This window comes from Rissa tridactyla, chromosome 7 (assembly GCF_028500815.1).
Source record: "Rissa tridactyla isolate bRisTri1 chromosome 7, bRisTri1.patW.cur.20221130, whole genome shotgun sequence".
Lineage (NCBI taxonomy): Eukaryota > Metazoa > Chordata > Aves > Charadriiformes > Laridae > Rissa > Rissa tridactyla.
Window position 1 is genome coordinate 52795638 of NC_071472.1, and position 539174 is coordinate 53334811.

General features: G+C 54.6%; 34 protein-coding genes, 2 long non-coding RNA genes and 4 other non-coding genes across 100 annotated transcripts in view; 26 read left to right on the forward strand and 14 right to left on the reverse strand.

The window, feature by feature from the left end:
* The first annotated feature begins 947 nt into the window (after window positions 1-947).
* On the forward strand, window positions 948-39471 carry MYO18A (myosin XVIIIA). 10 transcript variants are annotated; one of them, XM_054209387.1, is made up of 48 exons: window positions 10829-11037; window positions 11934-11999; window positions 12926-12984; window positions 13665-14312; window positions 14531-14593; window positions 14849-14926; window positions 15337-15477; window positions 15982-16038; window positions 16632-16719; window positions 16861-16970; window positions 17047-17223; window positions 17343-17553; window positions 17832-17974; window positions 18533-18633; window positions 18722-18785; window positions 18904-19048; window positions 21166-21342; window positions 21421-21511; window positions 21599-21791; window positions 22317-22403; window positions 23098-23239; window positions 23315-23474; window positions 23554-23740; window positions 23830-24067; window positions 24951-25060; window positions 25159-25224; window positions 25505-25633; window positions 26086-26229; window positions 27218-27307; window positions 27402-27521; window positions 27601-27712; window positions 27845-27972; window positions 28128-28282; window positions 29474-29597; window positions 29676-29876; window positions 30170-30280; window positions 30598-30702; window positions 30814-30960; window positions 31051-31164; window positions 31344-31460; window positions 31563-31646; window positions 31890-32027; window positions 32709-32894; window positions 32977-33116; window positions 33811-33855; window positions 35442-35564; window positions 36541-37716; window positions 38865-39000. In XM_054209387.1, the coding sequence occupies exons 2-47, from the start codon at window positions 11963-11965 to the stop codon at window positions 37706-37708; spliced, it is 7254 nt and encodes a 2417-aa protein (XP_054065362.1). In that variant the 5' UTR covers window positions 10829-11037; window positions 11934-11962; the 3' UTR covers window positions 37709-37716; window positions 38865-39000. The 10 variants fall into 10 exon arrangements, with proteins under 10 accessions (XP_054065366.1, XP_054065371.1, XP_054065372.1 ...); XM_054209392.1 differs by having other exon boundaries at window positions 15337-15372; XM_054209388.1 differs by having other exon boundaries at window positions 10829-11032.
* Window positions 39472-40765: 1294 nt separating this feature from the next.
* Window positions 40766-43863, reverse strand: PIPOX (pipecolic acid and sarcosine oxidase). The gene is made up of 8 exons (XM_054209308.1): window positions 43727-43863; window positions 42871-43019; window positions 42218-42419; window positions 41956-42138; window positions 41741-41893; window positions 41512-41670; window positions 41306-41381; window positions 40766-41217 (listed from the first exon to the last, which is right to left on the reverse strand). The coding sequence occupies exons 1-8, from the start codon at window positions 43850-43852 to the stop codon at window positions 41087-41089; spliced, it is 1179 nt and encodes a 392-aa protein (XP_054065283.1). The 5' UTR covers window positions 43853-43863; the 3' UTR covers window positions 40766-41086.
* Window positions 43864-48363: 4500 nt separating this feature from the next.
* Window positions 48364-62627, forward strand: SEZ6 (seizure related 6 homolog). The gene is made up of 17 exons (XM_054209070.1): window positions 48364-48430; window positions 56343-56918; window positions 56991-57124; window positions 57806-57998; window positions 58277-58462; window positions 58537-58705; window positions 59059-59225; window positions 59307-59501; window positions 59989-60127; window positions 60205-60401; window positions 60478-60672; window positions 60756-60947; window positions 61028-61225; window positions 61311-61349; window positions 61454-61574; window positions 61657-61759; window positions 62595-62627. The coding sequence occupies exons 1-17, from the start codon at window positions 48364-48366 to the stop codon at window positions 62625-62627; spliced, it is 2904 nt and encodes a 967-aa protein (XP_054065045.1).
* Window positions 62628-64037: 1410 nt separating this feature from the next.
* On the forward strand, window positions 64038-96493 carry PHF12 (PHD finger protein 12). Of its 7 annotated transcripts, none has more exons than XM_054208430.1 (15): window positions 64040-64475; window positions 64808-64989; window positions 78969-79041; window positions 80615-81002; window positions 81580-81700; window positions 82842-82974; window positions 83674-83838; window positions 84464-84625; window positions 85726-86542; window positions 88421-88543; window positions 89899-90042; window positions 92054-92152; window positions 92734-92816; window positions 94532-94670; window positions 95327-96493. In XM_054208430.1, the coding sequence occupies exons 1-15, from the start codon at window positions 64410-64412 to the stop codon at window positions 95659-95661; spliced, it is 3030 nt and encodes a 1009-aa protein (XP_054064405.1). In that variant the 5' UTR covers window positions 64040-64409; the 3' UTR covers window positions 95662-96493. The 7 variants fall into 7 exon arrangements, 6 of the variants coding, with proteins under 6 accessions (XP_054064409.1, XP_054064411.1, XP_054064405.1 ...); XM_054208432.1 differs by lacking the exon at window positions 64040-64475 and adding an exon at window positions 68839-68999 and having other exon boundaries at window positions 64855-64989; XR_008467645.1 differs by lacking the exons at window positions 94532-94670; window positions 95327-96493 and adding an exon at window positions 91412-91557 and having other exon boundaries at window positions 64038-64475.
* Window positions 96494-97662: 1169 nt separating this feature from the next.
* On the forward strand, window positions 97663-100560 carry DHRS13 (dehydrogenase/reductase 13). The gene is made up of 5 exons (XM_054209012.1): window positions 97663-97825; window positions 97905-98023; window positions 98848-98971; window positions 99049-99360; window positions 100214-100560. Exons 1-5 carry the CDS (start codon window positions 97696-97698, stop codon window positions 100516-100518), a joined length of 990 nt encoding a protein of 329 aa, XP_054064987.1. The 5' UTR covers window positions 97663-97695; the 3' UTR covers window positions 100519-100560.
* A 1557-nt stretch (window positions 100561-102117) lies between these two features.
* FLOT2 (flotillin 2) lies at window positions 102118-123196 on the forward strand. Of its 17 annotated transcripts, none has more exons than XM_054208413.1 (12): window positions 102125-102210; window positions 106553-106689; window positions 110635-110716; window positions 115471-115561; window positions 119962-120085; window positions 120509-120627; window positions 121071-121184; window positions 121277-121396; window positions 121838-122052; window positions 122259-122442; window positions 122621-122770; window positions 122950-123196. In XM_054208413.1, exons 2-12 carry the CDS (start codon window positions 106650-106652, stop codon window positions 122986-122988), a joined length of 1278 nt encoding a protein of 425 aa, XP_054064388.1. In that variant the 5' UTR covers window positions 102125-102210; window positions 106553-106649; the 3' UTR covers window positions 122989-123196. The 17 variants fall into 17 exon arrangements, with proteins under 17 accessions (XP_054064387.1, XP_054064388.1, XP_054064402.1 ...); XM_054208429.1 differs by lacking the exon at window positions 106553-106689 and adding an exon at window positions 113543-113611 and having other exon boundaries at window positions 102147-102210; XM_054208415.1 differs by lacking the exon at window positions 102125-102210 and adding an exon at window positions 104098-104170.
* A 3761-nt stretch (window positions 123197-126957) lies between these two features.
* Window positions 126958-128157, forward strand: LOC128912704 (uncharacterized). The gene is made up of 2 exons (XR_008467729.1): window positions 126958-127053; window positions 127710-128157. It is a non-coding gene; the product is annotated as an uncharacterized LOC128912704 (long non-coding RNA).
* Window positions 128158-129485: 1328 nt separating this feature from the next.
* Window positions 129486-144815, forward strand: ERAL1 (Era like 12S mitochondrial rRNA chaperone 1). 6 transcript variants are annotated; one of them, XR_008467604.1, is made up of 13 exons: window positions 129486-129591; window positions 129882-130058; window positions 130160-130287; window positions 130372-130449; window positions 130600-130646; window positions 131001-131062; window positions 131533-131645; window positions 132151-132543; window positions 133062-133211; window positions 133491-133571; window positions 135944-136007; window positions 142432-142639; window positions 144146-144815. XR_008467604.1 is itself a non-coding variant. In XM_054208030.1 (12 exons), exons 1-12 carry the CDS (start codon window positions 129504-129506, stop codon window positions 136833-136835), a joined length of 1398 nt encoding a protein of 465 aa, XP_054064005.1. In that variant the 5' UTR covers window positions 129486-129503; the 3' UTR covers window positions 136836-137012. The 6 variants fall into 6 exon arrangements, 4 of the variants coding, with proteins under 4 accessions (XP_054064005.1, XP_054064003.1, XP_054064002.1 ...); XR_008467605.1 differs by having other exon boundaries at window positions 142435-142639; XM_054208030.1 differs by lacking the exons at window positions 142432-142639; window positions 144146-144815 and adding an exon at window positions 136819-137012.
* FAM222B (family with sequence similarity 222 member B) lies at window positions 137766-175776 on the forward strand. Of its 4 annotated transcripts, none has more exons than XM_054208022.1 (5): window positions 137766-137900; window positions 164677-164804; window positions 170452-172027; window positions 174563-174628; window positions 174788-175776. In XM_054208022.1, exons 2-5 carry the CDS (start codon window positions 164723-164725, stop codon window positions 175248-175250), a joined length of 2187 nt encoding a protein of 728 aa, XP_054063997.1. In that variant the 5' UTR covers window positions 137766-137900; window positions 164677-164722; the 3' UTR covers window positions 175251-175776. The 4 variants fall into 4 exon arrangements, with proteins under 4 accessions (XP_054063997.1, XP_054063999.1, XP_054064000.1 ...); XM_054208023.1 differs by lacking the exon at window positions 137766-137900 and adding an exon at window positions 162379-163199; XM_054208024.1 differs by lacking the exon at window positions 164677-164804.
* A 5594-nt stretch (window positions 175777-181370) lies between these two features.
* On the reverse strand, window positions 181371-192087 carry TRAF4 (TNF receptor associated factor 4). Of its 2 annotated transcripts, none has more exons than XM_054209720.1 (7): window positions 192009-192087; window positions 184877-184928; window positions 184420-184524; window positions 184166-184327; window positions 183205-183366; window positions 182976-183131; window positions 181371-182466 (listed from the first exon to the last, which is right to left on the reverse strand). In XM_054209720.1, the coding sequence occupies exons 1-7, from the start codon at window positions 192065-192067 to the stop codon at window positions 181834-181836; spliced, it is 1329 nt and encodes a 442-aa protein (XP_054065695.1). In that variant the 5' UTR covers window positions 192068-192087; the 3' UTR covers window positions 181371-181833. The 2 variants fall into 2 exon arrangements, with proteins under 2 accessions (XP_054065695.1, XP_054065694.1); XM_054209719.1 differs by lacking the exon at window positions 192009-192087 and adding an exon at window positions 187532-187743.
* Window positions 192088-193150: 1063 nt separating this feature from the next.
* NEK8 (NIMA related kinase 8) lies at window positions 193151-205837 on the reverse strand. Of its 2 annotated transcripts, none has more exons than XM_054209718.1 (15): window positions 205748-205837; window positions 203116-203321; window positions 201837-202069; window positions 200950-201081; window positions 200549-200757; window positions 200062-200141; window positions 199317-199498; window positions 198930-199080; window positions 197823-197899; window positions 196514-196631; window positions 196066-196216; window positions 195671-195834; window positions 195285-195443; window positions 194952-195110; window positions 193151-193290 (listed from the first exon to the last, which is right to left on the reverse strand). In XM_054209718.1, the coding sequence occupies exons 2-15, from the start codon at window positions 203249-203251 to the stop codon at window positions 193262-193264; spliced, it is 1980 nt and encodes a 659-aa protein (XP_054065693.1). In that variant the 5' UTR covers window positions 203252-203321; window positions 205748-205837; the 3' UTR covers window positions 193151-193261. The 2 variants fall into 2 exon arrangements, with proteins under 2 accessions (XP_054065693.1, XP_054065692.1); XM_054209717.1 differs by lacking the exon at window positions 205748-205837 and adding an exon at window positions 203725-204163.
* On the forward strand, window positions 205042-207126 carry TLCD1 (TLC domain containing 1). The gene is made up of 4 exons (XM_054209721.1): window positions 205042-205282; window positions 205424-205506; window positions 205808-205890; window positions 206358-207126. Exons 1-4 carry the CDS (start codon window positions 205086-205088, stop codon window positions 206751-206753), a joined length of 759 nt encoding a protein of 252 aa, XP_054065696.1. The 5' UTR covers window positions 205042-205085; the 3' UTR covers window positions 206754-207126.
* A 3383-nt stretch (window positions 207127-210509) lies between these two features.
* Window positions 210510-213052, reverse strand: RPL23A (ribosomal protein L23a). The gene is made up of 5 exons (XM_054210028.1): window positions 212950-213052; window positions 212290-212470; window positions 211796-211972; window positions 211319-211388; window positions 210510-210575 (listed from the first exon to the last, which is right to left on the reverse strand). Exons 1-5 carry the CDS (start codon window positions 212972-212974, stop codon window positions 210561-210563), a joined length of 468 nt encoding a protein of 155 aa, XP_054066003.1. The 5' UTR covers window positions 212975-213052; the 3' UTR covers window positions 210510-210560.
* On the reverse strand, window positions 211463-211530 carry LOC128913210 (small nucleolar RNA SNORD42). Its single transcript, XR_008467874.1, has one exon. It is a non-coding gene; the product is annotated as a small nucleolar RNA SNORD42 (small nucleolar RNA).
* Window positions 212045-212117, reverse strand: LOC128913211 (small nucleolar RNA Z17). The gene has a single exon (XR_008467875.1). It is a non-coding gene; the product is annotated as a small nucleolar RNA Z17 (small nucleolar RNA).
* A 297-nt stretch (window positions 213053-213349) lies between the features above and the next one.
* On the forward strand, window positions 213350-216467 carry RAB34 (RAB34, member RAS oncogene family). Of its 3 annotated transcripts, none has more exons than XM_054208947.1 (11): window positions 213350-213415; window positions 214116-214232; window positions 214324-214415; window positions 214802-214867; window positions 215111-215212; window positions 215303-215367; window positions 215456-215507; window positions 215684-215765; window positions 215858-215948; window positions 216049-216156; window positions 216252-216466. In XM_054208947.1, exons 2-11 carry the CDS (start codon window positions 214179-214181, stop codon window positions 216317-216319), a joined length of 780 nt encoding a protein of 259 aa, XP_054064922.1. In that variant the 5' UTR covers window positions 213350-213415; window positions 214116-214178; the 3' UTR covers window positions 216320-216466. The 3 variants fall into 3 exon arrangements, with proteins under 3 accessions (XP_054064922.1, XP_054064924.1, XP_054064923.1); XM_054208948.1 differs by having other exon boundaries at window positions 213356-213408; XM_054208949.1 differs by lacking the exon at window positions 214802-214867 and having other exon boundaries at window positions 216252-216467.
* Window positions 216468-216548: 81 nt separating this feature from the next.
* Window positions 216549-218023, reverse strand: LOC128912642 (adenine phosphoribosyltransferase-like). Its single transcript, XM_054208950.1, has 6 exons — window positions 217975-218023; window positions 217691-217840; window positions 217435-217528; window positions 217209-217355; window positions 217001-217096; window positions 216549-216885 (listed from the first exon to the last, which is right to left on the reverse strand). Exons 2-6 carry the CDS (start codon window positions 217811-217813, stop codon window positions 216758-216760), a joined length of 588 nt encoding a protein of 195 aa, XP_054064925.1. The 5' UTR covers window positions 217814-217840; window positions 217975-218023; the 3' UTR covers window positions 216549-216757.
* A 5971-nt stretch (window positions 218024-223994) lies between these two features.
* SUPT6H (SPT6 homolog, histone chaperone and transcription elongation factor) lies at window positions 223995-254313 on the reverse strand. Of its 3 annotated transcripts, XM_054208650.1 has the most exons (38): window positions 254152-254277; window positions 253518-253676; window positions 247852-247993; window positions 247212-247370; window positions 246952-247022; window positions 246095-246290; window positions 245335-245419; window positions 244667-244940; window positions 243349-243450; window positions 242730-242846; window positions 242099-242188; window positions 241367-241509; window positions 240956-241107; window positions 240344-240442; window positions 240052-240181; window positions 239795-239945; window positions 239242-239396; window positions 238446-238641; window positions 237998-238137; window positions 237802-237919; window positions 237087-237163; window positions 236775-236910; window positions 236223-236360; window positions 235727-235894; window positions 235069-235196; window positions 233767-233974; window positions 233161-233308; window positions 232761-232903; window positions 231848-231988; window positions 230584-230779; window positions 230210-230448; window positions 229800-229913; window positions 229180-229304; window positions 228576-228688; window positions 228087-228164; window positions 227832-227998; window positions 226267-226454; window positions 223995-226085 (listed from the first exon to the last, which is right to left on the reverse strand). In XM_054208650.1, the coding sequence occupies exons 3-38, from the start codon at window positions 247958-247960 to the stop codon at window positions 225899-225901; spliced, it is 5181 nt and encodes a 1726-aa protein (XP_054064625.1). In that variant the 5' UTR covers window positions 247961-247993; window positions 253518-253676; window positions 254152-254277; the 3' UTR covers window positions 223995-225898. The 3 variants fall into 3 exon arrangements, with proteins under 3 accessions (XP_054064625.1, XP_054064626.1, XP_054064624.1); XM_054208651.1 differs by lacking the exon at window positions 253518-253676 and having other exon boundaries at window positions 254221-254313; XM_054208649.1 differs by lacking the exon at window positions 253518-253676.
* A 25-nt stretch (window positions 254314-254338) lies between these two features.
* On the forward strand, window positions 254339-256305 carry SDF2 (stromal cell derived factor 2). Its single transcript, XM_054208652.1, has 3 exons — window positions 254339-254510; window positions 254592-254788; window positions 255734-256305. Exons 1-3 carry the CDS (start codon window positions 254345-254347, stop codon window positions 256019-256021), a joined length of 651 nt encoding a protein of 216 aa, XP_054064627.1. The 5' UTR covers window positions 254339-254344; the 3' UTR covers window positions 256022-256305.
* A 653-nt stretch (window positions 256306-256958) lies between these two features.
* Window positions 256959-271974, forward strand: BLTP2 (bridge-like lipid transfer protein family member 2). 2 transcript variants are annotated; one of them, XM_054209281.1, is made up of 39 exons: window positions 256966-257147; window positions 258340-258469; window positions 258731-258777; window positions 259061-259223; window positions 259303-259421; window positions 259772-259832; window positions 260045-260243; window positions 260378-260501; window positions 260848-260972; window positions 261058-261125; window positions 261220-261368; window positions 261621-261739; window positions 261981-262144; window positions 262285-262549; window positions 262671-262876; window positions 263043-264138; window positions 264388-264579; window positions 264671-264873; window positions 264953-265071; window positions 265145-265365; window positions 265500-265690; window positions 265776-265875; window positions 265949-266151; window positions 266540-266834; window positions 266947-267104; window positions 267230-267436; window positions 267555-267654; window positions 267837-268019; window positions 268312-268433; window positions 268512-268667; window positions 268750-268871; window positions 268957-269137; window positions 269666-269752; window positions 269856-269966; window positions 270052-270187; window positions 270404-270528; window positions 270890-270991; window positions 271097-271231; window positions 271428-271974. In XM_054209281.1, the coding sequence occupies exons 1-39, from the start codon at window positions 257077-257079 to the stop codon at window positions 271608-271610; spliced, it is 6738 nt and encodes a 2245-aa protein (XP_054065256.1). In that variant the 5' UTR covers window positions 256966-257076; the 3' UTR covers window positions 271611-271974. The 2 variants fall into 2 exon arrangements, 1 of the variants encoding a protein (XP_054065256.1); XR_008467764.1 differs by lacking the exons at window positions 265949-266151; window positions 266540-266834; window positions 266947-267104; ... (12 more) ...; window positions 271097-271231; window positions 271428-271974 and having other exon boundaries at window positions 256959-257147; window positions 265472-265690.
* A 578-nt stretch (window positions 271975-272552) lies between these two features.
* RSKR (ribosomal protein S6 kinase related) lies at window positions 272553-276110 on the forward strand. Its single transcript, XM_054209723.1, has 12 exons — window positions 272553-272609; window positions 272700-272897; window positions 273591-273674; window positions 273764-273832; window positions 274005-274074; window positions 274817-274924; window positions 275098-275138; window positions 275230-275257; window positions 275363-275452; window positions 275524-275612; window positions 275685-275795; window positions 275889-276110. The coding sequence occupies exons 1-12, from the start codon at window positions 272553-272555 to the stop codon at window positions 276108-276110; spliced, it is 1167 nt and encodes a 388-aa protein (XP_054065698.1).
* A 2404-nt stretch (window positions 276111-278514) lies between these two features.
* SPAG5 (sperm associated antigen 5) lies at window positions 278515-285704 on the forward strand. Its single transcript, XM_054209187.1, has 22 exons — window positions 278515-279220; window positions 279308-279500; window positions 279821-279940; window positions 280072-280164; window positions 280289-280423; window positions 280719-280838; window positions 281094-281186; window positions 281392-281526; window positions 281668-281761; window positions 281839-281932; window positions 282035-282116; window positions 282563-282696; window positions 283001-283166; window positions 283334-283505; window positions 283815-283886; window positions 284040-284163; window positions 284429-284540; window positions 284771-284851; window positions 284939-285082; window positions 285230-285304; window positions 285412-285492; window positions 285570-285704. The coding sequence occupies exons 2-22, from the start codon at window positions 279381-279383 to the stop codon at window positions 285681-285683; spliced, it is 2361 nt and encodes a 786-aa protein (XP_054065162.1). The 5' UTR covers window positions 278515-279220; window positions 279308-279380; the 3' UTR covers window positions 285684-285704.
* Window positions 285705-287567: 1863 nt separating this feature from the next.
* On the forward strand, window positions 287568-291496 carry ALDOC (aldolase, fructose-bisphosphate C). The gene is made up of 9 exons (XM_054209691.1): window positions 287568-287664; window positions 288495-288617; window positions 288699-288910; window positions 289002-289056; window positions 289129-289289; window positions 289790-289873; window positions 289962-290136; window positions 290217-290416; window positions 290987-291496. The coding sequence occupies exons 2-9, from the start codon at window positions 288506-288508 to the stop codon at window positions 291080-291082; spliced, it is 1095 nt and encodes a 364-aa protein (XP_054065666.1). The 5' UTR covers window positions 287568-287664; window positions 288495-288505; the 3' UTR covers window positions 291083-291496.
* A 487-nt stretch (window positions 291497-291983) lies between these two features.
* Window positions 291984-296275, forward strand: PIGS (phosphatidylinositol glycan anchor biosynthesis class S). The gene is made up of 12 exons (XM_054209690.1): window positions 291984-292049; window positions 292152-292291; window positions 292362-292473; window positions 292971-293060; window positions 293223-293314; window positions 293470-293668; window positions 293999-294141; window positions 294243-294357; window positions 294606-294751; window positions 294870-294970; window positions 295331-295541; window positions 295689-296275. Exons 1-12 carry the CDS (start codon window positions 292013-292015, stop codon window positions 295962-295964), a joined length of 1662 nt encoding a protein of 553 aa, XP_054065665.1. The 5' UTR covers window positions 291984-292012; the 3' UTR covers window positions 295965-296275.
* Window positions 296276-297002: 727 nt separating this feature from the next.
* UNC119 (unc-119 lipid binding chaperone) lies at window positions 297003-313754 on the forward strand. 3 transcript variants are annotated; one of them, XM_054210248.1, is made up of 6 exons: window positions 297025-297147; window positions 307914-308027; window positions 309010-309069; window positions 309203-309305; window positions 311091-311263; window positions 312298-313754. In XM_054210248.1, the coding sequence occupies exons 2-6, from the start codon at window positions 307979-307981 to the stop codon at window positions 312408-312410; spliced, it is 498 nt and encodes a 165-aa protein (XP_054066223.1). In that variant the 5' UTR covers window positions 297025-297147; window positions 307914-307978; the 3' UTR covers window positions 312411-313754. The 3 variants fall into 3 exon arrangements, with proteins under 3 accessions (XP_054066222.1, XP_054066223.1, XP_054066224.1); XM_054210249.1 differs by lacking the exon at window positions 297025-297147 and adding an exon at window positions 300918-300966; XM_054210247.1 differs by lacking the exon at window positions 309010-309069 and having other exon boundaries at window positions 297003-297147.
* A 5166-nt stretch (window positions 313755-318920) lies between these two features.
* Window positions 318921-330583, forward strand: LOC128913105 (uncharacterized). Its single transcript, XR_008467840.1, has 4 exons — window positions 318921-319176; window positions 327137-327302; window positions 328690-328806; window positions 329227-330583. It is a non-coding gene; the product is annotated as an uncharacterized LOC128913105 (long non-coding RNA).
* FOXN1 (forkhead box N1) lies at window positions 328885-351144 on the reverse strand. The gene is made up of 8 exons (XM_054210143.1): window positions 351025-351144; window positions 348722-349225; window positions 346102-346212; window positions 340195-340322; window positions 339250-339346; window positions 332947-333154; window positions 331833-332348; window positions 328885-329147 (listed from the first exon to the last, which is right to left on the reverse strand). The coding sequence occupies exons 1-8, from the start codon at window positions 351142-351144 to the stop codon at window positions 328885-328887; spliced, it is 1947 nt and encodes a 648-aa protein (XP_054066118.1).
* Window positions 351145-385847: 34703 nt separating this feature from the next.
* On the forward strand, window positions 385848-409568 carry SLC46A1 (solute carrier family 46 member 1). Of its 7 annotated transcripts, none has more exons than XM_054208543.1 (11): window positions 387172-387215; window positions 391040-391185; window positions 391287-391566; window positions 395241-397306; window positions 397430-397495; window positions 398395-398510; window positions 401932-402098; window positions 403749-404601; window positions 404983-405066; window positions 406065-406221; window positions 406760-409568. In XM_054208543.1, exons 7-11 carry the CDS (start codon window positions 402081-402083, stop codon window positions 406833-406835), a joined length of 1188 nt encoding a protein of 395 aa, XP_054064518.1. In that variant the 5' UTR covers window positions 387172-387215; window positions 391040-391185; window positions 391287-391566; window positions 395241-397306; window positions 397430-397495; window positions 398395-398510; window positions 401932-402080; the 3' UTR covers window positions 406836-409568. The 7 variants fall into 7 exon arrangements, with proteins under 7 accessions (XP_054064516.1, XP_054064518.1, XP_054064520.1 ...); XM_054208545.1 differs by lacking the exon at window positions 398395-398510 and having other exon boundaries at window positions 395241-396378; window positions 397201-397306; XM_054208541.1 differs by lacking the exons at window positions 387172-387215; window positions 398395-398510 and adding an exon at window positions 385848-385899.
* Window positions 387280-401997, reverse strand: SLC13A2 (solute carrier family 13 member 2). Its single transcript, XM_054208557.1, has 12 exons — window positions 400222-401997; window positions 396931-397059; window positions 396146-396282; window positions 394779-395020; window positions 393634-393814; window positions 393257-393379; window positions 392108-392329; window positions 391914-392005; window positions 391205-391326; window positions 389259-389420; window positions 388153-388290; window positions 387280-387411 (listed from the first exon to the last, which is right to left on the reverse strand). Exons 1-12 carry the CDS (start codon window positions 400321-400323, stop codon window positions 387280-387282), a joined length of 1782 nt encoding a protein of 593 aa, XP_054064532.1. The 5' UTR covers window positions 400324-401997.
* A 2796-nt stretch (window positions 409569-412364) lies between the features above and the next one.
* On the reverse strand, window positions 412365-419377 carry SARM1 (sterile alpha and TIR motif containing 1). The gene is made up of 9 exons (XM_054208537.1): window positions 418760-419377; window positions 415589-416207; window positions 415217-415429; window positions 415000-415091; window positions 414251-414486; window positions 414030-414123; window positions 413362-413551; window positions 413148-413269; window positions 412365-412573 (listed from the first exon to the last, which is right to left on the reverse strand). The coding sequence occupies exons 1-9, from the start codon at window positions 419218-419220 to the stop codon at window positions 412444-412446; spliced, it is 2157 nt and encodes a 718-aa protein (XP_054064512.1). The 5' UTR covers window positions 419221-419377; the 3' UTR covers window positions 412365-412443.
* Window positions 419378-420088: 711 nt separating this feature from the next.
* Window positions 420089-425463, forward strand: VTN (vitronectin). The gene is made up of 9 exons (XM_054208547.1): window positions 420089-420173; window positions 421966-422115; window positions 422582-422701; window positions 423024-423341; window positions 423448-423587; window positions 423862-424018; window positions 424146-424295; window positions 424878-425150; window positions 425326-425463. The coding sequence occupies exons 2-9, from the start codon at window positions 422055-422057 to the stop codon at window positions 425442-425444; spliced, it is 1338 nt and encodes a 445-aa protein (XP_054064522.1). The 5' UTR covers window positions 420089-420173; window positions 421966-422054; the 3' UTR covers window positions 425445-425463.
* Window positions 425464-425593: 130 nt separating this feature from the next.
* On the reverse strand, window positions 425594-431648 carry LOC128912506 (kinesin-like protein KIF12). Of its 2 annotated transcripts, none has more exons than XM_054208539.1 (16): window positions 431577-431648; window positions 429641-429706; window positions 429224-429508; window positions 428963-429038; window positions 428695-428829; window positions 428474-428609; window positions 428124-428215; window positions 427741-427876; window positions 427531-427649; window positions 427301-427405; window positions 426930-427219; window positions 426564-426747; window positions 426370-426453; window positions 426157-426293; window positions 425914-426044; window positions 425594-425770 (listed from the first exon to the last, which is right to left on the reverse strand). In XM_054208539.1, the coding sequence occupies exons 3-16, from the start codon at window positions 429370-429372 to the stop codon at window positions 425706-425708; spliced, it is 1839 nt and encodes a 612-aa protein (XP_054064514.1). In that variant the 5' UTR covers window positions 429373-429508; window positions 429641-429706; window positions 431577-431648; the 3' UTR covers window positions 425594-425705. The 2 variants fall into 2 exon arrangements, with proteins under 2 accessions (XP_054064514.1, XP_054064513.1); XM_054208538.1 differs by lacking the exon at window positions 431577-431648 and adding an exon at window positions 430038-430154.
* Window positions 430686-432222, forward strand: SEBOX (SEBOX homeobox). The gene is made up of 2 exons (XM_054208556.1): window positions 430686-430988; window positions 431127-432222. Exons 1-2 carry the CDS (start codon window positions 430686-430688, stop codon window positions 431364-431366), a joined length of 543 nt encoding a protein of 180 aa, XP_054064531.1. The 3' UTR covers window positions 431367-432222.
* A 104-nt stretch (window positions 432223-432326) lies between these two features.
* TMEM199 (transmembrane protein 199) lies at window positions 432327-435054 on the reverse strand. 2 transcript variants are annotated; one of them, XM_054208555.1, is made up of 6 exons: window positions 434806-435054; window positions 434656-434729; window positions 434489-434578; window positions 433290-433323; window positions 432879-432991; window positions 432327-432762 (listed from the first exon to the last, which is right to left on the reverse strand). In XM_054208555.1, the coding sequence occupies exons 1-6, from the start codon at window positions 434975-434977 to the stop codon at window positions 432667-432669; spliced, it is 579 nt and encodes a 192-aa protein (XP_054064530.1). In that variant the 5' UTR covers window positions 434978-435054; the 3' UTR covers window positions 432327-432666. The 2 variants fall into 2 exon arrangements, with proteins under 2 accessions (XP_054064530.1, XP_054064529.1); XM_054208554.1 differs by having other exon boundaries at window positions 433290-433326; window positions 434806-435052.
* A 37-nt stretch (window positions 435055-435091) lies between these two features.
* POLDIP2 (DNA polymerase delta interacting protein 2) lies at window positions 435092-443295 on the forward strand. 2 transcript variants are annotated; one of them, XM_054208550.1, is made up of 11 exons: window positions 435092-435302; window positions 436052-436133; window positions 436838-436935; window positions 437753-437849; window positions 438320-438395; window positions 438941-439048; window positions 439280-439416; window positions 440426-440452; window positions 440638-440763; window positions 441171-441250; window positions 442820-443295. In XM_054208550.1, the coding sequence occupies exons 1-11, from the start codon at window positions 435130-435132 to the stop codon at window positions 442932-442934; spliced, it is 1119 nt and encodes a 372-aa protein (XP_054064525.1). In that variant the 5' UTR covers window positions 435092-435129; the 3' UTR covers window positions 442935-443295. The 2 variants fall into 2 exon arrangements, with proteins under 2 accessions (XP_054064525.1, XP_054064526.1); XM_054208551.1 differs by lacking the exon at window positions 440426-440452.
* A 148-nt stretch (window positions 443296-443443) lies between these two features.
* On the forward strand, window positions 443444-452694 carry TSR1 (TSR1 ribosome maturation factor). The gene is made up of 15 exons (XM_054208536.1): window positions 443444-445661; window positions 445742-445845; window positions 446151-446367; window positions 446447-446581; window positions 447139-447566; window positions 447856-448015; window positions 448341-448507; window positions 448806-449008; window positions 450055-450217; window positions 450450-450560; window positions 450917-451049; window positions 451471-451587; window positions 451878-452018; window positions 452141-452215; window positions 452311-452694. The coding sequence occupies exons 1-15, from the start codon at window positions 445562-445564 to the stop codon at window positions 452487-452489; spliced, it is 2433 nt and encodes an 810-aa protein (XP_054064511.1). The 5' UTR covers window positions 443444-445561; the 3' UTR covers window positions 452490-452694.
* Window positions 449078-449170, forward strand: LOC128913222 (small nucleolar RNA SNORD91 family). Its single transcript, XR_008467886.1, has one exon. It is a non-coding gene; the product is annotated as a small nucleolar RNA SNORD91 family (small nucleolar RNA).
* On the forward strand, window positions 451112-451204 carry LOC128913223 (small nucleolar RNA SNORD91 family). Its single transcript, XR_008467887.1, has one exon. It is a non-coding gene; the product is annotated as a small nucleolar RNA SNORD91 family (small nucleolar RNA).
* The window catches only part of SMG6 (SMG6 nonsense mediated mRNA decay factor), a 119739-nt gene continuing 33105 nt past the window's right edge, over window positions 452541-539174 (forward strand). For 2 of the 3 annotated variants that reach the window (XM_054208532.1, XM_054208533.1), the window contains exons 1-13: window positions 455516-455623; window positions 456609-458370; window positions 460432-460624; window positions 461317-461427; window positions 462847-462953; window positions 464054-464132; window positions 465437-465547; window positions 466215-466427; window positions 481947-482008; window positions 485851-485996; window positions 511533-511649; window positions 512150-512318; window positions 520945-521146. In XM_054208532.1, the coding sequence (XP_054064507.1) occupies window positions 455542-455623; window positions 456609-458370; window positions 460432-460624; window positions 461317-461427; window positions 462847-462953; window positions 464054-464132; window positions 465437-465547; window positions 466215-466427; window positions 481947-482008; window positions 485851-485996; window positions 511533-511649; window positions 512150-512318; window positions 520945-521146 (3354 nt within the window). In that variant the 5' untranslated portion in view covers window positions 455516-455541. Of the gene's footprint in view, window positions 452634-455515; window positions 455624-456608; window positions 458371-460431; window positions 460625-461316; window positions 461428-462846; window positions 462954-464053; window positions 464133-465436; window positions 465548-466214; window positions 466428-481946; window positions 482009-485850; window positions 485997-511532; window positions 511650-512149; window positions 512319-520944; window positions 521147-539174 lie in introns of those variants that run through there. The other variant, XM_054208535.1, reaches the window with a different exon arrangement.
* SRR (serine racemase) lies at window positions 453053-455467 on the reverse strand. Of its 2 annotated transcripts, none has more exons than XM_054208552.1 (7): window positions 455276-455467; window positions 454762-454897; window positions 454453-454556; window positions 454261-454380; window positions 454076-454150; window positions 453645-453854; window positions 453053-453357 (listed from the first exon to the last, which is right to left on the reverse strand). In XM_054208552.1, exons 1-7 carry the CDS (start codon window positions 455426-455428, stop codon window positions 453160-453162), a joined length of 996 nt encoding a protein of 331 aa, XP_054064527.1. In that variant the 5' UTR covers window positions 455429-455467; the 3' UTR covers window positions 453053-453159. The 2 variants fall into 2 exon arrangements, with proteins under 2 accessions (XP_054064527.1, XP_054064528.1); XM_054208553.1 differs by lacking the exon at window positions 455276-455467 and adding an exon at window positions 455070-455170.

Sequence of the window (539174 nt, forward strand, 5' to 3'; positions counted from 1 at the left end):
TAGGGGTGTCTCACAGCCCGTGCACCGGGGGCTGTGCACCCGCACTCTGTGTAGGCAGGGGGTGCCGCAGGAACACCCCCAGTGCGGGCAGTGGCAGCGGGCGGGTGGGTGGGGCTTATCGCAGTGCCTGAACGGTCAGACTGCGGTGCCGTTCCGCACCGGGTCTCTTTATGCTGTTCCATGCTGTTCCATTCCATGCCATTCCATACTGGGCTGTTTCATGCCGTTCCGTGCCATTTCATGCCATGCTGTTCCTTTCCATGCCCTTCCATTCTGTGCTGTTCTGCACTGGGCCATTTTATGCCGTTCCATACTGGGTCTTTTTATGCCATTCCATGCTGTTCCATTCCGTGCCGTTACATACCAGGCCAAAATACCAATTTTATGCCATTCCATTCTGTTTCATGCCATTCCATGCCATTCCATGCCATTCGGTACAGTTCCATTCCGTACCGGGCCATTTTATGCCATTCCATACTGGGTCTCTTTATGCCGTTCCATGCTGTTCCATTCCGTGCCATTCTGTACCGGGCCATTTTATGCCGTTCCATTCTGTTTCATGCTGTTCCATGCTGTTCCGTACCGGGCCGTTCCATGCCGTTCTGTTCTGTGCCGTGCCGTTCCATACCTCTCCGTTCCATTCCATACCGTTTCGGACCAGGTCGTTCCATGCCATTCCGTGCCGTGCCGTGCCGTTCCGCACCGGGTCCTACCATGCCATTCCATACCGTTCCGTTCCGTTCCGTACCTCTCCGTTCCGTACCGGGCCCTACCATGCCGTTCCGTTCCGTACCTCGCCGTGCCGTGCCGTGCCGTTCCGTACCTCTCCGTTCCGTTCCGTTCCGTGCCGAGCGGAGCCGCGCCCGGCGCGGCGGGCGGCGCGCGCAGAGCCGGCAGTGCCCGCCCCGGTGCGGCCCCGCCCCGCCCCGCCCCGCCCCGCGCCGCCGCCGGGGCCCGGCACCGCCGCCGCCAGCACCGGGCCCCGTTCCGCCGCCGCCGCCGGGTGAGTAACCCGCCGCTCCCCCACCGCCGCCGCCGCTACCGGGGCACGCACCGCCCGCCGCGGGGCGGGGCGAGTCTGCATCGCCCTCCCGGGAGGGGGGGCCGTGTCCGTCTGTGTGTGCGCGCGCGCCCGTGTGCCCCCCGCCGTTGCACAACCGGGTGTGTGTGTGTGTGTGTGCGTGTGCGCCCCCCCCCCCCCCCCCCCCCCCCGCTTCCCCCCGGTGCCGCTGCGGGGTGTGTGCGTGTGCGCGCATGGCCCGCTGTTGTCTTGCGGCGCCTGTGCATCCCCCGGTGCCTTGCAGTGTGTGCGTGCATGTGTGTGCGCATTCATGTGTGTGCACACACGCGTGTGCCAGCCCCCTTTGTGTCACCTTGGGCATGCCCCCCGTTGCGCCGCGGGGGGTGTTTGTGCGTGTGTCGTGTGTCCCCCCCCGCCCCCGCCTCTCCCCGCATTGCACTGCAGCACCTGTGTGTTTACCGCGCCCGCTGCGGGGTGCTGGGGGTGTGCGCGCCCCGCCGGGGGCAGCTGGGGGTGCTGTGGGGAGCAGCCAGGGTGGGCGTGCGCCCTCTGCAAGGGGGGGGACAGCCAGCCTGTCCCTGCAGGGTGCCCCATGTTGGGTGCCCCAGCCCTGGGTGCCCCGGCACCCGCAGCAGCGCTTCCAGGGAGAAGCTGCCGGCCTGGGCCTTTCCCAGGGGAATTGCGTCCGAAGCCATTAGCCTGGCTGACCATTAACCACGTCGCCGCTGGGGCTGCTGGCACTGGCACCTGGGTCCCGTTTTGGGGTGACACAAGGGAGGTGGCCTTGCAGCAAGCTGCTGTGCTGGGGGGTGGCGGGGGCTCGCGGGGCCTGTGGCCGCGGCGGCGCCTGCCTGCACGTTAATTTGCCCGGGGAGGAATATATAGAGCGGCGGGTGAGGGCTGGGACGCACGTCCAGAAATAGTGTGGTTTCCAGGCGGCCTGTGAGATGCAAATCGTCTGGTCAACGAGAGCCGGAGCTAAACTTAGGGCAATTATAGAAAACTGTGGGCCCGTGGCAAGTGCGCAAGGGCACGCAGCAACCCGGGTTCCCGCACCCCAGGCTGGCCCTGGCACCCCGGCACTGGGGGACCCCCACTCGGCAGCACCCATTGCCCTGTCCCCGGTCGGGAGCCGAGTGTTCCCACAGCGCCTGCGCCAGCACTGAACTTTGCCCGCTGACGAGCCACAGCTCAGCCCTTCACCTTTGCTGTGGGCTGGGCTGTGGGGGGGGTGTTCAGGCTGCAAATTTGGGGCCAGAAATGGGTGGTGGGGAAGGCGTGTGCCCAATGGCAACAACCCACCTGTCCTCCCCTCAGCTGGTGACTAAACCCCCTTCCCGCTTTCGGTCCTACCCAGCAGAGCCTGGCAGCGATCGCTGCCCTGTCACCTCTGTTTTGTAAGGACTCTCGGGCTGTTTTATTGCCCGGATTTGGGGCGAGGCGGGTGCCTGCACCCCACGCACGCACCCTGTGCACCCTTCTCGCCTCCGCTGCCGACCCAGGGTGACGCTTTGAAGCCAGGCTGGGTCCTTTACTGCTGGACACGGGGTTCCCGCAGCAGGAGGACCCGAAATCCCGCTTTGGAGACAGCCTGGCGGCACATCCCAGCTGTGACTCGGGTAAATCCGGAATTGTTTTCCTCCTGACGCATCCCAGCATTGTCCATAAGGGCCGGCATTGCAGAGGGATTTGGAAACCCCCTAAATTTCCTTGTTCTCTGGAAAACTTGTGTCCGGCAAGGAGGCGAGGAGCCATCGCACAGGTCAGTCCCCTTTGCCCTGTGTGGGAGCTGGGCTGACCGCTCGGCATCGCTGCCGGCAGCACCCACTCCCTGACGTGGCATCGTCCCCGCCTGGCCGGGTACAGCCGGGGCGTGGGGTGGCCCAACATGGTGTGCCCGAGGAGGTGACAGCCGCCAGCTTCTGTGCCAAAGCGGTGGGCGAGCGCGGCCCTACGGCCGGCACCGCGGCGGGGAGCAGAGCTGGGAGGGCAGGCTACCGGGAAACTTGCGCTGCAGGTCCCTGCGCAGGGAGCGTGTCGGACGAGATTGCGTCTCGGGGAGGGAAGGAGTGGCCCGGAGTTTCAGTGAACGCCTTCCTCCTCGCCTGAAACTCCCTGGCGCCCTGGCGGGGACACGGGGGCTCATGGCCGTGGTGAGGGGATGAGTTGCATTCCCCCTGGCTTCCCCTTGGGTGGCTCGGGGAGGGCTTTTGGGTTTGGGGTCCTTGAGTTGCGTCTCCCTTTCTGTCACCTGGTCCTTCCAGGGTGACATCCACTGTCCCCCGCCACCCCAGGTGTCACCGCAGCATCCTTGCGTGTGATCCCGGGGTGCAGCCGGCGCCTGTGGGCGCCTCTCCCTCCCCTGTCATGGCTCATGCACGCCACTGCCCTGAACATGCCTGGCCATGGGTAATCCCGGAGCGAGCCCGGGCTGAGTCAGGGAAGGCGCGTTGGGTCTGATTCAGGAGCAAGGAGACGCTCAGCAGCCGCCTCACGCTCGCGGCATCAGGCTGCGCCCATCCGGCATCCCCGGTGCGTGCCAGAGCCTCCAGCGGGAGCCTCCCCTGGGAAAAGGGAGAAAACCACAATGGCATCCTACATGTGGTGGGGATGCTGGGGTGTCTTTGCCCCAGGTCACGAAGCTCCTGTCCCTTGTGCCCTCCTCCTGCCAGTGCTGGCCTTGCGTGGGGCACACGTAGCTGGGCCGCTGGCTGCCAGCGCTGCCTGATTAGCGATGCAGATGGTAACGCTTGTTCCCCCTTTTTGTTGAGCGTACAAAGGCCGGGAGGGAGCGTGTGTGTGGGGGAGAGAAACCACCGAGGACAAAGAGCGCATCGGCCGCCTGCCTCCCAGCGCCTCCACTCTAACCAGCACCTGGCCAGTGAGCGGCTCTGCTCCTCAGGGTTGTCCCCCCAGACCCGGGAAGGGGTCCCGACAGCCCCCTCCCTGCCATGGGGTGAGCGTGGGGTGCTCCTGGGGGTGCAGCCCTTTCTGCATCCCCCTGGCAGCACTGCTTCGGGGATGCCCAGGCAGCTGGGCGTACCGATGTCACGGCGGGGGAATGGGGATGGGTGCAGGTGGTTCCCTTCCTGCCATTGTCTGTGCTGAGACCCCGGCACCACCGCGGAGGAGCCAGTGGAGAGCAGCCCCCACGACGGTGTGGCCACGGGGCGTTTTGCCAGCAGCACCTGCTGCAGATAATGGGAAGGAGCTGCACCATCCCCAGGCTCAGGTCAGTGGTCACCCTGCAGCCGGTGTTTCTGGGAGAGGAAAAAGGAGCTGGCTCATTTTCCTGCGATTTTGGGGTCCTGCCCAAGCCCAGGTCCTGGCTGTGGGTGTAAGAAAAGCCTCGAGCGCTGCAGGGGAGGGCAGACCAGACAGAGCTCGGGACTGAGCAGTGTGGGCAGAGCCTTGGCAGCCCCTCTGGCCATGGGCAGGAGGCTCAGAGCTGGCAAACGCAGCCACCTGGCCGTGCTGTGTGCCTGACCTTGTCCCCCCGACTGCTTCCCCTCACCGCCTTGGCTGTGTCGCGTGTCTGGGGCCGGCACTGTGCCGTGGCTTGTAGAGCCCTGCCCTTGCCTGCCCTGCGGCCCGGCCTCTCCCGGGCACGTGTGCTCCTGCCCGGGCCCCGAGGGGCGATGGCGTTCGGGCAGTCCCCTGCCATCCCCTGACCCTCTGTGGCTTTGCCAAGGGGAGGCTGGGTTCCCCGTGTCCCACTGGGTGCATTCAGGGACGGCAGGGACAAAGTACGTGCAGCGAGGTGGCCCAGGCAGTGGTGGTGATGCAGCCCCCATGCTGCGCTGGAACGAAGGTGCAGCTTGGCACAGGACGGCATGGCATCCGTGTACCCCAGCGTGCCCGCAGAGCCCGCACTGCCAGTGTGGGGCAGCGCTGCCTGTCCCCGTGGATTGCCCAAACCTCGTCCCCGCTCTTGTCGGAGAGCTCTAAAGCAGATGCTTCGAACGCGGGGAGTTTTCCTGTTGTCCTTTGTGCCGAGGTTAAGTTCCTGCGCGGCTTCCTGCCCCGTTATATATAGCTGTCAGCCCGTCCTGTGCGGCGCTGCCAGCCGGCTGCTCCAGTCTGGAGTTGTTTATCCACAGCCCGAGCACTCCATGGAAGCCGAGGGGGGCTGCTGGGCACCCGTTGCCCCAGCAGCAGATGGGTCCTATAGCAACCCCACGCAGGGTGAGGCTGTGGGTGCCCCCGGGTGCTGGGTGCACGTGGGGTTTTCCACCGTGGGAGGGGGGGCTGGGGTTTCTGCTGGGCTGCGGTTTTGCCACCGGCTGGGTGTTCCCCCCCTGCAAGGGATGCTGGAATGAGAGAGCGACTGTTCCTGGAGGTCGCTGGCAGCGTTGTCACGAGTTTCTACGTTGTCCAAGCTAAAATTAGACACTTATCAGTGTTTAGGAGGGATGTGATTTTACAGGTTCCTGTTTATTATGACAGCCTTCGCTTAGGGCTGTTTCCAGCTCTCTCCCCGGTGGGGACGCTGCCCATGGCTGTCCCGCGCGGCTTTGCGGTTTGCCGGGGCTGGGATGAGTGGCAGAGGCGCCTCTGTTTCTTCGACAAGGGGCTTTTGAACCAGCGGGAGAGACGCCTGTGGTGCCACAGCCGGTGGGGATGGGCAGTTTTGCCCGGGGAGCATCCATTCTGGCGGTAATCGATGCAAATATAGCCGGGATGCCTTCCTCCCCTGCCCGCCTGTGCTGCTCTGAAACTGCTCCCGAGCTGCTGGAGATGCTGGGGGTCTTGCCCGCTGTCAGCCCCGGTGCTGGCATGGGGATGCTCAGGGGTGCCCAGGCTCCTTGGCTTCTTTCAGGGCATCCCTGGGGGTGCAGGGCCACCCTTGCTGCATCCCTGGGGCTTGGTGCCCAGCCAGGGCAGGGACACGATGCCCGGGGCAGTCTCACAGCCCCACAGTGCTGCTGTCCCTGGGGAGGGTGGGGACGCTGTGACGTGGCTTGGGGCTGGGGACGACCCGTACGGTGGAGTGGGGGGTGGTGGGGTTGGTGTTGGCCATGCCACTGTCTGATGGTGCCTTTGTCCATCTGTCCTTCCGCAGGCAGGCGGCCGTGCCGTGACCAGCGCCCCGACCCAGCACCCTGCCACGGGGGCGAGCACGCCCCAAGCCCCCGTCCACCATGTTCAACCTGATGAAGAAGGATAAAGAGAAGGATGGGGCCCGAAAGGAGAAGAAGGAAAAGAAGGAGAAGAAGGAGAGGATGTCGGCAGCCGAGCTCAAGAGCCTAGAGGAGATGAGCATGCGCCGGGGCTTCTTCAACCTCAACCGTGCCTCCAAGCGGGACTCCAAGACCCGCCTGGAGATCTCCAACCCCATCCCCATCAAGGTGGCCAGTGGCTCGGACCTGCATCTCACAGACATTGACTCCGACAGCAACCGGGGTAGCGTCATCTTGGACTCGGGCCACCTGAGCACGGCCAGCTCCAGCGATGACCTCAAGGTGGACGATGCCAACTTCAAGGGCTCGGTGCTGCAGCGGGCGGCCAAGTTCGGCTCCTTGGCCAAGCAGAACTCCCAAATGATCGTCAAACGCTTCTCCTTCTCCCAGAAGAGCCGGGATGAGAGCACCTCGGAGACGTCCACCCCCTCCGAGCACTCAGCAGCCCCCTCTCCGCAGGTGGAGGTGCGCATGCTGGAGACCCAGCTCGCCAAGCAAGGGGTCCCCCTGGGACACCCCCGCACCTCTCCCACCGCCTCCCTGCGTGCCAGGGTGCCGGAGCTCGTTGGCAAGACTTTCCCTGCCGAGCTGCGGCTGCCCGCCGTGGTTCCCCCGCAGCCCCCTGCCCCACGGCAGCTGGAGCTGCAGAGACGCAACACAGGTGATTTCGGCTTCTCCCTACGCCGTACCACCATGCTGGACCGGGCGCCCGATGGGCAAGTGTACCGGCGCGTCGTGCACTTTGCCGAACCCGGAGCCGGCACCAAAGACTTGGCATTGGGGTTGGTGCCGGGTGACCGGCTGGTGGAGATCAACGGGCGAAACGTGGAGAACAAATCCCGGGATGAGATTGTGGAGATGATCCGTCAGTCGGGGGAGACGGTGCAGCTGAAGGTGCAGCCCATCCTGGAGCTGAGCGAGCTGAGCCGCTGCTGGCTGCGGGGCGGCCAGGGGACGCGCCGTGCTGCCTGGGATGTGAGTAACACTGTTTGCACCGTGGGGCTGGTGCCCTGGGTTTCTGATGGCCGCCAGCGTCCTCACAGTGGGTGTCTGGGTTGGCAGAGGCCATGGGAATCAGCGGGTGCTGGGGCTGCTCCGACCGGGAGCGATGCACAGGGAGGAGCAGGAGGCTGTGACGGGGATGCAGGGGCGATGCCTGCCCGTGCCCAGGGCAGCAGAGAGGCTGCAAGGGCGGGTTTGCATCAGGGCTTGCAAACTGGCACCGGTGGATTTTGCCCCCTGAAATGCCCATCGCGCTGTTGGGTTTGGTCTTCCTTCTGCAGGAGGGGCTCCGGGAGAGCCCAGCTCTGCCTTGGCTGGGGGAAGTCTGTCCCTGTCCCGTCACTGAGGCAGCACGGTCCGGCAGAAAACGGAGCTTTGCTCCTCGCTGCAGGGAAATCCCTAACGTTGCTTTGCAGGAGGGGCCCTGCCTGCCCCACTGCCTGCCCCGCTGCCCACGTCAGCCTCCCCATGCTGGGATCCCTCCCCGGGGACCCAGGAGGGCAGTGCAGTGTGCGGGGGGACGGGAGCTGCCGACAGCGTGTGCAGCCCTGTGTGCGCGGCTGGTGCTGTATAAATAGAAACTTAATGGCTGGGTGACCCACATCTCGCGTGTGAGCCACCCGGCTCCGCTGACCCTGCCGCGGGCTAACCAGCATCCTAGCCGGCCAGCATCCCAGCGGAGGCCCCCAAATGCAGACAGCCTGCAGGGCTGGACCCCCTCCATGGTGGCAGGGGCGTGCAGCAGCACGGCGTTGGTTTAGCTTATAACTGGCCTTGTTTAGTGTATTTTTAAGCTTTGCCTAGAGACAGGAGGGTGCCTGTGCCCGCGGAGCAGGTTGTCTGTGGCGAGGAGAGCCGTGCTGAGCGCGGCGGGGCCCTGTCCCTGTGGGGCGGTGGCCGGGATGAAACAAGGGTGGCCGCGGTGCAGGGATGCCATGGCAGTGGCCGTGGGGCTCCATGTGCTCCCCGAGCAGGCGCCGGCACCGCGGGGTGGAGTCTGCGCCGAGCTGAAGCGGTGGCTTTCCGGCACCTCCTCCCCGGAGCCCGGCAGGCGTCACCGGGCAATGCTGGCCATGCCGCTGGGATAACGCCAGGCCGGATAACTCCGTGGGGCTGAGGGGCCGTGGGGCTGGGGGGCGCGTCTGCCACCCTTGCTGCAGCGCGCCGGCATGGGAGCAAGTGCCCATTCGATGCCAGCGTGCGGGGGCCAGCGAGGTGCTTGTGCCCACCAAGAGCGCGCTGCTGTGGCTGAGAAGGGGGAAGAGGGGACGCCGGTGCCCTTGGGGCTGCGGGGGAGAGGCTGCAGTGTACGGCCTCACGCCGCTGGGTCCTGGTGTGGTTTGATAGCATCAGCCGGAGGAAAGCAGCCAAAGGGGTGGCAGTGACCATGTTTGTGGTATCTTTGGGTGCCACCACAGCACGGGCACCTCCCGGTGCAGGATGCTGTCCTCCTCCCGTGTGGTGCAGGGCTGCACCGGCGGGATGTGCCGTGGCTTTGCCGGTGCTCGGGAGCTGAGGCTGCAGTGCAGGGTACGGCCAGGGCTCCCTCACCCACACCACGCAAGGTGCCGGCGCACAGGGAGGCCCGGCTCTCCCCCAGGCCCCGCTAAGCTCCCTGGAATGTTTCTGGTCCTAATTTAAATAAAAATGATCCTTTTTGAAACAGGAAATTATAGACATATTTTGGGCTGTTGCTCTGGAAGCCCCTCCCTGGCTGGAGCAGGACGGTGCCGGGCTCCCTCCATACCGCGGGGGGTTTAACCCTCTCGGCAGGGACCGACTGCAGGGACCACCCTCATCCCCGCAGACCCAGGCTGCGGCCAGGCAGGGCAGCACCCGCCGTGTCTGGGGGGGTGTCTTGGTGCTTTGGGGTGCACGGGGGGGCTGGCTGGTGGCACAATGTGGCCAGGCATCAGGGACTGAGTGGAACCACCATCCCCCCCCCGCCCCGTGTCCCAGCTTTCCTCCCGACACAGGGTAGCCGGACTGGCTCAGCTCTGCGCTTGTATTTATTTATTTACCGGCGAAATTCCTCTGGCAGGGCCCAGGCGTGTGCCGGCCGGGCAGAAATATTCCAGAAACGCATCTGACTGCTCCAGCGCTTCGATGGGACCACAGGCATTCGGTGGCTGCGCTGGCAGACCCCACGTGCCATGCTCACCCGCCAGCCATGGGCATCCTGGTCCCTGGAGGTCTCTGTCCCCATGGTGCAAGGCCACCGTGGCACGTGTGGCTGGGTGCCGGCTCTTTGCTGTCCCACCAGAGGACTCCATGGGGAGGTGAGGGGACTTGAGGGTCTGTGAGACTCCCATTGTGCTGGAGGCGCTTTCTCCTTTTGTCCGCGCTTCCTCCAGGGGGAAGCTCTTGGGTTGGCTTTTCCTCTGCCTTCACCATAGGGGTGGTGCTGCTGGGGTGTCCCTGATGTGAGGGTCCCCGAAGGGCCCTGGGCAGGCAGCTTGTGTCCCGTCAGGCTCCTCCGCAGGGTTGGTGCATCTCCGCTGAAGTTCCTGGTGGAGGAATGAGAGGAATCTGCTGGTCAGGCAGAATCACTGCTGTGGCTGCATGGCTGCACTGGGCGTCCCGGTGGAGGTGGCCCAGGGGAGCCGGGCTTCTCACCGATGGGTGGCTCTGTGCCCTGCCACGGGGATGCTTGGGACCCCCTGTCAAGGCAGGACCATGTTGGATTTCCCGGGTCTGCGTGGGTTTGGCTTGACGTGGAGGGGGCTGCAGCAGTTCTGCTTGCCAGGGCCGCCCTCGCCAAAGCCTTCAACCTGCTGTCAGAGGATGTGACTGCGACAGGCTGCAAAACCTGGCGTTAACGTGGGCCAGGAAGGATGTGTCCCAGTGTTGGCAGCCCTGGCCCGGGGATTTCCAGCCCACCATCAGCACAGCCCTCCAGGTCAAGCCGGGACCGCCAGCTCCCCCCAGGAGTGCTTTTTGGCTCAGGGCAAATCTGCGTCCCTGGGGTCAGGCAGGGACCTGCACAGGCAGCAGCTGGGGATCCCACCGTCCCTGGGCGGTCACCACTTCTCCTCCATGCCGCCGGCGCGCCTGGCTCCCTGCCACCGGCCTCCTCCCGGCAGCCCCTGCGCCGGGAGGCCCCCGGCCCCTCGCCCGCCGCCCCGCTCCTGCTGTTTCCAGGGAGACCTTGGACCTCCGGAGGCAGCTTTGCCACAAAAGCAGCTTTACTGTGGGCTACCACGCCGTGCTGGGGGGCTGCTGGGCTGGCACACTTCCGTGGTACTGGCCGTCGCCTCGGGATGGGGGGGCTGTCCATCCCCGGGGGTGTTTTGTGGGGCTGTTGTGTTCATGGGAACGCAAAGAGAGGAGCAAGCGGTGTTGGGGCTGCAACGCCCAGCACGATGCCGGACACCCCGCTCCGACACCACCACCCCGCAGCGAGACCCCGGGGCGCAGGAGCGTGCAGCCCCGTCCCTCGTGGCACACGACCCTCCCTGGCTCCCCCCAGCCCCGTGTCTGCGCTCGGCGTGGGGGCGTCTTTCCCCGCTCCCCCCAGGGCGGGCGGTGGGACGGAGGCCAGGCAGTTCCCCCCGCGGCGCCGGGCTGCCGCCAGCCCACATCACTTCCTCCGGCGGCGGCGGTGGTGGTGGTGGTGGCAAGGCCCTGCTGCCCGTGTGTCCCCCCCCGGCGCTCCCTCCGGCTGCTGCGCGCGCCGGCGAGGCCCTCGCATTCCTTGGCTATTTTTAGGGTGGCCCTATCAGCCCAGCTGTCCCCGCGCCGTTGGCTGCCGCCCCGCGCGCCTCTCCCACCGCGCTGCGCCGCGCTCGCCCCGGCAGAAACCCCGCTCCCGGCTCGCCCCGACCCTGCGGTAAGGTAGGGACTCCCAGCGTGACCAGCGTGGCACGGGGGAACATGAGGGGGGCACGTGGGGGTCAGTCCTGGCATTGGGGTCGGGGGCTGCGAGGCTGCTCCCACCCCTGGGGTGCTTTGGTGGCTGGGGGCTGTTTACTGCAGCTCCCCGGGGACCCCGACACCGGTGCTCTGCGGGGACTTTTGGGGCACTGCCAGGCTGCGTGGAGGTGGGAGCGCCATGGGCAGAGGGTTTGGGGGCTCTGACCCATGGGCAAATTTGTCTCCAGACCCCCGTGCCCAGCCCGTACTCTGGGTGCTGGCGTTTCACGCTATGGTGACGGGGGGGACAGGGGACCCCTCCGGGACAAGGCGACATGGCCCTCGACAGGCAGGTTGGTTCGGTGGCTGGGTGCTCCTCCGTGCCATGCCTGGCCCTGGGAGGGGGGGTTCTCCCTGACCACCCTCTGGGTTTCGGAGCGCGGCGCCAGCCGGGGCAGTGGGTCCTGCTGGGGCTGCCCGGCCGCTGGCACAGGGTCAGGCTCAGAATAAACCCCGGCTGTCAGGGCGAGCAGGGCACCGGGGGCAGAAAATATCCCTTCCCTCACCCTGGCATTTGCTTACTGCATTGGGCTGGCCCGCCCCAGGGGGAAACTGGGGCACAGTCCTGCAGCCTGACTAAAGGGGCTTTTTTTGCACAATGAGTTTTGTTGGGTCTCAGCCTGGCCACCTGCCTGTACCCACAGCCCTTCTTGTAGGCACTGCCTGTTCATACGTTGAGCAGGGGCAGGGGGGCTCAGACCCCCATTCTTGAGGGTCCTGGGCTCTCCGGGGCTGGCAGGGAAGGGCACGTGCTCGTACACGGTGCCATGTTTCAGCGTCCCAGCCCTGGCCCGTCTCACCTCTCCCTCTCTTCCCAGCCAGGGCTGCGGCTCCATGAGACATCGCCATGGCGTTTTCATCCCGGTTTGCATTCTGGGAGCAGAAGGGAAGTCTCTCGCATGTTTGCCCACACCCCACATTCGGGTCACTCTGCCGCACGCTGCCAACCAGCTCCCCCAGTTTGCCCAGCGCCACGTTCGGAACGGTGCTCCCAGCCTCTCGCTGCGCTGCCACGCCAGGGGCTGCGCTGAGCAAACGGGGAGCTGCCCCACATCCCACCGCAGCACAGCTGCGGTCACCGACGCGGCCACGCATGCAATTACTAACACCATGACTAACAACGACCGCTTTGTGGGTGGCTGGTGCAGCCCCTAACACGGTGTGAGCCACCTCGGTGCCATCGGCCGTCCCCGAGTGCTTGCAGGAGCTGTGCGATGGCGAGTCGGGGAGTGTCACCCGTGGGGTGCAGGACTTGCTGCCGCCGCGGTGCCACGGCCCAGCCCTGGAGCTCAGAGGCACGGCCTAGGGCAGGGGAGGGCTTGGCTGCCCACCCCCCCAGAGATCCCTGGTTGCCCCACTCAGCAGGGAGCTGGCCCGTCCCACGGTGCGGCTGCCACAGAGATTAGCTGGTGACACTTAAAACGTGCTGTGACACCCGGCGGGGTGACGTGCAGAAAGGCAGAGCCCCCGCGGGGAGCGGTGACGGGGCTCTACGTACCAGCTTACTCACTGGCTGCAGGCGAGGAGGGGGCCCGGGCCAGGTGGGCAGAGCGCTTTCCCCCTTTGGGGTTTGCCATAACTGGGGTGCATTTCTGTGCTTTCCCCCACTTTTTTTGGCCTCTGAGAAGCCTGGAAGGACACATGTCCCTGTGGCTGCAACAGGCTGCAAATTGTGGCTGTTTCATGCAGCAGCCTCCTGCCCCCCGGCATGGAGTGATGGTCCCGGTGGCTTTTCCCACTACCTATGGCTTTTCCAGCAGCAAGGCCCGGCGGCAGGCTGAAACGTGCTCCTCTTGTTTGTCTGACCCTCAGGTCAAGGACGAGGACAAATCCTTAGCTGTGAAAAGACCCGGGAAGGAGGATGGGGCTGTAAGTGTCGCAGGGCACGGGCAGGGTGGAGCTGTGTCGGGGATGGGGCTCGCCCTTTGTGGGGACAGACCCCGTGCCAGAGCTTGGGGACATCACAGAGGGTCGGGGGCTCAGGATGCCCCCTGGCCCCAGTCCCTGGGGAGTGCTGGTGGCCGCTGCAGGGCAGCGCATGGAGGGTGGTGGGTGTTTTTGGCAGGGATGCCCAACTGTCGGCGCACAGCGATCTCCCCCACTCCGCCTCCCCGGGGTCTGTCCCTGCCCTGCACACGCCGGCAGGACAACGGGTCGGTGCCCACCCCACCGTTACAGCGCCGGCTCCCACGCTGCCCGCCAAAGGTGTTGGCGGAGGAAATCTTGCAGCTGGCATTGTGCATTGCAGAGAGGCTGCTGGTACCCTGAGCACTGAGTTTTACCCCCATCCTGGCAGCCCGAGGGTCGATGGGTGTGGGGCCGGGGAGGGCACCATTGCTCCCAGTCCTGGGGTCAGGTGGGGGGCTGTAGGTTGGCTGGGGAAGGGGACTGGATGCTGCGTCCCTCGGTGCTGAGGTCTGGCCGGGAGCTGTGCTCCTGCAGCAGGGCACGAAGCCCCAGGCATCACCGTGTCCCAAGCAGAGGGTGCTTGCGGTGGCAGGCGCTGCTCCGCCAGACCTGCGCTCACACTGGTGTCGTTGTGGCTGCAGTCAGAGAGCCCGAAGGATGCGGCGTCTGCACCCCCGAATCCCGAACCCACAAATCCTGAGCCCCCGAAGAGCCCTGAGCCTCCCCCCGGGAGAGGGAAGAGCCCGGAACCGGTGCTGAACGGGGCGGCCGTGAACGGGCTGGAGGGTCCGGCCACCGAGGCGCAGGGGGACGATGGCCAGGGGCTGTCCCGCCGCAGGGTGGTCCGGGTGGTGCGCAAGGTGGTCCGCAAAGTCCTGCCGGGGGAGGACGCTGGCAGCGCCAAGGAGCCGGGGCGAGATGCCAAGTCTCCCGAGCCAGTGCCACCCCCCAGGAAGGAGGAGACGGGCCGTCCTGCTGTCCCGGCTCCCCCGGCCCCGCCGCCTCCCCCCACCATGCCCGCAGCCCCCACCAAGCCGGAGCCCAAGGATGAGATCTCAGCAGGGCTCAAAACCCTCATGGCGAAGGGCAAAACCAAAGAGCACCGGCCACGGCTCCGGCCAGGGGACAAACGGGAGGAGAAGTCCCCCAAGCCGGCTGGGGGGGACGCGAAGCCGTCCCTGTCCCCAGGCACTGAAGCCAAGCCGGAGCCACCGGTGCAGCCTTCGGGAGGGAAAGCGGAGCCAGCAAAGGCACCCGCTCCGAAACCCACCGCCCTGGAGAGGCACAAGGTACCGGTGTGTGCACGGCGGGGGATGCTTTAACACAGCGGTGGGGTTGTGCCACCCGGCGCGGCATGGTGTGAGCTCACCCGCATGGTTTGCAGTGGTTTTTGGGGTGTGCAGTGCTGGGTGGGGGGCTCACTTTTCGGGACAGTTGTATGTTCTGCGGCCGCCCCATCATGCTGCACCTTATCTCCCCCCCCGCCCCCCCGGCTCATGCGGAGAAGAAGCTGCAGCCCGTCGAGAAGCGGCCGACCCCTGCGAAAACTGCCCCGGCACCCCCCCAGCAGGTGTGTGGGAGTGGGGGCGCGGGTCCCTGGGCAGTACGGGGAACCCACCGGTACCCCGGCTGTGCCAGCCTCAGTGCTCGCAGGTCTGTGCCAGCCTTTGCCCCGGTACCTGCCCCGAGTGCCGGCGGGCTGCAGGGCTGGAAAAGGCTCTGCGATAGCCCCTCTGCCGCCTGCGAGCGCAGGGCTGGTGGGGGCTGCAGTGCCGGCGGGGGCTGCGGGGCGGCCGGCCCGGTGCTAATGGTGCTCTGCCTCCAGGCTGCCCCCGGCCTCGCGTCCCAGCTGAGCCCGTCGGAGGAGGCACAGCGCCGGCTGGAGAGGATCTTCACCGCTTCTGTAATTCCAGGGGTGTTGGTGCTCACGTGCCGCCCAAACAGGCACAGGGACGTATGGGCAGCGCATGGCTGCCCTGGCCGTGCCGCGTGCTCTGCACGGGGTGATTGTACCCCTGTGCCTGGCCACCAGCCCCAGGGTCCCTCTCTGGGTGGCACTGGCAGTGGGGGATGGGTGACCGGGGCTGCCGGTGGGTTTGGGATTGCTGCCCAAACCAGCAATGCCCAGCAGCCCCCGCTGGCAGCATCCCCGTGGCAGCTTGGGCACGGCTGCCCGTGGCTGAGGGGTTGCCCAGGCAGTGCCGTGGGGGTTGTGGCCGTGCTGGGGCCCCGTGGCGCGTCACGGTGTTGCTGCTGCTCTCTGCCTCTCACCCCTCTCTTCTCCTTTCTTTCCTCCTTCCTCACTGCCATTAGCTGGACCCCGCCGCCTCCGCCTCGGCACCCAGCCAGGTACCGTACCCCTGTCCTCAGGAGCCCTCTGCCTCCGCCAGCGACCCCCCGCCATCCTCTGTCTGCCGCTGGGCTGGCGTCTGCGCCCGCGCCTCATGCTGGAGCGTAAGGCTTTCCCCGTCCCGCACTGCTCCGTGGGCTGCCACGTCACCCATGGGGCCGGAGGGCGCCGGGGCGGCCGGGGCTGGGTGCCTGTCCCCAGCGGGGCGTCCCGGGAGGGTGCTCTCGGTGGAGGTGGCACAGGTGGGGCGGGCAGGGGTGCGGAGCAGGACAGAAAGGGGCAGAGCACCCGTCACAGCAGAATGCATGGCTCATGCCGGAGCAGCCATGGCATGCAGTGGTGGCCAGGCTTGCAGCGGGTCGGCACGGTGGTCCCCAACCACGGGGGCTTAGGCAGCGGGGTCTTGTGGCCGGTGTCCTTCTGGGCTCCGTGCGTCCCCAGCGTCGCGATGGACATGCCATCCAGTGGTGGCCCTCACCAGGAATGCCCACGGGGTTTGGCACAGCGGCACTTCGCTCCCTCTTGCTTCCCCCCGCCGCTTTCTGTGCTGTCTGCGGGGCAGAGATTAACTCTTCTCGCCTTCACACTCCGTCTCTCGGCCTTGCCAGGGTCAAGCGGACGATGCCCCGGCAGCCCCCTTTGGCCCCGTCCCTGCTGCAGCTCAGGTTTGGCTTTGGAGCTCACCCTGCTCCTGGGTGACAGGGACATACCCGCTTGCTGGCCATGCCAGCCCGGCATTTCCCATGCCGCGGTACTCTGCCATCACTGTGCTGTGTCCTGTGTCCCTCCATTATGTCCCTGAAGTGTATCATGTGTCCCTACAGTGTGTCCCTACAGCATGTCCCTGCAACATGTCCCATGTCCCCACCGCATGCCCAGTGTCCCTGCATCCCAGCACGTGGCTGGCATGGATGCCCACTCTCTGGGCTGTGGTTTGGGAGCTCAGCCCCTCCAGGCTTGCCCAAGGTGGCCATGGTGAATGTGCTCGTGGGCCACTGTGGCTTTGTGTCTGCCCCGAGCTGTGGCAAGGGCCCTGGTGGTCTCTGCAGCCCCGAGCCCCCTGGGGTCCCTGGGGGGGCAGCGGGCAAACTGGGAACACGTGCCGGGAGGGCTTGGGGCTTGTGGAAGGTGGCTGTGGCTGCCCGGCATGTGGCCCTGTGGCCAGGCAACTCTGTTCCCTCCAGCCCCAGGGATGTGGGGAGGGGACGAGGTGGGGGGCAGATGACCACAACCACCCCATTGTCCACCGGTGTCACAGGCCAAGACGGAGGAGCAGATAGCAGCTGAGGAAGCCTGGTATGAGACCGAGAAGGTGTGGCTGGTGCACAGGGATGGCTTCTCCTTGGGTGAGTCAGGGGTCAGCCTGGTGCCACCAGGACACAGGGTGCCCTGTCCTCCCCATGGCCAGCAGGCCCCCCGTGACCTGGCTACAGTGTCCCCAGGGGGCTACTGGCCCAGCCCCGCTGAGTGTCCTGTGCCCCTTGCAGGCAGCCAGCTGCGGCCGGAGGAGGGCAACCCCCTGCCCGAGGGCAAGGTGAAGGTGAAGCTGGACCACGATGGAACCGTCCTGGAGGTGGAGGAGGACGATGTGGAGAAGGTAGGGCCTCAGGGTGGGGGACGGTGGGGCAGACCCCCGTTCCCCGCCTGACGCCCCCCCCCCTCCTCGCTGCCAGGCGAACCCCCCTTCCTGTGACCGTGTGGAGGACCTCGCCAGCCTCCTCTACCTCAACGAGTCCAGCGTGCTGCACACTCTGCGGCAGCGCTATGGCGGCAACCTCCTGCACACCTACGCCGGCCCCACCATGGTCATCATCAACCCGCTGAGCTCCCCCTCCATGTACTCCGAGAAGGTGACCCTGCTGTTGGGGGGGACTGGAAGGGACCGGTGGCTGGGGGCTGTGCCACCGCGCAGAGGGAGCCAGTGATGGTGGCAGGGTGCTGACCCTCGCCCGCTTCCCCTTCTCCCCAGGTCATGCACATGTTCAAAGGGTGCCGCAGGGAGGACACGTCCCCGCACATTTACGCGGTGGCCCAGGCCGCCTACCGCAGCATGCTGATGAGCCGCCAGGACCAGGCGGTCGTGCTGCTGGGTGCCAGCGGCAGCGGCAAAACGACCAACTGCCAGCACCTCGTCCAGTACCTCGCCACCATCGCTGGCAGCACCGGCAAGGTCTTCTCTGGTGAGTCCCCGGTGGGGCGCGGGGTCCCTGTGCCACCTGCGCACGCGCCTTGCTTTGCGGTCACAGCCCCCAGCAGCCTCCAGCACCCGGCGGTGGCCGGACACACGCCACATGGCACGCGTTCACCTTCTCACGCCGGTCCCTTTACCGCGCTCTCGAGGGCTGCCGCGGTGCAGAGCACGGCACAGCAGCAGCAGCGCTTGCCCTGGCAGCGGTGCCGACTCGGGCCGCCCGCCACACAGCCCCTGCACCCCACCGCTCCGCTTCTCTTCCCGCAGCGGAGAAGTGGCAGGCTCTCTACACCATCCTGGAGGCTTTTGGCAACAGCAGCACCGGCATGAACGGCAACGCCACCCGCTTCTCCCAGATCATCTCTCTGGACTTTGACCAGGCTGGGCAGGTGGCATCTGCCTCTGTACAGGTGAGGTGGCCGGGGTGGCTCCCCTGAGGCACAGGAGCCAGTCTGTCCTCACTGGGGTGGCCCCCCCTTGGCACGAGAGCTGGTCCATCCTCACCAGGACATTTCTTCCTGGCCACACACTAGCCCGTGAGCTCTGCCGCAGACCCCTGCCAGCTGCCCGGCCGTGCTCACAGCGCGTAGCAGCCAGGCACCCCACTCTCATAACTTGTTCGCACCCAGATGTGCACAGATCAGACCGACTCCCCATCCTTGCTTGAATTAGCCCCGATATCAGGGTGTCTTTCTCCCAGACGCCGTCCTGGTGTGATAACAGCAGAGCCCTTACAATTCAAGAGGGCTGCTTCATGCCCCTGTAGTAGCATCTCCCAGGAGAGAAGATGCTCAGAGATTGCTTGGATGATGTTTGCATTCTTATGATGCCCTGCGGCGGGTGGGAGACCCTCATGTCTCCGTGAGGACCCTGGGCTGGCAGCAAGGATGAGACTGGGGTGGGCTGGGGGCCATCTTGGTGAGAGTGGGGCCTTTGGGGATGGTTCCCAACTCTCCCATCTCTGCCAGACACTGCTGCTGGAGAAGCTACGTGTCGCCAAGCGCCCGGCCAATGAGGCCACCTTCAACGTCTTCTACTACCTGCTGGCCTGCTCCGACAGCGCCCTGCGGTGAGCGGCGGGGCGAGGGCATGGCCTCTGGCCTGGGGACTCGCCGGGGTCTCCCACACGGGGCCAATCTCGGTGTTTATCCCTGCAGGACCGAGCTTCACTTCAACCACCTGGCAGAGAACAACGTCTTCGGCATTGCGCCCCTCTCCAAGGTCACTGCCATGGGGCTGTGGGGGGTGTTGTGGGGGGGACAGGGTTCCCTGGCCCCTTCGGGTGCTGGGGGAGGCAGAGTTGGGCTCCCACACCGATGGCTCCCATTGCTCTCTGCAGCCGGAGGAAAAGCAGAAGGCGACCCAGCAGTTCAACAAGCTCCAGGCTGCCATGAAGGTCATGGGCATCTCCGGCGATGAGCAGAAAGCCTTCTGGCTCATCCTGGGGGCCATTTATCATCTGGGGGCTGCAGGGGCCACAAAAGGTAACAGAGCTGCTCAGGGCTGGGAAGCGTTAACGAGCCGAGGCTCGGGGCTGATGGCTGCATGGGGTCCCGGAGTGATCGCCAGCACCTTGGCACCTTGCAAACGGCCCCCCTGGTGTGGCCAAGCCCTGGGGGGGGTGTTTGCGGCTATGTCAGCTGAGGGACAGTGACCTTCCACCCCGGGTGCTCTGGGGCACCCAGCTTTGCCCCCTTGGTGTTGGGGTGGTCCTGCTGGCTGGTGGGAATCAAACATCCTCAGACCCTGGGCTGGCCCCTGCCAAGGTGGGGGCCTGGGGACCTGGCTGGGGCTGAGGGAGTCGAGGGGTGCGTGTGTCCCCTGTCCCCAGAGTAACACCTCTCCCCCCTGCCCTCCCCGCAGAGCCGCTGGAGGACAGAGCTGGTAATCGGAGCCGTGGGGGGCTCTGCTCCGGGTGGTGTCGCGCGGTGCTGGTTTTGGGGCTGAAATGGGGGCTTGGGATGCTGCTGGTGTGCCGGGACCGACCCTGACCCCCAACTGGGTCCTGGCCGCCCCAAATTTGCCTGCTGCCTGTGAGGACCCCCCCCGTCCTGGTCCTCTTGGCACCATTGGTGGTGTGGGGCAGGGCTGCCCTGGCACCCAGAGCTCCCTGTGGGCCACAGGGCTTGCTCTGACAGGCACCGGCTTTGCTCTCCATGCCTGGGGGGGGTGAATTTGGCCTCGTGGGGCTGCTCTTCTCCCCCTGGGGCTTTCACCTTCCCTCCACGGTGCTGGGAGCACCCGCTGTGTTGCACGCTGGTGAGGGGGCTTGGGCACGGCACACCCGAAATGGGCACCTGGAGCTGGCGGCTGCATCCAGGGAATTTGCAGTCCTGGGGAAAAAGATGAGTTTGGGCTGGGGAGGGAGAAGACCGGAGGGGTGTCGGGGTTGCAGCGGGGTGCAATGCTGGTCCATGGGGTGCTTCGAGGCACTAGAGGGCAGCAGGGCCCCGCTGCAGCCACCCAGGCGGGATGCTCCGGCTGCTCCGGAGCCTCTTCATGGGGGCCTGCTGGGGGGGAAACCCAGATCCTGCTTGGGGGGAGCATTCCCGCATCCTGCTCGAGGGGAGCATCCCAGCCCCAGCTCTGCTGCTCCTGGAGCATCTCGTGGGCCCTGGGGATGCTCGGACCCAGCTCAGCCACGCCAGCCCCCGTTTCTTTGGCCCCTTGATGTTTGTACTGGGATGGATCTGGCAGTGGCTCCCCATGCTCGGAGCAGAGCTGAGCTGCTCTCCACCTGCTGGGGCTCACAGGGGAAGGGTCCCCACGCTGGGTCGCAGCGTCTCACTGCGGCGTTGCCTTGGGGGAGAGCAGGCTTGGCATGTGCGTGGCGTGGCGGTGCCTGCGCGTGGCATGTTTCGGCAGGAGGGCGTCCCCGAGCCACGTGTCCGCGCTGTCGCGTGCCGTTGTTTCTAACCCCTGTCTCTGTTCGCATGGTGCATGCTGCCCTTTTGCAATGCAGACGCCGATGAAGGTAAAGACCTGTTCTCCGCGCGTGTCTGGCTTCCCCCTCCCACTGCCTTCCCACTGTCGTGTCCCTGCGTGTCACCATTAACCTGCTCCCACCTCCCTTCCCCTCCCCCGGCATCCGTGTGCTTGTGTCCGGTCTGTTCTGAGCAATGTGATCTAGTGGGAGGTGTCCCTGCCCATGGCAGGGCGGTTGGAACTACATGATCTTTAAGGTCTTCCAACCCTTTCCAACCCTGACAATTCTATGATTCTGCCGTGTCGCGGCAGGGCTGCTCGGTGCATGTGGCCGAGCAGAGACATGTCCCTGCGCTGGGGTGGCTCAGAGCCCCGCACCGTCGCAATCCCCAGGGGTCCCCCGGCAGTGGTGATGAGGGGTGACCTCCACTTCCCGCCCCACGGCGTGGCTCTGGGTTCAGCCCTGCAGAGGCACAAAGCCGTTCACGCCCCGTCTCCTCTAATCAGACCCCAAAACACACTTCCTGGCCCTCCAGCGCCAGCCACGTGCTCCCACAGCGCACAGCATCCCCAGCTTACTCTGGGGGACCCTGAGACAGTCCCAGGTCTGGCTGGAAATGCCCCCCATTTGAGGGGACATCCCGGCCAGCGCTAAGCTCCCTTCTCCACCCTCCAGCCGGGAGGAAGCAGTTTGCACGGCACGAGTGGGCTCAGAAAGCCGCCTACCTGCTGGGCTGCAGCCTGGAGGAGCTCTCCTCCTCCATCTTCAAGCACCAGCCCAAGGGCACCCTGCAGCGATCCACCTCCTTCCGGCAGGGCCCCGACGAGCCCCCCCTGGGCGACGGCGGCACAGGTAGAGTGAGGAACGGTGGGGACAGCGGGTGGCCCCGGGGTACACCGGGCTGGGGACACTCAGCATTGCCTTGGCCAGGTCCCAAGCTGACGGCGCTGGAGTGCCTGGAGGGCATGGCGGCCGGCTTGTACTCCGAGCTCTTCACCCTCCTCATCTCCCTCCTCAACAGGTAGATGCTGGGGGGCTGGGGGGAGAGCCGGGGGCAGGGGCCTGGCAGCACCCGCTCACCCCGCCATGTCTCTTTTTCCCCCCACAGGGCGCTGAAGTCGAGCCAGCACTCGGTGTGCTCGGTGACGGTGGTGGACACCCCCGGGGCGCAAAACCCTGAGCTGGCAGGGCAGAGCCGGGGGGCCACCTTCGAGGAGCTCTGCCACAACTACGCCCAGGAGCGCCTGCAGCTCCTCTTCCACCAGCGCACCTTCGCCCGCGAGCTGGAGCGCTACAAGGAGGTATGGGGGACACCTGGGGCTGCCATGGCCTCCCTGCCCTCCTGCCCTCCCTTCCCCTCTCTGCGCGAGCATCCCCTATGATGTCCCCCCAGTTTCTTACCCCACAGTCACTCTGGACCGTGTCCAACCGAAGCCGCTCTGACACGATGCTCGACGAGGCAGGGTTTCCCCAGGGCTCCCACCGCTGGCGGCGCCTTTGCCGGCAGCTCTGGCTCCGGCCAGGAGTTTTGCTGGCAAACATGCCAGGTTGGGAGGTGATGGGGTGGCTGTGGGTGGTGGTGGTGGGAAACATCACTGCTGCTGCTCCGTCTCGGCACCGATAGCCCAGGGGGACCCCTCCACGTGTCCTGGTATTCCCTCGGCACCTGGCATCGCTCTGTGCCATGCAGTGGGATGGTGGGACACTAGGAAAGCCCTGCCTCCTGCCTAGACCCCATTGAGACCAACACCCTGACCAGCTGCCGGTCGCTATCGCTGCTTCCCCGCCGAGCAGGCACTAACTGTGCTTCTGTCCCCCCCTCACAGGAGAACATAGAGCTTGCCCTGGCTGATGCCGAGCCCGGATCCTCTGACTCTGTAGCCGCTGTAGACCAGTCCTCGCACCAGGCACTGGTAAGCACCCACCGTACTTCCTCGCGGCCGCATCACAGCAGTTTGTAGCAAGAAGCAGCGGCCGGGCGGCTTTCCTGGCCCTTTGGCAGTAGTTAGTGAGGGCAAGGAGAGGGGCTGTCCTGAATGCTTGGCATGAGAGTGCGGCTGCAAGCGTGTGTGCAGCCCGCATCCCTGGCACATCCCCTGGTACGGTGTCCCTCTGCCACCCTGTGAGCTGCCCATGCCGTGGGAAGGAGGGCGAGGAACTCTTGGGTGAAGCCTCAGGGTGCTCCAGTCCGTGGGGTGCACCAGTCCCCAGGGCGCTCTGGTCCTTGAGGTGTTCGGGTCTCCAGGGTGCACGGGTCCCCAGGGTGCATAGGTGCACCAGTCCCCGGGGTGCTCCTGTCCCTGCTGGGGGAGGCTGCAGAGGCCAAGGGGGGCTGTAGTGCCAGCCCTGTGCTGGGTTTCATCACACCTGAGCACAGCGTTTTCCACCCCAACGAGCATCTCGCTGCCCGGAGTATCACGCACTGACTCTTTCCCTGCTGGGTCTCCATTAAGCAGGGGCCCTGTTGCGTGGTGCCGCTTTGCCTTGCTGCGTCAGCAGCCAAGGTTGCATGCTCCCCGGGTGGCCCAGGTCCCCCTGTGTCCTCCCACCCCTGTCCTGGGGGACACCGGTGTGCCAGGACAGGTGCAAGCGCAGTGTTGCCCACAGGTCCGGTCGCTGGCCCGCACGGACGAGGCACGGGGGCTGCTGTGGCTGCTGGAGGAGGAGGCACTGCAGCCAGGCGGCAACGAGGACACCTTGCTGGAGCGGCTCTTCTCCTACTACGGCCCCCAGGAAGGGGTCAAGAAAGGTCAGGGGGGGCCTGGCACCGTGTGCGTTGGTGAAGCGCAGGTCCTATGCCCATCGGTGCTGTGTCTCCCCGCAGGGCACAACCCACTGCTCCCCAGTGACAAGCCCCGACACTTCCTCCTGGGTCACAGCTCGGGGACCAACTGGGTGGAGTACGATGCCACAGGCTGGCTCAACCACGTCAAGCACAACCCGGCCTCCCAGAATGCCTCCGTCCTGCTGCAAGAGTCGCAGAAGTGAGTGGCGTCCTGGGGTGGGGGCATGGCAGGGGGGAGAGGTGATTTCGGGGGGTGACGTCCCCTCTGTGCCCTGCAGGAAGGTCATCAGCAGCCTGTTTGCCGGCCGCGGTGGATCGGCGCTGGTGCTGTCGGGGTCGGTGGCGGGGCTGGAGGGGGGCTCCCAGCTGGCCCTGCGCCGGGCCACCAGCATGCGCAAGACCTTCACGACCGGCGTGGCCGCCGTCAAGAAGAAGTCCCTCTGCATCCAGATCAAGCTGCAAGTGGTGAGTGAGGGGGTGCCGAGGTGGGGTCCCCAGGTCTGGCTGGGTCACCGCTGCGTGTCACCGCTCACCCCGCTCTCCCGGCCCCGCAGGACGCCCTCATTGACAGCATCAAGAAGTCCAAGCTCCACTTTGTGCACTGCTTCCTGCCCAAGGCGGCGGGGGGCGGCGGGGACCCCCGGGCTCTGCCGTGCCGGCGGGTGAGCGGCAGCGAGCTGGAGCTGCCGGCGGAGCACTGCGAGGCCGGGCTCATGCAGCTGGACGTGCCTCTCCTGCGTGCCCAGCTCCGCGGCTCCCGATTGCTCGACGCCCTCCGCATGTACCGCCAAGGTGAGCCGTGCCGCCGGCACCCAGGGAGGGGGAATGCCGGGGCTGCGGTGCGCGTCCCGCTGCAGGGATGGATTTCCCGGGGAGTCCCAGCTGCGTCTCCTCCCTGGGGAGTCAGAGCCTCCCGGGGAACCTCGTCGGCATGTGCCTTTGCTCCGAGCCCCGCGGCTGCCAGCCATCCCCCCCAGGGCAGTCCTGTCCCCGTCCCCCCTCCCCTGCGGCGCCCTTATCTGCGCCAGGGACAGGCATGGCCTTAATTGGGTGTCTCCGCTGGTGCCGCCGGCTCCTGGCAGCTCTCCCGCTGGCAACCAGCCCCTGTCCCGCTGGGGCAAGGGACTCCGGGTCGTGCTGAGCAAAGCATTTATCAATACGTGCGGCCGAAGTTTTATTGCCTGGAGGCCGGACCCTTCCTGCTGCGATTGGAAATCGATGCCGCCCGCACACCTCCCGGATCGATGGCCACGGCCAGCCGGCTGTGCCGGGGTCAGCGTCCCCGTCAATATCCCGTCGTTAATTAAGATGTGGAGTCTCAGCGCTATGAGCCTGATGCAGAAGTTGGCTGCGGCTCAGAGCGGAGCCGGAGTGGGGCCTGTTTGCTTACAAAAGTGACACGTGTGTCCCTGCACTCCCCCTGAGGCGGGATCTGGCCGCTTTCTCCCCAGATCCCGGCCAAAATTACTGGAGAACACGGCCAAGGAAAACCTCCCAGGGAGGGTCAGGGCACTCCGGCCGTGCCTGGCCCCATGGGGAGCTTGCCATGTGGGGTAACCCCATCAGCTCTCCCAAAAGATGGGCCCCAGCGAGTCAGGGCATGTGGGGCTGTCCCTGGCCATCCCCCGGGTGTCCTGGCTGCCCCCGCAGCCCCACTCTCCCTTGCTCCCCGCAGGGTACCCCGACCACATGGTGTTTGCGGAGTTCAGGCGGCGCTTTGATGTCCTGGCCCCGCACCTGACCAAGAAGCACGGGCGCAACTACATCGTGGTGGACGAGAAGCGGGTACGTGCCCCGCGCTGGGGCTGGTGCTGCGGTCCGAGGGTCCCCTGCACCCTGAGGTGCTGCCAGCCCAGCCCTGATGCCCTTCCCTCTGCCCACAGGCGGTGGAGGAGCTCCTGGAGTCGCTGGACCTGGAGAAGAGCAGCTACCACATGGGCTTGAGTCGGGTATGATGCTGGAGGCTGGCTGCGGGTGCCGGCGGCGGCACGGGGCCGGGGTGGGCGGCACGGCTCGGCACAGCGCGGCGGGGCAGCACAAGGGCAGCACTGTTCGCTCCCACCTACGGCATTCCTCGTGCTTGGGGAATAAAACCCCACAGTGGGACAGGACCAGTGGCTGCAGAGGGGAAAGCCACGTCCCCGTCGGCCGGCGTGGCGGGAGGGTGGCACAGCGTGGCCGGAGGGATGCCGGCACCCATCAGCATCTCATCCCGCTCCCCTCCCGCAGGTGTTTTTCCGGGCCGGGTCACTGGCCAGGCTGGAAGAGCAGCGGGACGCACAGACCAGCAGGAACATCACCCTCTTCCAGGCAGCGTGCAGGGGCTTCCTGGCACGGCAGCAGTTCAAGAAGAGGAAGGTTCGTCCCAGCGGCTCTCCCCTCCCCGCTCCGCTGCACAATTTCGCCTAAAATGGGCAGCGCAGCCTTTCTGCCGCCGCCTGGGCCAGCGCCTCCTCCTCCCGCCTCCCCCTGCGCCCGCCCAGCCGTGGGGGGCTGGGGGGAACTGGGGGGCCGAGGGGGAACCGGCAGGGAGGGTGCTGGGCATCGCCGCGGTGGGATGAAGCGACGTATCGACTCCTACTTTTATTATTAAAGAGGGCGGAAAATAGGCATCTCAGCAGCACCTCCGCCTTCCGCAAGATTAGCGTTTGGAGGGGCTGGAGAGAATCAAACAGCAGATAAGCTGGGTGCAATTAGCCCAAATGCTAATGAAGGGGAGCATGCCAGGGTGCCGACAAGAGTGCTGAGCGCCCGCCTGCCCCGTTTTGCCGCGCCGGCGGCACCCCGTGTTGACACCGTACCCTGTGCAGATCCAGGATTTGGCCATCCGGTGCGTGCAGAAGAACATCAAGAAGAACAAGGGGGTGAAGGGCTGGCCCTGGTGGAAGCTCTTCACCACCGTGCGGCCCCTCATCGAGGTGCAGCTCACTGAGGACCAGATCCGTGGCAAAGACGTGAGTATCTCTCTGCTGGGGGACACTGGATGGGGCAGGGAGGGGCTCAGGGGAGTGTTGGTCCCGGGCAGGACCCCACGGTGGGATGGGATGCAGGACCCTGTGGCAGGATGGGATGCAGGAGCCCAGAGTGGGATGGGATTCAGGATCCCGCGGTGGGTTGGGATGCAGGACCCTGTGGTAGGGTGGGATCCAGGAGCCCACGATGGGGGGAGATGCAGGACCGCGGCTGCCCCGTGCCCCCGTCAGCGCCAGGCTCGAATTGCTCTCTAATTTGCGAATCAGCATGTCATTAGCATCCCGAGAGCCGGCTGTTGCATGAGCCCAATTACAAGGCGTGGAGAATGGAAATGAAACCGTGTGCCGAGAGGCATATGCGGGGGCTCCGCGCCATGCTGGCAACCAGACACTCGTGCCCCTGCCGAGCCCGCCTGCCACGGAGCTGCTGCCTGGCTCATCTTTCACCCTGACCCGCTGAGAACGGGCGCCCAGGGTGGGGGCACCTGGGCCCCCTCCTGCCCCCCCCAGCTTGTGCTGGGACCAGAGGAGGGGAGGGAAAGATGTGCTTGAAGCTGGCAGCTGGGCACGCCTCCCTGGTGCTGGCTGCTGGTCCTTGGGCATGCCGGTGGGACCCCTCCCTCTCCACCTGGGCTGGGTGCACCCAAAACCTTCGGGGAGCTGCCGATGGGTGGGTTTGCTCCCACCCCCTCTCACGAGGGGCGCGGGGACCCCTCTCCGATTTTGCCGGGGCTGCCTGGTGTTCCGACACCATTTATGGGGTTGGAGTCAGCACGGCGGCGGAGCGGGATGGGGAAAGTCCCTGCCCAGCCCTTGGCAGGGCAGAGCGGCCCTCGCCTCCGGGGAGCCCCCACCCTGCCCACCCAGCACTGGGGGGGGACTGGGGGGGATGCGGAGACCTGCCAGGCTCCTGCCTGCCAACCTCTTCCCCTTGCGCCTGCCCCCTCCCTCCCCGCCCGCTCTGTTGCAGGAAGAGATCCAGCAGCTGAAGAGCAAACTCGAGAAGGTGGAGAAGGAGCGTAACGAGCTCCGGCTCAACAGTGACCGCCTGGAGAGCAGGGTAGGTCTTTGCCAGCACCGGGAGGGGGTGCGGTGCCGTGCTGGCCTGCTCCGGTGCCTGCCCCCACCCACGGTCCCGCTCCCCCCCCGCCCAGATCACAGAGCTGACGTCGGAGCTGACAGACGAGCGAAACACCGGCGAGTCGGCCTCCCAGCTGCTGGACGCTGAGACGGCCGAGAGGCTGCGGGCCGAGAAGGAGATGAAGGACCTGCAGGTACATGCCCCTCTCCCCGGCCTCGCGGCGTCTCCCACCCCCCATCCCCGGCACTCACCACGGCCGTGTCCCCTCCCAGGCCAAGTATGATGCTCTGAAGAAGCAGATGGAGTCGATGGAGATGGAAGTGATGGAGGCTCGGCTCATCCGGGCGGCCGAGCTCAATGGGGAGCTCGATGATGATGATTCAGGTACCGTCCTGCCTCCAGTGCTCGCTGCCAGCACACCCTGGGCGCCCCGTGGTCTCAGCACCACGCCCCCCTCTCCACGGTGGCCCCATACCACCCCACGCAGCCCCTCGGTGACCCCGTTTCCCCGCGCAGGCGGCGAATGGCGGCTGAAATACGAGCGGGCAGTGCGGGAGATCGACTTCACCAAGAAACGGCTGCAGCAGGAGCTGGAGGACAAGCTGGAGGTGGAGCAGCAGGGCAAGAGGCAGCTGGAGCGGAGGGTGAGTGGGGGGCTCTGGCGACCCCTCGGTCCCCCTGGCGTGGGGATGGACAGTCACTGCCTGCTTGAAGCTACACATGGGGAGCACGTGGCCGGGGCAGCAGGGACGTGGTGGCTTCCCGGAGCCCTCATTGCCCTGCCTGCTCCTGCCCGCAGTTGACGGACCTGCAGGCAGACAGCGAGGAGAGCCAGCGGGCACTGCAGCAGCTGAAGAAGAAGTGCCAGCGCCTGGCCGCGGAGCTGCAGGACACCAAGCTGCACCTCGAGGGCCAGCAAGGACGTAACCACGACCTGGAGAAGAAGCAGCGGAGGTGGGGACCGCGTGCTGGCGGCGGGGGGGATGCGGAGGGGATGGCATCCTCGCCGTGCGGCGAGCCTCTTGCGAAGTGGCATTACCATTTTAGCAAGGAACTGGGCACTTCACCAGCTCCCGCTTGGCCGAGCTGTCTCCAGCGGGATGGGGCTGCCCGGCTCGGATGTGTTCCTTGGTGGGGGGACCCCGATGCCCTTTTGGGGGTCCCAGAGCTGAGTGATCCCTCCCTGTGGGGCCATGCCCCATGGTGGGGGCTGCTCGTGCCTTGCCGCTCTGCTCAGTGCTCGCTCTCATCCCGTCCCCTCTCCCAGCCCCAAAGTTTGCTAACGTTATTAAGCAGCAGGGACGCTTTCATCTCATTATGGTAATGATCACACACACAAATACAGCGAGAGAATCCAATCTAATTAATTTCAATTTCCGCGGATTGGAGTCTGTGCTAATGCAGCTGTTTATTACCCAGCGCGAGGAAAAATGGGGATTAGCTGCCGAGGTGTTTAATGCAGGTCACAAACTCAAGCGCAGGGTTGTTTTCCAAGCCCCAAAGGCAGCGATTTCAGAGCAAACCCGGCTGATCCCATCCCGGGGGTACTGGGAGAGGCTGCCCCAATGCTGCCTGGCTCCAGGCTGTGCTGAGCCCCGCCGGGGGCTCCTGTCCCCTCCAGGGCTGGGACCGGTGCCATCTCACGTGGGACCATGGCACTGGGCTGCGGCTGGGGGAGCTGAGCTGCCACAGAGCCCGTCTCTGCCGGAGCTCCCCCCGTGTCCTGTAGCCCCTCCATGTCTTGCAGCCCCTCCGTGTCCTCCTTGGAGGCTGCGGTGTCCCCGGCTGCCTCCGCGTGGCCAAGCCCCCATGGTTAGCAGCCACAGTCCCTGCTGGCACATGCCATCCCTGCAGGGTGGCTGATGGGGCTGCTGGGGTCTGCGCTGCGGGCTCTGCGCTCTCCATTAGCTGCTGAGCGAAGGCGTCGGAAGGAGTTATTCCAAGTGGCTCCGCACCACCGTGCTGGCAATTAAAATCTCATCAACAGCATGTTTTGAACGAGCACCCGGCAGCACGTTGCCCTTCCCGGTGCCTGCTGCCGTGGGATGGGGATGCTTGGCGTGGTGCTGGTGGCACAGGGCTGGGGACTCCGTCCCCGGTGCCCGTCACGGGGTGCTGAGCACCTGCCCCGCTCTCCCCGCGCAGGTTCGACAGCGAGCTCTCGCAGGCGCACGAGGAGGCACAGCGGGAGAGGCTGCAGCGGGAGAAGCTGAGCCGTGAGAAGGACGTGCTGGTGGCCGAGGTCTTTGGCCTCAAGCAGCTGCTGGAGGTGAGTGGCCCCCGGTCCTGTGCCCAATCCCCCGACCGGCGGGTGCCCCAGGCTGACGGTGACCCCCTCTCTCGGCAGGACAAGGACTCGGACATCGCGGGGCTGACACAGAAGGCAGAGGCGCTGGAGGCCGAGCTGCAGGACATCTCCTCCCAGGAGTCGAAGGACGAGGCCTCCTTGGCCAAGGTGAAGAAGCAGCTAAGGGACCTGGAGGCGAAGGTCAAAGACCAGGAGGAGGAACTGGACGAGCAGGCTGGGACCATCCAGATGCTGGAGCAGGTACGGCGGGGAGGGGCGAGGTTTCTGGGTGGGGTGGTTTCGTGCAGGGCTGTTATTACCTGGGCCGGGCTTGCTGGGGAAGAGGAGGCGGTCGCCCTCAGCCCGGCGTCGGGCCAGGCATCACGGCTGCCGACGCGGCTCCTGGCCCTCCGTGCCATGGCCCGGCAGGTCACTGTGGGGCGGGCAGCCCGGCCGGCCTCAGACCGGGAGGTCTTCTGGGTGAGTGGCCCAGGGAGTGGCATGGGGTGGTCCCCATGTCCCCTTTGCTCTGACCATGTCTCCCCCATTTGCAGGCCAAGCTGCGGCTGGAGATGGAGATGGAGCGGCTGCGGCAGACCCACGCCAAGGAGGTGGAGAGCCGTGACGAGGAGGTGGAGGAGATTCGGCAGTCATGCCAGAAGAAGGTAGGGCTCAGCTGCGGCCCCTCTGCCTGGAGGAGACCAGGATGTGTCCCTGTGCCCCGGCCAGGTGCCGGGAGCTGCCAGCCGGGCACCATCACGCAGCGCCCGGCTCCCACGCGGCCACGGCCCGGCTCCACTGGCCCGGCAGGTCCGACCGGTCCCTCTGCCACTTGGGCCAGCGCATGCCAGGCTTTGCACCTCTGGTTGCGCAAACACCCAGCCGGTGGGGTCACCCGGTGTCCCCGGGATGTGGGGACACAGGAGGAGGGGGTCCCGGCCCCTTCCTGCCGCCCTGACCAGCTGCCCGGGCTGTCCCCCAGCTGAAGCAGATGGAGGTGCAGCTGGAGGAGGAGTACGAGGACAAGCAGAAGGTGCTGAGAGAGAAACGGGAGCTGGAGAGCAAGTTGTCCGCTGTCAGCGAGCAGGTATGGCACGGGGCAGCCAGGCACGTGCCTCACTTTGGGGACCCTGGGGTGGCCATGGCAGGGTGGGTGCCCTGCCAGCACAGTGCCCTGGCACGGTCCTCCCTGCCACAGGCCAACCAGCGGGACTTCGAGACGGAAAAGCGCCTGCGCCGGGACCTGAAGAGGACAAAAGCGCTGCTGGCCGACGCGCAGATCATGCTGGACCACCTGAAGAACAACGCGCCCAGCAAGAGGGAGATCGCCCAGCTCAAGAACCAGGTGTGCATCCAGACCCCCTCAAAACCGCAGCCCTTGAGGGACACGGGGTGTCCCCATCCCCCGGCTGGGTGCTGAGCCGTGTCCCCACAGCTGGAGGAGTCGGAGTTCACCTGCGCAGCTGCCGTCAAGGCCCGCAAGTCGATGGAGGTGGAGATTGAAGACCTCCACCTGCAGATCGATGACCTTGCCAAGGCCAAGGCAGCGGTAAGTCTTTTTGGTGTGCGACGCACTGTGATGGGACCATGCCCCACCTGCAGCCACGGGGAGACCCCCACCGGCGTGGTGCACACTGGCTGGGTGACCCCACACCTTCTGGGGTGGTTTTGGGGGCTGGATGCCCCATCTCCTGGGGTGCAGCGGGAGACAGAGGTGGCTCCCCACAGCTGGAGGAGCAGCTGAGCCGGCTGCAGCGGGAGAAGAATGAAGTGCAGAGTCGGCTGGAGGAGGACCAGGAGGACATGAATGAGCTGATGAAGAAGCACAAGGCGGCCGTGGCCCAGGTAAGGAGGGAACAGCAACTGTGGCACCCCTGGCCCCCCATAACACCCCTTGCAGACCCAGTGCAGTGGGATCCTCGCTGACGGCCCCAGTGTGTCCCACAGGCATCCCGGGACCTGGCGCAGATGAATGACCTCCAGGCGCAGCTGGAGGAGGTCAGCAAGGAGAAACAGGAGCTGCAGGAGAAGGTGGGGAGCAGCGACATCAGGCATGGGCATGCACCCCGAGTGAAGCCAGGGGAACAGGGGGGCACCGAGAGACCCGCTGCCCACACTATGGGGGGGCCCTCTGCACTCTGGAGGGTGCAGAGCAGTCCCATGGGAAGCTCTCCATTGGGATGGGAGCAGCGTGGCTGGCAGCTCTGCTCCGGGGCGGCGTGGCGGGGGGCCAGGGAGGTTGTGGTCAAGGCTGAGGCTGTTCTCCCCCTGCAGCTGCAAGGTCTGCAGAGCCAGCTGGAGTTCCTGGAGCAATCCATGGTGGACAAGTCGCTGGTGAGCCGGCAAGAGGCCAAGATCCGCGAGCTGGAGAGCAGGCTGGAGTTCGAGCGGACACAAGTCAAGCGCCTGGAGGTAGGCGCTGGGCAATCCCTCCTCTCCAGCTGGGACCGGGATGCAGCGGGACCATCATGAGAAGCTGCCCGGGGGGTTGGCCGAGCGCATCCCCGATATCCCCTCCTCGAGACCCCCCACACCGCAGCCCTCCACTGCCGGCAGCCCGGCCCCGACCCTGCAGGGAAAGCTCCCTGCAAGCGCCGATAACAGTAATCCACCACCCAGCCTGGCAAAGTGCTGCTATTTCCCCGCATTGACTATGGGAAATTATAGACTCTCCCGGCCCCGCTAAATGCCGCCTGCTTTATATTCTGCCGTTGCAGCTCTGCCGGGGGAGCGGAGCAGCTTAGCTCTCCTCTTAATATCTTCCTAGCTGTTATTTCCCTTCCCCGCTCTCTCTGCCGGGGCCATAAATATGCAGCGGCTGGCTCAGCGGCTGGGGGAGAATGGGAGCTATTTTTTCCCTACGTTACACGCTGTAATTACTTCACACACAGTTAAATCTATTTTTCCAACTCGGCAAAGCTTCCGCGGGTTATTCTGCCCCTTTCCTGGCCCTGGGCGAGGGGTTCTCCTTCGTCTCCTTGTGTAAATTCGTGGCGATGGGATGTGTCCTCGCGTGAGCCCTTGGTCGGTGTTGCTGCAGGGTGCAGGGGTCTACGGGGGGCTCTGGGGTGACTCTGCCCCGCTGCTCTGCAGAGCCTGGCCACACGGCTGAAGGAGAACATGGAGAAGCTGACGGAGGAGCGGGATCAGCGCGCGGCTGCCGAGAACCGGGAGAAGGAGCAGAACAAGCGGCTGCAGCGGCAGCTCCGCGACGTCAAGGAGGAGATGGGCGAGCTGGCCAAGAAGGAGGCGGAGGCCAGCCGCAAGAAGCACGAGCTGGTGAGGCACCCATGACAGGACTGGGCAGGGGGATGGGGGGGTTTCCGTGGGGTACCCGGCTCACCCTGCTCCCTCCCTGCAGGAGATGGACCTGGAGAGCCTGGAAGCTGCCAACCAGAGCCTGCAGTCGGACCTGAAGCTGGCCTTCAAGCGCATCGGGGACCTGCAGGCAGCCATCGAGGATGAGATGGAGAGCGACAGCAACGAGGACCTCATCAACAGGTGAGAGCGCCTGGGCCTGGCTCCTGCGCGAGGCACGTCACTGGGGCTCACCGCTTCTCCTCGCCACTTCTGAAATGCCGCGGGGACCCCTGGGCTCTTGCCTGGCCCTGGCAGGATGCCGTCTGTCCATCTGTCCATCCATGCATCGTGCACACGTGCATCCGTCCATCCATGCATCGGGCACACATGCATCTGTCCGTCCGTGCATCGGGCACACGTGCATCAGTCCGTGCATTTGTGCATCCCTCCCTCCACACACAGCCCCCGGGCAGCTTCACCTGCTTGTGGAGGTACCTGAAATGCAGCCAGGGCCGTGCTGGCTGGCTGGAAAAAACCCAGGGATCCCAAGAGCCAGGGCAGCACAGGCTGGTAGGACGTCTGGGATGCTAGGATCCAGCCCAGCCCAGGACACTGGGGTCCAGCCTGACCCAGGATGCTGGGATCCAGCCCAGCCCAGGATGCTGGGGTCCAGCCTGACCCAGGATGCTGGGACCCAGCTGGGTGCAGCCCCACAGCAGGGGTGCAGAGCAGCCCCATCTCCCTCCCCTGGCCCTTCCCCATCATTTTATTTGCCCCCCGTTTATTCCCCACCCACTTGGTCTTTTTTTTTTTTTCATTTTCCTTTCATTTGATTTCCTTTCTGTTGTGTTTCTCCCCATCCATCCCCATCCCCCCGCCCCCAAACCCCTCCCAGTTTGCAGGACATGGTGGCAAAGTATCAGAAAAGAAAGAGTAAACTGTGAGGAGCTCCTCTTTCCTTCCCCCCCTCCCCTAACCCCCACCTCACCCCCGCGGGCCGGGGCCCCGCATGCCGCTGGCCCACCTCCGCATGCCCTAACAGCACCCACGGCACTGCACGGCACATAACCGCATCCCACGCGGAGCGGGGGGGGACAGGGGACGAGCCCCCGGGCCAGGGTGGGGGGTGATGCTCTGCCACGGCTAATGATGAGCGTATCGGCGGGGAGGTGACGCAGCCCCGCTGCCACGCACGATTAATACCCCCCGTCATGGTCGCTCCCTCGTGACTTGAGTCGCGCTTAACTAATGGCACGCTCGCCCGGACATAAATTGTGTTTGACACGGAGTTTAATTCCGCCGGTTATAAAACCTCAGCTGCCCCCGGAGTTTGTTTACGGGGCTCGTCGGTGGGGTTTTTTTGTTGTCATTCTGTGTTTTTTTGTTGTGTTTGGTTTGGTTTTTTTTTTTTTTTCCAAGCCCAGCGTTGCCTGGATGTGTTGCAGGGGAGGGAGACGCACGTGATGGAGTGCGGCTTGTTGCTTTGAATTTAACGAGGAGGATTCATGTGCAGGGTCTATCCCAGCCCGTCCCCCGAGCCGGCTGCCACCGTCCCAGGCAGGGAATAAGCCCAAAGCCGGGTGGATAAAACATCCGTTTAAGATCATATGATATATCCCTTCCCCGGCAGTGGCTCCGTGGGACACCTCGCCTCTCGCTGGCCGGCAGCGGGGGCAGAGAGGGGGCCGTGCCGCTTCGATTTCCTTATAGACCCCGCCGGTACTGCCATAACCCTAATGAAAGCAGTAAGCAGTTAGGTATTAAGGGAGATTTATGCAGGGATGCTTTTAACGTGGAGGAATGGATTTTGCAATGCATACGGCACCTTCTTTCTAAAGGCAATCAATATGGTTACGAACAGCCGTTATAAATTAGATGGTTTAAGCCAGATAGGGCTTTTTTTACGCCGGGACGTAAATCAGGGGCTCTCCGGCACGGCAGGGCTGTAAATCTGCCCGCCGCGCTCCTGCGCCCGCCTTGCCGGAGTCGTTTCTGTTCTGCCTGCTAAACTCCTGTTTACCCAGGGCCATCAACATCGCTCTTCCTCGCTGTAATTTTGCACTTGACGGTGGCCTATAAAATGAACCCACTTAATTTCTTCCCAGCCCCAGAGCTGGAAATCTCCCGTGTTTCTGGAGCCGTGCCCTGCCTGCTGCCCCTCGCTGCCCTGGTGCCATCCCTGATGTCTTATCTTTCCAGTCCCGGAGCTGTGCAGTGGCAGGGGGGGACTTTGGGCAGAGGGTGCAGGAGCCCCTTGGCCAGGCAGGGGGGGTTTGGGGGGTGCGTGGCACGGCTGTGCTTCGGGGAGCCCCAGCATGCAGGCTGAGCCGTATGCATGCAGGTTGCGCCTTGGGAGATGGAGCAGGACCGTGGGACCGGGTTTAGCCCATGCCAGGGTGCACAGGCGGTGGGTGCTTGGGGGGAGTTTGGCACCCGCCGGCGCAATTTCACCTCCCCAGCACCCAAAATGTCACTGCCTGATGCTCACCTCTTGTTTTCTCCTGCCCCAACCTGCTCCTCTGGCAGCGACGGCGACTCGGACGTGGACTCGGAGCTGGAGGAGCGTGTGGACGGGGTGAAGTCCTGGCTCTCCAAGAGCAAAGGCTCCTCCAAAGCGCTCTCGGATGACGGCAGCCTGAAGGGCAGCAGGTGGGTGCAGGGCTGGCTGGCAGAGGATGGGGTGGGCTGTGCCGGGGGACGGCCGGGGTGCAGGGTGGGCACCCGTGGGATGTGGCGCTCTGGGTGTTTGTGTGGCTGGCCAGGGAAGGGTTAATGCTGGTGAGTGGCTCGGTCTCCATTGGGGACACATGTCTCCCCACCCAAGGGGACCTCCCTGGTCCCCCTCCCCAGCATCCCACCCCCTATGGCACTGGGACCCACCCTGGAGGTGCACGGGCATCCGCAGCCCCCACCCCATCTGCCTCGCCAGGGGGTGACGGTGGTGGGCTCCAGCCCTGCGCATCGTCCCCCTCCTCTGGCGCTCGATCTTCCATCCATCCATCCTCCCCTCGGTTGCAGCTCCACCGCATCCCTCCCCGCACCTCTTGGCTGCCCACGCAGCCCCCGGCAGCCCCAGCAGAGTGGGGGGGACATGCCCGGGTGCCCCCACAGCGCAGGGCCGGCGTGGGGCTGGGGTACGCAGCCCTGCTCCTGCTCCTTGGGGAAGGCGCTTGCCTGCTGAGCGCAGATCGCTTTTATCCAAACCCAATTTCCTAGCAGGGCTCTGGGAGTCCCGGGGGGGCTCCCCCCTCCCTCTGCCAAGCAGGGGGGGAAAGATCTGAGCTGTTTTTTCTTAATTGGTTTAATTTATTCAGCGGTGCAGATGTAAAACATTTTGTTATTGGAGATAATTCCACCTTTTCTGAAGTCAGGAATCAAATGCAGCGGCTCCAGGTAGCCGACAATGAAATAAATTGAACGCAACACTTTAAAGGGGAATCAAAGTGGCGGGCTAGAACAATTCCCCCATTTACATGGCATTTTTCCACGACGCTATTTCCCGCTGACGCAAATTACCGCGGCTGCCTCGCCGCTGCGCGGTGTGTCCCCCCCCCCTCGCCCGCTCATCTCCGTCTCTCTCTTGTCTCCCCGGTGGGTGCGTGGGGCCGCGGTGCCGCCGGCACAGGTCAGCCCCGCCGGAGGGTCCCGAGGCCGAGGAGCGGCCGGTGTCGGTGTTGAGCTCCCTCAGCTATAGGAAGCGGCCGGGCCTGAAGGACTCCATAGGCGGCCGCGGGGACGAGCAGACGCTCTTCAGCGCGCTCAGCGAGCGACCGCCTTCCCCCGAGCGCGCTGCACGGAGGGCAGCCCGGGGCGGCGAGCCCGAGGACCGGGCGGCCGTCATCGCCCGCGCCTTTGCCGATGCCAGCGACCGCGCTCGGCAAGGGTTGGGCAAGCGTTGGTCGCTCTCGGCTGCCGACGGCGAGAAAGCCTCCGTCGCCTCCGCCCCGGTGAGCCGGGCCTCCTCTGCCTCCTGGAGGCTGGAGGACGGGGACGAGGGGGATGAGGGGTGCTCGGTGCTGAGCTTTGCCCTCTCCAGCCCCGGGAGCTTACGGAGCCGGCGTGGGGGGCCTGAGGGTCGCCCCGAGTCGCGGCTCTCCCTGGCTCGCAGCCGCCTGGAGGAGGCGGACGAGGGGTCCCGCGGGCAGCCCGCCCTGGGGCGCAGCTTCTCCGTGCCCCCCCGGCCCCGCAGTGCCGCCTCCGAGGACGGGGGTCCCGGGGACGCCCGCCCCGTGGGGCACCGCTCCTACCTCGACCCTGACCTGGAAGCCGCCATCCAGGAGGTGCTGAGTTACCGCCCGCCACGGGCCGGGGGCTGCTCCAGCCCCGAGGCCGACTCAGGGGATGACAGACGGAGCGTACGGAGCGTGCGGAGCGCGGCCCCCCTGGGCGCCGCCGACCGCCCCGCCGGCAGCATCCGTCGCTCCGCATCTGCCCTCGACTTCACCCGGCGCGCCGGCCGGCACCGCAGCAGCTCAGGCTCCTCTGAGGAAGAGGAGGAGCGGAAGAAGAAGAGTGCCAAGAAGCACTCCAAGAAGGCCAAGAAGAAATCCAAGAAGAAGAAGAAGAAGCAGCAGTCATCATCCGACTCGGGTTCCTCCTCCGATTCATCCTCTGATTCCTCCTCGGGCTCCACCAGCTCCTACCGCAGCACCTCCAGCGTCAAGAAGGGCCCGCGGGCGGCGGGGGGCGAGGAGCCGGGACGCCCCGGCCGGGGCAAGAAGGAGGAGAAACAGCGGAAGAAGCAGGTTGACAGCCTGATGATGAAGTACCTGTACCGGCCCGAGAGCGACTGAGGCAGGAGGTGGGAGCGGTGTGTGCCGTGCAGCATGAACCTCCCCGTGTGCCACTAACCACTCACCCTAACCCTCGCCCGGCTCCGGGGACGGAGACCACCTCTGCCAGGCACCCCGGGACGGGGCACCCCGCTGCGCCCGCAGCCAGCCCTGCTTTTTGGGGTGCTGCAGGGCATCCCCAATGCATCTCCGGCTACGGGGAGCATCCCCGGCATGGTCACAGCGGGACCGGCAGCTGCCCGTGCTGCCAGGACGCAGCCTGTTTGGAATTAGCGGCTACGGGACACTGGGAAGCACTAATCCCTTCCCGGTTCCCCGGCCACCGGCCAGGACACAGCTGAATTTATTCCTTCAGGAAATTTAAGAGTTTTCCGGGATGTCAGCAGGTCCCGAAGGCTGCGGGGAGGAGCGGAGCGGGTACTAACACGCACCCGTTGCAGTGTGTGAACCCGGTGGGGGGTGTTTGGGGCTGGGAGGTGTTTCTCAGGGCGGTCGCATCCTGCTGCCCTGCGCCGTGTGCGATGCCCGTGGCAGGGAATCGGGGTCACCCCCCAGGGTCTGGGGGCTATGTACCCTGTTCAGTGTGGCAGAGGGTGTGCCGGGGCTCGCCGGCAGCGATTTCGGAGCGGGTTTGATCCTTTTCCGACAGCTTGAATAGGAGAAGGGCTGGAGGAGGGGGAAAAAAGCCTTTGGGAAACGTGGCGGCGGTTGGGCTGCCTGTCCCGGGGCCAGGGAAGGCACCACAGGGTGGCAGGGGGGAGGAACACCCCCAGCACCCAGCTGTGGGTTCCAGCGTGACCAGGACCTCGAGTGGTGACGCCCGTGTGCACCAGCGTTTGCATCCACGGCCACGTGCCTTTTTCCAAGCGCGTGGTGCCGGGGGCCCGGGGGCTGCAGCCCCCTGGGCAGGCTGGGCTCGGCTCAGCCCCGTGAGGAGTCGCCCGTGGTGGAGCGTGCCCCAAATATCTCAAAAATAATAATAAAGGTGGCGATCGAGGTTCCATCCATCCGGCTGCCAGCGTGCCGGCTGCCAGCGTGCCGGCTCACCGCGGCTCCCGGTGCAGCCAGAGCGTGCCCTGCTGCGGCACTGCAGCATGCTGGGGCATGCAGCCCCCCCTGTCCCCCCCTCCGCTAACCCCGTTCTCTCCTTTCGCAGCCCCCCAGGCTCCCGGCACCACTTCGCCTACGACAGATGGGACGAGGAGCAGGACACCGGGGAAAGCACACGCCGCTCCTCCCGCAGCTCCCCCAGTGCCAGCGAGGCGGAGAGCCGGGCCGCCGAGACCCCCGCCTAGCCCCCCCCCACCACACACACATACCCTTTCCCATCGCCCCAAAAACACTCAGCTCCTTTGCGGGGCCACCTCGGGCAGCCGGTATTTCTTCTGCACCGGTGAGAGGGGGGACAACACACAGCCACCCCTCAGGTCCTGGCCGCGGGGGGAGCAGCCCGGCCGGCTCGCTGGCTGCAGCCCCCATGCCACCCCCACCTTCCCACCCCCCCACCCCCCGTCCTCGGCGGCGGAGCCGGCAGCTCCAGCACCCCGGGTTTATTCCTCAGTGCCTGCTGGCTCCTTATTTTATAACTTAAAACACCCCCTCGTCCTCTGAAGACCCTTTTAGTTGAGCCAAAGACGTCTCTCGCTGGCCGGGCCCTGGGGAGCAGCCGCCCCGCAACCGGGAAGGGGACATGGGGACGGGGTCCCATGCACCCGCCCCCCCCCAGGTTGTCGTCACACTCCCCGGCCCCCCGCCCCTGCCTGGTTGTTTTGCACTAGCCCAGCTGTGCGTGTCCCGTCCCCCCCCCGCCCACCTTTACTTTCAGTATGAAAATAAACATCATTTCTGGCTGGTGACGCCGGCTGCCGCCTGCTCCGCGTGCTGGGGGGGGTGTCACCCCGTTTCGGGGGGGTGTTTGCGTGGCGGTGGGGGCTGGTGGGACGGATCCAGCCCTGGCGAGGATCCAGGGCTGCACGGAGAGGCTGAGCCTGGCACCTTCCCCGAGCCCACTGCACCCACGGGTGACGGGGAGGGGAAGGGGGAGACAGCCCTCGTGGGTGCCGGCACTGAATCATTTATCAATCTTCATAAATATGCAGATGAGCAGTGGGGATGGGAGCCCTCTGCCTGCCGGCGTTAATTATTTAACGTGGAGGAGACGATGATGCGCATCGCCGGCCGCCTGCGTGGCACGTGGCTCGGCCTTGGCTCCGGCACCCGCCAGCCCGTGTCGGGTGCTGCCCCCTGCCCCCCCCCCCCAACCCCAGGGACCTCCGGGACCCCCCCTCACCCCCGGGACCCCGGCAAACCGGGGACGTTTGATCCCTTTCCCCACCATCTCTTGGAAACAAATGGGCCGAGCTCAGCGCTCGCTGCCATAAAGCCACGCTGCGCTAATGCGCTTTCATTAAGTGGGAGCGATCTAATGATAATAAAATGGCACATTTAACATTAAAACATTTAACTTGACTCCTAAGCGAGTGTGTCTCTCCGCGCTGTTCCAGCTCCATCTTCATGAGGCTGACAAAGCTCCTTAATTTGTTTCCGGGGAGCGGGTGCTTGGCAGAGACGGCTTGGCACCGCGCGGCATGGGGGATGCCGGGATGCAGGGATATGGGGATGCTGGGATGTGGGGAGGCAGAGTACCAGGAGGCTGGGATGTGGGGATGGAGAGATGCGGGGCTGCTGGGATTTGGGGATGGAGGCGTGCTGGGATGCAGGTAGCAGGGAGGCAGGGGTATGGGGATGCTGGGATCTGGGGATGTGGGGATGGAGGCGTGCTGGGATGCAGGTAGCAGGGAGGCAGGGGTATGGGGATGCCGGGATGCTGGGATGTGGGGAGACAGGGTACCAGGAAGCAGGGATTTGGGGATGCTGGGATGTGGGGATGGAGAGATGCAGGGGTGCTGGGATGTGGGGATGGAGGGGTACTGGGATGCAGGTAGCCAGGAGGCAGGGGCATGGGGATGGAGGGGTGCTGGGATGTGGGGAGACAGGGTACCAGGGTGCTGGGATGTGGGGATGGAGAGTTGTCAGGGTGCAGGCTGCAGGGGTGCAGGGGTGCTGGGATGTGGGAAGTGGGGATGGAGGGGTGCTGGGATGCAGGTAGCAGGGATGCAGGAGTATGGGGGTGCTGGGGGGCACAGATGGAGGGCTGCTGGGATGGAGGGGTGCCAGAATGCCGGGTGCTGGGACAGTGGAGTAGAGAGACATGGGGACGGATGGAGCATATTGGGACACCAGGAGGCGGGAAGATGGAGATACGTGGGGCTGCAGGGGTGCGGGGATGCCGGCACAGTGGGATGTAAGGACACTGGGGTGCAGTGACACAGCTGCAGGCCAGTGCGATGCCGTCAGGGCGCAGCCGGGGTCCCGCACCTACAGCGCAGCCCGGAGCACGCCGGGGAAGCGGGTGATGGCAAAGGGGGCTGTGCTGTGGGACGGCTCCTCGCCCAGGCTCAGCTCGCACAGCAGCTTCCCCACCACTGGTGCCAGCTTGAACCCGTGGCCTGCGGGAAGGAGAGGGAGGGCGTATGGGGGGGCACAGTCACCCCCACGGCCCCGGCCAGCTCTGGGGTGCCGAATCCCCTCGCCTACCAGAGAAGCCGGCCCCGATGACGATGTTGTTGAACTTGGGGTGCCGGTCTAGGATGAAGTCTCCATCTGGGGTGTTCTGGGGGAGCCATGGGGTGAGGGTGTGGGGTCCAGGGTCCTCTCCTGGACCCAAGGTTGGGGGAAGGGGTGGCAAAAGGGGAGGGTATGGGACCCCGGATGCCTGGGTCCCATTCCTGAGGGCGTCTCACCGTGTAGAGGCAGGTCTCCACCACGGCCGGCCGGGGCTCCAGCCCGGGCAGGTAACTGCTGATGAAGCTGCTCAGGATGGCAACATCGGGGCGAGGGGTGCCTGGGGGCACCCGGTCCCGTTCCTCGGGGTCAACGGGGCTACCGTGGTGGTAGCACATCTGGGGGGCAGGCGGTGAGGGGTGGGGGCTAGCCAAGGGATTCCCCCCACCACCACCGTGCCCCACTCACCTTCACCAGCCCCGGGTACTCGAGGGCGGGCAGCCCATAGACGCCATGGGGGGCTTGGTTCAGCCCCACGGCCATGAAGCAGGGACCCGCTCTGCCTGCACTGGAGCTCCCCGGCTCCTTCTCCCTCCAGTAGCAGACGTCGATGCGCAGGGGCTGTGGTCACTGTATTAGCCCTGGCCACAGGCAGGCTGCCCCGCCGTGCCACCGACCCTTACCTGCAGCGGCAGGCGGAGACCCAGGGGTGCCACGATGGCACCGGTCCAGGCTCCGGCGGCGATGATGAGCCGGGGGGCTCGGTACACCCCGGTGGTGGTAGTGATGGTGATCACAGCCCCGGGTTCAATGCGCAGCACCTTCTCCCCATCCCGCAGGGTGCCCCCGTGCCGGCGAAAGGCGTCCTGGGTGAGGATGGTGACGGGAAGTGGCTGCGGGGACGGAGCCGGGGGACCCCCATGACGTCCCCTCGGCAGCACCCACCTGCACCGCCCGCAGCGCCCGGTCAGCGAAGAGCACGCCGCCGGTACCGTCCCACATGGCCACCTCGCCGGCGTGGAGCCGGAGGCCCGGGAAGCACTGGGCCAGCGCCGTGGCGTCGAGGACGTGGTCGGCACCCAGGCTGCGCCGGCATCCCTCCAGCTCCGGGTCCCCCGCCGGCCCCAGCACCACCAGCCCCGTCTGCCTGTGCCCCACCAGCCCCGTCAGCTCGCCCCTCGCCCCCTCCCCGCGCAGAACCCCCCTTGCTTTGCCCGTGGGGCCAACCGAGGCGCAGTGGCACTGGTAATGCTCAGGGTGTGCTGCGTCCCGGAGAGATGCTGGGCAAGGGTGCGTGCGGTGATGTGTGGGGTGATGCGCGGGGAGGGTCTGGATGCCGGCATCACACTCGCCCCCGCCAAATCCAGCAAGCGCCATCAGCCCTGACCCCAGCAGCGGGGGATCGTTTAGATGCTCATTTCCTTAATGGCACCTTCTTGACGGAGCCCCATAAATTACCCAGCGCCAGCGGCTGCCTCCCCGCTGCGAGGACTGGGGTGGCCTCATCCTGCCCTGATGCAGCAGCAGCTGCAGCCCCCAGCCCAGCCCCACGAGGAGGGGACGGTGCCCGGCGGGGGCCACGTCCCCAACCCCATCACCTGTAGAGGCTGGTGCTGGCCTCGGCCTCCAGCCGCTGCCAGAGGCGGAAGCTGTCGGGCATCATGCGGGCGTAGGGCATCCAGGCGTAGGCGCTGCGGGTGATGCGGCTCTGCCCGTGCGAGCTGCCCCGCGAGTGGGGCAGGATGAACTGTGGGGCAAGGGGGACATGGGGGTGGCCCCGGCCACCGGCACACCCCGACCCCACCATCCCCACATGCCCCAGCGCTGTGCCACAGCGGGCACCTGGGGACACAGCCCACCCTGCCAGCCGTGGTGCTGGGAAATGGCAGGACACAGGAGTGCTGGCACTGGGGACATGGGGGTCCTGGCGCTGGGGACACGGGAGTCCTGGTGTTGGGGACATGAGAGTGCTGGCACTGGGGACACGGGGTTCCTGGTGCTGGTGGCATGGGAGTGCTGGCACAGGGGACACGGGGATCCTGGCACAGGGGACATGGGGGTCCTGGCGCTGGGGACACGGGGGTCCTGGCATTACGAACATGGGAGTGCTGTCACTGGGGACACGGGGTTCCTGGCAACTGGGGACACGGGGGTCCTGGCGCTATGAACATGGGAGTGCTGGCACTGGGGACATGGGGGTCCTGGCACTAGAGACACAAGGTTCCCGGCACTGGGGTCACAGGGGTGCTGGCACTGGGGACATGGGAGTGCTGGCACTGGGGTCACCGTGGAGCTGGCACCACGGACCAGGGGTGCCGGCAGTGTCTCTGCTCCGTGCTGTGGCAGGGGACAGCCAGGTCTGCAGGCGCCCACCCCAGCGCGTCAGGGCTGGGGACACGGTGGGACGGGGACGCGGCAGGGCGGGGGACGCAGCAGGGCTGGGGACACCAATACCTGTTCCAGCAGGAGGGTGTCCCTGTGGCGCTGGGCCAGGTGGTAGGCGGCGAAGGAGCCCTGGATGCCAGCCCCGATGACGATGGCGTCGTAGGTGGCCTGCTGGGGCTGTCTGGGGGCAGCCATGTCCGTCCTCGTCCCCGTCCCCATCCCTGTGGGCGGACAGGAGCTGAGCCAAGGGGAGGGACGGGGCAGAGTCCGGCCGAGCCGAGAGGGTGGCGGAGCCTTGGCCGCCCTCCAGCCTCTGCGTGGATGGTGGGGGCACGGGGGTGGTGGTGGGGGGCCGCATCCTTCCCACCCCTTGGGGGTGGCCAGGCAGGAGCATCCCCATCCTCTGCCAACCGGTGCCTGATCCCGCCGGGGAGGGCAGCTTGTCCGCCAGCAATGGCAGAGCCAGCAGCACCCGGGGCGGGGGGGGGGTGTTCAGCCACCCCCACACCGCTGCCAATGGGAATTTTTATCCCTTCATGGCACATGGCACCCTCCGCTCGCCCTGGCCCCAGCACCGGGACCACCAGGACCAGCCACCCCCCAACCCCACACCCCAGGGGACCACTGGGCACTGCGCCACCCCCCATCACCTTCACCCCCGGTGGGATCAGAGCGCGTGGGTGGGATAAATATGATGGAAAATGGTTTCCAATGACCCCCCCCTTTCCCTCCCCACCAGTCACTGCTGGCTCCAGCTGCGACGGGACGAGGGGCTGCGTAACGCTCCCATTTGTGTGCCGATGGGAAACCCCCCCCAACTTGCTTCAAGGCAAACCGTGGTGGTTTGTTTTTTTTTTTTTCCCCCTCAGGCACAATTTATTACACCCATAAAACATTTTGCTGCCATCTTTTGTCGTTGTTATTACTTTTTTTTTTTTTTTAACCAGAGATAGGCGTGATTTAGGGCTCACTCGAGCAGCCGGGACGCGGCGCGGAGCACCGTGTCCCACCGGCTGCAGCGGATTTTGCGAGCCGGCAAAATTTTGGGGTGTGATTTGGGGACGTCGTGGCGGGGGGGGATGGATAACGCAGGCGGGGGCTGCTGGCTTTGCCCGCCACTGCCCCGTGCTGCCTGACAGCTAATTAGGGGAATTAATTCACTCTGGCTTTCGTGGTGTAAAAGGCATTATTTACTGGTTAATTGTCGTTATTATGAAATGTTAAATATCATTATTTATTTTGCTGCTCGCCTCTGGTGACGGATGAAGCATCGGGGAGTGCAGGAGGCCCATGCCAGGCCAGGGGGGAGGGAGATTTCCAGCGCACACGGCCTCCCCCGACCCCCAACCGTGGTGCCCAGCTGTGTCACGGGGACACCCCGACGTCGTGCAAAGGCAGAACCGGCAGCTCACAGCCATGGGGAGGTGAGAGAAAGTGGATGGGGAGCGCAGACAAAAGCCAGGCTACGCCCCGCTGCTGGCCCCCTCATCCACGCTGTTGCTGAGGACCACTAATGCAATGAGTGCGTGCCGGTCTTAGCATCCCCGCAATGCCCAGGGCTCTGCATCGTGCGGTGCCCCATTAAATCAGCACATCCTCCCTCGCCTTTGATGTTACGAATAATTCACCAATTTCCCCAGGTTTCATCTTGCTTCTTCATTTATTTTTTTTTTGTTGCTTTGAACAGTCCCTCTACCTGCTCTTCCTTTTTTTTGCTGGGAAGACGAAGAATAATTAATTATCCGTGAAACCTTAAATGGCAAAAATGAACTCCTCGCCCGTTAATGGCGTGTTAATAGATCGGGATAGAAAAGCCTCGCTCGTGCTGCTATGAAGCCGGGGAGGCTGTTGGTGGGGGGCGGGATGGTCACCGGCACTGGAGGGGACCATTCCCAGGTCTCAGTGGGACCCCACAAGCCACCACTTTCATTGCACGGATGACCCCAACCAGGGCTGACCCCAGGCATCAGGGGAGGTCTGCACCCCCAGACCCCAAAAAGCAGCTGCATGGGCTCGTCTTGCCTTGGGATGAGGTGGGGTTTTTTTAGGGGGGGGTCCCTCCCAGCCCTGTGCCTGGTCTCCGGCATCCCTGCCGTCATCCTCTTGCCCTAGGTTTAAATTAACCGGAGGCAACGCTCATGGCAGGAAGAAATTCGTTTCCTAAAGCAGCCGGCGCAGGTCAGAAGAGCTGCGCCAAGAGCACAGTAAAAATGAAATATTCCCTGTGTGGGCTGGGAGGATGGATGGAAAAGCTCGGGGCTGGCACCAGCACGGAGGTGGGGTGCGATGGGGGTTTGGGGAATAGCTTGGGGCAGGCTGCGAGAGCTGCCCCAGCTCAGATCCGTGTCGGGGATGGAGAAAGTGGGAACGAGGAGATTTGGGCAAGGCCAGGTGGGGCTTGGCAGCGGCTTGCTGCCTGAGAGTTCTGCGCCTGCTGCACCCACTGCATTCATTGCACACACTGCATTCATTGCACCCTCTGCACCCACTGCACCCACTGCATTCGTTGCACCCACTGCATTCATTGCACCCTCTGCACCCACTGCACCCACTGCATTCATTGCACCCTCTGCACCCACTGCATTCACTGCACCCTCTGCACCCACTGCATTCATTGCACCCACTGCATTCATTGCACCCTCTGCACCCACTGCACCCACTGCACCCTCTGCACCCACTGCATTCATTGCACCCACTGCATTAATTGCACCCTCTGCACCCACTGCACCCACTGCATTCATTGCACCCACTGCATTCATTGCACCCACTGCACCCGCTGCACCCTCTGCACCCACTGCACCCACTGCACTCTCTGCACCCACTGCACCCTCTGCACCCTCTGCACTCACTGCACCCTCTGCACACATTGCACCCACTGCACCCACTGCACTCTCTGCACTCACTGCACTCTCTGCACCCTCTGCACTCTCTGCACCCTCTGAACGCGCCACACACTTGGATGGCGGCCAAAGTTCCCCAAAAGCCCATCCTCACCCGCAGCAGTGCTGCCTGCTGGGCTGTGCCATCCTCACCCTCCAGCAAGTGCAAACCAGCACTTAAAAAAATCCCGGGGAGCCAAGGCCGCATCGCTGCGGGGAGCGCAGCGTCCTCCCTGCCCAGCCATGGCCGGCTCCGGCTGCGCTCGCCCCTGTTTACCTCCCCATCCCCGACGCTTTGAAGGCATCTGCAAAGGGCTTGTTTGCTTTGTGTCAAAACCAACAGCCGCCGAAGGCAGCCCCTCATTAGCAGTCCAGGTACGTGCCTGGGGGAAGCGTCAGGTGGATTAAAATTATTTGAATATCATAATATTAGAAACTTCAATTTGGCCTCAAAACGCTCATCTTCCGAGCCCTACCAGGGCTTCGCTGCATTAAACATTGATGCAGCTACCCGCAGATCAAAGTTTGGGGTTTAACGCTGAAAGTGCTTTGCGGGAGTGCTGGCTGCCCCCCGCCTGCACTGCAGCCCCCCCCCAGGATGAGAAGGGCCGCGGCATCGCTGCATGCCCCGCTCCCAGCCGTGGGGCTGGCGGTGCAGAGCCCGTGCCGTGGGGCTGGCCGCTGCTCCATCCTCCCCACGCCGAGCCGTGCAGCGCGGGGTTTGCCATTCTCTGTGGCAAAAGCAGCGCGTGGCGGCAAAGCAGGGCCTGCAATTAAAAATAAACCCCCACTGGTGACGGTTGCGTGGGCCACGTTTGCAGCCGGGGCTGCGGGGGATCCGTGCCGCGCACGGCGTCAGCGCAGAGAGGCGAAGCCATCTGGGCTTTCACAGGGACAGGGAAGGGGGGGGTTATTAAACAAAGAGCCGGGTTTTGTGTGGTGGTTTTTTTTTATTTTTAACACACGCGAGAGCCGTCCGGCAGCCAGCGCGGAGCAGCTCGGCGCTGGTGCCAACGCCATCTGCCTGCTGCGGGGCTGCATACCCCCCTGGCACTCCTGGGCGAGTGGCACCCCGAGCCAGGGGGCTGGGGAGCAGGTTTCGCCCCCTCACCATAAGGAATAAGGCCCCCCCACCTCCGTGGGGTGCCCAGATGCGAGGGCTGCCCCCAGCCCAGGTTTCCCTGTTTAGGGGATGATGAGCCCAGCCCCAACTGGGGCTATTTAGGGATGGGGAAGGGCAGCTAGGGCTGGAGGTGTCCCTGGGGTGAGTGAGGGGAAGGGGAAGGGGAAGGGGAAGGGGAAGGGGAAGGGGAAGGGGAAGGGGAAGGGGAAGGGGAAGGGGAAGGGGAAGGGGAAGGGGAAGGGGAAGGGGAAGGGGAAGGGGAAGGGGAAGGGAGCCTTTCCCACAGCGGCTCCCCAACTCGGGGGGGGTTGCTGGTGTTGGCGGGAGGGGGAAGAGAAGATCCCCCTCCCCCATCCTTCAGCTCCCGGTGTTTGCAGGCGCCGCACACGGAGGGTTACGGCGGGGGGGGGGCAGATGGCAGGGAGGAGCCCCCCCCCCTCCCCCCCCCCCATCTCTTCCCAGCCCTCGGGATTGGCGGGCGCCGCACTCAGAGCGTTACGGCGTTGGCGGGGGGGGGGCGGGGGGAACAGGCCCCCGTCCCCGGGATTGGCGTGCGCCGCGCTCGGAGCATTACGGCGAAGGAGGGGGGGGCGCAGGTCCCCCCCCCGTCCCCGGGATTGGCGGGCGCCGCGCTCGGAGCGTTACGGCGCGGCGCGGCCGTGCCCGCAGCGCGGAGCTGTCCGCGGTGCTGACCGCCGCCGGCCATGGGCTCGCCGCCGCCCGCCCTGCTCCTGCCGCTCCTGGCCGCGCTGCTCCGCGCACCGGCACACGGTAAGGACAACCACCGACACCCCCCTGCCCCTCCCCCCTCCCCCCATTCGGATCACCCCCCCCCCCCACCATGCACACCAACCACCCCCCGGTACCGGTGGCCGCAGCCCCCGCTCCGTCGCCGCCAAACTTTGCCAACTTGCGCTTGCCCCCGGTGCGGCGGGGGCGCTCCCCCTTCGTTCCCCCACCTCCGTGAAGAGAGAATTCCTCACCCTCCCGCCCCGCCACCACCCCGTTATCCCCCCCCCACCCTCCCCCCCGCGACACGGTGGCGCGGGGAACGGGAGCCGCCGGGGGCGCGCAGAGCGGTTTGTAGTCGGGCTGGTGCAACGCCGCCCGCGGCGGGCTCCGGCGACGGCCCCTCCGCCGGTATTACCGGCGGTGTTGGGGCGAGGGGGGGAATGGGGGCACCGCTGCACCGGTGGCTGGGCAAGCACGGCACGGCACCGCCCGGCAGGACCTGCTCCCCCGGCCGCCGAGCCCTTCGAGCAACCCCCCGGTGGGCTGCCACCCAGTCCGTCCGTACAGTCCCCACCGTGGGGCTTGGGGGCATTGGGAACCGAGGCCCTTCCCCCCCCCACCGCCTTGCTTGGGGTGGCCCCTCTGGCTCCAGGGAGGGTGTTGGGGAGATGCAGGGATGGCGGGTGTTGGCTCTTTCCAAGGAGAACAGCCAACACCCAGCTCAGCTCGTTGGCTTGCCACCCATGGGGCACCCATCGACACCTTGTGGCTTCGGTGCCCCAAAAAACAGGATTGGGGACCTGCCAGGGTCTTGGGATGCACCAGTGGTCATGCCAACGGTGGACAGCATGCACAGGGCAAGGAGCAGGTGGGGGTCCGGTGGGATGCGGGCGGTGGGACGCAGGCTGCCGGCACGGCTCAGCCGAGCTGTGGGCAACAGCCATGCCGGGAGTTACATAAACTCCCCATCTGGCAGCCGAGCCAAGCCGGGGAACGGCACCATGGCCCTGTGCCCGCTGCTATTCCCGTCTCGTTCTGCCACCTGGGGCTGCTGCTACAGCCCTCTTGCTTGGGGGGGGAGTATGGGGGACCCTCCACAGGGCAGTAAGTGGGGTAAGACCATGGTACCTCCATCTCCTGCCCTGCTGGGGAGGGCAATGAAGCTGGAGGGGGGGTGTGTGTGTCCCTGGCTCTGTCCTGGGAGCAGAGCCCTGGGCAGGGCAGGCTTCCCCCGAGGGAGGCTGGTGCTTACCCTGTCAGTTTAATGATTTCTAATGAGCAATTACCTCTAGTCAGTCCCCTAATTTCTGAATATCAATAAAGTTAATTAAACTCTGCGTGTGCATTTCCCAGAGTGTTAGAGGTAGGGATGCCCTGGGAGGTGTTGAGATCTTCCCAGGGCTGGGAACTGTGGGGTCTTGTCCACCCTGTGCCCCACTGTGTGCTGAAAGCTGCCTGTGGGCATCACCCACCCACTCCCTGTCCCCCATCAGGCAGGGCTCCCAGCCCAGCACCCCAGTTGCTGTGCACCACCACCACATTCAGTGTCACTGTGGCCTTGATTTGGTATCGGCTTGGCCTGGTGCATGGTGGGGATGTGCCATGGGTCTGAGGGACATGGGGATGGGGGTCTCAGGCCCCTCACCTAGGCCAGGGGGGATTGGAGATGCCTCCTGGGTGGTGGCAATGCAGGTGGCCTCTCTCCTGCCAGCCTGTGCCATGCCTGCAGGCCTGTCCCAGCCGTGGGGCACCTCCATTCCCAGTCTCCACAGGGGTTTGCCCCAGCAGAAAGTGGGATCTGGGCCCCACAGTGCTTCTGCAACCAGGGAGCACAGTGCCAGGCATGGATCCATCCACTGTGCCCCGCTACACCTCTCTCTTCCCGGCTCTCCAAAGCCGTGGCAGGCCTGTTTTTTGCTGGGGGTGTGTGTGTGTGTGTGTGTCATCTTCACCACGCTGCAAGGAGCTCCTTGTAATTTAGGGTGCTGGCAGCATGGCATAATGGAAGCAGCATGGGTCATGGCAGGGGGCACGTGGCCTGGCTGTGTCCCCTTGAACTGTGCCGTGCCGTCCCAGTGTCAGCTGGATGTACCACGCCCACGGGGACGATGCGTCTGGGGGACACGATGTCCCTGGGGATGTGGGTGCTGGTCGGGGTCTCGGTGCGCGGAGGGGGCTGGGGAAGGAAGCAGACGTCTGCTACGGTAATTAACAGCGTGTGTGCTCGTCCCCTGCGTGCCTCGGAGGAGTTCATCACCGCCACGCTGCTGTGCCGCCAGGCCAGGATTATCTGGATAATGCTCTTAAGCCAGAGGGCGGGAGGGCAGGGCTGCCCCATGGGATGCAGGGTGCAGGCTGAGCCAGCCGCCTCCCCCGTCCCCTGTGGAGCCTGGTCGCCTACAGGGCCGGCTGCGGGATAGTGCTGGCAGGGATGGATTCGGCACACGGTGCTGTGCCGAGCAGGGCTGCCAGCCCCAGGCTTCGTGTAGCCACCACGCAGAGCTGAGCAATGGGAATATGGGGGGAAATGGGGTGCAAAGGAGCCTGGGCAAGGGCACGGCAAGGGCACCCCCAGGTGTGGAGCAGTGGAGGGACCCCCCCTGTGCCACCCGGGGGACCCCAGGACTGGCAGGGGGCTGAGCAGGACTGTGTCTCCCGGGGTGGAGGCTGGGGCTGACCCCGACCCCGGGCTGCCGTGGCCCCCTGTGAGCATGGGCAGGCCCCGGGGGAGGCGGATGAAGTTGTGTCTCTGGCGGCTCCGGCAGGAGAGGATAATTTCACCTCCAATCAATTCTTTAAATGCGCACAATTGAAAGATTGCCTTTGAAAGCTGCCTATAACCAGGGAGGTAATGGATTCCCTCCAGTCGCAGGCAGCAGCTCGGGAGCGGCGGCATCCCTTCCTCCAGCTGCCAGGGAGATGGGGCAAGCCGGGGATCCTTGGATGCCACAGGCATCCTTGGGTGGGTGAAGGGGCTGCCTGGACCCATTGGAAGCAGCTGGGGATGTCTCCATCTGCCTGGTTCCCTGCCAGCGTGTCCAGTGCTGAGACCTGGCACCGCTTGCCGCATCCTCCGGGGCATTGGAGGGTCCCGTTGGCTGGGGTTGGGAATGCGCTCGGTCCCCCGCCTGCGGAAGAGGCGGCAGGAGCTGGCCTGCACCCTCGTCGTGCCAGCGGGGGTTATTACATATATAATTTAAATTCAGTAACGAGCTGTGCTGAAGGGATCAAATATTAATCAGCCACGAGAGCGCTGCTGTGACCCTGCGAAAATGCAGAGAGGTGCTTGAAATGCCAGATCATCTGGCTCTGGGCAATATGTGGGGGCGATGCTGGGGCAGGGTGGGCTCTGGTGGTCCCCAGCTGCCCTGGGACGGGGTGGGTGGGGGGGTGAGAGGGGAAGAATGTGGCCGTAGCATCAGCCCTTGGTGGCTTACAGAACCGGATGGTTCATCCCGCACGAAAAGCGGTGTTGGGGCAGTGTGCGGGGTCTGCTGGCAAGGGGGTGTTCATGTTGAATTCCCGGGGGGCTGGGAGCAGCCGGGATGCCGGCTCCAGTGGGAGCAGGCGGTGATGCTCCGTGCTTCCCACCCGCTGGGAGGGAATGGTGTCTGCGGGGAGGATGACATGGCTGAGCAGCCCAATGTGGAGCCCGACAAGCAGCTCTCGCTCCCCTCCCGCAACCAGATTTGAATTACCGAGGCTGGCAGAGGGAAGGGGAGCCAGGGGGGCAGCATGGCTCCGCTCTCCCTGCCTGCCTGCGCCAGGCAGGCACCCCCAGCACCCAGGGGTGCCCTGTGGGCTGGGTGCCCCCTCTGCCACCCTGGATGCCCCATGGTGGTGAACAATACTGCGTCCCAGGGGAGCCTGGAGCTGGCGCAGCGCCCTGTGGGGAGGTGGCACCCATGCTGTGGGTGGCACCTGGTGGGTGCTGGCCGGCGGTGGGAGCTCCGTCGCAGGGGATCCTGATGCAGGGCTCGGGGGGCTGATTTGGGTGCTGCCGCCGGTGCGGGGAGGGGGAACGTGGCAGCGCACGTCTCCAGCGCTCAGGTCCGAAATAGCAGCAGACATGCAATTTATCACCGCCGCCGCTCAGGGAAATTGCTGTACAAACGCATTAGCTCCGCAGGGCGAGCGGGGGAAGCGGCATTACACGGGCCGTGGGTGGTGAGGAGGGGACGGGGGCACTGCTGGCACCCACCGGGTGGGGAGGGAGGAAAGCCCTGGGGATGGGCACCCTGGTGCCCGCCGGGCTCTGCCCTCGCGCCTGCCCGGTGTCGGTGATGCTCGGGGCTCGGCGTTTGGTATGTCAGCCGGCGCTCGGCCGCCGCCGCCACGATGCTCCAGGGAACCGGTTGCGGCGACATGTGACATGTGTCAGCGGGTAAATGACTGTTCAATTCAAGGAGAATCGCAAAACATACAAGGTCAAACGCTTCCCCGCCAGCGCCGCCATGAATATTAAAGCCAGGCTCCTCCGGCAGCCGCTGGGGCTGGCAGCCGCGCTCACCGGTGGTGTCCCTTCCCCCTCAGCTGCTCTGCCAGCCCCGGCTTGGCCGTGGGCATCTGGGCCAGGGTGGAGGAGGCCACGGGGCAGCAGGACCTGGGTGCCCGCTGGTGCCAATGGGGTGCCCAGCTTGCCTTGCCGGGTGCCAGTGGGCTGTGCCGGCGGGTTGACCGGGTGGTATGGTGAGCAGGGATCTGGCTGCGCAGCCCTGCCCGCGCCCTCACGCTGCCTGCGTGCGCCTGCCTGCGCTCACCCACCCACTCCTGCTCGCACCCATCTGCCTGCACCCACCCCCCACCCCCCCCCACCCGCGCTCTTACACCACCCACCCGCACCTGCCTGCACTCGCACGCTGCCTACACCTGCCCACCCACCCCGGTCCCTGCCTGCTCCTGCCCACGGGGTCTTCCCACCTGGAGGCAGGCAGGTCCCCCATCCCTCTTGGAGGTCCCCATCCCCAGGGCCACCGGGGCAGGGGACAGAGATGGGGATCTGGCATCAACCGGGCACGTCCCCCCCCTGTCCTGTGCCCGCTGTGGGGGCTGGGCGTGGTTGGGGGGGGGGGGGGCTGGAGGTGTGGGAGCGGGAGTGTGGAGCCAGCTGCCTGACAGCTCATTCATCACGGCTGCCGGCCCTGGCCGCAGGGGCAAAGCCAGATTGGATTTTAAATTGGAAAATAAACCTGGACTCCTGCGAGCCCCAACCCCTGCCCTCCCCCTGTGCCAGAGACCCCTGCCTGCCCCGGCTGCCAGCCCCCTCCTACAAATGGGGAAACTGAGGCACAGAGCACCAGCGTGCCACGGGGTTGTGATACTCCTGGGGCAGCTGAGGGCCCTGCCCTGTCCCCTCCGCTGAGCCGGGTGCTGCGTTATTGCTTTCTTGGCGGGCGGCATCGATCGGTGCTCCCCAGGCGGCCACATGCTGCCTTATTTATTTATTTGCGACAGCAGGCGGCATTGATTCCTGCCGGGGGGGGTGGCCACCCGCCGCAGCCGGATTAGTCTCCGGCCTCTTCCCAGCTCCGGGCTGCCACTAATAGAGTCCTGCCCGGCAAAGCCGATGGGAGGGATTAGGACCCTGGCCCGGCTGCGGGCACGGGCATGTGCCACGTATGCTGAGGGGTGCCGGTGGGTACCTGGCTGGTGGGGACTTGACGGTCCCTTTGCAAGGGTCGGTGCCCACCCTGAGCCCTGGAGGGTCCCTGCTGGGTGCCAGGGCCCGGAAAGGTGGGTGCTGGGTAGCAGGGTCCCATGTTACAAGCTCCTGGTCACCTTGGGGACACAGGAGGGACACAGCTGTGGCACGGTCACTGGGAATAAGCTGCTTAGAGACAGCTGTGGAGGTGGAGGCCCTAATCCTGTGGTGCTCGAGGGGCATGGGTGGCAACATCTGGGAACCTGCTGCCTTCCCATGGTGCCCCGAGCATCCTGCATCCCCCAAGGACCAAGAGCATCCCCGGTTCTGAGCATCCCCCGATGCCAGGAGCATCCTGTGGTACCCAGAGCATCCCCTGGTGCCACGAGCATCCTATGGTACCACAAGCACCACGCAGAGCCCAGGACAGTGCCCGGTGCCCAGGCACTGCCCAGCCCAGGGTGCCACACACCCAGATGGGACCTGCTGTAGGAGTCTTGCCACGGTGTCCGGCCTCACCCGGCAGCCCCGATGGGAACCACCCTGCTTCCCAGCACTCCGGGGAAGCTGGGACCACAGGCTCGGGGGTGCAGAGTGCCGGGGTGGGCATCTCTGCCCCAGCCTTTGCTGCGTGGGGTGGCCATGGTGGCTTGCAAGCAGCATAGGGACCGGCCCCGAGTACTTATCTGTTATTAAAGCCTAAAAGAGATTTTGGCGCCCTTCAGTATAAACTCATTAACTTTTATGTTCTTATAAATGGATCCTATTAAAAAATAATTCTGGCCTTGCTGGGGGGCGAGTGAACCTTTCGGAGCCGGTGCGGCTGGGTGCTCACCCCCCTGCCGTGCTGCCGTGCCCAGGGCATGGTCACCATCCCGGGGCGGTGAGGACACAGGGTGGGTGGCAGAGTGGTGGGGATGCCTGGCAGCACCAAGCAGCTCTCCCTGCACCACTCAGCCAAGCTAATGTCTCTTAATAGTCCCTTAAAAGTGGCAGTCGCAAAGTAATTAATCTTCGAGGGGCCCTGCCCTGCTACGGATCGGTATAATTACCCGGTAATTGGCAGTATCGTGTCATCAGCGCCTGTGCACGGCGGCGAGACGTGCCCACGCGCTATCCCGGCCTCACGCCCTGCACTGGGCGACGAAGGGATGCTGAGTGCCACTGTGGCATCCCCGTCGCGGTGGCATCCCCCCCACCATGGCACGGTGGGGCTGGGGAGCCGAGACCCTGGGAGAGGGGACCGTGCGATGCCACATATGGCAGGGAGAGGTGCTGGCTGGCTCATTAGCGCTGATTACAATTTTTTTTTTTTTTTTTTTTGGGTATAAAGGCCGTAAATGGCTGGGCTGGGCACGCCGGGGATTTGCTCAGAGCCAGGGGGCCGTGGTGGGGGGCGTCCCCTGGGCTGCAGGTGGGAGGTAGGGAATGCCGGAGGGGAGGGGGACCCCAGCAGATTGACATTGCCTGGGGACAGCCTGGCTGGCAGGTGGATGGACAGAAGCTGAGCTCTCGCAGACTTGTTGCACTGGTGGCCTGGAGCTGGGTCCCAGCATTCAGTGGCATCCCCGGTGCAGCCGGTCACAGCAGCCGTGGCAATCACCCGCATGTCCACCCCACAGGGATGTGGGGTCCTGGGGGACTCTCGGCACAGGATGGCCACCTCCATGGAGATGGGACAAACTGTGACCAGCGACACACAGCCCCAGGGCTGTCCCCACCAGGGCTGGGTCACGGGAGGGGTGGGCACCCTTAACGTGGCACAAGCTGCAGCTGTGCATTAATTAGCCAGGGCTTAATTGCCAGGGCTGCCCCAGTGAAGGGTATGCTGGGGTGAGGCATGGCAGGGTCCCACTGCACGTGGTCGATGGGCTTGTTTGCCGTCCTGGTTTTGGTGCAGTGCTGGTGTGCAGGGAAACGTTAGTCCTTGGGTGGCCCGTGGGGAAGTGGTGACCCATGGGGAAGCACTGGTCTCCAGAGCAGCATTGGTCCCCAGTGTGGCACAGGTCTGTGGCACGGCACCAGCATCGCTCCGCGGTGCAGTATTGGTGCTGCATCCATCCCTGGCGTAGCACCAGTCCATGTCAAGGGTCGGTCCTGGGTGCCACATCGGGCACAGCATTGGTCCGTGATGAAGCATCAGTCCCTGGTGCAGCACCGGTCCCCAGTGCCGCACTGGTCCATGATGCAGCATCTGTCCCTGGGGCATCACTGCTCCGGAACAAAGCATCAGTCCCAGGTGCAGCACCATCCCATGGTGCAGCATCAGTTCATGGGTCCCAAGCACCTTATGCTCTCTCTTCCCCCAAGGCTTCAATGGGCTGGCCAGAAAAGCCGGGGAGAGCGCTGAGGCCGAAGGGCAGCCGACGGTGCTGCCCACGCCGGCGGAGCGGGAGGCAGAGGCTCGCTTCGTGAGCACGGCGCCCACGCTGAAGATCCTCAACCACCACCCGCTGCTGGAGGACCTGCTGCACGAAGCCTTCCTGAAGAAGGACTACCTGGGCCAGGCTCCGTTCCTGCCCGCCGGTCCTGGTCCCCTCCTGCCTCTCGATGCCCTCCAGCCAGCCCCCGGCCCCCCAGCCCCCGAGCCCCCCCCGCGCACCCCCGCCCTGCCCAGGGCCGCCTTCCCCACTGACCCACTGACCACGCCGGCGGGGCGGCCAGGGCCATGGGGGGAGGCATGGGGGGCCGTGCCGGCTGCCGACACCTCGTGGTCCCCTGCCGGGGTGCCAGAGTCAAGCCCCGTGTCACCCAGCCAGGCACCCATCACCCCCAGCACATCCTTGGGACCCCCCACCGGGGCCACCGTGGTCCCTGGGGATGAGGAGGAGACTACCACCACCTCCACCATCACCACCACCACCGTCACCACGCTGCAGGGGCCAGGTGAGCAGCGGGGAGGGAGGTGGGGGGAGTCGGAATGAAGCAGGGCTGAGTCGGGGTCTCCTCTGTCACCAGCCCCCTGCAACCGGACGCTGGCGGGCCCCGAGGGCTGGTTGGTGTCCCCGGAGCCGGCTGGTGTCCCCTACGATGGCAGCCTGGACTGCACTTACACCATCTCCGTCTACCCTGGCTATGGTGTGGAGCTCAAGGTGAGCTGGGGTCTGCGGGTGGGATGGGGTACCAAGTGCCCACAGGCAAGTGTGGCACGTCCCCTGCTCCAGGGGCTGCGCGGCCACGTAGGGATGCAGCAAACACGTGGTCCTGCCTGTCCTTGTTCCTGTCCCCATGTCCCTGAGCCAGGAGAAATGGCTCAGGGCATCGCCCACCCTCGGTCTCGAGGGCAGGGATGTGGATGCACGGGCTGGTGGGATGCCCCAGGATGTCCCGTGCCCACCGGCTGCAGCGGGGCAGCACTGTGGCTCACCAAAAGCCAGCGGCGAGCATGAGGCAGCAGCTCCACGGTCAACCCCTGCTCCTCCTCCTCATGCAGCAGCGCTCGCCAGTGCCGCTGCTCATCACCACGCAGCACCGCTTAATTAACGTCATTAATAGCAAATTGCTCCAGAGCACTGGAGCCCACGCCTGGCTGTCGGCGGGGCTGTCAGTGTGGGCCCGTCTGTGCCGTGGCGCTCCGGTGGAGCCACCGGCTGGGCCCTGCCACTCTTTGCGCGGCGGGATGATTTACGGCGCTGCTAAGCATGTTTGAAAAGCGCTGCCCAGCGCAGACAAGCTCCAGCACACTATCGACCGTGGGCAAGCTGCCCGAGGACTGGTTCCGAGCCGGGTGCCGGGGCCATGCCAGGGTGGTGACACCTAGCCGTCCCCTGTAGGTGCACAACATCAGCCTGGCGGAGGGGGAGACGCTGACGGTGGAGAGCGCGGGGGGCCTGGAGCCCACCCTCCTGGCCAACGAGTCCTTCCTGCTGCGGGGCCAGGTCATCCGCAGCCCCGCCAACCTCCTCACCCTCCGCTTCCAGAGCCCCCGGCCACCCAGCCCCGGCTCCTACCAATTCCACTACCAAGGTACGGGGCAGCGCCCGCCGCCGGCACCCCCGGGGGGTTCCGCCGCCGGCACGATGCTAATTCGGAGCATGGCGATGCACGGCGGAGTTAAGCGGGCACAGAACGTTAATGGAGAGCTAATTGGCGTGAGCAATCATGGGCTCATTTAGCATCATTACTGGCAGTGATAGGCACCCTGTCACCCAGCCCTCCAGCACCCAGGCGCTTGGGGGGGGGGCTGGGTACGGGGGTCCCAGGGAGTCTGTCCCCCTGCCGGTAACGCTGCCGCCTGTCCCCAGCCTACCTGCTGAGCTGCCCCTTCCCGGCACGGCCGGCTTTCGGGGAGGTCTCGGTCAGCAGCCTGCACCCCGGCGGGGACGCCCGCTTCCGCTGCGCCGCCGGTTACCAGCTACAGGGTGCCCAGCGTCTGGTCTGCCGCAATGCCACCCGTCCCTTCTGGAGCACCCGCGAGCCCCTCTGCCTTGGTAAGCACCGGCACCAGGGGGACGTGGCACAGCTGGTGTGGCACAGGTGGCCGCTGATGGTCCCTCTCCCACAGCGGCATGTGGTGGGGTGGTCCGGAACGCCACAGTGGGACGCATCATCTCGCCCGGCTTCCCCGGGAACTACAGCAACAACCTGACGTGCCACTGGCTGCTGGAGGCACCCACTGGTCACCGCCTGCACCTCCACTTCGAGAAGGTCTCGCTGGCAGAGGATGATGACAGGTTTGGCCCCGGGGCAAGGGGAAGTTGGGGGAGCGGGGGCACCATGGGGCAGCCCCGCATTGGGCACAAGGCCATATTCAAGGGTGGGTGCCATTGGCCGTATTCAAGGATGGGTGTCGCTGGCCATATCCAAGTATAGATGCTGTTGGTCATGTTCCAGGATGGGTGTCGTTGGCCATGCTCAAGTGTGGGCACTGTTGGCCATTGGCCACGGTCAAGGATAGGTGCTGTTGGCCATGTTCAATGAAGATACTCTTAGCCATGCCCAAGGGTGGGTGCCATTTGTCATGCCCAAGGGTGGGTGCTGCTGGCCATGGCCGGTGCAGCACCCTGCCCCGGCCATGCTTTGGCAGACTCATCATCCGCAATGGCAACAACGTGGAGGCGCCACCGGTGTACGACTCCTACGAGGTGGAGTACCTGCCCATCGAGGGGCTGCTCAGCACCGGGCGCCACTTCTTCGTGGAGCTCACCACCGACAGCAGCGGGGCTGCTGCGGGCATGGCGCTGCGCTATGAGGGTATGACACTGGGGCGTAGGGGGGCACCTAGCCATCCCTGTGCCCACCTGGCCCTCACAGACCTTCACCCTGTGCCCGCAGCCTTCGAGCAAGGGCATTGCTATGAGCCCTTCGTCAAGTATGGGAACTTCACGGCCAGCGACCCCCGGTACCCTGTGGGCACCACGGTGGAGTTCAGCTGCGACCCCGGCTACACACTGGAGCAGGGCTCCACCATCATCGAGTGTGTCGACCCCAATGACCCACAGTGGAACGAGACGGAGCCGGCGTGCCGCGGTGGGCACCGGAGACGAGGGGCCAGGGAGGCTGGAGATGGGGGTTCTGTGGGTGCTGGAGCTGGGGGTTGCTGCAGATGCTGGAGGCAGGGATGGGCCACGATGGATGCTGGAGCCACCATGCTGTGGTGGGTGCTGGAGCTGAGGGACATGGTGGGAGATGGTGGGTGCTGGAGCCGTGCCTGGTGGATGCTGGAGCCAACAGGGATGGTGGATGCTGGAGCTGAGGTGCTTAAGTGGGTGCTGGAGCTGGGGATGGGCTACAATGGGTGCTGGAGCCACCACACTGGGGTGGGTGCTGGAGCTGGAGCCAACAGGGATGGTGGGTGCTGGAGCTGGGATGCTGAAATGGGTGCTGGAGCTGGAGGGCTTTGGTTGGTGCTGGAGCTGGGGGGGCTGCAGTTGGTGCTGGACACTGGGTGGTGGGTGCTGGTGGGTGCCGTGGCGAGTGCCCCCGTGGCAGTGCCAAGCCCAGTGTGCCCCTGCAGCGGTGTGCAGTGGGGAGCTGACGGACGCGGCCGGCGTGGTGCTGTCACCCAACTGGCCGGAGGCGTACGGCAAGGGCCAGGACTGCATCTGGGGGCTGCACGTGGAGGAGGACAAGCGTGTCATGCTGGATGTCCGCGTGTGAGTGCGGGGGCAACTGGGGACGGGGGGACAGGGGGGTCCGTGCACCCCCCGCCCTCATGGCCCTGCCACCCCAGGCTGCGGCTGGGCACAGGGGACGTGCTGACCTTCTACGACGGGGATGACCTGACGGCGCGCATCCTGGGCCAGTACACGGGCGCCCGTGGCCGCTTCAAGCTCTACGCCTCCACCGCCGATGTCACCGTCCAGTTCCAGTCCGACCCTGGCGCCGGCGCCTTCGCCTATCGGCAAGGCTTTGTCATCCACTTCTCCGGTGAGCCCCGTGGTGGGATGGCAACCCCGGTGTCCCTGGTGTCCCCGCCACCCTGCTCACCCCACTGTCCCCGCAGAGGTCCCCCGTAACGACACCTGCCCCGAGCTGCCAGACATTGCCAACGGCTGGAAGACGTCCTCGCAGCCGGAGCTGCTCCATGGCACCGTGGTCACCTACCATTGCTACCCCGGCTTCCAGCTGACCGGCACCGATCTCCTGATGTGCCACTGGGACCTGACGTGGAGTGGCGACCTCCCCTCCTGCGAGCGCGGTGAGCGGCACCCACCAGTGTCCCCCTTGCCCCACGGTGTGTCCCCAGCAGCCACTGTCACTGCTGGTCCCTCCCGCCCGCAGTGACCTCCTGCCGGGACCCCGGGGATGCCGAGCACAGCCGCAGGGTGGTCTCCAGCCCTAAATTCCCAGTGGGATCCACCGTGCAGTACGTCTGTGACAAGGGCTACGTCCTGGCGGGCGCCGGGACCCTCACCTGCCACGACCGCGTCGCAGGGGGACCAAAGTGGAGCGACCGTCTCCCCAAGTGCATCCGTGAGTCGGGTACCCCCCTCCCTGGGCACATCTCCCAAACTGGTGGCGGGGGCTGACGCCATCGTGCCCCTGCCCCGCAGCGGAGACGTACGAGCCTTGCCACAATCCCGGCGTGCCGGCGGGCGGGCGGCAGAGCCCCGAGCGGCGGCTGTACCCGGCGGGAGCCACCTTACGCTTCTCCTGCACCGCTGGCCGGGCGCTGCTGGGCGAGGGCAGCCTGCGCTGCCTGCCCGGGCACCCCTCGCGCTGGAGCGGCTCGCCTCCCATCTGCAAGGAGGGTGAGAGCACCCCCCACCCCAGCACCCCCCAGCACCCCTCGCCACGCGGCTTCTCACCACTAACGCTGACTTCTTTCTTCTCCAGCCTCCTACAATGAGTTTTACAGCAACCGCAACCTGGACGGTAAGGGTAAGGGTTTGCCAGGGCAGCCCGGGGTGCTCATGGGCACCCAGGGGTGCAGCCGATGTGGGGTGCCCCCTTGGTGAGCCCCCAACTCTCCCGGATAGCTGTGGCCAAGGCCGTGCCCTCAGGGATGGCACTGGAGGGCACCAACGTCGCCATCGCTGTCTTCCTGCCCGTGCTGGTGGTGGCCCTGCTCATCGGGGGCATTTACCTCTACTTCTCCAAGTGAGTGGCCGAGTGGCCTCCGTCACCCCATGGGGTCCCCACAGCCCCCCCGCTGCCCACCCCAGCTGCCCTCTCCCCACAGGCTCCAGGGGAAGCCAGCCCTGCAGCTGCCCCTCGCTGGCTCCCACCCCTACGACCACATCACCGTGGAGTCGGCTTTTGACAACCCCACCTATGAGACAGGAGTAAGTACTGGTCCCCCCAGCCCCCCCAGCCAGGGCTGGGCACCCCGGGGACCCTGCATCGCACGGCCCATGTGTGCCAGGGGCTGAACATGGGGTGGGACAGACACGGGATGGGGTCGTGCACTCCAGGGACCGTGCATGGGATAGGACATCCCTCCAGGGGCCACACAGGGGATGGCGTATCAATCCAGGGACCACACATGGTATGGGATATCCATCCAGGGACTATGCACAGGATAGACATCCAACCAGGGGCCGTGCATCAGACGGGACATCCATCCAGGGACCACATCATCATCTGAGACATCCATCCAGGGACCACGCATGGGATGGGACATGCACCCCCAGGCCCATCCGTGGTCTGGGATGTTATGGGACATCCATCCAGGGCCCAAGCATAGGATGAGACATCCATCCAGGGACCATTCATGGGATGGACATCCATCCAGAGACCATGCAGGGGATAGGACATCCATTCAGGGACCGCACATAGGATGGGACATTCATTCAAGGACCACACATAGGATGGGACATCCATCCAGGGACTATGCACAGGATGGACATCCAACCAGGCACCATGCATGGGATAGGATATCCAACTAGGGACTGCACATTATCTGGGACATCCATCCAGGGACCATACATGGGGTGGGACATCCATCCAGGAACTGCACATCATCTGGGACATCCATCCAGGGACCACGCATGGGATGGGACATGCACCCCCAGGCCCATCTGTTGTCTGGGATGTGCCACCAGGGCCCCACGGGGTGGGTGATGCCCCGTCCCTGTCCCAGGCACCCTGTTGCACCACCGAGTGTCCAACCCCTCGCAGTCTGTTTTCTTTGCAGGAGACGAGGGAGTATGAGGTGTCCATCTAGGTGGGGGCAGCGTGGAGCTGGGCGCCGCAGCCACCCCTCCCGGGCCCCCCCCGCGCCCGCCGGCCCCCGGCTCGGGCTGGAGACACCTCTCCCAAGGGGACTCAAGCCGAGTGCTCGATGGGGGCCACCCGGGCGCCGGCCACCCCCTTGTCACCCCCAACCCACCCGGACCCCCGTGGGGTCTGCCTGAGCCCCGTTGTCACCCGCCCCCCCGCCCCGGGCTCACGGGGTGCTGAGCCAGCGGGGGTCCCCCAGCCCCATCCTGCCCCCCCCCAGGGGCACAGCAGCTTCCCCCCCCCCCCGGTGGAGGAGGGACCCGGGCAGGGGCAGCGGGGACCCCCCCAGGTAAGGACAGTGCTGCAGTGGGGAGAGAGCAGCGGGACGCCCCGGGGAAGCGGGGGGGCAAGGGGCCTGGGTGGCCATGCGGGTGTCCCCCCCCACCCCTCGCCCGCCCCCAACACAGGGTTTACCCCCCCCCTGCACCCCCGTGTGTCCCCCCCATCGCCACGCAGGGACGTGTCATGTCCCCCCCCCGTACCCCCAGCATGCGGCGTCCCCACCCCCGCCCCCCCCGCTTGCTTCGCCCCCACTCCTCGCCCCCACCCCGGGGCGTCCCCTGCGCCCCCGGCGTGTCCCCCCCTCCCCTCCCCTCCCCGCACGTCCCGGCACCCCAGCGGGGCCCGATCCGGGGGGACGGGGCCGGGGGGGCAAGGGGGGACGGCGGGCATGGCTGTGCCCCCCCTCACCCGCCGCGGCCCGCCCGGGCTGGTGGTCTCGGCCCCGGCCCCCCCCGCCGTGCCCCCTCCCTCCCCCTGCTCTGGAGAGGATTCCCCCCCCGCCCCCATCTTTTGGTTGTTTCATTAATAAAAAAATGGTGTTTTAGAAGAAGCGCTGGCGTCTTCCTCAGCCCGGGATGGGGGGGCACCCCCCACTCCCACCCCGCCCCGGGGTGACCCCTGAGCCCCCTCGCATCCTCGTGCCCCCCCCGCCCCGTGTCACCCCGCCGCCTCCTCCTCCTCCTCCTCCCACACGCTACGCTGGGGGGCGGGGGGATGGTGGTGCGCGCTGCCCCTTTAAGGGGCGTGGCTCCCGCCGGAATGACGTCACGCGCAGGACACCGCCCCGCTCCCCGCCGTCCGTGCCGCGCGCCCCCTGCCGGCGGGCGTGTCCCGTCGTCCCGCCCCGCCCTGCGTCGTGACGTCACCCACGGCCACGCTCCCCCCCCCCCCGCGCTCCGTTCCCGGGAACGTGCCGGCAGCCACGCGCCTGCGCGGGAAGGGAGAGGGGGGCGTCACCGGCGTCGCGCGACTCGGCGGGAGGTGGCGGGAGGTGGGAAGCGGGGGGAGGGGCGGCGGCGCGGGGCCGCGCCTGCGCGCTGGGCGCGGTCTGCGCGTGCGCCGTGTGCGCGGCGGCGGCGGCGGGGCCCGGAGCGTCGGCGCCGCCTCTGTGTGTGTCTCTGTGTGTGTGTGTGCGCGGCGGCGGGCGAGGGGCCGCGCCGCCCCTTCCCCTCCTTTCCCCTCCCTTCCCGGCATGGCAGCGGGCGCGGGGCCCCCCGCAGCCGCCCCCGGGCCCGGCTGGAGGAGGAGGAGGACGACGGCTAAGCCGCAGCGGCCCGTGGGCTAGGCCCAGCCGCCCGCCCCCCTCCTCGACGCGGAGCCGCCGCCGCCGCCGCTGAGGGGGCCGCCTCCCCGCCCCCCCCCCCCCCCATCTCCCCGCTTCGCTCCCTCTCGTCGTGGGGGGGCTCTCGGGGCCGCTCCCGGGCTGGATGAATGTGGGAGAAGATGGAGACCAAGACGATCGTCTACGACCTAGACACCTCCGGGGGGCTGATGGAGGTGAGGGCCGGGCCGCGGAGCGGGGAGTGGGGGTGGGGGTGTGGAAGGCCCGAGCGGGGAGGCTGCAAAATGGTGAGGGACACCCCCACACACCCTATCCCCCCCTCCTTCCCCGGGGCCCGGTGGCCATAGAAGGAAGTGCGGAGGGACGGAGGAGGCCCGAGCGGACACGGGGCCGGCGGGCGGGGCGGGCCCGGACCAGGCCCTGTCCCTGTGTCGTCGTCGTCCCCCCCCCCCGGGCCGCTCTCCCCCGGCGGGCAGGCGGGAGCAGGGCGCTTGGGCTCAGGGTCCGTCCCAGCCCCTCAGAGCCCCTTCTGTGTGTCCATGTGCAGCAAATCCAAGCCCTCCTGGCTCCCCCCAAGAGCGAAGATGGGGAGAAGAAGAGCAGGAGGCCCGAGAAGGAGCCCAGGCGAAGCGGTAGGGCCACTAACCACGATAGCTGCGATAGCTGCAAGGAAGGAGGGGACCTGCTGTGCTGCGATCACTGCCCCGCCGCGTTCCATCTCCAGTGCTGGTAAGGCTCGGCCCCGGCTCCCTCCGGATCCGGCCACCCCGGCTCCCGCTTCCCGTTAGGTCCCTGCCTTGCCCGGGGATGGGGAGGGGGGGACGCGGGGCCGGGCGTAGCAAGCAGGAACAAAAAGGAGGTGCAGCCCTCCCGCCACCCCCTTCGGGTTAACACCCCCCCACCCCCCCCCCCCAGGACTAAATCCACAGCGACCGAGGTGAAAAACCCCTTCACTGCTTTCTCTGGGGTGGGGTGGGGGGGGGAAGGTGGGGGCCCACCACCCTCCTTTCTTCTTGAGCGGCGAGGAGGAGCGAGGCCGCTGGCTGCGCGGCCTGGCTGCTTCGGTGCTGCCCCTGCCCGGCCTTCCACACCAACCCCCCACCCCCCCACACACACACACCCCCCCCGAGCCCATAACTTCCCCTCCTCACCCCTCTCTGGGGGTGCCGTGCCTGGGGCGGGGGGGTTGCTGCGGAGGGTCCTGGCCGGAGGGCGGGAAGCGGCGGTGGCGTCTCCGCGCCAGGCCTTGACGTTCCCAGCGCTTCCGTGCTGCTGCAGCTGCTGGGAATAATGGAGGTTGCTGTGTCTGTGTCTCCCTGCCTCACTGTTTACAATATGGCGACCTTCCTTTAAATTATATTTTTATTCTCAGCGCCATTTTGGCTGCATATATGACTCCCAAACCCTCGCTGCGCTCCCCCGGTATCTCAAACGTGAAAATACCTTCCCTGGTGAAATCCAGGCCTCCAGACTTTAAAATTGGCCGGGTTTATTCCTTTCCCTCCTTTTTTTCCTCCCTCATGACTCTTCGGACCTGCTTGTCTCATCCGTGGGAGTGACTGCCGGGAACTGGGGGGCAGTTGGTTCTTCTCGCTGGGAGTTGCGTGGCTTTGTTGATAAAAGGCAGACCTTTCTGCATGCAAATCTGGGTGCCCTGTGGGAGTCGAGGTGCGTGTGGAGGCGGTGGCGAAGCTCTAGTTGGTGAAGGCTGCAGCAGGGAAGGACTCTCGCTGCCTTCCCTCGCAGCTTCCTAAGCTCTCGGCACAAAGCAACCCGCCAAAAGCACCTGAACTTTCCGCCCCAAAGTTTTTTTCCTTCCTGCACTGGGAGCCCAGTAGCATCCGAGGCTGCTTTACCCCAATCTCCCCTTCAACAGTTGACGCAGGCGGGCAGTTTGTGTTAAATTAGCGCAGCCAGAGTGGATAATGGAGTGGAGGAGGGAGCGGGGCAAGTCAAACAGCTGGAGCTCGGGCGTACAGAGTATTCTTCCTTAGGGGAGATTTTTTAACCACATTCCTTTCTCTCTTTCATGCTTTGGAGCTTTGTTTGCCACCCTGTTACAGCTGTCTCCTCTTTGCTTTTTTTTTTTTTTTTCCCTTGTTGTGTGTTTTTTTTTCTTCTTTTGCTCGGTGGTTATACTGCCTTTATATGCTAATTGCAGGTCTCTGAACACATATTAAACTGATTGCTGATACCAGGAAAACTGACTGTGCGGTCACAGTTCTGTAGGGAGTGTCCCGTTAGCAGCGTGTAGCCAGATGAACCCGACAATGCTGTAGCGTTCAGCCATGACATCATCCCTCCTACCCTGAGGAAGTGCTACTGGTGGTGGTGCAGATCCTCTAATAGGAGGACACTAATTAGTTTAATTTTATTTGTTGAGCCGCCTTGGTGAGCTTTAATTTAAGGGTTGGTTGTTTTTTTTTTTTTTTTTCTTCGATCAGTCGTAGTTGCTTAAAACTCGATGCCTGCTTTCAGATGCTGCTGAAGACATCCTGAGCCTTCTCTTAGTGAGGCTGGAGCAACGGCTAAAGCTTCACATTTTGAGGTGGAAGAGCTGTGACTAATGCTGTAGAGTTTCCTGGTTGGCTCTGAATCCTAACTGTAGATGAGGCCACCTTGTGCATGGCCAAATCTGGCTAAATTTCATGACTTAGTTTGGCAAGTTTCTTGTAGTAGTGAGTGGGAAACGGCCACGTAAATCAGGTATCTGTAAAGCTTTGGCTGGACTTGAGTTTGTTGCGTTACAATTATAGTAGGGCTATAATAGGGCTAACTAGTCACCCTTCAGAACAGAAATGGAAGGGGCAATTCTGGTTACGCTTTCTCACTGTGTTTGTTGCCTTTCCTGGGGTATCTCTCAGGCAATCGTTTTGACAGTAGCCCAGACCCTGCTGCGGGAGGTGGCACGGTCTGGAGTGGCACAGGAGGCCAGCTGCGTGCTGCTGGACCAGCTTCGCCTGAAGGCCTCCCGCTCGGCCCCCGTTCTGCCCCCCCAGCTCGTGGACCTCTGTCCATCGCTTGGCCGAGGCCTTCAAGTGAACCAGGTTGTCCGAAGGGATGCTCAGGTTTTGTTTTTGTGTTTTCTTCCCTTTACCTCCTACATCTTGCTTAAAGTAAACTGCCGTTGTGGATGTAAACTTAGGCATAAAGGCAGCACTTGCAACTTCCTTTCTGCCTCCTTTTTTTTATTTAAAGAACAGCAGCTGTAATGCAATGCTCGTTTCAAGTCATTTGAATAGCAGTTTAAATATACTGCTGGGGCATACTAGCCGAATTGTCTTAACAGCTTACCTGTTCTTTAAATATTTATTGTAAGCTTTAGTACCAGATTGCATTTATTTTCAAAATAGGAAAAATAAAAAAAGTGAAAATGAGCTCTTAATTGGTCTAGGATTTGTAATCAGTCCATCAAAGCTGGGTAGGAGAGGCCATATTATAAAAGAAAATGAATGACAAGGGTGTGATCAGCCCAAGTCACGCAGTAAGCTGGAGACAAACTCAGGAGTTAACCCAGCTCAGTGGCCCGTAAACTAGTTTTGTTTTTTCCTGTGTAGAGAAAGTTCTTCTGTATCGTGTTGTTTAAACCTGTAGCGAGCAAGTTGGCTTCTTTGGTAAGAGTGCAGTTCTCAAACTTCCAGCAGTTTGCCTTGACTTCAGTTTGGTACCTAAACCTGTTGTCTTCTGCAGAAACAGAAGGCGCTCAGCCAAAACCCCCAAAACTTTCCGAGTCTGATAGTATTACACGTCTCTGATGGTAAATAACAAGTTTTGTTGCTACGCTGTGGGAACGACCGCTCTCCTGAATTACTGTGGGTGGAAGCGGCTTCCCGATTCATCTGTCAGGGTCTCGGCTCTTCTCATAACTCCGTTTCAGAATCGTTAGTTCAGTGTAAAACTCCTACAGGTACCGTAAGAGTCCATGGAGCCGGGAGGGTTACCAGCCTGGCTGCAGATAAACTGGCTTGGTGGGAGGGATACAGGGAAGTGTAAAATCCCTTCCAGATACTTAGTTTCAACATACTTGGATTAATATCATAGTCAGGTGACTGTCTTCAGGTTTGAACTTACAGAGAGGGTTTTCTTCCGTCCCTCATATTTCTTGAAAACAGAACGTAGGATTTTTAGCTCTTAAGTCTGGTTTTGGTTATGCCGTTTTGCCCGTAACCTGCTGCTTTGGGTAATGGTGCACCATTGCCTTTTCATTCTGATGTTCTTCCATGACCCAGGCCCCTGGGAATGGTGTTCGCTCCTTCTTTACATGATTGAAAACCAATTTTCCAGTACTTCAGCTATTCTTCCCCATTTATATCCTCCTCCTGGCTATGTGATTGTTAGAATTCCCTGTATTTTCTTGAGCTCGTGGTAAATTTGATTCCCATTGAAGTCGTTTTGCAAAGTGACTGCTGTTGCAAATTCATTACAGCTTCGCTGAAGGATTAGAAAGATCCCTGGGAGAGGAAAAGTTTAGTTAACAAGCTGGGGGAGGGGAGTGACAACAGGAGGGAGAACTAACACAGAACAGTTTTGTGTTTGTTTTTTCTCTTCTTTTCTTTTTTTTTTTTTTTTTTTTTAAAGTCTCACTGCCTGAGTTTCTGCTTGGAGGAGCCCAAAATCGCTAAACTCGCTGAAGGCTGCTGTTCGAGCCCCTCTTATAAATCGCATGCTGTTGGCTGCGGAGCACTGCTAGCATGGCAAAGTGACCCGAGTTGCCTAAAGCTGACCAGCTGCCCGTTACGGTAAACAGAGACAGTACCAGTTTTGTGGCGTTGCCCAGCAAAAAGGCTTGCCTTGGCTGCTGGGTCGCACCACGGCTGTGCTGGCAGAGGCACGCTGCATCCATACTGGGGCCTGCTAGCACCATCAAACTTTCTGCAACGCTTGCCTCTTCATGTTTATATTGGGAGCGTTTGGCTCCATTTCCCCTCTGATTTGGCGGTCTTTGCCAAAGTGCTTTTGTCGAAGAACTGGAGTAACAGAGCTACAAAGAGAAGTAGACTGGAGCTAAACCAGCCTGAGTTTTGCATATTTTCTATGAGTCACTTCGGTTAAGTGCTTTGCACAAAGAATGGAAAAAAAGTTGTGTTTGACTGGTAGGGCATCAATAACTTTTTCCCCACCTTATTCAGGTTTAAAATGTCCTGCCTTATCTTGGCATTTGGTCTAGCTTTGGGGTTTTTTACATAAATACCCATTCTGTGTGAGTGGAGGGAAACATGAGCCTGTCTATTGTCTTAGCTAATCCTGCCCTTAATGGGCATCTTCGGCTGCCTCGGGGGTTTCAGGTCTGAAGCATCAGGGAGTAAACTGTTCTGTTCCAAACTGTACCTATCTTAACTAATAGGTTGTTAAAACAATATATTATTTTTTTAAACAACAACTTTTATTTTATGTATGTTTTGTTTTGATATTTTGGTAGCGTTGGGGCCAGCGTAGGCTAGATCCTAAACCAGAAGGAAGCAATTGCACTGGCTTGGTTTCTCGGCGCGGAGGGTCACTGCGCATGTGCCTGCAGATGTGGTAGCGTGATCGGTCTTGGCAGTTCTGTTCAGCAAAGTTGAACCAATGAGATCTTTCGCTCTCCTTATTTTGCCCTAAATCTCTATGCAAAGGCAGATAAGGTCAGCCTAAATCTACGAACTTCAGCTGAGGCCACCAGAAAACCATTCACAGTAAGAATTTGAGGTACTAATCTAATTTTGGGACTTGCAAACCGCCGTTCTCACCTGTGTGTGCATGTGTGTTGCTCCTGTTAAACCGAGCGTGAGCAGATTTTGCAGTGTGGGCAAGAGTTGGGCATTCAGATCGAGCTATGGGTCGCTGCTGCTGTTCTCAACATCAGCATAAAGCGGTAGGAGCGAGGAATTAGGGTTCTGTCAAAGTCAACATTTAACTGCTTAACTTGCGCTTTGTCTTCGGACATGGCTGCTGTATGGACTAGCATTATGTCAGACATCCGTAATGATCTGAAGCTGTTTAAAAAGGCACAGTACGAGACTGTTAATAAGGAAAGTTCTCCGCTGTTTTGTCCCTTGGCTTGGGAAAGTGCCAGCTTTATGTTGATTGGGAGTTGTGAAACTGAGAAGTCCTTTTTTTCTTTTTTTTGGTGCTGCTGTGGGGTCCATTTTTGAGTTGACTCCTCAAATTCAGTAGGATGCAGCGGCTTGCTGCGAGGTGGGGTTCACAGCTTTGTTCCTGCTGCTCCTCCGGAGCTGGTCTTTCCTGGTTTTTCAGACCCGCAGGCATGACTCACGGGAGCCTTTCAAAACCTGGGAAGGTCTTCCCAGAGGAATTCCAGCTCCTCCAGGCATTTGCAAAGGAAATTCTTAATTGGATTAGATTCATAATACTAATCTGCTAATGACTGTTTGTTATGGAGATCTTAGCACTATCTTGTAAATATATGCACCTTCATTTAGCTTGCCTTCTGTCTTTCTATCACGTACAAGCTCAGCTGTTAAGGTTGTACAGCCACCTGCAGATTAAGAGTTGGGAATGGGAGGACTACTGTGTTTATTACAGAAAATAGTATAATGCTTTCATAATTCTCGCCTCTCTCTCCATTTCTCAGTGTTGCTTTGGGTGGGGGCAGTAAATGGGAAGCAGTCATGATCAGCGCGTCTAACATCCTGCTGGACTTCTCTTGCAGCGGGTGTGAAGGGCGTCTGGAATGGGGAGTGCCCCCCACACTGTCCTCAGCTACCGAACTCTGTATTTATAGTAAAAGTCACGACGAAAAATGCATTTTTTCCCACCGAAACGGACGTAGGTGGTGGTGTGATGGGGTGAAGAACACCTGCGTGGCGGGCAGGGCTCCTGGCTGTTGTCTGCCTGTGTAGGACAGACTGAGTCAATTCGAGATTTCAGTTGTAGCGTCGATACTGAAACAGCTTTTCTACATAGTAAAGGCTCTAACATCAATTCTTGTGTTTATTGACCCACATGAGTGGATGTTAAGCTGTTTTTATTGCTGGACTGACTCATTGGTACATGTCAGGTTCTCAAGTTTTTGCTGCGGCTCTTGGAGCCCTTATTAATCCTTGAGTCAGTAGTAAATAGCAGGAATCTGCTGTGAAGAGAGGGAGTTTCTTCCGGAGTAGGAAAGAGGTGTATCTTCCTGAAAGCGAGCGTTATAAAGCCTGAGTATTTAGGGAGTGCTGCCTGGTGCAATATGAATCACATGTGAGAAGGATGTACCTGGTTTTTTTGTTTGTTTTTTTTTTTTTTTTTTAACCAGTCAGGAAGTAAGCTTTGACTTGTGAAAATGCTAATGTATCTGAGAGTATAATATGGCTTTGTTACAGGGGTATGAAATATTGGATTTGAAAGAAGTGAGTGTAAGCAAAAAGCATCTTGCCACGTCAGGTTACTGGCTAAACTTGTGATTTTGTGACACAGTCAGATTGTCAGAGCTGGCTTTTTTTCTTCTTACAGTAGTTGATTTAGGCTGCCTCCAACTCCACCGCTCACTAGATGTCTGCCCAGCTTCCTCGAAGGAATGCTGCAGTATCCAGTAACTCTGTAAGCCGAGTAAAAATAGTGTCGTACCTTCCCTTTAATAAGGAGGTTGACAGACATCAGTTGTAATGCAACGACATACCTTTTTAGGGTATGGAGTAAATGCTCCCTATAGCCAAAAATGAAGAAGAAAAAATTCTATAAATGATTCTTCCAATTGGCGCATCAGATCTTGAGTACAAAAGGCAAAGAGCATCTCAGCCAGCTGGGGGAAATGTAGCACCTGAACCCAACTCTAACCTATTTCTGCTGACGTCTGCTCTGCACGAGTCACTTGAAGCAAACTAGATGGAGCTGGAGATTACCGACTTTGAACCCTGCAGAAAGCAGTGGCCTAAGGATGCAATTTAGCAGGCTGAAAACCCCATGCTGAATTTCTGGCAAGCGCTAGTGATTGGTGTGAAACACCTGCCTGTACAGCCTCTGACTTTGGGCAAGGCATCATGTGAACTTCCCAGTGATCTCCGTCTAGAATAGCAACGGGAGCAGGATATGAAGGTGATCCGCAAAAGGCAGAAGAGAATTTATACCCTGCTTTTAAGGGTTGTTTTGGTGGATGTTTCTATTGCTGCTCTTTTCCCTCTCCTCCCCAGTGTTCTTGGGAAAGCCTAGTCTGCATGTAGATGTCAGAATTATACTTCACTTGTGCCTGCGTGAAGACAAATTCATGCTTTTGCTTTTATGGGTCTATCCTTCATCCTCTTGTGATGTGCTCCTTTCCTTTTTTTTTCCACCTTATTGCTTCTGTCCTTTCACCCCTATCTCCTTTGAACACATACAGTATGGCTAGGGCTGAATGTGTTCACTTCTCAGAAACCTCTCAGACCTGTGTTTTGATTATTTTTTTTTCCCCACCAGAGATGTCTCTTCATTTATTGTTCTTTAAAGACAAAATCGGATGAAGCGATTCTTGCTAGGGCTGTGGTGTTCCTCAGCCCTCTTTCTTTTCCCCGATGCTGCCCTATGTGTCATCCTGCTTTGAGAAGATGACTTCTAATCTGTTAAGAACATGTTCAGATCTTTACAGCACCACTTAATAATGAATCTGGACATTGAATTCAGGCTATTGTTACTATTGTCTGCCGTACAGGCACGAGCGATGCATGGGACAGAAGCAGGAGTTGGGGTGCGCGCCGTGCCTGAATTTCTGGGTCTGACCCAAATTTTCCAAAGTCAACAAGTCTTCCTATTGACTTCCATGATTTCTGCTTATAAATACAAAGCTGGATGGTTCCCTAGCAGATACGTCTCAAATATCAGAGCTCATAACCAACGAAACTAATTTTTAAAAAAATCAAAAACCTCAGTGTGATACAGGTAGTTTTATACACTGTTTTGTGCATATTTGTTTGCATAGATACATACTTGGGTTTTTTATCTATGTGGAAATTTAATATTTTAACAAACAATACTTTAATTTTTTTTTTTGGTCAGCTGTTAATGAGGGTAATAACTAATGGGTTGTCTAGGGAATGGTCTCCATGGGCCAGGTTCCTCCTATAAATAGAAGTAACTAATTACATCAGGTGATCGCATGTTTACATGCAGTTTATCCAGTTTATCGGACTCCCCTGCTTGTCACGTCTGAGACAAAAAAGTTCTACTTCATCACGTCGGAGGGGACTTTTCTGATTCCCCGCGGGTGTGCACGGGGAGGAGGCTGGATCCCTGGTGACAAGCGCAGCGTTGAACGCCGGCTGTTTTAGAAGGTAGAAATAAGCACACAGCGAATAAACTTTTGGAATACGGCATATTACCGGCAATATTACTCTTTTAAACTCATAAAAATTCAAGTCTTCCTCTGCTCTTGTGATGGCATGTGGACAGATTATGTTAGCGTATCTTTATTTTTCCCTTGCACGCATCTTGTTTCTCACTGTCTGACCATATAACAGTGTTTTAATCCTGCTTCTGTTCTCTGTCTGTTGCTGAAGCCTTATTTCCAACTCTGGCCATGCTGTTGGAAAGATGCATGCTAAGCAGATGCAGTGTTCCAGATGACGGGATAATTGGTGACCTGTGAAACGGTCATTTCAGTTCCCTTCCTTGCGTAGTGGCAGCCAAAATAATCATGTACTGACCTGTCCAGTGATGTCCAGGTCTCCTTGCTGGATGTTACTAGTTCAGAACTTTTTACATGCATGCCCAAGACTTTCACTTCAATGCAAACAAAGTTATGCTGGCTGCTATCAAGCTTTTCACTAGTTCCCTCAGAAGAAGTTGCAGATGCTCTGTAGTTAATGTGAATTGCACTACTGGCTTCAAAATAGGTATAACCTATAAAATATATGAGCCTAATTGAGGCCGAAAAGTTATTCCATTAGTTAGTTTCAATGTGATCAAGTTGTGCCTGGCTTATCTGAAGTTTGGTGGTCTCTGCTTTGGTGCTTGAGAAATCTTTGGCTTCGTCAGGAAAATAATTTCTTTTACTCTGGAGCGTCACAACTTTATCCATGTTAAGGAGCAGATGAAGTTTGAAGAACTTGTAGACCCTTCACTGCGTAGTTTGTGCTGAGGAATAATCCTGAGACTGCTGGAGTAGAGGGGAGAGCTGACAGTATTCCTGGTAACCATCTTTAAGGTAAAGGAGTCTGACTTCTGTCTTCAGAAAATAGTAAACTCTCTGTTGATCCAAGTGTTGCGGTTGGAAGGTAAGAGAGTTGCAAAGGGGAGGAACTTGAAACAGGCTGCAGCTGTTAGCTGGTTTTATGTGGTTTTGTTATGTGTAAGGTAGAGGCTCCCGGCGCTGGGTTCCAGGTGTCCTGCTCCTGTGGGGTTTTGGAGCAGCTGTCAGCCAAAGTGTGTAAATTGGGCAGAGTAAGACTGTTTCAAAGAACTGAATTTGTAAATGATGCAACTTTCTGTGTTTCTCAATGGGGCGCTTGTGATGCACTAACAGCGAGGTTGGTTTCCTGGTTTGTTTTAGTTACGGCTGCCATTGAGGCCCTGCTGTAGGAAGCCAGGGAACGCTTCTTTATGAAGCTTCTTTATGAAACTGGTAGAACAGCTGTAGCTCTATCCATCATTGGGATAAATAGGAGCCTGGTAGAAGAGCCGAAAGCCTTCTTCCTTTATGTAACTGGCAAACATAACCAGCATCCTTCATTAGAAGCCCATCATTGAGTCGTGGTAAGTTAATTAGAAGATTTCTGAGAAGGAAAAATGTTCTTGCCTGCATTTTTTTCTTGGGGGTTACTATTTTCCCCTGCAGAGAGAAAAATATCGTAAGTCCGATATTTAAAAACAACTGACATCGAAGACAAGTTGTCCAAGAAAGCTTTGCCAGACTCCAGTTTGTTTCCCTGCCACCGTTACCCCGGCCTGGTGGCTGGCTGTAGCCCACTGGGTCCAGAGCCTGCTCTCAGCAGTGTCAATGTGCCTTTGACGCAAGATGGCCACCAGGAATGCCGTGTGTAAATACCTTCAGGTTTGCTTATAACTGGTTCCTTTGAGAGCTATGGCCCAGTTCGTATTGAAGAAGGTGCCATTCCTTTGAGCGTTTGTTTACTTATTTATTGAGGTCAGCAAAGTGAAGAGTAATTACGGGATTTAGACTAACAACAGGCATCTGACGCGTGAGAGCTCCAGAGTGTGAAATTGAAAAGCTAAGTGGCTTCATGCTATTGTTTGCTTGGTAAAAACTCCTACTATATGGATAACTCTTGAAGATTTTTTTTTTTTATTTCATCCTAGCCACTTATACTTTATTTAAGGGTCACTTTGCATAATGTTCTGACCACGGGAGCTAGTCCAAAAGTTTACAAGAGCAAGTCTTGACAACACAAATCTGCTATGAATATCAGGAGATGCTACTTAACTTTTTTAGAGAAAGCCGTGAGACTAGTATTATGGCAAGTGACTTCGTATCAGTGTGGTGTCTTTTGAACGGGCGGTGATAAACATCTCCTTCAATTTTCAGGGGCTTTGTACAAGTTGGTCTTCCAGATGTTCGTATAGATATTAACCTTGAAAGTCAGACTTGCTTTCTCAGAGCTGTCTTTTTCTTAAATTCAGAAATGTGTGTGTTCTGCTGAGCAGATTTGATTCGAGTCACACGTAACCTGCCAGGTAAAATAGCGCTGGCCACCACTCTTGCCTGCGATGACAAAAGGGGAAGCTTTCTGAAAACGAAGGTTCAGCAGAATTGTACGGAACGGTACAACTGATTGGTGTGTAGTCGAAAGGAGATGTGTTGTAACTGAAGATAAAGTTGGTGCTGTGCAATTCCAGGTCCTGTTGGCAGCAAACGCTAACGGCTGGAGATGTGCATGCTAATGAACCTATGAAAGATAGGGAGAAAGCGGCCGTGGTGCTCCTGCCAAAGTGCTAATTCTTACCTTGGTTATGAAGATCAAGTGTCTTGTTCAGATTTAAAAATCAGTTTCTCTTATGCTTACAGTAAAAGGTTGAAGAATGTGGTCATAACTAGTCAATTAAAATGGCATTCTTTAGTGCTTCCCTGGCTTTATGCTAAGACCCAGGAAATGCTCTCTGCTTGCAGAGAGGCCAGCAGTGCAGGAACAGCATTCATCAGTCTTTGTTAGTGCAGCGAGCTGCCTTGATGAACAGTTCATTAACCAGGAGAAGCGGAATCAGTCTTTTAATACACTCGCTATAGCAGTTAGGCCCTGACAGCGAGCAAAAAAAACTCGGGAGGCTAGTCTGAGAGCTAAAACCTTGCTGCTGGTCTGAAACTAATCTTTTCCCCCTCCTTCCAAAGCCTTTGGGTAGCAGCATTCGTTAAAATCCTTCTCTAAGCTGTCATTTAAGAGCGTCGTGTATGTAGGATCTCATGGTCGTTGAGCAGATAGTTCCAACATAACAAGTGGGACAATAACGTACAGACTTAAGAAGAAACCTGTTCGAACTCTTCTAGGCATCTCTCAAGATTCACCGTCATATTAATTGTTTCATTGTAAAATGCGTGAGTTTGAGGTAACAGTTAAAACAAATAACCGGAGGCATCTGGCAGCGCGTGGATCCCTGGCACGCCGCGCCTGCGTTGGAATGGGGCAGACGTGTTTCCAGCAGTTCAGGCACGTTCGTCGGTAGCTTCAGAGGGCTAAAATTCACTATGAACAAATCAAAGTCTGTGGGGTTTTTTTCCCCTGGGGTGCTGGGAGCGGGGGGGGAATGGGCCGGATGAATCCGTACTGGCTGTAGCTGCAGATCTAAGAGCTCAGTTTCCAGCAGGAGTAAAACCTGAGCTATTGCAGGATCCACCTCAGGACTCGGAACGGATTTACTCTGCAGCAAGCACACGGGGATCGTTTGTTACTCTCCTCCTTCCACCCCCTTTCCCTGCTTCTATTAGCAAAAGATTCGTCTGGGGCAGGGGGGGTGTTGCCGCTTCAGCCAAGCATTTGAGGCTTCGTGTAAAGCAGCCAGTAGTTGAGGCTTTGGTGCTCTCGTCTAGAGCCTGATCTCTTGTTCATCCAAGTCCTCCAGGAAATGAGAAACATAAGCTGCAGGTATGTTTGTGCGTATACGCAGAGCGCTGCGTTTCTGGAGTGCCTGGAACACGGAGGCCTCTGAAACCCTGCACTCCTCCTCAAAATGGCTGCCAGATGTGTTGGCTCTACTGAATTCCCCGGAGCCTGACACCAGAAATGCTGAGGTTATTACCAGTTTGGTTCTTGCTGTGTTCTTCCTTCAGTCTTCTAGGCACAGTGTTGCAAGAGCGAGTGTGACCCTGGATGGCTGCGGTACCTGCGGAGGTTTTCTGTTGGCACGCTGGCGTGCTCGGGGCAAGGCTCGCCGGGACTCTGTTTAAACAAAGGAAGCGCGTTTGTTTTTACAGCTCAAGCTTGGGAGCCTGGGCTGGGATCCTGTGCCATTTCCCCGTGCTAGGAGCAAGATTCTCGAGGAAGACAGCCTCTCCCTTTGCTGCAAAGCACGGCTCTCGCTGGCCAGCAAATACGCATCTTATCCTCTCTGGCTTGTCACTGATGGAGACTTCTTAAAGCTTAACTTGGATTTGCTTTGATATTTGTCTGTAGGCACAATAAATAGTACAGACACTCCTGAAGTGAACCGCAGTTTGGCTGCCCGTGCTCCTGTAGCTCCTTGGGCCGGGCTTGTAAGCTCCTTGCTAGTGTGGCCACGCTTCTGCTTGATCACCGCGTAACCCAGTCAGTCCCAGCTGCGTCCCCAGTCAGTGGGAAACGGAGCTTCCAGGTCCTGCGATAGCGCATCTATCCGCCGAGCGTTCAGCACGAGAGAGCAGACTTGCTCTGCAGCTGTCTCTAGCATCGGTAGGCAGAACTTTTAAAAGTATGTCTTAGAGCCACGCAGCATGGGAACTGGCTGTTTTTCTGACAGCATGTCCACTTTTCCTGCAACAGTCAGCAGTTTGCTGAAATAACAAATCTCAATGATAAAGAGGTGTTGGAAAGTACTTGAGCTAGTAGTAGGATTTGTAAGGAAAGTGTATCATCTAACATATGCTGCTCTGCCTTTAACTGAGGAAAAGTGTTTCTCAAAATAGTCCTCCTTACTCCTTCATCTGATTTGCTTTGGTTTATTTCTAGAATCAAAATGAGAATGTCATTTCGATGTGATACAGCTTTTATAGTAAGTGCAGATCCACATGAGTAGGATGTAACTTGTGCTTCATAGCCAAGGCAAGCTGTAAACGGTGACACTTTTAAGAGTATTTGGGTTGTCTTAAGATAGAAAGTGGTTTCCACCATTAAGTAAGTGTGCCCAGGGATGGAGTAGATGGGAAGCAGTGGGTAGACTTCGTGGCAGCTTGTTCAGTTGGACTCGCGCTGCAGATTCAAGGGATGGAAATGCCTAGATATATGGCTGCGTTTGCTGAACAGGAATCTGTGTGCTCTAACATGGAGTAATCAAGTTATCGAAGGAGGCATTGGTGTTGGGGCGGAGGTGTGTGTGTTGCGCACAGGTGAATCTTCATTATCTTTGCTATTCGATTCTACGACTGTCTTCTGAAACCGTGGAGCATGCTGCGTCGTGGAGATGGGATGGGTGTCATGGAACACTAGCTTCTTAGAGGTGTTTTGCTCAGTGGCTGTATGGGGGAGCGAAACCGGGGAGCATCGCCGTAAAGAAAAGGAGGAAGTCCCTGGGAGCGGAACCTGCGGAGCTACCCTGACTCGGGCTGCGTGTACGTGAGAGGAGGCGTTCCACAAATAACAGTAAAGCATTGCTTTGTATTTCTCTTGTAGCAACCCTCCGCTCAGTGAGGAAATGCTGCCTCCGGGGGAGTGGATGTGTCACCGCTGCACTGTCCGCCGCAAGGTAAAGCCTCATAACAGTCACGATCCCTGCCCTTCTGACTGTCCATTTAAAGTATATCTTCCTCTCCCCTTAATGTGTGTGTATATATATACCACCAGAGTTGTTCTTTGTGCTCACAGTTGTGAAGTGCTTCGTTAGGAACAGGCTTAAAAAAACTAAGGGGTCTTGATGAGACCCTCCTGGTATTTTTAACTTCTCTAGTAGGAACCACAAAACTGAAGTGCCTGATATGTTCTTGTCAAGCTTGTGCCTTTTAAATTGTTTTCTTTCCCCCGGCTTCTGGAAAGGAGGGAGAGCTGAGGCACAGAGGGTACCCACGCTCGAGGAGATGAGCTGTCTGCAGGCGAAAGAGGAGTCATGTTAATGCAGCTTTGGCATTGGGTTGTGATTCTGGTTAGTGTGTGTTTTTTAGAAGTGTGACCTCACAGCAGTTGCACATCAGCAGAGGGTGAAATCACAGTGAGTTACGATTTCCTGGGCTGTTGAACAGGATGGGGAGGAGATGGTTGGGCAAGATTGTGGCTTGTCTTTTTTTTTTTTTTTTTTTTTCCCCCCCGCCCGCCTTGATGCTTTTTCTCCAGGAAGCTGTCTTGCACAATGTAAACATCTTATTGCTGTGACTACGTAAGACTGCGTAGCAGAGGGTTAGAAACTGCACCAAACTATCTAGCAACTGTTCCCTTGAAGTGACACCCAAAGCAGATTGGAAGAAAACTGCGTACTCAGCCTTTTGTTACTGAAGCGATTGCCTTGTTATGTTTCCAGGGTACTGTTCAGCCATCTGCGGCCTCAATTTTAAAAAATGATAATAAAATAAACAAAAAAGAGAGAAAAGAAAAAAAAAAAGCAAACAACTTTTCTGTATTAAAAATTGCCTGATAACACTCTGCTCCTTTTACGGTCCATTTTAGTGATGGAGTAGATTGGTTCTTCCTTATTGGTGATGCCGGCGGGCACTGGGGCAGTGCACGTTGCCCGTACTAGGCCATGCAGCGTCCCCTCCTGTTGCAAAATGGATCTCGCGGTGACCGCAATGTATTGTTTTCCTCTGCTGCAATTCTCCCTGCCCACCTTGTTCAAGATTCCCATCATCAAGAGATAGCAGAGTGTCGTTTGTATATTGTGCTTATATTCTCAAGCTGACCTTCTCGTTCCGTAATGGGTTTGGATACGCTGCCAGGGTTAATTGACTGCCTCGACGATGAACGGTCTACCGTGGAGTTTCGCAGTGTTGGCTAGCAAAGTAAACAGAGTTGTCTGATTTGTCAAGTATTTAGGACTAGATGCTGTGAAACGTTGTCCTGATCTGGACCCAAATATGGCTATCCTGAAAGGAGAGAGACGTGCTAATTTTCTGCCCCGTGCTTGGTTCCCTTCAGCTGTTTTGTCATCTGTACGTTAGCTGCAATCAAATTGTTTTTGCTAGGTCAAGGCTTTAATGACTTCACGGGGGAAGTTGTAGTAAGTGGCTCAAGCCTTTTCAGATGCTGTTTGTCTTCGATTGCATATTTGTCAAGGTTGATGTGCTTTGTTTGTGGCCTCCATGATAAGCCTGCCTATTCATGTCGTGCAGAAGCGAGAACAGAAGAAAGAGCTGGGGCAGGTAAATGGATTGGTGGACAAATCTGGGAAAAGGACCACCTCCCCCACCAGTGACGCAGACCTGTTGGACAGGTCTAGCAGCAGCATCAGGGCTAATGCGCATGCCAGGATCTTGGAAAGGAGAGCAAGCCGGCCTGGCACTCCCACATCCAATGCCAGCACGGAGACCCCCAACTCAGAACAGAATGATGTCGATGAGGACATAATTGACGTGGATGATGACTCTGCCATTGCAGAAATGGACTGTGGGCAGCCCCAGCTGAAGCGACCCTTTGAGCTTCTTATTGCTGCTGCCATGGAAAGGAACCCAACGCAGTTCCAGTTGCCGAATGAACTGACCTGCACCACAGCACTTCCAGGTGAGCGATGGCTTGTCTAGTGTTGGTGAAGGTGTCTGCGGTTGCATCCTGCTGCCATCTTGCCTGTCTTCCCTCTTGACTCCTTGGTGGTTGTGGCTCCGGTGATGCTCACTGGTGAAAGCAGAGGGTACAGAAGTACCGCTGGGCCACCTCCAGCTGTCCCAACAGCAGATGGCCTTTCAGATGTGAGCTGTGGGGACACTGCTACTGCACACTACACACCTCTGTCAGTACCTGTGATAGAGGCTTGCTGTTGTCACCATAGTCTAGATCTCCAATCTGAAGAGAAAAAAAAATCCAGTTGACAAAAGACTTGATTTTGATTTACGATATGATAATCTCTTAACAAAGCAATGACTTCATGTATAGAATGTCATTGACATGATTAAGTATAAAAGATACCTGCCTTTAAAGACAGTCTTTGTCACTTAAGGCTAGATTCAGTGGTTGATAAGGGTTCCCTAAGCAGCTTTTTTGCCTTTTCTGTTTGTCTCTGCCTGAGATGATTGTGTGTATCTACTAGAAAGCAAATCTCTGCTATGTGGGTAACCCAAAGCCTTTTAAAATTTACTTTCAGGTACTAGTAAGAGGAGGAGAAAGGAAGAAACCACAGGAAAGAATGTCAAGAAAGCACAACACGAGTTAGACCACAATGGTTTGGTTCCCTTGCCGGTGAAAGTCTGCTTCACGTGCAACAGGTACTTGGCTCTTCCAGGGAAGCTGTTCGGTGTAGCTGCACCCTTCACAGGAGCAAAGTTCTTGCTGAAAAAAGTAGATGACCTGTTCCCTTTCCCATTCTCTTTCATTACTTGCTTACAAGCCCCTAAACAAATGGGGGAATAATCATCTTTGCTAAATAGCAGATGTTTAACCATGGCGAGTGTAGGTGTGGCTTCTGTAGCCCTGCTTGGCTGTAAAGGCTTTTAAAATGTGGCCTGAAGAGAATGAGCCAACTTGTCTTCAGTATTTGTCTACTAAGAAAAATTCTAAAGTGATGGTGATTTAGAAAATGGAGATGGTCCTTTGTTGATGGTTCGTGAAGGAAGTATGTGAGGAGGTGACCTTTAGGAAATAGAAATCTACTGAGAGATGTAAGCCCGAGGCAAATAGGAATATTGTGCTGAAATAGTAAATCTGAAAACTACTACGAAACACTGCTGTTTCTCATAACTGCATAAAAAATGTACAGATAAATCCCAATTCAAAATGTCAGTGAAAACAAAAAACTTTATTTCAGGAACCCAGCCAGAGTGAGTTTCTGGACGTGGGCTGGAGACTCAGGTGGGCTTTTGGGGAGAAGAGCTGGTGACTTTGTCATAGATTGAAGACTTCTTTAAAGCCTGGGGAATTGGATGTAGTGGCTTTCTGGAGTTCGAGACTTGTTCTGAGAACATCCTGTTGAAGTAGATGTGCCAACTTCACACAAGACTCATCTGAGGAAAATTATAAGAACCTAAATCTGAGATTACCTTTTGATCTCTGAATTTTGCTGTAAACGAAGACACTCAGAACTAATGCACAAGGTCAACTTGAAAAATGGCTTACACGAATCTGACAGGTGCTTACAGCTTTCCAGCAGCGGCATCTCTTCCTGCGAGAGGACCTGTTTTGCACTGAGGAACCCTCGTGTGCATGGGCAAGTCCTTTTGCGTTGAGTTTGGTCTCGCAGAAGGTCCATACAGATCGGGTTACAAATCTGAAGCCTAATTTTAGATGCGAGTAATGTAGTGTAGGGGAATTGGAAAAGATAAGCTGAAGTGGTTAGCCGAGCTTGCCTGCGTCTTTGGTTTATACCCTGTATTCTGTGTGGGGAAATAAGATATGGCGCTCTCTTTGCAGGAGCTGCAGAGTGGCACCTCTAATCCAGTGTGATTATTGCCCGCTCCTGTTCCACATGGATTGTCTGGAGCCACCGCTTACTGCCATGCCGCTGGGTAGATGGATGTGCCCAAATCACATAGAACACGTGGTGGTAAGCAGGACTATGATTGCAGTATGGTAACCGGATGCTGGAGTGGAACCTGGCAGGTCCATTAAAGGACAAAGTACAACAAATGTAAAACAGCTTCTGAGCTCTTATTGCTCCGTGTAACGCTTGTAAAGCTCCTGCTGCAAGCAACGCGCTCTCCAAAGGAATATGATGCTGCTGTCTGCAATAAAATATAAAGATGGGAGAACTCCTTGCTGTAACTGAAGCTGACAGCTCAGACTGTGGCTCCCTCACAGCGTGTCTAGTTTTCGGACTGGACTCCTTAAGATCTAGATGAGCTTCCAGAACTGTGATACAAAGCAGCACAGTGCTACAAATAGGGGAAGTGATTCTTTGCATGCTTAACCCAAAAAACTTTCATTCCAAGAGGGAGTTTTCATTTGTGGAAAAGCAGTGTGCTTGAGACTTAAATACTCGGGAAACAGGGGGCTGAAACAAAGGGCCTGTCCCCAGACAAACTGCTTCTGAGAGCATTGATGCTGCTTAGTTGGCCTCTAAATGCTTTTGTATTCATCTCCAGCAATGTGCCCTTTAACAGAAATGGTTAGTGCTGCAGGAAACAAATAGTCTAAAGCTGAGCTGATGCTGTACTGCCAGTGCTACGAGGCGTTATGAAAGTCTTAGGGTACATTAGAGTGACCTGCAGATCCCTAACTCCTGTGGCATTATCTGATCACCCAGCTGAACCAGAAGAACTTGACCCTGAGTAATCGGTGCCGAGTATTTGACCGGTTCCAGGACACCATATCTCAGCACGTTGTCAAAGTGGATTTCTTAAACCGAATCCATAAGAAACATCCTCCGAATCGCAGAGTTCTTCAATCAGTAAAGAGAAAAGGTTTGAAGGTATGTGTCAACAAGTAGGTGTCGGTGAAACTTCGCTTATGTATTCTAGTTTGGAAGGGAAACCACCACGGCATAGCCTCTTGGGGCAGGAGGAAGAGGGTGGGGTCTGAATGAATGTGTTGGTGAGAGGTCTGGGAGTCAGCAGTTACTTTTCACTATTTAAGAAGCTCTTTTTCCACCAATCATAAGGCTCAGCTATTACAAGTAAGCCTTTAAATCTAGCACATGCATAGAAAATACAACACAAAACCTCCTGAAGGTTGGCCCTGCGGACAGAACTGGGGCTGCTGCATGTTCTGTGTTAAACCCCAAAGAGTATTTGCTGGCAGAATGCCTGAAAAATGCCAAACAAGTTTCCCACTTGGTCTTTTGTGCATGACTTCTTTTATGCTTTAGCCGCCACGTTGTACTGAAGTCATGCCTGACCTAAGGGAATAAAACCTATTAATTTCAGCCTAGCTGCATCAATTTAAAGTACTCGGTCCTTGAAACTTTTAATGTATTGTCTGCAGGGTTCCTTTGGGTCAGAAAGCAGCAAACACGAAGCGTAGTGCTGGTTAGGCACTTTAACTAGTCATTCTTGAGTAATTTTTCTCATGTGTGATCTTCTTTCTCTACAATGTAGGTTCCTGATGCTATAAAGTCCCAATACCGGCTTCCACCCCCGTTACTTGCGCCTGCGGCAATTAGAGATGGCGAGCTGATCTGTAACGGGATCCCTGAGGAACCCTTGCAGAAGCACCTTTTGAACACTGAGCACTTAGCCAGCCAGACAGAACAACAGGAGGTAAATGAAGTCAAATGCTTGGACTCTGTGTCTGTAGTTGCTTTGGTACAAAGATCCTCTTCCATTTCAGTCATGATCAGAGCAGTTGTCTAGGAAACCAGTCTCAAAATCATGTCTGAAGGTGATAGCTTGTCTTGTCTTTGACACCCTTGCCCATTAAAACTTCATTTTGGCTTTCCAGGTGAAACGTAAAACTCTTCATTTGACACTTTGAGGAAGTGGTGAAATACTCTTCTGGCCTTAAGAGTGGCATCGAGGGCTTTCTGTGTAGATGTCATTTTTATTTCCTGGCTGAGGGAAAATACTTTGCACTTTGATTATGTAAGGCTGCTCTCGGACACGCTTGTTTCTGTGTTAACGTCACATTTCTGGGCTGCTTGGACTTTTAGAATTGGACTTTAAAAATCAAGGTCAAATGAGTGTTTAAATCTTTTATGAAACTTCTTGCCAGATTCCACAACGTGAGGTCATGTTGCTTTGCAATCAGTGGTGTAGTGGAGTCTTTCTGTTAGCTCAGGTGGGGTTTTTCTACGTGTCAGGTGCACATTCACCATGGAGCTTAAACCTTTGAATAAATCTTTTGGTAATCCTCTACCTTGTGTAAAAGAAAAAGTGCTCCACCCCAGCTTTGGCAAGTGACTCCCTATAGCTTCAGGTAGATCAGCATGTCTTCCCAGCGTGCTACACAGTAAGCTGGAGGATTGTGTTTGGGGAGAAGCCCGTATCGGTGAAAAATGTGTTTGTAACTAGCTGGAGAGTTGCAACCCTTAGCAGGTGAAGAGAAGGAAAAGTTTGAGGGTGAGGAAATGCATCTGCTGCCTTCTCCCTCCTTTAATCTCAGCTCCTCTGTGTACTGTCCCGAGCACAGAGATAAACAGTACCTCATTTTGGTTGTGCTTTTGTGCTTTTTGGACAAGGTTTTCTCCTGATTCTAGATGAGCATCAGAGCAGACGCTGTAGTTCCAGGCTGCATCTGAGCGGTCAGCAGCACGGTGAGGCAGCTGCATTTCTTCCAGCTGGGTGGTAACGATGGAGTAACTGTTGAGGTTTGGAGCGCTGTCTGTCTGCGGAGCTAACCTGCACCTTTTTCTTCCTCCCAGTGGCTCTGTAGTGTTGTTGCGCTCCAGTGCAGCATATTGAAACATTTATCTGCTAAGCAGATGACTTCGCTTTGGGACTCTGAACAAACAGAGAAGGCTGATATTAAGCCTGTTATTGTGGCAGACGGCTCACTCACCAACCCTTACCAGGCAGCTGACAAGGCACCCACACCTTCCCTCTATTCCATGTCATCCTGCACCTCAGGGATTACCACCCAGAATTCCTTGAGCTCCTCGCAATCCCAGCAGACGTTGTCACAGGAAGATGTCAACTGCAGCTCTTGTATAGATAAATCCAAGAAGGTGTCTTCTTGCGGGACTTCAAATGGGCCAACAGCCTCTGACATTAAAGTAAATGGTCCTCATTTCTATGGCGTTTCGTCCGAATCTTCAGCACAGTTGACTGACTCCCAGAGGCTAATCGCATCTGGTAACACAATACCTGTTTTGTCTCATCGGCAAACGTGGCCTCGGCCCCTCACGCCCCCAGCGACTTGTGGACTTCTGAATCACACCATTGGAACCATTGTCAAAACGGAGAACGTAGCAGGACCCGTTTCTTGTGCACAAAGGGGATCTGTGCCGGTCACAAGTATGCCTACGTCCATATCGAGCTCCTGTGCCAGCCTGGAGACCACCAGCACTTTGCAAAGAAAGAATGTGCAGACACAGATAGGACCGCCGCTGACGGCAGACCTGCGATCGATGGGCTCCCCTCTGACGGCCACGAGGGCTCTCACCCCTCCGCAGGCTGCAGGAGATGGGATCTCTGCTGTCGGGTCCACCAACAGATTCTGTTCACCAGCACCACCTTCAGGTACGTGCCGAACAGCTGATCTTGGCCCCGGGGCTGAGAAAGTCGTCGGTCTAAATGTTATTCTGAACCTCAGGGCTGCAGCAATGTGCCCTCCTTTAACTGGGGCTTGGGTTCTCTGTGGAGAGCCGGGAGAATTTTCTCAAGCCTTCTCTGTCTTAGGTCCCTTCATGGGAGCCACGGGATGTGTTTTTGCTGGCTGCGTATACCCGAGAGGGGAGCTCTGTCCTGGAAGCAGGATTGTAGATCAGTTTATTTCTGGAAAGCAACAGTAGTTTTACATTAGAAGTCTACAGCTGTGCGGCCTTGATGTTGGAGAAACGTGGACTTGGGAAGCTGTGGTCTGTTTAGTATCTGCTACTCTATAATACAGGGTAGTTAGGGATCGGATGTACCATCTCCGTCCTGAGTTGTACACAGAAACCTGGCTGTTGAAGTGCACGTACCCATGCTTCAGTATAAAAACGTCCAGGCAAAGATCTTGATAGCTGAAAGGCAGAGTTATTGCCCGTAACTCAAATTTGGCTGGAGTAAGCTTTCACTTAAAGCAGTCTCTTTCCCTTCCCTTTCCCCACACTGGCTCAACACTCAAACTAGTAAAAAGCCTTTGCACAGGTTGGGTTTGAAGCAGTCGCTGAAGAGCGTGCGGCAGAGCTGTCTGTCACTTCTGCAGTTCCTAGCTGCTCAGTGGCAGGCTTGCGTGGAGCGGCCGGGAGCTGGTGATTGCAAGCAACAGAAGCAATCTCTTCTTATTATTCTTTTTAAAATTCCTTAATGAGTATCTTCTGAGCTTTACCTCGCATTCGGAAGCAGTGCCCGGAGTACTTGGCCTCCTTTTTTATTGCTGAACAAACTTGGTTACTCTGAGGCTGCTGTTTTGACTGTGCCCTGCTTAGAAACGCAAGGCTGGGAGAAGTTTTGGTAGAGGAAATGAGACCGTACTATAGAAAACTTCTTGCTTGTGGTTTGAAGAGCGCTGCAAACCCTACAGAATTTTGCAGTTACTTCAGATGTTAAGTAATTGCTTCTGGTGCAAAGCTTGCTTTCTACAAAACGCAGATTAAAACGTCATTTTGGTGCAGCATCTCTTAGGAAAGGCGTAAATATTTAGATTTTCCATATAACACGATGCATGTATATATTTATAACAAATCTTAAATTATGGTGTGCAGATTTTATTGCTGAATACAAAAATACAAATCATTCCTGATCTCTTTATGCCATAAATTTCAGGCTTAGAGTAGTTCTAAGCAAAGCAACTCAAGAAGAGGTCGTGTCACCAACGATTAAAGGGATTTTGTTTCCTGCCATTTGCCATTGCTTCTTTCCGCTGCACGGTCGCTGCCGAAGCAGTAGGATTTTATTTTGTAAATAATAAAATCTGGTTATGACTGTCACATTCTTACTAGACAGTGAAGCACAGTCCAGACTTGATAGTTGTGCAGAAATAAAAATTGTACTTTTTGTGCGTGTTCAGACCTAGACAAGCTACTTGGGAAATGTCTCAAGGTTTAGTGAGATTTTCAAGCTTCTGGGGACTTGGTGCTCATCTTCCCAGTCTCTGCAGGACGTGGCTTAAACTCTGTCATTGCTGCTGCTTCAGACAGGGAGTAGGAGCTTAAATGTACAGGTCCAGAATTCCTCCCACAAGTGGAGGTGAGAGGGGGAAGCTGGCAGTTGGCTCTGTGTTGGAGGCACACACTAGTCCTTCTGTGAGGAGAAAAAAGCTAATGGCCTCTAATTCAGGCCTTTTTCAAAGCATGACTATGAGCAAAATTAGTCATTCCGAGCAGCTTGGAAGCGAAGTGCAGCCGGAGGGCTGGGTGCATGGCTCGCGAACGTCACAGTGACATATCTTCTCTGCACCATCTTTCTCTGTAGATGGTAAGGTCAGTCCCAGCACCTTATCCATAGGAAGCGCTTTAACTCTACCCTCATCACTCACTTCAAACTCCACAGCTATGTTGGACCTCACCAGTTCCCTGAAAGCATTTATGGATGGCGGTGAGTATTTAGTTCGTTATCCGTCTCTCCTAGCCCTGTGTGTTTGCTTCCCTAGGGCATTCGGTCTCTGCTTGAGGAAATGTTCCAGAGATAAAGAAGGGTTGCAGTCAGGTGAGGGCGGGGTTGGGTATATATTACCTTAAATATGTCACATGCTTCCCTACTGGTAGTGTTGCCAAGGCAGCAAGGCCGATGAAGTGCTTCTGCCTGAAGCTTTTCTGGGGAATGATCACAAAGCTGTTGCACGGGCTGCTTTCCAGGTGGAATTCACATGCAGAAACATGCAGCCCTGCCATGTTGTGGTGCTAGCTGCAATCCAGAGCTGCTCCCGACGGGCATAAAATCCCGCAACCATAGATCTTGCAGTCGAGCAGTCACCTGAGTGGTGATGCTCTAATGGGTCAGTTAATTTTCTGATTTATTCCTGCTTCTGTCAGTCTTCTCCTAGACTGGCCCGTTTTTTATTTTCCTTTTGTTGCACTTGGCAAAAAAATGCCAAACCTTAGCGGAGTGGCTTCAGGAGGAGGAGATTACTGAACAGCAACCATCGCTAGCATAGCGAGGCTGTTGCCAGAGACTACTTCTACATCTGAAGAACAGCCTTTCTGGCGTTGCCAGTGTGACCCCTCTTCCCTTAGGCGAACCCCGGCTGCTCAGCCTACCGCTCTGCTATCGGGAAAGGCCGTTATAGCTCTGCTTCTTCTGCTTGCTGTTTTAACTGTCGTTGATGTGGAGAAAGCTCTTGGAAGAAGAGGTTAGCCAGCCTGCTTGCTGCCAGAAGGCAGACCTCTGTAGGGCTTTACAGATATAAATACTTCAGAGCTATCAGCAACGGATCTGCTTTAAAGCTGGTTAATAATATTGTCTGAAATGCCCTGTTTGGTTTAATTGACCCTGCTATGAAAGCGCGCGACTCAAGAATGAACCTGTATCAGCTTCAAAGGTGGTTGCAGCTTTCCTCTGTGAAGTAGGGCGAGGCGTTCTAACTAGATAATGGAGCTTCACAAGAAGGACCCAACCCGCTGCCCAGAGGGGCGCGACATCCGCGTCCGCAAACCTGTTTATTCTGAACCAAAACAGATTTTCAACTTTTATCGGTCCTTGTTCCCCTAAATTTCTGCTTCCTGCCTCAGCTGTAGCTCTCTGGCCATCGCTGGCACTCTCCTCGCGCACTGCTCACGGGAGATAAGAAGTAATAGATCACCTACATGTAAGAGTCTTGGCATTACAAAACTTGTCAAGTCTTCGCTGTTGAAGCAAATGGCAAGTTTGAAAGTGGGACAGTTAAATCCACTGCAGCTCAGATTGCACCCTTTCCATGAATAACTTACTAATTGCTTTTTGTTTATTAACAGAGATTGAGATAAATATGCTGGATGAGCAGCTGATCAAGTTTCTGGCCTTGCAGAGAATACATCAGCTCTTTCCTTCCAAAGCTCAGTCTCTAGCGAGCAGTGTCAGTTCCCATCAGCCATCTCCTGTGGGAAACCACATTGAAGGTAAGAGCAGCCCTAGAATAGTTGGTTTGTGTTGAGCTTTTTGGCACTCCCTTGCCTATTCATTGAAGGAGATCTCCCTTTTCTTCTGGTATCTGTCTGATGCTGCCTTTCACGTTTCTTTCCTCTCATCCCCTGCTCTGGATATCCACTGGCCAGAAACTCCTTCAGGTCCCTCTGCTTAATTATTTACAAATTACGGCAATGAAAACACCTTCAGTAACTTCTGATTTTTCTGCTGGAAATCTTTAGTGAAGTTGTGTTTTATTCATCTTAGAAATTAGCAAGAGATGGGAAGGTTCAGCTGCTGTTGTTTTTTCCCCTCACCTTTGAGATGGGCAAGAGAAATACGTGAATTCCTGCTCTCTCTTTCTGGAGAAGTTGCTTGTGAGATGAACAGGAGGAGCTGGGGCACAGAATTTGTGTGTGGCATTGTCATTGCCCTCTCAGAACAATGTCACTGTCGAGCTGAAACACTAAATGCAAATAATGGAAAACCACTTGCGCTTCTGTTGGAAATCTCCAGATTCCCGAGTTCAGCATTGGCTTTGTTTATGGTCACTGATACTGGCATGCTAACACCTAAAGCTGCAGGGGGAGCGTGGCTTCGTGATCCTCTGCGTGTGGCCAGTCCATTTAACCTGCTTTCAAGCACTGACTGGGCAACCTTGTTGTGAGAGCAGTTGTCTGCTCCCCCTCTGCTAGGCCTGGGGGTAAATATCCACGATAAGATCTTTGGAAGTCTGCTAGCAGTCAGTAACCTTCCTCTGAAGCTCTGTGCTTGCCTGCTCGCTTGCTGCTGTAGCATCGCAGCATTCTCTAAATGCTTTGTCAATCTTCTTTTGAACCCTGCTGTAGGACACAGCACCAGGCCGTGATACGAGCTGCGTTCCTGTGCTGCTCATAACAGACGAGTTCTGGAAATTCTTCAGCAGCCTGCCTTTCAAAAGGCAGATAGATGCTGTCTTAACCCATCACCCTTTTTGGGCAGAAACGATGCATCAGGCTGACTGTTTAGCGTTGCTGGTGAAATATTAGATCCAAAACCTTCAGTGAGCCCTGTTGAGCCAGCAGAGCCAGACAGCTGAAAGGGCTTGTGCTGGGCGGAGGTGGGAACTTGCACGTTTCAGTGCTGCACGTCCAGTGGTGACACTCAGTGTGGCCAATGTTCTTGACATAGGTGACTCTGCAAACAGTCTCTTGTAATCTCACGTTCTGTTCTCCAATTTCACACTGTCGGTGTAAAAAACTGTCATGCGGATGTAGTTCCAGGAGGGGCCTAAACTCTGCTTGTAAGGGGCTTATCTCCAAAAGACAGCTGCTGAAATCCTGGCTAGGTTGCGTGGTCCGGAGTTTGATATCTGTTCCGCAGGAGATGGTTTTCTGTCCAGTTCATGTGGGTGTGTGAGACTCTGTGATTTGAACTCGGCTGCCAGGGAGCTGCTCTGGAGGCTCAGCCCCCGACCGGCCCTTGTCGAGCGTGCCAGGGACCGACCTGAGGGTAACGGAGTCCACCCGGTAAATCAGCCTGTCCTGGACACTGGGCTGGTCCCTGGACGAGCCCCGTCTGTTCAACCCGTGTGTTTTTCCTCCAGTTTCACTACAAGTGAAATCGCAGCTGTTAATTTGGTGACATTCACCAGCACCAAATTTTTTTTTTTATGTGGCACTTTGACAGCAAGACTCAGCTCTTTGATTACCCAAAGTGGAAGAGATTAAGAAAGAAGCTAGTGGTAGGAGGCTTGCGTTTTCCTCAGTGTGGCTCCATTGTGCACGCTCGGTATTAACGTTCCCCCAATTGCATGGCTTCTGTGGGTTACTAGAGAGAGCAATTTTCCCTGATGACTGGCAAAAAGATGTTTAATGCACAAACGTCCTAGAGGGTTGGGAATTGGAGTTTAGGCCAAAGCTGACTGGATCTGTGCTTTCTGGAGAGTCCAGCGCTGGGAACACTGGGGTCAAGCAGCCTTCACAGCTGATAACATTGTTCAAGTAATTTCTCTTTATCTTGCAGCGCAAAGAAAGGAAGTGCAAGCCCGGGCGGTGTTCTATCCTCTGATGGGCTTAGGGGGTGCAGTCAATATGTGCTATCGAACCCTCTACATCGGGACAGGTGAGTAGCATTTTCCTGCCCTGACCTTTCAGAATCAGGGTGGTTCTCCCTGACCTTCCCTGAGTGTTTGCCAAGTGGCTGTTGAAGAAAACAGACCCATTGCGGCCGCTTGTGCTGGAGTTCTTCGCTACGGAGAAACGTGGGAATTCCCCGTCCACTTGAATCTTTGTGGGGCTGCGCTTTTGGAATCTGGCTGGTGTCAAAATTAGTAGTGGAATGGCTCTCCTGGAGATTAACGCCTGACTGGTGGAGAGAAGACTTAGGGTTTGCTTGCAGGTTTTGTCTCTTTCTGCTTAGATTCTTCTGGATAGACCCAGTAACTGTGAAATGCTCTTCAGCCTTCGTGGAGCTGCTAGCCTTCCCTTCCCCCACTGAAACTTTGTTCGGTGGCTTATCGCAGCATTATTCATGCAGTCCTGGGAGCTCGGACAAAGGCAGTTGCTCCCCTGTTGTTTTGCTAATTGAAGTTTAATTCTGTCTGTTGTTCTTTGCTGCCTGACAGGGGTGGTTTTTTGTTGTTGTTTTTTGGGGTTTTTTTTTTCTGAAACGAACTGAGCCTGTTTTGTCCTCCCGATTGACAGGAGCTGATATGGATGTGTGCCTTACAAGCTATGGTCACTGTAACTATGTGTCTGGCAAACACGCCTGCATATTCTACGATGAGGTGAGTGCCTGAGTCGTTTGCGTTTGGGTTTTTTTTCATTTTTATTTTTATTATTTGGCACGCATGGCAGTGGGAGCTGGAGATGCAGGCAGCAGGTTGTCTTTGTGTGGTGCTCCTTTGTGGACTACAAAGTAAGAGCCAGGGCTGTGAATGGTTTCACTCCAGTGAAGGCTGCGTCAGCGTTTTCTGTCATAGCCCTTTCTGAAGCACAGAGCTCTGCCAGCGTGATTTCTCTGAGCTAACTGCCTGTGCACAAAGACTGACCACAAGTAAGCACCGTCACTGCTGGTGTCTGGGGAAAGAAAAAGTCATAGGAACGGTTTGATACTTTCTGATCCAGCTGCGTTCTTAATAAAAGCTAAACTTTACGTGTCTACATGGAACCTCAGCTGGAACAAACCAGGCAAGTGCTCTGAGTCTCTTGCTTTCAGGTGTGATGGTGATGCAAAGTGTTCGTGCCCATCAGCGGTACACCGTATAAATTATTTATTTAACTAAAATTTCCGTTAAGCTCTCAGCATAAACAGAGGTCTGCAGTTGCTTCTTAACTATAGTCCAGAGATTAGTTTGTTCTTGAAGTAAATCGACTGCCGGGTCTGGTAATAAAAGCACCGCTGGAGATGTCTCTTAGCATGGAAACAGCCTTTGAAGCAAGGTAGTCTTTTATATCACCATTTGTCAACCAGCTACCGAGCAGGATCCAGGATTAACCCACAGCCGGCTTTAGCCATTCCACCAGTGCACGACAAGCTACAGAACACAGTCGGTAATGGGATCCAGACCTTAAATCTGTGTTGAAGCATCTCCTCACAGTGGTCAGTCCTAAATCAGGCTCTAGGCACTGAACTTCTTCCGTACTCCACAAGGCCTCCTACGGCTGTGGTCGCTCCAGAGGAAGAATTCCCCCTCCTTAGCTCTGTCTGCCGTTTTCTGCTTCTGGCCGTTGGCAGCTCGCGCCAGGCCTTGGCCTCTGCAGTTTACCACGTTACTGGAAAACTCACTCCCCTCTGCATGGGGAGTTCTTATAACTTGATTAAAGCTCTCTAGTCCCTGGGGGACAAGGTCTTCAGCCCTCAGATGGTTCCTGTGAGCTAACCTGAAATCTCCTCCACTCTGTCAACATCCTCTGCAAAGCTCAGTTAAGCGTGATGCTGCTTGTGTAATGCTGTAATGTCACGGTAACGTCTCCTGGCATTTCAGCGTCTGCAAAAGGCCTGTAAATCCCAGACTGTCTCTATCTTGCGGCTGCTGCAGCACGCTGGCATCCCTCTTGCTGTCTTGCGGCTGCTTTCTAAAGCACGTCTCTTCCCTGCTAGGCACAGGTCTCTGGGCCAAGTTTGCATCTATTGTGCCTGTGAAAATGGTGTGGTTGCTTTGTGAGAATCGGCTTGAATCCCTGTTTCCGTAAGATCTGTTGGTCCAAGTGCAGTAGGTAAAAAAACCACTTCTCCTCAGAGCTGCTTTGGCCCTCTTTCCCTGGCGGGAAGCATTCTGGGAAGCAGCGCTTGCTGGAAAGCCGGCTGTTCTGTGAGCGTGAGCCATGCACGAGGTTCAGGTTGGTGGTCTCTCAAGCCGGAGGATATTTTAACTGTTCTTATTTAACCATCAACAGCGGTGGGAGAGAGAGGCATTGTGTTTCAGTGCTCCGAAGGGGTATATCAGCACAAGCCTTTCTGGCTTTGATGTCTCAGTTCCCTCCTCTTCCCTTTTTTCAGAATACGAAACATTACGAGCTGTTGAACTACAGTGAGCATGGGACGACCGTGGACAACGTTCTGTATTCGTGTGACTTCTCGGAGAAGATGACGCCCACTCCTCCCAGCAGTATTGTTGCCAAAGTGCAGAGTGTGATAAGTGAGTGTTGAGACAGCGCCAGCCCCGCGTACCACCACAGGGAGCTATTAGAGGGGGACAGGAGCGGGTGCAAATCGATTCCTTGTTGGTGCCCCTTGTTCTGCAGCGGCTGGTGCACCTCTTGCAAAAAGGGGGAGCCTCTCTGCAGGCCCCAGCCTGGGTTACACAAGATGTTCCTCCACGGAGTGCTCCGCTGTGAACCCCACTCCTGCCTCCGGCACTGGAGTTAACCAAGCTCCAGGTCCCTGCCTGACATCGGTTCTGGCAAGCCGCTGGTTGGGAGCTGGACCGAGGGCTTTCCTCATGCGTGTCCTCCTCTCCCGGGCTGCGAGTACAGGATCTGGGCTGTGCTACAGGCACCATCCCATCCCCGCACGGCTTATTCCTGCTCTCCACCTGACTGGCTTCCTCTTTTCTTTTTTTTTTTTTTCATTTTTTTTTTTTGGGCTGCCGAAATAGATATGTAAATAAACGCCTCTACCTCTCCGGGGCTGCGGGGAGATTCCAGTTTCCCTTTTATCAGCCGCTCACTGCAGACAACTGAAATGCCTTGTGGCTGGAGGATCTTACCCCTGAGGCACCTCAGCGGTAGCCCTTCTTGATGAAAACAAGTTGCCGCTGGCCTGCCTGAATCTTACATGTCTTTTCTTTTCCAGAACGACATAAAAGCAGAAAACAGGAAGAGGAGCCGCATGAAGAAGCCGCTGTGATGAATTCGCAGGCACAAGGGCAGCATCGGAAGCCCTGTAACTGCAAAGCCAGCAGCTCCAGCTTAATCGGGGGCAGCGGGGCTGGCTGGGAGGGGACAGCCCTGCTCCACCACGGCAGTTACATCAAGCTGGGCTGCCTGCAGTTTGTTTTCAGCATTACCGAATTTGCGACCAAACAGCCCAAGGGGGACACTGCCTTAGTACAAGACATGGACTTGGAGGAGAAGCTTTCTCTGAAACCCCACCAGGTGCCCGTGCTGCGGTCCAACTCCGTTCCCTAGGAATTTTAGGAAGAGAACTTTGGAGTAAGGAAAACGCCCTCAGACTCTTGCAATGCAAAAATGTACAAACCGAGGTGGGATTTTCTATGTCGGCCCAGAGACTGTTCACACGCCGTTTGCATGAAATGAAGAACGTTTAACTTTTTTTAATTTTTCTTTTTTGCTCAAGTTTTAGGGGCATTTGCACATATATTTGTACTATACATTTCATTTTAAAAGGAAAACTGCAGTGAGAGCAAGACGCGTCAGAGCGAGGGGCGACCGCTGTCTGACTCGAGGACTCTCTCTGACAGATAGTTCCCATGCAGTTGTAAAATAATCAGAAACTTGTTCTATTTTGTGCCAGTGACAATAGTTTTATATTAAAAGAGAAATACAGTTTTCATACAGCAAATCTATACAATATCATTGTTTTATTTAATGTAAAGAAGCGCTCTTCTTCCCACAGTTATTTTTCCCATCCCTCCCTGCTATGGTTGCACTACAAGTAGCTACTGTGTATTATGGGCAGTGAGAAATGAGTTCTTTTCCTGGTGTCCATCCTATTTTTATTTCAAATAAGGAAAAGTGTTGGATTCTGTGTAAATACATCAGTGATGGCATTTTTCAATGTTTTAAAGCTGTGTACAGTGCTACATGTGGTATGACGTTCCTCAAATTGTCTATTGTAGCAGATCGTTTGTCGTAACCTGTCTGTCTCTTTTGTTTATATGCCACCTCCCCGCAGCAGAACAGCTAGTTCCACTGTACATAGTAATTGTAACGTTTTAGACTTTACAGAAACTTTCCTGTATTCTGTATATAAAAAAAAAATACTTCACATTCTGTTTTCTGACTGTCTGTCTCAACTCTTGTCACCACAACCTGGAGATTCCCCAGCATGTCTGACCTGCACAAGAGGAGCCCGAGCTGTGGGAAGGGGCTGTGCCTGGATGGAGGGATTGCGGGAGGATGCCGGTGGTCCGGGATCACGGAATCGTCAAGGTTGGGAGGGACCTTTAAGATCACTGAGTCCAACCATCAGCCTGACACTGCCAAGTCCACCACTAAACCACATCCCTCAGCACCACGTCTGCCTGTCTTTTAAATACCTCCATGCGTGGTGATTCCACCACTTCCCTGGGCAGCCTGTTCCAATGCTTGACAACCCTTTTGGTGTAGAAATTTTTCCTAATATCCATCCTAAACCTCCCCTGGTGCTACTTGAGGCCATTTCCTCTTGTCGTCTTGCTTGTTACATGGGAGAAGAGAGCGAGATCCCCCTTGCTACGCCCTCTTTTCAGGTAGTTGTAGAAAGAGATAAGGTCCCCCCTCAGCCCCCTTTTCTCCAGGCTGAACGCCCCCAGCTCCCTCAGCCGCTCCTCACCAGGCTTGTGCTCGACCCCTCACCAGCTCCGTTGCCCTTCTCTGGACCCACTCCAGCCCCTCAATGTCTTTCTTGTCGTGAGGGACCCAGAACTGAACACAAGGGACTGGAAGGTCATAGAATGGGTTGGAAGGGACCTTTGGAGGCCATCTGGTCCAACCTCCCTGCGATGAGCAGGGTCATCTTCAACTCAGATCAGGACCAACCTGACCTTGAGTGTTTCCAGGGATGGGGCATCTACAAGAGAGGTGGGGTCTGGGTCCAGGGGTCACAGTGTGCACCCCTCGCCCTCTCCCTGGGGCCATCGTGCTGTGCGTCAGCCACCTCTCTGGGTGCCCAGGGCTCGCCGCACGGGAGGCAGGTCGCGGTGTGGAGGCAGGGGGCTGCGCTGACCGACGCCGCCTCCTCTCCCCGTCTCTCCTCCCGCCCCGGGGCCCCGAATCCATCATGTCGGCGGACAAAGCCCTTTGCCAACCGCTGCCCTCCGCCACCCGCCGCGCTCGGTGCCGATGACCCCACGCTTCGCTCTCGAAACGAGCGGCACTTTGACCTCCCCCCCCCTCCCCACTCCCCGCTCCGGCTCCCCGCCCCCGCTCCTTCCTCCCAGCCCGGGTAGGCGGGGGGCGGGCAGCCGGGGCGGGCCACGCCGGTGCCGGTAGGGCGGCGGGATGGGGTGGGCGCTGCTGGGTGCGGGGCTGCTGCTGGCCCTCTACACGCTGCTTCGCCACGGGCTGCGCCCCGCCGTCCCCCCGCCCCGCTCCCCCGCCGCGCTCCGCGGCCGCACCGCCATCGTCACCGGTGAGCGCCGGGAACGGCCTCCGGGAACGGCCCCGCCGCGGCCCCGGCCCCGCGCTCACCGCTCCTCTCCGTTCCGCAGGGGGAAGCGGCGGCATCGGGGCGGCCACGGCGCTGGAGCTGGCCCGCGGCGGGGCCCGCGTCGTGCTGGCGGCCCGCGACGCCCTGCGGGGGGAGGCCGCCGCCCGCCGCATCCGCACGGTGAGCGCCGCCGCACCCCCCGGGACACCCCCCCGGGACACCCCCAAGGACATCCCGGGGCACCTCTGGGGACCCCAGGGGCGCCCCCGAAACACTCCCATGGGACATCCCTGGCCATCGTATGGCCACCCCCAGGACAACCCCATGGGTACCCCCATGAGGCCCCCCCACCGGGCACCCCCAGGGCACTCCCATGGGACATGCCTGGATATCGCATGGGCACCCCCATGACACCCTCAGGAGACCCCCATGGCGCACCCCAGGGCACTTCCCAGGACACCCCCATGGGCATCCCCAGGAAACCCCCACGGCACACACACCCCCCGCCACCCCAGGGGTACCCCAAGTCCCATGGGTGCTATGGGACATCCCTGGGCATGACATGGGTGACCCCAGGACACCCCCCATGAGCACCTCTGGGAGACCCCCCCCCATGGCGCAGCCCTGGGCACCCCCAGGACATCCCTGGATATTGCATGGGGACCCCCCAGGACATCCCTCCCTCCCCATGGGTACCCTCAGGGGACTCGCAGGACACCCCTGGGCACCCCTGGGAGACCCACATGGCACACAGCAGGGACAACCCCCAGAATACCCCTACGGGACATCCCCAAGCACCCTGAGGCACAGGCACCCTGCACCGTGGGGGCTGCATGGACACCCCTAGCCCAGGCATGGGGCTCCCCCCCAACATGTTGCAACCCCAGGGCACCCTGCAGCCCCCCTCACCCTGGATTAGATCCAGTCCCCAGAGCATCCCCCCCTGCCCCCGGATGGATTCAGCCCCCACCCGGGCCCTGTCCCAGGCTGTGCTGTGCCCGCAGGAGACGGGGAACCCGGAGGTGCGGTTCATGCAGCTGGACCTGGCCAGCCTACGCTCGGTACGAGCCTTCGCCAGCGCCTTCCTGCGCCAGGAGCCCCACCTGCACCTCCTCATCAACAACGCGGGTGAGCCCTGAGACCCTCCTGGTACCCCCCTGCACCCCTCGGGCACCCATGGTGGGCTGCCATTGCCTCTTTTGCAGGGGTGAGCGCCGGGGGCACGACAGAGGATGGCTTCAGCCTCTCCTTCCAGGTGAACCACCTGGGCCACTTCTTGCTCACCCAGCTGCTGCTGGAGCGGCTGCAGAGCTGCGCGCCCAGCCGCGTGGTCATCGTCGCTTCCCGCGCCCACTGCGCCGGCCGCCTGCACCCCGACACCCTGGGCCGCCCACCCCCTGGGCCGCTGTCAGCCTTCCAGGACTACTGCAACAGCAAGCTGGCCAACATGCTGCACGCCCGCGAGCTGGCCACGCGCCTGCAGGGCACCCAGGTGACGTGCTACGCTGTGCACCCAGGTAGGGACCCGGATCTGGGGAGGGTGGGATGGGGTGGGCTCACCCTCGGCGTGCGCGTGGGGTGTTCTCTGCATGGGGTGTCCCTTTGTGCGCGTGGGGTGTCCTCTGCACGGCACGTGGTCTGCAGGGAGCAGCCCTGCGCACGGCGCGGTTTTTGCACGGTGCAGCCTTTGCACAGAGAATTCCTGCTCAGAGAATCCCAGCGTGGGTCAGAGCATCCTGTATGGATGCTCCGTACACGGAGCATCCCCTCTCATGGAGCGTCCTTTACGTGGTGTCTCCCTTTGAATGGAGCATCCCTTTGCACGGAGCATCCCTTTGCACAGCGTCCCCTTGCACGATGCACATTTTGCACAGAAAAAAGCGCATGAAACATGCCTTGTGCACAGCGTGTCTCTTTGCAGGAGCATCCCTTTGCACAGCGTCCCTGTGCCCAGTGTGTCCCTTTGCATGATATGTCCTTGTGCACAGCGTCCTTGTGCACGGTGTGTCCCTTTGCATGATGCGTCCCTTTGCACAGTGTCCCTGTGCATGGCATGTCCCTGTGCACGATGTGTCCCTTTGCACAGTGTCCCTTTGCATGATGTGTCCCTTTGCACAGCGTCCCTGTGCACGATGTGTCCCTGTGCACAGTGCACCTTGCGCAGAGCCTACATTTTGCACGGAGCACCCTGCACCGTGCAGCCACACACCACTGGCCACGCTGCAAGCCCAGGTGGGGCGCAGGCAGCGCCCATGCAAAGGCCACCCTGGCACCGCCACTTCCATGTCTTGCACTAGAGCAAGCAGCTCCTGCGTGGGCCCTTCCCCGCTGGCAGCCGGGGTGTGACATGGCCACTTCCCTTCGCCCCAGGGTTCGTCAACACGGAGCTCTTCCGCCACACGCCACTCTGGCTGAAGCCGTTCTTCCTGCCGCTGGTCTGGCTCTTCTTCCGCGAGGCGGCCGAAGGCGCCCAGACCTCCCTGCACTGCGCCACGCAGGAGGGCCTCGAGTGCTTCAGCGGCCGCTACTTCGACGACTGTCGCCTGCAGGAGCCGTGGCCACTGGCCCGCGACGACCGGCTTGCCCGGGCGCTCTGGGAGGCCAGCGAGAGGCTGGTGGGGCTGGTTGGGGCTGGGGAGAGCCCTTCGCCAGCCCCTGCTGCTGTCAGGCAATAAAAGTGGTGGTGGTGAACGGGAGGGAGCCGGCCGTCAGTGCCTGCCTGTGCTGGGTTGGGTGGGAAACGGAGCCGGAGGAGGCAGAGCAGCCTTGCACACCCACGCACATGCTGCAGTGCGCACACCCCGCCTTGCACAGAATCACGGAATGGCGGGGGTTGGAAGGGCCCTCTGGAGATCATCTAGTCCAACCCCCTGCCAGAGCAGGGTCACCCAGAGCAGGTGGCACAGGAACGCGTCCAGGCGGGTTTGGAATGTCTCCAGAGACGGAGACTCCACCACCTCTCTGGGCAGCGTGTGCCAGTGCTCTGGAACCCTCAAAGTGAAAGTTCCTCCTCCTGTTGAGATGGAATTTCCTGTGTTCCAGTTTGTGCCCATTGCCCTTTGTCCTGTCGCTGGGCACCACTGAGAAGAGTCTGGCTCCATCCTCCTGACACCCACCCTTTAGATATTGCTGAGCATTGATGAGATCCCCTCTCAGTCTGCTCTTCTCCAGGCTGAACAGACACAGGTCTCTCAGCCTTCCCTCGTAAGAGAGAAGCTCCAGATCATCTTGTTCAGCCTGGAGAAGGCTCCGGGGAGACCTTAGAGCCCCTTCCAGTCCCTGAAGGGGGCCTGCAGGAAAGCTGGGGAGGGGCTGTTTGCGAGGGCGTGTAGCCATAGGACAAGGGGCAACGGTTTTAAACGAGAGCAGGGTGGGTTTAGATGAGACATTAGGAAGAAGTTCTGTACACTGAGGGTGGTGAGACACTGGCCCAGGTTGCCCAGAGAGGTGGCGGAGGCCCCATCCCTGGAGACATGCAAGGCCAGGCTGGATGAGGCTCTGAGCAACCTGATCTAGTTGAAGATGTCCCTGCTCACTGCGGGGGGGTTGGACTAGATGGCCTTTAGAGGTGCCTTCCCACCCAACACATTCTGTGATTCTCTCTTTGTAGCCCTCCACTGGACTCTCTCCAGCAGTTCCCCTTCTTTCTTGAGCTGGGGAGCCCAGCACTGGACACAGCACTCCAGAGCAGAAGGGGAGGATAACCTCTCTCGACCTGCTGGCCACGCTCTTTTTAATGCACTCAAGGATACCATTGGCCTTTTTTGGCCACAAGGGCACATTGCCAGTTTGTGGGCAACTCATCGTCCACCAGGACTCCCAGGTCCCTCTCCACAGAGCTGCCCTCCAGCGGGCCAACCCCTAACCTGTAGCGGTGCCTGGGGTTATTCCTCCCTCAGTGCGGGGCCCTACACTTGCCCTTGTTGAACTTCATGAGTCTGGCCGACTCTCTGGCCTGTCTAGCCTCGCTAATGGCGGCCCAGCCCTCTGCTGCCTCCCCCCGCTCCTCGCAGCCCGCTGCCATCGCGCCCACACAACCGCCTCTCAACATGGCGGCTCCCGCCGGACGCTCAGCCCCGTCTCCGGGGTGCGGCGCGGCGGAGCGCCGACCTTCCCAACATGGCGGCGCCCACGGGACGCTCGCCCCCCCTCCCCCGGGGTGCGGCGCGGCTTAGCGCCGACCTTCCCAACATGGCGGCGCCCGCGTGTCGCGCCCGCGACGTGCGCCGCGCGGGGGCGTGGCGTGGCGGCGCGGGGGGTTGTGGGAGCGGGCGGCGAGGAGGAGGAGGAGGCGGCGGCGGCGGGTGGTGTGGGCACCATGGGCAACTGCCACACGGTGGGGCCCAACGAGGCGCTGGTGGTGTCAGGTACGGCCCGAGCCTCGTAGGGGCTGGAGGGGTGTCCCTGCCGTGGTGGGGAGAGGGGCCTGAGGGGCTTGTCATGGGGGGAGAGGGGCCTGAGAGGTCCCTGTCATGGGGGAGAGGGGCCTGAAGCGGAAGAGGGGCCTGAGAGGATGGGGGTGCCTGTCATGGGGGAATAAGGGCCTGAGGGGTGCCTGTCATGGGGGGAGAGGGGCCTGAGGGGTGCCTGTCATGGGGGGACCATGAGGGAATTAGGGGGGGTGTCTCTGTAATGGGGTCTGCTAGAAGAGGACCCCAGTTGGAACTGGAGGGTCCTGGCTGTGAGGGGAGTCTCAGGGGTTCGAGGGGTCCCTGTCATGGGGTCTAGTGTTGCAGGGTCCCTGTCCTGAAGGGGCTTTGGGGCACTGAGGGGGGACCCTGTGATGGGAGGGGCTCTGGGAGGTGCTCTGGGGCGGGTGTTCCTGTCATAAAGGGGCTCCGGGGAGGGTCCCTGCTGTGGGGGGACCCTGGGAGGTGGTGGCAAATGGGAGGCCCTCCTTGGGGGTGTTGGGGGTGGGATCTGGGGTGTGGGTTTGGGGGTGCCTGCTGCAGGGAGCCCTGTGAATTGGGGTGGGGTGGGGGAGTCCCCAGAAGGAGCACTGGGATGTTGTGGGGCAGGCCCTTCCTGGAGGGGGTACTGCAGGGGTCCCTGTCATGAGGGGACCTTGCAGCGTTGTTCAGGGGGTGTTCTGATGGGGGTGTCCCTGCCAAGGAGGTGCCCTGGGGCGGTGGGCTCTGATGTGGGGTCCTGCAGTGCAGAGCGCGGTGGGCCAGGTTGTGGTGCCAGCGGCACACCCTGGTGCTGCTGCTCTCGGATGATGTCAGGCAGTGGCACCAGCATGGCTGCTGGGCTCTGGGCCACTGCCAACAGCCTTTGGCTTGGATTACCAAGAAGCCGTCCTGTTCCTTGGGGTCTGGTTGGCTTTCCTGGGGAGGGGGAGCCGGGTGTGAGCATTCCCCTGGGGCAGAGAGGGCAGCTCGGGGCAGAGCAACATGGGCCTGTCCCTGGGGTTCCCTTCTCATCCGTCGTATCCTCCCGCTGCTTCATTACTAGCATGTCACCTGGCCTCTCGGTGGTGCTGACACTGGATGCAATTGATGCCCATCAGATTTGTGTAATTTTATCATCAAGTGAGCTGGTTGCTTAGGTCGGTGTTAAGTAAACCAGCAGTGAAGTCCCCTGTGTGATTCAATCTGTAGCTACTCCAATACTCTGCCGAAGCTCCAGAGTGCACTTTGGCATAGAGCAGGCTGCGTGCAGACAGGACTTAATTACCGTTAGGTGATGTAATGGCTTGCTGTAAGGGCTGGATACTTCACTGTGTGTGACAGGCTGGGGCCAAGTGCAAGGCAATAAGCAGGTTAGATACAGATGTTTCTCACTTCACGTACCCTCAATCATGTTGCATCCTTTCTGTCAACGCTGGACTAGTTTTGTGGCAAGCGCTGCAATGCTCAGACCTAAACTCAGCTGGGAGAAAATGTCTGTGAATGTCAAGGATGTGCTACGATCGCAGCTCTGCTGTGCATGTCAAACTATGTTGTTATGTTTTGAGAGCCAAAGCCTCCAGCAGGCTGTGGCACTTGCTTCTGGCTGACCTGTTACCAGTTTATCTCTCTTGGATAACAGACCTGTTACAGGAATTATTGAGGAGATGACAGAAGCAGGCTGCAGTTTTGGAAATAAATATGCCTGCTGTGGCAGCTGCTTCTAAGGAGTTACAAACCGCACCCACCAGCTGCCTGGAGCAGCAGTATTTCTTGCAGCTTTCCTGGTCTTCTGTGAGCAGCTGCTGCACGTCTCTGCAGTTCCCAGCTGGGATCTAGAACTGATGCTGCACTTTCCTCCAAAGGGACCCTTGTCAAAATCAGCGCTGCTTGGTGAAATGCCACGTCCAGCGGGAGGAATCTCGAAGCTCTGCTCCAGGTGTGCTGGGATGCCATTCAGTCTTAAAAACTTGGTTTCACCTCTGTTCATCTCTGAAGTTTACAAAATATGGCTTGCAGGATGAGCCAGCAGGAATTTGTGGCATCTGCTTGCAGTTCCAAGTGTTATGCTTTCCCGTAGCTGGGAGCAGCGAGCTGAGGACACTCCTTGATGTACAGCCGTGTTCTGAGAAGGGAGCACAAATCATGCCAGGCTCTGCGAGTCAGAATTGAGTTCGGTGCTGCTACTAGACGTGTCTTTCCTCTGTCACTGCCCAATGTGGTCTGCAAACACTTGCTGTCTCCCAAGAGCACCATCCCTGAGCTTCAGGGGCAGCCTGAGAGGTTGTGGGAGCCTGCAGAGCTCGGCAGCCCTGCAAGCTCCTCATGCTTACGTGCAGAGTGAATGCCAGGGCGTTAGTGGGAGGCGTGTAACTACAAGCAGTTGTAGTTCCAGGAACTTGAGCCATATCTCTCCTGGGAAAAGCAGAGAGGACTTTGGGGGCCAGCATTTATTTGCGTGGTATTAGGTTGGATTTGGGGAGAGAGGGGGAAGGGAAGAAAACACCAACAGCAAATAATATTAATAGCAGGCTTTTGGCCTGCAGTCTTGAATTGTCATACAGTTGTTATTTGAAAGACTTTACTTTGTGGGAAAGCACCTCCAAATCATGAAGCTGATTGGAAAGTTTTCTTTATTGTAAATTCAGCCTGTGCCTCTTGAAGGAAGTTTGGTCATGTGCCTCCCCTGGCATGTGGGTTTTTTTCTGAGGAGTGGTGTTCTTTCTTTTCACTCTCTTGCGAGACGCTTAAGTTCTTCCAGTGCTCAAGGAGCAGCTGGCCGTGCCTTGGGAACATCTGTGTGTGCAGGAGCTTCATAGCCTTATTTGGTACGGGTCAGCATTCCCGCTGGCACCTGCGTCCTTCCTCTGTTGAGCACCACTGATTTCCTTCTAAGAAATTGCACTTGGTTAGCCAATCCATCTGTGAAATGTAGAGCCCAGGCTTTGTAAGAGTGTTCCACAAAGCACTACAGAGGCGATGATGGTCTCATCGTGAATGAGAACGTGGGTCTGCCTTTGCTGGCACCATAGCGGTGCTGGGAGCCTCCCAGTGAGGTTTGGTGCAAACTCCGAGGGGGCTTTGACAGGCGCCTGGCCCATCACTGCATCTTCTCCAAGCGCAGCTGGAGCTGGTCGATTTTTCAGGGAGATACCCAAAGTACCTGTTCATCCTTACATCCAAATGTTCCCACCAGCTAAATAGGCTGTCTCAGATGCATAATGCTGGTTTTGGGTTGCAGTCTGGTTGACTGCAGCTTTCGCGGCTAAGGATCGATCTGCTAATTTTGAAATACAGTGCTATAATATTTCTGCAGAGTCCCATAATAAGGAGCTGTAATTTATAATAGCCATGTTCATCTTACAGTTAAGTAAATAGGGGTGCCCGGATCTCTACGGTAGTGGCATTTTCCTTCTGGCTGATGAGGGCTGTAGGGTGGCACCATGCAGCAATGGCCCAGCAGCCAGAGAAGCTTCGAGATGAGCCCCTGGGGATGCGTAACAAGGGAGGGTTGGCACAGCCCACCATGTTTCTGGGTCAGAACAAACTGCAAAAGTTCAGGGTGTGAAAGGAGGGGGGGAAAAAGTGAGGGGAATTGCAGCCCAGTCAACCTAGCTTTATTTCTTAGGAGAATACTGAAATAAATATATTGCTTGTAAACACCTAGAAGAAAACAACTGCACGTATTTGCTGAGTATGAGCTGTGCTCAGTTAATCTGACTTCTCTCTCAGGTGAGTTAGCACTCTTGGGAACGAGGAGTAGCAGCAATATTGTACGCCTTGCCTTTACTAAGGCTTGTTATACTCTTAGCATTTCTCAGAAGTCAGCTTGAGAAATATGGTCCAGCCCAGTTTCTCAAACTTTACTTTAGTCAATGCCCTTTGAAGCTCCTTGATCTCTTTCAAAGTAAAAGAAGAGCTAGCGGTTAATTCCAGTTTTATGTAAACATTTCCTGCCGCACCCCAGCAGTCAGGGGTAGTTAACCCTTCCGGAGCTGCTCTAAGCTCTCGCATCCTGTTACTGCATCCTTCTTATTCCTGCAAGAGGAACTGGTCATCATTTTGAGACAGTGTGACTGTGCTGTTTTTATACTTCTCTAAGAAATAAAGTCTCTGCAAGCCTTCCCTCCAAGAGGCCTACAGTCCACAGCGCGAGGAGGAACTGGTTTCTCAGATACTGTAAAATTAATGTGAAACTGCCTGGAAAACCATTGCCAGGGAACTTGACAGTGGCACACTGTTCAGCTGAAAGAATTTGTCAAGTAAGTTCCTTGTTTTGGCTTGGATAATGGAATTGAGAATGTGCTTATTGAATTTGCAGACGGTACTGAGCTGGGAATGGATTCGAGAGCTTTGAAGAGCCGGATTAGAATCAAAATGAACTTGACAGATTGACCAAATGGTCTGAAAGAAATACGATGAAGTTCAATAAGGAGAAATGCAGAGAGCTACACTTAGGTGAGAACAGCTGATTGCATGAAAATGGAATGGGAGATGGTCCAGGCCGTGTCCTGCGGAAAGACATGGTGAGCAGCAAGAGCCATCTGAGACCTAACGCTCGTGGTGGGGCTGATGGCATCGGGGTTGTCCCTCCACTTCTAGCTACAGGCCTATGAGAGCTCAAGATTTCCCTTGTCAGGTGCTTGTTAAATCTCCAAGACTTGCAAATTACTCCTCAGAAAGCTTAGCAGGAAAAGGAGATGGACAGAGTAGCCTTGGGGCTTTCCTTTTGTATTCCAGGAGGAATTTTGGGGTAGTATCTCTGTAGTTTTTTTGTGTAACTTCACTGTGGTTTGTCTTCTCTGGGTTTGTGTTTACAACATGAGTTAAACTAAACCTGTGTTTTTTAAACTTGCTATGTAGTATTGATGCTCAGCTTAAAACAAGTAATTTTGATATAGATTACATCCAAAACAAGCTAGCCAGCATAATCTGCTGTAGTGACCATCAAAGGATTTTATGGATTCAACTCAGAACCCTGCATCATTTTAAATTAATTTTTGTTAACCTTGTGCCATTTCTGCATGTGGACAAAGCCTAATTTATATGCACAGCAGGGCCTAAGAACCAGACAGCGATTTTAGTCTAGACCCCGCTTTTATTACGTGATTTTCTTTATGTATGCCTTTGCCTTCTTCTCTTCTCTCTGTCTTTTGTCAGTAACTGTTTTCAATTATCAATTTTTTCCTTGTCTTTCTGCACTCGCTTGCACCCCATGACATTTCCCAGCACAGGGCTGTTTCTCTAACGAGTCCGGCTTCTCTCTGACTGGACCAAGCTGTTTATTCCTGCCTTGGGCAGGAGACTCCAGCACCGGATTGCCCTGAACTGAGGCATGGAGGTGGCAGCTCTCTCTGTGCAGGTGAAGGTGGCGGTGTCTGCTCTGTTCTTGTGTTCAATCTCTGGGAAGGAATATAGTCATCGAGTTATCGTAGCAGCCTCTCTACCACAACCTGATTTCTCACTTACCGCTTCCTGCCAGAATACGAGTTCATCGCCTCAAGTTACCTTGGGAGAGCAAACAACATAGAGCTTGTTTGCAACCTCAAATTGTCCCAGCTTTGATGTTTTGAGCCCTGTGTCCTCATAAATGTTGGGGCTCCTGTTCTTTCTGGCATGCCATCCATCAGGGCAGCAGCTTCCTGCATCTGCCGAGAGCTCCATTTATCTACAAACTCCCAAGCAATTAATCTTATTTCATTAAAAAAAAACCCACCCCAAAACAAACAGACAACGTGCTTTCTACTGGCTCTGGGAATTCTTGCTTGAGCATGGGACCCCTTCGTTTGGGAAGAGGCCAAACTGGATGGCAGCTTCCCGGCTATGAATCCTCCGTTTGTAGCGTGCCTGGCCACCGTACACTGCCCCGGAAGAGGCACGGTGGATGTTTGTGGAAGCGATGGCCAAGTGGCTGTGAGACCCGGGCTGCTAGAACAGTGGGCGTATTATAGCTGGAAAAGGCAATTTCTCTGCCAAATCTCATTGTGCAAGAGGGTTTATTCTTTAGCCGTGCAAAGATTTCGCTTTGTTGGTTCCCTTTTCACTTGCTCTCTGAGACTTGGGAAAGCGGCTGCGGGACTGCAATGGAAAATGAGCGTTCAGCTCATCTGACTTGCGTTACCAGGACGGAGCTCTGCTGCGCTCAGACGTCCGGCTTGCATGAAAGCAACCAGCTGGCATCCGGCTCCTGTTTAATGTTTGTTTTCCCTGTTTTTTTTTTCTTCCTTGAACATTTTTTGACATATAATCTAGCTTATTAAACTGTGCTGTGCAGCAATGCTGTGTAGCACTGGGGAGCAAACACGTGGCCCGCTTTGGGTGTAATACTAAATAAGGTATTTCCTTGCATTTCCTGCAGGAGAAAAGAAACATCTGTGTGGAGAGGCACATTTTTGTAACAATGGTGGGTTTAGGGTGCAGAGTTTTCTCAGACCATTATTATGAAATGATCACTCGAAGTTCGGTAAAGATCACATAGACCGTGTGAAATAAAATACCTTTCCATGTGGAGCTGCTTTTCCCGGCTGCCAGGAACACCTCCCTTCCTGTTCTTGGAAAACAAGGGCCTGGCTAAAAAGCTGAGCTAACCAGGCTGACGTCCTCCAAGAAATGTTAAAAGGCATTGCGGTTAATATGCTGCAGGATATTGTGTCATCAGCTTCTGTAACTCCTTGCCTGGCTGAAAGAGTCTTCCAGCTACAGGAAGAAGCTCTCCAGAGGCTGTCTCGGAGGTGATGGGAGAACATTCCTCTAGGCTGTGGAGTACGAGAGACCTGGAAAAGTGTGTAAATCTCTTTCCCATTTGCGTTTACTTCCTACTGAAATCGGAGGGTGAAGAATTGTAGGTGGGGCTGATCTGCAGGTTTAGTGAAAGCTGTTGGAGCAGGCGGTGCCTTTAGCTGGTAGTGAAAGTGGACGAACACTTGAGGATGGGGAGAAGGCGGAGGAGGATGGGGAGGAGAGAGTCCCCTCCTGTGGCCCGGAGGGCCCTGCCAGCACACTGGTCTGCATGTGTGCTGCCTTTGCTTCTTCATTTTGACCAATTGCAATGAACCTTAACAAAATGTCTCTCTTCAAAGAGCTGTCTTCTGTGGCCGCCGTCTGCTGGCTTCATAGTTCTCCCTTTCCCTTCCCACAGTGGGGAGCTCCCTCAGCACTGCAGCCACACTGTTTTCCCTCAATGCCTGCCCTTCCTCTGCGCTGGCTCTGTCTTCCCTGCGTAGATGTGTCCCGCAGGGCTCAAACTGTCTGTTGCTCTGTTAGTACAGTGCTTGCCTTGCTGAGGCCCTCAGGCGTTGCTGTAATAAGTGTGATTATGGATAACAGACCGGGGAGGGACTGCTGGCTTGATCTGCTGAGAGATGGCAGTTCGCAGCCCTGGTCCGAGCCGGGGAACTGCAGAGCTCCTCCCTTGCCAGGCATGAAACCTAGGGCCGGTTGCTCTCAGGGTGCTTTCTTGGAATGTAGCAGAGGTCTTATTCCTTGAATCGAAGATGTGAAAATCCAGACAGCATCTTCTGGCTTCACTGGTCAAATCTTAAATGTGTCAGAGGAGGTCTACAGGCTGCCTGAACTCTGGGCGCAGCCAGCTCTGTGATGGACCGTCAAAGCCTCAGGCACTGTAGTACTTGCACAAGCCAGAACTAGGAGAATTTTTTGAGAACTCAAGGATTCTCCCCTCCTCCAGCTCTGACCTGCTAGCTTTTTGGTGGGTTTAAGGGTGGCTTGCAGTGTGGGTGAGGGAAAGGAGATGGATTTCTTACGTGGCTTTCCATAACAGAGCTGGTGCATCACAGTTAAAGATACTGAAGCATGTGCTTACAATGGTTCTTGTTGCTAAAAGTGCTTAAACTGCTTAACAAAACTAAAATAAAATCCTGGTTTGAAATACAGTCATTTTGTCTGTGTTACTGTTTATCATACTGAATTATTACAAATACTATTTTCCAATTTTATAAGACAGTTCTAAAAAACAGTTGCCTTTGGAAAATTGCCATGTGAAGCCCATGGAGGTGAGGAGAGCAGTGGGTTCCCTGGTGGCCAGCTGTGTTATGGCTGATCAAAGGGTGTTCCAGGCCTGCTGTGGATCTTGGAAAGAGTTTTCTGCATTCATTATTTATCAGACGCTTCAAGAATGCTTGGATTCTTCTGGGTCATGTTACAGAGCTTGGCTTGGTAGCACCCGTTGCTGTAATGCGGCTGAGCTGAGGTGCTTCCCCTGCTCTTGAGGGGCTGGGGGAATGGATTACCCCCCAGGGTGCTCTTTCCTCAGCACCCAGAGGCTGGGCAGGCTTGTTGGGAGGTTGTTCTGCTCGTGACTTGGTCTGGGTGCGGGTTTTTCCCTGACAGAGCAACGTGCATATGTGTAATCCCTGCATCTCTGTGCTTTGTGCTGTGCTGCAGGTGGCTGCTGTGGCTCTGATGTAAAGCAGTATGTGTACGGAGGCTGGGCCTGGGCTTGGTGGTGCATTACTGACACCCAAAGGTAAGGAGACCCCCGTTATTTGTGGGTTTTGGAGTACGAGTTAGGCAAAGCCATCCCAGTGGGGCTCTCAGCAGTATCTTTAGGAACATGGGACCGGGCGCTGCATGTGAAACCATGGATGAGCATCAGCCCAGCCTGCTGCCTGTGGCTGTGACCAGCCCCTGCTCCTTTGAAGGAAGCCTGCCTGCGTACAGCAGTGTAAGTAGCTGGAAAGGCCAGTATGTGCCCTGTGTAGTGCCTTGAAGCGTGAGGAATGTAGAGTCACTCACAACCGCACAGCTTCCTTCTGGACATCCACTGCTTTGAGTGGTGGGGGCTGAGGTTGTCCCCTGCAGGCGGTAATCCTGTCATTTCAGGCTTACCTGACAGTAAATGATGATGTGCAAAATAAAATCACAGGATGGGGGAGTTCTGTGTTGACCGTTTGCGTGAGGACAGCTGGGTATCAGAGTGCAAAAGACAAAAAAGAAAAGAAATCCCATGCTTTCAGCTGACATAGTTTTCAACTGGCGCCTCTGTTCACACCTCTCATCAAACCCAAGGCAAAGGCAATCAGATTCTTTTTTTTTTTTTCCTTTTTGGTTGTTTTTTATTTACATAAAACCCACCAAGCCGAGAGGGCTGTAGCCTGGCTGGTCAGGGTGTTTCTTCCTGTGCTGGTGCGGTGAGTGCTGAGGAAGGCAAGAGCCCTGCTCTCCTCTGCTGCTGCCCTTGCAGCGCTACGCAGCTACGGGGCTCTCCCAAAGGCGCTGGGCAGCGAGGCCACCGGGCTGGCTCGTCCATGAGTTCACAAGAGGAACTGGCCCCGTACGGCCCAAACCCTCATCCAGTAACAAACACGTTCGTGGCATGCAGTGGGCCAGTGCACCCTCCTGCTCTTCAAGTCTCTTCTAAAGATGTGCTGACTGCTGTCACCTTGGGAGCAGACTGTGTTCCTATTTCAAACCACAGGATTTCCTTTCTCTCCCTTCCCTCAGTCGTGGATTTTGCTTGCTGCTTCTTACCACGCTGGTCTCTGAACTAACGTGCTGTGATGGTGCTGCTGTCCTGCTAATGTAGCTCTTCATCTTTAGGATCTGTGGGAATGTTACTCTGTCCTAACACCTCCCTCATGCTCACCGGAGCAGATTTCCTCCATCTGTGTAAAAAATAATAGGGAAAAAGGATAAAGACATGACTTTTGGGTTTTTGCACTGAGTGATGGCCAAAGGTTGTAGTTAACCCTTAGTGCCTGATCTTGCACCTCTTTTCCCTGTTCATGTGTTGCCACCAGCAGACAAAGTGAGCATGTTGCTGCCCTCGCTCTGCAGATGATACACTACCGTAGCTGCTCGTCACCTTGGGGGTCAGGCAGCTTGCCTTGTTCGAAGGTTTCTGGCTGCTGCTGGCAACTGACTCACGACAGCTCTCAGGTCCTCTCCCAGGCAGCTGGTACTCGGGATTGCTACAAGAGCCTACCGTAGTGCTCCGGCTGCATGAAGATGTCTCAGCTAACACCTCCTGCTTTAGCCCGGGCTCTCCAGTGGTGCTCGTATGAGGTGGGAGGGGACAAAAAGGCCCAGCTTGAGAGCTCAATACTTAACAACTGCATTTGATCTGGACAAACCTCATTCCCGAATTTTTGTGAGGCACCTCGCTGGGAGAACTGTTGATTTGAACAAATGGTTTCTGCTCCTCCTCTCGTCGTGTGAGAAGCCCAGAGAACAGCACGGGACCTTGACCTGCCGTGTGCAGGAGATAACAGATGTATTCGGGAGGCTGACTTAATAAGTTAAGCAAAGGCTGAGTTCAGGGCCAAGAACTGCTTGCCAGGAACGAGCTGTCATATGACAGAGGTCTGTGCGTTATTTAGCAAACGGGGCTCTTGGCAGGAATGCCAGCACCCAAACAAATATTTTACTTTAAGATCTATACCGTTGGTTCATCCTATGGTATATGGGGCTTAATTCTCCTTTTGGGAACAGAGCCTTTCCTGAATACCGTAAGCCGTGCCACGGATGAAGCCTGCTGTATTAACATGAAGAGTGAGGCAGATTTCCTCCTCCGAAATTAGGACATCTTTTCTGGAACTACCAGTGCTGAAAGCACGAGAGACAGCAGCAATTGTGTTGCTGTCAGCGGCATCCCGCCAGGTAGCACTAACCTGGGAACAAAAGGAACAGTTAGAGCAGGCAGGGTGCTGGGCTCTTATCCTGCTACAACCTTGAGGACTGGAAAAAAAAAAAAATACAATCCTGTCCCTGTTTAAGGGTCAGAAATAAAAGCAGTGAGAGAGGCAGCGCGGTCTTAACATGCCTCTGGGGGAACCAAATGGTGTTATTCAGCTTCTTAGGACAGCACTTGGAAGCACCTTCTCTCATCAATGCCTTTGCCAAGGGGTTGGTAGCCAGGTCCCTGGCATTTTTATTTTTCTGGCCCCTCTTAAATATTGGCATAGAAGCATCTAAATTATTACAAAAAGGAATTTTCTGTGTGTGAAGGTTACTCCAACAGAGAATTCCAGCTGACTCCAGGATGGCAATCCAGGTGGGATACATGGTTCAGTTTCATCTGCGGTGACTTAACGGGACGCAGGGTGGAGACAAGCCCCCAGCCCATTTATCCTCATTTAAAGAAGCACCTGGATGCCGTAAACTCCCTACTGTGATGAGGGAAGCTGGTCTGGCCCAGTGTTACGGAGCCCTGGGTGTGGAGAGTGGGAGAAAGGCAAACTGAACAGGGAAAAGCTGAAACCTGAAAGTCTTGTCTGTCCTTTGCAATGAGTGTCTTACTCTCTGTTAACTGCTTTATATATTTGCTGTCCTACCCTTATTCCTTGCTGCTCAGACTGTCTTTGGAGGTTATGACCATCCTCTGTCGCTGTGAGAATATTGAGACGTCGGAGGGGGTCCCACTGTACGTAACAGGGGTTGCACAGGTAATAATCCACCAGCTTCCTAACATCATGTCTAACTGTTTATCCCTCTGGTTTGAGCAGCAGCAGCAGCAGCAGCAGGATAACATAAAAACTAATGGTTTTCTAATGGGACAGTCGAAATCTCAGTACCCTCCTCTCCTTCCCCTTCTCTGGTGCTTACCCTGGTGCGCACTCCACAGTTTATAGGTAATGCAGACAGATGCATACTTGGCAAATTCCAAATTCAGCATCAATGTACTGGCTTCTTCTGATAACGCTACAGACATTTGCTCCAGCCATAACCCTTTTCTCGACAGCACTGTTTCCATTTGTGTGCCTGGTGGAGAGCAGAAGGGCATCTGCTTTTGTGTGGAGCCACAGCCAGGCCAGATCGGGTTCTGTGTAGGATCTGCGGCTGGTGGAAAGGCAGGTTTTGTCCATTTCAAAGTCAAACCTGTACCTTTGTGGGGGAATTGCAATTGTACCTGGGTCTGCAGTTTTGGATATGGGTTTCCACTCAGCCCTTCTTCCTCCACATGGAGACAGTGCCTGTTCTGGATGTTGTCACGTTTGGAAGTACAGCATAGAGACCTTGGATGTTTCAACACAGAGGACTAGCGTTTGCGCTGTAAGCAGCAGTTAGGAAACAGTGCAACAGTAATTACCAAACGTCCCTGTGACTTGCCGGCTAAGAAGCAGCACAGTATTGAAATTAAATTCAAAGTATAGATTAGGTCTCCAGAAGGCTAAAATCCTGTGCTAGCCGATTACAGCTGTGAATGCATGTGGCAGAAAATGCCTGTGCGCATCCTGGACGGTGGGATCTGTTTTATCAGCTCCCGGCTTGTGTGCCAGTTTAATTAGGACAGTGGCCAAGGCAGGCATGAACTTGCAGAGATACGTTCGAGCACCTCCAGCCAATCCCGGAGCAACTCGGCGCGAACACAGCAGCCCAGCACAGCCCCTTCATGGTTCAAACGTTTGACCTAATGCCCACTGACACGACTCCCTGTCCTGTGGCTCCCTGTCCTGACTCCCAACGCCTTCCCGGCTTGTTATGGCTGACACTGGAGCCAGGCTTTGCTTCCTGAAGCAGAACCTGCCACGGCCACGCATGTCTTCTGTTTTACCAAGTCATGACCTGCAAATTGCCAGGTCTGGCGAAAGTATCTCCAGCCCACCCTGGGTGACTGAGAAAGCTCAGGTTCTGTTCCTGGGTGCCTGATATGACACAGGCATGGCCCTAAAGAGCTGGAGGCTCATTTCAGGCTGCCTTTGGGTCACAGGAAAAATAGAAGGAGAGGTGAACCAAATCAGGGGGCAGGTCTGTGTTAATACTAACCCAGTGGGGGCAAAGGCAGGGTTACTTCTTGCAGCATCAGGGTCAGATTTTTGCCAAGTACCAGAGCTCCTGTGGGGGTGGCAATGTGAGACTGGCAGGAGCATCCCAGGTCCCTGCTGTGCTTTTAAACCAGTGACACCAGCCAGCGAGAGCACGCGCTGCCCCGGCGTTGGGCAGTGTGGCACAGTGAGCCTCTGACAGAGGGCCGTTTGGGGTCCCAAAGCTGCTAGCTTCTGGCCACCTTGCTAGCCCAGCAAAAGGGAAGGGGTCACGGTATCATTTCCAGTCTGGCTCCCAGCCTTTCTCTGCTGATAAATTGCCTTTAAGCGTTATCTGAAAATCTATTTCTGGGCCAAAGTCTGTCTCTGGTCACAGATGTAGTCCCTCAACTGCATTCTGCGCCTGTCTTACATTACCAGTGATGAGTGCGGCAGGTAGCCCGGGGCAGGAGATAAAAAGGGAAGAGCTGAGTGTGTGTTACCTGGAAACGTGCAAATATTTTACGTTTTTTGGCAGGATTTCCCTAGAGATAATGACGTTACAGCCCAGGTGTGAGGACGTAGAGACGGCGGAGGGGGTAGCTTTAACTGTCACAGGTGTGGCACAGGTACAGTAACTCCAAAACATCATTTCAGGAATGCATGTTTCTAACTTACATCTGGTTTTCCCCCTTAAGAGGTTACTGTTGTCCAGGAACAGAAGCCAACATGCTCTGAAACAAATTCTTGTACAAAACCACACTGTCCTCATTGGTTCGACCACACTACAGCATGTCCTGTGTTGTGAAGGGGGTTGTGACCTCTCCTCCTCTCCCCAAAATCATTCCTCTTTTTCTGGTGTCTCATTTGTCCACGTGGCAAATGAGGTGTGTGGGGGTGACTTGATCTGTTTGTGAAATGCTGATGTACCGCGGTGCCCTTGAAAAGCTGTGTGTGACCCCACAGGACTGACCCATTCACTCCTGAGATGGTATTGAGCATTATGTTGCTTTGGATTGTTATTATTATTAGCACACGGACCTTGCAATTCTTCACGGTGAGTTAAAGCTTAAAGAAAGAACTTAGTCCCTCCAGGCACTAAAATTTGTGTGTAAAATTTCTGCCTTGAATTGAATTTTGATGCTCTCAAGCCTTCTTCATATGTGAAAACCAGCTCTTGCTGCTTGTGATAGTACAGTTAAATACCTGCATTTCTTAGACTCCGAGGTCTGCTGCCCTGATACAGAGTTTGTCCTTGTGACCAGGTTCTGCCTTGGGGAAGATGCTGGGAAGAAAATGCTGTTAGCTTTTGACCGAATTTGACTCCTCAAATAGGCAGCTGGATGCTTTGATTGAAAATTGCTCCTGACAACTCATTCTGGGTGCATAAAAACCAAGACAGCGATTCTCGGAGTGCGCACAAGGCTGTGGCCACCATGTGTCCAAGGCATGTCCAGGTCTGTGGTTGCAGGAGAGGTGACTGCCACATTCCCTGTCCCTGCGCTGAGCAGTGGAGCCGAGGGGAGCTGCTGAGTGACGCAGTGATGTGACCAAAATCCCACATGCGTCAAAAAGGCTCCCCCAGGGAAGAGCACTGTGGCTGTTGCAGCTCTTTTAAGACCAAGCGCTTGATAGATTTCACCCAGTGCTTTCCAGAGCAGCAGATTCCTCCCTAGGTTCGTTGATTTGCTCTGAACTGACGTTGCAGAGGAGCTGCGTGCTGTGTCTGCGCGTAACTCAGGATATGAATTCAGCCAGGAGCGGTTTCTGGATTGTCACACGTGGCAGAAGGGCCGGGCACAACGCTGACTCAACAGCGCATAATCCATCGCCCTGCTGCTGTTGGGGAATGGGGCGACGTGCAAGAGCACCAGCACGGGAGCCAGCGTCTTGGGCTCGTCCTGGCTCTAATGGTGTGAACCAGCATCCTTGATTTCACATTTTCCGTTCTTTATATCTATTTAGCTGCTAATGTGTCACATAACCACGGTGGTCTTTTCATGGTTGGCAAAATGCATGCACCCGTGTCTCTCCTCACACATGTTTCATAAATCTGTAGGCTTTTCCTTCTGTATTTGGACAAGGTATTTCTGTGAAGCCAGAATTCCTTTTTGGCCTGGTTTTGGGACATCCTCCCATTCGCTGCAAAATGGTCCAGGCTGAGTGGCGTGTGCTAGCAGAAGGATGAACCACCACGTGCCTGGATTTAAAAATGCAACTCCCAATTCATCTCACTTATGTTATTCTCTCTTGTCACTGTTCATTTTTTTCACTGTCCATTAATTTTAAAGGTTTAGGCTTGTGAGATGCAAGGAATTACCATGAAGAAAGCCAGCTCGAGGCAGCTGGGGGACGTGCGTGGCAGAGGTTACCTTAATTTTGCAGAAGTGCTTTTGAGGCAAACATTTTTCTTCTAAGGGCTTGTGCAAAAAAGCAAACAAATTATTACTGGAGGAACCCCTTTTAAAAGGTTTTCCATAATAAGAGAAGTGCTTGATGTGCATAAGGATGCCATTCTTTTTTTTGAGGAGGGATGTAATGAGTTCTCACCAGTAGCCTCCTTCCTGTGTTGGCTGGGTGCTTGGGGTGCACTGGGACGCTGCTGGCTTAGGCCACGCTGGGCTTTGTATCCTTCCATGTAATTTTTTCTGGGCTTCAAGCTAATTGGATTGTCTCTGCTCGCCCCTCGCTGTGATTACGGCTGGCTGGAGCTGGGTGTGGCGGTATTGATCCTCTAGATGGGATTGTTTTATGGAGGCTCTCTGATTTCCTGCCAGCTAAACTCTCTCTCTGATGGGAATGACATTTGAGGACGCACCAAGTGTCGCGGTGCCCTGCGTGAAATACTGGAAACAAGCTGAGCGCAAATTGCGCAACTCTCCTTTGTTTTGTGCAACCTTTGCTTTATAGGTTGACATCCGTGTTCAGCGGATAGCCAGGCTTGTTCGGGCTGTCCAGGGCTTACCGGCTGCTGGCTGGCTTTATTCACGGAGGCTGAATCGTTCCTTGCTCCTGTGAAGTACCACAGGGACTCTCTTAACGAACATCCCACTCTTAATGAACATGCTCTGACTGTCCTCTCCATAGCTCCCGAAGGGTGGGGATTGTTTAGAGAGGTGGAATTGCTAGCAGATGCACACCGTAAACGTTGCTGCGGAGTCTAATTGGTTTTGGTATTTGCAAAAAAAAAACCTCCCGAGCCTTGTGCGAGGCCCACGCTCCCTGGTGCAGCTGCGTGAGCAGCTCTCCCAACTCCCCCTTGTGTAGAAAGTGGACACTGCTGGCCCGGGGTGCAGGGACAAGGAACTGCTGTGGCCTGGCCTTGTCAGGAGCCCAGAGAAGGCAGAAAGAGGATCGCCACGCTTGCCAGGGATTCAATTTGGCATTTTGACTGGGAAACCCAGCCTGAGAAGCAAAGGTATAGGAAATAGGCTCAGCCCAGGTTGGTGTTTCTTCACGTTACTGGAGGTAGAGTTGTGGCAGCTGAGCCTTGGTCAGCTCAAAGCATCTAATGCAGTCGGTGTCCGGTCCGTTTGGAGGATTGTAGCTGGTCCCAGTTGTCCCACTCTCTGGCAGTGCCAGGGGCCAGGTGCTGCTGTTTGGCTCTGGAGGTTAGGCTGTGGGATCGTTTTGTGGGCTATCAGACCAGGCTTTCTCAGGAAATAGTTGTGTTGCTTTTGCCAGCAGTTCAACCCTGGAAAGCTGGCTTGTAGGTGGCAGGATGAGGTCTGTAGGCTGTGAACTCATCGAGAGGAGGGTCTGAAGCTTCGGAGGTCTCTGAACCAGGAGCGTGCTGGCATCGCAGGTAGCAGCAGGTCTGGCCAGAGCCCCTGGGACGGGACGCAGGGTGCCACCCGCATCTCATGGGACAGGAGGCACTGCCCAGCCCAGATGTCTCCATGAGAGGGTGCTGTGGGACCCGCTCGGCGCCCAGAGGCACTGTTACGGCCCTGCTTCCTTCTCCACTGCTGCCAGACGCACAGCCGTCCCTGTCTCTAGACTTTTTCTGAGCCCTCAGACTGGACATGGCCACCAGGAGCTGTCACCTTGGTGGGTTGGAGCTCCTCATAGCGGGCTCCTATAGAGCTCCACGAGCACACATCTCCACTGCCTAACGTACCCCAGAGGGATTTTTAACCCACTTTGCCTTTAAAAAGCAGCCCCGTGACCAACAGGGCCATCTTAAGACCCTGGCTTGTTGGGACCTGGGGGTGCTTTTACATCTGGCCCTGACTGTGGGAGGTGAAAGCAGCGCTGGAGTGGCTGTGTCCCGTCTCTGGGGGTCATTACCAGACTGACACTATGGAGCAGGACAGCCGGGTCCTGGCCGTGGCACACTGGGGTCACCGCAAAGGGTGGCTGGAAGCTCCCAGCCATGAGCAGGACAAACCAGTGTGCTGTGGCCATTTCCTCTCATCTTTCCTTGCAGGGAACGCTGAATGGAGCCCCTGCTCCCAAGCTGCTGCTTGGGCATTTGAGGGTCTTCCTTGTTCTCTGTCTTTCCTATGTGAGAAAAAATTAATTCTAGTGAAGGAGGAGGAAGAGGAAGGTAACAAAATGGCTTTTGGCCAGGAGTAGTAATAGAAACCCCTCTCTCCTAGGTCTGGTGTTGGTACAGTGGCTGAACTGATAGTTCAGGGCTCTTTGGTAGAGTTTTCATCAGGTGGGACTTGTAGGGCCAGGCTCTGTCTCCATGTCACGTGGTGGCCACTGCTGTGGGAGCCGCAGGGAGCACCTCTCCATGATGAGGTGCCGTCAGGGTTTGGAGAGGTGTCTGCCCCAGATGCTGGTGCTGCTGCGTGTGCCTGCAGCGGGGCTGTCCCCAGCACCAGCAAGTGGCGGCTCCCAGCCTGGTCTGGTGGCCTGGCTCAGTGTGGTGACAGCTCAGCATGGTTCCTTGGAGCATCGGTAGCACAGGGGCCTGGCAGCCTGGTGGTGGTACTGCTGCTTCTGCTGCTGCTGCTGTTGGATGCCTGTCCCTCTTTGGATAGGCGCCTTCAGTCCCTTTGGTTTTGTCTCCTGTCTCTAGGTGAAGATAATGACCGAGAAGGAGCTCCTGGCTGTGGCCTGTGAGCAGTTCTTGGGGAAGAATGTGCAGGATGTGAAGAATGTGGTCCTTCAGACACTGGAGGGGCATCTGCGCTCCATTCTAGGTGAGGAGGAGCTCACACTCTTGAAGGCATCTTGAGTAGCTTTCTCCCTTCTCTGCTGGCTGGTCCCAGCAGTGTTGCTGCCACCCCAGCAGCCACAATGGGTGCTTCCTCTGCTGACTGCAGAGGTGGCACCTTAGATTATTCCTCCCCTTCAGCAGCTCCTGCCGTGTTGCTGGGTGTTGTGATAAGTGAGTTTTCAGTGCCTGCGCTAAGAGATGTCTGAGTCCCTGTGGGTTACAGGTGTGTGGGGTGGTTGCGCTTGACTGAGATGTCGGTCTGCCCTGCAGGGTCTGGGCAGAGGATTACGCCCTTGTGCCCAGACCTGAAGAGATTAGGGGTAACGAGAATGTTGCTGAGTTTAGGTTCACACCGTTGTGTGTTACTTGTTCCGAATAAAGCACTTTGCCTTCCATCCCTCTGCAGGTACCCTGACAGTGGAGCAGATCTACCAAGATAGGGATCAGTTTGCCAAGCTGGTGCGGGAGGTGGCAGCTCCCGATGTGGGTCGCATGGGTATCGAGATCCTGAGCTTCACCATCAAGGTACACCTAAGACACAAGGCGCTGTGCTACGGGGCACCTGGCAGTGCTGTAGAAGCAGCACAACAGAGCCTGGCCCTGGCTTCTCTGCTGCAGCTGGCTCGGGCTGACAGCCTGCCCCAGCCCCCCGGGAGTTTCCATGACAGCCGCTGCAGCATGTCCTGTATCCAGGCAGCTGGGCAAAGAGCACCCAGTTAGCTGCCTCTGTAAACACGGCTCAGCTCGTGGAGAGAGCTCGCTGATAACTGAGCCTTCAGGGAGCCAGAGGGAAGATGTCGGGAGAGCTCGCCTCTCCCTGTCACGCCTGTTTCTGTTTGGCAGCAGGCTGACATGGCTCTTTCTGACCCGAGTCTAACCGCACAAACAGTTGCTCTGAGCTTCAGCGGGAAGGGAGCAAGGTGGAGTTGCTCGTTTGAAGTGGTTGTGACTTATCTTCCCCTCTCCAGGATGTCTATGATAAAGTGGATTACCTGAGCTCCCTGGGAAAGACTCAGACTGCGGCTGTCCGAAGGGATGCAGACATCGGTGTGGCAGAAGCTGAGCGAGATGCTGGCATTCGGGTGAGTCCAGAGATGTGCTAGGCTTTCCCAAAGCAGCCTGTTTTGCTCCAGCTGCACACCCTGGAGCTCTGCTCTCTGTTTCCTCTCTGCAGGAGGCAGAGTGCAAGAAAGAAATGCTGGATGTCAAGTTCATGGCAGATACCAAAATAGCAGATTCCAGACGGGCTTTTGAATTGCAGAAAGCAGCCTTCAGTGAGGAGGTCAACATTAAGGTGAGAGGCATCCGACAGCCCGCTGCTGTTCCCTGGCTGGTTCACGATGCTGATGGCAGCTCTGGGACTTGCCAGCTTCCTCCTCCTGCATGTGTTAGGAGAGCTGGAGGTGAGGAACCCAGGTTTCTGGGTCACAGTGTGAGCTTCTCCCAGCAGAATTCCTCTCCTACTCTGTTTGCAACAGTTAGGTGGACTAGGAGGAGAGGAAAAGATGGGGAGGGTCATCCCAGCTGAACTCGGAGATGGCTGAGCTCAAGTGCTGTGGGAAGAACTCCCAGAAAAGGCCAGCAAGTGCCACTCTGAGGATAGAGATGTCTCCTCTGGGTGGAGGTTTGGTCCAGAGCAGGAGGCACGTCTGTTTTCAGGGCCTGACAAGGGTCGTTATGTCTGGGCACAGGAGATCATGGCCAAGACACCTCTTCTCATCTCTCCTCTGTGCAGACTGCGGAGGCCCAGCTGGCCTACGAGCTCCAGAGTGCTCGGGAGCAGCAGAAGATCCGCCAGGAGGAAATTGAAATCGAGGTGGTGCAGCGCAAGAAGCAGATCGATGTTGAAGAGAAAGAGATCATCCGGATGGAGAAGGAGCTGATAGCCACTGTGAAGCGGCCAGCCGAGGCCGAAGCCTACCGTATCCAGCAGATCGCCGAGGGTGAGAAGTGAGTGAGCCCGTGACCTGATCCAGCTCTGAGCCCGGCTGCGCGCTGGGCTGGGGTGAGGTGGAAGCAAAGTGCAGCGGGTGCTGTGCTGAGACCCAGCTCGTGGGCTCTCTGCAGGGCAGGCACGTTGGTGGCGGAGGGAGGGAAGCGGTGCCGTGTACGCTGCGGGGATCTGGGCAGCTGGAGTGTTGGGTTTCCCTTTCCAGGGTGAAGCAAGTCCTCCTTGCTCAGGCGGAGGCAGAAAAGATCCGCAAGATCGGAGAAGCGGAGGCCTTTGTGATTGAGGCCATCGGGATGGCGGAGGCTGAGAGGATGAAGCTGAAGGCTGAAGCGCTCCAGCAGTACGGAGATGCTGCCCAGCTGGCTCTAGTGCTGGATGCGCTGCCTGAGGTGAGGAGGGAGCAGCTTTCCCCCGCTGTGGGCAAGTGGTGGGGAGTTCCCAGGCTGGACCAGGCCTCCTGGGGACACAGAGAGGCCCCATGTGGCGTGTGGGGACTTTACCCAACAAGGCTCATGGGCAGCTCCTTGACTCGCTGCTCATCCCACCTTCCTTCCCTGCCTCCCCCAGATCGCTGCCAAAGTGGCTGCTCCCCTCTCCAAAGTGGACGAGATCGTTATTCTCAGCGGAGAGAACAGCAACACGACGTCCGAGGTGAACCGTCTGCTGGCCGAGGTCCCCGCCTCCGTGCGCGCCATCACTGGTGTGGATCTCACAAAGGTGAGCTGGGCACCGGCAGCTGGCAGTTCCTGCAGCTCTTAGGGTGCGGGGGACTTGCCTGAAAACTTTCAGACTCCTCGGGAGCCTCTCCTTCCCCAGCCCTGCCCGGCCGCAGAGTGCAGGCAGCTCCCTGCCTCCCCCTCTTCCATCCTAACAGCTTCTCTCTTCCTCTCCTACAGATTCCCCTGATCCAGAAAGTCACTGGGGCCCAGGCATGAGACTGGTCAACCCAAAGCTAGTGAAGATCACTCCCTGTTATGCACTCAGACGTCAACTGCCTTCAACACGTGGGAATTCCTTTTATATCAAAGACAATTGGAGTTTCATTTTTGAGCTCTGGTGCCTTATTTTGTAGGGCCAGAAAGATGCATGTCCAATCAAGCCGCTCTTTTTATTACAAAGGATGGGAGGGGATTTATTTTTTAACTAACTGTATATTGTATCGGGCCGGGGTTTGGATCCGATCCCCCATTAGGACTGGCAGCTTGTCTGGTGTTGCAGTCCCTGGTGCCTTGCTGTTCTCTGTCCTCGGGTGGCTGCCCAGGGCTCCGAGCAGAGGCTCAGTGGGACGCGGAGCATGGAGCGTGGAGCTGTGGGAAGAGAACAGCCAGGACCCACCTCTCCTGGGCTCCCTGCCCTCCCGCAGCCACCCTCCTGGGCATTGCCCAACCCCTGCCCCTGCCCACAAGCTGTTTTTGTCTGGCTTTCCCCGTCTGAGTGTCTCGCCAATAGGGCCCCCGTGGCACTAGCAGTCCTGCCAGGCTGGGCTCCCTGGAGGTGACAGTCACAGCCCTGGGAGGGTGACAATCAGGCACTGCCCGTGGGTGCTCCAGTTGGTGGCCCCCTCCCACGCTGCCTTCCCTTGGGCGGGGTCCCACCACCAGGAATGCCAAAAAATAGTGTTGTACCAAAGCTACCCCATCATCCGAGAGGGAGGTGAGGCCACTGAGGCTGCTGTCCCCGAGTGCCGTGGTACATCTTGACCCCCGTAATAACTACTAAAGCCATGGATGAGGGAACGGGGGGCCGGGCAGGGTGCTGCAGTGGGGACAGGCTCCCCCAGCGCCATGGCCTGTACAGCTGGCCAGGGACCAGCGCTCCTGGGGCTGGTGCTGTGGCCGCGAGGCTGTGACAAGCAGCCGTGGTGGCCGGGGGATGCCCCAACAGGCAGTGCAGAAGCCCCTGCCTCGCTCAGTCCCCCTGCCTCTTACGGCCAGTGGCTTTGCTGCCCTAAGTGACGGTGTGAAAGAGGTTGTCCCCTGTGTGTGTCCCATACTCCCCACAGTGCCACCAGGGCCTCGTGCTGGCCCCTGCCCCTTCCCCGCCTGTCTTGTCGCCTGTGCTCAGTGTGGCTGTAGCAGCCAAACCCACGCGTGAAGTCGATCCGGCGCTGCTGTGGGGTGCTGGGGGTCCCTCCGCTGGCTCCTTCACCCGCAGCTCGGTGCCACCCTCCCCATTGCTGTAGGGTGGGCGCAGGGACCCGGGTCCCCCTCCCCACTCCTGGGCGTTCCCCCGGTACTGGCCAGTCCCTTTGCCAGGAGACCCTTTGCTGTGGGGCTGATGGGTGCCGTGGGGCCGCTGGCACCCCATCCACCTCCCTGCTGCCGGGGCGGGGGGGGAGGACTGGCCTTATCAGCCCGTGGCTTGTGCTCGCCCCGCGGGGCCGCTGGCCCAGATCTGGCGCTTGCCGGCGGGTGTGCCGGGCGAGGCGCCCTATCTGCATGAGCGTGTGCATGCCTGCGTCCCTGCCACCGTCACTGCTGTACGATAATAAAGCCTTGTCACCACCTGCCTTGGCTCTCGTCTTGTGCCTCCTGCACCCATCTTCCCCGCCGCAGCACCCCTGGGCCCGGGGTGGTGCCAGAGCCGGTGCTTGACCAGCCGTGGCTTGGGCTGGCCCAAGGGCTGCTGGCCCTGGAGCGGGCAAGTGTTCCCTCTGGGATGGAGGATGTATGGAAGTGAGGTCCCAGCTCACGCTGCTCCTACAAAGCTCCTGGGAGCTTGTGGTGTCACCGTGTCCCTGTGGGCTCCTTGTCCTATCCCCAGGGCAGCTGCTGGCCGGCCCTAGGTGGGGTGAAGCCTTGTTCTGCTGCCACACGTGTGAGGATGGAGCTGCAGATGGAGACAGGAGCCCCCGAAGGTGGCTGGTGAGCCCCAGCTGCATCACCCTCGTTAACCCGGGCAGCTGATCGCTACGGGGGCACCCCAGGGTTCGTTGCAGGGCTGGCGTGGCCCAAAGGCTCGTGTCTGTCCCAGCAGCCGGGCTGGTGGCACCAGCTCGTGATGCCACCATCTCCCCCTGCGCTGCTGCCGGCCCTGAGCAGCGCCGTGCCCTTGCCCCGCTGACAGAGCCCCCTGCGCCCTGTGGGGACCAGGCAGCACCCATGTCCCGTGGCACCCTGTGAGCCTGGGAGCCCTGTACCGTCCCCGTGCACCCTTCCCTGTGCAGGGGGACAGCAGGGTGGCTCTGGGGGTACCTGTCCTTCTCGGGGTCAGCCTGCGAGCGGGCGCAGAATGTGAATGGGGATAACCTGGGGGGCTTTGCTGCATTGCCCCCCCCGCAGGGCAAAGGCAGCTCCCTCGTGCCCTCAAGACCCTCCGTGTCCCCTCCGGGGCTGGGCAGGGGCAGGAGTAGGACAAAGGGCCCTGTCCCGTATGCCCCACGGCAGGGTGGCCCTGCAGATAGGCTGGGTGGGGACAGCTCGGCAGCCCCCGGTGGATCTTTATCTGCAGCCAGATAACGCTGCCCCACCGCTGTGGCACCCGGGGGTCCCTGCACCAGCTCCGCAGTGCTGGCCTGGGGGATGCTTGGGGTCCCTCTGCCCCCCGGGGTGCAGGGCCATGGGGCAGGGCTGCCCTCGCGCGCCGTGGGTGCTGAGCAGACGCGGGGGCCAGCCCGGAAGGGGATAGTCCCATGGGGGTCACCTGGGGCTGGCCAGGCTTGGGGGACTCTTGGGGACGCTTTGCCTGTGTCACTGCTCTCAGTGCTGGGGTGCCTTTGCCACAGTTTGGGGAGCACTACAGCCGCCCCCAGGACACCTCTGGGTGACAGCAGAAGCTGAAGACAGGAGGTGACTGTCCCTTGCAGTCACCGAGTCCTGGTGTCCTCTTGCCCAGGGGTGGGCTCATGCCAGGGCTTGTCCTTGTGCCACCTCCTGCCAGGGTCTGGCCAGGCCGGGGGGTGTGTGGGTGATGCTGCCCCTGTTCCTGTCACACAGAGGGGACAGTGGGTCTGGGGACACCTCGCATGGCAGGGCAGGGTCCCCTGATAGCCGGACGCTGCTGCTTATCGGGGTCCCCATGCAGACGGTCCCGGCGGGGGATTATCACCTCCCTGCAGGCGGCTTCCAGGAACATCCCTGCAAACAACCGGGCGCGATGGCAGGGCTCGCTGCGGGATGTGGCCCTGTGGGGACAGACAGGGCTGGGGACACGCATGGCTGGGGGACGCGTATGACCAGGGTCATGCACAGGCAGGTGACACACGTAGCCAGGGGCTGCAGCCATTTGGGGACGCAGGTGGCCAGTGGACATCTAAGACGAGGGCCAAGCGCTATGAGGTGACACAGCCCTCTTGGGGACACACATGGCCAGGGAGGCATGTCCTTTGGGGACACACAGCTGGGGGATACATCTCTCCAGAGGACACTTTTCCCTGAGGGGGGGACACATGCAGGCAGGGGACGTGTGATCCCAGGAGACATGTCCCTCCAGGGGGACAAATCCTTTTCGGGGTGGGATGGACACATCGCCAGGGGACACGTCCCTCAGGGGAGCACGTATCTTCAGGGGACACAGCGCTTTGGTGGCCACCCACCCTGGGAGGGGGACACAAGCTCCCTGCACACGTGTGCCTCATCTGGGGGTCCCTGCGCAGGGTGACCCCTGCACGCACATGTCCCCCCCACCACCACCACCCCAGCCCCCGTCCCTATGGGGCTGCCACCCTACCATGTCCAAACCCCCCCGTCCAGCAACTGGGAGCCGGTTTGCTCCCAGTTTGGGGACCCCCACCTATGGGGAGGCACCATCTCGGTGACCACAGGGGTCAAGGCAGGGGGACGGGGGGGTTGCGGGGGGCCACCCCCCCGTGCGTTCGCACGGGGGGGTGGCCCCCCGCAAACCCCCCTTCCCCAAGAGGCTGGGAGGAGCTCTTTGGGGCTGTGCCCCCCCCCCCGTCCAGCTGTGCAGCGCAGATGTGAGATATGCAGATGAGGCAGAGCAGGTTTTATAAGGCGGGTGCGGACCCAGCACCCCGCAAAGTCCCGGTGCCACCCCCGGAGGTAAGTGCCACCTCCTGGGGAGCTCCTGTCCTGCTCTGAGGTGGTGGGACTTGAGGGGGGGACACAAGGAGAGGGTAGGGGGGATGTTTGGGTCAGGGGGCTACTGGGAACCTCAGTTCTGCACTGGGGTGGTGGGATGGGGGGGATAAAGAGGGGTTAGGGGGGTGCTGGGGTGGGGAGGCTGTTGGGAGCCTTCATGCCACTTTGGGACAACAGGACCCAGGGGACAGGGGGGACAAGGAGGGGGTAGGGGGGATGTTGGGGTCAGGGGGCTATTGGGAGCCTCCATCCTGCTCCAGGGTGGTGGGACGGGGGGGACAAGGAGGGGGTAGGGGGGATGCTGGGATGGAGAAGCCACCGAGAGCCTCTGTCCTGCTCCGGGGTGGTGGGACTGGGGGGGATAAAGAGAGGGTAGGAGGGATGCGGGTGCGGGAAAGCCATTGGAAGCCTCCATCCTGCTCCGGGGCAGCGGGATCCGGGGGGGACAGGGATGGGGTAGGGGGGCGCTGGGATGGGGAGTCCGTCAAGAGCCTCTGTCCTGCTCTGGGGCGGTGGGACCAGGGGGATAGGGATGGGGAAGGGGGGATGCTCGGGGAGGGGGGGGGAGGTGGTGGCCCTGGTTCTGTGCTCCCTAACGGTGCTTTCCCCCCGTGCAGGCGCTGCTCTGCGTCCATCCCCCCCCCCCGGCACGCTGCCGGCTGCCCCGGGCAGGATATCATCGTATACTGTAAGTTGGCTATGAGACACTACAGTATAGATGATGTACTCCTCCGAGCGGCACCCCCCGACGCCACGTGGGACCACGACGACGCAGGACCGGGGGACACAGGGCTGGGACGTGGGAGGCGGGAGCGGAGGGACAGGCTCGGGGGTGTATGGGGTGGGGAGGTTGGGGGGCACGGGGGCACCCCAAGGTGCGGGCGGCTCCGGGCGCAGCCAGGGACACGCAGCCGGCGGGGAAACCGTTACCATTACTGAGTTTAGTAATGGTAACGGTTCTGCCGACGGTTGGGCACACGGCATGGCACGGCACGGCACGGCATGGCACGGACACGGCGATGGATCCCGGGGATCGGGCACAGGACAATAAAGGGGGTTACGGCACAGCGTCTCTGTCTCTCCTTCCTCGCATCCCGTGGGGGCTCCGGGCCCAGGCGGGGCTGGGTCACTGGGTGTACTGGGGGGCTCAGGGGTATACTGGAGGGCTCAGGGGTGCACTGGGCGCAGGAGACAGGGAACCCGGGGGTGCATTTGGGTGCAGGGGGGCACAGAGGTCCCTTGGGGTCCACCCCAGGGGGTGGAGGGGGCATTGGGGTGGATTGCAGGGGGTACTGCGGTGAACTGGGAGGCACTGGGGTGAACTGGGAGGCACTGGGGTGTGTTGTGGGGGGACAGGGGAGACTTGGGGAGCATCGGGGTGCATTGCAGGGGGTACTGGGGAGGACTGGGAGGCACTGGGGTGAACTGGGAGGCACTGGGGTGTGTTGTGGGGGAACAGAGGACATTTGGGGTGTATTGCAGGGGGTACTGGGGTGAACTGGGAGGCACTGGGGTGTGTTGTGGGGGGACAGGGGAGACTTGGGGAGCATCGGGGTGCGTTGCAGGGGGAACACGGGGATGCACAGGGTGGCATCGAAGGAGGGGAACTGGGAGCACTGGGGCTTGCTGGGGAGCACAGAAGAGGAGCCAGATGCATGGGGTGGGTTGCGGGGGCCACTGGGCAGACTGGGGTGCACTGGGCTGGACTGGGGAGTGTTGTAGAGGACACTGGGCACACTGGGGTGTGTGACAGGGGGCACTGGGACACACTGGGCTGTGGGAGCACTGGGCTGTGTGTCAGGCACACTGGGAGCACTGGGAGCATTGGGAGCACTGGGCTGTGTGGTGGGGCACTGGGAGCACTGGGAGCATTGGGAGCATTGGGACAACTGGGAGTGCTGGGGTGCGTGTCAGGGCACTGGGAGCACTGGGAGCATTGGGAGCACCGGGACAACTGGGAGTGCTGGGGTGTGTGGCGGGGCACTGGGAGCACTGGGCTGTGTGGTGGAGCATTGGGAGCACCAGGGTGTGTGGCAGGGCACTGGGAGCACTGGGAGCACTGGGAGCACTGGAAGCTCTGGGGTGCATTGTGGGGCACTGGGAGCATTGGGAGCACTGGAAGCTCTGGGGTGCATTGTGGGGCACTGGGAGCACTGGGAGCACTGGGAGCTCTGGGGTGCGTTGCAGGGCACTGGGATCACTGGGAGCGCTGCTGTGCCTGGCGGAGCCGGCAGGGGGCGCTCCCACTCCCCCGCCCGGCCCCGCCCCTGCCCGGTCCGCTTCCTCCCCACAACCCCCTGCGGCGGGGAGCGGCGCGCTGCTCCCGCCCGCCCCCTCTCTATGCTCCCCCGCTTTGCGCCAATGAGGGCGGGCGCCGCTCGCGCTCCCGGCCTGCCCCGCGGCGGGGCAACATGGCGGCGCCCGGCGGCCTGGCGGCGGCTCGGGCCGTGCGCTGGGCCCTGAGGGCCGCCGCGGCGGGGCCGCTCTTGCCGGGCTCAGGTGAGGCGGGCGCGGCTGGGGCCGCGGCCTTGCTCCGGGGACGGTCGGGGTTGTTCGGCGGCGGGAGTGAGGTCGGAGCCGCGGCGGGGCGCGTTTCCGAGGCGAGCCTGTGTGCGACGCCGCTGCGGAGCGGGAGCGTGAGGCCGGGGCGGGCCGAGGTCGGTGCTCCGGGGCCGGTCCAGAAACCTTGGGTGAGGGGGGAGCGCTGCCCGGATGCTGCAGGGTAGGGAGAAGAGGGACGAAACGATTTTGGGGCGTTTTCCGTACGTGCGGTTATTCAATATCTGCAGCGTTTGCCGCTGCTGTCCTTCCAGCGCGTCTCCTGGAGAGCTGCATCCCGCGGGCCACCGTGCTCCCTGCCCGCTGGAGCGGGAGCAGCTCGGCACTAGGCAGCATCCTGGGCATCCCCGCCGAGAAGCCGAGTGACGCCCTGGGCCAGCACCCGCCGCCTGTTGCCACCAGCAAAAGTGAGTGGTACCAGCTGCTACCCAGGTCCTGGTGCTGGGACCGGCGCTTCTGACCCCCTGTGGGATTTAGCAACGTTCAAGCTCCTTATTTCCCCCGGCAGAGGAGCAAGACCGCCTGTTACAGAATCAGCCTGACCAGCCCCAGAACCCCAAGGTTTTAAGAATTGCCATCATCGGAGCACCCAATGCTGGAAAGTCCACGCTCTCTAATCAGCTCTTGGGCAGAAAGGTAAAGCTGGGGTGGGACAAGTTCAGGCTGCTAAATAGCTTATTTGACATATTCTGGCCGTGTAACAAGTTTGATTTCTTACAGGTTTTCCCTGTCTCTCGAAAAGTGCACACAACCCGATGCAAAGCCCGAGGTGTTGTCACGTATGAGGACACACAGCTGGTAAGCTTCCAGACCTGCCTCTGCCTGGGACAGTGTTAGCCAGAAAGTGCAGGACTTTCTCATTTTTGTTTTGTGTGGTCACTTCTAATTGCACAAATGCAAGTTTTAGCTTGGTCGGTATCTTACAAGATCTGTATTTTCTCTTTCTAGATCATTCTGGACACACCTGGCCTCACTAGTCCCCTTAAAGCCAAAAGGTATCACTGCCGTTGTGGGAAGAGCAGGGGGGGATCCTGTCCATCAAAGTTTGATAAAACTGGAGGGTGATTTTCACTGTGCAAAGTTTGTAAAACAGGAGTGGACTTTTTTTAGTCTTAAGAAATTAAGTATTTTAGTATATTTTTAGTCTTATTTTGGTCTCTGAACGTTTTTATTGTTGCAATTTCAGTAGCACACAGAGCCTGTGGGAATGCCTTGGGGGATGTCACAGCCCATAAAACAGCTTTGTGTCTTTGGAATGATGGAAAATACTGTTTTGTCCCCTTTGGAGGAGAAGGAAGATGATTGTGATTTGAGTGCGTCTGGCTTACCCATTTGCATTTGTCTTTCAGACATAAATTAGATGAAGCCATGCTGACAGACCCATGGGACAGCATGAAACATGCGGATTTAGGTGGGTACTCAACTCTTCTTGGATCAAGCCAAACCCTTTATCTGCCACATAAGTTTACAGCCCTATGGCTGTGGTATCTGGATGTTTACTGGGCGGCAAAGGCAGTTCTGGGAGCATGAACTAGGAGGGAGAAGAGAAAAGCAGTGAAAATATTTGAAATATTGAGCCGAGGAGGGGATAAGAATTGCCTGGTGCCAAGCGGGGAGGCAGCTTGGGTTAATAATTGGGCTTGGATGTTGGGTTTTACTATGTGTGATGTTATTAGGATGGCAGGTATAAACTGCATTTTATTGTTTTATCAAATAAAACACTCTTTTTTTTTGGTTCCATCTGCATGCTGTGCTGTAGAAGAGAGAGAAGCAGCAGCAGGAGGGAAGCGATTCAACCGTAGGCTGTAGAGAATCTGAAAAAAAACCCCAACTATTTAGAACATGCAGATTCATCATATTTCCCTCCCTCTTTTCTGGCAGTTCTGGTTTTAGTGGATGTGTCAGATCACTGGACACGAAACTGTCTTAGCAAGGAGGTGCTGCAGTGTCTTTCTGAGTTTCCTGAGATCCCCAGTGTCCTGGTTCTGAACAAGGTAAGTGAGGAGCTTGTTCTTTCTACCTTCTACAGTCCGTTACACCAGTGTTTTCAGATAGTACCTGGCATCAGCAGCAATGTGTTTTCAGGTCACTGAGTCTGAAAAAGTTAAAAACCACCCGTTTCCCTCTCTGCTCCAGTATATTTAAGTGTGTATGTATGTATACATGTTACATGCCCACATATCTCTGAAGCTATGTGCTGCAGTCTGGCGTTTAAATCAGCCTGAGAAGAGGAGCTGGCATCGCGGTGGGGTTGGCTGACAAGAATCTCAGCAGAGCTGACAGAGGAGGTGTTGCCGTCAAGTTAACAGTGTTTGGACAAACTGTACTGTAACTGCTGATGCACTCTGGTTTGGTTTCTGGTCAGCAAACTGTCTGGACAAGAAGCCTTATCCTGCAGCAGCTGCCTCCCCTGGGTGGTTTCTTCTGTCTCCTTTGGATCCAGGGTCCAGCTGCCAACCTCATTTCAGACAAATTCCTGACATTTCTCTCTCATATTAGGTGGATCTGCTGAAGAAGAAGTACATCCTGCTGGAACTAGTAACTGAGCTAACAGAGGGAATTGTAAATGGAAGGAAACTGGAAGTGAGATCTGCGTTTGAACATAATTCCAGTTCTTCAGCAAAGCCTCCTCTTCAGATCACTCAGGCTTCTCCACCTGAGAACAGGGCCCGTGAGCCCCTCTGTCTGCAGGAAACAGGTCAAGCCCAAGAAGGCTGTAGCTCGGACAACAGTGGTGATACGAGGGCTTCTGAGTCCAGTCTTGTCGCAGAAGCAGCACAAGGGCCAAACCGCTATGGACCCAGAGATCTAAAAAATATGAAAGGCTGGCCGTGCTTCCAGGAGATTTTCATGCTGGCAGCTCTCCGTGGGGAGGAGGTGGATACGCTCAAGGTAACTGCAGTCTGAACTTCTTTTACGCTTTGAGGCTATCATGCTCTTACCCTTGTGGGACCTTGGTGCTTCATACTGAGCTTCAGCTCCTGTGAGGAAGTAGCAGAGCTGCTGATCTTGGCCTGGGGTGTGAGGGGAAGTGTCACCTGTCGACGTGGAGTATGTCTGTAATGTATCTCCAGAATTTTCTGTAGGGGGACTCTGACTTGAGGCTCTCCAAATAGCATCCTGTTCATAATGTTGAAGCCACCCAACACATTATCTTTCAGCTGCAAGTGATGCTATGGGCTTTTATAACTCATACAAATGGCTCTAGGGAGTTGTGACCTTTTGGCAGGGTTTGAGTTTCAGAAGCTTCCCTTTCTCCTTTCCCCGCCAAAGATACCGAACTACTGCCCTGATGCCTGACTAGCAGCAGCATCCACATAGTGACATGCTGTAAGATGAGGGCGGGGGTTGGTGGCACCGCGAGTGGTACGTGACAGCTGATGGGTGTGATGTGTATTTTGTGCCTGCAGCGGTACCTCCTGATGCAAGCCAAGCCAGGCCCTTGGGAGTTCCACAGCGAGGTCTTGACCAGCCAGTCACCTCAAGAGATCTGCGATAATATCATCCGCGAGAAGGTACTGGAGTACCTGCCACTGGAAGTGCCCTATGGCGTGACTCAGGTGGGAAGCACACACAAGCACGCTTACCTTTGAGCTATTTTAATGGAAATATCAGACTATGTGATGAGAATCCCTTTGTTTGAACTTGAAACCCTTTGCAGGCCGCATGGGGTAGCTTGGGACTTGCATGTCAGGTGCTGTGAGACCCTTTGTGTGTCTGAAGGGGGGGCCACCCTTGTGTGCTCGTGTCAGGGAGCCGCGGAGGTGTCTCTGAGGGAGTGGCGTTTGCTGTTCCTGAGGCGCTTTGCAGAACTGCTGAGTGTGTGCTTGCTGTTACAGGTGACTGAGATATGGGAGGAAGGACCGAGCGGGGAGCTCCTTATTGTGCAGAACCTCTTGGTCCCAAGGAAGTCTCATATGGTGAGTAACAGAAGAGAGATGGCGCTCTGGGGAGCGTGAAAGGAGGTTCCCTAGGTCCATGTGCATCCTTGCTGTGATCCCCTCTCCCTCAGTTGTGGGGTCTCTGATGGGGAAGAGCCAGGTGCCCGATGCAGTCACAGGCTGTTCAGTAACAGCTTCTGCCTTTCTAAAGTGACCGCTTGCCCATGGTTTGATCTTGGGATTTCCCTAACTGCTGTATCCCCTTTGATTGCTTCTCTGGCTGCACTGTTTTCTTGCGTGATTCCTCCCCACTGTTAAGCGATGTAAGGATGAGATGATGATCTTCTCTCTGGGTTTTGATATAGGTGATGTTGATCGGAAGAGGAGGTAAGGTTATCAGTAGGATTGCTCAGGAGGCTGGCCAGGACCTGATGAACGTTTTCCTGTGTGATGTCCGCTTGAAGCTCAAGGTGGATGTGAAGAGTTGAGCTCTTTGTGTATGTTTTAACAGCCCATGAGCTCTTTGGTCATGCAGAGAAACCAGTCCCATTTTTCCCTGTGGATATCTCGGCACCTTTATTCAATTCAGAAACAGAGGATAATGGAATCAATATAGCGGGCTGAAGTAGAATGTATTATTCGTTGGGGGAATGGCCCAAACTGAAATAAAGTCTTCAGACCTTCTATGGCACCTTGTCTTGTGGAAGCTGGGGATGGACATCGGAGAAGGAGCTGCACATAAGACTCTAGTACTGCATTTACAGCGCTGTCATCCACTTCTCTGGGGCTCTGTCCTGCGTCCTTGCTGTCAAGTGTTTGTGCCTGGAAGTGCAGGAGCATCTCCTGTCTTTTAGCAGACAAAGGGTTGCAGTGAAGAATTACCAGCACACAGTTTATCATCTCCTCTGAAGGCTGAATGACTCTAGTGGTGGTCGTGCAGGAGGAAGAGGCTACCCCCACCCGCACGGTGGTCTCACGTCGGCTTTGCTCCCTGTCCCGGTGAAGTTCATTGTGTGAATGTATGACCGTGTAGGGAGTCCGTGTTGCCCAGGCAGCCTGAGTTGGAGGGGTTTGCTGGCTAACAGAAATGACTGGGTGTGACAGAAGGAGCTCTTAAGCTCTCTGTAGATCGTAAAGGCCAGCGGTTTCCAACTCCTGTGTGGGAGCCCTGCCCACAGGCTCGCGTGCACCATCCTCTTAGACGACTGCCAGCTGCTGCTTTCGTTTTGACCTCTTCTGTGCATTAATTTGTAAAAATGCTCGTTTCTTCTCTTTCCCCTGTCATCCTTTCCTCCAACTTGCTCAGCGGTTCACTGCTCCTGGCATGTAATACTTGCTCCAGAGGGATGGATCTGATCATAAACTCTTCTGAGTGGATTTCTGGAGAAGCAGAGAAGTGGAACCGTGATCAGTTCTTGGTGTGTGTATGGGCTGCTTTTCTGACCAACAGTGAGAGGAGCAGGGAGGTCGGAGAATGGGCTTGTGAGCGTTTGCTGGAGCATATTAATCGGAAAGGGAAATAGAGCAGGGAATAGGTGTCTTTCTGCCTTTCCACATCTTGTTTCTGGTGCCTGGTGGGGTTCTGCGCCCGTCCACCCCTCTGGATGTTTGGCTAATGAATGAATGTTGGGTGGTTTGGTCTGAAGATGCCGCTAGCAGCATCTCATAGATGCTTACCTCTTCAGAAGAACTTGTTCGTCATGCAAAGCCAGAGTGGACGCCCTTTCTTAGGAAGTTGAATAGTTTATTGCACCAACGTTACTGTAAAGTCATTGCACCAGCATTGCAGATACAAACGTAGAGGCTGTCGCAGCTGAAGAAAAGCCCAAAGTGGGAAGAGCAGTTGGATGTGTGAGCTTGAGTTCTGTCTCTGTACACTGCTGTGCTCAGGTGTTTGGAGCACTGGGCAGCTTCCTGCCAGAAATGCAGGTAAATCCCATGTGCTGTTACAAATTAAGATCCCTGAGCGAGGAGAACACAGGCTGCTGGTCCGACAGTTAAATGAGGAGATCTGGTAGGGTCTGCTGGGGACCCTTCTCCTGCCTGGAACCCAAACTTGTTGAGCAAATCCTGTGCCCACCGTCAAGAAGATGCTTTACCAGCACTGGCAAAAGCCTGTGTCTGGGCTGCTGGAGGATTCTGCCGTCAGGAATGCAGGATCACCTGAAAGCCGGGTTGGGAAGCCTCCAGAGCGTGGCCTTGCTGCCCCTGAGCAGGGGACACTGTGGTCCCTTGAATGTTTCTATGCGACTTTTGTAATTTCCTTGCAATAAAATGAGGTCCCAGCACAAGCAATTGTTCTCTTCTCCTTTCTTCTTCCCTGTCAGCCAGACCTCGCAGCCACCACCTTCCATCGGTTTTATTCCAGCTAAAACCAGGATGCTTTTATGTCTTTCCTCCTTTCTTCCCAGCCAAGCTTAGATCCCGTTTCCCAGCCTGTGGCTTCTGAAGGTTACACCTTGGAAGAAAGCTTGGGTAAGCATGCTTTGAGGGGTCGGAGGTGTTTCATCGGGTGGAGGAGGTACAAGGGGGGGCCTCTATGCAGGCAGAGGTTGGGATCGTAGAATGGTTTGGGTTGGAAGGGACCTTGAAGGCCACCCAGTGCCACCCCCTGCCCTGGGCAGGGACACCTCCCACCAGCCCAGGTTGCTCCAAGCCCCGTCCAACCTGGCCTTGAACCCCTCCAGGGATGGGGCAGCCACAGCTTCTCTGGGCAACCTGGGCCAGGGGCTCAGCACCCTCGCAGCAAAGAATTTCTTCCTAATATCTCATCTAAATCTACCCTTTTTCGGTTTAAAACTGTTACCCTTCATCCTATCCCTACATGCCCACGTAAGAAGTCCCTCCCCATCTTTCTTGTAGGCCCCCTTCTGCAGAGCCTCGTACCAGGCTCCTTCCCAAAGGGATGGAGCTGAGCGCCTGGTGCCGTGGCTGGTGTTGGGGGCGATGGAAGCGCTCCAGGTGTGGGAAGGAGTGAAGTCATAGAACTATGGAATGGTTTGGGTTGGAAAGAACCTTAAACATCATCCAGTTCCAATGCCCCTGCCATGGGCAGGGACACCTCCCACAGGGCCAGGTTGCTCAAGAAATCTCTTGCCTTCTCCCATTAGTAATGAAGTTTGGAAGTCTCTCCTGTTAATGAGGTTTGATAATTAGGTTAATTAACACATGGCAAGCCGATCGTGTTGCTGGAAACCCACTTTCCTCCGGCTGGGGGGGGTGTGTGTGTGTTTTAATTGACTTGAGGGACAATCGTTTGTCAGGATAATCCTTGTTATCAATACAGGCTGGAGGATGATGTGATAGAGCAGCCCTGCGGAAAAGGACTTGGGGGTCCTGGTGGGTGAGAAGTTGGACATGAGCCAACAATGTGCGCTCGCAGCCCAGAAGGCCAGTCGCATCCTGGGCTGCATCAAAAGAACCGTGGCCAGCAGACCCAGAGAGGGGACTCTGCCCCTCTGCTCTCGTGAGACCCCACCTGGAGTCCTGTGTCCAGCTCTGGAGCCCTCAGCACAAGCAGGGCATGGACCTGTTGGAACGGGGCCAGAGGAGGCCACGAAGATGATCCGAGGGCTGGAGCCCCTCTGCTGTGAGGACAGGCTGAGAGAGCTGGGGGGGTTCACCCTGGAGAAGAGAAGGCTCCGGGGAGACCTTAGAGCCCCTGAAGGGGGCCTGCAGGAAAGCTGGGGAGGGGCTGTTTGCGAGGGCATGTAGCCATAGGACGAGGGGCAACGGTTTTAAACGAGAGCAGGGTGGGTTTAGATGAGACATTAGGAAGAAGTTCTGTACACTGAGGGTGGTGAGACACTGGCCCAGGTTGCCCAGAGAGGTGGCGGAGGCCCCGTCCCTGGAGACATGCAAGGCCAGGCTGGATGGGGCTCTGAGCAACCTGATCTAGTTGAAGATGTCCCTGCTCACTGCGGGGGGGTTGGACTAGATGGCCTTTAGAGGTGCCTTCCCACCCAATGCATCCTGTGATTCGGGAAGGCGGGGGGAGGGTGGTCGTCGAAGCTTTCTTGGCCTGGGTATCACGGGGGCTGGGGCTGAACCTCCCCCCCGTCCTCCATCGCCCGGTGCTCGGCGCTGTACGTTCCGAGGGGGCGCCACCAGGGGGCGCCGCGGCGCGGCGCTCCCCGCGTTGGGGCGGGGGGGGGGGGGGGTGTCGAAGCCGCGCACGCGCAGCGGGCGGTGGGGCGGCGGGGCGGTTGGCGCGCGTGCGCGGGAGCGGCTGGCGCAGCCACCACGGCGAGAGCGGGCGGGCGGCGGCGGCGGCGGCGGTGGCGGCGGCGGCTGAGGAGAAGAAGAACGGCGGGGCCGGTACGGGCACAGCGGCGGCGGCGCCATGAGGCCCGGGCAGGGGCACCGAGAGTAAGTACTGAGTGGGCCGGACAGCCGCCTACGCGGGATGGCCCGGCCGGTGCGGCCCACCCCCCCCCCCCCGCCTCATTGTCCTTCCCGGGTGTCCCCTCCCCCCATCCTCTGAGGCGGCGTGAGGTAACCCCGCTGTCGCGACCCTCCGTCAGTCACGACAGCGCTGCGTGGCCGCTCCCGGGAGGCGACTGAGGGACGGGACGCGGCGACGGCTCTGCCGTCGCCGCGTCCCGTCCCTCAGTCGCCTCCCGGGAGCGGCCCCGGCCCACCCGCCTCGTCCTTGTGAGGAGATGAGGGGGGGAGCCGCCAGCCCCCCATAGCCCCTCTGCCACTCGGAGCCTTCAGTCCCTTTCCCTCACCTATCAAAGAGGCAGCGGGAATCGCGATAGTACGCCAGGCGTCGCGACAGAGAAATGCCTTCAGGGGGGAAAAGGCGTGTTTGGAGGGGAGGTGGGGTTGGGGGGGGCGTGGGGGGGATTGCCATCGCGATGTGTGCAAAATCCTTTGTGTAATTCCCAAGAAAAGTGTCCTTTTTTTTTCCCCAAGAGGTGTCGTTAATAAATTTCTGGTATTTCTGATTTCCCAACCATTTTTTTTCCGAGCATCATAACACAGGCGTGAAGAGAACGGCAGAGCTTGACTTATCTCTTTTTCGGTCCACTCGTGCAAGCCAAAGTACTTAAATGTTTTTGGTTATGCAGCATATGATCTTCCCAGAGCAGCACCTGCGAGGGCTTATGGATGCATTTTATCCTTCTCTTGGTATCTCCTCTAATCACTTGGGTACAACTTTTAGGATAAATTGCAGATGCAGGTTAGTTAGCTCAGTAATAATTCATCGCACTCAGTCCTTGCCACAGTCCTTAATTTTTCTTTCTTTAATCACGTCTAACACCTCGAAAGAAAACATAAAGTTTATTTGGAAAACTTTTTGCAACAATACTTTTACCTCTTTACTGCCCAAACCCAGCTCTTTGTTGCGCTGGTCGCCGCAGGAGAGCACGCTCTCGGTGGATGAGGTTGGGTTCCCGAGTGATGTCATTTGTGCTGGAGCAACGGTGATGACTTTGTGATTGAATAAATCCTACTGGACGTGTCGGGCTTCGTGATTTTGTGTGCGCGCGCTGTAGAAACTTCGTCTGATTCAGCAGCCGGCTGAGAAAATTCTGTGATCGGTGCTACGTAGGCAGTAAGGGAATATAGTGATGATAGCTGCTTTTTCCTTTTCAGCGCGTGTATTTCTGTATTTTTTCCACCTAAAGAATTTGAACTTGTTAGAGTAAATACATAAAGCAGTGGGGAAAACTGCTGTTGAAGCATATTACAGATACTAGAGGTGGATAGAGCAGGGTCTCACAGGCAGCAGCCTGGGGAGTGGAGGATGCACGGAGAGAGCGTAGAGGTGGGTCTGGTGTCCTATAAAGCCAGTCCAGAGGGTCTGAAAACTCTGGGGGGGGAAAGCAGCAACAACAGAAATCAAGCAGCGGCAAATGAAGTGATTGGTGCTTTTTAGTAGGGGAAGGTCTGGATCAAAAGCAAGGAAGAGTCGGAGCAAACAGTGGGTAAGATTTGCAATAAATACAGGATCTACAGCTTTCAGGGAAAAATGCTTCCATAAACAAAAGACTATTTTTTAAATGGTATTTACACTGCGCAGTAGGGTGCAATTTCTGAGGTGAAGAAATCAGAGATTGGCCCTTTTCTGGGGGAGTCACAGGTTGAGCTGGAGCTAGAAGATGGGTTTGATGAATAGGCCGTAATTTACAAGCATCGCTTCAAATATTTTCAATATTTCTTAACTATTTTAAGAAGCCATATTGAGTTCAAGCCCAACCAGCCTGATAGTGTAGAGAGAGAAAGGATGTGTATTGCTGGAACAAGAATTAAGCAAAAATAGATAAATCTGACATAATGGATGACAAGGGAAAGATGACTGCTGAAAGATGCTGGCATGCTCTCTGTTCCTTCATGCCTGGCGTATATTTTGTAGTGTTACATGGCTTTTGAAGTGTAAAAAAAAATAAATAAATAAAATCTTGTTTTGTGCTGAGATAAAAGAAAAGGCAGGTGCTTAAATTCTGTTGAGGGTCAGCTTTCATACTGACGTTAAGTAGTGACCTTACTTGCAGTTACCCCTCTGTCATTTTGTGAATTTCTCAAGAGAATAAATAATGCGCTTAGCATCAAATAAATACCATTTAATAAGATGGTATTTTTGATCACCCTTTCACTTCACATTGCAAACAAATTCACACTTTTTCTGCTTGAGCACAGCCTGGGGTGCTATTTCTGTTAATAACATTAAAAAATATGTTGGAGAATATCCACATCGTATTGTTTCTTCTCCAAATGTAGAATTAAGGAACCCTTATGTTCTCTGTGACTTGGATATTTGCCTTCATTTAAGTCTTATTTGTATTTGTTTCAAGTTGTCCTCTGATAGATAAGCTTTTATATCTACGTTTGCTTCTGGGAACTGTTAGCAGATGAAGAGGCAAAGTAAGGATTTTGTTGAGGACTGAAGTATCTGTATTTCCCAGAAGCGCTGCCTGCTGTACCATGTACAGGAGCTTTATCTTGTATCTCCACCTGCACTCACTGAAATGCCTGGACGAGGGATGGAATCTTCTACAGGTGTTTCCTCCCCAGAGCAGTCCTTTTCTTTTTCACCTTGGTTTGTCCGTTCATCAGTATTCTTCTTGTGTTTTGCCCTGTTTGCCCCCATCCCAAAGCCTCCATGGCTGAAACATTTTGCATCTTGAATACTGCTGGCACGCTCATTTTCAGCGAGGTAGTAGTGAGGGGAGTCAGTGATTTATGAAGATGGGAGATGAAGTAATGTCCATTCTGTAATTCTCTAAAGCTCAGTAATTTCCATGATTCTGGGATTTATGGAATTACTAAATACACCAGCGAGAACATAGCCATAGCCTGACTGACTTGATTTATTTAACAGATGATCACAATTTTGAAATAATGGGTTTAAGAACATGTAGTTCACTGAAATACTACACCCAACAGTTGAGTAACAGGTCACTCCGTCGCATTGTAGGCTGTAACCGGGGCCTGCTGACTCCTCTAAGGCTGTTTATGGGGTAAAATGCTCCTGAAGATGAGTAAAGGTTTCACGGTTTTCTGCGTCTGTAATAAAGTGTCTCACCCCACCACTTTCAATTTTCAGCATTTAAATGTTTTCAAACCGGGAAGTTAAGTGAATAATTTAAATTTTGATTCCTTGTGTGGTATGCCGTATTCCCGTTTTCTCATTGTATTTTGTGACTCGTATTAAAATCTTAACCGTAATGGCCTTTGAGCAATTTTTCTTTTAATTGCGGATCGTTAGTTTGAATATGAATGCTAAAATGAGTTTGTCACACTGTTCATCTTTTTTCTTTCTAAAAAAAAAAATTGCTTTCCAAGTACTGATTCAGCTGCCGAGGAGCAGAGCTCCTGAAAAGGCATTTTGCTGACTGGCATCCAGAAAAGTTGTTTTTAACTTTGCCCAAAGATATTTTTCCAGTGGGTTGTATTCCTCAAAAGCTAAGTTTACTATCCCAAATAGGCATAGTTTGGCCTTGGTCCTGCCTATACCTGGAGCTGACAGAGGCCAGCATGTTCATCAGCTGCTGGTTTCAGTGTTTTTAGTAATCTGATTTAAATGGGCACTAATAAAACCAATGACGACTATATTCCGTGGCTGAATCTCGCTTTATGTAGACTCTAGACCCCTTTTCCTTAATTCGGTATGTTCTGTCTGGATGTTTCTTCATGCCTCCCTGCTCATTCTGTATTTGGTATGTTGTTGCTATAATTATTCTCCCGTTGTGCTCAGGAATTAAGCATAGTTTACGTATTCCCATTGCTTAACTTGTTTATACTGCGTTTGAAGATTAGTCCAAGTTTCCAGGGTCTGTGAAGAAAATGGTGATATTTCGTTATTGGAATAATTTCACAAGAACGTAGTTTGGCTGCAGTCTGGCTGTGGTACAGAATAGCGGGGGTGTAGTACTTGGGGTGTGCTGGGATGAAAACTGGGAGAGGTTTTTAATGTAAATTTTCAAGTCCCGTGCAGCGTTGCTGAGTCTGCGGATGGTGGTGTGCTTGGAATGCGTGGAGCAATCGAGTTGAACGTCTGGATTATTGATGTATTTAGAGATAACTGAACTGCTCCAGGCTTTTAAATAGCATTGATGGGTATGCTATAGGGAAATGTGTTAGAAAACAGGTTTTCTGTAAACGCAACGCATCCGAGGCAAACCTTTAAGTAAAATTCTGTTGAATCAGGTGACAGATCCTGCCTCCAGCAGGAGCGAGCTCTGTAGCATCTTTGGTGTGCAATGGGTGAGACGATTCTTAATTTCTTACGATGTCTGTAGTAATGTGATGCAGAAAAGGTGAACCATGAAAGTGAAGCTATTCTTAGTATTTAAAAAAAAAAAAAATCAATCAAAAAATGATCTACCAAGTGATACGTTGCTGACGTCTGTAGTGCAGCCAACCCAATTAAGGTGCCGTATATTGTTTCCAGCAGGATTCTGATTGTTTCTAATTTGGGAACCACGTGAGAGCAAGTGGAAATAGGTGAAACGACAGGCTTTGCTATTCAGAGTGGATCTAGCATCCAGTTGTTTTCTGTAATTCCACGTCTCCTACTTGGGGGTAATCTCCCCGTCCTGTGCTTCGCAGCTAAGATGGTAGCCACACGCAGCCTCCTCCAGGTGATTTCTTCCTCTATGGTGAGTCTGGGGTTTCTGGCAGAGAAAAAATTATTTCCTGATATAGGGAGAGCGCAGGGCAGTGGAAGAGGGGGGAAAGAAAAAAGAAAAAAAAAAAAAAAGGTGTGGTTTTTTTTACTTGGTAAAATATCGCATAAGTCAGTGTTCGGTGCTGTGGATTTTTTTTTTTTCTGTTTCCTGACTCCAGCGTGTCCTTTGCTGTATCCTGCTCTCCCTCGTCTTGCCTTCATGTTGTTAAACTTCGAGCGTGCATTTTAGAGGACTTGCATATCGCAGTCCTGCCCTTTCCTGTGGCTGTTGCCTTGCCACTCATTTTCTTCCTCTTCGTAGGCAGTTTCTGCACGCAGAACGCTTTGAAAAATGTCGTACAATTACTGTCTTGAGCCAATACCATGTATATATATAGTTTAAATTCTGTTGGATGGAAATAGCATTGTATGAGCCTTTTAAAAAAAAAATGACACAGATGCTCCCACTCTCCAAAGTAAACTTCCTCCTCTGCTAATCTTTTTTTAAATCTGGAATGGAAAATGCATACATTTTTAACATCTGGAAAGGGGAGCCCTTCATGCCTACTTTATTATTCTTCTATCCAGCAGTGTTCTTCATTCATCCTTCTGTTCTGTCACTGTTTTTCTTAGTTTTTGGTCTTCTGAGCTAGAGGAACATCGGGTGCTTTGGCTTCATTGTGGACAGGCAAAGTTGGGTATTTGCTCGCCCTTCTCTTCCAGCTCATCAGTCTTCTGATTCTGCCTTGGGTTTGTTTTTTTTTTCATCAGCTACAGAAAAGCCCTCAGCTTTTGCTTAGAATGGGTAATGTGTTCCTAGAACTGGTAATGCATGCATCCTTTGACTTTAAATTGTTCACAACTATGCTAAGCATTTGTGAATGAGCGTGGAGGAAAATCAATATGTGAAAAGGCCAGAGCAGGCAAGGGAAAACAGCTCTTCCAGCACCTTTTTCTTGGTCACACCATTGCCCGATTTTCAGTTTTCCTGTCTGTGGACTCTTTAGTGTTTAAATTTAGAAATGGCTTGTTTTGGAACAAGTCACTTTTAAGATCGTTTCCATAAGATTTGTGTGTAATTTAATCCCATTCAGGTTTGCTGCTCTGATCTGTGTTTAGCTTGTTCTGCGAGACTTCAGGTTGCTCTTTCTCCCTATGCCTCTCCCAGTATTTTCTAGAAATTCGCCTTTTTTTTCCAGTCAAAACTGCAACAGGATTTATGCAGCCTTTTCTATTATGAATACCTTTTCTATTCCCTGTTTCTATTCATAGACAAGGTGGTGTTTTTAGAATTGTTACTTTGTTAAAATAGCCTGAATGTTTAGGAAATGTAACTTCAATTTCTCTGAATGATCTCATTAGTGATTATTATTTAAATACTCTAGAAATGGAATGCATGGACTATAGAAATTAGTATGAATAATATATGTACTATTTCTGATGTATATTCTCTCATATTTACTATTCTTTTCCAACACACCTTCCTTTAATATTTCAGGGCATCTTCTTACTTACAGATGATCAGTGAGTGAAGCTGCAGATGAAGAACTAAAAAAAGGCTTCTCAAAATGTGACAGTACGATATAACATTTCAACCACTTAAATTTAAGTCAAGGCAGGGAAGAATTAAGATTTTACATACTTCCATCTAGCGTGCGTGAGGGAAATTGCATCTGTGGTTAAAATCCTCAGCCATTCTCCTAGCAGTTCCAGTTGGGCAAGGATCATCTCATCTGTTGGTCTTTGTTAAGCAGTCCCTGCTGATAAACTGTGCAGCATCCCAGGGCTGACGCATTTCAGCTCTAAGTATTTATGTGGCAGTAGCTTTGCAATGTCCATAAAATGGCGACGTGCGAAGTTTAAGAAAAATCACCTTTCACCGTGTGGTGTTCATACTCTCGTTCAGTGTGTTCTGCTCTATTTACTTGTCATTCTGTGCTAGAATTTCAGCTGCTTGATTTATGAATTATTGCCATTGAAATAAAATTAAAGTGGCTGTTCAGTTATTTAAGAGCCAATTAAATCTGATTTGATTCTGATGTAACATTTCCAATGAAACTGCATAAAATGCAGTCTGTGGAGGAAAGTTAGATCTAAAAATGTTTAGTGTTTATTTTTTATAATCTGTGCTTTAGACAGCTTGACTTGCCAAATAAAATCCATTGCAATCTCACAACAGTGAGTTCAGATATTAAAAGTTACTCTATATAAGAAAATAAAACAAGTTTTGGTGTTTTCAGTCATCCTGTATGAACCTTTAGCCACAGCTGCTGGTTGGAGAATGTATTCATCCAGGAGAAATGAATTTCTCTTGTTTGCAGTGCTTCTGGAGAATACAATGTGCTAGCCTTTGGTGACTTTCAAAGGTAGAAACAATGGGTCTTCTGGGACTAATGTTTCTCAAATCATGGGCTATACTGTCTTGAGGGATCAGCGTTTATATTAGTTGAGTTTCCAGTATCAGAATGCGCTAATTACTGTGGGGTCCCCCGTTCACGAGGGATGCGCAGGACGAGATGCTTTGGGAAGTGCAGCCCAAGAACCTCAAGCAGTTCATGCAGGATGGACAGAGATGCGTCGTTTGTTGCGTGATGCTGGGGAGCCGAGTTCACTCTTAACGGTCTGGTGGGGTGCAGACATGCCGAAAAGCTAATGGTACCAGAAAATACCGTGCTCAGCCTTATAGTCCTGAATTTTGTTAGCAATAAATACAGCAAGTGGAGAAGGAGCAGGTAGTTTTCATTATGTGTGGCAATTAAAATCTATCCCTTGATTGTAGCATTTCTTATTAGGGGAAATGACAACGCCAATCCCAGCTTTATTTGACAATTTAACACCGTATATTATGTCTTCTGTGGGCTATGAGGGTGTAGGCTGAGACTATTTCAATATTAAGGGTCTGGTTTGCCTTATTTTTTAATGAAAAATAAATCATATTGATGCGGATATAATTTTATTTCTAACTAGACAAGTCTGCACTAGTCAGCTCTCAGGTTTGTGGTGTCTGTCTCCGACAAGATCACAGATATGGAGAAAATGATTTATTTTAGTTTCCAACGCTTAGATAAAACTCTGTTTTTGCGCAGATGGCACTGAAAGGATAACAGATAGCTCAGACAAATTTGTATAAAGCACCGTATATTTGTACCAGAATCCAAATCTTCAGTGCATCAGTAATATTGAGATTTATACTACTATCGTACGAGCCTGTTTTTTTTTTTTTCAGTAGACAGGAATTAATTGCCACGTGTAGAGGTTGGCGGGGTGGATGTATTCCAGTCTGGCTGTTCCACGCATCTTGGTGGTGTGCTTCCAGCTGCCCAGCCTGGTACCCCAAGGAGCTGTTGGGATTGTCTGGTTGGTATTGGAGAATGCTCTGGGGGTTTTTGAGTGGAAAACGTTGAGAGCGGTGCAGAGCAGGAGCGTGAGGGTGCTTGGCTTTTTGGAGAGGGTTCGAGACCATACAGGCGTTTGGGGGGGTACCTGCTCCTCCATCAAAACCTTTCATAAAACGCTTTAGTAGAGCGTGATAAAGAACATTCTGATAGTTGCACTAATTCTAAATAAATGTTTACTAAACAACATTAATGGATTTAAGATGTTTTTAGGAATAGTTATTAGGCCTTCAGTCTCGTATGGTGAAGGGAGTCTTGTCTCGATGGGGGGCTGCCATTTTAATGCTTCCTGGCAGGAGGCCTATTTTGATCATGCAAATTAGGTTGGAAAAAGTAGGCTAAGCCATTAAAAAGTAGGAGAGAGTGTGAAAATTTAGATTTTTAAGGTGACTGTTTTATTAACTATTAACGTTTTTGTTATCATCAATAATGTACATCACTTTATTTTCCTTAATTCTCACATCCTCATCCCTTCACACTGACAGCCTCAGTGCTGGTTGCTCTTGGATTCACTGCTCAAAATGGGAGCCGTAGTCCGTTGGCTATTTTATTCCCAGCAAGGTGCTTGGAAATATTGCCACGTGGTGTGTTTTGTAGTATAATTAGAAATGCAGATGCAGACTTTTTTGTTCCACCGTGGTTAATTTTTTCTATTCTGTTAACATTAATAGGGACTGAAGGTTAAACTTGGCTTATGTAAACTCTGGGTATTTGCAGGATGCTTATTGGCGAGGGGGATTAATTCCGGCAGTGAGAAAGGGGCACGCGTGCAAACGGGTGAGGATCAGAGCCAGTGCCCAGAAGACCAGATCTCCAGTGAGAAGGTGCTGGTGTTTTCGCTGGGATGATCTCTTCATGGGCTCCACCTTCCCCATCAGTTCCTGGCCAGGGGGACGAGCTGCTGGCCAGCAGAGTGGCATGGCACTGATGGAACATGGGGTCCCTCTGGGGAGGTGGGGAAGAGCCCCCCGCATCCCTCCTGGCCGGCACGTGGATCCCGCAGCCACCATCCTGCAGAAACACTGCAGCCCATCCTTCCCATCCCGCTCCTCCGGACAACGAGAGCGTCAGCAAAATAACTGTCTTGGTGCCTGCCAGCTCGCAAGCTTCATTTAATCCTATTAATTTTTAATAGAAAATTAATATTAAGCTAGCATACGTCTAACATGACTTTGCCTGTGCGCAGAAAGACCCCCGGTTTGTGTTTGCTTTGGAGGAGTAGTGTTGGATCCAGCAGGAGCCTGACCCTCCCGGTGGAGCCAGCAGCCAGAGCAGCGCGGGGCTTTGAGCTGGGGGATGCGTCTTTGTAGGGCTGTCACCTTCAGCAAATACAGTACTAGTGCCCTGTTCTGCTTCACTGATCACAAATGGTGGTTGGATTTCAAATATGTATCTCTAAAAGTAGCGCTCTGCGGTGGGGTGTTGTTTGTATGTCGCGCTGCTTGGATAAACTGAGGGGAACAGGGGATTTCCAGCTAAATGTGTGCAACAAGTGTATCGTGTGTCAGTTAGCATGGAACTGGCTGGCGTCTAGTGAAAAATGCCAAGAGTTGAATACCAATTTTATGAGGACTTCAGTAAATATTAATTTAGGGATTTAAGGTTTCTATTGATGAAAGTAAAGCATATTTTTAATTGCTGTTTTCACTAGGAGCTAGTAAAGGAGAGTTGTGCTGGAGATGGAGAGTTTGTACCCAGCCACCCAACTGTGGCTTTGCTACAGTAGATGTTCTGTAGCCTCCAAAACAGTATATTGGAAACAGGAAGGTCTGCTCTGTGAGTTGATGGTATCTTTCTTGTAAAGATAGATTCTTAAGTAAGCTGCATTCCTTAGCTCTTGCAAACCTTTTTAATTGTTTTTTCTCACAACCTTAGCCTGATCTTATCATGTAAGTAATTGTTGCATCATATTTGCTTTATTCTCTCTACTGGGAAGTCAGATAATTGCTTTATACCTTTTAATGGGAAGTGTTTGGGAAGCCTGTTACCTCCGAGATGGAGATGAGCAGTGCGGCAGCTATTGCAACATTTGCGTTTCTCCCAGCTTTTCTGGAGATCGAAGGACAGCGAGCAGGAGAAGAGAGGCACGGATGGCTGGCACCTTCTCTTGGATTGAGTAGCAGCCATAAAGTTACTCGGTGTTTTAGACTCCATCATAAAAGTAAAGCTACCAGCTCTGATGTGCCTTGTATTTAGGTATATCTCATCTGCGGGAATATTCAGCCAGACTTTCCTTACGAAGTAGTATTATAGGGCATTAATTATTCATAGTCAGTTTAATTCTTCTTTCTTGCATATTTAATTGTAATAGCATGCTGTATGTCACAGTAATTTCCCAGAAGAACTGAACACCAAAGGAAAACCATTCAGGTATATAGTCTTAAATATGTCCATGCTAATCTTTGTTGTTTAATTTTGGAGCAGAATGGGATATTATCAGGTGTTTCTTGCGGGGAAAAAATTATGCAAAATCATGATTTCGCTTAATCTTTTCAGCTAAATTCTTCAAGCTGGAATAGCTGGTTTGATTTTCACTGGTGGTGTTTACGTTGTCTTGCTTATTTTATGAGGAAAAAATGCTTAATGGGAGGGAGGACGTGACTTTTGTTTTCTTCTCTGAAGGGTGGAACCTTTATCAAAGACTTTGGAAGTGCTAATCGATTCCTTCCAGAAGATGAAGGAAGGGAATAAGATTTTTATTGAGTTTTTTTCAGTGATCGGAATAGCAATGCCAAATGCTTGCGTGATTAAGGTTGGGGTTTTTTTAACGACCAGGACGGGCTCTTAGTGCTTGACGTGAGAAAATATTGGAGGCACGGGAACTGCAAATGCGTTCACAATTTGATTTGCATTACCCTCCTTCTAGAGCTGTTCCATGCTTGTAAGGCGCTTGGTGAAACTGAATTCCTTGTGTTTGGAGAGCAGGATTGTTCTCTGAGATTTACCGTAGGAGTTTAAACTTCTGAAAAATCTGTTTACAATGTGTCTGAACTGGAGGACAGAGGACACAGTAGAGACTGTTATCTGTTTACTGCTCAGATAAGGAGGTGGAATAGATTGCTGGCCTGTTTCTGAACTCTGCTTAATGAATGGTTGCTAGGCAAATTGCATCTCAATCAGCTTAATCCTCAAGATGTCATTTACAGGTCTGCTCTTTGTGAGGGCCAGAACCGTGTGCTTTCAAACTGTACAGGCCAGAAATTGCTAGCAAAGCAGCTTAGACTAGCTTGTTCAAAAATTCAGCATACATGTGTTGCTGAGCTGCCCAATTTAAAGTGCCTGTTGTCGCAGGGCCATCATGGCATGGCTAGGTTAGGTGGTTGGTGATAGACAGGAGGCAGCAGCAGCATTAGCACCATTTCTGGATCAGCACAGCATACCTCATAACGTTTTGCCACTGGATTAACATGAAAGATAACGTTTCTAAATGGGAACTGCACTGCTGGTGTGATCAAAGGTGTTTCTGTTTTGACTGAGTTAGCTCAGAGCCCAGTGTGATTTTTGGGGTGTATAGGTGGGACATGATTAATTTTGACAAAGAGTTGGAAGTGGGGGGTGGTGCTCGCTGGCCCAGGGCAGGGAGCTGGGACTGGCCTTAGTGGGAGAGGACATGGGCTGGTCGTACGAAGGCTTCAACCTCCCTCTGAAAGGGTGGACTTTCTCCCGCAGCATCAGGAGAGTGCCAATTAATTGCATATGCTGGTGTGTGTTACCCACATGCATTAGGCTCATGATTTAGTCCAAAGGAAAAAGTTTCCTAACGTAGTTAAGCTTTAACAGTCTCTTTGTAAAGAAAGATAACAAGGTACCTGTTTTTATTGGTTTCCCGTGACAGCAATGAATCTTGTTGCAGGCAAAGCATTGTTCTTTGCATGGCTACACCTTCCTTTCCTTTGAAATATAGCCTTTGTGAGCGCTATGTGTCATGACACCAAGCACTGTAAATGCAAACTGGAAAAGACTGGACTTGTTGAATGCTAAAGACATTTTAGGACTGTTTATGGTCACCGTGTGCTGATGTGAAACGTCCTTCACGTGCCACAGTTATTAAAATTGCAGGTGAAAGCGTAGTGTGTGAACTTTGCGGTGCTTGCATAGTTTCCATGTGTGCAGCTTTTGTGTCACTCAAAAATACTGCTACATTTTTAGGAAAAGGTTGTATTAAAACATGGAGAGCCTCTCCAAGTAAAGCATCAATAAAATATTCCACCTCAGTCACCAGCAAAATGACGGTGGTGCTTGCATCTTTACACTGTAGATGGGAGGAGGACTGTCGAACAGAAGACTTTGTGATCAGAGTTTGCTTTTCATGCAAATGAAGATTTTATTACATGCTGCTGAATCAGGGGCTTGTGTAGCAAGAACAGCACAGAAGTGATAAGATCACTTTGTCATAGCTTGAAATTTTGCCCAGCGTGTCTTTCAGATCGCTGAAACAGGCAAGAAACACTCTTGTTAAGGGCACAGCAGTAACTGATATGATATTTTGGGGGTAGGGCTTTTTCTTCATGGTACGGTCTGTCTGCAGTGATCTGCCACATGTCCGCAGCCCTGATTTCAAAGCAATGAGGAACCGCAACGTGTAGGTGACCCTGCGTATAAAAGCTCCTGTTCCTGATGGGATCCCGGTTCTGCTGTTGCCCAGATGGGTACAGAATCTCCTCTTTGCTGCAAGCTAGGAACCATCAGGTTTGTCGGAGCAGAGTTGTCCATCCTTTTGGCTGGGATAACCTGTGTTGCCTGTTCCCGAGTCATGCAGGGGCTCTGCAAACGCCACAGGGCTGGCTTTTCCTGCAAAGGGCATTCATCCAGGACTGCCTCTGTTGGCTTCCCTTTTGTATTTGTTAGCTAATATCGTCTTCCCGATGTCCTTCCTTCGTGGTTAGAACTGGTTTGGTTTAATGAGGACTGTTGTTGCCAACAAGTGAATGGATATATGTAGTGGAACAGGTATCTAAATCTTCCCCTGCAGATGGGTAGTGTTCAGCATCCTGATGTGACCTTGGTGAAAGTTCTCTGGCATGTTACTTTCTCTCTTTATTTATCTCTCTTGCTGTGTAGCAGCTTGCCTTGCAGAGAAGCATCTGAGCTATTGGAAATCTGTCCTCTCTTCTCTTCCTCTCTCCAGAGACACTGTCAGCATAACACCCAAGCTATTTAGATTGATGCCTGAATATTCTGCTTTTGCACAATCAGGAGGCATTCAGTGAAGTAGCAAGATGAGAAGAAGTTCAAGGTTTAGGACTGACATTTTTAGACACTTTTCAATCCATAATTTTGAATAGTCTTGGTGAGGTCAAAGACATCTTCCTTCACGTGGGATGCCCCTGTACGTGTGTGGTGAGAATCCATCAAAGTGTATAGCACAGAGGAGAAAAGTGTTTAACAGCCGTCAGATTGTGGCATAGGGCTGTTTGTATTTCAAATTCTCATCTGAAGAGTCTAGGAACAAAATCTAACCCTGCACGTTCCTGGAGAGTTTCAGAGCGGCAGGGTGGAACCTTTTTTCCCCTTTTTTTTCTAATGCAAGTTGTGATAAGGATTATTCAGAGTTTAAAATCTCGTTTATGCTGGCTTCTGAATTTCATTTAAAATAAACATCTGGAGAGCTTTTTGATCTCCTGTGCAAAACTGTTGTCTGCCTCACTAGTTAAAATGACTTCTGCTTAATTTTTAGTGAAAGGCAAAGAACCTAGATCATTTCAGCCCAGAGGCGATCTAAATGGTTCACCTTCTGCAGTTAGAAATTTCCATGAGCACACAGCCTATCCGGCAGATATTTAAAATCCTTTCCATTAGGGAGCATGGCAGCTAGAGGTATCTGTTTCCTCTGTGCTGCTGTTTGGGACCTGCGAGACTGCTACCTGTAGTGTGATTTGTACTTCTGCAAAGCCTGGTTCTCCTGGTACTCCATTCAAGGAGAATTATGGTCTCGTCCCTTTACAGCTTGCAGTACAAAGCCCTCCTCCAGAAGATTGTGACGGTTTGCTGGTATCCCACAGTCACATCGGTGGAGCAGCGTCACACAGGGAGTAATCGGTTATTTATTCAAATAGCCATTACATTTGGAGTATGTTTTCTCTGATCTGACAGGAGTTCACTCCTCTACTCTTCACTGGAGGCTGAAAATGTGTGCCCATGGCAAGAGTGCTGGGTATGTGCTTCCTCTGTCTTTCTGGCTTTGAAATGGGTTCCTGTTGCTCTTTGGCAGACCCTGAAGCAGCGATCTGTGGAAGCAGGGTATTCAGATCGAGAGTGACTTTACTTCTTTGTTTTCTCTCTTTATTTATGTCTGTATGGGATCAGCTGGTCCCACATTATGTGTGAAGTAGTTAAATTTTAGCCCGCATCTGTAGGATGTGATTTCTCCCCCTCCCCTCCAGTCGCTTTGATCAAATCAACTAAAAACGCAGCGCTTTCATTTCTAGTTTTGTAGTTTCAAAGACAATCTCTTGACATGCTCTAGCAGTCTGGACCCGAGTCCTTTTTTTTTCCTTAGTCCAAAGGCGCACTGTGTCTTGCGCCTTTCTCTGTATCAGCAGTTGCAATCTGCATTGGCTTTTATCTGCATCAAAAGACAAATGGAAGAGAGCAAGACACTGCAGGAATGGGAAACAGACTTACATATGCAATGGAAATATGTAATCCTTACGTTCAGTCTGCCACATGGAGTACAGACCAATTTCTATATTAGAAATCTGTAGCCTCTACTCCCAGAAATGTGAGTTTAGATTTTAGACTTTGAAGGTTGGTTAATCCCCCCCAGCGGTTAATACCAACATAAAATTTTCTGTGATGTCAAGCCTTTCCTCCGAAATGCCTTTTTTTCCTTTTGCATATGTCAAGTATACAAAGCAACACTCAGTTTGAGAAATTAACATTCAAACACTCCGTAAGCACTTTATTTTTGTCTGCTTTGTGAGCAACTGAACACATGTCCAGGCTGAAATATGCTGAGCTGCTGCTGGTTCCTGGTGAGCGTGCCAGTGCCGCTTGGCATGAGGAACGGTGAGGAGGCTCCCGGCTGCACAGACGCAGGATAATTTGGAACTTTGTCCGGTGTCCTGAAAAGGCACTCCTGACCTCCGTCCTGGAAAAGCACATCTGCAGATCTTCTGCTCAACAGCATCCCGGGGAGGGGATGCCAACTAAGCCATACTAAATCGTACACAGTTTCTCAGCACTCTGGTTGCTGTCATCCCCATCAAAATCTGAACCGTGTCTGATGGCATTCGTAATGTTGTGGTACACATTTCTCATTCGGAGTAGTAGTGCTTAAAGCAAAGTGTGTTTCTCTCTGCATCAAGGAGTCAGATTCGGCTATTCAAAGCAAGTTGATAAATTGCTTTTCATTAAGTGTCTGAGCGCCAAGGGGTTCAGTATGTGTTCCAAGGAAAAAATACATTAATTACAGCTTCTGTAGAGCATTTATCAATCACAGAGTTATAAACATTACTAATGCAGTTAATTGAAGGTAGAAAAATTTACCTTTTGAATTTGTTGGCTGTAGCAGTTCTGTGGTTGGAAAGACAAATTGTCTGGAAATTAAAATCAAGCGATGCTTTAGGGATTCCCTGAGTCACTGTCTCGAGTACACACTTGACCAGGCTCTCGCACGGTGGTTTGGCGGGGAGGGGGTGTGCTGCCTTTCAGCGCCAGATGCACCGTGGAGGTCAGGGCTGCCGTGGCTGTTACAGCCCAGGTTACGGGGAGCTCAGCATTCGTGCAGGCGGGTCGGTGCTGTGTTTACCATCGAGGTATGGTCCTACGGGCTGCAATAGCAGTATTTGTTCTCTTCTCGCCCACGCAGCCAGGTTGTGTTTACCATGCAAAGGGATGTCTCTCTCACTGTAGTACAGTTACAACTCCTTCTGTGTCCTGTCCACACAATTTATTTATTGCTTGGGGGGGGGGGTTCTTTTAAAAGAAAAAGGCAAGTGCAGAGGAGGAAGGACACACAAAAGCAAACAAAAATCTGCTCACCTGTAGTCAGTAAAACTTACCATGAAAAAAAGAAATCTTTTGTGAGTGTAAACTTTGGATAAAGGCAATGTGTTGGCAGCTGTTAAAGGAATCTGGTCAGATCACACTGAAGTGTTTTATCAGGCCTGCAGACAAAAATCACTGATGCTTGTAGTGTGCAGAGGTTTTGAAAACATCTCGCACGCTTGTGGTGCTTTCCCCGTGGCTGTTTTGAACAGCCAGCCGTGCAACTGGACGGTTTTCATGCTTCTTGGGAAAGCACAGAATAACAAAGACTTTTTACAGTTGCTTGCAAGTAATGTATTTCTTGCCCCTTTTTCTGTTGAGTTGCTATAAGATGGCCTTTGAGTTTCTTGAAAGACTGATAAGGACATTAGGTCTGTGTCAGGACAAGCCAGCGGGACACCAGCGCCTCATTCTGAAAGTTGATGGGGAAAACACCTTCCCAGTGTCTGGTCCAGGTCTTTGGTATTCGCCTGGTGGCTTGTATTTTCTGCTGGCGAGTGGTTTGTACTTGCGTTGCAGCTTCTGTTTGAGGTTCTTAGAAAGCTTTTCATCTTTACAGTAGGCTGCACAATATCTCCAGCTACAGAAGAAGGTCTTATCTTGCCCTTACAAATGGTAAAATGTGTATCTAAGAGCTGATGCGTTCATGGTCTGGCAGGAAGCTCCGGCACTGTGCACAATTAGACAGAGATCTCCCATTTCGTATCTTAAATAAAAATCTGCCATATATTTCTCCACTTGCTTTGTAAATAGGCTGTTAAAATGTCACCATAGGTGAGACCTTAATTTAGTATCCAGAGCTAAATGCTAAACCAAACAACCGTCAGTGACATTGTACAGGTCAAAATGGTACACATGCATAACCAATGCAAACGGAAATCCACCCCCCCGGTGAGCCTGCCCACCTGTGTTCACACACCACTGGCACACCTGGTCCGCAAGTGAGTCACTTTTTAATTTTTTTTCTTAATATGTGAGCTCAGTTTTTTGTTTTGTATGAAGTCTAATTCATTCTGCCTCATCTTATTTGCAAATAGTTCTTGTTTTCAAGTGAATCTATTTTTAAAACAGGACGCGAAGCATATTTTTCAATATCTAACAAATGTCTAGTTTGTTGTTTGTGTGTTGCATAGAGGTAAAATTTGTTCAAAGTTAGCTCTGAAAAAATGTTTTTTGAAATAATCAGCTTGTAATAAACAGGGGAAGATAGCTACTTTCCTACTCAGGGGACTGTCATAATCTGTAACTTCTAATGATATTTTAGAAGGAAAAACTGTCGTCCTTCTGTCATGTGCAGCCACAAGGATTTCTGTAAGTCATGATTAAGACTTTAATTCTGGGCTTTTATAGAGTAAGTGTGGAATGAGAGAAGATAATGATAATGGTGATCTGGGCGAAGCAGCCACTGGAGAGGGAGCTATTTCATGTTTTCTTTCCCCTTCGCCTACGTAACTGTTTGCTATACATAAGAAAAGCTTCCTTTTCAGATCTGGGAAGGCAAGAAAGTTGAGAAGGAGGAATTCTGGTTGAGAGCCGCATGAGGAAGCTCACAGCTCTTGCATGTCCTTTGTGGTAAAGTAAAGCCCAGAATTACAACCTCATGCTTCTCCCAGACATCAAACACGTAGAAAAGCTGCACATAACACTGTGAGGCAGTGCGCGTTCTTGCTGATGATGTTGAGGTTATAACTGCAGACTCTCCGCCATGGGAAAGGGGTCGATGTGTATTTTGGTTTCTTATCACTTGAAGGCAGAAGGAAGTTAGTTGCATGGGAGGATGGAGAACGTCTGTTGGTGGGAACGCGTGGTGCCTCCATTGGGGTGCGTGTTGGCGGCATCCTGTAGTTTGGTAGTTTGTAGAACTGGGCTATTCCGGGTTTGCTTTGGATGGAAGTCATCTCAGCTAACCTTGGTACCGTCACATTCACATGAAAGCTTGCACACTCCTATCTGTAAGTCTGCTCTGTATTTTATAGTAGCTGCTGTGATGTTATAGGTGCCGCTCGAGCATGTAGGAAGAAGGTGGGTTTAGTTTGCCCCGAGGATAATGGATGCTTTGGAGGAAGGAATGTTCGTTTCACCTCTCCGTATCTTGTTGAAGAAAATGATATCATCTGTGAATGTTACAGTGACCAGCAGGGAGTCTGTTTTGCATTTTGAAAATACAAATGTAAGCCTAAAGTCCTGGGCAAATTAGGATTTTGATGGCAATGCTGTATTTTCCTGACCTCTACTCTGAACTGCCACAGTTCCAACTGTAGCATCCTTTGCTCCCTCTCCTAAATGACTGTGTAGATTTATGCACTGTGAAACGTTAACTAACATCCCAGACTGTTTCTTCATCCCTGTTTCCCACCAGTCCAGCATTAAAAACTTGGAAGTTACCATATAAAAGGAGAAAGAAAATTAATTAAACGTCGAGTGCTTTAGCGTAGTGAAAATTCAGAGGAAGCAGATACAAAGCTATTCAAATCCCTTTTGACTTCAGGCAGGTCAATTTTCCTATTTCTTGCATATGTTCCCATGGTAAAAGTAGTATCTCATCTGTCTCATAACTGACCACTAGTGTATGTGTTTCAAGCACAGCCAGAAATAGTCCTTTGAAGCTTTGGCCAGGCCCTACAATAGTCCCGACTTGTCTTTTCTCCATCTTTCCTTTGCCTTAGAAGCGGCCTGCAACGCCTGGCAAGACCTACTTATGCCTGTGTTGTCTGTCAGCTCCTACCACGCTGCAGAATACGGAGTTAAATCTAAAAATAGGCTTAAAAAGAGGTGAGGGCTTTGAGCAAAGTAAAATAAGCCACTGATTTGGGTCATGAAAGGGAATTGATGTCACTGGTTCTCCGTTGCAGCTTTCTTGAGCTAAGAAGTTCTGTTCTGAGCCGCAGAAATGCGGAGGTGAGCGGTGGTGAGCAAATGGCGCTCAGGAGAGGGAAGCGTGGTCTGCTTCCAGTTCTCCCCATGAGGCTGCCTAGACCGTGACCTTGTGAGCCTGACACGAGAAGTCAAGGTGGTATTGAATGCTCCGCAGTTTCATTTGTCTTCACGGTCCTCTTCAGTGGTAGAAAACTGTCACCCACTGCTGTCCTTTTAACAAGGAGCAACCACGGCGTCGGGTGATTAAATGCTTCATCCAAAATTACATCAGGAACCTGTGGTGAGCCAGATACTTCCCCCTCAATCTCTTCTGTCGTAGGCTAGTCCATAGTGAGGAGACCACTGTTCTAACACATACCTGGTCAAAAAACCTTAATCCTCTGTAAAAGGAGTTGTGTGCAATTTTTGCCCATTTCGGAGTGGTTATGTGGCTTCAGTAATGTTTGTTAAGTGCTTTGATATGCTTTGGTGAAGGGCAGAGTGTTAATAATTAAAATTGGAAGGAAGTTCTAAAGTAGTATGGGGGATGACGACCGCTTTCTGGTCTGTTAGTTAACAAAAATGCAAAATATAAATGGACGAATCAGCAGGAATTTAGTTTAACGCTCCCTTCCCCCAGCCACCTGCACAGGCTGAGCACAGAAAGCAGCTAATTGTCTGCTCCGCTGGGGAGATGAAAGAAGCTGGTCCTGCAACAGGAAAGGCTATTGAACTGCATGAAGGTGGTGAATTATCAGTACTGAAAACCTTTTGAGTTGGTATCTTTATGTCCTCAAAAAGTACATGATTTATACTGGTATTTACAGCGTTCAGGGTCTGATGAAACCAGCATCTCGTGACATCAATCTTAGGTTTCAGTCTGTATAATTAAGAGGTCAGTAAAACTGAAACTTGTTTTTGAAACTCTACGCCTTCGTGGTGCTTGGGTATTGTTGAAGGGTGTGTTTGGTGAGGATGGGCTCTTCTTAATGGTTTTATCTTGGCCCAGCTAACGAGCTGTTTGCAGAATTGCGCTGTGATTTGCAGTGGGACAGACTAAGAGCAGCCTTGTGTTTGTCCATTTTACTGCTCGTGGTTTCATTTGCAAAGTGCAAGCAGGAGCAGGCTTCTTGCCAGCAACAGCTTCATTCAGATTAGGGCTTTAGTTCAATTATGTCCAATTAACTTTTATTGCAGATAGCAGTGATAATTACTTGCAAGTCAATTTTTTGGCTGTGGTTATCCCAAGGCTAAAGTCTGAGCTTGATGGATTTTAATAACTGAAGTGACGTATAGCTTTTCCTCTTTTTTTCTTCTTTAGGCCTCAATTAGATGAAAGGTCAGAAGCTATGTAAAAAATCCATCTTACAATTAAAGCCAACTGTTCTACTCTTCAGCAGATGCGTAGTACTGTGTTTTAAAATAATCTCTCGGGACCGACCTAAAAAAAGGCTTTTTAGACTCTAAGATCATAACCTTGAGCTTGCTGCTGCTTTATCCGAAGACTGAATTTGACAGAGCTGATGTCACATGTGGCAGTACCTGCCCCCCTGGAGCCCAGAGCTGCCGCCTTGGCTTTTTTTACTGCACTACGTCCTGTTCAAAATTGCTCACCTGGAAGCCTTTAGTGGTAGCCCTTGGGCATGAGGAGTGTGATATGAACAATATTCCATTTAAGTGCTGTTACCCCAAAGCTTCTTCATTTTCTTCCGTGTTGAGTGTTGCCATCCCAGCTCGGGGAGAGGAGCTGAGCTGTGCTGCAGCAGGTGCCTCCTCTTTCCTGAAGCACCCCACCTACATTTAAATTTTTTCTGCCTTCCCCTCCAAACTATTTAATTTTGTTGCCTGAGTAACAATATAAATGGAGGTCAGCCTAAAAGGTGAAATGGTTCACAAGCAAAATCGTAGTTAATTAAACTCCAAGAAGCAAAAATTGATTTTGATGGAAACTGTTGCAGGGCTCTACAAAAGGTCCACCTGAATGCAGAAAGCCAAAAGGTCCTGTGCCGGCAGATGCTGACGGTGCACTCCACGTGTTACAAAAGGCGACTTTCTATTGTTCAGTCTTCCTATTTATTTATCCCCAAGTACACTCGATGCTATTGTGATTTATTGCCATTTCAAAAGACTACCTCTCTGCGCATTATTTTGCAGTTTTCCATTTATAAAACATTAAGAGGATGTGATACCGGCCGGCGATGAATACAGTGCTAGCTTGGTAATTTTGTTCCAGGAAACGGTAAGATTTATCTCTGGCTCTTCAGCAGTCCCAGGAAAGGGCCATTCTGGTAAGTGCCCAAGAATAAAGGGAGGTTTTGGAGCTAGAGAAAAGCAGGAAGCCTGCAGAATCAGCGTAGACACTGCCAGGTGAGGCATGGCTGACTGGTAGGAATCGTATTGAACACTGAGGTTGGTGAGGGGCTCAGCATCTGCAGTTGACGCGAACAAATTTTTGAAACCCCCAGATTTTAGGTTACTTCTGCGAGAGGGAAAAGGGATGAATCTCATTTGGTCTTGAGCAGCCTGTCAGGGGGTAAATGAGACACTGAGTTTCCCTTGGAGCATGAAAATTGGCTCGGATTCAATTATGTTTCCTGGCAAGCTCTTACAGACATTTGTACCAAAAAAACTTCACAACCCGAGTTAGTTTTTGTTTTTGTTTGCATCATTTATATATGCTGAACTTGGAATGTGCCGCATGCGCTTGGGGGTTGCCGTGAATCCTGCCAGCGGTTATGGAATTTCATGGGGCTACCTTGTGAATAACGAGGAGAAACGAAGCGTATCAGTCAGCCGCAAGCGCTTAACAACCCTCGCACAGCTTACAGGACCCCAGGGTGCTGGAAACTTGGAATAGTTTGGAGCTTTTCTTTTGTGTGTGGGTAGATGCTTCTGCTTCCTCCCAGCCCCGAGCTTTGTGAACAAGCCCACAGTTAATCGTGGAATTTCAAACATGCGTGTTTACTTTCAGGAACCTAACTTTAAACTTCACCAGCTCGCTTTCGTCTAAACCAGCTCAGTTTCCCATATTTCACTGGCTGGGGATGGTTTGTGGGGAGTGTTTCCTTTGTGTGCTTACCCTGTAAGGCCTCTTGGGAGCTTCGGAGACTGGCGTATTTAAAAAAAACTTGGCAATAACTCTACATATGTGGTCTGTTTATATAATGATAAAGCTGTGTTAGAGTATTAAAAATTTCCTAGTAGTACTGAGTTGCTTTACACCTAAGTTTTTACTCTTGCTTGTAAAAGTCTCCCCAGGCCTGAGGAGTGCTGGGTCTGGCAGAGGCAATATTAATCTTTGGATATCAGACAGAAAATACTACGTATTTTTAGTCCAGAAAGGCAATATCATGGTAAGTTTTACTGGAACTGATTCTTAGCTCTATAGGGAGGGTGTCCCTGGGCAATGGGTGGAGGTGAGTTGTTCTGTCTTACCCCATGAGCCTTGGTGGCGACAGGATTTACTCTGAAAAATCAGTACAGGGGACACTGCTGCCTGGACCAGAAAACGCCCTGATGTGCAGGTAAGTCTGAACGTAAGAGTCATTGTGGAAGTGACAATTACCCCCAAATCCCAAGCACTGCAAATCCCTCTTAAGCTTAACATGCTTTGATTTAATTATTAATAAATCTTAGCAAAAAAAAAAAAGATCACGTGTCAAAACCAGCTAGCTATTTCATGGAGCGTCCTGCAGTACGTGCACTGTTAAGATTATATCCTACAGACAGATTAGATTAAAATCACTTCAAAGAGGGTATTTATTTATTTATTCCGATCTAATTATTGTTTTCCTCTAGAAATGTACTCTATCTTTTTGTACATATTTTCAAGACAGAGCTTGTTAAGCTGTGTTTGGCAGCATACAGAATCAGTTTAAAACACAATTTAAAAATTTTAAAGGTCAAGGGTTTACAGCTGCCCTCCATTGCTGGGTGCCAAAGCCGACTGGTCAGCTTGCTCTCTGGTTTGCAGCTGACTGGTTTAGATGACAGTGTTACTGAGCCTGGTACCGTGCAAAACCACCCCTCGGTTCCAGTCTCGCTGTGTCCCTTCCAATTCCCCCAGTAACACACTGCCCGTCCTCGGAGGGGCTGGGGCACCAGCCCCGCGGGGAGCTTTGCAGGTGCTGGTGCCCACACAAGTTGCCGCTGTGGAGCCAAGTCTGCTGGTGAGAAGTCTCGACGTGCCAAGTTCAGTTTATCTCCTGCTCTGGACTAATTAGAAGCAATAAAGCCAAGCACAGGAGGGGATGATGGGCGCAGCTGCCTTTGTGTCAGGACCCTGCGCTGCCAACCTGAGATTTGGGTAACAACAGTTTGAGACAACCACTGATGCTCACCTCGATCCCAAATACAGTGCACGCGGGGGATTTCAGTTTGTTTTAGCTGGGTGGTGTGTTGGAGTTGTCTGCGCTAGCTTGTGTCTTAGATAAGTCGGGACAGAAAGAAGCAGGCAGGTGCTGAGTGTCTCAAAGGGAAGAGAACGGGCTTGTTGGTAAAGGTATTTCAAATGCATTTGTTTTCGAATACTGAGATCTCGATTTTGAAAAATTGTTAATTTCATAGAGAACAAAAATTGGAGGAGGATTTTAATTATAATATGGAATTCAGCGATGGAGTTACGGTCAGCACTTCTATGTAAGTCTGAATTGCTGTTTTTTAATGCTCAGCAGTGACCTAGATGGCATCAATTTGGTTATTGCAAATCAAGCTAAAAGAATGATTTTGTGCTTCTACTTAAAATGATTTTTGTAAGTCCAGTAATTCCTTGAAAATTATTATTGCCACCCCAGTCTTTTATGAACCTTTGGCATTGCCTAAAATGATTATCCGCCTGCGGGAACAACTTGCCTTTATAGCCCTCTCTGTAACATTCCTCTCTGTATTGGAGCTAAAGCTTCTGTAAATACATGTTTTGACCTTCAAGGAAATACTGCTGTCTTATCGCAGAAGCCTGGCTATTCTGAATTGAATGCTGTGACCACTCTTAATCACTTGTTCTCTCTCCTAATGTGCCATTATCCTGTTTATTGCTGCGTGCGTGGTGCTGAGCCTCTCCGTGGCACTTCAGTGAGTGGCTTACTCAAAGAGGCACAGTGTTCAGGCTATAATGAGCGTTAATGATGGAGCAGGTGAGCAAAGCCTCCGCATATCTTGCTGTTGGAAATGCTGCTTGTTCAGTGGGAGAGCACGTTGAGTGCAGTGCTGCGCTGCAGAGCCCTTTTCTCTCTGCCGGGGCTGCACACAAACTTGCCATCGGTTAAGTAATGTGTTAGACACCGAGCTCCTTTGGCCGTGCAGGGTTGGGAAGTAACCCTGGGCTAGCGTCAGACACTGCTGGAGTAAAAGGTAGATGCTTAGGTGGAGATGGGAACGGTGTGATCTGATGGTTTTCTGACGACAGTGAAGGCTCTTAATTTTGTTTGTCTGCTTTTCCCTGAGAAATAGGTCTTGTTTTTGCCAGTCTTCTGAAGTTGATGAAATGAGGAAAAAAGGAAAATACAATTACTGTTTTTTTTTCTTGCTGACTGTGAGTGTTTCTGTTGCTTACTCAGGTGAAGCTCTGGCAACTCACAGTGGTTTTGTCTCCTGATTAAAAGGAGGTGGATTCTTGGTTGGTCTCTTTGGTCTTGCTGGGCATGATTTGGGGCAAAAAAACTGCTGCCCACAGGTTGTTGACAAAGCTTCACTGCACATTGCATACTTGTAGTCATGAATGAATCTCATCTATAAAGGTCGATCAACTTTTCAGTTCCTAAAGCAATTCCTTTAAGCTGTGGATGTGACAGGTCTTCCGTCATCGTTTCTGAACATCTTCTGAAAGACTCTTGAGAGCTCCACCTGCTACAGAGGGTGAGAAGAAAATCCAGGTTTTGACCTTTTTTACAACTACAGATCTTGAATTTATAGTAGCGTGGATCGTTACTATGTCCTAGGGATGAAATGGAGAATGAATGCACACTCGTTCTCTTGGTGGATGCGCTGTCGTCCCTGCAGCTTGGTGCGGTTGTGTGTTGTTTCTCATGGCACTGAGTCGCGGTTACTTTGAGTGGGTGAGGTGAATGGGCAATAGCATGGAGTTGTCAAGCTGACATTCCGTGTCCAAAATTATTTTTAATTGTTAGTCACACTGGCACTCAACAGGCTCAGTCAGCAATGCTCAGTCAGCTTTTGAGAGCGATCGCACAGTGAAGATGCAGAAGTTTTCATAAATGAGTATTTCCAGAAGATTTCTTGGCCGTTGGTTTGATCAGGTTTTGCATGTTGAACCGAGAAGATGCATACGAACGTGGAGCTAATGAATTACACACAGTGAGTAATTGCTGTGCTATGGGTAAGCTTTAAGTCCACGCTGTTCTCTGTATTGGTGCAGGTGCTCCTTGGGCGGTCTGACTTGTGACGGTGGTCTGAGGTTGGGTTTCAAATTAAAGTCATTAAAATGTCCCTACAGAGAAATTGGCTTTTGGAGCTTTCTGGAGCATGAAGGCGGTGGTGCTATCCAGGACACAGCGTTGACGCTGCTGTGTTGGGTGTCATCCACAGGTTTCGTTCACATTGCTTAAGCAGTCCTCGACAGTGAGACACTTTCAGAAGTGGCCTCTGTGGGGTTTCTGCAGCCATGGCATCTTGTGCCGGTCTCGAGCTTTCTGCTTCACACGTCTTGATCCTTGGATGCCTCCCCAGTGGTTTTAATTGGGGGTTTGAAACAACGACTGAGATTAAACCAGCCTATAACTTTTGAAGCTTTCGACTCTGTCCGTGTTTTGGGGGCCATATAACAAACCCCAAGTCCTTTCAAGCTGCTTCTTCGGTGTTTTGGCAAAAGCACTCTCTATATAGTGGCGCTGATGCTTGTGGAGATCTGGGCAAAGCTTTTTGAAGTGCTCGTGGCTGGCTGTGGCTTGACCCCAGCAGCCGTGGCAGGGGGGATTTGAGGCAGGGCTTGGACCAGGTGGTCCTTTAGAGACCTTGTTCCAACTCAGATTTCTCTCCGTAACCCTAGTAACACTGGGAGACTTTGAGCCTGAGTTAGCTTTCTTGCTGGAAACCCCCCGTGTACGTGGATGATGGGATTTGAGGGTAACAGTGCAGTGTCTATATACAAAAAAGCTTTAGTGCTCCGTGTGTTCATTTTGAGGTTTGATTTCATAAATGCCGAACCTCTGCAGTAGAGGATGGTGGCACCTCTGCAGCTCCTTTGTGCAGGAGGCACGTCTTTCTGTTTGTCTAACCCAGAGCCGTGCAGGTTAGCGAGTCTCCTATGAAATGAAGGAAGTTGTAGCCATTCATCTTTCAGCCTAATGGACCACAGAAATTACAAGCTGTAGCATGCAGCTTAATCTTGCCACAAGGCAGAGTGCTGCATACTTTGCCTTCAATTTATGCATGCCAGGCCTTTTTATTAAATGTAAAAGAGCAGTTGACAGGATTTCTCCAGAGGACTTGCTTCGGCTATACCTGGTAGATAGCCAGCGCATTTCAATATATAGTAAAATGAGTGATGGTGGTTTCTTTACCATTCCTAACAACCGCCTTTGAAATTTGAGGACAGAGTTATGGACTGCACTCTATGTGTCAAGCAGCAGAGGAGAGCGAGATGGCTATTTTAGTTTTAACCCTGTAGATGACCCACTTCTTGAAGTATTTCTGTTGCCGTTACGAGATGGGCCAGAGCGGTGGTTGCGCATTTGTGCTTGGTCAGGCCTTCACCCAGAGATGGCTCTTTGCCGCTTTCTTTTCTGTGTTCCTCCTTGTATTATAACTTTGAATTGTCTCTCTGTTGTTGCAGTGTGCAGAGGAGTGAATGCCCCATGTTGTGTTAGTGCCTGTCTGCCATGCTGGCCTGTCTGCCAGGACCAGGTGACCTCTCCTTTCAGCTTCTTTCTTACACGCAGATGAACACTGGACTTCAGAAATGTGAGTGACGTTTTGTCTGCAGGATGTGGTTAACTGTTAAATCTGGCTCTGGTACAGCTATGACATAAAGATTTAGGATACAGTGGAAAAACTATTTAATGTTAGACTCTTTCTTTTGCTATGCCTTCAAGGCATCCATCAATAAAGGCTCTGAGAAATAGCTGTGGAGGTTCACGTGTGTGCAGCGAGCTCTCCCCCCTTCCTGGCTTTATAAAGGTTAATTTTAACCACAGCAAGATGAAATGCAAGTGAGGTTTCTGTGAGATTCGTGCCTCTTTGCAGAAAGCATTTTGTGCTAAAAGTGTCTCAGCTGACTTGCTTCTTAACGCAACTTTTTCCTGACTCTTCTTCACTTCCATTCGTTTAATTACTCGTAGACACCAATAAAAGTTGGATCAGGCTAATGCAAACCTTTTGAGGTCAGCAGCTCTGTTGTTCTACATACCTGGGGCATATACTGCAAATATTAGTGATCTAGCCCAAATTACTAAAATTCAAAGTTTCCGTCTTCTTTCTGATGTCTCTTTGGTGCCTCTGAAAATATGTCTGCAGAGTACTCTGATAATTCTTTTTTGATAACCTCAGTCATTTTTGTGATAGTTGTACTAGCATTTTTAAGAGGAACTTAAGCTTGAGAATGCAAGTTTACTGGCTAGACATTTTTCTAAATCTTACTCTCTCTCTCCTCTTTATCGCTGAAGTTGCACATTGATTGTTCAGCTGAAATTTCAGGAATACCAAGGCTTCTACATAAGATGTGTGCAGCTTGGTTCTTAGGGCTGTGACCTGCCTCTTGTATTTGAAATGTGCACTGGGAGATCTCTGTACCCTCACTTTGCTGATGGACCTGTTGCTCTTTAAAACCAAGTAATTTACCCTCCAGTTATAGCTAAAATGGTTATTATGTTAAGACTGGTGGTGCTACTGAATATAGGTAAGATCATTTTCCAATTAAGGGTGACATGCTTAAGTCCTGCCAGAGGTGAATGACACTGTTCACGTACACACCTGTGCTCCCCCACAGCACTTGCATAGCATTTTTGCCGACTCCATGGGCTTGGTAATTGTAACGATGATTTCAGCAATAGTAAAAATCTTTACTCACGACAGGACTTCCTTAGATGGTATGAAACTGGACGTTCCCCTCCTTTCTCTTTTCCATTTCCAGTTTGAGGTTTGCTGACAGAAACGTGCTTTTTCCAAAGGTAGGCTGCTGTGGTGAGAACGTGACTGGGCCCTTGCATTACGCGAAGTTTCTTTGGTGAATGGGAAAGCTTTGTTCTGAAAGCAAATTGTTGAGCTTCGTGTGAGGGTAGCTGTGCACAAATCAGGTATTTGCTAATTACACATTTACGAGGCAGCGTGCTGGTATGTGGGCAGTTACTTAACCTGATGGTACCTGATGCTGTTTGTGAGAACTGCTTATCCCTGTGCTGAAAGCATTGCTGCATCCTGCTTAGTGAAGAGCTTCTGGTACTGCATTTACAAGAATTTAGGACATAAAGTAGCTGGCAGGCACTGGCTGGCAGCGATAATGCTCAGCTGTTCCAGTTTGTTCTGATTTATATGGAAAATGAAGCTGCTCGTGCAGACCTTGCTCCTCACCCCTGCTGCAGATGTGTGTAAGATTAATTGGTGCATTTCTCTCCGTACTGTATATGCACAAGTAGTCTAGCCCCTGGCCAAAGGAAAGACGAGTTAATGAGCATTTTTAATGAATGGTGACTTGTGACTTTTGATGGGGGGGTTGGAAGCAGGCTTTAATAATAGCGCTATTGCTTTTAGAAATGGCACAGAACTCCACATGATAGCCTTTATTCAGACTTACAGTGTTTGTATTAATAATTTTTTAAGTGTAGTTTTCTGGATCAGACTTTTTATTAACACTTAAAAATCCACATTAGCTCACTTTTTTTCTTACTCACTTTCAACTAAGAGGCATTTTTCTTAAAGATGGTCTGTGCAGTAGGAGTTTTGTGGATTAATATGCACATATTTTTTTCCCTTAGAAAAAGATCACTGCAGGACTTCCAATTTCAGTATTTTCTTTGAATTTCAATCGGCATCACAGGAAAGGCTAACCCTGAAATTCATCCTTATCCACGCAGAGGATTTCTCACTGACTCCGTGTTGGTATTCTCTCCTTCCTCCCAGCGACTCCAGTATAAATTTGAGCAGTCAATTGGGATCTGTGTGGCAAGACTGTTCGGGCAGTGCCCACAGTAGTGGTTGGGCCTGGGAGAAAAAGGGTGATTTTTCGTGACAGTGGTGCAAAGTCAAGGTGAAAAGTGGTTCTTGGAGAGCTTTGTGGGAGGGACAAAAGAGGGAAGAGCAGGTTGGGACTGAATATGGGGTCATCAGCTAAAATAGAGTCCTTTCTAGGGATGAGGGCCGTTTCTTTAAAATCTGTAGAGAAACTGCTGCACTTGAGATTTTTATGCAGAAGACGGGCACAGCTGTTTTTCACTTGTCCCAACGCAGATGCTCTCGTTAGGGTAGAATCCTGAAGGCCTGTTTGTATTTTGTGTAATGTTAATGAAAATTTAACCATAGGCGGTTCTAAAAGCAGTGGGTTTTAAAGCCTTAATGTGAAATGCTCTTAAAAGATGTTACATTAGTGCTGAGGTGAGGCAGAGGAATATATCTCATTTCATGATAAAAATAGCTCCAGCGGAGAGACGCGCACAGGAATGTGACCAGATGAATTGGTTGCCACGGGATTTAGCAGGAGTGTGAACTTGCAGCTCACCAATTTATTGGAGTAATTGCTCATCTGCACACTTTACCTTATAGTAAACATGAAATAATTACTTTGCAACAAAAGTAATCTGCCTTGCATTTACCATTAGGTAACTTGTAGAGCTCATCCTGTTGCTTTCTTGATGTATCTTGTTCGTCTGCCGTCCTCCTCACCATTTTACGGCCTGATCCAGAATTCTTGCACTTGTAGTATTTTAATATCAGCATTTTCTTTCGGTCTATTCTAGATGGTTTGTCATTCACTTAGTAACTAGGCCTAATTGTTCTTTACTGGTTTGTAGGGTATTTGTATGTGATATGTAGACTCTTGGTCACTCCGTAATGCCTTTTTCCTTTCTCCTAATTTTTTGCTACCTTAATTATTCCAGTCATCAAATCTTGCCTGTGGAACTGCTAACAAAGTACATTTTAAGGAGCACCTTGGGGCACTCAGAAATACATCACCTCGGTCAGGCCGAAGTAGAACGGCTGAGTTAGTCCGTAGTAAAAGGGGCGTAATCTTAGCTGTACGCAGAACGGGCTCTGTTTGAAATGGCGGTTGGTTTCAGAAGATCCTGTCCAAGGGATTTAAAATATGGTTTGCCATTTGGTAGGATGCTAAACCTGATGTTGGTGCATCATTTAAGTTTAACTGAGGGGTTATTTTCTCTCGTCAGAGGAAGGAGTTGTGCCACATTCGGGATTATAGATGTGTTGTAACCGATAGCTGCAGCCTGTTTGCACATTGATGTTTTAGCTGCTTTCTAAAAGCTTCCATCGCGGTTCCCGTGTAACAGAAAAATATACTTGGGTAAAAAAATATTTAGTGTATCTGTTCAGCATTTATATTTATCACCTAATTTGCTAATATGCCTATAGAAATGTAAACCAGGCTGGGAAATTTTGATGGTAAAGGTGTCTTAAAGTATCAACTTTTCTTTTATTTGAAAATACAAGCTTTATGTGACAACAGCCATAACTGTAACGTAAACCATAATACACACACGAGTGGATTCCTTTGTCTGTTATTGATGGTTCTCTGATTCATGGTGAGTTGGGGAAGAAACAGAATTTGATGAGTGTGGGCAATGCTAAAAATAAAGGTTGAGAGTTGATGAAGGCCTTGGCTGTTGAGGCGAGGTAGGACTGGCAGACTCCATCCAGAGGCTCTTCTCTGTGTTAGGAGCATAGCAGCTCGCTCAAAAGGACAGACAGAAACCGCCTGCCTGCAGCAGCAGGTACGGGGATCTTCCGGTTAATATCAAATGAGCATTGCCTTTGATTAAGGGGAAGGGTGGTACGTGCCAGTGTTTGGACAGCACGGAGAGTAAGACTATAACCGGGGCTGTGGCACGTGCTGTGCTAGAGATGCAAGACATCCTGCTTGCAAAGCTTCTTGCTTCACAAAAGATATTTTTATTATTTCTGTAATTATCCTTTCTTTTGATATCCATCCTATTTTCCATTTTTCTAGCCCTCACTTTCTGAAAGCGTGTGCTCGTAGAGCAGTGCTGCTCTCCTTCACCTGTGATGACTGGAAGCTGCAGGATGCAACGAGAGAGAGATGGGTGGTACTCGGTCTTAAGGTGTATTCAGGAGCCTTTTGCAGGCAATTTGCTTAAAAGAATCAGAGGTGGATTTTCAAGAGGAAGGGCTGTTTGCCTGGGAGCATCGAGCTCTTTACTGGAGCATTAGATTTCCTTGGGTCAGGGGGCCAGATGTGGGGCTGGGGTGCTCCTGGGCTCTGGAGGAGCTGGCTGCCACGTTTCCCATTCTCTCAGCACAGCAGCAGATGGCATGGGGATGCTGAAAATTTTCACAAAAAGGATGGGTGTTTTTTTTTCCAGTCAACTGTTTGTAAGGTGGTGGTGGGGAAATCAAGCAAAAGCAAAATCGGATTGTCAAAGCTGCAAGCCATTATTTGAAGATTATAAAATCACTTCTAAAGCAGTAGTCCCATAGGAGTTAAGCAGCAGAGCTGTGGTAGGGGAACGGCTGTACTCTCCGCTTGGAATGCGATTATAGCCAGAGAGGCACAAGCATTTCCCTAGATTTCTGAAGCTGCTGAAGCAGTTCAAGCTTGTGGGCAAGGTAGGTATCTGGTAAATCGGAGTAAGTGAAACCACAACTCCTGTCTCCAGAAGTCTTTTGTCTGTGTCTGGGGAGTGGCATGTTTTTAATCTTGTGGGGTAATCGCGTAATTCTGCTGTGTGGTATGAGGATGCTGTCCCAAGCAAGGTGCCACACTGAAAATGCAGCTGAAGAAATGAGTGCAAGCCATAAAATAATGCAAGTGTAGCGTCCTTCCATTTGCTGAACTTGGACTGACAAGGGTTTCCTAATGGACGAAAAGACACTCAAAGTGCTTTCAGATGTCAGCGTCTAGAAAAGAACTCAGATGTAAATGGAGGCTTGAGCTGAAGTGCTTCGTATGGTTCCCACCTCAGCATTACACGGGTTTAATGTTTAATTCATAACTTTCTGATTTCTGAATTACACGGTAAAGATACTGAGAATGGCTTGAAGAGCCATGGGGAGGCAGCCTTAAATTAAGAGAATAGAAACTAACCCACCACCGCAAACCGTAAGAAATATTTCAAGCTGGAGACAGTACGATGTTCATAGCACGTTACCTGCTTTCGTCCAACTGTAAACGTACTCTGATCAAAACACCGGTTTCGTTTTGCTCCCCTGGGCAGGTCTTGCCTTAAGCTGAACTGGGGGTTGTGTTGGTCACCAGGTAATAAAGGGAATGAGGTACCTGGTACTCAGTCTGCTGGTCTGGGAAGATGAAGTTCTTGCCTCTTGATTCCTTGGAGATTTTCTACCCTTGTTGTGCAATTTTCTTGCCCTGGGGTTGATCCCTTGCTTACCAGAATCGGTATTGACAAATTTCCTTTCTCCACAGGGGACACTACACAGAAAATGAGATCTGCACAGTATCCTACCCCAGCAGAATTGGATGCTTATGCTAAGAAGGTCGCCAACAATCCACTGACTATAAAAATTTTTCCAAACAGTGTCAAGGTTCCCCAGAGGAAACACATACGCCGTACTGTGAACGGACTTGATACTTCGGGGCAGAGGTACAGTCCTTACCCATCTCAGGCCACCACGAAAACAGGCCTGCTGGCGATAGTCAAATCTCCAGCGAAAGGAATTATCAAAGACTTTGACGGGACACGCACGCGTCTGCTGCCGGAAGCGATGATGAACCCCCCTTCCACACCATACGTTGCACCTAGCACTTTAACCCACCCCCAGGCGCTTGCTCGCCAGCAGGCTCTCCAGCATGCACAGACTTTGCCGCACCCCCAGAGCATACCGCAGCCACAGACTTTGCAGCACCCTCAGGGTATACCACAGCCACAAAGCTTACCGCACCCTCAGGGGATACCGCAGCCGCAGACGCTGCCGCACCCTCAGAATATGCAGCAGCCGCAGGGCTTGCAGCATCCTCAGACCATGGCACACCAGACTCTGCAGCACCCCCCGAATCCTTTGCTGCAGCCAGGTTTACATGGAAGCAGAAAGATGCCGGATGCAGATGCGCCGCCGAATGTGACCGTGTCTACCTCAACCATTCCCCTCTCTATGGCTGCCACCCTGCAGCAGAACCAGCCACCGGACCTGAGCAGCATTGTGCACCAGATTAACCAGTTCTGCCAGGCCAGAGCTGGCATTAGCACTACCTCAGTATGTGAGGGACAGATTGCAAACCCCAGCCCTATAAGTCGCAACCTGCTTATCAATGCAAGTACCAGGGTATCTACTCACAATGTCCCTACACCCATGCCTTCCTGTGTAGTAAACCCTGTAGATCATGCTGCTGCTGCTATTCCTCCTGCCTCTGTTAATGTGCCCATGGTGAATATTAACAGGGTGCCGCCCGCGTACCAGAACGAAATCAAATCGGTTGCGTGGAACCAGCACCAGCTTGCGCATCTGCAGCAAATGTGTGGGGATGCTGCTGGGCCTGCTGGACTCGCAGGGAAGCACCCTCAGAGGGAGATCGCAGGGCAGAGTTTTCCTGGCAAAACTTCAAACTACCCTCAAGAACTGTGCATGGGCCAGTCGTTCACCTTGAAGCCCCCCATCGAGAAGCCTACGCCTTCTCCACCTGTGAATGGGTTGCAGGGACCCTTGCCATATACCAATGGGCACTATTTCCAGCCCATCTGGAATAACATTCTGCCCACACCCAACAGTGACAGCTCTGGGTCCCAGGACCTCGCCATGCCTTTCCACGGGGGACAGCCAGCAGGAGCGCCGCTAGATTGTGCAGGAGGAACTCATTACAGAGCTGGAGCTGGCCCATCCAGCCAGAATAATGTGATGCAGACCATGGATTACCTAAGCGGGGACTTCCAGCAGTCCTGCTTCAGAGATCAGAGCATGGCCGTGCTGGGAAAAGTCCATCGGCCTCCCATGAACCGAGCACCTGAACCAACCGATAGTCGAAATCTTCATATTCAACACCCAGGGTATAGATAGGCTGCAGTCACTTTCACAGACAAAATTATAGGTTTAGTCTTAATTTTAATTAATAAGCAAGGCATTTTTAACTTGCAAACTTGTGTGATCATTATAGTAACCATTGGAAGAAGACATACTGTATATTTAAAAGCTTTGCTTACGTGTTATCTATCTCCTTTATGCATCAAATATTTAACATGCCTTTTGTTTCAAAGAATTTCATTACACTACTTCACGCCACAGCTGTTTCCTCGCCGCAGAATCCCCTTTGTGCAGCTTTTGCCTTCTGCTTAGTAGCTACTCGCTGGACTGATGTTGAGTTGCTGCAGGGTTTCGCAGTTGCATCTGTTCGCCAGCTCCGTCAAGAGCGAGGTAGCGTAGCTGCTTAAATTTCCATCTCAATTTCCTCTGAAGATTAAGAGCAACAGAATTTGTCAGGAAGCAGGGCTTATTTTCAACTCCAAAGCCCATTTCATTAATGCATTAAACATTGACCATTTGCACTGTCTAGAGGCCTATTTAATTGAAAAAGAAGCCTACGTTTGAAAAGAGCTAGTAGGGTATGTATTTAGGCATTAATATAGGAAGAAGCTTTTCAGCTGTTTCTTGACGAGACACCTGCATTTATCGTTTAGACTTTGTCCAAAGTCAAAAGTCTCTGGCAGATTTTTCTGACACTTTTTTTTTTTTTTTTTTTTGTGGACAGGGTATGGAGGAGGGGGGAATGGTGGTTTTCGGACATAGGCAGCATAGCTGCTGTAGGTAGCTGCCTTTTTTCTGCATCTTATTTCCCTTCCCCGCTCCCCTTTCGCCAGCGTAAGAGCTGACTCTGTACGAACCCCTCGCTGCTAGGAGTCTGGCCGTCCTGACGTGAAGGGAATCCAGACCCATGGACAACTCCAAAAAGGGTTCAGTCACCTTTCCGGTAGCTAGAATTAATTTTCAGGGCGAGGAGACGTAACTCGAGCTCGTCTCCGGTGCAATGAGCGGGCGCACGGGGCATCCTGGCATGGTCCCGTTGCAGCAGCGGCACCGACGGGACGGGAGGAGGTTGATCGGGAGCGAAGCTCCGCTCATGAGCCGCTGTGGGACCCACAGTCCCCTATTCCTCTCCATCAAAGCGCCACAGCAGATTTAATGGAACAATTCTCTCTGGGAATTAGCGAAGCTATTTATAACATCCCTTTTTCCCAGGGTCTCGGTGCCTAATTCTTTCTGTTCCTTTCCCACGTCGCTTCCAGCAGCTAGTGGAGTCGGTGACCGTAGGACACTAACTATTGGGTAACCTCAGCGTCTTGTTCTCCTCAGTGTACCCAAACATACCTTTCCTTTCTAACAGCCGAATTTGTTGTAAGTAGAAAATTCCTCATCTCTGTTAATGAGACTAATACTTGAACATAATGATCACAATCAAGTTTGGAAATTAAAAAAAAAAAAAAAAAAAGGAAAAAAAAAAAGAAAAAATTAAAAAAAAAACAAATGCATTGATTCTTTCTATGTACACTGGCTAAAAATATTGCTCTACACTGTAACTTTTAAGTGTAATATTTCTGTATGAATGTCGCCTGGTAGTGTGGGTTTGAGTAGCATTGTGTATGGGTGAACCCACTGGCCTCTGCCATCCACTGGCCTCCCTCACAGCCCTTTGAAAAACAAAGCCTTAAGTATTTGCTCCTTGAACTTTCCTTAACGAGCATGGTTTAAAAAAAAAAAAATCTTAAGACATCATACAAAATTTAAAAAAGAAAAAAAAAAAAAACAAAAAAAAAAACAAGTTTTGAAGTGACGTCTTAGTTGGCTAGAGATTCTTAAAAGTTTTTCGTAAATGGAAAAATTAGAAAACATTTATTTGTATTTTTTTAATTTAGACGTGTAGTCCTGGGCTGTAACAAATATTTAGGTTTCAAAGCTTAGCAGAGTACGTTTTCTGACTCCTTGCGTAAGTTAGTACACTTATATCATGTCATTATTTAAATTCTTTCAAGTGTACTATAAACCGTTCTTTAGTGGTAACTCTTTAGCAAAGTTAAGCAATTTGACTAAAGACGGATTAAATTATGTGTTGGCTTGTGTTGCCTTATATTTAAAAAGGAAAAATTGCCTGATTGTGTTATGCCAAATGATAGCAACATGAAGTCCTAATTTATTGTTTATAATCGTATTCCTGCAGTCTTTGTGAAAACTGGTAAATATACATCTATGAAAGAACTAAAAATCCTGAGGCTTTTCATGCAATATTTTTCTGAATACACTCTATTGGAAGCCAAGGTTCGAGTCTGAAGCTGCTTCCCTTCCACTCTCCCCCTCGTCTTCCCCCTCCCGCTCCCCCCAAATCGATCTAGGGCTGTGCTATGACTTTAACCTTTCCTGCCGAGTTAGTTACTGTAAGGTGTTCTGCTACCTGAATACATACCTTTTTACTAAATAAAACATTGGCATCTCCTCTGTTCAGTAGCCTGCTGCAACTCTCAACCCAGACTGTTATTAAAAGCTAATTTTTTTATTTTTTTTTTCCTCCTGCTCTTCTCCCGGGGTGAGTGGAGTCCCGTGTTGGGGTGTCTGTGGTGGCGGTTCCCGTATCGGGGAGGTGTTTGCGTTATCAGCACGCGGTGAGTTGTTGGGGATTGTTCCGCACGGGCGGACGCAGGTAGAGCCACGTCCTCTCAGACTTTGCCCCGGTACAGCAGGTTCATCCAGGTGGGACATTGCTTAAAAAATAGGAATTGTTTTACTATTAAAATACACTGGAATACTTCCTTTTGTTCTAGGAGTGAGATTTTTCTTGAAACCACCCGTTTTCACTTCTGCAGCAGCCTGTGGCTGGTGGGCTCTCCTTCCTTCTCCTTCCCGACTATGTCTTCTCTAAAGAGAGACGCAAACCCCGACCTGCCCCGTCCCCAGTTGAGAGCCAACGCCGAATACGCTGCCTGGCGCGGCGATCCAGACAGGGCCCTGTCCCTCACCGAGGTGACAAAGGGACGAGCAGCCGAGGCGCGAGCCTGGTGGTCCGGTGTGTGGCAGGAGGTGTCCTCTCCTGGAAGCGTTGGTCCACGCGCAGTTTTAGTTCGTGCTCTGCCTGGTGCAGAAATAAGAGTGACCCAAAGGCCAGGGACACACCTTCCCTCTCCCGGGGACCCCGATGGCCACCTGCCTTTGGGCTCCTGTCCCAGCGCTCGGCTTGCCTTTCTGTCTGTCTTTTCGTCTGTGGGTCGGTGCCTTCCTGACCTCTGACTCCGGCACAAGGTCCCCTGATGGATCCTGGGCACTTGCAGGTGCCGGTTCTGCTCCTTGAGGATAAACTAAGATATTTCCAGATGATTTCCTGAACTATTTACGCTGCATATCAGCACTGAAATCTCTTCCCTTTACCGTACCACACCGATTTAGCAGAATATCGTTATTCTAATGGTTCCTGCCATCTCCTCTGCCAGCCGGAGGTGGACATTGGATAGATCCTAGGAGGGATAAACCCGAAAGTGCTGTAAACCCTTCCAGGAGGAAGCTTCCATCTCTGGCGTGTCTTGTCTTTCCAGCAGAAGCTTTGAAGCTGTTAAATCGCAAGCCCAGTTTGTTACAGCCCAAAGTTAACATTTTTATGAAGACACTTGTGAATTTTCTTTAAGCTTTCGATGTGAAAGATGTCTCTGCGGGACGCGGCCTCTCCCGTGGAAACCGAACAGAAATGTTTGCTGGGCCTCACTGGGGAGAGACCTGGGAATTGCTGCTGTATTTCATTAAACCACAGACTGATTATAAACGCTGCTGCTTATGTGCTACGGGTATGAACTAGAATTTTTTTTTTTTTTTTAATTTTTTTTTGTCTGCAGGAAAAATAAAAAGCAAAAAAAAAAAAAAAAAAAGAGAGAGAGAAGGAGAGACCCTTCTGCTGGTTTGACGGAGCGCGAGCGCCTGGGGCGTGCGTGGCCCTGGGCAGCAGCACGGGGTGGGCGCTTGTCCCAAAGGGAATTTGGGGAAGGGTCTCCCTGTGTTCCCGGGGTACGACTGCGTCGGGCGCAGCCTGGCTGCCCTTCTCCGATAAGAGCATCCAGAAGGTTTGGGAAAACAGAAGATACAAAATCTCCGCATTGGAAAGGTGATGAAATAATTAATAAAAAGAGGAGGAGGGGAGGATTTAAGTCCCATTGAGGTGAACTCAAGAGGGATTTTTATGACGTCTGCGAGGGTTAGGGCTGTCCCTAAAGCTCCACTTTCCCTGTCCGGGAGAGAAACCTCTTGAGGAGACATAGGGCTGCTCCAAAAGCTGGACCTGGAAGCTGCTGCCCCTTCAAAGTGCTGACCTAATAGTGCGTGCGATTAACTCGGAGTTTTCCTTATTAATATAATACTAAATACAAAATTTTAAAGGGGATTCGTAACATTTCTGGACCCCTCCTGGAAGAGAGGAGCCGTGAGGGATTTCTCCCCTTTACAGTGATCGTAATTTAATCTGCTTTCATCTCTGAGAACGACACAACAACTCAAACCCCGTCTCCTCTGCGCTTGCTGCAACCATCCGAGCGTCAAAATCCCTCTGATGATTCCCAAACTAATACCTTTCATACCGTTCCCGGTGTTCCCCAGATACTAAGAAACGTATTCAGTTCCTGCATGCTTTTCCAGGGATTTGGGCTAAAGCGGGCAGCTTAGCCCCGCAGAGCTCAGCTGGAAGAGCTCTGTTTGCCCTCCGGCACTGCCGCATCCCGGCTCCAGCATCCAGAAACACCATCCCGAGAGCGGCCGCTCCGTCCACCTTCCCCGGGGAGCCGGAGCTGCGGGATCCTCCTCTCCTTTCATCGCTGGAGCTCCCTCGGTATCTGGTGTCTTCATCTGTCCCTGTCCCCCTCCCAACAGAAGGAATCCCTTCCGCAAAGCTTCTTCGGGAGACTTTTCCATCGTCTTCACAGCGAGTTAGACCTGTTTATCGGAGCGAAGATCTGGAGCGATAATGAGCCAGCGGGGACTTCGGCGTGAGCAGCTGCTGCCTCCGCCAAGGAGTTCCTGCAGCCGCAACCAAGCTGAAGGCTTCTGGCAGATGGCAGAGTAAGATCCAGCCTTTTAAAACTTCTTTAGGGCCAAATAGGGTTTTTCTTCCAAAGATTTAATTGCTGTGGTTGGTCTTTCCCCGCTACGCTGAGCTCACCGTACCCGGGGAGGTGGTAGGAGGACGCCAAGGTTGAGTTTGACCCAAGGTAGGCGGCGCGCCCAGATGTTCTCTGCCGAAAACCGTCGTCTCGTGGTGGAGGCCCTTTGGAGAGGAGAAACGGCTGCAAAAAATCGTGGATGAAGAAAGTCCCGCTCGATGCCAGGGGGGTCCTGGAGGGTCCCACGGGGGTGGAGGAGCCAAAGGAAAGGGGCAGGTTGGAGTTGGGTTGGGGACTCGTGTTGGACATCCTCCAACAACAGCCGCCTTTCGGATGCTCTTCCAATGCTCAACAAGCCCAAATTGCGATAAAATTACTGGAGTGTTTTCTCTCATTAGTTTTAAGTTAATTTCAAGGCAATCGGGTGCAAGCCGTTAATTCAGCGGGGATGGCCGCTCGCCTGAGGGGTGCCCGGGAAACGGCGTGGGGAAAAAGGGCACCGAGATTTAAACGGTCCCACTGTAAAACCCTCCCCTTCGCCCCCTCCTCAAACCCTTCGCTCCCGGGGAGGCAAAGGGCTGGGGGGGGTGGGGGGGGGAGGGGGGAAGCCCGGACAGGGTTTTAATAAAGGCCGTGAAGAGCAAATTTGTCGTGCGTTTTTTTTTTTTCTCCTGATGAAATACGAACGTCTGGTGTAGGCGTCTTGGCTAAGAGGCGTCAATAAATCACCACAAATCGGGGCTTTTAGACGACGTGGTTTTACCAAAATTTCTCCCTGTCTTCATCCCAAAGGTGTTAAAAGGATTTTGGAGGGGGGGGTGTGGATGTAGATAAGGGCATCTCCCATGTGACTGGGGGGGTCCTAAACAAAGGTCTGGCCCCTGCCGTCCAGCCCGGGGGGGGGGGGGCCTTCCTCGATTTATGGGGCGTTTAAAGGGCATTTAATGACGCTTTCTGTCCCGGAGCATCCTGTGCCACACCGGGGCGGTGGCTCCATGGAGCCGGGATCGAGCTGGCAGGTTCTGGCCTTTCAGAATAAATCCTCAAACCAACAAGTTTCCGGGAAGTTTTATTTTTAAACTTGAGATTTGAGGCTAAATTTAGCAGCGCATCGATTTTTGGTGGGTTTTTTTTTTTTTGGTTTGTGTTTTTTTTGGTTTTTTTTTCCCTCCCTCTCCTCCATGAATATTAAGAGCATCACCTCCCACTTCACGGCCCGGCTCGTGTGTGTGTGTGTGGGGGGGGGTGGCATTTATTTTTTCCCACCCCGATTTTACGCAAACGCGGGAAAGTCAAGAGGTGCTTGAAGCTCCTGTGACATTTCCAACCCCGGCACTGCGGGGAGAGAAGGTCGGGGGGGTGGAAAATAAACCCGGGGAGCCGAGGAGGGTGACCCTGTGGTGTCACTGTCCCGGCTCCCCAGGTTTATTTTTTTTTTTCCCCCCTCGTGGCTTCTCGTGGTGGGTTTTTCAACGAGCACGGACAGGAGACGCCGCGCAGGCCTTCACCACAGTAGCTGAAGCTTTTATCTCATAAATAATATAGAGTTTTGTTTTGTGGTTTTTTTTTTTAAGGTAATTTTTTTGGGGGGGGGGGCAACAAGAGGCTGCCAACACCCTGCTGTATGGGCTGGCCGTGGGACCAGGCCAGGGCCTGTACAGCGGCTGTGTGTATGTGCCCACATGTTAACGGCTGACTAACATGGAGATAATAAATACACGCTACAGAATATATGTAAAATATATATAAAAATATATATAATCAAATATAGACCATATAAAAAAATTATATAAATATCTAATCATAAATATAGTATATAATAAATAGAACATGTAGATATATTTAAAAAAAAAAAACCTACATATAAATCTCTTTTATATATATGTGTGTATGTGTGTGTGTGTGAGAGTGTATATGTACACACACACATATATACACACACACACACACACACACACAAAAAAATATATATATATATATATATATAATCTATGCAGGTCAGGTGTTGGCTGATGCTTTACCCTTATCGTAGCTCAGCTCCCATCAGCCTTAACCAAGCAAAAAAAGCGAGTTAAGGCTCTTTAGGAGAGAAAAAAAAAAAAAAAAAAAAAAAAAAAAGCTGAAAAGAGGGAAATGTGCTGTAGAGCAGCCGGGTTTGGCGGCAGCGGGTGCCTCCGGGGTGTGTGGGGGGGGACTGGGTGTCACAGAGCCATGGCAGGGGCTGGGCCCTGCCCGGGGTGATGATCCCCCCCCCCGCCCGCCGTCCTCCTCCCCGGCGCGGTGCGGGAGCGGCCCCGCAAACACCGCGCGGCGGCGCCGCAGAGCCGAGCCCAGCACCGGCGGGAGGGCTCCGGGACGGCAGCGCGGGCCGGGAACGGGCATCAGTATGGGCTGGCACTGGGTATCAATAGAGGCTGGCATTCGGCACCAGTACGGGCTGGCACTGGGCACCAGTATGGGCAAGGTCTGGGCATCAATGGGGCGGGCACTGGGCACCAACAGGGGCTGGCATTCGGCACCAGTATGGGCTGGCACTGGGCATCAATAGAGGCTGGCATTCGGCACCAGTACGGGCTGGCACTCGGCACCAGTATGGGCTGGCACTCGGCACCAGTATAGGCTGGCACTGGGCATAACAGGGGCTGGCATTCGGCACCAGTACGGGCTGGCACTGGGCACCAGTATGGGCAAGGTCTGGGCATCAGTGGGGCGGGCACTGGGCATCAACAGGGGCTGGCATTTGGCACCAGTACAGGCTGGCACTGGGCACCGGTATGGGCTGGCTCTCGACACCAATATAGGCTGGCACTGGGCATCAACAGGGGCTGGCACTCGGCACCAGTACGGGCTGGCACTGGCCACCAGTATGGACTTGCATTTTGCTCCAGCGTAGGGCTGGCAGCAAGGAAGAGTATGGGCTTACACTGGGCACCAGTATGGGCAAGAACTGGGCGTCAGTAGGGGCTGGCACTGGGCACCGGTATAAGGCTGATACTGGGCACCAGTACAGGTTGGTGTGGGGCATCAGAACAGGCTGGCACTGGGCACCAGTTTGGAGGGCACGGGGCACCAGTATGGGCTTGCATTTGGCTCCAGTGTAGGACTGGCAATGGCCACCAGTATGGGCTGGCGCTGAGCACCAGTACAGGCTGGCAATGGGCTATACTGGGCACCAGTATAGGGATTGCACTGGGCACCAGTACAGGCTGGCAATGGGCTATACTGGGCACCAGTATAGGGACGGCACTGGGCACCAGGACAGGCTGGCAACGGGCTATACTGGGCACCAGTATAGGGACGGCACTGGGCACCAGTACAGGCTCATGCTGGGCACCAGTTTGGTCTGGCACCAGGCTCCAGTTTGGGCTGGCACTGGGCACCAGCATGGGCTGGCATTTGGTTCCAGTGTAGGAATGGCGCTGGGCACCGGTATGGGCTTACACTGGGCACCAGTACAGGCAAGGACTGGGCACCAGTAAAGGCTGGCACTGGACACCTGGGGTGGTGGGGACACAGGGACCCCTGGTCGAGATGGCATGGGGACACTTGGGTGGCAAAGGAGGCTCGCCCCATGCCCCCATGGTGCCCCCCCAGCCCAGGGGACGTGCCACCACCCTGGGCACCACCAGCCTCCCCCCTTCCCCCCAGTTGGGCTGGAACCCACCGGGGGGGACATTCCTGGGGCAGGGGGGACACACACCCCGGCCCCACTGTCCCCCCCTCCGGGGCTTGCTGTGGCCGCAGGGTGCAGCTAATTAGGGGCTAATTGTGTTAAGCCGAGTCGGCACTAATGCAATTGTGGGATTAGTGCAGAGACAGCGACACCCCCCCAACACACACACACCCCCCCACTGCCAGGGTGATTTTTGGGGGGGACGACACACACCTGGGGCCTGATTCAGCCGGGCCCACCCCAAACTGCCCCACTGTCCCCCGCCATTGCCTTGTCTGCTCCGCAGCCCTGCCTCCCCCCGCGGCTCTAATTACCCCAGAGCTAATGAGGGGCCGGGGGGGGGGGGGGGTTGGATGCTGCAGGACAACAGCACCCCAGGGCTGGTGACACCCCCCCCACCCCCTCCCCGACACCGGCGATTACCGAATTAACCGTCTCCATCTGAGCCCGTCTGCTGCGGGATGTGGGTCAGGGATTACCCCCGCTCCGCGCCCCCCCCAGCCCCCCCCGAGGTGCTGGGGACAGGGGTCCCCCCCGTCCCATCCCCAGCCGGGGGTGGGGGAAGGAAGGAGGTTCAGGCGGCCGTAATAAATACAAGAAAAGTTTATTGAAAAAAAAAACCAAAAAAAACCAAAAACCAAAAGAAGAGGCGGGGAGGGGGCAGCGGGCCCCGGCCCGGGGTAATAAATAACAACCGTGCTCCCGGCGGGGGCGGGGGGGGGCACCAGCTTACAAAATATGGCTCTGGGGTCCCTAGCGAGGATGGCGGGGGCTGCCGGCCCCTCCTCGGTGAGGGGCTTGGGGGGCCCAGCCCCCCGGCACCCCCGGGCACCTGAGAAGGGGCTGCAGGGGGTCCCGGCCCCGGGGGGTGGGGGGGGACGGGGGGGAGCAGCCCCAGCCCCTGCCTACCTGAGAGCCGCCGGCTGCGGCCGCCGCGGCGTCCCCAGAGCAGGGCCACCGGCTGCGGGCAGGGGCTCAGCACCATGTGGGGCGTCCCCCCGGGGCGGGTGCCCGGTTCACGTCCTGTCCCCCCCCCGCCCCGTCCCCGGGACAGCGGGGCTCAGGCCAGGATCTTCTGCGGGATCTCCACGGAGGCTTTGATGAAGATGGCGTTGTCCCGCACGTAGTTCCGCTTCTTGATGTCCTCGTGGGAGATGAACTTGGGGTAGCCGAAGCCCAGGGTGCTCTCGTCCAGGGAGCTGCGGGAGACTCCCGGCTTCTGGAAGTTTTTCCAGTTGGGATCGGGGTGGAAGGTCTCGGTGATGTGCTGGGGCTTGGAGAGCGAAGGGTCGCTCTGGTCCAGCAAGGAGAAGGTGACGCGGTAGGAGAAGGGCCACTCCAGCAGGTTGTCGTACTCGCCCGGCAGCACGCGGATGTAGACGGAGAGGTGGCTGCTCTCCCCGCTCCCATTCCCGTTGAGGAAAGCCGAGACCTGGAGCTTGTAGCCGTACTTGTGGGTGTAGAAAGGGGGGCTGAAGAACTCGTAGTTGCTGCGGGCTTTGGCCTCCTGCAGCTTGCGGGCGTAGTCGGCGATCTTCCAGATGAGGGTCCCGTCGCTGCTCACCGACAGCTCCTCCACGTCCCGCCGCAGCTCCAGGATCTCCTGCCGCTGCCGGCTCACCAGGGCGCACACCATGCCCAGGTGCGCCTTGGTGCTCTCCTCCAGGTGCCGGCCCATGGCCAGCTTGGGGCACTGCGGGGACAACGGCACCGTCAGCCAGCACAGGACAGCGTGGGGACACAGGGTGGGACAGGACAGGAGAAAGACGCCACAGGGATGTCACGGAGATGGCGTTGGGGCATGGGGGTACCGGAGCAGGATGGCACGGGGATGCCCTGGGGACACAGGGAGGCCTGGTTGAGATGGCATGAGGACACCTGGATGAGATGGCATGAGGACACAGGGATGCCATGGGGACAGCGGGACACCTGGTCGAGATGGCATGGGGACACAGGGACACCTGGTCGAGATGGCATGGGGACACTTGGGTGGCAAAGCCACACGGGGGTGAGGCAGGACAAGGACGGGGACACCACGGCGCTACACGGATGGGACAGAGAACAGGGGCACCACCGGGGATGGGTCAGATGTCAGGGCAGAGGTGTGGGGATGCTGCGGGGCACAGGCATGCCATGGTGGGGATGGCACAAGGATGCCAGGGGAGGATGGGGACACTGGCACAGGGACGGGGACGCACTCACCCGGTGCTTGCAGCCGGCTTCCTTGAAGGGACACAGCAGCATGGCCGTGTTGCAGCTCTCCTTGAGGTGGGTGGGCACGTCCTCCCGGGCGATGCTGGGCGTCCCGCACTGGTTGGGGCAGGGCACAGGGTACCGGGGACACTGGTACTGGTGGTTCTGGGGACGGAGAGCGGCCGTCAGATGGGGCCAGGAGCCGGTGGGACGAGAGTCCCCGTGGGCCCCGTCTCACCTGGATGGTGTCGAAGACGAACTCCTTGGCGCAGTAGGTGCAGGGCTGGGTGCGCTTGGGGCACTCGGCCAGGGCGTGCTGGGACAGCAGGCGCCGCATCATGCGGGCCCCGCACTTGTTCTCGCAGTACACGCTCTCCTGGGGACACGTGCCCTGGTGGCCCTGGGGACCGCGGCAGCATCGTCACCCTCCGGCTGCCCACACGGGCCAGCCCTGCCAGGGATGGGACCACGCGGTGCCCCCCCATAGTGTCCACCACCCAGGCTCTCTCCCCAGGTTGGGCTCCCCCCCATAGTGTCATGCGCTGTCCCCACGGCTAGGCTGTGTCCCCCATGGTGTCCCCCACCCAAGCTGTCCCCATGGCCAGGCTGTGTCCCCCCATGGTGTCCCCCATCCAGGCTTTGTGCCCACGGCCAGGCTGTGTCACCCAAGGCGTCCCCCATCCAGCCTCTGTCCCCCGTGGTGTCCCCCATCCAGCCTCTGTCCCCATGGCCAGGTTGTGTCCCTCACGGTGTCCTCCATCCAAGCTGTTCCCATTGCCAAGCTGTGTCCCCCATGGTGTCCTCCATCCAGGCCCTGTTCCCATGGCCAGGCTGTGCCCCCGAAGGCGTCCCCCATCTGGGTTCTGTCCCACGACCAGGTTGTGTCCCCATAGTGTCCCCTATCCAGGCCCTGTTCCCATGGCCAAGCTGTGTCCCCATGGTGTCCCCCATCCAGGCTTTGTGCCCATGGCCAGGCTGTGTCCCCCATCCAGGTTGTCCCCATGGCCAGGCTGTGTCCCCACGGTGCCCTGCAGCCCATCTAGGTCCCCACGTTGCACCCCCAGCCTGGCTACACCCCCCATGATGCCCGCAGCCAGCCCACGTCCCCCATCACACCCCTGCCAGCTGTGTCCCCCGCAGTGTCTCCACCACGGCCATGAACGCTGGCATGGTGGCTCCCCCCGGCTCCGGTTGCCTACCTCGAAGGCCTCCCCGGTGAAGTCGCTGGCGCAGAACTCGCACTTGACCCGGCGCTTGGGGCAGCCGTGCTGGACGTGCTCGGGCAGGTCGCGGCGGCTCAGCTTGGCGCTGCACCGGTTGGGGCAGGGGATGACGTTGAAGCCGCAGGTGCCCAGATGGGCCTGGGGGAGGGGGGCATAGAGAGGGTGAGGGGGCAGCCGTGGGGTGCACCCTTGGCCCCTCCCCAACACCACACCATCCTGCCGGACCCTACCTGGAGGTGCTTGATGAGCCCGGTCCAGCGGCAGCCCTCCTCGCTGTGGATGCAGCGGATGGCTAGGCTCAGCACCTGCGCCTCCAGCTCCGGGTCGGGGTAGATCTGGGGAAGCGGCACCGGAGGATCAGCATCCCGCACCGGGTCGCAGGGGGGCACGGGGACCCCCCCCCACCCCACCCCAAGCCCAGCAGCTTGGCCGGCGGCCGCAGGCACGCTGCCCGGGGGCCGGATCCCCCCCACCGGCACACGAACAAGCGTCCTTTGTTGGGGGTGGGTTTCCGTTCCCCGGCCCCGCGGCACAAAGGGCTCTTGCTTCCGCGCGGGCGCCCGTGCCAGGCCGGCGCGGCTGTGCCAGGCGGGTGTGCGGAGCCCGGGGACAGCCCCTTGGTGGGGGACACAGGTGACGGGGATGTCCCCTTGGAGCGGGAGTACCCCGTCCACGTGCCAGGCTCACCTTGGCATAGTCCAGGGGCAGCTGGTCCTCCGGGCACTTGAAAACACCTTCACTGCAAGACACAGAGAGGGGTCAGGATCACGCAGGGCTGGGGGATGCAGAGTCACCGGTGCCATGATGTCCCACGGGGTCCCCCGCCATCCGGCCAGAGGACATCGGTGCTGCCCCTCTGCCGCCAAGCGCTCGCCGCGCACCAAATCCAGCCGCGGCCCTCGGGGAGCCGCAGCCCTAATCCTGCTCCATCTGTCTGAGCTGGGAAATGCCCCCGCCAGACAACCCCCGGGGCAGCCCCCCCCTGCCCGAGCCGGGTATGGCGGCCGCGGTCCCTGGGGGCCTGGGCCAGCCGCCGTGAGCGTGGCACCATCTGGAGCCCCGGCAGCCCCCTCGCCCACCCCGGCCCCCCCAGGATTAAGGCAGGGTGCCGGCAGCTGGCTGGGAGCGGTGCCGGCAGGGGACACAGGCACCCACAGCCCCAGGTGCTGGGGCCCAAGCGGGGGTGGGGGGGGGACAACAGCTGGGCGCCAGATGTGCAGCCCGGATGCACAGCCCCCGGGGCTCCCGCTCCACAGGAAATGGCCCCACCAGCCACCGCGGTGAGCCGGGACAGGGGACAGGCAGCCATCCCAGAGGGGTCCCCATCCTGCTGGGCCCCCAGGATGGGGTGCTCTACTCGAGAGCCGTCCCCAGGCTGGGAATGGTCCCATTAAACCCTGACCTCTGGAGGGATGAGGATAGAGCTGTGACGTGGCTGGCCAGGAGCCACCATCACTCCAGCCCCCACGACACCGTGCCCGGGGACAGACACGGGTGGCACCCCATACGCCACCCCTGATGCACATTGGGGTGGGAGGCCGTGGGTGCTGCCCACAGGGACACACAGCAGGGACCCCAGGGCTCTGGCGTCCCCAAGGTGGCTCCGGACGAGGCCGCCAGGTCACCCTGCCCGCGCGCAGCCCCTGCACTTCTAATCACCGCATGCCCTTGGCAGGCGCCGGCGCAGCCTCCACCGGGGCTGCCAAAGGGATGCGAGACGGCGCGACGGAGCCAGCAGTGCCACCCGGCACGTGCTGGCCTGGGATGGCCGGGCACGGCGCGGCGACACCCCCTGCGGCCACCAGCCCTGTGACGGCGTGCCAAGGGACCCCCAGGAAAAACCATCCCTGTGCTGCGGGGTGCCAGCCCCACGGGGCACGGCCACATCCAGCCCTGCCACGTGCCCAATCCGGGTGTTTCCATGGGAGTCACCGGGTACCCACTGAGATAAGCTGCTCGCGGACGGGGCCGGGCACCCAGCCCTTTCTGGGGAGCCCATGGCTGCCGTTGCCCCACGGCTGGCATCGTCCCAGGGCTGGCATCACCCTGCCGCCTTTCCAGGGGCCGCGGGCCCTGCCTGCACCCCGCGTGCGGTGTCGGGGTGCCGGAGCTGGCAGGGGGAAGCGGGAGGGTGACCCGAAGCCAGCGCCTAATCCCTGACAAAGCCTCCCCATTCCTCACGCTCGGCCGGGCAGGGAATGTGCTGAGGCAGCGCCCGGGGGGGGACCGTCCTTGCCTCTGACCTTCGCGGCGTGTCGGGGTGCAGCGAGGTGACGGGGCAGGGGACCCCCTGGCACACACACACCACCCCCCCGTACCCCCCCCCCGCCCCCAGCGGGGCTGGAGGGCTCAGCCCAGGAGATCCACAAACCTGATCCGCTGCAAACGTCGGGGCAGGGGGTGTCTCGGTGCGGGGGACCCCGGTGTCCGGCCGCCCCGGTAGAGCCGGGGGTGCCCGCGGGGCGGGTGCGGGAGGGGAGCGGAGGCGCTGCCTGGCACCGGCCCCGGGGAACGCCCGGTTTCGTAGAAACCAGCCAGTGGCGACCGTGCCCGCGGGGCCCCCCGGCCCGGGCAAAGGTCTCCTCGGCGGGGCGAGGCGCAGCCGGAGGCGGTGGCGGAAACCGGGGCCCGGGGTGACGCTTGGCACCGCCGCACACCCGCCCCGGGGGAGGGCACGGACACCCCCTCGCCGTGCTGCTGTGGAACCTTCGTCCCCGCACCGGGCACGGTGGCCAAAAATCAGCCCCGGTAGTCAAAAAACAGCCCCGGTAGTCAAAAAACAGCCCCGGTTGGCTACCAGTACCTGGGCCGGGGCTGCCAAACCGCGGGGGGGCGGAAAGGGCCCCGTCCCCTCGCTCCCAGCGAGCACCCACGGTCGGGTCGCGCTCACCCGTGGGCACGGGGGTGGCCGGACCCCCCTTCCCCCCCTCCCCGGTCTCTTCCTCCGGCGGGGCCGGGGCAGGAAGGGGTTAAGCACAAATCTTTGTAAACGCTCGAAACTCGCCGCTCCGGGCTCCAGCCGGCCCTCCTCTTCCTCCTCCTCCTCCTCCTCCTCACCGAGAGGGGCCACGGGCCGCTGCACCCCGCGGTGCGGCTGTCACGGCCCCGGGCGCGCCCCCTCCCCGGCCCGGGGCTCCCCGCACCCCCGGGCACCCCGCAGCCCTCCCCGGGGCACCCGGGTCCGACGGGGTGGGAGGGTCGGGGGAGAAGAATCACCTACTGCCCCCCGGTGTGCGGACCCCCGGATCGGGGGGTGACGGGGGTGACTCTCTGGGGGGCGGGGGAAGGGGTGCGCGACATGACGCCATGTCGGGGCGGCCGTGGCGTCCCGTCGGGGCTCACCTGAGGAACTCCTGCAGGCAGGTGTCGCAGAAGCGGTGGCCGCAGGTGGAGACGCGGACGGGCTCCCGCATGGGCTTCCCGCAGAGCGGGCACAGCACCCGCCGCCGCGGCCGCTCCAGCAGCTTGTAGTCGTAGCCCGGCATCCCGCCGCCCCGCTCGCCTCCGCCGCTCCCCGCTCGCCTCCGCCGCGCTCCCTCGCCCGGCTCCGCCCGGGGGCCGGACGGGGCGGTGGAACCGGCCTGACACCGCCCCGCGCCCGGGGCCGGGGCCGGGGGCCGGGCACCGGCACCGCCTCCCTCCCGGCTCCGCCTCCCCGCCCCGCTGCCACCGGGATGGAGCGGCCCCGACACCCCCGGGGCTCGGGGGGCAGCGCTTCGGGCAAGGCACGTCCGGCGGGGGTTGGGACCCACCGCACCGGGGACAGGCACCCTGGAGGGTTTGGGACCCCCCCGTACGGGGGACAGCCACCCCGGGTGGTCTGGGGAGCATCACACCGGGCACAGCCACCCGGGGGGAGTTTGGGACCCACCGTACTGGGGACAGCCACCCCGGGGGGTTTTGGGACCCACTGCAGCGGGCACAGCCCCTCGGGGGGGGGGTTTGGGACCCACCGTACTGGGGAAAGCCACCCCGTGGGGTTTTGGGATCCACCGCCCCAGGGATAGCCCCCCTGAGGGTTTGGGGAGCATCACATCGGGCACAGCCAGCCGGGGGGGGTTTGAGACCCACTGCAGTGGGCACAGCCCCTCCGGGGGGGGTTTAGGACCCACCACAGCGGGTAAAGCCCCCCCGGGGGTTTGGGGAGCATCACATCAGACACAGCCACCCCAGGAGCTTGTGCACAACCTGCAGAGCCCCCCTTGCCCGGCCACAGCCTCCCCTGGCCCAGGGCCGGGCTCTGGCCCCCAGGGTGGGGGCACACACCATGCTGTCCTCGCTGACCCCGTGTCCCCTCCTTGGCAGCGGGGTGTCCCGGGGGTACCACACTCCCGCACACAGCCGCTGGGGGGGACGGCTCCCGCCCTCTCCTCCTGCAGACAGTGCCCCACATCCCAGCCGGCACCCACGGCAGGGTCTGGGCTGGGAAACGAGGCAGCAGGACATGGAGGGTCTGCCCTGACCCCCCCCATATGGCGCAGGGACAAGGGGGACTGCACACTCCCATGGCTTCGTCTTGCTCTGAGCTCGCACCCCAGGGCTGCAAGGCAAGAGCATCCCTCCGGCCCGCAGTCTCTAACCTCTGAGCAGGGGCTTGGAAAAGGGAGAATAAAAGAAAAAAAAAAAAAATCCTGTCTGGCTCCAGCCCCCACTTCACTCTTTCAGAAACCGGAGCAGCATATGGGAGTATTTGCCCCTTTCCCTAGAGATGGAGAGGAGCAGATGACAGGCTGCGAGCATGTGTTAGTCCCACCAACGCGCGCTCCAGCCAGCTTCCCATTAAGGGCGGCAGTTGCTCCAGACCCAAATGTTAGCAGTTTTCAATTAGCAAATGGCAGAGGAGAGGGATTCCTGGGGGACACGCTAAGCAAGTCAAGCTCTATCACTTGTCACTCAAGGAGCTCACGTTACTCTTCTCCCCGAGAGGCTCTGCTTAAAATAAAATCCTCCAGCAGCCCGGGGGCGGGGGGGGAGAAAGGCGGGCAGCCTGCCCGCTCTCGCTGCCGGAGCCGCCAACAAGGGGACGGGTGGCTGATTTCGGGGGTTACCCTGAGGGATAACAGGTTACCCTGCCACAGCCTGAGCCGCAAACAGCTCCTGACACCCAAATAGCGGGGAAGCTTGTACCGGAGTATGTCGAGCATGAACAGCCACCGCGGGGGTCTTTTCCGAGGGATGCGACTTAGCCGTCAGCCTGCTCGGATGGGGGGAGAGCAGCGAGCTAAACTTTAACCAGCTCCCAGAGAACCTGGAAACCCAACGCGTGAAAACAAACGACGGTGGGCAACGTTCAGAGAGCAGCGGGGTGCACCTCCGGGCTGCCGTGGGGGTGACAGCCTGGGGTGGCGATGCTCTTGGCTCGGTTTGCTCAGAGCTGTGACCCACCCCCCCCCAGGGCAGGATCTATATTCAGCCCCGCTGTCCATCTGGTTCTGCCACTAAGTCACCGCAACGCCCCGGAGCCAGGCTCCCCTCCCAACAGGAGAAAGGCGCTGCCCCAGACACCCGCCCCGACACGCTGTGACACGGCCCTGTCTAAAAACCGTCCCTGGACACCGCTACGGGACCGGGTTCCAGCCAAAAGGACGAGCCCTCGGCCCCGTGTGTCATTGTCCCGGGGGGCCGGGGGGGACTCCCCAGGGCTCCCCCGCAGAAGGCATAGGACGCAGCACTGCTGCCTGCTCAGAAAGCCTGCGTCTCCAATGACAGGCACAAAACAGCCGAGTTTTATCACTATTTACTGCTTCTCTTTGATGTTTTAAAAATTTTTCTTCCCTAACCCTCACTAAAGAGCACCTCCGCTAATTAGCCAGGAGCTGACAAAGCCATCAGAAGGCGCTGGCAGTGCCGGCAGGACGGCTGGGAGGTGTCAGACCCTGCAAACAAAGATGCCCTCCTTTTCCCCTTCTCCCTAACACCCTCCTCGCACTCAACATCACAGCCAGGCGTTTGTCTCACACAAAGGCGACGCACAACCTCCGGGCAGGGCAATTCCCTTTGTACAGGCGATATGTTCCCCGTCCCCCCCATGACAGGTCAGTCCTTGAATCCATCTGGGCTCGGGGAGGCCTCCTGCCTTCTCCCCCCAGCCTCTCCCTGCCCTGCGCCCCTGCTCTATCCGTCTGCCTCGTGTTTAGACCGGAGGGAGAGAAAACCAGCGCTCCGGCTTCTAAAGAAGTGAAGATGGAGCGTTTCGCCCCAGGGAAAGGAGCGGGGAGAGTCTTCTCCCTGCTTCTGGGGACTCGTGGCCAGGGAAGGCGGGGGGGGTAAGGGCAGCGGGGCGGCTGGACAGACGGACGGCAGCCGCACTTTCTGCCAAGCGTCGTGGGAACGGGGATACGACCACGACAGAGGTGCCGGAATCAAATCAAAACAGCTCCGGCATCAGCAGGCGGTTTGGGCTGTTTCCTGCTGACAGCGGTGGTCCCAGCTCAGCAGGACGTTACGGAGCACGGGAACAGGGATGGGCTTTCCCTGGGTGACAATGACCAGAGGGGACCCGCACCCGTTGCGATGCACAAGAGCAGGCAGCCTCGTCCCCGCGTCGCCTCCCCTGCCCGCTCCCTTCCTTAGCAGGAAGAGCCACGGCGATGCGGCTCATCCACCACCGCCTCGGCGGGACGCGGGAACAAAACCAGGATAAAGGGAGAAGCCCTGAGACCTGCAGTTTTCACCGGGAGCTTCTGCAGGGAAACAAAGCAGCAGACGTGAGGAATGCAACTGGCCTATTTGCCCGGGCTGCTTTCTGCCTCCGGCAGCGCGGACATGCCTCGGCTTGTCGTTTCAAGAGCTATTGTTGCTCGGGGCTGGGGGCCTCTTTGTTTCCTTTACCCTTTCGCCAGGCTTGGTCACAGCCCGGTATTAAATTATTCAAATCATCTTCGCTGGGCTTCACAGCTGAAATGCTGCACCGAGCGCACAGGCTGCAAAATCCCGAGGGCTCTCCAGCCCTCGCCACGAGCCCCCAACCCAGCACAAAGCACGCTGGTCCATACTGGTTCCCCCTGCCCGGCGCGAAGGGTCCCGATAACGTGAGCTTGTGACGCCTCCAGCCCCAGCGCTGCCGTGCAAAGGCATCATGAAGCCATAAAACAACCCACCTAACGCCAGCGGGCTCACCCCTGGATTTGGCAGCCCAGCTGGAGAAGGGGGAGCCCAGCTCTTGGGGCTGCACGTGGCCCTTGGAGCGGTGGCGTTTTTGGTGCCACCATTGACAAGCTGAAGGGTGGCAGAGCCTTCTGTCCTGCCTGTCCCGAGCTGCCCCTCGGCCCTGGCGAGGCTGTAGCAGGAAAACCAGCCCCTTCTTATGGGCTATAGAGTGAGGGGAGCCCCGAAAGCCGAGCACGACACCGCCAAGGGAAATCTGGTGCTGCGGGAGCTGGTGCTGCCAGCTCAGCGCAGGGAGGAGAGGCAGCAGCCCAGAGGGGCTTCGAGGCAATTTAACCCAGCCCTGCAATTATTCTGGTGCCCAGGTTGTTCTGGGAGAGGAGAACACCTTCCCCTCCACCAAGACCGGGCTGCCGGAGCCGTCCCCGTAACCTGCAGCACAAAGCCAGTGCCAAGGGACTGGCAGAGCCTTTGAATGCAAGTCGGCTTCCTGGGATAGCAGGGTGTAACCGCCTGCAGAGGCAGCTCCACAAGAAACAAAAACGGCAGGGAAAAACCCATGCACCCACCCCGCCAGGAGCCAAAGAGGGAGGCCGCGTCTGCAGTCAGGGCTGCACCCGCCTCTCCCGGCTGGACGGGACCTGCTCCCTTCCCCAGCCGGAGCCCGGGAGGCGAGGGAGGAAAGAGCATGAGACCTGCAGAAATTCATTACCTTTCACATGACAGAGGGATCAGTCGGCTTCTACCAGAGCCCGTCGAGGTTTCCCTCATTGAAAACAGGAAAGAATCACAAAAATAATTAGAGAGATTTCATCTCAGCCAGCTTATGAAAGCACTGACTTTATACACAACAGATTGGCAACAGCACAAAGATGGATGTGAAAGGCAAGAGCATTTGCAATGTCAGACAGATCAGAGACAGAAGCTCATCAAAAAATGGCCCAGGGCAGATTTAAGTTAAAAAAAGAAAAGAGGAGGAGAAAAAAAGGAAAGGAAACGACCCTTCTGGAGATAAAAACCATAACTCCTGCCTGTGACATGGTGATATGCCCCCTCCCGCCTGCAGAAAGGATCCCTGGTGAAAACTCATCATCTCCCTGGAGAGATCTGGGTTAAAAAACTTCAATTAGTGACAATCACTGGCTGTGTTTTGCTGCCTTCCACTAGCTCAGCTGGGAGCCAGTGAGCTGGTCAGCAACAGGATTTAGGGGCCTGAGGACAAACGTCAGCTGGAGGATCCTCCGATGAGCTCCGGGGGCCAGGGGAGGCTGTAATTGGAAAGCGCCAGGCAGCATTTCGGGAGAGCGAGCCGGGCTGCGCCGCACGGAGATGCTGCTCGTGCCGGGTTCAGCCAGCCGCGCAGGCCAGGACCCTCAAAAGCGTGATGAAGAGCTCAACAAACGGGCGAAACGTTTTAAGGGGGGGGGTGGTGGTGGGAAAGGACAGACTTCTCTAATTAGAAAAGAGGTTTGCACTTAGTCACCCAGCATAACGCCTGGGGCCCTAACTCCAGACGCTGCTGTGCAAAGGCTGACAGCTCTCTCAGACACCGAGCTGTCAGCCTGGGCTTTGTAACCAGAGACAGTTTCCACGGAGGAAAACAACCTCTGTGCTCCTCACCCTTCCACACAGGCACTTCTAGCGGGGAGGGGCAGAGCCCCAGCGTGACCCCCTGAACACAGCCCCCCGAGCTCCGGGGACGTCTGCCCCACGGCAGCAGCTCTCGGGCACTGGAGGTTCACAGTGACCCGCGTTGATTCGGTAAGTGAGACCGGCTCCGGTTCCGTGGGAACCATCGTTAGGAGCTCCCTGTTTCCAGACCGCAGCGGAGGAGCTCCCGTGTTCGCGGACGCGGGTCCGAGCCAGGCCGCAGCGGGCAGCAGCGAGAGGACAGGCATGCCGGGCAGCCAGAGGTGCTTCCACATCTGCACGACGAGGCTGGATATGGCCCCTCTCAACTCAAACTCACTGGGCAGGCGACTCTTCCACGGCAGCTGAAACACAAAGGGCAAGGACCAAGAATAAGCTGGAAGCCACCATTTCGATGAAGCTACAGTGAGGAATGCCCTGCCCCACACAGGCCAGATACCGGACAGATGGGCACCGCAATACCTGTCCCGCTACCCTAGGAAGCATCTGCAAGGCCTCGGGAAGAGGCAATGCCCAGCACACAGAGCCCAAGCAGGAGGAAATGCAATCTTTTGACGCTCGTGCCCTCCTCCTCCTCTCCAGCACGCCTGGCTTCTCCCAGTTATTCCTGTGTTTGCAGTGAGGTTGAGAGAAGGGCGCAGCAGCAGCCTCACGATAAAGTGGGCAGAAGCCCAAGCCAGTCAAAACCAGCGTTGGCTGCACGGGAGGAAACCGCAGAGCGGTGGAGAACTGCTGCCCCAAAAGGTGAAGCACCGCTCGCCTGTGCCAGCACCCTCTCCGGGCCAGATCACAGCCAGAGCTGACAGCTGCAATGACATCAAATGTGTCACCGGCTCTTGTGTTCTCTTTGGAGAAGTTTCTAGGCAAACCGAGCTGTGTGAAAGCCCAAAATCAGATCTCAGCTTTTTACAGAGCTCTGGATGCGCTCCGGTTACTGAGGAACGCTGGAGCAGGCGAGGCTGCTGCCCCGACGCCACTACTGCTGAGTTTGTACTCCCGGTACTGGCGAGTTGAGGTTTTGGACTGGGCAGTGCAGAGGGACAGCAGTGGGGCTACAGTGGGTGCTACGCACTCAGTCTCTGCTCTTACACTGCTGCAGGTGGGAGCCCAGAAACCAGCTGCCACGGAGCGCGGGGTGACTCCGGCAGCGGAAGGGGAGAGCAGCCTGCAGCCTTCCTGCAGAAACAAAACCCTTTTACTCCCGTGACAAATGCCCTACTTGTTCCCGAGCCCGGGGACTCAGCCATTCCCTCTCCCCTTCACATGGCAGCGCGCATCACGTGAGAGCTCGGCGCTCACAGGGGAGGAACGGGAGCCACGGCTGATTCCGCTGCGCTGGGGCAGTCAGCCGGGCCTCCTCCCCTCCGGGGTGTAATTAGCCTCCTTGAAGTGGGCTGGGACTGGAATCCCTCAGCCCAGCACTGAGGCCATAATCAGCCCGGCAGAGGAGGAAGAAAGGCCCCTCCAGCAGTCTGGGCCAGGCTCCCATCATACATCCAGGCAACGGAAGGGCAGGTCACCCCATGGGCACGTTTTAACCATGCAACGATGCCGCCTTTGGCCCAAGCAGAGAAGAACCACAAAACCATCGCTATCTTTTCCAAACCACAATGGAAAGCCAGCAGCCAAAATGACGCCTCAAATCTCAGCTTCTATTTCAGCAGCACCAATTAGAAAGCTGCTCTTTTAGGATACTCGGTGGACAGCCCGCATACCAGCTCCCACCGCCCACAGCTTGGCCACTCCACTTGTCTGGGAGTGCACAAGACCATTTCTGCTGTCCCTCTGCTCTCACAGCCCAGTGGAAGTGGCAGTTTCACAGTGCTGCGTAGCAGAAAGGGAATTTTTATGGGTTTTGAGTTATTTCTGTTCATCTACAGCTCGAGAGAGAGTAGAATAACACAGAGCTTATGTGCCAGGGTGAGTTGGTACAGCTCCGGTCACAAGGCATTGTGTCTGGCTGGGCCCTCATGACAGAAATAAGAGTAACAAAGCCTCTACTCACGCTTTACTGCCAGCAGCGTGTTCCCGTGGCAGCAGGCTACGGAGGTCACCAGGTATGGATGCGTCTCCTCCAGCTGCACTGGCCTTGGGGCTCCCGTTTCCTCATCCTTCCTGCCCAGGCGTCCCCTGGCTCCTTTCCCCCATGTGCACACCTCGCCGTCTGCAGGAGGATATATACCCCTTGCTGCACACAGAGCTCACCAGCAAACCAGCCTCCCATCTCCCCAGTACCGCCCTGGGCTATCTCCGAGGCTTGCCTTGGCCACAGCATGGACTGTAGGCAGAGGAAAGCCAGGGTGTGCTGCAGACCAGGATACAGGGGCTTCAGCCTCACCTGCTCCGATGGCCACGGTGAAGGCATCCCCACAAGCCACCACGGTGACCTTCATCGCCTGGAGCCCCACAACCAGGTGGGGGACGCGGCTGTTGCGGCAGGAGTTGGTGCCCAGCTGCCCGTGCTGGTTGCTCCCAAAGGTGTAACACTGACCAGAAGCTGAGAAGAGACAAGAGAAACAACTAATGCAACAACAGATGATGCACTGAAGCCCCTGAAGCTCTTTGCTGTCTACCATGCCGAACCTCCTGCTCCACAGAGCTCCAACACGGGGAGCAGGGTGCCTCATAAGCCTCTCTGAAGCCTCTGCCCATGGGAAATGGAGCCAGGAGGAGGACAGTGAAAACGCAGGTCCCCCCTCAGGGATTTGGACACACACTCCTCACCTGTGACTGCAGCCGAGTGCGCTGTACCGATGTCAGCACACACAATTGGCTCATGGTTCAAGGGGGCTGACTGGGCACAGGTGAACACGGTGGCTTCTTCCACCTGGTCCTCTGGGGAAGGCTCTTCTGCTGAGCTGATCCGATCTAGGCCCAGCTTGTTACACCTGCACAGAGAAAAGCACAGTTCAGCGCTGGACAAATGCAGCCTGGCACAGATCCCGCAGAGACAAAGCCTGCCCTAGCATAACCACACCACCGGCAGCAAGATGCTGGGGAGCAGGATCACACAGAGATGTCTTCTAGAGCCCCTTGCTCCCTCTTCCTGGGCTGGACACAGATGGACAGTCCCAGGAGGCTGTAGGCAAGCTCCGGAGCACAGACCCTCACCCCTTTACCTGTTGCTCCCACAAGCAAGAATCTGGTTCTTCACTGTGAGAACCATGGAGGAATCGATGCCGCAGATGACCCTCTGAGCCTCATGCTCCAGCGGGACTGTGACCTGCTGGGGGGAGTTGTGGCACTCCAGGGTACCCAGCCCAAGCCGACCTGGCAGGAGGAACAAAGCAGGACACAACTGATGGCAACACACAAACTGAGCAAACCCCATTAGCAATAGCATCAACATAGCTGCCGCAAGAGCCCAGCCTGGGACCTATTGCCATAGAAGGCAGCGAAACCCAAAGCAGGGGGGCCCTGGTATGCGGTGAAGCAGCTGCAACTCTTCCACACCCACCTAGCCTGGCACATCTGGAGAGGACTGTGGGCAAGCGGGGCCAGCGAGGGGAGTGGGAACAGGCAATGGAAAGCACAAGCCCTCTGTTTTGCAAAGCAGACATCTCTTACCATTATCCCCCCTGCCCCAGGCAAACACTTCCCGTTCATTGGAAACCGCCAGGACGTGAGACGCGCCACAGGCCACCTGCACCATCTCGTAGCCCAGCAGGGCCTCCACGATCTTGGGCTGGCAGGGGAAGAGCAGCAGCCGTCAGCCGAGACCTCCCACCCTGCCCGGCTGCTCCCATCCCTCCCACCCGGCCCCCCCAGTCTCAACACAACGCTGGCAGCATCCCAGTTTTCATCCAACACAAACACCAGAGAATATCTTTTTTTTTTTTTTTTGTTCCAAACAGTCTTCAAAGGGTTTAGAGACTACGTGCACATAGCACAGAAGATAATGCAAACATCTCTGGGGCGGAAGAAAGCGAGAAAGCAGCCAGCACAACGGTTTGGAGAGGGAATAGGTTCAGCCGAAGGGTTGGGATTCGCCCCCCTGCCCATGTGGGGAGTGCCAGGGGCTGTTAACGCACGCTCTGAGCAGGCAGGGGCTTGGTGCAGGATGCGTTGGCTGAAAGGCTCTTGTGCAGAGGAGCTGCGAGCTATCGGCTACATATTCGTTAGGGTGTGGAGGGACCGGGATCTCCACATTTCGCCCAGCCCCTGCTGTGACCTGCTGTTAGATCTGACACCCCGCCATAGCGAGTCTCATTCTCATTATCTTCTTCAATGAAAAGCACCATTTGTTGAGACCTGGCTGCTGCTCCCAATTGGTCTCCCCCCGCCTCCCCCCCAGGCAATAAGCACCGAGCAGCTCAGCTCCGGACCGAGCAGGAATGGAGGAGCAAGCTGACCACAGTGACAAATGGCAACCAGTCCCCAGGCTCGGCTGGAAGCCATCGGCTGCTGCCACATCCGAGGGCAGGCAAGGAAGAAGCTGGAAGGGAGCGACTGGGCCCTCAGCCCCAGTGCTCCGAGCCAATCGGAAACGCACAGCTCTTCTTTAAATACTGGCTCTTTTGAAAAATAACTTTTCTCAGTGAACCCTGGCAGCTGCAGGCCAAGAGTGAAGCAGGCAGGTGTGTGATTGGAGGCAGCCTCCAAGCTGGGTGCCTGCCAACAGCAACCACAAGGCAGCTCTTGACTTCCCCCACGCTCAAAGGGATCATTGTGTAGGGGGGGGAAGAGAGAAAGAGAGAGGCAGGTTGGGTCTTTTAAAACCCGCAGTGACAGGGGGAGGAGGGGGAGAGCGTCGGATGCCGGAGCACGCCTGGGATGCACATCCCTGGAGCTAGGATGAGCCTTCTCACATGGTGCAGAAGGCACGATCCATCCTCTACCTTGGGGGAACAAGGCGCCCAGCACCCTCACGACAAACCTGGCTTACGTCCGTGAAGTTTCCGTGCCCCAAACAGCCATTGCTGCCGCTGCCGAAAGTCATGATTATCCCCCTGTCTGGAAAAGCAGAAAGAAGTCATGTTACTGGCACACGTGAGGCCCTGCAAGGCACGCACAGCCCGTGGCTCCCAGGACAGCGGCTCTGCTTGGACCCACTCTGACTCATAACTTGCTGGGGGGGGCTAGAGGCCTTCAGCGAGCTTCCAGAGAGCGGCAGCTTCAATGCACGGTGACAACTCACCAAAGGAACAGCAGATGATAGGAAAGCGCTGAGATAACATTATTGCAGCTGTGTGCGCAGGAGCTGCTAACTCCACAGTCTGTCGAGGTGTTAAAATACATGGAGGCACTCACTGAGCAGCCGCCCAGCACAGGGGTGGCAGGAAATGCCATGGGGAGGTAGGAAAAACACATGCCTACAAAGTTTGCCAGTTGCATATCTGTCATTTGCTGCCCTGATCCCCAGCAGAAGTTCAAACAGGGCTCGGCTCCCAGAGGACCACTGGGAGGACTTTGCTCCACAAACACGGCCTCAGGCTGGTGCGCATGCTCCACTCCCAGCCAAAACGCCTCCTGACCCACTCTAAGGGGGCTTCAGACCCTGCCTTCCTGCAGCTGAGGACAACCGGCCACGCAGGAGCTCATGCTGACTCCTCACTGCAACGCCAGTCACCGCTGGTCACTGCTGGTGTCTGTGTCACACTCACAGAGTATGTGACAGAGAAACCCTGAACTTCCCAGACACTCCTCACACTGCAGTCCCCACTGTACAGGCCAGTTGTGGCTTCAGGTGACCAGTGCAGCCAGGACAACAAACAGGGGTGATCTGTGGCCCTCCCCACACCACAAAGACCTCTGGGACCAAGCTGACCAGTGTGGCATCATAAGAGGACCATGCCTGCCATTTCTGACCCCCACCCGATGTTACGTGAGAGGCCACAGAGGCCTTTGTGTCACGCCAGCTCAGTGCATCTCTCGGGTTCCTCTCTGAGCAGGCTCCCCAGGCAGTCACGCTGCATTTGCAGGCCAGCTGCCATGCAGAGGCGTCTGGGACTCAGCCGAGCGAAGGCAGGAGGCAGCAGCTCACCTGTGAGGCAGGCTGTGAAGAGATCACCGCAGGACACGTGCTTGATGGTCACGCCAGACTGGCCCTCCAGAAAGCGAGACACAAACTGAGGCTGGAGCTGCTCGGTGGCTCCTGGGAGAGAAGGGCCTCCCGCAGCACCCATCGGAGGAGCCTGGCGGAGAGAAGCCATGTCAGCTGCTGCACCTCTGTGCAGCAAGAGCTGGGTTGGAGAACTCAGATGCGCCCCTTCCCACAGGCTGAGGAGCGTTACCCGCACTCCGGACTGGACCGTGGTCCTGGGGGACACAGCACCAGGGCCTACGCACTGAGCAGAAATATCTCCTCCTCAGAAATCTCATATCTGAGCCTTTCACGGCCACTACCTGCCCCAGTTGCCTTATCACTCACCTCCCACATGATGAGCCGCCCTGATTTGGTGACCCCAGCCTTCTGCGTCCTGCCAGCAGAGACCTGCACCACTTCGGTGTTAAGCATGGGCAGGCGCAGGGGGGTGGTGATCCCGCTCCCCCAGGTGTAGATGGACGACAGCGGAGGAGGGATTCCTGTCCTGGCTGAACCACCTCGAACACCTGTGGGTCAAAGAGAAATTGTGAACACAGAGCTCTGACTCTCTTCCCACAGGAGGAGAAATGACAGCAGCCACCCAGTCTGGGTGCCAGCAGAGCTGCCTGCCAGCCAGCAGAGCCAGACCAGCACCGGTCCAAGGCTGGCAAGGGGCTGCTGGGGAGCTCCCAGCCAGGGCTGAGAGAAGCACATGGGAACGGCTCTTTGTATTTTATCCCAGAATTGGGGGAAGTGGCACCACAACAGATCTAGCTAATTGTTACCAGTGCCAGCTGCACTGCCCAGCGCTGCCACATCCTCCCTCAGCACCCCCAGCTGGTTCTCAGCCTTTGCTGGGAACAGCAGAGACTTGATTCAAGGGTTCAAAAACCTAGAAGAGGCAGCTGGAGAAAGAGCGCTGCTTGGTCCCCAGAGCCAAGGTGCCCATGGGCTCCTCCAGGGCTCAAGGAAGTTGAAGTCTCTTAACTTCCTCTCTCCAGATGCTCGGGTGCCTCTCTGATCCCCTGACATCCAAGGGAAAGGGTCCTTCCAAATGGAGCTGTGTTGAACACACCGTGCCAGGACTCACCCCTGGGCCTGGCACTGCTCACTCGTCCCCCCGTCCGGCTATGGGTCACTGTCGGCACTGGAGCCAAGGGCTTTTCAGGCCTGCCAAAACAAAATTCAGTCCTTAATGTCAGCTCGACCCCAGAGGTCCTGCAGAGCCCTCAATCACAGTCTGGGCAGAGCTACAGCATAAGCCATGGCTGAATAGCTCACAGAATTGCCTCGGTAGGTGCTTTAAACCACCTGAGAGAGGGGAGTTGGCATTAGTTTGCTTCCCCCTGAGCTCACAACTCTATTCGCTGTTACTGTAATGACAAGCCCACACCTGCCGTGGCCCCGAGCCACTGGGCCAGGCTCGGCCCGCAGCAGCTGCACATTGGGTAACGCAGGAGAGCTGCATGGGGACGACGCTCTCTTCAGAGCTCCTAACAGAGCCAGTCAGCCGGTCAGACACGTTGTGGGCTGTGGCAGCCTCTCCCAAGGGACACTTAGGTGGCAGAATCACTTGCCTTCTCATTTTGACACTGCCTACATCGGTGTAGAGGTTCAGAAGGGGCCGAATGCAGATGGCCTGGGCCATGATCTCATTCAGCTGGGGCCGCTTGGAAGGATCCAGGTTCAGCATGCTGAGGATGAGCTGGCGCAGGTCGGGGCTGTATCTATCCGATATTGGGGCAAACGTCCCGCTCATGATCTTCAATACTAAGGCAGGAAGATTCTGGAGAGAGAACGAGAGAGAGACATACAGTGGCTGGGCAGTCAGAGGTGAGGCCAAGGAGCAAGAAGTTCTCAGCACTGCCCTCTGCCTTCACACCTCCAGGCTCAGTGAGAAGAGTGATCCAAGCATACATTTTCACCTCTGTAAGAGGCCACGGCTCCCTGTGCTACATGTAAACCCTCTCCCTCTTACCGCAGCTTCAAAAGCCCTCTTGAGGCTGGCGAGTTCGTACAGCACGCAGCCCAAAGCCCAGATATCACTCTTCTGGTTGTAAGGCTTCCCTTCACAGAGCTCTGGGGAGATGTAGCACGGAGTTCCCACAACCTAGAAGAGACAAAGAAATTTACCGTGATGCTGTGAAACTGGGGCAGCGAGGTGGAAAGAGAAAGGCTCAATTTAGAGCCCAGTGCGCAGGCTGGCTAGAGCACCACCAACCAAAGCTTAGCAGAGCTGAGCTTTTGTTCTCTGGTGTCAACATCTGCCTGACAATCTCAGTAAAAAACACGCAGATTTGCTTTTCTGGTGACCTCCCTTCCACATACAGAGATCACCTCTAATTTTGCTCCTATCCACTTGAGAGAATCAGAGCCCAGAGCAACGAGCGTGATATAAACGTCTAGTCAGATTAGACCAGGTGGCGAATGATACCCAAGTCTCAAGCAGAGAGAGGAGATTAAGACAAGGCAGAACGGCGGGGCACGGGCAGGAATTCAGTTGCCAAGTACGTGTCAGACGATCCTGCAAACATCACCCCTCCCACTGTGACAGTGGGAGGAACTCTATCTACCCTCACCAGTGGGTCCAGACACCTAGGCTCTCCCAGGCATGGGCAGGCACATCTTTCTCACGTTTTTGCAGCCCACAGAGCTGCAACAAACTTGGGCGTGAAGACAATCAGCCTGTATAAACTTCAAGAAGCAAAGCAGCACTGTGGCACGTGGATGTGGCCTGCTGCAAGCATGCTATATCCAACCTCGCTGCCTACAGCAGCTTCCAAGAGACTACTGTGAGCCAAGTCCCGAGTTTCCAGCCTGCTGCCATGGTGGTAAGTAGCTCCCCTGCAAAGCCAGGCCACCCACCGTGTAGGCTTTACTCTTGCTGCTCAAGATTTTGGAGATGCCAAAGTCTCCGATCTTGACAATCATGCGATGTTTGTCCAAGAGGATGTTCTGAGTCTTCAGGTCGCGGTGCAGGATCTGCTTGGTGTGCACGTGGTGAAGAGCCAGGAGGATCTGCACGAAGAAGTGCAGGATGGTGTCCTCATCCAGCAAGGAGTTACAGCGCTTATGAATAAACTCTGCTAGCGTACCCCCTGCAAAGAACAACAAAGAGCTATCGGCAAGGGTGGCTGCACAGGGCAGCACAAACCCAGCCTAAAAGCCCAGGGGATTTAGCCATGGCATCTTAACAAGCCAAGCGCATGGGAAAAAGCACGTCCTGGTGGGACACGCAGTGTGTTCTCCAACGCTCCCGAGATGTTGCGGAGAACAATGGCAGCACAGTTGGTGGGACGAAGAAACAGCGAGAGAGAAGTTATTGTTGACATATTGTCAAAGGCAGCAGGAAAAGAAACGCTAAAATTACAGCTCTTGGAGGAGAACATAAACCTCGATGGCAGAACAAGATAAGCCTGTTCTGCAAAAGAGAATTCTTGCAGTCCGAGAGGCCACGTGGCACGGAGAGGCCCCTATCAAGAAGGGGAGGTCCAGATTCAGGGCTCCCGTACAACTTTTAACAAACCTTCATGCAAATGTTGATTTAATCTTAAACTTCACAGCAAATTTCGTTAGAAATCACACCTTCCCACACAGAGCTGTGGGACCAACAGCGTGGCCGAGAGCTGACACAGGGAAACGTATGTGAAACCTCAGCCAAGGGCAGATGGTAGCGCATTTATCAGGGGTGTTAGAAATCTCTTTGTTTTGGATATGATTAGAAGGCATAAGGCATACAACCACAGAATTACAGAATGGTTGAGCTTGGAAGGCACCTTGGGAGGTCCTCTGGTCCAACGCCCTGCTCAAGCAGGGCCACCAATAGCAGGTTGCCCAGGACTATGACCTATCTTTTGAGTATCTCCAAGGATATCTCCACAGCCTCTCTGGGCAACCTGTGCCAATGCTCAGTCATGTGGCTCATGGTCAACTTGGTGTCCACCAGGACCCCCAGATGCTTTTCTGCAAAAATATCTGTTCAAGAGAGATGTGTTTGGATTCTCTAGGGGTCCAAAGCACAGGATCTTTACTAAAGAGCACAACACGGGGCCACAGCAGCCTGACCCAAGGAGAGCTGAGGGCTTGGCATCCCCCGGACCTGCCAAGAAACCAGCCACAGGGGCTGGGGGAGACCGGGGCCCACCTGGGGCATACTCCATGGCGATCATGAGTGCCTTGTCCTCCAGGAAGTTCTCGTAGTACTCGATGACGTTGGGGTGGCTGAGCAGCTTGAGGACCTGGCACTCGTTCTGTGCTGCCAGCCGCTCGTCCTTGCTCATCTGCTCCACCGGGATCTGCTTCAGGATCACCAGCTTCTGGTCGGCCTTGCGCAGGCACAGGTGCACAATGCTGCGGGATGGGGACAGGGCCTCAGCGGGGGGGGGTGTGGGAAGGGCCTGGCCACCATCCTGGGGTGACACATGGCCCCTGTCCCCCCCGTTGCCATAGTAACAGTGCCTGCAATCCCCCCCCCGCCGGGTGTCACACACCCAGTACCGTGTCACCCCATCGCCATGGCAACAGCCAGGGCCTATCCTCCCCCCCCACCAGGGTGCCACATGCCGGCTGACCCCCACGTTACCATGGCGACAGGGCCCGTGCACCTTGTTGCCATGGTAACCCGGCCTGCGGTCCCCCACCCCACCCCGCGGTGCCATAGGCCCGGCACCCCCCATTCCCACGCGTTGCCACCCTAAAAAGGCATGGAGACCCCCTTTCCCCCCGCCCGGTGCCCCCCCGGTGCCGCCCTCACCCGAAGGCCCCTCTCCCCACCACCCGGATCCGCTCGTATTTCTCCATCACTGCCCCGGCCGGGCCTGGGCTCCCCCCGTCTCCATGGAGACACTTCCGGGAGCCGCTACGGCGGCCGCAGGCGGACGAAACACCGCGGGCCGCGCCCGTTCCGCCCCCCCGCCATGTGTGTAGGGCCTGCGCGGGGCGCGGCGGGAGAGAGGGTAATGGCACCCCGAGGCGGCCTGGATGAGCCCCCCCGCTTGAGTGGGCCCCCCGGTGCCACGGGGAGCCGGGACGCCTGTGGCAACACCGCGGGAGAGGGGTTTGGGATGCCCCGAGCCTGCCCCCCCCGCGCCGGCTGGGGGGTCCCCGCAGGACACCCCGCACGGCCAGAAAGCGGCGGTGCCCGCAGCAGCCTCCTGCCCCACAGCCCCGAGTCTGGGGGAGCACCCATCCCGGGGTGGCTGTGCTGCTGAACGGACAGGGACAAGGGAGCCGGATCCCCTCCTTGCCCCCCCCCAGCCCCGCTATAGACCCCCCAGGACCACCACCAGCCCCGCTGGGGCCGGCCATGGTGGCGTGGAAAGGGGGGGCCGTGCCCTACACCCAGGGCTGGCTGCCCCTGTCGCGGCGCGGGGGACAGGGACGGCGGTGGCAGTGCCACCAAGGCCATGCCACGTGGCCATGCTGCCATCTAGCGACACCGACTCACCGACGGGGGCGGGTAGGGACCACCCCCCCCCCCCGCCAGCCAGCGCCCAGTGTCCTGCACTGGGGCGGTGGGGGGCAGCAATGGGGCAGGACACCCCCACACGCAGGAACCCGCACGCACCCGTGTCGCGGTGCCCACAGCGCCGCCCTCACCCCGCCCAATATTGCGGAGGAGCCCCCAACATTCCCGGGGACCCCCGCCATGTCTTCGCGGGGGCTGTTTGCGGGTGCCCCCGCCAGTTTGGCGCCAATTTTTTTCCCGGGAACAGCGGTTTTCCCGCCACCCCCGGCGCTACAACACCCCCCCTCCCCACTCCCACCACCCCCCGGGGCGGGCAGCCACGCGGTGCCCGGCACACGCACACGGTGGCCCGGACAGATGTGCGGGGCCCAGGCCAGCTGTGCAGCGCTGGGGCAGATGTGCGGGGCCCCGCAATCCGACGGGGGGGCGTGGTCAGATGGAGGCGTGTACCACGGAGGCGTGGTCAGAGAGGAGGCGTGGCTAGGGAGGGTCCATGTCCAATAGGGAGGCGTGGCCCGGGAGGGGGCGTGGTTAAGGACTGGGCAGTCCAATGGAGAGGCGTGGTCCGATAAGGGGGCGTGGTCAGTAAAGAGGCGTGGTCACCATAGCCCCCGCCCCTCGGCCCCGGTCGGCCGGAGCTGGCCGCGATGGGCCCGGGCTGGCGGACGGCTTCGGCGGCGCTGGTGGGCGGCAGCGTGGCGATCTTCGGGGGGCTGCGACGAGCCGCGCTGGCCCTGCCCCGGCCCGACGCCGTGCGGAGCCGCCCCAGCCGCGTCTGGCGTTGGCGGAACCTCCTGGTCTCTTTCGCACACTCTGTGCTGGCTGGGCTATGGGCCCTCTTCAGGTACCGGGGCCGGGGGGGAGGCGGGCAGGGGCACGGTGCAGAGCGGGGGCTCCTCTTCCCTGGGGAGGCGGCACTGGTGGTCCCCGTGTCCCCTGTCCCAGCCTGACCCCCCTTCCCGCCGCTCCTCTCCTCTCCCCTCAGCCTCTGGCACTCCCCGGAGCTGCTCTCCGACATCCAGGACGGCTACAGCGTCTCAGGGCACCTGCTGGTCTGCTTCTCTTCAGGTAAGGAGCCAGGCAGGGCGATGGCTGCGGCCACCTCCATGGGTTCTGCCCGCTCCCTCCTCAGCCTCACCCGGGATGAACGCCTGGAGACTCCCCGTGCCTCCTGCCTTAATCACAAACAAGCATGGAGCCTGCAGGCTGCCAGCCCCCCGGGGCTCAGCCCTCTCCCCATGCTCAGCCAGGGCGGAGGCGTTTCTGACACCTAGAGCACAGTCACGCCACCCTGCCCCCCCCCCCTTACCTCAGCGGGTGACGGTGCACAAGCTGGACCCCACCTCAACACTCTCCCCTCGTCCCGCAGGCTACTTCATCCACGACAGCCTTGACATCATCTTCAACCACCAGTCCCGCTCATCCTGGGAGTACCTGGTGCACCACACCATGGTGAGTAGGGCCCTGGGGAGGCGAGGGGCCAGCACAGGGGGGGCTACCACGCACCCTGGGGCTCAGCCCGTGCAGGTTTCGCGTGCTACGGCGGGGCAAGCCAGAGCCCTTCCCTCTGCCTCGCCCTGGCTGCCAGGTAGGTTGAGCATCAACAAGATGAGGGCGCCCGGGGGGGCAGGACGTCTGCCAGCATCGGCTCCAAGCACCAGGAGCCAGGCAGGCTGCCACGCCGGGCAAGGGAAGAGCCAGAGGCTGGTCCCAGCTCCCCACGAAGGGAGATGTGACTGGACCCGGGGGAACTGGCTCTCCGGACTGGTTTTCCCTTGGCCCAGGTGCCTGGGGGGGCTGCTGGGATCTCTGGGTGGGGGGGGAACAGCGCTGCGTACACCCAAACCTGGACGGGGAAGGACTCACCTTTCCCACGGCAAGGAGAGCTGACCTTTGCTGTGTGTCTCCACCACTCCCAGGCCATCTCTGCCTTCGTCTCGCTCATCATCACGGGTCGTTTCCTGGTGGCGGCGATGCTGCTGCTGCTGGTGGAGGTGAGCAACATCTTCCTCACCGTCCGCATGCTGCTGAAGATGAGCAATGTGCCTTCCCCGGCGCTCTACGAGGCCAACAAGTACGTCAACCTGGTGATGTACTTCGTCTTCCGCCTGGCGCCTCAGTCTTACCTCACCTGGTACTTCCTCCGCTACGTGGAGGTGCAGGGCCAGGGTGCCTTCCTCACTGCCAACCTCCTGCTGCTCGACGCCATGATCCTCATGTACTTCTCCCGCCTCCTCCGCTCTGATTTCTTCCCCTCTCTGCGCAAGGGCTCTGCGGGGAGAGACGTGGATGGTGAGAAGTTTCTGATAGACTGAGACGTGCGTGCCGAGGGGGGACCCGGGCTCCGGCTCCTGGAGGTCTTGGGCTCTCCAAACCTGCTCTGATGTGCCTTAGGGCTTGCTCCCTGGCCCCGGGGCCTGCCTTCACCCGCTCTGCTGCCTAAAAGCGCTTCCCTGCTGGACCAGCCCGACAGCCTCGCCAAGCCGCGGGGACACCGCCGAAGCCAGGGGCATGGCCGATGGAGAAGCAGCCCAAGCCGGCTTCCACGCAGGCAGCTGGAGGGCCAGGGGTGGTTGCGTTTCGCAGCTGATGGCCTGAGAGGGTTGCAAGGGAAAGGGACGAGTCCCTCCCGTGGTGATGTTGGGTGTTATGTGCATTAAAATCGGTCTGTTTACTGCTGCCGCAGCACGCCTGGGCTGGCTTTCCTGTGGGGCAGAGCAGAGTTGGGGGGAGGATGGTGAGGGGGACAGGGGCATGGGAAAGGCTGTGCCGCCATTCCCAGCAAAGGGCTGGCGGTCCTCAGGGAGGGAGGGCACATTTCTGCCACTTGCTATTTCTAGGGACCCTCTGGGGATGCCCTCAAGCCTGCTGGGTCCTACCAGCCCAGCTGCATCATGCTGAGCCTTGAATAGCCAGACCCTGTCCCTCCCCACGGATGGCTCGCGCTCTGCTCCTTCCTCCTCGCTCATCGGCTCTTCCAGAGACCCAGGGCTGTGTAGGGAGCAGGGGAAGGGAGCCAGGAGAGGTATGGAGCCTTGCTGCAGTCCCTGACCTGCCTGTCTCCGGCCTGGCGGCGAGGTGGCTGGCAGGGCTGCGTGACTCACCCGGCAGCCACGTGAAGTGGAGCTGGCATGGGAAAACCGTTTGAGGCCACGGGCTTTTCCTGGAAGACTGCTGCATGTTCGCATCCCCCCCGGAGCGACCTCCACCGGCACAGCGCAGCTCCAGCCCCCTGCGAAAGTGCTGGACCCTCTCCTGCAGCGGCAGGACCAAGCTGCCCCCAGCAGCCCCCCCAGAGAGGTGGGAGGAGAGAGGGGGGTTCGGTTCCCCCCGGGGGAGCAGGGCTAGAACCGGCCCAGCCGGTCCTGCAGAGCACCAGAGCATTGGGAAGGCAAATCCTGCTCCGGGATCATACCAGACTGGCAGAGAGCAGTGGGGTTTAGAGGGACTCCTGCCCAGCCCCTGCTCCGGGGCAGGATCCATCCTACCAACCCTACCGCCAGCCCAGCTCAGGCAGAGACAGGCGCTGCAGTTGAAATAAACTGGTGATTAAGTGGAAGCAGTGGGGGGAGATCTCCCTCCCTCCCTCCAGAGAGCCGGGAAACACCCCAAGGAGCTGGGATCCTGCCAGTGCTCCCCGGCACACACCGCCGCCACCGTGACGGGCGCAAGGGGTGCGTGCCGGGAACAGCCTGGCAGCCAGAGCGGAGATGTGATACTCGGGACGCTGCGTGGGCAGGGAACTGCGCCAGCTTCAAACCCGCTGCCTCGCCCTGTCCTCGCTCAAAGCGGAGCTCAGTCCCGGCAGGGCACAGCCTTACCCTCAGCAGCACATCTCGAGGGCTACGCATCTTCCCAGCCACGGCTTAAACCCTGTCGCCTCTGTACACCGACTCCATCTGCAAATACCCCACACAATCAGCCCAAATCTTAGTTTCTTCTCACCCAGATCACCATGCTTTTCCCCTTCTTGCCTGCATGGAGCAGACATGGCTCTGCCCCAGCAGGCCGCAGGCTCGGGGGTACCAGCCCACGCTCCAACGGCCCTTCCAGCAGCATGGAAGGGTCAGGCATGACAAAGCTTCCCAAAACAAGGAGCCTAACTCCTGCCCTGGCTTCCAGCTGGAGCATCTCCCAGCAGCGCTGGCTAGGATGGGGCAGCTGTGGGTCGGGCTGGCTGCCAGCCCCGGAGCGAGAGGTAAGCGTGGGGAAGTGAAGTGCCAGAAGGCAGCAGCCGCTGAGCTAAGTTGAGGCAGGGTCAGGGCAGACTGCAAGTCATGCTGATGTGAAATCCCTCCCCAGCCTCCACACTGCAGCACGTACCTGCACACAGAGCCCCGCCTGCAGCGGCTCATCCCCTTCCCCAGCTGCGCCCAGGCCAAGGGCAAGAGTTGGGTTGATGCCCTCAGATGATGCCAGCAGAACATCAGGCCCAACCCCGGGAGGGAGCCAGGCTGTCCCAGGTCTTCCCACCACCCATCTCCCAGCAGGAAAAGCTGCCTGTTTTTCAGCCTCATCTGTCCCCGCACAACTTGCCAACAGCCCTGGCCCTCTGAGTTTCAAGCCCCTGACCCAGGCTTGGACAGGGCGAGGGGTGAGAGCCCAGGTTCTGGCCTGTGCCCAGGGTGCAACAGAGCTCTGCGCAGCACCCACGGATCAGGAGGGACCAGCACCCAGGGAAGCAGCAGTTTCTCACCCCTTGCAGCAGACAGGCAGCATCTCCTGCCTCCCCTCCCAGCCGAGCATCCCACAGGGCCCAGAAAGAAAGGGGGTGCTTCCAGGCAGCCCCACATCCAACCCCAGTTTCAGAAGCAGGCTGGCAGCCCCTAAGGCGAGCACATGGACTGCGATGCCCAGAGCCTCTGTCCTTGGAGAGGGCAAGGGTGCGATGGCAGCTGGCCTCTCCGCACCACCACCACAGCCCCCGGTCCTCCCACACGTACAGCCTGCCCGGTGCCTCCGCATCACCCTCCCATCGCAGGCAGCTTGCCATGTACCCAGCAGATCCAGACAGACTTCACCACCTGTGAGCCGCAGGCAAAGAGTCTCAAGCCAAGGGCCACACGACCCAGCACAGATCTCCACCCCACAGCCCCGAAAAGCAGCAGCAATCAGGACAACTCCTCCTTTCTATCATCACCTTCACAAACCACCACCCCAGGAACCCACCACCCTCTTCAAGAGGCTCGAAGGAACCGTGTCCCACCGCCCAAGAGCTCAATTACCCCAATCAACATTTGGTCACAGCTTTTACCATCTCAGTTAGGTGTAACTACATACTTAAGATCAAGTACCCCCGAAGGCTTATCTGTACTTCGCCTCCATTCCCTGCCCACCCAGCACTCCACACTCTTGTGACTCTCCAAGCGCTCTGAAAAGCTGGTTTAATCTACAAATTTGAGGAAGCAAAACACCGCTGAGGCAGCAACAGCAGCTAGTTTGGGAACAGCCCTGCTGAGGGTTGTGAACCCCGTGAGGTTACAGGCAACACAACCAGGAACAGCGTCAGGGAACTCAGGCTGCGATTCGCATGCTGCAGCATTGAGGAGTAGGGATGGTGTCAGAAAAAAACCACAAAGCCCCTGCGCCAGCATTAGCTTGAGGACCTTGTCAAGTGAAGCTTTGCAGCATCAGCAAACAGCTGATACGCTGGGAAAAATGGTGTGACACTCAGCTTGTGCCAGATGTGAACCATAAACAGGTTTTTGTTGTGGTTCCTACCTACCTCCTGGGCACTCATCAGCCTGTGGTATGCTCCAGAAGGAAACTATGTAGGACACGAAGAACACTGATCACAAACACATGCTAATTACAGGGGGCAACAAAATGCAGGATACCAGAGGTCTCGGGTAAGCAGAAATATTTGAGATTTGGGGCAGTGTCACCTCATGTTTGCTGACAACCAGGGGAGGGACCCTTGCGGAGCAGTCGGCTCTGCCCGCCTAGTACCAGGCTACAGTAGGCAGGAGGGATGGAGGGAGGAAGCCCTTTACTGAAAGGAAGCGCCAGAAGTTTCCTGGGCACTCTCTTTCACACAGGCCATGCTGTCACAAAACACAAGAGCCCCTCAGTGGTGTCACAGGGTTTATTATCCTGTCTGTACAGTCCTCAGTAGACGCAGTTTAGATGATTCCAATCTGGAAAGAAGCAAAGCATGTTAAAACAGATGTTACGGTGGCAGAAAGGCACAACCTCCACCACAAGCCACCACTGCCGGGGCTGCATCTCCCCAGGATTCCTGTCCTCCAAGGTGCCTTCCTCCCAGACCTGCCCGAGTACCTTACACAACCGCTTCAAACATTTACTCCTTGGTGGCCCCTGTGCTAGTCCACAGCCACATTCCCCTGCTCCAATACGTACCACCGCTGCCTCCTGTCTGCCTCAGCCCCATCGAGGACTAAACTGCCTGCTGCTTCCAGCCACCTGTACGGCACAAGGCCCTCCTTCACCCAGGCCGGCAGCACAGCAATGCCCCAGAATAATTTCCCCCATTAAATGAGCTGCCAACAGCACTAGCCAAGAACACCATTAGGACAAACGCTGCGTCAACCCAGAAGCTGCAGGGCAGTTTCTGCATCCTCCCCAATAATGCTCTGGAGCTCCTGTAGTCCTGTGGAGTGGAGCCCCTCCCTGGTGGGGTTGAAGAACAGCAGCAACTCTCTCTCTCTCTCTAACTTTTCCCACCTAACTTCATGATCTCCCAGGCAGAATTGTGTTTTGCTAGGCAACGCGGCCTTGTTTCTGAACACTTGGATCCTGTCTAACTACAAGGACACTCCACAGTGCTTGAAGCACAAGTACCTCACCTGTACTCCCGGAAGAACAGACGGCACAGGAGATAGAAGACAAAGGGAGCTGCAAAGTTTCAAAGATTTCTCACCTTGTTGGCTACATCCAGCGCATCGTAATCTGGAGCCAGTCGGACATAAGCCTTCTTCTCCCCATCAGGCCTAGAAAGAAACAGGAGACATCAGTACAGAGGCAACAACTTCTCCCACCTGCTCCACTCTCCTTTTATAGCAGTGTGCATCAGTGGTTCCTTTGGAAACATCACTTTACTCAGTGGTAAAAAAATGTTCACATCATTTGCACAAGACTCCCTGGGGTTAGAAGAGCTCGCCGATGAAGCCAACCCCCCGGTCTGCCAACGTTTACCACTTCCCCTAAGATGTGCTCAGTCACAAGCTGCATTTCTCAAAACTTTAACACTGAAAGCGCTTCAGAGTTTAATCCCACACCTCCTGAGAGTACCCACAACTGCTGAAACTCACACGTGTTCCCATGTTCTGCCAAAAGCCACTCCGGGCTCTTGAAGCATCTCACACCCACCAGTGACATATTTTTCCCCTCTTCTCACCTAATCAATGTGTTGACCTTGGCCACATCAATATCATACAGCTTCTTGACAGCCTGTTTGATCTGGTGCTTGTTTGCCTTGACATCGACGATGAAAACCAGAGTATTGTTATCCTCTATCTTCTTCATTGCTGACTCTGTGGTCAAAGGGAACTTGATAATGGCATAATGGTCCAGCCTGCAGGAGAGAGACCCTGTGGTTAACAGGAGGCTGGCAGAAGCTGTCCCTGCACTCAGAGGCTTTCTTTGGGGTGCATCAGTTGGAATAAAAGTTCTAATCATGAACTCTCAGGCTTTGGTCGCATGAAATCATCACCTGCACCCCCAACACCCACCACTCTGCCACCGTGTGGGCTCAGCTCCCAAGGCAGCACACTGGCAAGGTGTCACCCTGGGACCTGCAGTGAGACACAGGTACCCACAGGAGCCCACACATGGGGTTGCCTCCACCCCACAAGCCTTGCAGCAGGGCAGAGCCCAACACCCCACACGTACTTGTTTCTCCGTGGGGCGCTTTTACGGGGGTACTTGGGCTGCCGGTGCAGTCGCAGGGTCTTGGGCCTGCGGAAGGTGGGCGATGTGCGGATCTTCTTCTTCTTGTGACTGTGTACCCCCTTCAGGACGGCCTTCTTGGCCTTCAGCGCCTTAGCCTTCGCCTCTGTCTTCGGAGGCACAGCTATAACGACAGCTCAGTCAGGACAAGTAGGTTCTGCAGGACCAGTATGCTCCCCTGGCTGCCCCAACGGGCCACGGCTTCTCCTGCCACGCAACTCAATGAACACCACCTCCCCAAGCGGTCCATGGTCTCATCCCGCCAAGACCAACCCCATAATGCCCAATGCGCTTGACGTTTCCCCCTCCCCGCCTCTAAACAAACCTCGCGCCTCACCAGCGAGGGAACTCGTTTCCTCCCCACCACCCTCACTCCCCCCAGAGTCCGAGGGGGGCCCACCCTCCCTCAGACAACCGCGCTGGGCCCGCCGCCGCAGGCCTCCCCACGTGCCCGCGGCCGAGCATCGGGCTCCAAACCTCCCTCACCCCCCACACCGCTCAGCCCGCACCCCTCCCCCGGCCTACACCCGCACCCCGGGGGACACCACAGCACGATATTCCCCCGCTCCCGCCCACACAGACCCCGCCGCCCCCAACCCTCACCCTCCTTCTTCGCCTTGGGCGCCATCTTGTCCAGGCGGAAGCCGAAAGGGGCCTCCTGCCCCGCACCGCAGGGCCTTATATCCCCAAATCTCGCGAGACATCCCAGCTCCAACTCTCGCGATGCCTCGGGGAACGCCGGGAATGGTAGTACCCCCTAGCAGCCTCCTCTGCGCATGCGCAGATGCGCCGCCATCACCCCGCAAGGCCTCATGGGAGTTGTAGTCCTGAGCGCCGCGCCACCCCCCACCCGCCCCGACGGCGGGGGATCGGGATGAGCCCCGGTGTCTGGGGAGATTATCGGGGTCCCGTCGGGTGGGAAGCAACGCAGTGGCCCAGCCCCGGAGGAACCGGCGTCCTGGCCCCTCCCCCGCCCCCGAAGGGGGGACGGGGGAGGGGCCAGGACGCCGGTTCCTCCGGGGCTGGGCGTGCAGCGCCGAGCACCGCTACCGGAGCCGGGAGGTTCGCGGTAACACACACCCCACCCCCCACCCCCCCCCCCCCCATATTCCCCCGCGGAGGGGACTTGGCCGAGGAGCGGGATGCAGTGGGGGGGACGTGCTTTTGGGGGGGCGGTGGGGGACAGGCACACGGGGGGGGAGCGGTAGGACACGGGGAGGGTGGGAGACGGGGACAAGCACAGGAGGGGACGTGGGGAGCCGTGAGACACGGGGACAGCCGTGGGGATGGGCGGGACACCGATACGGGCACGCTCGGGGAGACGGGGACGGAGGTGGGGGACATGGGGAGAGCCACGCTCGGGGATGTGGGGGACCGGTGGGACATGGGGACAGCCGTGCGCTGGGATGCTACACCCGGGACGTGGGGACATGGGGACAGCGGTACCCGGGGGTGCAGGGACGTGGCGATGGATGGGGACAGCCATACCCTGGGGATGCCACGCTCGGGATGTGGGGACGGCTGGGACAAGGGGACAGGCGTGCACAGGGATGTAGGGATGGCTGGGACATGGGGACGGCTGGGACACATGGACAGCTGCACCCCAGGGTGTGGGGACAACCACATTTGGGGACTTTGGGGTGACTGGGACATGGGGACAGCCATGCTTGGGGACACCGGGACAGCCGTGTTCCGGGATGCTGTGCATGGGGACGTGGGGACAGCTGGGACATGGGGACATCGCCACTCCCTGCTCCCTCTGTCCCCAGGCTTTGCGGTGGCTCTCGTCCGGTCCCCGCTCACCCCGGCCACCCAGGCGGCCCCGCGGGACGATGAACGTGCTGGCTCCGGTCCGCAGGGACAGGGTCATCGCCGACCTGCCCCCGGTGAGCAGGCAGGGGGGACAAGCACCGGTCTAGGGGTGGCCTTGCCGAGCCCCGTGCTCACACCGGTGTCCCCTCTTTGTCCCCCCACCAGTGTTTTCGGAAGGAGGCCGCCCTGCACGCCCGCCCCGCCTTCCACCCCACGGTGGCCAGCGCTTGCCAGGAGCAGCGGACGGGCACCGTGGGGTGAGTCCGGGCGGTGATTTGGGGACCTCAGGGTTGGGGGATGAAGGTGACGAGGGTCCCACGGCCCCACCGGCCCCGGGTGGGGGTCCCCGGCGCGGGCGCCGCGTGGCTGCCGGCGCTGCCCGTGTGCCGAGCCCTGCGTCACGGCGCAGGAATGCAGCGCGGGGGGAAGGCGGGGGTCCGGGCTGCGGCTGGCGGTGGGGTGGGAGAGACGGGCTGCAGGGCGCTGCTGGACACGGGGTGGGGGGTGGGGGGGCTGCGGGGTGACACCCCCACACATCGCCACCCCACGAACCCCCCTGCCCGTGGGGCTGGCCGGGGGAGGGGGGCAGACGGGGAGCCCCCCCCAGCCCCGTTGAGCGGCCGTGCGTCCCCCTGCCCTGCAGGTTCAAGATCTCCAAGATCATCGTGGTGGGGGACCTCTCGGTGGGGAAGACCTGCCTGATCAACCGGTAACAGGAACACCCCCCCCCACCCCGGAGAGATTCTTGGGGGCGGGTGGGGGGCAAGGGAAGAGACACTCCCCCCCCCCCGCAAAAAGGGCAGCAGCACCTTGGGCTGAGCTGGGCTCCAGCTGGACTCTGGTGCTGGGCATCTCCCCATCTCCTGGCGTGGGGGGCGCTGAGCCCCCAGGGGTGGGGTCTGTGGGGGGGCAGTCTGGGGGCTGCTGACACCCGTCTGTTCCCCCCCCCCAGCTTTTGCAAAGACACCTTCGATAAGAACTACAAGGCGACCATCGGGGTGGATTTCGAGATGGAGCGGTTCGAGGTGCTGGGGGTGCCCTTCAGCCTGCAGCTGTGAGTAGGTGACAGTGTCCCCCCCGCTGCCCCCTGCGCACCCCTGCGGCCCCCCCGCCTCACCTCCCGTACCCCCCCACCTCCTTCAAGGTGGGACACGGCCGGCCAGGAGCGCTTCAAGTGCATCGCCTCCACCTACTACCGGGGAGCGCAAGGTGAGGTCCCCACCATGTCCCACCACACCGCGGGGACACACCGTCTGTCCCCGTCCCCATCTCACTCCTCCTTTCCCCCCCTCCCCAGCCATCGTGATCGTCTTCGACGTCAACGACGTGGCATCCCTGGAGCACACGCGGTAGGTGACACGTGGCCAAGGGCCTCGGGTGGGACTGGGGACAAGGGCGGGGGGGGTGGTGGGGCTGGATGGAGAGGTGGGAGCCAGGCAGGAGGACACATGGCTGCTGGCGACGCTGCGGTGCGCGAGCAAGAGGGCAGTGCTCGGCCACCGGCTGGTGACAGTGGCCCCCGCAGGCAGTGGCTGGCTGATGCCCTGAAGGAGAACGACCCATCCAACGTCATCCTCTTCTTGGTGGGCTCCAAGAAGGACCTGAGCGTGAGTGTGTCCCCCCTTCCCATGGGCTCCCTGCGCCCCGGTTGGGGGGGGTCGTCCCCGCCACCCGCCCACCCCCCCGGCTCGGTTGGCAGACGCCGGCGCAGTACAGCCTGATGGAGAAGGATGCTCTGAAGGTGGCCCAGGAGATGCAGGCGGAGTATTGGGCTGTCTCCTCGCTCACCGGTGGGTCCCTGGCCGGGTGGGGGGGGCGGGGGGAGGAATGCGGACCCCCACTGTCCGTCCGGCTGAGGGGACGCTGAGGGGGTGTCGTCCCGCGGGGCAGGGGAGAACGTGCGGGATTTCTTCTTCCGCGTGGCGGCACTGACCTTCGAGGGCAGCGTGCTGGCCGAGCTGGAGCGCAGCAGTGCCCGCAAGATCGGCGACACCGTGCGTGAGTACCCCCGGCCGGCCCCGCGCGGGTGCCCCCCAACCTTACCCCCCCCCCCTCTACCCTCCCCCCCCCCTCCCACCCCTCTGTCCCCCCAGGCATCAGCAGCAACGAGAGCGACCTGTACCTGTCGGCACCCCGCAAGAAACCCAAGTGCTGCCAGTGAGGCCCCCCCTGGCTGCGCTCACACCTCTGGACCAAAGAGGGGTGGCCCCGGCCCCCCCGGCCCCCCCACCTGCCCAGGCACCCACAGCCGGGGCGGGCAGGAGCGCCCGTGCGGCTGCCTTAGCTATGCAAACCCAGGTACCGCTTGCAGGGGGAGATGCCCCCGGGCTCCCGTTTTTCTTAATAAAACTTTTTTTATGCTTTTTAAGAAAAGCGTGAGGCTGGGGGGTCAGGGATGGCTGCGGCTCCCCCTGCCCCCCAAGCAGCCCCCCAGGCTTGCGGGCCGGCGGGAGGATGGAGCCATGGGAGGGGTGAGCGTCTTGGCTAGGGTGAAAGCCAAACTGGGTGGGGGATGCCCTGGGGCATCCCTGCCCCGAAGAGCTGGCAGCCCTGCGCCCCGCGGGGGGGACACGGGGCGGGGGGGGGTGGCAGCCCCATGTCAGTCCCAGCCGAACTGGTGGCGGTCGAAGCGGGGCTGCAGGATGGGGGGGACGCAGTGGGCACACTTGTAGCGCTCCCGGATCCACCGCCCGCCCTCGCTGTCCTCGATGCAGATGGCGGCAACACCTGCGGGACAAGGCCGGGGGGACGCTCAGCGACCAACTGCCGCGGGGTATGGGGACAACGCTCCCACTGCAGCCACGGGTGCACCCCGGGGTGCCCCTGTACCCCCCCCTCCTACCTGCCACGACCCCCCCCAGCCGCTCCACCAGCTGGATGGCCGCTCGCATGGTGCCCCCGGTTTCCACCCACTGGTCCACCAGGAGGATGCGCAGACCTGGGAGGGGGCAGAGGCTGCGGCTGAGTGCCCGGTGCCCGCGGTGGCAGCGCACACACCACCCCCCCACCCCCCCCTCCCCCCCGTTAATGGGGGCACCCCGCTGTCTCACCCGGCGAGATGGCATCAGTGCGGACCTCCATCACCTTCTCTCGGCCCGAGTAGTCGGTGTAGGGCTGCGCCAGCGTCTGCACGCAGAGGTGCCCGGCTTTGCGGATGGCCAGGAAGCCTTTCTGCAGCACGGCGGCGGTGGCAGCACCTGGAGGCGGGCACGGCACCGTCAGGTCCGCCGGGGGATGAGGGATGGCTACCCTGGGCTCACCCACATCCCCGCTCACCCAGGATGAAGCCCATGGCGTCGATACCGGCCACCATGTCGATGGGGTCTCCCTGGAAGGGCTGCAGCAGGTCGCCCACGCAGTCCTGCAGGCCCTGGGGAGAGAGCGGAGGTGCTGGGTGCCTGCAGCCCATCGTGGCCACCTGCAGCCCGTGGGCCGGTGCCCGTGGGCACGGTCGGGTGCCCTGAGGGCCCCGCAGAGCTGCAGCCCACCCGGCCACCCCTGCGGGTGCCCTCCAGCCCCGGGTGCTGTGTACTTGCGGGTGGCAGTAGAGCCGGGAGGGGTCCAGCCAGGCGTAGTTGCGACCCTTGACGTTGGGGGCCATCAGCGCCAGGTACCAGCCCTTCTCTCGGGTGGTGGGGACGTGGCACAGGTCCATGCGCGGGGACCACTGGCGCTGCGAGCACTGAGCATGTAACTGGGGTGAGATTCCCCACCTGCAGGGCTCCCCGCGGCTCGATGCCCCCCACCTTCCCCATCCGCCCCCCACTCCCGAGGTGGGCACCCTGGGATCCCAGCGCGCCCGGGTCGGCTCCGTACCTGGGTGCCGGCGGCGAGGCTGAGCCGAGCGGGACCGTCACGGGGAGCGTCACAGACAGCAACAGCTGAGAGGGGGCAGCCACCGCGGCGCTGGGCCCCCGCCAGCACCCTCGGCCAGCCGGGACCTGGGCTGGTGCCAGGCGGGGACGGCAATGTGTCCCCACCAGGCTCTGCTGTCCCAGCCAAGCGGTTGCGTGGTGGGGAGCACCGGGGCTGGGGCGTCCCCAGCACCCAGCCGCCTGCACCAGCGGTGCCTGGGAGCGGTGCGGGCGGCGCGGTGCCCTTGGCACCCTGTGGATGGAAGGGTCAGCAAGGCAGGGTGATGCTCAGGGGGCAGCCCCGTGGTCTTTGGGGTCTTGGGCAGCGCAAAGGAACTTCTGAGGCCACGCATGTCCCCGTTGGAGTGTCCAGGCACTGTCCTGCCCTGCTGAGTGCTGGCTCCTTGGCCACCCAGTGTACCGGAGCCGTGTCCAGATTGCCAATGGGCTTCGTGGCCGGGGAGCCAGCCAAGGGGGCGAGCCCTGGCAGCCGCGCTGGGAGCTGCCAGGCGCCTGTGGGCTGCCAGCCCCGGCTGGGCACGGAGCACTGGGGCTGCCCCTGTGAAAGGCACCGCGGGGCATCCATGGAAAGGGGACATGGGGCCACAGCAGTGGGAGAGGGATATGGGGCCAGAGCCATGGTATGGGGACATAAGGCCACAGGGAGCATCCATGGGATGGGGCACGAGGCCACAGGCAGCATCTCTAGGATGGGACATGGGGCTGCAGGCAGCATCTGTGGGATGGGGACACATGATGGGCAGGGAGCGTCCGTGGGAAGGGAGAGGGGGCTGCAGGGAGCACACGTGGGATGGGACATGGGGCTGCAGAGAGCACCCGTGGGATGGGGACATGGGGCAGCAGGGAGCATCCATGGGATGGGGGCACGGGGCTGCAGAGAGCACCCGTGGGATGGGGGCACGGGGCAGCAGGGAGCATCCATAGGATAGGGCACGGGGCTGTAGGGAGCATCCATGGGATGGGGACATGGGGCTGCAGGGAGCATCCATGGGATGGGGACACAGGGCTGCAGGGAGCATCCATGGGCCGGGATGTGGGGCTGCAGGGAGCATCCATGGGATGGGACACGGGGCTGTAGGGAGCATCCATGGGATGGGGACACGGGGCTGCAGGGAGCATCCATGCGATGGGACACGGGGCTGTAGGGAGCATCCATGGGACGGGGACACGGGGCTGCAGGGAGCATCCATGGGATGGGGGCACGGGGCTGCAGAGAGCACCTGTGGGATGGGGGCACGGGGCAGCAGGGAGCATCCATAGGATAGGGCACAGGGCTGTAGGGAGCATCCATAGGATAGGGCACGGGGCTGTAGGGAGCATCCATGGGATGGGGACACGGGGCTGCAGGGAACATCCATGGGATGGGGACACGGGGCTGCAGGGAGCATCCATGGGCCGGGATGTGGGGCTGTAGGGAGCATCCATGCGATGGGGACACGGGGCTGCAGGGAGCATCCATGGGCCGGGATGTGGGGCTGCAGGGAGCATCCATGCGATGGGACACGGGGCTGCAGGGAGCATCCATGGGATGGGGACACGGGGCTGCAGGGAGCATCCATGGGATGGGGACACGGGGCTGTAGGGAGCATCCATGGGACGGGGACACGGGGCTGTAGGGAGCATCCATAGGATAGGGCACGGGGCTGTAGGGAGCATCCATGGGATGGGGCCACGGGGCTGCAGGGAACATCCATGGGATGGGGACACGGGGCTGCAGGGAGCATCCATGGGATGGGGCACAGGGCTGTAGGGAGCATCCATAGGATAGGGCACGGGGCTGTAGGGAGCATCCATGGGATGGGGACACGGGGCTGTAGGGAGCATCCATGGGATGGGGACACGGGGCTGCAGGGAGCATCCATGGGATGGGGACACGGGGCTGCAGGGAGCATCCATGGGCCGGGATGTGGGGCTGCAGGGAGCATCCATGGGACGGGGACACGGGGCTGCAGGGAGCATCCATGGGATGGGGACACGGGGCTGCAGGGAGCATCCATGGGCCGGGATGTGGGGCTGCAGGGAGCATCCATGGGACGGGGACACGGGGCTGCAGGGAGCATCCTTGTCCCGTCGGGGTCCGCTCGGGGCCGGGGCCGGGGCCGTGGGGGGGCCGGCGCGTCACGGGGCGGGCGCGTTGGTGCCGGCTCGTTACCGGCCCCGGCACATCACCCCACCGGCTGCCACAGCAACGGGGCCCGGCCCCACCGGGAGGGGTAACCCCTTCCCCGCGGGCTGCGGGGCCCGGGGGGAGCGGCGGCGGCTGCGGGGAGCGGCTCCAGCAGCCCGGGCTCGGCGGGACCCTCCGCACGGGGCCGTGCCGAGCCCCCCCGCCGGGGCGGGATGCGCGGGGCTATAAGGCGGGCTCACGGCGGCGGGTTGCGCGGTGCCATGTGCGCCCCGGGGCTGCTCTGCCGCCTCCTTCTCCTCCTCCTCCTCCTCCTCCTGCTGGCAGCCGCCCCCGGAGCGGCCCCCGGCACCGGAGCGGCCCCGCCGGGACGACCCCGTGCCCGCCGTGGGCTCACCTACCCCGGGACGCTGTGGTGCGGTGCGGGCAGCAATGCGGATGCCTACGAGCAGCTGGGTAAGGGCGGCCGGGCTGCTGCTACCTGTACCCCCTTCCCATCCCTTCCCTTCCTTTCCCAACCCATCCTATCCTTTCCTAACCCTTCCCATCCTATCCTTTCCCATCCCATCCTTTCCCATCCCTTCCCTTCCCATCCCATCCTTTCCCATCCCATCCTTTCCCATCCTATCCTTTCCCATCCTACCCTTTCCCATCACTTCCCTTCCCATCCCATATCCTTTCCTATCCCTTCCCTTCCCAACCCATCCTTTCCCACCCCATCCTTTCCTATCCCTTCCCAACCCATCCTTTCCCATCCCATCCTTTCCCATTCTATCCCTTCCTATCCCTTCCCTTCCCAACCCATCCTTTCCCATCCTATCCAATTCTTTCCTATCCCTTCCCTTCCCATCCTTTCTCATCCCTTCCTTTTCTATCCCATCCCATCTTTCCCTTCCCTTCCCTCCCCTTCCCTCCCCTTCCCATCCCATCCCCAGTCCTGTGCTGCTTCACCCTGTCCCAGTCCCCATCCCAGTGCTGAGTCAATCCCCATCAATCCTAGTCCAGTCCCATCCCAGTGCTGGTCCACTCCTGTCCCCGTCCCCGTGGCTAGTTCAGTCGCTGTTGGTCCCAGTCCAGACCCCACCCCAGTGCTGGTCCAGCCCCAGCCCACCGGTTCACCTCTGTCTAGTGCCCATCGCAGGGCTGGTCCACCCTGGTCCCCACACTGGTCCCCTCATTGTCCCCACCCTGGTGCTGGTCCAGTCCTGATTCACTCTGTCCCCAGCCTGGTCCCTGGCCCATCCTGCTCCCATTCTGCTCCCCATCGCGGTGCTGGTCCAACCTAGTGCACTATCCTGATCCCAGTCCCTGTCCTGATCCCATCCTAGTCCCTCTCTTGGTCCTGGTCCCCATCCTGATCCCAGTCTCATCCCCACTGGTGCAGCCCCAGTCCCCATCCCAGTGCTGGTCCAACCTAGTGCACTATCCTGATCCCAGTCCCTGTCCTGATCCCATCCTAGTCCCTCTCTTGGTCCTGGTCCCCATCCTGATCCCAGTCTCATCCCCACTGGTGCAGCCCCAGTCCCCATCCCAGTGCCAGCCTTGTCCAAGTGCCGCTCCAGTCCCAGCCCCTGCCCAACCCAGCCTGATCCCGGTCCTGTATCAGTCCGATCTAGTTCGGATCCCAGTCTTAGCCCAGTTCAGCCCTGACCCCAACCCCATCTAGCCCCAGCGGAGCCCGCAGCCCTGCCTGCATCCCATCCCTTCCCTGCAGGGGAACACCGGGACACGGACCGGTGCTGCCGGGACCATGACCACTGCCAGCACGTCATCCACCCCTTCACCGCCCGCTACGGGTACCGCAACCTGCGCTGGCACACCATCAGCCACTGCGACTGCGACCGCCGGTGAGCAGCCCTGTGCCCAGCTGTGCCCCACAGCATCCCTCCATCCCGGGGTGGGGGGCAGGATTTCCCCAGCCCCTCCGTCCCCCCTCACCCCCCGGCTGTGCCCCGTGGCAGGTTGAAGGAGTGCCTGCGGCGGGTGAACGACACGGCCTCGCGGGTGGTGGGACAGGCCTTCTTCAACGTCATCCAGGTGCCCTGCTTCGAGTTCGCCTACAAGGAGGAGTGCGTGGAGCCCTACCTCTACGTCTGGTGAGTGTCCCCCCCACCGCGGGGACTGCCACCCCCCCGCCCAGGGCTCGCCTCACCCCCCCCGCCTCCTCGCTCTCTGCAGGTGCAAGGCGTACAACACGGTGGCCATCGCGGTGCCCAGGGAGCCGGTGCTGTATGAGTTTGGTGGGGAGCTGATCGACCGGGCAGCGAGACCTGGGGGGGTCCCTCTGAGCCCCCCGTGGAGCAGCACGGGCGGAGGAGCCGTCCCCGCAGACCATCGCGCCCGGCCCAAGGCAGCCAAGAAAGAGAGGAAGGGGAAGAAGAAAGACAAGAAAAAGAAGGGGAAAGGTCTGAAAAAGAAAGGCCCTTCCGAAAATGGGGAGCTCAGCCATCCCGCAGCCGCTCTCTCCGTGGGGCAGGACCCACGGGCCCCACTGCCGGACTTGGGCGAAACGGCCAACGCCGTCCTGAGCGACGCCCTGGCGCGGGAGAGCTTGGGTGGGGAGCCATCCCTGGCCCCCCCATCCCCGGTCCCCACCGCCAGCGGGAAGAGGAGGAGGAAGGAGAGGAACAGAAAGAAGAGGCGGAAAAGCCAAGCTGAGGCCGAGCCTGGACGAGACCTGCGGCCATGACTCCCCCCGGCGCGGGTCTCGGCTGCGTAATAAAGTTGGTGGCTGGAGCAGATGGCACAGCCTCAGCCCCGTCTCTCTCCGTGGGGAGGAGGGATCGCACCGGGGGGAGGAAGGGGGGGCAGCTTCCAGGAGAAATCCCAGGGACGATCCCACTTGCAGGGCTGCGGGAGGGGAACACCTGGAGGCGGGTGGGTATCGAGCGGGTTTGAGCTGTTCCTCACCGCTCCCACCGTCTCGTGTCACCTTCCTGGGCACGGGGGACAGCGAGCCGCTGCTCTGGCCGGAGACGCAACCCCCGTCCCCACACCGGCGCAGGGCAGAGCCCTGGTTTTAGCTCCCCCTAAAAGATGGTTGCCACAGACGGCTGAGCTCCAGGCTCCCCAGGGGTGTATTTCTCTGGAGGACCAGCTAACGAATTGCACCATCCCGGCTCCCTCCTCTGCTTAACCCGCCGCCTTTCCCCAGGCTGGGAGAAGCAGGCTGCTGCCACACCGGCACCCACTCCTTCTCCAGCCCCCAGCAATGGCAGCGGGGCCTGCTCCGGGAGGAGCGGTGACCTCGTCCCTCCCCGGAGGCTCCTCAAAAGCCACACAAGAGCTCTCTGGAGTGGGACAATAGCAGCTTTCTCAGCCCTGGGACAAAGGCAGATGCTGCCGTGTCCCTGCCTGGCGATCGCAGCCCGACTCGCTGATTAACGGGGCTCCTGTGGTGAAGAGTTGGAGGGCAGCGCCCAGAGACAGGGCACGGCCCCCAGCTCCTGAGCAAAGAGGGTGGCTTGGCACGGCATGCCCTCTCCTACCCGGCGAGGCCGGTAGGAAGATCTTCCCCCACCAGCACCAAATTCCATAATTAGAAAAAGCTGGAGCGATAGGAGCCGAGTGCTGTCTCCTGTTTTGCCATGACACAGCCTTGGGAGACCAGAGAGCACCAAAGAGCAGAGCTGCCCCGTGCAAGCCCCACCATTCCCGGAGAAGTGTGTGGTGCAATCCCAAATCCCTGAAATAAGCGGACCACGAGAGCCCAGGGGGGAAATACCAAGGTCGTAACCAGGCATCCGCACCCTCCGGAGCACTGCTAATGGGTGCAAAGTCCTTGCGACAATCACAGTGTCACCGCGGGAAGCAGAGACATGTGGCATGCGGGCAGCTTCCCAAAAGTAGAATTTTTATTGACAGTAAGGGAAAACTAAAAACAAAGACAGCCAAAAAAGGAGCCGACAACGCACAACTCGCTCCTCCCCGTAGGGGTCTGACACATCCCTGGTAGAGGAGCTGCTCCCAGTCAAATTCCCGTCATACAGAGGTTCATAAAATAAAAAAATAGCGTAATGTTAGTACACCTGCAACCTACGGCAGCCGTGGGCCCCGGAGCACGGTCCGTCCCGTCCCGTGCAGTTGCAGGGGAGGAACAGGACTGTGTCAGCCCCCCCCAGTACTGCCAGGAGGAACAGGACTGTGTCAGCCCCCCCAGCACTGCCCAGGAGATGAGGAGATGGCTTCACAGTCGCATTTCTCTGTGGAAAGAGCTTTGCTTTGCTTTGTCTCCCGGGTTGCTGCCATTCTTCAGGAGCATTTACATGCAAAAAAAGAGCTTTGTTTCTTAAGATCTGCTGTTCTTGCTCATTTCCTAGCGGGAGGAGGCTAACCAGGAGCACTTGGAAGGAACAAAGACTCTGCTTCCATAGAAAATCCCTACTAACAAAGCCGGAGAGAGGAAAGTGTGTGCAGCGGGAACTTTCCAGTTCAGAAATGGCTCTCAGCGCTGGCAGCGGCTCTGCAATACTGCAGCGGGCTGTTTCTGACATGACCAAAGTTATCTACACTGTCTGCCCCCGCTCCCAGGCCCCCCAGTACCTCTCCCAGCCAGTGAGAGACGCGGGTCTCCAGGAGGTGCCCAGGATGTCACCGTGATGTCTCTATATGATGCATTCAAAACAAAACATTATTCTTTATCAGCTCAACAGCAATCAGCTTCTCTGTGAAAGTTTCAGCACACAGAGGGCAACTCCAAGCACCAAAGGAAGAAGGAGCATCGACTTTCACCACTGAACTCTGTTTCTAAGCGAATCCATTGCTAAGAGGGCAGGCAGGCAGCGCACAACGCAGGCAGGAAACCTCTCAACTAGCGTTCGGTAGAAACACTGGTATTTATTTACCCCTCTTGGTTATAACTGGGCAGGGTTAAGCGGATACGGAGGAGGATGCCATGCGCTCCCGGCCGCTTTGCATTCCCCACCATAGGAGCAGCTGCTCTCACATCGTTTTTAGCCCACGTGTCTGTCCCGTGCTCGGGAAAGCTGCCGTTGGCTGGCGTTTTGTTTCGCAGTCTGATTAAAAAAAAAAAATAAAATCAAAACTAAATAAATATTGTTCCAAAAGAAGCCAGAGGAAAGAGCAAGCCTTTGGTACCAACAGCTGCCTTTCTCTCCGGCAGGACCCCGAGCCCCAGAGCTGCTGTGCCAGAGCCCTGTGAACACAGCTGGGGGTCAGCACAGACTCCCCAGAGCCTGTTACACATGAAAACACAGAGCAAAAGACAACAGAAACTTTCTGAGAACTCTGGTTTGCTTGTCACAACCCCCATGACTTTGCTTTATGCTCTCAGGATAAGGAGAGGTGACGGTCAGGGGCTGGGAGAATCCAAATGGAAGAGGCTCACTCCAGGCTGATGGTCTGCGCTTTCAGCTACGCTTGCTTCCTAGTCTTCGCGGTGAAAGCAGACTGCTGTGCATGTACAAGGACAGACTCGTTTGACCTCATAATTACTTTGCCGAACTTCCGAAGTGGTGAACCAGGGCCTGGAACGCAGAGGCCGCTGCAGTGTCCCTTCCTATGATATATTTATATATATATAGTATGTATATTTAGACCAGCCCTGTCAAGTCTATTAATTTGCTCAGGTGCATGTCACCAAGAGTCATTTCCCACCATCTCACGACGTATAATAACAGGAGTTATGTGGCTGAGGGAAGGGAAGTTGTTCTCAACTGTTCACTCTCCCTTCCCCTTCCTAGAGAAGGGAGCGGAGGGTAGGGGTCAGGTCCAGCACGGCCTATCGATCCATCTCATCCAGCAGTGGCGTGGCGTCCCCAGCGATGGACATGGGCGTGCTCTCGATCATGGGGCTAGGAGACGGGCGAGGAGTCAACCTTTGCTTCTGTTTCCTCCGTTCAGCCTCCTTCTCCTGGAGCCACTGCTCGGCCATCTTCCCCCAGTCGATCGCAGCGTGACTGTTGGTCCTGCAACGACACGGGCAGAAAGTGAGTCCCGCTAGCGGGACACCTTCCCTGCCCTCCCTCCACGAGAATCCCATTTGGGAAGGTGAGAGGCAACCCCACCACGCTGATTCCACAAAAATCAACAAAAGCAATCAAGACGGGACACAGACGGATACATGCACCCGGCGCCAGAGTCACTCACTTTGGCTGCTGCCTCTGCCTGGAGCTGGACGATGGCTGTGACTGCGTCTGGGACTGGGTGGACTGGGGTGTGGTGTTGGCCTGGAGCTGGTACTGGGGTGTTGTAATCGGCTGGCTGGGGGTAGTGTAGGAGTAACTGGGGGTCATCAGAGGGGTGGCCACCGGTTGCTGTGCTGGAGTCGTGAAGACCTGTAGAGAACAGATACTGTTAGGGGACAGAGGGCAAACCCTGCTGGGCTGGGTCTGGCATGCTCTCGTTGCCCTACTTGCCCGGGAGGCTGGTGCCCACCCTTGCTGCACACTCCCAGCCTCCTGCTGGAGCCCCTCATCTGGGCAAGGAGAGGTTTGCGGTGACCGTTGCCCAGGGAATGGGGGGCTGAGCAGCAAGAGGAGCGAGACCCTGCTGAGTACAGACATTTGGTGCCCTGAAAGCCCCCGATCGCCCACCCAACCTGGGCCAGCACAGCCTGCCTGCCTTGTTCACCCCACACAGGGTACAAGGGGAGATCCTTAAACCAAGCAAAGGTAAGGGCCACAAAAGATGGGCACAAGAGACACTTGGGGCAAGCTAGCAGCAATGACGTCCTGCAGTGGGGATGAAGAACAGATGAATTCTTCCCCTGTGGGCTGCAGAGATGGTGCAGCAGCTCCCGAGATGGCTCCCTCCCACACCTCAAGCTGGCTGGCTCACTGTTTGTCCAATGGAGCACTTAAGTCTGTTTGCCTCCTGCTGTTCACCTCCTTTTTCCTTCAGATTGTCTTGACAATTAATACATTGGGTTATCCAGAATCCCTGCCTATCCCCAGCTCAGCATTACTGTGCCAAACTCCGTGAAAGCCTCCCAAGGCACTCTAAAAGAGGATTACTCTTCTCTGCAAGCGTTGTCTTGCAGCACCTCTTCATTAGGTGTCTCTAACAGCTGGGTGCGTTTTTTGTAGCCAGGCACCTCAGTCCTGCAGCTGGATTTAGCCTCAGGATCAGATGGGGAGCTGGGAGCAGGGGCTGGGAGGAGGTACACACCAGCACACACGAGGAAAAGCTTCAGCATGAGCCAAAACTGTCCAATTCCATCTTACTCCCTGCAAAGCCTCTGGGTGTTCGGTCAGGCTGAGGTGTTCGCCTGCCGGTGCTGCTTGGAGATTAGCACGCTGATCTGAAAAGCCCTGCAAACTCAGCGCATAGTTTCACAGCTAATCTCTTCCACTGGCAGCTCACGTTGCCAATTCAGAGACACAATCAGAAGGTTGTGCGCCCTCACCGCTGGATCCCACCTCTCCACCCTGCCACATTCCTTGGGGGGCAGACCGATTTGCTACTTTCTTCAACCCTCCCCAGAGCAGGGCTGTGTTACGTGCCTCATTTCCTCAGCCACAGGAGGTAAGAAGAAACCCGGTCCAAGAATCCAGCCAGGCTCCCCTGTGCAGCACCACAGGTACACAACGAGGACTGGATGATCCCCGGCAACGAGAAACTCTTAGGCTCCCAGTGGAGCCCCCACAAGATGGTTTCTAGCAGCAAGGAGAAGCCACGCAGCACCAGCTCTCAGAAATTTAAGTGACTCTTACGTGGTACGCGCTGCTGCCGCCTCCGCTGCCTCCATAGCCATACTGACTGGTTGCCCACTGCGCAGGGGTGGCATTTGGGTTCTGTCCCTGGCCTGTCACAGCAGCGATGGCACTGAACATCTGGGAGGTCATGTTCTGCGGTAGAGCGTTCACTGCACGGGTCAGGTCTGCAAGAAAGACCCATTGCGTTAGACAAAGCAGAGTCCGGAAAAGGAGCTCCCATCCCGATTCCAACCAGGAAAGGCCTGCACTGACCTGCCAGGTTAATGTTAGCTGGAGTAGCATTAATGGAGGCTGGAGTCCTGGTCCGACTGCTACTGCTGGGGGTAATACCTACATAAAACATAAACCAAGAGGGATAGATTAGTTCTCCCAGAAGAGCAGCTATTGACCTGAAACTCAGAATTTGAAAAAAAAATGCAGGCAACGCCTGTCCGGGCAAGATGCTATTTTAGCATCGACTCGTGTATGAGGGTTGTATGGTGGGGAAGGCTAAGGGAGAGGAAAGGGACAAGCCCAGCCTTTGCCTCATGGCCTGCTTGGCTGAAAGATTAACTCTCAGGGAGCTCTCAATGGGTCTGTGGAAGCCAAGCACTTGGGCATTGCTTTGAAACTTCCCACTTGTAGAAAATCCTAGGACATATTTCAGGGATAAAGAACATGTAGTTGTCCTTTACTAACAGCCCCTACAGCGTGACACTTACGAAACAAACAGTTGAGGTACTCAGGTTTTGGGGCGCTCACCTGGAACAGGGTCCTGATAATGATCCTTAAACCATCGGAAGAGCCCGTTAACGGTAGGGAAGACCTGGCCCCGGTAGCGGAATCCTTCTGGTGTCACCGTCACATACTCTATCCTGTGAGGAGCAGTGAATACAGGAGAGCACAAGAGATGAGAGGCTGCTTCAGAGCCATACCTGCCACTGTACGGCACCCTCACACCAACAGGCCACAGTCAGAACAGGTAAGACCTACACACTCAGGCGATGGCCGTGGTGATACTGAACAGATAGACCTACCCAAGCCACGTTCTTTTTTTTTCCAAATAAACGCTCCCGAATACCATGCCTTTCCATGCAAATTCTGTCAATCATTGCCTATAACCCAGTGATACCCCCAGCACAGGGCAGTACCGCTTGTGGCAGCCAGCTGGTTAGAAAGACGGGAGTCTCCTGGGTGAGATTTACTCCTAGACATGGGTCCTCTACTGTCAAGGGGCCAAACCCTGCTAAGGGGAGGCATGACTTACGGGGATACTGACAGAGACACAAGAAAAACTGGCAGCAATAAGTTGAGGTGTGGTACTGGCAGTATTCAGCTGCAGCTGCCGGGCTTGCCTCTCACTTACCTTGGTTTGCCTCGAGGCTGGTATCCCAAGAGGAATTTGCCAGGTAGATCTTTACAGGCACTGATAAAGTAGGGAATAAACGTTGGCTTCTCTTTCTTGGTCTTTATCAGCAGCTCTTCCAGCTTCTAATTACAGAGAGGAAGGCGGGGGGAAGAGAAATGCTCAAGGAGAGCCTGCATTTTTAGCAACACACAGAGCCTACAGATATCTCCCTCCGTGCTGCAGACAGCCCTTTTTTCCCCACAGCCCTGATGCCAGCAATCCAACAAGGACCAATATTTCTGCATAGTGTTGGTGCACAAATGTCACCAGGTGACAGAAAGCCAATACTCTCCTGTCAGTGACATTTGCTGGCAGGGCAACCCTCTGCTGCTCTGGCACACCGCTGTAGCACACCACACTCCCATGTCCTAACTCCACTGCTCCCAGACAGAATCCCCCTGAGATCTACAGCTGGAAAGTGACTGCCAAGCCCCAAGCAACAAGAGAAAGATCTGAGAGCTCAGTCCAGCAGCAGCTCATGCCAGACTCAAAGAGTTTAAGACTATCCTGAGACAAAGAAACTTATACTACGCTCCTTTATCTCCCACACAAGCTACCGCAGCCTGGGACAGGCTCACCTTCTTGTCTCCACCGTTGCAGTCCTGGTAGTATTTGTGATTCAACAGGTCTCTGGCAAAAGAAGCCATTGGTTGGACATAGCGAGCAACAATTTCATCCAGGTCTTCAAACTCCTTTGAACAAACACATTTAAAGAGGTATTTAGGATGCATGATAGGGAACTCTGATTCTAGCATACAGCTCTCAGTCATACATTCTGCACAGCAAGGCTGGATGCTTTATGAAGAGAAAAATTTAAAAAAAAAAAAAAAAAAAAAAAAAAAAAGAGTTGAGTATTGTCTAAGAATCCGGGATCTGCAGTATAAGTTACTCTCCAACAACCTGAAAGCAGCTGTGCCAACCTGTCTCTGCCAAATAAGTACTTCTTACCCACCAACTCCTTGGCAGGCATGCTCTGCAAGGCTCTTACCTCTGTGTTAATCCAAAGTGTGGAGCCAAGGCTGAAGGCATTCTCCTTGCCCTCTTCTCGGACATCCACATGCTGGTAAATGCCATCGTTCACCTTCCAGGTGACAGTCAGGTGGTTCTCCCCTTTGCTACTGGGCCGAATAATCACATCCCCTTGGTCCATGGTCTCCATCATCTTCTCAGCTTGCTTGAAGCTAATGTTGTGGAATGATGGGTGAGCAATTACTCTCTTGATGTACGCTAGAGGACAAAGAGGAGTGTTTAGGCTTCCAAGAGGAACTGCTTTATTCCAATTCCATGTCTAATTGTGCTTATTCTCCTGAAGCACTCTGGGAAGGCCGGCATTACGAGGGAGAGAAAAAACGAGAGACTCACTTGTCCGCTGCTGCTTTCTCTTCAGGTCTTCTTCCTGTTTGTGATCTGCTGCCTCAGAATCAAAGTCGTAGTAAGTGTCTTTAGGCAGCTTCCACTCATTGTTCTTATCCATCAGGTCTGAGGTCCTGCAGGTCAGGTCTGCACTGAACTTCTCAATGTCGATCTTCATAATCCTGCAGTGAACGGTCATTCCCACCTACAGGAGAGGGGCAGGCAAAGCCGATCAGCAGGTTTGGCTGATACACCAGCCCCCCTGCGCTACGGAGCAATCTGTGCGGGGTCACACTGCCGGTAAGGAGGTACAAATTACCTCACCTACTTCAGAATGATACAACCTTTGAAAGTGATCCCCAAGATGACTAGAATCAAGAGAGATTAAAGGAAAAATGGGCAGTTCTCCAGCGCATCTAGAACCTATGCCCCATACCACACAGCAAACTGCATGTCTGGAGGCTGAAGACAATTAAGTTTGCTATTTCACATATCTCTAACAATATGAGCAGCAAATCTGGACTTCACAATGTGCAAGAAAGCAGTTAAGTCCGTTCAGAAACAGAGTGGAAGTCACCCAAAGGACTGCTCTAATTAAATGGGAAACAGAAAATACCGCCACAAAAACGGCAATGTCCTACTCCAGTTAACCATGCTGAAGTTAATGACACTCCAATGAAATGCTGAGAGACCTCTGAGCTTACAGGATTATCCATCACCTGCATGGCCTGTCAGGGGGACCCCAAAAGACAGCAAAGATGTTAAATCTCTATTGTAACATGTGATAAAAATATGATCCTCTTTCTTTCGGAACCCCCAATCCCTGTCCTGAGCAAGAGCAGTAACTCCGATGGCCTCTGCAAATGAATTGAGGCAGAAGAAAAAAAGCTATGAGAGAAGGAAAAGTGACCCTTGCGTATCTAACAGCAGTTCCGTGAACTCTTTAGAAAGCCAGAAACAAAGGGCAGCTCTGCATTAGAATGCCTTCTGGTCTCCTAAACCCAGACTTTAGCCAGACTATAATAAATCCTCCCGCAGTGCAACATGTTAACTGATTAACATGGTTTCCACCAGCTGCCAAGAGAGATTTGCACTGTGGGAAAAGGACACTAACCAGTACCTGACCTCGCTGCTGATTTAAAGTCCTTAAATGAATATAAGGTTTGAAAAGTCATTTAGGGAACAGTGTTATTAACCAAATTCTGGATCTCTGGTATTGCCTCCAGGCTCTTCCAGTTCTTGCTGGATATGTGAAAATCCACTGCTTTCATACCTTCACTCTTTCTTCTGGTCGCTTGACCACCTTATCACTAAGAAACTTCGTTGGGATGAAGCCAGCGACGCCATTATCCAGACGTGTCTTCACTCCAATGGCCTGACCCGGGCAGGAACCGCTGTCAAAATGGTTCCAGACCTTGAATAAGGCAAAAGTAAAAGTCATTCAGCATGGAAACAAAATAGCCCCGGCAGCTCACACTCAACCAAGTCTAAAAGCTGTGTCAGCAAATTGGTGCAGCCAGCAGAGACATGTGGAAGGGCAGGGGACAGAGGACTTCAATGAATGCTACCCAGTAATGCAATCTTCCTACTTCAGTTCTGCTCAGCTTATGGGGCTTTGCAACCAGGAAGGTCAGAACATTTTTAGACCCTGAACACAAGCCTGCAGCTAGGGCTGGTTTCTAATGAACGCTATAGGGTTTTAAAGTCACGGATTATCAAGGCTGGAATTCAGCAATGTTTAGAAGAGACCTAAAGTACAGCTGCCTTAAGCAGCAGGGAGGCCAGATAAGTTCTTAAAATTGAGCAGGTGGCAGAACAAGCTTCTGTTCTCAGGTGTCACGGGCAGTTTCTCTGCATAAAACACAATCCTAGACCACAAACAAGCCTGCTTTATGTATTTGCAAAGAACTGGACAGCTTAGCCCCAGGTCCGTGTCACTCCTAGCCCAGTTTGCTAAAATCCATAATGTAGCCATAAAGGATGTGTCAAAACTACACTGAAACAATTAGTCAAAAGTGGAACAAATTACATTTGTGGTCAAAGGTCACATTCAGGTTGGGATCCTGGGGCACTGCAGATGCCATCTTGGCTCTGATACCTTGTCTCCCAAGAACCCTACAAAACGCTCAAGCCTGCCGACAGCAGACTCCTGACAAAGGCAGACCCATTAGGAGAAGCCTCCCCACCTCGCTGAGCTCTGGAAAGTTATCCTGCTGACAGAAAGGACACTGCCAAAGGCCAGTTTCATCATTCCGTATTGCCTGGTCGTAGCTTTCTCCTTGTGGCCGCCTGTGGGCTATGCCAGTCACATTGCAGATGATCATTTTACCTGTGGTGTGATGGGAGAGGAGAAGGAAAGAAAGAAAAACTGAAAGCTAATAACAGGGCTGGGCAGTTCCCTCAATCCCTCAAGGCAGTTGTACTTGACGGTGTAAGGAGCCTACCCAAGTACTTTAAAAGCTGCTTCACACACATGCAAACATTGCACCATCTCAACATGACTCTCACCAAGATCCCTCTCCCCACATTTACACATCCTAAGTCAACTTAGGATGACAGAAACCAAGGATGTAAATAGGGATGTACCTATGTAAAAAGTCTCTGGAGTTTCTTTGGTCAGCATATTGAAGACCTCTTCTGTGTTTGGAGAACGGTACGGGGTTCTCAGGTCCTTGTACCTGCAGCTTAATTCAGCTCGAATGTCATATAAAGTGATATGCTTGTCGCCGTAGCCCTGTGTGGTATTCAAAGGTTACAAAGCCATGAGTAGCAGGAAGAAGGTGAACACAAAATCCAGTGTAAGTTATTAAAGAGCTCAAGGAACTTATCAAACAGCAAATTTAAAAGAAGAGGAATGCACAAGGTACTACCAAACTGTGGAACTCAGTTACAGGATGCTGAGGTCGTCAAAAGTACTGATATGTTCAGGAAAAAGTTAGATCAGTTCAGGGAGGACAGCTTAAACGGTCTAATTACTGTCTCCTGCCTCCTTCCTCCCTCTGCCCCAAGCATTTACCACATGCCGTTGTCAGACACTGAATACTCATCATGGCTGTTTATACATTTTACAACAGCAACAGCTAAATGCTCAGCTCCTAAAAAGGAGAAGGGTCACCAGCTATAAAACTTAAGGCTCTGAGCTGGACAGTAGAGCTTCCCCTCTGTTTCTCAGCACCAGGAACCTCAGTGCACCTGTCTTTCCAGTTCTTCAGCAAAGGCATCGAGATCCAGGTCTTTCAGACGCTCGGGGTTTTCTAAGATCTCCTCTAGAGCTCCTGCGGGATTAGCGTCCTCTGCCGACTCGTCATATTCTAAGGCATCCACTGCCATTTTTCTTGCCCATTCGTAGGTTTCAGGATGGACCCTAGACCCATCCAGGACTTCGATGTAGGAATCGGTACTGAAATAAAATCAAAGCAATGTTCAGATAGGGTTCTGCAGAGTTCCAGCATCACCTCCTTCAGCTCAATAATAAATCAGGCTCTTGAGCACCACTACTGACCGTGTGGCTGCTTTGCCACCGCTGCCCTCAGTGGAACAAACTACTTTAAAAATTACACAATGAATTCTTCACTGTTAAATCAAAAAGAGCCAAGGCAAGACATGACAAATTCCAGTCTGCAGCTCCTACACGGCAAAGATACAGCCAGGCATTTTGGATGCTATCTAGATTTGATCGCTCTGCGTGCTATAGCTGCTCTATGAACACAAAGCTTTTTACAGTTTCTCTCCTCACACAAATTAAGCGTTGCCAACTGGCAGTGCAGCCATCTGCATCCAGCTGTTTGGAGGAATTTACACTTTGCCCCCTGCACGTCTGGCATTTGTATCCTGCAAGAAGCAGGCACCTAGCGGGGCTGGATCACTCAGCGTAAAGATTCAGCCAGGTGTCCTTTCTCAGTCTGCTTTTCACAGGCAAAAAAGGATGATGTGTGAGCGCTAGCAAAAGCACGTTTCCAACAGGCGACCCTTTTGTGCAAAGCAGGCAGCTAGAGACTTAGAAACTAGGTTACCACCGTCCTCCAAACACACATCTCTCGTTTAGTTACCAGTAACCTAATGCTCTACAAACCTCCCAGTATTGCTACTGGTTTAAGAGGAAGCTAATTGCCAAGTTACGCCTCAAGTTCGAAACTTTAGAAAAAGAAAACACAGATGCTGGGACTAGGCAGAAACTAAGCAAAAGCGCACGACAGACACGCATGACGACTGTGTTAGGGAACAACTGTTTTTAGTTTAGTTCATGTTAACCACAAAGGGCCTTTCAAACCATAGCAAGTTATATAATGAAGGTTCTGCAGCTCACATTGCTGCGCAAGTTTAGCTGCCCATAAGAACCAGATTAATAACCAGCAATACCTAAACTTGGCCACGGATCAGAGAGGCCACACAGAAGCTCTTGGGAACATGGACTCCACGGAACCAGATTGCTTCAGCCTGCTGCTCACACGAACTCCATACCCCATACGGCATGGAACACAACCCAATACCCACCTATCGCCCAGCGACGCGGTGTCAATTTTGATGAAGCCAGCGCAGTTGATAAACACCTTGGGTCCCATGTGACACATCGTAACCAGCTGGGTCCTGTTCTCCAGGCGCGTGTTGTTTTGTTTTAAGATCTGGAGAAAGAGGTAACAGTATAAACCCTGCTATTCAAACACAGGGGTTTTCCAGGAAAAGCAGAGGACTCACACCAGACACTGCAGTGTTCAAAGCACCTGACATAATGGAGCCCATCACAACCCATAAATTGTTGCCCACTGCCTGTGTCTCAACATTGTGTGAAAGGAGACAACTCCGCATGGAACAGCTCCAACTCTCAGGAAAAGTGTTGGCTTTTTGCCTTGTGTTTTCTACAGCACGGAGGCGTCTTGATACTGTAACAGCGCATCCATTCCCGTGGGCTCAGGAGCTAGCTAGGATTGACAGATCTGCTGAGTTGCTTGGGTCTCTCAAGGATGTTAAGTCCACGTACAGCTTCAGGGTTAGGTGCAGTGAGATAACACATACTAAAATACACGTCAATGGGCCGTCAGCTGCATCTGGCACACGGAACCCTGACTCATCTCGTAACAGCACTGCCATCAGGGCAACTCACACATTGTTGGTGATGCACTGTTTTTTTGGGCAGGGACAGAAGTCTCCTTACCTTTAGCAGATGAGTGCCTTTGCGTGGTCCCAGGCCACACACATACTGCAACAAAGCCTGGCTGTGAGGGTGAGCAATCGCCCGATTGACATCCACTCCCACCTCGTTCACACGGTTTATGAATTCGCAGTAGAGGGCATTCAGCAGTTCCTCCTTCACCACGTGCTCCTGACAAGAAAGCAGAGGCGTTAGCCTCCCAAGGAGATGTGTGCAACACTTTGCCATAAGGAAGCTGAGCCAAACACAACAGACTGGCTCTCAGGAGCTGTGCTGCACCTCAGAGTTACCCCTGAGAACAGCCTAAAGGCAGGAGGCAGATGGGGTAAAGGATACAAAAACAAAACAACAAAAAAAAGGTTCTGTGTAGCCTGAATACGGCATAGAAAAGGCAGAACTTGCACCAGTTCAACTTGGAATACTTTTCTTTGACAGCGAGCTGTCCCAGGCCTCCCAGGCCACTTTCTCTTGCAGAGAAGGATTGCCATGGAAAAGTTACCTGCAGAGGGTGGAGTTTTAGGCAGAGAATATCCTCATCGGAGCTGCAGACCTGGGCAAACTCTATGAGGGGGTCCTGAATGCGGCGAGCAAGGGAGACGGCTTGACGCAGCAGAGGTGGGTAATCCCGGAACTCATTCTGCAAGAGGCCAGAGAATCAGGGAAAACCCTGATGGCGTTTTCACACTTCGTAGCACAAGGAGCAAAGACTCATCAGGCAGGGACTGGAACAAGGGAAGTATTTGGTGCTCAGGGCAAAGGAGAGGTGAGGTCAAAGGCTCCCAGGACCTTTGCTGCAACTAGGAATGAAACAACTCCATCCATTCAGCTAGGCAAAATTCATTTCAGACTACATCAATATCTACTTTGTACATCTGCTGGTGCTGATCTCCTCAGGGAAGCCTAAGTAAAACCCAAAGATCAGTACATCAGTGACCAGATGGATTACATGAGGCAGCAGATGACAGAAGGCAGGGCCAGTGCAACAAATGGAGGACGAGACAGCACAAATGAGTGACAGACCAAGGGATAGCTGGAATAACAGAAGGTTCACCTCAGACTTCTTGCTGTTCATGTAGAGGATGGCCAGTTCATTGTCCACCAGCTCCACCCCAATAGAGGACAGCTGCTGCCCTTGATCCAGCTCATGAACAATTCTCTTCACATCCTCCATCAGCATCTGAGCATCCCTAGGGAGAGACAGCCAAGGGGATTGAGGGGACAGTGCAAAGCTGGGTCCTGGAATCACTTTGGGAAATAACCGCAATGCGTTACCTCACACCACAGGCAGAAACAGTGAAATGTGGACAGGCATGAGGAACGGACTGCAAAGAGACTGGGAAGCGGAAGGGACACAAAGACTGACCTGTTCTCGCCTGCAATTGTCACCACGTGAGGCTTCTTGTTCAGGAGGAATTTTTTCAAGGTTTCAATATCCTGGGCCTAGAAAGGAAATTGTCAAGAGTAGAAAAGCTAGAGGGTTTCTGTACCGAGCTAGCTACCAGTCCTGAGTTCCTGTTTCGCAGGGTAAATCCTCCCCCGTTGCCATCCCGATCTGCCACCATGACATGAGCATGGCTAAAAGCCTTCTCTACAGGCTTGCAGCTCCTGACTACTGTAAGGACAAACAGGAAGGCTCTGCAGAGGGAAGACTGATGGCCTCACGGTCTGGTGTTACAGGAAATCAGTGCAGGTAGGGAATGGAAGTCAAAAGCCTGCCCCAAGCTCCAAGAGGTCCCACAGTCTCTTGCTATTACAATATGATCAGGGAAAGGGGGGAAAGTTTCTGTAGCTGGGACCACAGAAGCTTACAAAAATCCTAACACCAACAAAACTCAGGAATGGCAAGGCCCCGCCATTCCCCGTAAGAGGAGCAGAAGAGATGAACCGGAAGTTAACGGGAAGCAACTGTTCTGCCAGAATAATTACAGGGTGGGAAAAAGGTATTATTCTTGCGTGCAAGAGTGACAAGGCCTGAGCTGTCTTCAGACTGACTGTTCCACTCCAGCCCCCAGCGGATTGCACAGTACCAAAAGCAATGCGCAGACCTTCATCTCAGCAATAGCTGCACGAAGGCTCACCTTCTTTTCCCTCTCTTCCTCACGCCAGGCGTTCCTTCTCTTTGTGAAATGCGGCAATCGGAGGAAGTCTGTAACCTCACCCTCTCCATTAACAAGGGCGCAAAACACGGGGTGGTCCCTGCGAAAGAGAGATCACTCAGACATGGAGGACTGCTAAAGCTGAACATGGATCCAACGGCAATTCCTTTCCTCCTACCTGGCTGAGGAAAATGCAATGCCTAGCACCCGAATCCCCTTCCCTTGGTTTTCATCCATGAAATCATCATCTTCCTCCACTTGTTGATCAGGACGGTATGAAGCTACTTTTAGCCAGTTGTACAGCTTCCGGCTACAAGCCTGGTAGAACAGAGAAGGGGAGAGAGGAGCAAGACAATGAACTGCAGGTTCTTCGTCATAGCCCTTCTCCGGGGGTAAAGTCATGGACTGCTCAAGGCAGCAAGACAGTATATTCTGCCAGGTTTGGGACCAGCTCTCCAGAACCATGGAGCTCGTCTTCCCTGCCAATGAGGTATCTGCTCTTCTCTCCATCCTTGGGAAAGAACCAGACTCAGACTCCTGCCTGCCTCCTTCTCCTCCTCCTCAAATGCCTATGTACAGACTGTCAGTACTCTTCCCAGCATGCTGCAGGACTGTTAGCATCTCACCTTGAGGACATACTCCTTGGCCTCCACCAAGAGCTTGTTCTTCAACTCTTTAGCCATCTGCACGTAGAGGAACTGGTTGAGAGACCGCTCAATGGCCATCGTACGCTGCCGATTCCACTCCTGCACCTGGTGGCTGAACTCATCTCGGTAATAGAACTGTTTGATTTCCTCAAAGTACGTCTGGTCACTACCATAACTGCAACAAATGAGAGGAAGAGGTACAGAAGGGCTCCAAACACCTGCACTGGCACCACCACTGGCAGATTCCTGCACAAGGATGTGACAGCAGCACCTTAGATTCAGTGAGTTGCCTGGAAAATTTAGAGAAGAGCGAATCCTCCCATCAAAAATGCCTTTAGCTGCAAAAGCTATACTGCTAGACAGACCGCAGCTGAACGCCATGCTGGCAGCACAGAGAGGCCTGATCAATACAACACCGGGCAGCCCACAGCCGCTCCAGCACACTCATATCACACAGTGTGGCTACTCAGATGTGCAGGGAAGGAACCAAAGAGCCACATTGCGAGGACAGTTGGGAAACAAGCATCATCTTTCACAGAAATCCTAAAGGCTTTAAACTTTGCCTTCAAACAAATAAACCGAATGTCTTCTACCGTATTCATTAAAATGAATAAAAAAGCAAGACCCTGAGAGGGTGCCTCGGTTTAAGGTGCAGGAAACCACCAGGCCATGACTTCCAGGAGCAGTTTGGGTTACAGAGGGGTTCTAACAGCATAGCAGCACTGGATGAATGAGCTCTGCCAAGGCACGGATGGCATGGCCAGTAAGGACTCACCCCTCCACTCCTTTCATGTCAATGCTGATATCTATAGTGAGCAGCGCCTCCTCCTCTGCCAGGCTCATTTTCAGGAACTGGTCATCTCGCAGCTCCTTCACAGGCTTGTTCTTCAAGTATTTAAAGGAATAGGCATAGTGGGCTTCATCAATATCCTGGGAGAGAGGAAAGACAGTCAGCATGCATGCAGCGCATTCATGAAGAAAGACCCTTCTGTACACCGCGGCAGACAATGGCTTTTATTCAATACCCCCTCACCCCTATGCCTGCCAGTCTGCATTTCCTTCCCCAGCAGGACACAGCGGAATTCGTTCCCAGTCCCAGAGAAACAGAGACTGTTCCAATAACTGAAGGCAATATCTCAACAGCAAGACTGAAAATGCAGCATGCTGCTGAGCTGGCCTCTGCAACAGCCTAGCTCACACACTGCTCTAAGATTTATTCAGAGTTGCCACTGAGATGGGAGAAGTCTTCAGATGCAAAAACAAGCATTTGTATGTTATTTGGATCCTTCCCTGAGTTGACCCCACGGAGTCAGAGCTCCCTTCCTTACCTTCTTCCCCTTTTTGGTTGGTGAAATGTTGATTTTAGCTCTTTCTTGGAAAGTCTGTCTCAGGACCTGCCTGACCAAAGGCTCCCTGGCTATCTGCAAAGCCACCATGTATCGGGCTCCTTCCAGCACAGCTTCAGGGCTTGGGAATTGACTAAAAACAAAAAGGCAACATGAAGGCTTAGGACTTGAGAATGCCCCCGGATCCCCTCCCCTGTGTCACATCCGCAAGACCTCCACGAAGATCCCCCCACACTGACCTACACACATAATCCTTGGCCAGCTCCAGGGGCTCTGCAGGGAACTGCTCTGTCTCATGACGCTGGTAACTGTCTCGGAGATTCTCTCCAAACTGCTCAGGTGTCAGACCAAACTTCTTAGCCAGGCCATCTGGGGGAAAAAAAAAAAACACAAAAATGAGGAGCATAAGGGTACTGTAGCTTATACTGAGCAACACTACCACTCCTCCTTCCACAGGTCAGTCACAACACCCAGAGGAGCACATGGGCTAGGCCACTGCAAGCTCAGCGTGACGCAGAGCACAGCCCTTACCCAGCCCAGCTGTTTGGCAGATGGTGTACATATCCCGACGGGAAGCCTGCTTCAGCTCAGGTCCTTTCTGCTCATCATCTTCTGCATCCTCCCCTTCACCTATGGGAAGGATATGTTTAGTAAGGCCTCCTTACAGAGGCATCCAGACAGCTGCAGAGTGTCAGAAGCACAGCGAAGGGATCAAACACAATCTACATCGTGCAACAGAGTCCCTAGATTCCACAAACACATCTCAAAGGTTACAGTAGCCTTAAAATTATTCAGGGTTAGAAAAACACCCGGAAAATCTTCTCTTCAGTTTCACTCTTTTGCAGCTTTAATAGCAGCATCTCTGTGTTGCACATTAAAACACGCATCGAGGTGATTGATCCTTGCTTTGGCCCCTACCACGAGGGGTGGTAGTCAGTCCCTTGGAAAAGCAGCACCTTGTGTGGCAAACTTTAAGCATTTTCAGAGATGCCTAGAAGACCTGGGACTAACTTGAGATGGAAGCAAACAGCAGAGATGCTCTGTGCAAACAAATGGGCTTTTCAACAAACTTTCTAACTACTCTCTTAAACCAGGATTTTCAAACAGCCCACAATTAGGAGACTATCAAGTTTGGGGACAAACCTTCCTCCTCTTCACCATCCTCTCGGATACGCTTTTGCTTCTTTCGAGCAGCCTTGGCAGCATTCTGCATCTTGGGGATGTCTCGCCCATAGTACAGCAGGAAGTGATTATACACGTCCTTCAGCTCGTCCATGGACTGCACGTCCTTCAGCCTATGGCATGCAAAGCCAGCACGTTACACCCTGCTTGCAGCTGAGCCATGGTCAGAGCACTCAAGGAACATGCTCTGGTACAGATCAGGCAGAGCTTGGGCTCATCTTCCAAAAGAGTTTCAAATATTTCTCGTTACTGTCTTTGTGGGGAGGCTAAAGTCAATGCACTGCAGTGGCCAGAGAGCCTGTGCTGTTTGGGCAAGTTAACACAATTTTTAAATCATTTTGGAACGAATATAAGAAAGTCATGGCACCATACCTCTCCATGTCAGTAGTATCCAGAGCCCTTATTCCATCTGCCAAGGGCTTGTCTGGGTCAGCAGAGATTTGTTCGTACTGATAGGCCTGCATCTTCTCAAAAAGACGTGTCAGGTTCTGCTTGCGGATCTTCAGCTGGGTCCACTAATATGAGAGTAAAGATTTCCAGTGAAATGCACCATAGTTGTGTGTCACATCTGACTCCTCCCTTCCCAAACATGGGCTCCCAAGACCTCGGGATATTTGTCATATAAAAATAATCATCAAAATCTTCATCCACAGCCAAGCCCACATGTGGCAGGTCTCATCTCAGAGATGGATTATACTGACAGAAAAACAAAATAATCAAGGTTTGGATCTACCTGATAGTAGAGAAGGAACCTGCACTCCTTGCAAGAAAGGTCACTATACAAAAGGAATTTGGTGAAGGGAAAGGACTATTTTGAACCCTCTTTTTGTCAGATAACCCTTTACCACCACGTGATAGCAAACATGCAGAGAAAAGCACACAAGGTCTCCACCGCCGAAACAAAATCTGCTGTATCAGGCTAGGTGGGAAGACACGTGTCGTAGATTCAGCTGGGATGGAGTTAACTTTTTTGCTAGGAGCTGTTGTAGTGCTATGTTTTGGATTTGGGATGAGAAATAGTGTTGATAGCACACTGGTGGTTTTAATTGTTGCTAAGCACTCAAGGCTTGTTAATGGCTAACAAGCAGTGAGAACACTCCTCACCTTCTCATCCCACTGCCAGACCCTCCACAGGTCATTGATGTGCAGTTCTGGCTCCACATACTCCTTTCTGTAGAAGGCGATGAATGGGACCTGGGTAAGAAATAAGACTCATCACCACCATGTAGGTGACTGTTCCTGGCAGCCAGGTGTCCAGAGAGTGCTTCTATTCCACGCGGGAGAACAAGCTAATAGGGCAGCAGCGTGGGAGATCTAACAAGTCACGTCCCAGCTCTTGAGACCATTCCACCAAAGAATACACCACATATACCAAAGAGCTGCTGCAACATCAGGCACACCTCAGAGAATAGGTTGAACAGACCCAGCAAGGCTCAGGATACTCTGAAATTCCTCTACCTCATTTAGCATCAATTTGTCCAGGATCAGGGAAATACAAGGACGGCAGGCCCACCAAACAGGCTTTAAAAACCTGCGTTGCCACAGCTCACGTAAGACGAGCTGCACTTTCCAATGAAGCATCACTTTGTCACAGGAGAGGCAATCAGGTATGGCATCTCAGCCCCTTCTAGTTTGCTACCCTAAATACTTGCAGCAGCCCCTCTGCTAATCTTGTCAGGATAAAGAGACAGCAACTCAGATCTTATCTTGGCAATGAAGCCAAGTTGTGAATTACCTCAAAATGTTGATTTCTCATGAAATTCAGGGCTTCTTTAATCTTCTGGATAGTGCTGGGCCCCTTGCGGCTGAAGCTGCTGCTGGCTTGTCCACGGTCAAGGTAATCAGAACTTTCCTAAAAGGAAAAAAACATCGTGTTGACCGTATTCCTGAGCTGACCCCCAAAAGAGCAGCCCAGGCTAAGGCTGGAAAACGGTGGTCCTTTTGTTAGCTGGGAATGAAGGCTTAGGTACACGCTCCGATTTTAGACCACAGAAAAGCATCCTAGTCCTGACAGGCTTAAGGAAAATGGAGAAAGAGCATCTGGCCACGGTAACTGATGGTTAAAATCAGATCATGGCTAACACTAGTTTAGCCCTAAGAGCACAGTGGCTCAGAGATCTTTCAATCATTCTTGACAATTATCCTTGCTACTTCTCTGGGTTCCTTTTTATCCTGTTTTATGGATGCGAAAATGAAGATAACGTGCATGTTAAATGACGTGCTCAAAACCAGAAAAGTAGATGTACTGGGCACCACATTCCTCTGAGCAGACTCCTGGAACAATGTCTCCAGGCTGGAAATCTACAGCACCTTCCAGTCCTCTTAGCACAGAAGTCCCGGGCATAATCCTTTACCTGCAAGGAGATGGTGGGTGTCGCAAACGCGTTCCTGTAAATCCAGTCAGCTTCTTCCTCCAGCTCATCATCTTCAGCACTCTTCACCGGGATGGATCGCAACTGTGAAAAGACAACAGGATGAGCAGAGGCATGTGCAACATCAGGGCTTGTGCTACCATGTCTTCAAGAAGCCTGGAAATTACTGTTTTCTGGAAATTATTATATTCTGAGCACACAGGAAACCTGCATCAGCTTTACGCTAGGTAAAGGCAGAAACAATTCTGTCAAAGGCTTGTGGAAAAGGCCTGCAATGGTGCGAAATCTCCCATGACGACCAAGTCAGGGTACCCAGGCTTCCTACCAGACTCCCAAACCCTCCTCTGTTCCAATCTATCTGTGCCTGTTCTAGCCTGGGTATCACTTTTCTTGGTGCAGCCATAGAATAACAGAATATAAAGCAGCTCCAAACCCTCTCTGAGTGTTTAGTCCCAGCCAATTCTTTTTCAGAAGGCCTGCTCTAATCATCACTGACATCCGTGAAGACGACAAAATATCTGAACAGGCCACATACGGCCAGAAGACATTATACACAGCGTTCCCTTGTGCTGTGCACACTGGCATGGGAAGAAAGGTCTTCTGAAAAGCTGTCAGCTTCAGATGTCCCACTTTACGAAACAGGGTAACAAGCCTCTGCACAGAATTACATTAACATACACTTAAGAGAGACCAAAGAACACGGACTGTTCAGGGAAAACCTGATTACAGGGTAAAATTAAGACAAAAATATGAAATACTAGAATGATTCCTAGCAGCACAAATGGGACTCCACAATGAGAGCCGCATAAGTCCCAATAGCTTGGATTAAAGTGCATTACAGAAACACCTTGTACGGAAGACTTGCGTGTTGGCTGGCACACAAGTAGGCTAAAAAAAACCTAGCAAACCTTCTCCAGTACTGTAGCTTCACTCTTGCTGTCCGCAGATAGAACTCATGGGATTACTAACAGCATCCAGCATAGAGGAGGTCTCAGCAGAGCACAAGGCCTTGCAGCACTCCCAGGAGTGCAACACTGGCACCCAGTGGCCAAAAAGAAACTATGACCAGTGCTAAAATAGCGCTTGCACAGCTACAACAGCTCACAATGTCACTGAAATGACTGAATGCAGAGTTTTAGCCTATACATTTGACAGGTGGGATCTTCAAAAGAGGAAAAAAAGAGATGCTAAAATCCAGCCAGCAGCCAGGCGAGAAAAACAGCCCGCAGGTCCCAGGCCTGCTGCACACAGTAGGAGACGAAACGCTTTCTGCCTGCACATGGGCACCCTCTTCCCTCACCTGGAACCTCTCGGGCATGTCTGTCATGCGGATCTCGTTGTCCTGGTCCGTCAGGTGACTGCTCTCCAGCTCACTGGGCTCGTACATCTCAAAGATGCTACGCCGACTGACGCGCTTCTTGGCAGTCTTTTTGGGTCGTACACGGGTCTCCCCTTCGGTTTCTTCATCCTCATACTCATATTCCTCCTCCATCTCCTCATCGTACTCATTGTACTTCTCAAACTCATCATAGTCAAAGTCCACACCAAAGATTTCCTGGGCTTCCTGCAAAGCACTGGAAGGCAAAAACTAGCGTTCAGCCCCACGGTGCAGTTCACAGAACATCTTTTTAGCCACGCAGAGGTGGCCAGAGCACCCAAGTCTAAGCTTTAATTTTGCACCTAGCCTAAAAACTTATGGATAGACAGACAACTCTTTGAGCTTTACATGCAAATAGTTCTCTGAAGAGACTGGTTTTGGTACCCCTGTAGAAAATCCAGGGGAGAAAGGAAGGAATCAGACATTTAAGAAATCACAGGGTAAAAGCCCTGTGTTTACATTTACCAGGTTCCTTTGGGGAAAGAGACCAGCGGTATCCAACCACAAGCTGAATCACTCTGCAGTTGCAAGAATCAAGTAAGCTGAGCGCTGTTTTCGAGGCTCCAGGCCAACTTCCAATCAATACTTACGCATCTGTGTATCCAGGGAGCTTCTTTCGCCATTTTGGCTTCTTCAGAGGTTGTCCATCGTCATCCACAATGAAGTCATCGATGTCTGGACATTGGGAAGCAATTTAATAGTCAGGACACTCGCGTGTTCAACTGGTACCTCTCACAAAGCTCAGCTCAGCCAGCGCAACTATGAGCCTCCACCACAGACTTAGGCTGCCACTGGCTGTCAGCCTGCCCAGCTGCCCACAGCATCTCCTACACCAACCTCAGACATTCCAGGAGTCTGAACCACAATAACAAGCCAGAAGAAACTTCCAAACACAGGCAAAGCCATCTGGCAACTATCTGCAGCTCAGTGCACTGAAAATCCAGTCAGAAAAGGCCTTGCTGCTTTGGACAGTAGACAGAAAGAATTCTTGAAACTCTTTCAGTATGGTACTAGCAGTGGTGACGGGCTGATGCTGAAGAGAAGGCGTGTGCTGTGCTACTGGCACTAAACAGTGCCTTCACTTCCTTCCTTTGAAGCATTTCCATTTTGAAGGCAGGTTAGAGGGGACATTCAACACCTCAGCCTATGTAATGTGCTTCTGGACAAAGCGGTTTAGACAGAAAAACTAAACCTGCCACCCAGAAACATTTCATTCTAAAGATTGTACTCATCAGCAAGAGCTTGACAACAACATGGTTTGGTTATTTATAGATCAGAAAAAGTCTTAAATTGGTTCCTGTGCTTTAATCTCAGGACAAACTTTGGATGTAATTGACCATCCATACTCACCAGATTCATCTTCCTCCTCCTCCTCTTCCTCTTCTGGTGGAGCAACAGGAGCTTCAACAGCTTCCCCTCCCTCCTCGCCTTCACCATCCTGAAAGATTTCTTCAGCAATAGCTTCCTTCTCATGTTCTTCTTTCCCATAGTCTTCCTCTTCGTCATCCTCATCATCGGACATTTTTCGCACACGCCTGAATTTTTGCTGCAAGCAAAAAGGTTTGTTAGTGCATGTAATTCCTGGCACAGACACTCAAGCTCGGTGTGCTCTCTGCCAGGCCAGAACTGCACTTCTGCTCCCCAGGTGGCACCCGAGAGGGAGCAGGATGGAGCCCAGCACAGGCACACAGGGGAGAAAAGCCATCCCCTCAGGAGCTGCGCTGCAGATCCTCATTGGGCACAGCCAGCAACGTGCACAACATAACTGAGCCTGCTGAGGACTGCGCCATGTCCAGGCCTGTGTCACCAGCATGCTGTCATCACCAGTGTTAGCTTGGCTTGATGTGCCTCTATCGAGTGTGACAGAAGGAGCTCTAGAGCCCATAATAGCCTGTGCTGACTTTGAGGTTAGCACCATGCAGGAGAAAGTTATTGGAAGATGGGCTCCTCTGAGACCGTCTTGCAGAGGTGGGAGGGGAGGAGTACACCAGACTTTAGGAACCAGAAGAAAGTGTCTTGCAAACTCTAGGAAGCCAGTTCCCAGTTGCCCTGGGCAGGGAGAGATCCTGCTTCAAGCACTCAGCTCTCCCTGTCCAAGAGGGCAGGAGCAGACAGGAGGCACCACTTGTGCACTCCAGGCAGGAGCTCACCCTCCTTCATGCTAAGATGTTTCACACCGTTAACAGCAGCATGGGAACACAACTCACTCTTTTGACTTTAACGCCCAAGTTCTCTTCAATGAGGTCAAAATCATCATCCTCCAGGCGGTCATCAAAAGCTAAGAGAAGAAAGCAGAGACAAGTTACGCTCTCCCTTTACTAATGTGGGAATGGACCAACCAGTGGGAGGGGTACAGCTTATCCAGCCCATGCAGGCACCCCAGGCAGAGAGAGCGCTCTGCTCTCTGGCAGGGCAGTGTGAGAGCATTACACTGTGGCCCGCTATGAACAATCATCATAAAACTTACTGCGCTTTCTCTTTTTGTGGCCAACATCGTCCTCAGAGTCTCCAGAGTCACTGGCTTCTTCCTCCTCTTCCTCTTCCTCATCATCGTCATCATTAATGAATCCTTTCAGGTTCCCCTGTTCATCTTGATCATCAAGGTTCTCCTCCTCCTCTTCCTCATCTGTTGGAGAGCAGCAAGCATTAGACATTTACTCATTGGTTATCTGCTGAGACTCCTTCTCAGCTCTATGCAAATGGCATCTTCCTTCACACTATCCATGCAGAGTTTTAACTGAACGCTTTTACTGACACAGAACCCAGAGAGCTGCTCGTGCCAGAACCCCACTTCTTGTCTCATGCTCGCTCTGCGGAGGGAACAGGTGGAGTGGCCACACTGGGAAAATTCCTCTGCTTTTACTGTTTACTATCAAATTGTGAGACTGCAAGTCCTACGGGGATCAGGCAGTGTATTTTCTATTGCCAAATATAAAAACCACCTAAGCACTTTGAGAAAGGGAAGCACTTAAACAGCTGAGATTATCGACTACAGATGGCCATACTATTATACCACAGTTATTGCTCCATCTGCAGAGTCATGGGATGTAAAATAGAGCAGCGAGGCACACAGACTCAGCAAACTCAGAAGAGACAGGCAGACTCACCATCCTCATCTTCCTCTACAAACTTCTTGGTTACTCTGGGCACAACCTCCCCTTCTTGGTTGTACTCCTCTTCCGACTCCTCCGCTTCACTTTCTACGAAGTCAGACATGACTGCAGCGTCTCACGCACGGCTTCACAGGAACTGTGGAAAAAGGAGACATCCATCGCATGAGCCAAGCGAGCGAAACACAAGCACTTCCCCCTACCGGGTTTTGAAGAGAAGACACTTAAGGCAAGAGGGTTTAAAATTATCTATCGAGGCCCTGAATTACCCTGTGTTCACCTTGCCTGGACATCGCTGTCACCAGAGATTAGGCAAGCGGAGCCAGCAGCCAAGTGCTGCTAGCTCCTGTCAACCCGTGTCCCAGCAAGCAAGACAGGACCTGTCACAGCAGCATTTGTTACACAGCTGAGCTCCCGGCTGCGGCTGAAATAGCACACGCAGCCCAAGCCCTTCATCCTGTCCATACCCTCCCACGCAGCCAGGAAAGCAACTCCATGCTGCCACTGATGCTGCACCCTGTTAGGCACACAGTTCAACCAATTAGGTTCTTAATATGATTAATCCTTACACAGTTAATGACGCCAGGGCAACCCTGAAAAGGGCCTTGACTGAGTTGCAATTGCAGGGTGTTAGCAAGGCTCTGCAGACCCCCATGGAGCAAACAGGAGAGAGACCTGGGGGCTGCCAGCTGCCCAACTCCACCGCCCTGCACGGCCGGAGCCACAGCCGGGATGTTCCAGGCCAGGGGCATCTGTCCAGAGCTTAGGAATTAACAAGAGACTACTGAAATGGTTCTATATCCAGAATGTTTTATGTTTTTCCCCAACTGGGGTTTCTGGAAGCAGTATAAATCAAGCTTGGCACAAAGGAATGTGTGTGTCCGTAAAGACGTGGCTCAAGTTCTGCCTCTCTGAGCCTTTCACTTCTTGTGGTTACAAAACTTGCTGTCGTTTTTAAAATTTTCAAAGGATTTTTTTTTTTTAGTTCCTTTTTATATACACCAAAACAACAGAAGCTTACAAAAGTGAGCTACAAGAAAAACCAAATCAATTTCTCAAATGGCCGTGAAGATGAAAACGCCAGTCCAGGAAGAAGAACCAGCCCTTGGGAAGGTACAAAAAGAAGTTCAGAGGAGGTGTCAGATCAAAAGCCAGAACCTCCATGTTAAATTACATCTGATGTAATTTAACATAAAAAAAGAGGAAAAAGATGAGAAAAGAATGCCATATGCCAGGGAACGATATCTAAACTAACATGCTTCAAAATGTTCCCATAATCATTTCCCCACTGCAAAGAAACAGCTGAAGGAAATTAGTCCCATATGGGACAACCTGATCAAGGCTTTGCCATGACACTTCTCGTGTGTGAGACTTCTTGTTCTGCCCTGAGATCCACACATCTGGTACACAAACACAATAACTTAGAGAAAACCAGGGACTTACTTCTCAGTTAAAGAAAAAAAAAAAAAAAAAACAAAGAAAAAAAAAAAAGGGCAAGGCCAATCTTGGATAATCTTTTAAGTCTTAAAATACTAATAGCTCCAAAGAAATGTGTCGGCCGTATCTCATTAAAGAAAACCCACAACAAAGACAACCTCTCCCAGATTTCAGACACGAGCAGCTAGCAGCTCATTCTCCTTGGCTGGTGATTACATGGCTGTGGCCAACATCTATCTACAATGCTCCAGACAGGCCGAAATCATGGCAGGCCAAGGCTGCTGCTCTGCACCCAGACCGGACATCGCTGCCCTGGCTGGCTGCGTGGGCATGGGGTGACCCCCGTCCCTGAGAGGACACCGTAGAAGTCACACACACGTGTTTAAGCATCCCTCTCAGAAATAAACAAATTTGTTCCTGAAACAAATGCTGCTGCTATACTGTCTAACTACATACAGTAAAGGAACAGGAATCGTTATGTTTACCAGCCTATGTACGAACATTATGTCAACTTCACAATTTCTCAACAATTCTTCTTCACTTATCCATCAGGGTGTATTAACATACACAAAAGTGCAGGCTAAGTGGCTTTTCCTAGAGCATTTCCATTTCTAAGTCTGATAACCTCATCTCTCTCCCGTCCATGATCAACACACAAATCCAGCAAGAAAGAAAACCCCTTGTCATAGCACCACATGCAATTTTACTATGCACTGCCAGCGAAGCGTTTCACTCGCAATTCCAACTTTGTTCCTCATCACTTGTTCTACCATTTCCTGGCAACTTCAGTTCACGTCAAATCAAATTTGTCTGGACACAGGGAACAGCTATGACTTAGGAAACCCATCTCATTTAATGATCCAGCCGAGCAGGTTCCGCACAAGCCATCCACCCACAAAACCAGGTGCTTTCAGCTCCAGTAAAATCCACCTCAGGACAGTGGGGATGTCACTTCGCAGGACAAACAGAAGCAAGGGTAGCTATTACTAAGGAGATGTTGAATCAGATACGGACTAAAGGTGCCTCTCCCACCCTCCATGCCAGGAAGGTCTTCATTTGAAATAAAACAGTTCAGGGAGGCAGGCAGGGACTGCAGCCAGTGGGGGCGGAGGGGCAGAGGCAGAGCTCAGACCAGCACTGCCGCCCGGGGGGAGTCCCCCGAGCAGTCAGTCCCACGGGAAGAGTGCTGCTCAAGCAGTGCTGCTCGTCTGGCTTGGGTAGGGTTTAAGAGTCTCCAGACTGAGGACTGCCGGGCCAGCCCAGCTGTATCATGCTACAGGCCCTTCCTTCGAGCAGCACAGCAGCATCCCTGTCTCCTGTAACGCTCCGAGGAGAGGGTCAGAGATTGCTGCAGGACGGGAGCAAGTACTAAATTGCACTAGAACACCAAAAAGACAGGGAGACTGCACCTAATCCTGCATGCTTACCTGTACTGAAGCAGACAGGCTCCTATCGGTGATACATAAACAGCTTTACCCCAAAGATACCCTACGGCTACTAGACAACGGCAATGCAGCAAGCAGTGCTGCAATGGCACCTGAAGGAAGCACGGGTGCCTCCGTGCCAAGCCAGGCACCTCAAGCACGGCCTCTCCCGCCCGGCAGCGACACTGGAGCAGCTCAGGGCTGAGCAATTACACGACCTCTGCTTTCGACCAGGGGCATCCGCACTTTGCTCAGCTCAAGGGCACAACAGCAATTGTCCAGAGTCCACAGCTCCTTTTAACTGGGATGACCCTGAGCGGGTATCTCCCTTCGCTGTCAATACTGAGACTGTAGATCTCTGATCAGGTCAGCAGGACCGGGCTGGACATCGGCTGCAGGCACTAACTCCCTGGTTAGGCGAGGCAGCGCCTTTAGAACAAGTGCTGCTTTGTAGTGGACCTGAGAATTCTGGAAATCAGGCATTCAAATACTTGTAAAGACTAGGCCACGCATCCAGATACCTGCTGGCTGCTCAGGACTGCAAAACATCACGGTGCTGGAGGCAGACGCAGCTTTGTACATCGCACACCAGTAAAATTTAACTCGTCAGGTTTAGAAACGGAAACATCAGAATACGTTACAGGAAAAGCTCCTGCACCTTGCCAGTTAAGGTGGCACTCTGGCAAGGCAGGGAGACAACTGCGTGCAGGATGGCATTGGGAATGGCAGGAGCTTCACAGCATGAGCAGGTGTGGGCTGAGGGAAACCAGAAGCATCTCACGCTATCCAGACACAGGGATGACAACTAAGGCAAGAAACCCCAGTGATGCTCCAGAATAACTAAGGAGTGTCCTCACAGTGAGGTACATTTATTATTCAGCAATCAGTCCCAGGATATCAGTGACAATGCACAACACAGCAAAAACAAGTGCTAATCTAGGCTTACTACAGCATGGGGGATGAAGAGAAGCAAGTCCTGACTTCTCCCCACCCTTCGTGGGAGAAACTACATCAAGGCCCTGACCCATGCTAATAATGGTTTTGTGGATTTTTTTTTTTTGGAGGGGGGAGAGGGTTTGGACAGGGATTGCTTTAACGTCTGCTATTTCATCGTTCAACTCACAGTCCAGTTAAAATCATATAGGTCCACGGAACCACGTTAGCAAAGCCACCACTGAAGAGTTTTGCTCAGTTCTCATGTCTACACTTCAAAGAGAAAAGTTAAATTGCAGAGGATTCAGCAAGCTCTGTAAGAATAAGAAAGCTGGGAAGGCAATTAAAACGTAGAGCCTAAGGAAGCCCAATCTATTAATTTTGTCAACGAAAGACTCAGGAAATAAACTTCAGCATGGCCCAAGTATGTCCACTGGTGTAAAAGACTGTGGCAATAAATGGCTCATTAGGAAAATGCAAACAAACTACAAAGGTAACACCACCGTTCCACTCCCTGAAGCTCTCAAAATGAAAACAATTTTGGTTTTCTTAAAAAAAAAAAAAAAAAAAAAAAAAAAAAAAGCGCCACAGTTGAGCCAGAATGTGTGGATTTAACACTAATCACTAAGCAGTGGTCTCCAGGCTGCATCCCACCACAGAGTTCAGACAAGATCATATTGGCATCTTTTAATTTGAAGCTTATGAGAATAATAAAAACATCCCCGTGAAGCACTGTAAGGCACCACAACAAACTATCCTCACGGGCACCTCGTCAGCGCTGAGCTCGTCCTCAGAACCACTCCTTGGTGCGGGCAGGGACATCTGTAGGGCCAATCTCCGCTGGGGTCTGCCAGCCCTGATACGGCATCAGCAACATGTAGCTTTGTATTTAGCTTTTACAGCTGTTTTACCAGTTTCTGAAGTCAGGACCTAAACCAGATACTCCCACCCTTCTCGGTGGTAGGTGTGCGAAGGAGCACAGGGGCGAAACGATGACTGGAGACGAACTATGCTGCGACAGGGAAAGTCCAGGCAGCCAGCCACTGCAGCTCAGGAACTTCCACTACCTCCTTCATTAGTTTTAATGCTCCCCGTCAGTCCCACCACCCCTGATGCTATCGGGCGGTGGAACATGCCGTGGCAGTGTGCCACAGTTTAATAGCATGTTGTGTGAAAAAGCACTTCCGCCTGTTTATTTTAGACCTGCTGCATCATAATTTCCTGTAAGAAACAGAAAATTGATGTTCCCTCCTTGCGTTCTCTGACCTGCCCATGACTTCATGCACCTGCATCGTATCTCCTGTCAGCAAGCTTCTCCCCTAAGGTGAGGAAACGAAGGCTTTGCTTGCCCAGAAACCTGCTCGTCTGCGCTGCTCCCTGCCTTTTCCAGTGCTCCCCTTTTGAGAGGGGCTAACCAGAACTGCCAGCAATCATCAGGGCACAAACTGACAACGATTTACGCAGCAGTAATGATGTTTTCTGCTTTGTTCTCTGTTCCTTTAAAGTAAGTCCAAAATATCCTTTTTAGGCTATGGCGGGGTGTTGAAGCGATGTTTTAAAAGAACAATTGCTGAGACACCAACAGTTCTTTCCTGAATAGTAAAAGCTGATGTAGAGTCAATTGCTGCGGTGTTTGTTACCTTCATTACACCCGTTGCTGTTGTATCTCATATACCACACTAGCACTCAGCCAGTCAATATTATCTGGTCTCTGCAGCTTCCCACAGTCTAGTTTAGCTATCCTCAATGACTTAGGATTAAATTTTCCTTCTCCACATCACCATATTCATGAAAAAAAAGGCAGCAGAGATGACTATGAAACTCCACAATAACCTCACTCCGCCATGAGCACCAACCATCCATCCTTACCCTGTCCTTGCCACCCTTTAGTCAGTGATTAATCCCCAAAAGGGCCTTCCCAGGCCGCTGTCCTTTGGCTTTTCATGGAAAACCTTGTCAGAAGCTTACAAAACCACAGGCGGTGCTCCAGGAATCACACCTGCGGAGCAGGGTGGGCCACCAGCGTACCTGAGAAACAAAGGTCAGAACCTTCCCCCCCCGCCCCGGGAGAAAAGCGGGCCGACGCTCTCCACGTCCATCACAGCTTTTCCCACCATATCGGTGATGTTCCGCAGCCCCGAGGCCGCTCCGGTGGGTGGGTGAAACTGGCACCCTCCCATCCCCAGGGGAGCAGCCCCCTACCCCGGTCACAGGCCCCCTGCCTACCGTCGAGCCTTCCCCCCCCCCACCGCCCAAGCCCGGCACCGTCCCCAACCGGGGTCTCCGCCCCGGGAGGCTCCAGCCGCCGCCAGCCTCCTCCGCGGCCGGTACCGGGGTTCGCGGCCCAGCCCCACACCAAGCACCGGGCCGCCCTTACCGGGGCCCAGGTCCGCCGGGGCCGCCCAGCCCAGAAGGCCTCGGAGCCGCCCCAGGCCCTGCGCGGCCCGCCGTTCCCCTGGCAACGCCCCCCCGCAGCGCCTACCGGGGTGACACGGAGCCTTACCGACCGGAGGACCGCTGCTCGTCCCCACCCGACCCGTCACAGCCCCCGTCCCGCCCGTCGCGGCCTTACCCGAGGCGCCGAGGGAAAATGGAGGCCTCCGCAGCGGCGGCGGCGAGCGAGGGGGGGCGGAGCAGACGAGCGGCGACCTCCGGGCGGGCGGAGCGGCGCCACTTCCGCTTCCGGCGGCGGCGGGATGGGGCCGGCGGCGGCGGTGGGGAGGCTAGTGCTGGTGCCGGTGTTGGTGCTGGTGGTGGCGGTGCGAGCCGGCCCCGGGCCCGTCACCTGCGGCTCGGTGGTGAAGCTGCTCAACGTGCGGCACAATGTCCGCCTGCACTCCCACGACGTGCGCTACGGCTCCGGTAACGGGACATCCCCCCTACCCCCGCCCTTCCTTCCCCGGTACCGGCACCGGGCCTGAGCGCGGTTCTCCCCCTCGGCAGGCAGCGGGCAGCAGTCGGTGACCGGGGTGGCGGCGGCGGATGACGGGAACAGCTACTGGCGGGTGCGGGGCAGGACGGCGGCCGTCTGCGAGCGGGGCACGCCGGTGCGCTGCGGGCAGGCCATCCGCCTCACCCACCTGGGCACCGGCCGCAACCTCCACAGCCACCACTTCGCCTCCCCGCTCTCCGGAAACCAGGTACCCCCGGGGACCACCCCCCTTTTCCCCCAGGACCGCACCTTGTCTCCCAAACCCAGCCCCTTTCCCCAGGTACAACGCCCCCTCCCCCGTGTCACCCCGGCCAGGCCGCAGCCCCTGAGTCCCGACTGGGTTCTCCCTGTCCCAACCAGGTCCTCCGTGTCCCAGCCCTGCTTTGTTCCCCAGTCCCGGCTCACTCATGTCTCTCCCAACCCCGCCTTGTTCCCCAGTCCCTGCCAGGTTCTTCCTGTCCCTATCAGTCCCTTCCAGATCCACCTCGTCCTCCGTGTCCCTACTGGGTTCTCCCTGGCCCTACAAGTCCCGACCAGGTCCCCCTTGTCCCCCGTGTCCCACCCCTGCCTTGTTCCCTAGTCACAACTGGGTCCCCCAGGTCCCTACCAGTCCCACCTTGTCCCCCGTGTCCCTACTGGGTTCTTCCTGTCCCTACCAGTCCCGACTGGGTCCCGCTGGTCATCCATGTCCCTGTCAGCGCTACCTTGTTCCCTGGTCCCAACTGGGTCACCCATATCCCTGCCAGCTCCACCTTGTTCCATAGTCCCTACCAGGTTCTCCCCATCCCTATCAGTCCCACCTTGTCCCCCATGTCCCTACTGGGTTCTCCCTGTCCCTACAAGTCCCGACCGAGTCCCCCTTGTCACCCATGTCCCTACCAGCCCTGCCTTGTTCCCTGGTCCCAACTGGGTCCCTACCAGTCCCACTTTGTTCCTTGGTCCCTACCAGCTCCCCCTTCCCCTCCCAGGCCCCCAGTCCCAACCAGACCCTCCAACTCCCAGCAGAGCCCCAGTCCCAACCACGTCCCCCACCTTGTCCCCTAGACCCAGCCCTTTCCTCTGCCCTCCCCTTGCCCTCTGAGCCCAACTCAACACCCCTGAGCGCCCCTCTCTCTTCATCCCAGCCCCAAAATGAGCTCTTTTTCACCCACAGGAGGTGAGCGCGTTTGGGGAGGCTGGTGAGGGCGACTACCTGGATGACTGGACGGTGGTGTGCAGTGGGACTTACTGGTCGCGGGACAGCGAGGTGCGCTTCCAGCACACCTCCACCGATGTCTTCCTCTCGGTGACGGGGGAACAGTACGGGCGGCCCATCCACGGGCAGAAGGAGGTGCATGGCATGGCTGCCTCCAGCCAGAATAACTACTGGAAGGTGATGGAGGGCATCTTCATGCAACCCAGCGAGGTCTTCAAATCAGAGCAATACCACGCTGAGTTGTGATGGACAGACAGACTGCTGCCGAGCCTCTGGGCGCTGCCCTGCAGTGTTTGTGGCTGCTTGGTCCCAGGGATGGCCCCTGTCCCCATGTGGGTCTGACGCACGCCAGGATACAGAGCCCCAAATCCAACCTGAAGCAGATCCCAATGTCCTGAACTTGATGCGGAGCAGATACCGCTGTCCCAAATCCAACACAAAGCAGATCCCAACATCCTGAATTTGATACAGAGCAGATCCTGCTGTCCCAAACCTGACCCAAAGCAGATCCAAACATCCAGACCTGACCCAAAGCAGAGCCCAGCATCTAAGATCCAACATGAAGCAGGTCCCCATGTCCTAAATCCAACACAAAGCAGATCCTCGTGTCCAGACTGGACCCAATGTCTCAGATCCAACATGAAGCAGGTCCCCACATCCTAAATCCAACCCAAAGCAGATCCTTGTGTCCAGACCTGACCTAAAGCAGACCCCAATGTCCAAGATCCAGCACAAAGAAGGTCCCCATGTCCCGAATCCAGCAGAAAGCTGAGCCCCACGTCCAGACCCAACCCAGAACTGATTCCAGAACTCCCCAACTCCCTTGTAGCTTCGTCCCCACCCTGGTCCCCTCTGGCTGAGGACCCTCCAAAGGGCCACTGTGCCCCGGTAACCCCCCCCTCTCGCTGTACCCCAAACTGCGCCCGGCGGGGTCCTGGGGCCATAAAAGAATTGAATCCTCCCCTGTTGTGCGGCTGTTTGTGCGGGGGGTGGCGGGGCGGAGCGGACCCGGTGACATTCCCCCAACCCACCCCCCCGCCCCGCCATGCATCCACGTCCCTATCCCGGTGCCGGCCCCGGCGGGGCGCTGCCGCTGCCGCTGCCTCTCAACTCCGGGAAAGTCGCCGCTCGGCCCCGCCGCCGCCGGCCCGGCCCCGCCCAACCGTCACTCCGGGTGCGCGGGCGGTTGGCCCCGGGGCGGCGGCGGTACCGGGGCTGGGGGACACACACACACACACACACACGGACGCGCGCGCACACACACACGGGCACGGACACCCCCCCCGGGGCCGGGGGCCGCCATGCCGCCGCCGCTGCCCGCCGTGCTGCTCGGCCTCGTCGTCGTCGCGCTGCTCGCCGGGCTGCTGGCGCGGTCAGGGCCTGGAGCGTGGGGAGGGGGGGGGTTCGGGAGGTGATGGAGCTGGGGGGGGGGTGGCTGGCAGTGGGGTGACAGGGGCGTAGGGGAGGCCGCAGGGGCTTGGGGGGGGTAACAGAGCTGGAGGGGGGGCGCAGAGGTTGGGGGGCACGCGGGGCTGGCGGTGGGGTTTCAGGGGGTTGGGGGGGGCTCTGCTGGGGGGGGAGGAGCTCGCAAGAGTGAAGGGGGGTCCTATGGGGCTGGCAGTGGGGTGTCAGGTGTTTTTGGGGGCCTGCAGGCGTTTGGGGGGGGCTCGCAAGGGTGAAGGAGGGGCCCACGGGGCTGGCTGTGGGGTGTCGTGGGGTCTTGGGGGCCCACAGGCATTTGGGGGGGCTCACAAGGGTGAAGGTAGGGGCATGGGGCTGGCAGTGGGGTGTCAGGGGGGTTTGGGGGTCCTGCAGGTGTTTGGGTGGGGGGCTCTACTGGGGTGGGGGGGGCTCACAAGGGTGAAGGGGGGGCCCATGGGGCTGGCAATGGGGCGTCGGGGAGATCTCAGGATGCGTAGGGGGTTTAAGGGGGTGACTGATCTGGCTGGGGTATTTTCAGGGGTGGAAGGGGCCCACAGGAGTCATGGGGGGGACCATAGGGCTGTGGGGAGGCTGCCAGGGCATGGGGGGACCCACATGGCTGAGGGTGAGGTGTCAGGGGTTTGGGGTGGGGGGGGCAGCAGGGGTTAAGGGGGACAACGAGGACTTGAGGGAGCATCAGGAGTTTGGGGGGGCTCACAGGGCTGGGGGAGAGGTGTCAGGGTGTGGGGGGGAGCCTGCAGGTGTTTGGGGGGGTCCTAGGGCTGTGGGGAGCAAGTGTAGGGCATGGGGGGCCCGTGGGGGTTTGGGAGGGCCCATGGGGCTGGGTGGGGCGGGTATCAGGGGCTTGGGGGCTTCCAGGAGTCCAGGGCATGGTGTGGGCATAGGGTGTCAGGGTGGTGTGGGGATCAAAGGGGGCCCTCGGGGCTGGGGGGGTGGGTGTCAGGGCTTGTGGGGGGGTGACTCTGCAGGGTCTCTGCCCCAATTTGGGGCACCCATGGTGGCAGGACCGGGCCCTGGGAGCTCCCATCCAGCTGTGGGTGCTGGAGCTGGCGCTTGAAGGGCAAAGAGGGTCCCCAGCCCCAGCGGGGAGGCTGACCCTGGCCGTCCGCCTGTCCCCGCAGGTGGCTGGCGTGTCGCCTGGCCGTCACCTGGTGCCGGCAGAAGCTTCATGCGGAGCTTAAGATCGGCTCCTTCGGCTTCTTCTGGGCCCAGAACATCAGCCTCAAGTTCCAGCAGGAGCAGCAGACTGTGGTGGGTACCCAGGCGAGGGGCGGTCGCTGGCGGACAGGGCGGCTGCGGTCACTTCCAGGCTGGCAGCAAGTCCCTGCAGCCAAGCTCCTGTCGTGCAGCCCCAGAGCTGGTGCCAGGCCCTTCCTCCCATGGCCAGACTTGGGGTTTTTGGCTGCTCCCTGCATGATGACAGGCATTGGGAGAGGAGCAGGAGCGGTGGGATGAGCATCACAGGGCAGAGGCAGGTTGTTTCTTCTCTGACCTACTTGTGCATCCTTGCAGGAGATCGACAACGTCTGGATCTCCAGTAAACTGAGCCGGGAGCTGCCGTACGTACCCCCACCCCAGCTTCCTCCCCGCTTGCTTGGGGGGTCTGGCTCATCCCTGGCCCCGCTGACTGGTTCTGCTGCCTTTGCACCTTTCTCCAGTCCCTATTTCCCCATGGTCTGCTCTGTGTGGGAGTGAATCACTCTTTTTTTTGAGGTGGCAGTGTCTTGTATGTGCCCTTATGCTGGTCCTGCCTGTCCCCAAGGAGGGGGACATCCCTGGTGATGGGGCCGGGTGTGCCATGTGCGAGCTCTTGTAGAAGTTGCCCTTGCTGTTCTCCTACAGGCGCTACTTTGAGCTGTGTTTTGGCGAGGTGCGAATCCGCACAGATCTCCAGAAGGGCCCTGGGTTCCAGCCGTCCATCCCGGAGGCTCCCAAAGAAGATGATGGAAACGAAAGCAGAGCAGACCTGACTCTGAAACCCTCCCTGCTGAGGCTTCTTAGCCAGGTGAGGCACTAGCTTGGTGAGAGGCTGTTGTGGGCTGCGCTGCTCTCGGACATTCTTCATGGTAGCGCCTTCCCCCCAGCTCTTTTCCATCCACATGGACTCCATTAACATCATGGTTCTGCACGTGGCCACCTCAGAGTCTCTCTGGCACATCCAGGCCAGCAAGACCCGTCTTCTCCTGAATGGCGATGGGAAGAGGTAACGCTGTGCTCGTGCCCTGCTCTGCTTATGCAGCCTGGCCCTGAGTCCCAGGGAACAGGGAGGCTCCTCTGACCCCAACCTGGTGTCTCACCTTTCTCCATCCTGCTCAGCAGCATCCCATGTCACCTGTGATGTGACACATTAACCTCCTGGTGCCTTTTCCCTTCACGGGAAGCTCGAGTTTTTTGTTCTCCAAATTATGTGTTGCTGCGCTGTGCATGGAGTTAGGGTGCGCTCTGCTTTTGGGAGGACTTGGGGTCCCTGTGTCCCACAGAAAAGAGAGGGCAGGGGGCTTGGTTTGGAGGCAGCAGGGCCCGCAGCCCCTATCTGTTCTCCGCTCTCCCCAGCCTGACCTGCGAGGTGAACCTGACGAAGGTGAACAGCAAAGTGCTCCGCAGCAGCCAGCTGGTGAGTGCTGGGGAAGGGAGAAATTCAACGCTGTGGGCCTGGGCACTGGGACATCCCAAGGACCTGTTCCAGCACATCCCCAAATCTGGGCGATGCTGCAAGGCTCCTGCAAGGCTCTGGGCTCCGTGCTGTGCCCAGCGCTTCACCTGCAGCATCCACCGGCAGGGAGTTGGGTCACTCCCTGTGCACTCCTTGCCCGTGTCCCCGTACAGGATGACACCTGCCTGGCAGAGCTGGCCCTGGCGCTCTCCCTCTCGCTGGAGATCAGCAGCAAGCGGCGGCTGGCGGGTGTCAGGCTGCGTGTCCGGACCCTGCAGGCAGAGCTGCATGAAGGGCTTTTCTGCAGCCCGCTGCTGCGCCGTGTCACTGCCGGAGCCCAGCGCAGCAGTGCGGGAAAACAGGCCAGCGCAGGTGAGGGATGGGGACAGGGACTGGCATACTTGCCCTGGAGCCAGAGGGATTTGGCTGTGCTGCCACTGCCACCCACTGCAAGGTGTGGGGGTCTGGGCAAGAGCCTTCCTGTGACTCTGTGTGTCCCTCTTCAGGATCGGGGGACCCCCTGAAGTCTCTGTCTCTGCTGAGCAGGGACACGCTGCAGCTCATCCCCAGGAGGGTGGAGGTGAAGCTGGAGAACACCAGCGTGGTGCTGTCTATGAACAGCCAGAAGAGGTGAGGAGGAGGCTGTCTTAGCCCCAGTCAGCGCTGGGGACGGGGACCTGGGGACAGCTGTGCCAATTCCCTGCCCACCCCCTGCTCTGCCAGAGGGAAGGACTGAGCTTGGCCTGGGGCCGGGCTCTTGGGGAAGGAGGAAGGCGCGTGACCTTGTTCTGCAGTAGGACAGCCTGATGGGATCCTCTGCTGATGGGATGAGAGCGCTGGGCTGGGCTGCAGCTGGGTGCTGGCTGGTGTCTCTGTCTGCACCAGCCTGTTGGTCAGCTGGGGATGAGAGACGGGGAGACGGAGGACATGATGATGCAGTTCCTTTCTGGCAGCGATTCCCTCCTCCTCCTTACAGGCACCTCACCTGGAGCCTGAAGCTGCTGCAGTTTCTATATCAGCGTGAAGAGGAGCAGATCCCGCTGCGCAACTTCACGCCCACCTCAGACCTGGACCAAATGAGTGTAGACCTCCATCTGGAGGGCAAGTAGCCAGGAGGGCGCCCATGGGACAGGGCTGCCATCACTGCCCTCCGCCACCCCTCACTTTTGCTCCTCTCTTTCCCCAGATGGCCTTCTCCTGTCCCAGAGCCGCCAGCGCATCGTGTGCCTCAACTCCCTGAAGACCAGCGTGCAGGTGAGCGAGCGCTGGGCACGCTCCTGTCCCCCAGGGGTGGCTGGTTTGGCTCCTGGCATGAGCTTTTTGCCACCCAGCCCTCTCCCTGCTCTAGGTCACAGCCATTGACCTTTCGGCTGCTGTGCTGCTCAATACCTGCATCATCCACTACCGCCACCAAGAGTTTTCGCACTGGCTGGGCCTGTTGGCACAGGAATACAGGTGCCAGGCAGTGCCTGTCCCCAGCCAAGGGCACAAGGGAAGGTAAACTCGGCCTCAGCGCGGCTGCTGTTATTGCAGCTTGTTTCCTCTCGCCTGCCATGCTCTGGCAGGGTGCCTGGGCACCCAGCACCTTCTCTACCCTCTGCGCAGCCCATGGGATGGGGAGGCTGATATAGAGGGTGGTGAGCGTTTTGGGGACCGCTGTGAAAAGGGCATCCCTCTGAGCCTGCTCCCTGGCAGTTCCCCAGTAACACAGTGCCCCAGTAACAGCCCGTCCCTCCTTGTCCCACGCAGGAGTTATCCCCAAATCGTAGCGCCCATCATCCTGAGTGCCTCGCTGTCCAACGTCAACGTGTCAGTGCAGCTGGGGGACACGCCACCCTTCGCCTTGGGCTTCAACTCCATCTCTGCAGGTACGGGCTGGCAGCTGGCACCAGGGTGGCTGCTGGGCTCTTCTTGGGGGTTGGTGGCTCTGCCAGAGGGGCGCCAGGATGGGAATGGGGAGGGCTGTGCCGCCACTGTGCTTGCCCACATCTGTGTCTGGCCGGGGGCTGTGGACCTCTGCGTGGTTGTGTGTGGGTTGTTCTGTTTGGGGGCAGCGGAGCAGGCGGCAGCGAGCCCTGTCTGCACTCCCCTGCTTCTCTTTGCCCACAGACTACCAGCACCTGCGGCCGCAGAGCGTGCACCAGCGAGCGGTGCTAGCCGTGGATCATCTCTGCTGGCGCGTGGGCAATGACTCGCACATCCAGCGTGCCCCGCATCCTCCCAACATGCACGTGTGGGGAGAAGCCCTCATCCTCGACTCCTTCAACCTGCAGGTGAAGGGCGAGCTGAGGGGGTGAGGGGTGGCTCTCAGGGGGGAGCTAGCTGTCCACAGCTCTGTGTGGATGGCACCTGGATGTGTGGTGGTATGGGGACATCCTGCAACCTGAGAGTGATCGTCTTGTTTGTCCTGCAGGGCAGTTACAACCAGCCTCTGGGCATGTCCAGTGCCCAGTCGGACACGCTCTTCCTGGACTGCACCATCCGGGGGTTGCAAGTGGAGTCATCGGACACCTGCACCGAGTGCCTGGCCAGGGTCCTGCCCCTGTTCTGCCTGCGGCCCAGCGGAGCTGGGCTTGCCAAGCAGCCACCCTCTGCCTCAAGTGAGCCCTGGGGGCTGCTCTGGAAGGTGGATCTGAAGGTGGAGGATGTGAACCTTTTCACACTTTCGGCCCTGGTGGGTAAGTAGCATCCAGGCTCATCCCAGATGGCTGTCCTGGAAGAGCCCCTGCGGTCAGAGGAACCTGGCATGTTTTGGCGTGTCTCCTCCGTGGCTGCAGCACTGACGTGCCATCTCTCTAGGCGCCCTGGAGCTGCGGCTGGACACGCTGACCGTCTTGGGGAGTGCCGAGAGCTGCACGGTCAGCGTCCAGGGCATGGTGCTGGCCTTGGTGAAGAGCATCACGGAGAAGATGCAGCCCTGCTGCAAAGCTCCTGCCATCCCCAACCCGGTGGCCAACCTCTCCATGCTCTCTGTCACCTACCACAGCAGCATCCGCTCCCTGGAGGTTGGTGTGGGTCTTGGGTCTCTGCTTTATCCTGTACTGGTGGGAACTGGGATGGCTGGGGCAGGGGGAGGATTGGTTGGCACTGAAAGGTGATGGGGAGGAGAACGGGGCCGTGCTCTTCTGGACCTGGCAGTGACTTGGTGCCTGCTCACTCTCTCTGCTGTAGGTGCAGTGCGGCGAGGGGCTGGCGGTGCTGTGGAGCCCGCCCGACCACATGCACTTGTACCATCACACCCTGGCAACCTTGCAGTGCCATGAAGCCTTGCGGAGCGCTCTTGGCCACGGGACACCTCCCTCCCTGCCCCCAGAGAGCCCAGTGTCCCACCCGGCCACCCCTGCTGAAACATCAGGAGCCCCACAATCAGATGGGACCCCCCCGAAAAGACTCCTGTCCCTGTCCCTGGAGCTGAGCTCTGCCAAGCTCACAGCCTTTGTCTCTGAGGCCAACTACATCAGCCTGGCTGCCGAAAGGACCTCTGTGAGCTGGCACGGCGGTGCCCTGCACAGCTACTGCCCCGAGCTGGCCGCCGGCTTTGATGGGCACAGCATCTTCAGCTTCAAGGAGGTGGAGGTGAAGCTGCTGCCAGAGCTGGAGGAGGTCATCTTGCACCGCTGCGCCTTCCCCACCCTCCGCACCCTCCGTAACCGCGGCTGGGCCTTCTCCTTTGCCAGCGTGACCATTGAGTTCCCCTACCAGTACGATTTCTCCCGCACGCTGGACGCTGCCGTGGGTGTGCAAAAGTGGCTTAAAGGCCTGCACCGGCGTGGCCACCCTGCCAGCAAGGCGCTGCCCCCCGACCTCCTGCTCAAAGTGACACACTTCTCCTGGGTCTTCCTGGATGACGTCTTCGAGGTCAAGTTACGAGACAACTACGAGCTGATGAAGGACGAGAGCAAGGAGAGTGCCAAGCGTCTGCAGCTGCTGGACGCCAAGGTGGCTGCGCTGCGCAAGCAGCACGGCGAGCTGCTTCCTGCCCGCAAGATCGAGGAGCTCTATGCCTCGCTGGAGAAGAAGAACATCGAGATCTACATCCAGCGCTCACGGCGCCTCTATGCCAACACACCAATGCGGAGGGCCCTCCTCACCTGGACCGTGGCCCACTTGGAGCTGGTGGCCATGGCCGATGAGTCCTTCCATGGCACAGAGCATGTGTTGGAGCAGATGAGGGACCTGGACAGTGTCAGCCCTTTCCCTGCCGAGGGTCTGGAGATGGTGACCCAGTGGTGCCGCATGATGAAGGGCAGAGTTGGCAGCTTCTTTGGTGAGTTGCTTCGTGTGAGGGTGCCTGTGAAGGACAGCACTGTGGCTGTGTAGCCTGGGCTTCCAGGACAGGGACATGCTGGCATCGCAAGATGTGTAACTGAGCAGAGGAAATGGTTTATGGAGGTTTGAGGGAGTGAGAAGGGAGCAGAGAGGTGACAGGACAGTGACTCCTGCCATGGCCCAGAGTGGGGGAGTGGTGCAGTGTCCCTTTGCTGCCCCATGTCTCAGGCCTTTCTCTGCCCCACAGTGCGGATCCGTGACTACCCTCGCTACCTCTTTGAGATCCGGAACTGGCAGCTCTCGGGCCGGCTGATCGGAGCTGAGCAGTGCGGCCAGGCCTGCTCCCGGCGCCGCCAGGTCCTGAAGCTGGGGCTGCCCTGGGGGGATGCGACGGTGGAGAGAAACATGCCACCCTTGAAGTTCTACCACGACTTCCACTGTAAGAGCTGGAGGGGCAGGGGGACTCTGTGCCGGGGTGGGGAAGGCATTGCTTGGGACATGCAAAGGGCTGAGCCAACCTCTGTCCCCAGCGGAGATCTCCCAGTACACCATCGTGTGGGGGCCCTGCTGGGACCCAGCCTGGACCCTGATCGGCCAGTGCGTGGATCTCCTCACCAAGCCCTCAGAGGACCCCAGCGCCCCATTGCCCTGGTGGGACAAGAGCCGCCTTCTCTTCCACGGGGACTGGCACATGGACATTGAACAGGCCAACCTGCACCAGTTGGCCACCGAGGTGGGTGCCGCCGAGGTAGAGAGCAGAGCATGGCGTGGGGCTGGTTCACACCTGCCTCTCCTTTCACTTGTCCTTACAGGACCCCTACAACACCACGGAGAACATGCACTGGGAGTGGAGCCACCTCTCCTTCCACTGGAAGCCCGGCCAGTTCGTCTTCAAGGGCAACCTGGACATCAACGTCCGGACAGCCTCCAAGTGAGTGTGGGCCCTGGAGCATGGGGATTGACACCAGTGCTGTGGGGCAACCGGGGACGCTTTCCCTGTTCAGGTATGATGACTGCTGCTTCCTGCACCTCCCCGACCTGTGCATGACCCTGGACCTTCAGTGGCTGTGCCACGGGAACCCCCATGACCACCACGGCGTGGTGCTGCGCTCCCCTGAGTTCCTACCTGAGGTGCCAGTGGGGCAACAATACGATTCCTACCGTGCCTTCCGCTCCGAGAACCTCAACCTCTCCATCCGGATGGACCTGACGCGTCCCAGTGAGGGTGGGTGACAGCGCCCCGGGGATCCCTTGGGGCCAGGGCAGGGCTTGCTGGTTTTGGTGATCCTTATCGGTCCTGGGTTGGGTGCTGCCGTGTTCCTGTCCCGCAGCGCTGGCTGACGGCGAGTATATTCTCAGAGCACTCCCAGCCCCGGATCCTGCTCTACAGCAGCACCCTCCGCTGGATGCAGAACTTCTGGGCCACCTGGACCAGCGTGACGCGCCCCATCTGCCGCGGGAAGCTCTTCAACAACATGAAACCCAGTAAGAAGAAGCTGGGGCAGCATTACAAGCAGCTCTCTTACACTGCGCTCTTCCCCCGGCTGCAGGCAAGTCCTGGGAGTGGGGGTGCAGTTTTACCTCCCCGTTCTGGCTGTGCTGGGCTCTCAACCGCTGCTCTCTGCTCCCTCGCAGGTGCATTACTGGGCCTCCTTTGCCCAGCAGCGGGGGATCCAGGTGGAGTGCTGCCAGGGGCACATCTTCACTCGCGGCACCCAGCGGCTTATCCCACAAGGTGAGCGGGGACCCTGCTGCCACCTCTTCCACGCAGGGCAGGGCCCTGGCTGACCCCTCTCCCTGTCCCCCAGCCGGCACAGTGATGCGACGTCTCATTTCGGAGTGGAGCATCACGCAGATGGTGAGCGACCTGAGCCAGGTCACTGTGCACCTCATGGCCTCCACTTGTGATGAGAATGCTGATCACCGGCTCGACACCCTGGTGAAGAAAACCCATCTGCTGAGCCTGTCCTCCCTCACCTACCAGCGGCACAGCAACCGCACGGCTGAGGAGGTACCACTGCAAACACGTAGGGCATGGCAGCCTGTGCTGCCTGACGGCATCCCCCTGGGACAAGGGGACCTCGGTCTTGGCCTGATGGCATCCCCCTGGGACAAGGGGACCTCGGTCTTTGGGTGCAATGTGGGAGGGATTTGGCTGGAGAGGAGACAGATCTGCAGGGCCTCTGGTCTCCCAAGTGCCTGGCCAAAAGAATGCCCTGTTCTAGCCGCAGTGTCCCTGGAATGGGTCCCTGCTGAGGGCTCTGGGGTTGTCCCCCAGGCTCTGGTTCCCATACCCTGCCTGCAGGGACTGGCAGGGCTCCCAGCCCTTGTGTGTGAGGCCCGTGGGCAGGGGCAGGGGGTGGCTTTGCCGTGCTGAGGCTCTGACCCTGTGTGCCCAGGAGCTGCCCCTGCGGGATGGGGACGATGGTTTCCACACGCACCAGCTGCACTTGGTGGACCTGCGAGCGTCCTGGACCACCACCAACCGGGACATCGCCTTCGGCCTCTACGACGGCTACAAGAAAGCGGCTGTGCTCAAGCGCAACCTGTCCACCGAGGCCCTGAAGGGGCTGAAGATCGACACGCAGCTGCAAGCCAAAAAGCTGAAGCGGGGCCCGCTCTCTGCTCACTCCGTCCCTGCCAGAGTGACCGCTCCCATCACCAGCGGCCGTCCTGAGAGAGCCTCCTCGGGGGGTGAGCACAGCAAGGAGGGGGACAACGGGAAACCCAAAGCCATGCCTGCCTTCACCCTGTCACCCCCAGCCAGCCCCCCACAGCCTCACGCTGACCCTTTCTCCTTCCTCAGGGGCCTACATGCTGCAGAAGCTCATTGAGGAGACGGACAAGTTCGTGGTCTTCACGGAGGAGGAGTCGGGGGCTAGCGAGCAGCTGTGCGGCATCGCCGCCTGCCAGACCGACGACATCTACAACCGCAACTGCCTCATCGAGCTGGTCAACTGCCAGGTACCTGCCCTCGGCCACCCTGCCTGTCCCCACGCCCTCCGCTCCCCACGGCTTTGCGGCGGGGCGGGGGGGCTGTGCCTGCCCCACAAGGGCTGGTCTGACCCCCAGGGTCTCTCCCCTCACAGATGGTGCTGCGCGGTGCGGAGACGGAGGGCTGCGTGATTGTGTCCGCTGCGAAGGCTCAGCTGCTCCAGTGCCAGCACCACCCTGCCTGGTACGGTGACACGCTGAAGCAGAAGACGTCCTGGACCTGCTTGCTGGATGGCATGCAGTACTTCGCCACGACGGAGAGTAGCCCCACCGAGAGGGAGCACGGGCAGCTCTGGCTGGAGGTGAGCGGCTGGGGGGGCTGTGATGAGTGAGCTCTGCTGGGGGACAGGCAGCACTGCCAGTGCCCTGGCCAGGGCAGGGAGAGCAGGGACAGCCAGCAGCGCCTCTTTGTGTACCCAGGTGAAAAATATTGAGGAGCATCGGCAACGGAGCCTGGACTCGGTGCAGGAGCTGATGGAGAGCGGGCAGGCGGTGGGGGGCATGGTCAGCACCACCACAGGTACTGCCCGCAGAGCTGGCTGCTTTGCCTACCCCAAACCCGCTCGCGTGTGCCCCCAAGCTGAGAGCATCCCTGTCCCTGGATGGCTCCAGAAGCTGGCTGATGCTCTGAGCCCTGTGCCATGGGGTCCCTAAAGTGCCAGAACATGGTACTCTGACCATGGCCCCCCTGCCTGTCCCCAGACTGGAACCAGCCCTCAGAAGCCCAGCAGACCCAGCAGGTGCAGAGGATCATCTCTCGCTGCAGCTGCCGCATGTACTATATCAGCTACAGCCATGACATCGACCCCGAGCTGGCCACGCAGATAAAGCCCCCCGAGACTCCTGCCAACCAGGAGAAGGAGGATCTGCTGAAGAAGCAGGAGGGTGAGTACCTCCAGGCAGTGTGTTGCAGGGGGTAGAGCTCTGGGCTGACCCACGGGTGCCAGCTGAATCCAGGGATGGTCTGTCTTGGCCCTGCTGAGATCAGAGGGGTGCATACAGTAGGGGTCCACAGACACGTGGTGGTGCACCAGATGATGCTGGACATGCTGTGCCTGCTGGAGCCACCAGAGCCACCTTGGCTCGTTCCCCGTTCCTCTCCATCTCTGGCTGGACCCCACATGTGTCTGTTTCTGGCCATGCTGAGGCCCTACTTGCCCCTTGTGCGTCCCCACAGGAGCAGTGGATACGTTCACATTGATCCACCACGACCTGGAGATCTCCACCAACCCCGCGCAGTATGCCATGATCCTTGACATAGTCAACAACCTGCTGCTGCACGTGGAACCCAAACGCAAGGTACCCGCGAGGCTTCAGGTCACTGTGTCACTTACTGCACGCAGGGCAATTCTAACCTTCCCCTATCCCTGTGTCCAGGAGCACAGTGAGAAGAAACAACGGGTGCGCTTCCAGCTGGAAATTTCCAGCAACCCTGAGGAGCAGCGTAGCAGTATCCTACACTTGCAAGAAGCCGTGAGGCAGCACGTGGCCCAGATCCGGCAGCTGGAGAAGCAGATGTACTCCAACGTGAAGGTGAGCCTGCATCCAGGCGGGGCCTGGCTCCGCAGGATCCCTGCTCCGGGGCAGAAGTTGCTGAGGCTCGTCTGTCCTTCAGTCCCTGCAGGACGACAGCAAAAACGAGAGCCTGCTCGACCTCAACCACAGGCTGCAGCAGCAACTGAGCCAGGAGAAAGCTGACCTGCAGCTGGAGAGCGAGGAGCTGAACATACTGATCAGGTAGGGGCCATGTCTGGCTTCCCCAGCCTTGTGTCCCCCTTATTCCAGGGGTCCCACATCCCAGCGCTCCCCTCTCTGCTTGCAGGTGCTTCAAGGACTTCCAGCTGCAGCGAGCCAACAAGATGGAGCTGCGAAAGCAGCCGGAGGACGTGAGCGTGGCACGGCGGACTGAGTTCTACTTCGCCCAGGCACGCTGGCGCCTGACCGAGGAGGATGGGCAGCTGGGCATAGCCGAGCTGGAGCTCCAGCGCTTCCTCTACAGCAAGGTACCGAGCCGGCCGGTGGCACCCACAGCTCCTGAGCTGGGGCCTGGGATGTGCAGGGTCTGGAACGTGTCCAGAGAAGGGCAACGGAGCTGGTGAGGGGTCTGGAGCACGAGTCTTGTGAGGAGCGGCTGAGGGAGCTGGGGGTGTTCAGCCTGGAGAAAAGGGGGCTGAGGGGAGACCTTCTCGCTCTCTACAGCTCCCTGAAAGGAGGGGTTAGCCGGGGGGGTTGGTCTCTTCTCCCAAGGAACTAGTGTCAGGACAAGAGGCAACGGCCTCAAGTTGTGCCAGGGGAGGTTTAGGATGGATATTAGGAAAAATTTCTTCACGGAAAGGGTTATCAAACACTGGAACAGGCTGCCCAGGAAGGTGGTGGAGTCGCCATTCCTTGGAGGTATTTAAAAGATGGGCAGACGTGGTGCTGAGGGACATGGGTTAGTGGTGATTTTGGCAGAGTCAGGTTGATGGTTGGACTCGATGATCTTAAAGGTCCCTTCCAACCTCAACAGTTCTATTGCTCTGTGCACGCAGGTCAACAAATCTGACGACACGGCGGAGCATCTGCTGGAACTGGGCTGGGTCACGATGAACAACCTCCTGCCCAACGCTGTGTACAAGGCAAGTGGCAGCCTGAGGGAGCAGCCCTGCACCCTGGGGACCTCTGGGTGGCCTGGCCAAGGTGGCCTGTCCTCACCCCAGCCACCCAACCTCTTCCCTGCAGGTGGTGCTACGTCCCCAGAGCTCCTGCCAGTCTGGCCGGCAGCTGGCATTGAGGATCTTCAGCAAAGTCCGGCCGCCCGTGGGAGGCATCTCCATCAAGGAGCACTTTGAGGTGTCAGGGCCACGCCGGGAGGTGGCAGAGTCCCCATGGGGTGTGGGCAGCGTGTGCCCAGCTCTGACACACCTCTCTCCCGCAGGTGAACGTGGTACCCCTCACCATTCAGCTCACCCACCAGTTCTTCCACAGGATGATGGGTTTCTTCTTCCCCGGCCGCAATGTGGAGGAGGAGGAGGTGGGGGATGAGGAAGACAAGTCCAAGCTGGTGACAACAGGTGAGAGGCTCGTGGTCACCCTCCTACCTGGCACCTGAGGGATGTCTCCAGGCGGTTCTGGCTGCCTGTCCAGGATCTGTGGGCAGCTGCTGGCAGGCCACGTGTTGAGGAACTTGTAGTCTCCCCTGGGGTCAGGGAGCCGTTGTGGGGGGGATCTGGGTCATGGCTGACCCCCAGCTGGACACCAGCCACCACCTCCCGCCCTGTTTGTCCCAGGGATCCCCGTGGTGAAGCCGCGGCAGCTGATCGTGGCCGATGACTCGCTGGGCCCAGGGAAGGGAGTCACTCAGGGACTGAATCGGACGTCAGGGGTCAGAAGATCATTCCGAAAAGCGCCTGAGGTACCTGCTGCTGCCTTGAGGGGGGAATGCAGGAGATCCCTGCTGTGGAGCCTGTCTGTTTTCCCTCAGCTTAAGGGCTGGGCAACCATGTCCTCCCCCACTTGCCTGTCTATTTCTCCTGCTCCCTCCCACCGTGAGGATTTGCATCCTTTACAACCAAGCACCTGCACGCTTGATGTGATCCCTGCAGCATCTCATGATCCCTGCAGCATCTCATTTTCCTTACACTGTGCCAGAGCAGCTCTCACCTCTCCCCGGTGAAGCAATGCCATGGCCTAGTGCCCGGCTGTCCCTTCCCCGCTGGTTCCTGGCTGTGTCCCCTCTCCTTCCCTTCTGCTCATGGCTCCTGCTCTGTCCCCAGCATCCTGTGGATGACATCGACAAGATGAAGGAGCGCGCGGCCATGAACAACTCCTTCATCTACATCAAGATCCCGCAGGTGCCACTCTGTGTCAGCTACAAGGTGCGGGGCCGGTGGGTCGGGGTGTGCTGGGGACGGGGCACAGCCCCTCTGGCGGGGGGTGGCCTGGGGCATCGTCCCACGCTGCCTGACACCCCTCTCATGCAGGGCGAGAAGAACAGCGTGGACTGGGGCGACCTGAACCTGGTGCTGCCGTGCCTGGAATACCACAACAACACGTGGACGTGGCTGGACTTCGCCATGGCGGTGAAGAGGGACAGCCGCAAAGCCTTGGTGGCACAGGTAGGTGGGACCCCATCCCGTGGTGCCTCCTTCCTGCTCGCGGGGAGGCCCAGGACGGAGGTGGTAACCCCACGGGGGGGTGGCACATTCTCCAGAGCGGGAAGCAGCCACACTGGCTTAGCAGCTCAGGCTCTCACCCACGCTGAGGGGGCTGGGTGCTGCCGTGGGGTGCTGAGCCCCCTAAATCCCGGGGCAGGTGATCAAAGAGAAGCTACGCCTGAAGCCAGCGGCGGGCGCGGAAGCCCGGGGGAAGCTGGAGAACAAATCGGACGGGACCATCCAGCAGCAGGAGGAGGATGAGAAGGCACGTCTGCTCATCGGGCTGAGCGTGGGCGAGAAGAATCCCAGCAAGAAATCGATCTTCGGCAGGCGTAAATGAGGGCAGCACCCGGCAGGCCGGGAAGGGACTGGGATGCCCCGTGCTCCCCGCTCCGGAGGGGCCACCCCTGTGGCGGCGGGGGGGCTACGCTGCTCGGCGTGGCGATGCCCAAGGCAGGGGTTAGCCGCCCGCAGGCCCTCGGCAGCCCTGTCGCTGTGGAGCAGGGGTGCAGCAGCACGGGGATGTGGGGTGCAGCGTGCTCTGGGGGCCGCTTCATGGGGCGCAGACCCCCGTGCCAAGGGCTCCCGTGAGCTTCCCCTCTCCCTGCTGTGCTGATGCTGGGCTCGGCGCAGCAGCAGGATCGCTCCAGGCTGGGAGAAAGGGGAACAAGAGAGAGTTTAAATAAAGAGTTTTTAATTTGGAACAGCTTTGGGTCAGTGGCTCGTTACTTGCCTCCCCATTCACGCCGCGGTGCCGGACTCGGTGCTGTCCCCCCTCTCGGCTCGGCAGCACCCCAAACCCTGCGACTGCACCCCCTGCCCTTCCCCGGGGACACCCGCTTCGGGGGCTCCCTGGTGGCATCCTCCGTGTCCCCAGGCCCAGCCCTTGTGCTCGTCCTTCTCGAGCCTGTCGGGGCCCGGGGCTGCCCCGGGACTCAGTGGGGGCTGCCGGTATCGCAGAGCCGGGGTCCAGCAAGTGGGATGCAAAGGGACGACGGGTGGTTGAAGGGGGAAACCCCAAGGTGTGCAAGGGGGGTCCCGGGGCGTGTGCCCTGCTCGGAAATCGGGGAGGGGGTGTCAGTCACGGGTGGGGTGTCCCGGGGTGCAAGGACGAGCTCCGGTGCAGGGGGGTTGCGCGGGGTGGGGGGGGCGGCCCCGGTGCCCGGCCCCGGGGCTGGGGGTGGTCGCAGGCGGGCGGGGCGGGGCGGGGCGGGGCGGCGGGGTTATGTAAAGCGGCGGATTACCGGGGACCGGGCTCGGGGCGCGGCCGGGCGGCGCCGCGATGGGAGCAACGAGCAGCGGCCCCGGCCCGGCCCCGGCTCCGGTGCGGCCCCCCCAGGTGCGTGCGGCGGCGGCTCCGGGGGTCCTCACCGCCCCGGGGTCCCGTCCCCCCGCCGCCGCCCCGCTGACGCTGCCCCCGGTTCCGCAGGGCCGCGCCGTGGGGTCGTGGGTGCGGGCGCTGCTGGGCCGCGCCGGGTCGGTACCGGTACCGGGGTCGGGGCTCGCCCTGGCCCCGCGGGGCCCCGCCGAGGAGCCGCCGCTGCCCGGTTGGCCGCTGCCGCAGCTCGTCTCGCTTTTCCTGCCGGAGTTCCCCGTCCGCCCCTCCGCCCGCCAGCAGCAGCTCAAGGTGCCGTCCCGGCCCCCCTCCCCCTAATGTCTCACCCTCCTAACGGGGTCCCCAACCATCCTACCGGAGCGCCGATTCATCCCGCCCCGGCAGCTCCGAGAGCCCTAACGGGTCGCCTCACACCCCATAGCGGGGTCCCCGCACGTCCTACCGGGGTCCCCCAGCGCCCCGCACATCCTCCCCGAGCGTCCTCCCGCGCCGTCCGTGCATCCCCTGCCGCCGTCCCGGGACTACCGACCGTCTTACCGGCTCTCCCCGCACGCCGTGCCGGGTCCCTGCGCATCCTACCGGCGTCCCCGGCCGTCCCACCGGGTCCCCTTCTACCCCCGCCGGGTCCCCGCGCCCCGTGTCGAGTCTCTGTGCGTTCCACCGGGGTCCCTCTGTACCCTACCGGAGTCCCCGTGCGCCCTACCGCGGTCCCGCTGCATCCTGCCCGCATCCACAGCCGCCGTGCTCGGGTCCCCATGTCCCTGTCCCCCGTCCCCACGTCCCTGTCCCCCGTCCCCACGTGCCCCATACTGGGTCCCCCTGCATCCCACTGGGGTCCCTATAGCGTCCTCCTGGTCCCCGTGTGTCCCCACCGCCTGCCTCGGGTGCCCTGTGCCGCCCCACGCAGGACCCCGCACCCTGTCCCACCCTGAGCACCCCCATCCGTGGGGTGCTCAGACCCTGCTCCCCCCTCCCCGCCCCTAGATCCTGGGTTTCGTGGCCAAAGGCTCCTTCGGGACCATCCTCAAAGTGCTGGACTGTGGACGGGAGAAGGTCTGCGCCGTCAAGGTGGGTGCTGTACCCTAGGGTCCAGGGGTGTGCCCCGCCCGCCTCTGGTCCCATTGATGGCCCCTCGCCCCCCACCCCCCCCCCCCCAGGTCGTGCCCAAAGTGGAGGTGCTGCGCCGTGACACCCTCAAGCAGTGCAAGGAAGAAGTCAGCATCCAGGTTAGGGGGGGTCCAAGGGGGACCCCAGCCCATGGGGAGGGGTTCAGGGTGGTTGTGGGGGTGGCAGGAGGCTGCTGGGGATGAGGAGGGAGGGTGGCAGGAGTGGGATCCCCGGTCCCCCCTGCCCCCCCCACCCCAGGGGCCGCTCACCCTCTCTGCTTTGTGTCCCCAGAGACAGGTCAGGCACCCGTTTGTCCACGGCCTGGGGGACAGCTGGCAGGGCCAGCGCCACCTCTTCATCAGTGAGTGACCATCTGCCCGTGGGCTCGCCCTGCCTTCCCCCCCCTCCTTGCTCAAGCACGTGTCCTCGCCGCCCGCACACGTGTCCCCGCACACGCGCACACTCCCCCCGCGCTGCCCGCTGCCCCGCGGGGATCCAGGCGCTCAGCTGCTGGCTCCCACTGTGGGGACCGAGGGGACAGGGATGGGGATGAGCCACAGTGGGGCGGGCACCAGTGTGGGGGTGAATGAGGTGCCCCAGCCCCAGTGCCTGCCTGGCCCTGGTGGCCCTGATGGCCGTGCCACCTAGGTGCCCACATAGCTTGTGCCTGTGTGACCCTGGGGACTGTGTCACTTTGGTACCTGCGTGGCCACGATGCCTGTGCCACCTTGGAGCTCACGTGGCCCTGATGCTTGTGTGTTCCCAGTATTCACATGGCTCTGGTGCCCATGTCACCATGGTACATGTCCCGGGTACTCGCATGCTCCCACGCTGCTTTAGTCATGCCCATGTCACCTTAGTACGTGGTCCTGGTGCCCATGTTGAATCTTGTGCCATCTCGGTGTGAGTGTGGTCCTGGTGCTTGTGCCACCTCGCTGGCCTTATGGCCCCGGTGTTTGCATCCCCTTGGTACATGGCCCTGGTGCCCATGTCACCTTGGTGCATGGCTCCAGTGACCCACCTGGCCCCTCGTGCCCGTGCCGCCCCGGTGCCCGTGCCCCTTGTGCCAGCCCATGGGTAAAGCACGTCGACCATCCCGGCAGTGTGCACCTACTGCAGCACCGGAGACCTGCATGCCCTGTGGCGCGCCATCGGGCGCTTCGCCGAGGCCACCATCCGCCTGTTCGCTGCCGAGCTGGTGCTGGTGCTGGGTGAGTGGCCCACCATGCTGGGGACAGCCACCCCTGTCCCCACCAATGGGGACCCACAGGCAGGGTCAGCCGTCCCCAGGGGTGGGCAGCTGCCTGCCGGGTGCCGGCGGGGTGGCAGTGGGCATCGTGCAGGAAGGGGACCCATCGCTCTGACCACTCCGTCTTCTCCCCAGTGTATCTCCACGACCTGGGCATCGTGCACAGAGACGTGAAGGTGGGTGGCAGCGGGGCTTGGGGGGCTGTAGGGGGGGGTCTCCAAACCCCCCTGGCATGGAGAGGCCACACTAGTCCCTGTCTCATTTCAGATGGAGAACATCCTCCTGGATGAGAGAGGTAAGAGTCTGGTGACACTGGTGTGGGGACATCCCATCCGTGGGGATGCCCAGTCCACAGGGACGCCCCCTCCATGGGGCCCCCACGCAGTGTCTCACCCCACAGGACACCTCAAACTCACTGACTTTGGCCTCTCCCGGCACCTGCAGTGGGGGGAGCGAGCCCACACCATCTGCGGCACCCTGCAGTACATGGGTAAGGGGGCAGCGGGGGGCTGCGGTGGGGGGCACAGCCCCACCAGGCAACTCACCCGCTCATCCCCACAGCCCCGGAGGTGCTGAGCGGGGGGCCCTACAGCCACGCAGCCGACTGGTGGTCCCTAGGAGTCCTGCTCTTCGCCCTGGCCAGCGGGGAGGTGAGGACCGGGGGGACAAGGGGGAATAGGGGCACCCCATGGAGCCCCTAAATTCAATCCCTGCCCCCCCAGTTCCCCGTGGCACCGGCAGGGGACCATGTGGCCATGTTGGAGCGTGTGAAGCAGAGCAGCTACGAGAGCCCACCCACGGTCAGCCCCGCGCTGGCCCGGCTGCTCGCCGAGGTAACCCTCGGGCTGGGATGTTGGGGTCCCCACTGGCCCCCCCAGGCTGGATGTCGGAGTCCCCACCTCTCACTGTCCTCCCTCTGTCCCCAGCTGCTGTGCCACAACCCCCTGTACCGCCTGCGCTACCTCCACCACTTCCAGGGCCACCCCTTCTTCCGCGGGGTGGCCTTCGACGCCGACCTGCTGCAGAAGGACCCGGTGGCGGTGGCCGTGTCCCCCCGTCCCCCCGAGCAGCCCCCACCCGACCCCGCCACCTTCGCCGACTTCGACTGCGACCTCGCCGCCCCCCCGGGCCGGCCCTGGCCTGGCTGAGCCACCGCGGCCGGGAACCCCGGCATCGCTCAGGGACATGCCCCCCCCCCCCCCCGCCCCACCCCGCCAAAACCCGGCAGCGGGTCGGACCCTGCTGGGCCGGGTCCCCCCCCCACCCCAACGCTGTACCTCTCCCCGCGGGAGCAATAAACCCCAGAGCCGCGGGCACCGTTGCGGGGGCTGCCCTGACCCCTGCGGGACCCCCGGGGAGGGGAGCGGGACCCTGGGGGGGGTGGGAAATAGGACACCCGGGGGGAGTGTGTGCGGGGCTGGCGTTTCCCCCCCCCCCCCCCCCTTGGGTCTGGGCGGGCGCGGGGGGCTGGTTCCCTTGGTACCGGCGCGGGGGAGCCCCCGGTGTGCGGGGGGAGCTGGGCCCTTCCCGTTATCCCCCCCACGCCCCGCGGTGCTCGGCGCTGCACAGCGCCGTTGGGGCGGGGCCGCGCGTGAGGCCCCGCCCACGCCCTCCCGCCCACCAATCGGCCGCGGCCCCGCCTCTAACCACCGCCCCCGTGGAGGGTGACGCGTGCCGCTGAGCAGCCAATCGCAGCGGCGCCTGGTTTTCAAACGGGCGGTGGCGGCAGCGCGCGGGGAGGGGCGGGGCCAGACCGGGACCGGAGCCGAGAGTGGGACCGGTACCGGGCCATGCGGGCCGCACGGACCCCGGCCGTGAGTGCAGCCCGGCGCCGGGGGGGCTCGGCACGGGGTGGGCGGGGGCGGGAGTGGACGGGCGGAAGGACCGACGGACCGACGGACGGACACTGGTTTGCGCGTCCCGGTGGGGCGGCTCGAAGAGCCCCGTGGGTTGGGTTGGGGGGGGGGGTGTCCCAGCGGGGCGGCCCCGGGTGTGTCGGGGTGGCTGTGGGGGCGGCGGGCTGGAGCGCTCCTGGTACCTGTGGATGTGTTTGCGGCGGGGGGGTGTGTGTGCCGCCGCCGGTGGTGCCGTCGGTGACCCCCGGTGCTTCCCCCCCAACACACACCTCGCCCCCCAGGCGCAGCAGCGGCCCCGGCGCACCCCCCTGCAGGAGCTGCGGCTGCAGCCGGGCGCCGAGCGCACAAGCCTCACCCCCCTGCTCCGCCGCCTGCGGCTCAAGGTCGGTGTGGGGACGGGGGGGGGGGTTGTGCGTGGAGTAATAGGAAGGGATGCTGGGGTGTACCGGAACTGGGTATACTGGGAGGGGGGGGGGTGGTTCCAGGGCAGTGGGGGGACAGGTGTAGGCATTGGGGTGGGGGAAGTGGGGAGGCCGGGGGAAACGGCTATGGGGTGCTGGGGGGGCAGGGCAAGGGCAGTCCTGACCCTCCCACCCCCCCCAAATGTCCCGTAGGACCATGACTGTGCCACCCCAGTGTCCTGCGCCCGGGGGCCCCCCAGCAGCACCATCCCGTGGCCCCCCAGGACTACAACCTGGGGGCCCAGCGCCTCCGAGACCCCCACGACTCCCACCCTGAAGCCTGGTGCCCCCGAGCCCCTCGGCAATCCCAGTTTGGTGCCCGGTGCCCTGCAGCCCCCCAGCAGCACCAGCCTGGAGCCCCCTGGTAGTTCCACTCCAAGGTCCAGCCCCCCAGAGCCCCCTGGCAGCGCTGTGCCGGCCCCCCTGTGCACCCCCAGCCCAGGACTTGGCACCCCAGAGCCCCCCAGCAACGTTGTGCCAGCCCCTATATGTAGCTCTGTCCCGGGGCCGTACACACCAGAGGCCCCCAGCAACACTGTGCCAGCCCCCCTGTGTAGCCCCACCCTGGAGCCCCCCGGCAGCACCGTGCCAGCCCCACTGTGCAGCCCCCTTCCAGGGCCCAGCCCCTCAGAGCCCCCCGGCAGCACCATACCAGCCCCCATGTGCAGCCCCAGCCCCCCAGAGCCCCCTAGCAGCACCATGCCAGCCCCTATATGTAGCTCTGTCCTGGAGCCATGCACCCCAGAGCCCCCCAGCAACAGCGTGCCAGCCCCCCTGTGCAGCCCCATCGTGGGGTCCAGCTCCCCAGAGCCCCCCGGCAGCACCGTGCCAGCCCCCCTGTGCAGCCCCATCGTGGGGTCCAGCTCCCCAGAGCCCCCCGGCAGCACCATGCCAGCCCCCCTGTGCAGCCCCATCGTGGGGTCCAGCTCCCCAGAGCCCCCCGGCAGCACCGTGCCAGCCCCCCTGTGCAGTCCCGTCCTGGGGTCCAGCAGCCTGGAGCCCCCCAGCAGCCCTGTGCCAGCCCCCACGTGTAGCTCTATCCCAGGACCGCGCACACCAGAGCCCCCCAGCAATACCATGCCGGCTCCCCTGTGCAACCCCATCCCAGGGCCCAGTCCCTCGGAGCCCCCCGGCAGCACCGTGCCAGCCCTGATGTGTAGCTCCATCCTGGGGCCGTGCACCCCCGAGCCCCCCGGCAGCGCCTCCCCCGTCCCCCCTGGCATCATCAGCTCAGTGCCTTGCACCCCAAACTCCCTGGGCAGCACCACTCTAGCATCCTGCACCCCCGGGACCCCTGTCAGTGCCAGCCCGGCCTCCTGCACCCCAGGCCCCCCCGGCACCAGCTCCACCCCACAGGAAGCTCCCTTCCACGGCTGGCGCATGGTGCCCACCGACCTCTCCTGCAGCCCCGTGGCTACCGAGCCCTCGGCTGGAGATGGGAGTTCGGGTCCCTCACCTTGCCAGGACACCCCTGAGGGTACCCAGTCCCCAGCCTCCGCCCCCCCAGAGCAGGACCCCTCCGGACCCCCTCCCACGGAGGCAGATAGGTCTGAGCATGATGGATTGGAGGCAACGGCCACCCCCGTCCCCTCGCCCGAGGTGGCCCCGGGTGCTGTGTCCTGGGTGTTGCCGCTGGTGTGGCTGGAGAAGAGCCTCAATGCCTCGTCCCTGCTGGAGTCCCTGCGGCACAGCCTGCCCCTGCCCGCCCCGCGGCGGGACGCCGGCACCAGCGTCACCCCGGTGTCCACCGCGGTGGCCGGCACCAGCGTCACCCCTGTGTCCACCGCGGTGGCTGGCACCAGCGTCACACCCATGCCCACTGCGGTCGCTGGCACCTTCATGACCCCCCGGGACCTGCGGGAGAGGAGCACGAACACATCTGTGGGCGGCCCCCCCCTGCGCCAAGGACAGCGCTGCCGAAACGGACTCCCTGCTCTGGCAGTAAGTGTGGGGACATGCCCCCCCTGGATGAGGCTGTGGCACCCACGGGCCATCCCTTCCCCAAGCCCCCCCTCTCTCTGTCCCCAGCTGTCCCCGTGAGCAGCTGAAGTCCCTGCCGCGGGCAGAGCTGGAGGGGCGGCTGGAGAGCACCCTCATCATCATGGAAGCCCTCTCCCTCCGGCTGCGCGACTGGCAGGAGAGCCAGCGCCCGCTGCCCGGCGTGGGACCGGCTGAGCAGAGGGATGCGCTCACGCAGACGGATGTCACCCACCCCAAAGCGGTAAGAGTCCTCACTGGGGCGATGCCACCCAGTTCTGTGTGGCCTAGGTGCTGTGACAGTGCCCACGTGCTGCCGGCAGGACGGTGGCTCCGGCTGCAGCGCAGCCCGGCGGAGCAGAAGTAAAGCAGGGCTGCTGGGGCATCACGTCCCCAGCTTAACCCGCTATTTTTGCTGGATTTGAATCCTTTGCGCGGGGAAACAGCCCTGGCACACATGGGTAGGGGTGGATGGGAGGTGTCACAGCCAAATGGCTCTCGCTGGACCCCAGGGTGGAGCCGGGCTGGTGCGAAGCCCCCTCCGCTCTGCCCGGATGCCCTTAGGAGGAGGAGATCTACCGCAACCTCTACCTCGAGCTGTGGAAGAAAACGGAGGCTCTGCAGCGGCAGCAGGGAGCGGAGCAGGACCTGCGGCGAGAGCTGGAGCTGGCCGCCACGGGGATGGTGCGTCTCAGCCGGCTGGCATGCGATGAGTGTGCCGGGTCTCAGCCAGGCAGGGCACACATGTGCCCGACGTTGCCTGTGCCGGCTCCGGGAGCACTGCCTGAGCGCCGGTGCCCTTGTCCCTTCCCCAGAGCGCCTGGAGCAGTCAGAGCCTCCTGTTTCGGAGCCTCGCGGATGACGCCTTTCAGAGGTTGCAGGATGAGCAGGGAGCCCTCTCCCAGCAGGTGAGACCCCGTGCAGCCAGGCTGGCCCTCCTCTCCCGCAGTTTTCAGGCAATGCTGGCACTGCCGGCACACACGGCAGCTGTCGGCTATACCCGGTGCCTCCCGGCACTGTCTCCCCTTGCAGCGGGAGGCGGTGAGGACTCTGGTGTCGCGGTGCCGGGCTGTACTGGAGAGCGTGCCCGACAAGCTGCGGAGCTGCCTGGAGGAGCGGGATGCCATGAGGCAGCGAGCGGACAAAGCCATCCGAGCCAAGGAGGAGGTAGGGGGGCAGCCAGTGGGGGCGATTGGGGCAGGCTCTGCTGTCCCCATGCCTTTGGTGGGGCATCCTGCGTCTGCCCATCTCCAGGGCATGAAGATCTCTCTGGCATCCCAGGGGAAAAGCCCGATGTGGTCCTGGAAGTGCTTGTGGCTGCCTGGGGCGGCTGGAGCTCTTGGGATGGGATTTTGGCTCGGGCTGTGTCCTGCTGGGAGCGGGAGCAGCAGCGTGTGGGGATGGCTCCTGGGATTGCCCCTCTTGTGACACCACGCCTGGAGCATCATCCTTCCCTCGGCAGGGAGATCGCTTCCTGGAGGCCTTCCGTGCCCATGCCAGCGCCCAGATTAGTGCCCGCGACCAGAGCCTGGCCTCCCAGCGAGAGCTGGGCACGCTGCTGGCAGACGCCATCGACGTGCAGGTACTGAGCGGGTGGGCACCTCCAGCTGCCTCCCACCTGGGTCTTTGGGGGGCTGGAAGGGACCTCCCCACATCCTGAGCTTGGGTGATGCTCTGAGCAGTGGTCTGCCATGGGCTCGGGTCCACCAGAGGTTTCTTGGCACTGCTGGGAAGCTGCCACAAATCCGGCCTCGGGGCTGGCGCTCGCTTCCCTCCGCAGCCATGGAATGCGGTTTTTCCACCGTGGCAGCGCTGACCCATCTCTCCTGCCCCACAGGCATCCCTGGCTGCCGAGGCTCGGTCTTTCCGGGAATTCATAGATGTCACCTTTGAAAACATGGAGAAGGAAAGGAGAGCCCTGGACGCGGAGGTGAGGGGCGTCCCGCTGGGGGCTGGCGGTAGGCTCAGCCCCTCGCCTTCCCTTCCCCCTGCCCCGCAGCCCTTCGTGCCCTGGGTGCCGCGGGCAGCCTGGCTGCCAGCCCCATCCCTGGCCACGCAACGGGGCAGTGCCACCACCAGCCGTCACGGCTGCGCTGCCCTGGCCCTGAGGCTGACTGTGCCGTGTCCCCTCGCAGCGGGAGGCGGTGAGGACCCTGGTGTCACGGTGCCGGGCTGTGCTGGAGAACGTGCCCGGCAAGCTGCAGGGCTGCCTAGAGGAGCGGGATGCCATGAGGCAACAAGCGGAGGAAGCTCTTCAAGCCAAGGAGGAGGTAGGGGGGTGCCTTGTGCTGAGCAGTGCCTGGGGGTGGCCGGGGTGCTCTCCTGCGGCCCGGCTGACCCCAGGCGTGGGGGTCCCCTTGTTGTGGGAACGCCCCATGGGGAAGAGCACGGTGGGCACGGTGTCTCTGCAGGCATCCGGCCAGCTGGAGGAGAACGCGGTGGCCCTGCGGGATGCGGAGGCTCAACTGGAGCAGCTGACGGTGGCCAACTCGCGCCTCAGCACAGGTAGGGGTGGGTGACGTGGGGGCTGGACCTGCCCCTGTCCTGTCCCCCTCCGACGCTGATGGCTCTGCCCCTCGCAGACCTGAGCTCCGTGATGACAAAACTGGCCAGCGTGGAGCAGGAGCGGGATACGCTGCAGCAGGAGAACGAGAAGCAGTGGGAGGAGGTGGCCCGGTGGGTCTGAGCCCTTGGGGCAGGGCATTGGCCCCCCCTCTCTTCCCCATAGCCACCCCCTGCCACCCCGCGGCACCCCCTGACCCCGTCCCGTCCCGGCAGGCTGGCGCAGCAGAGGGACGCCCTGCAGCAGGAGTGCAACGGGCTCTTCCAGGAGCTGCGGGAGGCGACCGAGTGCCGGGAGGTAGGAGCTGCCTGACCCTGCCCGCGCCGTCATGTGCTGCCGGTCCCCGTCACGGCCTGGCGGCATCGCTGGCAGCCGGCCAGGAGCGGGATTAGCCCTCCCGCGGTGGGGGATGAGCGCGGTGGGGGCGGTTGACAATCCTGCACGTAAGCGCTGCTCTCCATCCTGCCCGGCAGGGATTCCTGGGTCGGAGGGGGGGTGTGGGGCGGGGATAACAGCTCTCTGGGATAATTCCCCCGGCTGCAGCCATGGTGCTGTCCCCAAGCCTGTCCGGTGTCCCTGGTAAACCACTCTTCTCCAGCGGTTGGTCTGTTAGGGGCAAAGCTGTCCCTTATTGGAAACAGCACCCCGAGGTGTGGGAGGGACCATGTTGGGGGTCCCAATGGGCCCCCTCGGGTCTCTGGCCGCTCATGACTGTGTCAACCCCCTCCTCCTCACTCTTGCAGTTCCTCGACCAGGAGAACCGCATGTCCCGCACGCAGCTGCTGGAGCTGGAGGCCAGGCAGAAGTCCTCGCTGGCCGCCCTGCAGGAGCGCAGCCTGCAGTACGAGGAGCTGATGGGCTCCCACCAGCGCCTGCGGTACCGACCCTGCTCACCATCTCCGCTTGAAACCCTCTATTTTGGGAAATTGAGCTCCTCCTGGGGGGGTGGGGGACACACAGTGGGGACGGGGCTCCAGTGGCTGCTGCCAAGCCCAGCGTGGTTGCCCAGGCAGGTGGGAGGGGCTATGGGGAAGCCCAGCAGACCCCATCTTGGGTGAAGGTGCCTAAATCTCTGGGGTTTGCACCCGCCCTGTGTCACAGTGGGAGGCAAGCATGTGAAATGTCCCCATGCCATGCCGAGGAGGGGGAAGGCTCCCACTGAGGCTGATGCCATCCCACAGGGAAGAGGAGGCTGCCCTCAGCCAGGAGCTGGAGAGCACCAAGGCCAAGCTCCGCGACTTGCAACTCAAGAGGGACAAAGTCTCCTGGTGCTCCACAGACATCATAGAGAGCAAGATGCGGCTGCAGGAGCTCGCCGACTGCCTCAAGGCCGCTCTGCAAGAGGAGGTAGGAGCCCAGCCCCAGGGTCAATGACAAGAAGGTGGCCCGGGGCGGGGGAACCAGACCCCTGTGACTCTCCATGGTGTGGCTTTGAGACCCCCCCAACTCGCTGGGGCAGTGCAGAACTGTTGCAAGCCGCGCTCCGGTGCTGTGCTCTCCCTCCCCTCCTGAAGGATGAAGATGCCCCATCAAGAAGCAGAGCCTGGACCCCGGCTCCACGGACACCGAGCTGGCAGACACCCCGCCGTGCCTGGACCCCGGCGTGCCGCACGCCGGCGTGCCGTACCCCGTACCGCGCCGGGGACTCCTTCGTGGGCAGCGTCCTGAAAGCGGTGTCGTGGAAAGGTGAGGAGGCACCTGCTGGCTGGGTGCTGGGGGGGTCCCTGTGTGGGGATGGGGATTGCTCCTTCCCACGCTGGGAATGTGCATCGGAGCTGGAGAGGAGGAGATCCCAGTGCCATTCCCATGCCCTTCCCTGTGGATTCCCCAGTTGTTCCCGTGTGGCAGCCGTGGGCTGGGTCGCGGGTCCTGTGAGCAGCTGGGGTCTTATCTCTGAGCTCCCCGGGGCGGACGGGTGCGTGGGTGAGCTCTGGTCGTGTTCCCTGGGGCATGCAGGGCTGGGCACAGCAGGGACTCTGCCCTCTCATCTTGCAGATGTTGATGAAGCCGCCGGAGGTGGGAGTGCATTTACCAAGGACAAACCTGCCTCTACGCCAAAACCAATAGGTACTGGGGCTGTCACCCCGCCCTGGAGCCTGCTCTGAAGCTGCAGGGCTGCCCGCACCAGGGGACGAGCAGCCATGCCTTCCTGCTTGGCTCTGCGTCCCCTGGGGTTGACGTTCCCTCCGTGCCGCTCACGAGCCCCTGCCCTGCCTGCAGAGCCCGAGGAAGGTCTGCTGGAGAGCGTCAAGGAGCTGAGAGCCGTGGTCTCCAACCTCGCCATGCTGAGTTCCCGCATCCAGGAGCTGGAGCAGAGCGAGTTCAAGGCGCTGCAGAGAGAGATGTGAGTTCAGCAGGGGCTCGTGTCGAGGGCTGGGCATGGGCACCACTCTCCCGGGCACGGTATCTCCTGCGGGCAACCTGTCTGGGATCTGCCTCTTGTCCCAGCTCTGGGTTAGACCTCTCCTGCCATGGCTGGAAGGGCTTTTTCCAGCTGGTGGGGCTGGTGGGTTGGCCTCTCCTACCACAGGGCTGGTGGGATGCCCAGGATGGGGTTTGGTGCTGGGCACCATGTTCCCCACCGGCTCAGCCCCACTGTGCTCTCCCAGCTCCAACCTGCAGCTCCAGTTGGAGACGGTGACAGCCGAGAGCCAGGAGAAGATGGATGCCCAGGCTGCCACCATCGCCAAGCTGAACAAGGCACTGAGGGGCAAGCTAGAGGTGAGCCGGTGCCAGAAGTGGGCCAGCACTCACCCCAGGGCAGAGCCGAACTGGGACAGGCACTGATCTAGGACACGGAGGAATCTGGGTGACCGGCTCCGGTGATGCCCCATGGGTGCTCCTGGCTCGTCTGACCTTCTCAAACATGAGAAAACCCGCTCCACCCTGAGGTCCTGGGGGTGGCCAGGGCCAGGCGCTGTCTGACACCACTTCTTCCCCCCGCCCTGCAGAACGAGAAGGAGCTGCAGGACGTGGTGAAACAGCAGGAAGAGAAGATGCTGCAACTCATCGATAAGAGTGGGGAAGTCACGGTGTGTGATGGGGGCCTGGCTGGGCTGCGTGCCTGGGGGGTGCCAGCCATGGGACCCCTCTCAGCATCTCCTTTCTCCCCCCCTCAGCGGCTGAAGGGAGAGGTCTCCCAGCTGAAGCGCTCGCTCCAGCGCGCGGAGACGGAGGCCAAGGTGCTGTGGGAGGAGATGCGGGGGCAGGAGCCCAAGGTGGACGCTACCTACGTCCAGGAGCGAGTCCTGCTGCGGCAGGAGGTGAGGCCGGGGGGGCTGCCAGGGCTGCGGGCTCCTCGTATCACCACCCCTCTGTGGACAGGGGACCTCTCGAGACCTTGCTCCTTGAGCATAACCAGCGGGATGGCAGGGGAGAGCCTCCCACCCCAAGGCTCGCTCTTTTTGCAGGTGGACAAACTGCGGCTACTGCTCTTGGAGAAAGAGGATGAGAACCTGCTGCTCTCTGACAAGTACCAGGAGCAGGTACGGGGAGCCCCGAGGACCTACCCTGGCTCTAGTCCCCCCCCCACTCTCAGACACCTCCCTGACCAATTTTGGGGCAGGTTCCTGACAGACATCTCCCACCGCAGGTCCGAGGGCTGGAGCTGAGGCTCCAGCAGGCTCAGAAAATGCTGAGGACCCACGAGGAGATGCAGGAGAAGATGAAGGAGGTGAGGTTTGTGGTTCATCGCTCCCACCCCTTGCTGTGACTGTGTAGCCCTGGCACTAACGCTGCTCTCGTCCCCAGGTCCTGTCGGCTGTCCCTGAGGTGGCAGCGGGCTGCCAGGAGCTCCCCAGCCTGCTGCGGTACTTGGGCCTGAAGCTGGGCAGCGGCAGCAAGGAAGCGGCCGAGCCGCTATAGCCTGAAACCTTCCTGTTCTTAATGCTGTAATTATGTATTGAATAAAGTTTTGTTGGCATTTCACCCTGCCAGGTGCCTGCACGGAGGAAGCTTCTGGTGCCCTGGGTGGGGACAACTTCTCCAGCCTGCGCCGCCTCCACAGCTCCCTGCCACCCTCAGGCCTCTCCTCCTTGGCGGGGGGGACACGCATACCACCCGCCCCCCGCCCTGCTTGCTCTCAATAAGGCGCCGCGTTCCCCAGGCTCCCACCCTGCGGCCCTGGCAGCACCCGGGGCTGACCTAGCTTCCCTCCCCGGGCCCCCCCGCTCCTCCTCCTGCCCTAGATTCCCTCCTGCGGAGGGTATCGGAGGCTAGATCCTGCCCCCCGTCCCCCCCCCCCCCATCACGGGGCTGCGGGCCACACGCCTGTTGCGTGGGGATGGTTCCCCTCCCAGCGTGGATCCGGCATCCAGCATCCCCTGGGTCGCAGCGAGCTCTGTCTGCCAGGCACCGGGAGCTCCGCCAGCTCCTGCTCCCAACCCCCCCCTTGGCACCCGCTGCTGCATCGGGGATGGGGGGGGGGGGCTCCCTCAGGGCCACCCCTGCTCCCAGCACAGCTCCAGACTTACCTCCCTCCTTCCCTGCTAGGGCGTCTCCTGCGGGATCCCCCTCCCGGTGTTCCCGACCCCAAGGATGCTCCCTGCTGTCATGGGGGCCATGCGGCACCTCCCTCCCCCAGCATGGCCCAAAATAGCAGCGTTCAAACAAGTGCTCTGGTTTTTAATGGCCTGTTTCTTCTGCCGGGGGGTGGGGGGTGTGTGTAAATCACCTTCCCCTGCCCTCTGCCCCAGCATCGCCACCCTGTGTGGGGCGGGTGCTGTGACACCCAGGGTGCTGGCACCTTTATTTACCCCCGCACCCAGGAAATGGAGGTGTTTGGGATTGCGCCTCTATTTACCGGGTGCGTGGGTGGCTCGTGGGGAAGCAGCCCTTGCTGCTCCCTGGCATCGCTTCTCTCCCTGCTGTGGCTGTCACCCTGCTGGCAGGGGGTCAGATGTGGCCCCCCGAGACGAGGGGCTGGCAGTGGGGGCCCCCAGGCTGTGCCCGGCTCTGGGATGCGGGGGGGGATGCGTTCCCCTCCCTGGATCGGGGCCATGCGGGGTGGCTGAGCCCTCCTTTTACGGCGGGGATTCATCGGAGCACGGCCCTGGCAGCCGGCCCCGTGGGGTGAGCGGGGACACCGCTATTGTCCCTGCGCCGGCTCAGGGCGGCTTTTTGAGGGGGGGATTGGTCTCCTGCGGGAGCCCCCACCCTGTCCCAAGAGTCTGGAGCTCTGCGCTGCTGGGGCTTGGTCCTTGGAAGCAGAGGTGACGCGGCTGGGGACCCCGGCACAGCAAGTGGTGGGGTGGCGTGGTGGGGTCCCCAGCCTGAGGGTGGCACAGGGGGGTCCCTGACCCAGAGTTGGTGAGGGGAAGGTCCCTGTCTAGTTTGCAGCAGCAACAGGGTGGCACAGCGGGGTCCCCAGCAGCGGCAAGGGGGTGGCAGGGGGTGTCCCTACCCACAGCCAGGGACGGCACAGCAGGGTCCGTGGCACAGAGGGGTCTCCAGCAGCACCAGGGGATGGCACTGGGGTGGCACAGAGGGGTGCTGGGTGGCACGGGGGTCCCTGCCCACGATGGGGGGGGTGACTCAGTTGAGCCCTTGGCCGGGGTTGTGGGGGGCACAGAGGGGTCCCCACCATTAGTAGGGGGGTTGCAAAGGGGCGGCACAGCGGGGTCCCAGGTCGTCACCCTGTGGTCCCCACTAGCGGCAGGGGTTGCCGCCGGGGGGGGTGTGGGGGGGTGTCAGGCGGTGCGTGCGGCGGCGGCGGGGGGGGCGGAGCGGGCCGGGGGGGCCGGTCTTACCGGGTGCCGCCCCGCCGGTCACGTAGCTCTGCGGCACCGCAGCCCCATTTACCGCGGGACCGGAGCTCGCAGCCCGCAGTCCGCGCCCGCCCTGCACGGTAAGGGAGAGCCGGGAGCCGGGGGGGTCGGGGGGGGGACGCGGTTGGGCCGGCCGGGGGTGCAACCGATGGACCCCGGCAACGGGAGCCAGCATCCCCGCCGGGGCTCCGGCGTGTCTCCGTGCGGCGCCGCCGGCATGCCGGGGGTCGGGCAGGGCTGGGGGGCTCCGGGGCAGAGGGAGCCCCGGGCATGGGGGTGCCGGGGGGGTGGGGAAGCCTGGAGAACCCCCCCTGCGCTGGCGCAGCCCGAGCCCAGGCGGTGCCGGCGGGGGGATCGCCGCCCGGGGGCGAGCACGGGCTCCCCGGGGCATCCGCGGCGGCGCCGGCCCCGCGGTACCTCCGCCCCCGGGTACCCCCAGCCCCGGTTGTGCCGCCGCGGGGGTCTCTCCCTCCCCAGGTAGCGCCATTCCCGGGGTATTTCCACCCCCCCCAGTATCCCCATCCCCGGGCGATCGCCATCCCCCGCCTATCTCCCACCCGGGCTGTCCCCGGCCGCGGGTTATCTCCATCCCCGGTCCCCCCCCCCGGCCCCGTTCCCTGCCCCGTCCCCCCGCGGAGCTGCGCTCCCTCAAGATGGCTGGGCTGGGGGCGGGCGAGCAGGCAGCAAAATGGCTGGGAGCTCCCCGGCATCCTCCACGAGGCCCTGCCTGTCCCGGGGTGAGGGCAGCTGCCTGCTTATGGACCACCCCCCACCCCCTTCCCCGGCCCCGGTGACCGGCAGGGCCGGGATCCCAGCCCCGTGGGGGTCCCCGGTCCCCGCAGGATACGGGCGCGTGGCGGATGGGGGGGCCACCCCGCCGGCGCGTGACTCAGCCCCCGTCTGCTCGCAGCCACCGCCACCATGACGCACCAATACCCCGCGCTGACGGCCGAGCAGAAGAAGGAGCTGTCGGACATCGCGCTGCGTATCGTGGCCCCGGGCAAGGGCATCTTGGCCGCCGATGAGTCTGTAGGTCAGTGTGGGGGAGAATCTGTCCCGCCACCCTTTTTCCCCCACCCCGGCTGAGGCTGATGAGGGTGCTGGGTGCCCGCAGGGAGCATGGCGAAGCGCCTCAACCAGATTGGGGTGGAGAACACGGAGGAGAACCGCCGGCTGTACCGCCAGATCCTCTTCAGCGCCGACAGCCGGGTGAAGAAATGCATCGGGGGCGTCATTTTCTTCCACGAGACCATGTACCAGAAGGCTGATGACGGCACCCCCTTCGTCCAGATGATCAAGGACAAGGGCATCGTTGTGGGCATCAAGGTGTGAGGGGTGTCTGGCGGGTTTGTGGGGTGCTGAGGGTGCTTGGAGAGTGCTGGTGGGGCTCAGCGCCGCCTTCCCCTTCTCTCCGCAGGTGGACAAGGGTGTTGTGCCGCTGGCCGGGACAGATGGGGAGACCACCACGCAGGGTAGGTGGAGCAGGCAGAGGGATGGGGGGCTGCGGGGTTCGGGGCTGCAGGGCTGACGCCCTGCCCCGGCAGGTCTGGATGGGCTGTCGGAGCGCTGTGCCCAGTACAAGAAGGATGGAGCCGACTTCGCCAAGTGGCGCTGCGTGCTGAAGATCAGCGACAACACCCCCTCCGCGCTCGCTATCATGGAGAATGCCAACGTCCTGGCCCGCTATGCCAGCATCTGCCAGCAGGTACGTTCCTGTGGCCGGGCGTCACCCCACGGGATGGGCATTGACCCATACGATGGGTGTTGACTTAAGGGGCTTACCCCACAGGGATGGGCACAGATCCATGGAGCTCAGCATTGACCCTGTGCCTGGGTATCACCCCATGGGGCTGGCCATCAACCCAAGGGCTAGGTGACATGTCACGTGGATGATCATTGACCCCCAGGACCAGGCATTGCCCCATAGGGTGGGCATCAACCATAGGGCCATTGCTACGTGGGGCTGGGCATCACCCTGCAAACATGGGCATTGCTCTGTGGGGCCAAGAACGGACCTTCCTAGGTTGGGCATCACCCCATGGGGCCAGGCATCACCCCACTGGAATGGGCATCACCAGCAAGGGTGGACATTGAACCTCGGGGCTGAGCATCGCCCCCCAGGTCCAGGCATTGGCCCCACATTGCCATGGGGCCAGGGGGATGTCCAGGGACGTCCCCGTGATGGCATCTGCCTGGTGTTTGCAGAACGGTATTGTGCCCATCGTGGAGCCAGAGATCCTGCCCGATGGTGACCATGACCTCAAGCGGTGCCAGTACGTGACTGAGAAGGTGAGCAGTGGAGCGGGCAGCAGGACGGGCACCGTGCCACGCTGAGCCATGCTGTGCCGGGGGACTCCACGCTGCCCGTCCTCCCCAGGTGCTGGCAGCTGTCTACAAGGCACTGAGCGACCACCACGTCTACCTGGAGGGGACCCTGCTGAAACCCAACATGGTGACCCCCGGGCACTCCTGCCCCACCAAGTACAGCCCTGAGGAGATCGCCATGGCCACTGTCACCGCCCTGCGCCGCACCGTGCCCCCAGCCGTGCCAGGTACTGGCACCAGGACGTGGTGGGGACCAGGAGGAGAACGCCCTGTGGCCCCCCTGGTGCCATAACCCCGCTCTCTGCAGGTGTCACCTTCCTCTCTGGGGGTCAGAGTGAGGAGGAGGCTTCCATCAACCTCAACGCCATCAACACGTGCCCACTGATGCGGCCATGGGCCCTCACTTTCTCCTACGGGCGGGCGCTGCAGGCGTCAGCGCTCAGCGCCTGGCGCGGGCAGCAGGACAATGCCACCGCCGCCACCGAGGAGTTCGTCAAGCGCGCAGAGGTGATGGGGATGGCCCCCATGAGAGAGGGGTGCCGGGGGCTGTGTCCCAATGGGGATGATGGGGACACCAAGGACCGTGTCCCCATGGGAGGGGATACACCAATAGGGGTAGGGGATGTTGAGGCCCATGTCCCACGGGGTGACAGGAGACACCAAGGGATGCCAAGGACCATGGTCCCCATGGAGGGGACACAGTACTGTCTCCATGGGAGACAGCTGGGGCTACGTCCCCACGGGGCAGGGAGGGGCTCAGGGCCAAGTTCCTGTGGGATGGGTCCCCTAGGGTGACATGGGACATCGAGGGCTCTGTCCCTGTGGGAAGAGGGATGCCAAAGGCCACGTCCCGTGGGGTGATGGGGGACACCAAGGGTTGTGCCCAGCGAGGTGGGAAACATGGAAGGCTCTGTCTCCATGGGAGGGGGATGCCAAGGGCTGTGTTGTTGCAAGGACACCGAGGACCGTGACCTCATGGGCTGGGGGACCCTGAAGGCTGTGTCCCCAGGGACTGGGGGACGCCAGTGGCTGTACCCCACGGGGGCTGGGGGCCGCTGACATTTCCTTTCCCTGCAGGTGAACGGGCTGGCGGCGCTGGGCAAGTACGAGGGCAGCGGGGACGACTCGGGGGCAGCCGGGCAGTCCCTCTACGTGGCCAACCATGCGTACTGAGCCCCGGCCGGGCGCCCCACCGGCCCCGGCCCCCGCCCCGGCCCCCTTCCCGCCACTGCTCACACCCCGCTTCCACCCCAGCCACCCAGGGGAGCCGCCACGCGGGGAGGGGAAGGGGAGCGCGCCCCGCGGGCCGGCCCCACGCCGCCACCTCTGCAGATGAAATGGGGGGCCTGGGTTACCCAGCCCCCGCAGGAAGCCACCCGGCTGCCCCTTTGGCAGGGGGCTCCGGCCAGAGCATTTTGGGGGGGAGCCCTGGCCACGTGGGGGGCAGGAGGGGAGGCCTGGGGGTGCCCCTGCCCTGCCGTAGCTTCGCAGTCCCGGTCGCTGCCGCCCTTGGGGCGCCTGTGTTGTGTTTGCCGTGTGCACCCCGTGTACCAAATAGCCTAACAACGAATAAACGGTAGAGACAGCGCTGTGCCGCCTCCTCCCTCGCCGCTGGGCACCCTGGGGACTGTGCACTGACCCATGCCGGGCTGCCCCGTCCCTCCGCCGGGTCTGGGCACCTCCCGCAGCCTGTTGTGCTCACCCATGCAATGAGCTGCGCCTGGTCTCAGCCCACCCACACCCATCCTGGGGTGCTGGGAGCCCGGAGGGGTGGCTGGGCTCCCCCTATGGGCCATATGTCGGGTGAGGAGCCCGTGAGGGGCCTCCGTTCTCCCTCTCGCCCCCCGTTTCCAGCTCCCTTTCCCGGCCTTGGTGCTCGGCGCTGCACAGGCACCGCCTGTCCCTCCGCGGCGCTCGTAGAGGCCATGCAGCCAAAGCCCGCCTCCTCAGGGCGGGTACCGCGCTCTGATTGGTGCTGCTCCCCGCCCGTCTGCGCCGTCGCCCTCCGGCCTCCACGCCTATTGGCTGTCGTGAGGACGGAGAGCTCTGACTGGTTGGGCTGGGCGCAGGCCCCGCCCTCCCCGGCTGGTGCGGGAAGTGAAGATGGCGGCGGCGGCGGCGGTAGCGGCGGATGAAGCAGGTACCGGCGGTGCCCGGGGGTCGGTCCCCTTCCCTCCCCAGCCCCTGTCGCCGGGTGCCCGGTCCCGGTGGGCCGGTCCGGTGCTGAGCGCTGTCCCCGCAGAGCGGGCGCGGGGCCGGCGGGCCGCCCTGTCCTTCGCCGCCATCGCCGTGGTGCTGGGGCTGCCGCTGTGGTGGAGGACGACCGAGACCTATCGCGCCGCCCTGCCCTACGGGGACATCGAGGGGCTGGGACAGCTGCCGGTGAGCGCCGGGAAGGGGCCGGGGCGGCGGGTCCCCGGGCTCGGGTGCCCGGGCTGACGCCTCTGCTCAGTTCCAGCTGGCCGTGCCCGTCGCCGTGGTCTTCGCCCCGGGGTCGGTGCCCGGGGACCTGCCGAGGCCGCTGCCCTTCAGGGACGTGCAGGAGATGGAGATTCCCGTGAACCGTGAGAGACCCCGCCGGCTGCCCCCAACCCGTGTGTTCCTCCCGGGTCGCCTCGTCCTTCCCCAGGGCGTCCCTGCGTGCCCGCAGCTTCTGTCCGCGGGAGGCTAGCGCTGGCCATCAGCTCGGAGCCCCCTGCACCCGTGGTCCGCCAGCGTCATCCCGTCCTGAGCTGGCAGAACAGGGGAGCAGTGGGGACAGCAAGGTCCCCAGGGTGCCACAGGGAAGAGACTGGCTCCTCTTCCTGGGGACAGGGCTGATGGCAGCCCTTGGAGGGTGGGATGTGCCCTGGCTGGCGTGGCTGGCGTGGGGCTGTCCTGCTTGCCAGCACGGACCAGCTGCGGCCACGTGTTGCGGTGGGTCAGTCAGCTGAGATTAGAGGTGGCACCCAAAGGATCTTGTGCCATGTGTCCCCCTGGGGCTGTGCCTTGTCCCTCTTAGCACCTGGCTCCTACGAAGGGCTGGGATTTGTGGCTTCACTCAGGCTTTCTCCCCCGGCAGTGAGAACCACCGTCACGACCCGTTACGAGACGATCTATCGCAGCACCACGGCTCAGGAGGAGGCAGCGCTGGAGGCGGCTACTGCCCGAGGTACCGAGAGGAGGGATCACGGTGGCTGGCGGAGCTCTGTGGGGCAGCAGGCCCTTCTTTCTGAGGCTGGTTGAGCCGAGGACTTGGCTTTGCAGTGTCTCAGGGCAGGTCGGGGATTGGAGTGAAACTCCCAACCCTGCTAATGCCTCCATCTTTCCCCAGAGGCTGATGCTGCTCTGCACCCGCTGCAGGACGCCTCATTGGGCTCTCTGACCTTGTATGTGGTCCCTGAAACCTCCTCTCTCTTGCCTCAGGTAAGGAGCAGCACCCTGCGGTGCCAGCCTCGGCATACTTCACCCCTCAGAGGTGCCCTGGGGGGAGGCCTCTGTCCCCAGGCTGTCACAGGTGCCACCGTGCTGTTCTCGGGTGTGTTGGTGGGAGCCTGCGCTCACCCCTGCCCCTTCCCCAGGGCATCAGCGTCTACGTGGGGAAGCACCGCAGCGCCCTGGTGAGGGCTGGGGGGGGCCTGGCCGCCCTCCGCGCCCGCCTCCAGCAGCTCACGCAGGTGATGTCATTCACGGTCAGCTCTATCACCGCTGCCCTCTCGGACCGCGTGCCCGACGGCCAGCTCGGCCCTGACGCCCGGCGGCACTTGAAATCCAGCCTGGGTACGGACGTGTGTGCCAGCCCCGTTCCCTGACCTGGGGAAGACTTTGGGGGAGACGCTGTTCCCGCTGTAGCTGGAGCATCCCTGGATGTCTTCTGGGGTCACAGACCCCAGGGTCTTGCCTTTGCCCTCGGTCATTGCTTTGGGCTGGGATCCATGCTGCGATCGCTGCGTGATGGGGCACTGATGCACGACCCCGCGTCGGGGAGGGTCAGGGAGGAGGGGGTCACGTCATGCTGCTCTTGAGAGCTCTGTCATCGCCACATGCCCGACCTCGGCATCAACAGGCAGTGGCCGTGCCAGCGCCTCACAGGCTGTGGGTCCTCGGCAGGGTACGAGATCACCTTCAGCCTGCTGAACCCCGACCCCAAGTCCCACGCCGTGGACTGGGACATCGAGGATGCCGTGAACCGCTACGTGCAGCCTGTCCTGGACAAACTGAGCTTGGTGGCCAACTTCTCTGTTGACTCGCAGGTGAGGGCTGGGAGAGGCGATGGGGAGAGCCCAGCCCTGGCCATCCCGGGTGCTCCGGGACGTGCTTCTCTGCCAGCAACGTCTTTGTTGTGTACCTGCAGATCCTGTACTATGCTGTCCTAGGAGTGACACCACGCTTTGACAAGGAGTCCTCCAGCTTTCTCCTGAGCGCCCACAGCCTCCCGCACGTCATCAACCCTGTGGAGGCCCGGCTGGGTGAGCACTGTGCTCCTGACCTGGCTCCCATGGGACCGGGCTCTGCGGAGGGAGTGGGGCCAGCCGTGCCTATGGCCGTGCCCTGGATGGGACTGAGGGTGACTGAGACCTGCTGGGCTGGCAGTTCCGCTCAGAACTCGCTGTGGAAGGAGGAGCAGGGCTGGGCTCTGCCCTAGTGCTGCGTGTGGGCGGTCTGCTCTCGCTGTCCCTGCCAGGCAGGGGTCTTCTCTGACTCTGTCCTGCTGCAGGCTCCAGCGCTGCCTCGCTCTACCCTGTGCTGAACTTCCTGCTGTACGTGCCAGAGCGTTCCCACTCTCCTCTCTACATCCAGGACAAGGACGGAGCCCCAGTGAGCACCAATGCCTTCCACAGCCCTCGCTGGGGCGGCATCATGGTACGGAGCCGTGAGGGTGCTGGCAGAGCTCAGACAAGGCAGTGGCTCCACATCCCTAGCGAGTGCTGGTGGCCTTGCCAGCCCCAGGGCTCTGTGCCTCACCGATGCTCTCCTGCAGGTTTACAACGTTGAAGCCCCTGCTTCCCCCCAAGCCTCCCTCCCGCTGCACGTGGAGGTGGACATGGTGCGAGTGATGGAGGTTTTCCTGGCCCAGCTCCGGTGAGGATGTGGCTCTTCCCTCCCTGGGCCTCCGTGTGCTCTCCTGGTGCATGTGGAAATTGATGGGGTCAGAGGAGGCCCTATCCGTGCAACTTACTCCTCCGTGGGCTCCGGGAGGCTGAACGTGGCTTTTTGTGGTCTTCAAGGTGCTGACCGCCAGCCAGCAGTGCTCTCTGGCCAGGGTTGCTGGTGCATCTCCTGGGGTGGGAGGCTTGTCGTGTCCTGCCTCTTATGCAGGAGGCCATCAGGCGTGGGTTGACCCCTGCCAAGACTGAACGCAGCAGGGAAGGGGGAGAGTGGGGAGCAGACGTGGGACCGCAGGCTTGTGGTGTGGGCTGGGACCTTCCCCTCTACTCCCAGGTTACTGTTTGGGTTATCTCGGGAGGAGCTGCCCCCCGAGTTCCTGCTGGAGAGCCCAGGGAACGAGGGGCTGGCTGACTGGGAGCTGGACCGCCTGCTCTGGGCGCACACCGTGGAGAACATTGCCACTGTGTCCACCACCTTGACCTCGCTGGCCCAGCTCCTGGACAAGATTGGGAACATTGTCATCAAAGATGATGTTGCTTCTGAGGTAGGGCTGTGGTGTTGCTGTCTCTGTGCAGACCATGAGCTCTCGCTGGTGTGGCGTTGCCCAGGCCTGGTTGTGAGCGAGGCCCCCAGGCTTGTTCCTGTGGTCCTCCCTGGCCAGGGACTGACCCTCGGTGTTGTTCCCACGCAGGTGTACCGAGCAGTGGCCTCAGCACAGAGCGCTGTGGCCGAGCTGGCTGTGGGCCACCTGCACTCAGCTTTCCAGGCCAGCAAGGAGGCAGTCACCTCCTCGGAGCGGGCCTTCTTTGACCCGTCTCTCCTCCATCTCCTCTACTTCCCTGATGACCAGAAATTTGCCATCTACATCCCGCTCTTCCTGCCCATGGCCGTCCCCATTCTCCTCTCCTTGGCCAAGATCGTCCGGGAGACCAGGCAGCGTAAGAAGGAGCCCACCAAGGTGGACTGAGCCCAGCGTGATGGTGGCCTGTCTTGGGACTATCTCCACCTTGTGCAGCGTGTTGTCATGGACCCATGGCCCAAGAAGGTCCTCCAGGACTGTGTCAGGGCCGTGCCCGGCCTGGGTCTGCCGTGGCCAAAGACACAGGAGTGGGAAGAGAGGCTGCTTTGAGCGGGGGAGATGTTCTCAATGTGGGTCCTGAGCCCTCCGAGAGGGCTGAGATCCGAGAGGAGGGAGGGGGCTTCCCCGGCCCTGCACTGTGTTCAGAACAAGCTGCTGTATGAATAAAGAAAAACCTCCCGTTGTGCGGGGGCCTGGTGTGGGGCTGTGTGACCCTCCTCTTCATTAGCCCTCTGTGGGTGCCCGTTGCCTTCGTCTCGCCTGGCTTCCCTGCCCCTGCATCTCCCCTCCCCTTGCTTTATGTCCCATGTGTATTTAGCCCAAAGCACTTGGGGAATTTAACACAATTTATGGTATTTGGCTGCGGGGGGCTTAAGGGGCTCCGTCTCTTATTGGTGGGTAGTGGGGCAGAGTCTCTTGGGGGGGCGGTTCCACTGTAATGGGGTCCAGCTCATCCATTCAGTGTATTAGCCTGAGGTTCTTGGGGGGGTGGGGAGTTATGGGGACCCCCGATCCCATTATAGGTGTCGCCCCCCCTCCCTGATGCCTTTGGGGGGGCAGTTATGGGGACCCTACCCTGGTGCTTTCAGGGGCAGCTATAGCGACCCCCACACCCCCTTTGGTTCTGTCGCGGGGGGGCTCCTGGGGATACCCCCAGGGTCTGTCCCCACAACCCCTGCGGTTCTGGGGGGGCTCCTGGGGACACCCCTGGGCTCAGCCCCCCATGATGGGGATGCTGGAGCAGCCAAGGTCGGGGGAAGCTGTACCACCCCCCCCCCCCCCCAGCCTTCCCCGGTGCTGGGCCGGGCGGGGGGCGGGCCGCGGGGCGGGCGGGGCGGCGATGCCCCTCCCGGTGCGGCGGGGCCGGCGGCGGCGCGCAGCGGGGCCGGGGCCGCTCACACCGGCGGCGGCGGCGGCGGCGGGGCCATGAAGGTGAAGAAGAGCGGCGGGGCCGGGGCCGGAGCCGGGGCCGGGGCGACGGCGGCGGCGGCGGCCCGTACCGAGGAGGAGCTGGGCCGCAAAGCGCTCATCGGGCCCGACGACGTGCTGGGGCTGCAGCGGGTCACCAGCGGTGGGTACCGGGGACCGGGCTGCTCCGATGGCGGCGGGGCGGGGGGTGTGTGTGGAATGCGGGATGGGGAGGTCCAGCGCCGCCCCGGGGGTGCAGGGTGATGGGGACCGCGTCCCCTTTGGGGCTGGAGAAGGGGACAACCGCCGGGGGGTGGGGGGAAGGGGAGGCGGTCCCCCCTCCCCGGGGCATGAGGAGTGGGGATGCGGTACCGCGGGGGAGAGGGTCCGCCCCGGGGATGCGGCGCCCCCGGGGATCGGGTACCACCTAAGGACCGTCCCCCAGGGGATGCCCGGCTCTGAGGCTCCGTGCTGGGGATGTACCCCCCCTGCTCCATCCCCTGGGGATGCGCAGGGAGTAGACACACACACCCCCCCCCCCAGGGTCGAAGGTCAGCGGTGAGATGCTCCCCGGTGCTCTCCCCATCGCCCCCCTCCTGTGTCTCTGCCTCCAGCCTGTGCCCACAGCGACGGGGCTGGTGGGGGGACAGGCTGGATCTATGGCTGCGGTGTGCGTGGGGGCTTCGCTATCGACTCATCCTGCAGTCCTTGTCCCCCCCCCGCCCCTAGTTTCCCCTTCCCCAATATAGCACTGCTGGTCATCAGAGCATCCTCGGGGCCGGCGGGAGCGTGCGGGCTGGAGGGTTTGTTGTGCTCGGCAGAGCAGCTCGGTTGGGACCAGGTGGCCACGTTGGACCTGCTGGGGTTGCAGCGCGCCGGGCTGGGAGAAGGCATGTGCCTCGGGCCAACCTGGCCGCAGGGGTGGCCTCCCCCGCTGCCCCCAGAAAGGCCTTTTGGGGACCTTTGGGTCACCTCTCTGCGAGGAGGGGGCTGGCAGGGAGGAAGGGGCTGGCCAGGGTGTCCGGCCACGCTCCTTGTTGCCTCGCAGCGCCCTGCGATGTGGTGTTAGAGCAGGTTTCGTGTGGCAGGCCAGGGCTGTGCGGCGTGACGAGCCCCGGAGGAGAAGAAAGGCTGCGGCTGCCAGCGTCGGGGCGTGCAGGCCCGTGGGGCTGCCTGTGGGGAGCAGGGCAGGAGGAAAACCCTGCTGGCGCTCGGGGTTTGCCCTCAGGAGGCTCCACCGAAGGAGGGGCTGCAGATGCTGGGGGGGGGTCCTTGGGTCCCCTTCTCCGAGCTGAGACACTCCGATGGGCTGCAGCGGTGTGATTCACTGCCCAGGCCCAGAAATCCTCTGCCTGTAGCAGGAAGAGCTGCGCGGCAGGCGCTGAAGGGTGCTGCCCGGCGTGCTCGGAGGACCAGCGGTTCGACGGAGAATCCAAGCGACGGCCCCGTTCAGCGCTTTGCGGCCTCGCTTTACAGCAGCCCGCGTGTCCCTGCCTTCGGCGGTGCTGGCTGGAGGGGCTGCAGGCTCATGGCCACCATGCACCCTCGCTCCTGGGGCGTGCAGACCTCACGTGGCATCTCTCTGACCATCTCTCTTGCTAAACACCGGCCTGCCCAGCGCACAGGGAAGTCTGGGCTGGTCACCCTGGCTTCAGAGCCAGGAGCTGGTAGTCGCCTGTCTCTCCCAACCACGGGGCAGCACGCTCTGGAGCACAGGGAAGACGTGAAATGCGTGGAAGTGGTTTGTTCCTCTCCTGCTATGGGATTTGCTGGTACAAGGGGTAGTGCAGGGGGTGCAGATGGGTCACGCCAGGCATTGCAGTGAGCCCCGGGTAATGCCTTCCCATGGGAAGTGCTTGTCTGTCCTAGTGGGTACTCAGGGGCCAGCAAATGCTCTCTGCACCTAAAATCCTCAGTATGTGCTTGGGGATACAGGTATACGATACCTCCACAGTGAGAATATCTTGTTTTACTATCTAGCAATATTTCGCAGCACCCCTTCTCAAGCTCAGTTTTCCACCTGGTGGGTTTAACACAGCAAGCAAAGGTACACGAATATTGTCCCGATCCTTAACATGTAATGGTCATTTGGGGCATTCTGCGGCCTTTTCTCATTTCCACGTGTCACAGCCAGCTCTTAAAAGCAGGTTGCCAAAAATACCAACGGGAAACCGTTTCAGCCTTCTGCTCCGAGCGGAGGGTGCCGCAGGGAGCGGGAAGGACCAGGCTATGGGAGAGACGTTCATGGTTACCCCAGCCCCAGCCTCTCCCTTGGAGGTGCTGAGCTGGGGCAGACGTGACGCCCTATTTCAGCGATTCTCGTTGTGATGCCTAAAGCTGTGGCGCTCCAGACAGCTTGAAGGTGAAGCGGGAGTTGGTTGGTGGGGTTGTAGCAGAAACGTCCTGGTGCCTTGGACATCCCTCGTGGTTCCAGATGGGGTATAATTCATCTCCATACAAACTCATGGGCCAGCAAGATGGTGGCTGGCGCTGTCGAGGGACTGCGGGTAAGCTGCGTGCTGCTCACGGACCCGGCGTGGTCCGGCCACGTTTTCGCATTGCTTCAGCAAACAAAGCCCAGGGTAAACCACGTTAGAGGTGGGCTTGGTGCTGCAGGAACGTGTGGTTTAGAAATGTTTACACCACGAGCAGCCCGTGTGTTTCTCAATGGCCTTCCAGCTTGTGAATCCCAGCCGCTGTACGGGGTACGGCATGGATGCAGTTACAAAAGGGACTCCCTGGCATGGCAGCAGGGCACCGTGCTCATACCCAGGAGGGTCCTTCCACCCCTGCACGTGCCCGAGCTGTCCTGATCTTGCACCTGCTCTTTTTAGAGCCAGGCTTGGCCATCTCCTGCTCGCTCTGCCTGCTGCGGAGCTCCTCCATGCTTCCTGGGCACATCTTCTCGCCCTCCAGCCCTGGAGGAGCCGGGTCTCTCTGGAGCCAAACTGATGCTCCTGGTTGGTACCCGTTGCCCAGGCAGCCCACGGGCAGGCTTTTAGCCCCGCTCTGGCATTCTGTGATTCTGCGCTTCTATGATTTGGGTCTAGGGGAAACGCTTGTTTTTGCAGCAGAAAGCACAGCGGGGGTTTCCTCTTCCCGTAGGTACAGCTGATAAGTGACGGAAGGTTAAATGTCTCGGGCTGGGAGGGTGGAGGCACAGGATGCGGCTTGGTGGCAAACGCGCTTACTGCTAACCTAGAGAACCCCCTCCGTACCCAGCCGGCAGGGCCAGCTGGGCTCTGCTCTTAATGGGCTTCTAATAAGCTTAAAGGTGGTGGTGGGGGGGTGGGGGTGGGTTTGCAAACCGTCTTGCATATGCCGCGTCCTCTCAATGTTAAATTCTTCAGCGGATCCAGGGCCATAACGTTTCCGGGCACGCTAAGGTCCAGCCTGACAGATCCGAGGTGCTGCCCCGGAATATCTGGGTATTTTGGCTGGGCTGGCGCTGGCCCTGGCCCTGCTCCAGCGGGATTAAGTGTAAGGGGGATGAACCGTTTCCTGTGCAGTTAGCAAGATTTGTTACTTGCTCACACAACTGCGGTTACAAAAAGAGGAAAAAAACCCCTTACTACGCGATTAGCAAAGGAGCTAATCATGTAGTAGGGGGCAGAGCTCAGTTCAAATTGCAATTAATTACCGAGGCAGCCAGAGGATCAGAGGAGGCTGCAGTCATTGGGATGTCGGTGCCTGTGGATGCCGTGTCCTGCCTCCTGGAGCCAGCTGAGGAGCTGGGACGCGTCGTCCCCGAGGGACTGTCCCTCGTGTCTGTCACCGTGCTGCATCTCGCAGCTTTGCTGGGTCACGCTGTGCTACTCCCACGTTAGCTGCAGGGCAAGGGTAATTCAAGCAGAACTTTAATTTCTTCCTCCATCTTTGGGATTAGAGGCGTCGGTGGCCACCAGAAAGATGATATTCCAGCCCCCGTAATGCCGTCCCCTTGTGCCAGGGTGCGATAGCGCCAGGCTTCAAACGTAATGAGGTACGTAACGAGGTGAGCTTCAGCCTCTGAGACCACCCTGCTTATCGTGGCTTGGGGCACCTGTACAGTTTGTCGGCAGATTAAAGCTTTAGTCTAAAGCTTAGTTTGATTTTTAGCGAACCAAAGGGTTAAAGCATTAATTACATAGTTGGAGACAATTACAAAACCAAACCTAAAAATAAGGAACGCGCACTTAATCGTCGCTGAAACTAATCTCTTCCCCGAGCTGTCGTTTCGGATTTCTCTGAGACGTCTCTTAGCAGCTTTAGCTCAAGGCCGGCTTGGCAGAGGGCTGCCCCGAGGGGTCGCTCAGGGCAGACCCTTCCTGGGTGACTTTCCTACCCGTTTCCCCGTAGCATTGAGGGGAAGCTGCCGTGCGCAAATCAATCTTCGGAGCTGCTCCCGGACCGTGACTTTTTCTTTCCTTCCCCAATTAATTGGGAAAATTTATCGTATTAGGAGCTCTGATTAGCAGGGGGTGTTTGCGAGGAGGTTAATGAATCGCTGTTCCGAGTTGTCCGGGGCTGTGATATGTATAAAAGCGTTTTGATATGCTGGTTTCTTGGGGCGGAGCGATGTCCCAGAGCTGCTCTCGCCGCGACCCCTTTCCTCGCCGTCCCCACACGCGTTATCAACCTTTTCAAGGCTTTGTGATAACGTGTTGTGTAGACGAAGGGGGATTTTTTTGGTAGTCTCGCAGTACAATATGGCCTGCGAAGATTTCCAGGGGCAGCACATACGGCGCGTGCGTAGCAACGGGGCGCCGGGCTGGCGTCTGAGCCGGTTCCTTCTCCCGTGTTGTGGGTTTGGGCCATCCTTGGTGGAAATGGGGAAGGTTAGAGGAAAGCTGGGGGGAATCAGCCTGGGCTTAGCCCCATCTAAGTGCGAAGCGAGTGGATTTCATTAATGTCATGCACGTGGTTTCAGACGTCGAGTGCGATCAGCGCCAACAAGGGGGCAGGAAAGAGCGTTTGGAGGCCACGGGGATGGGGGGAGAGCAGCTCCGTCTTTCCCTAACAGGGTTTGGAGGGCTGTGATCAAATTAATTTGTGGGAGGGTGGAGCACGGAAAGCTCTAGGTAAAAAAAAAATTTAAAAAAAAAAAAAAAAAAGAGGTGAGCAGGCTGCCCAAAAAAAGGCGTGCTGCCAGGTGGGTACATCTCATGAGCAATGGGGGATCTTTGTAAACGCGCCGGCTCAGAGCCTGCTGGCATGCCCCCCTCTGCTTTATGCCCGGCATCGGTCAGGAAATGTGCTGCTGCAGGAAAAAAACTCCCGTGGGATTCTCCTGGAGCACGATTTTTTTTTTTTTTTCCCTCTGGCGCATTCCCAGCAGCCTAATTCCTGAGCCAGGCCGGGGCTGGGGCGGGGGGGGCTGCAGGGGCCTCCCTCCTCATTTCTCTTCGCTCCCCCGACACCCCCGGCTTTAGAGACGGAGGGGATCCTGCCCGGTTTATCTTGCCCTTCTCTTTACGGAAGGTGAACTGCTGAGGCAGAGGGCAGAGAAAACGGTTTAAGTTTTGCCTTTTTTTTTTTCTTTTTGCTTTTTTTTTTTTCTTTAATTGAACTCCGGTTGTCTAAGCAGGTGTGCCGACACGGCTCGGAGCTTGCCCTGCCTTCCCCTCCAGGTCCTGCACTCTGTCCTGCGTCACCGCTCCGCGTCCCCGCCGGGCCCCGTGCTATTTTCCGTTCGCTTCCTCTTGAGACTCTTCAATCTGATAATCTCCTAATCTCCAGCTCCCGGCGATCCCGCGGCGGTTGTCTTTGCTTGATACCTGCTTTATGTCTTGGGAGTAGCCTTCAGAAATAGCTCCTGACCTTGTTGGCTAATAAATGTTAGGAAATAGGCCCGCGTCGCTACAGGAGCCCTCTCATCCCCCAAATTCGTGTTATTGCCTGTGCTGGGGCAAGACGTCCCTGTTACAAGTCACTGCTGATGCGTCACCCTTCTTGTACAGCATCCTCCTGATTTATGCCTGTTTTCACGACCAGATTTGTCAGTCCTTTCTTACCCCGGGTGCCCTCTACTTTCCTTTGTGGGCTGTTAAAGCCCTAAAATAAGAGCTGCCCGATCTGAGCTCAGAGGCTCTGATGGGCACGGCAGAAGTAGCCGTCGCGTCCGTGAGAGGGGACACGTGCGTTCTCCTGGTGGCAGGGACGGAGAAGGGATCCTGAAAGCGGCGCGACGAGGAGCGCTAACCCCCTTGATGAACTCCTCTTGACAAAAGGGGACGGGTGGGCTGGTTGCAAAGGAAAATCTGAAAATACGTCATCAGTTTTTAGCTTTCTCTGAGGAGGATCAAACACATAATCTCATCCATTGGATAACCGAAGTAACAGGGAGAGGGCAGGAGGAGAAAGTCGCTTCGTTAGCTTTCTTCTCGCGTTACCTAGCGTTGTGTTATCCCTCACCTTTTGTGCTCCTCGCTGACACCAGCTTGCTAAAGTACACGGCTGGAAATACGCACCGGGGTTCACAGCTCACCGGAGAATAGGCAGTGCCCGCTGTCATTGTCTGGGCGGTTTTGCCGGTTTCTTTTGCAATCATCTCGGTTGTTGTTGGGAGGGGAGGAAGGTTTCCTGGCTGAGAAACCGGCTCTTCCCTGGACTGGACAGCAGAGGTTCCACCTCAGAACTGTAAACAGGGAATGAGCATCCACGGTTTCTGATAACAAAGCTGGAGACCTCTTAACGAATGCCTTGCTACAGATCTACAGATTACTGTTTGGGGTTGGTGGTTTTTTTTTTTTTTTTTTTTTTGGAAGCGCTTTTTCATAGAATCACAGAATTGCCCAGGTTGGAAGGGATCTTTCAGGTCATCGAGTCCAACCATCAACCTAACACTGACAAAAACCATCACTAACCCACATCTCTAAGCACTACGTCTACCCGTCTTCTAAATCCTTCCAGGGATGGTGCCTCAGCCGCTTCCCTGGGCAGCCTGTTCCAATGCTTAATAACCCTTTCAGTGTAAAAATGTGTCCTAATATCCATCCTAAACCTCCCCTGGTGCAACTTGAGGCCGTTTCTTCTTGTCCCATTGCCTGTACCCTGGGAGAAGAGCCCGACTCCCCCCGGCTACCCCCTCCTTTCAGGGAGCTGTAGGAGCGAGAAGGTCCCCCCTCAGCCCCCTTTTCTCCGGGCTGAACACCCCCAGCTCCCTCAGCCGCTCCTCACCAGACTCCGTCTCCAGACCCCTCACCAGGGAAAACAAAATCACCCAAAGGGAACAGGAGAATTAATTGAGGAATCCATTATCTGGCTCGGGAAGCCCACCGCCTCTGCTGCTTCCCGAGACCACCCCGGGGTTGCTAGTTGTGCTTCCAGGCTCTTCAACCCCATGGTAGGTCTTAAGGTAGGAAATATCTCTAGCAGGGGGGAGCTGCGGATCTTTGGGCATGGGTACGGAGATTATGGGAAGGAAGCTGCGGAGGCTCCGGCAGGAAGAGTGATGCGCGAGAAGCAGCTGCTAATGCCAGGCTTGGGCCAGTTGCAAGAGTTTTCTCTTTGCTTTGGGAACAATTTCAACCCAGTTGGCGAATTCTTTCCAGGAGGAGTTTGGGTCTGGGCGTCTGGGATATGGCAGTTCACGGGGCTTTAGGAAGGAATAGGAAATGCTCCTCTTTCGTGACCTGTTTTTCTCTGCTTAATGTGGGTGCTTAGGACAAAAGCCAGTCCGTTGGGTTTCCTAAGATGGTGCTGGTGTGTCCGTCCCTCCATCACTTGTTTGGAGCTCGCTGTCAGCCCTGAACCAGGCCAGAACTGCGGGCTTGTTCAGAGATTTATTGTGATTATTTGGTTAATGACGGGAAATAATGCAACCTGCTTCAGGGGAAGTGGAAGAAACCAGAAGACGTTCTGTCCTGAGAGTCCAACACTCCCTTTCTTGTAATGATCCACTTCACTCGACGGAGGTTTGAGCTGCCTTACGTCTAACTAAAATAGCCATGGATGCGTCCTCCATTCCCCAAACTGTGGTGACGGTGAATTCGGATAACGAAAGCAGATGATACATTGAAGTGCGTCACGGAAGTGTGGGCAACTGGGCCCGACAGTAATTTAAAAATAAGTATGTACGGGATGAGATTAGCAAATTTGACAGTGCTCAGCTCAGCAGAAGTATCTGCCAATTGCAAGCAGCTCGTTCCCAATCAGACCTGCCAGGGTAGCCCTGGGCTTGTCTTATTTATGGGGGGCAAAACCAGCACGTGGCTACTTTGATTGATTTTTTTTGAACAGAAATTGCAGCAAGCAAATTTAATACAGACCGAGAGATAGATAGATTATATATATATATATTTATATATATATACACACACTTCTTTTTTCTTCCTTTTTTCCTTTTTTCCTTTTTTCCTTTTTTCCTTTTTTCCTTTTTTCCTTTTTTCCTTTTTTCCTTTTTTCCTTCCTTTTATTTATTTTTCTTTTCCCTCTTTCTTTTTTCTTCTTTTTTTTTTTTTTTTCCCCCTGCTAGGAGACTGGGCACTGCCAGAGAAGGGAAAAAACCCGCTTGACTGCAGTACTCTGGCAGCTAATCTTCCCAGATGTCATCCAGTTAGATACTGGCACATTGATTTTTTTTTTTGTTGTTGTTGTTTTAAAAAAAAAAAAGGGTTTAAAAATATTTTCCCTGTGAAAAGAGTTGGAAAATATAGTGGAGGGGTGCAAACGTCGATGAGCAGGAGCCCGGTGGGGATTCTGCCCCGGGTTTTACTCCCCTTGGGTGGCTCTGCTTGGCTCTCCTCTGCTCCAGATGAGTCATGGACACTGTTACTGCAGCAACGCTGCTGCCAAGGAGGGGGATAAAGCTGTTGCCATGGTGCTGGATGGGCAGGAATTCTGCAGGAGGAAAAAACACTTAATAATTAACTCGCAGACAAATGCGGCTTCAGACTTTGCCAGCGTGCTCTGGGGAAGGTGTCCTGGGCTCCCAGGCGACCGCCAGCCCGTCCCGGTACAGCCCTTGCCATCGTGGAGAGCCGCTGGCCCAAATGTGGCCCTGGGTGGCAAAGCTGGGACCGCGGGGAGCTGAGCCGGCTCCTGACAGTTTGTGGTTTGGTTTTGGAGCGGGGAGGTTGTGGGACGGGTTAAGGATTCGGGGCTGGCTGATGTGGTAGAACCAAAAATCACCGTGTGATTGCGGGACGTCTACCTGAGGACCGACTGTGAAGCGCTGGGGCTTAGGGCAAGGGCTTGATTTAAATTTCTCTCCCATTTCTGTTAAAGACAGAAAAGAAGGTTTTGTGCAGTTCTTGGGCTATTTTGTCTAACAGCAGCTTGCGTTTTTCTCACAGTAATAAAAAGGTTGAGCTTTTATCTTGTTCTTCCCGATGGCGTGGGTATTGGTCTTTGTTTTCCTTTGTGCTGCGTTGGCAGGAAAGGGAAAACCTCCCTGCCAAATGCCAGAGATGCTTCGAACACAGTCCTCTCTCTTCAAGCCCATTCCTTTGAGCGTTTGCTTCACAGTGGTGACGATGGAGAGTGGTAAAACTCGTGCGGAGAGTACGTTTAACGCCTCTGTTCCTTCTACCAGCGAGCACAGTTCTCCGCATTAAGGAGACTTAGAAAGAATGAAAGGTTTCCAGGAAAGCAGAGGTGCTAGGTGTGGGGTTCGTGCTCTGCAGCGCCTGGGAGCAATCATCTTCCCCACCTACCTTTGTCCCTCGCTACGGAGCGACCTGATTTCTCTTAATTACGGATCCCAGCGCGGGAGCCATGCTGTCTGGGAGTCTGGGATTTCTCCGGCGTTTGGGATGTTCTCTTACTGCGCCGCGGCAATCTTTTAGTAACTCCCGATCGGCGGGTTGTGCCAACCACTGCCCATCAACTGTACACACACACCCCCCCCGCCCCCAGCCCTCATGTAGACCCCCGATTTGTTACACCTGCACTGAAGTAGGGGTTGTCACGGGCAGGTCCAATCTCCGAGGACGCTGTAACTTGTTTTCGTATAGTCAATGGATAAGCCGTCGGTGGATGGATCTATTTGAATGTTATGAATAGGAAAGCAGGCAGCAATAAGTGATTAACTCAGACTAACACCAGGAATTAGTAGCTGAGAAAGGGCTTAGAATTAGAATGTTAAAGTATTACTTTCCCCTTAGAACCTCCAAAACAAGCCTCCTACGACACGCAGACGCCCAGTTGTTCAAAAGGCAACCCGGCGACATTTATTTAGATTTGTCAGGATAAAGTAAATTATTGGAGCCGCTTTTATGTGGGGCGAAAATGAAATATTGCTGCCCTTTCCCCAGAGAGGAGGCTGATACCCAGGCTGGGAAGCTCTCTCAGGGCACAGCAAGGGTGGTGACGGAAACAAGGACTTTCTCCCCAAAATACCGACTCTGGTGGAAGCCGGGAAGGGCTCTGTTCCCAGACTGGTTTCTTAATGCAAGGAAAGGCTTCAACGCCGTTTTCAGTGCTGAGGAAAAAAGAGGTCCTTGCATGGGACAAGCGTCGGTGGAGAGGAGACGCCACCCTTTGTCTGCAGAGGGCTGGAGACAGGGGAGGTGGCACAGGAGAGGACACTCCTGTCCCAGTTAAGTGCAGGCTTAGCGCTCGCAAAGCTGCTTAGCACTCGCGTTCTGCCCAGCGGGCAGTTTTTAAAACAGGCAAAGCCTCTTACACTGGAAAGGCTGGGATTTGATGGAGGTGCTGACTATTCTCAATACCCCGAGGGGCGATGGATGCAGAAGATGCCGGCACAGGGTTGGGAAAAGGTGATGACCCAGTGCTGGGGGAGAGAAGGCTTTTCCCTGCCCTGTCCGAGCAGGGCGGCGTGGGCATTCACAACTGGGACTGTCTTCCTCGGCATCGGTTTTGGATCAAACAAAACAGTAGTAGGTAGCGGAGATGCCTTTGGGCTGCCCTCGCTGCTGGTTGTGACCTCCAAAGAGTAATACCTGGTAATTCCCGGCAGCCTTCATTTAGATTTGCTTTCCTCTGCAGATTATTTGTGCACTCCAGAGGAAAATGTTTACAAGATAGACTTCACCAGGTTCAAAATCCGGGACATGGAATCTGGCACGGTCTTGTTTGAAATCACCAAACCGGCAGCTTCAGGTGAGTGCACACACAAAACGCTGTTTTCAGGCGCAAACAAATGCTAGCGTCTGCTTCCTTTTGCCTTTTCCCACTCCTTTTACTCAATACATTTCCCAAAACCAGGAGATGCTCTCGACTGCTGGAGCAGGGTCCCAGCGTGCAGCAAAAATACTATTCAGGTGTCCCCCTGTACCGACACAGTGAACAGAACTCGCTGCTGCTGTGTCTGGCGATTGCCATCTGTGATGAGAAAGGACAGATGGGTGTCGTAAACAGAAGCAGAGGAGGAGGAGGAGGAGGAGGTCACTTGTGTGTTCCTTTCCTGGCTGTTCATCAGCTAGAGTCCCCCTGCACACAGTTTAACTCTGAGTCTAACATCGTTCGCTCAGGAGTCAGGAAAACGGTATTTCCAAAAGGGAGAAACTTTGTCAATCGTGCAAATTAGGCAAACTGAAAATCCGTGGGTTTTTTTCTTTTCATAATTTTTAGGTGTTACTTCTAACCACCAAGGTGTTACCTGTTGCCAGTGGTAATAAAAACCCAGGGCGACTGTTCTTTTCCCGATCAAGCACTCTTTTCAATCTTCCCCATCTCCCTGCAGGGGGGAGGGAGTTTTCTGTAGCCCAGAGGTAGCAAAGCTCAGGTGAAACGGCTTGTTCGGCGTCACGCCGCCACGCTGAAACGCAGGTGGGAGCAGTAAGTCACTTCAGAAGGCAGGACGAGGGGTAACAATTTTAAACTGAAAGAAGGGAGATGGAGATGAGATCTCAGGAAGAAATTCTTTAATCTGAGGGTGGTGAGCCCCTGGCCCAGGTTGCCCAGAGAAGCTGTGGCTGCCCCAGCCCTGGAGGGGTTCAAGGCCAGGTTGGACGGGGCTTGGAGCAACCTGGGCTGGTGGGAGGTGTCCCTGCCCAGGGCAGGGGGTGGCACGGGGTGGGCTTCAAGGTCCCTTCCAACCCAAACCATTCCATGATTCTATACGAAGAGTATTAAACCACAGGGCCCTCCTGCAATACTCTGAGTGGCCAGCAGCGGATGTCTTGGAGAGGACAGGACGAAGGTAAGCACATCATCAGGCTTTCTCAGAATAGTTTCCCGGCTTACATGACTCCATAATGTATGTCCGCAAGTATTTTCACTGGGTTTCTGTTTCTCAGACGACTGTGACGGGGCTTTGCTTTGCGTTTTTCCAGAACGTGAGCACAATGACAAGAAGGACATCGACCCCAACGCTGGACGGTTTGTACGCTATCAGTTTACCCCGGCTTTTCTTAGACTTCGGCAAGTGGGAGCCACGTAAGTAATGGCTCCCGGGCTCCTTTTTCTAGTGCAGGAAACGACTGAAATCTTAGAAAAAGTGGGTCTTGCTTGTTGATCCTGTCAGGAAGGTGATTTAATGGGATTCTTTTGTTATTTTATGGATCTTCAAACATCTTTGCTGGATGCCTTCCTTTCTCCACCCCTTTAGTTTGTTTATGTACCTCAGGAATAGGCATGGCGTTGAAGAGATTAATGCTAAAAGGGGCAAAACAATATGGACACACTACCCAGGTATTCCAGCTCTATTCTGCACACTATTGTTTGTTTGTCAGGGGCTCTGCCAGCTTCGCAAGGTGTTTCTGCATCCTTCCACATTGCATTCCCCCCCCCCCCAAAAAAAAAACCAAAACCATTAACCCATGGATGCGTGCGGAATGGTGAAGTCACGTTTGATGCTTTACGTGCCAGAATGATCTTTGATGTGTCTGGCAGCACCGCGTGCGTCCATCCCTGAACCACACCAAACCGTGACACCTGAAGTATCTTTCTGTAAAGCTTTAGGCCCAAGTGATTGCTCCTGTGATACAGGTGTATTGTGTCTTTGGTAAAAGTTAGTAGTATTTTCTACTAACTCACTGTTACTACTAACTTACTACTGACGGCACATTGATCTGCAGTTGGAGACGCAATTTTTTGGCCCTCCAAAGCGCCGGCTGATGGGCTGCTGTGTCTTTACTGGAGGTTTTAGAAGGATGTTGGGCCACAGTGTGGCAGGTCCTGTGTTATCTTTTTTTTTTTTCCCCCCCAATCGAGAGCTTTATGCCTGTTGCTATTCTGTCATTAAGCCCATAATACTATAATCGAGCGTCAGCTACCGTTTCCAGCACAAACCTTTGTTTCACGTGTGTATAAATCATTAGTTTGGATGGGCGTTGGAGTGCCGTTTGATGGATCCCTTCAGCAGCAAACGTGTATTTCACAGGAACTGATGTACAGTAGCCTTGCTTCAAACAAACAAACAAACAAACAAGTGGCTTTGAGAGCTTGATTGCAATTCAGTATTTGGTTATGATGCAAAAGAATTAAACCTTGCTGTCGAGAATATATTTAGAGCGAGGTTGCACATTCCCACTTCCTGCTGATCTTACGTGCACCATTTAGGTTTTGCTTTGGGAGAAAAATTGAAGTTACGTCTCAATTAGCATCTCTTTGGCCGCCGTCTGGTTAAAATGGTGAATGCGCAGCTTTTGATTTGTGCCAAACTAGTAACAGCGTCTTCCTGGCTTATTCGCAGCGTATCCCGTGTAATTCACACCCATCTTTCTCCCAAGAGGCCACGCTTCTTGGTAAGAGAAACTTGAGTATAGCGCTGCTCAAAGTTGTCCCCCTTTACCACTTACAAGTCAGGAGTAGAAGAAAGACCTTATTCTGTAGATCTGGCTTTTTTTTTGGTACTCAGCAGGAGGATTAAAATAACTCGTATAAAAATCCAATGCAATAAGGAACGTCTAGGGAAGTGTCTATCCAGGATAGTTGGAGGGATCTTTTCTTCACTGAAGATGAGTTTAAGATTGTAAAATTGTCTTGCGTGTCCTTCTGTTTTTTTTTCTTTTTGAGTAAAAAGAATCAAAATATAGTATAATCTCTGATTAATAATGCTACGTTGTGTCCCTGTAGGAAAAGAGGGGACGATAATTTGGTTAGTACCCTTGCTTTACATTTTGGGCTTTTTTTAGAGGAGCTCTCTTCCACCTTTCAGGAACGGTTGAAAAATCTTACGTGAGGAAGAAAGCTCACTTCAATCTTGTCCTTCTTTTTCAGGGTGGAATTCACCGTAGGGGACAAACCCATTAATAACTTCCGCATGATTGAGAGGCACTACTTCCGCGATCAATTGCTCAAGAGTTTTGATTTTGAATTTGGGTTCTGCATCCCCAGCAGCAAAAATACTTGTGAGCACATCTATGAATTCCCCCAGCTCTCTGAGGATCTCAGTAAGCGCCCTTTTAATTACTGGGTTATCACGCCGTGAGGTTTAATCTAAGGTGTTTTGAAGAAGCCCTTTCTTAAGAGCTGTCTGTCGCAAGTGGGTTGGGTACAATACTTCCAGGTAGTTTTATATCGGTGTTAATACAGACTTTGGTTTCTAGTAGCATGTATCTTGTCACTCGCCAGACTATTGCCCCCTTTTTTTTTTTTTTTTTTTTTTTTTTTTAAAAAAAATTCATACGAGGGAAGTTTGGTGTCAGGGGGAAAAAAGATAATCGTGTCATAAACCAACGCAAAAACTAGGATTAAAAAGACATCCAATAAATGGATGACTTAAACGTTACATTCTGTTTGATGTGCTGTCTTGATGGCTTGGGAGGTTTTAGTTTTAGTATGAACATAACTTTTATTTTCCCTCCTCTCTCCCAAGATACAATAGCAGGAGTACTAAATCTGTGCGATATTATGTTCTTTACAACCCCTAATCATGTATGTCGGCGCTAATATTACAGTCTCTGGAAAATACAGTGATGCGCTGCCGCTTACTTACTGTCACACCACAACAAATTTCATAGAATCAGAGAATTGTTCGGGTTGGAAGGGACCTTAAAGACCATCTAGTTCCACCCCCCTGCCCTGGGCAGGGACACCTCCCACTAGACCCATCCAACCTGGTCTTGGCTCTTTGGCTTTCCGATTTTCTTTGGAGTTTGCTGGTTTATCACCTTTTTTTTAAACAAAACAAAACAAAGGCCCCAAACTCTAGTGGTATATTTTCTTGAGGTTAGGTAGGACACTTATATTTTGTATGGTGTCTTAACATATTTGGATTTTGTTTGAGTTCTTTAAAAGATGCTGTCAATGAATGGTTTGGGTGCCTGGTTTTGGCACCCAATGGAGTGGTTTTGGTTTCTCACTTGAGAGTTCGCTGCCGTCTGAGCGATGCTATTAAACGTAACTGCAACCCAGTGCAGAGCATCGCAGTGTAGGGTTTCTGCATAATACGATTAATTTTTTTTTTTTTTTCCTTTTTTTGCAGTTCGAGAGATGATCCTTCATCCGTATGAGACACAGTCGGACAGTTTCTACTTTGTAGACAACAAGCTGGTGATGCACAACAAGGCAGATTATTCGTACAGTGGAGGACCTTGAGTGCAGGCTGGACAGCCCACCTGCGCTGGCCTTCCCCTTCCCATCGAAGTCGTCAGGGATACCAACACCTTCGGTTCAGTTGCCTCCAGCGTCAACTGGACAAGGATCCACAAACCAAGGACTCTTTGCCACAGTAGGAGTTTCATGACTAAATTTGCCAGTCTCCTCTCTTTTTGAGCTTTGAAGCAGACCCGGTTCTTCAGAACTTTAAGCGGTTCTACAATGGTGAACGGTCTTTGGATGCCACTTCCCGAAGTTCTTTGTCTGCTTTGAAAATGGCCTTGTGGGACCTTGGGAGATTTTGCCCTAATTCTGCGGATTCGTGCACTTGCCCTCAAGTATCTCTTAGGACGCGATTGCTTTCTCAAAGAATGTAATCTGAGAAACCACGGGAGCGGATTGGATGCAAATGCGGAGTTTTTGTTTATTCGTTTCTCTTTGCGGATGCTTCAAAGGCATGGCAAATTTAACCTGTACATCCGGTTGAAAATGTCGAGCATAACAATTTACAAAAGCAAGTTTCATCTTTAGATTAGTTGTCTAAAGAAGTATCTCGTCCTTTAGTTTCGTTCCTTCTATGTAACGCTCTGTTTAATCTTGGAAACACTGAAACTCGCAATGAGGACAGTAATTCTGTGACTGAGCTGTTTTTAATTGGGTACCGTCCTTTTACATTTCACATGAAGGCAAAACAGCATCGAGGGTCTATGAGCCTCCATAAACCTTTTCCATTAATTTCGGGTTTTGCAAACTGATTGCAGAGTAATCAGGAAAAATGGAAGGATTTTAGCTTTATTTAATACTGTTACGTAGCTAACATTCAGCATATTCATGCTATATGTTTTCCATGGCTATTTTCTTTCATCTCTGCCTAGTACTGAGATAAGGGCTTCAGCAGCGCGTGTTAGAGCAACGCTTTCGTTTGTCTAGGCCAGTTGGAGAGCATGGAATTTCCAGTTTTCCATTTGTATCTGAATTTGAGGACTCGTTAATGACAGCGTTTTCCCTTTGTCAGAAGTGTTTCGCGTCGGGTGTTGATACAGGTGGAAGAGTAAGTCTAGTAAGGCGGCGGGACTTGAAGGCGCAGCAAAAATTTAGCAAAAGCTCTCTCTTCAGACCCTGTAAGAAGCTTAAGACCAATTTTGCCCGCGTTTCTCGGCATGTGCTGCTTAGAAAGGTAGACGGGCAAAGAAGCAGCAAGACCAAAAGAGCAAAAACTAGTGTGTGCAAAACAAAGCCTGAGAGGGGGCGGCCTGTTGTCATGAAACCCTTACTCTAAAGGTCAGTTCGCTGATACTTTAAAAGAAATAAAAGGCAGTTGTGGTTTGTAGATATTTCTATAAATACTCGATGTCTCCATGTCTAATTCTGTGAGTTTAAGTGGAACATTCTATGTTAGCCTCAGATAGGTGTGGTTGTAATAATTTTTATAAAATCCCACGTCCCGGCGTGATTAACATCTTTCTAGTCGCAGCCGAAGTCAAACAGACCTACGAATGGTTCGAAACGTAGCCATCTGCCTAAGAACAGGGAGGGTTTTGTGCTTTTATTGGGGCTTGTGATCACTATTAAATGTGTTACCATTTGTATTTGGCTTGGCTTGCTTTACTGCTGAAAGAGGATTCGGTTTTCTAAGGAAGACGCAGTGAGTTTAGGTTACAGCACAGGAGTTTTTTTATGAAGATTGATAGCTAAGGAAGTACCTAAAGTTCACTGATCTTACACAACTAGGATCTTGTAGTAATTATTATCACAACGAGACTTGTATTTATCGCTGTTTTTTGTCTCTAGCGCATTAAATCATACAATTAGCCTATGGCTGACTTAATCTGCTTGAGAGTTACAAAGAACTTCCTCGTTATTTGTACAATGCTTTGAGCTACTGATCATGAAGTTTTATAGCACGATAATTACTAAAGGTGGAAATAGTTTCAAAAAGTCTAGGTCTGGCCTTTCCCCTCTTCTTTTTTTTTTCTTTTTTTTTGTTTTTGCATCAGGGCAGTTAAAGTGTATCTATCTCCAATGGCATGTTGCAAGTTTAAGTATTTATGACTTTTATTGCAACTCTTGAAGGAGAAAATACACCGATTTGAAGACAGAGGGTGTGTGTTTATAACTAGCACCCGTTACGGGGTTTTTTTGGGGGGTATCTTTCAACTCTCACCTGCTGTTCATAATAATCACTTCTGTGCGTAAGATTTTTTTTTAAAAGAATTCTAGCCATGGTTTTGCCCAGGATTGCCAGTCATACATTTTGAACAAAAATACGCATTGGGGTATATTTTGGTGGAAGCGGCTGTACTTTGGTCCAGACTTTTGTCCATCTTGGGTTGTGGGACTGAGTTTCCTCTCCGTTTATCACATCATTGACCGCTGAGCTCAAATAGTCAAAAACCGAAAGCGTTTCCATAAAAGTATGGCTGTAATCCACTCAAATCGAGTGGTAGAGATGCCCCGTTGAAAGAGAACCTTGAGAAAGTGACCTTGTTTCCCAACGGCGCGGCGTGTCGGCGAGTGGGCTTTCTGACGCTCTGCATTTCGTGGTAGTTTTGAGGTTAGGCATAAGAGGGTGAACTATCCCCCGCCGACCTGAATTCTGCTAACTGCCCTGACCGTTCAGATTCTGTGGGTAATCACTTCAGGCTAACAGAAAACTTGGCGTGAATCATACAGGAGACAGTTTATTGGGTGAATTTGTCGTCTTCTGTTATTAGGGATACCTCAAATACTTCACAGGAATACTTCAAAGTATTTCTATACTTTAAATACTTCTGAAGAAAGAAAAACCAGACGTTTCCAATGAAATACATATCAAGATATTTTAGCTTTAGCTTTTCAGTTTGAGGAATTTTTTTTTTTTTTTTTTTTTGAAGTCCCCGCAGCTGGCCACAAATAACAAGTTCTAATTCTTAACCCAAGGCAAAAAAAAACCCCAACTTTCTGTGGGGAGTGTAACGAAGGTGCTTTTTCCCCCCCCCGTATCCCAGTTAAGGCTGTTAATTCGCTGTTTCACTTGGAAACACTTTGTTAGCCTTTCCTGAGGGTCATCTACATCCACGATGTTTACGACCGCCTGGGAATCGCCGCCCGAGGGAGAAGTTCGGCTCCTTTTCTCCCTGTTCTTGCACCGGTATCATGCGTAGCGTTGACACGAGACATTATACTGGTGCACATAAACCAAAAAACTGTTTCTTCCAAAACTTTTGCGGTACAGTTGCTGTTCTAATGCCACTTCCAGCCTCTTTCTTTTTTTTTTTTTTGTGTTAAAACTATGTGGAAAACTGAATGTTAAAAGGCCACGCTTTGTACAGCACCGAACAACTTCAGCCTTCACCTGAAAGGGAGCTGAGGGCTCCCGGGTCAGTTGTAAAATGAACGTCATGTTTTTCCCCCCCCTAAATTGGCAGGCGATTCTGATTACACAGCAGTTGAAAGTCAAACGTGAGCAGTATTGTTCGCAGAAGAATCTGTTTGTCTCCTTTTTGACTAGTTATTATTTTGTATTTTAAGATTAATCTTTACTGGGTTTTCTTTGGAAGTTCATCTACAAAATCCTCAAATACTGGCGCTGGAAAAATAATCCCTGTATTTTGTTCTTTGGTCTCATGTTGAAACAAATTATTTCAATTAGCACTACAGCTCTGCTTTAATGAGCCAGTCTGGAAAGTCGCGATTTGCCTTTCTGAAAGTGAAAGAAAACATCTAAAAGCTAACCAAGATATTATCTGCTAATAATGACTAGCTGTTTGCCGTCATAAGACAGGGTTATACGTGTACTTTACAGGGTGAATTAATCTTGGAAAAAGAAACTAAGGCCCTGTGAGCGCTAATAGTGACATCGCTTTTCTGAGAGACAAGGAAATTATGACTCAGCCCATTCTTTCACTTTCTCAGTCTCGGATTCCTTTAAACTTCAGGTTCTTTAAAGAAAAGCAGCAGTAAAGAAATTGGGGTTAACTGCCAGGCTGCACGGCCTAAGAATTCGCAGCCTTTAGTGGCAGAAAGAGAATAATTTATTATTAAAATTAACATATCAGGTGTAAGCATGGTTTAAATTCGAGAAACTTTGTTCTCGGCTCAGTAACAAAAGCCAGAATTGTTTCTGTGGATGTGTCCTTTGTGTGGCGACATTTATGAAATAACCGAATAATCCACTTGCCCTGACTCAGATGAATTTTTTTTTTCTTTTTAATAGTTTTTTTTTTTTTTTTTTAACGTAGGAAGTCAGCAGAAGGTTTAAAAGCAATGTGTTGGGGTTCAGTTCTTGCTCATCATCTCTCTCTACGCCTGGTTTTTGAGCAGGTCGGGAAGGCAGCTCTGGTCGCCCCCGCCGTCCCCCGCTTGAGGTTCATTTAAAAAAACTCGTGGAAGGTGTCGCAGTGGCGGCTGCCCGTTCCCAAACTCTTTCCTTTTGAGCAAAACGGACTGTTAAACTATAGGGAGAAATAGCGCTCCGTGCATAACCCGTAAACGCTAAATTCCAATCTTCACGACAAAAATTAAAGGGAACTCCTGTCCGTGCAAAGATTATCTGGGGGCTATTTGAGGTAAGAAAATGCTGATATCCAACTCTTGTACTTAGTTAAGTGTTCTAAAAATGTTCTATTAATTATTCATAACCTGGAATGAATGTGGTTATCAATCAGCTCAATTTTAATTAGATCCGGTTAGGAATGAAACTATATGGCTATCCCTTACAGGGGAGGGTGTGCGGGGGAGCAGCTGGAATATTGCACCGCAGCAAAAAGGTTTACAGGCAGTGACTGTAGTGGGAAAAGTTATCTATCTTGGGGGGAAAAAAGGAGGGAGAAGGACTAGGACAGGAAAAGAGTTAATTTCAGCTAATTGGAACCAAGAGCTTTAAGGGTAAATGCTTTTTCTTTTGCGTTTGAGGTAGCTGGCGCCTTCTGTTAGCAGCTCCTTTCTAACCCCCCCCATCACGAGCGCTACCTAAGCTTGTGTAAACCTTTCAATATTAATCGGATGTTGAATCTCAGCGACAGCTCGTACCGTGTTCCCAACCTGGAAGTGTATTAGAAGAGCGCGATGCAGCTCAGCCGGTCCCTAACCCGCATGGGGGGCTGCACGGGGGGGTGAGGGTGGGTGTCCGTGTCCCTGTCCCCAGGCTGTGGCTGACGGTGGGTGTCCCTGTCCCTGTCCCCGGGCTGTGGCTGACGCCTCCCTGGGGTCACTCTTGACACCTGCTGCCATCTCTGCTTGTGTCTTAACGCGGCGCTGAGAAAACCTGTTTGAATGTGACATTGACTTTTTTTTTTTTTTTTTTTTGGCATAGAATCAGAATTGTCTGTATTAAAATGTATTTATAAAAAAAAATATATATATATTTTTTGCGGAAGGAAATTAGGATCCTAGTTAATATACCGCTGGGGAAACGCTAGAGACATTTTTACCGAGTTCATTTCTAATTCTTCGTATCTTGTTAGCGACCTGTTTTCTTTCCTCTAAGAACATCCACTGTGGCCCGTTTGGTGGCAAGGCGATGCGCTGTCATGCAGAGAATCTGGTTTTCCGAAAACTGGGAGTCTTTTCTTTCCTTTTGGGACAGTAGGAAACCGAGTAGGATGCCAGGAGGAAGAAGAACCTTGGCACCGGACCCACTTCTGTGGCTTTGGCTTCAGCTGTTGGACTTGTCTGCGGCGAGATAAGTAGCGAGAGCAAAGATTGAGACTTCAGGATAAAGAAAATTAGATGCTACAATTTAGTCTTCCTGTAGGAGAAGGAGAGTACTAAAATTAATTCATACAGGGATTAAATAGGGAGGACACTTGCTTAAAACTATTTAATATTGGCAGCTTAGTCCTAAGTGTGCGTAGTAGGGAATACGCTTAACTTTTTCCATTACCTCCGAAAATGGTTAAAAGAAAACATGTCACTTTCATTAGCAAGTGTTTCTTCTCCTGTAACAAATTGCAAAATGTAAAAAAAAAAAAAAAACAAAACCAAAAACAAACCAAACAAAACCTAAATAAATTATTGATCCTAGAAATGAGGGTGGTTGTCTATTTTATTGAAGTATTTATATCAGCACGTGGCAAGCATTCGTTCAAAATGTCATTTCAGATGTCTCCCATCAATACTCGAACTCCGGTTTTGTGCAAATTCATGTAAGTAGCTCCACTTTCTGATGGTTATAAGCCCCGCAGTGGTTTGCGTAGTTACGTGAGCAAAACGATTATATTAAAAGTGTTTAAATGGGATTTGGCTTTCTGACTGCTGTAAACGTCTGGAGGCATAATTAAAATCAGCGATTGTCGAAGTAGATGAAGAGAACTTCGGAGTTCCGCAGATCACAGTTAGGCACCAGGTTCTGCTTTTGAAAAATCCGCCGGCGGCCTGGTGGAAAATCAATTTTTTGAAATGAATGAGCCGCCTGCACTCGCCGCCTCTGCCTTGTTGACTGAAGGGAAACATCTGCTCGGGCCGAAGGGAGTTGTGTTGGGGTAATTCCATCTTGATGCTTTTGCTATTTTAGTCACAAATTCCGGGGAATATCTCCGAGTTCCTCTGCGAAGCGGAACAGCGTAGAATGTTTCTGTTTTATTTCGAAAACTCACTTTGATTCCTCAGACTTACTGGGGACGCCTGGGCGACACAGCACGGCAACTGCTGTGTACTGGAACAGGCTGAAAAGTTCTTATTAATACAAGTCTTAAGTATTCTTATTAATTCAAGGCTTTAATTTTTGGACTGTTACCTGGAGCTGGATGAAATACCTGCAGTGAAGGCGGTGGCGACCTGAGCACAGGTTTGTACCCAGACTGTCGTTGGCTCGTGGGGAATCTGCAGCGAAGATAAACTCAATATTTGCCATCGGTTCCCTTAACGGGCTCTTCTAAATCAGGGGATGGTTTCTTCTTTGGCTGTGCAGGTTCTCTGTGGTTAGACGCTCTCTCCCAATTAAATCTGCCTCTCGGAATTACCCGAACGACTGGAAGCATCGGGTTTATTTTCTTAGAATTCTTGGAAGGAGTAAATGCTGATTTCACTGAATGCCTAAACAGAAGAGATAGGAAAATCAGCACGAATAACTCTAAGAAGGCGGGTTAAACAGTCTCTCTGATGCTGATGCTCAAGTGTAATTACCTGCACTGGTTGAAAAAGTGCTGAGGTTGAAGAGAACCTTTTAAAAAACAAAACCAAAAACCCTCCTAATTTTATTACAGAGAAAATTTCCCGGAGTTAAATGTCTGCCAAAAATATACCGCATTAACAATGCTTTTTCATTTTATTTTTTTCCCCCGTAGCTCGTATGTCAGTCTTGTTTATTAATAAATAAGCTTAATCATCCTGGAGATGTTCCGTACCTCTCCTCAGATTCTTAGTTCTTACGGCATTTGTCAGCTGCTTAACTGTTGTGGCAGCTCTTCCGTCTTCGCACCTTGCTTCTAAGTCCTTTGTCATCGTTCAAGGGCGTTCACCTCTCTGTGACTTGCATTCCCTTGAGGTTTCTTAACTGTAGTAAGAACAATTCTCCGGGATGTACTATTCCAAGTTTCCCAAAGTATACCTTTAAGACAATGTATCTTATTTTTAAAGAAAATTTTCGAGATTGCAGAAATCTCTGATTGCGTAGGATAAGCCAGAGGTGTTTATTCTGCTGATTTAAGTCCACAAAAAGGAGTAGTCGCTTTACAGAGATTTCTCCCCCCCCCGCCTTAACCAATGCTGTACAAGAGCTTAAAAATAGGGGGTGAAATCATGCTGGGTAATGCATTTTAATTAAAACTACAAAGAGAATTTAGGTAGGTAGAGCGTAATTGCAGTTGGATGATTCCCAGCCATTATTTTGAAAACTGACATGGGACCTTAAATAACAAAGGCCTGTTTTATTGAATAATAATTTAATTATTCTAGTAGAGGGCGTAAGCCGTGGTAATGAAGCTTGCCGATGAAAGCAATTTGTAGCAAGAAATAAAAACAGGCAGGGAAGTTACAAAGAGCAATAATATAGAAAACACATAATGAAATTTACTCGACGAGGGGAAGTGAACGCAGAGGGGAGAGGAGAGGCCCGAGCGCTTTCGGTTCCTCCTGTCCTACTGAAAGGCGGGACGAGCCAGAAGAGGGGAATAGCGAAGGGGGTGGTTTATAATCCTTACAGTTTGGCCATAAAGAGTTAAAAAAAAAATAAAATAATTATTCCAGATGATGAATTATCAGAATGCGCTGGTTTTACCGTATTTACGGGAGCAGTTATGCAGACAGTCGTGCTTCTTGTGCTGTACAAGTGCGGTTTTGTAGCTTTGGTTTTTTTCAAGAAAGGCAAGGCAAAAGCTGGGGTAGCAAAGCTTGGGCAAAGGGGAAACATCAGCCAGTTATAGGTAAAGCTTCCAGTAAAACGTCGAACCGTTCCATTTATATATCCCTCGCCGGCCCTGCGTACGCTGGCACGTGTATTTCCTCACTCATGCAGCCAAAGAGGTCGTAAAATTTCTCAAATCCTTTGAGCACGGGTAGGCAGGACCCTGTTGCAGCTACGAAAGGGGCTGCATGCCCCAGACCTTTAAGCTAGAAACATCTAGAATTGCTTTTATTAAAAATAACAAGCCCCAAACTTACCGAAAGTCCAAGCCAAACCACTTACGGGTGATGATGTGAAAGGGACGGCGCACCACAGTTAGGCGAATGTTACTCTGTTCGCTGGCATTCAACTAGTTTGGAAAATCATGTTTTTATTTCCCAAATGCATACCTTACCGCCCTTATATATATAAATATATCTATAATTAAGTGTCTAATTAAACCTGCTGGCTGCTTTGATGTCTGCAGGGTTTCATAAGTCAGGAGAACAGAGGGGACACTGTGTCCCCTGCAATTAAGCGTGCACGGAGGCCTGATTATAAGTTGAGAGGAAATAAAGCTTTCTGCCCCAGACGCGCCAGGTCTCTTCAGCACCGAGATGTCGTGTCCCTTTGAAAGACGTTCCCCCCACGGGGGTTCGTCCGCTGGCATTTGTCATCAACTACGTTTGAAATAACAGTCCAGAAGTGGTGTTTGCGGCCGAGGAATCGATGGCTACGCTTCCCGGGGCTGTCTGGCAAGAGACGCCGGCAGGAAACGCAGGCACAAGTGTCCCCGCGTAGATAACTCTTAAAGCCTATTATTTCAGCTCCCATTTAAATTTCTTTGAGACACGTTAAAATGAGAAAAGTAATTTCCAGCCTGAGCAAAAGCTTGCACTAAAGCATTGCAGTTTATCTCCTTAGATTAACTGGGTATTTGGTGCAAAATATTTTCTGTAGGTTTGGAGTTTGGTTTGGGTATTTTTTTTTTAATTTTTTTTTTTTTTTTGATGTTCTAAAGTCACGGAGTTAAAGGTAAGTTTAATAAATGCCTGAAGCAATCATGGAAGCCTGGTGCCTCAGACAGGCACAAACACGCTGGGCTTATTCATGTGGTTGAAATTAAAATTCCTCAGTAGCTGCCTGATGAGTGAGATCTCGAATCCTTTGCTCATCCAGATGGTGTAAACTCCCTCCTCTGGTGGGGGTTTTTTTTTTGTTGTTGTTACTGGTTCCCTTCGACCCAAGAGCTCGGTGCGTGGCCACTTGCTTGAAGAGCACAAATCTGGAGAGGAGACCAAAGCCTGGAGAAGACCCAGAGCCACACCTGCCTTTTTTTTTAAGCTTTATTACTCATCCCGAGCCCTTCATCTTGACTTTCAGCACCCGAAACGCGCCTTTCCTGGCACAGCGAGATGGCTTTACTCACCTCGTCTGTGCCCAGGTCCAAAAATGGATAGACTCAGAATAAGAAGTCTTCAATTCACCTAAGCAGCCCAACGTCTCAGCGCTTTGTTAATCTGGGTGGCCAAAATACGGAGGTTTGATGGCCACGCAGTCTGCTCGTCGGCATTTATTGGCCTCAAGGCGCGTCCCAGGCTTTCTGTGCGTAAAAACAATTTGTGGCCAAGTCAGTGTGAAGTCGGTAGTCCTCGGAAATGAATTCCAGCACTTAGTGGCATCTCGTGGCCCTTTGTGATCCAGGGAGATTCATCCCAGAAAAGGCTGCTAGGTTGTCTGGCTTCTACTTTTCTCCCTGTCCCTCCCTATATTGAGCCCAAATTTACTTAGAAAATCCGTAACTAAACGGTACCAGAAAGGTATCTTGATACCTTGAAGGGTACCATCAAGGTATCTTGATGTGGAGATGACAAGAGGTAAAAAAATCATTATTACGAAATGCCAAATATCACTGCCTACCAGCTGCCCGCCAGGGAGGGCTCGTCGCTGGTGACGGTTTCACATCGGTGCCTGTTTGCTGAAATCCATCCGGTCGTAACCTGTTCAGAGTTCGTTGTGTTGATATCCAGGGTCTAAGATTTTCCGCCAGTGTGCGAAAAGCTGGCCGAGAAGCAGCCAGGGGGAATAAATCCGGTATGCGTTAACGGTGTCCCTACTGCTGTTTATTTTCGGTATTTTCAGCGCAAAGTGTCGTTTGCGCGTGTTTGTTTCTTTGCCCGGCCAACCAAAAAAAATTGCCGTTTCCCGCTTCTCGGAAGGACTGGATTTAAATTTTATTTTATGGACTAACTCCATCAGTCGTTCAAGAACAAATCTGTAGTTCTCAAGTAAATTTTTGCAACGGGCATATGCAGGAAATGCTACTTTAAAGCTTCCATTTACGTGAGGGCAGCGAGGGGGCGCGTGGCGAACCGTGTTGTTCTTGCTCTGCTGGTGAACGTTTTGGTTTTGTTCAGCTAGAAATGGGTGAAGAGGCCAGAAAAAGCTTCTGTGAAAGTGTTTGCCTTTTTCGATATTTAGTAGTCTAAACACAAACAGTTACACGCAGATCTGGAAGCCGGATTGAAATATAAAAGCGGAGCATCGGCATTGATTAACTGATTTCTAGAATCCAAATATTGGTTTCAGCCAGTAGTTTAAAGTTATTTGAAAGTGCCAATAAATCAGTTGCACTTTTCAAGCTTTTGTGGACAAAGTTAGAGACATAAAGTAACACCGACGTGCTATTTAATGCTTTACCTGTTCCATAATACCTGTTAATCACTGTCGTTTTGAATTAGCTCAGTGCTGTGGCAGGGTTTTGAAAGATTGCGCAAAGATACGAATCTGGAAAGAGCTGCATCAACAAAAGCAAACGAATCTTCAGGGACGATGGTTTTATACCAAGAAGAGGAAAACATGAGGGAGGCAGCCCACTTCAGGCAGAAGTCTTGTCACGGTAACTCTGGGCTCGTGTCAAGGCAAAAAGAGCTTGAAACCATAGTTCCAATTATGATTTGAATTTTCAGAAACATACAAGAAAAAAAAAAAAGATTAAACTAAGAAATCCTAAACTTCAGAATGCAAATTTTTCCTGATCGTACGTTGGAGAGGGCAACAGCGAGCGCTTTCTTCTGTTTGGTAATAAGATATCTTTATGGTAATTCCACTTAAGATTATTTTTTTTTCCTAGACAGAAATAGCTGTTTGCATAATGTGTTTGGCTTAGGCTGATTGAGCAAACATCGTTAGCCGGGGACTGGGAAAACTTCATTCTTTTCCTCCTTTCTCCCCCTCTTTTCAGAGTACTACTTAACATGATCTTGAATGCAAATGTGTCTTAAATAGATTTGCAATGTGTGCGAAATAGGTATTTTATGGTAGGTACAAAGTAAGGTGTCGCCAGCTCTCCAAGTCCTAAGGAAGTGTTTTACTGTGCTATAAACCGTGTCAAAAAATGGCTTACAAGTACTTGCGCAAGATAAGGATATCTATATATACCCTAGAAAAACTTCTATGTAAACTTAAATAAAAGTAGTGAAATAAATATAGCTTTTTTACTTTAAAAAAACCCAAACAATTGTTCCAGAATTGCAATTTATAGTAGGACTTTTTCCTCACGCACCCATATTTCAATGGGGTTTTTTTCGTGTGTGCCGGAATCACTGATGCTAAACTGAAGCAAGACAATAAAACTCTAGATGTAACAGCCTGAAGGAGGGGAAGCGAAACCCAGACAATTTCTATTAGTTAATAACTTGCAGTTTTGTTTTTTTTTTTTAAAAAATAACGTGACCCTTTTTTAATATAAGAAAAATCATATAACGACTTCTAAGTTCTGTGAAATGTCCAACCATGATAAATATGGAACGCATTGGAGAAAATACTTTAAGGTGCTTAGAATAAATAACTTCATGTAGGGAGGACAAACCTCTCGTGTAGTAGATAGAGCGGATCAAGGAAATCAAGCAAAACACAAGAAAAACGTGTTAAAGCGTTGTTTTCCTCTCTGTTCTGTATGCCCGATTGTTCTTCAAAGACTTATTACCAAAAAAAAAAATGCAGACTACAGTACGACACTTAGATTTCTCCCTCTATTTCTTCTTCCCCTTCCTCCTCGTGATCACCTGTGGTCCCAAGCGTGGAATATATTGGTGCGTCTGAGAGAATGCCCCAGCCTGCATAACACAGAGCACAGCGTCTGCAAACCGCACCTGAATTTACAAATCCTGAACGCATTGGTATGCCCGTAAATTAGAAGTCTGTAGTGTAGAAAAAGAATCTTGGTTTTTCTGCATTCAAAACCTGTGAATTTGGGGGTTCTGTAGCAGATGTTTAGCTCACCTTGGTAAAGTCTTGTCCAGCATCACACTGTTGATTTTAATGGCTTTTTCATGTGCCATGAATTTGCTTTAATTGCAAATATTTCGTTACAATTTTGCTCTGTTTTTAGAGTGATGGCCCTTCCTGATGCCCTCCATCTGCTGTGTTCTCATGCGTGTTTTTTTTGTCATCGCCTCCCTCTGCCAAACATAAAATATTGGGAAGACGGTTAATGCCGTAGGGTAATGTCTTGCAAAGGTCTGTGTCATTCTGTATAATGGCCATATAATGCCGCATGTAATAGTGGTTCACCCTGTGCTTCTCAGTGGGTATCATAATAAGGATTTTAAAAAGGGCTAACAAGAATTTGATGCAAAAGGTGATCAAAAGTACCTGAGAACTGAGAGTCTCACTCCCTTCAGCCTCTGAAAATTAGGATCTGCCTGCCAGCTCCTCGGTGTTTGCGGCGGAGGACTTGGAAACGGGGAGAATCTTATCCTGAAAAGTCCTTCAGGATCAGGGCAGCTGTAGGCGGGTGTCCTGCCGAGGTCGGTGGGGCTGTTGGTGAAGTTACGGGTGTTTGAGGTAGGTGAAGGTCATAGAATGATAGAATGTGTTGTGTGGGAAGGGACCTCTAAAGGCCATCTAGTCCAACCCCCCCGCAGTGAGCAGGGACATCTTCAACTAGATCAGGTTGCTCAGAGCCTCATCCAGCCTGGCCTTGCATGTCTCCAGGGACGGGGCCTCCGCCACCTCTCTGGGCAACCTGGGCCAGTGTCTCACCACCCTCAGTGTACAGAACTTCTTCCTAATGTCTCATCTAAACCCACCCTGCTCTCGTTTAAAACCGTTGCCCCTCGTCCTATGGCTACATGCCCTCGCAAACAGCCCCTCCCCAGCTTTCCTGCAGGCCCCCTTCAGGGACTGGAAGGGGCTGGAAGGTCTCCCCGGAGCCTTCTCTTCTCCAGGCTGAACCCCCCCAGCTCTCTCAGCCTGTCCTCACAGCAGAGGGGCTCCAGCCCTCGGATCATCTTCGTGGCCTCCTCTGGCCCCGTTCCAACAGGTCCATGCCCTGCTTGTGCCGAGTGCTCCAGAGCTGGACGCGGTGCTCCAGATGAAGGTGGATGATGAAGGCAGGTGTTTGTGAGGAGCTGGGGAGGGTCTGGGCAGCTGGTCCCAGCCGGCGGGGGGCGGCACAGAAGCCAGAGAGCGCACAGAAATGCACAGAGCTGAGGAGACCCATCTCTCAGCACAAGCCAGATCTGCTGTAAAACAGTCTAATATCTGCATGTGACACGATTTACCAAATATTGTTATTATTTTTCAAGGCCAGGCTTGATGAGGCTCTGGGCAATCTCATCTAGTTAAAGATATCCCTGCGTACTGTGGGGGGGGGGTGGACTAGATGGCCTTTAAAGGTCCCTTCCAACCCAACACGTTCTATGATTCTATGATTTTTGGCTTAAGAGTGATGTGGGCGTATTTTAATGAACATATTTTTCCCAAAACAGCAGGTACAAACCCCCCTCCCTGAGGGCAGGGCTGGGGGGATCCACTTGGTTTTGCTTTTCCTCAATGCACAGTTATATTAGGATATATTTATTTGATTGAATTTTTTTTTTCCCCCTCAAAAAAGGTACCTAGGATAATATTATTGCTCTTAAAGTTTGTACTTGGTTGGTATTTCTTCGTAACTTGGGAATTCTGAAATAATACTGAATATGTTTAGAAACTATGATGTTTAGGAACTATAATGTTTAGAAACTTTATGATGTTTAGAAACTACGATGTTTAGAAACTTTATAGTGATATGCTCTAGCCTTATCATTTAATACACAAAAAAGGCATTTAGGATGATATTGTTGCTCGTGAAGTTTGTACTTAGTTGGTATTCATTTGTAGCTTGGTAACTTTGAAATCATACTGAATATGATGTTTAGAAGCTTTGTAACTTAAATGCTTTAGGCTTGTCATTTAATACGCACACTTCTAGTGATGCGGAATACTTAATTTTTTTCGTTATTTCTGTATCTAAATGTTAGGACAGTCAAGAATTGACCTAGGTCTAGTGTGTTTGTGTAACTCTTCCTGCTGGTTTTCTGCTTGGAAAAGGGACGTGGCATACTGAATTTTTTTCCTCATTTCTTTATCTAAACGTTAGGATGGTGAAGAACCGATTCACCTGGCTCTACCATGTTTGCGTAACTCTTCCCGCTGGTTTTCTGCCCCCGGTAAATCTGGCTGCGTTTCTCACTCGGCGTCTCACCCGTCTGCGGGAAGGCAGAGGAAGAGGGGCCGGAGTCAAGCCAGGACTTCTCGGTGGCTGCGTAAGGGATTGCGGAGTTGCATCACCCGTGTCCTTCCTAAGTCCTCTCCATCCCTCTGCCCCTAAGCTGATTGTGCCCTAAGCCTGGGCTGAGGCTCGGCGGAGGCTGCGGGTCTGAACCTGGGGTTGGCTTCGGTGAGAAACCAACGCCGCTAATCAAACCTGCCGGCATTTCTTTTAACAATTCTACCGCTGTTCTACCCGCCCTGTGCTTTCCTTTGTCATTCCTTGCTGCCTTTTCACAGCGTAAGCGACCCAATCTGACTCGAATTTTAACCTCCTTAATTTCTCCCGAATTAATTTCCCGAATGCCCCAATCGAGGTGTCATCCAACACGCTTTGATTTTTTTTTTTTTTTTTTTTTGGTTTGTAGACTATTTTCCTTAGCGTTAAAGGTTCCTGCTCCACGTGACTTTGGTTTCAGATTGCTTCACTTGAAATAAAGCACCGTCCTGCCGTGTCACAAGCAGCACCTTTGTGGTAAATCAGAGAGAGACGCGTGCTCCTGGGAAACTGGCTACCGGGATGCCTCGGCCGAGTTCCAGTTCAGCATCCCAATAGACCCTGCTGGATGTTATCGGATGTCAGCTGGGTGTTAAAACAGAGATGCTCTCTGCATTGGGCTAACTGCAACGATTAGAACGATTAGTGTTCTCTCTCTCTCTCTTTGTTTTTTTTTTTTTTTTAATTAATGTTTTTCAAAATCTTGATTTAAGGGTTGAATAATTCGTCTTGTTGTTCAACTTATGTGGGCAAAAACAAAGGAAGGAATGTGAATAATTTCCAGCCAAGTAAAAATTCTACTAAATTGTTTTGTTCTTTTTTATTAAAAAAGCAGAGTTGTTTTTTTTTTTTAAATTTCTTTTTAAACACAGTAAAACTTAGATTTTTTTTCACTAGAGTATGTTTCTTGCTTTGGTGTTTAGTCTGTCAGCAGCTAGTCCTTTATCTTCTAATACTTGCAGAATTTTCAGTTTACGTTCTTGTTTCTCAAAACCCAGAACTTCTTTCAAGGGGACTACAGAAGTTCGAATATGCAGATTTTTAGTTTATTTCTTTTTTTTTTTTTAGTGGTCTCTGGCAGATGATGTTGACATCAACAGCTCCAGGAAATAAGTTAGATTATTGTTTGCTTTGACTTCCATGTTCGTTTGCAAGCAGCTTTCGTTTAAGAAAAAAACAAACAAAAAAAAAACCCCCAAAAAAACAAACAAAAAAGGAAAAAAATAAGTCAATCATTTGGTTTCCTCTTGTAGTCATTGGTTTCTGGAAGATGCAGAGGATGAGTGGCTTGATAAAATGGTGTTGACCAGTTCAGCCGTTAACAATATTATATTTAAATAGTTTTTAATTTTTATTTTGGTTTTTTTTTTTTTTTTTTTTTGCAGTATCTGTCTGTAGAAAATTATCGTGGTGAAGCTACATATCCTGCGGGCGAGTTCTGGAAAAAAGAGTATTCCTATTCCGGCGGGGGAATGCGGTTTCAGCTGACGGGAATCGGACGGGTAAGTGCGCGTGTGACGGTCAGGACTGTACTTAGACGAAAGGAATAATACTAAGAATAAATTCGGTGGGCGCGTGGTTCACATCAGTGCGATGGGTTTGGACCCAGGGTTACTTAGGTAGGCGGGAGAGACGGTGTCCAGCTCCATGAAGGCGGAGTAGAGGGTGGTGAGCTGTAGGTCGGGCAGGCTGCCGTGGGGGGCCGCGCTGGGGGGGCTGCCCTTGGGGCTGCTCCCCGGCTGGCAGTGGGACGGGAAACACGGGGAAGACGTTGGGGAGGACGAAATGAGAACCAGGGGGTCCACGGCTAGGCTGTCGTCTTTCAGCTCCTCCCAAAGGTTTCCTGTAACAAACCAAAAATGGGTTGACTCGACTTGCCTTTTTTTTCTTTTTTTTTTTTTTTTTTAAACGTTGTTCTACAGGAGAAAGTCCGTAATTACACAGTTGCGTGCGCTGTGCGCGTAGCTACTCTTAATGGCTTGTGACGGAGAAAGAAATAACATTTCTTAGATAGTTATTATATGTCCGTCTCCCTAATAAATTGAAACCTGGGAGAAAGCAGCATCAATTTAAGAAAATCACCTCGCTTGATAATTGGCAAGACCCTGATGCAAAAGTATCCTGGTGAAGCGTAACTTCTATTTGAAAAAAAAAAAACAAACCCACACTAATTTTGAAAAAGAAAATCGCCTCTTTATAAGATACGGAAGAGCTAATGGCACTTTGTGGGACAAAGCGGCAAATAATATGACTTTACAACTGGCCGCCTCCTGTTCGTGCTGAATTGCAAACCGAATTGCCGGACGTGTGATCGACCTGACGGATCGAAACACCCGAAAGGTTACTCTTTTTTTTCTTTTTTTTTCTTCCTTAACGTGTCCCAAAAAGTTTCTCATCTTTCCGCCCAATGGTGCCTGTCGCAGTGAAAGGATTCAATGAGTTACTGCAGGAGGGCTGTATTTTTCGCATGTGTCATGGAAGAGCTCTTCAGGGGGGTGGTGGCAGGGAGATTGTTGCTCCGGAGCCGTACCCACCATCTGCAGACTGTCAAATGGGATAATAATTAGCCCTTTTGCTAGAAGAAGTTTGATTTGGGTTTTTTTTATATATATATATATAATTTTTTTTTTTTTTAATATGTGTGTGTGTATAATGTGTTTGCTCCAAGCGTGCAGGCCTGGTCTTAAGTTCCGGGAAGCTCTAAATTGAGATTCGATAATTTTGTCTAGAAAGAAAGTGAAAAGCTTAGATTAGGTTAAATTATTTAAAGGCAAAGGGCAAGGAGAGAGGGGAGCTGGAATTGCGCCACGTCGGTGAATATTCCCAGCACGAACGAGCGTGCTCCAAATTAACTGAGGAAAATGGAAAGAGAAAGGAGTGGAAGGGGAAGAAGCTGAGGATTCCAAAAAAAAACCCAAAACAGCTCCACAACCCTGTGTTGTTAATCTCGGCAAAGCAATCTGGGCATGGCAGGATTGCGGAATGTTTGTGACAGTACAATGGCACGGCAGCTGCCTTCGCTGAGTCACGGAGGTTATTAAGGCTGAGGGTTTTTTACTCCGTCTTTTCGTCGCTCTGCGTTCCATTTTTGGTCTGTGCAGGAGGGCAAATCTTGCGTGTTATTTGCTGCAGCAAGAGCTTTATCATTTGGAACCTCCATATATATATATACACACACATAAAAAAATATCTATACACACACATAAACTTGGTGGTCTTTTTTTTTCTTTCTTATTTTTGCACGGGAAGCGACGTTCTTAGGGTTCAAAATCCCGTCCGTTCCAGAGGATTCGATTATTTAATATAAAAAACTCTACTGCTTTTTTTTAATATTTGTATATTTAATATAAAAAACTTTTAATATAAAAATACTTTCGTAACTAAGTATTTAAGAACGCACCTCCGAAAATACAATTGTTCGGGGCGTAGATCGTGTGAATGGCTCGTGAAGGGAGCGAATAGCATTCTTTGGAGCAGAGAGGCGGGAGGCGTTTGAATAAACAGCGATAAAGAAAAATGCTAACATGTTATTTCAGGCGAAATTATTTCTCTTTGTGCCCCTCACGTGACAATGCTCTGGATACGCACGAATTAGTTGTGCATGTTTTCAGTGGAAAATGCGTCTGAATTTAAAAAATACCTTCTAAATACTGGATGGCAGTGCTTGATATCAGCAGTTGTGCTCAAGAGTAAGAAGGGTGGGTTTTTTTTTTCTTTTTTAAACTCTAGATGTAAATCTGTAGCTTTCCTGGGAAACTTTTTAAAGCTGTAGTGCAAAATTCGATGTTGTGCAAAACAATGTGATTGAGTAAGGTGGTCTTTGTAGCAGCGGCAAGGACAAGTAATTAAAAAAGACAGATATAAATGTATTTTCCTGGGCTGCGTCCCCAGCAGTGTGTCCAGCAGGGCGAGGGGGGGGATTCTGCCCCTCTGCTCTGCTCTGGGGAGACCCCCCTGCAGCGCTGCCTCCAGCGCTGGGGCCACCAACAGCAGAAGGACACGGAGCTGTTGGAGCGGGGCCAGAGGAGGCCCCGGAGATGCTGGGAGGGCTGGAGCCCCTCTGCTGTGGGGACAGGCTGAGAGAGCTGGGGGGGTTCAGCCTGGAGAAGAGAAGGCTCCGGGGAGACCTTCCAGCCCCTTCCAGTCCCTAAAGGGGCTCCAGGAAAGCTGGGGAGGGACTCTGGAGCAGGGAGGGGAGCCATAGGACGAGGGGGAACGGTTTTAAATTGAAAAAGGGAAGGTTTAGATGAGATAACGGGAAGAAATTTTTGACTCTGAGGGTGGTGAGCCCCTGGCCCAGGTTGCCCAGAGAAGCTGTGGCTGCCCCATCCCTGGAGGGGTTCAAGGCCAGGTTGGACGGGGCTTGGAGCAACCTGGGCTGGTGGGAGGTGTCCCTGCCCAGGGCAGGGGGTGGCACTGGGTGGCCTTCAAGGTCCCTTCCAACCCAATCCATACTGGGATCTTACACAGACTGGGATGTGGTGTAACAAGCCTGACTCCACAGAATAGAAATTCCTTGGATACCTACCTTGGAGATCAAAATCAGTCAGGGACGGATTAAGAGCATCGATGTCGTTGCTGAGCTCCCCCTCCTGCAGGAGTGTGCCCGGCGCTGTGCGGGCTGGGGACCCCCTTGCCCCACAGCTGGGGGGCGTCTGCGCCGGCAGCGGGGAGTCCTGGGGGGCGCAGGGCTGAGTTCCGAGCTCGGCTTGAGCCTCTCCAGAAGAAAAGAGGGTCTGAGGGTCAGGTGGCTGTTGCATCAGCGGAGCGGAGATGTGAGGAAAACCCTGGGGTGATGGATAGCAGGCGTTTTGCTGCCCCCCGAGTAAATTTGGTAGTGGGGTCTTGACATGTAGAGGTCCCGAGGCGGGGATGCTGTGTAAGGGCTGTGGGATGCCGGAGGAAAGAGATGGCTCCACCAAGGAATGGGCCTGGACTGCCATCTGCCTGGAGAGGGAGGCACTTGCAACCCCCGTCGGGCTGCAGGACATGATGGAAGATCTCAGCTTTTCACTTTTGTCGCCGATCAGCGTGTCGAGTTCTTCTACAAAACAAGGGAAAAGAAGGGGAGAAGAAAAGAAAAGAAAAAAAAAAAAAAAGTCGGTGACTTACTTATTCCGAACAGAGCCTTAATTTTCAGAGCCTGCAGCTGGAATTTTAGTGCTCCTCAGGAAATGGGTGAGTGGAATGGCAAACAAAAATGCTCACCCAGATACAAGAAGAACTGCAAAAGCCTGAAATGTTTTTCTAAATTATCATTGCCGAGTGAGTGTGTGATAAATTGCATTTTTGTCCTTAAGGTTTGGCTACTTCTCAGTTAATTTCAAATTTTATTCTTTAGTACTTATTTCAGGGTTAGTTTTATCTTAAAGTGTAGTGAGATGTCAAGAGAGAATGTTATCTCGGTGACGCTTCTTTGGAAGCAATCCCGCAAGCCCAATTCTGCTTTTTAATTTAATTTTTAATTCTGCTTTTTGATTTTTTTTTTCCCTTGTTTTTGCCAATCCCTTTATAACCAGGCAAAATTCTTAAATGCTTCCCTAGATCATGTGCTCTGCTTCCCTTCTACAGCTTGGTGCCCATTGCAAAGAAAATTTCTGGGGACCAGAGTCTGAGAACGAATACACTGTCATGTCACTGACCTGGCTTTGCCATACTCTTCCTTACAGCAACCGGGTCTTTCCTCTTCCATTTCTGAAGCTCCTCCTGCATCTTATCAATTTTGGCTGGATTCAGAGCCCACAAACAGCCTTTCCGAGAGGAATTGCCCGACTTGTTTTCAACTTTCTCAAAGCATTTGTTCAAAGATAAGTTGTGGCGCACGGAATTCTTCCAGCCATCTGGAGCTGTCTGGAAAAACAAATCCGATCTAAGAATGGAACTTCAAGGAAAAAAAACACCCAACCAAATGTATTTCTGTTTTGACGGGTGAGATCATAAGGAACGCTGTTTAGATTAGACTTTTTACAATACGAAACTTGTACATTAGAAGGAAGCCACAAAAACGTTAAGAGTCATGTTGTGCGGGAAGAGAGGGATCGGATAAAACAGTAACTGATCTTCTAAGCAAGAAGGTTGGCCTTGTCAGAGGGGCTGCGGGCTTTTGAAGAGGGGATTGGGACATCACAAGAATTACGTGTGTAACGAATTCTATTCTAGAACTGCGAACTAAGAGGAAATCTATCTTAATCTATTTTGGAACACCTAGTAAAATTTCCGAGGCTTAATTGAAGGATTTACCTGCTACTTGGGCTCAAATTAAGTGTCCAGGCAGACTTCAAAAGGATGTTAGCATGCTGCTCTAGGTGTAACTCTGTATGCTAGCCGATTCCATAGCCCAATGGTTTAATCACAAGCCCTACAGATGAGGTACAGGTTTCTACAGCTGATCGCTGCATCCCTTTGCTTTGCGTTTATTTTTAACTCGGTAGTGGAAGCTGGAAAGTTTTTTAAACTGAACAATAGATCTAAGCTTCATTAAAATGACTCCTCTATTTTTATTCTACTTCTATTCTGTTCTACTTCTAGTCTACTCTACGAGTGATCAACGAGGGAAACGAAATTCCCTCCTTCCCCTGAGGACAGTTTTGCATTTAACTGAAAAAATGGAAAGAAAAGGAAACGTAGCGCAAACCCTCTGCTGATGCAATTTAATTTTTATAATTTTTTTTTTTTTTCCCCCCTGATTGTAAAAGAACTTTGAAAATGAGTATTGGGGAAATGATATTGGGGAAAATACCCAGCAAAACCGCCCCGCTCGGATTCTGATGGGAAATGCCCGTTTGCTTGCTAGGCTGAACTGCTGATCTTGAAGAAACGGCACCGTATCCTTTTAGTGCACGTGGGTTTTCCTGGTATTGGTTTATTTGATTTCCCTCATTTTCTGCTTACTTAGCCATGCGGCCAGAAGATGCTGCCCATCACGTTAAGGCTTTGTAAATGAGGATGTGCGTTCATCTCGGGAGATTCCTATAGAAAATTCCTGATGTGTCACTTCTTTGCTTTTCTTTTGGTAGGTGTTGTACAACGCGGTTTGTTGCATACCTGCGTAGAGGTGTCTTAGCTCCTTGCCGCTGCGCTATAATCTTAAAAAACCAACATAAATAAGGGAGCAGGAAAAATGACTTGCTACATAATGGTAGGAATCGACCTGAGAAACCCAACTTCATTGCAATAGATGCGACTGTTAGTCCAGCTACACTTGCCCTGTCATTGTAAAAGAAAAAAAAGAAAAGAAATTGTAGCTTTTCCTCTGTCAGTCAAATTATTTTCTTTCGAAAAGGTCTGCATTTGCAGAGATGGGAGAAGAAATCTCAAGAGAGACTTTAGAGCTCATCGTATTACAAAGAATGTTCTTCAGTATTAGTGTACGTGAGGCCATTTTTCTTCTTCTTTTTTTTTTTTTTTAAATCAATTTTGGATACTTTTTCTTTTCTTGTTTCCAAACCATCCTCATCTGTGCGTCACAAGAATCAAAAGAAATTAAACAACTCTCTGAAAGGTGGGTGAAGTTGCCTCTGTGCCACTGTTGCTTCATAACGGATGCCGCATATTTGTTGTCATAATTGTCCATATCAACCACACAGAATTATTGAACAGGGAGCACAAGAAATAAATATGATTTTCCATAGTCTTCTGAAAGAGGTTAAATATTAAAATTTCCCTTTTATGCGCATTGAGTTTCCTTTCCATTCTTATACTTTACGAATAGGGATCCGTCTCTCATAGAAAGACGGATTTTTGATAGTTTCTCTAATCGTTGCCTAGTGTAACAGATCTTTTATAAATGGGCCTGGGTGCGTTTTTGCTTTCACATGATACACCAGGAATTTTTGAACATACTTCGCCAGAAATTCGACTTTCATCGGGGATGTAAAATCGGTTCTTTCCTAGCTTCTTGTGAAGGACTGTCTTGTGGGTTAAAGGCCTTAAAAGCCTCGCCGAGGAATCCGAGGGTCAGCTTTAATGCTTGCCGCCTTCATCGAAAAAAATCTAATTGGTTGCGGAAGTTAAAGACGTGTTGTTTACTGAAAATGACATTGTTTTCCCTCCACGGCAGCACGGTTTCTACCCTTTTGGCCCACCTGATGTCAGCATTTCACTATTCTGTTAGCCAGGCCCATAGGTGAGAAAATGTGCATTTCTATTAAAAAAAACAACACAAACACACAAAAACCCCAACCAAAAAAAAAAAAAAACAACGAAAAAAAAACCCCTCTTTAAAACTCTTTCTGCCATAGGGTAATACTAAAGGTGCTGAATCAGTTTTTCTCCCTGGCAGATCATCTGCAAGTCGCTCTCTGGCAGTTCCAAAAGTAAATGCAACTGTTCCTCCTGGTTGAGACGTGCGCTCCGCTGCCGAGTGAGCTGTCCTGAAAGAATATTCATGTTTCTTGCCCTGCGCATGAGGCCACATCCACCCCTGCCTGTGCCCAGACGGGATAATTAGTGTTTCTGCTAAGCACCGGAGAAGATGGGAGTGGCGGGTGTTTCTCAGAGGTTTTTCAGAAGGTGTGGGGGTGTCAACTATGAGATGGTTTTAGGAACGTTAAGAGCGAAAAAGCACAGGGATTTATGCCGGCGAGCGCTGCCAGCAGCCCAACAGGTTCTTGCGTTAAAGGTGTTTTTGCTGAGCAGAGAGTCGTCCACCGAGGTGGGGCCTGAAGGGGCACGCTGGTCACAGCCCTGTCACCAGATTTTTAAGTTAACGTTTGATTGCCTGCTAACGAAGGGAGCTTTGGCTCTCATAGGGTCGGGATCCCCTTGCCACGAAGGGAGCTTTGGCTCTCATAGAGTCAGGATCCCCTTGCCACGGCTCCTTTGTGCCACTCGGCGTGGGGCGGACGGAGCTGCGGGGAGAGAACACTTGCTGCTTGGAAGTTCCACCAGACCACAGACCTCTCTAACCTCTTGGACCATTGGCAATAACTCCAATTACCAAGATTAAAGCTTTCTGTTAGACTCACTAATCGCTACAAAGGGAAAAAAGAAAGGAAAAAAAAAAAAAAGGATGACAAGCGAAAAAAATATTATTGTGCAGACCCATTGATCCTGCCCGCCTCTTGAAGTTTAAAGAGTTCAGTGATCTTGCAAAACCCTTTCTCTTTAAATCTAGGTCTCAAGAGAAGGGAGAGGTACATCAAAGAGTAATTCAACTTTAGCTGTGTAGATGGTTTTTTGTTGTGTTTTTTTTTTTTTTTTTTTCTTTTAGGACGTAGGAGTTGGATTGCTCTGTTTCAACTAGAAATGAGATCGTTGCATCATAGAAACTAAATTTGCTGCGGCAGCGAATACAAGTTAATTGGACTAGGCTTGTATCATCTCATGTCTCCCAGCAAGGCTCTGCGCGCGCTTGCACTCTGCTTCTCTCCAGCTTAAATTGCTTCCCCTCCCCCTGTTGCGTCCTGCTATTTAGTGCGTCCTGGGAGCAACAACAAAATGTTCTCTGCTGTTTTTTATATTACTTTATCTTGCTGAAGGCTCTCCGAAAAAGGGAGGGTAGAGGACACGAGCTTTTGCCATCTATCGACAATTCCGTGGGCTGCTGCAAAGACCAGAGATAGACGGGGCTCAGTGCCTGCAAGCATATTTGCTTGCTTATTCTCCCCTGCTTATTTTAAGGATGTTTGGCATGGAACTATTCAATGATTTGACCGTATTAGTAAGTAAAACGCAAAAATACAGCCATCAAAAAATTGTGAATATTCCAATAATACCCCCTGCATCATTATTTTCCTATAATGCACGTGGCAGGAGTAACCCCCTTCTCATCAGGCTTTAAAGGAATTAAGAAAAATACACAAGGATCTGAAAAGAAAAAAAAAAAATAATAAAATCCACCAAACCCCTGTGGAACAGGCCAGTTTTGATAAGAAGGGAAAAGTTTAGATTAGGTGTAAAACAGTTATTTAAAGCTGTGGTAGAAATACAGCTGCTGTAGGGATGAGCATCCGCACACACACGTCTCTATGGACACACACAGACGTATGAACACACATTGACGCGCAAAATATCACAACGCGCAGTATTGACACACAATATATAGTCGAGGAAAGGATTCAGATCCCCCTGTGTCGGAGTAACGTTAAGTTCAGGCCCGGGAAGGTGACGCTGGCAGAGCCACCGCCTCGTGGCTGGGGAACCGCTGCGCGCGTCGGCAGCACCAGCGTCTCGTTTGCCAGCTGCTGCTGAGCTTTGTAATCGATGGTGGTGTAAGACAAAGGAGAAGTCATTTCAGTTTGGCCTGGCGAACAAACGTGGACGTGCCTGTAAAAACCTACTTTTTAATATTCCCGCCTCTCTGCTTGAAACTCACCCTATTTTTCTAGAGAAGAGCAATCGGATAAGAACGCGTTTCCCAGAAAGGGCGCGTGAAGCCAAGAAGCGCAGTTCTGCCAAACATCAGTTGCGAGATATGGTGGCCCAGGACCTTTTCCACAATCCTCAAACTATTTCCTTTTGCCTTACTAATTTTTCTTGCAACCAGTGGTGAACGCGTGGAAAAATAGAGTTGATAATCTCGGGGACAAAATCCAAACCTTTGCAATTTATTCTTCTTTTGAAAACGGAAAAAAAAAAAGAAAAAAAAAAAGTACAGCTACCGTGTTCTTGTCGCGTGCCATCCTGCCTTTCCTTTCCCTCTTTAGATTATTGTCGTTACTTAATTTCATGTGTTTTGCCTAAAAATCGGTTGTGTCCCTGTGACTTCACAAAGTTCGAGCGCTTCGGATTTGTTTCAGTGGGTTACGACCAGTCGCGACGCGATGTGATACTTCTTGAATTATCGTGGCAGGTTCCTTTAGTTTTTTTTCTCCCTTCTCTTGCTGGTAACAAATAACAGAGCCGCTAGTGATTCCTTTGGGAGGACATCTGGGAATACAGGCGGGGAATGGATCCTAACAGTTCTTCCTTCATGATAATGTGGATTATTTTTCTCTGATTATCGGCATGTTTAAATTTTTTTTTCCCCCAGGCATTATTTATCCTCACTTAGTGTCCAAAACCATTGCAAAATTGTATCCGAATGTTTATTTTTAGTAATTCTTAGCGTTCTTGTCTTAATATAGATGTTTGAATTGCCTTTCTGTAGTTAATTTAAATTTATTTGAATTGCTGCATGTTTATTTGCGGTAGGCAACGGGGCGGACTCGTGTTGCTTTATTTTCGGTTTTGGGCCTTGCCGACAGTTGCGGGGCACCTGGCGCGGACTTTCGGGGAGAGGTTTTTGAAGCATCAGCAACGCGTTGGGCATCAGTCGGCGGTTCTATTACAGCTCGTTTTAAAACCTTAACTGTAATCCTCCCGCTCTCGGATCGTGCGCTGACTCATCTCTTCCCACTGGCGTTCCAAGGGCAGGAAACCATTCTCTTCTAGCAGGGATTTAAATTTCAACAGTATCTGCTGCAAACTGTACAGCCTTCCCTTCACCGCCATCGCTGTGTAATTATGAGCTTAGTACCATTTATTACGTCCTGCACTTTCCTTTGTGCAGTGCATGCCGGTGATGGAGTTGCCTCAGACCGACATCCCAGCTCCGGAGCAAGATGACCTTGACCCTCTGCTTCCCCACCAGCCTGGACCTGCGACCGACGGCAGAGGAACCCACAAGACCAGCCCTGCCTGCATTTGAGAGCCAAGAGGAAGGAACGGCTGGGGTTTTAAAAAATAGTTCTCCTTTTTACAAGTTGTTAGGGAGGAATGGCCGCTGTCACCGGCACAAACTCAACGTTGGGACGGTTCTTAATAACTTTTTGTGTTAAATAATACTGCATGTCATGTTCAACCAGCCTAAAATGTTGGGTAGTTTGCGTTTAGGAAGGGTTATAGCGTGAGTTCACGTTAACGTACTGAGAAATTATCCCTTTTCGTAGCTTGAATCCCCTCCCCTATTCCCTCTGCTGCCTGGCAAGCTTGGGAGAGATTCCCCCTCTCCCTCTGGAACTCACCTTAAAGTAAGGAAAGTGTTCCGTCATGAAATTGTAAATCTCGCTGACCGGCAAGCTCCCTGTCTTGCTGTTTTTGAGTGCCATGAAGATCAGGATGCTTTAGGGAGAGAAAGAAAAGTATTTTAGCCTGGTCTGCTTGACTCCTCAGAGGCAGAAACACCCCCCCCCGCCCCGTTTTTCACAGTGTGTGTAATTACTCCGGCTTTCACTGGCATAGCAGGAATACCTGAATGCTTAAAGTTTCCACCCGGTTGTTTATAAGCAATGTCCTTACACCGCCTAACTTCTAAAAGTAATTCTCGAAGCGCATAGAGAAGGTCCAACCTGGGTTGAAAGTAAACTAAGAGAAAGTGGAATGAAGCCCACGGCCTTCGAATCCTGCGAGCGCGCGTTTACTGAAGGTTGTGTTTGAGTGCTTAAACTGATAAAGGCCCCAAAGTGAACACCAGGCTGACGGTGACAGAAGGTACAATTAAAATTTAATTGTCTGATCTGCTTTGCTAGGCTGCTATGTGGGGGCTAAACCTGTGCGGTGACTGGCACAGCTGATACGTTTTCTAGGCATTTCCTTGCCCTGGTAACCAGAGTTAAAAAATAAATTAGTTTTAATAGAGGTCCTGGAAAAGGCAATCAAGTGTGATTAGTCTTGTGCCGATGGAATTTGCAACACCTGAGCTTTCCTTTTAGAGAAAGATCTAGCATTTTGGGGGTGGTGGTGATTGGGACCGTTCAGATGCTTTACGACATCTCCTTTCCCTCTGCCTTGGCCCCAGAGCCTGGAACATCTTGGGATTCACACAAAGAGGAGAGAGCACACCGGGAACCAGACACATACCAGTAAGCACATTATTGCAAATTATGCTGGAAACGGGCCATGGGTAAACAGTGTATTTCCTGTCACATGAGGACTCGGGGGGGGGGGGAATAAAATAAATATTTTATTACCTGTAGGAGTAGATGGGTTTGGGAAATAGAGGCTGCTGGGATTCTTGACCGCTTTGAGGAGCGATTCTTTGGTAAGGGTAGTGTGAAGAAGTAATGTAAGTCACAGGGTAGCTGCCTCCCGAGGGATACTGGGGATACAAGAAAAGAGACGTTACTTGGCTCAGCAACAAGCTCTCAAAAAATATTTCTTTCTTAATTAACAGTATGAAACTCCTTAGTTCTGAGGATATTGTCCTCTGCCCACGTTTAATAGCTGTTATGCCAAGTCAGACCTAAAGCCTTTCTAGCATGGCATCGGGAAACACTAATGTTACCAGCTAACGCTCAACAAGTAGAAGAAATAGGGCATGTACAACATTACACTATGCAGGTAAGTAAATGAATGGTATGATTTTATTTATATAAATAAAAAAGAAACAGAATAAAGTACTTCAAACAATATGCACCATAGGAAAAATAAGCCTATTAAGTAAAGCCTCTAAAAATATAGGAAGAAACAGGGGAGTTTTGACTGAGCCTCGTTTGGTTTTGTGTGCTGGGGTTTTTTGGGTTTTTTTGGTTTTTGTTTTTTTTTTTTTTTTTTTAGGTGGAAGGGGATACAAGAAGGTAAAAATTCAAAGTGTAGAAAACCTACTTCCAAGAGAACAGCAGCCCAAAGCATGTGTTCAATTTGCTGTTATCGGGCAAGGGAGGAAAAAAACCCCAATGATGACACCAAAAGCTTTAGTGGATGGCAGCGGAATATATTTATATATATATATACACACACACACAAAGGGAATGTATTATTATAGAATAAGTTAGTAATGTCATTCTGGGGGTAAGGAGAGTGGCATATGAGACATTTCTCATGGGTGGTTTTCATATTGCCCAACTTGTGCCAAAGCTGTGAGGTTCTCTCATAGTCAATGACAAGAGCCGGGGAGTTCAAGCGCTGTTGACCGCCACCTCGAGCAGCTTCTTTGCCCCCCGCCCCCGTTTTCTATACTGCAAAGCTAAAAAGAATAGTCAGGATGCCTAAAACCAGACAGCGTTCATGCTACCCTAGCCCTAGGGACAAGCTGTGGATGCTCCCTGAGACCGAAATGCCGAGTTGTCTCTTGCGGAGACCCCTGAACCTCCCAGCACACACCGAGGAACTGCGATCCCCGGGAGAGAAATATGTCCAAAAAAAAAAAAAATAGTTGAAAGAAGTAACGCACATACACAGCCTTGATTGCATCAGCGTTTCTGCAGGTTTACTCTCAATTTTTTAGCGCAGCAGTTGGTCACATAGTCTTTTTTTTTTTTTCCTTCCTTTTTTTTTTTTTTTTTTTTTTTCCCCCCTCCAAATTAGAGTTCAAACCTGCTGGCAGGCAACTTTCGAGAACAAAGGAACACTACCCGGCGCAGGTAAGATACCATCAGTTGGCTCCCTGTGAACTCGCAGCTCAGTGCGAGAGGAATTTCTGCCTCTTGCAGACGGATCTTTCCAGATGCCAGGGCCAGGGCACGGCCAAAATTAGGGAGTCGTGTCGTAGGCTATTAAAAAAGCCCTACCTGCGTGCCTTCCCTGGGACTCCGGGGTTGCTGAGCCCTGCTCTAGTGTTTTACTGCTTACCTCCAGCAGTCCCGTGGCAGGAGGTTTTTACGGTTCCTCTGAAAGATTATTATGTAGCTTTCCGGCCTTGTTGGGAAAAATTTCTTTGGCAATTAATTTATACATCTGAAGTTTCTTACTCTCGGTCCTATTTTCCAATAGTTTCCGTTGCTCTGGGTCTTTGGCCCCTTGAAACCCCTGTGAGAGGTTATCACGTGCTCGCAAAATCCTCGTGGTTTATTTATTTAGCCTGGGTTCCTAATGACTTATTTCAGTTCCTCTGTAATTTTATTGTTGTTGCCGCCGGAGTTTTTTTGCCTGGTTGCTTTTATCTTTCTAACATTGAACTGCCTGAAACAGGATGGGGGGGAACAAACCCCAACACACGGAATACACTCATTCGTTTGCAGGGTGGAAGAAATGAGATGTACGTAATTAATCAGGTCCTGCCTCATTAAACTAAATACTGGGCAAAACTGCAGTTTCCAGAGCAAGCTGCAAACTGGTTTCCGTGTGCGTTCGTTGCTTTACTGCATTGGGGGAGTAGAAAACTGGGCAATTCGTACAATAATTTGGGTTTTATTGGTGTTAGTAGCCCTTTGAAAGGAATACTGAGACGGGACTGGTTGTGGCGTCACATCACCAAAGGCAAGAACTGGGCGTTTTAAGGATTATTTCTGTTTTATTGGTTTCGTTACTGCTTTTTGAGGGAGCAGAGCCTGGGGAATGGTCTGGTAGGACAGGCTGGAGCTGGTTTTGCTGTCGCCCAACTGGCATGAAAGGTGTCCGTCTTTTATGGTGGGTGGGTGAGCGACTTCTGTAAGTGTCTGCTGTTTCTTTCAGGTCAGTAAGAAGTAATTTTTTCTTATGAGTCATCATCGGTGTTGTGCCCAGCAAAGGGGAAGGTGAGGCCATTTTATCATTTGGACAACATTAACGACGGAGTTGATGTCTCTCATCCCTCTAATGAAAAGTGAGGCGTGGTTTGACCGTCTTTCAGCGCGGGCCGAAGGGCCTGTTTTCTCCAGCGTAAACTTCCTAGCGATTCAAATTGCTCCAAAACTGCTCCGTTCGCATTTGAAATGTAAAGTATTGAAATTCTGGAGCTGCTTCATGCAAAAAGGTGGTATTCCCCGTCGTCTTGGTCTTGTACCGCGTGTTTTTTCATTTCCCGGGAGCTGTTTATGGCACAGGGACAACAATTCTACATTGCTCTGCCTTTGGCTGCTTATGCCTATAGGTCCTTTCCGCCGAGGAGTAGAACACCTTGCCATATCTTTACTATAGTAATGTGAAAAAACACAAATATTGAATAGTCTAAGAGAAACCTGCTGCCTGTAGGAGCTCTGTCACAGTGCCAGCCTGCAGGTGGATGGAAGCCTTTCCTCTAAGTGCTTGTCGTGTCTTGCCTAGCAGCTCCCAGAAGGTGTATTTCAGCTTTAATTTTGTAGGGTTTTTTTTTTTTTCAATGTGGTTAATGCCGATGCGCAGTAATAGCACTGGTATCAAATTGGCAGGGGAAGGGTGCCTGCTTCGGGATGAATAAAGAAATTAAAAAATATTCAAATGAATTAACAAGCTAACTGGAGCTTTCTGCTAGAGCAAGACACAAACCCGACATTTATACTGCGTGTGAGATGGAGTCCCAGTGGGGAACTGGTATATTGGCATCTCCCCAGCGGGGAACTCTATATGGGCAGCAGAGCTTTTGTGGCAAGTTAATCCTTCATCTGGGGCCCTCTTCTTCTAAAACAGCAGTAATAAAACCAATTAGTAAGATGGGATGGTGGTGTAATATCATCTTCCTTTTTATCCTGTTAAGTTTATTATTACCTTTTCTCGCTTTGATTTGAGTTTTAGGCTAACAAGAAAAAACAAGTAAATTATCATGGCGTTGGTAAGAACGTAAAAGATAGTTGTCTTTTTACCACAATATAGGGAAAAGGAGAGGGGAAAAAAAAAAGTTTCAGTAAATTTTAGCTAGTGGAATGCCAGAGCGATAGGTTAAAGAAAGAGGCAGGAGTGAGATTATTCTCTGGCCGTTATTTCCTGACTAGTTGCAGAGGAACTGCTTCTTTCTGCGCCTTCTCACATCTCTTTAGCATCTGTACACTTCTCAAGCTGAGGACAGCGGGTACGAAAAGCCCTTTATGTCGAAACTATTTGAACTTCGGTAGTCGGCGGACGCCCTGAGCAAATGGGTCTGCCCTTGTGCGACACCTCCTCGGAGAAGAACCTCTGTGCCCCCGTGTCCCTGAGCTGGGTTAAATACAAAGTCCAGATGGCGGTGAGGGACCGGCCACCGCTGAGGGAGCGGGAGGAGAAAGGTGACGGTAAATAGGAACCTGGTTTTGGAAGTTTACTTCATGCAAGCGTCCGTGCCTCGCCACAACATCGCTTAACTCTTCCAGGCACTGGAAGTTCAGAAAAGCCGTAGAAGTCCCTGAAGGTCTCCAAGTGGTTGGTAAAGTTACGCCCTATTCTATTCCCCTCTGTGTCTGAGGGGTTACATACTGTAATAATGAGACACCTTCCGTTAAGTTTCAGTAGGCAGGGCGGGGAATTTGTAAGTATAAGAAATACACACTTAAAAATATGAAAATCCACCACTTTCCCTCTTCCTTAGTAACGTTTTACAAAACTCTAACAAATGAAATTCCTAAAAAGTCGCCCGTGACAGATGACTCAATTTTATCGACGATCATAAAATTCCTACGTGTGTCTATGCTTGTTCTTTATGGTCATTCAGCATCTCTTTTCAGAAGTTACCTAAATTTCCTCTTACAGAAAATCACGCCAAAAATAACCTTTCTTTTTCCTCACGAGGGACTAAATCCTGACGATGAATGGTCTAATTACTATTTCAGTGACTCAGAGTAGTAACACTGCAGGAATTAACAATCCCAAAGAAATACCATACAGTAACCTGACTTGTGTTTTCTTTGCACGGTTTTAAATCACTGCTCTGTCAGTCATATTTCTTATACTTCTTGAGCAAGTTGCATGAGACGGTACAGTTGATTCCGCGACGTCAGTCATCAGTCAGCGAGATCAAAGGAGTCGTAACTCAAGTGTGAGCTTTTATGTTCAAATACTTTCTATATATATATGAATTTCCTGTAAGCTTAATTTAATTCAGTTCTAATGGTTGGGAGTTTTGGTGGTTGTGCTGTTTTTGCATGTGGATTTCTGCCTATGTATCTGAAAAATCCTTGTTGCCTTAATTTCACCTTAAATAAGGTTGGGGTTTTTTTTTGTTGTTTTTTTTTTTTTTTTTAAAGTAGGGTGTTTCAAGCATATTTTTATCTCCTCAAACACCTTTTTTTTTTTTTTTTTTGCTAAAAATTTTGTACGTTGTGGATAACTGAGCGTAAAAGAGGAAAATGTCAATGCACTGAAGAGCACCACCGTTTTATATCTATGGGGAATTGTTTAAAGATATTTCCTGGTCATGAAAATTACTGTCTGTAATAGACACCCTCCTTCTACACCAAGGTTTCAAAGCTCAGTAGACCGCGCTCGCTAACCTCTCAAAATCTGTACTAGGATCGCGTGTAAGGTTAAGGTAAATACGTGTGATTTTTACAAAGATGCTGTGCGCATCCTGCTTTGAAACTAGGCACCGCCACGTATTCAAAAGACACCCAAACACGCTCAAGAAAAACAAGGTGTCAGTTACTCCTGTGCCTTTTTAGCATGAATAATCTAGTCACATTACGGAAGAACAACCTTAATATCGTGCGCGCTCATGCATCATCAGCATTATTGTCAATTAGGCTTCAGCTGAATAATCTTTCACTGGGGATGATGTAAGAGTGAAAAGGTTGCACAAGAGGTGCGTGTGCCATCAAGCACAAAGAAAGGGTGCATCATCTTGCTGCTAAAATTTTGCTTTAGTGGTGGTTTTTCTATGTTTGATCCGAATTTTAAGTATACAGTCACCCATACTTAATTTTTCACTCTGAAGTTAAAGCACAGTCAATTCCCTTGGATCCCAAAAGGCCAACAATTATGTTAATAATTTATCTGGTTTCACAGCCAATTTTCTTGAGCGTAATGGTGAAAATATGAATAAGTACCAAGATTCCATTTTTTACGAGGTGGGTTTTTTCTTTTTCTTTTTTTCTGGATGACCATTTAAAAATGCATTTAGATCCAGCTCTTCTAAGGTCTTATTGTCATAAACAAAATGTATGTATACAAACATGGTCCCGCGAACACAAAACTGGCGGGTATTTTTTCACCTGTCTTTTTGTGTTATTACCATAACTCCCGTACCATTACAGTGCTAGAAATAGAGGGGATTTTGGTCTATATATTGTACTGACCTGGTGGAAAGGATGCGAGGGGCAATACATCTGCTGCACGGGAGGCTGGTAGCAATAGAGACCGGGCTGCCCTTCCAGCGGGGATGTCCTAAGCTTCATGTCTGAGTCCTGCTAGGAAATATTTAAGGGAAGAGTGATCAGAGAAGAACGGTTTAAAATAGAATAATTGTATTAGTTACTGTTTTGATTTGTCTTTCATTATACATGTTACTTTTTTGGACTTGATTTTTAGTGGTACGTGGTCTCCTATGAGGACAGGCTGAGAGAGTTGGGGGGGGTTCAGCCTGGAGAAGAGAAGGCTCTGGGGAGACCTTGCAGTCCCTAAAGGGGCTCCAGGAAAGCTGGGGAGGGACTCTGGAGCAGGGAGGGGAGCCATAGGACGAGGGGGAACGGTTTTAAATTGAAAAAGGGAAGGTTTAGATGAGATAACGGGAAGAAATTTTTGACTCTGAGGGTGGTGAGCCCCTGGCCCAGGTTGCCCAGAGAAGCTGTGGCTGCCCCATCCCTGGAGGGGTTCAAGGCCAGGTTGGACGGGGCTTGGAGCAACCTGGGCTGGTGGGAGGTGTCCCTGCCCAGGGCAGCGGGTGGCACGGGGTGGGCTTCAAGGTCTCTTCCAACCCAACCCATTCTGATTCTATGATAAGAAGAAACATTGTTTCCTGCATTTAGATAATTACTACTTTGAGAAAGGAAATCCTGGTCCAAATTCCGTGCAAAGAGCAATTCGGAAAATGTCGAATTCGGAAAATGTCGGTTTCTGTTTATCTTTTTCCCCTCCAGACACCAGCTGTGTACTCCAGCTTCATTCCTGAGCCTGCGCACGTGCCCGTCTCTCTTTTTCACGCTCCTGGTCAGTGCCTCAAGCTGGAGTTCTGTCGTTAGGTGGAGGGTGAGTTCTTAATGCACAGGAAAGAGGTGGCGGAGAAGAATCAAACTAGGCTGACGACTCAATTTGAGCAAGATATAGGAAATACAGTAAGAACGTGATTTATTTCTGCGACTCTGGAAATAAACATAGAGAAGTTGGTCAAGTCTCAACTTCTCGGAGCTCTGCCTGGCTCCTGTCCCGGGTTCTACGTTGGGCTCGGGCTCCTGGATGTTAAATTTTGCTGCCTTTTAGTGCTGAGTGCGGCATGTGGGGTGTGTGGTAACACTGGCTGCTTTAGCAGAGAAATTCAAACAAGGCTCTTGGTAGAGCTCTGGTGGGTCACGAACAGCACGGGGAAGGATGTGTCCTTATCCCCGCATCTGCGACCGACTACGGGTTCCTTCCCCCACTTAACATCCACGGCCAGGAATTCCCTTCTGAGAGCTGATGCCGTAAACATCGTATTATTTCGAGGAACTAGTAACATTTATCCTTTTGTTTTAAAGCAGGGCCATAACGACCATCTTTTATGGCATAGACTAGTGTGGGTGTACGTATTAGACTTGATTTGATAGTAGGCACCCAGCAAATGCCAGATCCAGCATTAATGAGCGTCCATGCTATTTTGGTGGCGATAAGATGAAGTTTTTCAGAAGCGTCAGCTTACCAGCAGCGTGTAAGCTATTTCAGAGCCTCGACGTTCTGCGCTGGCTGAAGAACGCAGCCTTTCTTTTCCAAGCAGTCACCTGTACTCGGTAAAAAGCTCCTGCAGGGCCAGCTTTACGTTCTCTACCTCTTGCAGCCCAGGGATTTGGGAAGGCAATGGGACTTTTTTTTCATCAGCTGCTTACAGGTTTTGCATTAAACTCATCTGACCTAGATGAGTATTTATCCAGGAAATAAGAGATTTAGATCAATTTCCTCCTTAACCTGGATGGCTTCAATCCCCAGGTATGTACCCCGACAACATCCTTCCATTCCCTGGTAAATTGTCTTAATCCAATTAAGATTTTTTTTTTTTTTACCCCCTCTTTCTTTTGGTAACCCTCAAATTCTTTGCCTCACAGCCATTTAGAACCAGTGGCTAGGGCCCTCTCCTGGCAGATGGAGTCATTGTTTTTGTCCGATGATGATGACGAAAACACACGTTAGACTTTGGATCCCAGCAGAGATACCTTGCGGAGATCCCGGAGGGTAATTTACCTGGCTTTTCAGGGATCTCTGCGCTGCCCTAAATACGCAGTCGCCTCTATCCAGTGTGTGAATTAGCCCAGGTGCCTTTACGTTGCACGTGCCATAAACATATATTTAATTTTAAATAGTGCTGATGTCTTAGAGTTTCTCTTCGATTTGCATCGAGAAAAACGCAGGTCAGCTGAAGTGTTATAACAAATCTGGTACACGTGCCCTCGTGCTTGAAAAGTATTGCCTTGTTAACGTTTGTCCCTTGAAAATACCAGTTGATGACAACTGCCCGTTGTCCGGAAGAATTTGGATATTTAGGATTTGTGTATTGTGTCTAGTGGAAAATCATTTGTCCTTGTGCACCTTTCTGAGGGCTGTTTTTCAGTAGAGAAAGGCCATAAAATAGAGAACTCTGACAAATAAATATGGGTGTCTATCCTGAGCTCTAGCCTGCAACTTGACAGGAGACTAAATGTCCATGTATTCACATTAAGAGATAAGAAAATAATTCCAAAAGTATATTTTTGCCATCGAAAACAGGAAAAAAAAATTAGAAAAAATACTGACCATGACTTGTGACCCATGATCTTGACCCGCGGTGCTGTACTGGAGGCTGTTACACCATGGTTGTTCGGTGGAGATGTTCGGAATGTGTGTAGGAAATGACTCCGACTCGTCAGGACCTGTAGATCCCGGTAGACCCTCAAAACCATCGATGCTTCTAGCGTTTTTGAAGGGTGAACCTTCTGGTGGGAGGGCTTGGTGTGCTTCCTGGAAGACATCTTCGCTGATCTGCCTCTTGTAAGGGTGGAAGGGGTTTCTGCTGCTCTTGAGAAACCTGTCATAATTTCCTACAGTACTTTCCTCGTAACTGTACCGCCTGAACTTCTCCGTACTGAAAGACGCTTTAAATTTGTTCTTGCCGCAGTGAATTCCTTGGCTTGTAGGGTATCTCCCATGAATTTGATCCTGGGCCGGAGAAGCAGGGCTGGGGCTGTGAGAAGACTCTGAACTCTTCCTTTCTGTCCTGCCGTCTGACTCATATGGTTGGCAGTTATAACTGGGATTATCCTGCAATGAATTATTGGCATTTACTTAGGATTAGTATGAGCAAACATTTTATTATTTTCATTATTTACCAAAAAAAAAAAAGTTACATTACAAATATATTATTCATGAGAAGTATAAAGTTCCTAGTCGTAGCCACCTTCACGCAGAGAAGCCCTAAAAAATCTAAAGGGTTTTCTGGTTACTTGGTATCCAAAACGGTTCAAAACCAAATTGTTAAAAGCGTTGGGAAGACCGAACTACCTCGGGAAAAACAGGGTGTCTTAGGTGACTATCGACTAGTCGGTCTGACAGTTCCAGGCAAAAGATGGTGTATGATCGAGTGATGATGGATTAAATGACAGGAATATGATAAGTGCAAGACTTGTCACACACGAGTTTAGTCAAATAAGCTTGATCTTATTCCCTGCTGGTGTTACAAGCTGCCAGATACATCGTTCGTTACATCACTTCCTTTCATTAACTCCGGGAGATGGGTAGGCTCTGGGCAGACATTTTGACCTTCTTCCTGGCTCATCTCCTCCCTTCCCTTTTGCACAAAAAGAAAATAACAGCTACTAAAGTGCTCTTTGATCTAGAAGAGAAAGGCTTGACGAGAGCCAGTGTCTGGATCCTGAAGCCGGACACATTCCGGTTAGAAATTATGCGTATTTTCCCTGACATCAAGGGTGAATAACAACTTGGATGCCCTTTGAGAAGACACGCTTAAGCCCAAGAGCAGGCTCTGGGGTTTGGCGAAGGGGAAAATGTGATGTTCTGTGTTACACACAAAGTCGGACCAGGTGATCGAGTGGTCCCTCTCCTCCTTCCCCCTCCAAATCCATGTTGGTCTTACAGTATTTTAGGAGAATGGGTAAAGGAATGGAGTTTGTTCTTCTTCGCGGAAGAACGGGATTTCAGGAAGCCCCAAAGGGACATTAGCACAGAAGCCAGCGCTTTCTGCGGAGCGGGGCATGGCACAGCTCTTTCATTCACCTGCACGTGCGTCTGTGTGACAAAGTTATAATGTTCTGTTCCGTCCCGGATTCCCGCAAAAAAGCGAATCCGACCCCGTGACGCTTTGGGGCTTCTCACGTGAAAACGAAATTGCTCGGTTTGTAACTTCCTAATTCTTACTTCCTCGCTCTCCTCTGTAGTCCTAATACACGTGTTTATGGCATCTTTCGCTAAATGAGAATTTCAAAACCCCCCCCCCCCCCCCCATATTTAGTTACAGAAAGCCGCATGAACGGCAGCGCTGCCACCTCCCCGCCTCCAACTCGCAGCGTAAAGGTAGGACGATGGTGATTTTGCTGTTGCCCGATGGAAACCCCTATTCTCAGTCCTACTTTTGTTATGAAAGGGGAACGTGATGAATATACAGGCAACCGGAGAGAGATCCTTTTATTCCCAAAAAAAAAAAAAAAAAAAAGTCCCAAGGAGTTCTGACGTGCTGGGAGGTATCCTCTACCGGCAGGGAGTAGACAAAAAGGTTCTGATGTGTCTCTGTCTGCTTTTTATTTATTTATTTTAGAAACAGGATGAGAATTAGTTTAAGTGCAGCATTTTTACTGGATTAGTAGCTAGGGGGATTGCCAGTTTTGTTTTTAAAGTAATAGGATTTTTAAGCAATTGAATAGGAAATTTAGCGTGGAGTTTAAAATTAGCTCAGAATAACACCTCAGGTTTCTACTCTTAATGAATGAAACTTTCAATGTTTACTTTTTTTTACCATTTAAGTATGATGAGATTTGGTACAGTAATCGCTGAACATTGAATTTGACCTCTGGAGAAAGAGAACAGAACTGGTCCATCTCACTCACAGTTTGCTGAACTGGGGATCCTGACCCCCCCTGTGCCTTCATGAAGTCTTGTTGGTCCCTTTCCAGAGTGTCCGAAGAAGAAAATTTAATATTAGGTTGATCTTGGAGCAGTGAAACCATTACCAAATCCACGTCAGATGGAAATCCTGTGATGGGGGGGGGAAAAAAAAAAATCAAACGACAATAAATATTTTCTAAAACTGTAAAGAAACCACCGTTGTATGTACAGATGACTGGGCGGTGTTAGATCTGCAGCTGGACGATAACCCGCTGTGATGAATTCCTAACGCAGTTGAATTTTTTATTGTTATTTTTTTTTTTTTAGCCCTTAAAGAAATGTTCTGTTGGTGCAATTACAATGAAGATGCGATACCGAGTTTAGATGGATTTCCCGCACAGGTTTTATAGCAATAAGTTATTACTTTGCTTTCTATAGGTTCATGACTGAATGACAATGTATGGCTTTGGGGTTACGCAAATTTAGCAATATTGCTTTAGTGAGAGATTGTTAGATAAATGCACCCCAGTTGCTTTCAGTGGGACTGTATAAAATGAAGGGTTTTTTTGCTGTTGTTACTTAGACTGATGGTTACTACAGACTTATATTTTTGCTTTTGATTTTTTTTTTTTTTTTTTTTAGTACCAGTCCCTGCAGCCTTTTCATTCTGTTTCGCATGAGTAGATGTATCTGCGATAGGGAAATAACTTCATCCTTCCATACCTATTTCTATTAGTTGTATCTCCTCTCAAATTCCCAATCTTTGATCTTGGGATATATGAGACGTTATCTGATGGTGTCCTTTGGATTAAGAGGAAGACATCGAATGTTCCGGTATTTTGTTTTCTACCCTGTTTTTTCCCCAGTCCTTGTTCGCTGTAACCATACAGCAAAACTGCAACATAAGAACTTGTATCGTCGTCTTAAGCTCTTAACGCTGCACCAAGCGTGGACCTTTGTAAAGATATCTCATGTTCATAGTTTAGATTTCAGTTGTGCAAGTCGGGTGGGGGGGGGGGGAAAAAGCCCTTGCGAGTTAATTCACAAGGTCTTTGCCACGTGTTTAAATGGCTGTTAGGTAAATAACTAAGGGGTTTATTAGGGTTGCTTAACAAAGATATATCACCTGAAAATGTGGAAAACCTCTTTTGCCCTTGTAGTTCAAAGAGAAATCCGTATTTATGATGAGTAAGACTGCACTGCCCGAGGGGGGAAAGCACAACGCGCCTTGGAAATCAAGTATGAGGCCTGCAGGAGTAGATCAGGAAAAAATGATGGTAGATAAAAGCTCAGAAATGGCTCAGGCGCCGGCTCTTCTCCCAGTAGCTTAACTGGAGGCTGACGGGGAGATACACTTCCAACTGATGCTCCCCGCGAAAGCAGCGGGTGGGAAAAGCGATAATTGGGAAATAGATGTGTGTGTGTGCGTGTATTTGTAAGCGTTCCACGCTGCCTGCCCTCTTCGTGCTGGTTTCCCCGCTCATCTTCAGGTTGTACGAAGCTGCGTCTGACCTCCCTTTTCTACCGCCATTTTTCAACCCAGCTGCCTAATTTGTGGCCGTAAGCGTTAGAATTGTGTTAAAAGCTTCTGTACGGTCATGAATCTTGCCTGACGACTGCTAGCAGGGCGAGAGGCGTTTGACGAATGGTCGCGAAGAAAGAAAGAAAGAGGAGGAGCTTGATTTCAAGAAAATCTGATTCATGAAAACAAGTAAATTGGTAAGTCGAAAAGCTCTGGTTGCAGAATATAATAATGCCTGAAGCTTTTCTGTTCTCGCTCTGTTTACCATTAGGGTCTGTGGCAGGACCAGACGAAAAGAAGCATTATCCTAAAGGGTTAATTCAACAGGCCAGAAAGGTCTGGCTCTGCTGACGGAAGGCAATCAGACTTGCGTTCCGAAAACAAAGTGGATATTTCATGGTTATTCGGTCAGTCAATACAAAAGGTCCAGGAAACCCAAATTATTTTTGTCCCTCCCCTCCAAGACTTTCGCCAGGTTCTGTTTCTGAAGTTCATTTTGCTGGAAAAGAGGAGTCTTCCTGCCCTTTTAATACTATAAAAATTCCCCCGCCCCTGCGCAAAGAAAGTGTTTTACTGAATGTCACACGAGGCGCAGCCTTGTACTAAAACAGTGTCGAGCTGATAGTCCACATTTACTGGGTGTTATTTAATGCCTTTGTTGAGAATCCATTTCAGAGGGATCTCCCACATGGGGAAAAATCCCAAGTCTGCGATCACAGTGCGGTTTTCGGTTTTCACGTTAAGATCGGCACCGCTCCTCAGCAGCTCCGTACTAACTGCATCTCCGTTATCCTTATCCTAGCAATGGCACGCCGTGGGTATGTCCTGCTGTGGGAGAAAAACCTCTGGCCACGTACTTCTGACTTCCTCGTTTTATTCTTGGAATCCAAATTTCTCGCTCCAAAAGCCATTTGCAACTTTACTTTCATTGATACGTGTCGCAGCAGGCTATGAATACGGCCAAGTAGAAACTGCCCAATTAACGCACTGAAAAATCTTTGCTGTCGCTGTTCTTTGAATGTCTTATTTTGTTTTTAAAATGTCCCTTAGAGGCACTAACTTTATTTTGTATAGAGGATATATAACAACCAAACAAAGAACCCCAAAACAAACCAAACCCGCTTTGCATTGCTAATGCGGACTTTCACAAGGGGAAATCGGGCCGCTTACTGACAAATCTCCTCTAAGAGAGAAGAAGTTACGGCCAGCGGAGGTTGTCAATAATCAAGATTACAATAAATTGTTTATGATAACAGAGAGACGGAGAGCTTAAGGAAACAGTGGGTTGCCTGGATGTGGGACGTGTTGAAGAAAACAATGATGCTTTGCTGTGGAAAAAGAGGTATCTGATTATCCCAGATGTAGCTGGAACCATTTCTCCCCAGCCCGTGTCACTTCGACTTTTGCAAATGTTGCGTGACAATCCTAGGCTCCCGTGATAAGATAACTATCTTTCGAAAAAGAAAAGAGTGAGAAACTGTAACCTCAGCTGAGCGTTTGAATAAGCAAAGTATCAGCGGCCGCTCTATTAGCTCTGCATGACTGGCATCCCGTGGCAGCCATCCATCCTTCAAACAATTCTCCGTTTTGTGTCTTTTCTGGCGATTGGAGGGCGTTTTGCCGGCGATACACTCCATCAGAGCTGGGCACGGGGCCGTCCGCGCAATCCGAACTGCTCCAAACCCCTGTATGTTACTGTAAATGCCCTCTCCGTCCCTCGGGGCCGAGATCAGTTTTCGCCAGAGGAAGGTGTGTTTGGATGCTCCCCAGTTCCTAACCCATTCCGCATGCGTGCTGGAGGCAACTCCCTCATCCTTGCTTGGCACCGGCTTCTGTGACCTGCTCCCTTCTCCGCCCCCTCCCCAAAGCACTAAATCATCTTTTTCCTCTCCAAATCACATTGGTGTTTTCCAAGAAGTAACTATTCAGGATATTTCCCCCCCCCCCCAGTCTTTTATGAGGAAGGAGCCAGAGAGGCCATGAGGTTTTAGAATTCCGCTTTTCAGTTTACAGTTAAAAATCTGCCCCCCCGATAATGTCGAGTTCCAAATGTTGTAAAGTGACCAAAATTTTGTGACTAACGCTTGCCAGCTATACCGGAATATTTCTACGTGTAATTATTTATGTGGGAAGCTTTCAGGAAAAAAAAAAAAAACCCACCCAAATTTATTATTGAGAATCAGAAATTGTTGTGGCTTACGACGAATGCAACCCCTTCTTTCTAAGCTTATTCCTGACGGATTGACACCGAAGGTTGTGCTGGATGATGGTTGGTGGTAGCTATGATTGCTTTCTTGATCTCTACCACGCGTGTCACTGAGGCTTGCCCTATTTTTGGGAGACGTTTTCAGGAGCAGGATTTCAATCTGCGCAGCACAGCACTAAATTCGGGTTTAGCCACATCCATTTCTTACTGCTTTCTTGCTTCTCTTTATAGTGTGTGTTGGACCTTGATTATAGGATACCCAAATAGCTTTTACAGGGCTTCTAAGGATGGTAATTTCTTCTCTTCTGAATTTAGATCTGTTTGTGAGTCTTTGTTTAATGTAACTATGCTATTTTTGCTTTCTTATTGAAGGGCCCTGAGCTCAGTTCTCTCATGGTTAGCTGGTGGTAACTGCCCACATTTAGCTATTTCTGGAAATAACTTTTGCGTATTTCGTGGCAGCACGTGGAAAATAAGCTTAATTCATCAGGGCCAGAGCAGTGATAATCTCAAGCGAGAACCCTTTCTACATCATCTCACATAGGATGTGTTTGGTACCCTCTAAAAAAGTACCTGTCGAGGAGGAAGGAGGTTTGGCTACGGCTGCATTCCAACTTTCCTGTTGTAACATCTCTCCAGGCGAATAAATTCCTATGGAATAGTTGCTCTAAGAGTGATATAAATAACCCGAATGATACAACACGGGATGAATTGGCATGTAGGTAGTTGGGTTTCAGAGCTCCGCAGAAGCGTAGATTCTACTCAAGTAGATCTGGTTGTGGAATAAGTCCACATCAGTTTGGGTTTGAGACTTGTTGCGTGAACTGACGCTTGACTAGAATAACGATGAACTTAATTTGATAAATCTAAACAGAGCAAGTTGTCTGGTGGGGTATTTTGGGGTTTAGGATTAACTCTAATGTCATTTATTATTTTTATTAGAGATTTGAGAGAAAGTAAATTGATTGATGACATCCACACGTGGTAGTAAATTAAGCTTGTGCGTTAAGGCAAATATTCCCCCTGAAGGGAATTGGGTGCTCAAAACACGGTGGCATGATGAAATAGCAAAAGATGTAATGACAAATGGAAAAATGATGACGAAGAAGCCTGGATCTAGCAATTTTCTGAGAAATTTAAGAGCGATAGACAGCATAGTGGTCTGCAGTACCACAGGCTTTAAGAAGTCTACCAAAATTTTGGGTCACCTACATCAAGGTACTGAACTCAGGTAAGAGAAGGATGCCATTTTTCTATGAGATCATTCCTGAATTATCAGAATGTATTTCTTTTCATTGAGGGCTACTGGTAGGCAAGGCTGGATCCCAAGGGATCACTGTGGGCTACATGGAGACTTTAGGGTAATTGCCACCACGTCCAGGCGTGCTCTCAAGCAGGAGTGGAGTGGGGAGGAGCTCCAAAGCATCCAGGTGCTTCCTGGTAGGTGGGGAGAAAAGCGGAGTGTTTGCAGCAGGTGTTGAATCTGCTGTAGGAACGCATCTATAAAATACCACGACTAAATGTATAAACAAACTTTTTCTCCCCCCAAAAAAAGGCATTTGTCCTAAATCTATTGTAGGGAATGAAACATTTTAGAGAAGCAGATCCAGGACATCTGAACATGGTAAAATATACAGGCAATGTTACTATCCCTGTGGTCTTTAGTCCAGTTTCCCATCCTTACATCAACATCTTAGCTTTTCTTTTTCGTTTATATTTTATCCTGCGTCTGCTACTTTTGGACGCCAGCTGTGAGGAAGGAGGAACACGTCTGTCCCTGCAGAGGACTTCGTGTTTGTGATTTATGACGTTTTTGCTATATTTTCCTCTTTTCCGGGTTGAAACTTACTTAGTCGTTTCTCATTGCGAAGCCGTTCCAGACCTTCGGTTATACCCGCAGCCCTTCCTTGAACCAACTTCTGGTTCTGCTCACGCCTTTCTGGGACGGGAGGACCAACACGACACGTGGCGTTGAAGGTGTGGGCACACCATGGTGTTTACACAGCAGATGTTCTCCAAGGACACAGCGATTCACTCAAAATAGAGGAAAGCAGATCATAGGGTTTCTCCCCAGCTGCACTGCGTACCCTCTTCATTTTGGGTATGTATTTTATCACTGATGTTAAAGTATTGATTTATGCACAACTGGAAAACATGGCAGGAATTCACGTAGCGTGGCTGAGGTAGCAACCATAAGAACGTCCCCATTTCTTGTAGACTGGGCAGACCCATTGTTTGGGAAGCCCTTGACAGAGAAAAGTCCCTCACAGGCATTGAACCAATATAATTAGCTCAGCAGAAAGGGAACTCGGCGCTGAACAGAAACCAACCGCGGAAATATTTAGCCGAGAAGGTGAATGAACTTGTCACTTGGACTTGGTTTTCCCCGCGCCTTTTTCCTCACCGTAGTAAACACTAATACGTCTTTCCGACTACAGCAGTTAACCTGATAAAAAAAGATGTTAGCTCTCCCTGCCGGCTTTGCAACTCTGACGGTATTTTCAAAACCCTGTCCTTCGCGTACTCTGTCCTGTTTTCTGGATGAACGATCGCGCTGTTTCCTGAATGCAGAGTATGAAATTTCCCTGCTTTATTTCTACCAGACGTCTAAGCCTGCAGTCAGCCACGGTTCCAAGAGCTGAAGTAGTTAATACGACACAGAAACTGTGCGATTCTTTCACGAATAACCGACTTGGTTGGCAGGTCAGACCAGCACAGCAGATAACGGCGTAGCGTGTTCATGGGCTGATCACAGCACGTATATAACTGAATTCTTTGCGCCGGATTCAGAGCAAAGTTTTACTCTGCAGTGGGTCTGGGGAATGGCAATGCAGAAATGCATCAGATGTGGTAGAGCTCTCAGTACAACCATGCAACTTATAAAAAAAAAAAAAATCATAGGAAGAAGCAAAGATAAAGCAGCTATAGCCATTAAATTGAACGGTAAAGAGATACGTTCTTTGGCTCAAAAATTCATGAACTGCAGACTGCAGAAAGCTAGGAGAATACATTAAAGTCCTGGTTTGAGGTAGGGAATTATCACTTCGCTCTTCTCCAGGTATCCCTCACATCTGTGCTCCTCTCTTACCTTTTTTACAGCCCTGTTTCATATAATCTTTTGTTCCCTTCAGCCCCCCTTTCTCCTATCATGTAGATTGTCTCCTCCTAAGTATTGCTTTATCCATCCTCTTTCCTTTCCTCTCCCTGCAACGAAAGTCCACGTCACTTTACTTTCTTCTATCACGTTATTAGTTCTTTTGATATATTCCAATGTATCCCCTTCCCTTCTACTACGGCTGTTCTAGTCCTGGCTTCCAAAGTGCTCTACAGGCTGCCCACGATATTTTCTGTAGGATCTTTCTCTTTATAGAGTTCGCCATTAAATTTTAATTGAAAGGAAGGCAAATGTCGGTTGGTTTTGAAGGCAAATGTCGGTTGGTTTTAAAGACAAATGCTAAGAGATGAGGTTGGTTAACGTTTCAAAAAAAAAAAAAAAAAAGGGAGAACCACTGCATGATATAATAAGTAACGTGGGGCAGGAATTGCCAGCTCTGCACCCAACACGTAACATGTCGTTGGTCTTGTTCCTTCCTTCTTATGGGCTAGTGTAATAAACGTGATTAATAGCTGTTCTCTTGAATTGCCTATTGATAGCTCAAGGGCTGCATGCAATGGGGCGTACCCTAGTAATCCCTTTTGGGGAACATCACGTAGGGGGAACGCGGGGGACACGGGGCGCAGGGATCCTTCAGCAGCCTCATCACCTGCTTGACGTTCCTCTTCTCTCTCCGTGAGTCACGCTCATCTCCCTGTGACTTGCGAGTTCATCTTGGGATCTCATGCCATCTTTCTGCCTTTATGAGAAGGTGTGTATGATGATCCACCCTAATGGTTTCTGTTGCCGGCTGTGGCAGCATGTTTTACGATGGGTGTGGTACATTCCCATTTTCTCTGTTGTGCCTGTGCAGGATTCACCTCGCAGCCCCACCCGTGGCCACTCCCACCCTCCCACTGGGAATCGCCCACAGTAAGCTCTGTAATTACCTTTATTTGATCTGAGGAATGGATTTGGGAATCTTATTTGCACCGTCGTAAGCTGAGTATGTTAAAACAACAAAAAAAAAATAAAAAAAAGAATAACCCCACACAACGCAACCAACCAAAAAAACCTTTGAATGACTGATTCACCCAGCAGTGATGCGTGAAGCAGAGACGCAGATAGCCAAGTTCGGGGCTATTAGAGTGAAGTGGTTTTGGAGTTTTTGCTTTGGAAATGCCTGGCTAAATACACGTGTATAAAGGGGAATTTCACCTGTTATCACCTGTTTTGCGTTCTTAAGGTTAGCAGGCGAAGCTGCTGGAAGTGACAGTTTTTGTTGGAGCAGTTTCTGTTAGTTTAACGTTGAATTAAACTGAATCGGTGCAAACTACAGTTGGTACTCGTTTTACGCGTTTAGTCGGGGTTACGCAGTCTGTAGCCTATGCAGCCTCTAAGACCCTCAGCGAAGAAAAGAAATTGCACGCAGTCAAAAGCAACGCAGCACCAGCCCAAGCGTTTGGTTTCTGGAGAAACCTTTGAAAAGAAAAAAAAAAAAAAGGGCGAAAAACAACAAAAAAAATCCACCCCAAGACTCAAGCCTCCTCCTTTGGCTTCTCAAGATCAAAGGTCTTTCAGCATCCACCTAGCAAGTAGTAACTAATTCAGCTAGCTCATGGCAGCACAGCTGATGGGGAGTGATGTATTCTGCTGACACCTATTCCTAGGCATGCATGAAAAATGTTGCATGTAAAGTAGGAAAGATGGAGAAACAGGTAATGGAGACTGGTATTTATTTCTCCGGAGGGAACCCCCCCACACGCACACACGCTCCAGTCCTAGCGATAGCCTTTCTGTCCGCTAAACCTCGGCCTTTCTACGTGTGCAGCCGTCAATGCTGGTTAGCACGGTGAAGGGTTTCAAACAGCTCTACTGGGGAAAGTGGGCAGATAATTCGGTTACCAGCAAGAGCTTTTGACGAGATGCTTCGTCACAAGGTTTTTAAGGGAACTAAATAGCCACTGAAATCCTGAATCGCCACAGAAAATGTCTTTGCATGGATAAATAGTTGTTTAAAAGATGGAAAAATCAAAGTAAGTAAAGTACAAAGTACAAAACAAAAAAGTAAAGTAAGCGTTCGGCTCTCGAAGGGAAGGAGGTCACCGGTGCTGGGGGTGATCTTTAGGGGTCTGCTGAGACTTTGTGTCGCTTAATGTATTAAAAAAAACAAACACCTAAACATGAGAGGTGAAAAGCGCCATGGCAAAATTCGCAGCTGATACTGTTATTCTGAAGAGTTATGGTGAAGGTTAGGTGGGAGGAACAGCAAAAAGACATGATGAGATTCAGAGATGGGGCGTTAAATCGTAGAGGTGAACCTAAAGAGGAGCACAAAAACGTTGTTCACTAGAAGCAATCCCAATTTCTTTTCTTTTTGTTTTTCCTTAAAAAAAAAAAAAAAAAAAAGGGCATTTAGCTGACTATTAAAACTCAGGAAAGAGTAATGACGGATGGTTCCATGAAAGCGTCAGCTCAATGACAATAGCAATCGCAAAAGTAAAGGCAAACGTTAAGAATTGTTGAGGGGAAAACCAGAACAAACAGCTGTTTCTTTTTTTTCCCCACAGTATAAACCCAGGATGCGTTGCCGTCTTGAACAGCGTGCCGTTCTGGTGCTCCCTATCTGGGAAAGGAGACGGTGGTAGGGGCTAGGCTGAGGAGAGGGCTGCGAGTCCACGCCTGGGCCGGCTTCCAGGTGAGGAGTGAGTAAGTGGGCTTTGGCCTGGGGAAAAAAGGTGACGGTGAAAGAATGAACGAGATGGATTAAACCCCCGGTGGGGTGGAGAGGGCGAGCAGGGAGGGCAGGCTCCTAACCCAACAGCTGCAGAGCATCAAGTGAGCCCCGTAGGAAGGAGATTCCGGGGTGGTTCGCTGCAGAGCGCGTAGCGGAGCTGTGCCAGCCCCTGCCACGGGGTGATGGAGATGCAAAAACTCACGTAGGTTCAAGGGACGGCTGGGCAAGTTCATGGAAAGGAATGTGGCTTATTAAATAGACGGACACCAGCTCCGATTTAAGAGGCCCGTGACTTGCGAACTCTGTTTGCTGTTTCTGTGCTTTTCCCCAGGCATTTAGTCTCGCCCCTTGCTGGAAATGGGGTACTGGGCTAGACGGGCCTTTGGTTTCACCCAGGAGGGATGTTTTTCAGTCTCATGTGCGCCGCATTGCACACTGTTTTATAAAACCGGAGAACGTTTCGTGTTTCAATGCCAGGAATTCTCTGCGGTGTAAAAGACAATATCTTTCCAGAGAGGCACAGCTACCTACCTGCAGAGACCTACCTCTTGTTGGGGAAAAGGGAGAGAGAGACAAAAATATAGGCGGAGAAATAAAAAGGCAAATGCCTGATCATCCCACCACTTCTCTCTCCCTGCCCCCACAATTACAAAGCCATTCACGCCCCAGCATCAAGTTGAGAACGGAGTTTTGTAATTTAAAGCATCGTCTTTGGCATACCAGGAGGAGCAAGAGCCAGACAGACTGAAGAATAAATGAGGGACGGTCGGGAGATTAAAGAACCTTATGAGAAAATATGGCCTGACGTTGTTTTGCAAAATGAATAACGCACAAATACGCTAATCCTTTAGGAAGGAATAACTGCCGAGAACAGGATGAGAGATACGAGTGACTTGAAATCAGGACGACTAAGAGAAGGAGGGAGGGGGAAGGAGACACAAATCCCATGCGGTGAACAAAACAAGAAGTCGTGCATGAAGGCATTAGATTTCTATAAATTTATATAAAAATCAAAAAAAGTCCAGGAAGGATTATGCTCATTCTTTGTAAGCCTTGGAAAACATAAAGTCAACTGTTAATATAAGCACAAAGGAAGTTCCCGGGGAAAAAGAGAATCTGAAAATGAGGGAGGTTATGAGAGAATAGGCACCGCTAGAACCAGCCCTAGTTACACTTACGAGACACGAGACCAGCAAAAAAGCCTCTAAAACCTCTAAAATATGGCCGTGTCTGACTTCCTAAGTTGCACCAAAGTTCATTCACCCAATTAACCGTCTCTCCGCTTCGCCAGTGATTGTTCTTCCCCTTTGCCCTCCCCACTGTCCAGGTTCTCATTCCTCTGCTACACCCACCTGTTTTCCCAATGCCTAATTTATTCCTAGAGTCTCTTTCTGTTTCACAAACGCTGCTTCCTTACTCTTAAAAGCAAAAGCAGCAAGAGCAGCTATTTAATTTTTAAGTTCATTTTATTTAATCCTTCATCTTGCGCTATTTTAACTCTTCCGGGAAAGTCCTTCAAGCTTTGTGAAAACTGTTTCTTCGAAAAGAAGAGCGAAACAAAGCTAGGTTTCTTTCCCCGGGTCCCTTCGTTCCTGGTTGTTTAAAAGCATGTTGTTCAAGGGAAAGTTTGTCAAAATAACGCGATTGGTTCATCTAGGATGAACTTCTCAGCCGGATCCATCTGCCTTGTGAAACGTTGAGGTACTTTAATATTAACTTTTTTATTTGGCCGCCATCTGGCTGGACAGGAGAGCAGTGCTGAGTAATTAATGGTCGCTGCGCTCAGCAAAAAAGATTGAAACTAAAACGCACACCTTTGTGACACACGCATCCCTCTGCAGGGCTTAAATCTCAAAAGCGTTCTACCAAGTATCTAAGAAACGGAGACCGTGATAGTAGTCTTCGCCATGCTTAAATATTTTGACTTTTTTATGAGTATCTAAAGCAATGGAGAATCTCCTTCAAGAGCTATATGTGCATTCAAAATATCGTGTCTGCTTTCCGCTGTTTCTGAACAAATTCCGAATTCTCTCTGCTTGTGTGTCTGTCCATCTGCGGAGGACCCCGTTAAGGTAAGCGTGTCGACTGTATCGATAACTGAGACGACACATACGCTTTTAATTCTTTCTGTCCCAAATTATTGTTAATTAAAATATCTTATGGCAAAGTATTTTTTTTTAAATTAAAACTAGATTAAATAAACCACAAAAAAACCTAGAAAATGTGAATTGCGCAGCTTTTTTAGGAGAAATTCAGTTCCGTTACGCAATAGGTAGCCTTCCCCACCTCCCACTTACAGGAAGGCCCCGGGGACTTTAGAAAATAGAGATTCAATTTGCCACAAAACAAGAGGTGATAACGCCCTTGAAATAAAGGAAAGGAATTTCACGGAGACAGCAAACATCCCAAAACCCTGCGTGCAGAAACAGTTTTGCGATAAACAGTCTGAATAAACCGTCTCTGTTTCATTGAGGAAGCATCGTTTGAGCAAGCGCCTTGAACTGCACGCGCATACTTGATGCTCTGACAAAATTCTTAATTGAGAGGAAAATTAGAAAGAAGGGAAAAATGCTAAAATTAAACAGGAGTCCTGCATTTTTCCTCCGTACTCATGTTGCATTCGACACACGTTTATCATCATGCGTCTTATGAAGAGATTATCCTGGGGAGACTCGTGTCCCCTCTAACAGGGATTTTGTCCATTCTCCTCCTTTAGTGTGAAAAATTAAATCCCTGATTGAAACAGGACCTTGCATTTTGGGGAGCAACTAAATAGAAAGAGGCTGAAACTAGGCTCATTTTTTCTCTTAAAATATTAAATTTCAGTGCTACATAAAACGTATTTAACTGATCCAAGGGGACTACCACATTAAAGCAAGAGATGTAAAACTCAACATATTACAAAAACCATTCCGTTTTCTTACACGTAAAAAGTCATGCAAATTAAACTTTTTATAGGTGTTTGTTTCCAACTCTTAAAGCACAGCATATTCATTAAGAAACTAGTACAGCTTTATATTCTTGCTAACTCTGTCCTCAGAATAGTAATTCCAGGAGAAAAAAGAGAATTGATATATGAAAAAATACTTGTATTTTATAAAACCCCCACAAATCTGTATCAACATCGGCAAGAGAAACAGCTCAATATTTCCTTCCTCTTAATGACCTCTGCGAGTAATACGGTTTTTCACACGTTTCTAGTGTTTTAGCTTTTTTGGATTGACTGAACAAGTACGGGACTAAATTTATAATATTAGAGAATTCTGGGGGACTGTAACGCAAGAGCAGAACTTAACGTCACAAATTCAGCAGAATGAAAAAGATACCGGCCAGGGGAAATAGGGTCCTGAGCGAATAGCGTGCTGCTTGGAGACTTTTTAGATATTTATTCATAAAGTAATATCTTGAGATTAATTAACATGATTTATTTTAGACTTTCTTTGTTTGCATTCACTTATTTATGCCTCTGATTTAGCATTTTTCTCCAGCTGAACCCAGAATTTTATATTACGGTAGCTACCAGTTATGAAGCGCGGAATGTGTTTTATAGCCAAGGAGAAGATTTGCGTTTGGGATTAGCTTTATCTGAGGCTGTGTGAAATTAATTTCTATATGAGAAGCTTTTGTCAGCTTTAGTTATTCTTTGCTGGTGAAGAGCCCAGTCAGGTGCTGGAAGCAACCTCATGCTTTGCTTTCTTTGTCAACCGGTTTTGTGGTGACAGTAGCTTCCCATGGCAGATCCCATCGAAGACCATTCTTGGCTGCGTTTGGGAGTGTGTAGAGCAGAGCTATAAGGTGCCTGTTTTTCACAGCTGTTGTTTCTAATTCCTAACTTATTCTTTCATAACAAGATCGATTTAGCAGAAATACCGTTGGAAAGATTCACAGAGTCCCAGGAAAGCTGAGGCTGGAAGGGACCTCAGGAGATCACCTAGTCCAGCTCTCCCTGCTCAATGCAGGGCCAGCTGGGTTAACGTGGAGGGAAGAATATCAGCAGGAAAACAGCGAAAAAATAAGAAGCACATCCCTAGTTTCTTCCGTCAGGGAAATCTAGGGCCTATGTCTGCTACAAAAAGCATGCACGTTTGTTTGGACATTAAACATCACTAACGAACACATCATCAAACTTGACTTGGGCGAAGGAATTCTTCGTATGGGTTCTCTTTATTTGATTTTCTGTAAAGTATTCCTTTCCTTCTCTCTTTCCAAGTTAAATATTGTCAGTTGTCACTTTTCTTATTGTAATTCTTGGCATATCTTAAGTTTTTTTGAGAAACTCAGTGCTGCTGGCAGAGCGAGCATACAAGAATCGCAATTTTTATTTTGTCAAGATTGCGTACTTTTGCACTGGTAGTTTTGAAAAACAGGTGGACACTTGATTCTTACGGTGTCTAAAACTTTAAGCAAGTACCATAGATGCATCATGTGCTATTTTTTCAGAATTCCATGATGGTAAAATTTGACTATTCATATTGTTAAGGAGTTCACTCTTGGTACATGCTACCTTCAGTTTCATGCGTATTTCCAGTTTCCGCATTTTCATCCTCTCTTAAATTTTACTTTGTCATTCTTTCTCAAATAGTTTAGCGTAACGGTGTCTTTGTATGTGGTAAAATCTTCTATTCGTGTATACCTGATCTTTTCCTAATTTTGCTGGCTACCTTTTTAAAAATTACTTTTTCAGTGGAGACTTTTCAACGCTAAGGAACACTGTCACTTCGAGCCAAATCTTGCAGTTCCCTTTTGCATTCCTCGGGAGCCACTCTGCACATGGATTGAAAACTGTTCCCTGATGTATTTTTATGGGGTCAAGGAGGGAAAAAAAGAACAGGTACGACATGAATTAAGCTGTGCTCTATTTGTTTTCTGGCTGTTACGTTCGTCTGCTGAAAACTACTGCTTGCCGGTGCGTGTCAAATTAGGCTGCAGGGTACTTTCACCTGTGTGAGAGCGGACAGAAATCGAGGAAGCCATTGCTAGATTTCTACTGAGTCTTAACCATTGAGCGAATATTTTGCGAGGCAAAGAGTTTTTCCATGCGAGTACAGGTATTTTATGCCGTGTACCAAACTGATATATACCTATGGACAGTGAATTTCCATAGATTTAAATAAGTGGTATCATTGCTCAACGCCTCCAAAGACGATGCGCCGACTATCCCAAGCAGAATACCTTGCATTAATGACCAGTCTTGAAAAAGTTGGTCCTAGCATCTAATTTTTCAGTGCTTTGAGAGGTTCTTATAAAAGGTGTTAGACAATAGTGTTTCTTGTGTGTTGCCAAAACAGAGTTCAGATATCACAAAGCTGACCCCAAACCCACACGGCAGGTCAGGTGCTCTCTAGACACTCTGCATTTCAAAGAAAAAAAAACAAAAAACAAACCAAAACCCAGCCCAAATCTATTTCTGGGTAGAAAAGTAGGGCATACATTAATTAATGACCTTAAAGCACAATGGAAAACTAACGGGGCAATGCCAAGTCAGAGTATGAGAAATTCTGGAATATTAATGCTGTTTGCCTCTGATCTCATGCACTGAAGAATACGTGTGTTCTCACCTCCCAGAGGACAGGGCTGGGGCTTTTTGACGTCTTCAGGTTCAGTGGCCCCAATTAATTTCATTCTAGTGAATTTAGAGAAGCAGCTGAAATTGCTGCAGAGCTGCAGGTGTCTGAGAATTCGCTGAGTGTGAGTATGGGAAGACTGAAAGGAGGCAAATGGAGTGCCTGTCTCGACACTGGAAAGTACGAGGGAACTACAGGCGGCAGATTTAACTTTAATTCCCAGAAAAGTACAAAATTAAAAAAAAAATCACCAACACAACAAACTAAGGGAAAAAAAAAAGGCAAATGTAAAAGCCATTATGAATTTTCTAAGAAGAAAACGTCGTACCAGTGTCGCTTCCCTGTGCACTGGCCTTGCAAGAGAAGGAGAAGGCGTACGGATAACACAGCCTGACGTTAGGAGGCTTCTACGCTGTCTCCTGTGATGTTCTCATAAGCCAGATAAGAATATTTATTTTAGACGAATCTCTAGTGGAGAGGAGTTGGGTGGAATAGAGCATTACGAGTAGTTACTGGCTGCTTGTTGTCACAATGAAAGGGTATTTTGAGTGGATTTCTCGAAGAGCCTGATACTGCTTGCTATTTTCACTAACGACTTGCGTGATAGACTGGAGAGGAACGCTAATCAAATTTGGAGACGGCATGAAGATGGAAAGCTTTGCATATGTATGTAGAGACGGGATTAATATCCAAAAGGAGTTAGGAAAAATGATCTGATGAAAGTAAAGTGTCGTTGAAGAGTAACTAAGCTCAACGTCTAGGCAGGAATAATAAACCCTGCAGATAGTGAATGAGGAGAAGCGGCTGGGTAGCAGTTCTGCATAAAAAGGTCTTGAGGTTTTAATGGGTTATGAGATGAACCTAAATCAGCCGCATGATGCCATAATGGAAAAGGCCAGACCATGCGAGCAGGTAGAAGGTGCTTACAGAAGTATATTCTGTGAGACTTGGGAAGTTACCTCCTCTCGGCGTTGGCAAAGTATCAGCTGAAGGTTCGTGTCCAGTTTCGGTCACTGCATTTTGAACCAATGGACTCCGATTTGGAGTCCATCGGAGAGGAGTGAGAATGGTCGGGGGCCTAGAAAACGCGGCTTAGGAGGAAAGATTTACAGAATGCAGGTTGTTTAGTCTGGAAGAGAATTTGCATTGAAGGACATCCCAGCTCTTTTTATCCCTCTCGTTTGTTCTTCTTTTCTGCAGCTTGGGAGGACAGTGCCCTAGCTGTTTAATTATTCCAGCTGGGAAAATAGTAAATTATTTCCTTCTATGAATTACTTACATTCCTGGGAGAACAGGTTCCTGTCTAATATTTCTGGCATCCTACCATTTGCCCACAGAGGGGAATGTTGCAGGGACCTGTCCTGGCAGGTCTGTTGAACCAGCAGTTAAGAGTTTGCAGGGCAGGGATACCTACCCATTCCAGGGAGTAAAGTACGGGCTAGGTGTGGAAGTTGGAAGCTGACACCAGATGAGCTCCTTTGAGAGGCTCTAACAAACTGGTGAGGCAGCAGTACAGAGGGAAACAAATTGGGTTAAAATGACAGCATGTTTAGCTTCATTACATGACTCTGATGGAACCTCACCCTGTATGCTTCATTCATTTCTGAGCACTTCACCAACAGAAAGATAATAATGCTCTGGATTGCAGTAGCCCTGTCTCATCCAAACCTCTTAAAGCGATTTTACATACATTTACTAAGCCTCAAAAGACACTGCTGAGATTTGTAAAGGCTACACAGGGATCACTGTACTAACCACAGGTTTAGCAGCTCCCTTCGGTACTCGTCAACATTTAACAGGGCACAAAGAACGCAGGTTTCATTTGAAAATGTCAGGGAATTCAGGTAAAATACATATAATAATCTCATGCATTGTTATTTTGTTTATATAATGCAAAAGGTAACGTTGTTCTGCGGACGGTTCTAAAGGTCTTGCATCCCACACATAAAATGACGGATAATCTATTCTATCGCAGTGGTTTGGGATAGGTGGCTCTTTGAAGCGTGGATTTGGAGGAAGAATGGTGACATATAGGCCCCTTGGGAAGGGGGTGTCTGCAGGAGGGCAGCAAGCACGGCCTAGCGGGGTATCGTGGGGGGTCTGAGCTTTCTCGGCGTTGTGGAAGAACCCACTGGTAGCATCTCCTGTAGGAGCAGGAAGACCTAGTTGCGCACGAGGGGTGCAAGAAATGGGCTGTGTTGTTCAGGACTTAATTGATTTAAAAGAAAACAAGAAAACCCCCAGGATGTTTGTGCACGGGGTGAGGAGCCATCTAGGGCAGGAGCAAGTGGGTGGCTGTGATTGCGAGGGCACGACTTGAATTTAGCTGCGGAACGTGGCGAAAGGGTTAATGGTTTCCCTAATCTTACGAAAAGTGGCAGAGTGTCTTTGGTAAATGGAATCGGCCAAGGTTTCGCTTTTCGTCTTTAATATGAGAGCAGCATCCTGTCGTTAGCACCACGCTGGGGCATCGATTCCATAGCGACTGGGAAGAAGGAGCAGCACCTCCCAGCTCCGCTTCCTAAGGCAGCCAGAAGGATGCCATTCTGCGGCCATTCATTAGTGGGCTCCTGCTCGGGGTGTTCCAGCCTCTTCCAACCCTACGTAGCTCCGGAGAACCACCACCTTGCTTTCAAATCCTACCTAGACGAAGAATTGCCTTGGAAAGAGGTGGGACTGGCCGTGCTCCCAGATGTACGAAGGGAGGATTTTTGTTTGCACCTCTCGCTTAATCTGCGCTATCTCCGTAATTAATCTCTTTGTATTTCGAGCTAATAATTTTTGGAGGTGCGAGAGAGCAGAGAGGTGCGTTCGACGCGAATCACAAAGCTCAGGCTTTCTGTGTAACAATTGAGGACATGGCCGCAAACGGCGAATCCCACCTGCTTGGAAGTTATCTCCATTTATTATTTCTATGGCTTCTAGACTGACCTACCAAACACTTTTTCGCTTACGCCACATCCAAAACAACGCTTTTCCTTACTTTCCGACGGGCCCAGTCAGAAAGAGCCAGCTTCCAAAGTTTTCTGCTTGAGCGAGGCGAGAGCTGCTAGAATGTTTTGCATCTGTGATTGTTTGGTTTATAACCAGGACAGAGTAGTACGTCAAAAAAAATTCTTCATTATACACTCCTCAGTGCTTTGACTCCCTACCTTTTAAAGGGGAAATACATGGTTTTTTGGGTTTTGTTTTGGTTTGTTTTTTTTTTTCCCCCAACTTTATGCCTTTTAAATGTTACTGCATGTATTACTGCAGAACTTCTGGCTTCAGATCTAGCCGTGGTCACTCTGCGCCGTAATCAAAGGCTCCTTCTGGTTCCAATGTGAATCAATTATCAGCGTTTTCTGCAGGGCTTGGACGTTGCTGTTGCAGTTTTCTTGCCTCCCTGTCCCATGTCGTTTGGCAGCCTGTGGAGCTAGCTTATGGGAGTGAGTTCATGACAGAAAGCAGCTCTGCGTGGCACCGCTTCGTGTGTTAAACTTCTGGAGTTGGCGGCCAAAAAGATCAGAATGTTGTTATTGTGGTTAATGTTTAGTTTCCAGGAATCCTAAACAATTATGTTTTCTTTTTACTTCTGTTTTTACAAAATGGATGCTCTAAGAGGACATAGTGCGTTCTCTTGGGTTTTTTTGTTTTTTTTTTTTTTGTCTTTCTCATCATCCCCTTCAAAAAAACTATTTGAGCAGCAAAAAGCCTGTTGTTAGAAGGAGTGGATGGGAAAGACACCGCTTCGTGCAGAAAACGCTTTCCTCTTTCGGCTCAGTGTTTTGCAGCCATGGCCAATGTCTTCGCGTCTTCCTGGCGGGTTCCTCTACGACCCCTCTGACAGTGGCACGCAGATATTTCCATTTACTCCCCGGAGTACTCCACTGACTCCTATCTCAGTAACTAACACGTGGCTCCAGTTATATCCAGGAATACGGCAATATTAGCCAAGTGTCCGTGCTCAGGTACAAGGTAGTACTTTCTCGCACTGTATTTAAACATGTGGGGTGAGTGTAGATGCTCAAATTACCAGGATTGTAGTCCCTTATTTCATTTACCTTAATACTACTTCTACCCATGTTTATCTCCCCTCACCGCGATGTAGGGTAAACAATGTGCTTTAGTTGTATATTTTCTTGGCTGCATATATAATACAGGTATATAATACATATATACATATATATATAACAGGTATCACCTGGCTGAAAACGAGCTACACAATCCCTTACTCCTTCAGAAATATCCACTCTAGCTAGTTAATATTTTTTGTTCTCCTATGCTCATAACTAGTTACGAACAAAACACGTACATTTCAGCCTAAAACCCACCCAGCTCAACCTAGCTCATATCAGTATTCAAGTTAGAAACATATGATTCAGAGAAACCAAAGGGAAACGTTTATAGAATAAAGTCTAATTCCCCAAGATTTAATCAGGTGTCCGGTAACTTTGCAGAAGGGCCAAGAGTGAATGACGGCCAGTTGTTATTTATAGGTTTGATAATTATTGTGTTTGTAACACAAACAGTTCCTTTCTTGCTGGAAATCTAACAGTCTGAAACCAAGACGCGAAAAGAAAGCGATAACATTCCCCGTGCGCAGAAAGAAACAAGAAACAAGTGTCCGTTCGCGGTACCCAAATTCAGTCATTCGCTCCAGTCACCTTTCAATATAGGAGTGGGTCTAAAACAAGTTTCCATCTACTACTGCAAAACACACGAGCCAGAAGTAACAGATTTGAAACGGAAGCCGTAGTAAAAGCCAGCTTGATTTAAAAACACATAACTTCCCACATTTTTGATTCGCCATCGGAAAAGTTTGAAATAAATCTATTATGAATCTGAGAAATGAGACTTCTCCCCCCGCACCCCCCCCGCCTGTCTTTTTTTTTTTAAATACTTTTCTTGGTTTGTCTTTCTGTTATTTAATTCATTATTATTTTTTTTTTTCACCAGGTAATGGTAAACCCTTCCAGTTTAGTATTAAGTAGCTTAGATTAAGCTGGTATACACCCGCGACAAGAAAAGCTATTTTTTTTTTTCCCTTTGGGAAATCACCGACGGTCTTAATTTCTCCCGGTACTAGGACACGGATCTGTTAACTTACCTGCTGTTTTCTTCACTCCTTCTCTCGCTACGCTTACACTCGCGGCTGATAAATACCTATAGGAGTTGCCGAGGAACGGGATGTAGGTGCTGACCTTCCCCTTCCCTCAGCTTGAAGTTCTTCAAAGTCAGCCCCAGGGACTTCAGATTAAATAGATGAGCCAAGGCAAAAGAGTTCTGCTCCCCCTTCCGTTTGGCTTTCACGGCTGAATTCTAAAAGGCTATATGAAGTTGTCAGAGGTTTCCTCTTACCTTTTTACTGAAGCAAAACGGCGTGCTGCTGCTCCAGGACAGGATTAGGTCATTCAAACAGCCCTGCAGAGAGAGCGGAGGCTCAGCGGTACAGAGTCTCCAAAGGCTGGAAAGATCTGATCTTACATCAGGTGAGAGAAGGCAGCTGGCTAGGCAAGCCAATAATTATGATATCAGCTCTTGTTCGCCTCAGGCAGTCCTGCATTTAATAAGAATACAAATATGACTAAGCTGCAGGTTTTTTTTTTTTTTTTTCCTTGTTCTCTTGGTAATTCTTCAGAGAAGTTGGGCAGGTATCGAGCTCTAACTGTCTGGAGAGAGAGTCCTCCCTCTCAACCTCTCTGTTTTTCTTTTAATTCAAAATACCCGTCTGTTACCGTGTTTTGCAAACCTATTATCCACCTGCGGTTGTTAAAAAAAAAAAAACAAAAAACACTCTTGCCTGGCGTGGATTTTGCCACGCTATCGGAAAGCATCCAGCTGCCAGAAGCGGGGTGCCCGTCTTAACATTTGTACAGTCTCAGCTCTCGCCGTGGAAAGGCACTGTGGCTCCACCACGGAGCGTCGAAACACGTTGCACCCTTTGAATGTCAGAAGAACGCTTACAGGACCAGGGTACTCGAGGCAACGCGCCTTCCCCAAAATGGGGTGCCTTAGCACAGCTAAAAATAGAGCTAGATTGGAGCCTCTGCATTTGTGTGGGCACGTATGAGTATATAAATATATATATATTTATGTGGAGGGGTTTGGGTTTTGTGTGCAAATACCTAGAGAGGAATCTGAGTTTAAATGTGGAATTGCAGGAATATGTATTTCTGCTGCCCTTACCCGGCTTTGTGCACGCTCTACAGTCCCCTACACAAACCTGATCACACCTACTGTAATAATACTTACCTACCTCATAGGGTGTTGTGAGGATTAATTAATGTTTGTAAAGTGCTTTGAAGATGAAAAGCCGTGAATGAGTGCTAAATATAATTATCGTCATTCCACAAAACAGTAGAAACATCTTTGCGGCCCCCAGGTTATTGTATAGGTACACCCATGTTTATCTCCCACGATTATGGTAAGATACTGAGTAAGGTCTTGAAACTTTGATAAAAACATGCTCTCCGCTTTGGAAGACGCATTTATATTCACGTTAAGTTCGTGCTATTCATGACGTGTTTTTGCGATTCCTGGTGCAGCGTATATTAGGTTTGTGATAGAACAGATCTGCCGTGGCATCCCCAAGTCATGGTAACAGGACCGGTGGAAGAAAAGCCATGTTTTTAGCCGTGATTAATTATTTCCTATCAGGAGTTCGCCAGTTTGATTTTCTTAGATCTGTCGGGAGCTTGTGATACTAGAAATGAAGACTTTGTCAATTTACCTGCAGGGTCTCGTGGAGGCAGTGGGCATGGAGTGTTGGTGGATATGCTCTTTCCTGTCTGGAAGATCTCAGAGATAGCGCTGGATAATGACTTGGCCTTTCCAAGGGCTTTCACATTTGATGTCTTTCAGGGTTACACGTCTAAAGCTGGCGGGGAAGATCCCGAAATGGTTTGGGATACGCTCGACGTCTTTACTCAATTATTCCCAGATTCTGCGCTACCTTTAATTTACAGTTCTTGCTCCGATGGCGGAGATGGACAAATCTGAGATGGTTTTACGTTAGGGACTTAGGTACTAACTGCGATAGCCAAAGTAGGCTAATGGCTGGATTATTAACGCCTCCGTCTCCGGAGTGAGCTTTGCAGCCTGCCGTGAACGCCAGGCTGCTGCCGGTAGGTAGTTACTGGTACCTAAGTTAACTGGTTTAACATTAACTCGTTGGGTGTGTTTACTCGGGCTGGCGTCACAGGTCGATTGCCGTGCAGAGATAAGATCCCGAATGAAAGTGAACCACTGCCTGGCAGGCTTTATCTTCTCCTTTCTTGGGATAACTATCGGGAGGAAATACCTAGAGGAAAAGGGGGGCGTCGGTGTTTGCTGCAGACTTTTCCTATTTCTTACGGACGTGTGTCACCGCCTCCTATCAACAGCTCTCGTGGAGGCGCAGAGCGCAGCCCACCTGGCCGTGCTGCTTTGTAGTGTTTTCTCCTTCTGACCGGCAAAATAATTTTGTGGAATTCGAAGTCGGCTGTCCCGTGGTCAACTTGAAGAGTTTTCTTAAACGGAAACAGTTTGGTTCTTCAGGAGAGGAAGCCACAGGCAAAGAACAGGAGAGATCAAGAGGCTGACATCAGAACAAACGTAGTTTTGTCAGATCCAGGCTAGACTACTGTAATGAGTCAACTTTAGATCTCTCCTCGCTCTGAGCCTTTATTGAAAGACTAAGGGCGTTTATTTGGTGTACTGGTAGCTATTCCCATCTGTTAAATTCTGTTGCCCAGATCTGATCTTTCCTTTTTTGGTGAAAAAAAAAAAAAAAAAAAAATACATCGCAGCCGTCAAAGTTGCGAAGTAAATATTCAAAACGCAAGTCGGCGGGACCAATTCAGCGGTGCCCAACTGAGGGTACGGTGTGAAGCAGTAACGTCAGCAGGTGGCAATGGCTCCTGTCCACTTTTTTTTGCGGGGGGAGGTGCTCAGCTGCCCATCGAAGGTTGCTAAAGGGGCAGGGCTCTTCGGTGCTTCTGCACGGGCAGAGGGAAAAGAAATGACAGTCTGCATAAGTGACACGGCGTGACATCTCCGTAGGACGTCCAGAATAAGGGGGAGTCACCCTGCATGCTCCGCTGCCTGTAGTGCTGCATTTTGGCATCTTAGGTATATGAGCGCATTTTGTACTAGAAGTTGGGAAAATACGATTCTCTTCTTGTTTTCCACGGTTGGATCCTTGTCTCGAAAGTTTATTTTTTGTGGGTTTTTTTTTTTTTCCCCCCTGGACGAGGTAGTGCTTTTCAAAGCAGAGCGCTGGATAAGGATAAGCTGGGCTCCAAGGCGTGCGCGACACTTCGTGTCCAATTCAGAATGTTTGATCAATTTTCATACGAAATGCTGTGAGGCTGCCTTACGTGGAAAACCACTGGTGACCTCATTATAAACCCCTCTTGCTATTTAAAATTGGCAAGAACGGTCTTGTTGATCTGGAAATCTGTCAGTGAGGAGTTCTCCCTATGAACTTACTTCATTTTGTGCCCAGCCGGAGCGTAAATTCATCCCTTTGATAAAATATTCTTATTTAATTTAGTAGTGGGGTAATTGCTTATTTTTAATACATTGTTTATATTTTATTATGCAGTGATGGCAGCAGTATTTGTTATCATAAACAGCTTTGTAGGCTTACAATTTTTGTATCCTAACATTTGGATGATAAGCTTACAAAATGACTTAAGACGTAATCCAACCAGCCATTCTGCCACCATTAAATAGGAAAAGTGGCCTAGCATCTCTCCCTTGGGATCACCCGAGGGAAGACACACCTGGGTGTAACTTAACCGTCTGCTGTGCTGCCTTTAAATAGTAGTCAGGGCTTGCTTTTTATCTTCTGAGATATCCCTAGGGAATACACACCTTGGTTTAACCTACATACACTTCAGCCCATTTTTGTCCCTAAGAAATAACTCCAAGTGCGTTTATCTGGTCGTTCAGCGCGTCTAGAAAAACACGTTGGCAAACCGAACTCGTCAATTCGAGCCTTCGGTATATTTAAGAGAGTTTCATTCTCATTCCCTTCTGAGCCTCTTCTTTTGACGAAATATATCTGCCTCTTGCCCTGTTGCTGCAGTGGCTTAGAGGAGCTGAGAGTCGCGGTATTCGGTCGGAAGACGGAAGGATAAAATTCACCGGGGAGATGTGAATTATAGCCTCCAAATCTGACACGCCCGTGAGATGCTCTTTTGTTGGCATTTGCAGAACTTTCTGTTTGTTAATTATTTAATCCTAAATTAAAATATAAAGAACCATTATTATATATGAAATATCGTTTCCTGACCGGTGATTTAGTGTTGCCTATAACGCGTGGCATCTGTAGCAACGTGGCAGCCACCATGAGCTATTAGCGCTTTGTTATTTCAGAAATGAGGATGAGCTCAAGACGTGGTGTTAGACTTGACTCTGTGCCTTTCTGCTCTAGGTGAAATTCAGGTAGGTGATCTAGACACGTGTTACAGTCATTGTGTCACCTAGCAAGACGTTTTGTTTTGCTATTTTGACAAGACTGCTGTTAGAATGCAACTTTCAATACGGGAGTGTGATGATTAATTTAAGACGGAGATATTGGGCTAATGGAGGAATAATCTCTGGTTCTCCTCCCAGGTTTATTTTGTCTCGGTCTTAGTTATTTGTTCTTTATCACCATTCAGTATCGTACGCCGTGTTCGGGACCCTGTATCATTCCAGGGCATCTGGACCTTTCTCCCGTCCTCAGGAAGGAATGCTCGTTCCTCCTTGGAGCCGATCGCTGTGTATACGTAAAGTTTCAGACCTCGGAAACAGGTTGAAATGTCCTATAACATTCATAAACTTTCTTCTCTTCTCGCAGAATGTGATTTGTGAAGAGCTGGCAGCACTCTGTCAACTTCCCCTTTTTTGTTGACATTGCACTTCAGAAAGAAGCTTTTGTGATTTTCTTCCCTTTTTTTTCTTTTTTTTTTTTTTTTTTCCCCTTTTGTGACAAGGTTAGCAGAAAGAGGGAAAGCTTTCCTAGCCCGGAGCTGCTGGATAAGCGGTAGGTTGGCAGGCTGTCTTTGTTTGGTTGGTCTTATGCCTTCTTCATTTTTGGCTGCCAGGCTTTTTCTAACATCAGAGAGTTGCGCAGAGCGAGGCTGGTGGGGGAGTTTTGGTGACATGACGATAACAAGGAGAAAGTCCACTTTGCATCCAGAGCAGAAGAATTTGACGAGTGCATTCTCTGTCAAGGACAAGACTGTAGAAGAGTGTGGCCAACGTCAGAAGACGAGTGAACGAATCCTACAAAAGCGTTTCATTAAGCCACCTAACGATGGCTCTGGAAATTTTGGGGCTGGTATGGGAGTGAAAAGAGCAGTTGGCGGATCCTCTGTCTAGTCACCTCTAGCTCCTCTATCTAAACAGGACTTTGTAAAGGTCAGACCACATGGGATTCAAAGGAGAATGCTATTGCATCCAGCTTTTAAGGCCCTGAGGGACTGTGGGAGTTCCAAGAACATGTGGAGCTACCAGTGAGGCCTTTGAACTGAGTCTTGCAAACCCAATCCTGTCACATTCATGATTTCGAATGTGTTATGCAGGTTTGGCCACTTAGCGCTAAGGCATAGGCAATGAAATGAGCGCTCATGCATTACTTCGTGCCATTGCTTCCAAGGCTTGCTGCCTGCTCTTTTTATTTTCCATTTATTTTAAGCTGCAAGATGATTTCAAAGGTGTTGAATAACCCACGCCTCCCCCAGATAGCGCGCATCTTTTAGTTCTCGGGCTGGTTTCTGGTCTGTTCCTCCTCGCCGACATTCTATCACAGGCACGCAGCGTCCTTTCTGGATCCGTGACAGAGCTTAGGGACAACATTTGCTGGTGGCTGACGTGCGACGTCGCTTTGCGCTGCAGACGAAGCACGGTGGCAATCTGCCGTCCTTGCTCTGCGGCCCAAGATGAAACACCTTGTGCTCTTGCACCCCTCCCGCACAACAACGGCTGAAGGGAATCTTGTGTTGAATTGTTTGAGGCTCTCGGGACCCGCCGCGCTTCTCAGCTGGCGGAACCTCCTACATCCCTTCCAGAAAAAGCCTCGTGGATTTGCTAACAACGGGGATTTTGCTTTTGCGTTTGCCTCGCTCGACGTATTTGCTGGAGAAGTCTAGGAGGACCGCAGCTAGAGATAAACCAGCACACCTTCTCTGTACCACAACCTTTAACCAAGTCTCTAACCAGTTAGTGACATGATTGGTTCTAAACAGGATGATTAATATTTAGCTAACTAGAAGACAGCTAACAGTGTTTTACTCCTGCCAGAGGCTGAGGCTAGCACATGATTATCTTCTTATAACTGGCTTGGCAGAAGTGTGTGTGTTGGTTTGGTGTTTTTTTTTTTTTTTTTTTTTAGCCTCTTAACCATGTCTAATAACCAGTACAACTGGTCTGTCTTCTTCCTTTCTTGGAGTGTGCTTGGATGTTCCTGACTCCAGCGCTCCATAAGCGGCCAGTGCCAATACGTGCACGCCCTTTTAGCGTTTCTCCACTTCCACAGGCTTGGGGAGGGGGGGGACGGGACACGACATTTGTCCCAAACTTCCCAAAATTCACCGGCAGTATTAACGTGAGAACTACGCATAATGAACAGGACGAGTAGAGTTGTATTGCAGAAAAACTCTTTTAGGAATACAGCTCAAGTTTAGTTCTTGAAGCATGAGTTTCTTAGGAGCTCATTAAGGGAACGTCGTTATACCCGCAGTGTTTGTAGGCAAAGGTTACTATCACCACTCCAAGGTGTGAACTCAAATTCTCCCAGCTCTTATTGTCCCGATTTTGAAACAGCAAGTGGGAAGAGTTTGCCTGGGATGTTCATAAGGGCTAACATACTGGGGTTTTCCTAACCAATTGTAATGCAAACACGGCGTTATGAATTAATAATTCGTCATGACGGTGAATTACTTGACACGGTCTAGGGCATTGCTTGGATTTGGGGAAATACGCGGCAGGTTCAGCAGGAAGGTTTTGGAGCTATAGCTGGCTGTCGGTCAGGGTTCCGCGCTGACCTTCGAGCTCGCGGGCGCCAGACTTTCGAGCCATCAGGTCAGTCATCAGACCTACGCAAGAGAGGTTTCCCCCCGTCCTGCCCAAAACCTTCTCACATCTCGCTTGGGCAACCCTTCCTTCATCTTTTTTATCTTCATACACAATAGTGGAAAACAGAAAACCTTGCGCTTCCGCAAACAGCAGCTGAAATCATCCCAGAGGTATTATCTTAGAAACTAGAAAATGATTCAATGAAAGGAGGAGTGAATCATATAAATACTCAAAGTGTTGTACCTCAGCAACGTCCCTCCCTTCTTAGTACAAAGCAAAGAACAAAAGCAGGCTGCTGCCTGGCATGGGCCCCTCCTAGATGACTTACTGGGACTGTGAAATCATCAGAAGCCTCAGAAAGAAGTGCTTATGCAGCGTTTATGACTTGATTTTCTTCTCTGCAGTTCTCTGTAAGCACGGAACCGGGAGCTGTGTGCTCTCGAATGCCCGCATATAGTCGGCACGAAGGGCACGGACCAAAGCGAATGGTTTATGTTCGCAGATTTCTGGATGCCTTTTATGTTTCAGAAATGGAAAATGATTTCGTGGGTTTTTTTTGTTTTGTTTTTTGTTTTTTTGAGACATAAAACACATTGCATGGAAGAGGGGTATTAAAAATTATAAGGTCATGAAAATACGAAACCGCGTTCTCGTTGCTGAGGTCGGTTTTAAACGCTCTCTTCGAAAACAAGCGACGTGAAATTGTGTGGTCTGTTCAAATGCAAAGCTATAATGGGAGGTAAAAATCCTGAACAGGCCATTAATTCCCCCCTGGCAGGCAAACCGAGATCGCCCTCGCACTTAGAGGAGCTTCGGTGAGGAGGAAATATTGATCTCAGATTGCCAGATCTTAAATTAGATGTGCGAGAGCAACCCACTACAGAAGGTATTCCATGCCAATGATTTTTCGGAAGATCATTGTACGAAAGATGAAAAGAATTAAGGAGCATAAAAAGAAGTAATTGCAAGTGAAGTGTTAATTCTAAACTCGGTTTAAAATGTTTTATCTCCTTAAGCGAGCGTTACGAGTTCGTGTGATTCTCCAGTCGCTCCAGCCCGCAAGGTTTCGTAGGAAGCGAGAGGACGGTTTCACCTTCGCCGTCAACTCTTTGTAAGCCCTGAGTGTTAATGGCTTGTTGAGTAAAATGAGAATCCAGTGCAGCTACTCTACGTGGCTTGAGCGTGTCTTTGACAGCGGTGGGTTGGTTTTGGTTTTTTTTTTCCCTTTCTTATTTTTCTTCCTCTCTGTTGTTTTTTTTTGGTTTTTTTTTTTTGCACGGCGTGCTTTTCACTCAGGCTCTTGTGACATCAGTGGCAAATGTCTGTGAGGAATTGCCTGGGGCCAGTGTGACTTTCAAAGGATAAGACAATTTGTTACCTTGCCAGTGAACAGTTTATTGCATTTCTAATTATTGTTATTAGTCTGGCAGGTGGTGCCATGCGTGATATTTTTACAGCTGCCAAAGATGCAGGTACTTCTTTCGCGACGAGAAATAACCTGTGTGAGATTTAAAGAAAACCCAGGCGTCGTGCTGCAGTGCGTGTTCGAGAGCTCTTTGTGCTAACGTGGGGTATACGGCACCTGGCTATTTTTAAATCTGAAACATACTCTTGACAGGTTTTGTTGCGAGACTAATTGTAATTAGAGTCTGTTAGCAGCCTAAGTTAGATATGAAGGTATTTCGCCCTCCCTCTCAAGCTCTTTCCTCTAATCTTTATTACTCTACTTGTTGTGTAAATTAAAGACTCGTCGTATTTATAAACTCCAACTCGGGGCTCGCGTTAATCACCACCAAAGAATACGAAATACCCCTTTCCCCATGAAGATGTAAGTTCCTAGACATAGAGGCTCTGCTCTCTCTGGTTGGTAGGGTTGCGTGCAGTCGGATTCGAGAAATAAAAACGAGAGAAGCGCTGGGTGCGTTGTTCTGCAGGGGCTAACGCAACGCCGCGGTGTCCCTCCGAGCCGCGCGGTCCAGTTCCACCCATCCCTGTCCGAGGGGATCAGCGGCGGGAGCGCGGCGTGCGCTTCTGCTTCGTCAAAGTACCGTGGGGCAAAACGTACTTTCTTAAAACAGTTTCGCCTTGCTTATGCCGCTTCCGTGAATGCTAAAGAGAAGCCGCGTCAAGTGAAAAAGAACAGAGCTGGGAAATGCAGCCGGTGTTTTCGCGGCCGGCAGTACGTCTGGTCTCGTGTCATCACTATCGCGGTAGCAGCTACTTTGTGCTTATTCATGGGGCTGCTAGCGTAATAAACGCGAAGCGTGGTTTTCTGGCGTTCTCACGGTACGAAGAAAGTTGGTTTTGTTAAAAAAAAAAAAAAATATTTTTTTAAATTAATATTTTTATATATAACCCTATTTGCCGCTTCTCTGCTTGCTGGGGAATACCAATCAATCATATTCAGGAGAAGCAGACACTCAGAGTTGTTACAGTTAATCCAGCTGGATTTTACTGTATTACACTTTAGATTGAGGAACTGAGGAGAAGGGACCGACTTCTTGTCCAGCTCTGTCCCTGTCCCCCACCTCGATGCTTTGCGACACGGCTGCACTGTGACAAGACAAGACGTTCCCTTACTGTCACGCTTACGTCCCGTAAAAAGGGAACGTAAAGCTGGCAGCGACAGGAAATGAAGCTGTAAGGAAAAACGAGTCGATACAATCGTCTCCGGTCCAAGATTTAGCGTTTTTCCCCGTGTGTGACGGGAGGACGGGCAGCTGCGCTCCGTGGTTTTCGGGATCCGGCTGACTTGGCGTGCGCGCCCCCAGGGCTGCGGGTAGGAGCCGCTCTCGCCGGAGCGGGGAGCATGGGCATGTTTTGGAGTCCTTCCCTGCAGGGGCTGTTCGGCAGGTACGGTAGGGCCAACAGTGGCACTGGTTCAAAAGAGTGGCGAGAAAGATATTACACACTTGACTGCACCTGGTGCAGAGGAAACCGAAGATGTCAGTCCCCTCCCCTTTCCCCGTCAGTTGTCTCATATTTCTGAGATACAGGTGTGTGGTTACAGTATAAACAGACCAAAGATTTTTCTTCCAGGCTAATAAGCTGCATGGTTGGGTTTGGGTTTTTTTTTTTGTTGTTGTTGTTGTTGCCTTTTTTTTTTTTTTTTTAACTTGTAGTATCTCTGCCAAAATATAAAAACACACGGTATGAACTCCTGCACTTCCACACACCCCGTGCACACTGTGGGGGGGGGGTGTGTGTGAAAACTTTTGTTTCCGGAGCCAGGGTGGCAGACGGGACCTGCCCCCAGCAGCTGTACTTCAGCCTTTTCCCAATATCGTTCAGAAATGGATTTTTGCCTCCCCCGTAGGCCGTGCGTCCTGTCGCCTGTCAGAGCATCCTGAATGCGGAGATAACGCGCGAGCGTGAAAGTGGAGTCTGTTTCTCCTGCGCGCGCCCTTTCTGTTGTGACCCTCTGGCGGGCCGGCAGCGCTAGCTGCCGTCATGGGCTTTCGCCGCTAATTAGAGGAAAAACTGTTCTGTCTTGATCCCTGAGCTTGCAGGTCTCTCAAAGCCATCTCAGCTCTGATGATGTTACTGTTTTCTGTGTGATAAGGGTAAAGACGTGACACTAGAGGAACTACAGGGATTATTCCAGGTTGGCTAGCTAGTCTCCTTCTGGGACTACTGTTTCTTCAGTTGGAGCTCCTGCTACCGCAACACCGCTCGCTTAGATCGAGGGAGAAAAGAAAAAGCGCAGGTGTGAGGAAGCCGGCGTTGTACAACTGTGTTATCTGCAGTGCAGACCAAGTGATTTATGATGGCATGTTTCACGTAGCAGGAATGATGTTGCCAGAGGTAAGAATGAGGAGGAAATTCAAACTCCCTTCGGCTGACAGACATCTTAAAAAAAAAAAAAAAAAAAAAAAAAAAGAGGATCCTTTTGAATTTTCTAATTTTCTGGCAAGTCTCATCAGGATAGTCCTCCAGCAAAAAGGGAAATGTGACTTTCCCTTTGGAGTCGCTACAACTGCTCCGGAGTAACCGCTGCTCGCTGTCGAAGATCCCCTTGATAGGAACCAGGAGAGCCGGTGCCGTGAGAGGTAACTGTACCGGGGCTGTTCCCCTGCTGCTCCTGCACACAGCTTGCGCTTCCAACGTTGTGCAATGCCGTAGTAATATGGACATTCGTTTTACGGACAGCTCTGACCGCTTTTCCTTTTGCTTTACGGAACGAACCGAGCGGCTCTGCGACCCAGCAGAATTGTTGAAGTTTGCTGTCCTAAGGGCTTTGCGTTGCCTTCCAAAGAATGGAAAGCCCTTGGTGCCAGTGGCGGGTATTGGGAAAACTTGAAGTTGCTCCGCTTCTCATAGGCTGGGCAGGGATCAAGGGAAACGAGGAAATCCCTGTAACCCTGCTGGGTTGGCAGGAGAACCTTAACGCCAACCTAAGGCCGGCTGAAGAGTATCAACTTGAAGCAGAGTAAAGTTTGTATGTTGATCATGTGTAATGTTCATATTTCAAGGACGGTGCCATCTAAAAATAGTCACGGCTAACGATTTATCAGGACAGACACCTGGCACAGGCACGCAAGGGCTGAGCCTTGCAGCTGCGTCTGGTCTGATCTAAATCACACATAACAATATGTGAGTGTTGAACCCTTGAGTTAACCGTTCTCTCTCTTCTCTATTTTCGAGTCAATTTGTGGCTTGGGTTTTTTTTTTTCTTTTTTGACAATTTCGATCACTTTTCATTTACCTGGGTCGACGCATGTATTTCTCATTTTGCAGCTACGCTGTCACGTGCTTTGAAAAGCGTTCCTCCTCTTCCGTTCCTTTCCCTTTAGCTATTTAAGGATGTTTTCCGAGGCAAATCGACCCCAGACTAGATGCTTGGCCTGGATTTGGGAATTTTGGGCATGCCCTGGTAGGGAACCTGCAGCCACTAGATGGCACATGGCAAGGGAATCTCTACGTCCCGAGTAGCAACTTGACGTTTTCCGTCTGTTAGTATGATTAAAGGATAAATAATATTAAATGTTTCTTTAATAGGAGAAAATGCACAGCATTGACAGTAGCGATTAAGTTCTATTAAACAGTTGTTATTTTGGACAGCGGGTGATTAGTACATTCAAACCACTTCATTTCCAGGCTTTGGCACCTTGGTCATTACTAACTCAAATCATAATGTTCAGTGAATCAAGTTGTAAATAGTTTTATTGGTTCCGTGTTGGAGAAAGAATTGAGGGTTGTGAAATTCCTTAATGATTTAAAGTTATGTATTTCCGAAGTCCTTGTATTTCTAGTTTCTGTTCTTTATTTGGCCATTCATCATTGCAGAAATTCTAAAACTCCGTCTCTGCCTTTGCAAACGCTAAAAGCAACGTGCTAATTGAGAGGAAAGAGTTGCGTTCCTAAATAAATACGCCAAATGGAGGGAGTTGAAGTTTTGCACTAAGACACGCGCTCCTGCCAACGTGCCATAGTTATCAGAGGGAGGAATCACCTCCAGGGACGAGAGTGGAACTGCTCTTACAGCTTCTGGAGAAAGCTCCGTATTTACATACGTGCTGATGACTATTGGATAAAACACGACCTTCGTGTTTCTGTTGGTTTGCATTCTGTTTTCTGAAAATATTTGTTGCGTTTTTGAGAATTGTTTTATGCCCATTATATGCTAAGGCTTCCTTCAAAGCAGTTTTTTGGTTGTGTGGGGTTTTTTTGGCTTTTTTTTTTTTTTTCCCCTCAAATGAAAGCTTAGGAATTCAATTGAAGGACCTAGATCCATGTCAAGGTTTCAGCTCTGTACAGCGAGGCTTCCTTGAAGCTCATTTTGATAGCTTTTAAGTGACTGGGAGCAAATTTTTGGTTTCTCCAAACCAACTTGAGGGTTAAAAAGACAGGCCGGCTTTATCCTCTTTTGGCTTTGAAATTGCCGCGTGTCCTGTGAAGGCCATTTACGATCCCGGTGCTTGATGAAGTGATCCTTGCGTCACCTACGTGCCGCTTTACAAACTCGTGTCCAGATGTTTACGATGGAAGCGGCTTTCTCAAATGGGAGCTGTTTTCATCGCTCTAGAAATTCCTCTGGTTTTCTGGTGTGGTCACGTGTCGCAGAAATGTGTATGTTTACCAGGATAAGTCCTTCGTCTTCTCTTCGGTGTACATGTATGTGCCTGTAGAAGTCGTGTGTGTGTGCGCGCGTGTGTCTGGGCAAGGCGAGGCAGCACCATAACTCCGGGGAAAATGGAGGAGGCGACTGCGAGTCACCCACTTACTCACCGGCATCTACTGTGGGAAACCTGTATTTTGCGGTTTTGTAGAGCACTTGCTTTGTTAGAGGAGGCAAGGCGAGAAGGCAGACGGCCCCTGCGCATTAACAAATTTATCGCTCGCCACTCTTATGTAAAACAAACGCGGTGTCAACTCAGAAATGAAGAGCTGCATTGGAAATCACACTGAACTCCAGCAGGTGCTGAGCTGGCAGTTTCACAGAAGATTGTGAAATTTGATCGCACAATGGGAAATGGAGCCACTCCTTGAGGGCACTATCTGGAAACATAATGGGGAACCACCCTTCAAAGGTGATCCGTGTAATAATGGGGCTCAGAAACACTTTCTACCTGCTTTGCTTAGAAAATTATGAACGTTTTTAATGGTGTTACTGGTTTTTTGCACAAGCACACTATATTTAGCTGCACCTCAACTGCTCCTGCGCTCAGACACACCCAAGGCAATCAGTGCTGCCCGGTGCGTATTTGCTACTACCGTCCCTCCGAGGTGGAAACTATTAAGGAAATTTCCCGTTCTCTTTATGTCCCGGTGTTATTGTTAGCTTTTCTTCCGTGTCTGCAGCCGACAGCTTTTGGCCTGTCTTCTTCTGGAAGCCCGGCGTTTGTACAGCCCTCGAGTCAACTTTCGCTGCAGCCATTTTTTGGTTAAGTCTCTCAGCTTTCTGTACTCATGCGTGCTAATGAGCACGGAACACCCAGCGTTATTGCCTTGGCCCCCGCGACACCCTGTGCTACTTGACGTCTCTCTTCTTTCTTCTGGAGATTGCCATAAAGATTGCACCTGTGCTCCTGCAGGTACTTAGGCACACCACAGCCTCTGAATAATGTGGACTAATAGAGAAGACTTCAAAGAATCATAACACAGTTTTAAAGGGCTGGAAGGAGAGGCTGTCGGGAAATGTTATAAGAATTCAGCATTTCCTGCTTAGCTAAGCAGTAATTGAGAAGGGCATGTAAACTACGTTGCAAGTATTTCAAAGAAAACAAAAAGCAAACAAAAGCTGCGCACGCCGCCCTGATGCTGCAGACAAAGAGCAAAGAAGGGAGAGGTTTGCAGCAAATCAGCTGCTTGGGTTTGCCGTTTTGTCGGGTGCTCAGGCACAGGGCGAGCAGGATAATAAAAATATTTAGGCAGGTTTGGATGTTATTTGATAGGGGTCAATGCAAAGGGAAAGAAGGCGAGTGGTTTGGCAGTGACCTGAGCAAGTCATTATGTGATTGAAATCAATTACCCAGGAGCTCATTAGCAAAAGAGAATAAATGTCCTTCCTTCTTGTGCTGTGGAGATTTGATCTATTGGATCTATACGGATTTGACATATCAAGTCAAAACACTGAAGGGTTAATAGCAGGCTGTTCTTTCTGGGACGGTGATTTTGCAGAGCAGCTGTGCTTGTCAGGCCGGTGAAGGTGTCAGTGCAAAGGGAGTCCGTGGTCAGCAGATACCAGAGTTGTCTTGGCAGTCGGAACTGGAAAGAAGCTACTGCAGGTCAGTGAATTCTAACATTTTATAAATCAAATGTAGGCGGCGCTTTGTCCTCGTCTCCTAATAATTAGGACAGAGATAGTGAGAAGAAAGATTTCGAAAAGCTTACGTACTACTCTAGAGTGCAATTCACTCCTGTTCACACTCATTCAACCGTGATGGTTCAGGTGGGATTTCAGAAATGCGATACACGCTGTGCACGGCTTCGGCAAGAACGGAACAAAGCATTTGGTGCAAAGTTCAGGGACAGGGATTGTATCATTTATGGTACCAAGTGCTTGATTTAGTAAAGTGTCTTTGGATATTCCAGTTTGGTCGTTAGGAGCCTACGTGCTACTGGAAGTCCATTCCAGCGGAATAGGGATTAAACAGTTAATTGTATTAGGGGCCTTTGGAAAGGAAGGTCTTGGTTTTGAGAGTCCAAGAAAATGAGACTAATAGTAATAAAGTAATTAATACTTTACCGATAAGAGAAAATCTATTATGTTAACTTCTCTGATTATTTCAAGATACCTTAAGGAACCACACAGACAAGCAGTTGACATGTGGAAGACAGAACGAGAAGCGGTGATATATAGTAGGAAAAATCTCCATAACACGGGGGATACAGAAAAAAAACACCTTTAATTCAATCATATATATTTTAGGACGCAGGGATTCTCCCCTTCTCAAGAGAATATTGCCATTCTTGTCACAACCTTGGAGGCTGTAATCTTCCATAAATAACAACGGGACAAATATTCTAGGGAAAAATGATCTTTCATGTTCATAACAAGGGGACTGCAAATAAATACGTTTCCAAGTAATAGAACGGGCTGGCAGTATGTGATTTGCCTGTAATCATACAGCAGGCACCTTGCTGTGAATGCCCATAGAGTATATAACGATCGCGTACATTTTGAACACGTACGCGGAGGCCTGCATACTCTTATACGGGTAGATATTCCTATTACTTGTGTGACAATACACAGTTAGATGCATGAAATGAGGAACGCAGAGTCCTTCCCTTTCTATTCACACCCCTCTCTTCTTTCTCACTGCACGTTTCAGACTTTACAGGCGGAGCTGGAAAAGCGATGTGGCTAATACTCGGGGGAAATCTACCCCTGCTGAGACAGCAAAACTAAAGATCCCTGGAAGAGTTGAAAAGCCAAAGGTTACCTCGTCTTACTGCCGGGGTAACGAAATTGCCTGCTGAGCCGCGCTGTTAGGCAATTTTATTGCTGTTATCAACGGAATGATTTTGCTTGTAGGTGGCTTGTCCTTTTCCACGAAAACAGGCCTGTCTCTTACCCGCTGCCTCGGCAAAACTGGTGTAGGTGATAGTCTTGCTCTCATTGCAGTTCTAACAGAAATTGTTGTGGGTTCCTCTGCCTCCCCGTGTTACGGGCAGGTACCTGACCTGTTTGCCCAAGATGGGAAAGTTTCCAGTTGGAACAAAGATGAGGCCCAGGTGTTGATGGCTAGAGTTATCGTCAGAACTCCAAGGATGTTGAGTATGAACCCAGCTTTGGCCTAGAATTATAAAAGAGAAGGGTTATTAGTTGAACTGAGTACTCTTTTTTTCCTTTCCCGCTGATTAGGACTGTTCGTATGGTTAGATTTTCTCTTTGGCCTTTTTTCACAGCTCCAGCAGAACTCCATGAAATTACATTTACGCTGATTTTCTTCACAAATGTAATTTGTATTAGGGGAAAATGAGTTGCCACGGGATAAAACTCTTAAACCATAAGTCCTGAAAGCCTTTTAATCCACTTGGGTAGGACTTTCACTTCTGCCCCAGCATCTGTCTCTAATGTTACTTTGAATTTCTTCTTGGATCAATTATAAATTAGAGAAGTTATTGAGACGTGGCACCCTTGTACATCTTCCCTGAACATATTGAGAAAGGGCACCAGGGCAGCCTAGTGAGATGTGCGCGGCTTTCCCCTAGTCCCTGCAGAAGGACCGCCCAGATGATAGTCCTCTTGGACATCCCTGTGATCTACATTCGGGCTTTTGGATCAGTCAGACATTCCCATTTCTCACTGACAGCAAGCTCGTGCTGGAACATCTTCAGGAGACCTTGGGTGTTTTCCAAAAGCTCAATGGCATTTTTTTAAGGCTCTTTATTAATTCACACGTGTCTGTTGTTCTTTCCATTTGACTTTAGCTGAGCACAGTGAGTTTTCTGACGCTCTTTCAAGAACCAATATTAGAAAAAGGAAAGGTCGAAACTAGCGGTGGAAATTCTGAAAAGAATGTGCTTTTGCTCACCATATCGATAACCCTGAGCTGTCCATACGAGAAGACAATGGCGTTGGGAGGAGTGGCCACTGGGAGCATGAACGCCAACGATGCAGAAAGCGTACAGGGCAGCATGACATAGAGGGGATTGAGGCAGATCGCTTCAGCCTGTACGAGAAGGGAGAGGAAAGGTGATGGTTTCGATATAGAGAAATGCACAGAAATCTTTCGGCAGAAGGCTGGTCGTATTTGCCCACGTCAGAAACCTCGTTCTTTCACAAACACTGCAGCCACTCTTGTTTTGGTTCTGCTTTAGAAACTTCCAGCCAATGCTTTTACGCAGCAAATGCAGCGATTGATTTTGTGGTCAGTGCTTTGTGTTCCTGATTGTGGAATCTGATCACCGCCGCCATATGAATTAGTAATAATGGTGGTATTCAACTCTAAAACCAGGAAAAAAAATGTAGAGTGGCTTCAAACTGGTTAAGAACAAAATTAAATTATCATGGGAAACGGGGCAGCCCAAACGGTGAAGGTGAGCGGATCAGTTTAGGGGTGAGCTGAAGCCTGTGCAAGAAGGTTTTGGTGGAGCTTATTCCAGTTTCTGTCTGGAACCAGCTTTTCACACTGCAGAACTACGTCTACCCCAGCAACAGGGATCTCCTGCGGAAATGCAAAAGTCCAAATTAGGTCATGGAGCTCGACTAATGCTATCGCCTTCCGAGACTTCTGGAAGGCGAGTGGTCGGAGTGAAATACGGTAATGGAATGTTGCAGGGAAGCAAATGCTGCTGCTGTTGCGGTCTCTGTGCAGAACAAATAGGAAAAAACAAGTACAGCTGGCAGTGACCTCACGAGGTTGTTTAGGCCAGAAGGCGACGTCTAATATGCCAATGAATTTAATCCCTTTACTTTTCACCGGCAATGATTTTAGGAAGGTTGAACTAGGCACAGCGTGTGTGGATATATATGCACGCACGTACATCTATGTATATTTTAAGTCTTGTATTCCTGAGCTGATGGATGAACCAGTGCTTGGCTACGTCGGCCAGTTTGTTTTTGTAATTGAGCAGATTTATGCTCGGAGAAGAGTTGAAAGCTGTTCTTATAAGAGTATTTTGAAACGCTGGGACTTACCATTGAAGCCAGAATAGGGAGAAAGAGGGTGGTGGTGGCCACGTTGCTGGTGCACTCCGTGAACGTGGCGATGAGGAGGCACAGCAGGAGAGCGATAGCTGGGTGAGGGATTTGCTGCAGAGGAGTCAGTTTGGTACCTAACCACGCAGACAGACCAGATTCCTGCAACAGAGGAAAGAGGTCTGTCGAGACAGTAGGCTGGAGGAAAAATAGTCACATCCCAGCCCAATTACGTTTCTCATCCCAGTTCTACCTTCCCTTCTTACAGGAGTTCTCATACAAACCGCTTTCTGTAGAAAAACATGTAAGAGGCGATGCTCACAGACAGGATAATTCAGGAAGTTAAATAAAAATAAACGTGCCTTCCCTTCCAAAGAATTTGAAAGAAGAAGATACTGCAGTATCTTGTAGAAAGAAGATGATTTACAGTACGTTATTGATAGCAAATAATTATTTCTCTGTTCAGGCCATTAGCTGAACAGAGCTAATGAATCTAAACTTTCTTTTGAATCTAAACTTTCTTTTGAATCTAAACAAAAAATCTTCCTAAAACGCTTTCCTATATCCTGGCAGATATTCTTGCGATTTAAGGTAACTTCATCCCATTGTCTGAGATCTTGATCAACTCTCTGGAGGTTTTTGTACCTTTCAACCTTCTCAGTCACTGAAAAATACCATCATCTTCCCTGTCGTTCTGGGCTCCAGTTTGGGCATCATTATTATTCAGCTGTTCTCCTCAAGAGAACATATCCAAACTGTGCCTGTCCTGCTGCTTCATGCATTATGGCCTAGCCTGCTTACTGGTTTTGCAACCCACGTTGCAAGAGTGTACTGTCTTCCTTTCTTGCAGCAGCCTGTATGTATTTGATGACTTATTCTAGAATAAATTAATGTAATTTCTTGAACCTTTCCTCTGCCAAACATGCTTCCCAGAGATACGATCGTTCTTACTACCTTCCTCTAAACCTTCTTCGTACAGCCCCCGTGTTGTTGAAGACCGATATCCAAGACTGAATACGTCACTGTTCCTGAGGACTTGCCAGTCCTGAGTGGAAGGAGTATATTTTACATGTCTTCTGTATGATGGCTCTACCTGTAGTTCCCAGTTGTTTGCTTTTTCCTTGGTAGCAATGTATAAACGTCGACTAGAATAAGGTGTATAAGCAGCTTTAAAACTTATCCAGTCATTTCCACTTCCTGCAGTTGCAATACTTGGTTATTTCTTCCTATTTCCTATATTGAGTTGCTTCCTTGTTTTCTAGAAACCCTTTTACAGGTCTTTGTGATCTTTGAGTTCTGAACTAGTATTTCCAGGCACTTGAAGCCTTTTCCAATTTATTTTTTGTTTTCATTGTCTACAGATTTAATAAATGTGTTGTCTGTTCCATCACCTTAGTCATTACCGAAAAATAATTTGTAGCACTGGGCTCCTGGCGGGTGCCTGCAGAAGCACATCAGTACATCCTTCAGTCTGACAGCCAGACATTTTTATCTGCTCCTGAAGGTTCTCTAGCCTGCTCTACATTTGTCTTCTAGTAGTTTAATTTAAATCGTATTTCCATAAGTAGTTCGTTTGAAACAGTTTGGACACCCATTCTGGGCACAATATCTCCGCATGCTTGTCACATGAATTAAGATTTTTTTTTTTTAATAGAACCTTTAATGTATTGGGGTAGTTTCTTAATAACGTGCTTTTCTAGAAACAGAGTTAATCATGCTGCCTTGATTGGTGGTACCGTCCCAGCTGCATAAGCAATGACAGAGATTTGTTCTAATGACAGGACCCCTCCTAAGGATGGTGGAGTCTGTCCTACTGCTGCGACCTGCGGAAAGGCGCGTTCGGTGCTCCCAGCGTGCCCTCTTGTGTTCTGGGAGAGCACGCCTGAAAAGCAAGATGGAAGACACCCCGGGAAGAGGCAAATACCAGGTAAGCAGAGGAATGTTACCTCACTGCCTTTGGCTAAGGCAAAGCCACCTCCCAGCAGAAACACAATGTTCCACGGCATTTTCTGGTGAACTATTTTCCAGTCCAAGAGAGCTGGAGGTGTTGGGATCTTTGACTTGCTGCCTGAAATCCAAAAAGATTTTGTAAGGCGTGTTACGCCCTCTGAAGAAAGGAGGACTCCTTGGTGGGAGGTGACTTTAGTCTGAACATCAGGAAACGCTTCTGTCAGCAAGATCAAGTAGACTGTGGAATTATCTCCTAAAGCAAATGATGGCAGCCTCATCAACAAAGATTTTAAAACTTGACTTGCAAAAACACTAATGAATGATCTGTAGCTGCTCCAAGAGACATAGTAGAATAAAGGTAAGAGTCAGTTCAAAGCATGGCAACATATCTGCAGAACTGTGTGTGTCTGTGTTAAGTCATGTAGTCTCTCCTGAAGATTCCAGCTTCAGAAGATTTTACGTATGTGTCTACTAGTGTCTGGGACCCTGCTAGGATAAGCGTTTCCTACTTAGTTAAATTAGAAGAAACAGAGAACTTTTATGGTTTATATGCCTTGCCTTGCCTACAGCATACAGCCGCAGCTGTGCAGGAAGAGCAGTTTGAAATCTGGCTTAATGTTTGAAATTTCCTTTGTAAATCTAAAACGTAAAACTTCCCGCGTGCCTGTTCCCACAGGTGATTTTTGATGCCTTCAGGAAACTTACCTGTTCGTTCTCTGTCACGGGTAGGAATGTCGGAAGGGATGATGAACAGCAAAACTGAAATGAAGATGGCAACTGTAGCATCAGTGACGTAGCTGCAAGAGATCAGTCAGATATTTAGTCTAGCCGCGTTCTCATTTCTATGAAATCTTGCCTACTTCATTTTCATTCTGAGCGAGGAGGAGAAGTGGTGGTACCTTGTATCATTTTTGTTGAAAAGAACCGTTGCCCAGCCTGGTATGAAACCGGGGTCTCTTGTAAACCAGAGCAATACCAGGAGTATGAAGAGGATCAAAACCGCTATTTCCGCAAACTTCATTGAGCCCAATTTCCTGCTCTCTTCCTTGATGGTGTCATAGGCCCGTTGCTCCTTAGCCTTTGCCGAGGCATCTCCAGCACAACCAAAATTCTTCTGAAAACTAGAAAAAAATGGAGAAGAAATATCAGAGAAATTTGCCAGAGACCCTCGCAGTTAAGAACCCAAATTTTATACTCACTCATATTGTCTTTTAGATAGATGTATTTATATATGCGTGTAGAAATTATATATATTATTATTATCGCAGCATCAGCAGCTGTAGGTGTTGGGTAGTAACTGCATTGTCCTGTGTGCTGCCAAGATGCTCAGAAAGAAGCTTCCTACCCCTAAAAGCTCGTTATCTAAAGATAAATGGGTGTGCTACCTGGACACACGGGGAAATAATGTCAATGTTAGTGTGATTGACAAGGTTATATGGTCACTAGGAAGTAAACAGTTGCCAGGCTTTTTAAAACTACAGAAAAGCAGACATTTTAAAACGGGAATTGGAAGACGAAAGTACCACGTCAGGTGTTACAGCGCTCTTTCCATTTAAAAAGAAAGGACGTTGGGGGTAATCCAAAAGGGATAGGCTAAGCGTTAAACAGGTAACGCAAGCTGGTTGTACGGGGTGACCAGCACCGGGAACTAGCGCAGTGCTCATCCTCCAGCTCTGCAGCAACGCTCGGCACAAAGGTATTTACCAGCTCGATGTAGAAATCGATTTCCTGATTTGAAGCGCAACAATCTTTCAGGACATGAAAGCAATGCTGCAGAACAGGTTACGTGCAGTTATAACGTCCTATTTTCAGCTACAGGGTATATTCGGCTGGGATTTGATCAGGTTCCTCGGAGGAAAAGTTGCGGTATTTTAACGGATACTGAGCGCGCTGTTGTGCCGGTCTCTGCTGTACGCGAGGAATTTGTCGCTTGCTGTCTGACTTTCAAGCATAGGCTCATCAATAATAATATTACTTGTGTTATACCACATAATGAGCACTTGCGCGGAGGCCCGTCAGCTCTGTCAGAGTGTGTAAAGGGAACTTACTTAAAGCCCAGGTACAGTATCTGCAGCCAAATCCACGTCAAAACCAGTAACACGATCATGGTGGGGAAGGCAAAGGAGAACCACGAGGCGAAGTTGATGATATTGCCGTTATCAGGAAAGAGCCTGTAAAATGTAGATGGCTGTTAGCGTCCAAGATTGTGCACCCTCTTCTGCGTGATGATCTTCATCATTGTGAAGATGAATCTTCGTTAATGATTCAGAAAAGAGGAGGTACTGCGAGGCCCACTAAGGAAGGAAGCTAACTTCCCAACAAAGTTACCAAACTCATATTTTCCTTCTCGGTGTTGGCTGGCAGTCAGCTGTAGCAGAATGATGGACTTTAGCGGGTACGTAATCCCGAACTCAACCAGACTTACTCATCAACTTGTCCTTGCAGTACCAGGTTTGGTGTGGTCCCAGTCAGAGTTGCAATCCCTCCAATACTGGCCGAGTAACAAATACAGAGAGACATTCCCTTGGAGAAATTCTTGTGCTTCTCCTCCAGCAGATTTTCATTTCTCTTTCTGTCTTCCTCGACTGTCAGGACGTGACTGTTACCTAGGTCCCAAGACAGGAACAAAAGAGTTACAGAAGGTAGAGCAGCTAGGAAAAGCTCTTGTGCCTGTGTAATTTGTTATTTCAAGGTGAGGACACAACGGACTCAAAGCTGAAGGAGCCAGATTTTCCTCATTTTAAGGCCGGCACTGTTAATGCTTTGATCTTCTGTCCGTTTTCACTGGTTGTCTTGATGCAGAGCGGTTTTTCAGAAGTTGAAATGCGTGATAAAGTCCAACCATACTGCTTGGTGGACGAGGGCAATGTCTGACCTGCACGTGGCGGGACAAGAGTTCAGGAGATACAACAGAGTCGGAGGAGTTGGACTGAAGGGAATTCCTTCTGTACCGGCACCTGGCTGCACCAGGTGAGATTTACATTCGGATTTACCAGGCATTTTGTGGTCAACTACTTTACAGTCCAAGAGAGCCGGAGGTGAGATTTACATTCTCACCCACTGAGATTTACATTCAGAAGCACTTGAGTTGTCTCAAAGATGGGAAGAGGGCAAGACAGCTGGTAAAGAGATTATTGTCGCATGATTGTATATCTTTGGATTAGAAAGACTGTTTTAATCCCTAACCTTCTGGCATGAAACAGGCCAGAAATCTTCCCTTGGGAATTCCCTATTATCTGATGAGTTCCACAGTAGGTAACAAGTGAACTAACAGAAATATATTGGGCAATATCAAGCCTACTATAAAGGCTTCAGCTAATGGGGAGTTTATACGTTTCGTTGTTTTATTGATTAGTTATCATCGCTTCGTATTTTCAGGCTATTTCTAACTTCAGCCAAGTCAGTGGCTCTTAACTGTGCTTTTCTCCGGTTCGCGGAAGAGCCTCGTAAATGCTGTTGGACACAGTCGGGACGCTTTACGTACGTTCTGCTTTTAGAATTTACTAGTGACTGTAATGACAGTGAAGAAGGCACCAGGTCATCCTCCATTATCCCAAAGAGAAAAACCACCCATAACCCACTCATCTTTTTCCTCCGTTTCTTCGGAGATACCTGATTTAGTTGGCTCTTCCTGCAGTTCAAAGGCTTTATTGATGTTCTCACATGCGTGACCGGCTGTGCTCGACTCCATTTCGGACTTGTGCAACTGTTCCAACACGGCTTGTGCTATCGGGACCATCATGGCAGTGGTGGCGGTGTTGCTGATCCACATGGACAGGAAGGCGGTCACGATCATGAAACCCATGAGAAGCCTGAAATGAAATGAAAAGGTTTCCAAGAGCCCCTTCAGAACTCAGGGCTGCGATGGCCCCCCCCGCCTCCCTCCCCCCCTTTTTGTTGTTGTTGTTGTTGTTGTTGTTGGAAAGCTTTGGTTACAAACGCTGGGTGTGGGGAAATGCTTAAGCAATTCCCACCTCGCACTTCCTCTCACCCTGTCACAGTAAGATTTAACATAAATTTTTCTTTTTGCAGTTTCAGCCAATTGTGCTTTTACATTCCTGACGCGAGGGAAGTGGGAGCCGGTACCTCGGAGCACAGAGTTTATCTGGTCAGTATCCTGCTTGTTCTGCATGCTTCCGAGGAGGACATATCATCTCAATAACCCATATTCACGCGTTTTCATATATTTTGCAGAGGAATTGCAAGCTGAATTTGATCCCAAATGGCAATCAGTTTAAGCCATAAGGTGGCTTGATCTCTCTCTTTTTTTTTTTTTTGTAATTTTATCCCACCTCTCTCATCTAAGATTCTCTTCCTACTCGTATAAAATTCTAATCCCTGTTTCGGTATTACTGTGTTATTTGTCTCAAAATTACTCTTTAGATGAGATGCAGATTATATATTAGATGAAAAGGGCTTTATCTCGTATGCATTTTTATTCTATTGCTTTGTAATTTCCTTCAGTATTCCCTCTCCTCATGATCTGAGACAAATTAAATAGGGGCCCTGTAGCCTCTGCGTAGCTTAAAGTTCTAGTCTGGCGAACATTTGTTGCTTTCAAAACACGCATCCCCATATTTTTTCTTCTCTTTGCAATCCGTATAACAGTTAGAGAGTAGATGTTTTCCATGTTTCAGCTGTAGTCTGTCCTGATTGTCTAAAGCTCTGCTTCTGGCTGAGCCTAGCAGCACCCTTGCCTTTTCCAAGTTGTCTCTCTTGCTGCTATTTCTCCGCCTGAAGCCATTTGGAATTCCAAAAAGAGTCCCCAGGCGTGTAACGCATCACAGGATCCCCGTGGGCAAGGTTTGCTCAGGCACTAACTCACTTGGGCTGTAGAAAAGCATTTGTAGGACGTGATTTACAGGTTCACACAGGAGAGACAGGAATTAATGCCATAAAGTCCTTCATCCCACCGCGTTTTCACGACTGTTACTCACAGGGCTGGTCTGACACCAGTGATAAGCAAGACCCGCAGAGCAACGCGCTTGTGTAGCTCCCAGCTCTCAATAGCAATGGCCATCAGCAGTCCCCCGATAAAAAGCATGTTGGTGTCCTTCAGGTACTCCCGGCAGACCTGGAACATGGAATACAGGAGAGAAAATGGTGACAAGAAACCCAGGGAGAAGACGTTTTCTGAGGGAGGATCTTGTCCTGAAGACATTAGCCCGCAGTAACTATGCAATCCATTGAAGATGGGGAGGGATCTTGATCAGGGCCTACAGCAACAGGACGAGGGGGAACGGTTTGAAACTGAAAGAGGGGAGATTTAGATTAGATATTAGGAATAAACTCTTTAATCCGAGAGTGGTGAGCCCCTGGCCCAGGTTGCCCAGAGAAGCTGTGGCTGCCCCATCCCTGGAGGGGTTCAAGGCCGGGTTGGACGGGGCTTGGAGCAACCTGGGCTGGTGGGAGGTGTCCCTGCCCAGGGCAGGGGCGTGGAACGAGATGATCTTTACGGTCCCTTCCAACCCAAACCATTCTATGAATTCTATGACCTAAACAGTGATTTGCTTTGATTTCAGATTAGCAGCTCCACCCAGAGTTCACTCTAGGGTCATGCAAGTTCTGTTCCACGGAGAGAACAGACGATTCCCTGTGTAACAATAGCGCAATTTTCTCCTCTTTGCACCACACTCTAGAAATCACCCTGGAAATAATCCCAGAATAACAGAGGCTGACCGATAAATACATAGGCAAAGGTGCATAGAGCAAGATCTCTTACTGTGGTTGAATCCATGATATTCATGAGTGGGAAGAGCAGGACAGGAAAGAGAGCTGTGACCGCCAACGGCAGGGCTTCCGTGCACCAGAACAATGCCATCACGATGATAACGTAACCACATTGGGCCTCCTGGCAGAGGAAGAGTACACGCAGTCAGAACAGACCGTACATCTCACGTAGGCTTTGGGAAGGCAACAGCCCATAATTACATTCATTGCCTGGTAAAGGGATTTGAGAAAAGGCTATTTTCTGTCTCTCTCTCCCGTCTAGCCTCCTACCTGCCCAGATCCTAATCAACCCACAAACTGTTCAACAACCTTGTCAGAACTGTGAGGAAAAGATTGGGGCCTGCAGTGGGGACAAACAAGAAACTTCGGTAAAGAAACAAATTGATGACTTTGAACCCTTCGTGATAAGGGAGGGGCTGTCTCTGCACACGCCTCTCGATTTTGCTGATGGTGGCATTTTCTTTTTATATATTTCTGTCTTTGAGTTGCAGAAGTTGTTCCTGGTCCAGTCGAGGTTTTCCCACCTTTTTCTCTGCATGGTTCAGGACATGGCCCAGGTGAGCCCCAGCTAATTTCACCAGCCTGGATTCCTTGTACTGTAAATACTTTTGTCTAGTTTTCGTTGGATTTTTAGCTTACTACAGACTTGGAAAGGCTCACTGACAAACTGGTCACAGCTTCTGCTGACTTTGACTTGTTTCTTTGAGGAAAGTCTGATTCCCTATTTCATGGACTCTTCTTCTGAGAGTACGCTGATTTAGTTCCGCTTTGGACAACCGCTCCAAGTTTTATGTAAATATATTTAACTCAGTCCCATACACTAAATAGGTTCAAAATAACACGTCACAACAGATTTTCATATGGCTGGGCTGATGAAGAAGGCAAGGAAATGTAACGTTGCAGGTTACAGTGCCCTCCTCGTTTTGGAACTGGTACGAGAATGGGCGCATTCAAATCCAAAGGAAGGAAGAGGTGGTTGTGTGGCCTTGGATCAAGGATGTCCACTAAAACGTACTGGACAGTATGAATGAAAATGTAGTGATGTTTATCGAGGAAACAATGAAGAGATGGGAATTGTAATGGCTGGATTGCAGAGGATTAAATCAAGGAGCTGGAATAGTGGCTGGGGACGTCACACTTGTGATGCTTCTGACCACGGTCAGGACTTGTGACCATGGCATGGAAGTTACAGAGCTGGCGAAGGGAAGGGATGAACAGGGGAGCTGAGCAGCCTGGCGGGAAAGAAAAGGAAGAAGATAGCAATCTGGGTGGTAAATTACCAAGGCAGCAGGGTTGGAGAAGTAAAGCTGAAAGAGATTCCAGAAGAGGTTAAAAGATGCCTTTTTGAGCTTATTTTTTGAATGTGAGCAGTAAGAACCTTAATTATACATCCCACCAAGCTCTGAAAGCAATTTTCTATTTTGACGATGATTTTTCTCCTGTTTTTGTTATCAAGAGACGCCAACGGGTGCCTTTTGAGAGACCCCAGCGGGGCTTTGGAACACGTATCACAGGCACAGTGCCATTCTCTTCCAGCCTCGCAGTAAAAGCCGGAATAAGGCCTTTCGCAAGGTCAGTTGTCCTGTAGGGACATTCCTCTGTCTTTAGACAAAATCTTTAGCATTGTTTGCTCTCATTTGTAATAGTTTAGTGTCCAGAGCTATGTCATTATAGGGCAGGTTAATAGCTCAACGGCATTGAAAAATGTGAAATTCCATCCGGTAAGTTGTCTGCTTCCGACTCTCCCTGCGGAGGTACCAGCTTTTCCTGCTTAGCAGTGCCGCCATGCACAATTCCAAGGCAAGGAACCTTCTTACAGGTTGCAAAGGGAAAAGTCCAGGACATTTTTAGATTTTTGCGTTGTAGCCGACTACACAGAAACCAGAGGAACTGAACCAAGGCTGCCAGATCATTCCACAGGCGATACCACGGGCTTATTGTATGGTCCCAATGACTCCAGCGCGTGGGTTTGAACTCGTGGCCTCAGGACAAAAGAAAAAAAAAAAAAATTCTCTCTCTTTCTGGCTACTTATAACTTTTCTGATCAAGATCTCTTAACTTCAGTAACTCTTTTGCCTCTGGAAAGTTAACTGGCAAAAAAAGTACTTTTTCTGTTTTTCTTCTTAGTAAGCTTTTAAGTGTTACAGCTATTTTATTTGCATAGCAAAGGACTAGGAGGACACGCCTGATCAGTTAGCACATTTCACCTCAAGTTCAGTGCCACTCTGTCATTTTTGCCTTCAATCCTCTGGTCAAAGCTCCCGAAGCCTCTGATAACGCTCAGAAAAAGAGCTGTGAGGAAGAAGGAGCTGCAAAAAAGAGCTGGCGGAGGGAAGAACGAAGCTTGGGGAAGGAGAGCAGGAACTGGGAGTCGGTGGGATGAGGAGACAGGCAGGCAGAGACCAGAGGAAAGAGGTAGGACTTGATGTGCAAGGAGCGGTGACAGGAGATTGGGATTAGCTATTTCATGATGCTGGGACTGTAACGAGAGACCTGAAGAGCAGAGATTAGATCTCTCTGCATGAAGAGATTTGGGAGTGGGAGAAATAAGCCCGAGTGAAGAAGCAGCAGAAGGCTGGCGCCCTGCCTGCTCACGGGGCTCTATTGAAATCATCGACGTCTCGGAAATACCTTCTACGGGGTTTTTTGTAGTTAGCTTTTTTTCTGAAGGAATCTTAAGCAAAGCGTCTTCCAAAACTTGACATTTTGAATTTTAAATCGTTGTTTGGAAAGATTCTTACAGAAATACGCTTTAAAAAAAAAAAAAAAAAAAAAGAGTGAAATACATATTATTTTGTCCTTAAGTATCAGAATGCCTTGTCCATCTGACCAAGAAAAATGCCTCTTCTATCTTGCAACGGCAACAAGGAAAAAAGTTAAAAGAGGATGTGGACCGGATACTTTTAGAAATTCAGAAGGGGGGGTTAAAATTGAGCCTTAGATTGTAACTTAGGTTCACACACAGGAGCTTCAGCATAGAAAGTCCTTTGCTAAATCAGTTAGAGGCAAAGCAGAAGTTACAAAATGGCATGTCACCGAGCATTCTTCTGCAATATGCAATCACAGATGTGGCTGTTCATCCATCTGTGTCCCACTGCTTTTCTATTCCCTCGCTATCGCTAGTCAAAGGGGTCTGCTCAGGGAAAAACCCCAAGCTCTTCAAGCAATAAAGGAAAGCAGTGCCTCCGAGAGAGAATCTGCCTGTTCTCTTCCGCTCTGTCACTTAAAAGGGACCACTCCGAGGAGAGATTTGGCTCTCAAATTCGATTCAAAGAGTTCTTACCTTGGTAGGGATGGCCAGGGGCAGAGGAAGGAACAGAATGGGTACGAGCACGATGATCAGGTATTTCCTGAAGGCCAGTGTCATCTGGAGGAAGCCAGCCATGGTGCTGGAGCTAGCCCAGTGCTGAAAGGCCCTGGCCCGGCCGCTGGCGGCTATATAAACCCTCGGGGAATATTAACCATTGACCTCAGGAGACTGGGTGTTGTTTTTGGAACTGTAATCGGAGAAAGAAGGAAGAGAACAAAGAAGGGAGGGGACAGCAAAAGAGTGTCAGACCAGGAACTTTCTTAAGACAATCTTCCTGATAACTGGTAAATCCAGGAGAGAATTAACTCCTTGGGGACCAAGTAGGCTTGTTAAAAGCATCCTGAAATGACCTACACTTTAAAAAACACCTATACTTTATTCTTTAATAACGCCTTCTTTGGATGATTGTTGAAAAGTGTTTTAAAAATATGTAGCGTACCGAAAAACGCCGTCTGCATCTGCAACGCTCAAATACAGCGATTAGAAACACCTACACGAAGCGTTACACAAACGCCACTGCGTTTGCTGAGGAAATCTCTGGGTGGCAAAATCCGCTAGAGCAGAGCTCCTGTCGCCAGGTGCCGCATCGAGTCCCCACGCAGGAAGGGATTTACTGTCCTCCCCAGCCGAGAGCAGGGACACCCGTCTTCCTGCGGTCCGAGGGCGACCCTCACGACAATCCCGTTTTCTCCTACTCAAAGAGCAGTGGGGGGGAATGTTTGGGGCTGGTGAGGACTCAGTTCCTGCCCCGTGGCAGTGTGTTATGAGAAAGGCGCAGGGCCAAAGAGGGAACCCGGTGACTCTCTCTGCCGCAGCCTGTTCCATCTCGGCGCGTTGGGAAAGACTTGGCCGCGCCGCGTCACTCTGCAGACATCGGGCTGTTTATTTTTTTCACCGTTCCGATCTTGCAGGATGTATTGGAAAAAAAAAGGAAAAAAAAAAATAAATTGGGAAATTACCCACTGGGGAAATTACCTACTGGGAAATCACCAGCAATTCTTGTCCCAGTTGCAAGAAACTTACAAAATGCAAGGAGCCGATTACTTGGTTCTGTAAGTACGGCAGAAGGGAATGCAAGTTTTCAATTCCAAAGGGAGTGTCTTGTTAATGTCTTTGATGCCTTTATTTAGCAGATGATGCAAGCGCACGCTTCAGATAATGGTGATAACGTTTCCATTTTATTGGTATAAATTGTCACAGCGCAGTTTGTAGCTTCCTCGAGCAGAGAGAGAGAAGCACAGACATCAGGTCATCTGATGTCAGCCCCACAAAGAGCTTCTGCTGTTTCTCTCTCTCATCCCTTTTCTGCTGGGGCTTGTTTTCTTTCGATAACGTGCTTATGAGTGAAAAAGAGCGGGGTTTCAGTTGTCAGAGGTGCAAACTCACAGCTCTCTTGCAAGCATGTTGCTCACAAGAAACAGCTTCACGGTAAATAACTGCCAGTCCTGAGCTTTAGCATTTCACCTTTGGTACAAAAAAAATGAGAAAGAGCTTTCATATTAGTTATATTCCCCCCCCCCCCCCTCCCAATTTTGCATCCACTTAATGTTGAATTAGCGTCTGAAAAGGTGCAGCGACAAAATCAGCCAATGACGAAGTAATTTGTCTGTTTTCTACTCCCACGTCGTGAGGTTGCAGTCAAAATCTAAAAGGAAACCTCTGGTTTTCGCCCCTCTGGAACAGGAAGGTTGGCCTCCAGCCGCAGCCTCGCACGACGGGGCGTGAGAAACAACGCAGAAGGGCCTCAGCTAAGGCACGGTGCCTGTTCTTGGGAAGCAGCCCGTCCACGGGGATCGCTTCCACTGCTACGCGAGTCCTGCCGCTTTTCGAGGATGCCATCAATGAGCTCGGTGAGCGCCACACTGCGAAACAAACGGGTTACGTCTCCGGGGGGGAATTTGTTAGAGCTGCGCCTGTAGCCCGTTAACACCCCCTCAGTGGTGTCAAAGGAGCGATGCCGATTTACATTGATTTGGAACTACTCCAGTTTTATATAAACGGGTTAATCTAATACTCTGAATTGTGTTCTTTGAATTTAAAGAACAACTTGGTCTTGACTTACTGATCCGCTCTTCAAGGCGGACCGAACCTAACAGCACAGCCAAAACCTCTTGTGTGTTACAGTTTATAAGGGTTTTTTTTGTCCTTTAGAAGCAAAAGCACTTTCTGATGTGCTGTGAATTAATAGAAGTGATTACACACTGCTAGCTACCACGTTTCTCAGATTCCTGGTGCATTTAAAATGTTGGTTATAACTTTTCCTTTGTTTGGAGGTAAGATAAAAAGCAGGGTTTAAGTTTAAATTTCTTTGTCCATCAGTAAATGGACCTGTTGGACTAGATGATCTCCAGAGGTCCCTTCCAACCCCTACTATTCCACGATTCTGTGTGATTCTGTGATTCTGTTGGAGCGGGGCCAGAGGAGGCCCCGGAGATGCTGGGAGGGCTGGAGCCCCTCTGCTGGGAGGACGGGCTGAGAGAGCTGGGGGAGTTCAGCCTGGAGAAGAGAAGGCTCCGGGGAGACCTTCCAGCCCCTAAAGGGTCTCCAGGAAAGCTGGGGAGAGACTCTGGAGCAGGGAGGGGAGCCATGGGACGAGGGGGAAGGGTTTTAAATTGAAAGAGGGGAGGTTTAGGTGAGACATTAGGAAGAAATACTTTGCTGTGAGGGTGCTGAGCCCCTGGCCCAGGTTGCCCAGAGAAGCTGTGGCTGCCCCATCCCTGGAGGGGTTCAAGGCCAGGTTGGACGGGGCTTGGAGCAACCTGGGCTGGTGGGAGGTGTCCCTGCCCAGGACAGGGGGTGGCACTGGGTGGGCTTTAACGTCCCTTCCAACCCGAACCATTCTGTGACCCTATGAAATGACACTAAACGGGGCTGAAAGCCACCTATTCAGCAGGGACCCAAGCGCCGCCGCCGCCGCTCGGAAGGCGACGCGGGCACGGAGCCGAGCCCTATCCCGGTTTACCGGAGGGATGCGCGACAACCAGGGACAAACACCCCCCCCCCCCCCCCCTCGCCCCGGTTCCCCCCCGTGCTGCCGCCGCCTCCCGGGGCGGGGCGGGGCCGGCGGGCGAGGGCAGCCCGTCCCGGGCGGAGCGCTGGGCTCCTCCGCCCCCCGCCGCCGCCGCCGCCATGGCCGCCCCGCCGCCGCCGCAGCCCCCCGCCGCCGCCCCGCCGCCGCCCCCCGCCCGTCGGTGCCCCTCGCTGCCCGCCGTCGAGCCGCTCCTCTTCCTGGCCACCTTATCCCTCGGGCTGCAGGGCCCGCTGGCCACCCAGTACCTCTGGGACCGGCTGGGGGCCGAGCGTGGCTACAGCGGCCCCAACGCCAGTAGCCCCGCCGGCTGCGGGAACGGCAGCGCCGCCGCCGAGCCCCTGCGGCAGGTCGGGGATGGGGGATGGCGGGGGGTGGGGGGGGGGGGGGGGGGGAACGGGGGTGCTGCCGCCTCCCGGGGCCGTGTTGGGTGCCGCCGGCCCCGGGGCCTCAGCGCCTGTTTGTCTTGCAGGAGGTGGAAGCGCTGGTGTCCCACTGGAACCTCTGTATCAACCTGGGAGGCTTCTTCGTTGGGCTCTTCTCCGTGACGCTCTTCGGGCCATGGAGCGACAGCGTGGGCCGCCGGCCGGCACTCGTCCTGCCGGCGGTGGGTATGGCCGTGCAAGCGGCCGTCTATCTGCTCGTCATGTACCTGCAGCTGCACGTCGCCTACTTTCTCCTTGGCCGCCTCTTGAGTGGCCTCCTGGGAGACTACAACCTCATCCTGGCCAGCTGCTTCGCCTACGTGGCCGACATCAGCGACAAACAGGCACGGACGTTTCGCGTCGCCATCCTGGAGGCATGCCTCGGGGTGGCGGGCATGCTGGCCAGCATCGGCGGTGGCCAGTGGCGCAAGGCACAGGGGTACATCAACCCCTTTTGGCTGGTGCTTGCCGCCAGCCTTGCTGCCGCTCTCTACGCCGCCTTCTGTCTCCAAGAATCGGTGAAGCAGCAGAAACCAGCCAAGCTGTTGACGCTCAGTCATTACAAGGCCGTCTACAGGTTGTACACGGCCCCGGAACGCTTGAGCTCCAGGCGGAAGCTCGCCCTTTACTCCTTGGCTTTCTTTCTTCTTGTCACGGTCCATTTTGGGACCAAGGACCTCTTTGTTTTGTACGAGCTCGGCTCCCCTCTCTGCTGGGCCCCGGACCTCATCGGGTACGGCTCGGCCGCCAGTTACCTGGCTTATCTGGGCAGCCTGGGAGGGCTGCGGCTGCTGCAGCTCTGCCTTGAAGACACCTGGGTGGCAGAGATCGGGTTGATCTCCAATATTTCTGGACTGGTGGTGATTTCTCTTGCAACGACAACACCACTGATGTTTACAGGTGACGCCCGATTCTTAATTTCCCTGTATCCCAGGCTCTTGCCTTGGAGATGGCAGGGGAATGCAGGAAGGCTGGGTGCTTCTGGGAGTTCAAGCACGCGGAGGAAGTTCTGGCCCCGTGTCAGCCTGTGTACCGACAAAGCTGTGGCTTGCTAACAGCAAAGTTGGCCAAACACTGAAGTTGCAAGTGCAGCCACGTAGTTCCTAGAAGCTGCGTTACGCTGCAGATACAGACTAAAGCACATGGTGAGGGGCGGGAGGGTGAATTGGGTCTAAATATAGCAGGGAGAAACTGCCTGGAGTTGCAGATTCCTGGGATTGACTTTGGAGGCCGTTTATTCTTCAGCTGAGCTTTCCCTGACGTGCTGTATCTTGCTCACAGGTTACGGGATCCTGTTCCTTTCCATGGCAGCCACTCCAGTCATCAGAGCCAAGCTCTCCAAGCTGGTCAGCGAGACGGAACAGGGTAAGGTGTTAGCCGCTCCGCTTAAGCCAGGTCCCGAAACACCGTCTCATGGAACACTGAAACCAAACGGCTTTGGGAGGTTAGGACTTCCCTGGCTCCTTTGGACCCCCGTGCCCCTGCGCTCACCCTCAGGCTCAGGGTAACGTTTTTATTTTTTCGGAATAGTTGTCAGTTTTCGTCCGTTTAGACTTGCTACGTTTTCAAGCAAGATGAAAAGCGTCGGGTTCAAGCTCGGGCACCGTTCATTCATTCCTTTCTTTGTTTCCGAAACTTTTACAAGGAGCAAGGGTTAAAATGGATTATATAACGAGCAGAAAACAGAGATTTCCCTGACCGTGACTCTTGGAGGTAGATCAGTAACAGTGGGAAGAAACCCAGTGTTGTTAGAGGGTTGTATCATTGACCATGGGGAAAGATCATGGATAACCCATGGGAGGAGCACATTTGCCTTTCTTCCAGTAATTTGGTTGCGCGTGCTGTTAAACACCGCCTGGGAATGGCTCTGCAGGCGGAGGGGAGGAGGGAATCGAGGGGGGAGAGGTCGAAAGGCGGCTTTGCAGAATTCGTATTCCTCATATTAAGAATGACAGTGGCGCAGACTTGGTACCAGATTTATGATACTAAATCTATAAAGCGCAGCCTTCTGCTCAAACTTAATGTTTAACAGGCGATAAGATGTGCTCGGCAGTAAGCAGACCTAGATAGCCCCGTCTGAAGCGTTTATGGGCCAGCTGATGTGTAATATCCCTGGTCAGCTCTGGTGATACCGGTTCCGGGGATCAGTGAGCTGGTCCTGGCTGCGGAGACAGGTTTGGCCAGCGCGGCGTGCCTCACCTCTGCTCCCAGCCCTTGCTCGCCGCGCTTGACGATGCAGACACCCGATTTTCCCGATGGGAAGCGCAAACCCTTGGAAAGATTCGTAGCGTTCCACTGAAGTGATGTAAAGGTGTTTGCGGGCGGGGTTATCTCTCCATTAACCTCTGAAATGTCTTTTCCAGGTGCTCTCTTCGCTTCCGTTGCCTGTGTGGAAGGGCTGTGTTCGCTCGTGGCTACAGGAGTGTTCAACTCCCTCTACCCTGCCACCCTGCACTTCATGAGGGGGTTCCCATTTCTCTTCGGGGCCATAATTCTTCTCATTCCAGCGGCTATTATTGGGTAATTTACTTCAAATTTCTAAACTTTGCCATGGGACCCGTGAAGTGTAACATGAAAAATACTATTTACTCTACTTAGGAGGGAGGCTCGCGGTTTTTAAGGCATATTTGCAATTATGTTTATGTGCCCTGGTGAGCAGAGGTCCGTCTCTTCTGGTGTCTGAACCCTAACGATAAACCTCCAGCCCAAGTAAGGTAGTTGCTGAAATTCATGGTTCTCCAGTGTCTTACTCCACCCTTGGAGTGGAATCCAAAACCGGGCGTTGAATTTGCAAGTCCTCCTTTACCGAAGAGATGGAGCTCTCTTAACAGTCTCTCTTCCTGTTGTTTCTCTGCTAATTAAAGCAGAAGTGTCATGATGGAAGACAAAACCTGTGGTTAGTCCTGCGACAGACAGAGAGTGTGTTGGGATTTGCAGTAGAAGTGAAACAGCTCCTGGCAGGGCCATTTTCTTCCGTTCCCTTGAAACTTTAAAACTCCCTTCATTCGGCGACGTCCCAGCCTGCCTTCGTAGGCTCTGACTGCTCTTTCTTTTGTAGGTGGATAGAAATCTGGGACTCAAACCAGAACTACAGCCGCTTCTCAGAAGCTTCCCTGTCCCCTGCAGACGGCTGAGCAGCAACTTGGCGACAAGGAGTTGGCCAGCTGGGCAGAGTCCATCTGAAGACTGCTCTTTACTCTTGCCTGGAAGGATGCCTTGCTCGTCCTTGCTCATTTTTAAATGCCAAATAGTTGGAAACCAGGGCTCTGGCTGCCATTAGGAACTCGATTTGCAGATGCGAACGCCTCCTCGCCATTGCGTTGGCTCATCTGTCAGAGAAAACCCAAGAGACCCAAAAGCCAATCGAGAGCAAAAGCTGTTGTTGGCCATTTGCAGGGCTGGTTAGTGGTTTGGGGTTTGGTGGCGGGGGGGAAGGATCCGTGGCATGCTTTTAGTGGCGAGAGAGGGCTGAACCCTGGTTTAATTGCCAAACATCTTCCCCTCTGAGCACTGCAGGGTGCAGCAGATGCTGTTGGCAAAGCCTGCGGAGCAAGACTGAAGCTGAGGTACCCAACAGCGTGCTGCCGAGGAGAAAGGTCTGTCTTTTATCTGCCAATAAAAGTCATACAAACGTTGAATGCCAGACTGGGCTCCTGCGGAAATCCTTCTGATGAGCAGTAGTTTGGCACAGGAGTGCTATCGCCATCCTTAGTGACTAAACCGGCTCGAGCTTCGGGGGTTAGAGGTGTCCCAGGGGGAGGGTCTGACGCATGAAGTGCTTGTAGTGAGCAGTGCCAGCGGCGCGTCCTGCCCCCGGCCCAGGATTTCAAAGGTCCTTTGGAGAAGTAAGAGCTCGTGTAAGAATACTAAGGTGCAAGTCGGTGCCTTGATTGGCAGTTGCCCAAACTGATGAAGTTAAGGCTAAAATGGACAAAATTGGGCCTCCCTAACTGATGATCCCTACACTGTACGTTTGAGGCCCCAGCTGTGATAAGTGGTCCCTAGGGTGTCGTGTGTGCTTACGGCAGGGCCAGGAGCCGTCCTTCCTCATCAGTACCCAGCGCTGGTGGGACGGGCTGGTGTGGGGACAGGACTAGTGTCTTTGGAGATCAATTTTTTTTTTTTGTTGTTGTACGAGGCAGCATTTTGTGTCAGTGACTTCATTTCTGCTGCCCTTCTGGGAATATGATGATGCCAGCAAGCAAACCTCCATGCGCTGGGTATCCATAATTGTTCTTTTCAAAGCGTTAAGTGTATTGCCCCAATCCTGCTCTCTTCAGGCTGCCATGAACCAGCCGTTCTGCGTACACTGCATCGCACGCGCTGTTCAGCCGCGTGCAATAATGTCCTTAACTGCGGAATGGCTTAGCAGATAACATTACTTCCAGAACGAATAAAACCTCCATTCTCTTTTATGGTTCATAAAAGGATAGCTTTTCTCGTACAGCCGTTTATGTCATTTGTCCTCGCCTCGTTCTCTGCTCCTCTCCAGCATTTTCATGGCGCTTCTTTTATTGGAGACTCTGCAGTGAAGAAGCGGCAGCAGGAAATTATCGGCCCTGTGGGGAATGAGCGCGTGAGGGTCCTGAGTCAGGAAAAATGCAGGTTTGGGACTTAGAGTCATAGAATGATAGAACGTGTTGGGTGGGAAGGGACCTCTAAAGGCCATCTAATCCAACCCCCCCGCAGTGAGCAGGGACATCTTTAACCAGATCAGGTTGCTCAGAGGCTCATCAAGCCTGGCCTTGAATGTCTCCAGGGACGGGGCCTCCGCCACCTCTCTGGGCAACCTGGGCCAGTGTCTCACCACCCTCGGCGTACAGAACTTCTTCCTTGCCTTTTGGCAAGCAGCCAAAGCTTGGCAGTAGATGTTAAATGCTTATATACAGCATTGTTCATTAGGGGTTTCTGATAAAAGCAGGAGAATTGGGGAGCAGAGAAGCAGGAGGTGGAGCAGCAGGGAGGCTTTAAGAACTTGGTGCTACGCCCCTTGGTGTGTGTAGTTAGGCCAGTGGACGTAGGCAGGAGATACGTGTCTGACTGACGGGCTGAGCCCAGAATTAGCCTCCCTGAGGAACAGGGCATGCTGTGAGCCTTGCATCAGATCTTTGTCGCTGAACTGATTGTGAAGTCTTCTCTACCAGCAGACTCCATGGGCGCCAATGCTAGCGGCTGCTCAGCGTTGTGCGGTGAAGTGAGACTCGTGTCCTGGCTCTGCTTTCCCGGTCGTGTCAGTGTGCTTGCAAAGGAGAAATTCAATAGGCGCTATTATGCTCTATTAAAAATAATTAAAGTTTTTCTAGGCCGTCCACCAAGAACGACAGCTGTGAAGCAAATACATGATCCGTGCATCGTGGCTGTGGGCAGCAGGTAGAGGGTCCCTGGGGATGCAGGAGAGAAGCGTGTGACACAAACAGAAAAGAGGTGGGGATTTAGAGTATAAACCAGATTTATTAATAATATCTGATAGAACAACTTCAAACGCTTCCTGACATGACATAGCAATGGAATCAGGAAGGGCGAGAACAGAAGGATTCATCTCCTTGAGACCATCTGCTCCAACTGGAAGGGGCTGGGATGTTTTGTCAAGAGCAGGGCGAGTTCGTTAAGGTGAAGATAACTGACTGATGGGGAAATGGGAAGAGTCACGGTCTGGGCAGCTGGAGCATGAGGTGCGATCTCATTGCAGGTGAGACACCTAAGCTGTAGAGGACGAGTAAATCTCCTCTAGGTTGAATGGTGGATGGGGAGGTTAATTGCTAGACAGCTCCTGGAAAACAATACGCAATAGTCTTGCTGTGTGTTGTTGTAGGGAGAAAAATCCTGAGGACTGTTTGTGTGGGACTCCTTCAGTGGCCGTGGAGGCGCTGACGTTCAGTCAGTTACTCAAGACTTTTCCCCAAAGAAGCTCACAAGTGGCTTCCACCCTCTGGCAGACTCACCTTTGGGCTCATCTGCTGGCTGCCTCGTGTTTCCCGTGTTTAATCTGGAGATTAGAGAGATTCTATTTCTGATGAATGCTGGGCAGATACAGCTATTAACCTTTCACTGGAGAGCAAAGATGCCATTAACTGTGAGCTGATAAGAACTACCCATAAAGCTGTAATTAAGCACCTGAATTTAACTTTTTTTTTTCTCAAATGTTCATGGATCTAGGCCAAAAAGGAAATGCATTTGCGTTCTGGCCAGTTAAGGCAGCGGCGAGGCTTCGGGGAGAGCCAGGATGAGGACGAGGTGGCTGTGACCCCTCGTTACCTCCCGAAAGGGTTGAGTTCTCTTGGGCAGGGACAGGCAAAGGACCTTCCTTCTGCTGAAGTGGGGTGCATCAGGTCTCCAGGCCGTCAGGGCAGGCTGGTGTTCCCCGGGCATGGCTTGCTTTTCGTCCTGCACGTGCTCTGAACAAGGATGTCACTTTGCATCAGCCGCTTTGCTCTGCATCAAAAAAAAAAAAAAAAAAAAAAGCCAAGCTCAGGTAGGAGCTGCAATTTCTCGTCCTGATTGCAAAATGTTCAAGGCCAGGCTGGATGAGTCTTTGAGAAGCCTGGTCTAGTGGGAGGTGTCCCTGCCCAGGGCAGGGGGGGTGGAACTAGATGACCTTTAAGGTCCCTTCCAACGTGAACCATTCTGTGATTCTATGAAAATGGCATGTTGTTGAGAGCCTGCTCGCCCTCCAAGCGGGCGTGAGCTGTGGGACGAGGCTGGGAGTGTGGGCCCATGCCAACCTGATGAAGTTCAACAAGACCAAGTGCAAGGTCCTCCATCTGGGTGGGGCGATCCCAAGCACCGATATAGGCTGGGCAGTGACTGGCTTGAGAGCAGCCCTGAAGAAAAGGACTTGGGAGTGCTGGCAGATGAGAGGCTCAACATGAGCCATCAGTGTACTCGCAGCCCAGCCAGCCAATCGTATCCTGGGCTGCATCAGGAGAAGTGTGGGCAGCAGGGCGAGGGAGGTGATTCTCCCCCTGTACTCCACTCTCGTGAGACCCCACCTGGAGTACTGCGTCCAGTTCTGGAGCCCCTGCTACAAGAGAGATATGGACATGCTGGAACGTGTCCAGAGAAGGGTCACGAGGATGATCAGAGGGCTAGAGCACCTCTCCTGTGAGGACTGGAGAAGATAAGGCTCCGAGGAGACCTCATAGTGGCCTACCAGCATCTTAAGGGGGCCTACAAGAAAGCCGGGGAGGGACTTTTTAGGATGTCGGGTAATGGTAGGACTAGAGGGAATGGATTAAAACTAGAGATGGGTCGATTCAGACTGGACGTTAGGAAGAAGTTCTTCACCACGAGGGTGGTGAGACACTGGAACAGGTTGCCCAGAGAGGTGGTGGAAGCCCCATCCCTGGAAGTTTTCAAGGCCAGGCTGGACGGGGCTCTGAGCAACCTGATCTAGTGGGAGGTGTCCCTGCCCACGGCAGGGGAGTTGGAACTAGATGATCCTTAAGGTCCCTTCCAACCCTGACAATTCTATGATTCTATGAATTGAGGAGAACGTGTGTCAGGGTGCCCCTGGTTCCTCACCTGCAGGGTCAGCAGCAGGAGCTGAGGGTCCTGCTCGCACCAAGCAACCTCCGCCTGCCCTTTGCATCCACTTCGCTTCTTCCTGATATATCGGGGTGAGTAGCTGCAAAAAGACCCTGTTGGGTGTTGAGGAGAGGTCAGTAGAAAGAAACAAATGGTACTTGGGATTGCGTCCAGCCGAGAGGAGGGACAGCCCCCAGCCTGAGGAGCTTGGCCAGGGCTGTCGGTGGTGAGAGATGCCGTTTGAAGGAACGGGCCACAGATCTGCTCTGGAGCTCCAACAACAGAATAAATACAGCTAGTGTGGAATAACTCCACGAGTACAGTACAGCAATTAGTGTCTTCCGTATCTGCATGGATATATGTTTTCCAGAGTCACACTCCAGCCTCCTGTGCCCTGTAAGTATAAACCTGATAAAGTGGCAAAGCCAGGACATCAGGTGGAGGGAACGGCGGTGTTTTAAAAGCACTTTTCGCAGAGACCCTGCCGAAACTTTACATGATCCGAACGCAAACTTGAATCACCGGAGTTAAGAGCACAAAGTGGTTTCGCAGCACGAGGAGGTGAAAGGCCCTCAAGGAGGGAGCGAACTCCTGTGATAAAGGGACGTTACTGGGAAAGGGAAAGCTGCTGCTGAGCAGTTTAGAAGCCTCTGTGTGTTATCTTTCCCAAACACGGGGATTTCGTTAGAGCTTAGCTTTTATTTGCCCTTTCCTGCTTTCGGCTTCTGACCGCAGTGACGTTCCCGTGGCACCCAGCAGAGGCCATACGATGCTTGTGGACCGTTCCCTCTCAAGCTGCTCTTCCCCCTTCACGTGTCCTCTTGCAATGTACCCCTCGCCAGTTCCCCAGCTTTCGGTACACGCAGAAGATCCCTCCTCTTGGGCCATGCTTCTGGGGGAAGCTGCGGCCATTTGCGAGGGTCTGGACGGTGTCGGTCCCCCTCCACCTGCGTTGCGGGAGGCGTAGCCTGCACGTCCTGCCAGCCCAAGGGACGGTGGAAGGCAACTCGTCCACCTTGGCTTGGGTCACCAGGCACCGTACAAGTGAGTACTGGCCTTTTAGCTTGCATTTGGAGGGTGGAGGGGGTCTAACGAGCCAAGGCCTCGCATCAAGCCAAAGGTACTAAGATGGGGGGGAAAAAATCTAGAGGGAGAAATTTGGCCCCACGTAAAAAAGGGGTCGCCTGGGAAGTCTCTGGAGGGGATGAGGTGCTGGTTCTAGGGCTGCCCCAGGGAGGGCAAGCAGTCCAGGCCATTCTCCGACCCAGCCGAGGAATCCCGGGAGGAACGGCCCTGGAGAAAGCGGATGATTTTGTCGATCGTGGCCTCCTGGTACTCGTGGGACCACCTGTGTTTGAGGGGAAAACCTGAGTTAATTTTCCACTGTGCAAGACGCCATGAGATATCTTGGTGCATGCGGGTCAGGACCCCCTTCCTCCACCCCAGCTCTCTTGGAGCGCCCTTTTCCCCATGGAAAACGGAGCAACACTGGATGCTGCAGGAAAACTCCTTCCCCTGCGCCCTGCCAGGCTGGAGGGCTACGAGCAGGTTGGGATGCCAGCCTGGAGTGCCGGAGGGGGAGCTGGAGGCGAGAGGAACCCAGGTGAGCTGTGAAACCCACCAGCGTCGCTCCTGGCTGGAGGGCTGGGGGCAGGAGGATGGGCGTCCGTCCTCCCAGCAGCAATGGGGTGGAGACCTCTGTCACCCAGAGGAGCCCCGAGCACAATAACGGCAGAAAGGTTATGGTGGGGACCTTTGCTCCCTTCATGCTTTGGAGTACCTGAGGTAATTCACCTCTCCTTTGGCCCGTTCTGCCTCCCTCATCTGTTTCTCCCAATTTCCTTGTGCTCTTTGCTACTGCTCATGCAAGCCGTTCTCTCCAGGTGTCAAGGAACCCCGTGGCGTGGGTCCCTCTCACTTACTTGATACCATTAAATTTCAGGACGGCCCTCATGTCCTTGGGAAGCGTTTCTGGGTCCGGCCACTCAAAATGGTCTGTAACAGGTACGATGTTCTTCCCAGAGTTCAGGGCTGTCACAATCTCCTGCGGGAACATGTGAGTGCTCAGGCCGCGGCCCACGTCAGCGCATCGCCAGCCCCGTCCTGCTCCAACATCCGCCTGACGGCATCTCCTACCTTGTGCACCCAGTCCTTGCACTCGGGGTCTCCCATGCATTTATCCAGCGCGTTTGGCGAGAGGACCAGCACAAAATTGCGGGCGCTCATGACGCTCTGGATCAGCTTGTCCTCAAACTTCCCTGCCTCCAGCTTCTCCACGTCGATGAACACGCTGAAGCCGTGCAGCTGCAGGTGGACCTTCAGCAGGCTGGTGGCAAGAGGGGACAGCACCAGGAGGAGAGCTACGGCCAAGCGCCTGGGTTTCACGCGCTCTCCCGCCACGTTGGCCAAGGCGTGGTGAGACGGAGGAGCAACGAACAGGCTCCCCCAAGAGAACAGCACGGTCCTTGAGGTGCCAGCTGCCAGCCCAGCCTGCTTACAGGTGGCTGGGCCCACACAGAAAACACAGGGAGCAGGACATGAAATCTCTGCTGTGATCCCCTACAAGCTCAGCGGGAAAAAGGGCAAGTCAGTGCCAAAGAGGGCCAGGGTGGCAGTAGCAGGACTGGGTGGACCATAAGCCTGCCCACCACGCAGCTTATGGCACGTGCTGTCCCCATTTGCACTGCAGCTTTTGGCAGCCTCTCCCTGCTGCAGCCTTCAGGTCTCCTGGCTCCACGCTCTTCCCACACCTGACCACCAGCCTTCACTCTGGGCTTCACCATAAGGTTGCCCGCAGGACTCACCTGGCCAGCTGTGACCCGGTGCTCCTCCGGTAGCTGATAAACACATCAGTCCCATCGGAAGCAGTTTGCAGCGTTATAGGGGAGTGCAGCATTTCTAGGCAGAGCGAAGGGCAACCAAAAGTTAAAAATACCCAACAACTCATCCCAAACAACCCCCGATGCTCACCCCCCACCCCCCGCCTTGCTCCGGCGCAGCGAGCAGCAGCGGGACCCACACGCACCCCTTGCAGCGGTGAGGATGCGGACGCGGTGGAAGCCCGTGTTGATGTGGCAGTCCTCCTGCAGCTGCTGCTCCGTCACCCGGTGCAAGAAGTTGCGGTTGATGCCGCTCGTCAGCAGGTTGTAGGTGTACTGGCGAAACTTGGGGTCGATGCTGCCCAGCCAGTCGGCCAGGTTGCTGCGGTCGCAGGTGGAATAGTTTGCGAAGGTCTTCAGCTCCGTCAGCTCCCGGAAAAACCTGGTGGAGAAACAAAGGAAAACGTGGAGTGGGGAGGGGAGGCTGCTGGACCAGACAGGATCTAGAGAGATTTGGTACCACATCTTTTATCTGCACAGGAGAGAGTGCAGCTACATGCCGTGGTGAAGAATGAGCTAAAGGAACAAAGAGATGAATAGCTGCGGGACCGCAGGAGCGTTGGTCCTCGGGACACGGAGGTATGAGGAGCTCAGCTAAGGGAGGAGAAGCTCAGGTAAGTTCCAATCTTTCTGGGTAACTTGCGGGATCCCACCTCCCCAGTGCCATAGGTGGTCTCTCCCCATCCCACATTTCTCCTATGCATTGGCCCCTCTGGGACTGCATACTGCCCTGGAAAAAGCCCTGGCCGTCCAGGTTTCCCACTTTGAGGATTTCTGTTCTTGTCTTTGCAAGAAGGGAAAGGCACAGACCTTTTCCCTGGCTCTGCCACCATGATGATGACCGTGAGAGAGACCAGCGTGCCCTGGTAGCATTCCTGGGGTGCGGTGGTCCTACCTCTTCCGAGTGATGCTGGACTCCATGCCCAAATCCTCCTGCAGCTCCTCCTCCGTCAGTCTCAGGAGAATGTCCCCATCGACCTGGTGGTCCTGCCAAGAGAAATCCAGGCTGGAAAGGTCCCAGGAAAAGCTGTTGGGTGAGATGCTTACACCTCTGCTGCAAGATGGGGCAAAAAGGCCCATCTGGGTGTCCCTCCCCCGGCATGCAGTCCTACCAGGAAGCTCTGGCAATATTTGTTGAATCCAATCTGCTGCAGCCACGTCTGCACCTCACAGGGCTTCCAGTTGGGAACCGTGGGTAGGATGCGCCGAGGAACCTCCTCCCCTATCATGCGCAGCACCTTTTTGGCCAGGGAGGAGGTGGTGCTGCTGGTGGAGTAACACACGACCCTCTTCAGGCTCTGCGTAGCCCCAATCTCACTGAAAATCTGGGGACACAAAGGGAGGAGACATCACAACAACCTGGGCTGGGTCAGCCAAAAAACAGGGTACTCGGTGAGCTCAGAGGGAAGCAAAGGACACCAAGATGCAGTTGTGGCACCCCTGCTCTTTTGCGTCTCCTTCCTCCAGGCCAACCTACCCTTTACCTTTGTTTTCTTCTGCCTGGTTTTGATGGCAGCCTCCGTGCAGAGGTAGAAGGCGGCGATGCACTGCGCTTCCAGCCGCGAGCTATCCAGCAAGGGCACCAGCCGCTGCAGGTCATCCGCCGTCCTCCCCTGGCTGTTGTCGCTGCTGCCCAGCATCTCACAGGCAAACTGCTCCGGGTCCAGCGAGGCGATGAACGGCTCCACCAGCGCCAGCGTCCCCGAGCGCTCCACCTCCTTCTCGATTTCTTTGTTGGTGGCCAGCACCGTGATGGCCAGGCACGCGTGCAGGCGGATCAGTTCGTCGTCCCTGGAGAACACCAGTGGGAAAAGCCACTCCGCTGTCCTCTTCTCGATCATCAGGCGCTGGTTGGCCTGCCCTCCGTACATGGCACAGTTGGCCAAGGCCATGGCGCAGTGCCGCAGCACGATGGGGTCTGTCCAGCGGCACCAGTAGAGGATAGCATCCAGGCCTCCATCAGAGATGAGCTGGAAACAGGTCTCCTCGGTGTGTTTGAACATGTGCTCCAGGATACCGGAGACGCTCTGCGCCAGCTGGGGAACGTCCCGCTCCTTGGCTAAGTTCAGGATCACTCCCAGACCGATCCGAGCGATCCGATCCCTGCAGGAAGGAGAGGCATAGGCAGGTGAGGGGGGCAGACGGCCATGCAGGGAATGAGAACAGTGGCTGGCGTGTGGACTCCCCCCTGCTTCGGTGGCGTTTGCCCCATGACAGCCAGATGTTTCCCTGTGGGACACGGCTGCCAGATACGCTGTCAGGCTGCGGTGCAGCGAGATGTGGCGGGATGGCGTTGGAAGAACCTGCCTGGGTCTGATGGAAGACGTTGTGATGGGACAGGACTTGGGGCATGTAGCTCAGCACCACCATGCCAGAGGTTCTCGTGCTCAAGGTAAGACGTACGTAGCAATTAACAGTGCTGGATAGGCTATAAATAGATCTGCTTTGTCAGCTTTCCTGGGTGTGTGTGAGCTGCTTCGTGTTCAGGGGTGAAAACACATTTGTCCCTAACCCATGCTGTCCTCTGGCTGCTCTCCAGATCGGTGCCAAGCCCAGGACAGGGGTTTCACATCTGGCTGAGCAACCGCACAGAACTGGCCACGGGGACGTGTGACAGACAGGGATCTGCCTGTCCTGGGATGGTAACGTGGAGGCAGCTTGGAGGAAAGCTGTTTATTTTCACGATCCTGTGCTCTCCTAGAAGAGGACAACAAGAGCCTGGGGGCCAGGTGGCTGAGGGCCACCAGCTGTTGCTCAGCCACAGCTGGCCTTGGGAGCCCTGTGCTGCGAGGATGGTCTTAAAATGACACCTGAATGGGGCTGTGCCCTACAAGCATAGAGAGAAGAAGGGGGAAATGATGGGCTCTTGGCTGCCCTCCCATCAGCCTGCCTGGGACGAGGGGGCAGCTCCATCTCTGGCCGTGGAAATGACCCGTTTGGTGCCGCGGTGGAGCTGCTCCATTCACAAGGCACAAGCGCTGGGGCAGATGCCCCGCGCCATGCTGTCCGTGCAGGCAGGGATGCATTCGGCCCCCAGGGACGGTGGGGTGGAGGCACGCTGGCCTCCCCGTGCTGGGAGGCGGGAAGAGCCTTTCTGGGAAGCCTGTGTCCCGCATGGCTCACGCTGACCTTGGGGCGGGTTTGGCAGCAAACACTGTGGAGAGCTCTGGAAATAAAAAGCGCTCAGCCTGGGACTGGCTCCGAGCCCGGACTCGGCCATGGAGCTGGATGACAAACACAGTCCTGCCAGGTGCCCAACTCCCTGGAGACGTGGGATGGAGCCAGGACGGGTCCTGGCTGAGCTGAGCACCGCTTCTGCTGCGCAGGGATGCTGGGAGAGGCCTCTAAGCCAGAGGCTTGGACCCAGGGAGGGACCCTACACCTCCCTGCCATTGCTTGGGTGTTGATGGTGGGTCGGGCTGTGGGGAGCAAGGGGCTGGGGACCCACGGCTACTCCAAGACCTTGGCCCATGAACTGCTCCTGGAGCAGAGGCGGCAACTCCAAGCAGCTGCTTTCTCTTGCCAGGAAGCTAAGTGCTGAATTCAGACCGTGCCAGTGATGTTTCCTGGGATTAATTCCACCCTAATGGACTTTCCTGATTTAGCTGTTGCCTCTTTTTGCCTGCCAGTGCGTGCAGTGAGGCCCAGCCCTCAAGTCCGTGACCTTAGAGCGAGACATATCACCCATGAAGCTGGAGCAAAACCTTGGCCGGGCGTCCTCGACACCCGCCCAGAGCCCTGGCTGGGGTTGGGCACAGCGAGGGCGAGCGGAGCTGGCAGAGCCACGTGTTTGCCAGCAGAGAAAGGCTGATCCTGACCCAGCACGCCACAGGTGTACGGCTCCTCTCGGGGACCGGCACGCTGCAGGCGGTGCTGCCGGGGCGTGTGGGACTGTGTTCATGGTGTTCGAAGGGCGAGCGGGCGCTGCGTCGGCACGGCTGTGCATTTAGATGTGTTGGGTGCTACATGTGCACATGCCACCCTCATACATGTGCCCGTACGCGCGCGCACACACACGCGCTCCCAGCCCACGTGTGAGGATGCTCTGGCAGAGCCAGCCCGACGCCTCTCGCCTCTCCCTGGGGTGCAGCACACGCATCTCCAGCCTCTGAGCCTAGGGACCACGGGGGCCGCTGCCAGGCTGGCCCCCTCCTTAGGGCATCATTCCAGCCCTGGCCAGCAGCAAAAGTCTCTAGGAACCGGCTTCATCCTCCTCCTCCTGCTGCGGTTATGGCTAAGGGGGAGGCGTGTCTTCTCCTTGGGGTGGGATGGTCTGGGCCAGCCAAACCGACCCACCTCAGCCACGGAGGGTGTCTTGTCTGGGTGGCCCCAGGTTGAGGGTGCCTCATGAGGACACCCAGATCCTCACCAGCATCCCATGAGCTGGGGCTGGTCCTCCTCCCTCCAGCCGTGGCGGGAGGTGCCATTGCCTGGGTGTGACCAGCAAGACCCCTCTGTGCTAGTGCCGGGTGTGGGGGGACGCGGTGCGGAGCCAAGAGGGGTTGATGCCCTGGGAGCACCCAGAGCAAGGAAATTTGGGGGTTGTGGGTGGGATGGGTGGAGGAAATCCCTGCTGTGCTCGGGGCGGCAGGTGAGCCTGCCATGGGGAGGGCTGTGCCCGGCAGAGGTGGGGGGGTTTCTCTTTGCAGACTCACCTGTTTTCTGCCACCAGGATCTGCTCCAGGAGTCTTCCTGCCTGGCACTTGGTCTCCAGCTCCGCCGTGTACAGCAGGTTCAGCAGCAGGTCCAGGCCCCCCTCCAGGCGGATCGTGTCGCACAGCACTTTGGCCACGTCCCTCCCCACCGTGGGCATCCCCCAGGCTTCCTCCACCAGCTGGAAGACCTCGGCGATGGCCTTCATCAGCTCCACTGGGCTGGATGCCTGCTTGGCGCGGGCGATGGTCTGGTGCAGGGCGGGCAGGATCCGGTCCAGGGCTGCTCTCACATCCATGTTGACCCCGGGGGAGACCTCCCGGTGCTCCCTGGAGCTGCCCCCCCCGGCCCAGCTCCCCGCCTGGCTCACGCACTCGGGCACCACCAGCCTCTCCGCACCCGCCATGGCGAAGAACCGGCCAAGCTTATAGAGGGAGACGAGCAAGGTGAGCACCATCGGCATCTCCTAGCACAGCATCCTCGGTCACCCGCCCGCCGGGAGCACCCGGCCAGGGCCACCGCGCCGCTTGGGGGGACCCGAGGTGGGCGGAGGGGGGAACGGAGCTGGCCCAGGGTCCAGCCACAGGGCTGGGCTCCCTCTCCCCTCCCTGCCCTGCCGGGATGCGGAGCTGGAAGCGGTGGCAGGAGCCGCCTTCCCAGATCCAGGCTCAGCATCTCGGGTCCTCAGGGGCTGATGTCACCCCGCGCAGGCGCCGCCTCTCCAAGGAGGGACTCATCTGCGGGCAGCAGCATCCCCCTCCTCGCTGCAGATGCTCTGGCATCCCCCCAGACCCCTCCTTCCGCAGCCCTCCGCCTGCCCAGCCTCAGCTGGGGCTTGTCCCTCTGTCCCCATGGATCATGTCCCCCGCCTTGCCCAAGCTGCTGCGGAACCTGTGGTCAGGCAGGGACCCCCACCCCCCGCAGGGACCCCCACCCCCCCCTTGCTCTTGGGACCCTCTGCGACGGGTGAAGGGAGCAGAGGGACAGCCACCGCGGTGGCCGTGGTCACGGTGTGGTTGTGGCCATCCTGGCACTGTGGGTTCGTGGAAATTCAGAGCAGCTCTTCTGGGTGGGCTCGGGATTTGCATGATAAAAGAAAGAGCAGAGGCAGCCTGGGCCCCTTTTGTTTTCTTTTTTATCCAGGCCAGACGTGCTCAGGGCAGAAATGCTTTGGCCACTTCTTGCCTGTGTTGGGAGGAGCAGCTTAAATCCTTGGCTCCAAAACCAGGTTGTGGCCAGCTCAGGCTGAGACTTAAATTCAAGTTGATGTTTTGATGCCACAGAGGCCCTTTTAATCCTCTCTGAATCCACTACGCAGGGACAGACAGAGGAAAGGGACGTCAGCTCGCAGTGAAGGACGGTAAACAAGGCGACCTGAGCGGCCCGGTACCGCAGGAGAGGCTCGGCACAGAACCAGTAAGGATTTTCCTGATAAATTATTATTAACTGGGTGTAACGATCGGGGCTGTTGCGATGCAGAACAGCAGAGGGGTTCGCTGCCTCGGAGGAGGCTGCTGCTTGTGGCAGGCAGAATTCAAACCGTCCCCTTAGGCTTGTCCTGACCAGCCCAGAGCGCTTTGCTTCGCTTCGCTTTGCTTTTTGAAAGCGATTTCTAGCACCGGCAGCCAGGGCTCTGGGAATAGCAGGGATTCCCGGCCTTTCCCTGGGGGATCAGCCTTATGTCGGAGCTCTCCTTGCTGGGGAGAGCTCAGCCCTTGGCTGCAAGGGCTCCCCAGGGCCACGTTACCCAAACCAGCCCCTCTCCTGGCGTCTCCTCCTGCCATGCTTTGAGCACAGCAGCCAGGGAAGGGCTCTCCGAGCCTTCATGGGTCTGCGGCTGCTGGTGGTGAGGAGCCTGGAGCAGCAGGAGGGAGCTTTGTCTCAGCCGATCAGCAAAAGCAGCTCAGACGCCGCCCAGACCTTCTCCCCCCCGTAGCATCTCTCAGGGCGCTTGTCCCCGGGCTCGATTCGACAGGGACGGGATGAAGCTTTAGGGCAACGCGGGCCTGGTGCTCGCCCCCGGGGACAACGCCAGCCCCGCCATAGCTGTGGCCAGGGTGCAAGGAGCGGGGTGACGGGGCTGCAGGAGAAGTCCTGCCCCGACAGCCCAGCGTCCGGTGGCTTCCTGTGGCTTCAGCGGGACTTTCCAGGTAGAAATGCCTTTCGCAACACCAAATCAAAGCTCTTTCCAGCAAGGGTGGGAGCAGCCCATGCCGGGAACTGCCCGTGTCTGAGCTGGCAGAGGCGGGGCCCTTGGAGAAGAGGGCACCCTGCTCAGGTCCTTCTCTCCCCAAACCTTCCATCACTCGTTAAAGCCCGGAGCGGTGCTGCTCCTGCCCCGGGGACAGGACAGACCCCATGGAGCTCCTGTCCCAGCAGTGCTGCGGCAGCAGAGGCAGCCGGAGGCACTATCTCCATAGCCTCGTGTGCCTTTGCTCCTTGCCCCCGATTAAATAAACATCCCGGAGTTATCAGGAGCTGCCAAAAGAGCTGAGTCGACATTAATTAGTAACCGAAAAGTCTGGCCAGAAAGGGAATGACGGGAGCAAAATACACAGGCTTTTGTTTGCCTACTGCAGTGAAAGTGCAGAGGGCTCCCCGCTCGCCCTCCCTCCCTCCCGGCCGCTCACCTCTGGCCTCTGGTCCCTGTGCCCAGAGGTGGCACCTTCTCCGTCGCCAGCCCCGCCGTGCCCTGGGGCTCCCCGGCGTCTGCTCACAGCCTTGCCGGCATTGAGAGAGCTGAAATCCCAAGAGCAAGTCCTCCAAAACGGTGACATTTTGGGCAACCATAAGCCCAGGGCTTTTCCCTTTGCCCTCTGAGCACCGCTCCTCTGTCCCCTCTCATTTGGGTATTTGTCCCAGACTGGGGACAAAGCCCCCTCGAGACGGAGGCTGCGAGCTTTAACACCATGAGGTTCGCTGTGGAATAAGTGTGGCAGAAACTCAAAACCGGTTCCTGGCTCTGGCCTGCAGCTCCCCCCTCCTTCTCCCTGGACCGCTGCCCACCCCGCACCCTGGCCAGGGAAGCGCTGGCAGCAAAAGCATGGCCAGCATCTCTCCGAGCCTCCTGCGTTCATGGGGAGCCCCGTCCCCTGGCAAAACGCGGCCAGCTCGGCGTGGGCTGCGGGGGCTGCTGGGTGGGAGAGCGTCCCTGCCCATTTTTCCTCTGCTCCGACCTTGGCCTGTTTGTTTTCTCCCGCCGGGGCAGGCTGAGCAAACAGCGGATTCCGGGTCCCCGGCCGCAGCCACCCTCCAGCCCGCACAGTCGCAGGAGGGCTGCGCTCCCGGCCGCCCAGGATGAGGCTGCTCGTCCCTGCCCTCCTACTAGCCCTGCTTGCCACCGCCCGTGCTGCTGAAGGTGAGCCCGAGCTGGCCAGCCCCACGCCAGCTGCCTTCCCCTTGTAGCCAGGGATTGGGATGGAGGGAGTGCAGCTCCTGGGCTGGTGGAGGGGCTGGGGAGCCCGGGCAGGGTGAGGAGGGGGACCAGGTGGTAGCCGTGGCCACTGGCCACGTTGGCTACACCTCGCAGCGTGGGGAGAAGGCAAGCAGGCAGGACAGGGTATCAGTGGTGCCTGGGCAAATCCCTGTCCATGGACCCCCCCCACAGCCTGGCCCATGGCTCCCATCCCAACAGGACCTGGGTGGGAGCAGGGAGAGGTGCCGCTGTAGCCCTGGGGATGGGGGTACCCATGGAGAGGTGGGGTCCCCCCATTTGGGCTGTGCCCATGTTTGCTTTCACCCCTGGGGCTGGGCTGGGGGGGAATGCTCTGACCCCGCTGCCCACCCCACATTAGTCCTCCTGCGCTGACCATCGGCTCTTGCAGATTCCTGCGAGGGCCGCTGCGATGATGCCTTCGACGCGCGGCGCAAGTGCCAGTGCGACACCCTCTGCGTGTACTACCAGAGCTGCTGCAGCGACTACTCCACCGTCTGCAAAGCCAAAGGTACCAGCCCCATGGCCACCCTCCCAGCCGGAGCAGGGGCTGCCGGGGTGGCCGTGGGTGCCCGACGCTGCGGGGGCTTGAAGGGGTCCGTGTTGGGCCAGCTCTGCACCCACCCGCGTCCGCAGGGTGAAGGCAGTGCCAGGATTTGGTGCTCAGGGTGCTGCAACACCAGGGGTTTTTGGCAGCCGGCTGTCTGCCGCCCGCAGCGTGGGGTCCCGGGGGTGCGTGCAAATCCGTATTGCCTGGGAGCAAGCGGCTCCCGCACCTGGATCCCGTGGGAGATGCCCAGGGCTCCTGGGAACCAACCCACTCTCTCCTGCAGTGACCCGGGGAGACGTGTTCGCTTTGCCGGAGGACGACTACCTTGACTACAACCTCCCTGTCGACTTCAGTACGGTAGGGGACACGGAGGCACCCCCCACAGAGGTGCCCCCGTCCCTGTTGACGGTGCAGCCCACGCTGGAGACCGAGCCGGACCCCGAGGAGACGCTGACGGAGGTGCCTGTGGAGGTGGTGCCCAGCACCACGCCGGATGGCGCCGGGGAGCGGGACCCCGTGGAGGAGCCCGAGGAGCTGTGCAGCAGGAAACCTTTCGACGCCTTCACTGACCTGAAGAACGGTTCCCTTTATGCTTTCCGAGGTACCTCGGAGACCTTTCCTGGGCACATGGGACACACTGCCAGGCCGTCACCCCATGCTGGCGGCTGCGGTCCCTCCTGCCACTCCCACCTGCCCTCTCTCCCCAGGGAAGTACTTCTACGAGCTGGACAAGACGAGCGTGCGGCCCGGCTACCCCAAGCTCATCAGCGATGTCTGGGGCATCGAGGGCCCCATCGACGCAGCCTTCACCCGCATCAACTGCCAGGGCAAGACTTACCTGTTCAAGGTGGGCAGGAGCCTGGCTGCAGGGCTGGGGGTACTCCCGGGATGGCCGGCACGGCCCCGCAACCCGCCCCGTCCCCACCCTGGCACCCTCCACACACACACACACACACGGTGGCTGCCAGATATCCCCAAATCCCTGCGGCTGTCCAGGGCCCCAGGCAGCCCCAGCTTCACCAAGGGGCTTCCCAGCATCCACCCGCTCCCCCCAGCAGACCTGTGCCTGGGGGATGCTGCACCCAGCCCCCTGACCCCCCCCTCTGTTCCGTACCCCCCAGGGCAGCCAGTACTGGCGCTTTGACGACGGAGTCCTGGACCCCGGGTACCCACGCGACATCTCCGAGGGCTTCGAAGGCATCCCGAACAACGTCGACGCTGCCTTCGCCCTCCCCGCGCACAGCTACCATGGCAATGAGAGAGTCTATTTCTTCAAGGGTAAGACGTGCAGCCCCCCGGCTCCCGGGCAGAGCACGGCACCGTGACCGTGGGGAGGACAACCCTCTAGTTACTGCTGCCCCCCAAGTGTGTGTCGCCCGCTAACGCCCTGTGTGTCCTCTCCTAGACAAGTTATACTGGTCGTACGACTTCGCCCACCAGCCCACGCAGGCGGACTGCGAGAAGTCCTCCCCCTCGGCCGTGTTCAACCACTACGCCTTCATGAACCGCGACAGCTGGGAGGACGTCTTCCAGATCCTCTTCGGCAGCAGGATGAGTAAGGGCTGGGCCAGCCCCCGGGGAAAGGGCTGACGTGTGCCATTATAGCCCACACTGATGGGGCACGAGGGATGCAGGTACCCGGGGAGCGGGGAGCGATGCCCGGGAGCGCAGGCAGGCTGGATGAGCCGCTGTGCCGAGCAGGAGCCCAGGCTATGCACAGGAACCCCCCCAGGCCACAGCTGCATCTCCCACAGCATCCCAAATCCCAGCCCCCCTCACGCCCCACACTACCGAGCCCATCCCTGGCCACCTCGCACCACAGCGTCGCTGCTGGGGACTGTTTATTCCCGCTGGAGCTGGAGATGCCATAAGAAAACCCCAGCCTTGGGCAAAAGAAATGAGAGACGGAGGAGAGGAGAAGGGGGGGTCGGCAGCACAGGGCTGATCCCAGCCACGGCGGGGTGAGGACCCGGCTCTGCCTGGTCCGTGTCCCCGTCACTCATCCCATCCAGGCTGGGATCCTTTGGAGCATCCCTGGGGGTCTCGGAGCAGGTGCTGGTGGGCTGTCTGTGGGGCTGGGCTCGGCTTGCCCCCATGCGTCGCTGCCCCTCTGACTCGCCCTCTGCCCCTCTGCCAGCCGGGGCCAGCAGCCCGCGGTACATCAGCAAAGACTGGCGGGGGGTGCCCAGCCGGCTGGATGCCGCCATGGCCGGCAGGATCTACGTGGCCTCCCAGCAGCCCCGGAGGAGGAAGTCTCGCCGCCAGCGCAAGAGGTACAAGAGTCACCGCTCACTGAATTTGGGCTTCTGGAGATGGCTGCAAAATGACTCCGAGTCCGCGGGCATTGAAAGCGACTGGCTGTCAGGCTCCCAGTGCAAGACCCTCCAGAGCGTCTACTTCTTTGTAGGAGGTGAGTCCGGGGCGGCGGGATCTGGGAGAGATGCGTGACTGGGGCAGGGAGAGACCTCCTCTCACTCTGCGATGTCCCCGAGCTCCGGGACACGGTGGGAAGGTGCCCAGAGCTGGCGTCTCCCCGCAGCTCTGCCCCACGGGCAGTCCTGACAGCCATCTCCCCTTCTTCCCAGACAAATACTACCGCGTCAACCTGCAAACCAAGCGCGTGGACCTGGTGCAGCCCCGCTACCCGCGCTCCATCGCCCAGTACTGGCTGGACTGCCCGCAGCCCGGGGAGGAGAGCACCTGAGACAGCCCCCCCAAAGCCGCCCACCCGAGAGAGCCCCCCCCGCAGCCGCCGGGCAGCACAGCCCCGAGCTAGAGAGAAATAAACTGTGAGTGCCGCGCAGGCTGGAGAACGCTGTCTGTCCGTCCATCCATCCATCCCGTCCTTGTAGTCCGAGCTCCCTGTGTCCCCGAGGGCTGTGGTCGTCCCCCCAGGTGTAACAACCGCGCGTGGGCTGAGCCGGATCCCCGCTGCTGGCCCCCTCCACGGCGCGCCTGTGGCTGCTCAGATCTGCTCCGCCAGCCAGTCCGGTGCCTCTTCCCACTGGAAGAGAGGGATGGTGCCGGCGGCTGCCAGCCGGCAACGGTGGGATCAGATCTCCAGCGCCCCCGAGATCAGTTCCACAGCCCCGTGCCTGGGCTTGGGGTGGGTACCCATCCCCGAGGGACCCCATCCCCGAGGGACCCCATCCCCGAGGGACCCCCCTGCTCACCTTTCGGCTCCGGCAATCCCGGCCACGGCGGTGCTGATGGGATGACCCTTCCCTCGGGGCTGGGACATCGCTCAGTGCCTGGCAGCTCCCGGGAGAGCGGGTTTCGCCGAGACGTACTCTTGCCCCGGCTCCTGCCGTGAGGACACATGAACAAACCCCGACCCACTGCCCCACCACCCCCCGTAACCCCAGGGGCTTCCCGAGCTGCAGGTGATGCCCGGGGGGGTGGCCTCAGGCTCTCACCGCTTCCCCTGGTGCGGCTGGGGGTGCCCGGGGAGCTGACGGGAGCCGGGCAGAGCCGTGTCCTCCTGGCCGGGCGGCAGGACACCGGTGCTTCCCTCGGGGGGGACAGGCTGCAGCGCGGGGGGCCCTGGCAGCACCTGGGGGCGAGCAGAGTGGTCAGGCTGCTGTGCCACGCTGTGCCACCCCTCTCCGAGGACACCCCCGGGGCCATACCTGGGACATGATGGCATCGGCCGGCCCGGGGCAGCACTGGGGGCACCCCGGGCAGCCGGGGCGGCCGGGGGCGGGAGGCAGCTTCTGCAAGAGGGGACGGACGGCAGCGGGTGGGTGGTTTGCGCATCCTCACCCTGCCGTGGTCACAGCCCCACATGGGGATGCCCGTGGGGCCTGGGGCCACCCATGCTCACCGGCAGCCGGGGACCAGAGGCGGACGTCGCGTGGGGCTGCCGGAGCCTCGCGGAATGGCCGGGGGGTACACGGGGGGTGCGGGCGCTCCGGAGCCGGGGCTGGCTGTCACAGGAGCTGCGGGTGGCTCTGCGGGATGGGCCAGCTGGGACATCACCGCTGGGGTCTGGGGACGGCCGGGGCTGCCTGGGGAGCAGCGAGGGAGCAGGGCAGGGCATCGGCAGACTCTGGCAAACCTCGGAGCCCTGCCCGGCCCCAGAGAGTCCCCGGAGAGGCTGGCTGACACACGGTGCCACCCAGCTAGGGGTCTGGCTGCCCCACTGTCCCCCTGAGCCCCTGCTCATGGGTCCTGCGTGTTCCCCCCATACCTCAGCTGCTCGTTCTCCACCACGAAGTCCCGCAGGAGGCCATAGAGGCTGGGCCAGGCTGGGGCTCCCTCCGACGGGAGCTGCCCTTCGAGAGGGGAGCGACGCAGCCCTGCAGGGCCATACCTGCCTCCCCAGCCTGGCCATGCCCCCACCCTCGGGGGGGTCCCCGGGACCTCCACACTCCTCGTCGGCACCATGGGCAGGCACAGCTGCTGGCGCAGGGAGAGGTTTTCCAGCTGCAGGGCATGGATTTCTTCCTCCAAGCTTTGCAGCAGCTTCTCCCGGGACACCTGGGAGCACAAGGAGGTGGCTCGGGGCGGGTTCCCAGCAGCGGGGCTGAGCAGCCTGCCCGCAGCCCCTGCCTGCTATACCCTGTTGACCAGGGGTCTGGTGGTGACCCTGCAGGCCCGGCTGGCGTAGTGCAGCGTGCTCAGCGTCTCCGAGAGGCAGCGCGAGGACGGGGAGATGCAGGCGACCTGCCGACGAGGAAGAGCCGCAGGTGAGCTGCCAGCCAGGGGGTCTCGCCCGTCCTGATCCAGCCTTCCCAGCCCAGCCCCCTGCAGCTCTGTGGACCCCTGCCCAGCCTCCTCCATGCACGTACCATCAAGGTGACGCCTGAGCCGCCCAGGGAGCGGGCCAGCAGCCGGGTGAGCTTGCTGTCCCGGTAGGGAATGTGCGTCCGCTTCCCTTGGGGTTTGGCCAACAGGGAGATGCAGTGTCCTGCCGAAGGACGAGCCACAGATGGTGTAAGAGGGCTCTGACGGGGACCAGCAGGTCGTGGTCCCGTGGTGGGGTGTCCCCGGGCTCTTACCCAGTGCCAGGAGGCTGCGGTTGATACTGTTGGCCTCCACGGAGAGCTCCCCGCTGGAGCCGGTCTCCTTCACCCGCTCGCTGCCGGCCAGGTCCACGAAGCACAGCGTGCCCTGCTTGCTGGGGCAGGCACCGGGCTGGGGGGACATGTGTTGGAGGGGGTCATGCTCTGGCCCCCCCACATCTCTTCCCGCTGGCCCACAACAGTGTCCCAACCCCTGGGTCTGGGATCAGGCTCCCTGCTGCACATCCCAGCCCCACCAACGCATCCTTGGGGAGGAGGATGTGACCCTCCACCCTGGGGCTGTTTGCACCCCCACAAAGAGCCCTGTTTCCCCCCCCTCAAGCCCTTCCCCACATTCCCGGAGCAGGACGCGTGCTCACAGCCCGGCTGCGGACATGGATGGTCAGAAGAGCGTGGCTGCGGCTCGAGTGCCTGTTGAGGGCGTGCGCCGAGGTCCGTCTCCTCTGGGATCCTGCCGGGGGGGGTGGATTGAGAGCTGCAGGGGGTCACAATGGCCCACGCCCAGGCACCACCACTGCGCACCCCCTGCCAGACACGAGCCTGCCTGGGCTCTGCGACAGGACGAGGAGCTGCCCCTCTTGGCTGCCATCGGAGCCCCACCAGTCCTGGAGACAGCTCTGTGGCAGGCTGAGACCCCCCATAGCGGGTCTGGCACCCCCCCCCAAACATGCCCCTGCACAGCCCCAGCCCTCTGCCCGTGGCTCAGCACCTTGCAGGAGCAGGTCAGCGATGGCCTCCAGGCTCTCGAAGTCCACGCTGAGCTGGTTCTCCACGTAGAAGCCGCGGGTTTTGCTCCACCGCAGGGGCAGGGCACATGGTGGCCCCGGGCTCAGCAGGTCCCGGACCTGGGGGGTGGTACAGCGGAGGGGAGGCACCAGGGGAGAGGGAGCATGGGGTGCCAGCAGGGCCTGTCTGGGTGGCTGAGCTTACCTGCTCGTTGTAGATCTCCAGGTAGGAGGCACTGAGAGCCAGGTCAGAGCCGTGGCTCCGGCTCTGCTCCAGGAGGCAGGCAAAGGACCTCTGCATCAGCCCCAGCAGCCCCGGGGCCGCCGGCCGCGTCTCGGTCTGCGGAAACACCGGGGAGGGCGTGCAGTCACACCGCTTTGGCACCCACCTCCTCCCAGCACCCACGACCAGGTGAGAAAAGCCCGTCCCACCTTCAGGATCAGGTCAGCCTGGGGAGAGGACAGCTTTGTACCTGGGTGAGGGGTCCCATCAGGGTGTAGGTCTTCCCCGAGCCGGTCTGCCCGAAGGCAAAGACGGTGCAGGAGAAGCTGGGGAAGATGCTGAGCCTCAGGCACGGCCCCAGGCGGTGGCACGGGGATGCCACCTCCCGGCACGGCCCCGGCAATGCAGACCCAGCAGCGAGGCGTGGATGGGTGCAGCGCAGTGGGGTGAGCTGGGGGGCTGGGGTCCGCGGGGGGGGGGGGGGGGGGGGGGGGGGCTCGTCAGGACTCACCCGTCTATCGCCAGCTCCACCAGCTGCCTCATCCCGCTGCCTTCGAACACGGCCTCCTGCGAGGCTCCCGTGTCGAACACGGCGCTGAACCCGAAGGTGGCGTCGTGCCTGGCCGCGCTCACCTGGGTGCAGGGACGGTGGCGGCTCATGGGCTGCTGCAGCCCCCCCCTCCTCGCCCCGCACCCCAGTGGGGAGGTGGCACTTACGTGGACGGTGCTGTTGCCAAGGCTGTGCACAACCTGCCGGTCACCTCGCCGCGTCTCCGTGCAGGTCAGTGGCCGGACCCTAATGGTGGGGTGGGGACACAGAGGTGTCGCTGTATGGGGACCCCAGGGAGCCCCCCCGCAGTGCCCCTGCCCCGGGCAGGAGCGATGGCGGTCCCCACCATGTCCCCGAGCCCTTCACGTTCCCTCTTACCTCAGCACCACTCTCAGGCGCGTCTCTCTGCCCACCACGGGGCCCTCCCGCTCCTCGCCGGGGCTCCTTTGGGGAACAGAGGGCAGCGGGGTGGTGGGTGCCCCCCCGGCTGGGCACCTGCCCGCAGGCACCCCAGGGGCCGGAGCAGAGGGGCCCACGGTCGCGCTGTGCTCGCGCTGTGCTCACGCTGTCCCCACTGTGCCCCAGGGCCTGGCAGGGGACAGAGTGCAACATCCCCCCGCCATATCCCCGCAGAGGGACCGCCCTGTGCCCCCCCAGCCTTTCTGGGGTGCCAGCCACCCCGACGGCTGTATCGGCCGGGGAGGGCCAGCTGCCCAGGCCCTGGTTGCTCCAGGGCAGGGTGCCCTCCGTCCCCTCCGTCCCCTCGCCGACTTACGGTCTCTCCTGTCCCCGTGGAAGCGTTTTGGGCCGTGCGCCCGGCTGGGGCTCCCAGCCCTGCTCCCCCCCCGCCTCCATTCGCCCCCCAACACCCGTCGCTCAGGGTGGCCGCAGCGCCCGGTCGGTCCCGGCAGGAGCCACCGCCAGCCGGCCCCGGCTGCCCCGCACAACAGGTACCACCGCTCCGGTTAAACATTGACCGGTGCCAGCCCCGCGGGAGAGCGGCCGAGGCACGGCGGGGGGCGACGCGGGGAGGGGGGGGGGCAGGAGGTGGCACCTCGGCCCTGGGGGCCGGGGAGGGGGCGCAGGGAGCCCCGGGCTCCTGCACCAGCTGGGGGTCCCCGACCCACCGAATCTCATCCTCTGTGCCCCGACGGTGGCGGGGGGGGGGGTGGAGGGGAACCAGTACGGGCAGCTGGTGGGGTCACTGGTCCCCGAGGGTGCTGGGGTGGGGGGGGGACCCGTCCCTGCGGCAGCCGGGGTGATGCCGTCGGGGGCGCGGAGCGGGGACCGGCTCCGGGAGCCGCCGGGGAAGGGCTGGGGGGGCGCAGCACCGCCCGCTCGGGGCGGTCCCAGCCCGCCGGGGGGGGCTCAGGGGGGGATAAAAGCCGGGGCGGCGGCGGCGGGGCCGGGGGAGCCGGGCAGGATGAGCGCGGCCCCGGGCACCTCCCGCGCCCCCCAGCCGCTGCTCCGCTTCCCCGACGGGGCGGGCGGGCCGGGCGGCGGGCGGGCGGCGGTGGCGGTGGCGGCGGCGGCGGCGGGGGTGGGCCGTGTCCCGGGGCCGTGCCCCTGTCCCTGCCCGGGGGGGCCACGGAAACGGCGGCGGACCACCTTCAGCCGGGGCCAGCTGTCGGAGCTGGAGCGGGCCTTCGCCGCCGTGCCCTACCCGGACATCGCCACCCGGGAGCGCCTGGCCGAGCTCACCCAGCTGCCCGAGGCCAAGATCCAGGTGAGCGCCGACGGGAACCCCCTCTCCGTCCCTCCCTCCGTCCCTCCCGGAGGGCCGGGACCCCCCTCCTCCGCTGGGCCGCGCCGTCGGGCCACTGTCTCATGGTGTATCCCCCCCCCTCCTCCATGCCCGGCTCAGGTCTGGTTCCAGAACCGCCGTGCACGCAGGATCCGCAGCGCCAAACCGGAGCCACCGCCGCTGCCACCGCCCAGGGAGCGGGGCCCCCCCACGGCACCCCCCGACAGCACTACCCCGAGCCCGGACCCTGCTTTGCCGCCGCTGGGAGCCCGCAGCCCCACTCCGGGCCTCCCCACCTCGCTGGGCTCCATCTCCGACCTCATCTACAGTGCGGCCATCACCAACCTGGGCGAGCCATAGCCATGGCAGGGACCCCCCCAGCACCGGGGACCTCCCCCCGGCACCAAGACCCCCCCCCAGTTTAGCGTTGTGATTTCATTAGGGTGTGGAATTACTGCCGGTCCCAAAGGTCCCAAGGATGTCATCCAATATCCTAAATGCCGGTGCGGCCATGGCGGGGCCAGCTCCCCATCAGCCCCCTAATACCGACTAATCTTTTGGAAAAAATACCTTAATCTGAGGCCGTATCTGCGGATGATTGTGGCGCGGCCGCCCCTAATCCGCAGGCACGTTCGCAGGTGCCGGCAGATCTCCCCCGTATCGGATATTAAAGCGTGTTTGCAGAGGGGCTTAGCTGCCATCAGAACATTAATCACCGTGTCCGGCCCTGGCAGGGTGCCCACCCGGCAGGTGTCCGGGCCCAGCAGTGCCAGCCTCGGTGACCCCTCCCCACCCGTGGGTGCACTGAGCTGGCTCTGCTCTGTGGCACCCAAGAAGCCCTGGGGCTCTGTGTTGAGGTGCGTCCCCTCCCACAGAAGCCGGGTCCCCTTTGGCAGGGGAGGTAGAGCCACGCACCCCACAGCATGGGCAGCTACAGCTCGTGCTCCTCCCTGAGGCACCGACAGCTGTGGGTCCGGAGAGGCTGTGGGGGTGCCGAGCTGCTGCAGACAAAGCCAAGCTGGGTGCCAGCCCCGACGTGGCTGCACTGGACACCGTTGTCCTCCTGAACTGGAGGGGGAAAAGCCTCACCCCAAAAAACAAGCTGGGTTGGGTGCTGCCACGCGGCTGACAAGGGAGTAACACTGTCCTGAAAGCAGGCGAGGGAGCAGGCAGGAGCAGCAAGGGCAGGCAAAGGGAGGTTTCAGCTGGAGCAGGTTGCGGGATGCAGAGGGAGAGGGAAGATTCACAGCTCTCTACAGTGTCTTTTAGATGTCAGGTCAGTGTTTCGAATAGCAACAGACATCTCCCATCAGGCAGGAAGAAGTTTGCAAACACGCAACGTTATTTATTTCCAGAATAAAAGGACAGCAACTTCACAGGAGAACAGCAGGAGCTAATGCCCCTCTCTGGGCTGGCCTGGTGAGAGTCCACAGCTGTCCCTTCTTCTCTTCCGCAGCTGCAGGATTTTTAATCCATGATTCATTTCAGGAACGTTAAGGAGCGGGAAGCAAAGGATGAGGCCTGAGGAATGCGGCAGTCTTCCCGGTAACAGGAGCAGGTACAAACAGATGGTAAAAGAGAAACCTGCCCCAGATCAATGACTCCTGGGGAGGGCAAAAGCCTCCAGCACGAGGGCCGCAGTTCACGGGGATGTGTGTGATTATAGTTTCCCAAGGTCCCCTTCAAGGGTCCGCACCATCACATACAGCTCAGCCAAGCCAACCACCGAGGCCACAATTACCGCTGACAGGACGCGCTGGGGACACAAAAAGAGAGATAAGTGACGCTCCGTGTGTGCGGTCAAGCTGCTGCTCCTGCCTGGCCGGCACAGAGCGTGCCACAAGCGTGCCCCCAGGCCACGGGCTCACTCACCGCCGCGGTCTCTGCAAAGACGTACTGGCTGCCCAGGTACGTGCAGGCGAAGGCGGCCACCACGGTGACAATGAAGTTGAATATGGTGATGACAACGGCTTTAACAGAGCGAACTGGAGAGAAGGGGGAAAGATGATTGCTGTAAGGTAAGGGTTGGAGAGCAGGGCTGGGGACAAGCTGTAATCCTGCTACTGGAGCCTGCCTCAGGCTGCCTCAGCTGGACTACAGGAATACTCGAGGATTCACGTGCTTTATGCCTCCAGAAATATTTATAAGAACGACAACCAGGCTGCTCCTTTACTTGAGGAACGCTTTTGTGCATTAAAACCTGAGATACTCCGAGAGGGAAGGGACGTCTGATGACTGACCTGGAGTTACACACTGCCAGGCATCAGCAGGACAGGCACTCACCTTGCCTCCCAAATTCGGCCAATGTCCCATTCATCTGCTAAAAGAAGGGATTAAAACAACTTGTGATCCGTTGTATTTTAATGTTAACTGCATAATAAAAGCAACACCAATGCCCTGTGCTGTCCCTAAGACTCAGAAGTTGAGAGCTGCCGGGGGGCCCTGGCAGCAGTCGGGCAGGCTGTGGGGGAGCAGCAGCTCCACAGGGCCTGGGTTTCTCTGGGTTTACGTTTGTGGTCCGATGCAAGGATGCTGAGAAGGGATCATTTCTAGTCAAAGCACTTCTCAGTGTGTGAGCATTTTCTTGCAAGTGGGTTCTCTGCTGCAGGTTTGTCTTTATAATAGAGACACTAAAGGGTGTCACCTTGTCACTCACATTCACGCAGTGGGCAAGAACTAAATGTTGTAAAGCTCTGCATGCTCTTTGTCAAATCAGACATGGTGACACAATTTAAAACACCAAATACTGGGGGGGAGGCAGGGAAGAACATGATGAGCACACAGATATGGGAATACTCCTCTGCTTCTCTGTTACTTGAAAGGAACGCTGCTGCCATTACTACACAGCTCTGCTAAAACCACTCCGGTTCATAGATAAAGCGGCCAAGTTTGACAGCAAAGCAGATCTTCCCACAAGAGTTAATGCAACAGGAGGATTAGTACAGGGACTCAAACACACAGGGACAACAGACACAGCATGGAGGAGGGACAGCAGGACAGGATCACGAGGAAGGGATGCTGGCTTGTCCAAACGGTCACCATGCCAACAGAGCTCACCTCTTCCTTGGAAAGAATGAGTGCCCAAATATTACACTGTTATTTTAGCTTTTACCTTGACATGAGTGATCTCATTTTAAAACTATGATGAAAATGTAACTGTTCAGAAAAAGGCTGCATGGATACTCCCAGTAAAACATTTACTGTAGGTGCTCTGTCTCCCAGATCAAAACCTGAGATCTTTGGCACAGTGAGCTGTTCCCAAACATCAGCATCTCTTCTATTTCACCATCTGGTTATGCTGTCCCACCTCTGCCCTCAACACTGCAGCTGTTGTCCCCATGCATTTACAGCGTGCACCCCTACGCACATTCCCTCTGTGCTGCACTCTATGGGGCAAATTTCCTTTCCTCTCTGTCAGATAGCTAACAGCCATGCTTTTGAGGAATGCATCCTGACGGCGGGCAATGCAGAAGGCCCCTCACCTGGCCGGTGATGTTGCGGGTCATCCGCTGGTACTCCTCGTTGGCCAGTTTAGCCTTTATCCGCTCCAGCCGGGCCACCAGCTCGGGGTTCTGGGGGAATAGCAGAGCCACTGTGAGGGCCGGGGACTGCTGCTGTCTCCTGCGGCCGGTACCCGGCCCTCACCTACCCGCGGCGGTACCGGCACCTCAGGCAGGTGGATCTCGCTGCCTTCCAGGAGCTCATGTAGATACAGCGGGGACCCTGCGGGTGGGGGACGGGGCGGTTAACGGCGGCCGGGCCTGTCGCAGCCTGTCGTGCCAGGGCCGGCGCGGCCTACCTGCCTCCCTCAGCGCGGTGTGCAGCCTCCGCAGCAGGCTGAAGGGCACCAGGGCGCCTTGGGAGGCCAGTGCCGCCTCCAGCTCGGCCTGCAGGCCGTCGGGCAGCCCCGCCAGCTCGCCGCCCTCCACGGCCTGCCGCAGCCGCCACCCCGCCAGCACCGCCGACGCCATCTTGCCGGGCCGCCGTCGCCTAGGCGACACGGAACGCCATAGAGAGCGCCAACGGGCTAGAGCGGCGCTGCCCGTCCCGCGGGGGCCGCCGGGAAGCGGAGGGGGGCGCGCGGTGCATTGTGGGCTGGCGGCGGGGTCGGCCCGGCCGCGGGATGTCGGGCTGCGCGGCGCGGCGGTACGTGGCGGCGGCGCTGGGCCGGTGTCGGGCCCGCGGGCCGCCGCTCTGGGAACCGACACCCCCCCGCGGGCCGCGGACACTGAGTGTGGGGGCGGCTGCGGCCCTTCCGCCGCTGCTGCTGCCGCCGCGGCGGCACCTCTCGTCGCGGTGAGGCCTGCGGCGGGGGGGGGGCGTGTGGTCGGGGGGGCTGCGCCCGGGGGGGTTTGGGGGTGGTGAGGGCAGGGTTGTGGTGAGGGATAGCAGGTGTCAGGGGGTTGGGGGAGGCAGGTGGTGGTGGGGTGTTTGGGGATGGGGGTGTGGGACCCTGAGGGGGGGGGGTTGGGGGTGGGATGAGGTGAGGGGTTTTGGGGGTGGGATGAAGGGCTCTGAGGGGTGTTTGGGGTGAGGTGAGGGGGTGTTTGGGGGTGGGATGAGGAGAGGGGATTTGAGGGGACGTTTGGGGGTGAGGTGTGGGGCTCTGAGGGGTGTTTGGGGTGAGGTGAGGGGGTGTTTGGGGGTGGGATGAGGGGCTCAGGGGTGTTTGGAAGGGTGTGGGGGTTCTGAAGTGGTGTTTGGGGGGTGTGGGGGTTGGGGGACTGTTGGGTCATTGAGGGAAGGCTGGAAAAGTTGGGGGGCTGTTGAGGTGGCTGGGGCAAGGATGCGGGAGAGGGGGGTTTGGGTTAAAGGGGCACCTGGGCAGGGGTTGTGCAGGGCAGGTGGGAAAGGAGAGACAGGCAAAGGGGTGGGAGGCAGCCTAGCGCATAGTGGGGCTCTTGTGGGGGATGTGTGGTACCTGAGGGAGGTACAAGGTGGGGAGCTGTGCCTGGCCAGTGCCAAGGACTCAGGTGCTGTGTGCCCCCTGGCCCAGAGGCTGATTCAGCTCCTGCACATCCACCAAACTACTTCTCTGCTTCTAGAAACCGTCCAGAGGGCAAAGTGCTGGAGACCGTAGGGGTGTTTGAGGCACCGAAGCAGCACGGCAAATACGAGACGGGACAGGTAAGTGGTTCTGGGGAGCAGAGCTGATCCTGCAGGCTTGTTTCGCAGAGATCGGGTGGCTGAGTGATTTACCCGTAAGGAGGCTGCTGTGCTGTAGAAGGCCAAAAGTTTCACAGTTCAGTGCTCCTTGTCTCTGCTGTGTCTGCAGTTTGTCAGTCATCTGACAGTAGCAAGTTGATAAGAATCTGCAGCATGACACAAATGTTCCTACAATGTCATTTGCTCCGCTGGTTTTATTTCAGGATTTTCTCCCTGTAGGAGCGAAAGAGACAATAACTGAATCTGAGAAATAGCAACTAAACTTGTCACTTTTGTGCGTGTGACTCGCAGATCTGTTTCTGCGTTGCTGAGCGGTCTCTCCCATGCCGGTCTCCTTTCTGCAGTTCTGCCATTCTATTACTTTATTACTGGTTTAGGCGTTCACTTTTATGCAGTAGAGATGACAGGAATTTCTTCTCTCATCCCCGACTGTTTATGTTCCCTCTTTGTTTCTGCGCTGAGTTTGCACAGTGGTGATTCTCCCTGTGTTCCCATCCCACGCATTCATAGTCTTTGTAAATGTTTCTAGTTTTACCTCAGTTAGCAGATTTTTTAAATACTATCAGAAAAGCTGATATTTTTGGCTTTTGGCTTCATGTTTTCGGTTGTATCTAAGTTGATTAAAGCTTGCTGTGCATTCAAATGCAATTATTTGTACCTTTCAGCTATTTCTTCACAGTGTGTTTGGCTATCGAGGAATAGTCCTGTTTCCCTGGCAAGCCAGGCTTTATGATCGAGATGTGGCTTCTCCTGTCACAGAAAAGTAAGGATTTCTACATTTTGTAGCAAGTTTCATGGTTAGGGTAGACAAGTCTTTTTAAGGAGGACAATGGTATGGGTCTCTTGCATGAATGTGAACTAGAAGAGAGGTGCTTAAAGAAGAGAAGTTGCTTGAGTATTAATTTTGTGTTAATTAGAGACAGGATGGAAGTATGAAGGATGAGAGAGTGTGTGTGTGAAGGAAATAAAAACAAAGCAAAACAAAAAACCAACCAGCACACCATTCTCCTGGCATTCTTCGTAATAAAAAACCCCCTTGTGTAGCTTTTTGAGTTAGGTCTAGGCTCCCGTGTTAAAAAAGCAGGCTGCTGCTTCTTTTGTAGATTGCCAGTAAGCTGGATTTTTCAGCTGCCCCTCCAGTTTCAACCTACCAGGCCAAGTTCATCCTTCTTGTGGACTGAGTCACGGTTTGCCTCTCTCCCCTTTTCCACCCATTTTCCCCCTGGCCTGCGTTGGAGGTGTGCCGGGTGATTGTCCATGTGGAGTCAGGAAGGAATGAGGAGTAAGCAGAGAGAGAATCAGAGGGCGGTAGAAATACCCACCCCAAACAGGAGACTGGACTGAACAGGAAGAACTTCCGAGTTGTCCAAAAGCAGAGCTGTTGTGCCCATGACAAAAACCATTGATTTTCATCTCAGCTCATCTGTTGTGCTGTGGGTGGCTGACATGAGTTTCATTTGGATGATTACAGACTGTGAAATGTATTTTTTTAAAAATCATTGTTTGAGTGTGCTTGGTCCTGGTAATGACAGTTTGCTGCCATTCCGTGCTTGAGCTCAGTGCTCTGCTCTTCTTTTCAGAAGCGAGAATGCAGCAGGCCATGGTTCCAAAGAGGTCAAAGGCAAAACGCATACTTACTATCAGGTGCTAATAGATGCCCGGGATTGTCCACATATAGTAAGTAACCAATAATCTTGGTATTGAAACTCAAATATCTTCTCCTATATGAATGCTTCAGATGGATAGGCGCTGAAAGAAAATGGCTTTGATGGCTAACTTGATTGTTTAGAATTTTAGGAGAAATTTGTTCAAGTCATATTTTCCCCGAGAAAGATAATCTGGAATGTCATATGACTGTTTTCTGGGACATGTTTCCCCTTTCCAGCACTCCCTTCCTCATCCTGTTGGCATTCCGACTCTGTTGCACACAGGTCATTATGAATGGGGGCTGCAGCCCTGAAAAAGCTCTGCAGCTGTTTGAGTGGAGAGTTAGTCAAGAGGAGTTAAATGGAGAGATGTTCTGAGGTGAATTGGTTAAATAAAATAAACATTACACACCTTAGAAACCACAATAGTAAACTGAAATGTGGCTGGAAACTGGCCCACAGCAATCCACACAGAAAGATATAAACCCCCCTTTTTCTCAGTCCCAGAGATCACAGACGGAAGCAGTGACGTTCCTGGCAAATCACGATGACAGCAGGGCCCTCTATGCCATACCAGGTGAGTAAAAATACACCTTCAGCCTCTGTGGAGGTATGGACTGTCATGAGGTGAGGTCAGAGGAGTCACTGACAGTCAGCATGTGCCGGTGAAGCGGCAGTACCTACAGGAGATTCCTGTAGTGGATCCGTCTGCGGTTTAGGGCCCTGCTAGAAAGAACAGAGTGACTAAAGCACCTGAAGCCCTTTTGGGTAGATGGAAGTTGGGCAGACTCTGAGCTCTTTGAGACATAGATCCCGTACGCATACTCTGTTGCATATAGGCTATTGTGTTTTATTACCGGGGCAGCTAGATCTCTTCCTGTCCTGTGCATTTCCTGCTCAAAGTCATTTTGTGGCAGCACAGTCACTTTCCAGGCAGCATTTATGAGGGTTATTACTGGCCTGTTTCCTCTGTTCTTGCTTGCAATCATGGTAAGAGCTATGGCTTCTGCTGCCAAAGTCCTTTTCTTAACATCTTAGTAGCGTGATCTATTTCCCTGCCGGGAGACTTCTGAGCTGCTCTTTGATGGGGAAGTTCAATGGCTTTTGGGGTTTCTTTTTCAGGTTTAGATTACGTAAGCCATGAAGATATCCTTCCCTACAGCTCCACTGATCAAGTGCCCATCCAGCATGAGCTCTTTGAGAGGTTCCTCATGTACGACCAAACAAAAGGTAATTTCTGGCTTCAGAGGGAAGTCTTCAGAGCCAGATGCTGGAGGTATTTTATGACAAGTACCCAGAACCCATCATCTTGGATCTGGTGTAAAAATCTTCGTTTGGAGTTTGTTACATTAAAGCCTCCTTCAAATATTTTTTGTAATTATGTGGAAGGAGTTGCTTTGAGGGGAAAGCACTCCAGTTACGGTATGCCTCTCATAAACTCTCATCTTTTGCTCCCCGCAGTTCCACCTTTTGTAGCGAGGGATACGCTGTGTGCATGGCAGGAGAAGAACCACCCCTGGCTAGAGCTCTCCGATGTGCACCGAGAAACCACAGAGAACATCCGCGTCACAGTCATCCCTTTCTATATGGGCATGAGGGTAGGTCTGTGTTGCACGTCGGTGTGTTAGTTTTGTGATTTCTCTAACTGGTGTATTTTTTCTAAGACCAGTTTACTGGCTGAAGGTACCTTCTGCTTACTGGAGAAAGGCCTTTTTAATTGCAGTTTCATTGTTATGTTCAGCAGAATGTGAAACTGTTTTGTCATATATTTTTGGAGAATAGCTCCTGCAACTTGGCTTTTGCTTGTTATTTGTAGGATGGGAAATAAACCTCTACTATTCTTACTAACCTTGCTGTGTTAGTAAGATATTTAGGAAGGCTTGTGAATTGGTCCTTTACTGCCTCAGTCACAGATGGGCGTGTGCATAAGGTGTCACCGAGGCCATCTGTCCTGTAATGACAGACATACCCTGCCCGCTGGTGAGGTGCTGTGGGTGTCTACCCCTGTTTCCTGGCTCTAATGCGGGTTAGAGGGTTTGGCTAAAGCCTTCTGGATTTACCTGACAACCGTGTGCTCTTTATAGTGTAAGAACTTCACGTGGACCATCTGAAATAATGAGGCTCCAATAGACTTCTGAGTGGGAGGGCTGGGAATTACCGCAGCAGTTTGATTTCCGAGTCTGGACAAGCACAGCTTCTGGGGAGCCTGCGCCGTGGCAGGTGGATGTTTTGGTGTGGATTTGCAACTTCTGTGGAGCTCAACTGATGTTTGTCCTAACCTTGTCAGAAAAACAGGTGCCTGAAGGCAAGGAAACGGGTGTTTCTAGATCTGTAGAAAGTGCGTAATTAACATGGAGATCAACCCTCCGTAGTCACAAGATCCTTGCAAATCTCCCACCTCATGATTACATGTCTAGAGCAGAGCCAGTGCCAGGCGGTAACTGATGGACTGCTTCGGAGAGCAGCTGTCTTTGTGCTCATGTGAGTTGTCCGCGTCAATCTGGCATGGAGTGAGAGCCCCTGTGCTTGTGCTGTGCTGACAGCTGAAGAGGTTTTGGCGCTGAGCGTTGAAGGGCAGCTGCTAAAGTCTTTTGTTTCTCTTGACAGGAAGCCCAGAATTCCCATGTCTACTGGGTAAGTGCCTTTTGTTTCACGAAGCAGCTAAAGGGAAGGAGTTTATTTGCCGTGGCATCATTGTTGTGTGATAAGCTCTGAGGGAGAGTAGCCCTTGCCTGGCAACTGTTTCCCAGTATCGGCTATGGGTTATCAACTGCTTGCAGCTGATTCCAGTTCTTGATAACAGTCTTTCTTCTGTCCAGTGGCGCTACTGTATTCGCCTGGAGAACCTTGACAGCGAAGTGGTACAACTCCGAGAACGGCACTGGAGGATATTTAGCTTGTCTGGCACCTTGGAAACGGTCAGGGGCCGCGGCGTTGTAGGAAGGGTAAGTATCCTGTGGTTTCTTTTGGGAAGCGCAGCCCTTTGCTGGAGTCCTCTTGCTTGAATTGATTTGCCTGGAAATAGCTTAGTGGCGGTAGAAATAGATGGAATAGGAAGCTGGCAATGAAGAAAATCACGTGAGCTTTTTGTTTGTTGTTAGTACGTGTGAACTGAAACTTCACACTGAGTATTAGAGAATGATCCTAAATGACTGGTAATGGGAAAACCAGAATAGTACGTGATTCTGGCACTACTCACCGAGCGAGTTGTTTGCTATGTAACTGGTAGCGATGCTCAGCTGTGGATCGCTCTGTTTTTCTTCTTGCTGTATAAATTCTCAGTTGATGCCTGTCTGTGGAGAAACGTTAAGATCCGTTGCTGATGCAGAGTGCTCTCTTCTTGTCTTCTCAGGAGCCAGTTTTATCCAAAGAACAGCCGGCATTTCAGTACAGCAGTCACGTCTCCCTGCAGGCATCCAGTGGTCACATGTGGTAAGAAGCAGTTATTACTGCAGTAGTGGTTTAGATATAGGACCCCACAGCGCTGAGCTGGGACGCAGTTTGCAGTCTGGAGTTATGGCTGAAAAGTGGGTGGAAGTGGACTGGACCGGACATAATTGATAGTTAACATTTTTATGAGCTTCTCTATAGCAGTATCCCAGTTAGTGCTAAGAAGATCTGTTGATTCTCTGCACCGAGAGAGGTTCCAGGCTAATTTATCCTCTTCCTCTGGTCAGTGCTAGACTGGATTTGGAAAGACACAAAGCACTTCTCTGTCATCTTCTGCTGTACTCAGGTGCAAGTCCTTGGTGCAAGAGGCAAGGCTTCATGCTGGTGTTTCCCTAGGCAGCAGGGATGTGTAGACAGATATCCTCTCTCTTTGGAGAGGACTTGGCTTTGATTCTGTCCCCGAGTAAAGCTTTGCAGTTCTGTGTCCGTAAGGAATTGGTGCATGGGGTTGTTCCCAGATAAGGCCTTCAGTCTAAGTGGTGTTCGGGGTCCTGTCCTCTGTAAGTGCAGGTAGGAAAGTGCTCAGCTGAGTTGTTCTTTTCCTGTGCTTCAGGGTTAAAGCAGATTCCCTCTGGGGAAACACCATTTCAGGTGGATTAGCACATTTAGTGTCTCCTGTCTGTGGACAAGAAATGCACAGCCACCTCTTGCCTTGTGTATGACAGGTCTCTCTGGCTTGCGTTTTTTAAGTAGATCTGTTTCAGAGTTAAGCTGCCTTGGACCTGCCTTTGAGTTGGGAAAAGCAAGAGAGTAGGTCTTTGCCTATTGGATACGCCCTTGTTTGCCACGTTAAGCATTTTGAATTGCCTGAGTGCATGCCCTGGGGAGTAAAACCAGATTGTTTAGTAGTTTTTCCCTCTCTGCCATGCATCCTGAAGAAAAGGAGACAAAGGTTCTGCAGCTTGGCTTGACTTCTCGTGTTTGATTGCATCCCCTCCTTCATGAGAACCTGTTAGTTTATCTCCATGATCCTCTTGCCCATGTCATGTTCTGCTGTACTGTCATCTGTAGTTCAGGGCAACAAACAAATTCTTTGTTTGTACAAGGACAGGCAGATTCAGTTCTGAAATGCCCTTTCTGAAATGCAAAGCAGAAGCTATTCCAAACTATATCTGTGAAGGGATTTCATATTGTTGCAGGCTTCATACCCAGTGGAGTTTCTGCCAAGAAATACGAATCTGAATTTACGTGTAATCAGTGTGTAAAAATAGCTCAGATGGTTGTCTCCTGTGGGGTGGGAGTTAGGTAAACACTGCCACAGATGCGTGGAGTGCGCTTACCTCCTGGAGGCTCCAATTATGACATCTTTGTTCAGGAAATGTATATTAGAGATGTGATGTAAACTGCCGAGGAGTCTTCCAATAAATGAGTCATCTTGGCAAGCAGATGTCCTTGCTGCTGAACCGATGTACTGCTGCTGGACCGGCTTAGCAAATGCAGCCACAGAGTCCCTGCGCAGGATATGGAAGAGCTCATGACTTGCCTTCTTGCTGATGATTCCTAGCTGTGTTTGTCCCTGGCCTCAGTGTGATCTCTGCCGTTATTTTGCAGGGGTACTTTTCGATTTGAGAGGCCTGATGGTTCCCACTTTGATGTCCGAATCCCACCCTTTTCTCTGGAAAGCAACAAAGACGAGAAGACCCCCCCCTCCGGCCTTCACTGGTAGAGCAGACCGAGTGCCGAGACCCACAGAGACCTGTGTGTGTTGTAGATCTTTGCCTCCCCATTATGCTGCAGCCAAGAACACGGAGCTTTTAAACATTTTAAACCATTTTCTGTTTTAACTGTTGTCTAACGGGGAGGCTTTTTTGAACTTCAATACTGGCTCTCTCAGGCTGCTTGTAAACATAAGCTGTGTTACAGTTAACCCTCCCCTTTGTGGCACCTGCTGGGGTTGGAGCTGGGGAACGTAGATCTGTGGTGCCGCAGAAGACTTGGCCCCCTCAGCAGGCCTGGACCCTTTCCAATGTGTTGTGAATTCTCTGCAATGTGAGGTTTCTCTAATAAACTGGCCCTTCCAGTTGCAACCAGTCTTCCTTTATAAACCAAGGCCTAGGCTTTGCATCCAGCCTGCCCTGGCTTGTTGCTTCCCCCTCGCCCATGGGCAAAGCGGAGCCGGCCGAGACTTCTTGTCGCTTCAGGAGGCAGCAGTGAGGTGTTTTAGGGAGCAGGAACAGGAGCTCGGCCTTCCTGCAATGCAGCTGCTTTCTGGGATGTAGCCAGCACGTGGCGGAACAGCCTGTGAGCTCCAATCCTCATTGCACAGCTCGTTTAGGCTGTGCGCTGGAGCGATGCGAAGCCCGTTTTCTCGGAGAAAAGAGCTCAGAGCGGGGAAGGTGGATCGGCAGGTGACTCTGAGCAGGCTGCCGTGGCGTCTTGTGCGTGTAGAGCACCGGGCAGTACGTTGTGATCTTATAGGAGAGCTGAAGGGGGCCCTCCCCGTGCAAGGTCTTGCCTCGCTGCAGGGATGTGCATCCCAGCTGCTGGAGGGTACTTCCTCGCTCGTGCTGTGGCTGCAACCATATTTCCTTGGTAGTTTCTGCTTTGGCGGGAAGAGCTTGTTTTAACCTGCAGTGCTGTTGGCCACAGTGAGGTAGTGCTTGGCTTTCTGCTCCTGCTTGCGTGGCGGATTGGGATGGGTTTTTTTGGTAGTCTGTGCGGAGAGTCCTGCAGAACCACGCATGTCAGTGAAACAGCTGTAAGCTTATGATGTATGGATTTGGGGGAATTTTGCTTTTACATGCGAAGGACCCAGTCCATACTGCAAAATCAGGCATTAGCTCTTTTTACAAGCCGGAGCAGCCCTCGGCAGCTCTGAGGATTGCAGAGATCTGGAGAGACATCGGCCCCCTTGGCGGTAGGACCCTTCTGGCTGCGTTTCCAGACTTCTGGGTGACTTGCAGGGGCAGAGGTAGTTGGCTTTGTGATAGCAACCCTAGGCAGAAAGTTTCAAACCTTGCTCCTTTCCCTAGTCTTGCTTAAATGACAAGGTATAACTAACTGACGGGACCGTTGTTTTTCTTGATTTAGAAGTATCCTAGTTATCTCCTCTTCCCCCGAGTCCTCTCTGAGCAGCCTCTTCACGTTTGACTGCGCAAGGCAGTGCTGTGGCAGCACTATGGGCTGTCTCAGCCTTTGGAAACGACAGTGGGAGAGACTCATGCTGTCCTGCAGCCAGAAGATACCAGCATAAAGAGACTTAATTATTCTGCTTTAACAGTGTTCTCTGTCACCAGTCTCTTAATTTTGTCTTCCTTCATGTCAGGTAGGACATGCGATCTACTTTGCTCTTAGAGTTTGAGAGGCTTAGACAGCCAGCCTGCTTTTAGGGGTAGAAAAGGATCTGTAAAGGACAGCCCACAGTAACAACCCCACGTTGCTGCTGTCATACCGATTTCTTCTCAGGAGGAAAAGTGGGGGGGGTGACTCCTCGAGTTCAGAGGACGCAGGGTCCTGCAGGAACTTGCTTTTCCCCTCCCATGCAGTTGCTTAATCCAGATGAGAGTAGCAGCTGCCCTGCCTCACTCTTGCGTTACCCACTTTAGCTTTACTGGCAATTGCAACACCGCTGTAAATGTTTAACCCTGTTGCTCGCCTGCCCGTCTTGCTGGGGTGCTGTGGACCTAACGTTTCTAGTAACAAGCAGAGAGAGTTATTTTCCTGAGTGACTGCGTGGGCCTGGGGGCAGGGGTGTGTGACGTGATGCGCCACCGGGCAGGGTACGGCTGGGCCCAGGAACAGCCGTTCTGGGCTGGATAATGATTGGCGAGAACCGAGGTGACCAGCGCTGCCAGTAACAAACGGGGCTGGAATGTTTCTGCTCCATCAGTCTTTGTGGAGGCCAGGGGCAGAAGGGGGGCCCCGTACCGGGCTCGGGGCTGGCCTTTGCTCAACTGCTGCTTCCCACAAGGCTGTTTCCAGAGCCCTCTCTCCGCGGGCGGGCTGCCTTCCTCTCTTGTGTAAATACCTGTACAAAGAACCAATTAATAAAGCGCTGAAGGAACGACTGGTCGCTCCTGCCTCTCATTGCCCACCCCGCCGCGGCGCTCCCTGCACCCAACCTCCCTCCCTGCACCGGCCCCGGGGCTCGCCCCGGCCCCGCAGCGCAGCTCTCCCGCCCTCCCCGGGGGCCGGGCCCGCCGCTCCTCCCTCTGGGCGGGTAAGTTGGCCCTGGGCTCCGCCATCCCCTCCCCTAAGGCCGCCATCTTAGCTTGTGCGTGGCCTTGCGTGCGTAGCCGCGCCGGAAGTGACGCGCCGGAAGCGCTGAGGAGGCAGCGGCGGCGAGGAGGCAGCATGGTGGCGGCGGGCGCCCACCGGCCCGGGCCGCTGAAGCAGCAGAACAAAGCGCACAAGGGCGGGAAGCACAGCGGGGCGTCGCAGCGCCGTGCTGGAGGTGAGGCGGGACGGGCCTCGCCGCCTTCCCCCGCGCCGGCCCTGCGCGCCGCGGCCCGCCTGACCGCTCTCTCCCCGCAGGCCGCCTCTCCGTCAAGGCCCAGCCCCGCCGGCGGCTCCGCGACCTCAGCAGGGTGGACCGGCGGCACCAGGCGCTGCAGCTCCGCCGGCAGCGCAAGGAGGCGGTGAGGGCTCTGGGGGAGCCGGGATGGTTCGGGTGTTTGCGAGGGGGGAGCGGGAATGGGACCGGTGCGGGTCTCGGTGTGGGTGCGTGTCTGCGAGGACGAACCATTTTGGGTCTTTGCGGGGGGAGTCAGGAGCCGGGCCAGGGAGAAGAAGGGCTGCCTGGGTCTTTTCAGTCTGGGGCAAGCGGAACGTTACTGGGCTGAGTGGGTTCGGGTTGAGCTGCGGAGGGATCTAGTCTTGATCTGGTGGGCGGGATAGGAGCTGGGTTGGGACTGGGGCTCACGTTCTGGAGTTGTGCCTGCAGGTGCTGGCAGAGAAGCGGAGCTTGGGAAGCAGGGATGGGCCCCCGCACCTCGTGGTTCTGGTGCCGCTGCACAGCAGGGCTGCAGCCCACAACACCCTCCGCTTGCTACAGAGCCAGGACTCAGCGGTTGTCCGCGTGGGTGAGGGGAGAGCTGGTGGCTTTGCACTCCTCTGTCCCCGACTCAAGCAGCGCTGGCGCTTCGTGACAGCACAGGCAGGTGAGGAAATGCCATTGTCGGTGTGGTTCTTGGCTCTGTACCCCTGGCAGCCTCAGTAATGGAGGTGTTTTGTGTGCAGGGGACCTTCATGCTGTCTTAGACCTAGCAAAGGTCGCTGACTCCCTCCTGTTCATCCTGGATCCTGCAGATGGCTGGGACAGCGCAGGGGAGTACTGCCTCTCCTGCCTCTTCGCACAGGGGCTCCCCAGTTACGGTGAGCGAGTGAGAAACATTAAGGGCTTTTAGTGGGACATAGGTCAAGGGGGTGCTTGATGGAGATTTGCTGTTGCAGTAATCAAAAACTCTATATGTTAATAGGTGATCATAGGTCTTTGACTGCTCTGTTTCTGAGCATAGATCAGTTGGGCGAATGCCATTGTCATGCTCCCTTGTTATTACCCTGGTAGGGGAGTGTTGGGGATAAAAGGAGTGTTCTAGGGTTTAGACCTCTGTGTGCGTGGTGGTGCTTAGCGTTGTAATGGTCATTCAGGTGAGCAGAGCAAAGGGATTCGGATACTTTCCTGCTAAGTTCCGTTCCTGGGTCCTTATCTCCATAGTGTCATTTCGTCTCAAAATCTTATCTCTAAAGACAGGTTTTTGTGTCCCAATTGTTCTTTCGAATGAGTGAAACTGCCTTTGTAACTTGTGGCGTGAATCTATTGTTCGGTTATTTGGGTTGCTGATATCTGAGTTTGTGTTAATGCTTGGTAAAAGGTGTATAGGAAGGTTTACCATCTGATCCTGAACTCTGTTCTATGCGCTGCCTGGTAGCTCTTGCTGTCCCAGGGGGTACTGACTTGCCATCTAAGAAGCGGATAGATGCCAGGAAGAAACTGGCCAAAGCCATTGAGAAGCGCTTTCCGGAGGCCAAACTCTTCCCCCTGAACACGGAGCAGGAGTCCTCGCTGCTGCTGAGGCACCTCGCCACCCAGAAGCAGCGGCATCTCGCTTTTCGGGACAGACGGGCTCACCTGCTCGCCTACGCTGCTGAGTTTGTACCCGGTCAGGAGAGCGACCTGGTTGGGACCTTGAAAGTGTCTGGCTTTGTCCGGGGACAGACCCTCGACGTGAACAGCCTGGTGCATATTGTGGGGCATGGAGACTTCCAGATGAGCCAGGTGGATGCCCCCCCCGACCCCCTCTCCTTGAACCCCCGAGTGGTTAAAGGACAGAAGAGGAGTCAGGACATGGAGATACAGGTGTGTGGGAGGTCAGGGCTTTGCTGGTCCCGATAGAACACAATGTTTCTAAACTTTCCTCAGGAAAATACAACTGGGTGTACATGCTCAAGGGGGGATAAAGGGGGTTTTATCAATAGAGCTAGTAGGGCTGTGTTCTGCCACTGAGCTGAGATTCCTTGTACGTGGCATGTAACGAATGTTATGTTACAGCATAATGAATGCGATACTGAAAGGAGTTTCACTTCAGACTGTTTGCTAGCTTGAGTTAGGTGCGTTTACAGCTGGAAACTCGGCTCTTGCCCTTCAGGATGACTCTGTAAATGGTACCGATGACATGGAGGAAGACGTTAAGGTCCTGATGAAGGCAGATCCAAACAAGCAGGAGTCTTTGCAGTCAGAAGTGGTTCCTGATCCTATGGAAGGGGAGCAGACGTGGCCTACCGAAGAAGAACTGCAAGAGGCAGAGGGTGAGTAGCAGCAATACTTCTGTACCTTTTCCTCATCCCTGTTAAGAGGGTTGTTAGAAACCCTCTGTCACCGGGATGGCTGTGAAGAAATATGCTAGTTGGGAGCCCAGGACTTCCATTCCTAGTCCCATCACCTGAGTAGTGGGTTGAGTGGTTTGCCTGGCAGTTAGCAGGGTTACATTTTAGCTGCCTTTGCTGGACCCCCACAAATTCTGTGCTGGAAAACCGATTCTGGTCTAGAGCTGATCTTGGCACTCCTGGTATAAATGTTGCTGATGGAAAGGAGAATTGTTCCTGTATTAACTCTTGGTGGGAAATCCTACAGCTTCTCTGAAGGCAAACAGGAAGGTGGTAAAGGTCCCCAAAGGCACATCCAAATACCAGGCTGCCTGGATTGTGGATGATGAAGAGGAGGGCAGTCAAGAAGATGATGATGATGGAGATGAAGATGATGACGTCGATGATGATATGATGGAAGAGGCAGTTTCCCAGGTGATTCCAAGAGCTCATACTGCAGGTGACCTCCATGGTGTTATTGCATATCTCAGGGCAATCCTGTCCTCCTGGCTTGCTCCATGCAAGGGCACAACAAAGAGCCAGGACTCGCCTGGATTTCCATTGTTAAATCTCTATCATGTTGCTTCTTTGGCCTGTTAGGTACCGAAATGAGGCACTGTGGTGTAACTCGGCTCATGATTCACACAGTGCGAGTGCACGGAGGGTTTGCAGTGCTGCATGGACATCGACAGAGCACGTGTGCTCACAGCCTCTGTGTTGTCCTCTGTGGCAGGAGGGGGAAAGCAGCGAGGAGGGAGAGGAACACGCAGAGGAGGAATGTGAGACCATGACTGTTTCCGAGTGCTTGCGGGATGACCAGTACGATGAGAAGATGGAGGAAGATGAAGAGATGCTGGAGAGATACAAACAGGAGAGAATGGATGAAATGTTTCCGGATGAGGTGGACACGCCACGTGATGTACCTGCAAGAGTCCGGTAAGAAACAGGATGCTTTGCTGGGAGAGGTGCTGGAAGGTGCCCTTCTGTCTAGTTTGGTGAGATAGGACAGGAAGCCTATGATGTCTTAGCCATGGTGTCTGAACCTGGCTGAAGGACTCTTCTGAAGACACATCTTTAGGCTCTGAGGCTTCCAGGGTGTAATAAACAGCCAGATCCCTTAAACAGAAATGGCACTTACTTTATTATAGGGACAAAGTCAGTAAAGCAAAAGCACAGCGCTGGGTGCATGACTCAAGTCAGAGGCACACCAGCTAATACTTCACCCACCTCTTATATACATTCAATATTGCATACGTATTCACTATTTCAGGCAGAGTAATTGTTTATGATGATTGATTATCATTAGTCCCTTTTCTCTTCTATTTGTGCGTTTCCTTCTGGCAATTGTTTCTGAGGATCGATGATCTTCAGTTCCCTTTTCCCATGCACCTGTTTCCTTCTGGTAGGATCAGCTCCCTTTTCCCATGCATCTGTTTCCTTATGGTAGGATCGATTATCATCAACTCCCTTCTCCTATGCATCTGTTTCCTTCTGTTAATCATTTGTGGGGTCTTTTGGAGAAGTTCTCTTTTGTTTCTCTCGGATGTTTTTCTTCATAGCTGCTGTTAGTTGTTATCTTTGAGGTTTCTCATGTTTCCTAATTTACTACAGGTTAGTTATCTTTATAAGTCCAATATTTATAGCCTTGTTATTATGGCGAAAGCCAACAATACCTTCACTATTTTTCACAAGGGGAAGAACTATCTGGGGGGCAGTGGATGTCCTGGGCAGCTCCGGGTGGCAAGGAGAGCTGGGTCCTGACCCGGGAGAGGGAGGAGGGTGGTAGAGCCCTGATGCAAGGTTTTTTGGGGACTTGGCTGTTGTTTCTAGTTCTCTTTGCCCTAAGATCTTTTCTGAGAGCTAACGTTTGCTTTGCTCCCTTTGCCCTCTCTGAAGGCCTGAGTCCCTGTGGACCACAGAAGGTGCTGAACACACACCTCGATTGGTGAAGTAGTTTGTCTTTTCTGTTATCTGTCCTTTAGGTTCCAGAAGTACAGGGGGCTGAAGAGCTTCCGGACTTCTCCATGGGACCCCAAAGAGAATCTCCCAAGGGATTATGCCAGGATTTTCCAGTTCCAGAACTTCTCCCAAACCAGAAAGCGCCTCTTCCGGCAAATAGAGAAAGAAGAGACTGAAGGAGCCTCGGTAGCGCCCTCTTCTCTTGTTGATCTCTTCCCCTACTGTGTTCCCTTGCTCCTAGTAGGAAAGACTTGTCAGGGAGGTGGCGGGGTGGATCTTTTCGGCCAGCTGGTTCTTAGCGTGAAGACATGAGTTCAGATAAAATTGTTCTCCTGGATTCCCTCTCTAACCCAGGCACATGTTACTTCTGACACTTTCCTGTTGAGAGAAATATTTATAACCGATCCTCTCCTGGCAGGTTGGCTGGTACGTTACACTTCATGTCTGCAATGTCCCTGTCTCAGTGATGGAGAGCTTCAAAGAAGGGAAGCCCCTAGTCCTGTTCTCGCTGCTTCCCCATGAACAAAAGGTGACTAAGTATGGCCCTGCTGATATTTTGTAGGTGTGCAGCTCCTTGTCTGATTCCCTCAGGCTGTGTGGGTTGGAAGGGTTCTGGCTGCAGAGGGTTTGGGCTGAAATCTCCCCACGTTGCTCGCATTTCAAAGTAGGACCTTCCCTTTGGTCAGAGCAGGCTGAAGCTGCCAGGGGTGTTCAGGCTAGAGTGTCTGAGCCTGGATGAGGTGTCTGCACTGGTGATCAGCAGTCTTCAGGGAAGCCATCGTCAAGGGCTTTGTCCCTGCTGCCGTGTCCTGCTGCTTTCTGCTCTGGGCACCATTTGCCAGCCCTGCTGTCGGCCAGCCCCTCACAGTGCTGCCTCTCTTGCAGATGTCCGTGTTGAATTTCCTGGTGCGGCGGCATCCAAGCAACAGTGAGCCAGTGAGGGCAAAGGAGGAGCTCATCTTTCACTGTGGGTTCAGGCGCTTCCGAGCATCCCCCCTGTTCTCCCAGCACACCTCAGGTTTGTGGGGGACCGGTGGGGTGGGCACAGGTGTGCCGGGAGGTTGGGCTGGGGTTTCTAGGGCAGGAAGCCTGTGATGTCTTAGCCGTGGTGTCTGAACCTGGCTGAAGGACTCTTCTGAAGACTTATTCCTAGGCTCTGAGGCTTCCGGGGGAGGCACTAAATAGTTGGGAGTGGAAGGGCTTGGGCAAGGTGGCTCACTGGTCCAGGCAAGGCGGTGGCAGGTTCCACACAGTGATCTGGTAGCTCAGAGGATCACTGTCATTCCCAGATAGTCCGTGCCAGCAGAGGAGGGGTGTTTGTCACCTGTTTTCCTAAAGCGCAAGAGCCTGTTTGCCAGGGAAGAATGGGGTCAATGGGGTTTTCCAGGGCTCCAAGGACTGCTGTTGGTCTGAACCTGATCATTGCTGTTCTGTCCTAGCTGATAAGCACAAGCTGGAGCGTTTCCTGCGCCTGGATGCTGCCCTGGTGGTGACCGTTTACGCTCCCATCACTTTCCCTCCTGCCTCAGTGCTTCTTTTTAAACAGAGAAGTAACGGTAAGTTGGTATGTGCTGAGGAGGTAGTGTCTGGGAAACAAAACATTAGCAAGCCTTCCCTATACCGCACTTACAAGTGCATCTGTCTACAAAGTATGACTTGAAAAAGCTGTCCCCGTCATGCTGTTTGAGAAGATTAATGCATTTCCATCCCCAATATCACCTTTGTCCCTGCTGTGGGACTACTCTGGGCCTGCAACCCTTTGGGGAAGGGGGTTGTGGTGGGGCAGGAGGTGATGGAGACACCTTCTGTGTCGCTGCCCCAGCGCATTAGTGACTCTGCCTTGCAGGAATGCACGACCTCATTGCCACGGGTTCTCTGCTTTCTGTGGACCCGGACAGAATCGTCATCAAGCGGCTAGTGCTCAGTGGCCACCCCTTCAAGATCTTTAGCAAGACGGCTGTCGTGCGATACATGTTCTTTAACAGAGGTACAGCCTGTCTCTGTGGTGGGAGGAGGGGATGCGGAAGCAGAACTCCTGCCCTTGGGAGAGTGGTTGTGTTGGTGCAGCAAAGCCTGATTCTTACGTGCCTTTTGTGTTTTGCTCTCCAGAGGATGTGATGTGGTTTAAGCCAGTGGAGCTGAGGACAAAGTGGGGTCGTAGAGGACACATCAAGGAGCCATTAGGTAGATTTGGTTCTTTTATCTCTTGTCATGCTGGGCAGGATGTGGTCCTCCTGGGCAGAAGAGACAGCTAATGGCCTCTTCTGCTTTCTGCCTAGGGACCCATGGTCACATGAAGTGTCACTTTGATGGACAGCTAAAGTCCCAGGACACGGTGCTGCTGAACCTCTACAAGCGTGTTTTTCCTAAATGGACTTTTGACCCCCATGTTCCGGAGCCCGTGCCGTGGGTGAGGAGCGAGAGTGTGCTGCCGGTGCAGGAGGTGGAAATGGATTAAGTCTCCAGCGTGGCTAATGCAGTTTGTGTCTTAGCTCCCCGGATGCTGTTCTCAGCCCGTGCACAGCGAGGACAGCACTGATGTCTCGGACGTATTACTGCTGGGGTCTGTACAGGAGCAGCTGTCTCACCAGCTGCTGCTCAGGTACCAGCTACAGCTATTTATCTTAATGGAAAAGGTTTTAAAAAAAACATCTAAGTGCCTGTGTCTTGGTGGTGGCCGGCTGTGGAGGCCAAATGGGGAGGCTGTGTGCACCCCTTCTCATGTGAACCCACTGGGGCTGGTGTTTTTCCCTCGAGCCCTGCCATAGTGGTGGGGATTTTGCTGTCTCAAGGACAGGAGTTTGCTGGAAGTTATTGGTGACGCTGAGAAAGAAAGGCGAAGTAGCAGCTGGGGAGAGTGACTGAGCACAGCTCACTGGAGGCCTGTCCCGTAGGAGGGTGGCTGGGGAGGGGAGAACAAGCAGCGCTTTGCTTCCAGGCCCCCCCAGTAGCAACCCTTTGCTTTGGAACCAAGTGGCTCTGTGCTGTAGAAACCAACGCCAGCTTCCCTTATCCCTTCCACAAAAACTTTCAAACATTTGGGGTTGTTCATCTGTTTTTAGTAGTGCACAAACCAGACTGTAAAAATTCAGAGTGAGGTTTCCGCCACTTGAGACGTGGCTCCGTTCTCATTCTGCTTTCCCAGGGAGGTCTGTGAGCCAGGTCAGGGAGCTCAGGTCCACGTTTCCCCCGCACAGCACGATGCAAACGTTCTCCACGTCCCGGGGGACTGCCTGGAACCGCTCCGAGAGCACGGCCGCCACTCCCACACCCGCTGTTGGCTCGATCAGCAGCTTCATCCTTTCCCACACCAGCCGCGTTGCTCGCTGTCGGGACAGAGCAGCAGCTGTCATCCCAGCAGCAAGTACAGGCTGCTCCAGGGCTGCGGAGGGCACTGCGTGCGCACAGCTCTCTGCAGCGCTCTGGGAAGGGAGAGCAGAGCTTCCGCCAGCCCTTTCCAGCTGGAAACAGTGTGGGTGTCGCACAGCTGTGGTGGTGCGCAGGGGCTTGTGCTGCCCTGGGAGAGCGGAGGGGTGAGAGCGGAGGGGCAGAGCGTGGATGGAGGCAGCTGCCTGCTGGCAGCGACCGTGAGAAGGGAGCCGGGAGCGTTTACCTTGATTTCTTCCTCCGAGACTGTCAGGACGTCATCAACCAAATCCCTGATGATGGGCCACGTGTTTGGTCCGATGCTGGTTTTAACTGCATCTGCGATGGTGTCCGGCGGGTGAAGGTTGGGGGTCAGTTCCCCTCTTACCTTGGACTGGTAACAGTCGTCTGCATTGCACGGCTCGGCAGCGAACACTTTCACGTCTGGTCTCAAAGCCTGCGCAGAGCAGGAGGAGCCGTTTGGTTTAAATTAGTGCGTGCCTGTCCGCTGTTGCTGCGTGTGCAGGGGGCTAATTACACCATGCTGCTGCCCTGCAGACCCCAGGCACCCGGAGATTTCTCTCCGTTTCTAAAGAGAAAAGCTGCTGCCTGTCTCTGGGAGGCCTGCCCTTCCCGGGGGAGATGCAGCCATCGCTTCCCGGATAAGCTGTTGCCTACCTTGACGGCAACTGCTATTCCTGCAATCATTCCTCCTCCTCCGACGGGAACCACCACTGCGTTTACCTCAGGTGCCTGTGCAGAAAGGAAGCCTGAGTGCTTCTGGCACCTCGGGTACCCCCTTTTTGCTGTGCCCCCGCCTGCGAGGAGCAGAGCCCCAAGTTGGGGCCAGGCTGTATGTTTACCTGCTCCAGGACCTCCAGGGCGATGGTGCCTTGCCCCGCGATCACCGCCGGCTCCTGGTTGGGGTGCACCATGACTCCTCCTGTCTCCTGGACTATGCGAGCTGCTGTCTCGGCTCTGGACTAAGGGAAAGAGTGCAGATGGTGTCTCAGTCTGGCTGGGCCCTGTCGCTGGCTGATCTCGATGCGCCTTACCTTGTCACTGGGCTCACAGGGCACCAGCGTGGCACCGTAGGCACGGATGGCATCTTGCTTACAGCGCGGGGCTGTCCGGGGCACCACGACGTAGGCAGGAATCCCTGTATGGCAAAAGAGGAGGCAAATCCAACAGCCAAAAAGCCGCAAGCAGCCAATGCTCAGGTGAGGGACACCCCTGCTTATCTCCATGGGGACAGAGCTGGGCAGCTGGAGCTGCCTCTGCCCAGGAACCAGCTCTGCAGTTACCCCTGTGCCTGCTGCCCGGCTGCTCTCTGGGACGGAGTCAGAGCTTGGGGTACGCGTTACCTTCTTCCTGAGCTGCACAAGCGAGCGCCTGGCCGTGATTTCCACTGCTGTGCGTCACGACAGCCCGGGGCAGCCCCTTTCCAGTCTGCTGGCTTTCCTCGACCAGGCTCCTGACCGCATTGAGGGCGCCACGGATCTGGAAGGAGAGAGCAACACCCTCAGTGCCGCTGCCTGGGAGCCGTGCTGGGCTCTGTGGACAGGTAGGGAATATCACAGAATCATCATGGAATGGTTTGGTTTGGAAGGGACCTTGAAGACCACCCAGGGCCACCCCCCACCAGCCCAGGTTGCTCCAAGCCCCGTCCAACCTGGCCTTGAACCCCTCCAGGGATGGAGCAGCCACAGCTTCTCTGGGCAACCTGGGCCAGCGCCTCACCACCCTCCAAGGGTGGCAAAAGCCATGTCTGCAGCGAGGGCTGGTGGGTGCTGGCGGAAGGCGAGTTTCTCATTTGCAAGAAGCGCCCTTTGCCCCAGGGGGTGGGGGGGGGCGTTCAGTGCCACCGTCCCCGCGCACCTTGAAGGAGCCGGTCCTCTGGAAGAGCTCGCACTTGAAGAGCAGCCTCCGGCCGGCCAGGCCATCCAGGCCCCGGCTGGTGAGCAGCGGCGTGCGGTACAGCCGCCCGCCCAGCCGCCGCTCCGCCGCCCGCACCTCGCCCAGCGCCGCCATGTGCGCGGCCCTGCGCGGCCGGGCCAACGCGCACGCGCGCCGCGGCCCGTGTTGGTATGTTTTTGGCCCTGCGCGGCCGCCGTCCGCCCGTCCCGCCCCGCGGCGCAGGGAAGATGGCGGAGGGGCTGGAGCGCGTCCGCGTCTCGGCCGCCGAGCTGCGGGACATGGTGGCGGCTCAGGCCCGCGCCGGGAGGGGTGAGGGGGTAGCGGGGAGCGGCGAGGCGGTGGTGGGAGCTGGGGGCCGAGGGGGGGTGCTGCTGGTGCTTGGTCCTTTCTCCCCAACTCCCCTCGGCGGCACCTGCCCGGGGGCGGGCCGGGCCCCCCGGCGGGGGCCGCCGCGTCGCCCCGGACACGGTTGTCGCCGGGGTGAGAGCACACAAACACGGGGAACAGGGGTCGCCCGGGGAGGGCAGAGGCGGCTGGCGCGGCTTTGCCCCGGAGTCGGGTCGGTCTCTGCCCCCTCCCCGAGACCCCCTTGCCGCCGGCGGGACCCGGCCCCGGGTCGCGGTGGCCTCCTTGGGTGGTGCGGGCCGGGGCGAGGGACTGACGGGAGGGTAAAGTTGGGGAAATACAGCGTGTAACAGCCCGGCTTGGTGAAATATCTAATTATGTATCGCCCAGGCTGTGCTTTCTGACGAGTTTTTGCGTAAATCCAGTTACAGAAAGGAGCAGAGAAACGTTATTGGGTTGTAAGCAAGGGGGAAAAAACGCATTGTTGACTTAAAATGGCCTGTTGGTAGAGCAGGGGGCTGTCGGGGAAGGCTCCTCCCGCACCAAGAGCGGGCAGGCAGCCGCTGCTGAAACCTGTAACGCTAAAACTTTTCGTCTGGTACTTGCATCAGAGTGTTCAAGTCGCGCGTTGTGCTTTCTCTGTCACTTTCTCCGCTTGCTGGCTCTTTGAGGCAAAACGGTTGCGGGATGTATTTTGGAAGTGAGTCAGGCCAAGGATTTGAGCAGCTTTGTTATACTTTCTCATTTCCTACTTGTGCTCTGTCATTTCCTGTAAAGCCGGTCAGAGAATTTCAGATCTGTTCTCTTGGACCTGCCCTGAGGGTACTAGGCTTTTTGCCCTTACTTGACATTTCTCCTTGAATATTTGATGTGATTTTTTTTTTTTTTTTTTTTTTTTTTGTCGCTGGCTGGTTTGTGGTGTAATTTTCTTCTCTCCCTTTTTCCCCAGAAAACATGAAAGAAGCGAAGGAGCCGAGGCATCGCAAAGACAACAGACGCCCAGACCTGGAGATTTACAAGCCTGGCCTCTCCCGGCTGAGGAGCAAACTCGTGCCACCAAAGCATGAGGCCTCAGAGAAGGAGAGGAGCAGAGCTGAGGAGGAGAGTGCCAGCGACAAGGGCCCTTCGCGAGGAGAGACTCCGGTCGTGGAGGATTTCAGCAAAGGTGACAGCTCTAAGCAGAATGGTCCTTCGCAGGAAAATGAAGAGATGGAGACTAAAGGTGGTCTTCAGAGCCAGGAGAACTTGTCCAAGCAGCCCGCTCCAGATGAGTGGTGTCCCAAGACCACCAGGAAAACCAAGAAGCCGGACCAGCAGATCTACCAACCTGGGAAACGCCTGCATTCAGCTGCTAAAGAACCGGCCCTACGGTCAGCTACCGAGGAAGTCACCAGTAAGATGGAGCAGCTGAAAGTCGAGAGAGATGAAAAGACTGAGAAAGGCGCTGGAAAAGACAATAACAGGAAAATCAAATCAAGCAAGGAGGATAGAGAGGGAAGCCAGGCAGGGGAAGGAATGAAAGCCTCAAGGGGAGAAAAAGGAAGAAGACTAGAGCGAAGCGACAGGATAAGGAGAACAGGCGATGAGGTGATGCAGGGGAAGCTGGGCTCTACCAAACGCTACTCCCGCTCTGACAAGCGGCGGAGCCGATACCGCACCTGCAGCACAAGCTCAGCTGGAAGCAACAACAGCGTAGACGGAGCCCCACTCGTGGACGGGGTGGAGAGGCGGCAGGAGCGTGCCAGAGAAAGAATACGTCCTAGGAAGCAGCTCTCTGCATCTTCCACTGACTCCTTGGATGATGACAGAATTGATGAGGCAGAAGCATACGTCTCCGGCAGGAATTCAGACAAGAAAACGCGTTCAGAGCAGAGTCGAGCTTCTAGGAGTGAGAGTGAATGGAGCAGCAATGGCAGGGAAGTCAAGGGGCTGTTTCGAGTCACGTTTGACAGCAAGACTATGAACAGAGATGTCAGTCTGACAGATACAGATAAAAAAAAGCCCTTGAAGACGTTTGTTAGTTGCAATGACTCAGAGACTTCGGAGGCGAGGAGCCAGAGCAGAGAGCCCCAAGGGAGGGGCCGTGGGATTCTGTTCCTGCCTGCCAACACAGACCTCTCTGCCAGCACCGCGGGCTCCCCCGAACCCAGTCACCCTGGGCCCAGACTCCTGCTCGGCGGGGCTGGGAGTAAAGGCCCCCGAAGCAGGGGCCGAGGTGGCACTGCTCGCAGGCTGTGGGACCCGAACAACCCAGACCAAAAACCCGCCCTGAAGAGCCAGACCTCTCAGCTTCATTTCTTAGACACGGACGATGAAGTGAGCCCCACCTCCTGGGGGGAAGCCCGCCAGGCCCAGACGTCCTACTATAAGTTCCAAAATTCCGACAACCCTTACTATTACCCTCGAGCCTCCGGTCAAGGTCCCCAGTATCCTTACGGTGGGTACTCCCTGCAGTATCCTATGGGTCCAAGCAACGGTGTGTACCCGGGAGCCTATTACCCTGGGTACCCCGGCCAGGCGGGGCAGTACTTGTGCGGCCCACTCCCCCCGACTCCTCTGAGTCCTGAAATGGAGCAACAGATGCGGAACATGCAGCAGCAGGAGCTCGGCAAACTCCTCCGCGAGGCTGGGAACCAGGAGCAGCAGCTTAGCAATCTGCTTTCCAGAGACCGCATCAGCCCGGAGGGGCTGGAGAAGATGGCCCAGCTGAGGTTTGTGGCTGGGCTGTAGAGGGGTGTGTGACCAAGTTATTTCCAGGGTGAACTGCCACCAGAACTGTTCTCCGGAGAATGGTGTCTCCTTGGGGATCTGGTATACTGGAGGCGTCGATGTCTCGGAGACTGGGAGATGGGGCAGTGGCTCGCTAGCTTTTGATGTGCTGGGACTGTTTGTCATGTACCAATGGTGTGTGGGTATTGGAAGGAAACTGTGGGTGGAGATATCATTTGCCTGGGCTGGCAGCTAAGCCAGGGCTTCTTGTGGTTGTGGAATGCCTTGCCTGCGTTGCAGGGACGTGAGGGAGCAGGATGAGCACCCGCTGCAGCGCTTGGGTCGTTCTTGCTCTTGCTGGAGCCGGTCTCTCTCAGTTACAGTGCTCTCATGTGCTTTCAGTATTTGCTGGCGGACTTCTGCTTTCTTACCTGTCCTCCGTTATCTGCTGTCTGATTTGCATTGCGGGCTTCAGGGGCGGCGACTGTCGGCTTGTGCTTGTGAAGTGTTGCATGAGTTCCTGTGTAACAGTGCCAGCGCCTTTCAAGTGCCGGGTAGTTTTGCTCTTGACGCCACTCGATGCTGTGACATGTGGCGGTCCAGGGGGAGTAGCCTGGTGAAGCCAGTGAGAGGGAAGTGACGCTGGTGCTCTGGAGGGTAGTTAACATGGCTGTAGCAAGTTTCTACTTGGCATCTTTCACATTTACTTGTGACCTCCGTGTCTCTGGGGCTTCTCCGAAGACTTATTTTCAGAGCTGACTGGAAACAAATCTAGCAGGTGAGCTCATTTTGGGGCTTGTTCTGTGTTTTGGGGACTTGAGCTATAGACCACAGGGTGGGATGTGTCTGTGCTTGAAGCAGCGCTGGAGGTTTTAGGTCTTTCCCAAGGTGTCGAGATCACCCAGAGCTGTTGTCCGGAGGGAGAGGAAGGACTGTGCAGTGCCCTGAGCGCATAGGCAGGGTTGGCCCCGTCCCTGCGAGCGGCGTCCGTCCGTCTCAGTGCATCTCCTGCCTGCGCGTGCTGCCAGCCAGTGGAGCCGTGTTGAGGCTCTTGGATGCAAGTGCTGCTTATCGGATGTCCATCTGCAGAAACATCTGCTTCTCTTGGTTGGTGTTTGTGCAAGCGTGCGTGTGGGGTTTGGGGACTCCGTGGAGTCGGGCAGCTCGACCATGCTCTGCGCTTTGCACAGGAGCCTGCCAGCATCGTTCTCGTATTCGCTCAGGTTCTTCCAGGCATTGCCATCTGGCTTCACTCCAGGCTTTACCATCTACGCTGTTGTACTGTTTTCTGTAGTGTTGAAAGCATTGCAAGGGATAAGGCTGCCAAGGTAGTAACAGCTGAGGATCCCCTTTACCGTAAACTCCACATATCGCGGTGCTGTTTCTAGCCTGCAACTATTTTATTAAATTTGGGGGAGGAATTCCGCTCCAGCATCCGGGCAAGGCTGTAGGTGGCTGGCGAGGGGAATGTGATTTCTGGAACTCCGAGGTTTTATTTCCTTCAGGTGTGACATTCCCAGCACTCATTAATTTTTGTGGAATCAGGGTCTCTGTTTCTGCTGTTTAGTTTGGTTGGATGGAAGGGAGGTGGGGATCATGTTAATGGCAAGACCTCTCCCGCCCCTCTGGTTCTCCAAGTGTTTGTTCCTGGCCTGTAGCAGCCAGACTCTGTGCTCAGAAGGAGCAGAGCCTGGCAGTGCACGCTTTCTCTGGTTTAGTATCAGGAGGCACTGGTGCCTTGCTGTTCTCAGTGGCAGAGCTGTAGCAGAGCTCCTTGCTCTTTGCCAGACCCTGATCCGTTCTGATGTGTACGTACAAGGGAGATGGTACTTTCAGATTTGCCCTCTTGGAGCCGGAAGAGTGTTTGATTGCAAGAGCTCCCATCTCCCTCTGGGACGTGTGTGGAAGCATCGATTTGCCGTAGCGTACTAGCGGGCTGAGCTGCTGACGTCTCGTGCGCGCTGGATGAGAGGCAGCAGGTGGCTCAGCAGATGTTCCCTGGCAGCTCAGGCCCAGGCTGGGCAGTTGCTGTTGTGTTGACCGCTGATTGTGTTTCGCTGTAGGGTGGAGATGCTACAGCTGTACGAACGGTGCATCCTGATGGATATCGAGTTCTCCGATACCCAGAACGTGGACCAGCTGCTGTGGAAGAACACGTTTTACCAGGTGATTGAGAAATTCCGGCAGCTTCTCAAGGACCCTCAGGGGGAAAATGCCCAAGAAATTCGGAACAAACTGCTCCAGCTTCTGGACGAGGTAAGAAGAGAGAAACATCCCCAAACTCCACTAAATCTTTGGGTGGGATTGGCTGCCGTTTAGAATGGGATGGTGTAACTGGACAACTAGCCTTCTTGATCCTATTCATATCTCTGTGTGCCTTAGGCCGTCCTTGTGCAAGGAGAACGCTCAGACGGATTATGGGTTAGTGTGGCAGGTGTCCAGGTGGACATCTGTTACAATGTAAACAAGACTTGTTTTGGTGTGGTTTATGTTAATTAGGAATTGATTTAAGCTGAAATGAAACGATGCTCTGAAGTGGAAATAAACAGAAGCGTTCCTCGAGGTTTTTGTGCCATCTTTATCAAATTTGTTTAAAAGCCATTCCGTTAAACTGTGCAGCTCAGTTTATTCTTTGTAGAAGGCAGGCTGACAGATCTGAGAGGATGTGTTTTGTAGAATTAGGTTGGTGGGAAAGGACTGCTGGAGGGCTTTAGTCCAACCCCCTGCTCAAAGCGGGACTCCTCAAACACTAGATCGAGTCAGTCTTGACTTTGTCTAGCTCAGTCTTGAAAACCTCTGAGGTTGGAGATCCCCCGACCTCCTTGTTTTCTGAAAACAGCCCAAATCTCAGGGAGAGGGACCTTCTTTCTTCCACGTGGCAGGGATGGTGTGGTGATTTTGTGCTTGTCATCAGGACTGTACTATCCAAGTATGTGCGTGTTTTGCAGGGCACTTCTTTTTTTGATGGCCTACTCCAGAAGCTGCAGGTGTCATACCAGTTCAAGCTGGAGGACTATATGGACGGGATGGCCATCCGCAGCAAGCCTCTGAGGAAAATGGTAGGTTGGCTTCCTCCTGGAGACTTCTTATCCTGTTAATCTTACGCAACATGCTGAACTCAATGTGCTGCCCTTGCCAAGAGGTAGGCAGCTTGTCACGGGCGGAGTGATTAACTTCACTTGTAAGAGAGAAGTAGTGAAATGTTTATTAACATAAAACAGTGATTTAACAAAGTTAGTAGTGAATGTGACAGTGTTTTACGAGGTTCGATGCCAGGGTACACTTGATTATTTATTGCATAGAAGCCAGGGTCAGACAAGCTCTCAGGGAGACCCTCCCGTTGAGTCACGAGGTTCAGAAAGGACCCCCTGGCTTTCTAAAGTCCTTCTCAGAGAGGAGTCTGGCTGCGGCTGGATCCAGTCCTAGTCCCAGACTTGGTCAACGGTTTATGTCTAAAGGATTATATATGCGCAATCAATCCTTACGTCACTTAGCTAAGATTTCAAAGTTTAGCATGCTATTAGTCGCTTACCGACAATCTGTTGCGGCAAGGAATCTCTCAACCTCAAGGAGTAGAACCTTAAGCGAGCATCCCCACTCAAGGGGAGGTCTTGTCGTGCAGCCCCCTGCCATGCAGGAGAGCTCAAGGGGCTCTTGGGCTGTCCACTATTTATGGCGTAAGATAATTGACTATAGTCATATTCGCATGGGAACAAGATACCGAGGTTCCCACTCCAGGCGGCGTTTTGGTTATGTTGCCAGCCATCTCCCCCAGTTCAAGTGCAACTCATAACAACTCCGGCTGATGGCCATGGCTTGAGCAGGAGCCGGGGCGGGGGGAAAAGGGGAGAGCACACCGCCACACAGCTGTACTCTGAACACATGTCTGTATGTTTGCAGGGAACCTGTTACAGATCTTGTTGAACCAACTCTGGTGGATTAACATTTCTTAGCTTCCTCTGTGACCAGGGCTAATAAAGGGAAAAGAAGTGTCCAAAGGTACCCTGGCTTTGCCTTGGATATCGAACATCTCTTATTTCTGTCTGTGGAATCCAGAATAACGGACGAGGAAAGCTAACAGTTGCGCTTCCTCCCTGACACTTGACAGCGTGTTGCCCTGAGCTGCGAGTGCAGGTGCGAGGGACAGCTGGGAAGGGATATTTTAGTCCAGCTCCATTCCCAGAGAGATGCGTTTGTCTAACAGCTGTCCTCAGATTGGTCATGGACTGAACAACTCTCTTCTGGAGAGAGATGGGACGTTGTTGTAAGAGAGGAGGTGTTTAGGGGATTGGCTTGCCCTTACAAATGCTGAACCAGTGCCACGGAGCCTTGTCATTTAATTCTGCTGCCCTTTTGTGAGACCTTCAGTGTGCCACTGACCTCCTCTTAGCTCTCTGCAGTCCCTGTGTGCTCGCTGGGTCTGCAGGCGAGCCAGCGCTGCGCGGGTCCCACATGATGTACTGAATGCTTCTTTCCAGGTGAAGTATGCGCTGATCAGTGCTCAGAGGTGTATGATTTGTCAAGGGGACATTTGCCGATACAGAGAACAAGCAAATGACACCGCAAACTACGGAAAGGCACGCAGGTACTGTGTTCTTCGCTGTAGCGCTGAGCACAGCTCCTCTTCTCTCTACAAGGGGTGTATCTCATTTCACGCTTAAACTCGCCTCTAGCCAAAGAAGTCTTTCCATGCCTTTTTATTTTATTGTAGTTCTGTGAAGCTGTAAGGTGTAGCCTAGGCTGTTCTGCTGTCCCAGGGAGCAAGCCAGCAGATCCAGCCATGTAGTGTGGAAGTTGTCCTGTGCCGATCCTGCAGCAGGGAGGGTTTATGCTGTTGGGGCTGGCAGAAAGGCTGTTGTATTTTTCTGGTAGCTTTTTCAGCTGGGAGAGATTCCCATACGTATCCATGTATTCTGACTGCATCAGGAGTTACTTACTGGCACTTCCTGTTACTCTTGTTTTTCTGATTTTTTTTTCTGGAGCAAAGGCTGGTGGGGTGGGCAAGTAAGCCCAACATGGGGGATGGAGCCCTGAAATCTGTGGGGGTTAGAAGGGCAGGGCATGGAAAGCTGTCTGTTTTGGGGTCTATGGACGTTATGGGGTGTGCTGGTATCTCAGGGAGGCTGGGGGGAACGTGGCGGGTCCTTGGTGTGTCTGAACAGTGTTGGTGGATCCGTGTGGCATGGTATAAGCTGGAGAGTGGATAATACAATTGAGGGAAAATAGAGAGGAGAATGGAGGGATGGATGGACTGCTACTGAACTGGATGCCTCTCCTCTTGGGATGGTTAAGTGTCTTGAAAATATTGGAAACGAGCTCAGCAACCAGAAGGGTTTGGTGCCAGCTGCCGTGGAGCTAAAAAGGGGACCGAGGGGGAAATATTCTCTGTGTCTGAGGCTGCAGCGGGGACAGCACTTGCTGGCTCCGGCTTCGGGCTGAGCCAAGAACATTTCCTTCTGCAGCTGTATCTGCCCCTCTCTCTTGCCCTGTGCCCCGGCTGCCCCTCCAGGCCGGGTGCAGGCTCGCTGCCTGTGCGCGCTCCTGCAGGCAGAGGGCACTTGTGCAAAGGGCCCGTTCCCTGCGGGACGGCCAACGCTGCGAGGGGAATTCTGTGCTCTTAACAGCAAGGACGGCAACCTGATGTCCTTTCAGTAACTCTTTCTCTTTGGTTCTTTCCTTCCTCAGCTGGTACTTGAAGGCTCAGCAAATTGCTCCCAAAAACGGCCGCCCATACAACCAGCTGGCGCTTCTGGCCATCTACACGGTAAGATGCTTATCGTGCAAGGATGCAGCAAGCATAGAGAGCACCTCTGGGATCGCTGTGAGATTCCATCTGCTGGAGAAAGGCATTGTTTAGGGCAGTGCTCCCAGATGTTTTTGTTGTTGTTTTTTTTTTTTTTTTTTAAAAAAAAACTAAAAAGCTGATGGCAGAATGTGCTCGGTGCGTTCCAGCTGCCATGGCCTCAGGCAGCTTTGTTAGATACACGCTTCTCCCTCAGGCTGTCGGCATTTTGGGGACTGTTCTGTGGGCTGTTGAGAGTGCAGATGTTTTAAAAGTGGGTGGTGTTTGAAGTTTTGCATGAGATTTTTGTGCTCAAGACTGTACTGTCATGAGGATGCTGGTTTTGTTTGCCGTGTCTTCCTTGAACCTGTGGGCACTGGTTTAAGCGACATCCATATACGACTTTCTTAGGTGTCAGTTTTGCTGGCTACTCCAGCCATGCAGGAAAACTTGCTTCAAGGAAGATTTGTCAGCAGATAATGGAAGTATCAGGCTGGGACACAGGGGCTGGTAGGGATCTGCCTCTTCGCGACACTGAAAAGCAGAGCCACTCAAAACTGCAGGGTTGGGAAGAGCATTTCCTTTGGGGCTGGGAATGACCTTTCTCACTCCCGGTGTGGGGCTCAGAGCAGCAAAGTGTCCTGTTCTCTGTGACGGCCTATAAAGCCAGCAGCATGTGGGCAAAACCCTCCCTGGTAGCATAAAGACTTGGGGTGTGCTTTCTCACGGTATTCCCTGTGGGAGAAGTTGCCTGAGCACGAGGGGTTGAGCCCAGAGGCTGAGATGGGGGCATCCTGCCCCCCTGCCGGCAGGAGTCTGGCAGACCCTTCAGTCTTTCAGGACCTCTGCTGTTTGTAAAACTCACGTGGAGTCATTTCCATCTTCATGGTAATGTTGAAAGGGGTTATTTCCTGAACTGTCAGGAGTTCAGTATTTATGCTGTAGTCTTTTACTGCGATGTTGGGTGAGAGGCTGGTTTGTGCGAGCCTCGGGGTCGATGGCTTCTGGAGCAGCCTCAGGGCTAGAGCAAGCGAAGTCCGCAGGCTGCGGTGTCACCTGCGCTCCCTAATCCTGGCAAAGGGCTTGTGCTCTGTGCTGGTGCTTGTATGTAGCTGTGAATGTGGCTGGAGAGTTCAAAGTCCTGTTTGTCGGCATGTCGGTCTGTCCCAGGCACTATAGAGGGAGGTGGCACGTGTATTGAGGGACAGGGAAGGTGAAGGATACGGGGCTTGGCCCTGAATGCCCCAGAACGAGCGGCAGCTCTGAGTCTGGTTGTGTTTTTGCAGAGGAGAAAGCTGGATGCCGTCTACTATTACATGCGCAGTCTGGCAGCTAGCAATCCCATCCTCACGGCCAAGGAGAGCCTCATGAGTCTGTTTGAAGAGACAAAACGCAAGGTGAGTCTTGGAGCTGGGCTGTAGGATGCTGCAGCTGCCCGCGTTGGCTCTCCCGTGCTGGAGAGCTGTGATCCAGAGACAAGGGTGATGACGGCTTTTGGACTTGAAGTCACCACTTACCTACTTCTAAGAAATTCCACGTTGGGAGTCAGATGAAAGACACAGCCTTTGGAATGGTGATGTCGTTTTCTGCCTCCCCTCAGCTTGCTTTTGGGGTTGTTTGGGCAGCCGAATCTCTCGTTTCTGGGTCACAAACTGTAAAACAGCTAAGCTCAGCAAGAGCTGTAGGTTGCTGTGGTTTGCAGCATGGCCGTGGCATGCAGCATGATCATTGCCTTATCCCAGAGGTGCCCCACACCTATGGGGGTGGACAAAAGAGGCTGCAGTCCCTTTGTGCCCCAGAGGGACACCCCAAGTCAAAGATACAGCACGCTGGCTGTCAGATGCCACTAGGACTGGACACAGCTCTTCTTCTCCCGGGGCAGCTGGAGTTGAGAACCTCTCACCTGCACTGTCCGTACAGGGTCAGAAAGCAAATTCTGGACCTGTCAGTGAGTTACCGTAGTTCTGAAGCAGGGGGAAGCGCTGTTTTCTCCATGTAAATAAAATGTTGTACTTTTCCTGAACTTTGATCCCTGGGTGATCTGAATCTGTCATGTCTGCCCAGGCTGAGCAGATGGAGCAGAGGAAACATCAGGTGCTGGATCTGAGCCCCAGCCGCCGGGGGAAGGGCAAGAAATCCACACTGCGACAAGTTGGAGATGATGCCACGCGGCTGGAGATCTGGATCCATCCTTCCCACCCCCGCTCCTCCCAGGGCCACGAGTCCGGCAGGGATTCTGAGCAGGACAACGGTCTTGGGAACCTCAGCCCCAGCGACGTGAGTACCGCAGGAGGCAGCAGTTGGCTTTCGTGTCATGTGTTTGGAATGCGGTGGAATGACACTGGATCTGTTTTGCTTTCCTGTTGCTAAATTTTCCAGTGTTTTGGCTTCCCCTATGGGAGCTGTGCCTGGGTCAGGCTGAGGAGCTGGTGACCTCGTGCCTCTCATGTTTAAGGCATGTTGTTACCATCCATTTCTTGGCAGCGTGTGCTGGCGTGGCTGATACGGACTAGGAGAGGCACAAACAGAAGATGCTGTAAAATGCCTCTGCTGAGGGCTCTAACTTGGGTGAGGTTGCCGGTGGGAAATGAGGTCAGGTGCTGAAGACCAGGGTTAACAGTGACCCTGTAAGCTCCGAGGCTTGTTCTGCAAGTGGGTCACTTGTCCCAGTGCCAGATGATCAGAGGTTTGCACTGGGAACCTGAAAACCATGGTTTTAATTTGCAGCGTAGGTGTCATATTTGCATTACTGGTTCTGCTGAGGGGTCAGACTGGTGCCGTTCTTTTGCAAGGATAAAAAACGAATCGACTAATGGCGTCTCTCGTGAGCCTCCCTGAGCTCTGTACCTTGCAAGAGGAGCCCGAGTGAACTCTGTTTGTCAGGCGCAGGAATGCAGGCGAAGGCAGTGGTGGTTGGGAGCTCATCCTCCAGGAATCCTTGCACTGCTTTGGCACATGCGGCTCGTAAGAGAACTTGCCAGGGAGCTCTGGGCTGCCTGTCCTAAAATGGCTGTTAAGGATGTGAGTTTAGCAGAACTGGGAAGACCTTCTCGGCAGGCTGTGGGGCCCAGAGCTTCGCAGATTCGATTGCATTTTTATAACTAGTTTGTGACTTCAGCTGGGTGGAACTGGGGTGAAGTCTTGGAGTTTTGAAAGATAAGCTCTGGCACATAGCTGCAGCATTTTTAAGACGTTACTGCCCTTGGTTGTTTTCCCTCTTCTCAGCTTCTCTTCTGGAGACCTTTGCTTCCTCAGCATCATTGAAAGGACCGTGCCAAGCTTTAGCCTCTCCATAAATCATTGATGAAGATGCTTTGACATAAGACGCTGTGAGTGTTTTTGAGGCGCTGGGAGTTTCTCTGTTGCAGCGCTCCCATGTGAGGGAGCGTAACCGCCAGCAAAGTAGGGGGCAGTGATGTCTTGTTGTTTGTAGCGCAGCACCGTTTGCTAGAGCTTGCCCTCGGTCTCTTCAGCGGGGGGCTGCGCTCTCTGAAGTGCAGGTTGCTGGCAACGCCCGCACAGATTGCGCGGCTGATTACTGCCATCAGTCTTGATTTCTTCACCTATTTGAAACGTTGGCTCGCGGAAAGCTTTCCCCGCTTAGAGTGAGGGGCCGCGTGATCAGAAATACCACGGCGAAAGGGCGGGGGGAGCTGAGGGCACAGGTTTGGGCACTGCCGCTTTTGGCAAAAAATATTTGTACTTGGGCTGCCTGTGCCTGGTGCGGTGCCGCGGTGCAGCACTCCACGTGCATTGGCACAACCGCTTGTGGAGCTGTGCCGCGGCCGTGTCACCAAAATAAGCGGGTGGAGAGGAAAACTTAAATCTGTTTCACTGCCAAAGCTCCCGTGCTGTGAAGCTGCGGGCTGGATAAAGACAGCAGGTCTTCGGGAAGCTCTGGACTCCTCGCTCCTTGAAGCTGTAGCCTCTTACCCTCTTCCTCGCTGCATGGCGGAGTGGTTTGCAGCTCCTTCTCTGGAAAGGAGCGGAGCAGACCGTGCGTTGCCACTGTGTGGCACTGTTTGGCCTCGGAAGGGCCCTGCCTGCGCCAGGGACAGGCAGCAGCCCCCATGCTGGCAGCACCTCTGCCCGCGTCCCCCAGCCGGGCGGAAGGGAACAGCTCTTCTCCCAGGGGATGTGTGCCAGTGCTTACGTGTCGTTTCGGGGAAATGGCTCTAAACTGCGCCGTTGCCACCTTGGTTCCTTCCTTGCCGGCTTTAGCCCTTGGAAAGGCTGAGGCAAGCTGCGTTCTTTCGTTTGTGCCGAGAGCTGTGCTCTGCAGGTAGCTCCTCGGGCATCAGTCTTTTCGGCAGCTGTTTCTGGGCCAGAGAAGGGAATTTTACAGGGCAGAATAGGAAAGTGTTCGGCTTCCAGAAGCAGATATAACACCGCAAGTACAGACCCTAACAGCTCTGGATGTGTACTGGGCGGAAGCGTGGGAGAGAGGATCCTTCTGCCTTTCAAACGGAGACTGTTGCTTCAAACCCAGCCCAAACCAAAAGTGATTGGTGTTTTTACTGTGGAGATGCTGGCTGTTTCACAGGTGACAAGAAATTGATTTGGGACGTTTTCTGTCCTCAGTGGTCCCTTTCTTCATTGTATAGGCGCTCAGGTGCCAGTCCTATGTGGTGGCACGCTTGGCAGGGAGATGATGAATGATAACTCTCCCAGGACCTGCTGATGTGCATGCTGTCCCCGTCAGCGAGCAGAGAAGCTGCTCCGCACATGCCCACGTGTCTCTTCTCAGTGCTGACTTTATTTTTCCTTCTGTAGCCCTACACAAAGACGCAACCATCATTACTCTGTTTCAGGGTTAGGAGCCAGCTGTATGGAATTAGTAAAGCGCGATGGCGAGTCTGCAGAAGGCCAGCTCACACTGCAGCCGCTGCTGTGACAAGGGAAGGTGGCATGCGGAGCTGGCAGTTTGCCTCGGCACTGTGTGTTTAGGTGGAGGTTTGGCATAGCTGCTTCTTTCACAGTTTGCTGCATCATGTTTTCTAGGGAGATGCAGAGCCAGAAGAACATCTGTCCACACGGAGGGGCGTGCATCTCCGTTTGGCCCCTTCCACGTTAACTGGGTTTGGCACTGCTGGCACAGAGGGCATGGGACAGTTTCAAAGCGAGCTGAAGAAGCGTTTGCGTTGCAGCCTGGCTGTTTTGTGCTTAAGGTTTTGTCTGTTGCGCCCGCAGCGTTTTGGGGTTTCGCTCTGTGAATGGCTGTTCTCTGGTCCGTTACACCTTGCGTGTTTCTAGGTGTGCAGTGGCAGGAGAGTCCAGGCTGACCCCTGCTTACCTGACAGTATCAGGTCACTTTGTGTGGGATTCCCATAAGAAACACAAAAAAGGCAGCTGGATCAATGAACAGCTGTATTGCTTTTGTTTTAAAAAACAGCTGGATAGGGCAAATTGAGCTGAGGAGCTGAGTCTCTGCCATTTCTTCTCTACCACTGGTTTCATTTTCCGTGAGTCTGTATCAATCCTAAATCTGATAGTACCGTATGCAGCTTACTGCGCAGACTGTGAATTGGTAAAGTAAACAGGGCAAATGTGCTGTCAGTCTCTTGAGAAAGTGTTAATATTACACTGAGTTTGAGATTTTAATCACCCCTGTCAGGAAATGCTGAGTTAAGGTTCCCACAGTAGTTATTGCCTGCTGCCTGTGCTCTGCAGTAGATACTTCCTTGTGTTATCACGCAGCGTGCATGCACTAATAAAGATTACTCCATAGCTGCAGCTAAGATTAGGGAAGAGAGTTTTTCCCTTGGCACAACAGTAATTGAATAATACTTCTCTCCAGATGTCTGAATACTTTAGCATCATTAAAGAATTAAGTCTCCTAGCCTCTTTGCAAGAGGTCAGTCTTGTAGAGCCATCAAAAGTTTGGTAGGGCCACCCAAAAAGCTCTCAGGGAAGCTAGAGGCCAGTGTCAAGATCTGCTGTCTCAGCTTTCTGCATTGGCTGCAGGAACCTTCCCGTTTTCCCCCAGCTTCCTGGTTAGGGACGGAAGTGTTGCGTTTCCCTGGTACTAGGTGCCCGTGGAGCAACAACCCCTTTGCAACATCAGAGAAACTGCGGTGGAATCATTATCTCTGAAGTTCAGAGCAGGTTTTAACCTCCATTTCTTTACACAGGCTTTCTTCTCAGCAGCAGGGGGCATGGACAGTGCATCAGGGTTTCCACAAGTGAGCAGTGAATACTACCAGTAGGTTTACCAAAACCAAGAAGACAAAGTTCTTTCATACACTGAACGTAGAAGGTTTCTTACTTTTGTGTTTCTTCTTTATTGCCTGCTGTGCTCTTCTTTGGGAACTTATTGTATGTTGAGGTGTCACTCTGTGCTGGTAATGGGTGTCAGTACCAGGGGCCCGAGCGGCAATGTTGGAGCTGTAAGCAGCGGGCATCTTTGGGCGCTATTTTGTATTTGGCTGCTTGTTTGTATCGTCTTTCAGACGAGTAGTGGGTCTCTTGAACCTCTTCATCTCCTTCCATCTCCCAAGTTGTAGAAAATCAGATGAGTGCCACGCACGCAGGGAGATGGTCCTCTGCAGCTGGATGGGCCTCTGCGCTGCCTTCTCAAAGCAGTGGAGGCAGTGAGAGCTGTCCTGCTTTTTCCCCTCTAGGTCGGGATTCGGCTAACTGAGAACCTACCACGCAGTGCCTGGTTGGGGCCATCTTCACATTGCTCTGATTTGTGTCTTTGTGAGATGAAGCATCTCCAAGGATTTTCACCTTCTGTTTTTCTCAGCTCTTCTTGCCTGCTTGGTTTTATTTCTGGCTTTTCCTGCCTCACCTGTGCACCATGATGCTGTGTCCACTTACCCTTCTGCAGCCCAGCTGTGGTCCAAGGCTGGAGAAGGCACTTTTGGGCTGCCTCAACAGAGGCCATGTGTTTTTAGCGAAGAGGGTCACTGTCCTTGTCAGCTCCTGCACGTTTCACATCCGTTTTTCCTTTTGCGTTGGTTCCTCTTGGGCAGCAGCTGCTGGGATGGCTGGGCTGGCTCCTTCTCCTGGCTGGTTTCAGGCAGTGGAGTTTTTCCTCTGGGAGAGCTGTCTCTGGGGCTCTGCGTCTGGAGAGGGGCGCTTCTAGGGGGCGGCAGGACAAAAACCTCACGTTAGTAGCAATTTTGGTGGGGGTTTCTTGGCCGTTTTGCTCCATCAGCCTGTCCTCTGCTTGGGCCAGTTGCACCTGGGAGCGGTGGTGACCGATGTTCAGAGGTTGGGGTTGCCTTTTTGTCACTCCCTGTGGTCCTCGGGGCGTCTGGTTTGTTAAAAGGCTGCGGTGGTGTGAGCAGAGCGTCTGTGAGCGTGGCCCAACTCTGCTGGTGTTGAATACACCACAGAGGCATACCTGTTCACTCGGAGCGGCTCCCTCACTCTCGGCTCTTTTCCTGCCTTGTGACTCTTTTCCATTACACATGACTAAATGTAAGTGACAGGCAAAATTGGAAATGATGTTTCCCTATAGCGATGGCTGTTCTTCCCTACGGATGCGTGGATAAAAGGCTGCTTGGGAAACTCAATTGTTTTTGGAGTGTCTGCCCCTGAGTCTGCTGCCGGGCTGGTGGGAGCATTTTTCTGACTGCTAACGCGGCTGGGTGGCTCTTCTCAGGACAGTGGAAGATGAGGCTTGATCTTTTCTCTTCCGTGCAGACTCTTAACAAATAATCCGTACCGGATGAAGTACAGGGCTCCCTCGTTTACTACCCCCATCTCATCAGGTGGGTAAAGTGTTCAAAATGGTCCTTTTTTAGGAGTCTCTAATCTGGAAAATAGGTCCGGGCAGCCGAGGCTGCGCTGCTGGTTTAGATGGGCAGTATGAAAGTGCAGGCATGCCTGCCTTCTCCCTGCTGCTGGGACGTGACTCCCCAAAAAGGTAACCCTGCAGGCTGCACACGATGCCCTGGAAGCCTGTGCTGACTTTTGCTGGCTTTCGGGGCTTTTTTCACCCAACGCTATATGCCTGAGCAGAGAGTGGAGGGAACGGAAACCACTATTGGAGATGCCCGGCAGGCTTTTCTGCTGAAGCCATTTCTCACGCCTGTTAAACATCTGAGCCACACCAGAGCGGTGACGTAGGTGTGTCCCCAAAGGGAGGGGACACAGAAGGGAGTGTCCCCTCGGGTTTTTCTCAGCGCACGAGCCGGCAGCGGGATATACACAAGGTCTCGCAGCGAGGCCTTGGATCAGGCTGCCATCAGCACCTTGGTAAAGGAAGGCGGCTTGTGTTAAGCCAGGAAGTTTATCTCCTCTACGGTTAAGTGCTCTTTAGTATTTGACGCGAGTGATCCCGTCTGTGGTGTGTTGCGTTATGGCCTGCCCTTGCTGTTAAGGGAAGGCAGTGCTTCCCCTCCAGCCTGCTGCTTGTATTTGGTCCGCACCTTTGCAACGCTGCGAGCCTCTGCCGAGCCTCCCCTGCGGCACAAAAACCAGCAGAGGAGCTCTCTGGGGTGGGAATCATAGGCATCAGTAATCAGTTAGAGGCGGCGCCTCCTTATTTCTGTCCTTTCTCCACCACCCACATGAAAAAGCAGCAGGAGGTGTTGCATCCTTGATTTTTGTGTCCAAAGTGGGACTTGAGGGGGAGAAACCTGGAGTTCCCTCTGTCCCGCCCAGGCAGTCTCTCCTTCCCTCGCTCCTGCGAGCTTGCAGGAAGCTGTTGGCTTTGGTTACTCATTCGTGGAGGTCAGGACCAGGTCTGGGTTTTTTTTTTCCTTTGTGTTTAGGAAACGGTTTACAAACTGTTTTGAGCATGGGGGAGCTGGTGGCGTGTGAAAGAGCCTTCTCAGCCTCTTCACGGCTGGACTCGTGTTAATTCTCTGCCCTACCTCCTTTTCTGTAATCTCTTTCTCGGTTGGCAGCGTGAGTATTTCTGAGTGCTTTCCCCAGCCTGCAACCCCTCCGCCTCCTAATGTGACCTCGGTCACCAAACCACCTTGGGGCTTTATTTTTACTCTAGCCGTTTGGTTTCGCGTGGTAAGGTTGGTTTCTTTCCCCTAGCAGTGAGAAGACTTCTCTGCGGAGGAAGTAAAAGAGTGCCAGGCTGCAGTTGAAACTGGTTAAACACTAAAACCACACTTCTAGCCTCTCTGGGTTTGAGACGTGACATTCAGCCATGCAGCTTAGCACTGGCTGGTTTTGCCTGCCAGTTGTGCACCCTCCCTGCACTTTTTGTAATAAACTCTGTTTTTTTACTTTAAAATGCTGATAAAAAAACCTTCTCAGCTGCAGTTCCTGCGTTAGCAATCCAACCAGAAACGCTGATGCACCTTGTCCGAGCTCGTGATCGTCTGTGGATGCTCAGTGCTGCTCCGCTAAAGCTCCCGGAGCTCGGCAGAGCTCGCAGAGCCTGGTTACTGATTTAGCCTGTGCACGCATGTCGTGTAGAACCCACATGTTGCTTTCCAGCGCAACTTGACCTTTTGTCACTACCCAGAAAGTGAAGGCTACGCTATCGGTAAGAGTTTCCAGAAGTTGGTGTTGATCTTTTTTTTTTTTTTTGGGGGTTTTTTTTTTTTTTTTTCCTTTTCTTTTCTTTTTAGACCATGTCAGTGGTTTTATTTAACTGCGAAGAACAAGGCAGGGACTAATGTTACTCGAATGGGAGAGACACCGACAATGTTCTCCTTCCGGTAACAGGCATCTGGTGCTAATGTGTGTAGAAGTATCGTGGTGGATCAGAGGTGGGAGCGCTACAAGGACATGAATGACTTATGCCTGCGTGAGGGGCTCTGCTATATCCCAGTGCTCAGAGAGGCTGCGGTGAGGGGGGGCGAGACTTCAAGTTCCAACAAGCTTCTCATACTCTAAAACCAAGTACAATCATCCAGAAACCGCCTTTCCCTGTCAGTCACTCTTTCCTCATTTCCTCTCCTGCTGGTGCTGATCAGCCAGGGATTTGTGTGTAACCAAACCCCCTCCTGCTGCTGCACATTAGTCCTTTCTCGTGGCAGCGGATTTGATGATCCAGGCACTGCAGGGTGATTTGGGGAGGGCGAGCTCGCACTTCACACGAGAATACTGCCAGAATTGGCAGTAGAGGTAAAGGAAGTAAAATGCCTAATAGCAGGGCTGGGAAATTTCCCCCAGAGCAGGGTGAAGGCTGGAGACAGTGATTTCTCTTGAGCGTTTTTTTTTTTTTTTTTTTTTTTGGTTATTCTAACCTTGATCTTTGTCTGAAGTTGGCCCACGCCAACTTTTTCTGCTGTCTGTTGTACGCTTTTTGGGATGGGCATCTCATTTTCCACAGCCAGACCTTTTAATTCTGGCACGGGGGAGCGCTCGTTTCTCTTTAGTGTTGAATGAGCCATTTCCAGACGGGCTTCGTATCCACTGTGGAGGTGGGTATTAGGAAAGAAACTTCCTTCCGGAGGATCAGGGAGTGGAACCTGCTGGAATCTGTGTCATTTCCTCTGTCCTTGGCTCTACTCTTCCTCCCCAGCAGATTTCATTGCTGCGTGATTCAAAGCGGAGAGGGAGATGCCTTCGTGCCCTGCGATATACTGCTCAGGTAGAAGTGAAGGCTCCAGAAATACTCTGGGAATGCGGCTGAGCGGACAACTACCTCCAGGTAGTGGGAGCCTGGGCACAGGCTGGCTGTGAGCGGCTGCCGTTATTCCTGCCGGTGAGCAGGGCTGGGAGAGCGGGAGCGTGAGGATTGCGTGCGATAATGCTGTCATCCTCCTGGAAGCTCCGTCTCCGCTCAGCCTGTTGTCCAAATGTCTTCTCTGTTGGCCTAACTCCATCCTAAGCCTTTCAGGGTTAGATCTCTTCCGTCTTCACCTTGCGTAATTTCTCATATTATCTCTCTCCTTCGTGCTTTAACCCCGCCAATAATCTACTCCGGAGTAGTGAAGAAGGCTGACAACACCCTGAGCTACATCGACAGGAGATCTCTTATGACCAGAACTCATCACACGGTTCTTGGTGTCGGTTTTCTATTGCAGGAAGGGAATGCTGTTTACTCCTGGCAAACAGCGTGTGTTTGAATATGAGCTGCTTTTTGCTGGTTGGAGCTGCTTCAGCGCACAGCGCGTGGCCTCCTCCTTTACCTGCTGGACAAAGAACGGCTCTGCCTGGGTCATCTCCCTGTCGGTGCTTAACCAGATGCAGCCTTGAAGAGCTGAGCTTGTATCCTGAACGACCTGCAGCACCAGAGCCAATTTGTGAAAAGTTTTGTGTTGAAAGTTAACTTGATATCTCAGCTGAGGACTCTCTGGCATGTTTGCATAGATTCGTAGAGTTTATGGCCAGCAGGGACCATTAGATCATCTAGTCTGATCTCCTGTATATCGCAGGTCCTTAAATTTCACCCTGCTACTCCTGTATGAAGCCAAATAACTTGTCTTTGGCTAAAGCAAAACTTCCAGAAAGACATCCAGCCTTGAGAATCCACCCTTTTCCTGGGGAGTTCATTCCAGTGATAATTGCGCTGGTTCTGAAACACTTATACCTTATTTCCAGAGTAAATGTTTCCAGTTTGTTCTTGTGCTTTGCTGTTCTGCGAGTGTAAAGAGCCCTTAAGTACCATGGAGGCGCTTCGCGCCCTGCGATCAAATCGCCTCCCGGTCTTTTTTGATACACTAAACAGATTGAGCTGTTTAAGTTTTTCACTGCGAGACATCATTTCTAGCCTTTGAATCACTTTTTATGGCTGGTTTTTTGGATCCTTCCCAATTTTTTCAGCATCCTTTTTTTTTTTTAAAAAAAAAAAAAAAAGAAAGAAATAAAAATAAGGGCGCTAGAACTGGACGTGATATTTCAGTGTCAGCGTCGCCAGTGCCGTATATAGATGTAACTGTGCTGTCCGGTGCCTGCTTGTACGTCTAAGGGATGCGTTAACCCTTTTTACCGGACATTGCGTTGGGAAGCCGCTGTAGTCCCTAGAGCCTTTCGGGAGAAGCTGCCTCGGGCACGGTCACCCGCAGACTTAATTTTACGCGATCCCAGATGCGTAACGTGACGTTTGATGCTGGAAACCCCCAGATTTTGAAGCGATCGTGATAAGCCTGTGTGAGCGCGCTGTAGCCATCGTTACCTGAAGCTCCGTTCGCCTTTGTGTCGCAGGCAGTTTGGCAGCAGAATTTGCTTTCGGTTCGTCGATTTAAAAACGTTGCTAGTGAGTCCCTACCGACCTCTTTCCATCCGCTTTAGCGAGGGTCTCTGAAGGCTGCTGCTTTTTAAGAGGTTACTTAATCAGGTTTTAATCTATTTAATGGTAATATTTTTATCAAGAATGTTATGTATTACTAATTTATAGAAACCGAACTTAGATACAGATTTGGTTGAAAAGGAAATAACGTGCGTATAAATATTCTATTTGACCTGTTTTCCTTAAATTGAAAGTTCCACTAGTAAATCCGTTACTAAGTAATGTTAAATTTATTTCTAGGTCAGATGTTTGTTTCATTGCCAGTGAAGTTACCGCTGCTTGATTTTTTTGATTACCAAAGCGTGCAATTTTCTTGCTTGTGTCTCTCATCTCACCGGCTCCCTTCAGCGATGAAGGGAAAAATCAAAAGCTCATTGGTTTTACTGGGGGGACTTCAGCTCTTATAGACTGCAACTCTTATAGCCATGAGATGTGTCCTGGAGCTGCTGCAGCCCAAAAAATCAGGAAGCTGCAGGAATGTCTCAAGGTCTCTTTACCTGGAAATGAATTTTTCTATGCCTCAAGGCCACGATACATCAGGGTTCCCTCTTTCTTCCATGTCGTAGCAAATTGGATTTTACCTTCGTGCAGTGTCTCAGGTTAAGCATCAGGATTCTCGCTGGAATTGCTTTTAATGCTACAGAAATGAATCTGTTTCAGGGCAGGACGTTGCAGCTGTTAAACAGAAACCTGCACTAGGACACGTGGCAAGAAGCGGCTGAGGTGGGCTCAGTATCCATTTGTGGTTGCAGGTGGTGTATGAAAAGGAATGATTATGGTAATTAGCCCAGCTGGAATTTGCCCACATCTCTGTGGGTATCTTGTAAATACTGTAAAAATGCCAGACGATCTTACTAGCCCTTTTGTCTTGCCTCCTTTATGTAGGTAGCCATTTATCCAAAGCACTTGCCACTAGCGCTTTGTTGCGATTGCACCTGTAACAGCAAAAACCTCCTCCTGGTTTCTCGCCAGTCGAGCCCCCTGCAGCGTCTTGGGTTTTTCGGGAAGCTCTGTGTCAGCGCTCGGTGCTATTTCAGTGAGATACTGCCGTGGAAAACACCAGGCAGAGCTGTGCCCTGCGCCTTTGGGATGGCGTTGGATAAAGACTCAGGCTCGTATCTGTCAGGCCGTCTCCAGGGGAGGTAGTGGTCTCGCTGCTGCCCTTGGGCTGGGTGGTGCAAAGCTCTGAAGGAGCTGCCTGCGGAAGAGAGGGATAATCTTAATAGTTAACATGGTATATCTAGCCCTTGAGCTAGGAGTGAGAATACGGCATGATTTGGGTGCCTGGATGTTATTTCACGCAGTTCTCAGCAAGGAAGCTGTGCCTGGAAAAGCCTGGCTGCCCAAGAAACCCTGAAAATATCTGGGACGAGTGTGGTACGTGTTTTGGAGCGGAGCTATGTGGCTCTGTGGTCTGTATCTCAACCCCTTGTCACCGAGGAGACCCCTAGACTCAGGAGAACGTCCCGCTGTGCTCCAGTCCCTTCCACTCCGGTGGAGACGGCGCATTTGTTACAGGCAGTTTTGCATCTGGTCTCTTGATTAATGGACTTGTCTTTTGCAGCCTATTTTGACTCTGACACCACTTTCTGCTCCACAGATGCTTTGCTGATGTTGAAGAAAGTTTGCCTCGCTTGATAAAGACCAGATCCTGAAATTTACTTCCAAACCTGAAGTAACAATTTTTAACTTGAAATGCTTTTTCCCCAGGAGTCACCGCTCCAGAATCCTTCCCTTATTTGGTGCCTCCTTCACAGCTGGGACTGATGCTCAGGTGCCAAAGCTCTGTGCGCTCCTCGCAGTGAGCCAAATGGGTCCGTGCTGGGTTCGAGTGCGGCAGCTCCACTTCCCAGCCCGGTTCGTAGCACTCCTTTTCCAGCACCCCCCCGCGGTGGCATTTCCAGTCTTTCCGTGCTGGGGTGGGAGACACCGTTTTCAACCCTTTTTGGTCAGCGCACCGTCTCTTGAGGTTGGGTCTTGCTTTCTTCTTTTCTGGCTCAAGACATGACAAACCTTTCCTGAAGCTGTCTCACCACCTCTGTTCTGCGTGTTGTCAGGATGTACTCCTCGTGGCCTCTCGGTGATTTGAGCTGGCTGTTCCAGGACCGTTGCTATCTCTGCACTTAGCTGCTCCGCGAGAAGTTGTTAGTCACTGTTGATGTCTTCCATGGTAACAAATCCAGTTTGGTTGGCGGTGCAGTGTGTGAATGCTCCCCAAGCAGCAGTGGGCTGCTTCCTCTGGTGAGGTTGCCTCTTCCCAGGTGGATTTAGTCTGTCTGCACATGCTGACTCATGACAGCCGAAACAGCTGTTTTCAGCTTCAGGCACTACTGTGTGCAGGGACCCCTTCTTCTTCTTGACAGCTGGTTTGTTTTTATAACTAATGCCTTCACTATATGCTCATAACTTCCATATCTGTGATGCCCGCTTTTCAACTGGAAGGGCCAAAATCCATTTTTTGACATAGTTTCGTTGTTGTATAAGCCTTACTTGGTGGGCTCTTCTCAAGCGACCAACTGGGACCAGCCAAATTTGGTTCCCCAGCCCAAGGAGCAAAGCTGCCCTCGAAGGGCAGCGACGTAAGCGCGCAGGGAGCCCTGTCTTCCCTTGGCGTCCTGACATTGGCACAAGGACCGTTTTCAGGAAACCCTTGGAGGGATCCGACCCTCGGACTGCGCAGTGAGCGGGATGAAGGCAAGGAGTTTGCGGGTCTCATGCTAGCACCGTCAGGGTAGCGACCACGCTCGTAGGGCTTTGGGGAAGCGTTCCTCTCTGCCGTGCGACTGCAGAACAGCAGGTGACGGGACTTCCTCCTCCCTGCCCTGAAGCCGGGCCGCTCGGTGGAAGTCACTGTTTCCCTCTCGCCGTGAGAAGCGGCGTTTGACGGGAGGAGCAGGCAGGGCTCCCGGAGACTGAGGGACAGGTGAGTCACTACAGAAAGAGTCATTCAGAGAAAAGCCCAGTCAAAGCAACCCGTGGCCTTAGCGTGAACTCGGAGACGAAAGGTCCAAAGTTAAGTGATGAGCTCATCAAAACCTTGAGGCTGTGAGAGAAGAAGTGGTGAAAGAAGCGTGAGAGGTGCCTTCTTGAGATGCCACAGTGCTGGGGCACACAGGTCTCTGCCTGGGCTTGCTGGGTTCGCGTTTAAGTTGGCAAGAGGTATGAAACATGCATCTTTCCTAGAGGCAGGTATCCTGCTTCCTTTAAATAAAGATCATATATTTGCACGTATCCACGACCCCATTCAGCACTGGTTCCTGTGGAGTGTGACTGGTTAGTCCTTGGGATTGCGAGTGAAAAGGGCTGAGCGTGAAACTTGCTCTGAGAAGATGGGGGCGAAGCCGAGGTCCTGGGGAGCCCTCCCAGAGCCAGGCGTCTCCGTGGGAACGCTCTGGGCATGTCCCTGCTGGGCGCAGGCGTCACTTTCCATTCAAGGTGGGGAGTTTTGGTACTCCCCCGCTGCCAGTAAAGAGGTGCTGGGATTGCAGGGCGAGCGCTCCCGGGGCTGCGGGTGAACGTGGGCCTTGAGGGGAAAAAAAAATAACCAACAAATTTCTGCCTCAATTTCTTTTTTTTCCCCCATGAGCGGCGTGCCAACCAGCATTGCAACAGGCTGCCCAGTAGACACGGGTATGGGTACGTGATTGCAGCCGGAGCCCCGGCGCTGGTCACGAACCAGCTTCCTACCTGCACGAGCTGTTGCTGGAAAAGAAATACGCTAACATTTTCAAGCTCTTAGTTGCCGTGGTGTCCTAAGGAGGATGGTGGAGAAGCACCTACGTCCAAAATTTGCTGGCAGGGTGAATAAGGGCTTTGCTGTGCTGTCCCAATATTCCCCAGTCTCTTCTGGGTCTCATCTGCAGAGTTAATAAAATGGTGGCAAATAAAGTCGAGTTCCAGTGGAAAGGGCTCTTTAGGGCGGCAGTAAAATAGTGAGTAAGCAAGAACCCCTTGCTGCGGGGGCCAGTTTAATTGGTCTGGTTTGTTTTATGAGACAGGTTTTATGTTTAAACTCGCACATGGCCCAGGAGCGACTCTGCAGCAGGGCATCATTCTCCTGCATGGGTCCTCCGGGAACGCAGCCCGGGTTAATTACACCTAACCGAGCAATCGCACCTCGCCGAGCAGCTGGCATAAGTCATGGCGTGAGCCGAAGGGTTCGGCAAATGAGGGTGGGAGGTAAAGCCAGAGCCGGGACTGCCCGTGATAAGCATCCCCTACAGCCAGCCATGACGGGGAGCGCGGTGCTGCCTGGAGGCACTGGTTGGTGGCCGTCTCGCACCGTCTTGCATGACCATGGCCGGGCATTGCCACAGCCCTGCCCGGTAACCTCGTCCTCCCTCTGCGCGTCTGATCCCCCCCCCCCCCCCCCCCCCATAAATGGAAGTGGCGTCGCTGACCTTTATAGAGGGGGTTCAAGATATAAAAATTGGCGTGTGAATGGGAGCAGAGCAGTGGTGCTCAGGCTGGGTCGCTCCTGGTCAGCATCTCCCCACCTGGTGCTGGGGGCCTGGCTTTTCTCACCGCGCTGAGGCTGTGCAGGCGCGTGGGTGCGAGAGGAAAAGCCTCTTGCTGTGGAGAAGGTAAGAGCCAGGCCAGTCCTCTCCTAGCATGACACAGCCACCTCCAGGGCCAGGCAAAGTGACTGCTTACCCACCCGCAGCCTCCTTCAAAGCCCTTTAGATAAGGACTGGGAAAGCCCGGAGCTCTGCTGAGCTAGCAGAGGTGGCTTAGAGCAGCAGTAAGTAATTATTCAAGTCAGGTTTTGGTGTTACTGGAGCTAAGGAGGGCAGGAAGCTGCCTTCACAGCGTGTGCTCCAGCCAGCTCCCCCTCTGTCCCCTTAGCCCCATGTTGCTCTGGTAGTTCGATGGCGGCATCGCTGCTGCAGGCTTTCAGGGGCTTTTCTGATGTGTCTGATCGCCAGCTCCCTCTCTGTAATTGCTTAAGGCTGGGGTTAAACAAAGGGGTGCAGCGTCACCCCCATGCCCCCACGCTTCTGAAAGCTGCTCCTGGCAGGGCACAAACAAATGCTGCTGGGCTCGCTGCGTTGGCTTCTCTGCGGAAAAGCACTGGGGAGGAGGACAGTCCGCTCCCTCTCCGCGTTGACCAGAGGCTGCTCAGCCTCTGCCGCAGTTGTGGAGCACTGAACAAGTTGCTTCTGTTGGTTGGTTGGTTTTTTTTGTTTGTTTGTTTTTTTTTTTTCCCCCGTTGGTGGGAAACGCTGGTGGGAAGGGCTGCCCTTGAGGGGGGACTCCTTTTGCGTGAGCCCTTTGGCTTTGCTCCGCTTCGGGCTCACGGGGTGCGATGGAGGAACCCTTTAGCCAAGAGCTGACCCGCAGGCAGTCGGAGCTGCCCGGGGCCGGTGCCCGCTGGGCTGGTGGCCCTGCGAGGGAGCCCAGGACCCGGCAGAGGGTGCTGTGTCTCCATCGCCTCTCCCTGCTCCAGCTCCAGCTGTTTGGCACTTGCCCGTGCCTGTGTGCATGATGTTTGTAAGAGTTTGGGCATGTCCATTTGGTTCCCATCTCCAGTGCCACCCCCGGCATCCAGGCCAGGTTCTTCTGTCACTGGGGACATTCTTAATTCACAGGAAATAGGAGAGAGTTTAATTGTTTTCTCCTCTCTCTCTTTTTTTTTTTTTCCCATGCAGCTGAACAAAAGGTTCATCCTCAGTTTTCTCCATGCCCATGGGAAGCTGTTTACCAGGATTGGGTAAGTGTGCAGGATGTTTATTTTATTTTCCTACATTACAAGTCTTTTTGGAATTTAATATTGTTAGCAACTAAGCTGTGTTTGGAGCTGAGGGCACAGGGTGTGAATTCTTGCAGGCCTAGCCTCCTGGTTCTTATTCTCCTTACCCGCCCTCCGATCCACACTGGTTATTGTTTGGGCTTTTTCTTCCCCCACCTCAAGGTCTGGTCCTGCCTGTGCACCGGGACCCTCTGGCAGAGGCCGATACTCACACAGGAAGGACTAATGGCTGTTTTCTCTCTCTCCCACCACCTAACCCTGCCCTGTCTCCCTTAATTTCTGGTTTTACCCCCCTCTCTCCCATTGCCCCCCTCCTTCACCAGCGGAGAGGTGGCTCTGGGGGGCTCTCGGTGGCGGTGCCCGCAAGGAGCGCAAAGCCATCGAGGCAGAATCAGGCAGTGGCTGAAAGCCGCCGTCCAGAGCGTGTCAAGACAAGTCTTGCCCTTCGTCTCCTCGCTGCCGTTTCAGTGAAAGCCTCGTAACCGAGAGCTGCCACGGCTGTGGGAATGGGTTTATACAAAGTGCCCTTGGCAATGTCTGTCAAAAACTGGTTTCAAGTAATTGAACAGCTACCCTTGAAGCAAAGCAAGCCTGATACAGGTCTGGGCTGAGATCCCAGCCTGAGGGACGTCCTTCTGACCCAGAGAGCAAAGCTCAGCCTCGCAGCCCAGGGGCTTCCCACGGAGATGTCCCACCTCCAGATCTGGGCTGGCCCTTGCTCTCGGGTGATGCGTCGACTGTTGTGGTGAGGCCTCACGTGGGTTCAGGTGGTCTCCAGCAACGGTGGTCTCTGCTTGAGCCTGCCAGTGCCTCGTAAGCAGATGTAGTTTCATGAGCTCTGTTGGCTCCTTCAGTCTCTTGTGGAAATAAGGGCTGAGAGACCTTTTTCAGGCCACTAAAGTGAAGGTAGTGTGAACGCAAAGTGGCATCTTTTCCCTACTGTTGGTTTTTTGACTCAGATGCACGGTTCCCTGCCTCTGTCTGGGGATGTCCCCTTTCCCTCCTGGAGCGGGGAAGCACAGCAGTGCGGGACACGCCGACCCTGCCAAGCAGCCTCAGCGCTTGCTCCATCCAACGTGCTCTTTGGGGTGGCCAGTCAGGAGCTTGACTTTGGACCCTTCGTAAAGCAATGGGAAGTAGAAGCTGTGCTGGCCAATTTGTCGAAGCTCTGATTGTCTGAGGGCAAGGAGGAGAACAATCCGCTCGCTGCCAGCGCTGTTGATCTCTCCCTGAGTCACAAGGCACTGATTATCTGCTTGCGGGCAGCAGGCTGGCCTGCAGCGAGGAGGCAGAACTGAATGTCCTCCTGCCCGCAGCAAAGAGGAGGAAAGCTGCAAGAGCCCGTGGAAGGTTTGGTAACGGCAGCGTGTCTGCGCCGGAGGGCAGAGCATCCGGGGAGCTGCTGGTCCTCGGCCCTGTGGGGCCGTGCTCGCGGCCCAGCTCCGGTTGAACGCGTGCCAGCAGGGGGATTAATGGGGATGTTGCAGAGATTGCTTGCACATTTGGCTCCTGAGACCTTTGTGAAATTAAGATGCAGGGTTTGAGGCGGTTGCTTCCCAGGGCAGTCATTTAGAAAACCCAAGTATGTTTAATGGTACAATATCCCCTGAAGTACTTAGAAGGGAACTAGAAAGTAATACCATGACACAGGAAGAGAAAATCGTCCAGCCCTGCTAAACAGCTTCCGCGCTTAAAATAGGTAAAAGGTGAGGAATAGTTGAGTCCTCTTTGGGCAGGATCTTCAGTGATTTATCTGTAAAAGGTATGGAAAAGATGATGTTGCCCTAATTGGACTCTTTTGCTCCTAAAACCACAGGTAAGCCATTTATTAAAAGCTTCCGCTCTGCTCCTGACCTGCTGGTTCTGAGCTCAGTGGGGTTACTGCATGCCATTCCAGATGTGCTGCGGTATCAAAGCACAGCTGGCGGGGCTGAGGAAGCCCTCGCTCCTTCTTGTTGTTGTTCCATGGCAATAATCTTCCATCTCCGCACTAACAATCCATCCTGCAAAGGGCTCCTCCATCCCCAGTGTCCTGTCTGCCCTAGGAGGATGTTGCTGGAGATGCTGGATGTGGTCTGAGATTTCTCAAAATTAGGAAGTCTTTAGAAGCAATCAGTTTGCTCTAATTCCCTGGCTGTGCCCCAAACCCAGGGAAGTTGCCTCTTCCAGGGGGAGCAGTGCTTTTGAACCGGCAGAGCTGCTCCGTTCTGCACAGCTACAAAGTACAAGGGGTGTGTTTGTTACAGCCCATGTTTTTGGGAAGGTAGGAGAGACTTTGAACTGCTCCAGCAAACAGTGCCCGGGGAGAGGGTGCCCCTGCTGCTAGGCAGAACCGGTTGTTGAAAGGCATCCGTGAAATATGGTTAAGAAGAAAGCCATTTCTGTCTTTAAAAATAGAGCCTATTGCTGTCCTGAAAGTCTGTTGGGGAAGCCCAGCAGAATTGCCCATGTGGGTTACCAGAAGTGGCTTGCTAATCCAGCCTGCAGCGTGCTGATATCGCAAGATCTGAATCTCTCGGGGGAAGATAGAGGAAATTGCTATGGAGGCCCCTGAGGTTGCCTGCCCTGGCTCCAGATGCCTCACCCCCTGCGGATTTTGGCTCCCTGGCTCCCGTGTGGGTACAGTAGTACAATGTCACTGATAACTGGAGCGGGCACTTGCTGCGAAACAGATATTTGTTCTTGCTGGGTCTGGCTTTTTCTAGCGTAGGAGCAAGAAGTAACACAGCGAGCTCAGCAGAAGAGGCAATGGGACAGGAGGACCTCCCTTCCCTCTCCCCCCGCCCCCCCCCCCCCCCCCCAAGTAGTTGGAAACTATTTTTGGCAGATTCTTGGTTATAAAGTTGTCTTCATGGGATACCAGGGTGAGGACTTTCTTTGGGAGGGCCGTTGTGGGCAACCATGTCTCGGTCATTTTTGTGAACTGACTGTGCTCTTCATTGCTGTCAGTTCGGTTTTTGACCCCACTTCAGCTGGGTGGTTGCTGAGGATCCGACAGCCCTGATAAGTAACCTCAGCTAATTCCCTCGGTGATGCCAGATGAAGAGTCGGATAAACGTGTCAGATTTCTGTGGGCGCTTGTGAGCGGTGTTGAAAGCGCACCCCGTCCCCGGCCGTGGCACTGTAGCCACTGGCTGCTGTGTCCTGATGAGCGACAGCAGCCCTGTGCGCTGCAGGGACCAGCTCCAGCTTTAACGCTTCCAGCAGCTAGACGAGACCAGTCGTTAGCCTGCCAGTCCCTGTCCTGTGGGCCTCTAAGTGATGAAGTTTTAGGGGCTCAATCACAGTGCCGGGGAGTGTGTAGCCTGGGGGGACGGGGCTTGGTGCCATGGGATCCGATCCTGCACCGTTCCTCTGGAGGAAGCACGCTCTGGCCAACATTCAATGCACTGGAATTGCCACATCCGCAATGTGGCACCAGTGTGTGCAGTTTGCTGTAGCCTGGGTTTCTCGGGAGTCCCATGGGCTGCTCCTGGTCCAAGTGAGCTGCTGGCCCCTTGGCACCCCTCCCAGATTGGTAGAAGTCAGTAGAAAAAAATGGTTGGTCAGAAATGACTCATAAAGGCCGTGTTTTCCTGCCAAAGGAATGCTGCCTGTCGGTCACAGAGCAATCCCTCGCTACCCTCTCTAAGGAAGGCTTCAGCTGCCTCTGTCGCAGCCTGCACCTTCATTCCCCACAGGAGACGGCACCCCAGGGGGTCCCCCCTCCCCAGGAGAGGTGACGCTGAATGAGCTGTGCCAACTGACCGCCCTGCGCCCCGGGGGCACAGCCTGCGCTCTACAGACTCTCTCTCTGTCTGCAGGATGGAGACTTTCCCTGCGGTGGCCGAGGAGGTCCTGAGGGAGTTCCAGGTCCTGCTGCAGCACAGCCCCCCTCCCATCGGAAGCACCCGCATGCTCCAGCTTGTGGCAATCAACATGTTTGCAGTGTACAACTCCCAGCCCAAAGGTACCACGTGCTGCTTTAGGGGAAGCGGGCTGGGGATCAGCCGCTCTCTGTATGGCCGAGTTGCTCACGGAGGAGGGTGGGGGGGACTCATCCGCTGAAGACTGACGGGGACGCGGAGCGGTGGTTGGATGCGTGGGGGTGTCGGCATGTGTAGGGACAGCAAAGGGACCTTGGTGGAGCTGGCAGAGGCACCTGAGGAGTGAGGCGGCATCACATCTCCCTGGAGCCCGAGTCATGAAGCACAGAAGGAAGGCACTGCTTTATGGCTCTGCCTTTCCAGCATTTAGCTTGGGCCTTGCTCAGTGCCCACGCTGGCACCGGAAGGGCTGGGAGCATCTTGGAGGCCTTGGCTTTTGGGAGAGTGGCGTTGCCTGTGACCACTTGTGTCTGTGCAGGCAGCTGGGTGATGTGAAAGCCCAGGCTGGAGGCTATTCCCCATATTAAGACACCTAGAGATCTAGTATTACTCATCCTCCTCCTCCTCTCCTCCATCCACCCGGGAGGCTGTAAGTGCTCTCTGCCATTGCCAGGTTTAACGTGCCGTTCAGCAGAGATGCCACCAAACCAGAGTGTCCTCTGCTGAGTTTGAAATGGTGCTTCCAGGGGACGTGCTTTCCCTGTGGCCCCCCAACACGCACGGTGGCAGGTGCCCAGATCTGCCTGAGCCGCCCGCTTGGGAGCAGGGATGGGGCTGAACTCTCTGGGTGGGAGGAAGCAGCGTTTCGCATGCCAATGGCTTGGGATTTAGATCCCAAAGATGGAGGCCTCCAGCTGATGTATTTCAGTCAAAGCCACCATGTGGGCGATCAGGCTGAGCCCCAGAGAGCTGCTGCTGGAAGATGTCTCCCTCCTGAGCCAGCTGGCTACTTGTCATGCCGGTGGTTAGTGGCCGAGGTCAGCTGATGGAGCGAAACGGCGTCGGCCGGAGGGCTGGGAAGCGGCTCCCGTGTGCCGTGCCTGCTGCCTGGCCAGCCTCGCAGGCACCCTCCTCTCCCGGGGGAAGCCCTGGGGGAACTGGAAATGTCAGTCCTGCTGGCGAGGCAGCCTTGCCCTCCCGCCTGCTAGATGCCAACCAGCGACGGTGTGTTTATCTTTGAGCTGCAAAGTACTTTACGATTATGAGCAAATGCCTCTGCGCAGCCCCCCGGTAGGTATATTAATAGCGGTGTCTGTGCCGCAGACGGGAGCTGGTGGTAAAGAGAGGAAGAGATTTGTCTGGGCTGTACGGCAAGCCCCTGTGGCAGAGCTGGAAGCGATCCCAGCTCTCAGACCACTGGACTCTGCTCTTCAGTCCGTAGCCGAGTTGCGGATGTGTGTGAGTGACAGAAAGGGAGCGCTTTTTTATCTCCTGTGAAAAATAAGTATTCTTGGAGTTTGCTGCCTCCTGTGTGGGTAACTGCCAGCTGCTCCCAGCTTTCGGATCTCTGGAGAAAGCGAACCCGTTCCTGCTGGGGACTGCAGGCTGCGCGGAGCAGGTGGTGGTGTTCGTGAAATGCCCGCAGGTCGGATGGCACTGCGGCTGCCATCCGATGCCTGGCGCCCCTCGGGGATTTCCCTGAGGGCTCCTTGCTCTGGCAACCCTAAAACATTGCAGGGACTGTTGTTGGCAAAGCAAATCCTGTTGTCAGCGCAAAATGCCCTGGTGATCTCCGAGCGCTCGTGTGCGGAGTGCTGGCACAGCCCGGGTTGGGCTCGGTGCCAACACTGTGATATTGAGAAGAGTTGGGTGCAGAAGCCGGGGGTGGGGGGAGGAAGCAAAGGGCCTGGAGTTTAAAAGGCAAGCAAGAATGTTTGCTGAGTTATTACCAAGTGCCCAGCACGGGCTGAGGGTGTTGGCTCCTTCCCCGGCGTGTGGCTTGCTGTGGGCAGAGGACTGGCTGGAGCATACGGCAGAAACGGCTGTCGGGAAGGTGCGGGTTTCCATTTCCCAGCACATGAGTCACCTCCCCGGGTTGCGGTAGCCGTGGGCAGCGGCGGGAGCGGGTGCGAGGGGGCTGATCCTCCCGTGTGGGAGGCCGGGAGGGCGCAGGGAGCAGTCCCACCCTGCCTCCATCCCCATTGCCAGGAAGCGTTACTGGGGAGCCGCGAGCCGGGCTCGCCGTAGTCGGAGCTTGGCTGCGTCAGCTCCGTTGAGCTGGATCTAACTTTGCCGTTGGACCAAACGACCTCCAGAGATCTCCTCCTACTGAAATCCTTTCTGCAAATCTGGGATGGGAGCGTGTCTGTGTCCTTCCCATCGCAGGGGCCTGTCTGACCTTCAGCTGCGAGCTCTCAGTAGCAGGGGGAGATCTGTGGGTTTGGGGCCGGGGAGGGAGGTCTGTCTGAGAGGCTCTCTTCCCTGCTGTCCGGGGGTAGTTCCCTCCTGGGGTAGCTGCTCCCTCTCTCCCCCGCTGTGTACGTCCAGGTCTCTGGAGTCCCAGCTGCTCCTGAGAAACTTGTAAACTTGTTTGCTTGCCCCGTGTCTGGTGTCTAATGAATCCCTCGTGCTGGGATCCAGTGGTGCTAGCAGTTGTGGGGCGGTGCCACTGGCAAAACAGTCTCGACGTGGGGAACTTTTAGCAAAATTTTATGCCCGTGAACACAAACTTTTAATCACAGATTTGGGTATTGAGGAAAAGGGAACTTGAACAATCAAATGCTTTAATAAACGCTTTTCCTCCTCCTTCCTGGGGCTTACACCAAACACGTATCCTGCCCCATCCCAGTCTCAGCTTCCCCCATTTTTGCTGCAGGTTATGCTCGGTCTGTCCCAATTCCTTCAGTGAGGCAACAGGCAGCGCAGGAGATTGGGGACTTGTGCGTAACGGTTTGTATCTGCGGCTCTTCGCTTTGTACTTGTTCTCTTTTGCTGTGATGTGGGTCGGCCCTGGTTCCTCCGGGGTGTCCGTGCCCCAGCACGCGTCCCCCGTATGGCAGTTGTGATGTGTCCTCCTGCACCTCCTGCTAGCGGCTGCCACTCTTCCGTAAATCAATCTGTGCGAGGTCACCGCGTGCTCTTCTGACACGCTGACTTTTTGGGGTGCAGTGGGGTGGTTAAACTGATTTCAGAGCCAGCCAGCTGTGAGAGGCACGTGGTGTTCCGTGGCCTCCTCCCACACAGGTCACTGCTGGCTACCGGGCCCCTGCAGCACGTGCCCACGGCAGGGCTCGGGTGACTGGGGGCAGAGCCCCGCGGTCTGTGCCCAGTGCAGGCAGCGGAGCTGTGCTGGTGCCCCGGGGCTAGTACCAGGCACGCCGGAGCTGGTCTCAGCTGCCTGTGCAGCCGGGCAGCACTGGGAAGACCCTGGGAGATGGATTGGTCTGTTGTTTTTTCTGACAGAGGAAGCCAAAGAATTCCCACATGAAGTGTTTCCCCTGCTGTTCGGCATCAAACGGCGTGTTCCTCCCAGTGAGCCGCTCTCCCCATTGTCCACGGAGGCATGTGGCCAGCAAGGGCCCTTCTGACCTTCTGGCTGCCTCCCGTCAGGAGCATTCAAGGTGTGAAAAAGCTTCTTGGAGACCTCAAACCCATGGGGCAAGCAGGGCCCAGCCAGGGGAGGGAGGCAGAGAGAGGTGGGTGCTCTACATGGCAGAGACATTCAGTTGATGGAGCTTTCCACTACGGGACGTAGGTGACTACCAACATTTTGGGCCATCCTGGGCTCCAGCTGGGGTGGGGCCTTTGTGGGGTGGCCCGTTTAACAGTTTGGTAGCCATCTGCACAACCAACTTACAGAGAAGTTTGGATCCCTTTATCCCAACCACAAACACTCCAAGAATTTTAATTTTTTTTTAATTCTGTAATTTGGGGAAATAAAACTCTGGTTTCTGAAAAGACTAATTGAAGCCGTGCTTGCGGCAGGGGCATCTCGGTGAGGGGAGAGAGAGAAACCCCCTCCCAGCCCATCTGTGCCCAATTTACTCCGATCTGGCCTCTCTGAGGCTTTTTTTTCTTTCTCTCTCTCTTTAATAATTTGTTTTATAATTCCTGGAATCAAACCCATCTCAGACACACTGTTTTATTTTACTGTATTATTGGATTATACTTCCTATAAATCACTGGATGTTATTCATAGGCCACCACCAGAATAACTTCCCCTCTCCCCCCTGTCCACCCCCCCCCCCAAAGGCCCTGCATTCCAAACAAGCGCGTACCAAAGTTGGGGGTGCAGCAGCGCGGGGCACCCTAGAGACACTTCCCGGAAATCCCAGCAAATTTGCCTGGCTGCGGGTGTGAAGCATCAGGCTGCAGCACCTGGATGCCTTCTGGCACTCTCGGGCCGGTCGCGTTGTGCCGTGTGGAGGTTGTTAGGAGGTCGGGCTTAGGTGGAAGCGGAGAGGGGAGGGGAGGGGAGGCAGGGGGGCTGCCATATGTGCATCCTCGGCACATGGAGGGAATGAAGTTGCATCCCCCGGGGCTGAGCAGAGTCGGGGCACAGAGGCACCGGGAGGTTCTGGCCAAACGCTTTAGCTGAGGATTTGGGAAAGCGGCTTGTGTTTCAACCAGAGGGAAGTTATGGCAGGGCAGGGTGACCAGCCCGTAGGGCGAGTGCTCTGCCCGGGCCATTGGATGAGGAGAAGACCTGCTACTTGAGCGGCAGTCCCATTGCCAAAGCTCCTGTGGGATGTGAGGAGGGTTTGAGGGGGCAGCCAGCGTGGCAGGGTCAGGCTGGGCTTTGGTCGCAGCCCTCCCTGGCGTGTCTTCTCGAGTGGAATGTGGTCGGGTTTTCTGTGCGAGGTAGGGTTGGCTGGGAAACCTTGAGGTGCGGCAAGGGAGGATCCATGCTCCGCTCCCTGCAGCAAATTTGGAGCAGCATCCGTCCCTGTGGCACTGCCACACCAGTGTCCTCAGCAGCGTAGAGGAGGGCAATACCGCACAGGCCGCTTGGTGTAGAGATACTCTGCCTGGCTCCCAGAGAACTGCTCTTACGCAGCGAGTGTCCCCTAACTACAGCTTTTGCAAGGGTTTGCTAACGTGCGCGGTCCTGCTTGCTCCTTGGAGACCTACACCAGCTTCTGCGGTGTTGATCTTGCCCGAGTCTTCTTGATAGACACAAAAAGGGATCCATAGGTTAGTGCAAATCAACTGCAACTTCTAAGCAGGTACAAGACTCCTTTTTGCGTGAGTGTTCGGCACCCCGGCCTGGCTGGAGAGGGCACATTGAACTCAAAGGACCCCCTGAAATCAGCCTGTGCTCTGCTCACCAGAAGCCTGCTCCGCTGCCGTCCTGCCACCATGCACGGCCCTGCGCTGGATGGACCGTGTTTCGCTTTGCTGACCACAGCTGCTCTGGCTTGCGAGCTAAAGCGTGAACCCTTAAAATATCTCCGGAGATGTTGCAGAGGCTGGTGGTGTCTGCCCTCAGCAGAACCTCAACTCTGACCATCTCCACGGTTCTTTCTTTGGTTTCTGGTGCTCGGACCCAGCTTTGCTCAAAGAGCTAACTGCAGCATCAGAAAAAGACTCAGCGGAAGCATGTACGGCTCTTCTGCTGCAGCCACATCTCAATGGCCTCTCATGAGGCTCTAACCACATCTTGCGTATGGGAGCAGACAAAAGGTGCTGGGAGTCAAAGACAAGGGAGTCCAGTGCGTTTGAGTGAGTTTAAAAATAAAGCGGTGCTGTGGACGGCTGCCTTGGTTTGGTGGAGTATTAAAATTAGGCACAAAGCAAAGCTTAATAAACCTCAGGCTGTAGATAGCAGAAGCAGCATCTTGATCTTCCCCTGTCTGGGGAGCAGAACTGAATCTTTTTCTCCTAATTCCCCTCCTTGCGCGGTAAATACGCGTTTCACCAGAGTCCCGCTGGCACCTTCGAGCAGGCAGCTCCGTGGGCCGTGGCAGCTTTGGGCACGGCAACTGGGAGATGGCTGAAGATGTTGGCAGTGCAGGGCTCCATCCTGGGGAAGCCGAGCATCTGCAGTCCTCTGCCCCGTTGAGAGCAGAGCCTGAGGTCCCGCCACCTGCTCGGGGGCCCGGGTTTTGTAATGCAAACGCAGCCCACTTGGCGCAAGGAGGATGGAGTTGAGCAGTTTCATAACTGGCTTTCTCAGGGGTGCTCAGGGCTCCGGTCGTCGTATGGCGAGTGTGGACTGAAGTGTCTACACTGAGCCGGCCAGCGTGCACCTGGCAGTCGCTGCGTGTCTTGCCCTGTGAGACCAGGCTGCGCTGTCTTCAGCGAGGTGTCATTAAGACACAACGCTTCCCAAGGCCTTACGTTTGGAGGAATTGGCTATTTAATTCATCCTTCCTCTCCCTTCGCGTTACTGCTCTTGCTTGCTTCGGGTTTGAGTTGTCATCGGGAGAGGAAGCCCCAAGGAGGGCTGGCTGGGACCGGTGTCCATCCTTCCCTGTGCTGCCGGCCTTGCGTGGAGGCTCTAGAGCGAGCCGATGCTGAGATGTCACCTGGGCAAAGGGCTTTTATGCTTAACTCGTCGAGCGATGTCCGCTCCTCGCTGTGTCCCGGTGTGAGCAGGACGAAGGGTTGAAATGGCGCGAGGGGCGATGACTGCATCGCTCGTCTCGGGAGACGTGCGGCTTCCTGCGCTGAGCTGCTTGCTCCTGCTGAGCCTCCTGAGGGACACGTCCATGTCCGGAGGTGGCAGCCGATCCTCCAGAGTGTCTCCTCTGAGTGGTTGGGAGTGTTGGAGGTTGGCACAGTTGCCGGGAACTGTCGGCGCCCTTCCTTTCAGGGAAGGAAGCTGTCTCGGACTTGAGACACATCAGCAAAGTTCAGGTAAAACACTTTTGGCCCAGGCGCTTCTTCAGAGTCTCGCTCTCGGGCTCTTGAGGCTGGTGGCAGCAATGTTTAGACCAAAGTCTTCCTTTGCTTATTCCCCTCTGTTTCCTGTTTAAAAGGCAGATTGTCACATATTTGGGGATTTATTTACCGTAATTGGAGTTATTTTCCTGACTGCTGGTTTCTGCCCTCTGATGCAAGACTCCTCGGCGAAACGTGTGTCCAGAAAGCCATGTGACTTTTTTTCCCCCTTGCCACAAGTGCCAGCAGGAGAGGCAATAATCAACGCGCTGCAGGGAATTTCCACTTGCAGTTCAGGTTTCTGAAATCTAGACCTTGGCTTCGGAAGCAAAAAAGATTGCGCGGGGCTTTGTGGCAGGGAAGGGAAAGGTTTCCAGCGAAACCGAGCGCTTGCTGGTGTGTCAGACTCTCCAGTCGTGCCCTCCAGCCCAAGCGCAGCAAAAGTCCCCGTCGAGCAGTGTCGGATGAGCTCGCTGGGGGCTTCTGCCCGTCACACGAGCGCATCCCTATGTCTGCCCTTGAAGCCGTTCCACCAAACGCAGGGTGATACCGAGATCTCGTTTCAGGACAACGAATAGAGGGGAAATGATTTGTAATCAGAAAGCTGGAGTCTGCTTTACAGCCAAGCTTCGGCAGCCCGAGCAGCAAGTCGGGACAGAGCCGGTGACAGGCGAGGTGAGGTTGGAGGGACTTTGCTGCTGCGGTGCCACCGAGGCATGGGCCAGCGAACGCTGAAACAAAACCAGTCTTTCGACGAAGCGGCAGCGTCGCTGTATAAAATGAAAGGCAGGAAACGGAGCGCTGGCACGCAGCGTCCGTCTGTCCCGCTGTAAAGCGAGGAAGGAGGGACCTGAGGCAGCTCCCCCGGGGCTCAGCTTCACCCCTGCTTCGGCGGTGGGGAAAGAGGGGTGCCAGGGAGCCCGAGTGGGGTCGCACCAGGTGCAGCGGCTTTGGTGGAGCTTTAGATGTTTGCACCGTGACAGGAAATCCTCTTCGCTTTTAAAGAGATGTTTCTGACTCTTTAATGTGCGTCGCGCCTTTGATTTCCTCCCGCTTCTAAGCAGCGCCGAGTCAATTACTGTATTTCTGTTTAATTCTCTGAGAGAACGTTGTATAATTAGGCTAATTATGGTGCTTTGTGAAGTTGTAAAACTCTTGATTGAGCTTGCGGGGCTGTTTTATAGCCTGCCAGGTGTAGGCAGGGAGGGCTGCCCGCCCCGTGCCCTGCGCGGGTTCGGGGAGCTCCTTCCCGGGGGCTCGTCCCCTGCCAGCTCCCTCCGTCCCTCCGTGCGTCAGGTGCCCGGTGCTGGGGTGGCTTTAGCTAGGAGAGAGCATCCTCGAGGGCTCCTTGGGATCTCTTCCTGCCTTAATGCTGAGATCGGGAACGGTGGCGTAGTCACAGCTGTGTTTCTACTCACGTGTGTATCTGAGGCCGTGGAGGTTTACGTGAGAAAAGCTTTAATTTTCCCTGGTTAGGGTCTGCCCGAGGCTGCGTTCTCGTAGGTTCTCGGAGCGCGGCACTGGCTCGGCCCGTGCTCACGGATGGGCAGGAGGAAGGCGAGGACAGATTGCTGGATGAAGCTGTGAGCAACAGCTCAGTCTAGTCAAAGATGTCCCTGCTTCCTGCAGGGGGGTTGGACTAGATGGCCTTTAGAGGTCCCTTCCAACCCAGCGCATCCTGTGATTCTATGACTTGTTGAGCCCGACCTTCAGGGGTCATCCCGGCTAACGTGGTGATGCTCCATGCTCCGTGTCCACCTTGGCAGCCAAATGTGGGCCGGGGCAGTTTAACCCCGTCTGGGTGACAGCTCTGAAGGTACGCGGCCCTTCTCTAATTGAAGGGTCATTTTTAATGCTGACTGATGTGGCTCGTGATGGCTGTGGTTAATGCGGCCGCGGGGCTGGCTCGCAGGTGACACGGAGAGGGCCTGAGCGATTTGCTTGTCCCTGAGGTTGGCGGGGGTCTCCGAGGTGCGCGCCCTGCTCCCCCAGCCGGCGGGGTGGCACGAGGGACAGACGGGAGCACGTGGCCGTGGGCTGGGAGGGAGATGCTCTGCAGGGACGGGCTTCGGCTGGGGAGTTTCTTCGTTTTCCCCCCTTCCGTTCTCCCGTCCCTCCCGGGAGCGTGCGGTCCCCTGACCCTGCCTTGGCGAATTCCCGGTGCTTCTCCGCCGGACCCGGGAGACGCGTCTTGCGAAAGCAGCGCCTGCTGTCCGGGTAATGGCACGGAGACGGAGGCGCCGGCTGCCAAAGGCGGGTTTGGGAACAGCATAAACCCTTCAGAACCGGGAAAGCGGGGAGGGGGGCGGCCGGGGAGCCAAGGTCTGACAAGACCTCATGCTTGGTGCTTGGGAGCCGGGGCTCGTCCCGGCCCGGGGAGGCTGAGGGAAGGGGCCCAATGGTGCGCGGGGAGCGGGGAAACGCTGCCACATGGGCTCGTGTGTGTCTTTAAAAAGCAGGCGAGGCGGAAGTGATGCTGGCGGCCCATCTGCGCGGGGAGCGGGAGACGCGCCCCAGCTGGTGCGAGGCCCTGGCAGCCCCGGGAGCTGCCGTCTGTTGGGGTTTTACTGCTGTCTACGTTGAAACACGGCTTGGGAAGGAACGGGGGGAAAGGAGGAGGAGGAGGAAGGAGAAGGGGAGGGGGGTCGGTGGCACGGTGCCAGTCCCGGTTCGCCTGGCCTTCTCGTTCCTCCTCCTCCTCCCCGCTCCCTCCAATGCTTTAAAGTCACATTTCCAGGCCAGACATAGAATTAATCTCTGGGCACTTCACATTGCTGGCAGCGCAAAGCAGGATGTGGGATCTTTTTTTTTTTTTTTTTCTTTTTTTTTTTCTTTCTTTTTTTTTTTTTTCTCTCTCTCTCTCTCTCTCTGCGTCTTGGCTGACTTTTTTACCTCTCGAAGAATTTGGAAGGGCCGTGAGATTCCCCCCGCCTTCCCCCCCCTTCGCCTCGGTGCCGTGCAGTTTTTCAGCACGCTGATCACCCTGCTGTGGCTTCACCCTAATAGATTTCATATGCTGACACAGTTGACATCAGTACCAAACTATTTTACATGTGATCTGGTGTATTTCCTGAGGAAATCTGCAAGATATTTATTAAGAACTAATAAAATAAACCTCTCCATGAGCTTTTAGGTAGTTTTCAATTTTTCATGTCTCTCTCGTTTCCTCTTATCAATGAGTTTCTATTTTCTCCCTCCTCTCTGACCATTGCTAAAAGGAAACAAAAATAAATGTTTTAGACCGTTCCTGAATGGACACTGGGAATATTTCTGTAGTGATGTATTAGCAAAGTCGTATTTTTAGTGCTGTATTGTCAAGACTAAAAATATCCCGCCGCAGTGCATCCTTTTTATAGGGCTTTGTGTGTGCGCGCGCGTGTGTGTGCTGAACGTTGTACGAGTTTGCACCGGCGTGTAAAGGTCTGTCTTTGTACTACTGCAGCGTTGCCTCCCCGTCGCAGCTGGACTCCATTAGGCCTCGAAAATTAAAGTAATCCTGGTTAAGAAAGGGGAAAAAAAAAAAATGTAATAATTAATCTTGCGGAGCCGCGTTTCCCCAGCTGAGCCTGGATACCTGCGTGGCAGCCCGCTTTGAGGGACTCCAGCAGCCCGGGCTTGCGTGGGCCGGTGGTTTTGCCGCTGCGTTCCTGCCGCCGAGGGTGTTCCCCGCCGCCGCGGGGACCGGCGGAGCGAACCGAGGGGTGCTGGCCGCGGGTTGCAGTCACCCAGTGGGTTCCTGCTTGTTTTTCCTGCTCGGGGAACCCTTGGGGGACCACAGTGTGCCGCCGAGCGGGAGCGTGCGCGTAGCTGGGAGTAGGCTGGGCGCTTCACGTTTTCGGAGGAATTTTCTACTTTGCTGCGATTTCTACCCCCTTCGATTAACTGTGTGCGTAACGGGGAGAACCAAAGGTGGGAGCAGGGCTGAGAAGCCGCCTCCCCTCCGTCTCCCGCTCCGAGGGCCAGTCCCCGAGCCGCGATGGCAGGCAGCTCCGTCTCTCTGCCGCCCGTGATTGATGCAGCTGTTTCCTAATATAATTTTCTGGCTGGTTCGCATCCACGGATCCCCGGGGGAGCGTGCGGCCGTCACTCTGGCCCCCAGGACCACCCTTGCGTCACAGGTAGTGGGTGTTGTGACAGCCGGGGGGACCCGCCGGTGGGTCCCCCAGCGCCATGCGCATGGCACGCAGCGTTGGACGGACCGCTGTGTCTCACGCTCCAGCCAGGCGAGAGCGTTCCCCCTCCGGCGGCTTGTCTCCTCTGAGTCACTCGCCGATTTACTCGCGGGTGCCTCGCTTTACTGTCGGCTGCCGTCTGGAGAGCCGCAGCCTTTTCAGCTTCCTGTAGAGCAGTTCAGCGAGAGCAGTAATTAGGGCCCGTAAAAAATTTTATTTTATTAGCGAGAAGTGTTGGTGGGTAATTGGCCATAATTTGAACCCAGCCAGATTGGAGATTAATAAAAAAACATAAAAAAATTTAAAAATCACAGAGATTTTTTTTTTTTTTTTTACCAGAAACGCCAGGGCTGTTGCTTGCCTACCCTTTTCTGAGGCGGGTGGGACGGGACGGGACGGGACGGTGGCTGCCACGGGAGAGGGCGGCCGGCAGCGAGCGCCCGTGCTGTACCCGTCCTTGAGGGTGTTTGACACTGGCATGGGAAGAAAGGAAACCTTGTTTTCCAAGAACTCTGCTCTTTCTCAGCTTGATAAGCATTTAAAATAAAAGCTGCACAATTGGAATTGGCAGAGCATCCTCATTCTTTTGTCTGTCTGTTTATTTTTTTCCCCTCATCCCTCGACATGTGTGCTACAGCCCACGGTTACTACACCCCGCAGAACCACAGGCCTGGAGCTCTGCAGGCGCGCGCCGAGCTCTGCCCACCCCCAGCCTGGCTCTTTGAAGCCTGGCAGAGCGCCGTCCCCCGTGGGACCCCAACCCCGGCAGCCTCCTGATGTCCAGGGGCACTGAAGTATTTTTAAAAAAAAAAAAAAAAAAAAAAAAAAATGTATGTTTTCAGCCCCTTTCGGTTCCCCCTTCCCTCGCGGGGCAGCAAACCCAGGGCTCTGCCTGGAGCCGGAGCGGTGGTTTTGGACCCGGGCTGCGACCGCGCTCTACGGACCCGATCGCTTTGGTATTTATAGAGTTTGTTAGAATGGCTCGACGGTGGCCAACGCGTCGGAGCGGTCTGAGGGCCGATTCCTGCGTCCTCGCGCCTTCACGGGGTCGGCTGGTGTCGGCGATTGGAGAATTTAGCGGCGATTGGAGAATTAACCGCTCCACTCAGGGAGTAAGGAAGAGCCAAGCCCCTGCGCGCGTGTCACGCTGGTTACTGCTGGGTGAATCAGACCAGGGAGTGCGTTCAGGTTACTAGTCCTGCTTGGTTGGTGCAAGGGATGGGGCGGGGGGGGGGGGTGTTGCTTCAGGTTAGTAGTGCTTGTTTTTTTGCTTGGCAGCCTGGGCTTGGAACCTGGCGTAACTGTTTCCCAAGGAATATTTTTGGTTTTAAAACTGAAGGTCAGCAGTTCGCGAGCGCCGCGCTTGCAGCCAACTCTGTGGTTCGCCTCGTGCCACCGGGCCAGCAGCACTTGAGATCCTGATCAATTGATCTGCAACAATATGAAACCACGAAGGGTGACTGCCAGTTAAAACTCCCCGTCTCGCCCCGTTTTCCCCACCCAAAGTGTCTTTCTGCCCATATCCCCTTTCTTGCCGCCCGTCTCCCTCCCTCCCTTTCGGCTGTGTATTGGAGTTTTTGTCTATCTTTTTCCATCTCTCTGTCTCTTTTCATAACAGTTTTTAATAATGTTTTAGTTAGTTCCAGCCTTTTCCCTCAATGGATCCCATTGGAAAATGCATTTGAAAGGAAACAGTTATACACTTCCCTTCCTTTGAAACTCTGTTGGCACCTTTTCCAGTGCAGTAAACCATACAACATGGATTTTCAAAGTTTCCAAACACAGACATGCTGGCGTTAAATTTATGAAAAAATATTTTATTCGGCTGTATAGTAACTATGAGTCTCTGAGCTGCTGGTCACAGTGAAATCGAAGCTCGCTTTGGAACTGCAACAGGTTTTCAAATCTCTGCAGGAAACGTAGCGGTGCTGGCGGTATGGGAACCCGCAGCTCCCTCGCGCCCTCCCCAAGCGGCAAACGAAAGGGGGTGCTGGGGTACCCTGGGGCCGAGCCCCCCCCCACCCTCGGACACAGCTTTTCCCTGCGGACCGTCCTGCTGGGGAGGGGGCGGCAACGGTAGCTGCAGGGAACTTCACGGTCACGCCAAGCCTATCTCAAATCACAGGGGGAAAAGAGGAATTTGGCATAAAACCGTTATGTCTTATGCTTGTTAATGAATGTAGAAGGTTAAGGCTTTTTAGTTGCTGAGTCCCGTGGCAGGGGGGGCGCTCGATAGCCGGCATGAGTGTGCCTGGGCTGCAGTCCGCCCGGGGTTTTGGGACCCGAGGCTCCGGCTACATGTAAGTTGTTGGAGCACTGAGATCATATTTTCTAATACGGGGGTTCGGATGTGAAACTTCCTGGAATGGTTTCTCTGTGTGCTGTGGGTTTGTGCCTGTGGTCTCGGCCCTTCCCGGAGGGAATTGCTCACTTGACACCTGAGAACCTCCCTTTGTGTGGCACCGCTCAGAGCAGATTTTTTCCGAATTTCCACCGAAGACCACGGCCCCCATTCACCACGAGAGGTCGGGTGGGTGAATCTGCCCGTATCCTCCTGAGTGCCGCTGCAAGGGGTTGTTTCCAAAGACAGCGAGCCTCGAAGCCTGTGCTCGGCAGCGCTTCCATGCGCTTGAGCCGTGCTGTAATGGAGATAAGGCCTCCTGTGATAGACAAGATGATGACGTGGCAAAGAGATCCTCAATTTCCCTCTTGTCCTTTTGCAAAATTCCTTTCCCTTCATATGGGAGTTTTCCAGAGAAGTCGCTGATTAAGTGTTATCTTCATGCTCGGTGCCGCATGGAGTGTAGGCAGAGCGGGGAGGTTCAGGTCCAAATAATCGGATAGCGTAAACTCACTGACTTCTGTCTTAAAGCATCGTGGGTTTGGTGTCTTTTTGCATGGTATTATGGTATCTGCACAGTATCTAATGCGTACTGATGGGGAACTGAGCGTAAGGAAAATAACGGGTTTTCTAGTGTTTTGGATGCTCACCTTGAGGTGCAGGCGATGGAGTCCTCCTAAAAACATGGCCCTTCAGGAACCGTGTTTGCTCCTGTTCAAAGCGGAGTTGCCCAGTGTCTGCGAATTCCATCCCTTCTGTGTCACCGTGGCCGGCCAAGGAGTGAGGGACACATAAACACTGACCACATCTGCCGAGAGGGGTTAAGGTGAGTCCTGGATCCCCCTGGAAGTTCATGACCCAAGGCAAAGACAGAATGTAGTTCCCCAGCCTAGCGCTGAGCCATCCTAATCCCCAGAACATTGCCGTGTCCTGCAGCCCTCAGCCTTACTGAACGCGTACGTGTTTCAGCACATCAGAACGCTCGGCAGGAGGGTCTCTACTGACTGTTAATTCTCTGTCTTGGCTGAAAGCGGTAACCTGAGGGGGGAAGAAGTGGTATGTCGTCGGGACTACCTTATGGTGCGTACGTGTGATGGAGTTTACTTGAAGTTGCATAGACGGCTCTAAGTCTGGTGTTCCTGACCTTTGAGCGCTTTGTGTTCGTGTAACGATATTTGTTTGCATAATTCCCATCGTTTTTAGAAAAGTGAGCTCCCCGCATGGAACGGGACTGACCTCACCTGGGATCCTCAGCGGGCCCGTGGATCTAGGTTCGCCACACAAACCTCTGCCAGGGCAGGAGCGCTGGACGTGCGGGGCTATTACGCTCCGTGACACCAGCCGCTGGGAAGAGCAGCCACTGGTGGTGCCAGCAGAGGAGCCTGGGCGCCTGGAGAACGGGCCGCTACGCTGTCGTAGAATCGGAGAATCGCCTAGGTTGGAAGGGACCTTTCAGATCACCTACCTGCCCTTCCCTCCCTGCTGTCTCACCTGGCTTCGTTTCTTCTTCCCTCCTCTACCCAAGCAGATGAACCAGCGGCTGCTTCGGTCGCCGTGGCACGTGAGAGCTGTCTGATAACGACCGCTCAGATTTCCACAGCCCTTGGCAAAGCAGGGGCAGACGGAGGTGGCAGAAGGCACACTCGGGCTCCGCCGCCGTCCCCTGCCAAACTTCTGGTTCCTGCTCCGAAATGTGAAGGTGCTAGGGGTTTCGCTGAAATGGTCAAAGGATTTTTAACTTGAGAAGAACAATATATTTTCCCTAACCTCATTCTGGCAAATGGCTGAACCTTTGTAGCTGAAATTTTCCCAATAAATTCAGCTCGAAGAAAGCTTTTGGCATGAAGGATCGCAGCCTAAATGGTTAAAGTTTGGCAAAGTTGTTAAGAACTAAAACCAGGGTGTTATATGGAAAGTGTTAGGTAAGCTTCGCTGTAGGCAGAGCGGCTGGGCTGTGCCCCTCTCGGAGGGGTGTCCTGGTGCTGGGGGTGCCACCGGCATCAGCCGGGGGGCCTGGAGGGGACCGAGCGGGGGCCGGAGGTGGCCAGGGGCTGGAGCGGGAGGTGAGGAGGCAGTTCAGGCCTGCAGGCATCAGATGGGGGCCCTGGGATGGACTGCCTCCCTTGGGGGAAGGGGGGGGTCTGGGTTTCACTTTGCATTTTGGCATTTGCTTTGCAAACTGACACGGTGGCGCCCTGGTCCCTCAGGAAGCTGTAAAAAGAAGAGCAGCAAATGAGTGAATGTGTTGAAACGGAAGCTCGGCACTTCGCTGTTCCTGCCCCATCAAAGGCTGCTTTCTCCGAATGCGCCTGTCTGCAAGCGCTTTCTCTCATTAACTTTTACTCCGGGCTTGAAGCGCTCACCAAGGTTCACACCAGAGGAGGCATGTTCCAGGCTGTCTGTTTGCGTTTGCTGCCAAAGACATGCCCACCTCCAGCACGAGGAGGGAGGGCGTTAAAAAAAAAAAAGGCTGCCTTTTATTTGCTGCGATTGTCCTGGTAAAACTTCACTCGGGGCTGGAGTAAATCTCTTGGGAAGCCCTGTTCACACCTCCTCCCCTGTTGTAAATAACATCTGACACGATTGTGGTTGGGCGCACGCAGCTCCTGGGTGGGATGCTCGTAGGAGCTTGCCGTGCCTGCTGCCTAGCGCCCGGCCGGGCCGCCACGGCAGCGCGCTCCCCCGAGCACACGCACTGAGGAGCCTGCTCTCCTCGCCGGCCCTTTTCAGGGTGAGGTTCAGGGCTCCGGCTGTGCAGGTGGCTCCTTCGAAAAGGGATGAAAGATCCGTGCAGACAGAGGATACGCCGTCGGGGGGTTTCTTGTATGGGGTTGCATCATCCTGCCTCACTGCAGTGCCCCTAACGCCTTTTTACGTTTCCATCGTCCGCGTTCTTTCTTCTTTTGGTGCAGCGTTCTCTGTTTTGTCCAGATGCCGTCTGCACGTACCGAGCCCTGCTCGGCTTTGGACCCTTTCACTGTTGCAGCCACTTCAATCCCATCCATCTCGCGCATCCTATAGCAATATTCCCTCTGCGGTAGGAGACGGCTGGTGCCAGGCCGCTCTGGAGCTATCTACATGCTGATGAGCTGCGTTGCCAGCTTGGAGGGACATACTTTCTTACGAGCTAGCCAGGAGTTGTGTACCTTTGGGTTTGCCAGCCTTTTAGCTGCCAGACAGGTCAAATTCGTGTAGCCGTCAGTTGTTGGCAGCAGAACCAGCGGCTCCGGGGATCGCGCAGAGCCTTGAGGCTAGTGAAGATTTTGCTGTGCCCGTGTCGTAAGTCCTAGCGTCAGCTCACCCGTTTGGAGCCGCTCCGGGTGAAGGCAGCGCTGAGAAATAAGAGTTTCTCTGGCGAGTCTCCAGGCTTTGCCAGCGTGGGTGAGACTGTAGGTGCCTTTTCCCCAGCTGTGACGGTCGGTCTGCCTGGGACTGGAGTGTCTCGATGCAAACGTCACTAGCGAAAGCTGGGACGTGTGTGGCTGCCCGGGCAGGAGGAGTGTTTCGGGCACTACGTGGGGTGTTTCGCATCCAAAACTGACTCCTGCGGCCTCTCTGGGGCCAGGGGTGCAGAGCAGGATCCTGGCCCTGCCAGCTGGGTGAGGCACCCCAAGCGCGGAGGGAAAGCTCCGAGTGCTGCTTAGTGCAAGTGGAAATGGCTTCAATCTGTGTTTTGACTGATGGGTCTTTTCAGGAAATTTCTGAGAATAACATTTCTAAAAATGTCTGCTTCTTTCCACTGATATTTCCTGGAAAAGGCTGCAGTTAATTTTAAACCATTATCCTTTTCCCTTTTCAAGTGGAAATGGCTCTGTGCTTGTCCTCAAGGCTAATGTCATTCTTTCTGTCCTAGCCCGGGTTGTGTGGTGGGGAGGGACGGTGTGCCTCTGCCCTGGCCTCCGCTCGCAGGACCTGTTGGTCTTCCAGGGCTGCAGAAATTGGGGTGCTGGGGGCACTCTGTGCACGTGTCTGCTTTCCCCTTGGAAATGAATCTTCTCTCCTCGAGTCACTTCACTGTGTTCTTTGTCGGTGACTCCTGGCTAGTCCTGAGTACGCAAGAAAGCCGTCTCTAAAGTCATTCCCTTGCCCAGCCTAAAGCTCTGTTTGTCGGGGTCAGGAAGGAGATACTGAACTGGTTATTGTACCTCCGGTGCAGGGATCCAGCCCTGCACGTGGATCCCGGGCTTGGGGACGGTCAGAGCCGGAGGCGAGCTCCTGGATCAGCCGGAGGGAGCTGGCAGCACAGAGCTGCCCTGGGCAGGCGGCCCCTTCGGGTCGGGCAGAGCACGGCTTCCCCTGTGGCTCTCCAGCAGGCTTGCTGCTTCGGGTGGGAATATGTCATTAATTTTTATACCTTCCCCTGTAAACCATCGACCCTTTTTATGATGTCATGAGGGATTCCTTAATTTTGCAGCTGCTTCCTGGTTACGTCAGAGAAGAGCCTCCCGTCCTAGAGCCCAGCGCTGCAGTCCAGAACGGCTGGAAACAAATGAAGTGTTGAATATCTAATGGCTTCCACAGGGAGAGCTGCTCCATCCTCCCCAGGCCCCCGGCATTCCTCACCTCCTAGGCCTCCCTCCCTCCCTCCCTCCCTTCCTCCCTCGGACAAGACGGGGTTTCAGCACGGAGCAGAGGGAGCCCGCGGGCTCCTGGGCGGCCCCGGCTGCTTTGGGAAATTTGGGAACACGTGCAGCGAGTTCCCCGGTGCTGTTGCATGTCTGGGCGCTACAGGCGAGACACACCCCCCACCCCCCGCCCCCGGGTCCTTCCTGCCTCTCTGCGGGGAGAGGTCGGTACGGGGAGGTGGATTGGGGGCATCCAGGTTATTACTGCAATCCGAAGGTGGCTTTGGGAGGGATTCAGCCCTTTGTGCTGCAGGTGGTGGCGTTCAGCTCGGCCAGGGCTGTGCTGGGAGGGCTGGGGCTGCCATCCTGTCTGCTGCCTGCACATTCAGGCTCGGGGAGCATCCTTTGCAGGGAGGCTGCCCATCGTTCCCAGGCTCTTTGCAGGGTATTAGCCAGGGTTGAGCCAGTGCCTCCAGGTTCCCAGGCTCTTTCGGGGGCAGATGAGTGTGTGTGTGACTCGCCACTTCCCAGCGGAGAGCTGGGAGTGCCCGTGACTCACAGGTCTTCTTCGAGGGGGTGGCGGGGAAATGCCCCGCAGCTGTGAGCATCCCCCTCGCTTTCCTGCTTTATATTCCTGTCGGTGTTGTGTGGTCTCCACCGTGGGCAGGCGGCGGTGGGACCAGCTGCCTAGACCAGCAGCGCGGCTCTCCTTACCCGCGTCCTGCAGACACCCCCATCCCGGTGGGCCGCCCTGTGCCCCTGCCAACGCTGCGTCTGGCGGCGGGTGACTCACGGCAGAAACACGCCTGTGTCTGAGCGATAAGAGAGCAAACAAATTGCCTTCAGGTGGTGTCAGCTTGGAGGTGACCAGCCTCTGTCTTCTTCCCCGCAGGGCAGCAGCCGGCTGGTGAATCAGTTGTCTGTGCGGCCGAGCTGCTGACACATCAGCCGGGTGCCTTAGGCACCGCTCGCCCACCGCCCCGCGCTCACCGAGCTCCTCCACCTCCTGCCTCCCTTGGCCAGCCCATTATGTCATCCTTGGGATTGCGTCCGGAGACCCGTTCGTTCGTTTGATTGCCTTCGCGTACGGTCCTTTACCCCCTCACCGGGGAAGGTGGGTTCAAGCTGTTGCTCCCCGGGAGCAAAGCACGTCCCTGCTGCTCCCTCTGCCTGCGCTGGGGCCACCTGCTGCCGGCGCCGCTGCCTGGAGCCACAGCTCAGGTCAGGACCGGGAGGCCAGCGTGGAAACTGTCTCGCTGGAGTCCTCCCGACCCTTGGCTAGAGCAGCCCGGTTGCCTGAATCAAAGGAATCTGCTCTCCTTCGGGACTCTAACGCTTGTTGGCTGGTGTTGTTTTAACTGCGAAAGATTCAGCCCTCCTTGCGTTGTGTGAGCTGGGATGGATGTAGGAGCATGTCTGCTGCTTGCTTGCGAGCTTGGGAGTTGCTGTGGCTCGCTTCCACTGCTGCCTAGAGCGCGCTCGGAGCCGAGCAGCTGGGACCCCTCACGTCCAGCCCCCCTGCCCCGTCCCCGCCGGTGCCCCCCCGGCCGAGGCCACGTGGCCTGCGCTCGCTCTGCCCCGATTGTCCCTCGCAGGATTTCCTTCGGCACATGGCACTCGAGCGGCCGCAAGAAGCTTCCTCCAGCAAATCCCTCTCCTCGGAGGCGGCCGTCCCTTGCATCGCCTGCTCTTTTCCCATTCCCATTTCCTGTGGCTGGTTGCGTTGCCCTAATAGAGGTTTGGCATTGCTGTTTCGCACACCCTAGTGGGAGAGGGGATGTGTTTATCACTTTTCCTGGAGATTATCTGTTTAAGCACTCTCTGACAGTTACAATAACAAGGGCAGCGCGTTGTGTTTCCCAGCAAAAGGACACTCGCTGCTGAAAGATGTATAGCACTAATTAGAAATACATAACATCCGGCCACATGGCAGCCTTCTCCCGGCCGCTCCATTTCCTGAGCTCAGACGACTTTGACGACAGTTGGTTTATGTTTTCCATGAATATAATGTTCTCAGAGAAACACAAATTTCTCCCCGTTACAAAAGTCCCCATTCTCTCCGTCTCTCTCTCCCCCCCTCCCCACGCACCCTTCCCTCTGCGAAACAGGTAGATTTATGACAGCAGAAAGCCTGGGTCGGATCCTGCTGCCGGCCGGGTCGGAGCAGAGCTCGCAGCCCCTGCGCGGGACGCAGCCGGGAGCCCAGGTAGACGCTCGCAGAGGGCGCTGCCGCTGCCGGGCTCTCTGCAGAGGAAACTGCCTCCTGGTAGGAAAACGGCGCGCTCTGTGCAGACCCGTGCTCAGCTGGAGGAGAAAACTCTCATTCCTACACGCGAAGGAACAGGAGGACTCTTCCACAGCTCGGAGGGTTTTTGCGATCTGCAGAAAAACCACCCGGCCCTGGTTCCCGGCTGCTTTCTCTCTGCTCGCAGTCCGAGGCTCATCAGCTCCCATTTTTTCCATCCCGTCCCCTTTCCCTCCTCTCGCTCTTGGGCGCTGCTTCAGAGCTGATAGCCTAGGCGCCAGTTGGAGGAGTCCGGGTCCCATCTCGAGCTTGCAGCGAGCGGCGGGGACTAGTACAGGGACGTTTTTTCGGAGGTCCCCGCGTGCTGGGTGGGAGCGGAGCAGTTGCTCTGCTGAGCGTAACGCAGGTTAGGTGTAAGGGCGGTTAGATGTAAGGGAGGTAGGAAGATGGAGCATGCTCAGGGAGGTGAAATCTTAGAAGGTTTTCGCTGCTGAAATGAATTCCTATTGAATGTGGAAAAACTGCTGTATTTCAGATGTTTATAGCTTGGCCAAGCGCGGACAGATTTCTAGTAGGACAGGAAAACTCTCTGTTAAAAAGGTTATTCTGCAGCAAAATCTCAGATCCCCTTTCCAGGATTTGCAGTTGCTAGATTAGCTCAAGGAAAAGGTTGTAAGTGTTTTTTTCTAGCAAGGGTAAGCCACTATCTTGTTTCCTAGCTTCATTCTCACAAGTAGCCGAACTGTTTTGGCTAAAGATTTCCGGAAGAATTCAGGCTGAGACAGGCACCCAGCATGGAAACTTCAGCTCCGATAGTTAAAGTCTGAGCCAACTGGAAAAAGGGTCCTATGAGTGGCTAGTGTCAGGCAGGCTTAATAACGCAGCGCTCAAACCCTGCCTGCAAAAAACAATCAGAGCTCATGTCCCGCTGGCGGGTCCAGCGTCTGGAGCCCTCGCCGTGGGATGGGTTTGCAGAGGGCTGCAGGGCTCTCGCTGATTTTTTGGGTGCAGAAAAAACAGATCTTCGAGGCAAATCCAGCCTAGGGAAGTGTGGGGTGATACAAATTACCCAGGCTGTTGGTTGGGGCTGCGAAGCGTTTGATGACATTCCTGCTTTAAAATACTCTCCCTGCTCCTTTCTAGCCCTGTGCAGCGTTGCACGTACCTCAGAGTTTTGCTGGCGTGGTTGCTGTGGGGCTACAAGTGACCGATCCAGCTTGAGAAAGCTGCCAGAAGGTGGGTTTTGAGGCTGGCTCCGCTCCCTGCCGTGGCTGCAGCGTGGCTCCACGGGCCGCGCGTTGGTGCAGCGTGCGTCGGTGCAGCGTGCGGCGGGGCTACGGGGTTACCCCCAGTCAGTCTTGGCTGCCAGCGCCGCCAGTCCTGAAGCCCTGACCTTGGGCTGTGGTTTAACAAGGAGTTATTTAGGTAGCGGTGCCACCTCCGCTCCCCCCACACAGCACCTTTGGTGGCAGTGGCACAAAAGGTGACATTTCTAACCCCGATGAGCTGCGTGATCTGGTTCGCAGGATGGCTGCCGAGGGGTGACGTGGTGACAGGAGCTGTTTAACCGATGCTGGCATTAACAGGGATGTTTGCCCGGTTGCAAGGGGAGAAGGTGGAGGGGAAACGTGTTGTGGTTGGTGGTGCACAACCTGGTGTTGTGCTGGATGATTTCCTGCAGAGCATCGCTGCTGCGGCTGCTGGTGGCACAGAAGAGCCACATCTCTGACCACCTTGGGGCCTGTGAGCCCGGGGCAGCTTCTTTTCTGTGTGATTTCTGTCCGTAGTTTGCCTGACCACCTCCGCACCGCACCCCGGCTGCGCGGCGCGGCTGGGGGTGAGCCCAGCAGGGTTATCTGATCACAGCCTAGTTTGGGGGGGGGTGTCACGGGAGGAAGTGGAGTGTGGGTTTGTGGCAGCTTCAGCTGATGGTGTGCCACGGATGCCACCTGTAAACGTCTCTGGCACCAGGCTTTTGGTGACTGCCTGCAGGGATAGGGTGCGGGATCGCCTGTGGACCTGGCGCCGTAGTTCCGCTTCTCCCGTACTCGCGGTGGATTTGGGGAAACAGACCTGGGAATTACAGGGTTTGCCCTGAGCTGGGCAGTCAGGATCTCTCTGCCTGCGCGTGTTGGTCTGTGGCAGCTGATGTCCCCAGCTTATACTAGTGACATTCAGCTGCAGGGACAGGAATTGCCTAAGTGTCACTCCAGCCTCCAAGAACATCTCTTTCCGTGAAGTTTGTGTCTTAATGCGGCGTGCGTTAGCAGCAGCACAGACCATTGCTCAGCTCAGAGGAAATGACGCCCTGTGGGCTCCAGAGCAGGTTTATTGCTCCAACACCCCTTGCAGCGTATTTCCTACAGAGTTGTTTTTCTCTTCGCGCCAGGTTGGGCTCGGCCACTTCATGCTGTGGACGAGAGACCTTGCCACAGGTGTGGAGAGCTGGTTTCCTTACTGCTCATCACTCAGAACACTCCAGGAGTTTCTATCTAACTGTCCCCGTTTCATGAGTGCTCTGCCCTTTGCTTGTTCCCTCACCTTGACTGTCTTCTGTGGCACGGGCAGCCGGGGGTCACCTGGGCTCTGCCACCCCACCGCCTCTGGGTCACGCAGTGGTGACCGCTGGCTCCGAGCTCCCAGCGCAGCGAAAGCCGAGGCTCCCTGCTTCCCGAGGAAAGTGGTGAAAAGGTGCAGAGAGAAGGTTTCTTCTGATTTATGGTGCTTTTCTCTTTTGTCCTACAATGAAGCTCTTAAGAGCCTTCGTTGGCAAGGCTGGGAGCTGGAGCGCTGGTGTACCTTCAGGTGTCTTGACTAAGCCCCCACCATGCTCCCACCTGGACGCTTGTCCTTCCCTGCCAGGTTTTTGGGCTGGAGGAACCTCCTTGAAGAGAAGCTGAGAAGCGTGACCAGGGAATGAACTTTCAGGACTGGGGAAGTTTAATATAAGTGAACGATGAGATGACAATGCTCATGGCAGCTGAGCTGGAACCGTGGGGAAACGGCCCTTAAATTTGGGTGTCCTGTTCCTGGGCAGCTGTACTGGGGCTGAGCATCGCTGCAGTACGTCGAAGCACCGTGGCTTTATGTAAAGTGGGTGTCAGCTGGTGGGCATGTCGTGCACGTCTGTAGCAGTACGAGATGATGGATGGGCCTGCGGCTGTAGTGCTGGGTTTGAGTGAGCGGGTCACAGATGGCTGTTCCTGCGACAGCTCACGTGCAAGGAACGTTTTTACTCTCTTTTGGGTGTTTTATGGGGAACTTGTAGCCTGGAAGAAGAGCTGCCGGTGGCAGTGGGAAGGGCTGAGACCCTGGTATCAAGCCTGGCCGTGCCCACCTCAGAGCACTGCGCCAGCGCTTGGAGCTGATCTCTGAAATACATCGGGGCTGTGCAGTGCTCCTGACCCTCAGCATCACGAAAGCCTTTTAATCTTTGCCTTTTTTGGAGGGGGATGGATTTAGCTTTTATACCAGCCCAGTTTGGGGGTGACTGCGAGCCTGGCTTGAGCACAGTGCCCAAAAGCCCGGGGGTGCTGCCCACCCAAAGCACGGGGGTGCTTGCTGAAATGCCCAGAGCTGGGACTTGCCAGACTCGGGTGCGGCAGCGCAGTGGCCGCGGTCTTGTTGTGTACCCGTTTAGGACAAGCGAAGAGAGTCCAGCATCTCGCCTGAGCGCGGGAGGAGGGAGCGCGGGGAAGATGACTGCAATTTCTTGAACTGGACTGTGGCCAGAGCACTGGGACTAACACTCTTAATTGTGGGAAAGGCTTCATGAAAGAGATTTACTGTCCCAGAGTGGTCACATCTTTAGTTTTATGTTTCCTCCAAAAGCTGACAGCCTCTGCAGTACGGCACTTCCTACCATTGCTCTGCGGCATCGGCTCAGCCCTGGCTATGGGAGCAGAGCACCCTCATTTGGCTACCAGGCGCCTGTGGTGCCACCCTGGGTTACCTTCCATGGTGTCTTCACCGGGTGCTGACCTCATGGGCCGCTGTAAGAGCTGGCCAAATCAAGCCTACAGATCTTCCTCCTATTTTTTCCTATATTTTCTAGGTGTGTTTTAGTCTTTTTTTGGTTGTTTTTAACCTCCCACCCCGTTGCTCTGAAATAATTTGCAATTAAAAAACCCAACGTTTGTTCTCTGCGCCTCGGGCGTTTTGCTAGCCCCGGCTGGAAGGGGGGTCTCAATGTCTTGCTTTAATCCTCTTGGCCTTTGCTCAAGATCCCTGGTCTGCCACATCAGGGGAGTTCAGCTTCCAACACCTTCTCCTCGCCTGCCTGCAGCTGATGCTCGTGCCTGCGGCGGAGGTGCCTGGGAGCCGGGGCTCCGCGGGGCCTCTCCCTCCCCGTCCCGGCGCTGGGGTTTTGCTCGCACGGGCACCGGTTTGGAGCCGTTACCTACATAGTTGCTTTCGCCGTGCAAATCCTTTGCCTGGCTTGCGGCAGCTTTTCTCACGGCGGCCGCCCGTCTGCAGGGTGAAGGCTGGAAGCCCTGGTCCTGCAGCAGGCGATGGGAAAGCAGAGCAGCCTGCACAGAGTGAAGGGCATGGGCTGTCAGGAGAACCCCGAGCCACGTGGGTGCATCCCATCCCGCTGGGCAGCAGCTCCGCTTCCCCCACCAGTGCTTCCCTGCCTCCCTCCAGCCAAGCTCCTGGCCAGCTTCTCCCGCTCCGTGTCTCTAGGGAGGATGCGAATTGGGGGCAGAGGGGATTCGGGGGGCAGAGGATGCCCGTAAGGCTTAAAAATCTCCTGTGAGCAGGCAGCGCGGTGCCCGAGCGAGCGCGGGCAGCCTGGCGTGCCCCAGGGTGCTCTCGGCCTCCCTAAACGTAACCCGCGCCCCGCTCCAGGCAGTTCCCCCGAGCCAGCTCCCCGCTGCTCTCAGCAGCCTCAGAAGTGGTTTCTGGCTGGGTGTAGATGTGCCGGGGGGATTTGCTCTCACTCCGAGCCGGCTCTGTTTGGAAGAGCTGTGGTCGTGTGGCATCTACTTGAGTAACAGCTTCAATTAAGCTCTCTTGACAAGCTGTTGTGTGACTGGTGAACTAATGGGAGGAGCCCCCTCCTCAGCTGCTGAGGTTAAAACTCCAGCAGGGACAAAGATCAAACATGCAGCTAATTACCCTTTTAACACTTAAACATATCCCCCTCCTTCAGGGGAAGGCATCAGCTCCAGGCAGCAGCTTCTGTGCTGGGAGTCCTGAGTGCCGGCTCGGGCCGGGCTGGCTCAGCAGGCGAGGTGGCGTCGGACATGACGTGGGCAGTGTCATTGCAGCTTCTTCCCGCTCCAGAGCGGCTACTCATCACCTTTTTCCCTCTCTACGTGAAGCAATTGAGGCCGGGAGAGGTGTGAGCTGGGGAATCGCCCACCCCTGCAGACATCCCTGCTCCACGCGGGATGCAGAACGGGAGGCTGCGAAGGCGAAGCACGAAGGAGCATCCGACCTGCTCCTCGCTGAACCCTTTTTCTGTCTCCTAGAGTGCGTCTCTGAAGACTGCCGCTCTGTCATCCAGGAACAGGCCACGGCCCTGGGGCTCTCCATGTTCGCACTCTTGGTGAGGAGGTGCACCAGCCTGCTGAGGGAATGCTTGCAAGGTAAGGGGTTACCGGCAGGATCCACGCAGCTGCCCGCGAGGCAGCCCGGTGGGGTTCAGGCCCTTGTTCCCTGCTGTTTTGTACACCCATCTTCCCTCTGCTGGGGCCCTTGGATTCTCCCCCGGCATCCCCAGCCCTGCTCAGGTTATGGCTGGATCACCTGGCAGGAAATCCCCTGATGTGTGCAGGAAGAAAGGGATGGACTCAGAGCATGCTTTCTGAATGCTATTGGGAATCTTCCCAAAACTAGGACTTTGGAATCCTGTCTCTATGCCTGGGATCAATAAAAGGGATCACAGAGGTCCCGGCTTGTCCCCTAGGCCAGTCCGTGTAGGGAGAACAGATCAGTCTTTGCGCTTGCTGTGGGTTGGGGCTGTTCCCTTGTGCATCCAAGGCTGGGATGTTGGGATCCGTCTTGTGCATCCCCTGTCCCTCTCCCTGCCTGAGCCTGGCTCCTGGCTGCAGTGAACTGCCTCAGCTCTCACCTCTTGTATTTGCAGTTCAGCCACGAGACATGGAGCAGGAGGACGAGGAGGACGACATCAAGGTCTCTGCCTTGCCCCAGGACCTGAAGGAGCTGCTCCCCAGTGTGAAGGTCTGGTCGGACTGGATGCTTGGCCACCCGGACACTTGGAATCCTCCTCCGACCTCTCTCGAGCTCCCCAAACAGTACGTGCATCCTCTGGTCTGTCTTCTGGTGTCTGCTCCCTCCCTGAGTTCCTTGTGCCACCTTTCCCCCTCGCTCGCGCTCGCTCCTGGCTGTGGCACCCAGGAGAGGTTCGTTGCACACGGGATGTTTGGTGGGGACTCGTCACCCTTGGTGACACGGTGACTTTCTTCACTGATGTGTGGGTGGGGGTGCAGTGTCTCTGAGGGGGCCTGGCGGGTGCTCTTTGCTTCTGTGTGTTAGAAAACGTCCCGTGAGCTGGATTTTTACCTTCTGGTTTGGATGTGCGTCTGCTTTTGTTGGGATACGTCTCCTTTACGCGCTCTGCTGGCCCAGCCAGCTGAACAGGCAGGGCCTTCCTCGCTGCGAGAGGGAAGTCCGTTTCCAGCACGAGCGTTTTGTTGCCTTTTTTTTGACTGAATCAGGCCAACCTTGGTCAGGCTGGGCTGGCCCAGAGCGCCTTGCCTGGTCCTGGAGCTCCAAAAGTCGCCTCCTTTCTCCTTGAGAAACAGCTTCTCTCTACCCCTGCAACACACAAAAGGGTTAATTTTCTAAACTGGCCGATTCCAGCCCATTAGTCCATAATGCGGACTAGGCAATTTGCATATTTTTGGACCGAAAATCGAGTGAAGGGGCCAAGTATGGAGTATGCGAAACAGTGTCTGAGCATGCTCCGTAGCTGCTTTCCCGCAGGATTTTCCATCTGCCTCCGGTACTCCGGATCCAGAGCCTGAAATCACGTCTTATTGTTAATCCAAAGGAGCCAGAACCCAGGGTGATGGGAAGGCGCATTAAGAGTAATCCAGCAAAGTGGCTTAACCATTAATGGGTCCCCTCTCCGTGCGTCAGGTCCAGTCCTGCTCTCCTAGTTTATTGCCTCTTACTCCAGTTCTTTTTCATTTGGCTGAGGAAATGGAAATCTCACACAGGAAGTTCTGGGCCTCATTTTGTGGAGATGGAGTCTGTTTTCTGTTTGTCGGCTGCTCGGTGTGGGACCGCTGCCTGCTCATGTGAACTGCTGCCCATCTTTGGGCAGGAACTCAAACTGGGATCTGTCACGTGAACCCGCCTGCACCAATCCCCCCTTCCCCTCGCGCTGCCTGCGCAGGGAGCTGCTGAGCCCTTGGCGACGGGCAGCTTCGAGATGGAATTTCTGATTGGGTTCACGCAGCCAGCGCTCGGCGCCTTCCCCGGGACGAGCTGCCTCCCGCTCCTGCGGGGCACGGGGCCGCGTCCCCCCGGGCTGCCGGAGCAGGTGCGGGCTCCAGCTTGCCCATCGAGGCTGGAGAAGGTGGTGGTGGCATCCCACCCCGTGGCATGGTGGCTTTGGGGAGCAGTGGGCATGGGTTGGGGGGCTCTACTCTGCAAGGTCCTGGTCTGCTGGGTGGAGGAACAAGGGTCTTCATCTTGTAGCAAAGGTCTGCTTCCCCACCTTGCCCTCTCCATGGAGGGTGGCTGAACCCCCATCCATGCCCTTACTCTGGGGCATGGGCAGCCTTCCTCATGTTGGCTCCCAGCTCCTCCACCCTCGCACTTTGGCTCACCCGGGGAATCTGCCTTTTTCACGGCGAGGAGATGGGCTGCTCTTTCAGCCCAGACTTCTTGTGTTGACCCAGCATTGTGTGGCGGGTGTTGGTGGTCCGGGACTCTGGGACAGCAGTGGCTGAGCTTCCGTGGAGGTGCTGGTAGTGATGAGTAGCAGGGAACTAGCTCTGCTCTTGGGCGCGACCAGGACTCGCAACGTTTCCCCTAGAAGTGGGAAAGGAAAAGGGGAGCGCTGGGTTAGTGTTTCAGCTCTCTATTGACACAAGCCTGCTGTGTGGCCTGGGGCTGCTCGGTAACCAGGTAGAGTCACCGAGTCCGGGGGTTTGGGTAGGAGCAGCTTCAAAGAAGTTTAGAAGTAAAACATGGGTCAGAGCAGCAGGCGTGTTGGAGTAAGCCAAGGTTTATGGGCAGGGTGAGCTCAGGAGCAGGGAGAGCACGCGAGGAGCAAGTGCAGATGCCAAGCTGCAGAACTGAGTAAGCGTCCTGTGCTGTTAGGCGCATTCTCTGTGCCTTACAGTGGTGGGACGTGCCACAAGGTCCCCACTGGCGCCAATGGAGAGGCTGGTTGGACACGCTGAAACGAGCCTCCCAGCACTCCGCAGCCATCGCTTTCGTTGCCCCCTCCTGATGGCGTGGGCGCAGAAAAGGGACAATGGAACAAAAACCTTAAAGCACAGAAGCACCCTGCAAGGATGCCATGAATGTGCTAGAGCTTCTGGAAAAAACCAGGCCCCGTACCTACCTGGCAGCCCACTAGGAGCAAAGGCCTGGCCCAGAGCTTGCATCAAAGTGCAGCTCATCCGGGGCCAGCGCGGCTGCCAGAATGACGGCCTGGGCTCGGGGCCAGCGGGGCAGCTTGTCAAGACTCCGCCAGAGCCTAAGGCCCGGGCTGCCGGGGCTATACATCCCGAGGCCTCCGTTCACGCTGCGTTCGCCCATGTTCACGACGGCTCGTTCTCCGTCGGGGCAAGAGAGCTTGGGGGGGGTGGGGGGGGGAACGGGACACGACTTTGAGAACGTCTAAAACTCAGCCCAGCTGTGGCAGTTGGTTTATTGCTTTCAGCTGGTACTTGAACCCGGGTCCTGGTCTTGGAGTCTTTCCCAGGTTTAATCCCCGGAGCTTTCTCTGCAGCTGTATGACACTGCGCTGACCCCGAATGAGGATAGGAAAATAGAAACGGTGCCAAGCCAGAGTCTCTTTTTCATTTGGAGCCTGGCTGTCTGCCCATGACCAGGGTTACATAATGGGAAACATAGCCGGGGCTCTGGAGAGCCCGCGTTTCACCACGCTGCCCAGACCTTCGCGTTCTGATGCTATATATCTTCCTAATTGTAGCTCGGATGCATTTATCACACTGCTGGATTTGAGGCCTTACGATATTTGGGGGGGGAAAAAAAAAAAAAAAAAAAAGAGAAAAAGAAACCACGCCACCCCGCACCAAATTCCTCGGCTCGCTGCTTTTCCCCCCTCGGACGGAGGCGGAGGGGAAGGTGTGAGGGTGAGCGCTGCCGAAACCCGGTGGGCTCTGCGGAGCGGGATGAAGACCCTGCGTCTTGTCTTCGGGGTCCTTTTCTTGACGGGGGCTTGGGGATGAACCCCGGCGCCTTGGCAGGCGGCCTCTCCTTGGCTGGGGGCTCAGAATTCAACCCGAACGAGAAGCTACGCCTTTTCCCCAAACCGCTCTCTGTGGTCTGGCGCGCTCATCCAGCTCTTAGCCACACCTGCACGGTCACCCTGGCTCAGGGGATGTGCTGGGACACGTTTTCAGGCCATAGAGCGGTGACACGCTGCCTAGATCCCTCTCTTGGGGCTGCTGTGTGTGTCTGAGATCCTTCCTCTCTAGCAATTTGGGAGAGGGGCTCGGCGAGTTTTCTGTGGCTCTTTTCTCAGGTGTTTCCAGGATAGGAGCTAAACCTGACCGTGGGTATCTGTGCTTCGGAGCAGCAGTGTCCTGTGGCTCAGGGATTGTGTTTCTGGACCAGGTGTTCCCAGGTCTTCTAGCTGCAAGCAACAGTCACTTCTGTATCTCAGAATTAATTTATATCTGCGTGTTTCACGGCAAACGTTGCGTTGAGCTCTGAAGAGGCGGTCGCTTAAAGCAGTTGCGTCGCCGTGCAACTGGGTTGGAGCAGCGTCTCTCAGACCAGCTGCCCCCAGGAGTAATTTGCAGAGATTGGGGGGTGGCAGGGAGTTTCGGGGCGAGGGGAGCGGGGTGGATCTCCTAATGCGGAGATATTGGCAGCAGCTGGGGCGAAAGGTAGATCTCCAAGGAGGCTGTTGTCGTTCAAGTGAATCCGTCTCCTTTTGGGACACATGGCTGAGATGGGTGCAGAGGGCTGGGCACAGGAGAGCAAAGCTTCTCCTTGCTCTGCTTTGTCGCCACAATGACTCCGTTGCTAAACGAAGCGCAAGAATTGATGGGGAAGCCACTGGCGAGACAGACAAACTGCCGCAGGGCTGACCCTGGCGAATCTGCGCTCCTTCCACGCTGGAGCGGAGGGCCTCTTCGTTTGTGGAGACTGTCTGCAAGCATTTAAAAATGGTTAATTTAAACCAAGTATTAAATTAAATCCAAAAGCTCTGAGCACATTCGAGAGCTTACCTTCCCAGAGAGATCTGCCAGATCGCTCTCATCACATCGCTCTTGCGGAGAAGTGTCACTGAGATGGCAGCTCCCACTGGGAGAGATGGACAGAGGCTTGGACGGGGGTGCCAAGACCTTACTGGAGTTTGCCGGAGACTAAATGGAAAATCCCTTTTGCAGATCACAGCCTTAGTCAGTAATGCTGGCCACCAGAGTTTCCCTATCGAGACATCAAAGCGAGGATTCGGAGGTGTCTCGGTAGTGTAAACCTGGCTGAGAATGAAGGTAAAGTCGAGTGGAGCAGAAGCCAAAAGGCTCCGTGGAGAAGGGGGCTGTGGCAAAGCAGAGCTGGCTGGGAGGAGACGGCCCCTCTCCCGGGGAGGAGAGCATCCCTCTAACTCCTAAGGCAGGTTCCCGGGAGCGGAATGAGTTTACGGATGCCTGGCTGGCCAAAGGGACCGCCACGTGCAGGGCAGAGTAGGGGAAATCGTCGGTGCCACGGGGCAGAGGGGCTGTGACCACCTTGTCCCTGCTCTGGGCAGCTGCCTCCGAGTCCAGGGCAAGGCTGCTGAACACCTTTTGGGAAGAGCTCCTGCCACCGAACCCTTTCGTTCCTTGCAGAGGAGCTGCTTTTAGTTCGGCTTCCCCTGGGTCCGGCGGTGCCGAGGCGGGCACCGGGAGCCGGTGGGTGCCTGTCCCCCGTCCCCGGGAGCGCGCGAGCCCGAGGTGTTTGCCATCTGCACGGCAGCGCGGCTCTTGGCGGCCAGGGAACACAATGCAGGGCTTCTTCTGCGCCGCGCTTTCCGGGTTTGTTCTGCAGCTGTGGAGTTTGAATGTTAGTGTTTAAACAAGCTGGTATTACACAGGAAATGGCCACCTCCACAGGCCCCCGCAGGCTTGTAACATGGGGTCATTGTGTTTGATATTAATCACCAGGCAGCCCATGTCCCTGGTGAAGATGGTGGCTCGCACCGGAGCGTCGTGGCCGGTGGGGATTCGGCGAGCATCAGGCTCGCCCTCTGCTCTCCCCACACCTTGGTGGGGGCCTTTTGCCTCACGGTGGTGCTGTCTCCGTCACGGGCATCCATCCGTCTTCGCCAGGAGCCGTCCCCACGCAGACCCGGCTCCAAGCCCGGGCGCTCGGCTGCGCACTTGCGCGGCGCGCTCACCCTCGCCTGGCCGGGCTGCGTCCCGTCGGCGTGCAGCTGGGCTGCGCTCGCACTGACAGCTACATTAAACCTGGAATCCTGAGGCAATAAAAAAGAAATTAACTCTTATGTTTTTTTCCTGTCCGGGTGGAATAAGCAAATGTAAATGTGTCTGTGGGGAAGTGAATGAACCCCCGTTCCGAGGAAAGACCTCGCGCTAACCCCCTTCTCGCTTCCTCGGTTAAAAGCTCTGGGAGCCTCGTCCGTGTACCTGGGAGCTGCGTGCCTGGGCTCGCTGTCAGTAATTCGGGGCCTCCCTCCGCAGAGGGACGCCGAAGCCGTGGCACTGTGCGGACACAGCGCTTCCAGGCACCTGGAACTGGCCTGGCTTTGCAGAGAGGCTCCGGCACCGCAGCACCGTTGGGTGACATAAGCCAGAAACCCCTGGAGGTGGCCACGGTGTTGTCCTGGGGAAGGGGCAGCAGGGAGAAGGCGCCTGACGGGGTGCCTGAGTGTCGTGCGATCTTCTAGGGCGAGTGCACGTCCCAGCAGGAGACCCACGGGGCCGTGCAGTGTCGGCATGAGCTGTGAGCCCTGGCTGGCTTTGCCGGTGCGTGGCAGCTGGTAAATGCTCTTGGTGGTGCCGGTGCTGGGAGATGCACTGCAGAGGAGGAGCTGCACCCGAGGGGACGGCAGAAAATTGTCAGACCCGCTCCCTGTTGTGCTACCTCTGTGTTGCAGGAGAAAACCAGAGCAGAAATGCCAACACCACCTTCTTTGTTGGCTTTTTTGAAGGCTCTGCGAGGTGCTGCGTGTGAGAGGGTGCTGCCGCGGAGCTGCTCAGGGTTGCGGTGCAGCGAGATGTTGCTACCCAGGGAGCCGGCACAGCCTGTGGTTTGACTGAAGGAAGTCCAGGGTGGAAACCGAACATGTCCAGTGCAAATGACAGATGTGGCAAGGCACCGCGAAGCTGTAGGGAGCTGGGGATGAAGGGGATAAAGTGACAGGGAGCGCTCCGGGGGTGGCGAGGGGCAGCGCTGCTGGAGGGGCTGCGGGCAGGGGGAGAGGGCTGGGGACCGCCGGGCTGGGTGGCCACAAGGGCGTTTGCAGCGTCGGCTCGGGGACTGTTCACGTGGCGTTTTTCTGACTTTGGGTGCAAAGCCCTGTGGAGGGAGATGGCTCCCTGTACTTCATCTGGACTGCTCCTTCACCCCGCTACTACCACCCCGTGGATCCCAGTCCTGCCCAGCATCCTACCGCTGCCCTCTGCCTTCCTCCCACCCTCCCTGGTCATCTCCATCCCCTGCCTGCAGCTCTGTTTCTTGGGGAGCGCCGGCGAGCTCTCTGCAACGTGTTTCTTTCCCTTCTCCTCCACTCTGGTCCCATGCACCTGGCTGTCCCACCCCTTGGGAACATCCTCTGCATCGGCGACTGTCCCCGACGCCCCAGTGCTCTCGTTCCCCGGCGGTTGCAAGCCTCTCTCCCCGTCCCTCTGCTCCCGCCGATGCCTGCACCTCTGCACCTCCTGCATCCCAGCCAAGCCCTCCCCGCAGCCCGCGCTGGCGGGGCCCCACCAGTGCTATGTGACCGGGCTCAGGCAGCCCAGCCCAGTTGCCAGCAGGGCACTGGGGGAGGGCTGAGCCTCCCAAGCCCTGTGCATCTCCCATGGGCAGAGCTCGCCTTGGAGGTGGCCCAGAGCAGCCCTATCACATCCGGTGCTTGTCTCTGCAGCCCGGGCCGGAGGATAAACTATCAGGGCTGTGGGGCAGTGGATCATTCCTCTTATTATTTTCTTCTTTTGCAGATAGGGGTCGTGGAAAGTTCAGTTCCTTTTAACCCTCGCAGCTCTGTTTATTTTCCAGCTGGTAGCACAAACGCAGCGTTTCCCATTACATCACAAAGGGCCTCGGACAGATCCCTCCGAAAAACGTGTTGCAACTGTTTATTTTTTTCCATATTTAAACATTTCTGACAGCCAGACCTGGCTGAGCCAAGCGATGGAGCTTTGTGAATGAACCCAGCTCCTGGTGTCTGTGCACAGAGGGCTTTGAAGGACCTCTTCTCCTCCAGCGTGCGGGCTGGGGCTGGCTTAGGGACGTGGGCGACTCTGCGTTACATGTGTGCTGATTACGTGCCGGGCTTTGATTAATGGTTCCTCATTCTGCCTGGCTCCCAGGACGCTCTTGAAAACAAGATGTTTCATTTCAGTGTGCTTTCCTGGTACATTGATTCCCGTAAATAACCGAGTGCAGACTCTGTCCACCTGGAGCAGTTCAAAGAGCAGGGGGCCTCCCGCCAGCCTCGGGCCGCGCTGGTCACTGCTGCACCCCTGGCGATGCTGGCTTCCCTGCGCTTTTCGGTGCCCCAGAGGTGTGGGCTGGAGGAACAGCCCTCCTTGCTGCCACCAGAAGCGGATCAGCCCCAGTTTCCCCTACTTTCGTCCCAGTTTCTGCACTTAAAAACCCCTATCTGAGTGCTTTTAGAAACAGGAGGAAGAAACGCGGTACGAGGCAGCCCGGTTGGCTGCAGTGCCTCCGTGCTCGTTGCCTGCTTCCCCAATACTGACCCTCTCTGGGGTGCAGGGCCCTCCCCAGGGTGTGCTCAGTGATGGGGATGTGTGATGGGGATGCGCAGAGAGCGGTCCAGGGCTGCCGGTGGCCTTGTGTTCGCACCCGGCTCCCCACACATCGCTGCTGTTCCAAGAAGGTGAGACACTGCAAAGGCAGCTTTGCAGGTCACTCGCAAGTGTGGAAACCGTGGCCAGAAGCAAAAAGCAGCTTAACGCCCCCCCCCTCCAAGTAGGTGGGGTTTAAATAAAAAAAAAATCTCTGTGCTTTAGAGCGTGACTGCAGCAGATAAGAGCCAGGCGAAGGAGAGGGTGCCCCGGGCTTGGCTGGAGCCCCCCAAGTGCCTCTTTTGCCCCGAGAGCAGCGCAGGGGATGGGTCCGTCATCCTGGCAGGCTTTGAAATTGAGTAATAAGCAGCGTTTCTCCCATCTGGAACGAGCTGGGTTCCTGCCGGCACTGCACGGGGAAGCTGCTTCCCGCACGTGTGCCAGCTCGGGAGCGGGCAGAGGTGGGCAGAGCAGCGGGACGGGCGAGATCCTGAGAGCCCTCCCCGTGCAGGGGGACCGGGTGGCCGGTGTCAGCGCTCGCGGGCGAGGGTTACAAGCCCTGCTGGGTTCGGTGCCAGCGCAGCTGCGCCTGGAGCCCTCCCGATGGGGTAGGTTAGCAGCGGCGGTGGTGGCGTGCCTCGCCTCGCCTCACCTCTCTGGTATTCGCTGCAGCATTGCAGGCAACTCCCAACGCATTCCAGCCCCGAATTGCTCACGTCTCTCCTCGTTCTCCCAGGGTCTCAGTAGATGTGTGGGCGACGCTGGCTGACTTCTGTAACATACTGACCACAGTGAATCAGTCGGAGGTGCCCTTGTACAAGGACCCAGATGACGACCTTGCCCTGCTTAGCCTGGAAGAGGATCGGCTGCTCTCGGGCTTCGTTCCCCTGCTGGTCGCCCCCCAGGAGCCCTGCTACGTGGAGAGGACCTCGGACAAGGTCAGCAGTAGGCCAAACATCCCCCCTCGATTCCTCCAGACTTTTATTCTTGGGAAGTTTTCTGTGCAAACGGAACACGATTAAGTCATTGAGAAGGGTGTTAAGGGAAAATATCGACCTTTCAGCCGCTGACATCCAGCTCTGTGTCATGAAAACCCCTCTCGACTTCCTCTGGTGTGTGTGTGCTCGCTGGCATGTTGTATATACGATCATTTCCTCACTTGTTTAAATAGTGCAGCTTGTGTTGGCAGTGCTCTCCGTGCACTCCAAATGGTTTGCATCATGCTTAAAGCACCCTCCCCCTCCCCCCGGCCACAAAACTCTGCCTTAGGAAGGCAGCCAGGACTTTTTTCCTTCTCTAAAGAGGAGAGTGATAAATAGGTGACTAGAGAGAAGCAGACACCATGTGTTAACGTACAAAAGGCTTTTAGGAATATGAAGCATTCCCCACTGCCCGCTCTCTATTTTCCTTTCTTTGCTCTAGGAGCCCATTCTAGCCTGAACTTTCCTTTGGCTGTTTGTTTTTAGAATAATGAAATCAGTTCCCTTGTTGATGTGGGGTTTTGGGTCTGCTCTCTGCCACCACCTGGCCAGAAGGGACCTGGGGGGCTGCACTTGGATAACGTGTCTGAACCTGATGGGGGATGGAAGAGGCACAATGGCATTTGTTTTGCACGCCCTGGGAGGCACGGCAGGATAAGAGTGGCTCTCGGCAGTTTCCTGCTCGGAGGCAGAATCGCAGCACCAGAAACGCTGCTCATCTGGGAAGCCGCGGCGTGGCCTCCCCGAGCGGTCGGTGCTACGGGAGGAGAAGTGGAGCTGCAGGGCCTGGTTTCTGTGGAGAGCCTGCGTGTGACGGTGGCAACGTGCCTTCCCGTGTGCCACTTCTTCTTGACGTTTTCCTGAAATGACGGTGAGAAATTTAGGACCTTTGTCACAGAGGGACCAAGAGGTGTGAACTTCTGTTTCACTTCTCTCTCTGCCCGGGCCGCGCTAGCAGCACTGCCTGTGGCAGAGGAGCACGGGCTCCCAGTAAAACTGAAGGCTCTCCCAGTCTGGGCAAGCACCTTAGTCCAGGATGTCACTGTGGAAAAACAGATTTTCAAGGCTGTGTTTGAAGGGGCTAAACCAACAAGCACGTGGTTGCCATTGCTGCCCTAAGGCCGCCTGTTTGCCCAGTGTGTGCTGGGGACGGTGCCCGTGCCCCACGCTCTGCGCAGGGACTCTTTCCCCAGCAGCCGCAAAGCAGAGCCCCCAGCAGGCGGGTGAGGCGGCTGGTGCCCCATAACTTGTGGGAGGGGGTCGGTATTCCCTGAACTCTGCCTCTTCTAACCACACACCGCTTTATTCGGAGTGCCATCTACCTGCCCTGCCAGGCACTTGCGCTCACGTGCGTAAAAAGAAGAGATGTGTCTTTCTCCTGTAGCTACGCCTGAGCTTCCGAGCTGAGTTTTCTCGCTCTCCTGGCTCCCTTTGGTCCTGCTGCTTTATGAAAAAATTGCGCAACACCACTGGTGGGGGTTGGTGCCCTTCACAGTGCAGCAGCAGCCACCCAAGCATCCAGGATGATCGGGGACGGTGGTACCGGCCCAGCTCTGCTCAGAAGGCAACGCAGATCCCAGAGAGAAGGAGCCAGGCTGGCCGTCCCCTTTTTCTTTCTTGGGTTTGGGGGGTTTTTTTGCCACCTCCGTGGGTCTTGGTTGGTTTGAAAGTAGCTGACTTTGGAACCGTGATCCCACCGGGCAGGCTGGGGTGTTTGCTGGCGGTTGTGCAGGTCTGAGCCCCAGTTGTGTTGTGTTGTGTCTTCTGGTCTCTGCCTTACGCGCCAAACACATCACACGGAGGCAGACGGAGGAACCCACCGGTACCAGCGCTACCCTGGACGCGCTGAGCAGAAGCAACAGGTTCTGCGAGGTCTCTTCTCGATCCAGTACTGACCAGTGTTTCCGTTGACCGTCAGACTGGTGAAACAGCAGGGTGTGTGTATTCACTTTGCGGAGTTCACCCGAGAGGGTTAAGGGGAGACCAGCGAGACAGAGCAGAGACCTCAAAAGCCTGCCTTCCAAGAAAGGACTGGAAGAGCTGGGGCTTTTTAGTCTAGAGGAAATTCGGGGAAAATGCAGTAAGCTGTTGCAGAGAGGAGGAGAACAAGCTGTCCTCCAGCTCCATGCTGAAAAGCACAGGAAGGAATGGGCATAAATGGCAGCAAAAGAGATTAAGACTAGACTTTAGGAGAGGCTTCATACCGTTGCGGAGTTAAGCACTTGAAAGCAGCCTCCTTAGCGATTCTGCAGAATCTCTTCAGCCTTGGAGATTTTTAAAAGCGGGCTGAGTGGCGCTCTCGGGTACAACTTGGGTGGAGGTGAACCGCCTTGGAAAAGGAGGCAGAGTGACCTCTTTGAATGCTTCTACCCCATTTTCTGTGATTCGGTGAAGCTGTAGAAAGGGACTAGAAGTGGCAGCTGCATCGTTAACAGTCAAATGACTACCTCGTTCCACAAATCTTCTCCTGCAGTATTAACGAAGTGAATTATTTGACTCTCCAGTGGTGGGGTGTTGTAGAAGGCAATACAGCCCAAGCCGGGGAGGTGTGAGCCCATAGGGAGGACTGTGAGCAAGATACAAAAAGGCGCTTCCCTGCAAAGAAGCCCCCAATCCAACTTCACCGGGGGATCCTTGTGTGCGGTCCCCTGTCCACCATCTGTTCCCTGCCCTCCTTTTAGCGTGCAGAGCCCAGATGAGCCTGACTCCTCAGCAGATGCATCTCTGGGCTGTTTGCAGTGGAAGGGAGCCGTGTCCATGCTGAGCATGGTGGCACAAGGGCGTCTGTATCCCTGAGCGATGGAGCTCTACCGGGCACGTACCACATCCAGCCGCGCTGCAGGAACTTTCCCAATTGCCTGCTCCTTTTGGTTGCCAATCGACTGAGCTGCGAGCAGGTGAGAAATGGTTTTTGTGTGCAGCAAGAGCTCGTTCTAGTACTGATTTTTCATTGCTCTTTAGCGGGAGTTATTTTTCTGCACCCAGTTTCTCTCGTCTTCTCAGTCTTGGCCCAGTTTTCAGCCCAAGTTCCTGATGGCTCTTTGCCGGAGAGGCAAAGAAAATGTACCGCTCTATATATGGCACCCTGTGAATGTCTTGTGGGCTGGGAGGAGGGTCCTGGTATGCCAAAGTGGCTCTGGGAAGCTCACTGGTACCTTTCCCATCACTTGCATGGCTAGGAAGAGGCGGTTGGCTTTTTACTGCGAGGATGGTATCTCGCCTTGCTTGCTGATGCTCCCAGTCCTTACCCTGTGCTTTTACACCATCATTTTTTAACAAGTCTGTGAAATTTCGGAGGAGAAGAATCTGTTGAAAGGCAAGACTGGGGACTGTTGGGCTTAAAATGGTGTTGGGTTATTGGCTCCACCAAGAGGATGGTTGTTTTGTAAGCCATATAGGACAAACACTGCTCTTCCCACTCCTTTTTGTTCTCCGCGTCCCATTTAGCAGATGGAGCGCAGTATTCAGCCAGAGTTTCTCAGCAAGTTTTTGAGCATTTGGCCTGGCTCTTATTTTGAGTGAAAATGTTCTGACTCCGTTTGTTGCCATGAAGCTGCGCGTTCAGATTCCTGCTGGAGCCAGTGTGACACTTAGAGCTTCCCATCATCTCTTGCACTGTCATTGAAGCTGTAACCAACAAAAGCTGGCTGTGGGGTGAGCATAACTTGGTGATGTTTTCCTGGGCGTATGTTGGGCAGATATCCATTGCAGCTTGTGTGATGGAACACCATCGAACGTACCAGTCAACAGCAAACTATGCAGCCTGGTGCCTGAGCCTGTCAGACTGTGTCTGCAGCGTTTGCAGCCCAAGGAGACGCTGCCAGGACCTCGCTCGCCCAGCGTTGTACCCGAGGCGAGAGCTGGGAACAGCAGCGTGGCAGAGTTAAGGTGCGGAAAGAAGGAAGGTAACAAATGGGGATGCATCAGACAGCGTGAGGCACTGCTGTGGGGGCCTTGTAATGGAAAACACTTGGGTTGTGTTGAGGTTAAAGCAAGTCCTAGTGATGGTGCATCTGAGCTGGGAACCTGGGAGATGTCCTGGTTTCCTAAGCTCTCGCTGAACCCTCTTGTCTCAGGAGCATCCTGCTCTGCCCCGTGGAGCTGGTGGGAGGGCTGCAGATCGCCCAGCATGGAGCACAGCAGGGAGGTCCTTCTCCTCTCCGCAGGCACATGATTGCCCGTATCCCTGCAAGCTCTGCGTGGGCTCGAGGTGTGCGTCGCCCAAGCCTGTGCCCGCGTCGTGCGCCCTGCCACATGACCTGGCCAGGGCGATGTGGAGGAGAAAGTGTTAATGTCCCTTCCCACAATAAACCTCTCTGCATGGGGGGTCCTGAAACCTGAGCCTCTCTCTCCTCCCCCAGCCCTGACACACGTTAATAAAAGGTTTTTAAACGCCAATAAAAAGGCAGCAGCCCCAGCTCACCAGGTCCGGGGCCCAGGGTCCTTGGGAAGGCACTTCGCAAATGTGTTTTTTGCATTTTCAGACTTTTGGCTGGTGAATAAGATTGAGGAGAAATACTCCTTCCCCTGATAACAATACAGTGAGACGCAGGATCAGCAGTGTGTGGATTAAAACCAGACGGTGCATGATTAATACATATGCTTATAGGGCTAGTCACTGTGGTTCCCTCCTCTGAAACAGAAAGGCACTTTTTTTTCCCCTCATGTGCGTGCTCATGTGTGGAGTGGACTGTCTCAGATACTCACCACTCGGCTAGTCTCAACCCTGCCTCACCTCACCAGGCAAATGAAAGCCCTAAAATGCGAAGCTCTGAAAAATAACGAGCAGTATTTTACTGCCCCAGACCTACAAACTGGGTGCTGGCTGGCTCCTCCAAGCTCCAGGTTGGCCACTTGGCTTCCCCCACTTGGTGCCGTTCTTGTTTCGCAAGTACTTGCTTCCTGCTGTTTGCCCTACCCGCCTGGCAGTGCAGATAGCCTAAAATCCAAGCTTTGTTCTCCTTAGAAAACGCAAATCTCTTTCCTCCGTACTGTCCAGGACAGTCTAAATTTAACCCTCTCTCTAGATGCCCCAACGTGCTCTAGGTTTGCAGAGCTAGTAGCCTTTGAATTAGCTGTTTAGGAGCCTTTCGTAGTAGGCTTGGGCTAAAATTAGTCCTGTCTTGTTATTCACTTCACTTATTTACAGTATTTCAGTCTTCTTAAGACTTGCAGATATCTCTTGGCAGCTTGTAGGCATGCCTGATGCTTCTTGGAAAGGCAGCTTCAGGTTTAAAAGCCCAGGAGGAATAGCTGTGAGAGTGACTGGGCTCTGTCATGCCTCTAAACACCGGGCGTTTTGTCCTTTCCAAGACCTAATGACTCCTGGGATGCCAAGGATGAAATCCACGTTAGAGTGGCCACACTACAGTGATTTTGGGAGGAACTTCTTGCAAGGTTTGGGTAGCAAAACCAGGACTGTGAGAGCACAAACTCTTTGTAAGCAGAGAGAAAACCCCAGTGCGCAAATGTAACTGTTTTCTCAGCATCCTTTCCATATTCCCATTCCATAGCCTTTGAGCATCTCCCTCCAGCTGGCAGGCAAATGCGCTCAGCCCATGAGAGCAAGAGCTTCCAGCTTGGAGTTTGGTCCAGAGAGGAAAAGGGAAACTGTGAGCAGAGATCGGAGCCCCAAGTAGGAGAGTCCAAGGAGTCATCATCCTTGAAAAACTCCTTCCATTCCTGCCTGCCTCGGTTTCCAAACAACCAGGGAAAGATCCCTGCCACAGGCAGCCCTGCTTGGAGCGAGGACTTGGCAGGAGCTGGCAGCCCCGAGGCGACGGAGTTAGAAATGTTTACATTTTCTGACCAGTATCTGAACTCCATCCCAGCCTCGACCTTCCCTTTCATGTGGTGCCTTTGGATAGTAAAAGGCAATTAGTCTAAATTATGGGCCATGCTGGAAGGTGATGTCACTGGGTGATGGAGCAGAGGCTGGATTTTATGCCACCATGAAGGTAGCGCGCGGAATACCACCTGCTGTGAACTCCTCGTCCATCCTTGGCGTTCCCTTGAACCGCAAGTGCCAGGGACTGTGTGGACACCCCGGGAGCCTCTCTATGCCTTTGCCGGGGGTCATCGGCGCAGTGGGAAGTGTCAAGCCGAGTCCGTGTCCCCAGGTCTGGGTGGCAGAGGAGGGTACGCTGGTGTCTGTTGTGCTGGTTTAAACATGACTTCACAGAAATGGGTGTAAGTGCTGTCCTGGTGAGTGCTGCTGCATCTCCTAGGGCTGGGCAGGGCGTCTTCCAGGGAGGTCTTCTGTTAGTTTATCGCTTGGTCTCTGGTTTTAACCACTCTTTAAGCTAAGAGAGTTTTGAGCGTATTCTTAAAAGTGCGTTTCTCCAGCTGAAGGTAAAGGGAACTCATGGCAAACAAGCACTAGCGCTGCACGAGGACACTGAATACAGCTCTGGAGAAATCCGCAATGTGGAATAATAGTTCAGGCTCTTAAAAGCTGGGGGGGGGGGGGGGAGTTGAAAAAGAAAAAAAAAAAAGCTGTAATAAATCTAGCGAGTGGAATCTGAGGGAAATGATCCCATCTGGAAAACTCCAGCGCTGGTGCTGCTGAAGGCTTAAGGAGCGATGCAGATCGCAAAAAGAAAACCCTGCAGTCTGAGGATGACAGGCTTCTTAATTGATGTCCATTGCAACTGGTACTCTGCCAGTTTATGTTGGCCACCTTCCAGCGTGCTGTAATTTTGGGGGCCAGGTGTGAAGCGTTTCTGTTCCGTCTTGTTCCCAAGCACCTACAGAAGCCTCACACATCTCACTGGAGGCTGCAGCCCTGTAGGAAACAGCTGTACAGGTATAGGTGAAAGGAAATGTCACAGCTGGGCTTGGAGTACTCCCCCGTGCCTTGCCTAGGGCTCTGTTTGCGGGGGCCGCTGTGTGTCCCCCCCCCGGCGCCGGGTTTGGGGAGGCGGCTGGTGTCCCAGGCACACCTGCCTGTCTGTCAGCAAGGTGCTTTGAACAGCAGGGAGCTTCTGGGAAGAACGTACAGGTCAGAAACCCCCTCTTCAAAGAGGAGCCCACGGTGGGGCGCGTCAGTCCTGGAAGCGGGGAACCCAGCCCGGGAGAGCCCCGGGTGTGCTGGGAAGCTGGGGGAGCTGTGGCCATCTCCTCTGGTCTCTTCTCCCTCGGGAAACCACAGGAATTTTCAAGGGAACAAGAGTAGGTCTTGTAGAAAGCACTCAGCCTTGATTTCGAAAGGCTGAGAACCCGTCGGGATCTTTAGCCAGTTGTTGCAGGAGCCAATTTCAAACGTGCGTTATTTCCGGTCGAAACTTATTTCCTTTCAACTTGCACTAATTGAATTTTGCTGTCGGTTGGGGAGCCCTCCGTTGCTGCTCTGACCCCCGGATATAAATATGTCCCAAGTCCCCCCGTCCCCATCCTCTTTCGATAAGCCGAATAGATGGAGCGAGAGACGTGTGACGGTCCCCCTGGGCATGGTTTGGATCCCCTGAGCTCTTCTCACGGCGCTTCTGAGGTGTCCAGGCTCGGTGTGTTGCTCCGTGAGCTTCACCAGCTTGTAAGGAGGCGACCGCTGTGCCCTGCTGTTCTCCTCCATTCCCACCGGACCCTTCCAGCGTCCTGCAGCCTTCGCTCCTGGAGGCGTAACTTCGCAGGTAGCTGTATTAAACAGCGTGTTGTTTGCTCGGGAGTAGGTGACAGCAATTTTGAGGTTTTTGGCTGTTGGTGAATTGCTCGCTTCAAAGCTCGGGAGGGTAGGAGAGGGTGTCTAATCTGCGGACTTTATCAGCAAAGGTTTTCTTTGTCCAGGTCACTGAACCTATTGTTAAACAGCATAAGCCCAAGCAAGCTTCCCTGCGGCCCCGCCAGGACTGCCCTCCTGTTTATGCTGACATTTTAAGACCTCTGTTGACCAGATTTTAATCCAGTCCGTATCCTGTGCACTGCAGTCTCTGGGGCATACAGGCTTTTTGTGTCCTCTCGTCCCAGCCCTGCGGAGTGCTCGGGCTGAGGACAACTGCCTGCCTGGTGACAACACAGCCGTGGCATCGAGCTGCGGAAACAGCGCTGAAGGCAGCGGGAATTCAAAGCTCTGCGGCTTCTTTGCCACAGCCGAGTGTTAACAGATCCCGTAACCCTGGCCGGGCAGGCAGGATGGCCAGGAGGAGCGGATCGAGCGGTCCCTGCAGCCAGCACCCCTCTGCAGAGCTGGGGTCCTGCTGCTTTACCTCCGTCCCGAAGCTGCGAGCTGATGTGTGAGAACTGCAGCCTCACTACGAGGTGAGGAACCACCTGCCAACGTGTTAAGATCCAGTTACACATGTTCTCTTAACACGCCTGTTAGCGAGCGTGAGAGTGGCTTTGTGGTCTGGACAGGGCTTGCAGGGAAGTACGAGGTGCTGCCTTCCAGGCAGCCCCATCTCTTGTAGGGGGAAGCGGGAAGGGAAGAACCAGCAGTTGGTGGAAACAACCTTTCCTACCCCTGAGATGCCTCTTTCCTGGCACCTGGAGGGGGTGAGCGACACCCCGGTGCATGGGGAAGCCGTGGGGAATTTGCTCAAGCGGCTCGTGACGTTTCCATCCCTTCCTCCCCTTCCTTCCCCCAGCCTTGGATCCACCTCTCGCCTCTCCTCCAGGTCTTGGACAGGGCGCTTTGGCCACTGCATCGGCTCCAAGTGAATCAGGCAGCCTGGGTGTGAGCCGTGCACATGTACCAGCACGTGTGCGGTTCCTCAGCCAGCGCTGCACAGTTTGGCTCTGGTGTCAGCAAAAGGCTCTTTTTAAGTGTTTTCTGGAAGTGCGATGTGATCATCCGCTCGAGGCAGAGACCGACAGGATAAATCAGCCCTGTCCCATGCCTGGTTTCAGGCGGCGTTGGGTCTTTTCATGCAGATCAGATGACGCTCGTGATCGAACATCTTCGCTTCTGTCGTCGTCAGGCCAGGTTTATGTAATGAGACGGAAAACTTCTTTGTGTTCAGTCCTTTTGTCCTAAAAGCTGCTTCCAGAGGTTCGGCACAGACTCTTGGGAAACGGGAAATGTCCTATTCAACAAAACTCGCTGACCGCGTGTTCCCGGAGTCGGCATCAGTGGAGTGACCTCGGAAAGGGGAGTCGAACCATGAAGTCTCCTGTGCAGCACCTCCTCGGCGTATGCTGCACGCACCCGTCGTTTCCCTTGGGGCGTTTCAGCAGGTAGTGGCATCGCTTCTGCCACACCAGCACCCTAACGGCACAAAACCTGCCACTGGCGGGACATCGGGCCCCGAGAGCGCGTGGCTCTGGCTATAAAAGAGGTATTCACCGTGCCTAGTGTACTCGGAATGACATATTAGAGTCCAGACCTCGTGGAATTTGCTGATTAGTCTGTAAGTATATTGAAAGGCCTCATTAAAACACCATTAATGCTGGATCCTCTCCCAATGAGCCATCTCTTATTGCTACCCAGAGAAACCTTGAGGAAATGGAAAGGCTGCTCTGGCTGGCTGAGCCGGTCCCTGGGCATGAAGCGCGGCCTCACCTCGGGCAATCTTTGTGGTGCTCAAGACTTAATGTGGCGCTTCTGATCGTGCAGGAGGGCCCTGGGACTCAGGGTTGCCTCTTTGCCTCGTGCTTTTCCTGCTGGATCCACCGCTCGGACTCTGCGCTCCGGTACTAAACTCAGTCCTGGGTCTCACTCTGCATCTCTGACCCTGCCATAGCTTCGGGGGTGACCCTGGTTCATGGCACTACTTGTGTTTTGTCTTTGACCAAGCGAAATGCTTAAAACATCCCTGCTGAAGACGACGGCGGCTGTGGTATCCACCAAAGCGGCTATTGGAAGGACCTCAGGAAACCCGAAAAAAGACCCAATTAATAATTCCTCATTGTTATCCTGAATAAGAAAGATCCACATCCTGGGAAGCTTGCCAGAGAAGTGGACTGGGTGGAATGCAGGGAGTGGTCAGCCCAAATAACAGATGGGGATCTACTCTGTCTCTACGGGAGACGGAAGGTGACCTCTGTCATTGAGCTTGGAGTCTGCTCCCCACGTTTCTGCTCCCAGCCGGACCTCGTGTTGTTTTTGTGGATGCCGAATCCATCTGCCGGCGCTAGGCTGAATCTGGGCGAGGACAGAGAGCCCAGCTCCTGTGGCCAGCTGGACGTGTAGCCCTCGGTGTCCTCATGCTGTCACCTCCCAAACCAGAAAGAGAAGACACCACCATGGTCTTATGTATTGTTTTCTTTTCTGGCCGTCATTGAAGTCAAAGCGCTTCCCAGGCATTAATGAACGTATCTCCACAACACGTTATGGCAGAAGGAAAAGCAATTTCCTCGTTAGAGATTGGCAACAGAGGTACGCAAGGCTGAGGGACTGACCCAGGTCCCACAGGAAGCCTTAACTTCAGGATGAGAACAAACCCCTGATACCCAGGATTTCAGGCCCATGCCTCAGCCCCAGGCCACCCGCGTCCCTTAGGAAAACGAGGAGGGATTAAATGAAGGTTCACTGGGAAGCGTTAAAAATTCTTCTTAAACGTAAGCCGTGTGTGAGCAGCGTTACTGCCACTGGTCTGTCTATGTGGGACACTAAAAATGCTGGATATTTAATCCAGATAATTTAATCAAACTTTTCCCCATAAAATATTTGCATGCATTTACTTAAATATATGGTAAACCCCATCATTTATTTAAATTAACAACATTTGCCATAACCTTTTGCATACCAGCATTTCACATGAAGCATTTTCTCTACCATGTAGCAAATATTTGTGTAGACGTTTATATATTTTAGAGGGAGACGATAATAGTGTATATTACTAGTTATTTTCTTTATTTAAAAAAAAGCCAACTTTCCCCAAACTTTGCTGTACTTGGGACGGGTAGATGCATGTATAAAAATAAATTCTTAGTATGAAGACAAAGGTGTTTTCTGAGGTCTGAGAAGTTATTGCCTGCCTGCTCTGCTTGGTTTGTGAACAAGAGAGCAGATTTACATTTTAATTCTGTATTTACCTTAAGCATAAATGATGTAACGTTTCTTATAGCATCCATTTTTATTGAGGAAAGAGATTTACGTCTGTAGACAGAAGAAGATGGTGTTTGCTTCGTCCTTCTGTGTCCGGTCACCTGATGTCCGGGCCACGCGTGATGTTTCCCGTGGAGAAGTGGCCATGGAGCAGGGCTTCCAGAGCGTGTCTGCTGATGTGCGTTTTTGGAACCTACCAGCTGCTGGTGACATATGACATTCCTGGTGCTGAAGTTGCTTTTGAAGACCCTGATTACGCTCTTAAGTCATCCAGATGCTTCTTGAACTGGTACCCATTGCCAGCTTGTATTGTTAGCTCCCTCTAGTACTAGTATCTTTTTTTACTTCGGCTTCTGTCCTAGCGAACAAAGATTTGAGCAACATTGACCTGAGCTTTGCAGAAACCTGCTGGATGAAATGCTCTGATCAGTCCGGTCCATGGGAGCTGAATTTGCTCAGCGCTTGCCTGTTCTCACAACTGCAGCGTCAACCTGCTTTTGGACACGAGCATCCTCACCGACTTCCCTGTGGCTTGAGAGTTGCTCGCTAGTGACTGCCCTGGCGTGGGAAAGGAGACATCTTCGGTATTGGCATGGACACCTCAGGTTTTGGAAGTCCGTAGTACCCGCTAGACATACCAGAGGCTTAATCACATGGGAAATACTGGGGTTATACAGATAAATCCTCGTAGGCTGGAGAGCTGGAAGGGAGTTGTGTGGATGGATCTGGCTAGGTGGGAATGGGAGCGAATACCTGTACGGATGCGCTGGATGATTATATCCTTGCAAGTGTGTAGACGGAGCAGCTGCTAAACAGAAAAGCGGGCGAAGAGGTGGAAATGCTGGCTGGGGACAGCAAGGGGCTCGCAGTTTCAAAGGTCCCAGCGAGTCATGGTGTGCTGCTGACCTCTGCAACAGGGAACCGTCTCCCATGCAGTAACTGGCCATCGCTGGAGGACAGTTGGAGCCTGATTTCTGGGCCATTACCTGCATAATTCTGGCAGTGCGAGTTTTGGGTAGCTCTTGGGTGGTTTAGAGACCGAACGAACGCCAGGGGCAGCGTTTCTGAAGGTTGCCTGAGTGATCCGGATGAGATGACAGAAATGTGTAGACGTGGCTCTTAGGGACATGGTTTAGTGGTGGACTTGGCAGTGTTAGGTTTACAGTTGGACTCGATGATCTTAAGGGTCTTTTCCAACCTAAATGAGTCTATGGTTCTACGTGAGCAGCCGCTGCTCTCCGCGTTCCCTGCCCACGCCGTGCTCTGGGGGCGTGTTGGCCTCTTGTGGCACGAGTGGGATTGGTTTGCTGTCAGGAATAGGCAGGAGGACTTCAGGATCCATTCGTACTTGTTCTTCTTGATGTCCTCTGCCTTCTTGTTCCCAACAGATAGGTGAGGGTTGTTCAACGGGCAGGGTGGCACCTTTAGGTTGCTTAAAGTTTGGCCGATGCCTGTATCCTGTGGGAATTGGAGCACACCTTCCTCCCCTGGGAGGATCTGAGCATCTTTAGTGCTTAACCTGTGGAGATGGCAGAGCCCTCATCGTGGCCGCTCTTTGCTCCACAGCATCTCTGGCCATCCTCCCCTTCTCCGGGTAAAAAGCACTACTTTGGAGAATTGTTTATTTAAATGAGTTAATTTATGTTTTATGTGGTTTTTTTTTTTTTTTTTGTCTAAAATGAAACATCTTGGCATGGTGAGACGTGAGGACAGGCGAGAATTTGATGGAACTTCTGAGAGACTTAGCGTGTGTGTGTGTGTTAACGGGGTATAATTTCTGGCCTGCCATGTCTCTCCTCACACAGACTGCGGCGCATGGGCTGTTCCTTGTCGTGATGAAATCCTCGAAGCCTGGTTTAGATGGCGTGGGGACAGCCTGGTGATGAAGAGGAAGCCCGGTAGACTGTTACCCACCAGAGATGCGCTGCGTGTTCCCATCCCGTCTTGGGCCGTGCCGCTCCTTCCTGCAGGCACCTCGCTCCTCCCGTAGCTCATGGGTCTCCTGTTCCCTTGGGCAGGGTTCCCACTTTTCAGCTCTTCCCAGATTTCACCTCGGTTTCCCCCTTTTTAATAGGAATGCTTGGCCTCTTGCACTCAGGCTCGGGGAGGAGCAGCTTGTTTTCTGCGGCTGGCCGGGTGCCAGATGTCATCACTTCAGGCAGTGCCACGCTGCACATCTTCAGCAGTTTGAAATGGAGAGACAGAGGGAGACAGATAAGATCAGCAGCTTTAGGTGATGGCATTGTTTCAAATAAACCATGCATGACCCAAAGCTTCCACTTCAAATGGGGAATGAAATTGCTTCATCCTTTGACAGCTTGCTCCATGAAAGAAATTTATCTTCACTTAATTGCTTTAGATCCCAAGAGGCTGTGTACAGTAATTTCTAGGAGATAATTATATCAAATTAAAAAAATATGTGACTATCCGACTGCTGAGCGTGAACGCAGTGGCCAGAGAGCAGGAAGGAAAGAAGCACCGCATCTGACTCGCGCCCACAGGTTATCGCTGCCTCTCCCTCTCCGGGTCTGCAGGCATGGATGGATGGCACTTGGAGACCGACGGGAGAGTCTGTCTGCCAGGCACTGGGCGCCGACGCGCTGAGCAGGGTGCTTGGAGCCGGGAATCTTGCTCTGCCGGAGCTTCTTCGGGATCCTGCCTTCGTTTCTGTTCTCTGCGGCGCGGCAGGGGTTTCCATCGCCCGTGCCTTGTCACCTGGGGACGGGCAGAGCTTGGCAGTGCCTTTGTCCGGTTAGCTCTCCTGTGCGGTTGTACAGTAGAGCTGAGGAACAAGAAAGCTTGTTGATTTAAAAACATGTATATTTAGAAGCAGAGTGTAAACTTCCTGCCCAGGCTGGGATTGGATTCTTGACTGTGTTTGAGTTTCCAGTTTTTCATTTCCTTTGCCCTCATACTTAACATTGTGTATCTCCCAGAGTGTGCCCCAGACTAATCTCTCCTTAACCCTCCCTCGCCCCACATTTTTCTCTCATTATTTGCACATCAGTTCCAGTTCTTCCAGGAAGCGGCGTATCTCCTGATTGTCACGCTGTGCCATGGCGGAGCCTGGGCTCCTGCAGGTCTCCTCTGTCCCTCTGGAGGTCACCTCAGATCCCAGCCAGCGGCAGACCCGAGCTGAGGACTGCAGCAGGGACAGAGCTGCTGGCAGTTGCCATCCCTTGGAAGAAGATGGACTCTTTTGGCAGGGGTCGAAGTCCTGAAGGGACGTCCCTCTTTGTAGCTCGTGGGAAACAATCACTGACCAGTTCCAGGAGGGTTACATTGCTCCATCATCTAAATCTTCTTCTCTCTCTCCTTTAAATCAGGCTGCGTGCCCTCCTTGACTGCTTCGTGTGACGGCTCCTGCCCTGCCATTGCCTTTACAGGCCATCTCCTGGGGACAAAGATAATTTTGTTCCCCCCCCTACCCCCGCCCCAGGGCTGTGACGATTTTTGTGTGTGATCCTCCTTGGGCTTTGAAATGGTTGTCAACAATCCTGGGCCAGATCTGAGCTCCTCCCCACCCCTGTGATGTGCAGGCTGGTTTTTGAAGTGCGACGCTGCTTCAGCTGTTCCCAGGAAGTCTGGAGGGGAACTGTGTTTGTGCTAACCAGGTAAAGTCCCTCTGCGTTTCTGGAGGGGATCTACTCAATGGGCTCTTTGATGTCATCTCAGTTTTTGGACTTACATCAAGTAAGTCTGAAAAAGAAAAGAAATGTTTTGGCTTAGCATAGAACGTTTGCACCTGAGCAAGATGACCTGTGGCTGTCCTGGTGTCTAAGGAAGAAATCCACGGCCACCGGTAGAGCTGTGACCTGGAACAGGGAGTTGGAGGTTTCTGGTCCCAAAAGCTGCCCGCCCAGACAAACTAGCTGCCAGGGTTGTCTCAAGTGGTGAGGTGGGAGAGTTGTCACGTGTGAAATGTCTCCTCAAGGCAGTCCTCAAACGTAGCACTGTCACCACGTGCTGTTCAGGATGCTGCTGGTGGTTAATCTCCTACCACCTCGAGTGCGGACAAAAAAACCCAGCTCTCAGATGTTCCCTGGTGTATTGTGTACTTCGGTTCACCTGTGCCGAGCTGAACAGCATCTCCCATCTCCCTGTGCCTCTAGAGCCTGAGAAATCTTACACGGTTGGGATGACTGTCCCCAGATGTCCCCGTATTTCATGCGTTGTCTCCAGTTCAGACCTGATGATGCTGCCACAGGGCTTGCATTGAATCATCTGCTGGCCTGGCTGCCCAAGCCCAGCGCTCTCCAACAGGTCACGCATCCTGATCTTCAACTATAGCTTGTTGTTGTCTTCTTTTCTTTTTTTTTTTTGTATGAGATGTCCGGACAAAGCTTGGCACATCGCAGTGGTTAGCGGTGTCCACCGTTGTCCTCGGTGACCTCTGCAGCACAGATAGCCTTTGCCTTTTTGTGTCCTTCTGGGAATGATCCTGGGCTGGGCTGAGGTTTTGGTCCCTTAATCCCAGGCTCGGGGAGGGGAGGGGAGGTTTATGGCAGCTTGGAGCAGGGAGACTCCTTTCCTCCAGCCCGGTGTGGTTGTTGTGTGGGGACATGAGTGCGTAGCTCCGTGACTGCCCTGATGTGCCAGTCCGGTAATAGTTAGCAACTAATTAACTGGAAAGGGATGTTCTGCTGAGGACAGTGAGAAGTGGGATGTGGTCGGAGGCGAGGGACCAGCCGGGCATGGCACTGTGCCATTCATCCCCTGGGGATTCACCAAGCCCGGGCCGTTCATCCCCTGGGGTTGAGACACGGCACCTTCTGCCACTGTGGGCTTTTTCGTGTTTTCCCATAAAAGTTATCTCAGCAGGAGTCACTCTGTCGGCGTCTTCTCGTCCTTTTCTTTTTCCTTTCTCTGCTTTCTTGATGTACTTCACTTGCTCCTTTTTGTTGCCGTTAGTGAAGAGCATATTGCCTAAAACCATTTGAAACACATTTTCTGCTCTTAATAGTTTCAGAGACCGGCTGCCCTGCCAGCCAAAGCTGGGAGCCTTGGGGGACAGGCGAGGGGGCTGCAAGGGGGTGGGCACGCTGTCGCAGAGCTGGCAGAAGAGCGTTGAAGAAACGGAGAGCACGAGGAGCTCTCATCTGGCTCGAAGCTGCTGCTCACAGCGCAGTCGGCATTTTGTTTCAGAGGCCACAAGTGAATGAGTTAATGATGATCCCAGATGGCTTCAGAGTTTGCCTCTTGCCACCCCTTCCTGTTCCCCCGGGATCTCAGATGGTGGCGGGAGATGAAGTAAAATTCTAGAGTTTATTGTAAAGTTCATCTCTCTCCCTAAATCATGCTGGAACTTGTGTGTGCTGTGTTGGCAGCTTCAAGGGGATGCTACCTGGTAATTAATTAGTTGTCAAGAGACAGCCCAGAGGTTCCAAGTCTTTATATTCTTGCTAATAGAAATTGCTCTGATTACATTTTCCCCCCTTGGCTGGAGGGCTGAAGAGCGCGGAGCAGGAGCTATGGTCCACGGGCAGCTGGAGCGCGCCTGCCTGTCCTTTGTCGGGACTCCTCTGAGCGTGCTACCACACGCTTCCCCGAGCACGAACCCCGAGGGAGCCCAGGCCCGAGCCCTCTCTTTGCCAGCCAGATCTGCTCGTTTTTTTCACCCCGCTCTTCCCCTGCCTTTGCAGGTGAGAGCTGCCACGGCTTCCCTTCATCTCCTCCTCATCCTCCTTCCCATTGAACCTTCCCCCGCAGCCCCCTCCCCAGCCCGGACCGAGATGCTTCGCATGTTTTCTTCCCAGAGCCCTTTTTCTGGGCTAAGCTTAGAGAAATATTCAGTGTCTGCGGAGATTCCTAGTGTTTCTCTCCACCTCACTTCTCTTCCTCCTTATCTCTGGGCTGCTGCCGTCAGTCGTGAGCAGATTTAGGTTTCTTCTTGCAGAGAGAGGAGCGTGGCCAGGAGCTACGCGAGAGGTGCCTGGATTTTGGGGTCCTGTCTCAGCCAAGCAGGGCACAATACACACAACGCTGCTCTGGAGCTGGGTTATCCAGTGGTTTGTTAAAGGACCCTTGAGGGTTTTGTGCACTATTATATGTTTTTCTCATCTTTTTGCAGAGATTCTCTGCTAACAACTGACAGTTCCCCCTCTGCCCTTCTCTGGCCAGTGTCTGCGTGTCCCCCAGCAGCCTGGTTGTGCCTGACATCTTGCGCTGCTTTGTGCCAGTTCAAAGTTAGCGTCTTTGGAGCTGAACCCCATCATCCATCCAAACTCTCCGCCTTGTTGTGCTTCTCTGGTCAGCGCCACCACCCGGGGGGGGGGAAGCCATGTATGACATCCCAGCTGTCTGGGAGATGGGGCCTACAGGGAAGGTGGGGAGGGACTCTTTATGAGGGAGTGGAGCAATAGGATGAGGGGTAACGGTTTTAAACCGAAAGAGGGGAGATTTAGATGAGATATTAGGGAGAGATTCTTTGCTGTGAGGGTGCTGAGCCCCTGGCCCAGGTTGCCCAGAGAAGCTGTGGCTGCCCCATCCCTGGAGGGGTTCAAGGCCAGGTTGGACGGGGCTTGGAGCAACCTGGGCTGGTGGGAGGTGTCCCTGCCCAGGGCAGGGGGTGGCACTGGGTGGTCTTCAAGGTCCCTTCCAACCCAAACCATTCTGTGATTGTATGTCACTCTCCTCCTCCCTCTGGAGCAGGACACAGGTCGTTTTCTGTTGCGTCCCTCAGCAATGTACTGAAAATCAAACCTTCCCGTGGCTCCAGGAAGCACTTGTCAGGGAAGGAGCTACTGGACTTGCTGAGTGGCACTCTGGATACCGGCAGGAGGTGACGGTGGCTGGCCAGCCATAGGGACCCAGGTACACTGGCGTGAGCGGACCTCTCCACTGATGCAAAGTGGTCCATCTCAGCCCAGCATGGAGCTTGCTTTGTTTCCTTCTGTCTGGGAGAGACTCCAGCTTTCTGCTCCTCCTGAGCACCCTTGGACGGGCAGACGCAGCAGGGCTGGGAGCTGGGGCTGCTCCGGGGCCAGGCAGGGCGCAGCGGGCAGC

Bases quoted from the DNA above. Each gene is read 5' to 3' on its own strand.
- FLOT2 (XM_054208429.1), top strand. From the start codon at position 102,162: ATGGGCAACTGCCACACGGTGGGGCCCAACGAGGCGCTGGTGGTGTCA. The intron at 121,397-121,837 runs GTGAGAGGCATC...TCCTCTGTGCAG, and splicing joins GTGAGGAGGTCAACATTAAG to ACTGCGGAGGCCCAGCTGGC. The intron at 122,053-122,258 runs GTGAGTGAGCCC...TTCCCTTTCCAG, and splicing joins CAGATCGCCGAGGGTGAGAA to GGTGAAGCAAGTCCTCCTTG.
- RAB34 (XM_054208947.1), top strand. From the start codon at position 214,179: ATGAACGTGCTGGCTCCGGTCCGCAGGGACAGGGTCATCGCCGACCTG. The intron at 215,368-215,455 runs GTGAGGTCCCCA...CCCCCTCCCCAG, and splicing joins CTACTACCGGGGAGCGCAAG to CCATCGTGATCGTCTTCGAC. The intron at 215,766-215,857 runs GTGAGTGTGTCC...CTCGGTTGGCAG, and splicing joins GCTCCAAGAAGGACCTGAGC to ACGCCGGCGCAGTACAGCCT.
- PHF12 (XM_054208430.1), top strand. From the start codon at position 64,410: ATGTGGGAGAAGATGGAGACCAAGACGATCGTCTACGACCTAGACACC. The intron at 64,476-64,807 runs GTGAGGGCCGGG...GTCCATGTGCAG, and splicing joins CCTCCGGGGGGCTGATGGAG to CAAATCCAAGCCCTCCTGGC. The intron at 64,990-78,968 runs GTAAGGCTCGGC...TTTCTCTTGTAG, and splicing joins GCGTTCCATCTCCAGTGCTG to CAACCCTCCGCTCAGTGAGG.
- TLCD1 (XM_054209721.1), top strand. From the start codon at position 205,086: ATGGGCCCGGGCTGGCGGACGGCTTCGGCGGCGCTGGTGGGCGGCAGC. The intron at 205,283-205,423 runs GTACCGGGGCCG...CTCTCCCCTCAG, and splicing joins GGGCTATGGGCCCTCTTCAG to CCTCTGGCACTCCCCGGAGC. The intron at 205,507-205,807 runs GTAAGGAGCCAG...CTCGTCCCGCAG, and splicing joins GCTGGTCTGCTTCTCTTCAG to GCTACTTCATCCACGACAGC.
- FAM222B (XM_054208022.1), top strand. From the start codon at position 164,723: ATGCTGGCCTGTCTGCCAGGACCAGGTGACCTCTCCTTTCAGCTTCTT. The intron at 164,805-170,451 runs GTGAGTGACGTT...CTTTCTCCACAG, and splicing joins GAACACTGGACTTCAGAAAT to GGGACACTACACAGAAAATG. The intron at 172,028-174,562 runs GTATAGATAGGC...GGGTGAGTGGAG, and splicing joins CTTCATATTCAACACCCAGG to TCCCGTGTTGGGGTGTCTGT.
- UNC119 (XM_054210247.1), top strand. From the start codon at position 297,003: ATGAAGGTGAAGAAGAGCGGCGGGGCCGGGGCCGGAGCCGGGGCCGGG. The intron at 297,148-307,913 runs GTGGGTACCGGG...TTTCCTCTGCAG, and splicing joins GCTGCAGCGGGTCACCAGCG to ATTATTTGTGCACTCCAGAG. The intron at 308,028-309,202 runs GTGAGTGCACAC...GCGTTTTTCCAG, and splicing joins CACCAAACCGGCAGCTTCAG to AACGTGAGCACAATGACAAG.
- TMEM199 (XM_054208554.1), bottom strand. From the start codon at position 434,977: ATGGCGTCGGCGGTGCTGGCGGGGTGGCGGCTGCGGCAGGCCGTGGAG. The intron at 432,992-433,289 runs GTGAGTGCCTGT...CCTTCTCTCCAG, and splicing joins GGCCGAATTTGGGAGGCAAG to TTCGCTCTGTTAAAGCCGTT. The intron at 432,763-432,878 runs GTGAGTGAGCCC...TTGTGTCCCCAG, and splicing joins TCTTTGCAGAGACCGCGGCG to CGCGTCCTGTCAGCGGTAAT.
- SARM1 (XM_054208537.1), bottom strand. From the start codon at position 419,220: ATGCCGATGGTGCTCACCTTGCTCGTCTCCCTCTATAAGCTTGGCCGG. The intron at 415,430-415,588 runs GTAAAGGGTAGG...TTGTGTCCCCAG, and splicing joins CCAGGCAGAAGAAAACAAAG to ATTTTCAGTGAGATTGGGGC. The intron at 413,270-413,361 runs GTAGGAGATGCC...ATGTTCCCGCAG, and splicing joins GCAAGGACTGGGTGCACAAG to GAGATTGTGACAGCCCTGAA.
- DHRS13 (XM_054209012.1), top strand. From the start codon at position 97,696: ATGGGGTGGGCGCTGCTGGGTGCGGGGCTGCTGCTGGCCCTCTACACG. The intron at 97,826-97,904 runs GTGAGCGCCGGG...TCCGTTCCGCAG, and splicing joins CCGCACCGCCATCGTCACCG to GGGGAAGCGGCGGCATCGGG. The intron at 98,024-98,847 runs GTGAGCGCCGCC...CTGTGCCCGCAG, and splicing joins CCGCCCGCCGCATCCGCACG to GAGACGGGGAACCCGGAGGT.
- SUPT6H (XM_054208651.1), bottom strand. From the start codon at position 247,960: ATGTCTGACTTCGTAGAAAGTGAAGCGGAGGAGTCGGAAGAGGAGTAC. The intron at 231,989-232,760 runs GTGGGGAGGCTT...GCCTTATTCAAG, and splicing joins ACTTTCCAGAGCTCAGCGAG to GTCTGGAACCATTTTGACAG. The intron at 228,165-228,575 runs GTGAGCGCCCCA...TGTTTTATGTAG, and splicing joins TTATCAGGACCCTGTTCCAG to GTATTACCCCCAGCAGTAGC.
- ALDOC (XM_054209691.1), top strand. From the start codon at position 288,506: ATGACGCACCAATACCCCGCGCTGACGGCCGAGCAGAAGAAGGAGCTG. The intron at 289,057-289,128 runs GTAGGTGGAGCA...CTGCCCCGGCAG, and splicing joins TGGGGAGACCACCACGCAGG to GTCTGGATGGGCTGTCGGAG. The intron at 290,137-290,216 runs GTACTGGCACCA...CGCTCTCTGCAG, and splicing joins CGTGCCCCCAGCCGTGCCAG to GTGTCACCTTCCTCTCTGGG.
- PIPOX (XM_054209308.1), bottom strand. From the start codon at position 43,852: ATGGCTGCCCCCAGACAGCCCCAGCAGGCCACCTACGACGCCATCGTC. The intron at 42,139-42,217 runs GTGGGTGCTGCC...ATCCTCACCCAG, and splicing joins GGGCGCTGCGGGCGGTGCAG to GACGCCTTTCGCCGGCACGG. The intron at 41,218-41,305 runs GTAGGCGAGGGG...TCCTTCCCGCAG, and splicing joins CATCGGGGCCGGCTTCTCTG to GCCACGGGTTCAAGCTGGCA.
- POLDIP2 (XM_054208550.1), top strand. From the start codon at position 435,130: ATGTCGGGCTGCGCGGCGCGGCGGTACGTGGCGGCGGCGCTGGGCCGG. The intron at 436,936-437,752 runs GTAAGGATTTCT...TCTTCTTTTCAG, and splicing joins GCTTCTCCTGTCACAGAAAA to AAGCGAGAATGCAGCAGGCC. The intron at 440,764-441,170 runs GTAAGTATCCTG...TTGTCTTCTCAG, and splicing joins GCCGCGGCGTTGTAGGAAGG to GAGCCAGTTTTATCCAAAGA.
- RSKR (XM_054209723.1), top strand. From the start codon at position 272,553: ATGGGAGCAACGAGCAGCGGCCCCGGCCCGGCCCCGGCTCCGGTGCGG. The intron at 272,610-272,699 runs GTGCGTGCGGCG...CCGGTTCCGCAG, and splicing joins CTCCGGTGCGGCCCCCCCAG to GGCCGCGCCGTGGGGTCGTG. The intron at 273,833-274,004 runs GTTAGGGGGGGT...TTGTGTCCCCAG, and splicing joins AGGAAGAAGTCAGCATCCAG to AGACAGGTCAGGCACCCGTT.
- TSR1 (XM_054208536.1), top strand. From the start codon at position 445,562: ATGGTGGCGGCGGGCGCCCACCGGCCCGGGCCGCTGAAGCAGCAGAAC. The intron at 448,508-448,805 runs GTGATTCCAAGA...CCTCTGTGGCAG, and splicing joins TGGAAGAGGCAGTTTCCCAG to GAGGGGGAAAGCAGCGAGGA. The intron at 452,019-452,140 runs GTACAGCCTGTC...TTTGCTCTCCAG, and splicing joins ATACATGTTCTTTAACAGAG to AGGATGTGATGTGGTTTAAG.
- MYO18A (XM_054209387.1), top strand. From the start codon at position 11,963: ATGGCGTTTTCATCCCGGTTTGCATTCTGGGAGCAGA. The intron at 12,985-13,664 runs GTAAGTGTCGCA...TTGTGGCTGCAG, and splicing joins CCGGGAAGGAGGATGGGGCT to TCAGAGAGCCCGAAGGATGC. The intron at 27,973-28,127 runs GTGAGTGGGGGG...TCCTGCCCGCAG, and splicing joins AGAGGCAGCTGGAGCGGAGG to TTGACGGACCTGCAGGCAGA.
- SLC46A1 (XM_054208540.1), top strand. From the start codon at position 403,378: ATGGCCGCCCCGCCGCCGCCGCAGCCCCCCGCCGCCGCCCCGCCGCCG. The intron at 403,627-403,748 runs GTCGGGGATGGG...TTTGTCTTGCAG, and splicing joins CCGCCGAGCCCCTGCGGCAG to GAGGTGGAAGCGCTGGTGTC. The intron at 405,067-406,064 runs GTAAGGTGTTAG...TGTCTTTTCCAG, and splicing joins GGTCAGCGAGACGGAACAGG to GTGCTCTCTTCGCTTCCGTT.
- NEK8 (XM_054209717.1), bottom strand. From the start codon at position 203,771: ATGGAGAAATACGAGCGGATCCGGGTGGTGGGGAGAGGGGCCTTCGG. The intron at 199,499-200,061 runs GTGAGTCCTGGC...TTTGACCCACAG, and splicing joins GAGCAGTGCCAGGCCCAGGG to GTGTTCGAGGTGGTTCAGCC. The intron at 193,291-194,951 runs GTGAGTAGAGGC...TTTGTGTTTCAG, and splicing joins CACGCTGCTGGCAGTAAAGC to CTGCCGTGGAAGAGTCGCCT.
- SEZ6 (XM_054209070.1), top strand. From the start codon at position 48,364: ATGGGCTCGCCGCCGCCCGCCCTGCTCCTGCCGCTCCTGGCCGCGCTG. The intron at 60,128-60,204 runs GTGAGTGCGGGG...CTGCCACCCCAG, and splicing joins GTCATGCTGGATGTCCGCGT to GCTGCGGCTGGGCACAGGGG. The intron at 61,350-61,453 runs GTAAGGGTAAGG...TCTCCCGGATAG, and splicing joins CAGCAACCGCAACCTGGACG to CTGTGGCCAAGGCCGTGCCC.
- SRR (XM_054208552.1), bottom strand. From the start codon at position 455,428: ATGGCGGCGCTGGGCGAGGTGCGGGCGGCGGAGCGGCGGCTGGGCGGG. The intron at 454,557-454,761 runs GTAACGCGTACC...TTTGCCATACAG, and splicing joins TTGTGCAGCTCAGGAAGAAG to GGATTCCTGCCTACGTCGTG. The intron at 454,151-454,260 runs GTAAACATACAG...CTTTCTGCACAG, and splicing joins CCCTGGAGGTCCTGGAGCAG to GCACCTGAGGTAAACGCAGT.
- SLC13A2 (XM_054208557.1), bottom strand. From the start codon at position 400,323: ATGGCTGGCTTCCTCCAGATGACACTGGCCTTCAGGAAATACCTGATC. The intron at 393,815-394,778 runs GTGGTTTTTCTC...CTTGGGACCTAG, and splicing joins AAAAGATGAGTGGGTTATGG to GTAACAGTCACGTCCTGACA. The intron at 387,412-388,152 runs GTGAGCAAAAGC...TTATAATTCTAG, and splicing joins AGCTCAGGGTTATCGATATG to GCCAAAGCTGGGTTCATACT.
- RPL23A (XM_054210028.1), bottom strand. From the start codon at position 212,974: ATGGCGCCCAAGGCGAAGAAGGAGG. The intron at 212,471-212,949 runs GTGAGGGTTGGG...CTGTCGTTATAG, and splicing joins GCCCAAGGCGAAGAAGGAGG to CTGTGCCTCCGAAGACAGAG. The intron at 211,973-212,289 runs GTACGTGTGGGG...TCTCTCCTGCAG, and splicing joins AGCGCCCCACGGAGAAACAA to GCTGGACCATTATGCCATTA.
- TRAF4 (XM_054209719.1), bottom strand. From the start codon at position 187,674: ATGCCGGGCTACGACTACAAGCTGCTGGAGCGGCCGCGGCGGCGGGTG. The intron at 184,328-184,419 runs GTAGGGTCCGGC...CCCCTCCCCCAG, and splicing joins GGCTCATCAAGCACCTCCAG to GCCCATCTGGGCACCTGCGG. The intron at 183,132-183,204 runs GTGAGACGGGGC...CTCCGTCCCCAG, and splicing joins TCGTCTTCGACACCATCCAG to AACCACCAGTACCAGTGTCC.
- BLTP2 (XM_054209281.1), top strand. From the start codon at position 257,077: ATGCCGCCGCCGCTGCCCGCCGTGCTGCTCGGCCTCGTCGTCGTCGCG. The intron at 259,833-260,044 runs GTGAGTGCTGGG...GTCCCCGTACAG, and splicing joins TGCTCCGCAGCAGCCAGCTG to GATGACACCTGCCTGGCAGA. The intron at 269,138-269,665 runs GTACCGAGCCGG...CTGTGCACGCAG, and splicing joins AGCGCTTCCTCTACAGCAAG to GTCAACAAATCTGACGACAC.
- FOXN1 (XM_054210143.1), bottom strand. From the start codon at position 351,144: ATGGTTTCACTGCTCCAAGATCAACCTAATATTAAATTTTCTTCTTCG. The intron at 349,226-351,024 runs GTGAGTGAGATG...AATTCATTGCAG, and splicing joins GATCCCCAGTTCAGCAAACT to GATAATCCCAGTTATAACTG. The intron at 339,347-340,194 runs GTAATAAAATAT...CTCTCCCTAAAG, and splicing joins AAACCCATCTACTCCTACAG to CATCCTGATCTTCATGGCAC.
- SPAG5 (XM_054209187.1), top strand. From the start codon at position 279,381: ATGGAAGCCCTCTCCCTCCGGCTGCGCGACTGGCAGGAGAGCCAGCGC. The intron at 280,424-280,718 runs GTAGGGGGGCAG...TTCCCTCGGCAG, and splicing joins CCATCCGAGCCAAGGAGGAG to GGAGATCGCTTCCTGGAGGC. The intron at 282,117-282,562 runs GTAGGAGCTGCC...TCACTCTTGCAG, and splicing joins AGGCGACCGAGTGCCGGGAG to TTCCTCGACCAGGAGAACCG.
- LOC128912506 (XM_054208538.1), bottom strand. From the start codon at position 430,117: ATGGAGGCGGGGGGGGAGCAGGGCTGGGAGCCCCAGCCGGGCGCACGG. The intron at 429,707-430,037 runs GTAAGTCGGCGA...TGTTCCCCAAAG, and splicing joins CCACGGGGACAGGAGAGACC to GAGCCCCGGCGAGGAGCGGG. The intron at 428,610-428,694 runs GTAAGCTCAGCC...ACCACCCCCCAG, and splicing joins TGGAGATCTACAACGAGCAG to GTCCGGGACCTGCTGAGCCC.
- LOC128912642 (XM_054208950.1), bottom strand. From the start codon at position 217,813: ATGGACCTGTGCCACGTCCCCACCACCCGAGAGAAGGGCTGGTACCTG. The intron at 217,356-217,434 runs GTGAGCGGGGAT...GCCCGCCTCCAG, and splicing joins CGCCATGGGCTTCATCCTGG to GTGCTGCCACCGCCGCCGTG. The intron at 216,886-217,000 runs GTAGGAGGGGGG...CTTGTCCCGCAG, and splicing joins GCTGGGGGGGGTCGTGGCAG to GTGTTGCCGCCATCTGCATC.
- SDF2 (XM_054208652.1), top strand. From the start codon at position 254,345: ATGGGGCCGGCGGCGGCGGTGGGGAGGCTAGTGCTGGTGCCGGTGTTG. The intron at 254,511-254,591 runs GTAACGGGACAT...CCCCCTCGGCAG, and splicing joins CGACGTGCGCTACGGCTCCG to GCAGCGGGCAGCAGTCGGTG. The intron at 254,789-255,733 runs GTACCCCCGGGG...TTTCACCCACAG, and splicing joins CCCCGCTCTCCGGAAACCAG to GAGGTGAGCGCGTTTGGGGA.
- VTN (XM_054208547.1), top strand. From the start codon at position 422,055: ATGAGGCTGCTCGTCCCTGCCCTCCTACTAGCCCTGCTTGCCACCGCC. The intron at 422,702-423,023 runs GTACCAGCCCCA...TCTCTCCTGCAG, and splicing joins CACCGTCTGCAAAGCCAAAG to TGACCCGGGGAGACGTGTTC. The intron at 423,588-423,861 runs GTGGGCAGGAGC...CGTACCCCCCAG, and splicing joins GCAAGACTTACCTGTTCAAG to GGCAGCCAGTACTGGCGCTT.
- SEBOX (XM_054208556.1), top strand. From the start codon at position 430,686: ATGAGCGCGGCCCCGGGCACCTCCCGCGCCCCCCAGCCGCTGCTCCGC. The intron at 430,989-431,126 runs GTGAGCGCCGAC...TGCCCGGCTCAG, and splicing joins TGCCCGAGGCCAAGATCCAG to GTCTGGTTCCAGAACCGCCG.
- ERAL1 (XM_054208027.1), top strand. From the start codon at position 129,504: ATGGCGGCGCCCGGCGGCCTGGCGGCGGCTCGGGCCGTGCGCTGGGCC. The intron at 131,646-132,150 runs GTAAGTGAGGAG...CTCTCATATTAG, and splicing joins GTGTCCTGGTTCTGAACAAG to GTGGATCTGCTGAAGAAGAA. The intron at 133,572-133,897 runs GTGAGTAACAGA...GTTTTGATATAG, and splicing joins TCCCAAGGAAGTCTCATATG to GTGATGTTGATCGGAAGAGG.
- PIGS (XM_054209690.1), top strand. From the start codon at position 292,013: ATGGCGGCGGCGGCGGCGGTAGCGGCGGATGAAGCAG. The intron at 294,358-294,605 runs GTGAGCACTGTG...GTCCTGCTGCAG, and splicing joins CCCTGTGGAGGCCCGGCTGG to GCTCCAGCGCTGCCTCGCTC. The intron at 295,542-295,688 runs GTAGGGCTGTGG...GTTCCCACGCAG, and splicing joins AAGATGATGTTGCTTCTGAG to GTGTACCGAGCAGTGGCCTC.